The sequence below is a fragment of the Phyllobates terribilis genome, unplaced genomic scaffold (genome assembly GCF_046119375.1).
Source record: "Phyllobates terribilis strain yellow unplaced genomic scaffold, ASM4611937v1 Scaffold_3__8_contigs__length_932513732, whole genome shotgun sequence".
In the NCBI taxonomy this organism is placed as follows: Eukaryota; Metazoa; Chordata; class Amphibia; order Anura; family Dendrobatidae; genus Phyllobates; species Phyllobates terribilis.
In genome coordinates, this window is record NW_027362763.1 from 333,256,964 (window position 1) to 333,833,679 (window position 576,716).

Genomic DNA, 576,716 nt, shown 5'->3' on the forward strand with positions numbered 1-576,716 from the left:
CTCACCCCCTATGTGTCGGTGTCCCCTAAGGTACAGTTGTAGGACCCAGGCTTTTCTCCTCCATCTACACCTTCGGCCTGGGGCAGCTCATGGTCTCACGGCTTTCAGCATCACCCTGATCACCTATGGTGATAACACACAGATCTACCTCTCTGGACCTGATATCACCTCCTTACTAACCAGAATCCCACAATGTGTGTCCTGTATTTCATCTTTCTTCTCTGCTAGATTTGTAAAAGTTAACATGGATAAAACAGAATGCATCATCTTTCCATCATCTCACCCCCCCCAACTGACCTATCCATTAAAGTGAATGACTGTCCACTCTCCTCAGTCCCGCAAGCTTGTCCTTCAAACGTCAGATCCAAGCGCTTTCCAGTTGCTGCTGACTCCAACTCCAAAGTATCTCGGGGATTCGCACATTCCTCAACCATGAATGTAGAAAAACACCAGTGCACGTCCTCATCATATCCCACCTCGACTACTACAAGCTCTTGCTCTGTGGCCTCCCTTCTACCACTCTCGCACCCCTCCAATCTATCCTAAACTATGCTGGCCAATTAATCCACCTGTCACCCCGCTATTCCCAGGCTTCTTCCCTTTGTCAATCCCTGCGCTGGCTCCCTGTTGCCCAGAGACTTCAGTTGCAAAGCCTAACTTTAGCATACCAAGCTATTAAAAACCTCTCTCCTCCAAACAGTACAGACCAAAAGTTTGGACACACCTTCTCATTTAAAGAGTTTTCTGTATTTTCATGACTATGAAAATTGTACATTCACACTGAAGGCATCAAAACTATGAATTAACACATGTGGAATTATATACTTAACAAAAAAGTATGAAACAACTGAAAATATGTCTTATATTCTAGGTTCTTCAAAGTAGCCACCTTTTGCTTTGATGACTGCTTTGCACACTCTTGGCATTCTCTTTATGAGCTTCAAGAGGTAGTCACCGGAAATGGTTTTCACTTCACAGGTGTTCCCTGTCAGGTTTAATAAGTGGGATTTCTTGCCTTATAAATGGGGTTGGGACCATCAGTTGTGTTGTGCAGAAGTCTGGTGGATACACAGCTGATAGTCCTACTGAATAGACTGTTAGAATTTGTATTATGGCAAGAAAAAAGCAACTAAGTAAAGAAAAATAAGTGGCCATCATTACTTTAAGAAATGAAGGTCAGTCAGTCCGAAAAATTGGGAAAACTTTGAAAGTGTCTCCAAGTGCAGTTGCAAAAACCATCAAGCGCTACAAAGAAACTGGCTCACATGAGGACCCCCATAGGAAAGGAAGACCAAGAGTCACCTCTGCTTCTGAGGATAAGTTTATCCGAGTCACCAGCCTCAGAAATCGCAGGTTAACAGCAGCTCAGATTGGAGACCAGGTCAATACCACACAGAGTTCTAGCAGCAGACACATCTCTTCAACAACTGTTAAGAGGAGACTTTGTGAAGCAGGCCTTCATGGTAAAATAGCTGCTAGGAAACCACTGCTAAGGACAGGCAACAAGCAGAAGAGACTTGTTTGGGCTAAAGAACACAAGGAATGGACATTAGACCAGTGGAAATCTGTGCTTTGGTCTGATGAGTCCAAATTTGAGATCTTTGGTTCCAACCACCGTGTCTTTGTGCGACGCAGAAAAGGTGAACGGATGGACTCTACATGCCTGGTTCCCACCGTGAAGCATGGAGGAGGAGGTGTGATGGTGTGGGGGTGCTTTGCTAGTGACACTGTTGGGGATTTATTCAAAATTGAAGGCATACTGAACCAGCATGGCTACCACAGCATGTTGCAGCGGCATGCTATTCCATCCGGTTTGCGTTTAGTTGGACCACCATTTATTTTTCAACAGGACAATGACCCCAAACACACCTCCAGGCTGTGCAAGGGCTATTTGACCAAGAAAGAGAGTGATGGGATGCTATGCCAGATGACCTGGCCTCCACAGTCACCAGACCTGAACCCAATTGAGATGGTTTGGGGTGAGCTGGACCGCAGAGTGAAGGCAAAAGGGCCAACAAGTGCTAAGCATCTCTGGGAACTCCTTCAAGATTGTTGGAAGACCATTTCCGATGACTACCTCTTGAAGCTCATCAGAAAAGTCATCCTATTGGGCCCTTTCAACCTGATTTTGAGTCAGATGAGGTAGGGAGTTGGTGTCCACCTTAGTCAAATGACAAAAAAATAGTGAAAGAGTTTCATTTGGAACTCAATTCAGGTTTCTTCTTTGTCCTTCAAAATCTGCCTGGGCAAGGTGGGCAGAGCATCAGCATCAATGTCGGTAATGCCAGATCGTTTTTTCAGGCTGAAATTGTATACAGCTAGTGAAGCTAGCCATCACTTGCCAATAGCATCAAGCTTTGTTGTGGTCATCACATAGGTCAGTAGATTGTTGTCAGTGTGAACTTTGAAATGCACACCATAGAGGTAGACATATAGCTTGTCCACCATAGCCCACCGGTCAGAATTGGTGCCTGTGTCGATCAACACTTGAGCTCCTTAAATACCTCATCACATTGGTGTCAATCTCTCTTAAAATGGCTAATTTATCATGAAGTAGGTCTTCTTTGCAGGCATCTGGGAGGGAGCTATCTCTCGCGAAGTCAAATACACTTGGGTGAGAGCAGTTGAAGTTTTCACAGTTTTGGAATTCTCTGGCACAAATCTACAAAAGATCTCAGCTCCCCCAGTTTGGTGGGTTTCGGACACTCAACCACAGGCTCCACTTTGACTGAGTACGTAGAGATATCTGTTCGGCTGATAATTTGTCCTACATACTTTACAGCCTACTGACAGAACTAGCACTTGTCAAGGAATAGTTTTAGCCCAGCTTGTTTTAGCCGGTCTAGTACCTTGAATAGGTTCTGATTGTGCTCTTCCAAGGTATATCGAAATGCAATCAGGTCATCTAGGGACATCCTCTGGAATTGGTAGAAACCAATGGGACAAATGAAAGTGGTCTTCTTTTTATCCTCCTTGGTCATGGGTATCTGGTAGTATCCACTCTAGAGATCTAACTGTTAGAACCCTCCTGTTTGTTTTTTCTATCTTGTGTTTTGTGGTCACGTGACCATCTGCCTTTATATTCCAGCTCCGCCCTTGTGGTTGTGCTGGACTTCAGTGTTTGACTGTCTCTCTGGCCAGGTGCTTCGGTGCCTTTCTCTGTCAAGTTCGCTTGGCCCTCTGGGACCTCTAGTACATTTTTGTCAGTTTGTCTTTTTGTGTTCTGCAACAACTTCTCTGTTTAGGAGGTGTCCCATTTTTGTCCTAGTCCTTAGTTCTTTTAGGGACTGCTCCCTTAATTCTATAGGTCTTCGTTCAGACTAGCCGAGGACTAAGGCGTGTCTGTTCACTAGGAACAGGCAGCCCGCAACATCATAGGGATTTAGCTTAGTCTTACTGTAGGGACAGCTTTCCCTATCTTTCCTTAGTACATGTTGCAGATCATAACAGTAAGTCCAGCCCAAAAAACTAAATGGAAAGAAATTCGGGGATCAGTATGGTTTCCGTCCAGGATTTGGCTCAACGCCTGCAGGGATTGTCTCTGGAGGTGGCCGAGCTTCAGAAACACGTGAGGTAGCTGTTCTGGAGCGCATTTTGTCGAACCCAAGGTAGGACTGCCTGATGTTTTTTATGGTAAACAGCAAGATTCTTTTTCCTTTAAAAATGCTTGTTTTTTACATTTTTGTTTAAGACCAAGGTCCTCTGGGAATGAATCACAGCGCATTGGTTTTATTATGTCACTTTTGTGCAATGAACCACAGGGGTGGGCCTTTTCTCTCCAGCCTAATGATCCGTGTTTAAGGTTTGTTGAAGAATTTTTTTCTGCTATGGGGCTATTATATGACGATCCTGATCGAATCTCATCTGCTGAATCAAAACTCAGACATTTGAATCAGGGGTCAGATGATGTTGAAAATTATTGCACACACTTCAGGAGATGGGCTTCAGAAGTTAACTGGAAGGATCCTGCGCTGAGATGTTTATTTCTTGCTGGTCTGAGTGAAAGGGTTAAGGATTTGCTAATTGCATTCCCTGCACCTGAGACTCTGCAGGATGCTATGCAGTTAGCTGTTAGTATAGACAGGAGACTAAGGTGCAGGCTTAATGAGGTAAAGACTCCTGTAATGTCAGGTCCTAGTCCCCAGAAAATCTGCTCTGATGGCGGTGAACCAATGGAGGTTGGGGTGATGTCACTCTGCTCTCAGGAAAGAGACCGGAGGTTTACCGAGGGATTGTGTCTTTATTGTGGTAAAGCTGACCATTTGATTAAGTATTGTGAGCGTTGTTTAAGTAAAGAAAAAAAAAAGGTCAGTTACGCCCGTATAGCTTGTTTACGCTCTGCAGGAGTATTTCTTTCTGGGAGTACTACTCTGCAGGGAGATTTCATTGAATTTCAGGTATTTGTGGATTGTGGTTCAACACTAGTGTTGAGCGAACATGCTCGACACTGCTCGGTACTCGCCCGAGCATCACGCTACTCGGGATGTTCGGCGAGCACCGAGCATTTCCGGGTTACTCGGGCGGGAGCTCGGGTCTCCACCCTGCATGTTTGGCGCTCTTTACAGAGCCAATGAACATGCAGGGATTGCCAGCCACTGTAATGCCGCAGCCATGTTGGTTGTGGGCATTACATTGATTGGCTGGCCGCACAGCGTCACCTCGAGTATTTAAAACCGGGCGCCGCCATCTTGGACACAGACGGCTGGGATCAGACAGTGTAGGGACAGCGCTGCTGATTTAGGGAGAGATACAGTTATATGAAAAAGTTTGGGCACCCCTATTAATCTTAAGCTTAATGTTTTATAAAAATTGGTGTTTTTGCAAGAGCTATTTCAGTTTGATATATGTAATAACTGTTGGACACAGTAATGTTTCTGCCTTGATATGAGGTTTATTGTACTAACAGAAAATGTGCAATCTGCATTCAAACAAAATTTGACAGGTGCATAAGTATGGGCACCTCACCAGAAAAGTGACATTAATATTTAGTAGATCCTCCTTTTGCAAAAATAACAGCCTCTAGTTGCTTCCTGTAGCTTTTAATGAGTTCCTGGATCCTGGATGAGGGTATTTTTGACCATTCCTCTTTACAAAACAATTCCAGTTCAGTTAAGTTTGATGGTCGCCGAGCATGGACAGCCCTCTTCAAATGATCCCACAGATGTTCAATGATATTCAGGTCTGGGGACTGGGATGGCCATTCCAGAACATTGTAATTGTTCCTCTGCATGAATGCCTGAGTAGATTTGGAGCGGTGTTTTGGTTCATTGTCTCGCTGAAAGATCCATCCCCTGCGTAACTTCAACTTTATCACTAATTCTTGAACATTATTGTCAAGAATCCGCTGATACTGAGTGGAATCCATGCATCCCTCAACTTTAACAAGATTCCCGGTGCCGGCATTGGCCACACAGCCCCAAAGCATGATGGAACCTCCACCAAATTTTACTGTGGGTAGCAAGTGTTTTTCTTGGAATGCTGTGTTTTTTTGCCACCATGCATAACGCCTTTTTGTATGACCAAACAACTCAGTCTTGGTTTCATCAGTCCACAGGACCTTCTTCCAAAAAGAAATTGGCTTCTCCAAATGTGCTTTTGCATTCCTCAGCTGACTCTGTTTGTGGCGTGATTGCAGAAACGTCTTCTTTTGCATCACTCTCCCATACAGCTTCTCCTTGGGTAAAGTGCATTGTATAGTTGACCGATGCACAGTGACACTATCTGCAGCAAGTTGATGCTGCAGCTCTCTGGAGGTGGTATGCGGATTGTCCTTGACTGATCTCACCATTCTTCTTCTCTGTCTTTCTGATGTTTTTCTTGGCCTGCCACTTCTGGCCTTAACAAGAACTGTCCCTGTGTTCTTCCATTTCCTTACTATGTTCCTCACAGTGGAAACTGACAGGTTAAATCTCTGAGACAGCTTTTTGTATCCTTCCCCTGAACAACTATGTTGAATAATCTTTGTTTTCCGATCATTTGACAGTTGTTTTGAGGAGCCCATGATGCCACTCTTCAGAGGAGATTCAAACAGGAGAACAACTTGCAAGTGGCCACTTTAAGTAGCTTTTCTCATGATTGCATACACCTGACTATGAAGTTCAAAGCTCAATGAGGTTACAAAACAAAAAAAAGTGCTTTAGTAAGTCAGTAAAAAGTAGGTAGGAGTATTTAAAACAAGAAAATGATAAGGGTGCCCATACTTATGCACCTGTCAAATTTTGTTTGAATGCAGATTGCACATTTTCTGTTAGTACAATAAACCTCATTTCAAGGCAGAAACATTACTGTGTCCAACAGTTATTGCATATATCAAACTGAAATAGCTGTTGCAAAAACACCAATTTTAAGAAAACATTAAGCTTAAGATTAATAGGGGTGCCCAAACTTTTTCATATAACTGTATATACTGCGAAATAGTAAGTGTAGGGTCTGTAAAGGCTGCCAGATCAAACAAACAGTCCTTCTCAGGGCTGATATCCATCCCAGATATGAGGCAGGCAGGCTGTATAGGAGACGCAGTGGTTATACCAGCAAACGCTGCGTTACAGTCCTGTGTGCTCCTGTTGCTGAAATTGCTGGACTTAGCTCCAGGTCCCGGGGGCCAGGAAAAATCCTTTTTTTTTCATCTAAATCCTCTTTTTTTTTTGACTCCTTCACATTGTATAAATACCCTACCCATCTTATTAACCTTTTGGTGTCCCCACCCCCCAAAAAAAAAAAAGTGTGTCTGTGACAGTTCAGACACAAATGTATTTTTTAAAAGAGTCTGGTGTAGGCCAGAGAAATAGAAGTGTGGTTTTGCAGTTCCACGGTTCAAACCTCTGTATTATCCACTTTTGGGCCATTTTTACCTAAAAAAAAAACAGTTTGAGTGTGTCGCTCACTGTTCAGCGGCAAATATATCTATTTAAAAAAGTCTGGTAAAATATAACTGTGGTTTTGCTGTTCCACAGTAAAAAATCTCTATTATCCAGCTTTTGGTATTTTTTCCGTAAAGAAAAACAGTAATAGTGTCTCCTGATTGTTCAGACACCAATATATCTGTTTAAAAGAGTCTGGTATACACCAGTAAATTATAACTATGGTTTTGCCGTTCCACGGTGAAAAATCTCAATTATCCTGCTTTTGGTATTTTTTGCCGTAAAGAAAAACAGTAATAGTGTCTCCTGATTGTTCAGACACAAATATATCTTTTGAATATAGTCTGGTGTAGGCCCGTGAAATAGAACTGTGGTTTTGCAGTTCCTCGGGTCAAATCTCTGTATTATCATGCTTTTGTCATTTTTTGCTGTAAAGAAAAACAGTAATAGTGTCTCCTGATTGTTCAGACACCAATAAATCTGTTTAAAATAGTCTGGTGTAGGCCCGAGAAATAGAACTGTGGTTTTGCAGTTCCACGAGTCAAATCTCTGTATTATCCTGCTTTTGGCATTTTTTGCCGTAAAGAAAAACAGTAATAGTGTCTCCTGATTGTTCAGACACAAATATATCTGTTGAAAATAGTCTGGTGTGGGCCCAAGAAATAGAACTGTGGTTTTGCAGTTCCACTGGTAAAATCTCTGTATTATCCTGCTTTTGGCATTTTTTGCCGTAAAAAAAACAGTAATAGTGTCTTCTGATTGTTCAGACACAAATATATCTGTTTAAAAGAGTCTGGTATACACCAGTAAATTATAACTGTGGTTTTGCCGTTCCACGGTAAAAAATCTGTATTATCCTGCTTTTGGCATTTTTTACCGTAAAAAAAAAAAAAAATTAATAGTGTCTCCCTGATTGCTCTGACACAAATATATTTGTTGAAAATAGTCTGGTGTAGGCCAGAGAAATAGAAGTGTGGTTTTGCAGTTCCATGGTTCAAACCTCTGCATTATCCACTTTTGGGCCATTTTTACCTAAAAAAAAACAGTTTGAGTGTGTCGCTCACTGTTCAGCCGCCAATATATCTATTTAAAATTGTCTGGTATACCCCAGTAAACAATAACTGTGGTTTTGCCATTCCACGGTAAAAAATCTCTGTTATTCAGCTTTTGGTATTTTTTCCGTAAAGAAAAACAGTAAGTTTCTCCCTGATTGTTCAGATTGTTTAAAAGAGTCGGGTGTAGGCCAGAGAAATAGAACTGTGGTTTTCCTCTTCCACGGTTCTAATCTACTTTTTATTACCTATTTTCCATTGATAGTGCGAGTGTAAGCTAATTTACTTCCTTTACAATGGGCAAGGCGCATGGCAAGGGATGTGGAACTGGACGTTCTGGTGATGGTGCGTGCAAAGGACGGGGCCGTGGCCAAGGTGAAAATGTGCCACAACCAACAGCCACATCTTCTCGCTCCCACTTCTTGACCGAATTACTAGGGAAGCACAGAACAACACCAGTATTGAGAACTGATCAGTGTGAACAGGTTATTAATTGGATAGCAGATAATACTTCCAGTTACCTGGGCACCACCAGCTCCGGTCTGTCTTCTACAAGGTCAAGTGTTAGTAGCCGTGAGTCTCGACCGCATACTCCTCCTCACCCTGATGCTCCTTCCTCCCACCATGCCGAGTGTCGTCAGACAGCAACTTATCCCACACTTGGACACTCTGAAGAGCTGTTCACTGGTTCATTTCCAGATTTGTGCCCCTAGCCTGCTCCGCTTGAAGTGGAGGAAGAGGAGATCCCATGTAGCGATGCCCAAATATTTGAACAGTCACGGACACAGGAAGTCGACGCTGGCAATTTGTCACAAGAGGTGGACGATGACGAGACACAATTGCCAGGAAGTGAGGAGGAGGATCGTGGTGCGCAAGTGGAAGAGGAGGATGTGGTGGATGATCTAGTAACTGACCCAACGTGGCAGGAGGACATGCAGAGCGAGACCAGCAGCACACAGTGTGAGGGAGGCAGACTACCCCAACAGGCAGGAAGAAGCAGTGTGGTGGCCGCACACAGAAGGCAGGCAACAGTTCCCCGTAACACCAACACGAGGGACGTTGCCAGTACAACCTGTAGGTCTTCCAGAGACTTGAATTTTTTAAAGACTCAGCTGATAACCCCAAAAAGCCCATTTGTACCACCTGCCAGGCCAGCATCAGCAGGGGTGACAAAACTACCAGCCTGACCACCACCAGCATGATCAGGCACATGGCAGCAAAGCACCCGAGTTTGTGGGGTGAACCCCAGGGTCCACGACCAGTGTCACTGGGTGTCACCACTGCTTCTTCCACTGTTGTGCGTGCAATAGAACCCCCTGTTGTGTGTGCATGGCAATCCCCTGTCCATACTGTATGCAAAGAAGCCCTCTCCTCTCAGTCTTCACTTGTTATGGCAGTTTCTCAAGAAACAGCATCAACGTCCACATCCACGTCCCACCGCAGCATTCAATTGTCCATATCTCAGACCTTTGAATGAAAGCAGAAATTCACAGCCAACGCCCCATAGGCCACAGTCCTAAATTCGCACATTTCACGACTGCTTGCTTTGGAAATGCTGCCTTTTAGGCTGGTGGAGACGGAATCCTTCCGCAACCTTATGGCGGTGGCTGTCCCTCAGTACTCAGTCCCCAGGCAGATCTGTGGCTGAATCCGCTGAACCTACATCCAGGCATGGTCGTGTGTGACAATGGCCGTAACCTGGTGGCGGCTCTGAGGCGAGGCAAGATCACACACGTACCATGCCTGGCTCATGTACTTAACCTCGTGGTTCAGCGGTTTCTTAAATTGTACCCCGAGTTGCCAGATCTGCTCGTCAAATTACGCCGCCTGTCAGCTCATTTTCACAAGTCGGCTACAGCTTCCGCCACCCTTGCTGTGTTGCAGCAGCGTTTGCAGCTTCCGGCACACCGACTGGTGTGTGATGTCCCCATACGTTGGAACTCTACCCTCCACATGTTGCAAAGGATTTGTGAGCAGAAGAGAGCAGTTGTGGAGTACCAGCTGCAACAAGGCCGTCGATATTCAGGTTAGACTCCACACATAAGACCTCAGGAGTGAACCTGGATGTCTGACATATGTACCATCTTGACAAACTTTGAGGAGTCCACCAAGATGGTCAGTGGCGCTGATGCCATTAGCGTCAGCATTCCACTTGTCTGTCTTTTGCAACGCTCTCTGCAGAGAATTAAAGAGGATGCATTGCAGCCAGAGTATGATGAGATGGATCAAGAAGCCGTAGCAGTCAATTACACACAGCCAAGCCTCATCTCATCCCAACATGCATTGGGGGACAATGATGTAGAGGAGGAGGAGGAGGAAGAACAGGAGCTTGTATCATGCGCTGTAGACGGTAGTACCTGTACAACTGTCATGCCGTCGGTTCAGCGTGGGTGGCCTGAGGACAGGGGGGAGGAGGAGGAGGAGAGCATGGTCAGTCGTCATCTTGGTGAGGACACAGAAGTCTTGCCCGTTACCAGTCTGGCACGCATGGCTGACTTTATGTTACGCTGCTTTAACCGTGACCCTGGCGTTGTCAAAATGTTGGGTGACAGTCATTACTGGTTGTTGACACTGGTTGGTGACCCCCGCTACAAGGAGAACTTTCACTCTCTTATTCCTGAGGTGGAGAGGTCTACAAAAATGGGGCAGTACCAGAAGGCCCTTGCTGCAGAACTGTTAAAAAAAATTCCCATCTGAACACGCTAGCGGCAGAGGTCACAGTTCATTGCCCAACCAAGGCGTACATGCGAGAGAGACGCAACTCCTATCCAGCAGAGGCAGGGGAACACTGTCAACGTTCTGGGACAGTTTTCTCAGGCCCTCCCCCTGAGGCACGGGGTCATCTTACAAGGAGTGGAAAGTTTCAAAAGATGGTGAGGGAGTACCTTGCCGACCGTACGTCCGTGATTCCTCTGTGCCTTTTAATTATTGGGTATCCAAGCTGGACACTTGGAATGAACTCGCTCTGTACGCCTTGGAACTCCTGGCCTGGCCTGCCGCTAGCGTGTTTCTAGTGCCGCTGGGGGAATTATAACTGATAAGCGCACTCGCCTGTCAACTGACAATGCTCACAAGCTGACCCTTATCAAAATGAACAAGGGCTGGATTGGGCCAGACTTCTCATCACCACAAAATAACAGCAGAGTAACATAAAGTCAAATCCACTGTGTTATTTCGGGAGGTGTATTCACATGCACCGCTTCACACCCACACATGGGTATACGCTTCCTCATTTCGGCTGTTTTATGTTCTTCTCCTTATCCTCAGCCTCCACCACCACTATACCACAAGGGTGACCGTGGTCTGTGTTGCCATTATTGAAAGTTCCTCCGTCCTTATTTTTGTCAGCTTTTGCTTGGAAGGCATAAGCAAAGACTGTGGGAGACCCACTCCCCAATAATGGGAATAATATTTTTAAGATGCTGTACTGTATGGCTCTTGTAAGGGGCTTTAAAACCATCTTGTTAAGCTACTGCGACCTCCACCACTTTTCCAAGGGGCATTAAAACCTGCTTGTTAAGCAACTGCGACCTCCACGTCTCTTCCGAGGGGCATTAAAAGCGTCTTGTTAGCTACTGAGACCTCCATGTCTCTTCCGAGGGGCATTAAAAGCGTCTTGTTAAACCTCTCTGAACTGCACAGCTCTTCCAAGGGGCATTGAAATGTTGTTTTTAATTAACTCTAACCTCCACGACTCTTCGAACGGGCATTGCATTTCCTCTTAATTTTTGGCAGCTTTTGCTTGGAAGGCATAAGCAAAGACTATGGGAGACCTCCATGTCTCTTCCAAGGGGCATTAAAACCATCTTGTTAAGCTACTGTGACCTCCATGTCTCTTCCGAGGGGCATTAAAACCGTCTTGTTAAGCTACTGTGACCTCCACCACTTTTCCAAGGGGCATTAAAACCGTCTTGTTAAGCTACTGCGTCCTCCGCGTCTCTTCCGAGGGGCATTAAAACCGTCTTGTTAAGCTACTGTGACCTCCACCACTTTCCCAAGGGGCATTAAAATCATCTTGTTAAGCTACTGCGACCTCCACGTCTCTTCCGAGGGGCATTAAAACCATCTTGTTAAGCTACTGGGACCTCCACGTCTCTTCCGAGGGGCATTAAAAGTGTCTTGTTAAACCACTCTGAACTCCACAGCTCTTCCAAGGGGCATTGAAATGTTGTTTTTAATTAACTCTAACCTCCACTACTCTTCAAACGGGCATTGCATTTCCTCCTAATTTTTGGCAGCTTTTGCTTGGAAGGCATAAGCAAAGACTATGGGAGACCCACTCCCCAATAATGGGAATAATGTTTGTAATATGCTGTACTGCATGACTTTTGTAAGGGGCATTGCAGATTTCACCGTCCTAATTTTTGGCAGCTTTTGCTTGGATGGCATAAGCAAAGACTATAGGAGACCCACTCCCCAATAATGGGAATAATGTTTTGAATATGCTGTACTGCATGGCTCTTGTAAGGGGCATTGCAAGTTCCTCTGTCCTAATTTTTGGCAGCTTTTGCTTGGAAAGCATAAGCAAAGACTATGGGAGACCCACTCCCCAATAATGGGATCAATGTTTGTAATATGCTGCACTGCATGGCTCTTGTAAAGGGCATTGCAAGTTCCTCCGTCCTAATTTTTGGCAGCTTTTGCATGGAAGGCATAAGCAAAGACTATGGGAGACCCACTCCCCAGTAATGGGAATAATGTTTGTAATATGCTGTACTTCATGGCTCTTGTAAGGGGCATTGCAAGTTCCTCCATCCTAATTTTTGGCAGCTTTTGCTTGGAAGGCATAAGCAAAGACTATGGGAGACCCACTCCCCAGTAATGGGAATAATGTTTGTAATATGCTGTACTGCATGGCTCTTGTAAGGGGCATTGCAAGTTCCTCTGTCCTAATTTTTGGCAGCTTTTGCTTGGAAGGCATAAGCAAAGACTATGGGAGACCCACTCCCCAATAATGGGAATAATGTTTGTAACATGCTGTACTGCATGGCTCTTGTAAGGGGCATTGCAAGTTCCTTCATCCTAATTTTTGGCAGCTTTTGCATGGAAGGCATAAGCAAAGACTATGGGAGACCCACTCCCCAATAATGGGAATAATTTTTGTAATATGTTGTACTGCATGGCTCTTGTAAGGGGCATTGGAAGTTCCTCCGTCCTAATTTTAGGCAGATTTTGCATGGAAGGCTTAAGCAAAGACTATGGGAGACCCACTCCCCAATAATGGGAATAATGTTTTTAAGAGGCTGTACTGTATGGCTCTTGTAAGGGGCATTAAAACCGTCTTGTTAAGCTACTGCGACCTCCACCACTTTTCCAAGGGGCTTTCAGACCGTCTTGTTAAGCTACAGTGACCTCCACCATTTTTCCAAGGGGCATTTAAACCATCTTGTTAAGCTACTGCGACCTTCACATCTCTTCCGAGGGGCATTAAAACCGTCTTGTTAAGCTACTGTGACCTCCACCACTTTTCCAAGGGGCATTCATGCAGTCTTGATAAGCTACTGTGACCTCCACCAATTTTCCAAGGGGCATTAAAACCGTCTTGTTAAGCTACTGCGACCTCCACGACTCTTCCAACGCGCATTGCATTTCCTCCTAATTTTAGTCAGCTTTTGCTTTTCAATGCATAGGCGAACACTAAGGGAGACCCACTCCCCAATAATGGGTAGAAGGGTTTTAGTACACTGTAATCCATGTCTGTTTCAAGGGGCATTGCAGTTCCTCATAATTTTTGGAAAGCCTTCCATTCACTGCTTAGGCCAACAGTGCACAGGAGACCCAGTTGCTATAAATGGAAAAAATGGTTTAGTTAAGGCCCTCTGACCTCCATGTCACTTCCAAGGGGCATTGGAGTTCCTCTAAATTTTTGGTAGGCATTGCACTTACTGTATGCCCTATAACTGTTTAGCTGAACTGCTCCTTTTGGTACAGAAACATATCCTACAAGACATGTGTGGTTGACTGGCCTGATATTGATGTGAATGGTCCCTGTTCCTCCTGCTCTTTCTCCTTTGCCACCACCTCATCCATCATTTATCAACTGAAGCTTTGTTTTAATGGGAGTCGTAGAACTAGAATAGTAGCAGGAAAACATCCAGCAATCCTCGGAGGATGTAGGATATGCGCCAAAACGCTGACCACCTCAGGCCTAGCCGATACTACATACAAGCGCTTGCATTCCAAGAAAACAAAGCAGATGCTAACTTCTATCATCATCATCATGCTCCTCACCTTGGCACTCTCACCTCCCCTGATGGAGAAGCCAGGGCCCACCGGAGTAGTCTGGTTCTCTGGTGGGCTCGTCCAATGCTGCCCTAAAGCAGTCCAGGCTAAGAAAAGTGTGTGGGAAGGTGACAGGAGAAATAGGAGCAGCTGGGGACCGAGTGTGGATACCCAGCCGCCGGGCGGCTGGTGAATGAGTATGGATACCTCGCTGCCGAAGCAGCCATGAGGTAGTGGCCAGCTTCGGCCTCCTCCAAACTAAAAGGCCCCATTTCAAGTGAAAGCTAGCAGTATGGTATTGCAGCCTGCGGGTGGGTGGGTGGTTGGCTGCATATTTGCGCTTGCATTGCAAGGAATGGGGGAGGTACAATTGAACACTGCCCTGGGACAAGGACTTGAACGGGGATAGTTGCAAGTCTGCATCTTCTGATGCAGCAAGGATCACTTCTGATGGGCACACTTTTAGGCAGTGACCTGGGAGTCAGAGATGCTTCCAGGGGTCTTCCCCATGCTGTTTCCATGTCTTTTCAGCACTGTATGCATGTGTACACAGCACATGGCCAGATAAGGTTGTAAAATGTTAAAATGATATTTCCCGGTGAATGCATTTGTCACGGTTGAAAGCAATACAAAAGTGCAAAAACGCATGAAAAATGCTACTTGTGAACATAGCCCAAGGTGTGGAGGAGTATTTTAGTGTTTGGTTATTTATTTTACCTTATACACAAGTTTTTACCCTGGAAAGGAAATTCCTCAACATATTTCACAGGAAAACCGTTTCAGTTTCGTTTTTAAACATTTTATTGTGAGCCCGTAAAAGTGGCTTCATGTCTCTGACCACGTTGTTGACAGCAGTGACCTGGGGGTCAGAAATGCTTCCAGGGGCGATCCCCATGCTGCCCCCATGTCTTTTGAGCACTGTTACTATCGTTTTGGGCACTTTTTAGGCTTTCTACAGACTGCCGGGGGTGCCGCCGCAAAAATGCTCGGATCTCCCATAGACTAACATTGCTCGTTGCTCGGGTTGAGCACCTGAGTATCACGGTGAGCTCGGCCCGAGCTTTGAGCACCCGAGCATTTTAGTGCTCGCTCAACACTATTCAACACTAAATTTGATTGATAAAGGGTTTTTGGAAAACCTTAAATTGAAATCCAAACCTTTGTCGTCACCTATTTCTGTGATTGCAATTGATAACACTCCTTTGAAATGTATTACTCACAAGACTGCTGCATTTCCCCTCACTACCAATGGAGTTCACCAAGAAATTTTGGACTTGGTTGTTTTAGATAATTTACCCTCTCCAGTTGTTCTAGGATTGCCTTGGTTAAAACTGCACAATCCTTTATTGGACTGGTCTACTAATTTAATTAAGTCTTGGAGTCCGAAGTGCTATGATAAATGTTGTAATGATGACATTGCGGCTGTGGAAAAATAGGAATTACCTGTACCTATTCGAGATTTTTGGAGTTTTTTTTCGGAGGAGGAGTCGCAAGTTTTACCTCCTCATAGGGATTATGATTGCACCATTGAGTTTGTTCCGGGAGCTACTCTTCCCAAGAGTCGCTTGTTTAATCTGACTATCCCTGAAAGAAAGGCCTTGGAGGAATACATACTGACTAGCCTGGCAGCTGGTCACATTAGACCTTCCAAGTCACCTGTGGCAGTTGGATTTTTCTTTGTTAAAAAAAGGACAGGGGTTTACTTCCATGTCTGGATTTTTGTGACATTTATAAGATTACTGTACGCAATTCCTACCCATTGCCGTTAATTCCTGACTTGTTTAACCAGTTAGTGGGGGTCAAGTGGTTCTCCAAAATGGATCTCCGGGGGGCATACAATTTGTTACGAGTGAAGGAGGGTGATGAATGGAAAACTGCCTTTAACACTCCGGCAGGTCATTCTGAGAATCTGGTGATGCCTTTTGGTCTTACCAATGCACCTGCATTTTTTCAGAACCTTATTAATGATATCCTGAGACCTTTGATTGGTAAGAATGTGGTTGTGTATTTGGATGACATTTTGATTAACTCACCAGATCTAGAGTCCCATTGGCAGAGTGTACGTGAAGTTTTGCAGTTATTGAGTGATAATTCACTCTTTGCTAAGCTGGAGAAATGAGTTCGCTGTGCAGAAAATTCGTTTTTTGGGCTACATTGTCTCCAGCGAGGGATTTGAGATGGACCCTGTGAAGGTTCAGGCTGTGGAGGAATGGCCTAGGCCTGTTGGTTTGAAATCAATACAGAGATTTTTGGGATTTGCCAATTATTACAGGAAATTCATTAAGAATTTTTCTGTAATTGTTAAACCTCTAACCGATCTCATCAGGAAAGATGCGAATACGGCCCAGTGGACTACTGAGGCCATTGAAGCGTTTGAGCATCTCAAAGAGGGGTTCAGTTCTGCCCCTATCCTTATGCAGCCTGATGAGACCAAGCCTTTTTTGGTCGAGGTCGATGCTTCATCGGTGGGGGTCGGAGCAGTTTTGTCTCAGGAGAACAAGGGTGGAGTACATCCTTGTGCCTTCTTTTCGAAAAAAATTTCAGAAACCGAACTGAATTATGATGTTGGAAATCTGGAGTTGCTGGCTATTAAACTTGCATTTGAACATTGGCGTCATTTTTTGGAAGGCGCTAGATTTCCTATTCAGGTTTTCACAGATCATAAGAATTTGATCTATCTGGATGCAGCCAAGCGCTTGAATGCCCGTCAAGCTAGGTGGACACTTTTTTTTTCTCGGATTCATTATTGTGTTACCTTTATCCCTGCTACTAAGAATGTTAAAGCGATGCTTTATCTCGCAGCTTCTCTCCTACGGTCGGTGCCGAGGAGGAGGAGAGCAATTTACAGAAAGGAGTTGTGGTGGCAGCATTGGACTCCATTTTGGAGAATGGGATTTTGAAAGCTCAAGATGATGCTCCATCTAACACTCCTCATGGGAGGTTGTTCGTGCCTAGAACCTTTAGGAGAGATTTGTTTGTGGAGTGTCATGAGTGTCGGTTGGCAGGTCATCCAGGAATTTCGGAGACTAAGAGACTTATCAGTCGCAGTTTTTGGTGGCCTGGATGACAGAAGAAAGTCATCAAGTGGGTGCGTCAGTGTACTGTGTGTGCTAGGTCAAAGGCTTCACATACTCCTGCTGTGGGGTTGCTTTGCCCTCTGGAAGTTCAAGGTGCGCCTTGGACGCATCTCACAATGGATTTTATTACTGATCTTCCTGTGTCTGAGGGTTTTACTGTCATCTGGGTGGTCATGGACAGTTTTAGTAAGATGTGTCATTTGGTTCCATTCATTAAGTTGCCCTGCTCCAAGACACTCGCTAAGGCGTTTGTTAAGGAGATGGTCAAGCTCCATGGCGTTCCCACGGATATTGTTTCTGATAGAGGACCTCAGTTTGTAGCTCGCTTTTGGCATGCTTTTTGTGACAGGTTGGGAGTCCAATTGTCATTTTCGTCTGGTTATCATCCTGAGTCTAATGGACAGACTGAAAGAAAGAACCAGGATGTTGAGCAGTTTTTGCGTTGTTTTGTGGTGGACAATCAAGAGGTGTGGTCTGAGTTTCTGTCTCTCGCAGAATTTTCTCTTAACAATCATACATCCTCCTCTGCTGGGTGTTCTCCTTTTTTTATTGTACTGGGAGACATCCGTCTTTTGGTTCTTTCTCCAAATTGGGGTCGGCGGAGGAGAATTTTTCCGGTGATTTGGAGAGAGTTTGGACTAATGTACGTTGCAACCTTCAAGAGGCTAACAAGAAGTCCAAGAAGTATTTTGACAGGAAACGTAAGGAGGTTTTGTTTACTGTGGGTGACATGGTTTGGTTGTCCTCGAAGAACCTACGGTTGAGGATTCCCTCTAAAAAACTGGGTCCTAAGTTTGTGGGTCCATTTAAAGTGCTTCAGGTTGTTAATCCGTCTGCTGTTAGGTTGGATGTCGCTACTTCCTGGAAGATTAATCCTGTGTTTCATGTTTCCTTGTTGAAAAAGGCTGATGTATCTGATAGGGACGCCACTGTCACAGTTCCTCCTGTTGTGGAAGACGACGAATATGAAATTTCTCGTATCTTGAATTCTAGAAGGCATAGAGGGAGATTACAGAATCTTGTCTCCTGGAAGGGTTTCGGTCCCGAAGACAACTCCTGGGTAAGGACGGATGATGTCTCTGCTCCTAGGCTTGTTAAAGCTTTCCACAGGAGTTTCTGGTTAGTCCTGGGCCTGGAGGATCCGGAGGATCCTCATAAAAGAGGGGGGGTACTGTTAGAACCTTCCTGTTTGTTTTTTCTATCTTGTGTTTTGCAGTCACGTGACCATCTTTATATTCCAGCTCCGCCCTTGTGGCTGTGCTGGACTTCAGTGTTTGACTGTCTCTCTGGCCAGGTGCTTCAGTGCCTTTCTCTGTCAAGTTCGCTTGGTCCTCTGGGACCTCTAGTACATATTTGTCAGTTTGTCTTTTTGTGTTCTGCAACAGCTTCTCTGTTTAGGAGGTATCCCATTTTTGTCCCAGTCCTTAGTTCTTTTAGGGACTCCTCCCTTAATTCTATAGGTCTTCGTTCAGACTAGACGAGGGCTAAGGTGGGTCTGTTCACTAGGAACAGGCAGCCCGCAACATCGTAGGGATTCAGCTTAGTCTTACTGTAGGGACAGCTTTGCGCTATCTTTCCTTAGTACATGTTGCAGATCATAACACTAACACTGAAAACCACTGGCTGCCCTGTAAGCAGTCTAATGCTTCAATTAATCCTAGGCACAATATAATGGTCAGGAACTGTGTGCTTGTTTAGAGTGAGATAATCCACACACAACCTCATAGACCCATTTTTCTTTTGAGCAACTATCAGTATGGGCTGTTGGATTCTATGATGACTACAGTGTCCAACAAACCCGTAAGTGCCTACTGATGTCTTCTACATCTGCTGGAGCCAACCATCAGGTTTTCTCTCGAAACAGATTTTCATCAATCAGTCACATGTGGTGCTCCATGCCCTTTGTGTAACCTAGGTCCCAATCGCCCAAGGAGAACGCTTTGGCACGCTTCATCACACCCCTTATCACTGACTGCTTTTCCTCTTCATTTAGGTCATGACTAGTGATGAGCGAGCATGCTTGCTTCTGTTCGGTGCTCACCCGAGCATCTCACTGCTCGAGATGCTTGGCGCTCGCCGAGTATTTCCGGGGTTGCTCGGCGGGAGCTCGGGTCCCCTCCCTGCATGTTTGGCGCTCTTTAGAGTGCCAATCAACATGCACAGATTGCCTGCCACTCATTGTAATGCTGCAGCCATGGCCGCACAGCGTCATCAGGTCTATATCAGACCTGGCGCCGCTGTGCTCGTCACAGTCACTCCGGAATCAGGCAGAGTAGGGAGACGTGCTGCTGTGTCAGGGAGAGATTTGCTTGTGTATTAGGTAGTGTAGGGAGAAAAAACGTACATTACACATATCCATCTTAACAAACAGTCCTTTTGAGGACCAACTAATCCATCTGCAGAGATATCAGGCAGGCAGGGTATATAGCCAGGCAGTGTATATAGTAGACTGCAGTGCATATAACACAAAGGCTCCAATCCAATTCTGCCCTCTGCTGCTGTTAGATATTTCTATACAAAGGCCCAGGTCTCAGGGGCCAGGAATACTTTTTTTGGATCTTAATCCTCATTATTTGCTTAAAAAGCATTCCAGAGAACACTGTTTTTCTGAGCCATTTGCTTGTTGGCACTGCAGAATACAGCCAGGTCCTTTCCATATTACAGCACTAGAAATCCAGCTATTTAAAACAATGTTTTCTCCGTCACACGGATCACATATATACGTTTTCAGAAAATACAGCCATTTCTGGCCTCCATTAAAAATTTCTTTCAGCGTGTCAGTGAAGCAATGCACACCAGTTTGCTGTTCAAACTAGTTACCTACAGGCCAGGTATATAAAACTCTGTTTTCTCCATCAAACGGATCACATATACGTTGTCAGAAAATACTGCCATTTCTGGCCTCCATTAAAAATTTCCTTTAGTGTGTCAGTGAAGCAATTCACACTAGTTTGCTGTTCAAACTAGTTACCTACAGGCCAGGTATTTAAAACTCTGTTTTCTCTGTCATACAGATCACATATACTTTGTCAGAAAATACTGCCATTTCTGGCCTCCATTAAAAATTTCCTTTAGTGTGTCAGTGAAGCAATTCACACTAGTTTGCTGTTCAAACTAGTTACCTACAGGCCAGGTATTTAAAACTCTGTTTTCTCTGTCACATGGATCACATATACATTGTCAGAAAATACTGCCATTTCTGGCCTCCATTAAAAATTTCTTTCAGCGTGTCAGTGAAGCAATTCACACCAGTTTGCTGTTCAAATTAGCTACCTACAGGCCAGGTATTTAAAACTGTTTTCTCCATCACACGGATCACATATACGTTTTCCGAAAATACTGCCATTTTTGGCCTCCATTCCATTTTTTTTACTGTGTCAGCGAAGTTTTTGACACCGGTTTGCTGTTCAAACTAGTTACCTACAGGCCAGGTATCTAAAACTCTGTTTTCTCCGTCACATGGATCATATATACGTTGCCAGAAAATACCACCATTTCTGGCCTCCATTAAAAATTTCTTTCAGCGTGTCAGTGAAGTAATACATACCAGTTTGCTGTTCAAGCTAGTTACCTACAGGCCGGGTATTTAAAACTCTATTTTCTCCATCACACGGTTCACATATACTTTGTCAGAAAATACTGCCATTTCTGGCCTCCATTAAAAATTTCTTTCAGCGTGTCAGTGAAGCAATTCACACCAGTTTGCTGTTCAAACTAGCTACCTACAGGCCAGATATTTAAAACTGTTTTCTCCGTCACATGGATCACATATACGTTTTCAGAAAATACTGTGATTTTTGGCCTCCATTCCATTTTTTTTCACTGTGTCAGCAAAGTTTTTGACACCGGTTTGCTGTTCAAACTAGTTACCTACAGGCCAGGTATTTAAAACTCTGTTTTCTCCGTCACACGGATCACATATACGTTGTCAGAAAATACTGCCATTTCTGGTCTCCATTAAAAATTTCTTTCAGTGTGTCAGTGAAGCAATTCACAACAGTTTGCTGTTCAAACTAGTTACCTACAGGCCAGGTATTTAAAACTCTGTTTTCTCCGTCACATGGATCACATATATATTTCGCTCCAAACTGATTCATTTGTAGTGAGCGTGGAAGATAGTGTCCTCCATTTAAAATAGTCAAGGCACATGGCAAGGGACTGGAACTGGACGTGATAGTGATGGTGCATGCAGAGGCCGAGGACAAGGCCGTGGGCTAGCTGAAATTCTGCCACAACAAACACCCACATCTTCTCGCCCCATCTTCCTGTCCCAATTCCTATGGGACCGCAGAATACCACTGTTGAACCCTGAGCAGTGTCAAAAGGTTGTTGGTTGGATAGCGGATAATGCTTCCAGTCAATTAGTCACCACCACCACCCTGTCTTCCACACAGTCAAGTCTTAGTAGCCGTGAGTCTGGACCGCATATTCCTCACCCTGATCCTCCTTCCTCCCACCATGCTGAGTCCCCGGAGACAACTGATCCCATACTTGGACACTCTGAAGAGCTGTTCACTTTTCCATTTATAGATTCGGGCCTCTCGCCCTGTCCACTTGAAGCGGGGCAAGAGGAGATCGCATGTAGCAATGCCCAAATATTTGAGCAGCCACGGTCACACAAAGGCGACGGTGGAAAAGTGTCATAAGAGGTGGACGATAATGAGACACAATTTCCAGAAAGTCAGGAGGAGGACCAGGGTGCGGAAGTGGAAGACAAGGTGGTGGATGATATAGTGACTGACCCAACCTGGCAGGAGGACATGCAGAGGGAGGAGAGCAGCACACAGGGGGAGGGAGGCAAAGCACCCAAACAGGCAGGAAGAAGCAGTGTGGTGGCCGCAGACAGAGGGAAGGCAACCGTTCCCCGTAGCACCAACATGAAGGAAGTTGCCAGTACAACTATTAGGTCTTCCTGAGTCTGGTTGTTTTTTAAAGACTTTGCCGATAACCCCAAAAAGGCCATTTGCACCACCTGCCAGGCCGGCATCAGCAGGGGTGGCAAAATGACCAGCCTGACCACCACCAGCATGATCAGGCACATGGTTGCAAAGCACCCAACTTTGTGGGCCGAACCCGAGGGTCCAGGAACAGTGTCTGCGGGTGGCACCATTGCTTCTTCCGCTGTCGTGCATGCAAGCCAATCCCCTGTCCATGGTGCATGCGAAGATGTCTCCTGCCCTGCACCTGTTGTTGCACACTCTCAAGTAGCAGCATCAGGAAGCACGTCCACGTCCTTGTCCCAGCGCGACGTTCAGTTGTCCATTCCCCAGTTCTTAGAACGCAAGCACAAATACGCAGCCAACGCCCCACAGGCCACACTACTAAATTCTCAGATTTCACGACTGCTTGTGCTAGAAATGTTGCCTTTTAGGCCCTTGGAGACGGAAGCATTCCGCAACCTGATGACGGCGGCCGTCCCTCGGTACTCGGTCCCCAACCACCACTATTTCTCCCGGTGTGCCGTCCCCGCATTACACAAGCACGTGTCCCAAAACATTAGCTGTGCCCTCAACAACGTAGTTACCGGGAAAGTCCACCTAACCATGGACACTTGGACAAGTGCTTGTGGGCAGGGACGGTACATCTCACTGATGGCACACTGGGTTAACATAGTGGAAGCCGGGACCCAGTCGGACCTTGGGACGGAAAACATCCTCCCGACACCAAGGATTGCGGGCCCTAGGTCAATCAGGGTTGCCCCCACGGTCTACAGCTCCTGCACCTCATCCTCCTCAGCCTCCTCCTCCTCTTCAGCCTCCATCTCCGAAATGACCACATCAGTCACAAGCTGGAAGCACTGCAGCACTGGCTCGGCCAAGCGGCAACAGCTGTGCTGAAGCTAATATGCTTAGGTGACAAACTGCACAATGCTGAAGAGTTGTGGACAGCTCTAAAAGAACAGGCAGATCTGTGGCTCACACCGCTGAACCTCCAGCCAGGCATGGTCATGTGTGACAATGGCTGGAACCTGGTGGCGGCTCTGAGGCAAGGCGAGCTCACAGATGTACCATGCCTGGCCCATGTGCTTAATCTCGTGGTTCAGCGGTTTCTCAAATCCTACCCGGAGCTGCCGGATCTGCTTGTTAAAGTACGCCGCCTGTGTGCCCATTTTAGAAAGTCACCTACAGCTTCCGCCGCCCTTGCCGTGTTTCAGCAGCGTTTGCAGCTTCCGGCTCACAGACTGGTGTGTGATGTCCCCACACGTTGGAACTCTACACTGCAGATGTTGGGAAGGATTTGTGAGCAGAAGAGGGCAGTTGTTGAGTACCAGCATCAACAAGGCTGTCGATATTCATTTCAGACTCCACACATAAGACCTCAGGAGTGGACATGGATGTAAGACATGTACCATCCTTCAAAACTTTGAGGATTCCACCAAGATGGTGAGCGGCGATGACACAATAATTAGCATCACCATCCTGCTTCTCTGTCTTCTGAAATGCTCTCTGCTCATAATTAAAGAGGATGCATTGCAGGTGGAGCATGGTGTGATGGAGTAAGGAACCATACAGGGTGATTACACACAACCCAGCCTCATCTCATCCCAATGTGGATTGGGTGACAATGAGGAAGAGGAGGAGTAATGACAGGAGCAAATTTCATACTCTATAGATGGTATTACATGCATAGCTGTTGTTTGGTGTTGGGCATTTGCTGGATTTGAAGTGGGTTCAGAACCATCAGTGGATTCTGTGGTCTCCCTTTCTGGTTCAGCCAGGGATGATGCTGCTCAGCATCATCATCAGTCCCAACGCCTAGCTGGTGCACAACATGGACAAGTTGTCTCTTGGGTCTTTGTTCCTAGCAACATGAAGTGTAGGTTGCGGAGGGAAACAGGGCTGCTACAGCCTAAGTCCAGGATTCACTGCACTGAGCATGCCCGTGACATGGCGGACCGTGATTGGTGGTTTGGGAGTCAGCTGATCCAGTGACCTGGCACCGCCTGATTGGTCGCGGGTGACGTCACCAATAGTGCGACGGTGGGCAGGGCTTAATCTTTAAATAGCCCGCCCAGAAACATGGCAGCGCGCTCTGATCATTGAGCTGTGTTGGTGTTGTTGTGTGGACGCTTGGTCGGTTGGGCTCCACGTGTGCTTTAGCTTCTGTCAGGCAGGTTTAGCGGGGAATAGGCAGCCTTAGATGGAGGGAGGCAGGTAGCTTTGTCTGGCAGTCTGGCTCCGACAAAGGGGTCGCCATACATCCCGAGCAGTCTGCAGATGCCGTATTCCCGACACCGCCTGTAAGCCACGTGGAGAGATACTCCTCAGTCCGGTAGCATGCCGGCTGGGAGCACGTATCACACACGCATCCTAGCGCCTGCTGTGTAGTCCCTGTGCTGTAAACAGGGCTACAGATACATTATTTATTGCACATCTCTCATGCAGTTAACGGAGATAGTGCGAATTCGTATTCCTGCTCCGGTGTGCAGTAACACAGAGGGGATTGTTATTTCAGTTGGTTGTTTTACCTTCTTACCTGGAAGGTGTTCGGCCGCAGTCCTCCAGGCTGCATCGCGGACCCCGGGTTCGGTTGCGTTCCATTATTTAATAAAGTTGTTTGCAACCGTCCCCTTAACAGTATCAGAGCGCCCGGGTCTTGCCAAACATGGCTGACAACCAGCAACTGCAGCGCCATATACAGCAACTTGAGGCCCGACTTAGGACTCTGGAACAAGCTGCCCCGGTAGCTGATATCACTGCAGTAGCTACCCAGGCAGCTTCTCAAGCTGTCAATCTGGTTAACTCGTCTGCGGTGAATGCTGCGGCAGCTGCAATCGCTCCTCTACCCCGTTTTGCTCTGCTGGAAAAATTTTCTGGTGACAGCAAATCCTGCAGAGGTTTTATTAATCTGTGCTCCATTCAGTTGGAGATGATGGAGGCACAGTTCCCCTCCGAAAGGGCCAAAGTGGGTTTTGTCATCTCGTTACTTTCTCACAGGGCCTTAGAGTGGGCTACACCTCTGTGGGAGTGGAGTGACCCAGTAGTGACTAATGCGGGTCTCTTTCTTGCAGCCCTAAAAAATGTCTTCCTAGGTCCTCAGGTCACGCATGATACGGCTCTTAAGCTTCTTGCGTTGGTCCAGGGTTCGGTCACCGCCAGCCACTATGCCATCCACTTCAGAACCTTAGCGTCTGAATTGGATTGGTCTGAGCGGTCTTTTATTCCGGTGTTCTGAAGGGGTCTGGCTGGGCATATTAAAAATGCTCTATCTACCAGGGAGATTCCAACCTCCCTGGAGGAGTTAATCTCTCTCGCTAACCGAATAGATTCGCGTCATGCAGAACACAAGTTAGAGCTGGAGGTCCGCAGACTTCAATGTCGGTTGGCGCCATCATTCTCTAGACCCATTTCCAAACCTGTGACACCCGACCCGGAACCTGAGGCTATGGATGTATCCCGGACTGAGTCCCTATTAATAAGGGTTCCAAGCAGTCGGGAAAACGAGTGTGTCTAACCACCGTTGGAGGAGGTGTGTTAGATTCGGGGGCTCCTTCCTCCAAATTATTGTATAAGGTGACATTGTTCTTCGGAACAACCACGGTTACTGCAAAGGCCTGGGTGGATTCTGGTGCCGATGGCAATTTTTTGTCATCTACGTTTGCCCAGAAGTACGCCATTCCTATAGAGTTACTGCCAAAACCAATGAACATTAGGGTAGTCAACGGTTCACTACTGGACACGCAAATCACCCATCAGTCGACTCCCTTCACTATGTCATTTCCTCAGGGTCACCGGGAGGTTATCTCCATTCTTATTATTCCCGGTGGATTAGATGAGGTGCTATTGGGTCTTCCATGGTTACATTGTCACACTCCACACATTGACTGGAATATAGGGAGAATTTCTTCCTGGAGTGAGAATTGTGTCTCAGTGTATGGTTACAGTCACCCGGAGGGTAGTCTCTGAGCCTTCTACCGATTTGGCCCCTGGCACAGATTCTCTGTCTGTCCCCGAGACCCAGGTATTGTCAGATTATATCAAAAAGAACCCTCGGGTAGACCTTTTGTCCCGGTCCATGGATATTGCTGAGGACGATGACGAGCCCAGGCTCACTCTTCCTCCTGGGAGGACGTTCGTTCCTCCTATTCTATAAAATGAGGTGCTCTCCTGGGCACATTCCCCTAAGTTCGGAGGTCATTTTGGGGTTAAACGAAACACAAAGTTCCTTCAACGGTCGTATTGGTGGCCCCGGTGGCACCAGGACGTTGTAACATACCTGGCGGCGTCCTTGCATAGTGGTCCATCTCCCACTGTGCAAGAGCGCGCACTTGATCTCCAGTCCAGTCTGCTAGCCTGGCTTCCCTCCATGCTGTCTGCTTGCCTCTGTTTCTGCTGCTTGTACCTGCTGCGGGCACACCCCTTGTGCGTCCTCAGCCTATTGCTGTCTGTCACCTGGTATTTAACCCAGCTGCTCCAATGAATCCCTGCCTGAGCATTGTGTTTCATTCAGTGTGCTCTTTCACTCTGAATGTGCCAGGTCCCCTTCTGTGTTTGCTTGCCTGCCCTTCCTGGAGACTTTATTACCAGGCCTGTCTGAACACGCTCCTTGCCTGTTCGTTCCGCCTTCTAGGGGCCGCATACCTAGACCCGCTCCTTTATCTTGTCTGTCCTGTCTGAACACGCTCCTAGCCTGTTCCTCCCGCCTTCTAGGGGCTGCATACATAGACCCGCTCCTGTATCTTGCTACTGTGTCTGTTCTTGTCTGTATACTCTTCTAGCCTGTTTCCTGTGTTTCTCTATGTCCGTACCTTTCCTTTTTCTGCAGAGTCTGAACTCGTACCAAACTCCTGCTCGTTGTTACTGTACTTCCGTTTGTGAGTTAGTGGTCCACTCGCTACTTCACTGTAAGTACCCTGTGGGTATCTGGTTCTGCCTTTCCCTTCCTGCCTGTTCCGTGTGTACAGAGCCCTGTCCCCCCTGCTCTGCCTTGCTCACCGCTCCGGCGGTTCTAGCCTGGTCTGCCTTGCTCACCGCTCTGGCGGTTCTAGCCTGCTCTGCCTTGCTCACCGCTCCGGCGGTTCTAGCTTGCTCTGCCTTGCTCACCGCTCAGGCGGTTCTATCCTGCTCTGCCTTTGCTCACCGCCCCGGCGGTTCTAGCCTGCTCTGACCCTTTGCTCACTGCTCCGGCAGTCTTGCTCCACTCTGACCCTTTGCTCACTGCTCCGGCAGTCTTGCTCCGCTCTGACCTTTTGCTCACTGCTCCGGCAGTCTCGCTCCGCTCTGACCCTTTGCTCACTGCTCCAGCAGTCTCGCTCCGCTCTGACCCTTTGCTCACTGCTCCAGCAGTCTCGCCCCGCTCTGACCCTTTGCTCACTGCTCCGGCAGTCTTGCTCCGCTCTGACCCTTTGCTCACTGCTCCGGCAGTCTCGCTCCGCTCTGACCCTTTGCTCACTTCTCCGGCAGTCTCGCTCCGCTCTGACTCTTTGCTCCCTGCTCCGGCAGTCTTGCTCTGCTCTGACTCCTTTGCTCACTGCTCCGGCAGTCTCGCTCAGCTCTGACCCTTTGCTCACCGCTCCAGGCGGCCTTGTCCTGCTCTACTCTTGCTCACCGCTCCAGGCGGCCTTGTCCTGCTCTACTCTTGCTCACCGCTCCAGGCGGCCTCGTCCTGCTCTACTCTCGCTCACCGCTCTAGGCGGTCTCGTCTTGCCCTGCTCTCGCTCACCACTCTGGGCGGCCTTACTCTGCTGTGTTTGTCCGCCACATCTGTGGTTCTGTTCCTGAGTCGCAGTGTGTACTGGGTCCTATCCTGCCTGTGTTCCTACCTGCTAGTGCCTCCCTGTCTGCACTCTAGCCATGCTTGCCTGTACCCCCCTGCCTGCATACCCGCCTGCCTGCATACCAGTCGTGCCTGCCTATACCCACCAGTCTGTGTGCCAGCCTAACCTGTCTGTTCCTATATTCCCCTGTGTGGGTCAACAGCCGTGTCCGGGGTCTGTCCTGGAGTAGCACCTGGTCCCTCTGCTCGGTTCCTCCTTGGTGCACTGGCGTCGTATGACGTCGTGCGACCCTGGTCGGATCGGGTGAATACCTAGTTACACCCCTCCAGGCATTCACTCTCCGGCACGGTCCAGTGGAATCACACGCTCACGCCGCTCAGCCCGGGCGTGTGCATTACAGCCGTTAAGGAATATGTTCTAGCATGGGTCTCCTGTGCGAGAGATAAATCATCCCGTCAAAGTCCAGCTGGTCTTCTCCACCCATTACCAAGGTGGATTCCACATATCTGACTCTGCTTCTTCTGAATAATGGCCAACATCCGCGCGTTCCTGTTCCTTTGCCAGTTCCCTCTATGGAACCTGGGGTCAGAGATTTGGCTCTGGAAGCGCGGGAGGTTTGGGACAATACCCACGATGCTATATTGGCCTCCAAGAATCAAATGAGAGAGTCGGCTGACACTCTTCGTCGTCCTGCTCCCGTATTCTATCCGGGCGACAGAGTGTGGCTCACGGCTCGCAATACTAAAGTACACGGGGAATCTGCTAAGTTTGCCCCATGCTTTATTGGTCCTTTCAAAAGTTTGGCCCAAGTAAACCCAGTAATGTACCGTTTACAGTTACCACGACACCAGAGGAGTCACGACACTTTTCATGTGTCGCTCCTTAAGCCCGTTCGCCTGACAAAACTCGCTGAACCCCAACCTGCTACTGAAACCAGGGGTGATAATCTCGAGGTTCAGGCTATTATGGGATCTAAGATGGTTCGTGAAAAAAAGGGTTACCCAGTACACTGGAGGGGCCATGGATGTGAGGATCATCCCTGGGAACTGGTGGACCACATTCATGCTCCCTTGCTCATTGAGGAATATGAGCATCAAGTGGAGGGGGGACAATGTTAGGCATCTGCTGGATTTGAAATGGGTTCAGAACCATCAGTGGATTCTGTGGTCTCCCATTCTGGTCCAGCTGGGGCTGATGCTGCTCAACATTGTCATCAGTCCCAGCGCCTAGCTGGTGCACGAGATGGACAAGTTGTATCTTGGGGTCTTTGTTCCTAGCAACATGAAGCGTAGATTGCAGAGGGAACCAGGGCTGCTACAGCCTAAGTCCAGGATTCACTGCACTGAGCATGCCCGTGACATGGCGGACCGTGATTGGTGGTTTGGAAGTCAGCTGATCCGGTGACCTGGCACCGCCTGATTGGTCGCGGGTGACGTCACCAATAGTGCGACGGTGGGCAGGGCTTAATCTTTAAATAGCCCGCCCACAAACATGGCTGCGCGCTCTGATCCTTGAGCTGTGTTGGTGTTGTTGTGTGGACGCTTGGTCGTTTGGGCTCCACGTGTGCGTTAGCTCCTGTCAGGCAGGTTTAGCGGGGGATAGGCAGCCTTAGATGGAGGGAGGCAGGTAGCTTCGTCTGGCAGTCTGGCTCCGACAAAGGGGTCGCCATTAGTGTTGAGCGATACCTTCCGATATCAGGAAATATCGTATCGGATTGGATCGGGCCGATACCCAAAAAGTATCGGATATCGCCAATTCCGATACCGGAAACCAATGCAAGTCAATGGGACACAAATATCGGAATGAAAATAAACCCTTTCTTTCCTTGTAGGTTAATTCTACATGAAGTAAAACAACTAAGAATAATGTAGAATGACATGAAAAGCCGGCAATTCATCAGCGGCATACACCAGTACCCGACAATTTACAACAGAAAGAATAGAGCTTCACACATAGATTAGATAGATAGAAACATGTCAGTCACATATATATGAAGTACTGTGACAGTGTTGCTTACTGTACTTGTCATTTAGTGTAAAGGATTTATTTTAAAAAATATTAGTGTTTTCGTGCACCGTCTCTTTAAGAAAGCCGGCCGGCAATTCAGCATCTGTACCCGACAATTTAGAATAGAAAGAATAGAGAATCACACATAGATTAGATAGATAGAAACATGTCAGTCACATATATATGAAGTACAGTGACAGTGTTGATTACTGTACTTGTCATTTAGTGTAAAGGATTTATTTAAAAAAATATTAGTGTTTTCGTGCACCGTCTCTTTAAAAAAGCCGGCCGGCAATTCAGCAGCGGTACTCGACAATTTATAACAGACAGAATAGAGCTTCACACATAGATTAGATAGATAGAAACATGTCAGTCACACATATATGAAGTACAGTGACAGTGTTGATTACTGTACTTGTCATATAGTGTAAAGGATTTATTTAAAAAAATATTAGTGTTTTCGTGCACCGTCTCTTTAAAAAAGCCGGCCGGCAATTCAGCAGCGGTACCCGACAATTTATAACAGACAGAATAGAGCTTCACACATAGATTAGATAGATAGAAACATGTCAGTCACATATATATGAAGTACAGTGACAGTGTTGATTACTGTACTTGTCATTTAGTGTTAAAATAAAGGATTTATTTAAAAAAAAAATTGGCGTGGGGTTCCCCGTAATTTTAGGCTCTAGCGGAGGTTAAGCAGACGGCTGGGGCAGATGTTTGAAGCCTGGGAAGGGGGTAATACCCACGGAGCTTCCCAGGCTACTAATATCAGCCCCCAGCTGAATACCTAGCCTTTACTAGCTATTAAAATGGGGGAACCCCCCCAAAAAAATAACGTGGGGTCCCCCCTAATTTAATAGCTAGCAAAGGCTAGGCAGACAGCTGGGGGCTGATATTAATAGCCCAGGAAGGGAGCCATGAATATTGGCCCCCTCCCAGGCTAGAAACACCAGCCGTCAGCCGCCCCAGAAATGGCGCATCCATGGGAAAATTCTCACGCTGAAGTGCTGAGTGCAGGAGAATTTTCCCACGCTGTCAGTGACGTGCATGAGGTGAGCTGAGTTCATTGGACATGACCTCGGCTCATCATTATGCCGTCACAGCCAGACACTGAGGAGTGGAAGCATGCCTGCGCTTCTCAGTGTCTTCGGGATGACAGGCTGAATGGCAGCGTTCTGCTGCGGTCCAGCCTGTCATCTCGATGTAGCAGAGCTGAAGCTGTCGTGGGAACCATGGAAAGGTAAGGATGATGTTGCTTTATTATTTTTCTTTTATTGCAGGAGATCGTTGGCTTCAGCTGGAATGGGCGTGATGGTAAGTATGGTTTAATTTAGAACAATAAAGAATTGTGTGTTTATTTCAATTAAAGGACTTTATTCTGGGTGTTGTGTTTTTTTAAATACTTTACTAGAAATTCATGGTGGTCATGTCTAATATTGGCGTGACCCCATGAATTTCGGGCTTAGGGCCAGCTGATAATGCCAAGCTGGCCTTAACCCCTTTATTACCCAGTGAGCCACCGCACCAGGGCCCTGGATGAGTTGGGTAGAGCGCCAGAAGATGGCGCTTCTATGAACGCGCCATTTTCTGGGGCGGCTGCGGACTGCAATTTGTAGCGGGGGGGGGCCCAGAAAGCTTGGGCCTCCCTGCGCTGCGGATTCCAGCCCCCAGCTGCCTAGTTGTACCTGGCTGGGCACAAAAATAGGGCGAAGCCCCACGCATATTTTTTTTTAATTATTTCATGAAATTCATGGAATAATTAAGAAAAAAAGGGCTTCCCTATATTGTTGTGTCCAACCAGGTACAAATAGGCAGCTGGTGGTTGGGGGCAGCCCATTCCTGCCTGCTGTACATGGCTGGACACAAATATAGTGCGAAGCCCCACGTCAATTTTTCTTTAATTATTTCATGAAATAATTTTTTTAAAAAAGGGCTTCCCTATATTGTCGTGTCCGGCCAGGTACAAATAGGCAGCTGGTGGTTGGGGGCAGCCCGTTCCTGCCTGCTGCACCTGACTGGACACAAATATAGTGCGAAGCCCCACGTCAATTTTTTTTAAATCATTTCAGGAAATTCATGAAATAATTAAAAAAAATTGATGTGGGGCTTCGCCCTATATTTGTGTCCAGTCAGGTACAGCAGGCAGGAACGGGCTGCCCCCAACCACCAGCTGGCTATTTGTACCTAGCCGGACACAACAATATAGGGAAGCCCTTTTTTTCTTAATTATTCCATGAATTTCATGAAATAATTTAAAAAAAAAATACGTGGGGCTTCGCCCTATTTTTGTGTCCAGCCAGGTACAACTAGGCAGCTGGGGGCTGGAATCCGCAGCGCAGGGAGGCCCAAGCTTTCTGGGCCCCACCCGCTGCAAATTGCAGTCCGCAGCCGCCCCGGAAAATGGCGCGTTCATAGAAGCGCCATCTTCTGGCGCTGTACCCAACTCATCCAGGGCCCTGGTGTGGTGGCTCACTGGGTAATAAAGGGGTTAAGGCCAGCTTGGCATTATCAGCTGGCCCTAAGCCCGAAATTCATGGGGTCACGCCAATATTAGACATGACCGCCATGAATTTCTAGTAAAGTATTTAAAAAAAACACAAACACCCAGAAAAATAGTCCTTTAATTGAAATAAAGACACAATTCTTTATTGTTCTAAATTAAACCATACTTACAGTCACGCCCATTCCAGCTGAAGCCAACGATCTCCTGTAATAAAAATAAAATAATAAACCAACATCATCCTTACCTTTCCATGGTTCCCACGACAGCTTCAGCTCTGCTACATCGAGATGACAGGCTGGACCGCAGCAGAACGCTGCCATCCAGCCTGTCATCCCGCAGACACTGAGAAGCACAGGCATGCTTGCGCTCCTCAGTGTCTGGCTGTGACGGCATAAAGATGAGCCGAGGTCATGTTCAATGAACTCAGCTCACCTCATGCACGTCACTGACAGCGTGGGAAAATTCTCCTGCACTCAGCGCTTCAGCGTGAGACTTCTCCCACGCTGTCAGTGACATACATGAGGTGAGGTCATGTCCAATGAACTCAGCTGACCTCATGCACGTCACTGACAGCGTGGGAAAATTCTCACGCTGAAGCGCTGAGTGCAGGAGAATTTTCCCACGCTGTCAGTGACGTGCATGAGGTGAGCTGAGTTCATTGAATATGACCTCGGCTCATCTTTATGCCGTCACAGCCAGACACTGAGGAGCGCAAGCATGCCTGCGCTTCTCAGTGTCTGCGGGATGACAGGCTGGATGGCATCGTTCTGCTGCGGTCCAGCCTGTCATCTCGATGTAGCAGAGCTGAAGCTGTCGTGGGAACCATGGAAAGGTAAGGATGAGGTTGCTTTATTATTTTTCTTTTATTGCAGGAGATCGTTGGCTTCAGCTGGAATGGGCGTGATGGTAAGTATGGTTAATTTAGAACAATAAAGAATTGTGTCTTTATTTCAATTAAAGGACTTTTTTCTGGGTGTTTGTGTTTTTTTTAAATACTTTACTAGAAATTCATGGCGGTCATGTCTAATATTGGCGTGACCCCATGAATTTCGGGCTTAGGGCCAGCTGATAATGCCAAGCTGGCCTTAACCCCTTTATTACCCAGTGAGCCACCGCACCAGGGCCCTGGATGAGTTGGGTACAGCGCCAGAAGATGGCGCTTCTATGAACGCGCCATTTTCCGGGGCGGCTGCGGACTGCAATTTGCAGCGGGTGGGGCCCAGAAAGCTTGGGCCTCCCTGCGCTGCGGATTCCAGCCCCCAGCTGCCTTGTTGTACCTGGCTGGACACAAAAATAGGGCGAAGCCCCACGTATTTTTTTTTTTAATTATTTCATGAAATTCATGGAATAATTAAGAAAAAAAGGGCTTCCCTATATTGTTGTGTCCGGCTAGGTACAAATAGGCAGCTGGTGGTTGGGGGCAGCCCGTTCCTGCCTGCTGTACCTGACTGGACACAAATATAGGGCGAAGCCCCACATAATTTTTTTTTAATTATTTCATGAATTTCCTGAAATAATTAAAAAAAATTGACGTGGGGCTTTGCACTATATTTGTGTCCAGCCAGGTACAGCAGGCAGGGACGGGCTGCCCCCAACCACCAGCTGCCTATTTGTACCTGGTTGTACACAACAATATAGGGAAGCCCTTTTTTTCTTAATTATTCCATGAATTTCATGAAATAATTAAAAAAAAAAAAAACGTGGAGCTTCTCCCTATTTTTGTGTCCAGCCAGGTACAACTAGGCAGCTGGGGGATGGAATCTGCAGCGCAGGGAGGCCCAAGCTTTCTGCCCCCCCCCCCCCCGCTGAAAATTGCAGTCCGCAGCCGCCCCGGAAAATGGCGCGTTCATAGAAGCTGGATGCTGTACCTGGCTGGCATACAAAAATATGGCGAAGCCCACGTCAAAAGTTTTGGGAAAAATTTATTAAAAAATAAATAATAATTTAGGGACTGCATCTTTATTAACTCCTCAAATGTCATTTAGTGTTAAAATAAAGGATTTATTTTAAAAAAAAATGACGTGGGATCCCCCATAATTTTAGTCTCTAGCGGAGGTTAAGCAGACGGCTGGGGCAGATGTTTGAAGCCTGGGAAGGGGGTAATACCCACGGAGCTTCCCAGGCTACTAATATCAGCCCCCAGCTGAATACCTAGCCTTTACTAGCTATTAAAATGGGGGACCCCCCCCAAAAAAAATGACGTGGGGTCCCCCCTATTTTAATAGCTAGCAAAGGCTAGGCAGACAGCTGGGGGCTGATATTAATAGCCCAGGAAGGGTGCCATGAATAATGGCCCCCTCCCAGGCTAGAAACACCAGCCGTCAGCCGCCCCAGAAATGGCGCATCCATAGGATGCGCCAATTCTGGCACTTAGCCTCACTCTTCCACGCTGCCCTGGTGCGGTGGCAGGGGGTAATAGGGCTGGGGTTCATGTCAGAGCCAGCTGCCATGAAGCCCAGGTTAGTAATGATGGGCGTCTATAAGACACCCCCATTACTAACCTACAAAGTGTTAAAAAGAAAAAACACACTACACTCAGAAAAAAATAATTTATTTGAAATAAAACACACCATTTTATTTAATTCTTAGTTTACTAAAAATAATAGTTACCTGTCCACGTTCCTGCGCTGATCTCCCATGCACAGCTGTCACATCTGGAGATGGTGACAGCTGTCATGGCTGCTGTAAGCTCACGCTGCCGGGAACACGTCCGCTCCCTGCAGCGGGAGCCACTGACTGAGGTCACCGGAGTGCATTCAGTCAGCGCAGCTCCGGAGACCCCCTTTACGGCACTGCTGTACCGTGGGAATTTCTCACGATACAGCAGGGCCGTAAAGGAGCTAACCGGAGCAGCGCTGCCTGAACTCCGGTGAACCCTTACGGCCCCGTCATTCTAGCGGCGGCAGCGGTTCAGAGCGGTCACATTCTATGTGGCTGCTCTGAACTGGAGATCATCGTGGGACACTCGTGGACTACTACGGAGGGGTAAGGATAAGGTTGTGGTTTATTATTTTATATTTTATTACAGGAGATCGATGGCTTCGGGGAATTAGGTGTCTAGGTGAGTATAGGTGTAGTTTTTTATTTTTTACTTTATTTTAGGTGGCGATCGGCGGGGACAGGTAATGTATGAACTAATTTATTGTAGGTAACCACTGGCCACCAATGACATGTATTTAAAATTTATTGGGGACACAGTAGGGCAATTTATATAGCAGAATCAGGCTGATGGGAACTACTGCTCCCATCGAGCTGATCCTGCTGGCACGAGTGGACGGGGGACAGACATAGGCCGATGGGAGTAGTAGTGTCACATCGGCCTATGTCTGCCTGCATGCACACACCCGCACACACTCGCAGACATCGCACAGACACCGCGCACACCCGCACACATCGCACACACACCCCGCACACACACCCCGCACACACACCCGCACACACACTAATCATGACGGGCTGATGGTCTGGGAGGTGAGGCTGACCTGTGCGGCCGTGGGAAAGTTCATGTGAGTTCATGCAGTCAAGCATGAACTCACATGAACCCTCTGAGGGCACCGCGGCGACTTCAAATGAACAGCTGATCGGCATCACCTGATACCTCAGCTGTTCATTTGAAATAACTGGCGGGAAAGCGCAGCACAGAACGGGAAAGCCGGCGGTGAAGTCTTTTCATTGCCGGCTTCCCCGCCCGGGTCCTTCGCTCCTTGGTGCTGCGCTCCCCGCCCGGTCCTAGCTTACGATCGGGATGGGAGGTGGCGAGGGGAGCGGAGGATCGGGGTGGGAGGCTGCGGGGAAGCAGTATGGGGCTGTGTGATTGTTTAAAAGCCGGCGGCTTTTTACCGCCCGCCGGCTTTTAAACAATCAGGAGAATTCTCCCACGCTGGGATGGCATTCTGATGACAGGCTGGATCTCAGCTGAGCGCTGCCATCCAACTTGTCATCCTTCAGAGACACTGCAGAGCACAGGCATTATGGGAACTTCCGATTCCGGTATCCGATATTGTCAAAGTATCGGAATTAAGTATCGGAATTCCGATACCGCGAATATCGGCCGATACCCGATATTACAGTATCGGAATGCTCAACACTAGTCGCCATACACCCGAGCAGTCTGCAGACACCGTATTCCCGGCACCGCCTGTAAGCCACGTGGAGAGATACTCCTCAGTCCGGTAGCACGCCTGCTGGGAGCACGTATACGCCGGCGTGTATCACACACGCATCCTAGCGCCTGCTGTGCAGTCCCTGTGCTGTAAACAGGGCTACAGATACATTATTTATCGCACATCTCTCGTGCAGTTAACGGAGATAGTGCGAATTCCTATTCCCGTTCCAGTGTGCAGTAACACGGAGGGGATTGTTATTTCAGTTGGTTGTTTTACCTTCTTACCCGGAAGGTGTTCGCGGACCCCGGGTTCGGTTGTGTTCCATTATTTAATAAAGTTGTTTGCAACTGTCCCCTTAACAGCTGTCATACCATCTGTTCAGCATGGATGGCAAGAGGACAGAGAGGAGGAGGAGAGCATGGTCAGTCATCCTCTTGGTGAGGACACGGAAGTTTTGCCTATTAGTAGTCTGGCACGTATGGCTGAGTTTATGTTACGCTGCCTTTCCCATGACCCTCGCGTTCTCAAAATTTTGGGTGACAGTCATTACTGGTTGGTGACACTTCTAGACCCACTTTATATCTCTTATTCCTGAGGCGGACAGGTCTGCAAAAATGGGGCTGTACCAGAAGGCCCTTGTTGCGGAACTATCTGAAAACGCTGGCGGCAGAGGGCACACTTCCTTGGACAACCAAGGAATACAGGCGAGAGAGACACAACTTCAATCCAGCAGAAGCAGGGGAACACTGTCAAAGTTCTGGGAGAGTTTTCTCAGCCACTTCCATCGCACAGGCCCTGAGGCGCGGGGTACTATCACAAGGAGTGCAAAGTTTAGGAAGATGCTGAGGAAGTACCTTGCCGACCGCACCAACGTCCTCCGTGATTCCTCTGTGCCTTATAATTATTGGGTATCCAAGCTAGATACGTGGAATGAACTGGCTCTCTATGCCTTGGAGGTCCTGGCCTGCCGTGCCGCCAGCGTTTTATCAGAGCGGGTTTTTAGTGCCGCTGGTGGAATTATAACTGATAAGCGCATCTGCCTGTCAACTGAAAATGCTGACAGGCTGACTCTTAAAAGAAATGAACAAGGGCTGGATTGAGCCTGACTTCTCAACACCACCGAATGATAGCAGCGTAACATAAACTCAAATCCAGTGTCTTTTCTTGGGAGGTGTATTCCCATGCACCTTTTCACACCAAGACATGGGTATACGCTTCCTGATTTTGGCTATTTGCTCTTGCCCTCCTCCTTCTCCTCATCCTCCACCACCATATCACCAGGGTGACCGTGGTCCGTGATGCAACACCCACATAATTTTTTAAAGGGTGTTTATGATGCCCGTAAATAAAAAATTTATACAGTATGTTCATGTATACCCCCCATGGGTAAATGTTTGCCAGCCCATACACTTAGTGCATGGGCATTACAAGTATAGGAGGCCCGTTCCTTTCTAATGGGAACATTTTTTTATGAGGCCCTCCTCCACGTCTCTTCCAAGGGGCATTGGAGTGCCTCCAAATTTTTGGCAACCCTTGCATTCACTGCATAGGCCAACACTATGGGAGATCCACTTCCTAATAATGGGAACATTGTTTTGAGGAGGCCCTCTGACCTCCATGTCTCTTCCAAGGGGCATTGAAGTGCCTCCAAATTTTTGGCAGCCCTTGCATTCACTGCATAGGCCAACACTATGGGAGACTCTCTCCTTTTTAATGGGAATTTGTCGTTACTGTGGCCCTGCTCTATGTGTCTTTAATTTCTTAGTGGGGTTTTTCCTAAATTTGGTCAGCCGTTGGACTCACTGCATACCCTATAACTGTATAGCAGACTCTCTCCTTTCTAATGGGAATTTGTCATTACTCTGGCCCTGCTCTATGTGTCTTTAATTTCTTAGTGGGGTTTTTCCTAAATTTGGTCAGCCGTTGGACGCACTGCATACCCTATAACTGTATAGAAGACCCTCTCCTTTCTACTGGGAACATGTCGTACTTGTTACTGTGGCCCTGCACTATGTGTCTTTAAATTCTTAGTGGGGTTTTTCCTAAATTTGGTCAGCCATTGGACTCACTGCATATCCTATAACTGTATAGCAGACTCTCTCCTTTCTAATGGGAATTTGTCGTTACTGTGGCCCTGCTCTATGTGTCTTTAACTTCTTAGTGTGGGTTTTCCTAAATTTGCTCAGCTGTTGGACTCACTGCATACCCTATATCTGTATAGCAGACTCTCTCCTTTCTAATGGGAACATGTCATACTCGTTACTGTGGCCCTGCTCTATGGGTCTTTCAGAGTCCCTCCATCATCAATGAAAGAGGATGTGTCTGATGATGTGTCACACACCACATTGCCAGATAAGGTTGTAAAATGTTAAAATGACATTTCCCAGTGAATGCATTTGCCTTAAAAAATAACATAAAAAAAAAAAAACAGTAGGATCTTTCTTTAGTATAAAAACAGAATCGCCAATGTAACCTCACTGTAATCACATTGTTCAGCTCCTGAACCTCCTCCTCCATCTCTGAAATGACCACATCAGTCACAAGCTGAAAGCACTGCAGCACTGCCTTGGCCAAGTGGCAACAGGCTGTGCTAAAGATAACATGCTTAATGCTTAGGTGACAAACCGCCCTGCGCTACAGAGTTGTTGAAAGCTGTAACACAAAAGCTTGATCTGTGGCTCTCACCGCTGAACATACAGCCAGGCATGGTCATGTGTGACAATGGGCAGAACCTGGTGATGGAGAAATGATAGCCAGAGTAGATACGGTTTCCCTCTATGTCAGTCCTTTCACCAAGCTAAAGAATATGGCTGTGGTGAAATTCAACTCCCACTGAGAAGCTGTTTCAGATTGAAAAAAATTGTGCCCACTAGAGGATTTGATTCTGAGGGCTCACCTTTCTCCCCCGCTCAAGAGCCCCATAGCATCTCCAAAGTTAGCGCTATCATGAACTCTCCTGATGTAGAAGCCAGGGCGCACCAGAGGATTCTCCGGTTCTCTGGTGGGCCCATCCAACACTGCTGAGAAGCAGTCCTGGCTAAGAAAAGTGTGTGGGAAGGTTCCCGGACACTCTATGGCTGCTTTTTTACTGAGGTGGAAACCCACACAAACATGGGGAGAACATACAAAGTCCTTCCAGATGTTGTCCTTGCTGGGATTTGAACCCAGGATCCCAGTGCTGCAAGGCTTCAGTGCTAACCACTGATCCAGTGTGCTGCCGTTCACCCTCTAATACCTAACAGGCTGGAGAAACTTGCACCTACTGCCACTCTATCTTCAGCTCCTTTGTGAGAAACTAATGTATTTGGGCAGCCACTCGGTCTATCAAATAAAATTCCTGAGAAGGAAATTGGGAATGGCTTTGCTACTGTTACTGGGGGCAGTGCTAATACCATGGCATCGTACCATAGTTTACTGGAAATATTCCAGGTTGGTAGGAGGCAAGCAAATTCCCACAGAAAAGTACCAACAGTAATGTTCAGGGACCCGCGCATGTAGAAGGCGGAGACAACACTTGGAGAAATAGTGACGGCTGCGGACCGAGTATGGCCACGAGGCAATGAGGCATGAGGTTGTGAAAAGCTTCCGCCTCCATGAGCCTAAAAGGCCACATTTCAAGTGCAAGCAGCTGCCCAGAAATCTGGCCGTTTAGTATTGCAGCCTGTGGGTGGGTGGCTGGCTGCATACTTGCGCATGCATTCCAACTTCCAAGTAACAGAAAACTAAGCAGATGGTGGCCTCTATCATCATCATGGCCTCACATCGGCACTATGAACGCTCCTGAAGGAGAAGCCAGGGCCCACCGGAGGAGTCTCCGGTTTTCTGGTGGGTCCGTCTAACCCTGCCGAGAAGCAGCCCTGGCTAAGGAAAGTGTGGGAGAAGGTTCCCGGACAATCTATGGCTGTTTTTTTAATGCGGATCGGAAGTGCTTATGCATGTTATTTCTCAAACCGGATTGCAGATCAGGCCATTGCCCAACTCTGTAGTCATGAAATTAAATGCGCAAAGAAAGATGTTTGTGTGTCAAAGCACCACCGAGAAGTGCGAGTTGATGTTGGATGGGCTGCCATTGCTTCTGCAAAAGCTGCTTTAGAGGACTTCCTGGGAGAAATGACACCCAGAGTAGATATGGTTTCCCTCTAAGCCAGTCCTTTCACCGAGCTAAAGAATATGGCTGTGGTGAAATACAACTCTCAGCAAAAAAAGCTGTGGACTGGCTCCGTACCATCCCTGGCCGCATTCACCTATCCACGTGTTTGTGGTTAGGCGGTCCTTCCCAGTAAGTGCACTGGGGAGGGCACAGGTAATGTTGTGGGACCTGTGCTTGTGGAAGGCGGAGACGATACCGGGAGAAACAGTGGCGGCTGGGGACCAAGTATGGACACTCGGCCGCTGCCCGCATGAGGTTATGAAAAGCTTCTGCCTCCACGAGCCTAAAAGGCCACATTTCAAGTGAAAGCAGCTTTAGAGGACTTCCTGGGAGAATGACTGCTGGGTAGATATGGTTTCCCAAGTCCTTGCACCAAGCTAAAGAATATGGCTGTGGTGAAATACAACTCAATGCAATGTAAAAGTGCAAAAATGCATCAAAAACGCTACATGTGAACATAGCCCAAGGTGTGGAGGAGTATTTTTGTTTTTGGTTATTTATTTTGCCTTATATACAAGTCATTACCCTGGAAAGGATGTTCCTTAACATATTTACTGTACAAGATGTGTACCCTAGTAATGATCTTTGGAAACCCAAGCGTGACAAATACATATCCTTTGTAGGGGTTGCTGTTTTCGCTCAGTCCCTAGACCACAAGTACAGATAAAGGTTGCAGGGGCACATCTGGCAGGTTTTTTGTACCATTTCACAAAAATGCTAGACATTTGAGATCTACCGTCTACTGTACTACTGGTACCACGACACCTTCAGAAAGTCATCCCTTTGGATGGAGCTGCTGTGTACACCTTTGATTTTAAAGGTCCCCTTTCCCATTTTCTATCTACTTTTTCTTATGATGAGATTGTTGGAGATTTCTTTGAACTCTACCTGTTTGGACAATGTTGAGACACATGATTGGTACTCCCACAGATTAAACTTTTCTTCTAACTTTGTATCTTCCACACAACTCTAGCCATCACTTGCCAGTCTCAAAGGCTGTTGATGGTTTTTGAAAGATGACTAAATAATTTGCTTTAACTGCTTCAGCTCAATAGCCTGGGCACTTAGCAGTTGGGTAGTTTGTTCACCTTGCTTCTCTATGACCTTCAGGAATTCTCCCTTTCGATGACTCAGCTTGATATGTACGGTGACAGCAGCCACTTTTTCTCTTGCATTTTTCTCCTGTCCAACTTCCTTAAGCAGCTGATGGAAAGAATATGGGATCAGCTATTTATCACAGCACCTCAATTGTTAAGCAATGGGCTCGTGGGTCAGAGCTCCTCGTAGCTCTTGTTCCAGATGACACTGGCCAACTTGTCTGGATCTAAGTCAGCCCTTGCATAATATTCTATGCACCAGCTTGTCCACTCGATACAGATAATCAGACAACTTCTCACCAGAGTCCTGGTAAGTGGTACAAAGTTTATAGAGGAGATCTGTTACATCCTCTGGGGACCCAAAAGTATCTTCTAGGGCAGTCATGTAGTCTTTAGAAGTTGCCTCTGGTCGACTTCGCCAAGCAGCCTTCACAACTTCCATAGCAGGACCTTTCAAACTCTCCATTATTCTCTGCTTCTTTACAGCATCAGTGCTATGCCATTCTTCTAGCTACTGCAGAGCAACATCACTCTAAGTGTTATACCCTTCTTCACCAGCTGGGATAGGAGTGACCCCTGAAAAGGTTCTCAGTAGTGATGAGCGAACATGCTCGCCACTGCTCTGTACTCACCTGAGCATCACTGTGCTCGACGAGCACGGAACTTGGCAAGTATTTTCGGATTGCTCCGGCAGGAACTTGGGTCCCCTCCCTGCATATTTGGCACTCTTTAGAGAGTCAATGAACATGCAGGGATTGCCTGCCTTGCACTTTAATGCCGTAGCCATGTTGGTTGTGGGCATTACAGTGATTGGCTGGCCGCACAGCATCATCAGGTGTATAAAAGACCGGGCACCGCCATGCTCGTCACAGTCTACCCCAGAATCAGGCAGAGTAGGGAGAGCTGCTGCTGCGTCAGAGAGAGATTTGCTTCTTCATAGTTAGTATAGGTATTCCACAACATTTATATATATATATACAACTGAACTAACAGTCCTTCTGAGGACTAATCCTGCTGCATCCTGATTCAGTGGTGATAGCAGGAATTAGGCAGGCAGGCAGTGTATGTGGCAGACTGCAGTGCATATAGTGCAAGAGGTCCTGCTGCTGCTGTTCTTACAGATATTTGTAAGCATAGCCCCAGATATCAGGGGCCAGGGCAAAACATTTTTTGATCTTAATCCTGGTTATTTGCTTAAAAAGCAATCCAGAGTACACCATTTTTCTGCTCCATTTTCTTGTTCTCACTGCAGAATAAAGCCAGATCTTTTCCATATTTCAGCGATAAAAATCCAGAAATTTAAACTGAACGTGGAAAATATTGGCCTCCTTTTCCATTCTGTTGTGTGTCGGTCAAGCTATTCATACTAAGTGTCTGTGAAGGATAGTATTAGCAAATTACAGGCCTACTATTTAAAACCATGTTTCTCTGTCAGACATAACACCTATAAGAGTGTTCCAAAATCAGACATTTCTTCCATTTTCATTCCGTTGCAGTGTGTCAGTCAAGATATTCACACTAGGTGTCTGTGAAGGATAATATTAGAAAATTACAGGTTCTCTGTCAGACATAACACCTATAAGAGTGTTCCATCACTGCGTTCCAAAATCAGCCATTTCTCGTGAACATGGAAAATATTGTCCTCCATTAAAAATGGGCAAGGTGCTTGGCAAGGGAGGGAGAAGTGGACGTGATGGTGCATGCTGAGGCCAAGGATGTGGCCATGGGAAAGCTAAAATTGTGCCACAACAAACACCCATAGCTTGTCGCTCGACCTTCCTGTACCAATTAATAGGGGACTGCAGAACACCACTATTGAACACAGAGCAGTGTCAAAAGGTTAATGATTGGATAGCAGATAATGATTCCAGTCACTTAGCCACCACCACCACCCTGTCTTCCACACGGTCAAGTCTCAGTAGCCGTGAGTCTTTACCGCATGTTCCTCACCAATTTCCTCCTTCTTCCCACCTTGCCAAGTGCCCAGTGACAACTGATCCCACACTTGGAAGATCTGTTCACTTTTCCATATATAGATTCAGGCCTCTCGCCCGGCCAGCTTCAAGCGAGTCAAGAGGAGAAAGTGTGTAGCGATGCCCAAATATTTGAGCAGCCACGGTCACACAAAGGCGATGGTGGGAAAGTGTAATTACTGTCACAAGAGGTGGATAATGATGATGATGAGACACAATTGCCAGAAAGTCAGGAGGAGAACCAGGGTGCGGAAGTGGAAGACGAGGTGGTGGATGATATAGCAACTGACCTAACCTGGTAGGGGGACATACAGAGTAAACAGGGGGAAGGAGGCATAACACCACAACAGGCAGGAAGAAGCAGCGTGGTGGCCGCAGACACAAGGTGGGAAAGCGTTCCTCGTAATACCAACACGAAGAAAGTTGCCAGTACAACTGTTAGGTCTTCCAGAGTCTGGTTATTTTTTAAAGACTCTACAGGTAACCCCAAAAAGGCCATTTGCAACACCTGCTAGGCCAGCATCAGCAGGGGTAGCAAAACTAGCAGCCTGACCACCACCAGCATGATCAGGCACGTGGCAGCAAAGCACCCGACTAAGTGGACTGACCCCCAGGGTCCAGCAACAGTGTCTGCGGGTGACACCACTGCTGGTTCCGCTGTTGTGCGTGCACGCCAATCCCCTGTCCATTAGAAAAAGAAACAGAGGTCACCACAATAGTAATAATAGTAATACACTATGGTGTTCAACCCGTCACATGCTAAGCAATTAAATCATATACAAGAAGAATTGCGGGGTACCTATCCCTGTGGGGAATGTACGGTATGCTCATTTATGTTGGCTGCTGATAAAATCTCTCTCCCTGTACTCCCTGAACAGTTACGCCTTCGGGAATACTGCAACTGCAAGACACGCAATATACACTGCTCAAAAAAATAAAGGGAACACTTAAACAACAAAATATAACTACAAGTAAATCAAACTCCTGTGAAATCAAACTGTCCACTTAGGAAGCAACACTGATTGACAATCAGTGCATAGCGCACTCCCTTAAGCAAACACCACGCACGCGTGTATTATACTATATACAGTGGTGGCCAAAAGTATTGGCACCCCTGCAATTCTGTCAGATAATACTCAGTTTCTTCCTGAAAATGATTGCAATCACAAATTCTTTGGTATTATTATCTTCATTTAATTTGCTTGCAAGGAAAAACACAAAAGAGAATGAAGCAAAAATCAAATCATTGATCATTTCACACAAAACTCCAAAAATGGGCCAGACAAAAGTATTGGCACCCTCAGCCTAATACTTGGTTGCACAACCTTTAGCCAAAATAACTGCGAACAACTGCTTCCGGTAACCATCAATGAGTTTCTTACAATGCTCTGCTGGAATTGTAGACCATTCTTCTTTGGCAAACTGCTCCAGGTCCCTGATATTGAAGGGTGCCTTCTCCAAACTGCCATTTTGAGATCTCTCCACAGGTGTTCTATGGGATTCAGGTCTGGACTCATTGCTGGCCACCTTAGAAGTCTCCAGTGCTTTCTCTCAAACCATTTTATAGTGCTATTGGAAGTGTGTTTTGAGTCATTGTCCTGCTGGAAGACCCATGACTTCTGAGGGAGACCCAGCTTTCTCACACTGGGCCCTACATTATGCTGCAAAATTTGTTGGTAGTCTTCAGACTTCATAATGCCATGCACATGGTCAAGCAGTCCAGTGCCAGAGGCAGCAAAGCAACCCCAAAACATCAGGGAACCTCCGCCATGTTTGACTGTAGGGACCGTGTTCTTTTCTTTGAATGCCTCTTTTTTTTTCCTGTACACTCTATGCTGATGCTTTTTCCCAAAAAGCTCTACTTTTGTCTCATCTGACCAGAGAACATTCTTCCAAAACGTTTTAGGCTTTCTCAGGTAAGTTTTGGCAAACTCCAGCCTGGCTTTTTTATGTCTCTGGGTAAGAATTGGGGACTTCCTGGGTATCCTACCATACAGTCCCTTTTCATTCAGATGCCGACGGATAGTACTGGTTGACACTGTTGTACCCTCGGACTGCAGGGCAGCTTGAACTTGTTTGGATGTTAGTCAAGGTTCTTTATCCACCATCCGCACAATCTTGCGTTGAAATCTCTCGTCAATTTTTCTTTTCCGTCCACATCTAGGGAGGTTAGCCACAGTGCCATGGCCTTTAAACTTCTTGATGACACTGTGCACGGAAGACACAGGAACATTCAGGTCTTTGGAGATGGACTTGTAGCCTTGAGATTGCTCATGCTTCCTCACAATTTGGTTTCTCAAGTCCTCAGACAGTTCTTTGGTCTTCTTTCTTTTCTCCATGCTCAATGTGGTACACACAAGGACACAGGACAGAGGTTGAGTCAACTTTAATCCATGTTAACTGGCTGCAAGTGTGATTTAGGTATTGCCAACACCTGTTAGGTGCCACAGGTAAGTTACAAGTGCTGTTAATTACACGAATTAGAGAAGCATCACATGATTTTTCAAACAGTGCCAATACTTTTGTCCACCCCCTTTTTTAGGTTTGGTGTGGAATTATATCCAATGTGGCTTTAGGACAATTATTTTTGTGTTTTTTCATTGAAGACAAATTAAATTTTCAGGAAGAAACTGAGTATTATCTGACAGAATTGCAGGGGTGCCAATACTTTTGGCCACCACTGTATCCATCTGAACTAACAGTCGTTCTGAGGACTAATCCAGCTGCATATATTCAGTGGTGATAGCAGGAATTAGGCAGGCAGGCAGTGTATGTGGCAGACTGCAGTGCATATAGTGCAAGAGGGTCCTTAGCATATTCCTGCTGCTGCTGTACTTACAGATATTTGTAGACATAGCCCCAAATATCAGGGGCCTGGTCCAATTTTTCTTTTTTATCTTAATCTTGATTATTTGCTTAAAAAGCAATCCAGAGTACACATTTTTTCTACTCCATTTGCTTGTTAGCACTTCAGAATACAGGCAGATCTTTTCCATATTACAGCGATAAAAATACAGAAATTTGAAATGAACGTGGAAAATATTGGCTTATATTTTCATTTTGCTGCAGTGTGTCGGTCAAGCTATTCACACTAAGTCTCTGTGAAGAAAAGTATTAGTAAATTACAGGCCTGCTATTTAAAACCGTGGTTCTCTGACAGACATATCACATATATAACTGTGTTCCAAAATCAGCCATTTCTGCCTTCCATTTTGTTCCAGTGTGTCGGTCAAGCTATTCACACTAGGTCTCTGTGAAGAATAGTATAAGTAAATTACAGACCTGCTATTTAAAACCGTGGTTCTCTGTCAGACGTATCATATATAACAGCTTTCCAAAATCAGCCATTTCTGCCTTCCATTTTGTTGCAGTGTGTCAGTCAAGCTATTCACACTAGGTCCCTGTGAAGAATAGTATTAGTAAATTACAGACCTGCTATTTAAAACCATGGTTCTCTGTGAGACGTATCACATATAACTGCATTCCAAAATCAGCCATTTCTCGTGAACGTGGAAAATATTGTCCTCCATTTAAGATGGGCAAGGTGCCTGGCAAGCGACGGGGAAGTAGACGTGATGGTGATGATGCATGCAGAGGACGAGGCTGTGGGCAAGTTGAAATTGTGAGACAACAAACACCCACATCTTGTCGCCCTAACTTTCTATCCCAATTGCAAGGGGACCGCAGCACACCAATATTGAACCCAGAGCAATGTCAAAAGGTTGTTGGTTGAATAGCAGATAATATTTCCAGTCACTTTGCCACCATGACTACCGCCTTGTCTTCCACATGATCAAGTCTCAGTAGCCGTGAGTCTTGACCGCATATTCCTCACCCTGATCCTCCTTCCTCCCACCATGCCGAGTGCCCAGAGACAACTGATCCCACATTTGGACACTCAGAAGAGCTGTTCACTTTTCCATTTATAGATTCGGGCCTCTTGCCTGGCCAGCTTCAAGCGAGTCAAGAAGAGAACACGTTTAGCAATGCCCAAATATTTGAGCAGCCACGATCACACGAAGGCAATGGTGGGAAAGTGGAATTACTGTCGCAAGAGGTGGATGATAATGATGAAACAATTGCGAGAAAGTAAGGAGGAGGACCAGGGAGCGGAAGTGGAAGATGAGGTGGTGGATGATATAGTAACTGACCCAACCTGGCAGGAGGACATGCAGATTGAGGAGAGCAGCACACAGGGGGAGGGAGGCAGAACACCCCAACAGGCAGGAAGAAGCAGTGTTGTGGCTGCAGACACAAGGCGGGAAAGCATTCCCCGTAACACCAACACGACGGAAGTTGCCAGTACAACTGTTAGGTCTTCCCGAGTCTGGTTATTTTTAAAGACTCTGCAGATAACCCCAAAAAGGCCATTTGCACAAACCTGCCAGGCCAGCATCAGCAAGGGTAGAAAAACTAGCAGCCTGACCACCACCAGCATGATCAGGCACATGGCAGCAAAGCACCCTACTAAGTGGACCGAATCCCAGGGTCCAGAAACAGTGTCTGTGGGTGACACCACTGCTTCTTCCGCTGTTGTGCGTGCACGCCAATCCCTTGTCCATGCAAAGATGGCTCCTGCTCTGCACGTGTCATTGCATACTCTCAACAAGCACCAACAGCAAGCATGTCCACATCCATGTCCCAACTGAGCGTTCAGTTGTCCCTACCCCAGTCCTTGCAACGCAAGCACAAATACACAGCCAATGCCCCACAGGCCACACTACTAAATTCACACATTTTGCGACTGCTTGCGCTTGAAATGTTGCCTTTTAGACTCGTGGAGACGGAAGCTTTCCGCAACCTGACGGCGGCAGCCGTCCCACGGTACTTGGTCCCCAGCCACGACTATTTCTCCCGGTGTGTCGTCCCCGAATTACACGAGCTCGTGTCCTAAAACATTAGATGTGTCCTCAACAACGCAGTTGCTGGAAAATTCCACCTAACCACGGACACGTGGACAAGTGCTTGTGGGCAGGGACGGTACATCTCGCTGACGGCACACTGGGTTAATGTAGTGGAAGCCGGGACCCAGTCGGACCTTTGGACATAACAGGTCCTACCGATGCCGAGGATTGCGCGCCCTGAGTTAAGAAGGGTTGCCCCCACATTCTACAGCTCTTGCCGCCCTTGCCATGCTTTAGCATCGTTTGCAGCTTCCAGCTCACTGCATGATCTGCGATGTCCGCACACGTTGGAAATCTACATTGCAAATCTTGGAAAGAATTTGTGAGCAGAAGAGGGCAGTTGTTGACTACCAGCATCAACATGGCTGTCGGTATTCAGGTCAGACTCCCCACATAAGACCTCAGGAGTGGACATGGATGTCAGACATCTGTACCATACTCCAAAATGATGGAGTACTCCAAGATGGTACCTTCTGTACAATACTCCAAGATGGTGAGCGGCGATGACGCCATAATTAGCATCACCATCCCGCTTCTCTGTCTTCTGAAACGCTCTCCGCTCACAATTAAAGAGGATACATTGCAGGCGGAGCACGATGAGATGGAGCAAGGAACCATACAGGAACACAGCCCAGCCTCATCTCATCCTAACATGGATTGGATAACAATGAGGAGGAGGAGGAAGAACAGGAGTTAGTTTCCTGCGTTATAGACGGTACTACATGCATTACTGTCATAATGTCTGTTCAGCGTGGATGGTCTGAGAACAGGGAGGGGAGGAAGAGGAGGAGGAGAGCATGGTCAGTCGTCCTCTTGGTGAGGACACGGAAGTCTTGTCTCTTGGCAGTCTGGCACACATGGCTGAGTTTATGTTATGCTCCCTTTCCAGTGACCCTCGAGTTGTCCAAATTTTGGGTGACAGTCATTACTGGTTGGTGACACTTCTAGACCCACGCTACAGGGAGAACGTTTTGTCTCTTATTCCCTTGCCAGACTGACCTAATAAAATGTGGCAGTAGCAGAATGCCCTTGTTGCGGAATTATTAAAAAAATTCCCATCAGAAAACACTGGCAGCAGAGGTCACAGTTCGTTGGACAACCAAGGAGTACAGGGAAGAGAGACACAAATGCAATCGAGTAGAGTCAGGGGAACACTGCAAAGTTCTGGGACAGTTTTCTTAGACCCTCCCATCGCATAGGCCCTGAGGTGCGGGATACTCTCACAAGGAGAGAAAAGTTTCGGAAGATGCTGAGGGAGTACCTTGCCGACCTTACCAATGTCCTCCCTGATTCCCCTGTGCCTTACAATTATTGGCTATCCAACCTGGACACGTGGCATGAACTGGCTCTCTACGCCTTGGAGGTCCTGGCCTGCCCTGCAGCTAGCGTTTTGTCAGAGCGGGTTCTTAGTGCCACTGGTGGAGTTATAACCGATAGGCGCATCCGTCTGACAACTGAAAATGCTGAAAGGCTGTCTCTTATAAAAATGAACAAGGGCCAGACTTCTCAACACTACCGAATGATAGCAGCGTAACATAAACTCAAATACAGTGTCTTTTTTTTGGGGAGATCTAACTCTATTCGCATGCACCTCTGTCTTCACACTCAGACATGGGTATAAGCTTACTGATTTTGTCTATTTGCTCTTGTCCTCCTCCTTCTCCTCATCATCATCCTCCACCACAATATCTACTAGAGTTGAGCCACCCCCGTAGTGTTCGAGTTCGGTTCGGTTCATCGAACACCCATATGTTCGTCGAACTGTTCGTCGAACTGTTCGTCGAACAGCTTCGAACACCGTTAAAACCAATGGCATTCAAACAAAAACACATAGAAAACACCTTCAAAGGTGTCCAAAAGCTGACAAACTGCTCAGAAGACACAACTAACACATGGAAAAGTGACAAGTACATATAGTCATGCGAAAAGAAAAGAGGTGGAGGAGTAAAAGGAGGGGGAGACACAGATATAGGCATGTCATGCCCTTCTAAAACCAAAAAAGTGCGAAGCTGACACGGCCAGTCCGTTCCTGCCCGTGCGACCTCCGTGTCGCCGGGTTTGTGCCAGAGCTGCGGTGGACCCTGACGGCCAGCCCCCCTCTCCCTATACTGGTGCCTGTCCTCTGGTGGGTCGAGCGAGCCCCCCTGCGGTGGAGGCGGTCTTAGCTTTTTAATTTAAATTGTCTCTGTAATTTGAATGAGTACACTTTAAATCCTTTTACAAGGATCTATTGGAGGGCAAGTCTGATGCCAGCAGCCGTGGGAATTCCAGCTCCAGTAGCGTCCACTAAAGCTGCTGCAGTTAAAAAGCTTTTATAAGGATCGAGCGTGGCGGTCCACCGCAAGGCGTCCTACCACAAGTCCCAGCCCCTGTGCCTTGGGGTGCCTCCCTGATGCTCTTCACTGAGTGTACCGGGGGCCCAAAGCATTTCCTTTGAAAAAATTAAGTGTCCAAACTACAGGTGGTGTAGCTTGCTTAACAGGTGGGATAATCCGCTGACTAGCAGACACTGCTACTAGGTCCAAATTATTTCCTGGGCTAGATGCAGTTAAAAATTTGTAATTAGATCTACAGGCGGTGGATACTCCGCTGACTAGCAGACACTGCTACTAGGCCCAAAGTATTGCCTGGGCTAGATGCAGTTAAAAATTTGTAATTAGATACTCTCGTTGGATGCTGAGAAAGCATTCCATAGAGTCTCCTGGCACGCCATATATTATTCTCTTAAAAAGATTGGGGTAGGGGTCTAGGGGACCCTTTTATAGCCAAAATCATGGCCCTGTACCGTAATCCGTCAGCTAGGCTGAAGATAAATCGAAAATTTTCATCACCTTTCATAATCACCAATGGGACAAGGCAGGGATGTCCTCTGTCCCCTCTCTTATACATCCTAGTGATGGAGCACCGGCTCTCATCAATTCGCGATAACCCCAATATTAGGTGGATTGAGGTGGGAGGCACCGAGTACAAGTGCTCTGCATTTGCTGATGATGTCCTAGTATATATCACTCAATCACATATATCCATCACAGTTGTTATGGCTGAAATAGATCACTTTGTTACATGGTCAAATTTTAAAATCAATGCAGCGAAGTCTGAGGCCCTCGATGTCTCCCTCCCCAAATCCATACAGGATTCCATCCAGTCCAACTTTCCCTTTGCCTGGCCCTCACAGGGTATCAAATGCTTAGGAATTCGTATTCATAGAGACCTCTCCCGTCTATTTTATCTTCATTTTTGGCCCTTTATTGAACAACTCCATAAAGATCTTACTTCTTGGACGGTGAAGGATTTTTCCTGGTTCGGCAGAATAAGTATACTAAAAATGAACATCCTATCTAAACTCTTAAACCTCTTCCAAACCATTCCTGTGGTAATTCCCTCAAATTTTTTGAAAAGACTACTCAGTAGCTTTTAGTCTCCCCAGGATGACACAGGTGGGGCAGATGGTGGTTGTCCCGGCCCGCTAGGCCGCATTGTAGCACAGTGAGCTTCGCACTGCAACTTATGCTTCATATCCATGTGACGGTACATGCATGAAGTGCTCAAACTATGGATTTTTTGGCCTCTACTTAGCTTTTGGTGACAAATGTTACAGATAACACGAGTTGGGTCATCCTTAGCGATCGGAAAAAATGCACAGGCTGTGCAAGGTTTAGAGCCCATGTGACTCTGCTACTAGCAATACTATCAAATGATTGGCTTGGTTACATGCAGAGCGTCTAGGTTTGGTTGGGGGTCCCCACAGTCTGCCTAGGCTAGATGAAGTTAAAAATTCTCATTAGATACACAGGCGGTGCAGCTTGCTTCGCAGCTGGGCTAATACGCCCAAAGTATTGGTAGACTCTATACTAAATAAGGAAGGATTCACTGACTGTGGTGGCCCCTCTGTGGGCCATGGCGATTGGTGGAGATTTGGTGGATGATTATAGGAGAAAGCTCCTTAATAGAGAAAGTTGGTGGATTTATACTTTAAATACACATGTACCAGCGGGTTTAAACATCAGACATGATTTGATGTATCATTATGAGTGATCATTTATAGATTATTATTATATATGTTCCTTTTTTCTTCTTTTCTTTTTCTTTTTGATTATTTACATTTATATGCATTCTTTCTATGCTATACGATTTTAACATGGTATGTGTGTTTAAATTTCTGATTAACTCAGCCCTGAACAGGTGCATAGCAGGACATGACATATAAATACCACTTCCTTGCTGTTTTTTTGCTATGCAATGATTAAGAACTCGTATATATATTGTGCAGAAAGAAGGGTAAAAGTCCACCCAGGCGGGAGGAAATTGGAGTTTCATAACACATATTTGAACTGGAGAGGTATTAGAGGCCTGCAATGGCCACAGGTACTAATGGAGGTAATCAAGGTAGGGAGAGAGGCATGAGGTCCGGTCATCTTAGTTATACAGGCCGGGGGAAACGACATAGCTTATCACAAGAGCGCATAACTAATGGCAATAATGAAACTAGACACTGAGCGCTTCAGAGAATTTTTCACAAAACTAACTATAGTATGGTCAGAGATTGTGCCGAGAACGGTATGGCAAGGTGCTTGAGACATCACGGCCATCGAACGGACAAGGCAGGTAATAAATATTCGGATGGCAAAATTTATAAGAGACAGAGGCTGTGTAGTGATATGACACCGACAACTGGAAGGAGATAAAGCAGGCCTCATACGGCCCGACGGTGTTCACTTAATGGATATTGGACTGGACATATTCCTGTCAGGACTCCAGGACGGAGTGGAACAAGCATTAAGATTGATGGATGGGGGTCGGAGTCCTGCATACAAGTAAGCAGGATCCTCCGTGGCCTGGAAATAGAAAGGACATGTTGGACAGTTACACTTGTTGGCCAACTTGCCGTGGTGGAGACTGGAGACACAGGGCATGCTGCAACAAGCTGAATTATTTTAGAAATAAAATGCATTTCTAATGGAATGAGTATAAACAGTTAATAAAGCTGTGACCGATCCTCACCCATCCAGTTCCTCACCCCACCCAACCCACCTCTAATTGACGATGGTAACGTCACGTAAAACAAAGCAAGGGGACTCCAAAAAGAGTCTCCATTTTTTCCAAAAATTTGTGGCACAGACACCACTTAAGTGGCATCAATTTCCCCAGAGTTGCTTAAAACGGTTGGTTAGAATAAGTACCACACACTGCTACTATGCCCAAAATTGTTTTCCAGACAAGATGCAGCTAAAAATTATTAGTAATTTTCAAGCTGGTGGAGCTTAGTATAGATGGCATAATAGAATGAGTACCGCACAATGCTACAGGCCCAAAAGTATTTTCCACACAAGATGCAGCTAAAAATTATTAGTAATTTGCAAGCTGGGGGAGCTTAGTATAGATGGCATAATAGAATGAGCACCGCACACTGTTACAGGTCCAAATTTTTTTTCCAGACAAGATGCAGCTAAAAATTATTAGTAATTTGCAAGGTGGTGGAGCTTAGTATAGATGGCATAATAGAATGAGTACCGCACACTGCTACAGGCCCAAAATTATTTTACAGACAAGATGCAGCTAAAAAATTATTAGCAATTTGCAAGCTGGTGGAGCTTAGTATAGATGGCATAATAGAATGAGTACCGCACACTGCTACAGGCCCAAAATTATTTTACAGACAAGACGCAGCTAAAAATTATTAGTAATTTGCAAGCTGGTGGAGCTTAGTATAGATGGCATAATAGAATGAGTAACGCACACTGCTACAGGCCCAAAATTATTTTCCAGACAAGATGCAGCTAAAAATTATTAGTAATTTGAAAGCTTAAAACGGTTGGTGAGGTGATTTTACGAAATCCTCAAGCTTTTACTCTCTCCAGGATGACACAGGGGTAGAAAAGTCCTTGCGGATCCATGATTTTTTCATCTTTATGAACGTGAGTCTGTCTACATTCTCAGTGGACAGCCGCGTGCGCTTATCTGTCAGCACACCACCAGCAGCACTGAACACACGTTCAGACAGAATGCTGGCTGCGGGGCATGATAAGATCTCCAAGGCGTAAGTGGCGAACTCCGGCCATTTATGCAGATTGGAAGCCCAAAAAAGAGCAAGGGTCCAGGGACACAGTCAGGGCTTCGATGTTTACTTGGAGATACTCCTGTACCATCGTCTCTAGGCGTTGACTATGTGTCAGACTTCTTGTCTCCAGTGGCCTTGCAAAGGATGGGCTAAAAAAACTGTGAAATGATTCCGCAAAATTGCTGTTACCAGCAGATACTGTGTTTCTGTTATGGTTTGAGTGCTGAACACTCGACAGTCCCACGGTTGGCAAGTTAGAACTGTGATATTCACTACATGCACCACTGGTATTTTGTGGAAAAGCACATGTAAGATTCTGCAACAGTCTCTGCTGATACTCCTGCATGCGTGCATCCCTTTCTATGGCAGGAATAATTTCTGCAAATTTACTTTTGTACCGGGGATCTAACAGTGTGGCAACCCAGTAGTCAGGATTATTTCTAATTCTCACAATTCGAGGGTCATGTTGCAGGTAGTGCAGCAAGAAGGCACTCATGTGTGTTGCGCATCCAGGAGCACCAAGTCCCTGTTGTGTTGGTGGTGAGGTAACAATCATGCTTCCTTCCTCTGTCCTCTCCCCCCAACCTCGCACAACAGAAATGTGATCAAGGTCTCCCTCATCTGATGAGTCTTCCATCAGTTCGTCCTCCACTTCTTCCTGGGCTCCTGCACCTTCCTCACTAGTTTGGCTGCTACCATGCGCCCTGGTAAAACCATCTCCCCCACCCTCACATGCCTGCCGCCTTGGTGCTGCCGACCGTCTGGACCTTGCAGATGTTAGCCCTTCCGCATACAACTCCTCCTCCTCTACTTCCTCCACCTCCTCTTGTGCCACCACCTGACTCCGAATTCTGTTTAACATGTGCTCCAGCATGTAAATCACCGGAATAGTCATGCTGATAATGGCATCGTCAGCACTAAACATCTTCGTCGCCATTTCAAAACTGTGCAGAAGGGTGCATAGGTCCCTGATCTGAGACCACTCCTCCAGCGTGATTTGCCCCACCTCTGGATCTCGTTGGCCCAGGCTATACGTCAGAACGTATTGCACCAGGGCCTGTCGGTGCTGCCACAGTCGCTGCAACATGTGCAGAGTTGAATTCCACCGGGTAGGCACATAGCATTTTAGCCGGTGAAGTGGCAGGCCCAACGACTTCTGTAGAGATGTAAGTCGCTGAGCTGCGGGATGCGAACGGCGGAAATGAGCACACAGCGACCGTGCCCTCTGCAGAAGGCCATCTAGTCCGGGATAGTGGGCTAAAAATTGCTGGACAACCAGGTTCAACACGTGAGCCATACAAGGTACGTGTGTGACATTGCTCCGGCGAAGGGCCGCACCGAGGTTTGCAGCATTGTCGCACACAGCCTTCCCTGGTTTCAGGTCCAGTGGAGACAACCATTCATTAAACTGGTTCTCCAGAGCTGACCACAACTCCTCAGCTGTGTGAATCACATTTCCCAGACATTTCAAAGTAAAAACCGCCTGATGACGTTGAGCCCTGCTGCCAGCATAGTAAGGAGGTGTGCAGGATCCCTTCTGCGCAGTTAGAAAGCGTGTGTCATGACTAGACAGGCTTTGGGTGCAGGTGGAGGACCGAGAGGAGGTTGAGGAGGCAGAAGCAGTGGAGGAACTTCGAGATAAAGAGGATTGATGCACAACTCGTGGGGACGGCAAGACTTGGACATCAGCCCCTTGTCCTGCTGTCACCATAGTTACCCAGTGCCCAGTCAGCGACATGTAACGCCCCTGTCCATGCCTACTCGTCCAAGTGTCTGTGGTGAAATGCACCCTGTCACACACAGAGTTTCTCAAAGAAGCGGTGATGTGTGTGACATGCTGGTGGAGCGCAGGCACACCTTTCTTTGAGAAGTAGTGCCGACTGGGCATCTGGTACTGGGGCACTGCGATGGACATAAGGTCTCGAAAATCCTCTGTGTCCACCAGGCAGAAAGGCAGCATTTCTGTAGCCAAGAGCTTGCAGATGGTGAAATTCAACCTCTTAGGTTTCTTATGGCTAGGAGGAAATGGTCTTTTACTTGTCCACATCTGAGGGACCGAGGGCTGGCTGTTGTGCTTAGACGGGGTTGAGAAGGGTGTCCCCAGCAAACTGCCGGTCTGTGAGGAAGATGCAGGCGGACATGATAGGTTGCCTTGATCCAAAGGTGGTGCTCTCGATGTCGGAGAGCGCTCAACACCAGCTGGTGTTTCCACCTCCAAAGAAAATGATGACCTGCCAATCACGCTGGCTGTTGCGGGTAAAGTGGTGGCAGGTCTGCATCCCAAAAGAGGTGTGACTGCTGTCCCCCCAGTCAAAGAGGATGAAGAGGCCGCGGATGCACAATATGGGGCAGACAGTGGTTGGCCCGGCACGCTAGGCCACATTGTAGCACAGTGAGCTTCCCACTGCAACTTATGCTTCATATGCATGTGACATGTGACGGTTCATGCATAAAGTACTCAAACTATGGATTTTTTGGCCTCTACTTAGCTTTTGCTGACAAATGTTACAGATAACACGAGTTGGGTCATCTTTATTGATCTGAAAAAATGCCCAGGCTATGCAAGGCTTAGCACCCATGCGACCTGAAGAGCCACCACGACTTGTGGTCAGAGGAAGAGTTGTGTTTGAGGATGCAGTTGTTGACGTGCTTCCAGTACTACGTCTCTGTCCAGGAAGGCGCAACCTGACCTCGTCGTCACTAGCATCTTCCTCCACCTCCTCTGCTGACCTCATCTCTTGGCTGACTGTGGGTTGACAGTAAGTGGGATCTCCAACCTCATCATCATCACCCTGTGCGTTATCACACCCGTCGTCCTCAGAGCCAACCTGTTCCTGCCCTGACAAAAAACTAAAGTTGTCGCTTCAATCAGGTATTTGAGTCTCATCATCGTCTTCCTCATTGTCTCCACCAACAGGAGTTACAGTTTGGGAATGAGGGTCTACATTATGGTCAGAACCTTCTGCGTCTGGTCCTGGATCCGACTCATAAAGATTCTGGGCATCAGTGCAGATCATTTCCTCGTCTGGATTCACAGAAGCGCTGGAGTCGACCTCTGATTCCCAGGCTATAGTATGAGTAAACAGCTCTGCAGACTCAACCATCTGTTCTAACTCATACTCAGACGGGCAGCTGGAGATTTGGGAGCTGTGAGGAAGCAAGTGCGATTGGGGTGACACCTTTGAGGACTGGAGTATTTGTGATGTTGAAGTTGATGTGGAGGAGAGCCCACTTAAAGGAGCACTTGATATCCGTTGAAGCACCTGCTGTTTTTGTGCCTCATCTGGAATTTGTAGCGATTGGCGTGGCCGTAAGAAAGGGATCTTATCACATTGTCCGCTAAAAGAAGTAGACATTTTAGTTTGGCTGGAAGATGGTCTTTCTTCTGCAGATGTTACTGTTGCTTTAACACCTACCCCACAGACACAATCTTTTTTCCCCTTCCCAACACGCCTATTCCCCTTTCCACCAGCAGCAGGCCTTTTTCCACTCATTTTGGTGGTTAACTAATTCACAACTCTGGAGTTGTTTGCACAAAAAAACAATGGATGGGAACCGAGCAGAGCTGAGTGGCCAAACTGTGGTATTAGGCCAAAACTATTGGCTGGGTTAGATGCAGAAAAAAATTATTTTCAATTTGCAGCCTGATGGAGGTCAGTATAGATGGACTAATAGAGAAAGTCCCACACACTGCTAGAAGGCCAAATATTTTTTCAGAGCTAGATGCAGACAAAAAATTATTTTGAATTTGCAACCTGATGGAGGTCAGTATAGATGGACTAATAGAGAAAGTCCCACACACTGCTAGAAGGCCAAATATTTTTTCAGAGCTAGATGCAGACAAAAAATAATTTTTAATTTGCAACCTGATGGAGGTCAGTATAGATGGACTAATAGAGAAAGTCCCACACACTGCTAGAAGGCCAAATATTTTTTCAGAGCTAGATGCAGATAAAAATTATTTTTAATTTGCAACCTGATGGAGGTCAGTATAGATGGACTAATAGAGAAAGTCCCACACACTGCTAGATGGCCAAATATTTTTTCAGAGCTAGATGCAGAAAAAAATTATATTCAGTTTGCAACCTGATGGAGGTCAGTATAGATGGACTAATAGAACAAGTCCCACACACAGCTAGAAGCCCAAATATTTTTTCAGAGGTAGATGCAGAAAAAAATTATATTCAGTTTGCAACCTGATGGAGGTCTGTATAGATGGATTAATAGAACAAGTCCCACACACAGCTAGAAGCCCAAATATTTTTTCAGAGGTAGATGCAGAAAAAAATTATATTCAGTTTGCAACCTGATGGAGGTCTGTATAGATGGATTAATAGAACAAGTCCCACACACAGCTAGAAGCCCAATATTTTTTCAGAGGTAGATGCAGAAAAAAAATATATTCAGTTTGCAACCTGATGGAGGTCAGTATAGATGGACTAATAGAGAAAGTCCCACACACTGCTAGAAGGCCAAATATTTTTTCAGAGCTAGATGCAGACAAAAAATTATTTTTAATTTGCAACCTGATGGAGGTCAGTATAGATGGACTAATAGAGAAAGTCCCACACACTGCTAGAAGGCCAAATATTTTTTCAGAGCTAGATGCAGATATAAATTATTTTTAATTTGCAACCTGATGGAGGTCAGTATAGATGGACTAATAGAGAAAGTCCCACACACTGCTAGAAGGCCAAATATTTTTTCAGAGCTAGATGCAGAAAAAAATTATATTCAGTTTGCAACCTGATGGAGGTCAGTATAGATGGACTAATAGAACAAGTCCCACACACAGCTAGAAGCCCAAATATTTTTTCAGAGGTAGATGCAGAAAAAAATTATATTCAGTTTGCAACCTGATGGAGGTCTGTATAGATGGATTAATAGAACAAGTCCCACACACAGCTAGAAGCCCAATATTTTTTCAGAGGTAGATGCAGAAAAAAATTATATTCAGTTTGCAACCTGATGGAGGTCTGTATAGATGGATTAATAGAACAAGTCCCACACACAGCTAGAAGCCCAATATTTTTTCAGAGGTAGATGCAGAAAAAAAATATATTCAGTTTGCAACCTGATGGAGGTCAGTATAGATGGACTAATAGAGAAAGTCCCACACACTGCTAGAAGGCCAAATATTTTTTTAAAGCTAGATGCAGACAAAAAATTATTTTTAATTTGCAACCTGATGGAGGTCAGTATAGATGGACTAATAGAGAAAGTCCCACACACTGCTTGAAGGCCAAATATTTTTTCAGAGCTAGATGCAGATATAAATTATTTTTAATTTGCAACCTGATGGAGGTCAGTATAGATGGACTAATAGAGAAAGTCCCACACACTGCTAGAAGGCCAAATATTTATTCAGAGCTAGATGCAGAAAAAAATTATATTCAGTTTGCAACCTGATGGAGGTCAGTATAGATTGACTAATAGAACAAGTCCCACACACAGCTAGAAGGCCAAATATTTTTTCAGAGGTAGATGCAGATAAAAATTATTTTTAATTTGCAGCCAGATGGAGGTCAGTATAGATGGACTAATAGAGAAAGTCCCACACACTGCTAGAAGGCCAAATATTTTTTCAGAGCTAGATGCAGACAAAAAATTATTTTGAATTTGCAACCTGATGGAGGTCAGTATAGATGGACTAATAGAGAAAGTCCCACACACTGCTAGAAGGACAAATATTTTTTCAGAGCTAGATGCAGACAAAAAATGATTTTTAATTTGCAACCTGATGGAGGTCAGTATAGATGGACTAATAGAGAAAGTCCCACACACTGCTAGAAGGTCAAATATTTTTTCAGAGCTAGATGCAGATAAAAATTATTTTTAATTTGCAACCTGATGGAGGTCAGTATAGATGGACTAATAGAGAAAGTCCCACACACTGCTAGAAGGCCAAATATTTTTTCAGAGCTAGATGCAGAAAAAAATTATATTCAGTTTGCAACCTGATGGAGGTCAGTATAGATGGACTAATAGAACAAGTCCCACACACAGCTAGAAGCCCAAATATTTTTTCAGAGGTAGATGCAGATAAAAATTATTTTTAATTTGCAACCTGATGGAGGTCAGTATAGATGGACTAATAGAGAAAGTCCCACACACTGCTAGAAGGCCAAATACTTTTTCAGAGCTAGATGCAGACAAAAATTATTTTGAATTTGCAGCGTGATGGAGGTCAGTATAGATGGACTAATAGAACAAGTCCCACACACTGCTAGAAGGCCAAATATTTTTTCAGAGCTAGATGCAGAAAAAAATTATATTCAGTTTGCAACCTGATGGAGGTCAGTATAGATGGACTAATAGAACAAGTCCCACACACTGCTAGAAGCCCAAATATTTTTTCAGAGCTAGATGCAGAAAAAAATTATATTCAATTTGCAACCTGATGGAGGTCAGTATAGATGGACTAATAGAATGATGCTATGCCCAAAAGATTTTACTTCACTAGGTGCAGTAAAAAATTGGTATTCTATACACAGGTGGTATATCTTGCAACACAGATAGGCTACTCCACTGACTAACACACTCTGCAATAGGCCAAAAAGGATTAGCTTTGCTAGATTCTGCCAAATGCTGTGAAAAAAACTTGCACAGCACTGGCACAGACCTGCCTGGCAAAAACTGATAGGAACTGATGTAACCTAGTCCTGAAAAGGACTGCAATTACAATTAGTCTTTACTCACACAATCTATCTATTTAAGAGCACAGACCTGCCTGATAAAAGTCGTAGGAAATGCTGTAACCTAGTCCTTAAAAGGACTGCAATCACAACTATTCCCTACTCCCAAGCTATCTGTAGATTTGTGCGAAAATTGGCTTGAAATTAACAAGGTATAGCGCACACAGCAACAGCGGTGCCGTCTAACACGCAGCTGCAGCAGTGAGAAAATGGTGGCGACGGGGAAATAAGCTTGGTCTTATAGGGCAAGGACATGTGACATACACTGCCAATGACACATGCCCTTGCTTGTGTGAAAAAAAGCACTTCGCTCTGTGTGTGCGCTGCTGATAGGCTGACAGATTGCACCTCCCCACTGTAAATGCGGGAAAGAGAAAAAAAAATGGAGATCTTCATTATTCCTGCAGAGATCCATCCCCTGCCCCTCCCCCCACCCCGCTGTACACTCAAACTGCGTATTAACATTAATTTTCATCATTACTGAGAAAAAATCCAGTTATGATTTTGGTGCACGAACAGTTATCGAACATAACCTCGAACAGCCGAATTTTTCTCAAATTGTTCGTGTTCGCCGACCGGCTCGAACACCGCCCAAAACAGCTCGAATTTGAGATTGGCGAACAGTTCGAGTAGAACAACGCTCATCTCTAGTGGCTACCTTCTTAGTGAGACTGGTGTGGACTTTGGCCTGCAGTACATGAAATGCTGCAGCCTCCGGTTTCTAGTTGAGCCTTGCTGTTTCTCCGCTAGTTGAGGGACCGGTTCCCCTTATCTGGCCTGACCCCTCTACCTCCTGGTAGCAGCAGGCGTACGGGTGGCCTTCTGCATGGCCCGTACCCCTAGGCTCCCTTCGGTTCCTGGAGCCTTCCTGCTCCCACTCCTCTCTTCTCTCCTTTAGTCCTGGTCCTCTCAGGCTAGGCCCGCCTCCGGAGCAGAGCTCATGCAGAGCCTCTGCTCCTGTCACTTCTCTTCCTCTGACTGGCTTGCTCTTTATAAGATGGCTTCCTATTTATACTCTCCCTGTCATGTGCTCCCCTAAGCTGCTCCCCTAAGCACCCACTACATAGGACCCTCCCGCCAGCTAGGGACCTGGGACTGTGTTCTCCCTTAGGAGCAATCTCGCCCTACCCCCACTGCGGGTATGTGTTGGATGCAGGTGTTAGGGTCCCGAGCCATACTCCTTCCTTACCTGAGGGTGAGATACCACACCTCTGGGTGAGATGCAGTAACTCTGTGGCGACTGAACCCTCAGGGGCGCCACACACCCTTCCGCACAGTTTTGAAATGGCGACAAAGATGTTTAGTACTGATGACGATGCCATTATCAGCATGACTATTCTGGTGATTTACATGCTGGAGCACACGTTAAACAGAATTCAGAGTCAGGTGGTGGGACAAGAGGAGGTGGAGGAAGTAGAGGAGGAGTCGTATGCGGAAGGGATAACATCTCCAAGGTCCAGACGGTCGGCAGCACCAAGGCGGCAGGCATGGGAGGGTAGGGGAGAGGGATTAACCAGGGCGCATGGTAGCAGCCAAACTGTTGAGGAAGGTGCAGGAGCCGAGGAAGAAGTGGAGGACGAACTGGCGATGGGCATGTAAGACTCATCAGATGAGGGAGACCTTGATCAGATTTCTGTTGTGCGAGGTTGGGGGGGAGAGGGCAGAGGAAGGAAGCATGATTCTTACCTCACTACCAACACAACAAGGACTTGGTCCTCCTGGATGCGCAAGACACATGAGTGCCTTCTTGCTGCACTACCTGCAACATGACCCTCGGATTGTCAGAATTAGACGTAATCCCGACTACTGGGTTGCCACACTCTTAGATCCCCGGTACAAAAGTAAATTTGCCGAAATAATTCCTGCCATAGAAAGGGATTCACGCATGCAGGAGTATCTGCAGACGCTGTTGCAGAATCTTACATGTGCTTTTCCACAAAACACCAGTGGTGCACGTAGTGAATCTCACAGTTCTAACTTGCAAACCGTGTGACTGTCGAGTCTTCATTACTCAAACCGTAACAGTAACACAGTATCTGCTGGTAACAGCAATTTTGTGGAATCGTTTCACCACTTTTTTAGACCATCCTTTGCAAGGCCACAGGAGACAAGAAGTCTGACACATAGTCAACGCCTAGAGAGGATGGTACAGGAGTATCTCCAAGTGAACATCGAAGCCATGACTGTGTCACTGGACCTTTGCTCATTTTGGGATTCCAATCTGGAAAAATGGCCGGAGCTCGCCACTCATGCCTTGGAGATCTTGTCATGCCCTGCAGCCAGCGTTCTCTCTGAGCATGTGTTCAGCGCTGCTGGTGGTGTGCTGACAGATAAGCGCACGCGGCTGTCCACTGAGAATATAGACAGACTCACGTTCATAAAGATGAACAAATCATTGATTCGCAAGGACTTTTCTACCCCTGAGTCATCCTGGGGAGACTAAAAGCTTGAGGATTTGGTAAAATCACCTCACCAACCGTTTTAAGCAACTGTGGGGCAATTGATGCCACTTAACCCTAGAACGCATGACCATAAAAATCTACACTTTCACATACCTGGGGCCTTTTAGGCCCGTGTGCAAATAACATGGAATAACTCAAAGTCAAATGAAAAACAACTATTGTAATGCAGCGGCATTATTGTAATGATCCAGTGTGTATTTTGGCTGAACATGTACCTTTCCCTCAGGTAACTGGTCACATGACTGTGACATAGCTCAGGTCCTGTGCACACAGAATGTCTGTCTGATCACATGACTGTGACATCAGCAAGGTCCTGTTTGTGTGTGTGTGTGTGTGTGTGGGTGATTTGAGACAGTTGTGTTGTGTGGTGTTGTGAAAGGCCTGAGGTCTGCTCAGGTGTTGTGTAAGGCATGAAGCCTGCTCCTGTGGTGAAAGGCATGAGGCCTGCTCCAGTGTGAAAGGCATGAGGCCTGCTCCGGCTTGAAAGGCATGAGGCCTGCTCCGGCGTGAAAGGCATGAGGCCTGATCCCGTGCGGACAACATGTGTGAGTGAGAGGCCTGGTGAGGCCTGGTGAAGCCTGGTGGCGTCCTGGAAGGTGAAGCCTGGATCTGGTGACTAGATGCCAGTAAGCCTTGGAGGGCCAGAGGCTAGAGGACTCCTGGAGGGTGAAGCCTGGATCTGGTGACTAGATGCCAGTAAGCCTTGGAGTGCCAGAGGTTTGGAAGATCAGCGTCCTGGAAGGCACAGAGCCTGGATCTGTGTGTGAGAGATGGCAGTGGCCTTGGACGGGATGAGGGCTGGAGACCACGTGTGGTAAGCCCTAGAGCCACAGTGGTGGCGGGACCAAACGGACTGGAGCAGCCATAAGCCAGCAAAGGTAAAAACACTGCTTATATGGACATTGATATGGACATTGCTATATTATTACCTTGCTGAAGGCTGGACCTGGAGCCAAGTGGGCCTGTCTGCCACTTGGAGCTCGTTTGACATTATATGTGTGAACTGCGGTTTATGATGAGATAATAAACTGCTGAAGTGTGAAAACCGGAAAGACATTGCTGGTGTGCTTTGATTTTACCCGGTGCAGCAAGTATCCCCCATTATGATGACTAGCGCTGCCTTACATGTGGTTCGAGGATGCGGGCAACTGCAGTGTGGTTGCTAGGGGCAACTGCAGTGTGGTTGCTAGGGGCAACTGCAGTGTGGTTGCTAGGGGCAACTGAAGCCCGGTTGCTAGGGGCAACGGAACAGGTCGAGTGTGGTAAAGCATCTTGCTGCAACTCGGCGGGGTTGCGAAGTTTGTCGTCGTACTCAAACCTGGTTTGCTGTGGCTCAGCGGGGCTCACGAAGTTTAAAGCATCTGGCTGCAACTCGGCGGGGTTGCGAAGGTTGTCGTCGCACTCAAATCCGGTTTTGCTGTGGTTCGGCGGGGCCACGAAAATTTTTTCGGGGAGAGCGGTATAAAGTGTCTAGTGTGTACTGCGATGGCCAGGAATGGTGCAGTATCTCCAGACGGAATGGAGAAGGGGTTAGATGACCGTGTGCAATCGCTCTTTGGCATAACAGAGTGTCCTGAAGATATGCAGGAGCTGATAAAGATGGCTGTGAAAGGAGCAGCAAATGAGTGTGAAGCTGTTGAGCGATTAAAGTGCCTGTCAAAAGCACAGCAGCAGGCATTTGAGAAAATACAGCAACAGAACATGGTGCAGGAACGGCAGGAGCTGTTGGCACCGTATAGAATGGCAGCAGTGGACCATTCGGTAAACTCTCCGGGGGCGCCAGTATGGTCCCAGAGTGCCCGGGGAGGTGGTAAGAGCTGTTGTGAACTGGGTCCTAAGACTATTGCTGTTTTTTTTTGTGAAAATTCCCCTACAGGTGTGGGTGTCCAAAAGGGGGCGGATTTTCACAAGAGCATGGAGTGTAGAAAACTGAAAATTGTTACTGGTTGTGGGTTGGTACCCCCTAAAAATGACAATTTGACCGTTGTTAACGGGGTGACTCCAGTGGAGGGGGTTAACGTCAAGGTGGGAGGTGACCTGTTAGTCCACAACACCAGGGGGAGTGACACAGACCCCGTAGCTGACGGTGACACTACGGAAGTAGAAGGTGAGGTCCGTCAGGAGGGGCTAGACGAGGTGGGAAAGTCCCCATCTCGTAGACGGCGCAGGGGCCACAAAAAGGTTGCTCCTGTAGTCTTGACTAAAAGTGAAAATAAAGAAAATGTAATGGTGTGTGCCATTGTTTCAAGTGTGGATCCTCTTTTAGAAGAAGAGGAGGTGACGTTGCCAGTAGCAACCTCCGATACAGAAGAGGAGGTGAACGAGGAAGTTAACCAATGGAAGGAAATGTTCCTGGAAATTAAGGAGGACCGCCGCAAACTCAAGGAGGAGGTTTTGCAGTTGAAGCTTGAGAAGGAGACGCGGCAGGATGGAGTTTCTGGACGTGATCAGGAACTAGAACGACTGCGCGCACAGTTCAACCAGGAACTGTGTGACTCCAAGAAGGAGTGTGGTGCACTCAGTAAGAAACTCCAACAGATTAAAAGAGCCTATGAGGATCTCCTCAGGGGTAAAGGAAAACTAGAGGATGATAAGGCGGATTTTAGAGCACATGCGCCAAGTGGTTGAGACCACTCTGCAGGAGACCCGTGAGGAGAATGATGATCTCCGTAGAAAGACCCTAGGTCTGGAAGCTCAGGTGAAGGAGCTACAGGTGTCCTGTGATAATCTCCAGAGGGCAGAGACGTGCTTTAAGGAAAGGCTCAGCAAGATGGAAGCTGAGCGGGAAAAGATGGAAGAGTCCATCGGAGAAGCCACAGACCAGGGCCAGGAGTTGGTCGCTGGTGATGGGAGGTTTGAAGCAGATACCCCCTCGAGTGATGTGAGCTTGGATGATTCGGTGGATGTAGGAGCCGAGATCAAGGAGCTCAAGGAGTTGCTACAAGCCCAGTGGACGCAAGAGAAGCTTGAGAGACTGGCTATTGCGAGCCGAGTGGGCGCATTGGAAACAGAGAGGTTGGAGAGAACTCTACTGTTAAAAGAGCTGTTGAAGCAGGAAGAGCTTCAGAGACGGGCCGCTGAGAGGAGAGTGGCGGAACTAGAGGAAGAAGTTTCCGGGCTCAAAGGTCGCCTGATAGAGTGTCACTCAGTGAACGAGGCCTCCTGGGAGAAGGGAAAAGGCAAACAAGTGACACTCACTCCCTTAGACCAGGAGAAGGTGGACCTGAGGAGAGCTAAGAGAGTGTCAACAAATGATCGTTTGGAGACCACTGGTGAGACCGAAACGGCTTGGTACAAATGCCTCACAGATGTACCTGAAGATTTGAGGGAAGAATGAACCAGTGAGTCCGTGCATGACCAGTTTAAGAGGGCCGTGGGAGCCTGCAAGGTGTACTCGACCTCAGAAAGGAAACAGCTGGTGGTCCTGTCCACGACCGAAGTCACAGTGAAGAGGGTGGCGATCCTAAGTGACATACATTGGCGATGTATTCGCACGAAGCGGTTTCTCCGGTTGAAGACTGAACAAGCCGCCAGACAACTGGAGCTGATGAGAAAAGCTCACAGTCTGCGGGAAGAGGTCATCCGGGTGCCTCATGTTCTGGTGAGCAAGCTCGTTGGGAGAAATGGTCGAGCCATGCAGATAATGGTCAAGAAGTCTGGTGTGGTGAAAGTAAGCAGTCCACGTGATCGTCAGGACTGGATACCAGCCGAAGACGGCATGGTGTCATTTTCCGCGGTAGGAACAGAAGAAAGCCTGGAATATGTGCGCATGCTGGTGGCGAACCGAGTGACCTACCTGCGAGAGGTGGAACAGTTAAATCTTGCTAGGCTGTGAGTGGATAGACGGCATCATCTGAGTAGCAGGGGATGGCGGCCATCTAGTAGTTGTGAGACCGGACAGAGAAAGGGCCCCCTAAATAGCAGAACAGCTACAGCTGAAGTTAGGGACCTTTCAAGATGTCCTGAAAGTAGTGGGTGTGGGTTTAGAGGTAGTGAGACCTCCAGTGACTCAGGTTTGAGCAGCCCATACAGAACACCCAATAGAGTGCATGACAGCACGGAGTCAAACCGGACCTTAGATACCAGGACATGTGAGTCGCACTGCTGTATTGACCGCTGGGAGCGGGGAAGACCTGACAGGGTTTCGACTGACCTTTGGGAGCGGGGGAGACCTGACAGGGTTTCGACTGACCGCTGGGAGCGGGGGAGGTCTGACAAGGTTATGACTGACCGCTGGGAGCAGGGGAGGTCGGACAAGTTTACAACCCGGAAATGTGACTTGACGAAGTCAGTGACAATGGCAGATAGTAGGTCCCTGAGGAATGGGCTGATGTCATTGACTATTGTTCCAGGGGTTGAGCAGCGCAATTGTCTCTATGTGAACTGTGGGTTGTAAACTGTTTGTGTTTGTTGTGTGTTCAACCCCACAGGTTTGAACAAAGGGGGGGAACATGTAATGCAGCGGCATTATTGTAATGATCCAGTGTGTATTTTGGCTGAACATGTACCTTTCCCTCAGGTAACTGGTCACATGACTGTGACATAGCTCAGGTCCTGTGCACACAGAATGTCTGTCTGATCACTTGACTGTGACATCAGCAAGGTCCTGTCTGTGTGTGTGTGTGTGTGTGTGTGTGCTACAGGTTATATAAACCCTGGGTGATTTGAGACAGTTGTGTTGTGTGGTGTTGTGAAAGGCCTGAGGTCTGCTCAGGTGTTGTGTAAGGCATGAAGCCTGCTCCTGTGGTGAAAGGCATGAGGCCTGCTCCGGTGTGAAAGGCATGAGGCCTGTTCCCGTGCGGACACCATGTGTGAGTGAGAGGCCTGGTGAGGCCTGGTGAAGCCTGGTGGCATCCTGAAGGGTGAAGCCTGGATCTGGTGACTAGATGCCAGTAAGTCTTGGAGGGCCAGAGGCTAGAGGACTCCTGGAGGGTGAAGCCTGGATCTGGTGACTAGATGCCAGTAAGCCTTGGAGTGCCAGAGGTTTGGAAGATCAGCGTCCTGGAAGGCACAGAGCCTGGATCTGTGTGTGAGAGATGCCAGTGGCCTTGGACGGGATGAGGGCTGGAGACCATGTGTTGAAAGCCCTAGAGCCACAGTGGTGGCGGGACCAAACGGACTGGAGCAGCCATAAGCCAGCAAAGGTAAAAACACTGCTTATATGGACATTGATATAGACATTGCTATATTATTACCTTGCTGAAGGCTGGACCTGGAGCCAAGTGGGCCTGTCTGCCATTTGGGGCTCGTTTGACATTATATGTGTGAACTGCGGTTTATGATGAGATAATAAACTGCTAAAGTGTGAAAACCGGAAAGACATTGCTGGTGTGCTTTGATTTTACCCGGTGCAGCGAGTATCCCCCATTATGATGACTAGCGCTGCCTTACACTATAAACATGAAGAATACCTAGAGTTTCAAAATTCTAACTAAAGTAATCTTGCAGAAAATAGAAAACAATTAACAGGGCGGGCCTGCGAGTCCCCAGGTATGCGTTCTAGGGTTAAGTGGTGTCTGTGCCACAATTTTGGGAAAAAATGGAGACTCTATTTGGAGTCCCCTTGCTGTGTCTTACGTGACGTTGGCATCGTCAATTTCAGGTGGGTTGGGTCGCTCCCCCCCCCCCTTTTAACTGTAAGAAACTACATACACTATGGCTTTGGGTAACACATATGGTTGAGTCTGAAGAGCTGTTTACTCAGAGGTCTGCTCCAAAGCTTCAGTGTCTGCTAGTCAGCGTAGAATTTTTAACTGCATCTAGCCTAGGCAATACTTTGGGCGTAGTAGCCAAGCTGCGAAGCAAGCTGCACCGCCTGTGTATCTAATAAGAATTTTTAAATGCATCTAGCCTAGGCAGACTGTGGTGACCCCCAACCAAACCCAGACGCTCAGCCCCCCTACCGCCCCCCTTTCCTTGACAATACAATAATGTAACTCTTACAACTGGATGGGTGAGGAGCGGTCACATCTTTATTAACTCTTTATACTCATTCCATTAGAAAGGCATTTTATTTCTAAAATAATTCAGCTTGTTGCAGCATGCCCTGGGTCTCCACTCCGGCTAGTTGGCCAACAAGTGTAACTCTCCAACATGTTCTTTCTATTTACAGGCCACGGAGGATCCTGCATACTCGTATGCAGGACTCTGACCCCCACCCATCACTCTTAACGCTTGTTCCACTCCGTCCTGGAGTCCTGACAGGAATATGTCCAGTCCAATATCCATTAAGTGAACACCGTCGGGCCGTATGAGGCCTGCTTTATCTCCTTCCAGTTGTCGGTGTCGTATCACTACACCGCCTCTGTCTCTTCTAAATTTTGCCATCCGAATATTTATTACCTGCCTTGTCCATTCGATGGCCGTGATGTCTCGCGCACCTTGCCATACCGCTATCGGCACAATCTCTGACCATACTATAGTTAGTTTTGTGAAAAATTCTCTGAAGCGCTCAGTGTCTAGTTTCATTATTGCCATTAGTTATGGGCTCTTGTGATGACCTAGGTTGTTTCCCCCGGCCTGTATAACTAAGATGACCAGACCTCTTGCCTCTCTCCCTACCTTGATTACCTCCATTAGTACCTGTGGCCATAGCAGGCCTCTAATACCTCTCCAGTTGAAATATGTGTTATGAAACTCTAATTTCCTCCCGCCTGGGCGGACTTTTGCCCTTTTTTCTGCCCAATATATATACACGAGTGGCCTATCACCCACACTGTTGGCTTAGCGTCACCTGTAAAAGAAACAAACCACGTTAGGATTAGAGATGAGCGGTGTTCGACTAGAACTGTTCGCCAATCTCAAATTCGAGCTGTTTTGGGCGGTGTTCGAGTTGTTCGACGAACCCGAACGATTTGCAAAAAATTCGGCTGTTCGAGGTTATGTTCGATAACTGTTCGTGCACCAAAAGCGTGTCCTGCATGTCTGGTGCTATTTAGAGCACCAATCATGCAGGGATTGTCTGCCACTCACTGTAATGCCACAGCCATGGTGGTTGTGGCATTACAGTGATTGCCCAAATCGATGGGAACAGTGCTCACAGTGAAACATGAAAAGCCGGCAATTCAGCAGCGGTGTACACCGGTACCCGACAATTTAGAACCGAAAGAATAGAGCTTCACACATAGATTAGATAGATAGAAACATGTCAGCCACATATATACGAAGTACAGTGAAAGTGCTGCTTACTGTACTTGTCATTTAGCGTAAAGGATTTATCAAAAAAAATAATAGTGTTTTCATGCACCGTCTCTTTAAAAAAGCCGGCCGGCAATTCAGCATCTGTACCCGACAATTTAGAATAGAAGGAATAGAGAATCACACATAGATTAGATAGATAGAAACATGTCAGTCACATATATATGAAGTACAGTGACAGTGTTGCTTACTGTACTTGTCATTTAGTGTAAAGGATTTATTAAAAAAAATAATAGTGTTTTCATGCACCGTCTCTTTAAGAAAGCCGGCCGGCAATTCAGCAGCGGTACCCGACAATTTATAACAGACAGAATAGAGCTTCACACATAGATTAGATAGATAGAAACATGTCAGTCACATATATATGAAGTACAGTGATAGTGTTGGTTACTGTACTTGTCATTTAGTATTAAAATAAAGGATTTATTATTAAAAAAATTGGCGTGGGGTTCCCCTTAATTTTAGGCTCTAGCGGAGGTTAAGCAGACAGCTGGGGCAGATGTTTGAAGCCTGGGAAGGGGGTAATACCCACGGAGCTTCCCAGGCTACTAATATCAGCCCCCAGTTGAATACATAGCCTTTACTAGCTATTAAAATGTGGGACCCCCCCAAAAAAATGACGTGGGGTTCCCCCTAATTTAATAGCTAGCAAAGGCTAGGCAGACAGCTGGGGGCTGATATTAATAGCCCAGGAAGGGAGCCATGAATATTGGCCCCCTCCCAGGCTAGAAACACCAGCCGTCAGCCGCCCCAGAAATGGCGCATTCATAGGATGCGCCAATTCTGGCACTTAGCCTCGCTCTTCCACGCTGCCCTGGTGCGGTGGCAGGGGGTAATAGGGCTGGGGTTGATGTCAGCTTATAATGCCAGCTGACATCAAGCCCAGGTTAGTAATGGAGAGGCGTCTATAAGACACCCCCATTACTAACCCCATAATCAAAGTTAAAAAAAACACAAACACCCAGAATAAAGTCCTTTAATTGAAATAAAGACACAATTCTTTATTGTTCTAAATTAAACCATACTTACCATCACGCCCATTCCAGCTGAAGCCAACGATCTCCTGCAATAAAAGAAAAATAATAAAGCAACCTCATCCTTACCTTTCCATGGTTCCCACGACAGCTTCAGCTCTGCTACATCGAGATGACAGGCTGGACCGCAGCAGAAAGCTGCCATCCAGCCTGTCATCCCGCAGACACTGAGAAGCGCAGGCATGCTTGCGCTCTGCAGTGTCTGGCTGTGACAGCATAAAGATGAGACGAGTTCATGTCCAATGAACTCGGCTCACCTCATGCACGTCACTGACAGCGTGGGAAAATTCTCACGCTGAAGCGCTGAGTGCAGGAGAATTCTCCCACGCTGTCAGTGAGGTGCATGTGGTGAGCTGAGTTCATTGGACATGAGCTCACCTCATGCACGTCACTGACAGCGTGGGAGAATTCTCCTGCACTCAGCACTTCAGCGTGAGAATTTTCCCACGCTGTCAGTGACGTGCATGAGGTGAGCCGAGTTCATTGGACATGACCTCGGCTCATCTGGATGCCGTCACAGCGAGACACTGAGGAGCGCAAGCATGCCTGCTCTTCTCAGTGTCTGCGGGATGACAGGCTGGATGGCAGCGTTCTGCTGCGGTCCAGCCTGTCATCTCGATGTAGCAGAGCTGAAGCTGTCGTGGGAACCATGGAAAGGTAAGGATGAGGTTGGTTTATTATTTTTGTTTTATTGCAGGAGATCGTTGGCTTCAGCTGGAATGGGCGTGATGGTAAGTATGGTTTAATTTAGAACAATAAAGAATTGTGTGTTTATTTCAATTAAAGGACTTTATTCTGGGTGTTGTGTTTTTTTTAAATACTTTACTAGAAATTCATGGCGGTCATGTCTAACACTGGCGTGACCCCATGAATTTTGGGCTTGGGGCCAGCTGATAATACCAAGCTGGCCCTAACCCCTTTATTACCCAGTGAGCCACCGCACCAGGGCCCTGGATGAGTTGGGTACAGCGCCAGAAGATGGCGCTTCTATGAACGCGCCATTTTCCGGGGTGGCTGCGGACTGCAATTTGCAGCGGGGGGGGGCCCAGAAAGCTTGGGCCTCCCTGCGCTGCAGATTCCAGCCCCCAGCTGCCTAGTTGTACCTGGCTGGACACAAAAATAGGGCGAAGCCCCACGTATTTTTTTTTTAATTATTTCATGAAATTCATGAAATAATTAAGAAAAAAAGGCCTTCCCTATATTGTTGTGTCCGGCCAGATACAAATAGTCAGCTGGTGGTTGAGGGCAGCCCGTTCCTGCCTGCTGCACCTGGCTGGACACAAATATAGTGCGAAGCCCCACTTCAATTTTTTTTAATTATTTCATGAAATTCATGAAATAATTAAGAAAAAAAGGCCTTCCCTATATTGTTGTGTCCGGCCAGGTACAAATAGGCAGCTGGTGGTTGGGGGCAGCCCGTTCCTGCCTGCTGTACCTGGCTGGACACAAATATAGTGCGAAGCCCCACTTCAATTTTTTTTAATTATTTCATGAAATTCATGAAATAATTAAGAAAAAAAGGCCTTCCCTATATTGTTGTGTCCGGCCAGGTACAAATAGGCAGCTGGTGGTTGGGGGCAGCCCATTCCTGCCTGCTGTACCTGGCTGGACACAAATATAGTGCGAAGCCCCACTTCAATTTTTTTAAATTATTTCAGGAAATTCATGAAATAATTAAAAAAAAATTGACGAGGGGCTTCGCACTATATTTGTGTCCAGTCAGGTGCAGCAGGCAGGAACGGGCTGCCCCCAACCACCAGCTGCGTATTTGTACCTGGCCGGACACAACAATATAGGGAAGCCCTTTTTTTCTTAATTATTTCATGAAATAATTTAAAGAAAATTGACGTGGGGCTTCGCCCTGTTTTTGTGTCCAGCCAGGTACAACTAGGCAGCTGGGGGCTGGAATCCGCAGCGCAGGGAGGCCCAAGCTTTCTGGGCCACCCCCGCTGCAAATTGCAGTCCGCAGCCTCCCGGAAAATGGTGCGTTCATAGAAGCGCCATCTTCTGGCGCTGTACCCAACTCATCCAGGGCCCTGATGCGGTGGCTCACTGGGTAATAAAGGGGTTAGGGCCAGCTTGGCATTATCAGCTGGCCCTAAGCCCAAAATTCATGGGGTCATGCCAATATTAGACATGACCACCATGAATTTCTAGTAAAGTATTTAAAAAAAACACAACACCCATAAAAAAAGTCCTTTAATTGAAATAAACACACAATTCTTTATTGTTCTAAATTAAACCATACTTACCGTCACGCCCATTCCAGCTGAAGCCAACGATCTCCTGAAATAAACGAAAAATAATAAAGCAACATCATCCTTACCTTTCCATGGTTCCCATGACAGCTTCAGCTCTGCTACATCGAGATGACAGGCTGGACCGCAGCAGAACGCTGCCATCCAGCCTGTCATCCCGCAGACACTGAGAAGCGCAGGCTTGCTTGCGCTCCACAGTGTCTCTCTGTGAGGGCATCCAGATGAGCCGAGTTTATGTCCAATGAACTCGGCTCACCTCATGCACGTCACTGACAGCGTGGGAAAATTCTCCTGCACTCAGCGCTTCAGCGTGGGAGAATTCTCACACTGAAGTGCTGAGTGCCGGAGAATTCTCCCACGCTGTCAGTGACGTGCAGGAGGTGAGCTGAGTTCATTGGACATGAGCTCACCTTATGCACGTCACTGACAGCGTGGGAAAATTCTCCTGCACTCAGCGCTTCAGCGTGAGAGAATTCTCACGCTGTCAGTGACGTGCATGAGGTGCGCCGAGTTCATTGGACATGAACTCGTCTCATCTTTATGCCTTCACAGCCAGACACTGCAGAGCGCAAGCATACCTGCGCTTCTCAGTGTCTGCGGGATGACAGGCTGGATGGCAGCGTTCTGCTGCGGTCCAGCCTGTCATCTCGATGTAGCAGAGCTGAAGCTGTCGTGGGAACCATGGAAAGGTAAGGATGAGGTTGCTTTATTATTTTTCTTTTATTGCAGGAGATCGTTGGCTTCAGCTGGAATGGGCGTGACGCTAAGTATGGTTTAATTTAGAACAATAAAGGATTGTGTCTTTATTTCAATTAAAGGACTTTATTCTGGGTGTTTGTGTTTTCTTTTAACTTTGACTATGGGGTTAGTAATGGGGGTGTCTTATAGACGCCTCTCCATTACTAACCTGGGCTTGATGTCAGCTGGCATTATAAGCTGACATCAACCCCAGCCCTATTACCCCCTGCCACCGCTACAGGGCAGCGTGGAAGAGAGAGGCTAAGTGTCAGAATTGGCGCATCCTATGAATGCGCCATTTCTGGGGCGGCTGACGGCTGGTGTTTCTAGCCTGGGAGGGGGCCAATATTCATGGCTCCCTTCCTGGGCTATTAATATCAGCCCCCAGCTGTCTGCCTAGCCTTTGCTAGCTATTAAATTAGGGGGGACCCCACGTCATTTTTTGGGGGGGTCCCCCATTTTAATAGCTAGTAAAGGCTATGTATTCAGCTGGGGGCTGATATTAGTAGCCTGGGAAGCTCCGTGGGTATTACCCCCTTCCCAGGCTTCAAACATCTGCCCCAGCTGTCTGCTGAACCTCCGCTAGAGACTAAAATTAAGGGGAACCCCACGCCAATTTTTTTTAATAATAAATCCTTTATTTTAATACTAAATGACAAGTACAGTAACCAACACTATCACTGTACTTCATATATATGTGACTGACATGTTTCTATCTATCTAATCTATGTGTGAAGCTCTATTCTGTCTGTTATAAATTGTCGGGTACAGATGCTGAATTGCCGGCCGGCTTTTTTAAAGAGACAGTGCATGAAAACACTATTATATTTTTTAATAAATCCTTTACACTAAATGACAAGTACAGTAAGCAACACTGTCACTGTACTTCATATATATGTGGCTGACATGTTTCTATCTATCTAATCTATGTGTGAGGCTCTATTCCTTCTTGTCTAAATTGTCGGGTACCGGTGTATGCCGCTGCTGAATTGCCAGACGGCTTTTTTAAAGAAAGCGTCTTCTGAGCAGTTTGTCAGCTTTTGGACACCTTTGAAGGTGTTTTCTATGTGTTTCTATGTGTTTTTGTTTGCCTGCCATTGGTTTTAACGGTGTTCGACGGTGTTCTAAGGTGTTCGACGAACAGTTCGACGAACAGTTCCTCGAACATCCCGGTGTTCGACGAACCGAACCGAACCCGAACACTACAGGGGTGGCTCAACACTAGTTAGGATAACATGTCCGGTCTTATGTATCTCGCCAAACACGTGGATCGCCATCTCCCTATCCTCTGAACTTCCGTTTCTGACAGTCCTGCTCTTGCTGCTTCCGTGGCCGCGCCTATGCGGAATGAATGTGTCCCGTAATCTTTGGGGTGGTTCCCTGCCGATGTTATGCATTTATTAAATATAGCTTGGAACTGGTATCTTGATAATGGCGTTCCATCAATGTGTGATAGGAAGAAATTACTTTGTGATCTGATGGTTATATATGTTTTTACTATTGTTACCCGACTCAGTGTACCGTTTGTGGGTTGTAGAAGTACCCAAGAGCCCCTGCCCGCTGGAACCGTTTTCGATTGGCGTATGCGTAGACGTATTGCATTATTGGTGAAAGTAAAAAATAGTTTTCCAGCACATGATGTAGAAAAATTACAAAAAGCCTTTATTTAATCCATCGTAAAAAAAAATACAATTCCAACAGAGATAAAAGCGTATGTAGGCTTACGCGTTTCGGATCATATTTGACCCTTAGTCATAGCATTGCATTATTGGCTATGACTACGTCCTGGTGTAATAAGTAGAGATGAGCGGTGTTCGACTAGAACTGTTCGCAAATCTCAAATTCGAGCTGTTTTGGGCGGTGTTCGAGTTGTTCGACGAACCCGAACGATTTGCAAAAAATTCGGCTGTTCGAGGTTATGTTCGATAACTGTTCGTGCACCAAAAGCGTGTCCTGCATGTCTGGTGCTATTTAGAGCACCAATCATGCAGGGATTGTCTGCCACTCACTGTAATGCCACAGCCATGGTGGTTGTGGCATTACAGTGATTGCCCAAATCGATGGGAACAGTGCTCACAGTGAAACATGAAAAGCCGGCAATTCAGCAGCGGCGTACACCGGTACCCGACAATTTAGAACCGAAAGAATAGAGCTTCACACATAGATTAGATAGATAGAAACATGTCAGCCACATATATACGAAGTACAGTGAAAGTGCTGCTTACTGTACTTGTCATTTAGCGTAAAGGATTTATCAAAAAAAATAATAGTGTTTTCATGCACCGTCTCTTTAAAAAAGCCGGCCGGCAATTCAGCATCTGTACCCGACAATTTAGAATAGAAGGAATAGAGAATCACACATAGATTAGATAGATAGAAACATGTCAGTCACATATATATGAAGTACAGTGACAGTGTTGCTTACTGTACTTGTCATTTAGTGTAAAGGATTTATTAAAAAAAATAATAGTGTTTTCATGCACCGTCTCTTTAAGAAAGCCGGCCGGCAATTCAGCAGCGGTACCCGACAATTTATAACAGACAGAATAGAGCTTCACACATAGATTAGATAGATAGAAACATGTCAGTCACATATATATGAAGTACAGTGATAGTGTTGGTTACTGTACTTGTCATTTAGTATTAAAATAAAGGATTTATTATTAAAAAAATTGGCGTGTGGTTCCCCTTAATTTTAGGCTCTAGCGGAGGTTAAGCAGACTGCTGGGGCAGATGTTTGAAGCCTGGGAAGGGGGTAATACCCACGGAGCTTCCCAGGCTACTAATATCAGCCCCCAGCTGAATACATAGCCTTTACTAGCCATTAAAATGTGGGACCCCCCCAAAAAAATGACGTGGGGTTCCCCCTAATTTAATAGCTAGCAAAGGCTAGGCAGACAGCTGGGGGCTGATATTAATAGCCCAGGAAGGGAGCCATGAATATTGGCCCCCTCCCAGGCTAGAAACACCAGCCGTCAGCCGCCCCAGAAATGGCGCATTTATAGGATGCGCCAATTCTGGCACTTAGCCTCGCTCTTCCACGCTGCCTTGGTGCGGTGGCAGGGGGTAATAGGGCTGGGGTTGATGTCAGCTTATAATGCCAGCTGACATCAAGCCCAGGTTAGTAATGGAGAGGCGTCTATAAGACACCCCCATTACTAACCCCATAATCAAAGTTAAAAAAAACACAAACACCCAGAATAAAGTCCTTTAATTGAAATAAAGACACAATTCTTTATTGTTCTAAATTAAACCATACTTACCATCACGCCCATTCCAGCTGAAGCCAACGATCTCCTGCAATAAAAGAAAAATAATAAAGCAACCTCATCCTTACCTTTCCATGGTTCCCACGACAGCTTCAGCTCTGCTACATCGAGATGACAGGCTGGACCGCAGCAGAAAGCTGCCATCCAGCCTGTCATCCCGCAGACACTGAGAAGCGCAGGCATGCTTGCGCTCTGCAGTGTCTGGCTGTGACGGCATAAAGATGAGACGAGTTCATGTCCAATGAACTCGGCTCACCTCATGCACGTCACTGACAGCGTGGGAAAATTCTCACGCTGGAGCGCTGAGTGCAGGAGAATTCTCCCACGCTGTCAGTGAGGTGCATAAGGTGAGCTGAGTTCATTGAACATGAGCTCACCTCATGCACGTCACTGACAGCGTGGGAGAATTCTCCTGCACTCAGCACTTCAGCGTGAGAATTTTCCCACGCTGTCAGTGACGTGCATGAGGTGAGCCGAGTTCATTGGACATGACCTCGGCTCATCTGGATGCCGTCACAGCGAGACACTGAGGAGCGCAAGCATGCCTGCTCTTCTCAGTGTCTGCGGGATGACAGGCTGGATGGCAGCGTTCTGCTGCGGTCCAGCCTGTCATCTCGATGTAGCAGAGCTGAAGCTGTCGTGGGAACCATGGAAAGGTAAGGATGAGGTTGGTTTATTATTTTTCTTTTATTGCAGGAGATCGTTGGCTTCAGCTGGAATGGGCGTGATGGTAAGTATGGTTTAATTTAGAAAATAAAGAATTGTGTGTTTATTTCAATTAAAGGACTTTATTAAGGGTGTTGTGTTTTTTTTAAATACTTTACTAGAAATTCATGGCGGTCATGTCTAATACTGGCGTGACCCCATGAATTTTGGGCTTGGGGCCAGCTGATAATACCAAGCTGGCCCTAACCCCTTTATTACCCAGTGAGCCACCGCACCAGGGCCCTGGATGAGTTGGGTACAGCGCCAGAAGATGGCGCTTCTATGAACGCGCCATTTTCCGGGGTGGCCTCGGACTGCAATTTGCAGCGGGGGGGGGCCCAGAAAGCTTGGGCCTCCCTGCGCTGCAGATTCCAGCCCCCAGCTGCCTAGTTGTACCTGGCTGGACACAAAAATAGTGCGAAGCCCCACGTATTTTTTTTTTAATTGTTTCATGAAATTCATGAAATAATTAAGAAAAAAAGGCCTTCCCTATATTGTTGTGTCCGGCCAGATACAAATAGTCAGCTGGTGGTTGGGGGCAGCCCGTTCCTGCCTGCTGTACCTGGCTGGACACAAATATAGTGCGAAGCCCCACTTCAATTTTTTTTAATTATTTCAGGAAATTCATGAAATAATTAAAAAAAAATTGACGAGGGGCTTCGCACTATATTTGTGTCCAGTCAGGTGCAGCAGGCAGGAACGGGCTGCCCCCAACCACCAGCTGCCTATTTGTACCTGGCCGGACACAACAATATAGGGAAGCCCTTTTTTTCTTAATTATTTCATGAAATAATTTAAAGAAAATTGACGTGGGGCTTCGCCCTGTTTTTGTGTCCAGCCAGGTACAACTAGGCAGCTGGGGGCTGGAATCCGCAGCGCAGGGAGGCCCAAGCTTTCTGGGCCACCCCCGCTGCAAATTGCAGTCCGCAGCCACCCCGGAAAATGGCGCGTTCATAGAAGCGCCATCTTCTGGCGCTGTACCCAACTCATCCAGGGCCCTGATGCGGTGGCTCACTGGGTAATAAAGGGGTTAGGGCCAGCTTGGCATTATCAGCTGGCCCTAAGCCCAAAATTCATGGGGTCATGCCAATATTAGACATGACCACCATGAATTTCTAGTAAAGTATTTAAAAAAAACACAACACCCAGAAAAAAGTCCTTTAATTGAAATAAACACACAATTCTTTATTGTTCTAAATTAAACCATACTTACCGTCACGCCCATTCCAGCTGAAGCCAACGATCTCCTGAAATAAAAGAAAAATAATAAAGCAACATCATCCTTACCTTTCCATGGTTCCCATGACAGCTTCAGCTCTGCTACATCGAGATGACAGGCTGGACCGCAGCAGAACGCTGCCATCCAGCCTGTCATCCCGCTGACACTGAGAAGCGCAGGCTTGCTTGCGCTCCACAGTGTCTCTCTGTGAGGGCATCCAGATGAGCCGAGTTAATGTCCAATGAACTCGGCTCACCTCATGCACGTCACTGACAGCGTGGGAAAATTCTCCTGCACTCAGCGCTTCAGCGTGGGAGAATTCTCACACTGAAGTGCTGAGTGCAGGAGAATTCTCCCACGCTGTCAGTGACGTGCAGGAGGTGAGCTGAGTTCATTGGACATGAGCTCACCTTATGCACGTCACTGACAGCGTGGGAAAATTCTCCTGCACTCAGCGCTTCAGCGTGAGAGAATTCTCACGCTGAAGCGCTGAGTGCAGGAGAATTCTCCCACGCTGTCAGTGACGTGCAGGAGGTTAGCTGAGTTCACTGGACATGAGCTCACCTTATGCACGTCACTGACAGCGTGGGAGAATTCTCCTGCACTCAGCGCTTCAGCGTGAGAATTTTCCCACGCTGTCAGTGACGTGCATGAGGTGCGCCGAGTTCATTGGACATGAACTCGTCTCATCTTTATGCCTTCACAGCCAGACACTGCAGAGCGCAAGCATGCCTGCGCTTCTCAGTGTCTGCGGAATGACAAGTACAGTAACCAACACTATCACTGTACTTCATATATATGTGACTGACATGTTTCTATCTATCTAATCTATGTGTGAAGCTCTATTCTGTCTGTTATAAATTGTCGGGTACAGATGCTGAATTGCCGGCCGGCTTTTTTAAAGAGACAGTGCATGAAAACACTATTATATTTTTTAATAAATCCTTTACACTAAATGACAAGTACAGTAAGCAACACTGTCACTGTACTTCATATATATGTGGCTGACATGTTTCTATCTATCTAATCTATGTGTGAGGCTCTATTGCTTCTTGTCTAAATTGTCGGGTACCGGTGTATGCCGCTGCTGAATTACCGGCCGGCTTTTTTAAAGAAAGCGTCTTCTGAGCAGTTTGTCAGCTTTTGGACACCTTTGAAGGTGTTTTCTATGTGTTTCTATGTGTTTTTGTTTGCCTGCCATTGGTTTTAACGGTGTTCGACGGTGTTCTAAGGTGTTCGACGAACAGTTCGACAAACAGTTCCTCGAACATCCCGGTGTTCGACGAACCGAACCGAACCCGAACACTACGGGGGTGGCTCAACACTAGTAATAAGCCTCCACTGGTGGTAATTTTGGATTGAGGGACTAATTCGCTTATGCATAGCGCCCCGAAGAAGGCGATCGCAAATGCAGTAGACAGTAGTGTTGCTTCAAATTGTGAGTGTCATGTTAATGGTGTTAGGGATATGATGTGAGAAATCAGTTTTAGTGACACGGGACGGGACGTCTACACTCCTGACTTGGCTGACCCCTTTTCCACCCTTTTATGGTTTGTCTGATGATGAATCTTTGTCACATCTCCCCAATTCAGTAGTTGGAAGTGAAATGCTACTCCGGTCAGACACCGCTGCGCTGACGCCCCTGATATGCCCCTCATCATTAGCTGGTGGAGAAATTCTATGGTGACTTGTGATCTGGCTTGTTCACATTGGTCAACCCGTCTGCCTGTTGCTAGTCGAGTCCACTCTTACCATGCCTTACCGTATGCTTGCCACATTGACGGGGCAACTGACGCTCTGATTAATGGCATCAACTATTCGCCACTAGATCCCATAGGGAGGGTGGACAACTGTTGCCCGATGGGTGGGCTTTGGGGAAGAGCTCTGTAAAAATCTGCCAATTGAATTGTGATAAAGCGTTAGCAGCAGCTTTAGACCCCTCAGCATCGTGGCTAGCGTGGACCCTTACATTGTGCTTTAGGCACAGGAATGCTAGCCGGCGTAGTAGGCCTAGCACTGGGAGAGACGATGATGCCATTTTATTAATGCAGTGCGCTAGGCTGTTGTTTTTTGTTATGAAGCGCATATTTTTGTTAGCCAGGCGCGCCAGGCCTAATACAATGAGTACCACACACTGCTACAAGCCGAAATATTTTTTCAGAGCTAGATGCAGAAAAAAATTATATTGAATTTGCAACCTGATTGAGGTCAGTATACATGGACTAATAGAACAAGTCCCACACACTGCTAGAAGCCTAAATATTTTTTCAGAGCTAGATGCAGAAAAAAATTATATTGAATTTGCAACCTGATGGAGGTTAGTTTAGATGGACTAATAGAACAAGTCCCACACACTGCTAGAAGCCTAAATATTTTTTCAGAGCTAGATGCAGAAAAAAATTATATTGAATTTGCAACCTGATGGAGGTTAGTTTAGATGGACTAATAGAACAAGTCCAACACACTGCTACAAGCTGAACAATTTTTTCAGAGCTAGATGCAGAAAAAAAATTATTTTGAATTTGCAACCTGCTGGAGGTTAGTATAGATGGACTAATAGAACAAGTCCCACACACTGCTAGAAGCCTAAATATTTTTTCAGAGCTAGATGCAGACAAAAAATTATATTGAATTTGCAACCTGATGGAGGTTAGTATAGATGGACTAATAGAACAAGTACCACACACTGCTACAAGCTGAAATATTTTTTCAGAGCTAGATGCAGAAAAAAATTATATTGAATTTGCAACCTGATGGAGGTCAGTATAGATGGACTAATAGAACAAGTCCCACACACTGCTAGAAGCCTAAAGATTTTTTCAGAGCTAGATGCAGAAAAAAATTATATTGAATTTGCAACCTGATGGAGGTCAGTATAGATGGACTAATAGAAAAAGTCCCACACACTGCTACAAGCTGAAATATTTTTTCAGAGCTAGATGCAGAATAAAATTATATTGAATTTGCAACCTGATGGAGGTCAGTATAGATGGACTAATAGAACAAGTCCCACACACTGCTAGAAGCCTAAATATTTTTTCAGAGCTAGATGCAGAAAAAAATTATACTGAATTTGCAACCTGATGGAGGTTAGTATAGATGGACTAATAGAACAAGTCCCACACACTGCTAGAAGCCTAAATATTTTTTCAGAGCTAGATGCAGAAAAAAATTATATTGAATTTGCAACCTGATGGAGGTTAGTATACATTGACTAATAGAACAAGTCCCACACACTGCTACAAGCTGAAATATTTTTTCAGAGCTAGATGCAGAAAAAAATTATATTGAATTTGCAACCTGATGGAGGTCAGTATAGATGGACTAATAGAACAAGTCCCACACACTGCTACAAGCTGTAATATTTTTTCAGAGCTAGATGCAGAAAAAAAATATATTGAATTTGCAACCTGATGGAGGTTAGTATAGATGGACTAATAGAACAAGTCCCACACACTGCTAGAAGCCTAAATATTTTTTCAGAGCTCGATGAAGAAAAAAATTATATTGAATTTGCAACCTGGTGGAGGTTAGTATAGATGGACTAATAGAATGATGCTATGCCCAAAAGGTTTTACTTCACTAGGTGCAGTAAAAAAAATTGTATTCTATACACAGGTGGTGTAGCTTGCAACACAGATAGGCTACTCCACTGACTAACACACTCTGCAATAGGCCAAAAAGGATTTACTTTGCTAGATTTAGCCAAATGCTGTGAAAAAAACTTGCACAGCACTGGCACAGACCTGCCTGGCAAAAAGTGATAGGAACTGATGTAACCTAGCCCTGAAAAGGATTTCAACTACAATTAGTCTTTACTCCCAACCTATCTATTTAAGAGCACAGACCTGCCTGATAAAAGTCGTATGAAATGATGTAACCTAGTCCTTAAAAGGACTGCAATCACAACTCTTCCCTACTCCCAAGCTATCTGTAGATTTGTGCGAAAATTGGCATGAAATTAACACTGAATGTATAGCGCACACAGCAACAGCGGTGCTGTCTAACACGCAGCTGCAGCAGTGAGAAAATGGTGGCGACGGGGAAAATAGCTGGGTCTTATAGGGCAAGGACATGTGACATACACTGCCAATGACACATGCCCTTGCTTGTTTGAAAAAAAGCACTTTGCTCCGTGTGTGCGCTTGCTGATAGGCTGACAGATTGCACCTCCCCACTGTAAATGCGGGAAAGAGAAAAAAAAATGGAGATCTTCATTATTCCTGCAGAGATCCATCCCCTGCCCCTCCCCCCGCCCCGCTGTGCACTCAAACTGCGTATTAACATTAATTTTCAGCATTACTGAAAAAAAATCCAGTTATGGTTTTGGTGCACGAACAGTTATCGAACATAACCTCGAACAGCCGAATTTTTTTCAAATCGTTCGTGTTCGCCGAACGGCTCGAACACCGCCCAAAACAGCTCGAATTTGAGATTGGCGAACAGTTCGAGTCGAACACCTCTCATTTCTAGTGGTAAGAACCTGACAATCTAAATTATTTGTGTAGGGGTGCAAAGTCCTTCAGTATTACCCAGTATGTGTGAGAGAAACCACTAAAGGGATTGTCAAGCAGGATAAAAGGGTTTAAAAATAAACCAAGCAAAACTCTTTCATTACCCACAGCTCACATTTTGACATTGCTGGCCCTCTACCATGCTGGACTTCCAGCTTCAGAAAAAACATCTGGACTTGAGGATATCTGATAGCTGCAGTCAATCAATAGCTGTAGCTAGTCATTACAGATGGGTCTGAGATAAGATTTTATCACTGCAGTTAAAGTCACGTTCAGTGTTTGGTCAGTATTTTACATCAGTATTTGCAAGCCAAAACCAGGAGGGAGTGGAACAATCAGATGAAAAGTATAATAGAAACACGTTACCACTTCTGTATTTATTACACACTTCTGATTTTGGCTTACAAATACTGATGTAAAATACTGACTGTAACATCCCTGGTGGCATGCTTGCATGGTGCACCACCTCCCACCATGCAAGACCGCAATCTTACCTGTCTGTCCATGCTGCACTCTTTGCTCCAGTACCTGCTGTGTCCATGTCTCTTGTCTGATTGCTTAGGGCGTCGGCACGGCTTTCTGCTTGTTTCTTATAGCTACTGTGTGCACAGTCCTAATGCGTCCCCAGCCTATTGCTGTGAGACACTGGATACTTAAACCCCCTCCACCCAGTAGGAGGTGCCTGAGCAACACTTTCACTCAGTTTGTCTTTTGCAACTGAGTTGCCAGGTCTTGTTCTGTATCTAGTCTGTTCTGCCACCCTGGGGGCTGAGTACCCAGGGCCGCTACCTGTATCTCTGACTTCTAGTCTGTTTCCGCCACCCTGGGGGTTGAGTTCCCAGGCTCGTTCCTGTTTCTTGTTCCCGGTTCAGTTCCTGTCTGAACAGTGTCCTAGCCCATTACTTGTTTCTCTCTATGTCCATACCTTCCCTTTTCCTGCAGTGTCTGAACCTGCACCTAACTCCAACTCGTGGTCTCTGTACTTCTGTTTGTGAGTTTTGTGTCCACTCGCTACTTCATTGTAAGTACCTTGTGTATATCTGGTTCTGCTTGTCCCCTTTCCCTGCCTCCGTATCTACCTACTGTGTTCTAACCATCTTCCTGTATTTTCCAGTCTGTTCCATGTGAACAGAGCCCTGTCCTTTCTGCCTTCACCTTCTGCTCTGTTCTGCTCTGCTTGTTCACCGCTCCGGCGGTTCCTCTCTTCCCGCTTGTTTATCGCACCTGCGGTTCTGTTCTGCTTGTTCACCGCTCCGGCGGTTCCGCTCTGTTCCGCTTGTTTACCGCACCTGCGGTTCTGTTCTGCTCTGCTTGTTCACCGCTCCGGCGGTTCCGCTCTGCTCCGCTTGTTCACCGCACCTGCGGTTTTGCTCCACTCTGCTTGTTCACCGCACCTGCCGATTTGCTCTGCTCTGCTTGTTCACCGCACCTGCAGTTTTGCTTCGCTCTGATTGCCCATCGCACCTGCGGTTTTGCTCCGCTCTGCTTGCTCACCGCACCTGCAGTTTTGCTTCACTCTGATTGCCCATCGCACCTGCGGTTTTGCTCCGCTCTTCTTGCTCACCGCACCTGCGGTTTTGCTCCGCTCTGCTTGCTCACCGCTCCTGCGGTTTTGCTCTGCTCTGCTTGTTCACCGCACCTGCGGTTTTGCTCTGCTAGTCCTCCGTACCTGCGGCTCTGTTCCTGTATCCCAGTCTGTACTGGTCCCTATCCTGCGTTCATACCTGCCAGTTTCTGCCTGTCTGCATTCCAACCGTGCCTGTCAGCACCCGCCTGTCTGCATACCAGCTGTGCCTGCCAGTACCCACCTGCCTTCATACCAGCTGTGCCTGCTAAGTACCCACCTGCCGTCATACCAGCCGTGCCTGCCAGTACCCACCTGTCTGCATACCAGCTAACCTGCTTGTTCCTGCATTCCCCGGTGTGGGTCAACAGCTGTGACCGGGGTCTGACCTGGAGTAGCACCTGGTCCCTCTGCTCGGTTCCTCCCTGGTTCACGGAGTCGACTGAGCCGCCGTGCGACCTTGGTCTGACCAGGTTGATACTTAGTTACGCCCCTCCAGGCACTCCTCGGTTCATGGTCCAGTGGGATCACTAATCACGCTCACGCCAGTCAGTCCGAGCGCGAGCGTAACACTGACCAAATACTAAACGTGTGAATGTGGTCTTAGAGTACAGTAGACATCAGAATGAGACAAGGCAGCGTTAAACCTGTGGGGGATTAGTCATGTGAGTGTTAACATGACAGTACTGCATATTTTCAGAAATTTATAAAGTTTTTCATTTCTGCACTATTTCTGAAATTGACTAAGTGGCATAGCTGATAGATACACTTGAATTTTAGAGATATTTTAACCTCTTATGCTCAGACAATTCAGCGTTTCATATGCTACCACACCAAAGCTTTTTCAAACAAAATAGTAACATGAACAACTGCGTGTCTTGTTATAAAGGTATTCTTCCCTAGAAGCACTATTTCTTCAATAGAATATGATACCTTATGGAGGAACTTTGGTAGCTCAAGGAGTCTTAATTGACTCCAACCTGATTTTTAATTCTTTTTTGCTATGCTTATAAATTGGTTTAAACATACTCTATCAGCACAGAATGACTGTTCAAACCAAGTACAGGCACTTGTGTACCCCTGACATGGCCAAACGTTTAAAGGGACTCTGTCAGCACAGAATGACTGTTCCAACTAAGTCCCGTGGTTCGGTGCATCATGGTGTGACTAATCATATAAATACTCCTTCCCATCTACTTGTTTTCCCTCAATCTCCTGTACTTGGTTTAAACAGCCATTCTGTGCTGACAGAGCCCATTTAAGTTCAACTTCCCACCTACTTGTTTTGCCTCTATCTCCACCCCTTCCACTTTGATTAACAGTTCTGTTAAAGAGCCAGAGAAGGGTGCAGATAGATCAAAACTGAGCAAATGGGAATGTGCACTTAAATGTTTGCCCACGCCAAGGGTGCACCAAGCGCCTCTACTTGGTTTGAACAGTCATTCTGTACTGACAAATTCCTTTAATACAAAATGTTTAAATTTTATTGCTGACTCTAAAATTATAATCAGAAAAATATTGACAATGCCCATCTGCACAACACCTGTAAGACTATCCTTAAATATCCAGTAGTTATTTCCATTTTTAGATGACAAAAAAAGGAAATAAAATGATACAGCAGAGAATCCATTCATTTGAATGAAGATGGAAACATTCTAAAATGTCATTGCTATCTGTTTTTCAGCTTAAAAAAAAAGCAGTCTGCACCACTGACACGCCCAGGGAGATACGGGGAAAACTCGGTACCCGGGCCTTGACCTTCTGTGGGATGTCACGGCAGTCATCTCCCGGGCCCGTAACCTGGGGTCACTCTTTAAAAGGGGGTTTGTTAACAGTTTTTGTCTCGTGACGCCACCTGTGGTTCCCGGTAATGAGTATCGGCGCTGCTACAGACCTCCGGGGGTGATGGGATGGCAGCTGGGATTTTTCTGCTCCCCACAGGCAGAGCGGGCGCCCGGGGCAGAGTTGATGGAAGGGATGCAGGTGAGAGGTGGCCTGGTAGGGTCAGGGGTAATGACGGACACGCACACAGGGGATTCGCTTCAGTACCTTTACTGGTGTAATGGCAGGTATGGTCCAGGGTACCTATTAGGAGGGTGCACTTCTGGACTCTCCCCAGTAAGCGGCTGGTAGGCCTCCTGGTCTGTTTCTTCCTTTCTCTAAAGCTTCTGGCCAGCCTGGAACTAGGCCTAGCTTTTATGCTGTTTCACTCTCTCACCTGTCACTCTCTCACTATCCCTGGACGCTGGGGCCTTCGTGGTTCCTAGTTCTGTAAAATGATGGTAGCTTCAGGTTGACCAGGGATCTGGAATCCTCTTGGTATGCCGGTTGTCCCTACTGGGTGTAGAGGACCCTGTAGGCGTGGACCCAATATCCGGCTTGTGTCCTGGGGTGAGCTTCAGATGCTCCTCTGCCCCCTTAACTCCTCTCTCCTTGCCTCGGCCACACTCTGGGCCCTCAACACAGCAGCAGACGTGCTGCTCCTTCACTGATCTAAAGTGTCAGCACACTCTCTGACTCTAACTCCACCTTCCAGTCTATATATCTCCCTAACAGGGCTCCCTCTGGTGGTATGGGGTGGAAGGGTGGAGGTGTCTGTTATGTAATGGGGGCCTCTGGTGGAGAAGTCCGTCCATGCACCCTTTTGGGTCCTGTGGTACCTGTAGTAGCAGGGTGCCACACCACTTTTTGTCTCGTTAAAAAACGGATATGAACTAGATACATTTTTTAACATAGAAGTCTATGGAAAAGGGAACAGTTGGCCATTTGTTACTTCTTCTGTTATATTTATTTTTGCAATACATACAGGTTTTTTTGCTTTTTTTGGAGCAATATTCATTACAAACGGATGACAACTGGAAATGTGAACAGAGCCTAATATCACACTTTATCAGGGTGGGTCACGATGCAATTTAAGTACTTTAGCAAGTTAAAATAAACATAAGTTTACCTGCAATCTGGCCTCATTGGTTTCTGAGTAAGAAAATCTAGCTTTGTTTACTAGTAAATTAACATTTACTGTAGTTATGGATCAGCCTATTTAAAAAAAATAGCCTTTAAGTCTTACGCAAACAGTTTTCAACCTACTTTGGTTGTTTGTGTTTCGATCTGATTGTTTGAATGATTTATGCACTTTTTGATAAGGTGCTTGCTCAGTATGGTGGAAAGAGCCAATCCCCAAAACTGAACACAATTACTAAGTTTGCACAGCATTTACTGAGCTAAAATTATTCACAGGGAGAGAGATTATTCATTCATGACTGGGTTATATTTTTTTCTGCAGAAGACAGTAAAGATGTACTTAGTATATTGATATTTTCATTGAGTTGCTCATTCTGGAATAAATAGAAAAGTCACAGAGATCTTTTAATTGCCTCAAAAGTCTATATATTCACAGAATGGGAAGGGTTGTGTGTTGTATGACCTTATTTTCTTATTCAGCATAATTCTTCAATTAATAAGAGTATATTTCTAAAGCAACTACATTTGTACAATTAATGGTAAAACCATTGTCGCGTCAGTTGTGAATGCAATACAGGGGAGAAAGGTAAAAGGAGCCCAGACTCCTAAACTGGACTAGCGTCACCCTGTCTTCCCATACCGTCCCGACAAAGCCTCCGCAGCTGTTGCCTATCATGTGCCTTGCCCTACTATCCCAGGCGTAAGGCTACAACTGGGGGTGGAAGGAGATGAGCACTAGTCAACCTCCGCTAGCACTCTAAAGACAAAAGGGGAAGACAACACAGGGGAATTACAACTTAGCTTTAGAAGAAACTCCAACAGGGCACACGGCCTCAAGCCGTCAAAGAGGATGTGATGCTACTTCAGCCAAGCTCCAAGTAGGAATGAGTATAACCAGCGACCCCCACCTAGAGAGACCAGGAATATATACACCCAGGCCAGAGGGAGGTAGTCGCTGGGTCCTAAAAATAACCACCTATATAGGAAGCAGTCTGCAATGCCAAACGTGGAGATCTCCTACAGGCCACTGCATGGCGACTGTCTGTCACCTCCGACACACCCGCGACAACCATATTTTATGTACAGTGATGGCCAAAAGTATTGAGAATGAGACAAATAGTAATTTTTCCAAAGTTTACTGCTTCATTTTTTGTAATGGCAATTTGCATATACTCCTGAATGTCAAAGAGTGATCAGCTTAACAGCAATTACTGTACTTGCAAAGTCAATATTTGCCCAGAAATTGAACTTTAACCCCCAAAACACATTTCAACATCATTGCAGTCCTGCCTTAAAAGGAGTAGCTAACATCGTTTTAGTGATTGATCCATTAACACAGGTGTGGGTGTTGATGAGGACAGGGCTGGCGATCAATCAGTCATGATTAAGTAAGAATGACATCACTGGACACTTTAAAAGGAGGCTAGTTCTTGGTATCATTGTTTCTCTTCAGTTAACCATGGTTATCTCTAAAGAAACACGTGCAGCCATCATTGCACTGCACAAAAATGGCCTAACAGGGAAGAGTTTCGCAGCTACAAAGATTGCACCTCAGTCAACAATCTATCGCATCATCAAGAACTTCAAGGAGAGAGCTTCCATTGTTGTCAAAAAGGCTCGAGGGCGCCAAAGAAAGACCAGCAAGCGCCAGGACCGTATCTTAAAACTGTTTCAGCTGCGGGATCGGACTACCAGCAGTGCCGAGCTTGCTCAGGAATGGCAGCAGGCTGGTGTGAGTGCTTCTGCACGCACTGTGAGGCGGAGACTCTTTGAGCAAGGGCTGGTTTCAAGGAGGGCAGCAAAGAAGCCACTTCTCTCCAGAAAAAACATCAGGGACCGACTGATATTCTGCAAAAGGTACAGGGAGTGGACTGCTGAGGACTGGGGCAAAGTCATTTTCTCTGATGAATCCCATTTTCGATTGTTTGGGACTAGAGATGAGCGTTGTTCTACTCGAACTGTTCTCCAATCTCAAATTCGAGCTGTTTTGGGCGGTGTTCGAGCCGGTCGGCGAACACGAACAATTTGAGAAAAATTCGGCTGTTAGAGGTTATGTTCGATAACTGTTCGTGCACCAAAATCATAACTGGATTTTTTCTCAGTAATGATGAAAATTAATGTTAATACGCAGTTTGAGTGTACAGCGGGGCGGGGGGAGGGGCAGGGGATGGATCTCTGCAGGAACAATGAAGATCTCCATTTTTTTTTCTCTTTCCCGCATTTGCAGTGGGGAGGTGCAATCTGTCAGCCTATCAGCAGCGCACACACGGAGCGAAGTGCTTTTTTTCACACAAGCAAGGGCATGTGTGATTGGCAGTGTATGTCACATGTCCTTGCCCTATAAGACCAAGCCATTTTCCCCGTCGCCACCATTTTCTCACTGCTGCAGCTGCGTGTTAGACGGCACCGCTGTTGCTGTGTGCGCTATACCTTGTTAATTTCAAGCCAATTTTCGCACAAATCTACAGATAGCTTGGGAGTAGGGAATAGTTGTGATTGCAGTCCTTTTAAGGACTAGGTTACAGCATTTCCTACGACTTTTATCAGGCAGGTCTGTGCTCTTAAATAGATAGATTGTGGGAGTAAAGACTAATTGTAATTGGAGTCCTTTTCAGGACTAGGTTACATCAGTTCCTATCAGTTTTTGCCAGGGAGGTCTGTGCCAGTGCTGTGCAAGTTTTTTTCACAGCATTTGGCTGAATCTAGCAAAGCTAATCCTTTTTGGCCTATTGCAGAGTGTGTTAGTCAGTGGAGTAGCCTATCTGTGTTGCAAGATATACCACCTGTGTATAGAATACCAATTTTTTTACTGCACCTAGTGAAGTAAAATCTTTTGGGCATAGCATCATTCTATTAGTCCATCTATACTGACCTCCATCAGGTTGCAAACTGAATATAATTTTTTTCTGCATCTAGCTCTGAAAAAATATTTGGGCTTCTAGCAGTGTGTGGGACTTGGTCTATTAGTCCATCTATACTGACCTCCATCAGGTTGCAAATTAAAAATAATTTTTTTCTGCATCTAGCTCTGAAAAAATATTTGGGCTTCTAGCAGTGTGTGGGACTTGGTCTATTAGTCCATCTATAATGACCTCCATCAGGTTGCAAATTAAAAATAATTTTTTTCTTCATTTATCTCTGAAAAAATATTTGGGCTTCTAGCAGCGTGTGGGACTTGGTCTATTAGTCCATCTATACTGACCTCCATCAGGTTGCAAATTAAAAATAATTTTTTTCTGCATCTAGCTCTGAAAAAATATTTGGGCTTCTAGCAGTGTGTGGGACTTGGTCTATTAGTCCATCTATACTGACCTCCATCAGGTTGCAAATTAAAAATAATTTTTTTCTGCATCTAGCTCTGAAAAAATATTTGGGCTTCTAGCAGTGTGTGGGACTTGGTCTATTAGTCCATCTATAATGACCTCCATCAGGTTGCAAATTAAAAATAATTTTTTTCTTCATTTATCTCTGAAAAAATATTTGGGCTTCTAGCAGCGTGTGGGACTTGGTCTATTAGTCCATCTATACTGACCTCCATCAGGTTGCAAATTAAAAATAATTTTTTTCTGCATCTAGCTCTGAAAAAATATTTGGGCTTCTAGCAGTGTGTGGGACTTGGTCTATTAGTCCATCTATACTGACCTCCATCAGGTTGCAAATTAAAAATAATTTTTTTCTGCATCTAGCTCTGAAAAAATACTTGGGCTTCTAGCAGTGTGTGGGACTTGGTCTATTAGTCCATCTATACTGACCTCCATCAGGTTGCAAATTGAATAAAAAAATTTTCTGCATCTAGCTCTGAAAAAATATTTGGGCTTCTAGCGGTGTGTGGGACTTGGTCTATTAGTCCATCTATACTGACCTCCATCAGGTTGCAAATTAAAAATAATTTTTTTCTGCATCTAACCCAGCCAATAGTTTTGGCCTAATACCACAGTTTGGCCACTCAGCTCTGCTCGGTTACCATCCATTGTTTTTTTGTGCAAACAACTCCAGAGTTGTGAATTAGCTAACCACCAAAATGAGTGGAAAAAGGCCTGCTGCTGGTGGAAAGGGGAATAGGCGTGTTGGGAAGGGGAAAAAAGGTTGTGTCCGTGGGGTAGGTGCAGAAGAAAGACCATCTTCCAGCCAAACTAAAATGTCTACTTCTTTTAGCGGACAATGTGATAAGATCCCTTTCTTACGGCCACGCCAATCGCTACAAATTCCAGATGAGGCACAAAAACAGCAGGTGCTTCAACGGATATCAAGTGCTCCTTTAAGTAGGCTCTCCTCCACATCAACTTCAACATCACAAATACTCCAGTCCTCAAAGGTGTCACCCAAATCGCACTTGCTTCCTCACAGCTCCCAAATCTCCAGCTGCCCGTCTGAGTATGAGGTAGAACAGATGGTTGAGTCTGCAGAGCTGTTTACTCATACTATAGCCTGGGAATCAGAGGTCGACTCCAGCGCTTCTGTGAATCCAGACGAGGAAATGATCTGCACTGATGCCCAGAATCTTTATGAGTCGGATCCAGGACCAGACGCAGAAGGTTCTGACCATAATGTAGACCCTCATTCCCAAACTGTAACTCCTGTTGGTGGAGACAATGAGGAAGACGATGATAAGACTCAAATACCTGATTGGAGCGACAACTTTAGTTTTTTGTCAGGGCAGGAACAGGTTGGCTCTGAGGACGACGGGTGTGATAACGCACAGGGTGATGATGATGAGGTCGGAGATCCCACTTACTGTCAACCCACAGTCAGCCAAGAGATGAGGTCAGCAGAGGAGGTGGAGGAAGATGCTAGTGACGACGAGGTCAGGTTGCGCCTTCCTGGACAGAGACGTAGTACTGGAAGCACGTCAACAACTGCATCCTCAAACACAACTCTGCCTCTCACCACAAGTCGTGGTGGCTCTTCAGGTCGCATGGGTGCTAAGCCTTGCATAGCCTGGGCATTTTTTCAGATCGATAAAGATGACCCAACTCGTGTTATCTGTAACATTTGTCAGCAAAAGCTAAGTAGAGGCCAAAAAATACATAGTTTGAGTACTTCATGCATGAACCGGCACATGGACATGAAGCATAAGTTGCAGTGGGAAGCTCAGTGTGCTACAATGCGGTCTAGCCGGCCGGGCCAACCACCGTCTGCCATATATTGTGCATCCGCGGCCTCTTCATCCTCTGTGACTGGGGGGACAGCAGTCACACCTGTTTTGGGGCGCAGACCTGCCACCTCTTTACCCGCAACAGCCAGCGTGATTGGCAGGTCATCATTTTCTTTGGAGGTGGTAACACCAGCTGGTCTTGAGCGCTGTCCGACATCGATAGCACCACCTTTGGATCAAGGCAAACTAACATGTCCGCCTGCATCTTCCTCACAGACCGGCAGTTTGCCGGGGACACCCTTATCAACCCCGTCTAAGCACAATAGCCAGCCCTCGGTCCCTCAGATGTGGACAAGTAAAAGACCATTTCCTCCTAGCCATGAGAAAGCTAAGAGGTTGAATTTCACCATCTGCAAGCTCTTGGCTACAGAAATGCTGCCTTTCCGCCTGGTGGACACAGAGGATTTTCGAGACCTTATGTCCGTCGCAGTGCCCCAGTACCAGATGCCCAGTCGGCACTACTTCTCAAAGAAAGGTGTGCCTGCGCTCCACCAGCATGTCGCACACAACATCACCGCTTCTTTGAGAAACTCTGTGTGTGACAGGGTGCATTTCACCACAGACACTTGGACGAGTAGGCATGGACAGGGGCGTTACATGTCGCTGACTGGGCACTGGGTAACTATGGTGACAGCAGGACAAGGGGCTGCTGTCCAAGTCTTGCCGTCCCCACGAGTTGTGCGTCAATCCTCTTTATGTCATTTTTCCTCCACTGCTTCTGCCTCCTCAACCTCCTCTCGGTCTTCCACCTGCACCCAAAGCCTGTCTGGTCATGCCACAAGCTTTCTAACTGCGCAGAAGGGATCCTGCACACCTCCTTACTATGCTGGCAGTAGGGCTCAACGTCATCAGGCGGTTTTTACATTGAAATGTCTGGGAAATGTGAGTCACACAGCTGAGGAGTTGTGGTCAGCTCTGGAGAACCAATTTCATGAATGGTTGTCTCCACTGGACCTGAAACCAGGGAAGGCCGTGTGCGACAATGCTGCAAACCTGGGTGCGGCCCTTCGCCGGGGCAATGTCACACACGTGCCTTGAATGGCTCACGTGTTGAACCTGGTTGTCCAGCAATTTTTAGCCCACTATCCCAGACTAGATGGCCTTCTGCAGAGGGCACGGTCGCTGTGTGCTCACTTCCGCCGTTCGCTTCCCGCAGCTCAGCGACTTACATCTCTACAGAAGTCGTTGGGCCTGCCACTTCACCGGCTAAAATGCGATGTGCCTACCCGGTGGAATTCAACTCTGCACATGTTGCAGCGACTGTGGCAGCACCGACAAGCCCTGGTGCAATACGTTCTGACGTATAGCCTGGGCCAACGAGATTCAGAGGTGGGGCAAATCACGCTGGAGGAGTGGTCTCAGATCAGGGACCTATGCACCCTTCTGCACAGTTTTGAAATGGCGACGAAGATGTTTAGTGCTGACGATGCCATTATCAGCATGACTATTCCGGTGATTTACATGCTGGAGCACATGTTAAACAGAATTCGGAGTCAGGTGGTGGCACAAGAGGAGGTGGAGGAAGTAGAGGAGGAGGAGTTGTATGCGGAAGGGCTAACATCTGCAAGGTCCAGACGGTCGGCAGCACCAAGGCGGCAGGCATGTGAGGGTGGGGGAGATGGTTTAACCAGGGCGCATGGTAGCAGCCAAACTAGTGAGGAAGGTGCAGGAGCCCAGGAAGAAGTGGAGGACGAACTGATGGAAGACTCATCAGATGAGGGAGACCTTGATCACATTTCTGTTGTGCGAGGTTGGGGGGAGAGGACAGAGGAAGGAAGCATGATTGTTACCTCGCCACCAACACAACAGGGACTTGGTGCTCCTGGATGCGCAACACACATGAGTGCCTTCTTGCTGCACTACCTGCAACATGACCCTCGAATTGTGAGAATTAGAAATAATCCTGACTACTGGGTTGCCACACTGTTAGATCCCCGGTACAAAAGTAAATTTGCAGAAATTATTCCTGCCATAGAAAGGGATGCACGCATGCAGGAGTATCAGCAGAGACTGTTGCAGAATCTTACATGTGCTTTTCCACAAAATACCAGTGGTGCACGTAGTGAATCTCACAGTTCCAACTTGCCAACCGTGGGACCGTCAAGTGTTCAGCACTCAAACCGTAACAGAACCACAGTATCTGCTGGTAACATCAATTTTGCGGAATCATTTCACCACTTTTTTAGCCCATCCTTTGCAAGGCCACAGGAGACAAGAAGTCTGACACATAGTCAACGCCTAGAGACGATGGTACAGGAGTATCTCCAAGTAAACATTGAAGCCACGACTGTGTCACTGGACCCTTGCTCTTTTTGGGCTTCCAATCTGGATAAATGGCCGGAGCTAGCCACTTACGCCTTGGAGATCTTGTCATGCCCCGCAGCCAGCGTTCTGTCTGAACGTGTGTTCAGCGCTGCTGGTGGTGTGCTGACAGATAAGCGCACGCGGCTCTCCACTGATAATGTAGACAGACTCACGTTCATAAAGATGAACAAATCATGGATCCGAAACGACTTTTGTACCCCTGTGTCATCCTGGGGAGAGTAAAAGCTTGATGATTGGTTAAAATCACCCTACCAACCGTTTTAAGCTTTCAAATTACTAATCATGTTTATCTGTATCTTGACTGGAAAATAATTTGGGCTTTGTAGCAGTGTGCAGCACTGATCCTATTAGGCCATCTATAATAAGCTTCACCAGATTTAAAATTAAAAATAATTTTTAGCTGCATCTAGCCCGGAAAATAATTTTGGGGCTCCGAGATGCGCAAGACACATAAGTGCCTTCTTGCTGCACTACCTGCAGCATGACCCTCATATTGTCAGAATTCGAAGTAATCATGACTACTGGGTTGCCACACTCTTAGATCCCCCAAACTTTTCGATCAACCTTTTCATTTTAATAAAGACCAAAAAAATGGTCATTTTTGAAATTATAAGCATTAGCAGGTTGTTAGAAACTGAAATCAAACAGTTTTCAACTCAAAACTTTATTCTAGGTGATGTTACATTTTCACATAGGACCCCTTGTTCGAAAGGAGCTTCTGAACTCTCTCGTCCATTGAATTTGTCAGGTTTTGGATGGTTTCTGCTTCAATTGTTTTGCATGAGGACAGAATACCCTCCCAGAGCTGTTGCTTAGATGTGAACTGCCTCCCGCCATCATAGACACTCCTTTTAATGATGCTCCAAAGGTTCTGAATGGGGTAGAGGTCAGGGGAGCATGGGGGTCACACCATAAGTTTGTCCCCTTTTATGTCCATATCAGCCAGAGATGCAGATGTTTTATGTGCAGCATGAGATGGTGCATTATCATGCAGAAAAATGATCTTGCTGTGAAATACACGGTTCTTCTTCTTGAACCATGGCAGGAAGTGCTGTTTGAGAAAATCCACATACATTATGGAGTTCATCTTTAGCGCCTTCAGGGATCCTAAAGGGGCCGACAATCTCTCTCCCCATGATTCCAGCCCAAAACATTACTCCACCTCCTCCTTGTTGGCGCTGTAGCCGTGTTTGCGTGGGGTGTCCATCAACCAGCCATCCTCCACTCCATTCATCTGGACCATCGAGCGCTGCACGGCACTCATCCGTGAACAAAACAGTTTTGAAATCAGTCTTCATGTAATGTTTGGCCCACTGGAGCCGTTTCTGCTTGTGTGAAGTGGATAGAGGAGGTCGACAGGATGGCGTATGCACAGCTGCAAACCTCTGAAGGACCCTGCATCTTGTTGTTCGGGGGACGTTGGAGGCACAAGCAGCTTCAAAAACTTGTCTGCTGCTATGACAAGGCTTTTTTGCCGCTGCTCTTTCAACCTGACGTAATTGCCTGTAGGAAAGAGTCCTCAATTTGCCCTTATCAGCACGCACACGTGTGTACTGTGAATCAGCTACATACTTCTTGATTGCCAAGACACTTCATCCTGATCATCGCACAATGTTGATTGTAGTCATGCCTTGACCTAAACACACCACAATTTGTTGCTTCTCAGCAGCCGACACATCCTTTTTCTTTCCCATTTTGGCAGAAAATGTAGGCTGCTTAATAATGTGAGAGAGCCTTCTTAAGTAGTCTTGCCTTTCATTGGACACACCTGCCAAACTAATTAGCACAGGTGTCTGCAATTGCTTACAGTGATATAAAGAGCCCTGACACACATCACCATCAATGAGTTTAACTGACAAACAAACAAATTCTTCCCTTATCACTCCTAAACACTTTTTGCATAATAATTTGGAACGCGGTGTACATGTGCTTTTCCACAAAACACCAGTGGTTCACGTAGTGAATCTTACAGTTCTAACTTGCCAACCGTGGTCTGTATGGAATTGTTCAGTAAAGGGCCCAAAATTAAGATAACATAGATGGGAGAGGTCTCTATGAATAGGAATTCCTAAGTATTTGATACCCTGTGAGGGCCAGGCAAAGGGAAAGTTGGACTGGATGGAATCCTACATGGATTTAGGGAGGGAGACATCGAGGGCCTCAGACTTCGCTGCATTGATTTTAAAATTTTACCATGTAACAAAGTGATCTATTTCAGCCATAACAGCAGGGATGGATATATGTGATTGAGTGATATATACTAGGACATCATCAGCAAATAGAGAGCACTTGTACTCGGTGCCTCCCACCTCAATCCACCTAATATTGGGGTTATGGCGAATTGATGAAAGCAGGTGCTCCGTCACTAGGATGTATAAGAGAGGGGACAGAGGACATCCCTGCCTTGTCCCATTGGTGATTGTGAAAGGTGATGAAAATGTTCTGACGCACCCCCTGGGCCTTGGGACACCCGGAGCCGGACCCTTTTTGGTGGATGCTGGTGGTTGTAGTCTTCGTGGCGGCGATCCGGTTCCGTGGCTCAGGGCGGTCAAACCAGTGGCGGAACTATTTATGTGGTTTTGATGTTTAAATGTCCGACTACGCCACCCGTGGATTGCGGTCAGAGTGAACCGCCGCTACAGGGCAGACCGCTAAGGCTGGTGTTGTGGGTGCAGCAGAGCGTAGCATAACTCCCCACGGGAGGAGTATAGCCTCAGGGCAGTGTATGCGGAGGATGGGGGTGATGGTGCAGGGCAGCAGCAGTAATGACACGGAGTCAGTGATGCAGTTCAGGGCCTTTACTCACAGTTCTTATTATCCAGACCATGTCTGCAGGTAACGGCTGCCCACGTCGTACTGTGCTCACCAGGTGAGGGGCTCAGACAACTCCCAGATAACTTTGGAGCGCTTCACAGGACCCCCTTTGTGTGTCCTTTGTCTGGCCTTTCTTACCAACACTTCTGTCCGGCTGCCTCGGGCCTCCTCTTGGTAAACTTGGCGCCAGTTTCCCTGACCCTATGTGGTGCCTTCCTAGCGGGTGGAGCAAGGGGCTGTGCCACATAAAATGTCAGAGCCTCCGGTTTCTAGCTGAGGGTCGTTTCCTGCCTCCACTAGTTCGGGGACCGGTCTCCCCCTTTGGCCTGACCCCTCCACGCAGGTGGATTCGGGCGTGCGGTGGCGACTCGCCCGTCCGCACCCCTGGGATCCCTTCATTCCTCGTTCCTGGAGCCTTCTCCGCTCCTCTTCCTTCCTTCTCCCTCTTGCAGGCCTGGGCCTCTGTTACTAGGCCCGCCTCCGGAGCAGAGCTCATGCAGAGCCCCTGCTCCCTGCCACTTCTGCTCAGACTTCTCTGCACTGAACTAAGATGGTGCCCACCTTTTATACTCCCTTCTCAATGCACCCAGGAACTGCTTCCTCCCTGCTCCTGCACTGCAGGGTTCCCCTTCCTCAGTGTTCCCTCCCCCCACTCCAGCCAGGGACAGGGACTGTCGTGCCCATCTCAGGGGCATATTGGTCGCCCTGCCCCACGGCAATGTGGTGTAATGCATGCGGGTGTCGGGTCCTGATCCACACTCCATCCTTATCTGAGAGTGAGATATCACACCTCTGGGTGAGGTGCAATACGTCTGTAGCAACCGAGCCCTCGGTGCTACAGTTCCATTTATCTTCAGCCTAGGTGACGTATTGTGATACAGGGCCGTGATTTTGGCTATAAAAGGGTCCCCTAGACCCCTACCCCAAGCTTTTTAAGAGAATCATATATGGCGTGCCAGGAGACTCTATGGAATGCTTTCTCAGCATCCAACGAGAGTATCTACTTACAAATTTTTAACTGCATCTAGCCCAGGAAATACTTTGTGCCTAGTAGCAGTGTCTGCTAGTCAGCGGATTATCCCGGCTGTTAAGCAAGCTACACCACCTGTAGTTTGGACACTTAATTTTTTCAAAGGAAATGCTTCGGGACCACGGTATACTTAGTGAAGAGCATCAGGAGGCACCCCAAGGCATAGGGGCTGGGACTGGCAATAGGATGCCTTGCGGTGGATAGCCGAGCTCGATCCTTATAAAAGCTTTTTAACTGCAGCAGCTTTAGTGGACGCTACTGGAGCTGGAATTACGCGGCTGCTGGCATGAGACTTGCCCTCCAATAGATCCTTGTAAATGGATTTAAAGTGTATTCATTCAAATTAGAGGGACAATTTAAATTAAAAAGCTTAGAGCTGCCTCCACCACAGGGGGGCTCTCTCGACCCACCAGCGGACAGGCACCAGTATTGGGAGAGGGGGGCTGGCCGTCAGGGTTCACCGCGGCTCTGGCACAAACCCGGCGACACGGAGGTGGCACGGGCAGGAGCGGACTGGCCGTCTCGGCTTCTCACTTTTTGGATTTTAGAAGGGCATGACATGCCTATATCTGTGTCTCCCCCTCCTTTTACTCCTCCACCTCTTTTCTTTTCGCATGACTATATGTACTTGTCACTTTTCCATGTGTTAGTTGTGTCTTCTGAGCAGTTTGTCAGCTTTTGGACACCTTTGAAGGTGTTTTCTATGTGTTTCTATGTGTTTTTGTTTGCCTGCCATTGGTTTTAACGGTGTTCGAAGGTGTTCGACGAACAGTTCGACGAACAGTTCGGCGAACACACGGGTGTTCGACGAACCGAACCGAACTCGAACACTACGGGGGTGGCTCAACACTATTTGGGACATCTGGAAAACAGCTTATTCGGAGAAGAAGAGGTGAGCGCTACCACCAGTCTTGTCTCATGCCAACTGTAAAGTATCCTGAAACCATTCATGTGTGGGGTTGCTTCTCAGCCAAGGGAATCGGCTCACTCACAGTCTTGCCTAAAAACACAGCCATGAATAAAGAATGGTACCAGAATGTCCTCCAAGAGCAACTTCTTCCAACCGTCCAAGAGCAGTTTGGCGCCCAACAATGCCTTTTCCAGCATGATGGAGCACCTTGCCATAAAGCAAAGGTGATAACTAAATGGCTCATGGAACAAAACATAGAGATTTTGGGTCCATGGCCTGGAAACTCCCCATCTCATCAAGAGACTGGTGGACAAACAAAAACCAACAAATTCTGGCAAAATGCAAGCATTGATTATGCAAGAATTGACTGCTATCAGTCAGGATTTGGTCCAAAAGTTGATTGAGAGCATGCCAGGGAGAATTACAGAGGTCTTGAAGAAGAAGGGGCAACACTGCAAATATTGACTTGCTGCATTAACTCATTCTAACTGTCAATATAACCTATTGGTACTCATAATATGATTGCAATTATATTTCTGTATGTGATATAAACATCAGACAAACACTAATAAAAACCAGAGGCCAGCAGATCATGTGAAAATATAATTTTGGTGTCATTCTCAAAACTTTTGGCCATGACTGTAGACAGACAAGGTATATGCTTTTGGCATGCACAACCCGAAGGCAACTCTATGTTTTCCCACAAACCAATACTATTAACAGTTGTGACGAAGCACAGAGCCGCAGGCTCATCACTTACTCAGGCAGGCCACATGCATACGTTCTGCCGAGGGCCTGTCAGAGACTGGCACATGCAGGTGACGTCAGTGGTGTGATGACATCACTGCATTGCATCGCCAGCGTCCAATAATAGACTGGATAGAAGAGAAGACAGATGGTGTAAAGGATGAGGAGCCTGGATTAGATGAGTAGAAGGATTTTTTTTTATTTTGGAGGGGTTGTGGGGGACCACCACACAATATGGGAGGCTGATAAGGGGACAATCATACTATATAAGGGGGCTGTTTAGGGGACAATCATACTATATAAGGTGATGTTGAGGGACCATCATACTTTATGAGGGGCTGTGGGGTGCACCATCATACTATATAGGGTACTGTTTGGGGGACCATCATACTATATGGGGGACTGTTGGGGGGACCATTTTACTATATGGGGGGCTGTTGAGGGACCATCATACTATATACTGGTTTGTGGGGGATCTTCATAGTGTGTGAGGGCTGTGGTGGATATTATACTGTGTGGAGGTCTATGGGGTACATTATACTATGGGGGGGCTGTGGTGACCTTCATACTGTATGGGGTGATTATGAGGTAAATCAAACTTAATCAGGTGGTTATGGGGGACATCATACTTTATATGGGGGTCTGTGGTGCACCTCATATTGTATATTGGGGGCTGTGGTGACCATCTTACTGTGTGGGGTGCTGTGGGGCATCATACTTTGTACAGGGTTTATGGGGTCATCATACCGTGTGGGGGCATAATACTCTACGGTGGTCACAAAAGGGGTATCATAGTGGGTGAGACCACTTAGGGACTTTAGTAGGAGCAAAATAACTAAGTGCTGCAATGCATATCCTTCTCCGTTACTTAAAAAAATGGGAGATATGCCCTTCTGTGACTATGATGTGATTGGACTTTTTCTATGGGGTCTCTTATTTCTATTTTTGCACCTGCTCCAGAGCCTTATTACAATAAAGAGACACTGAGGGTCATTATTAGGGTACGCTCACACTAGCGTATTTAAAAAATGTTGGCCGAATTTTTTTCACTTGTAATCTGTGTGCTGTTCATGTGCAATCCGTTTATTCACTCAGCAGTTATTAATCTTTCACAGAACCACTTACAATTTCCTATGCTGCAGAATTGCATGTATCCATAAAAATAGCATGCCATACTGAAGGTCCATATGGCATGCAATTTTTTTCTCACTCTCATCAGATTTCAGAGTGAAATCGCAGCATGTGATTCACACCTGAGAAAAAATATGCGGATCTGTACTGCCTCATTGAATAACATTGGGCCAAGTGCAATCTGAGTTATAATCCAGTGTGAATGAAACCTTATAAGGAGGCACAATGGAAAGTCATTATTGTTACAGAGGAAGCAAGGAGGCATTATTATAAGAAAGCACAGGGGGTGTTTGTGTTATTATAAGGAGGTGCAGGGTCATTAATATAAGGGGTCAAGGGGAAGTATTATTAAAGGAGGCATAGGGGAATTATTATAAGGTAGCAAAAGGGGACATTATTACTGTATGGTGCTGTACAGCTGTAAGGAGGCACAGGGTAATTAGGGCTGTAGCTCACAGGATAAAACTAATGTTTGCTAGGGGGCGACAAGTGTCCAGGAGGAGAGGGGTCCCATGTCAGCTAGTAACTGTTCACAATGATGGGAAGTACTGCTATATGTAGATAAAATACAGTTTTTGTGCAATTTTCTCTAAAGCCTTTGCTAATTTGGAGCGTGGCTTGATGAGACCTGTGGGCTGCCTGAGTCAAACCACATATTATGCCCGTGAATTATCACAGAGGGTGCTAGTGTGTAGAATCCAGGTACAATGTAAAGGGTATTGCCGTGTGAATGACATGTTTATGATGCTTTTACAGCATGTATGTAATCTGGATGTGATGTGTACAACATGTATGCAATGTGTGACATCTGCACAGCATGTATGCAACGTTTTACTGACATTCACAGGAATTTAAATGGCTAATCAGACTTTACTCCTCTTTTGCATTGAGAGGTGAGTAGGGCAAATTATATCATGTCTACTGATACCTGTCAAGAGGAAAGTGCACATGTCCCAGCAGTACAACTGAACAAATATATTTGAGTGTAATTGAATTTTACTTAATTATTCCAAAATTGTAATTCATTTCCACATAGGTTCTGTAAAATGGTGGCCGCTGGCTGCCATTTTTCTGAACTGTAAAGGGTCATAAAAGTTTAAAAAGAAAACAAATTTCTTTCCACCCATCTGGTTCTTGTTGCATCTTGTTATCACCGTGAACGCTGAATCCAAGGACCTCTCATGGTAAACGTGGACTTCTGGCTCTGATGAGGCCCTAGAGAGTTCTGCGCCCTCACAAGCCCATCAGAGCTGAAAGTCCCTGCCTAGCATGGGGAGGCCTGGGACTCCGCTCACAGTGGGGCAGGTGGTGAACGGTGAGGTATTTTTTTTTCTTATGTTTACTAGGGTCTGGGTCTAGAGAGACCACAGAGCATAAGAAGAGAGAATAACTTCTCTCCTAATCAAATTTCCCATGAAAATCCACATGAACAAAAGAATATGAATTTTGCCTAATCCGCTCATCTCTACCCAGCAGATATTAGTAAATATGATGTCACCTGTAGTGTTGAGCCACCCCCGTAGTGTTCGGGTTCGGTTCGGTTCGTCGAACACCGGGATGTTCGATGAACTGTTCGTCGAACTGTTCGTCGAACACCTTAGAACACCGTCGAACACCGTTAAAACCAATGGCAGGCAAACAAAAACACATAGAAACACATAGAAAACACCTGCAAAGGTGTCCAAAAGCTGACAAACTGCTCAGAAGACACTCTCTTTAAAAAAGCCGGCCGGCAAATTCAGCAGCGGCATACACCGGTACCCGACAATTTAGACAAGAAGGAATAGAGCATCACACATAGATTAGATAGATAGAAACATGTCAGTCACACATATAAGAAGCATAGTGACAGTGTTGGTTACTGCACTTGTCATTTAGTGTAAAGGATTTATTAAAAAAAATATTAGTGTTTTCATGCACCGTCTCTTTAAAAAAGCCGGCCGGCAATTCAGCATCTGTACCCGACAATTTAGAACAGAAAGAATAGAGCTTCACACATAGATTAGATAGATAGAAACATGTCAGTCACATATATAATAAGTACAGTGATAGTGTTGCTTACTGTACTAGTCATTTAGTGTAAAGGATTTATTTAAAAAAATAATAGTGTTTTCATGCACTGTCTCTTTAAAAAAGCCGGCCGGCAATTCAGCAGCGGTACCCGACAATTTAGAACAGAAAGATAGAGCATCACACATAGATTAGATAGATAGAAACATGTCAGTCACATATATATGAAGTACAGTGATAGTGTTGGTTACTGTACTTGTCATTTAGTATTAAAATAAAGGATTTATTATTAAAAAAATTGGCGTGGGGTTCCCCTTAATTTTAGGCTCTAGCGGAGGTTAAGCAGACGGCTGGGGCAGATGTTTGAAGCCTGGGAAGGGGGTAATACCCACGGAGCTTCCCAGGCTACTAATATCAGCCCCCAGCTGAATACATAGCCTTTACTAGCTATTAAAATGGGGGACCCCCCAAAAAAAATGACGTGGGGTCCCCCCTAATTTAATAGCTAGCAAAGGCTAGGCAGACAGCTGGGGGCTGATATTAATAGCCCAGGAAGGGAGCCATGAATATTGGCCCCCTCCCAGGCTAGAAACACCAGCCCTCAGCCGCCCCAGAAATGGCGCATTCATAGGATGCGCCAATTCTGGCACTTAGCCTCGCTCTTCCACGCTGCCCTGGTGCGGTGGCAGGGGGTAATAGGGTTGGGGTTGATGTCAGCTTATAATGCCAGCTGACATCAAGCCCAGGTTAGTAATGGAGAGGCGTCTATAAGACACCCCCATTACTAACCCCATAGTCAAAGTTAAAAAAAACACAAACACCCAGAATAAAGTCCTTTAATTGAAATAAAGACACAATCCTTTATTGTTCTAAATTAAACCATACTTACCATCACGCCCATTCCAGCTGAAGCCAACGATCTCCTGCAATAAAAGAAAAATAATAAAGCAACCTCATCCTTACCTTTCCATGGTTCCCACGACAGCTTCAGCTCTGCTACATCGAGATGACAGGCTGGACCGCAGCAGAACGCTGCCATCCAGCCTCTCATCCCGCACACACTGAGAAGCGCAGGCATGCTTGCGCTGCTCAGCGTCTCTCTGTGACGACATCCAGATGAGCCGAGTTCATGTCCAATGAACTCGGCTCACCTCATGCACGTCACTGACAGCGTGGGAAAATTCTCACGCTGAAGCGGTGAGTGCAGGAGAATTCTCCCACGCTGTCAGTGACGTGCATAAGGTGAGCTCATGTCCAATGAACTCAGCTCACCTCCTGCACGTCACTGACAGCGTGGGAGAATTCTCCTGCACTCAGCACTTCAGCGTGAGAATTTTCCCACGCTGTCAGTGACGTGCATGAGGTGAGCCGAGTTCATTGGACATGACCTCGGCTCATCTGGATGCCGTCACAGCGAGACAGTGAGGAGCGCAAGCATGCCTGCGCTTCTCAGTGTCTGCGGGATGACAGACTGGATGGCAGCGTTCTGCTGCGGTCCAGCCAGTCATCTCGATGTAGCAGAGCTGAAGCTGTCGTGGGAACCATGGAAAGGTAAGGATGAGGTTGGTTTATTATTTTTCTTTTATTGCAGGAGATCGTTGGCTTCAGCTGGAATGGGTGTGATGGTAAGTATGGTTTAATTTAGAACAATAAAGAATTGTGTCTTTATTTCAATTAAAGGACTTTATTCTGGGTGTTGTGTTTTTTTTAAATACTTTACTAGAAATTCATGGCGGTCATGTCTAATACTGGCGTGACCCCATGAATTTTGGGCTTGGGGCCAGCTGATAATACCAAGCTGGCCCTAACCCCTTTATTACCCAGTGAGCCACCGCACCAGGGCCCTGGATGAGTTGGGTACAGCGCCAGAAGATGGCGCTTCTATGAACGCGCCATTTTCCGGGGTGGCTGCGGACTGCAATTTGTAGCGGGGGGGGCCCAGAAAGCTTGGGCCTCCCTGCGCTGCAGATTCCAGCCCCCAGCTGCCTAGTTGTACCTGGCTGGACACAAAAATAGGGCGAAGCCCCACGTACTTTTTTTTTAATTATTTCATGAAATTCATGAAATAATTAAGAAAAAAAGGCCTTCCCTATATTGTTGTGTCCGGCCAGGTACAAATAGGCAGCTGGTGGTTGGGGGCAGCCCGTTCCTGCCTGCTGTACCTGGCTGGACACAAATATAGTGCGAAGCCCCAATTCAATTTTTTTTAATTATTTCATGAAATTCATGAAATAATTAAGAAAAAAAGGGCTTCCCTATATTGTTGTGTCCGGCCAGGTACAAATAGGCAGCTGGTGGATGGGGGCAGCCCGTTCCTGCCTGCTGTACCTGGCTGGACACTAATATAGTGCGAAGCCCCACTTCAATTTTTTTAAATTATTTCAGGAAATTCATGAAATAATTTAAAAAAAATTGACGTGGGGCTTCGCACTATATTTGTGTCCAGCCAGGTACAGCAGGCAGGAACGGGCTGCCCCCAACCACCAGCTGCCTATTTGTACCTGGCCGGACACAACAATATAGGGAAGCCCTTTTTTTCTTAATTATTTCATGAAATAATTTAAAGAAAATTGACGTGGGGCTTCGCCCTGTTTTTGTGTCCAGCCAGGTACAACTAGGCAGCTGGGGGCTGGAATCCGCAGCGCAGGGAGGCCCAAGCTTTCTGGGCCACCCCCGCTGCAAATTGCAGTCTGCAGCCACCCCGGAAAATGGCGCGTTCATAGAAGCGCCATCTTCTGGCGCTGTACCCAACTCATCCAGGGCCCTGATGCGGTGGCTCACTGGGTAATAAAGGGGTTAGGGCCAGCTTGGCATTATCAGCTGGCCCTAAGCCCGAAATTCATGGGGTCACGCCAATATTAGACATGACCACCATGAATTTCTAGTAAAGTATTTAAAAAAAACACAACACCCAGAAAAAAGTCCTTTAATTGAAATAAACACACAATTCTTTATTGTTCTAAATTAAACCATACTTACCGTCACGCCCATTCCAGCTGAAGCCAACGATCTCCTGAAATAAAAGAAAAATAATAAAGCAACATCATCCTTACCTTTCCATGGTTCCCATGACAGCTTCAGCTCTGCTACATCGAGATGACAGGCTGGACCGCAGCAGAACGCTGCCATCCAGCCAGTCATCCCGCAGACACTGAGAAGCGCAGGCTTGCTTGCGCTCCACAGTGTCTCTCTGTGAGGGCATCCAGATGAGCCGAGTTATTGTCCAATGAACTCGGCTCACCTCATGCACGTCACTGACAGCGTGGGAAAATTCTCCTGCACTCAGCGCTTCAGCGTGGGAGAATTCTCACACTGAAGCGCTGAGTGCAGGAGAATTCTCCCACGCTGTCAGTGACGTGCAGGAGGTGAGCTGAGTTCATTGGACATGAGCTCACCTTATGCACGTCACTGACAGCGTGGGAGAATTCTCCTGCACTCACCGCTTCAGCGTGAGAATTTTCCCACGCTGTCAGTGACGTGCATGAGGTGAGCCGAGTTCATTGGACATGAACTCGGCTCATCTGGATGTCGTCACAGAGAGACGCTGAGCAGCGCAAGCAAGTCTGCGCTTCTCAGTGTCTGCGGGATGAGAGGCTGGATGGCAGCGTTCTGCTGCGGTCCAGCCTGTCATCTCGATGTAGCAGAGCTGAAGCTGTCGTGGGAACCATGGAAAGGTAAGGATGAGGTTGCTTTATTATTTTTCTTTTATTGCAGGAGATCGTTGGCTTCAGCTGGAATGGGCGTGACGGTAAGTATGGTTTAATTTAGAACAATAAAGGATTGTGTCTTTATTTCAATTAAAGGACTTTATTCTGGGTGTTTGTGTTTTTTTTAACTTTGACTATGGGGTTAGTAATGGGGGTGTCTTATAGACGCCTCTCCATTACTAACCTGGGCTTGATGTCAGCTGGCATTATAAGCTGACATCAACCCCAACCCTATTACCCCCTGCCACCGCACCAGGGCAGCGTGGAAGAGCGAGGCTAAGTGCCAGAATTGGCGCATCCTATGAATGCGCCATTTCTGGGGCGGCTGACGGCTGGTGTTTCTAGCCTGGGAGGGGGCCAATATTCATGGCTCCCTTCCTGGGCTATTAATATCAGCCCCCAGCTGTCTGCCTAGCCTTTGCTAGCTATTAAATTAGGGGGGACGCCACGTCATTTTTTTTGGGGGGTCCCCCATTTTAATAGCTAGTAAAGGCTATGTATTCAGCTGGGGGCTGATATTAGTAGCCTGGGAAGCTCCGTGGGTATTACCCCCTTCCCAGGCTTCAAACATCTGCCCCAGCCGTCTGCTTAACCTCCGCTAGAGCCTAAAATTAAGGGGAACCCCACGCCAATTTTTTTAATAATAAATCCTTTATTTTAATACTAAATGACAAGTACAGTAACCAACACTATCACTGTACTTCATATATATATGTGACTGACATGTTTCTATCTATCTAATGTATGTGTGAAGCTCTATTCTGTCTGTTATAAATTGTCGGGTACCGCTGCTGAATTGCCGGCCGGCTTTTTTAAAGAGACGGTGCATGAAAACACTATTATTTTTTTTGATAAATCCTTTACGCTAAATGACAAGTACAGTAAGCAGCACTGTCACTGTACTTCATATATATGTGACTGACATGTTTCTATCTATCTAATCTATGTGTGATTCTCTATTCCTTCTATTCTAAATTGTCGGGTACCGCTGCTGAATTGCCGGCCGGCTTTTTTAAAGAGACGATGCATGAAAACACTATTATTTTTTTTGATAAATCCTTTACGCTAAATGACAAGTACAGTAAGCAGCACTTTCACTGTACTTCGTATATATGTGGCTGACATGTTTATATCTATCTAATCTATGTGTGAAGCTCTATTCTTTCGGTTCTAAATTGTCGGGTACAGGTGTATGCCGCTGCTGAATTGCCGGCTTTTCATGTTTCACTGTTGGCACTGTTCCCATCGATTTGGGCAATCACTGTAATGCCACAACCACCATGGCTGTGGCATTACAGTGAGTGGCAGACAATCCCTGCATGATTGGTGCTCTAAATAGCGCCAGACATGCAGGACACGCTTTTGGTGCACGAACAGTTATCGAACATAACCTCGAACAGCCGAATTTTTTGCAAATCGTTCGGGTTCGTCGAACAACTCGAACACCGCCCAAAACAGCTCGAATTTGAGATTGGCGAACAGTTCTAGTCGAACACCGCTCATCTCTAGTCACCTGCCCGACTCAGCTATTGATGCAAAAGTGAGCGAAGACAGATTTACCCATTAGTGTGTGAGAGATGTGTGCATCATGTATATAATGTGTGAGTGATGAGTGTGTTATGTATGTAATATGTATGTATGTAATATGTGTGATGTGTGTTCATTATGTATGAAATTTGTGAGAGACATGTGCGCATCAAGTATGTTATGTGTGAGTAATATATTTGTATCACGTGTGAGGTGTGTGTGACATGTGTGCATCATGTGTCTTGGTATGTAACTGACTTTGGCACATCACGGGTATTTGTCATGTGTATAATGTTTGAGTTACAAGTGTTGCATGTCTCTAAAACTTGCATGGCATGTGACTAATGTGTGATTGATGTGTGTTTGTAGCATGTGTGCTTATGTAAAGGTAACTTATTATTGTGTTATTTAAGGGAACTTGTCAGTTAGATATAGCTAACTAAACGAGTGGTATGCTGGGTATATTGTATTTTGTTACACTGTTAAACATACCCCTTGATAAATTAGCCTCCTTTGTGTAAAAAATTGATGAACGACATTCGTGCCAGTCAGGTGGGCACTACCGCAGTAGAGTCTATAGGGTGTCCAGATAGAGGTAGGACCTCTGGTGGAGGTCAGCCCACAAATCTTTGGTGCTCATCTGGTACTTAACTCGCACCTGTACCTCCAAGTCACTGCTAGGATGCGTCAGTGGGTACACCCTAGAACCCCATCTCAGTAGGTTGGCCATACCAGGTGAGAGTAGCTGTTAGTTTTATGGCCCACTTTAAGTGTTTACCTATGTCAGGGACATCAGAGACGACACTGGGAGATCACACAATATCTCACCGTTGCCGTCACTCTGTCAGGATTTCATCAGGGATTGGCAAGCACACGATCCTGATTACTCACTACGTAGTTATCGGCAAGCGAGCAGAAAGTGTATGGCGTCACACCTCCGGATTCCAACGCATGGAATATGTGTATACACCCCTGTACGGTTACTGCCAGCTTGTACAGGTATTGCCAGCTTCACGATAGCCCGGCCAAGTTTGAACTATAATACAGGCCTGACAGGACGCCTGCATTTTGGTAGCGTATATGGCTTCAGGGGAGGGAACGATTACAGGACAAAAGAAACAGGACTATTAAATTTTATACTTAATCCAAAAGGGAGGCAGTGTTATGAAAAATATACAAGGATTTTACAAAGGGGACAATACAATACGTATGCAGTTACACAAAATAATAAGGATTAAAGAAGAAACTTACTATACAATTTTAAAGACGATTCAATATAAGTGGAGGGGAGACATTCCAGATTGATTTGACCGTTACCAAACGGGATCCGTTGCTTATAATAAATATATACCCCCGGCAATGAATACTGAGCCATTCTCAGTGGATTGTTTTATGCTGAAGGGGGAGCCTGGCCCACACACCCCCTATGCTGGCATCACGTGGGCTGGCCTTCAAGCCTTCACATTTTTATTAAAATTGCTAACTTCTGGGATAACTTATTGCTCGTTGATAGCAAAAGCTTGCAAACGATGCCATATTTCCTGTTATGAATTTGCCTTTCTTTAGAGGTCACACATCGCGTAGCTGCGATCCATTATTCCGGTACTTTTGCGCCACAGCTCCCTGAAGGGGCTCACAGTGACGGGAAAATAAGCATATTGTTCCTTGGCTGACCCTGCCACTAAAATTATAGGCCCCACTATTATCGGAATTATGGAACTTCCAATATTCCATATTTCAGGTCGGCTCCGTCCCGGCTGGCAGACCTCTGTTAAATTCCCTTTGACGTCCTGGGAATAAAGTTTCCTCAGCTAGATGTAAATTGTCGCAGGTCTGTGTCAGGGGAAAGCACACTCGAATTCTAATTGGGTTTTTAGCACCTTTCCTTGTGCTAGCATTTGTTTACAAGCCCCTTCTGCTGTGTGGGCTAATTTGCATAAGAGCAGATGGTCCAGGTGTCAGTTCTTGGTCCTTCAACAAATGGTGGATAAGGGAGGGGTGAGAGGAGCTTCAGGGGGAGAAAGAATATTTTCAATATTTTCTTTGACAGTAAAGGTAACTTATTGTGTTATTTAAGGGAATTTACCAGCTAGATACAGCTAACTAAACCAGTGGTATGCTGGGTATATTGTATTTTTTTTTTAAACTGTTAAAGAACTTGTCCAATACTTTATATGAACCCCCCAATGTATCCCCCCGGGGCCCAGAAGTGTTTTTGTAAATACCTTGCGGTGCCTTTTCTGCCTCTGAGCGGCGCTATCGGTGGTCACTCAGAGGCATCACGTGACCTGTCACTGATGTCATGTCAAGTGACGCGCTCCTCGCGGTGGATGGTGGGCTGTGAGCGGGTGTCACGGGTGTGTCAGAGGTGACAGATAGTCGCCCTACAGTGGCCTGTAGGAGATTTCCACATTTGGCATTGCAGACTGCTTCCTAGATATGAGGTTGTCTTTAGGGCCCAGCGACTACCTCCTTCTGACCTGGGTGTATATATACCTGGTCTCTCTAGGTGGGCGTCGCCGGTTATACACATTCCTTCTTGGAACTTGGCTGAAGTAGCATCACATCCTCTTTAAAGTAGTGAGGCCGTGTGCCCTGTTGGAGTTTCTTCTAAAGCTAAGTTGTAATTCCCCTGTATTGTCTTCCCCTTTTGTCATTAGAGTGCTAGTGGAGGTTGACTAGTGCTCATCTCCTTTCTTACCCAGTTGTAGCCTTACACCAGGGATAGTAGGGCGAGGCACATGATCAGCGACAGCTGCGGAGGCTGTATAGGCACGGTAGGGGAAGATAGGGTGACGCTAGACCAGTTTAGGAGGTCACCACTTCCCCTTTCCCTAGGGTCCGGGCTCCCTTTACCTTTCCCCGCTGTATTGCATTCACACCTGGTGTGACAGCGGGGTTACCCTGTGCGTCACACCCAGCATCCACGCTCGCTTTCCCAGTGAATGAGGAGAGGGAGAGCGTGCGGTGGATGCCGGGTATGACGTGATGGGTAACCCCACCCACAGCCCAGCATCCACCGTGGAACGCAGAAGTGAGTACCCCCTGCTGCAGCCGGAACTTGACGTGACATCAGCGGATATCAGAGCCGGCTGCAAAAGGGGTCATGTGATGCCTGTGAGCGGCCAGAAAAGGCACCACAAGGTATTTAGAGAAACACTTATGGGCCCTGGGGGAATACATTGGGGGATCATATAAAGTAGTGAACAACCCCTTTAAACACACCCCTGTATAAACTAGCCTCCTTTGTGTAAAAAATTGATGAATGACATTCGTGCCAGTTAGGTGGGCAGTACCGCAGTAGGGTCTATGGGGTGTCCAAATAGAGGTAGCACCTCTGGTGGAGGACAGCCCACAAATCATTGGTCCTCATCTGGTATGTAACTCGCACCTGTACCTCCAAGTCATTGCTAGCATGCGGCAGTGCGTACAACCTGGAACCCCGCCTCAGTAGGCAGGCCATACCAGGTGAGGGTAGCTGTCAGTTTTATGGCCCACTTTAAGGGTTTACCTACCCGTGTATGTGAAGATTGTATTCAGCAGACTGTGGGAAGAAACCATCTAAGATTCAACGGTCAGAAAAGCGAGTCCCACAAAAGCATTATGGAGCTCTGAGAAGGTGCAGCGAGGCACATATAGGACACTGCTGACCATCCATTGCATTCCTACCTATCTCCAGTTGTCTCAACTAGCTCTTGACTTGATAGGTACGGATGAGAGAGCAAGGCTGATGACCTCACTTTAATCCAAGTTAAGTGCAAGTCATGACTTCAATCATTGTGCTTCTAAGTGGCTATGGGGGAGCGGTGAAGCAATAGGTATGGAATCATTGGAAGCTGTGGAATCATTAGAAGGTGCAGTCACAAACCTGCACACAGGTAGCTCAGGGCATAGGGTCACTCCCCACTAGACCAAAGTAGCAGTGGAGTCCAGCAGCCCCCTGGTTGTTAGGATCACTTTTCTCCCCTCCATGGAGAAAGGGGCTAGAAAAGGTGCCTCTAACATAGTCTGCTTCACCTTGCCCTGGCCAGCCTACTGCAGCTGGCGGGTATCCCTCATAGCGGTGGACCCACAAAGAAGAAAATGATTGTACTGAACCTTGGCTTATGGAACATAAGAACTCCGCTAGATAATATCAAGGCAGACAGACCAGAGAGAAAACTGACACTGGTTGCTAACGAGGTAGTTCGCTACAACTTGGACATAGCAGCTCTCAGGGAAACGCGCTTAGCAGATAAGGGTCAACTCACAAAGCATAGTGGTGAATACACACTTTTCTGGAGTGGTCGAGGCAGCACTTAAGGATGAGAAGAAGGCAAGGGATTTGCTATCAAACGTTAACTTGTCTGAAAACTTGCCCAGCTTCCGGAGGGCATCAACAGCTACTTGATGACACTGCAGCTCCCATTTACAAACAAGGAGCGTGCTCGTCTGATTTGTGCTTACAGTATGCTCCCACCATGACCAATCCAAATGACGTTAAGGATAAGTTCTATGACTATGAAGAAGATAACACACTTATCTCCTCAATCCCACAGTCAGACAAGCTAATTATACTCGGAGACTTTAATGCCAGAGTGGGAACAGACCATCAAAACTGTGAAGGAGTCATTAGGAGACGCAGCATTGGCAAGTGTAAAAGTAATGGCCTTCTGCTCCTCAAGACGTGTGCCACACATGACTTTACTATTACTGCTGAAATATGCAAAGCAGGCACCCTGTACTGATGCAAATAATGACTAAATTATTTCAGTCCATGTGAAGAAAGGAACAGGTTCCACAACAGCTGAAAGATGTCAGCATAATCCACATCTACAAGAGAAAAAGCAACCGCCAATCTTGCACCAACCATCAAGGCATCTTCCTTCTGTGCACTGCTGGGAAGATTTTGGCACGTCGCTTGCTCAACCACTTCCTTCAGCACCTTGTGCAAGGTCAATGTGGCATCCGTGCTGAATGTGGATGGCAGATAAGGTCTTCGCGATGTTTAAACTCCTGGAAAAGTGCCAGGAGCAATGCAATGACTTTTTCATGACCTTTGTCGACTTTACCAATGCTTTCGACAAAGTCAGCAGAGATGGTCTGTGGAAAATCATGGGAAAGTTTGGCTGCCTGAGAAAATTCATCACAATCATCCAGCAACTCCATGATGGTATGATGGTGAAGGTCCTGAATGATGGAGACAAATTGGAGGCCACTGCGATGATTGAATCTATGTTAGGTCCAGAACTGACAGCAAGCTAATCAATCCCAGACGACTGAATGCTGTTACAAAGGTGCATGAGACTGTCATCCATGAGTTTTTGATTCCTGATGATTGCGCATTCAAAGCCAGCACAGAGCAGCAGATGCAGCGTGAAATGGACTGTTTTTCACAAGATTGCAACAACCTTGGTCTCATTATCATACTAGAAGAACCGAAGTTATGTACCAACCTGCTCCAGGAAAACTATACCAGGAGCCACGGATTATGGTGAAGGAACACAACCTCGAAGCAGTCGGCAATTTCACCTATCTGGGTAGCACACTCTCCTGCTGTCACAGGGAAACCGCAACAGAGAGGGGTCAGAAAATTGTGGCGTGTGGATACACATGCACTTGCACTGGATGGATCTGCTTTACCTTCCAGTTAGCTGTGCAGATTTCCCTTGCTCTGTTGTTGAAAGGGTTAAATAGTTCTGTTTGTTTCCTAGTGCTCTTTATCGGGAGTTATCTCAGCCGTTCTGAGTTCACCACTCTCCTCTGGTATAAATGCTCACCTCTTAGCTTGAGTAGTGCCAGTGATCACTTGGCTTGGAGCTGGATGTGTGAGCTGTGTGAAGAGAGATGTCTAGGAGTCATCTCTGGAGATATCTGTTTGGAAGTTTGAGTGTTTTTCTTACCTTATCTCCTATTTTGTTTACCTCACCTTATCCTTGCTGTTTCTTTTCTCTGTGTCTTTATGTTAGAGCAGGACTAGCATTCCTGCTGCCTTACGCACTAACAAGGGTCAATCTCAGGGTAAGATATGGATAGGAACATGATCACCACATGGGGTGAAATAACTCGTCTAGGGATGCTAGGGAGATTAGGGTTGCCCAGGCCAAGTGTCAGAGGTGCTCCCCTTTAATCTTTCCCTAGTGGCAGAGCTCCCCTTCCCTTTAGTCTCTTTGTGTACCGTCTTGCTTCTGGCAGAAGCGTGACACCACATATGTGGGCGAACCTTCAGGACCCGGATTTGCCTCATCAGTCACCTCCGAACCCACAGCCACTGATCCTGAAGTCATGTTCATCTTTGATTATGAAAGAAAGTCATATCCTGAAACCAGATTTACCGTGCTTGACGTTGGAATGCTCCTTTGTTAAATGGAACCTCAGCATCCAGTCGTGCATTTGGAGGCAGTGAATGGGTGTAAAGGGGGCCTGTGGCTATATGCACCACTACTGTATACCTCTTAGAAGGCTGGATGTCAATATTGGCAAGTAATATTGTATAAATAAGTATAAATAATGGTAACAATTTAGCAGTGTCTATTGCCAAAAAGTAACAACTAGAGATGAGCGAACTTTTCAAGGTTCGATTCAAACTTATTGACGAATTTATCGATGTTCACCAAACAGTTTGTTGAACATTTCCAAACCCCATTGAATTCAATGGGAGGCAAAACCAAACGCATAGACAACACCTTCAGAAGGGCCCAGAAGCTGCCAAAACAGCTCAAATTAGGAGCAGACACCAGGAAAAGTGGCATCAATTGACCCACAGTCTAAATTTTATAATGACACAGCAGCAGTCAGGCATGGGCCATGCATGACGTATCAGGGTATGGGCCAGCATTTACAGCTTTGAATTTAACTTCAAATTAATATGAGATGGGTGAGGGACCGGTGTAGGCTTGCTGTGCTGGGAGCCTTGATACCTCATGCGACAGCTCAAGCTGCTTTTCTGCTCAGCCACACTCAGGTTGCACAAACATCAGTTTCATAGAATACTATTGGTAGAAAAATGTAAGTGTGAAGACACGGGGTCTTCCATGGACGTAATACTACTCAGACAACACAGGGTGAGGGTAAAACAACGTGGCAATATTTATTGAACCAACAAAATGGACAATAAACACACAGAACAGTCCCAGCAAATACCTAAGATGGTAAAACATTACACATTCTCACCCTTCTGCTCTGCCCGCCTGGGATAGAACAGCTGCAACTTTGGGACTTCCAGGGCCAACTACCTCAACAAGTGGCCCCCCGGTTCTGGCGGGCCCCCACAGAGAGAAGGTAGCGGCAAGCCTAGGAAGCTAGCAGTCCATCAAGGTATGCGGCCAGGAAACCTGAGGGTCCCACCCTGGCCTCTCTGAGTGTTTCCATGGGCCAGATGACCGGTTGGTCCCAATTTGGCTTCTCTGAATGTCTCCATGAGTTCCAGGTGACCAGCGGGTCCCACCTGGCAACCCCAAACAACATATCTATGGGGCCAGGTGTCTTCATCATCCCAACCTGGTCTTCCCAAATGTATCCATGGGCTCTCTGATGGTCAATGGAGCAGATCCATATCTTTCCAGTCAGGGCCATATACCCTTAGGTTGGAATCATGTAGAATCCAAATCTGTGTCTCTTTGGTTAAAGCCATGCTTCCAAGCTGATGGTATCAGAGAGTCTGATCTTTGATTCTCCTTGCAAAGTCTCTTTCAATTATCTTTGCAGCAGGATAGACAAACCCTTTTTATTTTTAACATATGTGGCTAAGGTCATCAGTCACAGGTTGGAGGGGAAAGGGCAGCACTCACAGGGCTCAGGTCTCATTGTTTGAGCTAATCTATTTACATAGTATGTATCTTTCCTGCTCTTTAAATTCACATCTAGCTGGCGTAGTACAATAAGTCAATAGCATACTAGCAAACATCATTGTTTCCAAACAAAGACAAGTCAACATTCACTTTTATACAAATACTGGTCTGTTCTTCTTTACCAGCCACAGAAATACACATACATTCACAAGTCAACATAAAGATAATAGTGTATTTCTCTTGGCTTAACAAATCTAATTGTCTGGCTGATTAAGATAATAAGCTGTATCGTCTCAGTAAGGATAGTAACACAGGTAGTTGACTGATCAATTGACCCACAGTTGAAATTTTGAAGCGGCAAAGCAGCAGTCAGGCATGGGCCATGCATGAGATATCAGGGTCTGGGCTAGCATTTACAGCTTTGAATTTAGGTTTAAATTAAAACCAGGTGGGTGAGGGACTTGTGTAGGCCTGCTGTGCTGGGAGCCCTGATACCTCATGCAACAGCTCAAACTGCTTTTATGCTCAGCCACACTCAGGAGGCACAAACATCAGTTTCATAGACTACTATTGGTAGAAAAATTTAAGAATAGTAACACAGGTAGTTGACTGAAAGTGCAGGCCTGCCAGTCTGGGAGCCCTACTGCTACAGGCAACACACATGAAGGAAACCTAACTTGGAGTCTCCACAATTCAAAAAATTATTGCCATACACCACCAAAGTGGCATCAATTTCACCAGAGTAGAAATAGTATAATAGGGACTGACACCCCTTCCACTAGAGGAAACACACCAGATGGCAACCCAATCAGATGTCTCCACATTTCCAAAAATTAGGGCCATACACCACTAAAGTGGCATCAATTTCACCAGGGTAGAAATAGTATAATGGGGAACGACATCCCTTCCATTACAGAAAACACACCAGATGGAGACCCAACAAGGAGTCTCCACATTTCCAAAAATGAGGGCCATATACCACTAAAGTGGCATTAATTTCACCAGAGTAGAAACAGTATAATGCGGACTGACACCCCTTCCACTGCAGGAAACACACCAGATAGAGATCCACCCAGGAGTCTCCACATGTCAAAAAATTATTGATAACATCAACAGCAGTAGCAACATCAGACACAGAAGCCACAACAAAGATGTCACAAACTGCAATAACGCGAAATCAATGTAGCACACTAAAAACTACACTATTGCCTAGTCTGTACTGTCTGCGATTGGGGTGCAAAAGTCCTTGGAGACCCATGACTTGTTCATCTTGTTGAAAGTTAGGTGGTCTACACGTTAAGGGGACATCCGGATGCGCTTATCCATCAGGACAGCACTAGCAGCGCTGAAGACATGTTCTAAGAGAACGCTGGCTGATGGGCAAAACCTCCAAGGCATGGCAAGTAAGCTCAGGCCACTCTTCCATTTTTGAAGACCAAAATGCAAAAGGGTCCAAACCCTCCCTGATGTATTTGATATTGAACTTGAGATATTCCTGCACCATCATCTCCAGTCTATCACTACGTGTCAGACATGTACTCTGTTGTGCTGGTGCACAGGCTTGTCTAAAAAATGTGTGAAATGACTCACAGAAATTGCTTCTGCCACTTACGCTGCTGCTTGTGCTGCTAATGTTTGTGCATTGATGAATTGATGTTACCGGGATTAAAAGTCTACAACTGAGATGCATACTGTGTGCCTCACTGCTTTCTTGGGTAAAACCACCCTCAAGCGTGTTTTGATACTCCAGCATGTGCACGTCCCTTTCCAGGGCAGTAAGCATCTGGCAAAATTTACTTCTGTACCGTGGATCTAACAGAGTGGTAACCCAGTAGTCAGCAGCACTATTTTGAATCCTAACAATATGGGGATCATGTTGCAGATAGTGCAGCAAGAAGGCGCTCATCTGTTGGGCTCTTCCATGAGGTCCAAGCCCATGATGTGTTGATGGAGGGATAACACTGAAGCTTGTTTCCTCCGTCCCCTCTTGCCAACCATGGACAACAGAGAGGGGATCATTATCATCTTCATCCGCTGACTATTGCGTGCTCATCACCTCTTCCTCCTCGTCCTCCAGCATTGGCTCCTGCACCTTCACTAACAGTTTGTCTGGTACCACAAACCCCTCTCGATCACTGTGATCCACCCTCCCTTGCCAACGACAGTCTGAAACTTAGAGATATTGCTATCCCTTCCGCATCCTCCTCTGCTTCCTCCTCTTTCACTGAGAACATCACCTCCTCCAGTAGACTATTCAAAGTGTTCTCTTTGTAGATAACCATGAAGATAACCAGAATAGTGATGCTGATTACAGCATTGTCAGCGATAACCATCTTAGTAGCCATTTCGAAACTGTGCAGAAAGGTGCAGAGGTCCTTAATCTGTGCCCACTCCTCAAACGTGATTTGCATCACGTCCATACTGCGTTTGCCCAGGCTATGCAACATGAGATATGGTGTCAGGGCTCGTCGCTGCTGCCACAGTAGCTGCAACATGTGCAGAGTGGAATTCCACTGTGTCAGCACATCGCATATCAATCAGTTAACCGGTAAGGCCAAGTACCTTTGTAGCAATGCAAGTCGAGGACCCGCGGGGTGCAAATGGCAGAAGTGAGTACATAGCGACCGTGCTTTCTGCAGCAGCGCATCCCGGCCAGGATAGTGGCATAGAAATTGCTGGACCTCAAGATTGAGGACGTGTGCCATGCAAGGCACCTGTGTGAGGTTGCCCCGGAGTAGAGCCGCCAGCAGGTTCTCACCATTCTCGCACATGGACTTCCCTGGCTCCAGGTTCAGTGGAGATAGCAATTGCTCAAACTCGGCCTGGATAGCTGTCCACAACCCTTGATCTGTATAACTGCGATCTCCATGGCATATTAATTTTAACACTGCCTGATTGCGATGAGCCCTAGCTGCGCAGTACAGAGGTGGGGGGATTCTCTCTGCATGGTTGGAATGCTTATCTCATTAAGACACAGGTTGAGGGAATAGGTGGAGGCCCAAGAGGAGGGGGAAGAGGCAGAAGAAGTGGTGGAAGTATTAGATACAGAGGTTTGTGCCGCAAGACTTGGGGATTCCAAGACTTGTGAAGCAGCCCCTTCCCCACCTGCCCTCACAGCCACAAGAGTCACCCAGTGCTCAGTCAGCGAGATGTAACGCCCCTGGCCACGCTTGCTCATCCAGGTGTCTGTGGTGAAATTTATCCTGGCAGACATAGATTTTTTTCAAGGAACGGGTGATGTTGTGTTGCACATGCTGGTGTAGAGCAGGCACATATTTCTTAGAGAAGTAATGGCGACTTGGCAACTGTTACTGTGGGACTGCGATGGCCATCAGCTTTTGGAAACTGTCTGTATCCACTAGGCGGAAAGGTAGCATTTCCGTGGCCAACAGATTGGAGATGGAGGAGTTCAAGTTCTTAGCTTTGGCATTTGTAGGATAAAACAATCTTTTATGTGACCACAACTGCGGGACTAAGGGCTGGCTGCTGTGCTGAGAAAGGGTGGAGTAGGATGAACATGACAAACTGCTGGACTGTGAGTAAGGTGCAGGCGGAGATGTTACGGTTGATTGAGAAAGATGTGGTGTGCTCGGTGAAACAAAAGCTGCAGGCATGTCCACTTCCGTAACAGCTGACCGGCTCTCACTCACCCCGACTGGAGCAGGTAAACAAGTGGAGGTTCTGTTTCAGAGACCTGTGTGACAACACTTTGCAGGGTGATGGAGGAACAATAAGCAGCAGATGCGGTTGGTGAGGTTGTCTAGTCCGCATTTTATCACAGTGAGATTCCCAAACTATGTCGATTGCGCATGTGACGGTTCATGCATGAAGTAATCAAATTATGGCACTTTTTGCCTCTACTGAGTTGTTTTTGCAAAGTTGGCAGTCTCAAAAAAGGCTGAGGCTAGGCAACTCTTGCCGCCCCTGCGAACTGCAGACCCAAAACCGCTGCTGGCCACAGCTAAAGTTGTGCCTGATGATTCAGTGCTCGTCGTGGTTGCATCACTTCATGTCTGTGTGGGAGGTCGCAATCTAACCTCCTCATCTTCCTCCTCTTCTTCTTCCTCCTCCTCCTCTGCTGAGCTACTCAGCTGCATGCCTAAGTGGAATTGACCAAGTGGGATTGACAACCTCATCATGACCTTCTCTGTTCTCCCACTCCTCGCCCTGAAAGTCACCCTCCTCCTCTTCCTGCCCTGACAGCACAGTATTGTCCATGTGCACGTCAGGTATCTGAATCTCATCAGGATCACCACCCCGGGGGTTAACATCTGGTGATGAAGGTCAGGATTCTGCTCAGACCCTACTTTGCTTATCGCCGGATCTAACAGAAAAAAAAATTGGCCATCGGTGCAGATGCTTTCCTCCTCTTGAGTCTGTGAATCTTTGGAGCAGACCTCTGATGCCAATGGCATAGAATGTGTGAACTGCTCTGCAGACTCACCCATCTGTGGTTCCCTACAGTCAGTTGGGCGGTTGGAGAGTTGTGACTTGGAGGGAAACAAGGGTAATTAGGGTGCCACCTCTGAGGACTCTACTGTGTGTAATGTTGAGGTGGAGGAAAAGGGGGAGAGGCCATTTGATGCAGCGCTTGCCATCCACTGGAGCACATGCTCTTTCTGGCCCTCATGTACAAGGTGTACCGCTGTGCGGATGCCAAAGAAAGGGAGTGAAGTAGCCCATCCAGTAACAGAAGTTGTCAGTTGTCTTTGAATAGGACATGACCGTGTTTGTTCAGTAGAGTTTTCACTAACATTACCACCTACCCCAGGTACACCTCGAACACCAAGCCTATTCCTCCTTCTACCACGACCTCGCTTTTTCCCACTCATGTTGGATGTAACCTTCCCCTCTTTTAACCAGTTGTTTCAGAACCCTAGGCCCAGACCTGTTACTAAATTACCAATCAGTATTTATGTGCTCAGATAGCATGCTCCAGCCACACTATCAGCAACCAAAATTTAGATTTTTAATGTGAACTCCTGGATGAAGCAGAAGATCAGCACAAAACAATTACAAGCTCAGATGTGGCCTTGTTTATGTAGCACAGTAGTTCCAGAAAAAAATTATTTTGTAATGTGGAACCCTGGATAGAGCAGAATCTAAGCACAAAACAATTACAAGCTCAGAAGCGGCCTTGTTCATGTCGTACGGTAGTACCAGAAGAAATTTAAATTTTTAATGTGAACTCCTGGATGGAGCAGAAGATCAGCACAAAACAATTACAAGCTCAGACGTGGACTGGTTTCTATAGCACGGTAGTAACAGAAAAAAAAAAAATTCTACTGTGGAGCCCTGGGTGGAGCAGAATCTCAGCATAAAACAATTACAAGCTCAAAAATTTTGAGTTTCAAAGGTGTACCACTGCATGGAGCACTATATGCTGAAATATGGCCTGGTGTCTCTGTCTGGACCACACTATTAGCAAAAACTATTGATCTGCCTAAGGTCGACTTCACAGCCATACAGGATCCTATCTATCTAAACTATCTGACTTACAAGCAACCATCTAGCTAACTATCTCACTCTCTCATTATCCAGTAGCAGCAGAAGGAGCAGCCTCTCTGCGCTGTTAGACTGACAAAAACGGCGCCCAAACAACATGTCCGCTCTTTATATGGAGAGGGACATGTGACTTCGGCAATGTTATAGCAGAAGATGAGGCCCCTCAAATTCAAAGACCCCATCTATTCTATATAAGTCTGAAAGTTACTTTAGGTCAAAATAACACCAGCAGTGAATGTTCCTTCTTGAATCAATAATGCGTCCTTGCTAGTCATCAGAATGTATCTGATTAAATGTGTCTAATAAAATGTGTCCGAATAAATGTTTTAACACAAGCATAGACATCACAAGACTAGAAACTAGTCTTTGTGTGCTAAAATTGTATAATCAAACCATATATGGTAAATCTGTTTCCTGCCTTCAGAGTGGATATAAACCCATGCTTTGTAATAAAGTTTAGAGCTTGTTTGACACACATCCTGTCCTGTGTCTCAGTCTCTCCGAGCTCGTAATCCAAAGGATAGAAGACTCAGAATGCAGTGACCACAGCTGGCGCCCGAACAGGGACCTTGAGTTAATCTACCCAGGGGTGCTCGACCGGTCCGAGACGTGGGACGAGTGAAGCTCTCTGTTAGTGATATATACAGCGCTGAGGTAAGAATAACTGTTATATTCTACTTAATTATATCACTGCATAGAAGAGACTCCCTCACCCCCGAGCGGTCGGCTCCCCAGGTAATTCACAGATTGTTGTCTGGCTCAGGTCCCTTTGAACCAGTAGAATTCCCTCAGATAAATTGTCAGTCCTGCCTTCTATCCTTTGGAAAAACTTAAGAATGAAAGTATGGATCCGATGATTGTGTTGTGGGTGTGTATTGGGATCGGTGTTTTTGGTCTGTTTTTCTGGTTGGCGTATAAGTCCTGGAAGGCTAGTAGTAGACTGAGGAGTCTACTCTAAGTGAGGAGAGCCAAAAAAAAAAATGGGGAGCCAAAATGCCAAGGAAGGCATTATAGCCAAAGACTTAGTGGTACGCAGAGAAGGGAAACAGGCACTGATTGGAATTGACAAAATATTGTGTAAAGCGGGAATGAATGAGAATGGAGAGATGAATGGAGAGAAATGGAAATCCTTCTTTAACTGCTATCATGGATGGCTGAAAGATAGGGGTCTGTTGAAGACAGTAGATGTATGGATGAATGCATGTGCTCATTTTGAAGGAAAAATTGAAGAATTAGGAGACGGACGTTACAGACTGACAAAAACCGGAATGACAGATTTTTCTCTCTGTCCGCTTCCGAAGTCACCCAGCTCACCCACACCCCAGTACCAGAATTCTCAGGAACCCAATTGTTGGGTTTTCTCCAGGTGTGGACAGCAGAACCCCTTGACAGTAGACATCTGTGTGGCATGTGGAGGACCGAGACCCCACCCAGCTAGTCTATTCCCAATGAGGACGGTAGTTGTGCCAGGAGCACCGGGAGCAGCAGCAGCAGCGGGGGGGGACGCAGTTGTTCCAGGTCAGGAAGCTCGCACAATGTTAATGTATAGACCATGGAGTCCTTCAGAGCAGTTGGCGTTGATCTCCCAGCTGCCAGACCAATCCCAGTCCCCTATGGGTTTCGCTAGAATGATCACCACCATACAGGATACGTACCATGCCACTAGAATAGATCTGCAAGGGGTAATTAAGGGGAAATTGGCAGATGAATCTCGGTATGACAGACTGACGGCCGAAACTTATAAACAATATGGCAATAGAACGGGCCCTGATGTAGCGGAGGCTAATGATGCAGCAGTCGGGGTTCTGTACGTAAAAGCGTTGGTAAAAGCATGCAAAGACAGGCAAGCAGAAAAGCAAGTTACACTAGAAGATAGAGTGCAGGGGAAGGAGGAAGATCCTAAGGATTATTTCTATGCATTAAAGAAAACCTGGTCAGAAATGGGGTTCAACCCCGGAAATAAGACTAGTGAGAGGGTATAAGCAAGTGCTTTCATGAATGGACTAAATAAGGAGATTGCAGAGAAGGTAAAAGCAAGTAGACCGGACTGGAGATCAGTGAAGGCAGAAGATTTAGCTAGAATAGCTCAGGGGGCACAGCATGACATAGCGCAGGCAAAAAGAGCTGCCAAAATACACATAGTAGAGACGACCCCCAGAAACAACAGCGGCAGAGGATGGACTGAAGGAGGAGGACAGAAACTGTGTTACGGATGTAAAAAGCCAGGACATTTTAGAAAGGACTGTAGGACCAACCCGTATCCAAATGCTCAGAGTACGGGTCCTCCAGCCGACCAAACAACGCCCCCATAGGATGAGGGTAGCTTGCACATGAACCCCCTCATCTCCTTACCCCCAACTCCCAGTTGTATAGTGCAGGTGAACCTACCAGGGGGACATGAAATCGATTTCCAAGTAGATACAGGGGCCGACAATTCAGTAATTACGCAAGGTGATTGGCCATACACTGACACTGATTTTTCACATCATGTCATTGCCACCCCCTTCAATTCTCCATCTGTCCTTCTCCCTGTCATTAAGAGAATTACCCTGCAAATTCAAGGAGCTACTGTACATAGCAGCTCATGGTATCGCCCCGAAGCCAATGTAATCTATTGGGAAATGATGTGTTGTCCCAATTACAAGCACATATTGAGTATCATCCTGATGGCACTGTCACCATGACCCCACGTTTAAAACCAAGTACCCTTTGCAAAATTATGTCACTAGATATTGCCAGCATAGAAGAGTTCAACCAGTAATGGTAAAATTAAAACCAGGAGCAATTTTGCCTCAACAGAAGCAGTATCCCCTTAGCTCGGCTCAGGAGAATGCCATAGCCCAGCAAGTCCAAAAATTACTACACAGGGGAGTCCTAGTCAAAACCCAGTCCCCTTGCAACACTCCCCTGTTCTCAGTAAAGAAAAAGAGCGTGCCAGGACAACCAGCCGCATATAGAATGGTCCATGACCTCCGGTTGGTTAACAAAGCCACAGAACTTCTAACACCAGTTGTGCCCAACCCGCATACTCTTCTGTCACAGATACCTTCTAACTCTCTTTGTTTTTCAGTGGTCGATTTGGCAAATGCATTTTTCAGTGTACCATTACATCCTGACTGCCAGTACTTGTTTGCTTTCACATTCCAGGGTAGTCAATATACATGGACAGTGTTGCCACAGGGTGCCCAGAATTCACCCACAATGTACACTGCAAGTCTGCAGGAAATACTGGAGGGATGGTCTGAACCACATATCGTTGTTTTGCAATATGTCGATGACCTGCTCATTTGTGCCCCCTCCAGGAAACAATGTCATAGTGCAACTATATCGCTTATGTTGTTTCTCTATCACGCTGGCTGCAAGGCATCGAAAGATAAGCTTCAATTTTGTAAATCTTCAGTCACCTTTTTGGGACATTGCATTACACCAGGAGCTCGTCATTTAACAAATGCACGCAAACAAGCAGTACAGGCATTCACCGTCCCCATTAATGTTGCAGCCCTCAGAAATTTTCTTGGACTTGTTTCCTATTGCAGACAGTGGATTCATGCCGTCTCTATTTTGATGCAGCCCCTCTATGACTGTCTTACTCCAACACCTTTTGTACTAACACCAGAGGCAATAGACTGTTTTTATTCTCTCAAAAAACGTATTTTGGCTGCTCCAGCTTTGGGTACCTCTAATTATGAGCTCCCATTTACTCTCTATCTTCATGAACAAGCCGGACATGCAGCAGGAGTTTTAACTCAAACACACGGTGATAATCAGAGACCTGTTGCATATTTTAGTGGCAGATTAGACGCGGTAGCCAGAGGTACACCATCCTGTGTACGTGCTCTGCATGCTGTTGGACTATTACTCCATAAATCCGCAGACATTGTTCTTGACCACCCGCTCACCGTTCTAACACCTCATGATGTCTACACTATATTGAACCAAGTGCAACCCGCTCACCTCTCAGCAGCACGTCATCTTAGGTTACAATGTGCACTGTTAATGCCTCCCAATGTTTCTTTACAGAGGGGTACTACCCTGAATCCAGCAACTTTGTTACCTCTCTCGGATCTAAAGGAGGGGTCAGGTACTGTGCTTTATAAGGAAGATCCAAGAGAGGAAGTTCCTCATGACTGTGTACAAATATTGGCACAAGAAACGGCAGGTTTACCTACTGTATTTGAACATGAATTACAAAATGCAGATTTTTAATTTTTTGTAGATGGATCCCGTCATCAGGACGATTCAGGTACTTTCCATACTGGATATGCAGTTGTCTCCCTCAATGCAGTAATCAAGGCAGAACCAATGCTCCCACACCAATCGGCTCAAGAAGCTGAACTTAGGGCCCTAACCGAGGCCTGTAAACTAGCGGAAGGTAGTATTGTTAACATTTACACAGATTCTAGGTACGCATTCGGTATAGCGCATGATTTTGGTCCCATATGGAAGTCAAGAGGCTTCCTGACGGCAGCAGGACACCCCATTAAGAATGCTGATGCGGTCGCAGTTAATTGATGCACTACAACTACCCAAAAAGGTAGCTGTCATAAAGGTAAGAGCACATACCAGATGCACCGACCAGGTAAGCAGAGGTAACGCGATGGCAGTTGCAGCGGCAAAAACAGCAGCCTGTAAGCCGCAACAAGGGTCAACAGTACGTCAGTTAAGTGCCCCTAAAAACCCCTTTGTGTTGGAGGACATCTTATCCCAAATTCAGGCTCAGGCTCAAAAGGAGGAGGTTGATAAGTGGTTAAAGGAAGGTGCATGCCTGAATGAAGCAAATGGGGCATGGGGGAAAGGGACACGACAATGCCTTCCAAGGGCACTGTACCCAGCAGCTGCCCAGATGCTACATGGGTTGACACACCAATCTAAAATGACTATGATGAGTGTGATGCAGAAACATTGGGTGGCACCAGGATTCTCCACCTGTATAGAAAACCTGGTACAAGGGTGCATGATATGTGCTACACATAATCAGGGTAGAGTAGTTAAAACACCACCCAAACACACACCCCGGCCCCTCTATCCATTTCAGAGACGGCAAATTGATTATATTCAGCTGCCAAAGTCAGGATCATGGGAATATGTGTTGGTCTGCATTGATTTGTTCTCAGGATGGCCAGAGGCTTTCCCGATTTCCAAAGCCTCGGCTGCGGCAACCGCAAAGAAACTGCTTGCGGAGGTGGTCTGCAGGTATGGGGTAGCAGAGGTAATTGAGAGTGACAGAGGTACACACTTCACCGGTGAAATAATGAATGAAGTCATGTCAGCTCTAGGAATTCAACAAGCATTCCACACCCCGTATCACCCGCAAAGTAGTGGTAAAGTGGAAAGACTGAATGGGACATTGAAATTAAAAATTCAGAAAGCCATGGCTGAGACAGGAAAACCATGGCCGGACTGTTTACTGCTTGCTCTGTTTTCAGTAAGATATACGCCTAATAGAAACACTGGACTCTCTCCATATGAGATATTGTTTGGCAATGTACCCAGCCTAGGGTGTTTCTATTCGCAAGCATTAGAAATGAATAACCATGTGCTAAGTTCCTACGTGAGGGCTTTACACAAAAAGATTAAGCAAGTGCATGATAATGTCTTCAGTTCTCTTCCAGATCCAGATCAAGACTCTAGCAGCCATACCCTGCAACCTGGAGACTGGGTGGTTATAAAAAGACACGTGAGGAAAAGCCTAGATCCACGGTTTGACGGACCCTTTCAAGTTCTGCTGACCACAAGCACAGCCGTTAAGCTAGAGGGAAAAGAGACCTGGATCCACGCGTCCCATTGCAAAAAGATACTAGGAGAACCAGCGGACAAAGAATGAAGACATTGTTTATACTTACCTGCATCGTTGCGACCACAGGCGCATGGACTAGGTTGAGCACCACAGATGGAGACGACAATAGATTCATTAAACACCATCTTGCTCTAATCGATGGACTAAAGGAGCAAAACCAGACCATTGCTAATTGTTGGATATGTACACATGCCCCTGTGACATCCACTAGCATACCCTTTCTCGCTGTCCCAGTCTCATGGGAAGAGATAAACTTTTGGGTGAACTGTTCAGATACTTGGGCTAATAATGCCACACAGAGACTGTGGAATACCACTGTTGGGATTCCCGTAGTAGGATGGACAAAATTTCCCTGGTGGCAAGGGAACCTGACGGGTCAAATAATTCCCAGGTTGTATTTAGCATTTAAAGGAGGGGAGTGGGTACCTCGTAACAAAACAAAAATTACTGATCTAGGGAAAATACCTGAACAAGGATTGAAAATAAGTTTTAATGCTACTTCAGGAAGCAGTGATGCCTTTAAACCTTCCCTGTTGGAAAGATATTTACACACTTCTAATTGGGTGAATAATGTTTATTTTAAAAACGGGACAAGTGATACCTGTGCCAAAATACCTGGTAATCTACAGTGTAATGAAAGCTCAAGTTATCAGAGAGGTGCACCTACGTGTGGCAATCCTGATGCTGGCTATTGTTCCCCTATAGGTCAAGTGCCTTGGTGGTGTATGATGTCAAATGTTTCTAAGTTTGTTGATTTAGTTAACCGTCTAATACTGCAACATTCAGCATTATGGAATCTCCTCTTATCCATGTATTGGGTATGTGGAGACAAGGCTTTCAAGTGGCTCCCAGTAGGAGTAACAGGAACTTGTACTTTAGCCAGATTGACACCCGCAACTTATATTGTTACTCCAGACCAGCTAGATCCTTTGTCTATCCCAAAACATACACTGCATAAGCGATCAGCAGACAATAAAGAAAGACCAAGTGGGAGACCCCATATAGTTCAAATGGGAGGGGTAAACAAATTTTTCAGTGCATTGTTTATATACCCTATGTTGACACAAATGTGGAATAAATTAGTAGAAGCTACGGACCATCTTGATGATCAGATTTGGGATATTTTAGAAGTAGTTAACAGATCTCTGGCAGTACAGAATCAATTGATTATTGTCACGAACCAACATACCCTTGTACTAGATTATTTAACAGCAGCACAAGGAGGGATGTGCCAGATAATAGGGCCCGCATACTGTCATTATATAGACAATTCTAGTGTATTGACGCTGAAACATAAGTTAGAGGACGTTGTAAAACTAAGAAAGCTTTATGATGAGGCCAACCTCAAGAATCAGGATTCCTGGTGGGCAAACACCTTTTCCTTTCTAAATCCTGCTAATTGGTTTAAAGGTATCGGTGGGTGGTTGGCTGGTATAGTGCAAGCTATTTTACTGGTTTTGCTAATGTGTCTTGCGGTTTATTTGGTTTTTAAGCTTTTTCTAATGTGTATTCAGCGGTGTACTAAAAGAAAATATAGAGAAGCATATTGATAAATGAAGGAACAAAAGGATGGAATGTTATAGCAGAAGATGAGGCCCCTCAAATTCAAAGACCCCATCTATGCTATATAAGTCTGAAAGTTACTTTAGGTCAAAATAACACCAGCAGTGAATGTTCCTTCTTGAATCAATAATGCGTCCTTGCTAGTCATCAGAATGTATCTGATTAAATGTGTCTTATAAAATGTGTCCGAATAAATGTTTCAACACAAGCATAGACATCACAAGAATAGAAACTAGTCTTTGTGTGCTAAAATTGTATAATCAAACCATATATGGTAAATCCGTTTCCTGCCTTCAGAGTGGATATAAACCCATGCTTTGTAATAAAGTTTAGAGCTTGTTTGACACACATCCTGTCCTGTGTCTCAGTCTCTCCGAGCTCGTAATCCAAAGGATAGAAGACTCAGAATGCAGTGACCACAGCAGCCAATGACACAAGCCCTTGTGTCTGGACTTTGTGGATGGTTCCTGCACCCTGATTAGCTGCCGGAATCTCCACACATTAAGTTAAGAAAAAAAATTTAGAATAACAGTCCACCTCTCCTGTGACCTCTCCCCACCCCCTCCCTTCATTAAACATGTCCCCCCCTGCTCATCATACAGTATCAGTATCCAAGCCAAAGTCCTAAAACATATACTATTGAAAATGCGATAATTTACCACACTTTGGCCGAATTTTGGCGATTTTGAGTAAAAACGCCCAGGTGTCCGATCACAAATTCAAATATGCAATGTTTGAATTTGAAATTGGCGAACGTTTTCCAAACATGTTCACTCATCTCTAGTAACATATATGATTCGGTCGACAGGGTAGGGGTACTCGGATACCGGGATGGATGGGCTACTTTGGTGGGGATCACAGTTGGTCAGTTCCCGGTTCCGTGCCCTGGACCCTCAGTGAAGTGATGGGGGTTAGGATGATGGGAGTACTGTGTCGTGACACCTCCTGTGGTAACTGGTAATATCGGTTACCAGCGCTGTGAATGGTCGCTGAGGTGATCGGCATACGGCTTGTCCGAACGCTATAGGCAATAATCACAAAGTAGGCACACACACACATTAAGTCTTTGTTTCAGTACCTTTTTTTTTACTGATGTCCGGTAACAAGTACAGTTCAGGAGGGTATCCAGGTTTTCGGTGCAGGTAGAGTTATTCACCTTGAGGATTTGCGAGGCCTCCTCTAACACTGTGTGCTTTGTTTGGGGTCAGTCCTGCCTTAAGCTGAACCTGCCACCTTGACTTTCTTTGGGGTCCTTCTCCACAACTGACAATGAGGACCTTTCCTTGGGGCTACCAATTCTCTTTTTGAGCCCCTGGTCCTATACTTGGTCAAGTTTGGCACCCTTCTTCTTCAGGGGGAATAGATCCTCCTGATCTGTCCTAGTTTTCTATGCTATTCCTAAATTAATAGCAATCTCGGACTCCGGTGTCTGGGTGAGCTAAAGGGATAGTCGTTTTATCTCTTTCTTTCTCCTTCTAGCCCCCGTCCCTCTCTCTAGGGCGCTTTCACAACACAGACCGGTTTCCTAGTTCAGGGCCTAACTGGTCCCCGGCCAACAGCTCTCTTTTTCATCCATCCTTCACCCCCCGCTTTCCAGACTAACTGCCGCTTTGCTGTTTCCCTGGAAACTGACTCCTCCCCTCAGACCTGGGGTGGAAGGTGTTGTGTGTCCAAGCATACATCTCCCCCTGCACCTATGGATCCTGTGGTAATCCCCCGCAGGGGTGCCACATTTATATATATATATATATATATATATATATATATATATATATATACACATATATATATATATACTGTATATATATACACATACAGTAGTGTTCAAAATAATAGCAATCCAATATGACTAGTTGGATTAATCACTATTTTTGGTATAAATTATATTACCACATGTCAAACAATTTACCAGTTAGTGCAGTAGATTCTAAGAAAACCAACAGACTCAGCATTCATGATCTGCATGTTTATGAGTCTGTGTATTTGAATAATTAATTGAAAGGGAGTGTGTTCAAAATAATAGCAGTGTAGAGTTCAATTGGTGAGGTCAGTCATTCTGTGAAGAAACAGGTGTAAATCAGGTGGCCCTTATTTAAGAGTGAAGTCAGCACATGTTGAAAACCTGAGAAATATGGGTCATTTGAGACATTGTTCAGAAGAACAGCGTACTTTGATTAAAAAGTTGATTGGAGAGGGTAAAACGTATAACGAAGTGCAGATAAGACAATAATAGGCTGTTCAGCTAAAATGATCTCCAATGCTTTAAAATGGAAAGCAAAACCAGAGAGACGTGGAAGAAAACGAAAGACTACCATTCGAATGGATCGAAGAATAGCCAGAATGGCAAAGGCTCAGCCAATGATCCGATCCAGGATGATCAAAGAAAGTCTCAAGTTCCCTGTGAGTACTGTGACAGTTAGATTATGCCTGTGTGAAGCTAATCTCTTAGCAAGAAGTCCCCACAAATTCCCACTGTAAGAAAAAAGACATGTACTGAAGCGGATACAATTTGTAAAAGAACACACCAACTCTCCTAAAGAGAAATGGAGAAATATTTTGTGGACTGATGAAAGTAAAATTGTTCTTTTTGGGTCCAAGGGACACAGACAGTTCATCAGACGACCACCAACTCTGCATTCAAGCCACAGTACACTCTGAAGACAGTGAAGCATGGTGGCGCAAGCATCATGATATGGGCATGTTTCTCTTACTATGGTGCCAGATCTATTTACTGCACACCAGGGATCATGGACCAGTTTGCATATATTAAAATACTTGAAGAGGTCAAGTTGCCTTACGCTGAAGATGACATGCCCTTGAAATGGGTGTTTTAACATGACAATGACCATAAACACACCAGTAAACAAGCAAAATCTTGGTTCCACTCCAACAAAATTGGGGTTTTGAAGTGGCCAGCCCTATTCCCAGACCTTAATCCGATAGAACACTTGTGGGGTGACATCAAAAATGCCATTCCTGGGGCAAAGCCAACAAATTGGGGGATGTAGCCAAAGCATCCTGGGCTGGAATAACAGTTGTCAGTTGGCAGAAGTTGGTAGGTTGATGTGAAGAAGTTCTCAAAAACTGTCGGTATTCAACTAAATATTAGGTTAGTGATTCACAGGAATGCTAAGTCCTAAAAAAAAAAAAGTGCATATTGTGAGTTTGTAAATAAAAATGCAGACACTCCTATTTTTTAGAACAGCCCACTTTTCATTTTTTTTTTTATTTTCTGTAAAGTAGTTAAACACTATATACATTTCTCTTCATGTTTTTGAATTAGAAAACAGTGTGTATTGTACCCAATACATGGATATAAAAACTAATATAAAGATTTTGTGCTTCGCTCATGTTTTTGAACACATTGTTATCATTTTGAACACTACTGTATATATATATATATATATATATATATATATATATATATATATATATACATATATATATATATATAGTACAGACCAAAAGTTTGGACACACCTTCTCATTTAAAGATTTTTCTGTATTTTCTTGACTATGAAAATTGTACATTTACACTGAATGCATCAAAACTATGAATTAACACATGTGGAATTATATACTTAACAAAAAAGTGTGAAACAACTGAAAATATGTCTTATATTCTAGGTTCTTCAAAGTAGCCACCTTTTGCTTTGATGACTGCTTTGCACACTCTTGGCATTCTCTTGATGAGCTTCAAGAGGTAGTCACCGGAAATGGTCTTCCAACAATCTTGAAGGAGTTCCCAGAGATGCTTAGCACTTGTTGGCCATTTTGCCTTCACTCTGCAGTCTAGCTCACCCCAAACCATCTCGATTGGGTTCAGGTCTGGTGACTGTGGAGGCCAGGTCATCTGGCGTAGCAACCAATCACTCTAAGACATATTTTCAGTTGTTTCACACTTTTTTGTTAAGTATATAATTCCACATGCGTTAATTCATAGTTTTGATGCCTTCAGTGTGAATGTACAATTTTCATAGTCAAGAAAATGCAGAAAAATCTTTAAATGAGAAGATGTGTCCAAACTTTTTGTCTGTACTGTATATATACAGTCGGGTTTAATAAGTGGGATTTATTGCCTTATAAATGGGGTTGGGACCATCAGTTGTGTTGTGCAGAAGCCAGGTTTATACACAGCTGATAGTCCTACTGAATAGACTGCTAGAATTTGTATTATGGCAAGAAAAAAGCAGCTAAGTAAAGAAAAACGAGTGGCCATCATTACTTTAAGAAAGGAAGGTCAGTCAGTCCAAAAAATTGGGAAAACTTTGAAAGTGTCCCCAAGTGCAGTTGCAAAAACCATCAAGCGCTACAAAGAAACAGGCTCACATGAGGACCGCCCCAGGAAATGAAGACCAAGAGTCACCTCTGCTTCTGAGGATAAGTTTATCCGATTCACCAGCCTCAGAAATCGCAAGTTAACAGCAGCTCAGATTAGAGACCAGGTCAGTGTCACACAGAGTTCTAGCAGCAGACACATCTCTTCAACAACTGTTAAGAGGAGACTTTGTGCAGCAGGCCTTCATGGTAAAATAGCTGCTAGGAAACCACTGCTAAGGACAGGCAACAAGCTAAAGAACACAAGGAATGGACATTAGACCAGTGGAAATCTGTGCTTTGGTCTGATGTGTCCAAATTTGAGATCTTTGGTTCCAACCACCGTGTCTTTGTGCGACGCAGAAAAGGTGAACGGATGGACTCTACATGCCTGGTTCCCACCGTGAAGCATGGAGGAGGAGGTGTGATGGTGTGGGGGTGCTTTGCTGGTGACACTGTTGGGGATTTATTCAAAATTGAAGGCATACTGAACCAGCATGGCTACCACAGGATCTTGCAGCGGCATGCTATTCCATCCGGTTTGCGTTTAGTTGGACCATCATTTATTTTTCAACAGGACAATGACCCCAAACACACCTCCAGGCTGTGTAAGTGCTATTTGACCAAGAAGGAGAGTGATAGGGTGCTACGCCAGATAACCTGGCCTCCACAGTCACCAGACCTGAACCCAATCGAGATGGTTTGGGGTGAGCTAGACCGCAGAGTGAAGGCAAAGGGCCAAGCATCTCTGGGAACTCCTTCAAGATTGTTGGAAGACCATTTCCGGTGACTGGGAAAACTATGCTTCAAAAATTTTCATCTTTTTGTCTTTAGAGGAGGTAATTACTTGCGACACAATAACCACCACCATCCTTGGTAGCATTTGTATTTTCTGGACTTTTGCATAATTAGTTATTCAGAAAAAATTTATATACTTATACAACTGTGACTAACCCTCATTTGCCAAAACAAAATCTTGTGTGCGTCAGTAAGTTATATGTCAACTTAAGTTTTGTGTTTGTAAGACTGCTGAAGTCACATACAAATCCTATGCAAATTAGATCATAATGTCCATGTTCCCCTGCATCCTCACTTAGCCGAAAGCACAAAGTATTTGTGTACTTTTTGTCTTTCACGGGAAAAACTACAGTAATATAATGGAGTGGTTAGACAGATAATAGAAAATGCAACCTCATACAGTAGTATTCTAAACTGGCCGTACACTGCCCAATTCTGATGCCGAGCTCAAAGATTTGGCACTCTATATATTCACTTCAATAAAGACTTTACCCAAGTTTCACTGGGATTAATCTCACATATTCAAACACTAATCCTGGGTGTGATCTTACCACAAACAAGGTTTGCTTTTTAACACTACTAATATTACTTATTATAATTTGTATCACCCCCCGCTAAGGAAACTATGATGTAAATATGTGTCATTAGTAGAAGAGGGTTGTGCTATGAAGCAGCCTCAAGATAGAGCTCTGCTGATTTCATTCCTGTGCTAACTAATCTCTTTGCACCTACTTTGGCTAAAAATACAGAATGGTTACAGGAACCAGAGAACTGCTACACAGAAAACCTGACCTCCTGCTAAGATGCCTGAGGTGTATCAACCAAACAACATGTGCTATTTCAGAAGCGAAGCGTTCAAACACTAATTCAGAAAAGATGTCATTCAAAGTATTTCAGAAGGTTCACACTGGGCAAACTCAACACATTTGAACAAAACTTGATAATTCTTGAATGAATGGTTTTGTTCCTATCAAAGAAAAAAAATACTCTGAAGTAAGAGTCTCTTCAAAAGGGACTCAAAATTTACATGGCTTACTAGGCATATCCCCAGGATAAGTAGTTCCACCTATCTGTAAGTTAGGTTCATGTGTTACATTCAGTGTAGTATCTCGCTCTCCGCTGAAAATAAGGAAACTACAATATGACATTTGTTGTTAGGCTCAATGAGAGTTCCAATTGTAAATGCTCCCATACATATTAAACTATGGCTGGTTGAACGTTCCAGTATCGGTTGGCTCGGCAGTCTACTGTAAATGGGGGCCTACCAATCCTCCCTTTCTACAGGTGATGTTAGAAGAGATTTGGATCAGACATGCCAGATACCAGACTGCTGATCCTTTTGTTCTTGGCAAGATAAAATGCCACCAGGGGAGTCTAACAATTGCTCTCTTGTATTGAACAGATGAGTGATCGGCAGAGCAAGTGCTCCTGTGTTTGGAGGAGTCGAGAGAAATAGATGCCATCCGAAACATCATTTGGTCATCATCTAGCTATTGTATATGGGTCTCCTTAGACTTCCATCAATCAAAAGTTTATGGCAAATCATATCTATATGCCAGAAATGTATATACTAGGAACTATAACAAATATACTATGAACTATAACAAATCATATCTATATACCAGAAATGTATAGTCTAACAACTAGAGATGTTAGAAACTCCTGAAATTCACTTTGGGAAGATCACTTGAAATGCACATTCAATTTGGTCCAAATAAAATTCGGTCTAAATCGAATGTGCCCCTAAAAGTTGTTGTTCGAGACCCAAAAGCATAATGAATGGAGGGCCAGAAAGGAGTTAAAATATAATAAAAGATTCAGGGGCAGACATACCATTGGTGCTATCTGTGCAGCTGCACAGGGGCCCTGGAAGTAAGGAGGCCAATTACCACTTTCAAAGCAGATGGAACTGAGTTATGATGAACAAACAGGGCCGATATATTGCTCTCGCACAGGGGCCCTCTTCTCTCTGTGTATGCCCCTGAAAAGATTATACTCACTTATTCCTATGACTTGGCCTCACAGACTTAAGGTCACTTGTGGCACGATGCACATCATTACTGACATTTTTTGCATCTCATGTGACTGCAAGAGCATACCTCCCAACATTTAAAGAAGTAAAATAAGGACAAATCATGTGGTACACATAGCGTGATGACTAAAATTTTTTGCCACTAAATTCTTAAAAGGAAGCAGAATGTCATATAGAGGGAGGCATACATACATTTTTTTTCTGGGAAAAATATCAGTACTAATTCTACTGAATTCACTGAAATCCCTGAAGTTGGTATGTCCAGTATATGTGTCCATTGGGTGGTTCTGATCAGCGATTGACAGTCTTCCCTGTATGACCGAGAATGCAGAGATAGCTGCAAATCACTGAGTAGTACCGCCCACTGGACTCATATCCCTTCAAACAGTATGTATTTCTGTATTTCAATAAATAAAATACAAGTTAATCTGAATCTATTCCAACAAACCTACAGACGTGGACAAAATTGTTGGTACCCTTCTGTTAAAGTAAGAAAAACTGACAATGGTCACTGAAAGAAAATGAAACAGACAAAAGTAATTTTTAATTTAAATTTACTGAATATCAGCTAATGAAAATCAGACATTACTTTTTAATTGTGGTTCAACAGAAAAATAAAAAAATAAACTAATGAAAATGGTCTGGGCAAAAATGATTGTACCCTAGTAAAGACTGAAAATAATTTGACCATAGGGGCATACTTAAAAACTAATTACAGGACACACCTTAGTTTAACAGGTGTCTGCAAACTTGTAATCAGTCTGTCTGCCTATTTAAAGGCTGAAAAGTGCTATGCTGTTTGGTATCATGGTATGTACCACATGAACATGGACCAAAGAGAACCAAAGAGAACTAGGGATATAGTTGCCTCAAATTAGAAAGAAAATTATAGACAAACATGTTAAAGGTAAAGGTTATAAGACCACCTCCAAACAGCTTGATGTTCCTGTTAATATACTTGCACATATTATTCAGAAAAGTAAGCTCTATTGGTATGTAGCCAACTTCCTTGCATGTGACCAGAACAACTTCCAAAGAGATTAGAAGTGAACTCCAAGGTCAGGGTACATCAGTCTTAGATTGCAACATCATCACTGTCTTGACCAAAATGGACTTCATGGAAGATGACCGAGGAGGAAATGACTGTTGAAAGCAAACTAAAAAAGAGCAAGACTGGAGATTACCAAAATGCATACTGACAAGCCACAAAGCTTCTGGGAGAATGTCCTTTAGACAGATCAGACAAAACTTAAGCTTTTTGGCAAGTCATATGGGCTCTATTTTCACATATGCATAAATAAAGCATTCAAACAAAAGAACATTGTACCTACAGTGAAACATGTAGGGGGCTTGGTTATGTTTTGTAGCTGCTTTGCTACATTTGGCACAGGGTGTCTTGAACCGTGCATGGTAAAATTAAATCTGAAGACTATCAAGACATTCTAGAGCGAAATATTCTGCCCAATGTCAGAAAGCTTAGTCTGAATTGCAGGTCATGGGTCCCCCAACAAGATAATGACCCAAAGCATAGCTAAAAACATCCAAGAATGGCTAATAGCAAACCACTGGACTATTCTGAAGTGGCATTCTATGACCCGTGATCTAAATCCTATGTGTGGAAGGATCTGAAACATGCAGTCTGAAGAAGGTACCCTTCACACCTGATAAAGCTGAAGCACTCATGAGGAGTAAGCCAAAATACCATAAGTCTCATTAAGAGTTAAAGAAATCATTTGCTTGCTGTGATTGCCTCAAAAGGTTGTGCAGCAAAATATTAAGTTTAGGGAACCATCATTTTTGGCTGGGACAAAGACTGCAGTTGCAGCCGAAATGTATTGCCTTTTCTGTCTGCTCTCTGTGCGTTTGTTTTTTGGCTAAACTACTAGATACCACAGCCCCAGTGCCAGGCTATTTTTAGCCTTTTTTGCAATAAAGATTACATTTTTTACATTTTCATGGAAGCTGGAACTATTTTTCTTCTATTCATTATCCTGCCATGTGGGGATCAGGACGAAGTTCCATGCAACAGAACAAGTATATTGGTCAGCTGATCAACATTTCTTACTACAGAACCATCATCTTCGTCCAGGCCATTTTTGGTAGTTTGTTTTATTTCTCTATTGAACCACAATTCAAAAGCAATATCTGATTTTCATTATTTGATGTTGAGTAAATTTAAATTGAAAATTACTTTTGACAGTTTGAAGTTATTTTAGTGACCATTGTGGGGTTGTCTTACACTAACAGAAAAGTACTAACAATTTTGTTCTCATCTGTATACAATTTTGTTCAACCTTTCCTCCCCTTTACCATGTTGTCCACAGATCAGACTGCATATAAAGTATGACACGTTCCCTTAAATGCTACGCTGAAAAGTTCCGGTTCCTGTGTCACATAGAACCATGTATGACTATATGTGACACAGAGCAGCGTTCACTGAACAATAGAGAATATACTTATAGAGAATATAGCACACAGATGAATAAAGGGAGACAGGTGTTGCCGGGTGAAAAACTGCTGGTCCAAAAGTGGCTAGAAATGTAATAAAAAAAAGCTGTGTACTTAGAAAAAGACAACATAAGATAATACTTTTATTAACTTGTAAAGTTGGGTTATAAATTAAATGAAAGCAGTAATATTCAGTATCTCCAGAAAGAAAAAACAATATTTCAAAGGGTTGCTGCCTCTTTAAAAAGGATTCAACGAAAATAAACCAGGGTGTGCTCTAGGTGTTGCAATCTAAACATCCCACAGGGATCTTGCTAAGTATAATAATGTGCTAAATAAACAGTATTACACAGTGTGTGCTTTCACTATTTACTCAACAGGCCATCACAAAGTAAAGATAATTGGATTCAGATTGGTAGATTGAAATATCTGATTTAATATGCTTTTTGTTGCTTTTACTGTCAGATCCAAGACAAGTTTATTATTACATCTACTAAATGACCTGAATATGAAAAAGAATTACAAAAACATATTCTGAACAAGATGAGGCTAATATAAGTTCAATATACTTAATGAATGTTATGTTTCAAAAGTTTAGCGTTTTTTTTTAAAAGTGTGATTATTTCTGTTTGGTTGTTGTGATGCCATTTTCTTGGTGATTTAAGTAAACCGGAAGCAAATGGTTGTCAGCTATAAGGATGAAAATTGTGTCTGACATTGTTTTATCCCTTTATGTGTTGGTTTTCAACATTTGCTGGGCCAAATATTTTGCATAGTTTGTCATAGGAAGTCAAATTTTGCCTACATTTTTGTTTGTGTGTGTGTGTGTGTGTGTGTTTTTTTAGGCAAAAACAAATTTATCACCAGATGTCAGGAAGCTTATTATTCTGAGAGTGAAGTTAGTCAAAAGCCAAAAAGAGGAAGATATGAAATTGAACTGTTCTCAGAGTCAAGTGTCACATATATTAAAGAAAGAAAAATAAGGTTATGGAACCGCTGACAAACCTAGAAGTGGACGACCACGGAAAACTTCCTCCAGAGTTGATCACCTTATTAAAAAAAAGTCATGATGTTCAAAAAAGTGCTGTACAGATTTTGCACGAAATGAAGAACATGGGGTCAAAGTGAGTCCAACTGTGGTGTGATGGCTAAGAGCAGTAGGGTTGAATTCACGAGTTCCAGTGAATAAGACTTTCATCTCTGCAAAAAAACGGAAGGTACGACTTGAGTTTGCCAAAGAACACAGCCACTGGAAAGAGACAGATTGGTCTAAGGTGTTGTGGTCAGATGAATCCAAGTTGAATCTGTTTGGTAGTGATGACAAGCACTCTATATACTTGAAAACGTAATGATGTAAGATAAACAAACACCTACAGTGAAACATGGTGGTGGCAATGTCATGGTTTGGGACTGCTTTTTTGCATCTGCCATTGGCCCTCTGCATAGAATTGATGGAAATATGAATGCTACCATGTACAAGGATATACTGGAGAATGTAATGCTGCCACATGGTAAAACCAAAGTAGGCAGGGGATAGAAATTCTAGCAAGACAATGATCCTAAGCACACATCCAATTTAGTCAAAAATTGGTTAGTAAAGAAAAATTTTTGCATGTTGCAATGGCCAAGGCAATCAACTGATTTAAACACTGTAGAGCACATTTGGGATGAGTTAGGGCAAGGAATTGGGGCCCGTACCCATAGCAATAAAGATGAACTGTTTGCAGATTTGCAAAATGGAATGGAGCAAGATCCCTCAAGATGTCTTGAATACCCTAGTGGTTTCAATGCCCCATCAATGTAGTGCAGTAATTAAAGCAAGAGGTTATGCTACAAAATACTGAGTTATGACATTGTAAACAATGAATTACTCTCTATGTTGTGATCAATACATAGTAGATGCAAAACTTTTGGCAATCAGTTTTCTTTAATTAAATGACCATACTTATATTCAAAAGCATTTTTGTTAAAAACTAAGGTCTTGCATGATGACAACTTCATGTACTTTCAATTCATCACCAGGAGAATAGAATCACAACAACTAGACAGAAGTAATCACACTTTTAAAACTTTTGGTCACCACTGTTGATAAATCTGACTTTCATAATTAAAATATGTATATCTGAAAAAGTAAAATTTTGATTAATTTAGTTTATTAAATGTATTACTATTATTTATATTATTATCATTATTCTAGCAATTGTATATTATCTCCATATCTTCACTGAAAATAGATCTATATATCTATCTAATTCAAACCATAGAAAATATATAATAATCAGTCATAAGATGCTTTGCCAGATATTTATGTTGTACATATAAAGAATTAAGGCCTGATTCATTACGACTGGCTGATGGGGGAGGCTGGAGACATTGCGCTCCTAAAGATTGACAGATCGGACTAGCAGCATGATTGCACCATTGGGCGTAACAGAGTCAGCTTTTCCTCTGAAGTACGAGAGAAGCACATAATTGATTGAAGCTGGCCAGATCTAGCTTTAGAGCGATGCTTGAAGGTTCTAAAGCACAAAACCTATTAGAGGTACATGCTCCTTGTTTAGGTGACCATCCATTTTGAGACTACAGGGTGACTGATAACATTGGCACTAAGCTGTACACAGTAGAATTAGAACACTCCATTTTTGAGAGCTGAAGGATTTTTAAGAAGAGGTAAATTGCAAAGTTGCTTGTTTGTGCAAGCACTTTGCAATTTTGAACATTTGAGAATTTGAGACAAACCCTTTAAATACAGGAAACGTTGATCCTGTCTGCCCTGTTTTTCCTCTCTTCAGCAATAGACTGGGTCTCTGGAACCAACATCTAAAATTTTAAGCAGTAGCCTAAAGCTGCTACTAAAGTATGTTTTTTAGTGAAATTGCTGTTGATCTGGCTATTTCCTGTGAATGTGAGGTCAACCCAAACTACCACTATTTAAGCTAAGTAATAATTCAAACATAGGTGTAACTTGAAGCTCCTAGTTCCCCATGCAATGATGTAACAAAGCCCCTCACGTAACAGGTGCCAAAGTTCCTCACTTAACTGATATCTTCTCTATTGGCAGAGGAATCATTTGACCCCTTCAGGCATTAGTGACATGTCTGACTGCCACCTCTTCACCCCATTTAGCAAAGCACCTGAGATCAATCATTTAATTGCAATACTAATTAATAGCTTACTGAATGCTATTATAGTCTTTGTATAATCCAAAATACTAGTTTACTCAAAGAACTACAATACTATTAGAGAACAACTGTCAATAAGTAAGGCTTTATACAAACTAGGCTGAAAAAATTGCATTATTATGTTTGGATGCCTCTGCAGACCCCAGAACATGATAAACATGGGTAAAAATATGCACCTGTCCCACTACACAGCCCAACTTCTGTCTAGTCATCTGCCTCAATCGGATCACCAGTCAGTTCAAAAGCGCTTTAGGCAATATCTGGGTCCCTCAACAGCATGATGTTTCATGAGGCCTCCTGACTAGGTTTCAAACTACATTATGTCATGTGTTGCCCAGTGATATCATGAAATCATGGAGCCTAGATGGTGCCAGAGATGCCAAAGATAGATTCCTTTGAAGAAACTGCAATGGTAACTGAACAAAGGATCATGACTGTACCTGTGCAGAACAGGTGGGGGATGGGTGAGTATAATTTTTTAACCCCTTCCTAGTCTTCAATAATTCAGCAAAATATCAGCTGCAGACTGCCATTTTACTGGATTCGCCTGAAGTGAATCATAAAAAATGTAGACTTGGGCAAACCTATTTGCTAAACTTAATCTCTCAGAGTTCCAAAATTATACTGTAATGGCAACATCTCTATATCAGTTTGTGTCAGAGGCACAATTTAAAGTTTCTAGCTCCAGTGTACTAGTTGTTACTCACCTGCCCTGCCTTCTCCTACAGCTACCTTCCTGTGGGATAGTTCACACCTGGTCGTCTCACCGGTGAATTGAATGTTTGCTGCTTCTGACCTTAATGCTTCAACCAGCATTATTTCTGAGCTCAGATCAACTTACTAGGTGTTGTCCACATTTACCTGTCAGCAAGCAAGTTGCTTTTGGCTTCTCACCAACTGCTTTTGATGTTGTTCAGCTGTTCACACCTGGCATCTGCAATCAAGGTGACATATTTCTTCAAGTGAGTTTCCAGTTATTTTACTATACACTGCTATCCTGCAGTTAACCACTTCCTCACAAGTCCCAATTTGCATACATTGCTGCTATTAACCATCTTCCTGCTGGAAGATACCAGGCTGCATTTAATTCTCTGTTATATCTGTGATTAACCATTACCCTTCTAGAAGATAGCAGACTGCATTCCTTTGATTAACTGCTGAAACTACAGTTTCCAATAGAGATACTGTTTTGTGTATATCCACTTCCTGGCTCTGCTTCATCTTTGCTGTCAGCTCTGCTTAATTTTCTACTGTCGTGCATACACTGATGTTCTGCTCCGTCAAAGATCCATGTGTCTTGTGTCAAGACCAGCTCTATTGCCTTTGGTCCATGCTGTTTAATCTGACATATGGCTTACAGAATCCACCTCTCCAGGTGAGCCCTTATAACAATGTGTAATATGGTCACCAACATTAGTATAGTTAGCCTCATGGGCCACCTAATGCACCAGTTTCCAAGTATGACATTAAACTTAAATACTTATGCCACTTATGCACCCATTGATGGTGGCTAGTCTGTGCATTATTGTTCCTACACGGACCAGGTTTCACACACATTAATTTAACTTAATACTTTTTACAGTGTATTACAATACAGGAATAATGCACAAAGTAATATCACAAAAAAGTAACAACAAACCCAGTGGTCTCATAGTACTGTACATGAGTAATGAACTCTGTGAAGTCATACAAAGGTTTTTGTACACTGTTTATTGTTGCACAGGCATGGGAATAATATATAAAACAAGAATAATATAAAGTGTTGTCATAGGTAATGGCTGAAGACCACAGTGATACCACATCACAAGTACAATAAACACAGAATAGTAATACAAGGATATTGCACATTAATGACTGATCTTCAAGAGCAGAAATAGTTAATGTAGTGATGTCACAGCACAGTTATTAAAAACCGTGATTCTACAATGTAAATAAATTCTAGCATACCTTCATGAGTCATGGTGGTCTTAGACCCCCTTTAGATACTAGTCCCAAGGTGTTGGTGTACCTTCACTATACCGCCTATAGTTTTGGCCCTGGTTTGAATACAAATACAATTAAATTACATATGATAGCTAGAAGTAAAAAAAAAATGTTTAAAAAAGGCATAAAAAACAAAGTTCTGCGTCACTGAAAAGAAACCTATTTAGACTGTAAGAGAACTAGGAAAACAAATCTAATCTCAGCACACCTGCACACTTCTTTTCAAGAGGTGTTACTCTCATCCTTGTGCACACACAACGTGCATGTACCCTGATATGTACAAGTTCTGTCTTGTTACTAAGAAACCTTCCCTTATTAATTAAGCCATTGCGAAACAGTGCTATTTTATAGGTTGGCAAGATGAAAGGGGACCTGTTGTTTATTGGTATAGTGTTTTGGGTCAGTGCATCAGGATTTGGCTTGTAACACTGCAGGTGTAATCTAAAGAACAGCTAATCCCTGCCCTGACATTTCTCCTGTATCAGACAAAAATGTAGTTGAATTAAATGTGCACAGTCACTTATCTCAGCAACGAAAGTGGAACTTGGTTTCAAATGTCTCAAAAGTAAAATATTAGGTTTTGATCTTTTTGTTTTACATGTATCATCTTACAGTTTAGGAAAAATTACTATAAACCTAAAGAAGGATTCCTTGTCACAGACATTAGCATAATGAAGGAATAATAAAAGCACAGTAAAAACACTATTGGTCCAATTAAGCGGACCGACCACTGGCATTAAACAACCACGATCTGTAAACTTCTGGAAACTTTTACTGATCGGCGGTTGTTTAATTCCCTGTTCACACAGGGAGAATTCAATAAACAATGCTCAATGAGTGGTCTGTAATAGATCGCTCAGTGTGCACAGGCTGCCATTGTTCTCGACCTTGCGAGTCCTGTTTACACAGGATGGTGCACCACTGAGAATTATGAACAAGGACTTCTTCTGTATGTGTGTGATAGGGATCCTTAAAACAGTTCTATGGTCTATAGTCAGAACCAGATTAAAGGGAATCTGTCAGTAGGTTTTTACTATGTAAGCGTCAGGCAGTATGCTGTAAGGGTTAAAACACAGATGTCAGTAATGCCTCCCCCCAGGTTTTGTTTGTTTACAATGATTGTTTTAGCACCAGTAGCTCATCATTGCTGTGATTAGCTGGTTCTGTGAGCCTTGGTCCAACACACCCACTCCTGTGATAGGTTGCTCACTGTCTATGGACATGGTATATACAGAGTCTGCTGTGGACGGGGGAACTTTTCATCTCTGCTTCAAAGCTAAATCTAAAAGCTCTGATTGTGTGAGAACAGCTGCACCCAGTAATCTGATACATCACTGGATTTAGGTTCTCTTTGCCTACATTATGTTGCTCTCAGATTAGGTAGCAGAAACCTGCTGACAGATACCCTTTAAGGTCAATGGGAGCCCTGTAAATGAAAAAAAAAGTTGGTAAGTGTCTCCTCCCCAATTATGGTGTCAAGTGATGTGTTGCACATCAGAAAATGTTTCCAGGTAATATCAAAGGGATTTTCCGCTACTATAAAAATTACATTTATTAGGATCAGTGCAGTAAAAGAAAAAAAAGCCTATGCTCACCTTCAACATCTGCAATGCATACTATGTCATGAGACCGAAACTGCAGAGTGACGCTGGTAGGATCAGCAAGTATAGGTGATTTTTTTTTCTTGCAGTGCCTTGAGCCCATTAATATAGTAGTGGTGAACCCCATTAAGAGGAACCAACAATATGCTACCCTACTGCCCCAATATCTACTTGGTTTGGTATGAACAATCTCTTCATCAGTTTGGAGAGAAGTGCAGTTTCGTTCCCCATAATTATGCATTGGAAGGCTTGGGATGCACAACATGTATCGCAAAGCAGAAATTAGACAAATTGCACTACCAAAATATCTGTGCAACTTATCTATGTTGTGCCATTTTAGAGCCATGATTTTGCTGCAAATAATTGGCAAGTCACAGATAAGTCACACACAAATCTCAGTGCCATGTGACTTACATTGAAGTCTATGACAAGTGAGTTGCGTACAAGTGAGATTTACAAATCTGTGTCAAAGTCACAGGAGAACACATGTTGCAATATGTTACCATAGAAAATAATTTCATCCAATATCACGATGCAACACTCTGATTTCAGTGTCGCATGGTACATATTGGCATATAGCCCCAGCTGAAATACACCCTTATTTGCATCTTCGAGTGTCTTGCATGAACTGGATGGAATTAGCTAGAGAACTGTCTCCAAGGTGGTGGGAGACCTCTTTATATTTCATCCCTGGCTATACTAAAACTGAACAAATACATGGTGTCAAGCAGCACTGCATGTTGATTTTTAGACTGCGTTCACACTTTGCGTATTTTCGCGCGCTTTATTGCACGCGCTTTTTGAAAATACGCAATGTGCTTTGTGTCTGCCAGCAAAGTGAATGGGAAATTCACTTTGCCGTTCAGACACTGTGTAATTTTACGCAGCGGGAAAGCGCAGCTGCGTAAAGAATTGGCTGCGTCCTGCGCTTTCTCTATTGTGCCCATTATAAGCGATGGAATTACGCAGCGGTGTTCACACACTGCGTAATTCCATCGCTTTTTTACGGGGGCGCAGGATGGATACTCACCTACCCGATGTCAGGGGAGAGGCGTCCTGTCCGGTCCGCTCCAATCCCGCGCTTCCAGCATCTGCCGGTGAGCCGATCAGCTGTTAGCTAACCGGCTTGTAACCGGCTTCCGGTCAGCTGATTACAAGCCGGTCAGCTGACAGTCTGCTGATCGCATCACGGCAGATGCTGCAAGCACGGGACGGAGCAGACGCGTCCATCGGGTAGGTGAGTATCCATAGTCTGTACATACACTGCTAGGGACACACACACGACACATAGACACACAGGACACATAGACACAGACAGTACACACACGACACACAGACACAGACATTACACATGTCACCCTTCATTTTCACACTGCGTTTTTTGCTGCGCTTTTTTACGCAGTGTGTGAATGGAGGTGCTTTTTTTACCTGCTTAAAAAAACGCAGGTAAAAAAAGCAGGAAAATACGCAGCGTAAAAAAACGCAGGGAAATACGCAATGTGTGAACGCAACCTCACAGATATTTTACCCTGGAAGCATGGTGGCACACAGAGAATATTATAGGTGCGTTTTGAAGACTATAGACTGTACAATCTGTAAAGTGCCATGTTCCTCAGTCTTTTCTATAAACCTTATCATGTGTACTAGCTCTGGTTCCCTGTTTTTATGATCATATTGTAAGTATAGGCGCTACTAATGGTTGTACTTGAACAATGTAATTATGAAAATTCTATCATTGATATATATACATTGATTCCATTGGATGCTCAGTCGTTCCTATATGGAATGTTTTATACCCAGTGATCGCTTTGTTTTACTTAATTTTGTTGTAACATTTACAGTGGTGACCAAAAGTTTTGCTTTTTTTTTAAAGTGTGATTACTTCTGTCTGGTTGTTGTGATGCCATTTTCCTGGTGATTTTAGTAAACCGGAAGCAAATGATTGTCAGATATAAGGACAAAAATTGTGTTTGACATTGGTTTATCCCTTTATGTGTTAGTTTTCAACATTTGCTGGGCCAAATGTTTTGCATATTTTGTCATGGGTAGTCAAATTTTGCCTACATTTTTTTGTGTGTGTGTTGTTAGGTTAAAACATGGAAAAGACAAAGACAAATTTATCAACAGATGTCAGAAAGCTTATTATTCTGAGAGTGAAGTCAGGCAAAAGCCAAAAAGAGATAGCTGTGGAATTGAACAGTTCAACTGTTCTCAGAATCAAGTGTCACATATAATAAAGAAAGAAAAAGAAGGTTATGGAACAGCTGACAAACCTAGAAGTGGACGACCACGGAAAATTTCCTCCAGAGTTGATCACATTATTAAGAAAAAGTCTGTATCTGATGTCCATAAAAGTGCTGTACACATTTCACATGAAATGAAGGAAGAATATGGGGTCAAAGTGAGTCGCCAAACTGTGGTGCGATGGCTAAGAGCAGTAGGGTTGAATGCATGACTTCCAATCATCTCTGCAAAGATCCGGAAGGTCCGACTTGAGTCTGCCTAAGAACACAGCCAATGGAAAGAGACAGATTGGTCTAAGGTGTTGTGGTCAGATGAATCCAATTTCAATCTGTTTGGTAGTGATTGCAAGCACTATATATACCACCCAATTTGAAAACGTAATGATGTAAGGTACCAAACACGTACAGTAAAACATGGTGCTGGCAATGTCATGGTTTGGGGCTGCTTTTCTGCATCTGCCATTGGTCCTCTGCATAGAATTGATGAAAGTATGAATACTACCATGTACAAGGATATACTGGAGAATGTAAGTTGCCACATGATAAAACCAAAGTAGGCAGGAGATGGAAATTCCAGCAAGACAATAAACCTAAGCAAACATCCAATTTAGTCAAAAATTGGTTAGCAAAGAAAAATGTTCGCCTGTTGCACTGGTCAAGCCAATCACCTGACTTAAGCCCTATAGAACACCTTTGATAGCAATAAAAATTGAATTGTTTCCAGATTTGCAAATGGAATGAAGCAAGATCCCTCAAGATATCTTCAATGCCCTACTGGCTTCAATGCCTCTTTTGTGTGGTGCAGTAATTAAAGCAAGAGGTTATGCTACAAAATACTAAGTTATGGCATTCTAAAAAATTAATTACTCTATATGTTGTCATCAATAAATAGTATATGCAAAACATTTGGCAGTTTTCTTTAATTAAATGACCATACCTATATTCAAAAACATTTGGTTAAAATTAAGTCCTTGCATGATAACAACTTCATGCATTTTCAATTCATCACCAGGGAAATGGCATTACAACAACCAGACAGAAGTAATCACACTTTTAAAAAAATGCAAAACTTTTGGTCTCCACTGTATTTCAGTACTAAATACAGTGAATATTATTACTGCAGGTGATGTACATGTAAATGCCAGTATTAGTGTATACAGTATTTGAAGGTTGTATGCCCTTACATTTTATACATCTATGTAAAAAGAAACACTAGTTTGATAATAAAAGAAATATTGAAATATTTGCAAATTCTATGTGTTAAAACTATGAAAATAGACAATTTAGGAGATAGTAACAGGTGCGTAAGTAATTACATGCTAAAGGTCAACGTTCATTTGGAGCACAGGTATTCATTATTGCTGTTGTCTGTAGCCTTCACCTGTCATTATCTACAAAAGAATGCAGTGACAAGTCTGTATATGGGGGAATAAGGGTAGTACGTTGTATGTGCTGTCATGCTTATTTATGGTTGGACAATGCCAAGTCTAAGTGGTAGCAGGTAGAGAAGAAAAGCAAGAAAGTAATGCATCGTTGGAATGTAACAGCACTGGCCAGAAAAGCAGATTAACATAAAGTATAATATTAGTGATTACAGCCAAATAAGCAAACAAAATGGAAGAGCACAAGGCACGAGAGCAAACTGCAGGAGTATTTCCCCATCAGTGAGGACAGCTGCTTTAATCTTGTAGGCATGTGGTATACAAGTCATCCAGAAACAAGCATAAACCATTTAAATTCATTGTACACAGAAATCTTTTAAAAACTCATTCAGTATTGATTTTATGGCTCCAGATATCTGTGGTGCAAAACTTTATACAAAGGCAGCATTCATGGCTAATGTATTAAATAAGGTAGCATGACATATTCCGTACTCTTATCCAGCAATTTGATACAAGATAGGTGTACTTACTTAACCAATACAATTTTACTGGAAAACATATAATGATTGACTTTTCGTTTGACATACTGTATATTCTGGAAATACTTTGAGTAAAGATGAGTTGAGCATTTGAAATTCAAATTTGCCAGCTTCAACACATTTTGTTCTAAAAATTTGATTAGGAGAGAAAGAGAAATAGAGAGAGAAAAATATAGAGACATGCGATTGCTCTGTTTATTACTGACTAAAGTATTTGAGCAAATGTTTAAGGATTGTCTCCCTGTCAAAAAGGCTCAGCTCTAATGTCCTCACGCTAGCCTAAAATCACCATAAAATGGTGGCTGCTTTTCCTATCGGCACTCGCTCTCCCTGGGACTCTCGTGTGGTGTTGTGACACATGACGCCGGTGCCCAATCAGCGCAGGCGTCACTGTCCCTGCCTCCTGTCGAATTGAACGTGAAGAGGAAGTCCGGGCTACAGCTACTGTCGGTGGCGGTGGCCGCCGGCCGGAAGTGCTTGCTTGTGCTTGCGGAGCTTGGCCAATCTTGAAATATTGAACTTGCAAATATTGAAATATTTGCCAATTCTATGTGTTAAAACTATGAAAATAGACAATTTAGGAGAGAGTAACAGGTGCATAAGTAATTACATTACATGCTAAAGGTCAACGTTCATTTGGAGCACAGGTATTCATTATTGCTGTTGTCTGTAGCCTTCACCTGTCATTATCTACAAAAGAATGCAGTGACCAGTCTGTATATTGGGGAATAAGGGTAGGACATTGTATGTGCTGTCATGCTTATTTATGGATGGACAATGCCAAGTCTAAGTGGTAGCAGGTAGAGAAGAAAAGCACTTGTAGTGGCAATGGCTTGGTACTGTACATCCACCTTCTATTGCTTTGAATAGGATGTGATGAATTGTGATATCTTTTGTGTGGGTTTTTAAGAAAGAGTATAGCTGCAATATATGAATATGTGTAATGACCAGAGGTCAGAGAGGGATCCAGTGAGTCACAAACTGAGACAGAGACAGAAATAAACAACACTTTCTTTACTAATACAGGGATTAGGCTAAAATTCAGTATTGCATGAATCAGTCTCAGGTTCTACCTGGTACACTGTCTCTAAGAAAAAGCTGAAATCAATGTGCCAATCTCAAGGTTTCCAGTTTATGTGAATTATTCTAAAGATCTGGAACAATTTTACCTAAACACTGTGTCGATCTAGTGAGGGTATTCTATAGGGACCACTGAGATGCAAAACTGAGTAAAATCCTACCACTATTAACAATAGCAATGAATGAAACTACACCAATTGCTCTTATTCCCCTAGTATAGGGATACCCGGATATCTTAAAGTTACGGTACCATTAACCTCAGATGTGGTCTATGACAGGCCTGTGAATTGCGGTGGCTGAAGCTAGTCCCGGGAAAACCTTGGCACTAAATAAAAAGCAACGTTCACAAAAACAGCAAAGGTTCCTTGTTTTGTCGGCCGATGCCGAGCCCACACGCCGGGGACTTTAGTCCTGTAGCCTCAGGTTAAGGTCTGGGAAGAACTCTTCACAAGGCTTGTCAGTATCCTCTCAATGTGAATGGCACCGGACCCCTTCTCTCCTCTCGCAGTCACTCACTGTTTTCCAGACCACCGACCACGCTCTCTGTCACAGAGATGGTATCCTCAGTCTCTTTCCCTCTCACTCGACACTTGGCTCCTTCAGCACAAAGTCTCTGTTAGAACCCTCCTGTTTGTTTATTCCATCTTGTGTTTTGCGGTCACGTGACCATCTGCCTTTATATTCCAGCTCCACCCTTTTGGCTGTGCTGGACTCCAGTGTTGTTTGAAAGTTTTGCTAGCCTTTCTCTGCATTTCTCTGTCAGTTTGATTGGTCCTTCTGGGACCTCTAGTACCATTTTGTCAGTCTATCCTTTTGTGTTCTGCAACAACTACTCTGTTTAGGATGTGTCCCATTTTTGTTCCAGTCCTTAGTTCTTTTAGGAACCCCTCCCCTTATGCTATAGGTCTTCATTCAGACTAGCCGAGGACTAAGGCGGGTCTGTTCGCATGGAACAGGCAGCCTGCTACATCGCAGGGATTCAGCTTAGTCTTACTGTAGGGATAGCTTTACCCTTTTTTTCCTTAGTACATGTTGCAGATCATAACAGTAAGTCCAGCCCAAAAAACTAAAAGGAAAGAAATTCAGGGATCAGTATGGTTTCCGTCCAAGATTTGGCTCAACGCTTCCAGGGATTGTCTCCGGAGATGGCCGAGCTCCAGCAACACGTGAGTAGCTGTTCTGGAGCGCATTTTGTCGAACCCAAGGCAGGACTGCCTGATGTTTTTTATGGTAAACAGCAAGATTTTTTTTCCTTTAAAAATGCTTGTTTGTTATATTTTCATTTGAGACCAAGATCCTCTGGGAATGAATCACAGCGCATTGGTTTTATTATGTCACTTTTGCACAATGAACCACAAGGGTGGGCCTTTTCTCTCCAACCTAATGATTCATGCTTAAGGTTGGTAGAAGAATTTTTTTCTGCTATGGGGCTATTATATGATGATCCTGATCGAATCTCATCTGCTGAGGCAGAACTCAGGCGTTTGATTCAGGGGTCAGGTGATGTTGAAAATTATTGCACACACTTTAGAAGATGGGCTTCTGAAGTTAAATGGAATGGTCCTGCTCTGAAATGTCTATTTCTTGCTTGTCTGAGTGAAAGGATTAAGGATTTGCTTATTGCATTCCCCACACCTGAGACTCTGCAGGATGCCATGCAGTTAGCTGTTTATGTGGATAGGAGACTGAGGTCCAGGCAGGATGAGGTAAATACTTCTGTAATGTCAGGTCCTAGTCCCCAGAAAATCTGCTCAGACGGCGGAGAACCGATGGAGGTTGGGGCGATGTCACTCCGCTCTCAGGAAAGAGACCGGAGGTTCGCCGAGGGATTGTGTCTTTATTGTGGTAAAGCTGACCATTTGATTAAGTATTGTGAGCTTCTTTTAAGTAAAGAAAAAAAAAGGTCAGGTATGCCCGTATTGCTTGTTTACACTCTGCAGAAGTATTTCTTTCAGGGAGTACTACTTTGCAGGAAAATTTGATTGAATTTCAGGTATTTGTGGATTGTGGTTCAAGACTTAATGTGATTGATAAAGGGTTTTTGGAAAATCTTAAATTGAAATCCAAACTTTTGTCATCACCTATTTCTGTGATTGCTATTGATAACACTCCCTTGAAATGTATTACTCACAAGGCTGCTGCATTTCCTCTAACTATCAATGGACTTCACCAAGAAATTTTTGGAATTGGTTGTATTAGATAATTTACCCTCTCCGGTCGTTCTAGGATTGCCTTGGTTAAAACTGCACAATCCTTTACTGGACTGGTCTACTAATGTGATTAAGTTTTGGAGTCTGAAGTGCTATGATAAATGTTGTAATGGTAGCATTGCGGCTGTGGAAAAAGGGGAATAACCGGTACCTATTCAAGATTTTTGGAGGGTTTTTTCGGAGGAGGAGTCGCAAGTTTTACCTCCTCATAGGGATTATGATTGCGCCATTGAGTTTGTTCCGGGAGCTACTCTTCCCAAGAGTCGCTTGTATAATCTGACTATCCCTGAAAGAAAGGCCTTGGAGGAGTACATACAGGCTAGCCTGGCTGCTGGTCACATTAGACCTTCTAAGTCGCCTGTGGCAGTTGGATTTTTCTTTGTTAAAAAAAAGGACGGCAGTTTACGTCCATGTCTGTATTTTCGTGAAATTAATAAGATTACCGTACGCAATTCCTACCCATTGCCGTTAATTCCTGACTTGTTTAACCAGTTAGTGGGGGCCAAGTGGTTCTCTAAAATTGATCTCCGGGGGGCATACAATTTGTTACGAGTGAAGGTGGGTGATGAATGGAAAACAGCTTTTAACACTCCGGTAGGTCATTTTGAGAATCTGGTGATGCCTTTTGGTCTTACCAATGCACCTCTGATTGGTAAGAATGTGGTTGTGTATTTAGATCACATTTTGATTTATCCGCCAGATCTGGAGTCCCATTGGCAGAGTGTACGTGAAGTTTTGCAGTTATTGAGTGATAATTCACTTTTTGCTAAGCTGGAGAAATGTGAGTTCGCTGTGCAGAAAATTAGTTTTTTGGGCTTCATTGTCTCCAGCGAGGGCTTTGAGATGGACCCGGTGAAGGTTCAGGCTGTGGAGTAATGGCCCAGGCCTATTGGTTTGAAATCTATACAGAGATTTTTGGGTTTTGCCTATTTTTACAGGAAATTCATTAAGAATTTTTCTGTAATTGTTAAGCCTCTAACCGATCTCACCAGGAAAGGTGCAAATACGGTCCAGTGGACTACTGAGGCCATTGAAGCGTTTAAGTATCTTAAAGAGAGGTTCAATTCTGCCCCTATCCTTATGCAGCCTGATGAGACCAAGACTTTTTTGGTCGAGGTCAATTCTTCATCGGTGGGGGTCGGAGCAGTTTTGTCTCAGGAAAACAGGGATGGAGTACATCCTTGTGCCTTCTTTTCGAAAAAAATTTCGGAAACCGAAATGAATTATGATGTTGGAAATTGGGAGTTCCTGGCTATTAAACCCGCATTTGAACATTGGCGTCATTTTTTGGAAGGCACTAGATTTCCCATTCAGGTTTTCTCAGATCATAAGAATTTGATCTATCTGGATGCTGCCAAGCGCTTGAATGCCCGTCAAGCTAGGTGGGCACTTTTTTTTTCCCGGTTTCGTTTTTCTGTTACCTATATCCCTGGTACTAAGAATGTTAAAGCTGATGCTTTATCTCGCAGCTTCTCTCCTACGGTCGGTGCCGAGGAGGAGGAAAGCATTTTACAGAAAGGAGTTGAGGTGGCGGCATTGGACTCCATTTTGGAGAATGAGATTCTGAAAGCTCAAGATGATGCTCCATCTAATACTCCCCATGGGAGGTTGTTCATGCCTAGAAACTTTAGGAGAGATTTGATTGTGGAGTGTCATGAGTCTCGGTTGGCAGGTCATCCAGGAATTTCTGAGACTAAGGGTATGTGCCCACGTAGCGTTTTACAAGCGTATATGCTGCGGAATTTCTGCAGCATAAACGCTTGGGAAACGCTTCGTAATCCGCCCCCCATGGTCCCCAATGACAAGCCGCAATCCACAGAATTTATGCTGCGCTCAAAAATCCGCAGCATGTCCATTAATTTTGCGGACACGCAGCGTAATCGCCGCCATTGACTTACATTCAAACGCATAATATCCGTGTCAGTACATTTGTGCACACAGATATTATGCGTTTCTATGTGCGGATGGTACCCAAGTCTGGAGGAGAGGAGACTCTCCTCCAGACCTGGGTACCATAGAAACTGTAAAAAAAAGAATTTAAAGCAAAAAATAAAGTTTATACTTACCTTCCGGTGTCCTCCCGGTGTTTTCTCCCCTCCGTCTGGTTTGCTCTATGGGTCGCGGTGTTGTGAAGGACCTGCCATGCCATCACTGAGTCATGTGACCCATCACATGGCTCAATGACGTCACCGCAGGTCCTTCACAACAGCGCGAGCCGCCCAACACACCGGACGCAGCGGAGATAACATCGGGAGGACACCGGAAGGTAAGTATAAACTTTATTTTTTTTATTTTTTACCATTCTAATTCTTTTTTTTTTTAACTAACTTGGACACACTACTATAAATCCATGCCGGTTGCATGGATTTATATAGTGTGAACAAGTTGTCAAGTACTTTTCCAAGCGATGCTAAAATCGCTTGGAAAAGCGCTTGATAACCCGCATGCAGAAATGTATGCAAAGACGCTTGACAAACGCTTCTACCTGGCTGGAAAAACGCATGTAAAAAACGCATGCGTTTTTCCTGCCAGGGAGAAACGTAAAAAATATGCAGCATTTCTGCATCGTGGGCACATAGCCTAAGAGACTTATCAGTCGCAGTATTTGGTGGCCTGGACGGCAGAAAGAAGTCATCAAATGGGTGCGTCAATGTACGGTGTGTGCTAGGTCAAAGGCTTCACATACTCCTGCTGCGGGGTTGCTGTGCCCTCTGGAGGTTCCTAGTGCGCCTTGGATGCATCTCACAATGGATTTTATTACTGATCTGCCTGTGTCCGAGGGTTTCACTGTCATCTGGATGGTCGTGGACCGTTTTAGTAAGATGTGTCATTTGGTTCCATTCATTAAGTTACCCTGCGCCAAGACACTTGCTAAGGCATTTGTTAAGGAGATTTTCAAGCTTCATGGCGTTCCCATGGATATTGTTTCTGATAGAGGACCTCAGCTTGTGGCTCACTTTTGGCATGCTTTTTGTGACAGGTTGGGAGTCCATTTGTCATTTTCGTCTGGGTATCATCCTGAGCCTAATGGACAGACTGAAAGAAAGAACCAGGATGTAGAACAGTTTTTGCATTGTTTTGTGGCAGACAATCAAGAGGTGTAGTCTGAGTTTCAGCCTCTCGCAGAATTTGCTCTTAACAATCATACATCCTCCTCTGTTTGGTGTTCTCTTTTTTTATGTACTGGGAGACATCCGTCTTTTGGTTCGTTCTCCAAATTGGGGTCGGCGGTGCTGGAGGAGGAGAATTTTTCCGGTGATTTGGAGAGAGTTTGGACTAATGTTCGTTGCAAACTTCAAGAGGCTAACAAAAAGTCCAAGAAGTATTTTGACAGGAAACGTAAGGATTTTTTGTTTACTGTCGGTGACATGGTTTGGTTGTCCTCAAGGAACCTGCGGTTGAGGATTCACTCTAAAAGACTGGGTCCTATGTTTGTGGGTCCATTTAAAGTGCTTCAGGTTGTTAACCCATCTGCGGTTAGGTTGGATGTCCCTACTTCCTGGAAGATTAATCCTGTGTTTCATGTTTCCTTGTTGAAAAAGGCTGATGTATCAAATAGGGATGTGTGGCACCCCTGAGGGTTCAGTCGCCACAGAGGTACTGCACCTCACCCAGAGGTGTGGTGTCTCCCTTCTCTCATGTAAGGAGGGAGTGCTGCACGGAACCCCAACACCTGCATCCAACACTACACTACCCCAGGCCAGCAGGAGGGGCAAGACGCAATGTAGTTTTCTGCTGAGCCCTGACCCTGGCTGGGGTGGGGGGGAACCCAAAGGCAGGGGGAACCAGTAGTGGGTGTGGGTAGAGGAAGTAGTTCATGGGAGCACTCATACAGTAGATATATAAAGGGTAGACATCTTAACAGTGAGAGTGGAAGTACAGAGTGTGTGTCAGTAGGAACAGTCTGGGAGCAGAGTCTCTTTAGGAGCTTTGCTCCACCACAAGGGCCTAGGACTGAGGCCCAGGAGGGGAGCAGGGAGTAAGCCCCGTTCTGCAGAGGGGATCCTAGGGGGTACGGAGAATGCAGGCGGCACCCGTACGCCCTGAACCTGCCAAGTGTCAGGAGGATCTAGGCCGCACTAAGGGGACAGGCCCCTGGCCCAGTCGTGCAGCTTCAAGCCTCGGCTGGAAAAACCGGAGGCTTCTGGCTTCTATAGCCACAAGCCAAACCCTCACTTCAATCCCAGTAAGGTCAAGCAAGTCTGTGCAACTCCGACGGACAGGGGGGACCTCGCAGCACCCGAACCGGATTCACAGTGGGAAGCGCAGGGCAGGAGGGAGAAAGACCCAGCGTGAAGCCGGTCTAGAAAGGTACATAAGAAAGTGGGGTTCTGCCAGGTACACCCGAGCTGCCTGAGGAAGGACTGAACCCCTGCCTGGTGAGCGCAGTGCGACGCGGGAGGCTTGCACCAGTACTATGCACCTGTGGACTGTCTAAGAACTGTGAGTAAATCTTGGATGACTGCACTGAGCTGCCTCCGTCCCTTCTTTCACCTGCGCCATTTCTCTCCCTGCACTACAACGCCCAGCGCAACATGCATCGTTTACACTGCCCTGAGGCCTGCTCCACCTGTGGGGAGCTGTCCCATCTCTAGATGCCCTATTATCTGCCTCAGAGGAGTGTTGCAGCGCTGGTGATCCTCACCAGACACCACAGGTGGCGTCACAACAAATCCCCTATAAATTTTCCCCTTTTTAGTGACCGCCCTGGGCCACGGACCGGGCCAGCCACCGTGACATCCCCCGGAAAACAGAGGCCCGGCTGCCGAGTACCCCACAGCCCTGGGGGTGAGTCAGATGCCACTGTCACAGTTCCTCCTGTGGTGGAAGACGGCGAATATGAAATTTCTTGTATCTTGAATTCTTGATGGCATAGAGGGAGATTACAGTATCTTGTCTCCTGGAAGGGTTTCGGTCCCGAAGATAACTCCTGGGTAAGGGCGGATGATGTCTCTGCTCGAAGGCTTGTTAGAGCTTTCCACAGGAGTTTTCCGGATAAGCCTGGGCCTGGAGGATCCGGAGGATCCTCATAAAAGAGAGGGTACTTGTTAGAACCCTTCTGTTTGTTTTTTCCATCTTGTGTTTTGCAGTCACGTGACCACCTTCCTTTATATTCCAGCTTCGCTCTTTTGGCTGTGCTGGACTTCAGTGTTGTTCGACTGTTTTGCTAGCCAGATGCTTCGGTGCCTTTCTCTGTCAGTTCGCTTGGTTCGTCTGGGACCTCTAGTTCCTTTTTTTCAGTTTGTCTTTTTGTATTCTGCAACAACTTCTCTGTTTTGGAGGTGTCCCATTTTTGTTCCTCCCCTTATGCTATAGGTCTTCACTTAGACTAGCCGAGGACTAAGGCGGGTCTGTTCACAAGGAACAGGCAGCCCGCTACATCGTAGGGATTCAGCTTAGTCTTACTGTAGGGACAGCTTAACCCTGTCTTTTCTTAGTACATGTTGCAGATCATAACAGTCTCTAGTCACTCAGCATAGACTTCCACAAAACTCCAAAGAGCCACACAGATTTCCCCAGCTCAGCACTTGTTCTTAAGCAGGGACACAGCTTCACCAGGGCCAGGGGTTAACAACCCCCACAGGAAAGCTTGTAGAGAGAGAGTCTTGTTAAAGTTCAGTCCTCACAGTTCTTCTCAGATGCTACTTCCAGCGTCTCACAAAGCAGACACCCTCAGAACACACAGGGTTTCCTGATCTGCCCCTGCTCTGAGCTCAGCCAGGCAAAACTCACAGGGTTCTAATGCTCTCCTGCTGCTATCACAGTTCACACTCTCACATGCCACCCCACTAGAGGTTGACGTCCTCGACACACCTCCCCACTCAAAGTCGTCTTGTGCATATCGCTGTGGGGGTATACCCGCCGTTGCTTGAGTAGTTCTCCTGAGACCCACCCCAACAGGCTCGGTCCCCGAGGGGGCAGAAGTCTCTTCAGCGGTATCATCAGAGGGAGCCAATGAGGCTGCTCCCTCCTGAGGTGTGGGGCCCTGTGCCACATCATCCGGGTCAGGTAACTGACCTGATTCCCTGTTCTCTGAAGGACATACCACATTCTCAACACTCTCTCCACAAGGGGACAGATTGATCACAGGGGGCAAGTAAGCAGGCGTAGAGGCAGACTCACCATCAAATTCAAGAGCATTAGGAATGCCCACCCCTCGGGACACAGCCTGTGGTTCTGTGGAAACGGGGACCGCATCTTCAAACCAGCACCGTTGTAGCATGTTACGAAGAAGATTTCAGGTTGGTCCCCCTGCCCCCACCGGCTCGACCTCGTTGACTGGAATCTCATGGCTCATCTGTTTTTTTTTACCAGGTACAGAGTCGCCTCCCATCGTTCACTCAGCTTTCCGGACCGTCGTTTGATTCTCACCAATACTCTATCCCCTGTGGTGAAAGGCTCGGCTTGCACGGAACACGCGTCCCTATGGGTCACCTGACTGAGTCGATCACCCACCACCTGATGCACCACCCTTAATCGCCGCCAGTGTTCTCAAACCCATTCTGATGCAGTCCAAGTGGGATTGGAGGAGGGACCTGGCATGCGCAAATCCTCAATGTCCCGCCCTGGCCTCCCGAACATCAACAAATGTGGTGAGTAGCCAGTAGTGCTGTGCACTCTATTATTGTAGGCCCACATCAATTCAGGGAGATACTGAGGCCAGCGTACCTGCTTTTTACCCTCTAACGTCTTCAACATCTGCAACAGAGTCCAATTAAAGCACTCACAATCTTCGTTACCTTGGGGATGGTAAGGTGTCGTTCTCGACGTTGCGATACCATACAGCTGGTACAGCTCCTTCATCAATGCCCCCTGAAAACAGGCCCCTTGATCCGCGTGTATCCTTTGCGGAAACCCAAACACCTAGATGAAAAGTCGACACACGGCCTCAGCCGCCGACTCCGCCGTCTGATCTCTTGTCGGCACTGCTACAGCATACTTGGTGAAGTGGTCTGTCATTACCAAGCAATAGGAATACCCAGACATTGAGTATCCTATCAAGACATAGTCAATCATGAGCAGCTCTAAGGGAGCGGAATCTTAATAGATCGCGTGAGCGCCCGCTGCTCAGGGCTCTTACTGAGCCCACAGACCCGACACTGCCGACATGCCTTTGTCATCATCCCCCCCAATTCAGGACAATAGAGGACTCGCTGTAGCCACTGGAGTGTCTTTTCACTCTCAAAGTGGGCCCCCTTCTTATGCGCCTCGCAAGTGACCACCAGACCCATCCCCATAGGGATTACTAGCTGGTACCAGTGCTGCAGCTCAGATGGCAGGTACACCTTACGGTACAAGAGGCCCTGTTCCACACACATCTTATCCCACTGTCGCAGTAGTTTCATTCCTTCCACAGACAGCTGGGCCTTTTCCGCTGCACGCGTCCAGGCCCCTTTTTGTATCCAATTGCGCACTAGTGCAATGTCAGGGCAATCGTTCTGATCTTTCGCCCAAACCAAGGGTGTTTTTCCCAGAACACACGGCATCCCTGACGCCACCCCACTTGAATGTACCAGACTTCGGAAGATAGGTACCTGCCCCAAGTCAGGGGTTTCAGTGTCCTCAAGCTGGTCATCAACATTTTCCCCCGAGGACCCAAGGGGCACTCTTGAGAGTGCATCCGCATTTCCGTTTTCCCGCACAGAGCAAAATTTAATTTGATAGTTAAACTTAGCAAGGCGAGCGACCCATCGCTGCTCCAACGCTCCCAGTTTTGCGTTTTCTAGGTGAGCCAGAGGGTTATTATCAGTCATAACTAGCACCTCAGCTCCTGTTAAATAGTCAGCAAAGCGTTCTGTCATCGCCCACACCAGGGCCAGTAGCTCTAAGCGAAATGAGCTGTAGTTAGCTGGGTTGCTTTCAGTGTCTCTTAAAGACCTGCTGCCATAGGCGATTACTCGCTCCTGACCACCCTGCACTTGTGCTAGTACCGCCCACAGCCCATGCAGACTGCCATTGGTGTATAACAGGAAAGGGGAATCAAACCGGGCATAAGCCAACAATGGAGCACTTGTTTGGGCGGCCTTCACCTCCTCAAATGCCTTTTGCTGCATGGGATGGGGCGATTTTGTGGGCTTGGTGCCATCCCTCTTAAAAGCTCATTCAGGGGACTCACTACTTGTGAAAACTTAGGTACAGGTACGGTCCGGCCTACTTTGACCGTGTATGTCCAGGAAAACTGTTCATCTGGGCGCAGTTCGATCACTGCCTTGTCAGGCACCTTCCCTGCTGGCACGAACAGTTCAGCCAGAATGGTCCCAGCAGGAATTGTAACAGCCTCATCTAGAACGTTGATGCATCTGACCGGCACCCGTCCATTCTTCACAATCGCCAGAGACCAGGCCACATGCGCCTTGGCGAACGATGACTTCTTTGGGGCTGGCTCGAGTAGTACTTCAAGCTCATTCAGTCTCTGCGCAGCCCCCACCGGTAGCATTAAGAGTTCTTCTTGTCGGGGCGCTAGCGAGATCGCGGTCTGCGATCTGTAAGGTATTCGAGTACTGCATCAAGGTCCCACATTCCCTTTGGGGCCGATTAAAAAACAAGAAACAAAGCTGGTCCACGCGAGCCCGGCCTCCCGAACTCCCCTCTAACAGCTCCAAGATTTTCTCTAACGTGCTCCTCTCTGACTCTGGAAGTACCATCACCACCCGCCTAGCGTCGCCCTCTAGTGCATTTAATGCCAACTCTGCTTGCAACATGGGGGCCAGATTACACAGCCGCAGAACACTATGGACCCTCTCAGCCCAATCCTGCAACGGCATGTTACGCCCATCGTATTTTGGCATGTGCTGGAGTAAAGCTCCTATTGGCACATATCCTCCCAAAGTCGCCGCGGCTGCCAGGGGTTCCGCTACCAGTGGGGGGGCTGCTGGTGCGGCAGAGTCATTTCTTCCCTTGCCTCCGTCCATGACAAGCACTGGATCCTGCCGACTACATCAAAAATGTAATGATCGGAGGTCCGAGAGGGATCCAGTGAGTCACAAACTGAGACAGAGACAGAAATAAACAACACTTTCTTTACTAATACAGGGATTAGACTAAAATTCAGTATTGCATGGATCAGTCTCAGGTTCTACCTGGGACACTGTCTCTACTAACTACACACAATCAGCAAAAGCTGAAATCAATGTGCCAATCTCAAGGATTCCAGTTTATGTGAATTATTCTAAAGATCTGGAACAATTTTACCTAAACACTGTGTCGATCTAGTGAGGGTGTTCTATAGTGACCCCTGAGATGGCACACTGAGTACAATCCTACCACTATTAACAATAACAATGCATGAAACTACACCAATTACTCTTATTCCCCTAGTATAGGGATACCCGAATATCTTAAAATTATGGTACCGTTAACCTCAGATGTGGTCTATCGCAGGCCTGTGAATCACGGTGGCTGCAGCTAGTCCCGGGAAAACTTTGGTGCCAAATAAAAAGCAAAGTTCACAAAAACAGCAAAAGTTCCTTGTCTTCTCGGCCGATGCCGAGCCCACACGCCGGGGACTTTTGTCCTGTAGCCTCAGGTTAAAGTCTGGGAAGAACTCTTCACAAGGCTTGTCAGTATCCTCTCAATGTGAATGGCACTGGACCCCTTCTCTCCTCTCGCAGTCACTCACTGTTTTCCAGACCACCGACCACGCACTGTCAGAGAGATGATATCCTCAGTCTCTTTCCCTCACACTCGACCCTTGGCTCCTTCAGCACAAAGTCTCTAGTCACTCAGCATAGACTTCCACAAAACTCCAAAGAGCCACACAGCTTTGACCAGCTCAGCACTTGTTCTTAAGCAGGGACACAGCTTCACCAGGGCCAGGGGTTAACAACCCCCACAGGAAAGCTTGTAGAGAGAGAGTCTTGTTGAAGTTCAGTCCTCACAGTTCTCGTCAGACGCTACTTCCAGCGTCTCACACAGCAGACACCCTCAGAACACACAGGGTCTCCTGATTTGCCCCTGCTCTGAGCTCAGCCAGGCAAAATTCACAGGGTCCTAATGCTCTCCTGCTGCTATCACAGTTCACACTCTCACATATGCACCAAATATTTTTCTTTTCCTTGCTTTTGTATTTCCACTGGCACCTACTTACCAAGAACTGATACTGACACCTGAAAAGCTGAAATAAGATTAATGCCTAAGTAACATCAGCAAAGTCTTGCCTTAGGCATTATCTTGATAAAGACATGCTCAAATGTATTGGAGAAATTACAGAAAATACTTTGAGGATTTTTGTTGAAACAAACAGAGTCGATAGACAGGTGACTCTCATATGTTTAAGCTACATCTGTGTTATGTAAAATTTTCACCTGGCATTCGCTACACTCACACTCATCCATCAGACTGCCTGATAGAGCAACGTGATTTATCACACCAGTTTCCACAGCTCCAGACTCCAGTGGTGGCATGCTTTACACCACTCCATCCAATGCTTGACATTTTACTTGGTGTATATATTCTTCTGTGGAAAATTCTTCCAGTTCTGTGAGATTTCTGAGCCGTCTTGCATGTGATGCTATTTTGAAGTCTAGGCACAGATTTTTAATGATATTCAAACTCTGAGGGCCATTGTAAAACCTTCAGCTTGAGCCTTTTGAGGTAGTCTATTGTGAATTTTGACACATGTTTAGGTTCATTATCCATTTGTAGAAGCCATCCTTTTTTTAACTTCAGCATTTTAAACAGATAGTGTTATGTTTGCATCAAGAATTTGTTGAAATTTTATTGAATCCATTCTTCCCTCTACCCATGAAATGTTCCCCCTGCCATTGGCTGCAACACATTCCCAAAGCATGATTGATCCACCCCCATACTTAATGGTTGGCGATATGTTCTTTTCCTGAAATTCTGTGCCCTTTTTTCTATACAAATATATTTGATCATTGTGACCAAAGAGTTAAATTTTAACCTCATCAGTCCACAGGACTTGTTTCCAAAATTCATCAGTCTTGTTTAGATGTTCTTTTGCATGAAAAGTTTTCTTCTGATGACTCTTCCATGAAGGCTATATTTGAGCAGTTGTATCTGAACAGTAGAACAGTGTAACACAACTTCAGAGTCTGCTTGTTTCTGAAGGTCTTTTGCAGTCAAGCGGGGGTTCTGATTTGCCTCTTTAGCAATCCTACGAGCAGCTCCCACTGAAATTTTGCTTGGTTTTCTAGACCTTATCTTGCCCTCCACTGTTCCTGTTAACTGCCATTTCTTAATTAGATTTCGAACTGAGGAAAGGGCAACTTGAAAACGCTATCTTCTTACGGCCTTCTCCTGCTTTGTGGGCCTCCACCATTCTCATTTTCAGAGTGCTAGGCAGCTGCTTAGAAGAACCTATGGCTGCTGTTTTTTGGTACAAGGTTAGAGGAAGTTTGGTCTTTATAAAGCTGGGAAAGTTCCATCACCTGACTTTTCCTAACGATGATCTTGAACAAGCCATAACCCAATTAAGGTCTGAAACCTTGGTCAAAGTTATCTGAGCACACAAATCTCCAAGGCTGCCCAAGCTTTTGCATCAGCCCATTTTCCTTTTTGCAATTTTTAAAATGTAAAAGATGAAAATATTTTATTATTTTTTAGATTAAAATACAAAAGAAATGTTCTTTTCCTGAAATTCTGTGCCTTTTTTCTCCACACATACCTTTGATCATTGTAGCTAGACAGTTCTATTTTAACCTAATTGGTCCACAGGACTTGTTTCTAAAATGCGTCAGGCTTGTTGAGAAGTCCTTTTGCATACTTCTGACACTGAATTTTATGGTTGAGGATGTAGGAGAGGTTTTCTACTGATGACTCTACCATGAAGGCCACATTTGTGCAGGTGTCTCTGAACCGTAGAACAATGTACCATAACTCCAGTCTGCTAAATCTTTCTGAAGGTCTTTTGCAGTCAAGCGAGGGGGGTTCTGATTTGCCTCTCTAGCAATCCTACAAGCAGGACTTCCAGACCTTATCTTGACCTCCACTATTCCTGTTAACTGTCATTTTTTAATTACATTTCAAACTGAGGAAAGAGCAAATTGAAAACGCTTTGCTATCTTCTTACAGCCTTCTGCTGCTTTGTGGGCCTCCGCCATTTTCATTTTCAGAGTGCTAGGTAGTTGCTTACAAGAACCCATGGCTGCTGTTTTTTGGCACAATGTTAGAGGAGAATGTGTTTTAATAAAGCTGGGAAATTTCCATCAACTGGTCTTGCCTAATGATGATTGTAAACAAGCTATAACCCTGACAAGCTAATTAAGGTCTGAAACCTTGGTCAAAGTTATCTGAGCACCCAAATTTTCAAGGGTGCCCAAATTTTGCATTAGCCCATTTTCCTTTTTGCATTTTTTTAAAATGTAAAAGATAAAAATATTTTATTAATGTTTAGATTAAAATACAAAAAAAAGAAATGTGTCACCTTTAATGTTAGGTGTTTTACAGATAATTTCATCTTCAACTTACTTAACTGTTCACAAACCTGTCTGCCCATAATTTACATAATTATTTATGTTAATCTCTTCTAAAAAGCGTTTAAGCCTTTTGAAACCATCAAATGGTTCCTGCAGTGATCAGTTCCTGAATTAGACTGTTCCACAGTTTAATAGCTCTGATTATAAAGAAAGTCTGTTATCTCTTGACACCTTTCTTTATCCAAATAAAGTACCTGTCTTTTGAGGATGTTTCCCATGAAACTGCTTTAGACCATACTTTTTGTTTGAGCTATTTATGTACTTGTACAAGTTAATCATGTCCTCCCTTAGACATCTCTTCTCAAAACTAAATAAATGTAATTATTTTGGTGTTTTCTCATAATTAAGATCCTCTTTATCAGTTTTGTGGCACTTCTTTCCAGGGAATCCTTTCTATGAACTGGTGCCCAACTGAAGTCACACTAACGTTTTGTAAAGTGGTAGTAATACATTCCTGACCGACAAGTTTATACCTCTTTAAATATATGACACTATCTATGCTGGCCTTAGAAGCCACTGATTGACATTGTATGTTTTTTATTTAGTCTGTGATCTACAAGTACACTCAGATTGTTCTCTATAAGTCACTCTCTTAGTTTTACTTATTTTTTATTATTATTATTATTTTCTTATATAGCGCTATCCCACGCAAACAAGGGGAGAACATGCAAACTCTTTGTAGATGTTGTCCTTTGTGGGATTTGAACCCAGAAACCTAGTGCTGCAAAGCAAGTGATAACCACTGAGTCACCATGCTGCCCATTACTTACGCTAGAACATGTGATTGTTGCATATCACTGCCAATGTGCATAACTTCACATTTATCCATATTAAACTTCATTTTCTAAGTAGATGCCCAAATACTCAGTTTGTCCAAGTCAGTCTGTAACATATGGACATCTTCCATAGACTGAACTATACTACATAGTTTTGGTGTCATCTGCAAAAATAAAAAAAACATTATCAATTCCCATCTTCTATATTACTAATTAATAAGATGAATAATAGCAAGAAAGCACTGAACCTTGGGGTACTCTACTTATAACTGGAAACCATTCAGAGTAGCAGTCATTCACCATAACTCTAAGTATGCTCTTTTTAGCCATTTTTCCATCCAATGGCAGACCTAATTTTCTAAGTTTATAGACCTTAATTTACCCATTAGGTGTCTATGCAGGACAGTATTAAAGGGGTTGTCTGGTGTAATTTGATATGTCTGCAATCACTCTGTGTGACTGCAGACTTATGGATCCCCCCAGTGCACGCACTGTGCACTGATAGGATTTGCAAGCTTCTGAGCAGGGACCGGGGGTACGTATGCATTATGCATACTCCCGGCCACAGCTCGTCTAGTGGGCACTGCCTCGCTCTATACAAGTGTATGGAGCAAGGCCCCATGCACAAGTGGACTCTGGCCAGAATCATGCATAACGTATATATACCCGCCAGTCCCTGCTCAGAAGCCAGTGAATCCTCGCAGCACAATGTATGCACTGAGGGGATTCACAACTTCACAAGTCTGCAGTCACACAGGCTGCAGACTTATAAATTTAGACCTGTCAACCCCTTTAAATGCTTTTGCAAATTCCAAAAACACTATATCCACAGCTACCACAGGATTCTATTCACCTCTTCATAAAAATGAATCAGGCTGGATTCACAACTTCTATCCTTAGTAAAATCATGCTGTCTATCATTTGTAATGTTATTTTCTATTACATACTCCTGTATATCATCACTTAAAAGCCTCTCAAACATTTTTCCCACAATGGTCTATAATTACCTGGGAAAAACCTAGAGCCCTTTCTGAAAATGAACACCATATTAGTTTAATGTCAGTCACTTGGCACTGGTGTTAAAGATAAAAAACGTTTAATTTCAGAACTGACCCCCACTGATTTTATTGCAATTAAAATAGCACAGACATATAAAAATGTGATAACTGTTTAGTTACTCTTTCAGATAAACCATTGATATTTTTAATAATGGTTTGGTGATGTATAGTGTGGATTGTGATGTGGCATATTGTAGTGTTTTGCACTGTATTGTTAGAAAGCAGAATTCTGCCCAGCAACAGTGATTAGGGTATGACATAGTTAAGTGTTGGGATTAGCCAAGAGGAAGGGGCTATGTAGCAGGATCGGAGAGGACTTCCTAGTAGTGACTCAGACAGGGCCTAGCTTGCAGCTAGAGCAGACGTTTGGTCTGAGTGCTCAGCAAGGCCAAATGCAGTGGGTGTTTTGTGGCAAAAGAGAAAGGAGATCAGGACAAAAATAGTGAGACCCTGAGGAACAAACCGAGACAGAGAGAGAGTTACAGAGAGAAGGACAGTGCCAGCTCAGAGAACCAATCAGAGAGTAGAGTGACCAAGTGAGTGTCGCAGAGTGCATCTTCTTACAGTCACCACTGTACTTACGAGAGCTTCAATCAGCAAGATATCTTGAGTAAACAGTATTTACTTCATACTGGTTAAACATGAGATACAATTCAGTGTCACACAGTCCGTGTGCTGCTGACATAACACATTCAGGAAAGAAGAAAAACACAGGAAGTAAAAGCAACCAACAATTGAGAGATTTCCTCCCCACCATTACAGCAAGCATATAACTTTAAACACTATCGCCATCTGCTATCTGGTTAGCATAAAGTCCTCCTTTCACTTATAATAAGTCCTAATCTGTTGTATATGCCAACACCCTTTCTCAACAATAAGGACTTATTCAATCAAACCCAACTTTTTTATTAGTCTCTGGTGTTTATCACCATTCAACGCCTTCGTGAAGATGTCTGCTCTCATTTCTTCAGTAGGACAATCCTCTAACTTCAAGACTCCTTGTTCATGATGATCTCTCAAGAAATGATATTTCACATCAATATGCTTGGTTCTTGCATTGACTCTTTCCATCTGAGCAAGAACAAGACATCCTTGATTGTCCTCTTTCAGTTTTGTTGGTTCCAACTGTGGTTGTCCTGATTCTGTCAACAATTGTCTTAACCACAGTACTTCTTGACTCGCATGTCCTGCGGCAACATGAAGACAGTGTCACAATTGACTGTTTCTTACTTGTCCAACTTATTGGTCCACCTGAGAGAAAAAAATATGTCCGCTGGTAGATCTTCTGTCAGATGGATCTCCAGCCCAATCTGCATCAACATATCCTGTTAAAATGAAATTATCACTTGTGGGTAATTTCAGCTTAACATTGCTAGTTCCTTTCAAATAACTCATTACTCTCTTCACGGCATTCCAAATCAGCTTTATTTGGTTTTGATACCTTTCTACTCAGGATTCCTACTGCTTTTGCGATGTCTGATCTTGTAACGGTCGCTAGATACAGTAGTTTTCCTATTGCTGTTCTGTATTCTTCATTATTTGGTAGAATATTTTTCTCACTGTTCATCTCTTTGAGATAATTAGTTTCCATTGGAGACTTTACTGTTTTTGCATCCTTTAATCCAAATTTTTCTGTTATGCCTTGAATCATGTGATTTTGATTCAGTAGGAAACTTCCGTCTTCTTCTCTTTCTGCCTGTATTCCTAGGTACTGTTTTACATTTCCCAAGTCTTTGATTTCAAAATGTTGCTTCAGGATTTTTAGAATGTTTTCTTTATCCCTTTCTTGTTTAAAACAAATCAAAATGTCGTCTACATACAGTACAGACCAAAAGTTTGGACACACCTTCCCATTTAAAGATTTTTCTGTGTTTTCATGACTGTGAAAATTGTACATTCACACTGAAGGCATCAAAACTATGAATTAACACATGTGGAATTATATACTTAACAAAAAAGTGTGAAACAACTGAAAATATGTCTTATAGTCTAGGTTCTTCAAAGTAGCCACCTTTTGCTTTGATGACTGCTTTGCACACTCTTGGCATTCTCTTGATGAGCTTCAAGAGGTAGTCACCGGAAATGGTCTTCCAACAATCTTGAAGGAGTTCCCAGAGATGCTTAGCACTTGTTGGCCCTTTTGCCTTCACTCTGCGGTCCAGCTCACCCTAAACCATCTCGATTGGGTTCAGGCCTGGTGACTGTGGAGGCCAGGTCATCTGGCGTAGCACCCCATCACTCTCCTTCTTGGTCAAATAGCCCTTACACAGCCTGGAGGTGTGTTTGGGGTCATTGTCCTGTTGAAAAATAAATGATGGTCCAACTAAACGCAAACCGGATGGAAATGCATGCCGCTGCAAGATGCTGTGGTAGCCATGCTGGTTCAGTATGCCTTCAATTTTGAATAAATCCTCAACAGTGTCAGCCAGCAAAGCACCCCCACACCATCACACCTTCTCCTCCATGCTTGATGGTGGGAACCAGGCATGTAGAGTCTATCCGTTCACCTTTTCTGCATCGCACAAAGACACAGTGGTTGGAACTAAAGATCTCAAATTTGGATTCATCAGACCAAAACACAGATTTCCACTGGTCTAATGTCCATTCTTTGTGTTCTTTAGCCCAAACAAGTCTCTTCTGCTTGTTGACTGTCCTTAGCAGTGGTTTCCTAGCAACTATCTTACCATGAAGGCCTGCTGCACAAAGTCTCCTCTTAACAGTTGTTGAAGAGATGTGTCTGCTGCTAGAACTCTGTGTGGAATTGACCTGGTCTCTAATCTGAGCTGCTGTTAACCTGCGGTTTCTGAGGCTGGTGACTCGGATAAACTTATCCTCAGAAGCAGAGGTGACTCTTGGTCTTCCTTTCCTGGGGCGGTCCTCATGTGTGCCAGTTTCATTGTAGCGCTTGATGGTTTTTGCAACTGCACTTGGGGACACATTCAAAGTTTTCCCAATTTTTCGGACTAACTGACCTTCATTTCTTAAAGTAATGATGGCCACTCGTTTTTCTTTACTTAGCTGCTGTTTTCTTGCCATAATACAAATTCTAACAGTCTATTCAGTAGGACTATCAGCTGTGTATCCACTAGACTTCTACACAACACAACTGATGGTCCCATCCCCATTTATAAGGCAAGAAATCCCAATTATTAAACCTGACAGGGCACACCTGTGAAGTGAAAACCATTTCCGATGACTACCTCTTGAAGCTCATCAAGAGAATGCCAAGAGTGTGCAAAGCAGTCATCAAAGCAAAAGGTGGCTACTTTGAAGAACCTAGAATATAAGACATATTTTCAGTTGTCTCACACTTTTTTGTTAAGTATATAATTCCACATGTGTTAATTCATAGTTTTGATGCCTTCAGTGTGAATGTACAATTTTCATAGTCATGAAAATACAGAAAAATCTTTAAATGAGAAGGTATGTCCAAACTTTTGGTCTGTACTGTATATGAGTACATAAATCCATCTATTAATCAGCCTTTTTGTGTACAAGCATGGATCAGCTTTGCTTTTTTGAAATTTTTCATTTGTAAGTACTTCTGTGATTTTGTCATTCCACGCTTTAGCTGCATGCTTTAAACCATATATGCTTTTCTGTAGTTTGCAAATTTTGTTTGGATTTCTTTCATCTTTGAATCCTGGAGGTTGTTCCATGTAAATGTCATCTGTTAAATCTCCATTCAGAAAAGCTGTCTTTACATCCAGATGTCTCAGTTCCATCTGTTTCATTGCTGCCACTGTAAGTAAAGTTCTTATTGTAGTGTGTTTGATAACTGGAGCAAATGTCTCATCATAGTCTTCTCCATACTTTTGAGAATACCCTTTAGCTACGAGTCTTGCTTGGTATCTTTCAGTTGTGCCATCTGTTTGGTATTTTACTTTAAAAATCCATTTACATCCTATGGCTTTTCTTCCTTCTGGCAAATCTGTTAGTGTCCATGTATTTGAATCATGCATGGATTTAATTTCTGTTTCTGTTGCTTCTATCCATTTATTAGCTTCTTCTTCAGGAAGTTTAGATATATCTTCCTAAGAGGTAGGCTCATAGTTTGTAAAGCCGAATAAAGACTTGCGTCCATCAAGTTCGACCTGTTAGTTCTGTAATTGCTAAAGTTGATCCAGAGGAGGGCAAAAACCCCAAATGATTTGGCCAATCTTCACCTGAGGAAAAATTCCCTCCCGACTCTGAAACCAGCAGTCAGAATAAATCCCTGTATCAACCTACTATTTTATTTTATTTTTAAGTATACATTGAAATCTGCCTGGTATCTAGAAATGCATCCAGTCCCCGCTTGAACTGGTGTAGTGAATCCGACATTACCGTCTCCTCACTCAGTGAATTCCATATTCTCACTGCTCTTACCGTAAAGAACCCCTTCCTATGCTGGTGCTGAAACCTTTTCTCTTCCAGTCTTAGTGAATGCCCTCTTGTTACCGTAATATTCCTCCTTTTGAACAAATCCCTGACAAGGTCTCTATACTGTCCCCTAACATATTTGTCCACATTTATTATGTCCCCCCTCAACCTTCTCTTTTCCAGGCTGAATAGTCCTAGTTTTGCCAACCTCTCTGGGTATTGCAGTCCCTCCATTCCCTTTATTAATTTTGTTGCCCTCCTTTGTACCTTTTCAAGCTCATTTATATCCTTTCTATATATTGGGGCCCATAACTGAGCACAGTATTCCAAGTGTGGTCTGACCAGTGCTTTGTACAGTGGAAGAACAATGTTCTCATCCTTTGCAGCTATACCTCTTCTGATACATCCCATTACCCTGTTTGCCCTTACAGCAGCGGCCTGACTTTGGGCACTCCAATTTAGTTTGCTATCAATCAAGATGCCCAAGTCCTTCTCCATCTCTGAATTCCCCAATGATTTCCCATTCAGTGAGTACTGGTGACTTCCATTTTTCCTTCCCATATGTATGGCCTTACATTTCTCCTCGTTAAACCTCATTTGCCATTTAATGCTCCACATACCCAGCTTATCCAAATCCCTCTGTAGGTCTGCACTGTCCTCTTTTGTATTAATTGTTTTACATAACTTTGTGTCATCTGCAAATATTGATATTTTACTATTTATCCCGTTGACTATGTCGTTAATAAAGATATTAAATAACATTGGGCCTAGTACAGACCCCTGTGGTACCCCACTAGTGACGCTTACCCAATCTGAGTATATTCCATTTATATCCACCCTCTGCCTTCTATCCTTTAGCCAGTTAGCTACCCACTTGCAGACATTTTCCCCCAGCCCCATCATTCTCATTTTGTATACCAACCTATTATGTGGCATGCTATCGAACGCTTTTGAGAAGTCGAGATACACGACATCCACTGGTTCCCCCTGATCTACTCGAGAGCTAACCTCCTCGTAGAAGTCAATCAGGTTTGTTTGGCAGGAGCGATTCCTCATGAATCCATGTTGGTTCGGGATTAAAAGATTATTAGCATCAAGATGCTCCGTAATTGCCTCTTTAATGAAGCTTTCAAAAATTTTGCCCACAACGGACGTCAGACTCACTGGCCGATAGTTTCCGGCGTCACTTTTCGCTCCCTTTCTGAATATTGGCACTACATTCGCCTGTCGCCAATCAAGTGGCACAGACCCAGTCTAAACAGAGTCCTTAAATATAAGATATAACGGTCTGTCTATCACATTACTTAGTTCCCTTAGTACCCGTGGGTGTATGCCATCAGGTACTGGTCATTTGTTTATTTTAATGTTACTGAGGCGTTTCTGTACCCCAGCTTGGGTTAGATTTGTCATATTTAGTGGAGGATTAAGCTTGTCACTTCTCATTTCTCCTGTTAGTTCGATTTCCTTTGTGAAAGTTGTCGAAAAAAAATTATTTAATAGATTAGCTTTATGCTCATCTTTCTCTATGATTTTGCCTTCCTCACTTTTTTATCGGTCCAATATTATCCGATTTAATCCTTTTACTATTTATATACGTAAAGAACAGTTTGGGATTTGATCTACTTTCCCTAGCAATACGTCTCTCTGTTTCCTCCTTCGCTATTTTTATTTGTTTTTTACAGGTTCTCGTTTTTTCCTTGTAACACATTAGTGCCTCCTTACTGTTTTCCTGTTTTAATCTCTTGAATACCTCTTTTTTGCTATTTAACGCCCCTTTTACGTTCTTGTTCAACCATATTGGTTTCCTCTTATTTCTGGCCCTTTTATTCCCCTACGGTATATACCTCTCGCACTGAGTATTCAGAATTCTTTTGAAGGTTTCCCATTTACTATTCGTATTCCTTTGATTAAGAACTTTGTCCCAGTCAATAAGTTGAAGGCTTTCTTTCAGCTGATCAAACTTCGCCCTCCTAAAGTTTAATGTTTTTGTTGTTCCCTTATTGATAACCCTACTGAAGGGCATTTTGAAGTCGATAATATTATGGTCGCTATTACCTAGGTGCCCCCCTATCTGTACCTCAGTTATTCTATCAGGCTTATTAGTCAATATTAAGTCCAACACGGCCTTCCCTCTCGTTGGTTCCTGCACTAGTTGGGAGAGATAATTATCCTTAATATTTGTCAAGAACCTTTTTCCTTTCTGAGATCTACAGGTTTCTGTTTCCCAGTCAATATCCGGGTAGTTGAAATCCCCCATTACAATCACTTCATTATGTTTTGCTACTTTGTCTATTTGTCCTAATAGCAGATTCTCATTCTCCTCTGTTATATTGGGTGGCTTATAGCAGACCCCTAGTAATATTTTATTATTATTTTTTGCCCCCTCTATCTCTACCCACATGGACTCGACCCCCTCTTCTCCCTCTCCTATATCTTCCCTTAGTCATAGATTTTTCTTATGCTTGTCTTGTATGAGAGACGTTTTGGTGGTTTTCCTTTGTTCTCTCTCATTGAACGTCTTGGTTCTGTGTCTGTTTGTAGCTGTGATTCTTCACTTTCAGTATTTTGTTCTTCATTAATTTCTACTTCTTTCTCATCAGATATTTCTTCAGTTATGTCACTATTGTTTTTCTCATTTTTTGTTTCAACTGAAATCATAATGTCTTCATTTAAATCTTCAAGGAATGTCACACTGTTACTCACCATAGCTCTGTCTGTTTTGGGATCTAGGATTCTATATCCTTTACAATTTTAACTATATCCAACGAATATTCCTTCCATGGATCTGTTTTGAAGTTTGGAACATTTTTCTGTTGGAATGAATATAAAAACTTTATATTCAAAAACTTTTAAATAATTGACACTTGGTTTCATACCTTGCCACAGTTCATATGGAGTTTTCGACAGTTTTCTGGAAAAAAGTCGGTTCTGTAGATATGTAGCAGTCATTGCTGCCTCACCCCAATATTTCTCTGGTAGTTTGGAATCCGTCAGCATAAATCTTATCATTTCTGTTGGAGTTATGTTTTTCCTTTCTGCTACTCCATTTTGTTCAGGTGTGTATGGAACAGTTTTCAGGTGTTCTATTCCATTTTGTCTTAAGTAGTCTTCTATTCTGTGACCTGTAAATTCACCTCCATTATCACTTCTGATGACAATTGGCTTTCTTTGAAACTTGTTACTTGATCTTGTTACATAGTCTACAAGTTTATCAAAAACTTCACTTAGTTCTTAATTAAGTATGTGACTGTGTATCTTGAGTAGTCGTCTATAAAAGTCAACATGTATCTATTGCCTCCTAATGTAGTCGCTTTCATGGGTCCACATACGTCAGTATGCACCAAATCAAGTGGTCTTTCGCTTTTCATCTCACTTTCTTTTGGAATAGATATCCTTGTGGCTTTGGATTTTATACAACATTCCCATCTTACGTTAATTGAGCAATCTGATAGCTTTAAATCTTTTGTCAATTCTTTTCTCTGTAGTTCCCTTATACTGTAAGGGTGTCTATTAGTGTTGAGCCACCCCCGTAGTGTTCGAGTTCGGTTCGGTTCGTCGAACACCCGTGTGTTCGCCGAACTGTTCATCGAACACCTTCGAACACCGTTAAAACCAATGGCAGGCAAACAAAAACACATAGAAACACATAGAAAACACCTTCAAAGGTGTCCAAAAGCTGACAAACTGCTCAGAAGACATAACTAACACATGGAAAAGTGACAAGTACATATAGTCATGCGAAAATAAAAGAGGTGGAGGAGTAAAAGGAGGGGGAGACACAGATATAGGCATGTCATGCCCTTCTAAAATCCAAAAAGTGAGAAGCCGACACGGCCAGTCCGCTCCTGCCCGTGCCACCTCCGTGTCGCCGGGTTTGTGCCAGAGCCGCGGTGAACCCTGACGGCCAGCCCCCCTCTCCCAATACTGGTGCCTGTCCGCTGGTGGGTCGAGCGAGCCCCCCTGTGGTGGAGGCAGCTCTAAGCTTTTTAATTTAAATTGTCTCTCTAATTTGAATGAATACACTTTAAATCCATTTACAAGGATCTTTTGGAGGGCAAGTCTCATGCCAGCAGCCGCGGTAATTCCAGCTCCAGTAGCGTCCACTAAAGCTGCTGCAGTTAAAAAGCTTTTATAAGGATCGAGCTCGGCTGTCCACCGCAAGGCATCCTACTGCCAGTCCCAGCCCCTATGCCTTGGGGTGCCTCCTGATGCTCTTCACTAAGTATCCCATGGTCCCGAAGCATTTCCTTTGAAAAAATAAAGTGTCTAAACTACAGGTGGTGCAGCTTGCTTAACAGCCGGGATAATCCGCTCACTAGCAGACACTGCTACTAGGCACAAAGTATTTCCTGGGCTAGATGCAGTTAAAAATTTGTAATTAGATACTCTCGTTGGATGCTGAGAAAGCATTCCATAGAGTCTCCTGGCACGCCATATATGATTCTCTTAAAAAGCTTGGGGTAGGGGTCTAGGGGACCCTTTTATAGCCAAAATCACGGCCCTGTATCGCAATACGTCACCTAGGCTGAAGATAAATGGAACTGTAGCACCGAGGGCTCGGTTGCTACAGACGTATTGCACCTCACCCAGAGGTGTGATATCTCACTCTCAGGTAAGGATGGAGTGTGGATCAGGACCCGACACCTGCATGCATTACACCACATTGCCGTGGGGCAGGGCGACCAATATGCCCCTGAGATGGGCACGACAGTCCCTGTCCCTGGCTGGAGTGGGGGGAGGGAACACTGAGGAAGGGGAACCCTGTAGTGCAGGAGCAGGGAGGAAGCAGTTCCTGGGTGCATTGAGAAGGGAGTATAAAAGGTGGGCACCATCTTAGTTCAGTGCAGAGAAGTCTGAGCAGAAGTGGCAGGGAGCAGGGGCTCTGCATGTGCTCTGCTCCGGAGGCGGGCCTAGTAACAGAGGCCCAGGCCTGGAAGAGGGAGAAGGAAGGAAGAGGAGCGGAGAAGGCTCCAGGAACGAGGAATGAAGGGATCCCAGGGGTGCGGACGGGCGAGTCGCCACCGCACGCCCGAATCCACCTGCGTGGAGGGGTCAGGCCAAAGGGGGAGACCGGTCCCCGAACTAGTGGAGGCAGGAAATGACCCTCAGCTAGAAACCGGAGGCTCTGACATTTTATGTGGCGCAGCCCCTCGCTACACCCGCTAGGAAGGCACCACATAGGGTCAGGGAAACTGGCGCCAAGTTTACCAAGAGGAGGCCCGAGGCAGCCGGACAGAAGTGTTGTTAAGAAAGGCCAGACAAAGGACACACAAAGGGGGTCCTGTGAAGTGCTCCAAAGTTATCTGGGAGTTGTCTGAGCCCCTCACCTGGTGAGCACAGTACGACGTGGGCAGCCGTTACCTGCAGACGTGGTCTGGATAATAAGAACTGTGAGTAAAGGCCCTGAACTGCATCACTGACTCCGTGTCGTTACTGCTGCTGCCCTGCACCATCACCCCCATCCTCCGCATACACTGCCCTGAGGCTATACTCCTCCCGTGGGGAGTTATGCTACGCTCTGCTGCACCCACAACACCAACCTCAGTGGTCTGCCCTGTAGCGGCGGTTCACTCTGACCGCAATCCACGGGTGGCGTAGTCGGACATTTAAACATGAAAAACACATAAATAGTTCCGCCACTGGTTTGACCGCCCTGAGCCACGGAACTGGGTCGCCGCCACGAAGACTACAACCACCAGCATCCACCAAAAAGGGTCCGGCTCCGGGTGTCCCAAGGCCCAGGGGGTGCGTCAGAACATTTTCATCACCTTTCACAATCACCAATGGAACAAGGCAGTGATGTCCTCTGTCCCCTCTCTTATTCATCCTAGTGACGGAGCACCTGCTCTCATCAATTCGCCATAACCCCAATATTAGGTGGATTGAGGTGGGAGGCACCGAGTACAAGTGCTCTCTATTTGCTGATGATGTCCTAGTATATATCACTCAATCACATATATCCATCCATGCTGTTATGGCTGAAATAGATCACTTTGTTACATGGTAAAATTTTAAAATCAATGCAGCGAAGTCTGAGGCCCTCGATGTCTCCCTCCCCAAATCCATATAGAATTCCATCCAGTCCAACTTTCCCTTTGCCTGGCCCTCACAGGGTATCAAATACTTAGGAATTCCTATTCATAGAGACCTCTCCCATCTATGTTATCTTAATTTTGGGCCCTTTATTGAACAACTCCATACAGACCACGGTTGGCAAGTTAGAACTGTAAGATTCACTACGTGAACCACTGGTGTTTTGTGGAAAAGCACATGTACACTGCGTTCCAAATTATTATACAAAAAGTGTTTAGGAGTGATAAGGGAAGAATTTGTTTGTTTGTCAGTTAAACTCATTGATGGTGATGTGTGTCAGGGCTCTTTATATCACTGTAAGCAATTGCAGACACCTGTGCTAATTAGTTTGGCAGGTGTGTCCAATGAAAGGCAAGACTACTTAAGAAGGCTCTCTCACATTATTAAGCAGCCTACATTTTCTGCCAAAATGGGAAAGAAAAAGGATGTGTCGGCTGCTGAGAAGCAACAAATTGTGGAGTGTTTAGGTCAAGGCATGACTACAATCAACATTGTGCGATGATCAGGATGAAGTGTCTTGGCAATCAAGAAGTATGTAGCTGATTCACAGTACACACGTGTGCGTGCTGATAAGGGCAAATTGAGGACTCTTTCCTACAGGCAATTACGTCAGGTTGAAAGAGCAGCGGCAAAAAAGCCTTGTCATAGCAGCAGACAAGTTTTTGAAGCTGCTTGTGCCTCCAACGTCCCCCGAACAACAAGATGCAGGGTCCTTCAGAGGTTTGCAGCTGTGCATGCGCCATCCTGTCGACCTCCTCTATCCACTTCACACAAGCAGAAACGGCTCCAGTGGGCCAAACATTACATGAAGACTGATTTCAAAACTGTTTTGTTCACGGATGAGTGCCGTGCAGCGCTCGATGGTCCAGATGGATGGAGTGGAGGATGGCTGGTTGATGGACACCCCACGCAAACACGGCTACAGCGCCAACAAGGAGGAGGTGGAGTAATGTTTTGGGCTGGAATCATGGGGAGAGAGATTGTCGGCCCCTTTAGGATCCCTGAAGGCGCTAAAGATGAACTCCATAATGTATGTGGATTTTCTCAAACAGCACTTCCTGCCATGGTTCAAGAAGAAGAACCGTGTATTTCACAGCAAGATCATTTTTCTGCATGATAATGCACCATCTCATGCTGCACATAAAACATCTGCATCTCTGGCTGATATGGGCATAAAAGGGGACAAACTTATGGTGTGACCCCCATGCTCCCCTGACCTCTACCCCATTCAGAACCTTTGGAGCATCATTAAAAGGAGTGTCTATGATGGCGGGAGGCAGTTCACATCTAAGCAACAGCTCTGGGAGGGTATTCTGTCCTCATGCAAAACAATTGAAGCAGAAACCATCCAAAACCTGACAAATTCAATGGACGAGAGAGTTCAGAAGCTCCTTTCGAACAAGGGGTCCTATGTGAAAATGTAACATCACCTAGAATAAAGTTTTGAGTTGAAAACTGTTTGATTTCAGTTTCTAACAACCTGCTAATGCTTATAATTTCAAAAATGACCATTTTTTTGGTCTTTATTAAAATGAAAAGGTTGATCGAAAAGTTTGGGGGATCTAAGAGTGTGGCAACCCAGTAGTCATGATTACTTCGAATTCTGACAATATGAGGGTCATGCTGCAGATAGTGCAGCAAGAAGGCACTTATGTGCCTTGCGCATCTCGGAGCCCCAAAATTATTTTCCGGGCTAGATGCAGCTAAAAATTATTTTTAATTTTAAATCTGGTGAAGCTTTAGTATAGATGGCCTAATAGGATCAGTGCTGCACACTACTACAAAGCCCAAATTATTTTCCAGTCAAGATACAGATAAACATGATTAGTAATTTGAAAGCTTAAAACGGTTGGTAGGGTGATTTTAACCAATCATCAAGCTTTTACTCTCCCCAGGATGACACAGGGGTAGAAAAGTCGTTTCGGATCCATGATTTGTTCATCTTTATGAACGTGAGTCTGTCTACATTATCAGTGGAGAGCCGCGTGCACTTATCTGTCAGCACACCACCAGCAGCGCTGAACACACGTTCAGACAGAACGCTGGCTGCGGGGCATGACAAGATCTCCAAGGCGTAAGTGGCTAGCTCCGGCCATTTATCCAGATTGGAAGCCCAAAAAGAGCAAGGGTCCAGTGACACAGTCGTGGCTTCAATGTTTACTTGGAGATACTCCTGTACCATCGTCTCTAGGCGTTGACTATGTGTCAGACTTCTTGTCTCCTGTGGCCTTGCAAAGGATGGGCTAAAAAAGTGGTGAAATGATTCTGCAAAATTGATGTTACCAGCAGATACTGTGGTTCTGTTACGGTTTGAGTGCTGAACACTTGACGGTCCCACGGTTGGCAAGTTGGAACTGTGAGATTCACTACTAGAGATGAGCGGTGTTCGACTAGAACTGTTCGCCAATCTCAAATTCGAGCTGTTTTGGGCGGTGTTCGAGTTGTTCGACGAACCCGAACGATTTGCAAAAAATTCGGCTGTTCGAGGTTATGTTCGATAACTGTTCGTGCACCAAAAGCGTGTCCTGCATGTCTGGCGCTATTTAGAGCACCAATCATGCAGGGATTGTCTGCCACTCACTGTAATGCCACAGCCATGGTGGTTGTGGCATTACAGTGATTGCCCAAATCGATGGGAACAGTGCCAACAGTGAAACACGAAAAGCCGGCAATTCAGCAGCGGCATACACCTGTACCCGACAATTTAGAACTGAAAGAATAGAGCTTCATACATAGATTAGATAGATATAAACATGTCAGCCACATATATACGAAGTACAGTGAAAGTGCTGCTTACTGTACTTGTCATTTAGCTTAAAGGATTTATCAAAAAAAATAATAGTGTTTTCATGCACCATCTCTTTAAAAAAGCCGGCCGGCAATTCAGCAGCGGTACCCGACAATTTATAAGAGACAGAATAGAGCTTCACACATAGATTAGATAGATAGAAACATGTCAGTCACATATATATGAAGTACAGTGATAGTGTTGGTTACTGTACTTGTCATTTAGTATTAAAATAAAGGATTTATTATTAAAAAAATTGGCGTGGGGTTCCCCTTAATTTTAGGCTCTAGCGGAGGTTAAGCAGACGGCTGGGGCAGATGTTTGAAGCCTGGGAAGGGGGTAATACCCACGGAGCTTCCCAGGCTACTAATATCAGCCCCCAGCTGAATACATAGCCTTTACTAGCTATTAAAATGGGGGACCCCCCAAAAAAAATGACGTGGGGTCCCCCCTAATTTAATAGCTAGCAAAGGCTAGGCAGACAGCTGGGGGCTGATATTAATAGCCCAGGAAGGGAGCCATGAATATTGGCCCCCTCCCAGGCTAGAAACACCAGCCGTCAGCTGCCCCAGAAATGGCGCATTCATAGGATGCGCCAATTCTGGCACTTAGCCTCGCTCTTCCACGCTGCCCTGGTGCGGTGGCAGGGGGTAATAGGGTTGGGGTTGATGTCAGCTTATAATGCCAGCTGACATCAAGCCCAGGTTAGTAATGGAGAGGCGTCTATAAGACACCCCCATTACTAACCCCATAGTCAAAGTTAAAAAAAACACAAACACCCAGAATAAAGTCCTTTAATTGAAATAAAGACACAATCCTTTATTGTTCTAAATTAAACCATACTTACCGTCACGCCCATTCCAGCTGAAGCCAACGATCTCCTGCAATAAAAGAAAAATAATAAAGCAACCTCATCCTTACCTTTCCATGGTTCCCACGACAGCTTCAGCTCTGCTACATCGAGATGACAGGCTGGACCGCAGCAGAACGCTGCCATCCAGCCTCTCATCCCGCAGACACTGAGAAGCGCAGGCTTGCTTGCGCTGCTCAGCGTCTCTCTGTGACGACATCCAGATGAGCCGAGTTCATGTCCAATGAACTCGGCTCACCTCATGCACGTCACTGACAGCGTGGGAAAATTCTCACGCTGAAGCGGTGAGTGCAGGAGAATTCTCCCACGCTGTCAGTGACGTGCATAAGGTGAGCTCATGTCCAATGAACTCAGCTCACCTCCTGCACGTCACTGACAGCGTGGGAGAATTCTCCTGCACTCAGCGCTTCAGCGTGAGAATTCTCCCACGCTGAAGCGCTGAGTGCAGGAGAATTTTCCCACGCTGTCAGTGACGTGCATAAGGTGAGCTCATGTCCAATGAACTCAGCTCACCTCCTGCACGTCACTGACAGCGTGGGAGAATTCTCCTGCACTCAGCGCTTCAGTGTGAGAATTCTCCCACGCTGAAGCGCTGAGTGCAGGAGAATTTTCCCACGCTGTCAGTGACGTGCATGAGGTGAGCCGAGTTCATTGGACATTAACTCGGCTCATCTGGATGCCCTCACAGAGAGACTGTGGAGCGCAAGCAAGCCTGCGCTTCTCAGTGTCTGCGGGATGACAGGCTGGATGGCAGCGTTCTGCTGCGGTCCAGCCTGTCATCTCGATGTAGCAGAGCTGAAGCTGTCATGGGAACCATGGAAAGGTAAGGATGATGTTGCTTTATTATTTTTCTTTTATTTCAGGAGATCGTTGGCTTCAGCTGGAATCGGCGTGATGGTAAGTATGGTTTAATTTAGAACAATAAAGAATTGTGTGTTTATTTCAATTAAAGGACTTTTTTCTGGGTGTTGTGTTTTTTTTAAATACTTTACTAGAAATTCATGGTGGTCATGTCTAATATTGGCGTGACCCCATGAATTTCGGGCTTAGGGCCAGCTGATAATGCCAAGCTGGCCCTAACCCCTTTATTACCCAGTGAGCCACCGCATCAGGGCCCTGGATGAGTTGGGTACAGCGCCAGAAGATGGCGCTTCTATGAACGCGCCATTTTCCGGGGTGGCTGCGGACTGCAATTTGCAGCGGGGGTGGCCCAGAAAGCTTGGGCCTCCCTGCGCTGCGGATTCCAGCCCCCAGCTGCCTAGTTGTACATGGCTGGACACAAAAACAGGGCGAAGCCCCACGTCAATTTTCTTTAAATTATTTCATGAAATAATTAAGAAAAAAAGGGCTTCCCTATATTGTTGTGTCCGGCCAGGTACAAATAGGCAGCTGGTGGTTGGGGGCAGCCCGTTCCTGCCTGCTGTACCTGGCTGGACACAAATATAGTGCGAAGCCCCACGTCAATTTTTTTTAAATTATTTCATGAATTTCCTGAAATAATTTAAAAAAATTGAAGTGGGGCTTCGCACTATATTTGTGTCCAGCCAGGTACAGCAGGCAGGAATGGGCTGCCCCCATCCACCAGCTGCCTATTTGTACCTGGCCGGACACAACAATATAGGGAAGCCCTTTTTTTCTAAATTATTTCATGAATTTCATGAAATAATTAAAAAAAATTGAAGTGGGGCTTCGCACTATATTTGTGTCCAGCCAGGTACAGCAGGCAGGAACCGGCTGCCCCCATCCACCAGCTGCCTATTTGTACCTGGCCGGACACAACAATATAGGGAAGCCCTTTTTTTCTTAATTATTTCATGAATTTCATGAAATAATTAAAAAAAATTGAAGTGGGGCTTCGCACTATATTTGTGTCCAGCCAGGTACAGCAGGCAGGAACGGGCTGCCCCCAACCACCAGCTGCCTATTTGTACCTGGCCGGACACAACAATATAGGGAAGGCCTTTTTTTCTTAATTATTTCATGAATTTCATGAAATAATTAAAAAAAAAGTACGTGGGGCTTCGCCCTATTTTTGTGTCCAGCCAGGTACAACTAGGCAGCTGGGGGCTGGAATCTGCAGCGCAGGGAGGCCCAAGCTTTCTGAGCCCCCCCCGCTACAAATTGCAGTCCGCAGCCACCCCGGAAAATGGCGCGTTCATAGAAGCGCCATCTTCTGGCGCTGTACCCAACTCATCCAGGGCCCTGGTGCGGTGGCTCACTGGGTAATAAAGGGGTTAGGGCCAGCTTGGTATTATCAGCTGGCCCCAAGCCCAAAATTCATGGGGTCACGCCAGTATTAGATATGACCGCCATGAATTTCTAGTAAAGTATTTAAAAAAAACACAACACCCAGAATAAAGTCCTTTAACTGAAATAAAGACACAATTCTTTATTGTTCTAAATTAAACCATACTTACCATCACACCCATTCCAGCTGAAGCCAACGATCTCCTGCAATAAAAGAAAAATAATAAACCAACCTCATCCTTACCTTTCCATGGTTCCCACGACAGCTTCAGCTCTGCTACATCGAGATGACTGGCTGGACCGCAGCAGAACGCTGCCATCCAGTCTGTCATCCCGCAGACACTGAGAAGCGCAGGCATGCTTGCGCTCCTCACTGTCTCGCTGTGACGGCATCCAGATGAGCCGAGGTCATGTCCAATGAACTCGGCTCACCTCATGCACGTCACTGACAGCGTGGGAAAATTCTCACGCTGAAGTGCTGAGTGCAGGAGAATTCTCCCACGCTGTCAGTGATGTGCATGAGGTGAGCTCATGTCCAATGAACTCAGCTCACCTCCTGCACGTCACTGACAGCGTGGGAAAATTCTCCTGCAATCAGCGCTTCAGCGTGAGAATTTTCCCACGCTGTCAGTGACGTGCATGAGGTGAGCCGAGTTCATTGGACATGAACTCGGCTCATCTGGATGTCGTCACAGAGAGACGCTGAGCAGCGCAAGCAAGCCTGCACTTCTCAGTGTCTGCTGGATGACAGGCTGGATGGCAGCATTCTGCTGCGGTCCAGCCTGTCATCTCGATGTAGCAGAGCTGAAGCTGTCGTGGGAACCATGGAAAGGTAAGGATGAGGTTGCTTTATTATTTTTCTTTTATTGCAGGAGATCGTTGGCTTCAGCTGGAATGGGCGTGATGGTAAGTATGGTTTAATTTAGAACAATAAAGGATTGTGTCTTTATTTCAATTAAAGGACTTTATTCTGGGTGTTTGTGTTTTTTTTAACTTTGACTATGGGGTTAGTAATGGGGGTGTCTTATAGACGCCTCTCCATTACTAACCTGGGCTTGATGTCAGCTGGCATTATAAGCTGACATCAACCCCAACCCTATTACCCCCTGCCACCGCACCAGGGCAGCGTGGAAGAGCGAGGCTAAGTGCCAGAATTGGCGCATCCTATGAATGCGCCATTTCTGGGGCAGCTGACGGCTGGTGTTTCTAGCCTGGGAGGGGGCCAATATTCATGGCTCCCTTCCTGGGCTATTAATATCAGCCCCCAGCTGTCTGCCTAGCCTTTGCTAGCTATTAAATTAGGGGGGACCCCACGTCATTTTTTTTGGGGGGTCCCCCATTTTAATAGCTAGTAAAGGCTCTGTATTCAGCTGGGGGCTGATATTAGTAGCCTGGGAAGCTCCGTGGGTATTACCCCCTTCCCAGGCTTCAAACATCTGCCCCAGCCGTCTGCTTAACCTCCGCTAGAGCCTAAAATTAAGGGGAACCCCACGCCAATTTTTTTAATAATAAATCCTTTATTTTAATACTAAATGACAAGTACAGTAACCAACACTATCACTGTACTTCATATATATGTGACTGACATGTTTCTATCTATCTAATCTATGTGTGATGCTCTATCTTTCTGTTCTAAATTGTCGGGTACCGCTGCTGAATTGCCGGCCGGCTTTTTTAAAGAGACAGTGCATGAAAACACTATTATTTTTTTAAATAAATCCTTTACACTAAATGACAAGTACAGTAAGCAACACTATCACTGTACTTATTATATATGTGACTGACATGTTTCTATCTATCTAATCTATGTGTGAAGCTCTATTCTTTCTGTTCTAAATTGTCGGGTACAGATGCTGAATTGCCGGCCGGCTTTTTTAAAGAGACGGTGCATGAAAACACTAATATTTTTTTTAATAAATCCTTTACACTAAATGACAAGTGCAGTAACCAACACTGTCACTGTGCTTCTTATATGTGTGACTGACATGTTTCTATCTATCTAATCTATGTGTGATGCTCTATCCCTTCTTGTCTAAATTGTCGGGTACCGGTGTATGCCGCTGCTGAATTTGCCGGCCGGCTTTTTTAAAGAGAGTGTCTTCTGAGCAGTTTGTCAGCTTTTGGACACCTTTGCAGGTGTTTTCTATGTTTTTCTATGTGTTTTTGTTTGCCTGCCATTGGTTTTAACGGTGTTCGTCGGTGTTCTAAGGTGTTCGACGAACAGTTCGACGAACAGTTCCTCGAACATCCCGGTGTTCGACGAACCGAACCGAACCCGAACACTACGGGGGTGGCTCAACACTATTCACTACGTGCACCACTGGTATTTTGTGGAAAAGCACATGTAAGATTCTGCAACAGTCTCTGCTGATACTCCTGCATGCGTGCATCCCTTTCTATGGCAGGAATAATTTCTGCAAATTTACTTTTGTACCGGGGATCTAACAGTGTGGCAACCCAGTAGTCAGGATTATTTCTAATTCTCACAATTCGAGGGTCATGTTGCAGGTAGTGCAGGAAGAAGGCACTCATGTGTGTTGCGCATCCAGGAGCACCAAGTCCCTGTTGTGTTGGTGGCGAGGTAACAATCATGCTTCCTTCCTCTGTCCTCTCCCCCCAACCTCGCACAACAGAAATGTGATCAAGGTCTCCCTCATCTGATGAGTCTTCCATCAGTTCGTCCTCCACTTCTTCCTGGGCTCCTGCACCTTCCTCACTAGTTTGGCTGCTACCATGCGCCCTGGTAAAACCATCTCCCCCACCCTCACATGCCTGCCGCCTTGGTGCTGCCGACCGTCTGGACCTTGCAGATGTTAGCCCTTCCGCATACAACTCCTCCTCCTCTACTTCCTCCACCTCCTCTTGTGCCACCACCTGACTCCGAATTCTGTTTAACATGTGCTCCAGCATGTAAATCACCGGAATAGTCATGCTGATAATGTCATCGTCAGCACTAAACATCTTCGTCGCCATTTCAAAACTGCGCAGAAGGGTGCATAGGTCCCTGATCTGAGACCACTCCTCCAGCGTGATTTGCCCCACCTCTGAATCTCGTTGGCCCAGGCTATACGTCAGAACGTATTGCACCAGGGCTTGTCGGTGCTGCCACAGTCGCTGCAACATGTGCAGAGTTGAATTCCACCGGGTAGGCACATCGCATTTTAGCCGGTGAAGTGGCAGGCCCAATGACTTCTGTAGAGATGTAAGTCGCTGAGCTGCGGGATGCGAACGGCGGAAGTGAGCACACAGCGACCGTGCCCTCTGCAGAAGGCCATCTAGTCTGGGATAGTGGGCTAAAAATTGCTGGACAACCAGGTTCAACACGTGAGCCATACAAGGCACGTGTGTGACATTGCCCCGGCGAAGGGCCGCACCCAGGTTTGCAGCATTGTCGCACACGGCCTTCCCTGGTTTCAGGTCCAGTGGAGACAACCATTCATGAAATTGGTTCTCCAGAGCTGACCACAACTCCTCAGCTGTGTGACTCACATTTCCCAGACATTTCAATGTAAAAACCGCCTGATGACGTTGAGCCCTACTGCCAGCATAGTAAGGAGGTGTGCAGGATCCCTTCTGCGCAGTTAGAAAGCTTGTGGCATGACCAGACAGGCTTTGGGTGCAGGTGGAAGACCGAGAGGAGGTTGAGGAGGCAGAAGCAGTGGAGGAACTTTGACATAAAGAGGATTGACGCACAACTCGTGGGGACGGCAAGACTTGGACAGCAGCCCCTTGTCCTGCTGTCACCATAGTTACCCAGTGCCCAGTCAGCGACATGTAACGCCCCTGTCCATGCCTACTCGTCCAAGTGTCTGTGGTGAAATGCACCCTGTCACACACAGAGTTTCTCAAAGAAGCGGTGATGTTGTGTGCGACATGCTGGTGGAGCGCAGGCACACCTTTCTTTGAGAAGTAGTGCCGACTGGGCATCTGGTACTGGGGCACTGCGACGGACATAAGGTCTCGAAAATCCTCTGTGTCCACCAGGCGGAAAGGCAGCATTTCTGTAGCCAAGAGCTTGCAGATGGTGAAATTCAACCTCTTAGCTTTCTCATGGCTAGGAGGAAATGGTCTTTTACGTGTCCACATCTGAGGGACCGAGGGCTGGCTATTGTGCTTAGACGGGGTTGATAAGGGTGTCCCCGGCAAACTGCCGGTCTGTGAGGAAGATGCAGGCGGACATGTTAGGTTGCCTTGATCCAAAGGTGGTGCTATCGATGTCGGACAGCACTCAACACCAGCTGGTGTTACCACCTCCAAAGAAAATGATGACCTGCCAATCACGCTGGCTGTTGCGGGTAAAGAGGTGGCAGGTCTGCGCCCCAAAACAGGTGTGACTGCTGTCCCCCCAGTCACAGAGGATGAAGAGGCCGCGAATGCACAAGATATGGCAGACGGTGATTGGCCCGGCCGGCTAGGCCGCATTGTAGCACACTGAGCTTCCCACTGCAACTTATGCTTCATGTCCATGTGCCGGTTCATGCATGAAGTACTCAAACTATGTATTATTTGGCCTCTACTTAGCTTTTGCTGACAAATGTTACAGATAACACGAGTTGGGTCATCTTTATCGATCTGAAAAAATGCCCAGGCTATGCAAGGCTTAGCACCCATGCGACCTGAAGAGCCACCACGACTTGTGGTGAGAGGCAGAGTTGTGTTTGAGGATGCAGTTGTTGACGTGCTTCCAGTACTACGTCTCTGTCCAGGAAGGCGCAACCTGACCTCGTCGTCACTAGCATCTTCCTCCACCTCCTCTGCTGACCTCATCTCTTGGCTGACTGTGGGTTGACAGTAAGTGGGATCTCCGACCTCATCATCATCACCCTGTGCGTTATCACACCCGTCGTCCTCAGAGCCAACCTGTTCCTGCCCTGACAAAAAACTAAAGTTGTCGCTCCAATAAGGTATTTGAGTCTTATCATCGTCTTCCTCATTGTCTCCACCAACAGGAGTTACAGTTTGGGAATGAGGGTCTACATTATGGTCAGAACCTTCTGCGTCTGGTCCTGGATCCGACTCATAAAGATTCTGGGCATCAGTGCAGATCATTTCCTCGTCTGGATTCACAGAAGCGCTGGAGTCGACCTCTGATTCCCAGGCTATAGTATGAGTAAACAGCTCTGCAGACTCAACCATCTGTTCTACCTCATACTCAGACGGGCAGCTGGAGATTTGGGAGCTGTGAGGAAGCAAGTGCGATTTGGGTGACACCTTTGAGGACTGGAGTATTTGTGATGTTGAAGTTGATGTGGAGGAGAGCCCACTTAAAGGAGCACTTGATATCCGTTGAAGCACCTGCTGTTTTTGTGCCTCATCTGGAATTTCTAGCGATTGGCGTGGCCGTAAGAAAGGGATCTTATCACATTGTCCGCTAAAAGAAGTAGACATTTTAGTTTGGCTGGAAGATGGTCTTTCTTCTGCAGATGTTACTGTTGCTTTAACACCTATCCCACGGACACAACCTTTTTTCCCCTTCCCAACACGCCTATTCCCCTTTCCACCAGCAGCAGGCCTTTTTCCACTCATTTTGGTGGTTAACTAATTCACAACTCTGGAGTTGTTTGCACAAAAAAACAATGGATGGTAACCGAGCAGAGCTGAGTGGCCAAACTGTGGTATTAGGCCAAAACTATTGGCTGGGTTAGATGCAGAAAAAAATTATTTTGAATTTGCAACCTGATGGAGGTCAGTATAGATGGACTAATACAAATAGTCCCACACACTGCTAGAAGCCTAAATATTTTTTCAGAGGTACTGTAGATGCAGATAAAAATTATTTTTAATTTGCAACCTGATGGAGGTCAGTATAGATGGACTAATAGACCAAGTCCCACACACTGCTAGAAGCCCAAATATTTTTTCAGAGCTAGATGCAGAAAAAAATTATTTTTAATTTGCAACCTGATGTAGGTCAGTATAGATGGACTAATAGACCATGTCCCACACACCGCTAGAAGCCCAACTATTTTTTCAGAGCTAGATGCAGAAAAAAATTATATTCAATTTGCAACCTGCTGGAGGTCAGTATAGAAGGACTAATAGAACAAGTCCCACACACTGCTAGAAGCCCAAATATTTTTTCAGAGCTAAATGAAGAAAAAAATTATTTTTAATTTGCAACCTGATGGAGGTCAGTATAGATGGACTAATAGACCAAGTCCCACACACTGCTAGAAGCCCAAATATTTTTTCAGAGCTAGATGCAGAAAAAAATTATTTTTAATTTGCAACCTGATGGAGGTCAGTATAGATGGACTAATAGACCAAGTCCCACACACCGCTAGAAGCCCAAATATTTTTTCAGAGCTAGATGCAGAAAAAAATTATTTTTAATTTGCAACCTGATGGAGGTCAGTATAGATGGACTAATAGACCAAGTCCCACACACTGCTAGAAGCCCAAATATTTTTTCAGAGCTAGATGCAGAAAAAAATTATTTTTAATTTGCAACCTGATGGAGGTCAGTATAGATGGACTAATAGACCAAGTCCCACACACCGCTAGAAGCCCAAATATTTTTTCAGAGCTAGATGCAGAAAAAAATTATTTTTAATTTGCAACCTGATGGAGGTCAGTATAGATGGACTAATAGACCAAGTCCCACACACTGCTAGAAGCCCAAATATTTTTTCAGAGCTAGATGCAGAAAAAAATTATTTTTAATTTGCAACCTGATGGAGGTCAGTATAGATGGACTAATAGACCAAGTCCCACACACCGCTAGAAGCCCAACTATTTTTTCAGAGCTAGATGCAGAAAAAAATTATATTCAATTTGCAACCTGCTGGAGGTCAGTATAGAAGGACTAATAGAACAAGTCCCACACACTGCTAGAAGCCCAAATATTTTTTCAGAGCTAAATGAAGAAAAAAATTATTTTTAATTTGCAACCTGATGGAGGTCAGTATAGATGGACTAATAGACCAAGTCCCACACACTGCTAGAAGCCCAAATATTTTTTCAGAGCTAGATGCAGAAAAAAATTATTTTTAATTTGCAACCTGATGGAGGTCAGTATAGATGGACTAATAGACCAAGTCCCACACACCGCTAGAAGCCCAAATATTTTTTCAGAGCTAGATGCAGAAAAAAATTATTTTTAATTTGCAACCTGATGGAGGTCAGTATAGATGGACTAATAGACCAAGTCCCACACACTGCTAGAAGCCCAAATATTTTTTCATAGCTAGATGCAGAAAAAAATTATTTTTAATTTGCAACCTGATGGAGGTCAGTATAGATGGACTAATAGACCAAGTCCCACACACCGCTAGAAGCCCAAATATTTTTTCAGAGCTAGATGCAGAAAAAAATTATTTTTAATTTGCAACCTGATGGAGGTCAGTATAGATGGACTAATAGACCAAGTCCCACACACTGCTAGAAGCCCAAATATTTTTTCAGAGCTAGATGCAGAAAAAAATTATTTTTAATTTGCAACCTGATGGAGGTCAGTATAGATGGACTAATAGACCAAGTCCCACACACCGCTAGAAGCCCAACTATTTTTTCAGAGCTAGATGCAGAAAAAAATTATATTCAATTTGCAACCTGCTGGAGGTCAGTATAGAAGGACTAATAGAACAAGTCCCACACACTGCTAGAAGCCCAAATATTTTTTCAGAGCTAAATGAAGAAAAAAATTATTTTTAATTTGCAACCTGATGGAGGTCAGTATAGATGGACTAATAGACCAAGTCCCACACACTGCTAGAAGCCCAAATATTTTTTCAGAGCTAGATGCAGAAAAAAATTATTTTTAATTTGCAACCTGATGGAGGTCAGTATAGATGGACTAATAGACCAAGTCCCACACACTGCTAGAATCCCAAATATTTTTTCAGAGCTAGATGCAGAAAAAAATTATTTTTAATTTGCAACCTGATGGAGGTCAGTATAGATGGACTAATAGACCAAGTCCCACACACTGCTAGAAGCCCAAATATTTTTTCAGAGCTAGATGCAGAAAAAAATTATTTTTAATTTGCAACCTGATGGAGGTCAGTATAGATGGACTAATAGACCAAGTCCCACACACCGCTAGAAGCCCAACTATTTTTTCAGAGCTAGATGCAGAAAAAAATTATATTCAATTTGCAACCTGCTGGAGGTCAGTATAGAAGGACTAATAGAACAAGTCCCACACACTGCTAGAAGCCCAAATATTTTTTCAGAGCTAAATGAAGAAAAAAATTATTTTTAATTTGCAACCTGATGGAGGTCAGTATAGATGGACTAATAGACCAAGTCCCACACACTGCTAGAAGCCCAAATATTTTTTCAGAGCTAAATGCAGAAAAAAATTATATTCAGTTTGCAACCTGATGGAGGTCAGTATAGATGGACTAATAGAATGATGCTATGCCCAAAAGATTTTACTTCACTAGGTGCAGTAAAAAAATTGGTATTCTATACACAGGTGTTATATCTTGCAACACAGATAGGCTACTCCACTGACTAACACACTCTGCAATAGGCCAAAAAGGATTAGCTTTGCTAGATTCAGCCAAATGCTGTGAAAAAAACTTGCACAGCACTGGCACAGACCTGCCTGGCAAAAACTGATAGGAACTCATGTAACCTGAAAAGGACTCCAATTACAATTAGTCTTTACTCCCACAACCTATCTATTTAAGAGCACAGACCTCCCTGATAAAAGTCGTAGGAAATGCTGTAACCTAGTCCTTAAAAGGACTGCAATCACAACTATTCCCTACTCCCAAGCTATCTGTATATTTGTGCGAAAATTGGCTTGAAATTAACAAGGTATAGCGCACACAGCAACATCGGTGCCGTCTAACACGCAGCTGCAGCAGTGAGAAAATGGTGGCGACGGGGAAAATGGCTTGGTCTTATAGGGCAAGGACATGTGACATACACTGCCAATGACACATGCCCTTGCTTGTGTGAAAAAAAGCACTTCGCTCCGTGTGTGCGCTGCTGATAGGCTGACAGATTGCACCTCCCCACTGCAAATGCGGGAAAGAGAAAAAAAAATGGAGATCTTCATTGTTCCTGCAGAGATCCATCCCCTGCCCCTCCCCCCACCCCGCTGTACACTCAAACTGCGTATTAACATTAATTTTCATCATTACTGAGAAAAAATCCAGTTATGATTTTGGTGCACGAACAGTTATCGAACATAACCTCGAACAGCCGAATTTTTCTCAAATTGTTCGTGTTCGCCGAACGGCTCGAACACCGCCCAAAACAGCTCGAATTTGAGATTGGCGAACAGTTCGAGTAGAACAACGCTCATCTCTAGTGTCTATGTCCTAGACCTCTATGCCACATGTGAATACAGTTTTTGTGATCATGTGTACATACCTTCATCTGTTCCTTTTGTGATTCAAAATGATATAATTGTTCATCTGCCTTGACTTTGGTTATCACTTTGTTTCCTGCAATAATTGCACACTCATTGTCTTTGAATTTTACTGTAAGACCTTTTGCTGTTAAACGTTTCACAGATAATAATCCGCCTTCCAATTTTGGAACATACAACACATCCTGTACAAGAATCTTTGAATTTTCCATTCCAACATTTCTCACATGAATCGGAAATTGTGTTTTTTACTTTCTGTGTATGCTTTTTATGTTGTAATTTTTGTTGTTCTGCTTTCCATATGGTACAGTCTTTCTTTAAATGACCCTTTTTCTTACATATGAAGCATTCTCTTGTCTCTTTATTATAGGATTTTTTAAATTCTGTAGCTTTAAGAGCGTTTTCACTGTCCTTTTCAGCAGAAGAATCATTTCTTTGTTCTTTTCTTCTCTGATATTCATCTATTAGTCTTGTTTTCACAAAATCTAATGTAATGTCAGTTTCTGGTCTCATCTCAAGGCTGTATGCGAAGCTGGTAAACTGCACAATAATATAGCTGCTACATGACTATCTTTAATGTCTTCACCAATAGATCTTAGCTGTGATATCACTTCCATCATTGAGAATATGTGCTTCTGCATGTCATCATTTGCACTCAATCTCATACTGTAAAGGTTTCTTAATAAAAATAACTTGTGATTCAAGCTAGGTCTTTCATACAGTTTTCTTAATTTTTCCCACATTCCTTTAGCTGTTTCTTCATTTCTTATATGTATTAATTGAGCATCATCCACTAATAAGCTAATGGTGGCTCTCGCTTGTCTATTCTTCTTATCCCATTTCTGATTATCTTGATCTGGTCTTTCTGTAACAATTACTTCCCATAAATCATCCTTAGATAACAACATCTCTACTTTGAATTTCCATAACTGATAATTTTCACTATTCAGTTTAGCTACTGTGAATTTCAGTTCTGTGTTACTCATCATCTTTATATAGTCTTACTTGTTTAGAGAGTTGTACTGAAGATATTCTCCTGTTTTTTTTCTTTCTTGCTGATAGTTCCTGTATGTCCTGCCTGTGTTGAATTCTCTGTAGTTATATCCAGCTCCTGGGATCATGAATTCCTTTGTCACTCTGTATCTGGATTTATTTCCTTCTGTTTACAGAGCTTATCTGTGTGCTCCGTTATCTGGGGTTATAAACCAGGATCCTCTTGTAGTGCGGGCCTGTAGCATCTGGGCCTTAGTGTCTGGGCCCATAACCTGTCGCAGAGTGCATCTTCTTACAGTCACCACTGTACTTCCGAGAGCTTCAATCAGCAAGATATCTTGAGAAAACAGTATTTACTTCATACTGGTTAAACATGAGATACAATTCAGTGTCACACAGTCCATGTGCTGCTGACATAACACATTCAGGAAAGAAGAAAAACACAGGAAATAAAAACAACCAACAATTGAGAGCTTTCCTCCCCACCATTGCAGCAAGCATATAACTTTACACACTATCGCCATCTGCTGTCTGGTTAGCATAAAGTCCTCCTTTCACTTATAATAAGTCATAATCTGTTGTATATGCCAACAGTGAGATGGGTCTGGAGAAGGTACGCCTAGCAGCACGGCCCCGAATAGCTTATAGCTCTTAAAAGGTAACAGGCCAGGACAGAAAAAAAGGGGGGTTGAAGTGAGTGTCGCGAGCGGTAATTCCCTGAGCATCAGAGAGCTTGAAGCTGAGTCCTGCCATACTGGCAAACCCTCTATTAGAAGAATCAGATGCAGGAGAAAGAAATGAATTTCATGGACTGTACTGTGGTGCTAAGCTGGGTGGTGGTGAAGGAAATGAGACCAGTGGAGGTAGGAATGTGTGAGGTTGAGGAAGTAACGAGGCTGTAAATTGAGATGCTCTGTATTAATGGAAAAATGTGCGAGAAATTGTGTACTCACTATCCTGTGTAGGTGCGTACCTGCTATCCTGCCACGTAATGGCTGTTTAGTAAAGCTTTGCTTGTTAGGAACTGTTGGTTTACTTTCATGAACTGGTTAACATCTGGTCCTGGCAAATCAGCGTCATCGGTTACATGCGGCCTGCACAGCCGTAGCGCCCTCACAGCAAATGTCCACACACCCAGCCAAGACCCCCACCTTCATGTAACCTGTCAGGGCGCAAGATACAAGTACCTCACCCATGGCTACTGCCCTGTGCCATGTTACAATATCATAGTCTATCAATAGCAATCAATATTTAAATCACTTCTAAAACCAATGTAAGTCCATTTACACAAAATACCATATTGTGAAGTTGGAGTTTGCCTATTTCTTTTATAGTTAGCTCATGCAAGAAGCTGTATACCAATCTTTGGCAATAATAAACAGACACAGCAATATCTGTGGCTTTTCCTTTACAATATTTTGTAGGTTTAAGACTATTAAATATGGCAGAAATTGTTTGGTTTATAATCATTTATGATCATATGAGTATAGAGCAATTGAAGGGATAGACACAACCCATTATTGGTTGCGGGTGGCTTACACTACAGCCAAAAGACAACCTGGTGGCAGGTATTAAAGGGGTTTTCCCAAGAACAAAAGTTAATTTTAAAAATTGTCTGTGTCAGACTGTGTTCGGAACATACCACATCTCCTGGGCAGGGGAGGAAGCAAAAGACAATACAGAGATTACAGCAGGGGATAGCAGAGGATTCATTTTGTGAGGTAAAATATTGTTTAAAAACAGGCAGTGAAATATTTTTCCTCACAAAATGAATCCTCTGCGATCCCCTGCTGTAATGTCTGTATTGAACTTTTGTTTGTGGGAAAACCCCTTTAAGGTAGACTTTGGAGTTAGCAGCAGCTGAGCTAGTTGAGTGCACAGCAGAGTCTTGAGCACAGGTGCTTATGCAATGTAGGGCCTGGTCAATGTCATCAGCCTTAGTTTTGACCATATTAGCTGAAATTCCTCGAAAGCACTGTTTCAATCTCAATTTAAACCTGAGAGTTTGACACAGTTGGTTCTGTCAAGTACTCTGCAAGAGAAATTAACCCTTGAGAGCTGTCTGTAAGAGTGGAAGGTTTTGTTAATGAGCAGTCTGTCAGAAAAGGACAGTAGTGTATGAGAGTAGAGATAGCAGTCTATGATAAGGGGAACCCTTTGGAGCAGTCTTTAACCCCTTCACGGCCGATGACATGTTTTATGAAATTCGCAGATAAGACCATTTGTTATTCGACTAGAAGAGATCACTGATCGCCTTTTTACAGATTACAGAAGATGTGTTAGAAAAATGACCGAAGAGATGCAAAAAAAGACGCTTCAGAAGAAAAGAAGCCACCATGTCCTGAAGCGTCTTCTGTCTAAAACACTCACTGCACTCACAGTTGTCATATGCACATACCCTAAAAGTTTCAATACCTTTTTCATAGTCTAATGTACACTAAGGCCATAACTACTAATGTTGTCAAAACCTGCCGATATTGACGGGTTCTGCCAACAGTTTAACGTGTGTGGGTACTTCTGTCTGATAAATGTTAGTGCAAATAAGGATTCAGTATTCTTAAAAACAGGAATACAAATGAATACAACCTCCCCCTTTCCCCTCTACAAAGACGCAGGTTTAGCGATTTGATCAGTTATGGGGAATCGCTGATTTATATACATATATTTTTGGTCCAGCTGCTGCTGCCCCTTGCACCCTGTCAACCTTCTAGTGACAAATATAGCCCTGCAAAGCAGAGGAGCCAGTGAAAGTCCCAGTCTCAGTGTTATTGATCAATGATATCATGTAATTGGTATCAGTGTTACTGCAGTTGGGTTACAATTACACCATTTTTTTTTTATTCTTAATGTACTAGAAAGTAGAGGCAAGAACAAAAAAGTTTTTACAGAAAAAAAAACTCAAATCAGTGTCAGTGTTTGCATTTCTTGTCTAATTGTTATTGGGAAGGTAATTGCAATTGTTTTTAAAATTGCAAAAGAAAATTCTCCAAAATCCAGACGTTTAACCCTTTCCCGACTTTAGACGTATGACATGGAAGTGAATGACTTCCCAACCTTGGACGAACTGGGTACATCATGGTGATTTTGCGAGCACAGGAGCTGTGCGTGAGCGATCGCCGCCGAGTGTTCAGATAATTACAGCTGAAACCAGGCTCTCACTGCCAGGAGCGGTGCCCGCACTGCTCCTGGCAGTTTAACCCCTTATATGCTACTATCGATATTGAATGCAGCATTTAGAAGGCAGGTAGAGGGAGCTCCCTCTCCCCTCCGATCAGCACCCCTGTGACATCACTGCGGGTGCCCGATCGTTGCCATGGTGACAAGAGGTCGTCCTGACGACATCCGGGTCACCAGGCTACAGCAAGCCCCTTAGAGCATGTGCAGACCATGGTCTTAGGGGCCTGTGTCAGTGCCCCAAAAAATAGAAATAAAAAGTACACGTTTGGTATTGCTGCGTCTGGAATGACTGGTCCCATAAAATTGTTGCCCTAATTAATAGTGTTGAGCCACACCCGTAGTGTTCGGGTTCGGTTCGTCGAACACCAGTATGTTCGCCGAAAGGTTCGTCGAACAGTTCGTCGAACACCGTCGAACACCGTTAAAACCAATGGCAGGCAAACAAAAACACATAGAAACACATAGAAAACACCTTCAAAGGTGTCCAAAAGCTGACAAACTGCTCAGAAGACACAACTAACACATGGAAAAGTGACAAGTACAAATAGTCATGCGAAAAGAAAAGAGGTGGAGGAGTAAAAGGAGGAGGAGACACAGAGATAGGCATGCCATGCCCTTCTGAAATGAAGAAAGGCTGGAGTAAAAATCTAAAATCAGCCTACCAACACCCAGACGTCGTGACAAGAAAATTAAAAAAAGAAATATCTTTAGGTAGAATGGCGGTTCCATTCAGAACACTTTCCTTACAAGACGTAGTGGTATCCCCGTTGGAAGTCGTGCCAAAAATGGAACCCAATACATTCGGACTAATCCACCATTTGTCATATCCAAGGGGCAGGTCAGTAAATGACAACATCGACGCGGAACCAAGTACAGTAGTATATACTGTACCTCCTTTGACAAGGCAATCAGGCGGGTTAAGAAGTTTGAAAGGGGCACCCTAATGGCCAAAACAGACATTGAGGGGGCGTTCCGGTTACTTACTACCTGTGCCTCCGAATAGTGTCCGCCTATTGGGCTGCTTCTGAGAAGGAGCATACTATATAGATCGCTGTTTGCCCATGGGGTGCTCCATATCCTGCTCACTATTTGAGGCGTTTAGTTGCTTCCTCGAATGGGTCGTCATGGACGTTTCTAAGGGGGCACATATTATCCATTACCTCGACAACTTCTTATGCCTGGGCCCAAAAGATTCGCCACAGTGTGAATACACGCGGTAGTCCACCTGTGAGAAGGAGAGAGCTGGAGGGAGAGCAGACACCATAGAGCAGAGGGGTTAGATGGAGAACGGAAGAAGGAAAGAGGCCAAGGGAGGTAAGGGAGTATGGTGGAAGGCCAACCTGAGCTCCCCCATGTTCCTGCTGGGCGGGGAACAGCCCTGGGAAGAAAAGCCGCTTGCGCATCCCTTTGAGGTTACAGGCGTGAGCGGGCAGAGGGACTATGCTGGAGTGCGAAACCAACACGGCCAGGCCGTTCCTGCCTATGCTACCTCCGTGTCGCCGGGTTTGTGCCAGAGCCGCGGTGGACCCTGACGGCCAACCCCCCTCTCCCAATACTGGTGCCTGTCCGCTGGTGGGTCGAGCCCCCTCGCGGTGGAGGCAGGTCTAAGCTCTGTAATTTAAATTGGCTCTGTAATTTGAATGAGTAGACTTTAAATCCTTTTACAAGGATCTATTGGAGGGCAAGTCTGGTGCCAGCAGCCGCGGTAATTCCAGCTCCAGTAGCGTCCACTAAAGCTGCTGCAGTTAAAAATCTTTCATAAGGATCGAGCTTGGCGGTCCGCCGCAAGGCGTGCTTCCGCCAGTCCCAGCTCGTTTGCCTTGGGGCGCCTCCCCGATGCTCTTGACTGAGTGTCCCGGGGGCCTGAAGAGTTTCCTTTGAAAAAATTAAGTGTCCAAAGCACAGGTGGTGTAGCTTGCTTAACAGCTGGGCTTCTCCGCTGACTAGCAGACACTGCTACTAGGCCCAAAGTATTGCCTGGGCTAGATGCAGTTAAAAATTTGTAATTAGATCTACAGGCGGTGTAGCTTGCTTAACAGCTGGGCTACTCCGCTGACTAGCAGACACTGCTACTAGGCCCAAAGTATTGCCTGGGCTAGATGCAGTTAAAAGTTTGTAATTAGATGTACTGGCGGTGTAGCTTGCAAAACAGCTGGGCTACTGCGCTGACTAGCAGACACTGCTACTAGGCCCAAAGTATTGCCTGGGCTAGATGCAGTTAAAAATTGTTATTAGATACAAAGGCGGTGTAGCTTGCTTCAGATGGGCTACTCCGCTGAGTACGAGATATTGCTACTAGCCCAAAAGGATTTCCTGGGTTAGATGCAGTAAAAAATTGTTATTAGATACACAGGTGGTGTAGCTTGCTCCAGATGGGCTACTCCACTGACTACGAGACACTGCTACTAGCCCAAAATGATTGGCTGGGTTAGATGCAGTAAAAAATTGTTATTAGATACACAGGTGGGGTAGCTTGCTTCAGATGGGCTACTCCGCTGACTACGAGACACTGCTACTAGCCCAAAATGATTGGCTGGGTTAGATGCGGTTAAAAATTGTTATTAGATACATAGGTGGTGTTGCTTGCTTCACAGCTGGGCTACTGCGCTGACTAGCAGACACTGAAGCTTTGGAACAGACCTCTGATTCCCAGGTTACAGAATGAGTAAACAGCTGTGCAGACTCAACCATCTGTGTTACCCCAAGCCATAGTGTATGTAGTTTCTTACGGTTAAAAGGGGGGGAGCGACCCGACCCACCTGGATTTGACAATGCCCATGTCATGTAAAACACAGCAAGGGGACTCCAAAAAGAGTCTCCATTTTTTCCAAAAATTGTGGCACAGGCACCACTTAAGTGGCATCAATTGCCCCAGAGTTGCTTAAAATGGTTGGTGAGGTGATTTTCCAAAATCCTCAAGCTTTTAGTCTCCCCAGGATGACACAGGGGTAGAAAAGTCCTTGCGGATCCATGATTTGTTCATCTTTATGAATGTGAGTCTGTCTACATTCTCAGTGGACAGCCGCGTACACTTATCTGTCAGCACACCACCAGCAGCGCTGAACACACGTTCAGAGAGAACGCTGGCTGCGGGGCACGACAAGATCTCCAAGGCGAGAGTGCTGAGCTCAGGCAATTTTTCCAGATTGGAAGCCCAAAATGAGCAAGGGTCCAGTGGCACAGTCATGGCTTCGATGTTCACTTGGAGATACTCCTGTACCATCCTCTTTAGGCGTTGACTATGTGTCAGCCTTCTTGTCTCCTGTGGCCTTGCAAAGTATGGTCTAAAAAATTGGTGAAACGTTTCCACAAAATTGCTGTTACCAGCAGATGCTGTGTTACTGTTACGGTTTGAGTGATGAAGACTCAACAGTCCCACTGTTGGCAAGTTAGAACTGTGAGATTCACTACGTGCACCACTGGTGTTTTGTGGAAAAGCAGATGTAAGATTCTGCAACAGCCTCTGCTGATAATCCTGCATGCGTGAATCCCTTTCTATGGCAGGAATTATTTCGGCAAATTTACTTTTGTACCGGGGATCTAAGAGTGTGGCAATCCAGTAGTCGGGATTACTTTGAATTCTGACTATCCGAGAGTCATGTTGCAGGTAGTACAGCAAGAAGGCACTCATGTGTCTTGCGCATCCAGGAGGACCAAGTCCTTGTTGTGTTGGTGGCGAGGTAAGAATCATGCTTCCTTCCTCTGCCCTCTCCCCCCAACCTCGCTCAACAGAAATGGGCTTCACAAGTGGGCTACTCAGCTGACTACGAGACACTGCTGCTAGGCCCAAAAAGATTTCCTGGGTTAGATGCAGTAAATAATTAGAATTAGATACACAGGCGGTGTAGCTTCCTTCACAGGTGGGCTACTCCGCTGACTACCAGACACTGCTACTAGGCCCAAAAAGATTTCCTGACTTAGATGCAGTAAAAAATTAGAATTAGATACACAGGCGGTGTAGATTCCTTCACAGGTGGGCTATTCCGCTGACTACGAGACACTGCTACTATTCCCAAAAGGATTTACTGGGTTAGATGCAGTAAAAAATTGTTATTAGATACACAAGTGGTGTAGCTTGCTTCAGATGGGCTACTTCACTTGTGGCACCCCTGGGGGTTCAGTCGCCACAGAGGTACTGCACCTCACCCACCCAGAGGTGTGGCATCTCCTTCTCTCAGGTAAGGATGGAGTACTGCCCGGGACCCCAACACCTGCACTCAACACTACACTACTCCAGGCTGGCTGGAAGGGCATTATGCACTTCTTTTGCTGCCCCATCCCTGGCTGGAGTGGGGGGAACCGAAAGTGAGGGGGAACCAGTAGTGGGTGTGGGTGGAGGACACAGACCAGGGGAGCTCTTGAATAGGAGGTGTATACAAAGGGGAGCCATCTTAGAGTAGTGAGTCAGTCGGTGGAGAGTCAGAGGAGGAGAAGTGAGAGGAGCAGGGGCTCTGCAAGAGCTCTGCTTGGGAGGCAGGCTCGGCCTGTCATGCCCAAGGCTGAGAGAGGAGTGGGAGCAAGGGAGGTAGGCTCCAGGAACTGAAGGGATCCCAGGGGGTACGGTGAGTGCAGGACGGCACCCATACGCCCGAATCTGCCAGGAATCAGAGGGATCAGTCCGCAAGAAGGGAACCGGTCCCTGGACTAGCCGAGTTACTTCAGGTCTCAGCTAGAAAGCCGGAGGCTTCTGCACTTTCAAGGTGCAGTTGCCACATCCGCACCTAAGCCGCCGAGAAGGGCACCAAGCAAGGTCTGGGAACTTCAAGTTGCCCAGAGGGATCTCAAGGTACCCGATCGGGACTTTGTGTGGCCAGGCGCAGGGCAGGAGCTAGAGACCCAGCGCGTGAAGTCAGCTAAGAAAGGAACATACAGAAAGGGGGTCCCGTTAAGTGCTCTAGAGAAACTAGGGAGAGTGCTGAACCCCTGCCTGGTAAATGCAGCGCGACGTGGGAGACTGTCAGCTGAATAGTGCCACCTGAGGAACCTAAATAATTGTGAGTAAACTCGAATGACTGCACCCCATTGTTTCTGCCAGTTATTTCTACCACGCTATCGCTCCTGCACTACAACGCCAAGCATCACCATCTGCACCTACACTGCCCTGGAGCTGTGCTCTGCCTGTGGAGAGCCGCACCAACCCAGCTGCCCTAACATCTGCTCCAGAGGTCTGCAGCAGCGCCGGTACCCATTACCGGGAACCACAGGTGGCGTCACGAGACAAAACTGTTATTCAAGTAACAAACCCCTTTTAAAGAGTGACCCCAGGGTACGGGCCCGCGAGCCGACTGCCGTGACATCCCAAGAAGGTAAAGGCCCGGGTACCGAGTTTCCCCCATATCCCCCTGGGTAAGTCACACTGACTACCAGACACTGCTACAGGCCCAAAAGGATTGCCTGGCTTAGATGCAGTAAAAAAATGGTATTAGATACACAGGTGGTGTAGCTTGCAACACAGATAGGCTACTCCAATGACTAGCAGACACTGCTACAGGCCCAAAAGGATTGGATGAGCTACATTTCACCAAATGCTGTGAAAAACACTTGCACAGCACTGGCACAGACCTGCCTGGCGAAAAGTGCTATGAACTGCTGTAACATAGCCCTCAAAAGGGCTACAATTAGAACTAGTCCCTACTCCCTAAACCTATCTCTCTATGTAACTGGAAATTCGCTCGCAATTCACAGTTATACTGTATAGCGCCCACAGTAGCAGCGGTGCCGTCTAACACTCAGCTGCAGCCGTGAGAAAATGGTGGCGACGGGGAAAATGGCTGGGTCTTATAGGGCAAGGACATGTGACATGCACAGCCAATGACACATGCCCTTGCTTGTGTGAAAAAAAGCACTTTGCTGCGTGTGTGCGCTGCTGATAGGCTGACAGACTGCACCGCCGCACTGTAAATGCGGGAAAGAAAAAAAAAATGGAGATCGGCATTATTTCTGCAGAGATCCATCCCCTGCCCCTCCCCCCACCCACTCTACACTGAAACTGTCTATTAACATTGATTAACAGTATTATAAAAAATCCAGTTGCGCTTTTGGTGCACGAACAGTTATCAAACATAACCTCGAACAGCCAAATTTTTTGCAAATCATTCGAGTTCGTCGAATGACTCGAACACCGCCCAAAACAGCTCGAATTTGAGATTGCCGAACAGTTCGAGTCATCTCTACTAATTAACCCCCTGAAGGAACATCGTAAAAATAAAAAACGTGTCAAAAAGCAATCCTTTTTTAATACATCGCCGAACAAAAAGTGTAAATAAAAATAAAACGCGACCAAAAAGACAAATATAAATAAAAATGGTTTCGCTGAAAACGTCATCTTGTTCCACAAAAAACAAGCCACGTGCAGCTCCATCGGTGGAAAAATATAAAAGATATAGCTTTCAAAATACAGCGATGTAAAAATAATAATTTTTTCTATTTTTTTCTATGAAATAGTTTTTATTGTGACTCGCCCCCTGGGCCGTGGGGTACTCGGCAGCCGGGCCTCTGGTTGCCGGGGGATATCACGGTGGCTGGCTCGGTCCGTAACCAAGGGCGGTCAGTTAAATGGGGGAATACTTTTATATGGGTATTTTTGGTATTTTTCTTGACTTGACTGCAACAGTCCTCTGAGGCAGATGGTATGGCAGCTTGCGATGGAATAGCTCCCCACAGGTGGAGCGGGCCTCAGGGCAGGACGGTCCCGGATGAAGGACGGACACTCACACGGGGGTAAGCTTCATTACCTTTACTGGTGATGCTGCAGGTACGGTCCTGGGTACTCTAGGTGAAGGGCTCATTTCTGGACTCTCCCCAGTTAGGGGGTATAGGGCCTCCGGATCCGTTGCTTATCTCCCTAAGCTTCTGGCCTGCCTGGAGCTGGGCCTAGCTTGGTTACTGTCTCTCTCGGCACCTGCTGACCTGGTTGTAGGGCCTTCTCTTTGGAGATCACTCTCCCTGGACGCTGGGACCTCTGTGACTCCTGGCTCTGGTACTAAAATCAGCATTAGGTGGACCTGGGACCTGTAGTTCTCCAGGGGTTCCGGTGGTTCCTACTGGGTATAAGGAGTCCCTTTAGGCGCGGACCCCGTGTCCGGTGTATAAATCGGGGTGATTTACTTACTTTGCTCCTCTGCCCCCTTAGTTCCACTCTACTTTCCTCTCGCCGTCGACCACACTCGGGGCCCTCACTACTTGTCAGCTGGCGTGCTGCGTCTTCACCACTCTCTGAGCGTCGGCACGCTCTCTGCTCACTCAGAGCTGTGTTCCTATCTGAACACTAAACTGTGACTAATCTGAAACTCCACTCAGCTGCCAGGCTCCACCTTCCCTTTATATGTCCCTAACGGGCTCTCTCTGCTGGTCTGAGGTGGAAGGTGGAGGTGTATGAATGTAGTGAGGGCCTCTTGTGGAGAAGTCCATCCATGCACCCTTCTGGATTCTGTGGCACCAATGCGCTGCAGGGGCGCCACATTCCCCCCTAGTAAAACTCAGTATTCCTGGACTGAAGCAATTTTCAAAGACAGGTTAACAATAGCATAAACATTTCTTCCCTTTATGGGAGGCACATCTCTTGAACGTTACAGGTGTAAAAACATAATAAATATATATACAAATATAGAGCGTCCTCAGAGTCTTATAAGTTAATGGTGTCCATCTCACCGGTGACAGAACATGAGGCACATGAGGGACTCGCCTGAAAACCCTCAACGTAGGCCCTGGGCGTGGCTACAGGGCATAGGTGATCCAGGTGCTGGACCACGTCTTCGGCCACGCCAAACGGGTTTTTGTTCCGTGGTCAACTAAGGGGCACTCCAGGAAGTGCAACTACATACATAAGAGTTTTTGGGCTGCTCACAGTCCTCAGCCACTGAGTCCTTTATATATATACCCTTACGGGTAACTAATGTTCATATAAATTGTCCATAGTAAGCTGAAACCAATAAATAAATACATGAAAATCACACAAGAATAACATACCCCAGGGGCAACTATTTATAATGTCAGAGTTTCTCTTCCTACTCTCTGTATCTGACAGGGGTCTGACCTTGCGTGCTACGTGTTAACCTACGTAGTACTGGGATGCGTGTGGTACTGGTGTTTGTACTACCTCCCATTCTGTCAGTTCTTGGTGTGGAGGAACAGCAAGACTGACTTGACCTCCCTACGGGACTGGCAAGTGTACCATTGGCTGGGCCTTCTTGCTCTGCTCCAACTGGGGATTCTTCTTGAGCAGGCTCTTCCGGGGCACTTACAGGTTCTACTTGCTGTGGAGGGTCTTCTGGCTGTTGGTAGAAGGGGATCACAGGTATTATTACTGCTCCATCCAATTGAGGCCAATCTGCCAGGAAATCTTCTAATTCAGTATGTATTACTGTTTCTTTAGGCTCCTCCGGTACGATGAGAGGCACTTCTTCCTGGGGCTTTAGCAGACCTGGACACAACTTCAAATGGTCTCTAGTAGTGTTGAGCCACCCCCGTAGTGTTCGGGTTCGGTTCGGTTCGTCGAACACCGGGATGTTCGAGGAACTGTTCGTCGAACTGTTCGTCGAACACCTTAGAACACCGTCGAACACCGTTAAAAACAATGGCAGGCAAACAAAAACACATAGAAACACATAGAAAACACCTGCAAAGGTGTCCAAAAGCTGACAAACTGCTCAGAAGACACTCTCTTTAAAAAAGCCGGCCGGCAAATTCAGCAGCGGCATACACCGGTACCCGACAATTTAGACAAGAAGGAATAGAGCATCACACATAGATTAGATAGATAGAAACATGTCAGTCACACATATAAGAAGCACAGTGACAGTGTTGGTTACTGCACTTGTCATTTAGTGTAAAGGATTTATTAAAAAAAATATTAGTGTTTTCATGCACCGTCTCTTTAAAAAAGCCGGCTGGCAATTCAGCATCTGTACCCGACAATTTAGAACAGAAAGAATAGAGCTTCACACATAGATTAGATAGATAGAAACATGTCAGTCACATATATAATAAGTACAGTGATAGTGTTGCTTACTGTACTTGTCATTTAGTGTGAAGGATTTATTTAAAAAAATAATAGTGTTTTCATGCACTGTCTCTTTAAAAAAGCCGGCCGGCAATTCAGCAGCGGTACCCGACAATTTAGAACAGAACGATAGAGCATCACACATAGATTAGATAGATAGAAACATGTCAGTCACATATATATGAAGTACAGTGATAGTGTTGGTTACTGTACTTGTCATTTAGTATTAAAATAAAGGATTTATTATTAAAAAAATTGGCGTGGGGTTCCCCTTAATTTTAGGCTCTAGCGGAGGTTAAGCAGACGGCTGGGGCAGATGTTTGAAGCCCCCAGCTGAATACATAGCCTTTACTAGCTATTAAAATGGGGGACCCCCCAAAAAAAATGACGTGGGGTCCCCCCTAATTTAATAGCTAGCAAAGGCTAGGCAGACAGCTGGGGGCTGATATTAATAGCCCAGGAAGGGAGCCATGAATATTGGCCCCCTCCCAGGCTAGAAACACCAGCCGTCAGCCGCCCCAGAAATGGCGCATTCATAGGATGCGCCAATTCTGGCACTTAGCCTCGCTCTTCCACGCTGCCCTGGTGCGGTGGCAGGGGGTAATAGGGTTGGGGTTGATGTCAGCTTATAATGCCAGCTGACATCAAGCCCAGGTTAGTAATGGAGAGGCGTCTATAAGACACCCCCATTACTAACCCCATAGTCAAAGTTAAAAAAAACACAAACACCCAGAATAAAGTCCTTTAATTGAAATAAAGACACAATCCTTTATTGTTCTAAATTAAACCATACTTACCATCACGCCCATTCCAGCTGAAGCCAACGATCTCCTGCAATAAAAGAAAAATAATAAAGCAACCTCATCCTTACCTTTCCATGGTTCCCACGACAGCTTCAGCTCTGCTACATCGAGATGACAGGCTGGACCGCAGCAGAACGCTGCCATCCAGCCTGTCATCCCGCAGACACTGAGAAGCGCAGGCTTGCTTGCGCTGCTCAGCGTCTCTCTGTGACGACATCCAGATGAGCCGAGTTCATGTCCAATGAACTCGGCTCACCTCATGCACGTCACTGACAGCGTGGGAAAATTCTCACGCTGAAGCGCTGATTGCAGGAGAATTTTCCCACGCTGTCTGTGACGTGCAGGAGGTGAGCTGAGTTCATTGGACATGAGCTCACCTCATGCACATCACTGACAGCGTGGGAGAATTCTCCTGCACTCAGCACTTCAGCGTGAGAATTTTCCCACGCTGTCAGTGACGTGCATGAGGTGAGCCGAGTTCATTGGACATGACCTCGGCTCATCTGGATGCCGTCACAGCGAGACAGTGAGGAGCGCAAGCATGCCTGCGCTTCTCAGTGTCTGCGGGATGACAGACTGGATGGCAGCGTTCTGCTGCGGTCCAGCCAGTCATCTCGATGTAGCAGAGCTGAAGCTGTCGTGGGAACCATGGAAAGGTAAGGATGAGGTTGGTTTATTATTTTTCTTTTATTGCAGGAGATCGTTGGCTTCAGCTGGAATGGGTGTGATGGTAAGTATTGTTTAATTTAGAACAATAAAGAATTGTGTCTTTATTTCAATTAAAGGACTTTATTCTGGGTGTTGTGTTTTTTTTAAATACTTTACTAGAAATTCATGGCGGTCATATCTAATACTGGCGTGACCCCATGAATTTTGGGCTTGGGGCCAGCTGATAATACCAAGCTGGCCCTAACCCCTTTATTACCCAGTGAGCCACCGCACCAGGGCCCTGGATGAGTTGGGTACAGCGCCAGAAGATGGCGCTTCTATGAACGCGCCATTTTCCGGGGTGGCTGCGGACTGCAATTTTTAGCGGGGGGGGGCCCAGAAAGCTTGGGCCTCCCTGCGCTGCAGATTCCAGCCCCCAGCTGCCTAGTTGTACCTGGCTGGACACAAAAATAGGGCGAAGCCCCACGTACTTTTTTTTTAATTATTTCATGAAATTCATGAAATAATTAAGAAAAAAAGGCCTTCCCTATATTGTTGTGTCCGGCCAGGTACAAATAGGCAGCTGGTGGTTGGGGGCAGCCCGTTCCTGCCTGCTGTACCTGGCTGGACACAAATATAGTGCGAAGCCCCACTTCAATTTTTTTTAATTATTTCATGAAATTCATGAAATAATTAAGAAAAAAAGGGCTTCCCTATATTGTTGTGTCCGGCCAGGTACAAATAGGCAGCTGGTGGATGGGGGCAGCCCATTCCTGCCTGCTGTACCTGGCTGGACACAAATATAGTGCGAAGCCCCACTTCAATTTTTTTAAATTATTTCAGGAAATTCATGAAATAATTTAAAAAAAATTGACGTGGGGCTTCGCACTATATTTGTGTCCAGCCAGGTACAGCAGGCAGGAACGGGCTGCCCCCAACCACCAGCTGCCTATTTGTACCTGGCCGGACACAACAATATAGGGAAGCCCTTTTTTTCTTAATTATTTCATGAAATAATTTAAAGAAAATTGACGTGGGGCTTCGCCCTCTTTTTGTGTCCAGCCAGGTACAACTAGGCAGCTGGGGGCTGGAATCCGCAGCGCAGGGAGGCCCAAGCTTTCTGGGCCACCCCCGCTGCAAATTGCAGTCCGCAGCCACCCCGGAAAATGGCGCGTTCATAGAAGCGCCATCTTCTGGCGCTGTACCCAACTCATCCAGGGCCCTGATGCGGTGGCTCACTGGGTAATAAAGGGGTTAGGGCCAGCTTGGCATTATCAGCTGGCCCTAAGCCCGAAATTCATGGGGTCACGCCAATATTAGACATGACCACCATGAATTTCTAGTAAAGTATTTAAAAAAAACACAACACCCAGAAAAAAGTCCTTTAATTGAAATAAACACACAATTCTTTATTGTTCTAAATTAAACCATACTTACCATCACGCCCATTCCAGCTGAAGCCAACGATCTCCTGAAATAAAAGAAAAATAATAAAGCAACATCATCCTTACCTTTCCATGGTTCCCATGACAGCTTCAGCTCTGCTACATCGAGATGACAGGCTGGACCGCAGCAGAACGCTGCCATCCAGCCTGTCATCCCGCAGACACTGAGAAGCGCAGGCTTGCTTGCGCTCCACAGTGTCTCTCTGTGAGGGCATCCAGATGAGCCGAGTTAATGTCCAATGAACTCGGCTCACCTCATGCACGTCACTGACAGCGTGGGAAAATTCTCCTGCACTCAGCGCTTCAGCGTGGGAGAATTCTCACACTGAAGCGCTGAGTGCAGGAGAATTCTCCCACGCTTTCAGTGACGTGCAGGAGGTGAGCTGAGGTCATTGGACATGAGCTCACCTTATGCACGTCACTGACAGCGTGGGAAAATTCTCCTGCACTCAGCGCTTCAGCGTGGGAGAATTCTCACGCTGAAGCGCTGAGTGCAGGAGAATTCTCCCACGCTGTCAGTGACGTGCAGGAGGTGAGCTGAGTTCATTGGACATGATCTCTCCTTATGCACGTCACTGACAGCGTGGGAGAATTCTCCTGCACTCACCGCTTCAGCGTGAGAATTTTCCCACGCTGTCAGTGACGTGCATGAGGTGAGCCGAGTTCATTGGACATGAACTCGGCTCATCTGGATGTCGTCACAGAGAGACGCTGAGCAGCGCAAGCAAGCCTGCGCTTCTCAGTGTCTGCGGGATGAGAGGCTGGATGGCAGCGTTCTGCTGCGGTCCAGCCTGTCATCTCGATGTAGCAGAGCTGAAGCTGTCGTGGGAACCATGGAAAGGTAAGGATGAGGTTGCTTTATTATTTTTCTTTTATTGCAGGAGATCGTTGGCTTCAGCTGGAATGGGCGTGACGGTAAGTATGGTTTAATTTAGAACAATAAAGGATTGTGTCTTTATTTCAATTAAAGGACTTTATTCTGGGTGTTTGTGTTTTTTTTAACTTTGACTATGGGGTTAGTAATGGGGGTGTCTTATAGACGCTTCTCCATTACTAACCTGGGCTTGATGTCAGCTGGCATTATAAGCTGACATCAACCCCAACCCTATTACCCCCTGCCACCGCACCAGGGCAGCGTGGAAGAGCGAGGCTAAGTGCCAGAATTGGCGCATCCTATGAATGCGCCATTTCTGGGGCGGCTGACGGCTGGTGTTTCTAGCCTGGGAGGGGGCCAATATTCATGGCTCCCTTCCTGGGCTATTAATATCAGCCCCCAGCTGTCTGCCTAGCCTTTGCTAGCTATTAAATTAGGGGGGACCCCAGGTCATTTTTTTGGGGGGGTCCCCCATTTTAATAGCTAGTAAAGGCTATGTATTCAGCTGGGGGCTGATATTAGTAGCCTGGGAAGCTCCGTGGGTATTACCCCCTTCCCAGGCTTCAAACATCTGCCCCAGCCATCTGCTTAACCTCCGCAAGAGCCTAAAATTAAGGGGAACCCCACGCCAATTTTTTTAATAATAAATCCTTTATTTTAATACTAAATGACAAGTACAGTAACCAACACTATCACTGTACCTCATATATATGTGACTGACATGTTTCTATCTATCTAATCTATGTGTGAAGCTCTATTCTGTCTGTTATAAATTGTCGGGTACCGCTGCTGAATTGCCGGCCGGCTTTTTTAAAGAGACGGTGCATGAAAACACTATTATTTTTTTTGATAAATCCTTTACGCTAAATGACAAGTACAGTAAGCAGCACTGTCACTGTACTTCATATATATGTGACTGACATGTTTCTATCTATCTAATCTATGTGTGATTCTCTATTCTTTCTATTCTAAATTGTCGGGTACCGCTGCTGAATTGCCGGCCGGCTTTTTTAAAGAGACGGTGCATGAAAACACTATTATTTTTTTTGATAAATCCTTTACGCTAAATGACAAGTACAGTAAGCAGCACTTTCACTGTACTTCGTATATATGTGGCTGACATGTTTATATCTATCTAATCTATGTGTGAAGCTCTATTCTTTCGGTTCTAAATTGTCGGGTACAGGTGTATGCCGCTGCTGAATTGCCGGCTTTTCATGTTTCACTGTTGGCACTGTTCCCATCGATTTGGGCAATCACTGTAATGCCACAACCACCATGGCTGTGGCATTACAGTGAGTGGCAGACAATCCCTGCATGATTGGTGCTCTAAATAGCGCCAGACATGCAGGACACGCTTTTGGTGCACGAACAGTTATCGAACATAACCTCGAACAGCCGAATTTTTTGCAAATCGTTCGGGTTCGTCGAACAACTCGAACACCGCCCAAAACAGCTCGAATTTGAGATTGGCGAACAGTTCTAGTCGAACACCGCTCATCTCTAGTCTCTAGATACTGTTGCAGTCATTCTTCCTCCGTCTCTACTAATTAGGCAGGTCTTCCTATTATCGAATCTGGAGTTCAACACAGTGTAAGGTTCTCTTTCCCACTGGTCGTCAAGTTTGTGGCTTCTCATTTTTCTTTTTAGCACAACTTCTCCAGGTGAAAAGTGTTCTGCTGGTGCACTCTTGTTGTACTGTGCTTCCAGCTTGTCTCTTACCCTATTCAGACTGTCTTCGACACAGGCCTGTACTCTCCTATACTGCTCCAGTCGAGTCATATCCCAGTCCTCAGTGGACATATCTGCTTCGGGTTCAACTACACCAAGCTCCAGGTCCATGGGCAACTTTCCGGGTCTTGCTCGCATGAGATATGCTGGAGTACAATTGGTGAAACTCACAGGTATGTGGTTGTACAAATCTACCAGGTCAGGTAGCTTGTCAGGCCACTGGTTTCTTTCTTCTAGCGGTAAGGTCTTCAACAGGTCGATGACGATGTTATTCATCTTTTCACATAACCCATTGGTTTGGGGGTGGTACGGTGTAGTCCGGATCTTCTTACACCCGTACAGATGGCAGAACTCCTTGAACAATTCGGCCTCGAAGGCAGTGCCTTTGTAACATACCTGGCGGCGTCCTTGCATAGTGGTCCATCTCTCACTGTGCAAGAGCGCGCACTTGATCTCCAATCCAGAATGTCTCTCTGGCTTCCCTCCATGCTGTCTGTTTGCTTCTGTTTCTGCTGCTTAAGGGCGGCGCCTGATCACTTCCTGCTTTTTGTACCTGCTGCAGGCACACCCCTTGCGTGTCCTCAGCCTATTGCTGTCTGTCACCTGGTATTTAAACCAGCTGCTCCAATTAACCCATGCCTGAGCATTGTGTTCTGTCAGTTGGCTTCTGGTCACTGATATGCCAGGTCCCGTTTATGTTTCCTGCCTTCGGTATCAGTTCCCGTGTCTGAACTGTGTCCTGTCTGTATTATCTTCTAGCCTGTTGTCTTCTGCCTATCCTGGAGGCTGTATTTCCAGGCCTGTGTGAACACGCTCCTAGCCTGTTCTTTCCGCTTTCTAGGGGCCGCATACCTAGACCCGCTCCTGTATCTTGCTGCTGTGTCTGTTCTTGTCTGAATACTCTCCTAGCCTGTTTCCTGTTTTTCTCTATGTCCGTACCTTCCCTTTTTCTGCAGAGTCTGAACTCGTACCTAACTCCTGCTCGTTGTCACTGTACTTCCGTTTGTGAGTTTGTGGTCCACTCACTACTTCACTGCAAGTACCCTGTGGGTATCTGGTTCTGCCTTTCCCTTCCTGTCTGTTCCGTGTGAACTGAGCCCTGTCCCCTCCGCTCTGCCTTGCTTGCCGCTTCGGCGGTTCTTGCTTTCTCAGCCCTGCCCACCGCGTCTGTGGTTTCGCTTTGCTCAGCCCTGTCCACCGCGTCTGCGGTTTCGCTTTGCTCAGCCCTGTCCAACGCGTCTGCGGTTTCGCTTTGCTCAGCCCTGTCCACCGCGTCTGCGGTTTCGCCTTGCTCAGCCCTGTCCACCGCGTCTGCGGTTTCGCTTTGCTCAGCCCTGTCCACCGCGTCTGCAGTTTCGCTTTGCTCAGCCCTGTCCACCGCGTCTGCGGTTTCGCTTTGCTCAACCCTGTCCACCGCATCTGCGGTTTCACTTTGCTCAGCCCTGTCCACCGCGTCTGCGGTTTCGCTTTGCTCAGCTTTGTCTACCGCGTCTGCGGTTTTGCTCTGCTCAGCCTTGTCTACTGCGTCTGCGGTTCTGCTCTGCTCGGCCTTGACTACCGCACCTGCGGCTTCGCTTTACTCTGTTTGTTTACCGCATCTGCGGTTCCGAATTTGTCTCCCAGTCTGTACTGGACCCTACCCAGCCTGCGCTCTAGTCTGCCTGTTCCTGTATTCCCCGGTGTGGGTCAACAGCCGTGTCCGGAGTCTGACCTGGAGTAGACCCTGGTCCCTCTGCTCAGTTTCTCCTTGGTCCACTGCCGTCGTATGCCGTCGTGCGACCTTGGTCGGATCGGGCAGATACTTAGTTACGCTCCTCCAGACACTCTTCGGTTCATGGCACAGTGGAACCACTAAACACGCACACGCCAGTCAGTCCGGGCATGTGCATTACAGCATGCTCAGGCCATGGTTCCCGTTGAGCCCCACGGCCTTCGCTCTCTGAGACGTTTTCCAGCGAATACGTGCATTAAAAAAAAATTAAAAAAAAAATATATATATATTTTTTTCTTTAGCTGAGTTCCAGGCGAATTACGCACCCGTCCAGATGGATCTTTCTGCACTTGTTCTTGCGGATCCGCCACGGTACTATGGGGATCCAAGACAGAGTCGTGCATTTGTGGAGCAATGCATGCTACACTTCAAGTTCTACCCTCTTTGTTTTCCCACCGATCGGGCTAAGGTGGGATTCATGATGTCTTACCTAGCAAGTGATGCCTTGAAATGGATCACCTCCCTATGGGACGCACAGGATCCTATCGTCCTGGACATAATGGCCTTCCTGGTGGCCTTTCTAATGGTCTTCGATGAGCCTAACCCGGACGCTCCTGCTGAAGCTTCACTTCCCAATATCCTGGAGCAGCCCCGATGGGTAATGTGTGTGGGTAGCGCACTAGTCCTCCTGCCCAAAGAGACTACTGCCCATCCAAAATCCACACAGGATGACTACGCTCTTCGGAATACTTCTCCCAACCTCAAGAGGCAGTCCAGACGTGCTAGGCGTAGAGGCAAGCCGTCACGCCTGGGTCTGTCCTCCCAAAGACCTCCTGATCCCAACCTTGAAGTCCCTGCTGAAGCTTCATTTCCCTGTATCCCGGAGCAGCCCCTACGGGTAATATGCGTGGGTAGCGCACCTGTTCTCCTGCCCGAAGAGACTTCTGCCCACCTAGAATCCTCCGGGATACCACCTGATGACAAATGGAGAGAGACTTCCCTACACCCGGTACCCGATACTTCGTCCGCTCCGTCCTGTGAGCCTGACAATAGGTACCTCAAAGCGGTAGTTAACCCCGAGTCTCTACACCCCTCCGACCAGGCGGAGGACCTCCAGTTGTCTCTTGAACCCTTCGGGGTGCTACCTAATAGCGAATGGACAGAGACTCTCCTATACTCGGTACCTGATACCTCGCCCGCTTCTTCCAGTGAGTCCGACCTAGTGTACTCTGAAGCAGAGGTTACCCATGAGTCTCTTCACCCCTCCGACCTGGTGGAGGACCTCCAGTTGTCTCCTGAGCCCTTCGGGGTGCTACCTGGTAGCGAAAGGACAGAGACTCTCCTATACTCTGTACCTGATACCTCGCTCGCTTCGTCCAGTGAGTCCAACCTAGTGTACTCCGAAGCAGAGGTTACTCCCGAGTCTCTATACCCCTACAACCAGGCGGAGGACCTCCAGTTGTCTCCAGAACCCTTCGGGGTGCCATCTGGTGGTGAATGGACAGAGACTTTCTTATATCCTGGATCTGATACCTCGCTCGCTTCGCCTAGTGAGTCTAACCTAGTGTACTCCGAAGCAGAGGTTATTCCCGAGTCTCTACACCCCTCCGACCAGGCGGAGGACCTCCAGTTGTCTCCAGAACCCTTCGAGTGCCACCTGGTGGTGAATTGACAGAGACTTTCCTATACTCAGCACCCGATACCTCGCCTGCTTCGTCCAGTGAGTCCGACCTAGTGTTTTCTGAAGCAGAGGTTACCCCCGAGTCTCTGCACTCCTCTGACCCGGCAGAGGACCTCCAGGTGTCTCCTGAACCCTTCGGGGTGCTACTTGATAGCGAATGGACAGAGATTCTCCTATACTCGGTACCTGATACCTCGCCTGCTTCATCCAGTGAGTCTGAACAAGTGTACTCCGAAGCGGAGGTTAACCCCGAGTCTCTGCCCCCCTCCAACCCGGCGGAGGACTTCCAGGTATCTTCTGTACCCTCTGGGGTGCCACCTGAAAATATGTGGAGAGAGACTTCCTTGTGTGCTGTTCCTGGTACTCCACCCGTTTCGTCTGTTGCTGAGGATGGCTGGATAGGAGGTAGCATCCTAGCTAACCAGATGAGACCAGTTTTTCCTGTGGACAGTGGAAGTGATCTCCTTGAAGTGAAGGATTGGCCCTCAAATTCCCTTCGGAAGATTCTGGCAGGCCTGAAGAAGAGGGGGCGTAATGGGGGGGGTACTGTAACATACCTGGCGGCGTCCTTGCATAGTGGTCCATCTCCCACTGTGCAAGAGCGCGCACTTGATCTCCAATCCAGAATGTCTCTCTGGCTTCCCGCCATGCTGTCTGTTTGCTTCTGTTTCTGCTGCTTAAGGGCGGCGCCCGATCACTTCCTGCTTTTTGTACCTGCTGCAGGCACACCCCTTGCGCGTCCTCAGCCTATTGCTGTCTGTCACCTGGCATTTAAACCAGCTGCTCCAATTAACCCATGCCTGAGCATCGTGTTCTGTCAGTTGGCTTCTGGTCACTGATATGCCAGGTCCCGTTTATGTTTCCTGCCTTCGGTATCTGTTCCCGTGTCTGAACTGTGTCCTGTCTGTATTATCTTCTAGCCTGTTGTCTTCTGCCTATCCTGGAGGCTGTATTTCCAGGCCTGTGTGAACACGCTCCTAGCCTGTCCTTTCCGCCTTCTAGGGGCCGCATACCTAGACCCGCTCCTGTATCTTGCTACTGTGTCTGTTCTTGTCTGAATACTCTCCTAGCCTGTTTCCTGTTTTTCTCTATGTCCATACCTTCCCTTTTCCTGCAGAGTCTGAACTCGTACCTAACTCCTGCTCGTTGTCACTGTACTTCCATTTGTGAGTTTGTGGTCCACTCGCTACTTCACTGCTAGTACCCTGTGGGTATCTGGTTCTGCCTTTCCCTTCCTGTCTGTTCCGTGTGAACTGAGCCTTGACCCCTCCCCTCTGCCTTGCTTGCCGCTTCGGCGGTTCTTGCTTGCTCAGCCCTGTCCACCGCGTCTGCGGTTTCGCTTTACTCAGGCCTGTCCACCGCGTCTGCGGTTTCGCTTTCCTCAGCCCTGTCCACCGCGTCTGCGGTTTCGCTTTGCTCAGCCTTGTCCACCGCGTCTGCGGTTTCGCTTTGCTCAGCCCTGTCCACCACGTCTGCGGTTTCGCTTTGCTCAGCCTTGTCCACCGCGTCTGCAGTTTCGCTTTGCTCAGCCCTGTCCACCGCATCTGCGGTTTCGCTTTGCTCAGCCCTGTCCACCGCGTCTGCGGTTTCGCTTTGCTCAGCCCTGTCCACCGCGTCTGCGGTTTCGCTTTGCTCAGCCGTGTCCACCGCGTCTGCGGTTTCGCTTTGCTCAGCCCTGTCCAAAGCGTCTGCGGTTTCGCTTTGCTCAGCCCTGTCCACCGCATCTGCGGTTTCGCTTTGCTCAGCCCTGTCCACCGCGTCTGCGGTTTTGCTTTGCTCTGCCCTGTCCACCGCGTCTGCGGTTTCGCTTTGCTCAGCCCTATCCACCGCGTCTGTGGTTTTGCTTTGCTCAGCCCTGTCCACCGCGTCTGTGGTTTCGCCTTGCTCAGCCCTGTCCACCGCGTCTGCTGTTTCGCTTTGCTCAGCCCTGTCCAGCGCGCCTGCGGTTTCGCTTTGCTCTACCCTGTCCACCGCGTCTGCGGTTTCGCTTCGCTCAGCCCTGTCCACCGCGTCTGCTGTTTCGCTTTGCTCAACCCTGTCCACCACGTCTGCGGTTTCGCCTTGCTCAACCCTGTCCACCGCGTCTGCGGTTTCGCTTTGCTCAGCCCTGTCCACCGCGTCTGCGGTTTCGCTTTGCTCAGCCCTGTCCACCGCGTCTGCGGTTTCGCTTTGCTCAGCTTTGTCTACTGCGTATGCGGTTTTGCTCTGTCAGCCTTGTCTACCGCGTCTGCGGTTCTGCTCTGCTCGGCCTTGACTACCGCACCTGCGGCTTCGCTTTACCCTGTTTGTTTACCGCATCTGCGGCTCCGAATTTGTCTCCCAGTCTGTACTGGACCCTACCCAGCCTGCGCTCTAGTCTGCCTGTTCCTGTATTCCCCGGTGTGGGTCAACAGCCGTGTCCGGAGTCTGACCTGGAGTAGACCCTGGTCCCTCTGCTCGGTTCCTCCCTGGTGCACTGGCGTCGTATGCCGTCGTGCGACCTTGCTCGGATCGGGCAGATACTTAGTTACGCCCCTCCAGACACTCTCCGGTTCATGGCACAGTGGAACCACTAAACACGCACATGCCAGTCAGTCCGGGGCGTGTGCATTACAGCCTTGATCTGTCAGCACCTGCTCCGGGTATCCATGGGGCCTGCAGAAGTACGCCTGAAACGTCTTCACCGCAGTTTCTGCCGTCAGATCCTTGAAGGGAGCAACCACCAGGAACTGGGAGTAGTGATCCACCATGGTTAGGGCATAGGAATATCCTGACCTGCTGCGTGACAGCTTGACATGATCCAGGGCCTCTATCTCCAAGGGTCGAGTTGTCTTGATAGGTTGCAGTGGTGCCTTCTGGCTGCTGTAGTCTTTTCTTCTGAGGCTACAGGGTCCACAATCCCGGCACCATCTCTCTATTGAACTCCGCATTCCAACCCAATAAAACCGACCTTTCAGAAGGGATTCTAGCTTCTTCCAGCCAAAGTGCCCTGCTTGATCGTGGTAGGCCTCCAACACCATCTGGATGTCTGTTCTGGGCACTAAGATCTGCCATACCATCTCATGGGTCCTCGGGTTGACGTACCTTCGGCACTGCTTCTCTCTATAGATGAACAGCTGGCTTCTCTCATTCCACAGTTGCTTGGCTTGTGGAGACGCGTCCTTCTCCAGGGAGGAACCTTCCTGGTTTATCATTTCTTTGATATGGCTGACAACCGGGTCACTGTCCTGGGTCTCCTTCCAGCTGTGATGAGGCAAAGGATTTAACGTCTTACCGCGATGCCTCCTGGAGGCTCGTTGCTCGTGGACCACTCCATTACGGTGGAAGCCAGGTAGCTCAATCTCCTCCAGTTCATCCATTTCTTCTTCTTCAGTGTCCGACTGGTGAGGCATCCTGGTCAGAGCATCGGCGTTGGCATTCTTGTGGCCTGCCCGGTACTTAATGGTGAACTGGTAGTATGACAGTCGAGCCATCCAACGTTGTTCCATGGCTCTTTACTTGGCTGTTTCTAGATGAGTCAAGGGGTTATTATCAGTGTAGGCAGTGAACTTACTGGAGGCTAGGTAGTGCTTGAATCGCTCGGTGATGGCCCAGACCAGGGCCAGGAACTCCAACTTGAAGCTGCTATAGTTCTCTGGGATCCTCTCGGTCGGGCGGAGCTTCCTGCTTGCATAGGCGATCACCTTCTCTCGGCCATTCTGCTTCTGACTTAACACAGCTCCTAATCCCTTGTTGCTGGCATCAGTGTACAGCAGGAACGGTTGGCTGTAGTCAGGGTAGGCTAGGATCTCTTCGCCGGTCAGGATCTCCTTCATCACCTCAAAGGATTCAGCTTGCTCCTTACCCCACTGTAACGGGGGGTTTCTGCCTCTCCCGGACTGTCCTACCAGGAGATCTTGCAAAGGAGCCGCTTTCTTGGTAAAGTCCTTCACAAACCTCCGGTAATACCCGACTACTCCCAGCAACTGACGTACCTCCTTGAGGCTCTTCGGCTCCGGCCATTTCTGGATGGTAGTGACCTTCTCCGGGTCCAGCGCTACTCATTCTGGACTGACGATGTGCCCCAGGTACTGTACCTTCCGCTTGAGCAGGTGGCACTTGGAGGGATTCAGCTTCATCCCATACCGGGACAGCGACTCAAATACCTCTGCCAGGTGCTTCACATGGTCCTCGTACATTTTGGAGTACACTATCATGTCATCCAGGTATAGCAGTACAGTCTCGAAGTTGCGGTGTCCCAGGCAGCACTCCATAAATCTCTGGAACGTTCCGGGGGCGTTGCAGAGTCCAAACGGCATACTGTTGAACTCGCAGAGTCCCATCAGGGTAGTGAAGGCCATCTTCTCCCGGTCCTCCTCAGCAATAGCTACTTGCCAGTACCCACTAGTGAGGTCAAGGGTGGAGAACTAATTTGCAGACTTTAATGCAGCCAGGGATTCCTCTATACGGGGCAAAGGGTATGCATCTTTGTGTGTTATGCAATTTACCTGTCTGTAATCTACACACATTCTGATGCTTCCATCCTTTTTCCTGACTAGGACCAAGGGAGCTGCCCAGGGACTACAGCTATCCCTTACTACCCCTGCCTTCTTCATGTCGTGCAACATCTCCTTTGCCTTCTGGTAGTGTGCTGGTGGTATGGGCCTGTAACGTTCTTTGATGGGTGGATGGTCACCTGTGGGTATATGGTGTTGTACCCCTTTAATCCTCCCAAAGTCAAGTAGGTGTTTACTGAATACCTGCTCGTATTTCTGAAACACCCGGTGTACACCCTGCTTCTGATGGGCTGGAGTGGTGTCTGTCCCAACTTGGAGCTGTTGACACCAATCCTCCACCTGGGTTGCCGGGTCATTATCCTCCACTTCGTCTGGTGAGGTTAAGGACTCCGCCGTGTGTATGGAGTTGTTATCTACTGTGTACAGTTTGGCAACAGTGGCGTAGCGTGGTAATCTAATCTCGTCCTCCCCATAGTTTAGGAGGCGTACGGGCACCCTCCCATTCCGTACATCCACTACCCCTCTGGCAGTCAAGAGTGTGGGTCTATGCTCTGAGCTAAGGGGCTCTACTACCGCCTGGTAGCTCCGTCCTTTGAGACCTATTGCTGCTCTACACCAAATCAGCATTTCACTCATTGGGGGAATCACAATGGGTATCGGGTCTGTCACCCATACATTACCAATTTCACCACCTGCTAGCTTCACCTGTTGCTGGTACATAAGGGCTCGGATCTCTTTCTGGAGCACCCTCCGCTGCCCTGGTCTGGCGGTGTCAGCCATCTGTTGGAGCAAGAACAACACTTCTCCCAAACAGTTACTAACAATATTTGTGCCAAGTACCATATACAAGTCTGTATCATCAGGATTAGTCTCTACTACAATTAGTCCCTGGTCCTTCAGTTCCACTCTTCCCACCTTTACTGCCACATCCTTAACCCCGACTAGGTTAAGGGGGAGGCCATTAGAGGCATACACGGAAAGGTTTGGATCTGGCGGCTGAAGTTCGTCTATGGACCAGAACCTTTTGTAGAGGACATCAGGCATGATGGTTACCTGAGATCCTGTGTCCAGCAGGGCAGGTGTCGCGATGCCGTCCAGCACAATGGACAGGAAAGGTCTTCCTCCCACGAACCGGCGGTACCAGTTTGATGGCCTGGTTGGTCTACTCCTGGGTGTTGGCCCTCGGCCCCAGGGTTTGCTCGTTTAAAGGACAGGTCCATGTGGTGTGGCCTGCTTTATTACAGCGGTAGCAGATGAAGTCTTCTGGAGGGCGCCGTTGGTCGTTGGTCCTCCCACGGGGTGTCGTCGTCCTCCTCCGGGGCAGCGTTGTCCTCCTATGGGGTGGCGTTGTCCTCCTTCTTCTTATTCTCATCCAGGGGACATCCTCAGGGCTGTCGGTGAGTAGGATCCTTCCTTCTGGCTCAGGCTCCGTCTGTAGCTGCAGGGTGCTCATGACAGTGGCCAGTGGTTTACTTAACTGGCGCACTTCAGAGCTGTCCAGCTCGCTAGGGGGTACTGTTTGCATCCTTGTTTCAGCCGTCAATGGAGGAGCAGTGGGTGCTGCGGGCACTGGGATGGCCCCACCCTGGTAACGTTGGACAGCAGTATCTGTTGTTTCCAGGGGCTGCAGACCCTTTATAGCCATGTCCTTAAGGGTGTCAAACGTGGCATCTGGATGGTCTAAGGCCCGCCACCGTACGGTTCTGCTCTCCTACTGGGACTTCAACCCCCGGATGAACTGTACCGTCAGCATTTTATTTTCCTCATGGATGCTGGCTGTACTAACCTGTTTCAGGGCCCGCAGGGCCTCCTGTAAGCTCCAGGCATAGTCCCGGATACTGTCCTCAGGTTTCTGGACACACTGGTAGAACCTCATCCGGAGATCTGTCTGTCTGCAATCTTTTAAAGATGATGGACACTGATTCTTGGTCTGTGGCTGGCCAAGTTTCAACTTCTCGCTCAGCGGCACCAGTCAATTGTCCTAACACTACAGCGGCTCTCTGCTTGCCAGTCATGGAATACATATCCAGTATACCGCATATTTTCCTCTTGAATCCGGACAGTGTGTCCGGTTTACCATTATACTGGGGGAACCACTTTGCTCCAGGAATATACGGCAGACCCCTGCTGGTGGAGCGACCGGTCCGGCCTGTGCAGCGCCGGGCGTAGGTTGGGCATCAGGAGCGTTAACCGGTGCTCCGGCGGCTTGCTGGTCGTCGGCCATGGTTGCGACCCCCTAGTGAACCGGAGCCTACCTTCTTCAACGGGTAGGCCGCAGCTCCGCGGGCGACGGTCTTCTTCCAGGACCTTGCGTCACTCGCGTCTGACGTCAGAGCGTCCTCTGTAGAGATGAGCGGTGTTCGAATCGAACTGTTCGCGAATCTCAAATTCGAGCTGTTTTGGGCGGTGTTCGAGCCATTCGACGAACCCGAACGATTTGAAAAAAATCCGGCTGTTCGAGGTTATGTTCGATAACTGTTCATGCACCAAAATTGTAACTGGATTTTTTCACAGTAATGCTGATAATCAATGTTAATACACAGTTTGAGTATACAGCGGGGCGGGGGGAGGGGCATGGGATGGATCTCTGCAGAAATAATGAAGATATCCATTTTTTTTTCTCTTTCCCGCATTTACAGTGGGGAGGTGCAGTCTGTCAGCCTATCAGCAGCGCACACACAGAGCGAAGTGCTTTTATTCACACAAGCAAGGGCATGTGTCATTGGCTGTGTATGTCACATGTCCTTGCCCTATAAGACCCAGCCATTTTCCCCGTCGCCACCATTTTCTCACTGCAGCAGCTGAATGTTAGACGGCACCACTGCTGCTGTGTGCATGCTATACAGTATAACTGTGTGAATTGCAAGCAAATTGTATCTGAAATAGACAGATAGCTTGGAAGTAGGGACTAGTTCTAATTACAGCCCTTTTGAGGGCTAGGTTACAGCATTTCCTACGACTTTTAGCAGGCAGGTCTGTGCTCTTAAATAGACAGATAGGTTGGGAGTAGTGACTAGTTGTAATTGCAGCCCTTTTGAGGGCTAGGTTACATCAGTTCCTATCACTTTTTGCCAGGCAGGTCTGTTTTAGTGCTGTGCAAGTGTTTTTCACAGCATTTGGCTAAATCTAGCTAAGCAAATCCTTTTGGGCCTCTTGCACTGTGTGTTAGTCAGTGGAGTAGCCTATCTGTGTTGCAAGCTACACCACCTGTGTATGTAATACAAATTTTTTACTGCAACTAGCCAAGTAAAACCTTTTGGGCATATTAGCAGTGTTTGTTAGTCAGTGGAGTAGCCTATCTGTGTTGCAAGCTACACCACCTGTGTATGTAATACAAATTTTTTACTGCACCTAGCCAAGTAAAACCTTTTGGGCATATTAGCAGTGTGTGGTACTCATTCTATTAGGCCATCTATACTAAGCTCCACCAGCTTTCAAATTACTAATCATTTTTAGCTGCATCTTGCCTTGAAAATAATTTTGGGCATAGTAGCAGTGTGTGGTACTCATTCTATTAGTCCATCTATAGTAAGCTCTACCAGCTTTCAAATTACTAATAATTTTTAGCTGCATCTTGCCTGGAAAATAATTTTGGGCATAGTAGCAGTGTGTGGTACTCATTCTATTAGGCCATCTATACTAAGCTCCACCAGTTTCAAATTACTAATAATTTTTAGCTGCATCTTGCCTGGAAAATAATTTTGGGCATAGTAGCAGTGTGTGGTACTCATTCTATTAGGCCATCTATAGTAAGCTCCACCAGCTTTCAAATTACTAATAATTTTTAGCTGCATCTTGCCTGGAAAATAATTTTGGGCCTGTAGCAGTGTGTGGTACTCATTCTAATAGGCCATCTATAATAAGCTCCACCAGCTTTCAATTTATTAATAATTTTTAGCTGCATCTTGCCTGGAAAATAATTTTGGGGATAGTAGCAGTGTGTGGTACTCATTCTATTAGGCCATCTATACTAAGCTCCACCAGCTTTCAAATTACTAATAATTTTTAGTTGCATCTTGCCTGGAAAATAATTTTGGGCATAGTAGCAGTGTGTGGTACTCATTCTATTAGGCCATCTATACTAAGCTCCACCAGCATTCAAATTACTAAAAATTTTTAGCTGCATCTTGCCTGGAAAAAATTTTGGGCATAGTAGCAGTGTGTGGTACTCATTCTATTAGGCCATCTATATGTCACGGGTGTGTTGCCACGAAGATCGTCACGAGTACACAGCCTGACTTCTCGCAGCTGACTTGTTGGTGCTTTGTGTTTCTCGGCAGTGAGGGAGTTAATTCTCTCTCTCTCTCTGGGCTAGATGAGGTCCAGCCTCGCCCAGCTGCAATCAATACTTCTGTAGTGAGACTCCTTCATATACCTGCTGGTCTGTTTGGGAGGTGTCGGTGAAAGCATTTCATTCAGACTGACAGAGCGGATCGTGGTGTTTGGAGTTGCTGAGATAAGTGTATTTGGAAGTGTTTTTTCCCTTTCCTCGCTTTATCATTTATCTCCTTTCCCGTTGGTTTTCCCTCTGTTGTAGTTGAGAAGTTGTTTGTATGCAAGGTGGTTTTGGTTTTTCCCTTGTACTGTCTCGTTCGTCTAAATACTGTGTTTGGGCATATTATTTCTTGTTCCCTTTGGTTGTGATCGGGGTCCTTCTCAGGACTAGATTACTGAGGTGCAGGGATCTTCAGGAGGTAGGGGTTACGCTGGCGGCCTGGACCTCTGTACCTTTAACAGTACCTCCAGGTTGAGGGATTAGTCAGGGCCCCAGCTTAGGGTCAGCTTAGGCCCCCTACCTCCAGTATACAGAGACAGCGTGACATTATACTAAGCTCCACCAGCTTTCAAATTACTAATAATTTTTAGCTGCATCTTGCCTGGAAACTAATGTTGGGCATAATAGCAGTGTGTGGTACTCGTTCTATTAGGCCATCTATACTAAGCTCCACCAGCTTTCAAATTACTATTAATTTTTAGCTGCATCTTGCCTGGAAAATAATTTTGGGCCTGTAGCAGTGTGTGGTACTCATTCTATTAGGCCATCTATACTAAGCTCCACCAGCTTTCAAATTACTAAAAATTTTTAGCTGCATCTTGCCTGGAAAATAATTTTGGGCATAGTAGCATTGTGTGGTACTCATTCTATTAGGCCATCTATACTAAGCTCAACCAGTTTCAAATTACCAATAATTTTTAGCAGCATCTTGACTGGAAAATAATTTTGGGCATAGTAGCAGTGTGTGGTACTCATTCTATTAGGCCATCTATACTAAGCTCCACCAGCTTTCAAATTACTAATAATTTTTAGCTGCATCTTGCCTGGAAAAAAATTTGGGCATAGTAGCAGTGTGTGGTACTCATTCTATTAGGCCATCTATAGTAAGCTCCACCAGCTTTCAAATTACTAATAATTTTTAGCTGAATCTTGCCTGGAAAATAATTTTGGGCATAGTAGCAGTGTGTGGTACTCATTCTATTAGTCCATCTATAGTAAACTCCACCAGCTTTCAAATTACTAATAATTTTTAGCTGCATCTTGCCTGGAAAATAATTTTGGGCATAGTAGCAGTGTGTGGTACTCATTCTATTAGGCCATCTATACTAAGCTCCACCAGCTTTCAAATTACTAATAATTTTTAGCTGCACCTTGCCTGGAAAATAATTTTGGGCATAGTAGCAGTGTGTGGTACTCATTCTCTTAGGCCATCTATACTAAGCTCCACCAGCTTTCAAATTACTATTAATTTTTAGCTGCATCTTGCCTGGAAAATAATTTTGGGCATAGCAGCAGTGTGTGGTACTCATTCTATTAGGCCATCTATACCAAGCTCCACCACCTGTGTATCTAATAAAATTGTTTTACTGCTTCTAACCCAGCCAATCCTTTTGGGCTAGTACCACAATTTGGCCACTCAGCTCTGCTCGGTTTCCATCCATCGTTTTTTGTGCAAACAACTCCAGAGTTGTCAATTAGTTAACCACCAAAATGAGTGGCAAAAGGCCTGCTGCTGGTGGAAAGAGGAATAGGCGTGTTGGGAAGGGAAAAAAAGGTTGTGTCCATGGGGTAGATGTTAAAGCAACAGTAACATCTGCAGAAGAAAGACCATCTTCCAGCCAAACTAAGATGTCTACTTCTTTTAGTGGACAATGTGATTCGATCCCTTTCTTACTGCCACGCCCATCGCTACAAATTCCAGATGAGGCACAAAAACAGCAGGTGCTTCAACGGATATCAAGTGCTCCTTCAAGTGGGCTCTCCTCCACCTCAACTTCAACATCACAAATACTCCAGTCCTCAGAGGTGTCACCCCAATCGCACTTGCTTCCTCACAGCTCCCAAGTCTCCAGCTGCCCGTCTGAGTATGAGGTAGAACAGATGGTTGAGTCTGCAGAGCTGTTTACTCATACTATAGCCTGGGAATCAGAGGTCGGCTCCAGAGCTTCTGTGAATCCAGACGAGGAAATGATCTGCACTGATGCCCAGAATCTTTATGAGTCGGATCCAGGACCAGATGAAGAAGGTTCTGAGCATAATGTAGACCCTCGTTCCCAAACTGTAACTCCTGTTGGTGGAGACAATGAGGAAGACGATGATGAGACTCAAATACCTGATTGGAGCAACAAATTGAGTTTTTGTCAGGGCAGGAAGAGGTTGGCTCTGAGGACGACGGGTGTGAGAACACACAGGGTGATGATGACGAGGTTGCAGATCCCACTTACTGTCAACCCACAGTCAGCCAGTCGATGAGGTCAGCAGAGGAGGAGGTGGAGGAGGATGCTAGTGACGACGAGGTCAGGTTGCGCCTTCCTGGACAGAGACGTAGTACTGAAAGCACGTCAACAACTGCATCCTCAAACACAACTCTGCCTCTGACCACAAGTCGTGGTGGCTCTTCAGGTCGCATGGGTTCTAAGCCTTGCATAGCCTGGGCATTTTTTCAGATCGATAAGGATAACCCAACTCGTGTTATCTGTAACATTTGTCACCAAAAGCTAAGTAGAGGCCAAAAAATCCAGAGTTTGAGTTCTTCATGCATGAACCGTCACATGGATATGAAGCATAAGTTGCAGTGGGAAGCTCAGTGTGCTACAATGCGGCCTAGCGGGCTGGGCCAGCCACCGTCTGCCCCATTTTGTGCATCCGCGGCCTCCTCATCCTCTGTGACTGGGGGGACAGCAGTCACACCTGTTTTTGGACGCAGACCTGCCACCTCTTTACCCGCAACAGCCAGTGTGATTGGCAGGTCATCATTTTATTTGGAAGTGGAAACACCAGCTGGTGTTGAGCACTCTCCAACATCGAGAGCACCACCTTTGGATCAAGGCAACCTAACTTTTCCGCCTGCATCTTCCTCACAGACCATCAGTTTGCCGGGGACACCCTACTCCACCCCGTCTAAGCACAACAGCCAGCCCTCGGTCCCTCAGATGTGGACAAGTAAAAGACCATTTCTTCCTAGCCATGACAAAGCTAAGAGGTTGAATTTCACCATCTGCAAGCTCTTGGCCACAGAAATGCTGCCTTTCCGCCTGGTGGACACAGAGGATTTTCGAGACCTTATGTCCGTCGCAGTGCCCCAGTACCAGATGCCCAGTCGGCACTACTTGTCCAAGAAAGGTGTGCCTGCGCTCCACCAGCATGTCGCACACAACATCACCGCTTCTTTGAGAAACTCTGTGTGTGACAGGGTGCATTTCACCACAGACACTTGGACGAGTAGGCATGGACAGGGGCGTTACATGTCGCTGACTGGGCACTGGGTAACTATGGTGACAGCAGGACAAGGGGCTGCTGTCCAAGTCTTGCCGTCCCCACGAGTTGTGCATCAATCCTCTTTATCTCGAAGTTCCTCCACTGCTTCTGCCTCCTCAACCTCCTCTCGGTCCTCCACCTGCACCCAAAGCCTGTCTGGTCATGCCACCCGCTTTCTAACTGCGCAGAAGGGTTCCTGCACACCTCCTTCCTATGCTGGCAGCAGGGCTCAACGTCATCAGGCGGTTTTTACTTTGAAATGTCTGGAAAATGTGAGTCACACAGCTGAGGAGTTGTGGTCAACTCTGGAGAACCAGTTTCATGAATGGTTGTCTCCACTGGACCTACAACCAGGGAAGGCCGTGTGCGACAATGATGCAAACCTGGGTGCGGCCCTTCGCCGTGACAATGTCACACATGTGCCTTGTATGGCTCACGTGTTGAGCCTGGTTGTCCAGCAATTTTTAGCCCACTATCCCGGACTAGATGGCCTTCTGCAGAGGGCACAGTCGCTGTGTGCTCACTTCCGCCGTTCGCATCCCGCAGCTCAGCGACTTAAATCTCTACAGAAGTCGTTGGGCCTGCCACTTCACCGGCTAAAATGCGATGTGCCAACACGGTGGAATTCAACTCTGCACATGTTGCAGCGACTGTGGCAGCACCAACAAGCCCTGGTGCAATACGTTCTGACTTATAGCCTGGGCCAATGAGATCCAGAGGTGGGGCAAATCACGCTGGAGGAGTAGTCTCAGATCAGGGACCTATGCACCCTTCTGCACAGTTTTGAAATGGCGACGAAGATGTTTAGTGCTGACGATGCCATTATCAGCATGACTATTCCGGTGATTTACATGCTGGAGCACATGTTAAACAGAATTCGGAGTCAGGTGGTGGGACAAGAGGAGGTGGAGGAAGTAGAGGAGGAGGAGTTGTATGCGGAAGGGCTAACATCTGCAAGGTCCAGACGGTCGGCAGCACAAAGGCGGCAGGCATGGGAGGGTGGGGGAGAGGGATTAACCAGGGCGCATGGTAGCAGCCAAACTAGTGAGGAAGGTGCAGGAGCCCAGGAAGGAGTGGAGGACGAACTGGCAATGGGCATGGAAGACTCATCAGATGAGGGAGACCTTGATCACATTTCTGTTGTGCGAGGTTGGGGGGAGAGGGCAGAGGAAGGAAGCATGATTCTTACCTCGCCACCAACACAACAGGGACTTGGTGCTCCTGGATGTGCAAGACACATGAGTGCCTTCTTGCTGCACTACCTGCAACATGACCCTCGAATTGTCAGAATTGGAAATAATCCTGACTACTGGCTTGCCACACTCTTAGATCCCCGGTACAAAAGTAAATTTGCCAAAATAATTCCTGCCATAGAAAGGGATTCACGCATGCAGGAGTATCAGCAGAGACTGTTGCAGAATCTTACATGTATTTTTCCACAAAACACCAGTGGTGCACGTAGTGAATCTCACAGTTATAACTTGCCAACCATGGGACTGTCGAGTCTTCAGCACTCAAACCGTAACAGAAACACAGTATCTGCTGGTAACAGCAATTTTGCGGAATCCTTTTACCACTTTTTTAGCCCATCCTTTGCAAGGCCACAGGAGACAAGAAGTCAGACACATAGTCAACGCCTAGAGACGATGGTACAGGAGTTTCTCCAAGTGAACATCAAAGCCATGACTGTGTCCCTGGACCCTTGCTCTTTTTGGGCTTCCAATCAGGATAAATGGCCGGAGCTCGCCACTCACTCCTTGGAGATCTTGTCATGCCCCGCAGCCAGCGTTCTCTCTGAACGTGTGTTCAGCGCTGCTGGTGGTGTGCTGACAGATAAGCGCACGCGGCTGTCCACTGACAATGTAGACAGACTCACGTTCATAAAGATGAACAAATCATGGATCCGCAAGGACTTTTCTACCCCTGTGTCATCCTGGGGAGAGTAAAAGCTTGAGGATTTGTTAAAATCACCTCACCAACCGTTTTAAGCTTTCAAATTAATAATAATTTTTAGCTGCATCTAGCCCGGAAAATAATTTTGGGCCTGTAGCAGTGTGTGGTACTTATTCTATTAGGCCATCTATACTAAGCTCCACCAGCTTTCAAATTACTAATAATTTTTAGCTGCATCTTGCCTGGAAAATAATTTTGGGCCTGTAGCAGTGTGTGGTACTCTTTCTATTAGGCCATCTATACTAAGCTCCACCAGCTTTCAAATTAATAATAATTTTTAGCTGCATCTTGTCTGGAAAATAATTTTGGGCATAGTAGCAGTGTGTGGTACTCATTCTATTAGGCCATCTATACTAAGCTCCACCAGCTTTCAAATTAATAATAATTTTTGTTCTCTCTGAACATGTGTTCAGCGCTGCTGGTGGTGTGCTGACAGATAAGCGCACGCGGCTGTCCACTGAGAATGTAGACATACTCACGTTCATAAAGATGAACAAATCATGATTCCGCAAGGACTTTTCTACCCCTGTGTCATCCAGGGGAGACTTAAAGCTTGTGGATTTGTTAAAATCACCTCACCAACCGTTTTAAGCAAATCTCGGGCAATTGATGCCACTTAAGTGGTGTCTGTGCCCCAAATTTTTGGAAAAAATGGAGACTCTTTTTGGAGTCCCCTTGCTGTGTTTTACGTGACGTTGGCATCGTCAATTACAGGTGGGTTGGGTCTTTCCCCACCCCCCCTTTTAACCATAAGAAACTACATACACTATGGCTTGGGGTAACACAGATGGTTGAGTCTGAAGAGCTGTTTACTCAGAGGTCTGCTGCAAAGCTTCAGTGTCTGCTAGTCAGCGTAGTAACCCAGCTGCGAGGCAAGCTGCACCGCCTGTGTATCTAATAATGATTTTTAACTGCATCTTGCCTAGGCAGACTGTGGTGACCCCCAACCAAACCCAGACGCTCAGCCCCCTACTGCCCCCCTTTCATTGACAATACAATCATGTAACTCTTACAACTGGATGGGGGAGGATCGGTCACAGCTTTATTAACTGTTTATACTCATTACATTAGAAAGGCATTTTATTTCTAAAATAATTCAGCTTGTTGCAGCATGCCCTGTGTCTCCAGTCTCCATAACGGCAAGTTGGCCAACAATTGTAACTCTCCAACATGTCCTTTCTATTTCCAGGCCACGGAGGATCCTGCATACTCGTATGCAGGACTCTGACCCCCATCCATCACTCTTAATGCTTGTTCCACTCTGTCCTGGAGTCCTGACAGGAATATGTCCAGTCCAATATCCAATAAGTGAACACAGTCGGGCCATATGAGGCCTGCTTTATCTCCTTCCAGTTGTCCGCCTCTGTCTCTTATAAATTTTGGCATCCAAATATTTATTAGCCGCCTTGTCCGTTCGATGGCCGTGATGTCTCGGGCACCTTGCCATACCGCGCTCGGCACAATCTCTGACTACTTTTGTGAAAAATTCTCTGAAGTGCTCAGTGTCTAGTTTCAATATTGCCATTAGTTATGTGCTCTTGTGATAACCTAGGTCGTTTCCCCCAGCCTGTATAACTAAGATGACCGGACCTCTTGCCTCTCTCCGTACCTTGATTACCTCCATTAGTACCTGTGGCCATTGCAGGCCTCTAATACCTCTCCAGTTCAAATATGTGTTATGAAACTCTAATTTCCTCCCACCTGGGCGGACTTTCGTCCTTTTTTCTGCCCAATTTATATACGAGTGGCCTATCACCCACACTGTTGGCTTAGCGTCACCTGTAAAAGAAACAAACCACGTTAGGATAACAAGTCCGGTCTTATGTATCTCGCGAAACACGTGGATCGCCATCTCCCTATGCTCTGAACTTCCGTTTGTGACAGTCCTGCTCTTGCTGCTTCCGTGGCCGCGCCTATGCGGAATGAGTGTGTCCCATAATCTTTGGGGTGGTTCCCTGCCGATGTTATGCATTTATTAAATATAGCTTGGAACTGGTATCTTGATAATGGCGTTCCATCAATGTGTGATAGGAAGAAATTACTTTGTGATCTGATGGTTATATATGTTTTTACTATTGTTACCCGACTCAGCGTACCATTTGTGTGTTGTAGAAGAACCCAAGTGCCCCTGCCCGCTGGAACCGTTTTCGATTTGCGAATGTGTAGACGTATTGCATTATTGGCTATGACTACGTCCTGGTGTAATAAGCCCCCACTGGTGTTAATTTTGGATTGAGGGACTAATTCGCTTATGCATAGCGTCCCGAAGAAGGCGATCTCAAATACAGTAGACAGTAGTGTTGCTTCGAATTGTGAGTATCATGTTAATGGTGTTAGGGATATGATGTGAGAAATCAGTTTTAGTGACACGGGACGGGACGTCTGCACTCCTGACTTGGCTGACCCCTTTTCCACCCTTTTATGGATTGTCTGATGATGAATCTCTTTGTCACATGTCCCCAATTCAGTAGTTGGAAGTGAAATGCTACTCCGGTCAGCCACCACTGCGCCGACGCCCCTGATATGCCCCTCATCATTAGCTGGTGGAGAAATTCTATGGTGACTTGTAATCTGGCTTGTTCACATTGGTCAACCCGTCTGCCTGCTACTAGTCGTGTCCACTGTTCTCATGCCTTACCGTATGCTTGCCACATCGACGGGGCAACTGACGCTCTGATTAATGGCATCAACTATTCTCCACTAGATCCCATAGGGAGGCTGGGCAACTGTTGCCCGATGGGTGGGCGTTGGGAAGGAGCTCTGTGAAAATCTGCCAATTGAATTGTGATAAAGTGTTAGCAGCAGCGTTAGACCCCTCAGCATCGTGGCTAGCGCGGACCCATACATTGAGTTTTAGGCACAGGAATGCTAGCCGGCGTAGTAGGCCTAGCACTGGGAGAGACGATGATGCCATATTATTAATGAAGTGCGCTAGGCTGGTGTTTTCTGTTATGAAGAGTATATTTTTGTTAGCCAAGCGCACGCCCCATATTTATATTGCTACCACTATTGGAAACAGTTCCAGGACTGTCTGTTTTTTTGTTAGCACTTGTTCTGCCCAATACGGAGGCCATAAGCTTGTGCACCATTGGTTATTTAGTATCGCTGCATATCCGCCTGATTCTGCCGCCCCGGTGAATAATCTTAGTTGAATGTTGGACTGTTCTGCTGACATAAATAACGTGTGACCGTTGAATGATTATAAGAAGGTTTTCCACACCTCTAAATCCGCCCGTAGCTGCCTGCTGATTCTGATTGTATGACTCGGTTTAGATGCCCCTTTTGTTGCGGGCGATAAATGAAGAGAAAAAACCCTTCCGACTGGCATCACAAGGCTCGCAAACAAGAGGAGACCTAGTAATACTTGCATCTGCTGTAGTGTTACTTTCCATACTGCGCAAAAAAAACCTAGATCAGGTGTAATGTTTTGGTATTTTTTCCCATGGGAGGCGGAACAACCTTGCTGTGGTGTCGATTTCGATGCCTAAGAACGATTTTTTTTTAGTTGTGGGGCCTATGTTTTTGGTTGGGCATAATGGGACTCCAAACAGACGGGAGATGTTTGTGAATTCGTTGAGTAAGGGTCAGCGAAAGTGGATGACCAATCGCCACATGGCAGAAAAAGAAAGGAAAAAATCAGCTCACCCACCCAGAAGATCAACAGCACGGAGCCAGGAGTGCTACCAGACGAACATGAGGAACCAGGAAGATCCAGCTGAACAAATCTTCTAAAATCCACTTTTTATTGGGTTATACAAAAAATATTTTAAAAGTCCACCTTGGAGAAGAACAACAAACGCGTTTCGAACTAAAGGTTCTTAATCATTGCATAGCAAAATAAACAGCAAGGAAGTGGTATTTATATGTCATGTCCTGCTATGCACCTGTTCAAGGCTGAGTTAATCAGAAATTTAAACACACATACCATGTTAAAATCGTATAGCATAGAAACAATGCATTTAAATGTAAATAATCCAAAAGAAAAAGAAAAGAAGAAAAAAGGAACATATATATAATAATAATCTATAAATGATCATTCATAATGATACATCAAATCATGTCTGATATTTAAACCCGCTGGTACATGTGTATTTAAAGTATAAATCCACCAACTTTCTCTATTAAGGAGTTTTCTCCTATAATCATCCACCAAATCTCCACCAATCGCCACGGCCCATGGAGAGGCCACCACAGTCAGTGAATCCTTCCTTATTTAGTTTAGAGTCTACCAATACTTTGGGCGTATTAGCCCAGCTGCGAAGCAAGCTGCACCGCCTGTGTATCTAATAATAATTTTTAACTGCATCTAGCCTAGGCAGACTGTGGGGACCTGCAACTAAACCCAGACGCTCTGCATCTAACCCAGCCAATCATTTGATAGTATTGCTAGTAGCAGAGTCGCATGGGCTCTAAACCTTGCATAGCCTGTGCATTTTTTCAGATCGAAAAGGTTGACCCAACTCTTGTTATCTGTAACATTTGTCACCAAAAGCTAAGTAGAAGCCAAAAAATCCCTAGTTTGAGTACTTCATGCATGAACCGTCACACGGATATGAAGCATAAGTTGCAGTGCGAAGCTCACTGTGCTACAATGCGGCCTAGCGGGCCGGGACAACCACCATCTGCCCCACCTGTGTCATTCTGGGGAGACTAAAAGCTTGAGGATTTTGGAAAATCACCTCACCAACCATTTTAAGCCACTCTGGGACAATTGATGCCATTTAAGTGGTGTCTGTAACACAATTTTTGGAAAAAATGGAGACTCTTTTTGGAGTCCCCTTGCTGTGTTTTACATGACGTTGCCATCATCAATTCCAGGTGGGTCGGGTTTCTCTCCCCCCCTTTTAACCGTAAGAAACTACATACACTATGGTTTGGGGTAACACAGATGGTTGAGTCTGAAGAGCTGTTTACTCATACTATAGCCTGGGAATCAGAGGTCTGCTCCAAAGCTTTAGTGTCTGCTAGTCAGCGGAGTAGCCACCGCCTGTAGATCTAATTACAATTTTTTTTTTCAAATTCAAGTTTTTTTTTTTTTTTGTGTTGAAAAAGTACAAGAAAATACAATAGGGGTAGTATAACTATAAATCTATGCATAACGACAGTACATTGGGGGGTACAGGGAGGGTTTTCCATCAATATCCAGATCAAGCATGTATTTTTCCATATGAAAGATAGAGAGAGAGGGAGCGGACCACAGCAGACCACCAATCAATAGAGTGCGATTATGATCATGGATACCTTTAGTTGGGGGCTAGATGGTAGGCGTCAGAGTTTTGCAAATCAATCCAATCCCTCCAAATCACACAGTATCTATCAACATCAGCCGGTGAGATGGCAATCAGGTGCTCCATCCTATTAAGGAGGGAGATCTCCGCAAACCATTCCTCCACAGTGGGTGGGTCTCTGCTTTTCCAGTGTCGTGGAATGACATTCTTAGCCGCCTGTATTAGGTAGCCTATTGATGACCTTTTATAACTACGTTTACTTATTGGTAACATTGATAAAAGGAGGGCTTCTGGCGTATTAGGGATAGTCAAACCAGTTATTTTCTCAATCATGGGAACCACCTTTGTCCAAAATGCATTTATTATAGGGCACGCCCACCATATGTGTGACATTGTCCCTTCTCCCTCCCCACATCTCCAACATCTATCTGAGACCACTGGATACCATCTATGAAGGACTGCTGGTACCCGGTACCATCTAGAGATAATTTTAAAGGAGGTTTCCTGAGCTTTGGACCCTATTGAGGTTTTATGTGTTAGGAAGAAACATTTATCCCATTGTGAGTCAGAGAAGGACTTCCCCAGTTCCCTTTCCCATGCACCGCAGAATCCTGGCCTATTGTCAGTTACCTGGGCAATGAGGAGATTATACAGTAGGGAGATGGAGTGTGTAGGGGGTGACAATGATAGGCTCAATTTTTCAAAGTTTGTGAGATCTCTATGAAGATGTGTGCGCTTCTTCACAGTTGAATAGAAGTGTTGTAACTGGCTATATTCAAAATTAGCCTTCGGGGAAGTGACTCTTCCCTGTAACAAGTCATTGAGGGGAAGCAGCGAAGTATTGGAGATGACATGAGAAAATAATATTGGATGGGATTTATTTGAACCGAGAAATCTATTTGCAGATAGTCCTGGTGGGAAATCTGGATTATCTGAAATCGGGAGCAAGGGGCCCTGGGGGTCGATTGAGGATAAGCTTTTTTTGGGGGATCTCTAAGCCAAAGCAGTGGCATAAGTACTATATGATATGAGGCCAAGAGAGGGGACAATTAAATGGGCGCACCATGGGAGAGTGGTAAGAGCTTTAGGACAAATGGATTGATCTATTTTGACCCACAATTTCCCCTCCGAATGATGGAAGAAGTCCACGATTCTAGCGTGTACTGCTGCCATGTGATACCTTCTACAATCCAGAAGGCTAAGGCCCCCCTTTTGTTTGTGTCTGATCAGAATGTCCCCCCGAATGCGTGGACGCCCACTTGCCCAGATAAATCTGCAAAAGCTTCTGCGTAGTCTTTTCCAAAAATTTGAGGGAATTACCACGGGAATGGTTTGGAAGAGGTATAAGAGTTTAGGTAGGACGTTCATTTTTAGTATATTTATTCTACCGAACCAGGAAAAATCCTTCACCGGCCAAGAAGTAAGATCTCTATGGGGTTGTTCAATAAAGAGCCCAAAATTAAGATAAAATAGATGGGAGAGGTCTCTATGAATACGAATTCCTAAGTATTTGATACACTGTGAGGGCCAGGCAAAGGGAAAGTTGGACTGGATAGAATCCTGTATGGATTTGGGGAGGGAGATATCGATCAAGTACCAAAGTGATCTATTTCAGCCATAACAGCAGTGATGGATATATGTGGTTGAGTGATATATACTAGGACATCATCAGCAAAGGCAGAGCACTTGTACTCGGTGCCTCCCACCTCAATCCCCCTAATATTGGGGCTATCGTGAATTGAGGAGAGCAGGTGCTCCATCACTAGGATGTATAAGAGAGGGAACAGAGGACATCCCTGCCTTGTCCCATTGGTGATTATGAAAGGTGATGATAATGTTCCATTTATCTTCAGCCTAGCTGACGGATTGCGATACATGGCCATGATTTTGGCTATAAAAGGGTCCCCTAGACCCCTACCCCAAGCTTTTTAAGAGAAAAATATATGGCGTGCCAGGAGACTCTATGGAATGCTTTCTCAGCATCCAACGAGAGTATCTAATTACAAATTTTTAACTGCATCTAGCCAGGCAATACTTTGGGCCTAGTAGCAGTGTCTGCTAGTCAGCGGATTAACCCAGCTGTTAAGCAAGCTACACCACCTGTAGTTTGGACACTTAATTTTTTCAAAGGAAATGGTTCAGGCCCCCGGGACACTCAGTGAAGAGCATCGGGGAGGCACCCCAAGGCACAGGGGCTGGGACTGGCGGTAGGACACCTTGCGGTGGACCGCCAAGCTCGATCCTTATAAAAGCTTTTTAACTGCAGCAGCTTTAGTGGACGCTACTGGAGCTGGAATTGCCGCAGCTGCTGGCATGAGACTTGCCCTCCAATAGATGCTTGTAAAAGGATTTAAAGTGTACTCATTCAAATTAGAGAGACAATTTAAATTAAAAAGATTAGACCTGCCTCCACCGCAGGGGGGCTCGCTCGACCCACCAGCGGACAGGCACCAGTATTGGGAGAGGGGGGCTGGCCGTCAGGGTCCACCGCAGCTCTGGCATAAACCCGGCGACACTGAGGTCGCACGGGCAGGAACGGACTGGCCGTGTCGGCTTTGCACTTTTTTGGGTTTAGAAGGGCATGACATGCCTATATCTGTGTCCCCCCCTCCTTTTACTCCTCCACCTCTTTTCTTTTTGCATGACTATATGTACTTGTCACTTTTCCATGTGTTAGTTGTGTTTTCTGAGCAGTTTGTCAGCTTTTGGACACCTTTGAAGTGTTTTCTATGTGTTTTCTATGTGTTTCTATGTGTTTTTGTTTGCCTGCCATTGGTTTTAACGGTGTTCGAAGGTGTTCGATGAACAGTTCGACGAACAGTTCGGCGAACATACGGGTGTTCGACGAACCGAACCGAACTCGAACACTACGGGGGTGGCTCAACACTATTGCGGACGATTCTCTGCACCTCTTTAGGAGACTCTCAGCTTTCCTGTCCATTGCATCTTTCAGGCAGGAGGAGTCCTCAAAGGGAATGGTCTTTTTTTTTGCAAATTTTGCAATGGGAATGTCTACTTTGGGAATTTCCTCCCATAGTTTAATTTCTTCCGGGTCAAATGGAAGACCGGCTTTAAAGTCTCTTGGAATGATCAGCTCATTTTCCGTGTCTTCCCACTCTACCAAAATCATGGCTCTGATGTGCTCATTAACGGGAAACACCCAGTTCCTTTGTGTCCTCAGACCTGAAAACATTTCATCCTGGATGGAATGGGTTATGTGCGTTTCCTCTAATTTCATAGTATGTCTCAATGACTTAAGTAAATCATCAGTATGTTCAGCCGAGAACAAATACTTTTTCCTTTCCTCTGATGGTAAATGGGAAAAAGTTTCCTCCTCCCCCTCCAGGTCCTGTTCTGAAGCTGAATATGGATATTCACCGTCCTCAGATGACTCCTCCATTTCCCACCTAGATCTCTTATGGTGGGAGGAGGGCTGAACAGTCTGGGGTAATTGGGTCGTTTGGGAAGATATGAGGCTGGAGACTGTGTTCTGAACCTCCTCTCTGATTATAGAACGGGCGGAGCCCGGCCGAAAGTACAGGATCAGCGCAGCTCCTCTCTCACTGAGAGGAGGCAGCTGCTTCTCTGCAGAGCGGGCCCCAGCCCTGCCGGCCGGTTGCAGTGGCGATCTCTACGACCACTATAGTTATGTCCCTGGGTATCCATGTTTGATGAACCATTCAGTAAGGCTATTGGCCTGATGCCGAAGGAACGGTGCAATTCCATCTGACCCTCAGAAATTGCCCAGTCGGGATGTCTCCTCTGAGATGCAATGGATGAAAAAGCTTGAGAATTGTAACAAGCTTTTGGTGGCTGTCAGTTTGCGATTTAGACTGATGACAAGATGATTGTCTTCAATGGAAAGATTCAAATTGAAGAAAGTGGTCGCTGTCAAAAAAAGAGAGTAGGTGAGAAATCTATTCAAGAAGGAGATGAATTCCAAGCTTTCCTCACGGGAACCATGCCAGAAAAATACCACATCACACCATGTGTCGCCTCCCAAAAAAAACAAGGGGAAAGAGCATTACAAAAGTGATAAGCACACAAATTCTTATTAATCAAAAAAATATATATTTTTATTGAGACATATATGCACAATCAAAATCAATTAAAAAACACAAAATTACCCATAACACTGACTGCCACAAATGATTAAGTAAATACAATAATGACATTATATCAAGACTCTGGAAACAATAAAAATAGTATGTAGAAATATTAAACCCAAAAAACAAAAAAATGTACACAAAATGTATGATCACTAAAATTGACTTGCTGGCTTCATTTTTTTCTATCCCATAGTGCTGAACCCTTAAATGATTGGTTTGACATATTTGTCAGGTGTTTGCCAGACATTTATGGATGATCCTCCCTCTAATAGGTATTAGGCATAATTACTAGGAATCGTATATCGTTACTGTAGATATTTATTTTTTATATGAATAATATATTATATATATGCTATACTTATTGCACATTGCACTTTATTGTAATGTAGTATTTTATGAGACAGTGAGGGAAATTATATGCGAGGGATGGTATGTATCCCCTAGGATGTGCATAGAGGCATATTGAACCCACTGGAGTGCATTGCAATCACAGACACAGCTGTTTGGACTTGTTCAAGCTATTTAACCAAGTTGGATTTAAGAAAACCCGGCATAGGCTTTTATTTTTGGGGTGAAATACAGGATGGCAGTGGGCTGTCCACTCCCTCCAGCCCAGGTCTTGCATAAGGCTCATGTCCACAGTTTTCATTTAAAAACCGGCAGCAAAGGTTTGGGTGTGTCAGTTTTGTGTTTGCAAGCTTCAGAGCAGGAGGTGCTGCAATACAGGCCTGTCTGACAAGAAGACAAAGCTTCTGATGCACCTCAGAATGATACGGCGGTGTAGTCACCCATGGGCAACTGGTTTGGAAATGGACTGTTCTTTGATGACCCGGCTGCGAACTGGAGGATATCGTTTGCCTTTAATTTGTGAGTTTTGGGAAAAATAAAGACGTTTAGGCTATGTGCCCACAATGCAGAAATGAAGCAGAAAATTTCTGCAGCATTTCTGCATCTCCCTGGCAGAAAAAATGCATGCAGATTGTGCATGCGTTTTTCCTGCAGAATACATGCAGAATACATGCGGATTCAAATGCGTTTCCGCATGCAGATTGACAAGTGCTTTCCAGGCGATTAGCATCACATGGAAAGTGCTTGACAACTAGGTCACACTATATAAATCCATGCAAACAGCATGGATTTATATAGTGTGACCGTAAAAATAAAAAAAATAAAGCTATACTCACCCCCGATTCCCCGGCGTGTGCTGCAGCGCTCCTTCCTGTCTGGTTCCCGGCTGCCGGCATATCGTGAGACACAGCGGTGAAGGGCCTGCGGTCACATGACTGTGACGTCACCGAAGGTCCTTCAGCGCTGCCGGCATGCAGAGAGAGCCGTCGGAAAGGTGAATATAACTTTATTTATTATTTTATTCTTTTTTTTTACAGGTACAATGGTACCCAGGTCTGGATGAGAGTCTTCTCTCCTCCAGAACTGGGTACCATCCGCACATAGAGACGCATAGAATCCGCTTGTACAAATGTACAGACGTGCATTATATGCGTCTCAATGCAAGTCAATGGCGGCGCTTCCGCAAAATTAATGAACGTGCTGCGGATTTATGAGCGCTACAGAAACGCTGCGGAAAAATCCGCAGCATGTGCATTGACATTGCGGAATGCCATTGGGGACCATGGGGTGCGGATTACCATGCGTTTTTGATGCGGAAATTCCGCAGCATAAACGCATGAAAAACGCTTCGTGTGCACACAGCCTTAAGTTGAACTTTACTTGAGTCACTGCCTCATTATCGCACAGTGTGAACACTGCATTACAATAGTTGCATTTGCTCATGCTGCTAGAATTTTAGTGATCATACATTTTATATACATATTTTGATTATTGGGTTATTTATTCCTACATACTATTTTTATTGTTTCCATAGACTTGATATGTCATTATAGTCCTGTATATTTTCTAGTGGCAGTTAGTGTTATGGGTAATTTTGTGTTTTTTTTTATTTTTTTTTTTTCCTGCTGTGCATCCTTATACATATACTTGCCTAGGTTGGTGTATGGTGTAACATCCCTGGCGGCGTGCTTGCATAGTGTACCACCTCCCACTATGCAAGACTGCAATCTTACCTGTCAGTCCATGCTGCACTCTTTGCTCCAGTACCTGCTCTGTCCATGTCTCTTGTCTGATTTCTTAGGGCGTTGGCGTGGCTTTTTGCTTGTTTCTTATAGCTACTGTGTGCACAGTCCTAATGTGTCACCAGCCTATTGCTGTGAGTCAATGGATACTTAAACCCTCTCCACCCAGTGGGAGGTGCCTTAGCAACACTTTCTTACAGTCTATGTTCTGTGCAACTGTTTGTCAGGTCCTGTCCTGACTCTGTTTCCGCCCTCCTGGGGGCCGAGTACCCAGGGCCACTACCTGTATCTCTGACTTCTAGTCTGTTTCCGCCACCCTGGGGCCTGAGTTCCCAGGCTCGTTCCTGTATCTTATTCCCGGTTCAGTTCCTGTCTGAACAGTGTCCTAGCCCGTTACTTGTTTCTCTCTATGTCCGTACCTTCCCTTGCCTGCAGTGTCTGAACTTGCACCTAACTCCAACTCATTGTCTATGTGCTTCTGTTTGTGAGTTTTGTGTCCACTCGCTACTTCATTGTAAGAACCTTGTGTGTATCTGGTTCTGCTTGTCCCCTTTCCCTGCCTCCGTATTTACCTCCTGTGTTTTAACTATCTTCCTGTATTTTCCAGTCTGTTCCATGTGAACAGAACCCTGTCCTGTCTGCCTTCACCTTCTGCTCTGTTTGTTCACCGCTCCGGCGGTTCCGCTCTGCATCGCTTGTTTGCCGCACCTGCGGTTTTGCTCCACTCTGCTTTTTCTACCGCATCTGCGGGTTTTGCTCTGCTCAGCTTGTCTACCGCATCTGCGGGTTTTGCTGTGCTCGTCTACTGCAACTGCGGCTCCGTTCCTGTGTCCCAGTCTGTACAGGTCCCTATCCTGCCTGCGTTTCTACCTGCCAGTGCCTGCCTGTCTGCACGCCAGCCGTGCCTGCCAGTGCCCACCTGTCTGCATACCAGCCATGTTTGCCAGTACCCACCTGTCTACAAGCCAGTTTAACCTGCCTGTTCCAGCATTCCCCGGTGTGGGTCAACAGCTGTGACCGGGCTCTGACCTGGAGTAGCACCTGGTTCCTCCTTGGTTCACGGAGTCGACTGAGCCACCGTGCGACCTTGATCGGGTTGATACTTAGTTACCCCCCTCCTGGCACTCCTTGGTTCATGGTACAGTGGTATCACTAATCACGCTCATGCCAGTCAGTCCGGGTGTGAGCGTAACATATGGATTAGCCCCCATCGCAACACTGGATGTTTGTCTGTAAAATCTACTGTCAAAACCAAAAACATTGAGACACAGGATGAAATCCAATAAATCTATTAGGAAAGAGTCATGCATTCTGTTCGACTGCATCTCTAAATCAAAGAAATATATGAAGACTTGAATACCATCAACATGAGAGATGTTAGAGTACAGTAACCATAATAGTATCCTTAGATAAATCCACATATTGTATGAAATTTGCAGTGTCCCTAATGAAAAAGGGTAATTTTTTGGACAAGAGGTTGCAAAAAATGATCCACAGAAATGCATGCTTTTTCACATAAGCTCCCAATTAGTGTTGAGCCACCCCCGTAGTGTTCGAGTTCGGTTCGGTTCGGTTCGTCGAACACCCGTGTGTTCGCCGAACTGTTCGCCGAACTGTTCGTCGAACTGTTCGTCGAACACCTTCGAACACCGTTAAAACCAATGGCAGGCAAACAAAAACACATAGAAACACATAGAAAACACCTTCAAGGGTGTCCAAAAGCTGACAAACTGCTCAGAAGACACAACTAACACATGGAAAAGTGACAAGTACATATAGTCATGCGAAAAGAAAAGAGGTGGAGGAGTAAAAGGAGGGGGAGACACAGATATAGGCATGTCATGCCCTTCTAAAATCCAAAAAGTGAGAAGCCGAGACGGCCAGTCCGCTCCTGCCCGTGCCACCTCCGTGTCGCCGGGTTTGTGCCAGAGCCGCGGTGAACCCTGACGGCCAGCCCCCCTCTCCCAATACTGGTGCCTGTCCGCTGGTGGGTCGAGAGAGCCCCCCTGTGGTGGAGGCAGCTCTAAGCTTTTTAATTTAAATTGTCCCTCTAATTTGAATGAATACACTTTAAATCCATTTACAAGGATCTATTGGAGGGCAAGTCTCATGCCAGCAGCCGCGTAATTCCAGCTCCAGTAGCGTCCACTAAAGCTGCTGCAGTTAAAAAGCTTTTATAAGGATCGAGCTCGGCTGTCCACCGCAAGGCATCCTAGTGCCAGTCCCAGCCCCTATGCCTTGGGGTGCCTCCTGATGCTCTTCACTAAGTATCCCGTGGTCCCGAAGCATTTCCTTTGAAAAAATTAAGTGTCCAAACTACAGGTGGTGTAGCTTGCTTAACAGCCGGGATAATCCGCTGACTAGCAGACACTGCTACTAGGCACAAAGTATTTCCTGGGCTAGATGCAGTTAAAAATTTGTAAGTAGATACTCTCGTTGGATGCTGAGAAAGCATTCCATAGAGTCTCCTGGCACGCCATATATGATTCTCTTAAAAAGCTTGGGGTAGGGGTCTAGGGGACCCTTTTATAGCCAAAATCACAGCCCTGTATCACAATACGTCACCTAGGCTGAAGATAAATGGAACTGTAGCACCGAGGGCTCGGTTGCTACAGACGTATTGCACCTCACCCAGAGGTGTGATATCTCACTCTCAGATAAGGATGGAGTGTGGATCAGGACCCGACACCTGCATGCATTACACCACATTGCCGTGGGGCAGGGCGACCAATATGCCCCTGAGATGGGCACGACAGTCCCTGTCCCTGGCTGGAGTGGGGGGAGGGAACACTGAGGAAGGGGAACCCTGCAGTGCAGGAGCAGGGAGGAAGCAGTTCCTGGGTGCATTGAGAAGGGAGTATAAAAGGTGGGCACCATCTTAGTTCAGTGCAGAGAAGTCTGAGCAGAAGTGGCAGGGAGCAGGGGCTCTGCATGAGCTCTGCTCCGGAGGCGGGCCTAGTAACAGAGGCCCAGGCCTGCAAGAGGGAGAAGGAAGGAAGAGGAGCGGAGAAGGCTCCAGGAACGAGGAATGAAGGGATCCCAGGGGTGCGGACGGGCGAGTCGCCACCGCACGCCCGAATCCACCTGCGTGGAGGGGTCAGGCCAAAGGGGGAGACCGGTCCCCGAACTAGTGGAGGCAGGAAACGACCCTCAGCTAGAAACCGGAGGCTCTGACATTTTATGTGGCGCAGCCCCTTGCTCCACCCGCTAGGAAGGCACCACATAGGGTCAGGGAAACTGGCGCCAAGTTTACCAAGAGGAGGCCCGAGGCAGCCGGACAGAAGTGTTGGTAAGAAAGGCCAGACAAAGGACACACAAAGGGGGTCCTGTGAAGCGCTCCAAAGTTATCTGGGAGTTGTCTGAGCCCCTCACCTGGTGAGCACAGTACGACGTGGGCAGCCGTTACCTGCAGACGTGGTCTGGATAATAAGAACTGTGAGTAAAGGCCCTGAACTGCATCACTGACTCCGTGTCGTTACTGCTGCTGCCCTGCACCATCACCCCCATCCTCCGCATACACTGCCCTGAGGCTATACTCCTCCCGTGGGGAGTTATGCTACGCTCTGCTGCACCCACAACACCAGCCTTAGCGGTCTGCCCTGTAGCGGCGGTTCACTCTGACCGCAATCCACGGGTGGCGTAGTCGGACATTTAAACATCAAAACCACATAAATAGTTCCGCCACTGGTTTGACCGCCCTGAGCCACGGAACCGGATCGCCGCCACGAAGACTACAACCACCAGCATCCACCAAAAAGGGTCCGGCTCCGGGTGTCCCAAGGCCCAGGAGGTGCGTCAGAACATTTTCATCACCTTTCACAATCACCAATGGGACAAGGCAGGGATGTCCTCTGTCCCCTCTCTTATACATCCTAGTGACGGAGCACCTGCTCTCATCAATTCGCCATAACCCCAATATTAGGTGGATTGAGGTGGGAGGCACCGAGTACAAGTGCTCTCTATTTGCTGATGATGTCCTAGTATATATCACTCAATCACATATATCCATCCCTGCTGTTATGGCTGAAATAGATCACTTTGTTACATGGTAAAATTTTAAAATCAATGCAGCGAAGTCTGAGGCCTTCTGTCTCCCTCCCTAAATCCATATAGGATTCCATCCAGTCCAACTTTCCCTTTGCCTGGCCCTCACAGGGTATCAAATACTTAGGAATTCCTATTCATAGAGACCTCTCCCATCTATGTTATCTTAATTTTGGGCCCTTTATTGAACAATTCCATACAGACCATGGTTGGCAAGTTAGAACTGTAAGATTCACTACGTGAACCACTGGTGTTTTGTGGAAAAGCACATGTACACCGCGTTACAAATTATTATGCAAAAAGTGTTTAGGAGTGATAAGGGAAGAATTTGTTTGTTTGTCAGTTAAACTCATTGATGGTGATGTGTGTCAGGGCTCTTTATATCACTGTAAGCAATTGCAGACACCTGTGCTAATTAGTTTGGCAGGTGTGTCCAATGAAAGGCAAGACTACTTAAGAAGGCTCTCTCACATTATTAAGCAGCCTACATTTTCTGCCAAAATGGGAAAGAAAAAGGATGTGTCGGCTGCTGAGAAGCAACAAATTGTGGAGTGTTTAGGTCAAGGCATGACTACAATCAACATTGTGCGATGATCAGGATGAAGTGTCTTGGCAATCAAGAAGTATGTAGCTGATTCACAGTACACACGTGTGCGTGCTGATAAGGGCAAATTGAGGACTCTTTCCTACAGGCAATTACGTCAGGTTGAAAGAGCAGCGGCAAAAAAGCCTTGTCATAGCAGCAGACAAGTTTTTGAAGCTGCTTGTGCCTCCAACGTCCCCCGAACAACAAGATGCAGGGTCCTTCAGAGGTTTGCAGCTGTGCATACGCCATCCTGTCGACCTCCTCTATCCACTTCACACAAGCAGAAACGGCTCCAGTGGGCCAAACATTACATGAAGACTGATTTCAAAACTGTTTTGTTCACGGATGAGTGCCGTGCAGCGCTCGATGGTCCAGATGAATGGAGTGGAGGATGGCTGGTTGATGGACACCCCACGCAAACACGGCTACAGCGCCAACAAGGAGGAGGTGGAGTAATGTTTTGGGCTGGAATCATGGGGAGAGAGATTGTCGGCCCCTTTAGGATCCCTGAAGGCGCTAAAGATGAACTCCATAATGTATGTGGATTTTCTCAAACAGCACTTCCTGCCATGGTTCAAGAAGAAGAACCGTGTATTTCACAGCAAGATCATTTTTCTGCATGATAATGCACCATCTCATGCTGCACATAAAACATCTGCATCTCTGGCTGATATGGGCATAAAAGGGGACAAACTTATGGTGTGACCCCCATGCTCCCCTGACCTCTACCCCATTCAGAACCTTTGGAGCATCATTAAAAGGAGTGTCTATGATGGCGGGAGGCAGTTCACATCTAAGCAACAGCTCTGGGAGGGTATTCTGTCCTCATGCAAAACAATTGAAGCAGAAACCATCCAAAACCTGACAAATTCAATGGACGAGAGAGTTCAGAAGCTCCTTTCGAACAAGGGGTCCTATGTGAAAATGTAACATCACCTAGAATAAAGTTTTGAGTTGAAAACTGTTTGATTTCAGTTTCTAACAACCTGCTAATGCTTATAATTTCAAAAATGACCATTTTTTTGGTCTTTATTAAAATGAAAAGGTTGATCGAAAAGTTTGGGGGATCTAAGAGTGTGGCAACCCAGTAGTCATGATTACTTCGAATTCTGACAATATGAGGGTCATGCTGCAGGTAGTGCAGCAAGAAGGCACTTATGTGTCTTGCGCATCTCGGAGCCCCAAAATTATTTTCCGGGCTAGATGCAGCTAAAAATTATTTTTAATTTTAAATCTGGTGAAGCTTATTATAGATGGCCTAATAGGATCAGTGCTGCACACTGCTACAAAGCCCAAATTATTTTCCAGTCAAGATACAGATAAACATGATTAGTAATTTGAAAGCTTAAAACGGTTGGTAGGGTGATTGGTTAAAATCATCAAGCTTTTACTCTCCCCAGGATGACACAGGGGTAGAAAAGTCGTTTCGGATCCATGATTTGTTCATCTTTATGAACGTGAGTCTGTCTACATTATCAGTGGAGAGCCGCGTGCGCTTATCTGTCAGCACACCACCAGCAGCGCTGAACACACGTTCGGACAGAACGCTGGCTGCGGGGCATGACAAGATCTCCAAGGCGTAAGTGGCTAGCTCCGGCCATTTATCCAGATTGGAAGCCCAAAAAGAGCAAGGGTCCAGTGACACAGTCGTGGCTTCAATGTTTACTTGGAGATACTCCTGTACCATCGTCTCTAGGCGTTGACTATGTGTCAGACTTCTTGTCTCCTGTGGCCTTGCAAAGGATGGGCTAAAAAAGTGGTGAAATGATTCCGCAAAATTGATGTTACCAGCAGATACTGTGGTTCTGTTACGGTTTGAGTGCTGAACACTTGACGGTCCCACGGTTGGCAAGTTGGAACTGTGAGATTCACTACGTGCACCACTGGTATTTTGTGGAAAAGCACATGTAAGATTCTGCAACAGTCTCTGCTGATACTCCTGCATGCGTGCATCCCTTTCTATGGCAGGAATAATTTCTGCAAATTTACTTTTGTACCGGGGATCTAACAGTGTGGCAACCCAGTAGTCAGGATTATTTCTAATTCTCACAATTCGAGGGTCATGTTGCAGGTAGTGCAGCAAGAAGGCACTCATGTGTGTTGCGCATCCAGGAGCACCAAGTCCCTGTTGTGTTGGTGGCGAGGTAACAATCATGCTTCCTTCCTCTGTCCTCTCCCCCCAACCTCGCACAACAGAAATGTGATCAAGGTCTCCCTCATCTGATGAGTCTTCCATCAGTTCGTCCTCCACTTCTTCCTGGGCTCCTGCACCTTCCTCACTAGTTTGGCTGCTACCATGCGCCCTGGTAAAATCATCTCCCCCACCCTCACATGCCTGCCGCCCTGGTGCTGCCGACCGTCTGGACCTTGCAGATGTTAGCCCTTCCGCATACAACTCCTCCTCCTCTACTTCCTCCACCTCCTCTTGTGCCACCACCTGACTCCGAATTCTGTTTAACATGTGCTCCAGCATGTAAATCACCGGAATAGTCATGCTGATAATGGCATCGTCAGCACTAAACATCTTCGTCGCCATTTCAAAACTGTGCAGAAGGGTGCATAGGTCCCTGATCTGAGACCACTCCTCCAGCGTGATTTGCCCCACCTCTGAATCTCGTTGGCCCAGGCTATACGTCAGAACGTATTGCACCAGGGCTTGTCGGTGCTGCCACAGTCGCTGCAACATGTGCAGAGTTGAATTCCACCGGGTAGGCACATCGCATTTTAGCCGGTGAAGTGGCAGGCCCAACGACTTCTGTAGAGATGTAAGTCGCTGAGCTGCGGGATGCGAATGGCGGAAGTGAGCACACAGCGACCGTGCCCTCTGCAGAAGGCCATCTAGTCTGGGATAGTGGGCTAAAAATTGCTGGACAACCAGGTTCAACACGTGAGCCATACAAGGCACGTGTGTGACATTGCCCCGGCGAAGGGCCGCACCCAGGTTTGCAGCATTGTCGCACACGGCCTTCCCTGGTTTCAGGTCCAGTGGAGACAACCATTCATGAAATTGGTTCTCCAGAGCTGACCACAACTCCTCAGCTGTGTGACTCACATTTCCCAGACATTTCAATGTAAAAACCGCCTGATGACATTGAGCCCTACTGCCAGCATAGTAAGGAGGTGTGCAGGATCCCTTCTGCGCAGTTAGAAAGCTTGTGTCATGACCAGACAGGCTTTGGGTGCAGGTGGAAGACCGAGAGGAGGTTGAGGAGGCAGAAGCAGTGGAGGAACTTTGACATAAAGAGGATTGACGCACAACTCGTGGGGACGGCAAGACTTGGACAGCAGCCCCTTGTCCTGCTGTCACCATAGTTACCCAGTGCCCAGTCAGCGACATGTAACGCCCCTGTCCATGCCTACTCGTCCATGCCTACTCGTCCAAGTGTCTGTGGTGAAATGCACCCTGTCACACACAGAGTTTCTCAAAGAAGCGGTGATGTTGTGTGCGACATGCTGGTGGAGCGCAGGCACACCTTTCTTTGAGAAGTAGTGCCGACTGGGCATCTGGTACTGGGGCACTGCGATGGACATAAGGTCTCGAAAATCCTCTGTGTCCACCAGGCGGAAAGGCAGCATTTCTGTAGCCAAGAGCTTGCAGATGGTGAAATTCAACCTCTTAGCTTTCTCATGGCTAGGAGGAAATGGTCTTTTACTTGTCCACATCTGAGGGACCGAGGGCTGGCTATTGTGCTTAGACGTGGTTGATAAGGGTGTCCCCGGCAAACTGCCGGTCTGTGAGGAAGATGCAGGCGGACATGTTAGGTTGCCTTGATCCAAAGGTGGTGCTATCGATGTCGGACAGCTCTCAAGACCAGCTGGTGTTACCACCTCCAAAGAAAATGATGACCTGCCAATCACGCTGGCTGTTGCGGGTAAAGAGGTGGCAGGTCTGCGCCCCAAAACAGGTGTGACTGCTGTCCCCCCAGTCACAGAGGATGAAGAGGCCGCGGATGCACAAGATATGGCAGACGGTGGTTGGCCCGGCCGGCTAGGCCGCATTGTAGCACACTGAGCTTCCCACTGCAACTTATGCTTCATGTCCATGTGCCGGTTCATGCATGAAGTACTCAAACTATGTATTTTTTGGCCTCTACTTAGCTTTTGCTGACAAATGTTACAGATAACACGAGTTGGGTCATCTTTATCGATCTGAAAAAATGCCCAGGCTATGCAAGGCTTAGCACCCATGCGACCTGAAGAGCCACCACGACTTGTGGTGAGAGGCAGAGTTGTGTTTGAGGATGCAGTTGTTGACGTGCTTCCAGTACTACGTCTCTGTCCAGGAAGGCGCAACCTGACCTCGTCGTCACTAGCATCTTCCTCCACCTCCTCTGCTGACCTCATCTCTTGGCTGACTGTGGGTTGACAGTAAGTGGGATCTCCGACCTCATCATCATCACCCTGTGCGTTATCACACCCGTCGTCCTCAGAGCCAACCTGTTCCTGCCCTGACAAAAAACTAAAGTTGTCGCTCCAATCAGGTATTTGAGTCTTATCATCGTCTTCCTCATTGTCTCCACCAACAGGAGTTACAGTTTGGGAATGAGGGTCTACATTATGGTCAGAACCTTCTGCGTCTGGTCCTGGATCCGACTCATAAAGATTCTGGGCATCAGTGCAGATCATTTCCTCGTCTGGATTCACAGAAGCGCTGGAGTCGACCTCTGATTCCCAGGCTATAGTATGAGTAAACAGCTCTGCAGACTCAACCATCTGTTCTACCTCATACTCAGACGGGCAGCTGGAGATTTGGGAGCTGTGAGGAAGCAAGTGCGATTTGGGTGACACCTTTGAGGACTGGAGTATTTGTGATGTTGAAGTTGATGTGGAGGAGAGCCCACTTAAAGGAGCACTTGATATCCGTTGAAGCACCTGCTGTTTTTGTGCCTCATCTGGAATTTGTAGCGATTGGCGTGGCCGTAAGAAAGGGATCTTATCACATTGTCCGCTAAAAGAAGTAGACATTTTAGTTTGGCTGGAAGATGGTCTTTCTTCTGCACCTACCCCACGGACACAACCTTTTTTCCCCTTCCCAACACGCCTATTCCCCTTTCCACCAGCAGCAGGCCTTTTTCCACTCATTTTGGTGGTTAACTAATTCACAACTCTGGAGTTGTTTGCACAAAAAAACAATGGATGGTAACCGAGCAGAGCTGAGTGGCCAAACTGTGGTATTAGGCCAAAACTATTGGCTGGGTTAGATGCAGAAAAAAATTATATTCAATTTGCAACCTGCTGGAGGTCAGTATAGATGGACTAATAGACCAAGTCCCACACACTGCTAGAAGCCCAAATATTTTTTCAGAGCTAGATGCAGAAAAAAATTATATTCAATTTGCAACCTGATGGAGGTCAGTATAGATGGACTAATAGACCAAGTCCCACACACTGCTAGAAGCCCAAATATTTTTTCAGAGCTAGATGCAGAAAAAAATTATTTTTAATTTGCAACCTGATGGAGGTCAGTATAGATGGACTAATAGAACAAGTCCCACACGCTGCTAGAAGCCCAAATATTTTTTCAGAGCTAGATGCAGAAAAAAATTATATTCAATTTGCAACCTGATGGAGGTCAGTATAGATGGACTAATAGAATGATGCTATGCCCAAAAGATTTTACTTCACTAGGTGCAGTAAAAAAATTGGTATTCTATACACAGGTGGTATATCTTGCAACACAGGCTACTCCACTGACTAACACACTCTGCAATAGGCCAAAAAGGATTAGCTTTGCTAGATTCAGCCAAATGCTGTGAAAAAAACTTGCACAGCACTGGCACAGACCTGCCTGGCAAAAACTGATAGGAACTGATGTAACCTAGTCCTGAAAAGGACTCCAATTACAATTAGTCTTTACTCCCACAATCTATCTATTTAAGAGCACAGACCTGCTTGATAAAAGTCGTCGGAAATGCTGTAACCTAGTCCTTAAAAGGACTGCAATCACAACTATTCCCTACTCCCAAGCTATCTGTATATTTGTGCGAAAATTGGCTTGAAATTAACAAGGTATAGCGCACACAGCAACAGCGGTGCCGTCTAACACGCAGCTGCAGCAGTGAGAAAATGGTGGCGACGGGGAAAATGGCTTGGTCTTATAGGGCAAGGACATGTGACATACACTGCCAATCACACATGCCCTTGTTTGTGTGAAAAAAAAGCACTTCGCTCCGTGTGTGCGCTGCTGATAGGCTGACAGATTGCACCTCCCCACTGCAAATGCGGGAAAGAGAAAAAAAATGGAGATCTTCATTGTTCCTGCAGAGATCCATCCCCTGCCCCTCCCCCCGCCCCGCTGTACACTCAAACTGCGTATTAACATTAATTTTCATCATTACTGAGAAAAAATCCAGTTATGATTTTGGTGCACGAACAGTTATCGAACATAACCTCGAACAGCCGAATTTTTCTCAAATTGTTCGTGTTCGCCGACCGGCTCGAACACCGCCCAAAACAGCTCGAATTTGAGATTGGCGAACAGTTCGAGTAGAACAACGCTCATCTCTATATATAATTCCCCATGTGTTAATTCATAGTTTTGATGCCTTCAGTGTGAATGTACAATTTTCATAGTCATGAAAATACAGAAAAATCTTTAAATGAAAAGGTGTGTCCAAACTTTTGGTCTGTATTGTATATTATAATACATTTTCCCTGCTACTTAAATGTTTACATTTATTAAATCTACTAATAAGACAAAACGATTGACCACCAGGATCATATACATATTTGATTAAATAAATCAGGACAAAATAGCACTGTTCAACGTCAGTCAAAAGGCAAATCAAAAAGAAAAAAAGACTTAGAACGAACAATATCTAAAAATATCATACATTTTAATAATGTAAATCATTAAAAACATACACAATTCCAATGGCAGCAAATATATATATCTATGGGCGGCGGCACCATAGACAGATTAACACATGTGAGTAGTGATAGCATATTTATATGTATCTAGGTGTGGAATGGGTTTTTTGAAAATATACAATGCACTGTGCACTTTAACACCTATTTGTGGTCCAGACTTATGAAGTGTCTACTGACTTTGTGAGTGGGCATTTTTTAATACCACTCCAGACTGTCTGTTCCGCTATTTACAAGCTTCCTCCTCATGTGGATATTTATTTGTGGTGCCTTTTTTGGCTCATTACTAATATATTTGTTGCCATTAGAATTGTGTATGTTTTTAATGATTTACATAAATTGTATTAATGATATTTTTAGATATTATTCGTTATACGTCTTTTTTTCTTTTTGATTTATATCTACTAATAGACGCGCCTTTTCAGGCCCCTTTCCAGTCTGAGAATGAGAATACCAGCCCCCAGATGTCTGCTTTAGCTTGGCTGGTTGTCAAAAATGGACCACAAGCTGTTTTTTTTTTTTTTTTTTATTATTATTTCTTTAAATCATGTAAAAGAAATTGCGTGGGACCCCTCTATTCTTGATAACCAGCTATTATGAAGCTGACAGCTGGGGTTGCAGTGTGCTACTGTCAGTTTTTGACTTAGGTGGTTATTAGTGTTGAGCGAGCATGCTCGACACTGCTCGCTACTCGCCCGAGCATCATGCTACTCGGGATGTTCGGCGAGCACCGAGCATTTCCGGGTTACTCGGGCGGGAGCTCGGGTCTCTGCCCTGCACGTTTGGTGCTCTTTATAGAGCCAATGAACATGCAGGGATTGCCAGCCAGTCACTGTAATGCCGCAGCCATGTTGTTTGTGGGCATTACAGTGATTGGCTGGCCGCACAGCGTCACCTCAAGTATTTAAAACCGGGCGCCGCCATCTTGGACACAGTCGCTCCGGATCAGCCAGTGTAGGATTAGTGCTGCTGAGTTAGGGAGAGATATATAGTGCGAAATAGGTAGTGTAGGGTCTCTAAAGCCTGCCAAATCAAACAAACAGTCCTTCTCAGGACTAATATCCATCCCAGATATCAGGCAGGCAGGCTGTATAGGAGACGCAGTGGTTATACCAGCAAACGCTGCATTACAGTCCTGTGTGCTCCTGTTGGTCAAATTGCTAAACTTATCACCCTGGTCTCAGGGGCCAGGAAAAATTATTTTTTTTCATCTAAATCCTGTATTTTTTTTTTTTCCTCAGTCAGACTGTCCAAGTACGCGTCTTAATAACCTTTTGGTATTTCCCCCCCCCCCCCCCCCCAAAAAAAAAAATTTGAGTGTGTCTGACTGTTCAGACACCAATATATCTGTTTAAAAGAGTCTGGTGTAGGCCAGAAAAATAGAACTGTGGTTTTGCAGTTCCACGGGTCAAATCTCTGTATTATCCAGCTTTTGGCCTGTTTTACGTAAAAAAAATTCTGTAATAATGTCTCCCTGTCTGTTCAGTCACAAATATATCTGTTTAAAAGATTCTGGTGTAGGCCAGACAAATAGAACTGTGGTTTTCCTCTTCCACGGTTCTAATCTCCTTTTTGTTATCCTTTTTCCATTGATAGTGCAAGTGTAAGCTATTTTACTTAATTTACAATGGGCAAGGCGCATGGCAAGGGACGTGGAACTGGACGTTCTGTTGATGGTGCGTGTAGAGGACGGGGCCGTGGCCAAAGTGAAAATGTGCCACAACCAACAGCCACATCTTCTCGCTCCCACTTCTTGACCAAATTACTAAGGAAGCACACTACAACACCAGTATTGCGAACTGATCAGTGTGAACAGGTTATTAATATGATAGCGGATAATACTTCCAGTTACCTGGGTGTAGTGAGCTGGCCGGCTCTGGCTGTTCTGTGATAATTGAAATAGAGCCTGTTACAGAAATGATTACGCAGGATGGTGTTGTCACCTTGTGGCCAGATGTTGCACCTGCGCAGGGTGTGATGACAGAAAAAAAGACTGAGCCTCCTGTGTCCTGCCCTAGAGAGTCAAGTGATCAAAGTGGGAAGCAGGAAAAAGCACGCGAAGAGTCTGTTGTTGTCTGTGAAAAGAGCCAGGATGGTGTGCAGGTCCTCATGTGTGGCGCAGAAGAGACTCTCAATGTGATTTCTTTTATCTGACACCTTATCCTCAGAGCCTTCCCCAGCTTCTGCACTGCTGAAGGATTCAGCTGTTACACTCCCTGCTACTGGAGTGTGGACTACACAAGGGAATCCACAAGAGCTGCTATCCGGATCAGAGATACTGTAAGCGGGACCTCTGGCGAGAGGCCGAAGTATTCCTTTCTTTCAGTGAAATTTGTTGTTCCTGTCTTCTTCGGCTGGGACCCCTTCCTGCAAAGACAGACAGGCCTGCGACGGGGGACACATCCTTCTGGAGTAAAGGACTGGTAACGTGTGAGTAGGGACAGTGAGAGTCAGATTATAAGTACACATTATTACTGTGAACATTTATGGTTGTCCTTTATTGTTTTTCTTTGCTGTGTTAAAAATGTATACAAGTAAAGAAACAGTTATCAAGATAGAGTCTGTGTGTGGGGATCTTGCTGGGCCAGATCATAGATACCAACGCGTGGCCTTGCCTGCGGTCACTTCATGGGCACCACCACCTCCGCTCTGTCTTCCACATGGTCAAGTTTTAGTAGCCGTGAGTCTCGACCGCATACTCCTCCTCACCCTGATGCTCCTTCCTCCCACCATGCCGAGTGTCGTCAGACAGCAACTGATCCCACACTTGGACACTCTGAAGAGCTGTTCACTGGTCCATTTCCATATTTGTGCCCCTCGCCTGCTCTGCTTGAAGTGGTGGAAGAGGAGATCCCGTGTAGCGATGCCCAAATATTTGAACAGCCATGGCCACACAAAGTCGATGCTGGCAATTTGTCACAAGAGGTGGACGATGACGAGACACAATTGCCACAAAGTGAGGAGGAGGATCGTGGTGCGCAAGTGGAAGAGAAGGTAGTGGTGGATGATCTAGTAACTGACCCAACGTGGCAGGAGGACATGCAGAGCGAGGCAAGCAGCACACACGGGGAGAGGCAGAGTACCCCAACAGGCAGGAAGAAGCAGTGTGGTGGCCGCACACAGAAGGCAGGCAACAGTTCCCCGTAACACCAACACGAGGGACGTTGCCAGTACAACCGGTAGGTCTTCCAGAGTCTGGAATGTTTTTAAAGACTCTGCTGATAACCCCAAAAAGACCATTTTTTTACCACCTGCCATGCCAGCATCAGCAGGGGTGACAAAACTACCAGCCTGACCACCACCAGCATGATCAGGCACATGGCAGCAAAGCACCCGACTTTGTGGGGCGAACCCCAGGGTCCACGACCAGTGTCAGCGGGTGTCACCACTGCTTCTTCCATTGTTGTACGTGTGATAGAACCCCCTGATGTATGTGCAAGGCAATCCCCTGTCCATACTGCATGCAAAGAAGCCCCCTCCTCTCAGTCTTCACTTGTTATGGCAGTTTCTCAAGAAACAGCATCAACATCCACGTCCCACCGCAGCGTTCAATTGTCCATATCCTAGAGCTTTGAATGAAAGCGCAAATTCGCAGCCAACGCCCCACAGTCCACAGTCCAAAATTCGCACATTTCACGACTGCTTGCGTTGGAAATGCTGCCTTTTCGGCTGGTGGAGACAGAAATCTTCCGCAACCTTATGGCGGTGGCCATCCCTCGGTACTCGGTCCCCAGCCGACACTATTTTGCCTGGTGTGCCATCCCCGCACTACACCAGCACGTGTCCCAAAACATCTGCCGTGCCCTCAACAACGCAGTTACTGGGAGAGTCCACCTGACGACGGACACGTGGACAAGTGCTTGTGGCCAGGGACGGTACATCTCCCTGACGGCACACTGTGTAAATATAGTGGAAGCCGGGACTCAGTCGGACCTTGGGACTGAACACATCCTCCCCACACTGAGGATTGCGGGCCCTATGTCAGAGTTGCCCCCACAGTGTACAGCTCCTGCGCATCATCCTCCTCCTCCTCCTCCTCATGTTCAGCCTCCATCTCAGATATCACCACATCAGTTACAAGATGGAAGTACTGCCTCAGCCAAGCGGCAACAGGCTGTGCTGAAACTCATAAGCTTAGGTGATAAACCTCACACTGCTTGTGAGTTGTGGACAGCTGTGAAAGAGCAGGCAGATCTGTGGCTGAGACCGCTGAACCTACATCCAGGCATGGTCGTGTGTGACAATGGCCGTAACCTGGTGGCGGCTCTGAGGCGAGGCGAGATACACACGTACCATGCCTAGCTCATGTGCTTAACCTCGTGGTTCAGCGGTTTCTTAAATCGTATCCAGAGTTGCCAGATCTGCTCGTCAAAGTACGCCGCCTATCAGCTCCTTTTCATAAGTCGGCTACAGCTTCCGCCGCCCTTGCTGTTTTGCAGCAGCGTTTGCTGCTTCCGGCACACCGACTGGTGTGTGATGTCCCCACACGTTGGAACTCTACCTTCCACATGTTGCAAATGATTTGTGAGCAGAAGAGAGCAGTTGTGGAGTACCAGCTGCAACAAGGCCGTCGATATTCAGGTCAGACTCCCCACATAAGACCTCAGGAGTGGACCTGTATGTCTGACATATGTACCATCCTGACAAACTTTGAGGAGGCCACCAAGATGGTGAGTGGCGATGACGCAATCATTAGCGTCAGCATCCCACTTGTCTGTCTTTTGCAACGCTCTCTGCAGAGAATTAAAGAGGAGGCATTGCAGCCAGAGTATGATGAGATGGATCAAGAAGCCGTAGCAGTCAATTACACACAGCCAAGCCTCATCTCATCCCAACATGCATTGGGGGACAATGAGGGAGAGGAGGAGGAGGAGGAGGAGGAGGAAGAACAGGAGCTGGTATCATGCGCTGTAGACTGTAGTACCTGTACAACTGTCATACCGTCAGTTCAGCGTGGGTGGCCTGAGGAGAGGGGGGAGGAGGAGGAGAGCATGGTCAGTCGTCATCTTGGTGAGGACACGGAAGTCTTGCCCGTTACCAGTCTGGCACGCATGGCTGACTTTGTTACGCTGCCTTTACCGTGACCCTCGCGTTGTCAAAATGTTGGGTGACAGTCATTACTGGTTGGTGACACTTTTAGACCCCCGCTACAAGGAGAACTTTCACTCTCTTATTCTTGAGGTGGAGAGGTCTACAAAAATGGGGCAGTACCAGAAGGCCCTTGCTGCAGAACTGTTAAAAAAAATTCCCATCTGAACACACTAGCGGCAGAGGTCAAAGTTCGTTGCCCACCAAGGCGTACAGGTGAGAGAGACACAACTCCAATCCAGCAGAGGCAGGGGAACACTGTCAATGTTCTGGGACAGTTTTCTGAGACCCGCCCAGCTTGCAGGCCCTGAGGCGCGGGGTACAGTCACAAGGAGTGGAAAGTTTCAAAAGATGGTGAGGGAGTACCTTGCCGACCGTTCCAGCGTCCTCCGTGATTCCTCTGTGCCTTTTAATTATTGGGTATCCAAGCTGGACACTTGGAATGAACTCTTTCTGTACGCCTTGGAGGTTCTGGCCTGCCCTGCCGCTAGTGTGTTATCGGAGCGTGTTTTTAGTGCCGCTGGTGGAATTATAACTGATAAGCGCACTCGCCTGTCAACTGACAATGCTCACAAGCTGACCCTTATCAAAATGAACAAGGGCTGGATTGGGCCAGACTTCTCATCACCACCAAATGACAGCAGAGTAACAGAAATTAAAATCCACTGTGTTATTTCGGGAGGTGTATTCCCATGCACCGCTTCACACCCACACATGGGTATACGCTTCCTCATTTCGGCTGTATTTTGCTCTTCTCCTTTTCCTCGGCCTCCACCACCACTATACCACCAGGGTGACCTTGGTCCGTGTTGCCAGCATTGCAAGTTCCTCCGTCCTAATTTTTGGCAGCTTTTGCTTGGAAGGCATAGGCAAAGACTATGGGAGACCCACTCCCCAATAATGGGAATAATATTTTTAAGATGCTTTACTGCATGGCTCTTCCAAGGGGCATTAAAACCGTCTTGTTAAGCTACTGCGACCTCCACCACTGTTCCCAAGGGCATTGATATTGTCTTTTTATTCCACTGCGACCTCCACGTCTCTTCCAAGGAGCATTAAAACCATCTTGTTAAGCTACTGCAACCTCCACGTCTTTTCCAAGGGGCATTAAAACTGTCTTGTTAAGCTACTGCGACCTACACGTTGTTGTGCACACGCCCGGACTGACTGGCGTGTGCGTGTTTAGTGATCCCACTGGACCATGAACAGGAGAGTGCCTGGAGGGGCGTAACTAAGTATCTGCCCAAGGTCGCACTACGGCTAATGACGTCTGTGCACCAGGGAGGAACAGAGCAGAGGGACCAGGTGCTACTCCAAGTCAGACCCTGGACACGGCTGTTGACCCACACTGGGGAATACAGGAACAGGCAGGTTCGGCTGGCACACTGACTTGTGGGTATAGGCAGGCACAACTGATATGCAGGCAGGTGGGTACTGGTAAGCATGACTGGTATGCAGGCAGGGGGCACAGGCTAGCACGGCTGAAGTGCAGACAGGGAGGCACTAGCAGGTTGGAGCACAGACGGGATAAGGTCCAATACAGACTGGGACTCAGGAACAGAACCACAGATGCGGTAGACAAGCAGAGCAGAGCGAGGCCGCCTGAGCGGTGAGCAAGAGCAGAGCAGGGTGAGACCGCCAGAGCAGTGAGCAAGAGCAAAGCAAGGCGAGACCGCCTGGAGTGGTGAGCAAGAGCAGAGCAGGGCGAGCCCGCCTGGAGCGGTGAGCAAAGCAGAGCAGAGCGAGACCTCCTGGAGCGGTGAGCAAAGGCAGAGCAGAGTGAGACCGCCTGGAGCAGTGAGCAAGGGCAAAGCGAGACCGCCTGGAGCGGTGAGCAAAGGCAGAGCAGGGCGAGACCACCTGGAGCGGTGAGCAAGAGTGGAGCAGAACGAAACCGCAGGTGCGGTGGACGAGGCAGAGCAGAGAGGAACCGCCGGAGTGGTGAGCAAGGCAGAGCACTAAACCGCAGGTGCGGTGAACAAGGCAGAGCAGAGAGGAACCGCTGGAGCGGTGAGCAAGGCAGAGCATAGAGAAACCGCCGGAGCGGTGGGCAAGTCAGAGCAGAGAGAAACCGCAAGAGCTGTGGACAAGGCAGAGAGGACAGGACTCTGTTCTCAAGGACCAGACAGGAAAATACAGGAAGATACGGAGGAAGGGAAAAGGGACCAGCAGAACCAGATGCACACAAGGTACTTGCTAAGAAGTAGCGAGTGGACACAAAACTCAAACAGAAGTACAGAAACAGCGAGTAGGAGTTAGGTGCTGGTTCAGACAATGCAGACAAAGGGAAGGGACGGACATAGAGGCAAAACAGGAAAAAGGCTAGGAGAGAATACAGATAGGAACAGACACAGCAGCAAGATACAGGAGCGGGTCTAGGTATGCAGCCCCTAGAAGGCGGAAGAACAGGCTGGGAGCGAGTTCAGACTGGCCTGGAAATACAGCCTCAGGAAGGCTGACAGACAACAGGCTAGGAGATAGTTCAGACAGGACCTAGCACAACAGAGGCAAGAAGCCCTCTGAATGAACGAGATGCTCAGGCATCAGCTCCAGAGTGGAGCTGGTTTAAATATCCAGTGACGGACAGCAATAGGCTGAGAATGCATTAGGGGTGTGCCCGCAGCAGCTACAAGAAGCAGGAAATAATCGGGCCACCGCCCTAAGCAGCCAGAACAGAGGCAAGCAGACAGCATGGAGGGAAGCCAGGCTAGCAGACTGGACCGATGATCAAGTTTGCGATCTTGCACCGTGGGGGATGGTGCACTATGCAAGAACGCCACCAGGTATGCTACACACGTCTCTTCCAAGGGGCATTAAAACCGTCTTGTTAAGCTACTGCGACCTCCACGTCTCTTCCAAGGGGCATTAAAACCGTCTTGTTAAGCTACTGCAACCTCCACGTCTCTTCCAAGGGGCATTAAAACCGTCTTGTTAAGCTACTGCGACCTCCACCACTTTTCCCAGGGGCATTGATATTGTCTTTTTATTCCACTAAGCTCAGTAAAGTCCGATTTATTGGACAATATTCACACCGGTGAACATCACCAAAATAGATCATAAATCATAAGGAAAGGGAAAAGGAGGAAACAGAGTGTGAATAAATATAAAATATAACTTTTAATATGAATTACATTAAAATACTGGTGTTTAGTTATAAAAGCAGATTAATTACATACATCCAAATGGATGCATATGGGGTCGATATTAATTTATCAATTCTGACCCCATAAGTCCTGTATATCACAGCCAAATAAATTATAGAAATCCACCACCTGTGTCCCTCAAAATTGGAAGTGGGGAATTATATTGTGCTATCCCTTTATAAAGATATGTTTCCCTATTAACTCTGCATCAGTAACTAAGAGAGATAATGGTGGGTCACCGCTACACTCTATTGTAAAGTAATCATGCAGTGTTCTATGTAAATGACAGTAGATGTAACAGAGTTATAATATGGTACTCTACTGTCACGTATTTAATATGGGTCACTCTTATATCACAAGTGAACCCACAAATGAGCAAAGCGGAATCCCCACAGGATTCAACCTAAAATATATAGTGGGGGTGTTAAGTCTCCGTTACCAACAGTGTGCTACACCCCTGATTTGAAGCCCCGCAGCGGTATGAGGAACCCCACGGTGCTAGGGGTGGACAATATTATATAGGCGGCAGCTACAATTGTTGCTGCACGCTCACTCCTAACACCGGCTAGCAGTCTCACACGCTGGCCGCGTACACGCGGTATGCGCGCGGTCAGTGTAAAGATCCAGTTCTGTGAGACGCTATACTGAGTTGCTGAGCGGGGACATAGCGGGTGAGTAAAAGGGGGGAATACAGGATTGCAGGCTGGCATATGATTATACAGGACATGAACGTCCCGACGCGCGTTTCGCCGGAGGTACCGGCTTTTTCTAAGGGCGGGATCGGCCGCCTTCTCAAATTATTTATACATCCTGCCATGACTGACAGGTATGGCAGCCAATTAAATCAAAGATACGAATTGGTTGAAATCAATTGATACAGGGTAAAATAAACAGAATTGTAAACCAAATAAGCATTTCACATTAAATTATAAGCATCAAGGCCTAAAATAATTATCAATGTGAAATGCTTATTTGGTTTACAATTCTGTTTATTTTACCCTGTATCAATTGATTTCAACCAATTCGTATCTTTGATTTAATTGGCTGCCATACCTGTCAGTCATGGCAGGATGTATAAATAATTTGAGAAGGCGGCCGATCCCGCCCTTAGAAAAAGCCGGTACCTCCGGCGAAACGCGCGTCGGGACGTTCATGTCCTGTATAATCATATGCCAGCCTGCAATCCTGTATTCCCCCCTTTTACTCACCCGCTATGTCCCCGCTCAGCAACTCAGTATAGCGTCTCACAGAACTGGATCTTTACACTGACCGCGCGCATACCGCGTGTACGTGGCCAGCGTGTGAGACTGCTAGCCGGTGTTAGGAGTGAGCGTGCAGCAACAATTGTAGCTGCCGCCTATATAATATTGTCCACCCCTAGCACCGTGGGGTTCCTCATACCGCTGCGGGGCTTCACATCAGGGGTGTAGCACACTGTTGGTAACGGAGACTTAACACCCCCACTATATATTTTAGGTTGAATCCTGTGGGGATTCCGCTTTGCTCATTTGTGGGTTCACTTGTGATATAAGAGTGACCCATATTAAATACGTGACAGTAGAGTACCATATTATAACTCTATCTGTTACATCTACTGTCATTTACATAGAACACTCCATGATTACTTTACAATAGAGTGTAGCGGTGACCCACCATTATCTCTCTTAGTTACTGATGCAGAGTTAATAGGGAAACATATCTTTATAAAGGGATAGCACAATATAATTCCCCACTTCCAATTCTGAGGGACACAGGTGGTGGATTTCTATAATTTATTTGGCTGTGATATACAGGACTTATGGGGTCAGAATTGATAAATTAATATCGACCCCATATGCATCCATTTGGATGTATGTAATTAATCTGCTTTTATAACTAAACACCAGTATTTTAATGTAATTCATATTAAAAGTTATATTTTATATTTATTCACACTCTGTTTCCTCCTTTTCCCTTTCCTTATGATTTATGATCTATTTTGGTGATGTTCACCGGTGTGAATATTGTCCAATAAATCGGACTTTACTGAGCTTAATTGACTTTGTGTCCTGCTAGGACATTTCTATGTCCGTTTTTTGGACCCTATTTTGGGAGTAATTAACCTTTATAATAGTCTGTGTAGGTATTTGCGCATTAATCTTCCGATATGGCTACATCAAAAATATCTAGCCAATTGCAGTCTAGACTAGCACGTCAAAAAGATGACATGAAAACTATCTTCAATGAAAAATCTCCAAACGAGAGAAAAGTATTCACAGAGAGTTTAGAAGTAGATGATCTCTTAAAAAGATTTAGGGATATCCAAATTAAGCACATGCAGGCAACATGGACTAAGATGAGTCTAGAACAGTACTTGGAACAAGGATTAATTTCTAGAGGGCTGCGAGTATCTATATTTCCCTCTTATGACCTTACCAAACCAAATTTGAAGGATAGATGGGAAGCAACTCTCACTGAATGCTCTCGTGAATTAATGAAACTTCTTGTTGAGGATGAGATATACATTTTAGAGAGGTTGGAAGAAATTTCCCCCAATATGGATAAACTAGAGAGCAAACCTGACTTTGAAGAAGGTTTTAAGCGGACGTTGCAATATATTGACAAGGTTGAAGCTAAAATTTTAAGATGCGTAAGAGAAAGAAATATTTAAGGGATAAAATGGATTACTCCAAAGGTGAGATTTATAATTGGGGAAAAAAATTATCCCAACGAGTTAGGAAACAAACCCCGAGTAGACAAGGTCATCAAAAACGTGAATTTTCTGGGACTGATGCAGAAAGCAGTAATCTGTCAGAGTCTGACTCTGAGCAACCGTCCCATAGTACCAGAAGGAAGGATATGGACAATAACTATAACCCCACCGGGCCTTTTTTGAGGGACAGAGGCAGATGGGGGTTCAGGGGCTCTGTCAAGAGCAAGAACAAAAGAAATTGACAGAGTCACTTGATGTCAAATCCAATTCCTTCAGAATCATAAATTTATCTAAACACACGATTACTGGGTCTCAAGTTAATGTCTTAAAGAAGGGTTTGAATTTCTGTCTCCCAACCCATCTCAATAAATTCAACATTGTTAAAGACTTACACCTCTTTGGGAGAAAATTGATTTTTAAAAAGATGTTTTCAAAGAAATCTTCGAACGAAATTTTGTCTTTAGGAGTAGATACAATTCCCAATCTCTCTAGCCAGGACCTGCAGATTTTGGAAATACTCGAGGAACTTGATACGGACAATGGAATGGAGAAGATAGGATCTGAGAAAGGAATAGGGCCAATTTGGCATAAAAGGATATGAATAGCGGTACCAGAGCGCCAATAACAGGGCAAAAATATTAAAAGGACTGATTTATTAATATACACACAACGTGTTTCGGTGGACACAGCCACCTTCATCAGGTGTGACAAGCAGCAAACAATTGATCCTTATATACATTTGACTAGGTATACAATTACTTAAAAGGGGCGGGGCCAGATACAGAGTAATACCTCTATATTAACCCCTTGTATACCTAGTCAAATGTATATAAGGATCAATTGTTTGCTGCTTGTCACACCTGATGAAGGTGGCTGTGTCCACCGAAACGCGTTGTGTGTACCGCTATTCATATCCATTTATTGTCCCTTTCCCCCTGTTGGGGTGCGGTAGAGCTGCCTTTAACTTATTGTTCTTTCACCTGTGGGAGGAATTTAATTAGAATCACTACCCTGGTTTTCCAAGCTGCGCTGCCCTAACCCCTCCGGAACGCTGCCGGGGGTGTTGGTGAAGCTGGGCGTCCATCTCGGCGTTACATGCAACTAACCTGACCACGTGATCCACCACCGAGAGATCAGGATCTGTGAACGCCGCTGGAAATAGATGACAGCCACCAACAGAGCGGAGCTTGTGGAGCTTTACACTGGGGTTGTGCAGAGGTGCACAACTTCATAAGGTTAGTAGCCATCCTCACACCCCTCTAACAATTGCAATACTGAGTCACCCATTGCGTCTTGTTCTCTCCTCTCTTTACAATTTGGCATAAAAAACCTTTGAAGAATAAGTCCACCAACATGCCGCCATTACAAACTTGTCCAGCTGTTAAAGTTTTTATAGATATGGTTACAACGGATATACTAGCTTTACCTAATAAAACCTCAGGACCACAGTTGGATTCTGAAGATAGACGGGCAATAAATGAACTGAAACGACTGGATGATGTCGTTTTCAAGCCCAGCGACAAAGGTGGCAATATTCTTGTGTGGCCACAAGATAAATACATCCAAGAAGCTAAGAGGCAGCTCAATAATAAGGACTGTTACAAGTCCCTTTGGAGTGATCCTACGGATCAATTCCTGAATGAGTATAAAGATATCGTGTTTCAGGGTTGGGAAAATGGGGCAATCACCAAAAATGAAAGAGACTTTCTTGAGGTGAAGAACCCCAGGGTAGCTACATTTTATATGTTACCCAAAGTTCATAAAGATATTAATAACCCACCAGGGAGACCCATTGTCTCTGGTATAGGAAATTTAACTGAAAAGGCCAATCAGTGGATTGATCAGGAATTAAGGGGATATGTATATGATCTTCCCTCCTATACCAAGGACACTATGCAGGTTCTTCAAGAATTACAAGGTAACAAATTGGATGAGTCTGAACTCTTAGCAACATGTGATGTCGAAAGTCTATATACCAGTATAGACCAAGACATGGGATGTAAGGCTGTAGACTTTTTTCTTTCCAAGGACCAAAATTATAATCCAACTAGGAAACAATTTCTTCTTGGCCTTCTGAAGTTCATTTTGAAGAGGAATTATTTTGTGTTTGATGGTCGATTTTATCTTCAAACGCGCGGTGCCGCGATGGGGGCGGCAGTGGCACCAACTTTTGCTAACCTCTACCTAGGATGGTGGGAGGAGGAAGTTGTTTTTGCGGAGGACATGTCTATCCATGTAGATCGGATTGTCACATGGAAACGTTATATACATGACGTACTGATCATCTGGAAAGGCACAGGGGAAACCTTACAAAACTTTATTAATGTCCTCAATGATAATCAGTATAATCTGAAGCTTACACTCCTATACCATCAAGATAACATCCTGTTTTTGGATATTATGATCAAGAGAGACGCAGATAACATGATTCAAACTGACCTTTATAGAAAAGATACCGCTACTAACAGAATTTTGGACGCCAGAAGTGCCCATTCCATAACAACCATCAGAGCCATTCCCAAGGGGGAATTTTTGCGTTTACGTCGCAATTGTTCCACATTTGAGAGATTTAAAGCAAGAGCGGAGGATCTCAAAGAAAGACTTCTGGAAAGGAAGTACTCTAAAAGCAATATTAAAAGAGCATATAATATTGCTCTGAGAACTGAAAGGAAAGACCTTTTGAACCCGAAGAAACGGAAAGAACTGGGTAATGATAATGTTAGATTCATTACTGAATATCATGAGGACTGGTCTGAGATGATGAATATCCTCAACAAACATTGGGGCATCTTGAAATCGGATAGAGATCTTCATGATTACCTTACATCGCGGGCATCTGCAGGATATCGTAAAACCACGTCGATCTCGAACTTATTGGTGAGCAGTCATTTCAAACGGAACAATAAACCCATGACAGTTCGAGATCCGGGCTTTTTTCCTTGTAAGACATGTAAGGCCTGCCAAATTCTAGTTCCCAAGAGGTCTTTTAAAGATGCTTTTGGAAAAATTTTTACTTTGCGACAACACCTTAACTGTTCCTCCGTTGGAGTGGTTTATTGTTTGGAATGTACATGTGGATTACAATATGTGGGGAAAACCACGAGAGATTTGAAAACTCGGGTGAGAGAACATATTGGAAGCATTATCAACTATGATAAGGATGAACAAAAAACCCAAGAACAACGGAAAGTTTTTGTACCCACCCCTATTGCCAGACATTTTAAGGATGTACATGGCCTGAGGTGGAAAGAATTGAAAGGGTGGGCTATCCTTCAACAGAAAATGGATATCAGAGGGGGCAATTTGGTTTCAATCCTTCTTAAGAAGGAAAGTGAATGGATTTTTAGATTGAATACGGTCCGACCCCACGGACTTAATGAGAACTTCAATTTTGGCTGTTTTCTCTGATCTCGTTTGTGAGATCAGAGTACTTTGTGGGTTTGGCTTTAATTGTATTTGTCCACTAAAATATATATTTACATATATCACATACCTTTTTAGGATACACTCTTTAATGATATATCCTTAGAGTACTTCTTTTTGATATGTGATTATCTTGATGGTCTAATTTTGAGAATATAATTAAACCACATATGCATGAGATTTACTGCATATCCTATAGACATTTTTCTTTGTCGATTATTCTATTTGAACCCCTGTAGAACTTATAACATATTTCATTCTGTTTTAACTTGCCTTTTTCTGTTTTAATTTGTCCTCCTCTGATTCATATTCAATATCATCACATACTTCTCTTCTCTTGATCTCTTTTCCCCATACATATCTACTTTAGATTTCTTGCCTTTTTCCTACACAGATAATCAAATAAATTTCTTTTGTATAAATTGATTAATAACTACTAATCTATTTCTCTTCCCCATACATATCTACCTTAGATTTTTTGCCCTTTTCCTACACAGACAATCAAATGAATTACTTTAATATAAACTGATTGATAATTATTTTAGGCCTTGATGCTTATAATTTAATGTGAAATGCTTATTTGGTTTACAATTCTGTTTATTTTACCCTGTATCAATTGATTTCAACCAATTCGTATCTTTGACGTAATTGGCTGCCATACCTGTCAGTCATGGCAGGATGTATAAATAATTTGAGAAGGCGGCCGATCCCGCCCTTAGAAAAAGCCGGTACCTCCGGCGAAACGCGCGTCGGGACGTTCATGTCCTGTATAATCATATGCCAGCCTGCAATCCTGTATTCCCCCCTTTTACTCACCCGCTATGTCCCCGCTCAGCAACTCAGTATAGCGTCTCACAGAACTGGATCTTTACACTGACCGCGCGCATACCGCGTGTACGCGGCCAGCGTGTGAGACTGCTAGCCGGTGTTAGGAGTGAGCGTGCAGCAACATTTGTAGCTGCCGCCTATATAATATTGTCCACCCCTAGCACCGTGGGGTTCCTCATACCGCTGCGGGGCTTCACATCAGGGGTGTAGCACACTGTTGGTAACGGAGACTTAACACCCCCACTATATATTTTAGGTTGAATCCTGTGGGGATTCCGCTTTGCTCATTTGTGGGATCACTTGTGATATAAGAGTGACCCATATTAAATACGTGACAGTAGAGTACCATATTATAACTCTATCTGTTACATCTACTGTCATTTACATAGAACACTGCATGATTACTTTACAATAGAGTGTAGCGGTGACCCACCATTATCTCTCTTAGTTACTGATGCAGAGTTAATAGGGAAACATATCTTTATAAAGGGATAGCACAATATAATTCCCCACTTCCAATTTTGAGGGACACAGGTGGTGGATTTCTATAATTTATTTGGCTGTGATATACAGGACTTATGGGGTCAGAATTGATAAATTAATATCGACCCCATATGCATCCATTTGGATGTATGTAATTAATCTGCTTTTATAACTAAACACCAGTATTTTAATGTAATTCATATTAAAAGTTATATTTTATATTTATTCACACTCTGTTTCCTCCTTTTCCCTTTCCTTATGATTTACTTTTTATTCCACTGCATCCTCCACCATTCTTCCAAGGGGAATTTAAAATCGTCTTGTTAAACCACTCTGAACTCCACAGCTCTTCCAAGGGGCATTGAAATGGTGTTTTTAATTGCCTCTAACCTCCATGACCCTTCCAACGGGCATTGCATTTCCTCCTAATTTTAGTCAGCTTTTGCTTTTCAATGCATAGGCGAACGCTAAGGAAGACCCACTCCCCAATAATGGGTAGAAGGTTTTTAGTATGCTGTAATCCAAGGGGCTGTCTGTTTCAAGGGGCTTTGCAGTTCCTCGAAATTTTTGTTAGGCACTCACTGCATGCCCTATAACTGTGTAGCCGAACCGCTCCTTTTGGTACAGAAACATATCCTACAAGACATGTGTGGTTGACTGGCCTGCTATTGATGTGAATGGTCCCTGTTCCTCCTGCTCTTTCTCCTTTGCCACTACCTCATCCATCATTCATCTCCTGAAGCTTTGTTTTAATGGGAGTCATAGAACTGGGATAGTAGCAGTAAAACATCCAGCAATCCTCGGAGGAGGTAGGATATGCGCCAAAACGCTGACCACCTCAGGCCTAGCCGCTACTACATACATGTAGGACATGTGGACACCCGGCCGCGGGGCAGCTGGGGACCAAGTATGGACACCCGGCCGCCCCCTGTTGGCTGGGGACCAAGCGTGGACACCCGGCCGCCGGGCGGCTGGGGACTGAGTATGGATACCTCGCTGCCGAAGCAGCCATGAGGTAGTGGCCAGCTTCGGCTTCCTCCAAACTAAAAGGCCCCATTTCATGTGCAAGCAAGCTAGCAGTTTGGTATTGCAGCCTGGGGGTGGGTGGGTGGCAGGCTGCATACCTGCGCTTGCATTGCAAGGAATGGGGGAGGTACAATTGAACACTGCCCTGGGACAAGGACTTGCACGGGGATAGTTGCAAGTCTGCATCTTCTGATGCGGCAAGGATCACTTCTGATGGGCACACTTTTAGGCAGTGACCTGGGAGTCAGAGATGCTTCCAGGGGTCTTCCCCATGCTGTTCCCATGTCTTTTCAGCACTGTATGCATGTGTCACACAGCACATGGCCAGATAAGGTTGTAAAATGTTAAAATTACATTTCCCGGTGAATGCATTTGTCACGGTTGAAAGCAATACAAAAGTATAAAAAATGCTACTGAACATAACCCAAGGTGTGGAGGAGTATTTTTGTTTTTGGTTATTTATTTTACCTTATACACAAGTCTTTACCCTGGAAAGGAAGTTCCTTAACATATTTCACAGGAAAACCGTTTCAGTTTCGTTTTTGAACGTTTTATTGTGAGCCAGTAAAAGTGGCTTAATACCTCTGACCACGTTGTTGACAGCAGTGATCTGGAGGTCAGAAATGCTTCCTGGGGCGATGCCCATGCTCTCCCCATGTCTTCTGAGCATTGTCACTATCATTTTGGGCACTTTTTAGACTTTCTACCGACTGCCGGGGGTGCTGCCGCAAAAATGCTCGGGTCTCCCATAGACTAACATTGGGCTCGCTGCTCGGGTCGAGCACCCGAGTATCACGGTGAGCTCGGCCCGAGCTTCGAGCAACCGAGCATTTTAGTGCTCGCTGAACACTAGTGGTTATCAAAAATAGAGGGACTGCACTTATTTATTTTTTCTTTATTTGGAGCACAGGCGCCAGCTGATGAATACTACAATCAGCGGCGCCTGCTCTCGTTGTTTTCAACGACAGCAGGCGTACGCTGATGAGTAGTACTCTCTCATCAGCTGACGTCTGTGACCACCAGTAAACTTCAGGCTCACACTGTCATCTGAAAGCGTGGGAACCGTAGCACTCTGACCGGTGGTAATGATCTTACCGCCGATCAGAGCCTGTGATTCATCTGCGTGAAAGCGTGGGAAACCACGGATGTTCGGGGCCCCCCCCCCCATTTATATGAATGGGGTCCGGGTTCAGGTTCAAATTCGTCTACCGTTCTGGTACCTGAACCAAACTTTTTTCTTTAGATGTTCGGCTGAACCTGCCAGACCCGAACATCCACGGATTTGCCTCTCACCAGGCACGATACCCTGACTACTGACTTACTGACTGGCTGATATGATAAACATCCATAGATCTATGTGCTCGCATATTTCCTGTTACCATGGTTGTCAATAATACTCCTGTATGTATTGTATCGTCATTGGATTTTTTTGATAGATATTTGATTGACATTGATTCTATACATATATATAGGATTGGCAGTTTAGATCTACAGTATATGTGGGTCACATCAATATGTTCATGTCCGATTTGTTTTTTTTTTTGTTTTTTTTTATACTTGTCTTGCCTTTAGTTCATATAGGCGTATATTCTAGATCTTGCGTTCTGCACCTTTATCATTGTCTCCTGGTACTTGTGTTTAGCGCATGCGTGACTTTTTTTTTATTGATACTTTGCCACTTATTTTGGCTTCCCTCTCCATAATAGAGCTTTTAACATATGGGAATCATGCACTGTTTCTCTCTTTTGCACGGTTTCTATTTAGTGGCATATATTATGCCTGTTCCATTTGCAACGGAGTCTTTTGTACATTAGTATTATGTTGCACCTCCTGCACATGCGCAGCTTTATGTTGTGGGCACTGACCACTCTTCCCTTATCATGCAGTCTACTGCTCTGTGCATGCGTTTATCACCTTCCTGCAATGTCATTTGCTCGATGAGTTATCCATAATCCCGGGCACAAACCGCTCTGTCCACATCGATTAGCCGACTACTTTACGTCAGACGCCGTCTTGCAATAGCGTTATCTGACTGATTTTCATGACGCCTAACACCTTCTACCACCGGTAACGAATTATAATTGTTTAAACTTACTATATATATGTGATTTGTTTTCCCTGTATTTCACATTTCTTCCTGAGGAAGCTGCTTCACAGCAACGATATGCATGTGAGGTTGTCCCTAACTGCATCCCTTTTTGATTCTGGTATTTGAATTCCATATTATGGACCTTACTTTAGTATACCACATATGGTGGTTGACTATATTTATACAGTTATATGAAAAAGTTTGGGCACCCCTATTAATCTTAAGCTTAATGTTTTATAAAAATTGGTGTTTTTGCAACAGCTATTTCAGTTTGATATATGTAATAACTGTTGGACACAGTAATTTTTCTGTCTTGAAATGAGGTTTATTGTACTAACAGAAAATGTGCAATCTGTATTCAAACAAAATTTGACAGGTGCATAAGTATGGGCACCCTTATCATTTTCTTGTTTTAAATACTCCTACCTACTTTTTACTGACTTACTAAAGCACTTTTTTTGGTTTTGTAACCTCATTGAGCTTTGAACTTCATAGCCAGGTGTATGCAATCATGAGAAAAGCTGCTTAAAGTGGCCACTTGCAAGTTGTTCTCCTGTTTGAATCTCCTCTGAAGAGTGGCATCATGGGCTCCTCAAAACAACTGTCAAATGATCTGAAAACAAAGATTATTCAACATAGTTGTTCAGGGGAAGGATACAAAAAGCTGTCTCAGATTTAACCTGTCAGTTTCCACTGTGAGGAACATAGTAAGGAAATGGAAGAACACAGGGACAGTTCTTGTTAAGGCCAGGAGTGGCAGGCCAAGAAAAACATCAGAAAGGCAGAGAAGAAGAATGGTGAGATCAGTCAAGGACAATCCTCAGACCACCTCCAGAGAGCTGCCGCATCAACTTGCTGCAGATGGTGTCACTGTGCATCGGTCAACTATACAACGCACTTTGCACAAGGAGAAGCTGTATGGTAGAGTGATGCGAAAGAAGCATTTCTGCAAGCACGCCACAAAGAAAGTCGGCTGAGGTATGCAAAAGCACATTTGGAGAAGCCAATTTCTTTCTGGAAGAAGGTCCTGTGGACTGATGAAACCAAGATTGAGTTGTTTGGTCATACAAAAAGGCGTTATGCATGGCGGCAAAAAAACACAGCATTCCAAGAAAAACACTTGCTACCCACAGTAAAATTTGATGGCAGTTCCATCATGCCTTGGGGCTGTGTGGCCAATGCCGGCACCGGGAATCTTATTAAAGTTGAGGGACGCATGGATTCCACTCAGTATCAGCAAATTCTTGACAATAATGTTCAAGAATCAGTGACAAAGTTGAAGTTACGCAGGGGATGGATCTTTCAGCAAGACAATGCTCCAAATCTAGTCAGGCATTCATGCAGAGGAACAATTACAATGTTCTGGAATGGCCATCCCAGTCCCCAGACCGGAATATCATTGAACATCTGTGGGATCATTTGAAGAGGGCTGTCCATGCTCGGCGACCATCAAACTTAACTGAACTGGAATTGTTTTGTAAAGAGGAATGGTCAAAAATACCTTCATCCAGGATCCAGGAAATCATTAAAAGCTACAGGAAGCGACTAGAGGCTGTTATTTTTGCAAAAGGAGGATCTACTAAATATTAATGTCACTTTTCTGGTGAGGTGCCCATACTTATGCACCTGTCAAATTTTGTTTGAATGCAGATTGCACATTTTCTGTTAGTACAATAAACCTCATTTCAAGGAAGAAACATTACTGTGTCCAACAGTTATTACATATATCAAACTGAAATAGCTGTTGCAAAAACACCAATTTTTATAAAACATTAAGCTTAAGATTAATAGGGGTGCCCAAACTTTTTCATATAACTGTACATATTCATTTTCCTGATATTCTGTTCTTCATTAAAGGTTTATTATTTTGGCTACATATTATCATTGCTATTATAGGGGTTTTTATTATTTCATATCTTTATATTTTTGTGATATTCATTACTTTATTTTAGTACCTTTTTTGGTGTTGTCGTAAAGCGACTTGCTCGGCTCTCACAGAGGCAGACTCAGGACACGTGTCTCGAGTTAACTTCCTGCTGGTTTATTAGATGGCATAAACTCCAGCAGTGTTCCACAAAAATAAACAAGTCCTCTCCGGGATAACTGGAAACAAAAGAGAAAGTATAGCACAGTCCATAAGTGAGCGGGGCTTCACCCGCTCAGGGTAACACAGTGACGTCCCACCAAACACCAGTCCTTCGGTGGAGTTCTCTGGCTTCACCACACACAGCCTGGAGACTTCACTCTCCAGACCACAACACAGGGAAAAAGAACAGTGACTGAGTATTTAACTGCTCCTAGCCACACGCTTGAGGCGGAGATATGGTGAGTAGGCGTTCCGCCCATCTCTCACCTACTCACAAAAACCACACCCTTTGAATATAATGAATTAACCCTCGACACATAACATGCTGGAGGAAATTGTAGGTTTCAGTTCACTAAGGCTAGTAAGTGTAGTGAAACATATCTCCCTTCACACATAGCACTAGTGACTCTGTCACATATTCCCACCCCCCCCCCCACCTCTGCCCAAAGACAGGGGTTTGGGTACCTTCAGATACCAGACAGGGAATTCTAGAGAGGGCATGAGCGTTCCCGTGTAACTTCCCATGCCTATGCTCCACTTGGAAACTAGTCCTGGAGACCTAAAAACCACCTGGTTACCCAGGTGTTTTTACCCCTCTTTTCCCTCAACCACCTCAAAGGGGCATGGTCTGACACCAGTTTAAATTTCCGGCATAGTAGGTAATATTTCAGAGTATCTACGGCCCATTTTATAGCTAAGCACTCTTTTTCTACTATAGCGTTGCTTTTCTCGCAAGACGAGAGCTTCCGGGTCAAATAGAGAATGAGATGTTCTTCCCCATTTATCTCTTGAGAAAGTACAGCTCCCAGGCCAACTTCTGAAACATCTGCCTGGACCACAAATTATTTCTTAAAGTCTGGTGCGACCAGGACCCGCTGCTTACACAGTGCTATCTTCAACTATTGGAACACCGCTCTGTTTAATCCGTCCATTTCACCATCGTTGATCTGGTGCCGTTTAGGAGATCCGTAAGTGGCGTGGCCATAATAGCAAAATGTGGGATATTACCGGTGGTTTATCCCAAAATTCCAAGGAACGCTCTCACTTGCTTCTTGGAGATCGGTTGTGGCCAGTTCTGGATTGCCTCCACTTTATTGACTTGTGGCTTTATTTCACCTCTCCCGACGACATAATCCAAGTACTTGGCCTTCTCCTTTCCAATGGCACATTTTCTCGGATTTATAGTAAATCCCGTCTTCCTCAGAGCATCCAGAACGGCCTGTACCTTAGGTAGATGACTAGCCCAATCTGGGCTAAAGATCACAATGTCGTCAAGGTAGGCTGAGGTATACTTCTTATGTGGGGCTAGGATCCAATCCATAGCCCTCTGGAAGGTGGCTTGGGCCCCCTGCAGTCCAAACGGCATCCAAGTGTATTGGAAGCACCCATCAGGTGTCAAGAAAGTCGTCTTCTCCTTGAAGACCTAGGACATGGGGATCTGCCAGTAGCCCTTTGTCAGGTCAAGATTGGTAATGTACCTCGCCAGTCCAAGCCTCTCGATGAGTTCAACACGCGGCATCGGGTATGCGTCACACTTGGACACCTCATTCCGCCGGCCGTAGTAGTTTTTGGCACTAGGACAATGGGACTCGACCATCCACTCTTCGACTCCTCTATCACACCGAGGTCTAACATCCTTTTCACCTTGGTTGAGATCACCTCTCAGCGTGCTTCAGGAATCCTGTATGGCTTCAGGTTCACTCGTATATGCCGCTGTGTTAGCACGTCATGCTCTAGCACTTCGGAACAGGTCATGATTCTGCTGTAGCAGTTCTCGACACTGTTGCTTCTTGGCCGGCGATAGTCTCTGGTATCGTGACCTCTTCCACCTTGCCTTCGGGAGCGGCTCCCAGGCATGGAGCTTCCACAGGTTCCCGATCTCGCCACGGCTTGAGCAGGTTCACATGGTACACTTGGTGCGACTTTCTTCAGCCAGGTTGGTGGACTTTTATAATTAACTTCTCTGATTTTCTCCACCACCTCATATGGGCCTTGCCATTTGGCCAGGAACTTGCTCTCGACCATAGGGATTAGCACCAAAACATGGTCCCCAGGCTGGAACTGCCTCTGCACCATCGATCTGTTCTAGACCCTTGTCTGAGCCTCCTGCACCTGGAGGAGATGTGCCTTCACAATAGGCATCACTTTTGCCATTCTTTCCTGCATCTGGGCGACATGTTCAATGATGCTCTGGTGTGGGGTAACCTCGGCTTCCCAGGTTTCCTTACCGATATCAAGGAGCCCTCGTGGAGGTCATCCATACCCTAGCTCAAACAGGGAAAAACCAGTAGATTCTTGCGGAACCTCTCATATTGGGAAGAGCAGGAACGGTAACAGTCTCAGTCACTGCCATCCTTCTCTACGACTTTCTTGAGCATCGCCTTTAGGGTTTTGTTAAAGCGCTCTACTAGGCCATCTGTCTGCAAATGGTAAACGGAGGTTCACAGCTGGGTTATCTGGATGACCTTACACAGCTCCATCATTACCTTACTCCTGAAAGGGGTCCTTTGATCAGTTAGTTTTTCCTTTGGCAGACCGGTACTGGCAAATATATGGACAAGTTCCCTGGCTATGTGTCACGCTGTCTCTGTATACTGGAGGTAGGGGGCCTAAGCTGACCCTAAGCTGGGGCCCTGACTAATCCCTCAACCTGGAGGTACTGTTAAAGGTACAGAGGTCCAGGCCGCCAGCGTAACCCCTACCTCCTGAGGATCCCTGCACCTAAGTAATCTAGTCCTGAGAAGGACCCCGATCACAACAAAAGGGGACAAGTAATAATATGCCCACACACAGTACTTAGACGAACGAGACAGTACAAGGGAAAAACCAAAACCACCTTGCATACAAAAACTACACAACTACAACAGAGGGAACACCAACGGGAAAGGAGATAAATGATAAAGCGAGGAAGGGAAAAAACTCTCCGAATACACTTATCTCTGAAACTCCAAATACCACGATCCGCTCTGTTAGTCTGCATGAAATGCTTTCACCGACACTTCCCTAACAGACCAGCAGGCATTTGAAGGAGTCTCACTACAGCAGCATTGATTGCAGCTGGGCGAGGCTGGACCTCGTCTAGCACAGAGAGAGAGAGAATTAACTCCCTCACTGCCGAAAAACACAAAGCACCAAAAAGTCAGCTGCGAGAAGTCAGGCTGTGTAATCGTGACGATCTTCGTGGCGACACACCCGTGACAGTACCCCCCCTTCTACGAGGGGCCTCCGGACCCTCAGGGCCAGGTTTATCCGGGTGAGTCGTGTGGAAGGCCCGAACTAATCGGTCTGCGTTAATATCCGACGCAGGAACCCACATCCTCTCCTCAGGACCATACCCTTTCCAATGAACCAGGTACTGAAGGGACCGGCGATTAAAGCGTGAATCGATGACCCTCGATACCTGGAACTCCAAGTTACCCTTGACCACCACTGGAGGGGGAGGTAAAGGTGACGGTACCACCGGCGCCACATACCTCTTAAGCAACGATCTGTGGAACACGTTGTGAATTTTAAACGTAGGGGGGAGGTCAAGACGGAATGCCACCGGATTAATAATAGAACTGATTCTGTACGGCCCGATGAACCTGGGACCCAGTTTCCAGGAGGGAACCTTAAGTTTAATATTCCTGGTAGACAACCATACCCGATCGTTCACACTTAGGTCCGGACCAGACACTCTCCTCCTATCAGCCATACGTTTGTATCGGTTCCCCATAGTATTCAGATTCTTCAGCACCCCTCTCCATACTGAAGCGAGTGAAGAGGAAAATCGTTCCTCCTCAGGAACCCCCGAAGAGCCCCCCCTACTGAAAGTACAAAACTGGGGGTGAAAACCATATGCCCCAAAAAACGGGGACTTACCAGTGGACTCGCTCCGCCTATTATTAAGAGCAAACTCTGCCAGAGGTAAGAAAGAAGCCCAGTCCTCCTGGTTCTCTGACACAAAACACCGGAGATATGTCTCCAAGCTCTGGTTCATACGTTCCGTCTGACCATTGGTCTGAGGATGAAAAGCCGATGAGAACGACAAATGCATACCCCGCCGTGCACAAAACGCCTTCCAGAACTTGGACACAAACTGAGACCCCCGAGCAGACACCACCTCGGAGGGTACCCTGTGAAGCCTCACAATCTCCCCAATGAACACCTGCGCAAGAGTTTTAGCATTAGGGAGAGCCGGAAGAGCGATAAAATGTGCCATCTTGCTGAACCTGTCCACTACAACGAGTATGACCGTTTTACCCGAAGACGGAGGGAGGTCCGTAATAAAGTCCATAGACAGATGAGTCCAAGGACGCTCCGGGATCTTCAAAGGTAAGAGGACCCCAGACGGACGGGTATGTGAGGTCTTAGAGCGCGCACAAACCCCACAGGACGCGACAAAAGTTACCACCTCCTTATGTAAGTTAGGCCACCAAAACCGACGCGAGAGGAGATCCACAGTTGCTCTACTCCCCGGGTGTCCTGCAAAAACTGAGTTATGGTGTGCCTCGATCACCTTTTGTCGCAACTGATCTGGAACAAACAGTCTCCCCGGAGGTCCAACAGGGGCATCCCCCTGAGCCTCCAATACCTCCTCCTCCAGCTCAGAGCATACTGCCGAAACCACCACCCCCTCCTGAAGGATAGGAATCTGGTCGTCCGTATTCCCGGCCCCAGGGAAACTACGAGATAAGGCATCCGCCTTTACATTTTTTGACCCAGGACGATATGTAACGACAAAATTAAACCTGGTAAAAAACAATGACCACCTAGCTTGTCTGGGATTCAGACGTTTCGCGGACTCCAGATATAGCAGGTTCTTGTGATCGGTGATGACGGTGACCGGATGGACTGCCCCCTCCAAAAAATGGCGCCACTCCTCAAAAGCTAACTTAATGGCCAAGAGTTCCCTATTGCCGACATCGTAATTCCTCTCAGCGGACGACAATTTTTTAGAGAAAAAGGCGCACGGATGCCACTTACCAGGGGACGAACCTTGTGACAATACTGCTCCCACCCCTACCTCGGAAGCGTCTACCTCTACAATGAATGGCTGTGACGCATCCGGTTGAATGAGTATGGGTGCCGAGGCAAAACATTTTTTCAAGGAGGAGAATGCTTGACAAGCCTTGTCAGACCACCTAGAAAAATCCGTCCCCTTTTTAGTCATGTCTGTGAGAGGCTTAACCATGGACGAGAAATTACGAATGAACTTCCGGTAATAATTAGCAAACCCCAGGAAACGTTGTAGTGCCTTAAGATTCTCTGGCCGATCCCACTCAAGAACTGCCCGCACTTTCCCAGGGTCCATACGAAAACCGGACGCTGAAACCAGGAAGCCTAAAAACTGGAGTTCCTGTACGGCGAACACACACTTTTCCCATTTGGCATACAGTTTATTATCCCGCAAGATCTGTAACACCTGCCTAACGAGCTCCTGATGAGACACCAGATCCGGCGAGTAAATTAAGATATCATCCAGATATATGACAACAAACTGTCCCACCAGGCGGCGAAAAATGTCATTAACAAAGTGTTGGAACACCGCCGGGGCATTAGTCAGACCGAATGGCATGACAAGGTTCTCATAATGCCCCTCCGGAGTGTTAAACGCCGTCTTCCACTCATCCCCCTCCTTCATCCTAATCAGATTGTACGCCCCCCTGAGATCCAACTTCGAGAACCATTTGGCGCCCACGATCTGAATAAAGAGATCGGGAATAAGTGGGAGCGGATACGGATCTCGGACCGTAATCCGATTAAGTTCACGGAAATCCAGGCAAGGGCGTAGGCCTCCATCTTTCTTCTTAACAAAGAAGAACCCTGCAGCCACCGGTGAAGATGAAGGTCTAATATGCCCCTTAGCCAGACTTTCTGAAATATAATCCTTCATGGCCTGCCTCTCAGGACCAGAAAGGTTATACAACCTAGCTTTAGGTAACTTGGCCTCAGGGAGCAGTTTTACAGAACAGTCATACTCGCGATGAGGAGGTAGTTCCTGACACCCTTTCTCCGAGAATACATCCTCAAAGTCCGCCAGAAATGGAGGTAAGACCCAAGGAGTAACCGCACCGATGACCGTGTTCATGCAGTTTTTATTACAGAATTTACTCCATTGGCTTATCTCTCTGGTTTGCCAATTAATAACCGGGTTATGCTTAGTTAACCAAGGAAGGCCCAACACTATAGGAGTGGGAAGACCCTCCAACACGTAGCAAGACAACAGTTCTTTATGTATCACCCCCACTTGAAGTTTTACGTCATGACAGCTTGCAAAAAACTTCCCTGACCGAGAGGCCTGGCATCGATCGAGAATATGGGGATGGGTTTAGCCAACTCACTCAATCGCATACCTTGAACCCGGGCAAACCGAGCATCAACCAGATTAGCCCCGGCCCCACTATCCAGAAGAACAGATATCCTCTCAGTTCTTGTACCCACCACCACCTCCGCCGGTACGAGAAACTGAGACGAACCTAGGGACGAAATACCTACTCCCAGATTGCCGTCCACCACACAACCTGGGATCAACACTTTTCCGACGACTCTTCACTCTGCAAGGGACGGGATGGACACCCCCCAATAAAATGTCCCTTTCTCCCGCAGAAGAAACACCTTCCTGTCTTATGGCGCACCACCGGTCCCCTCCCCCGAAATGATGTCCCTCCTAATTGCACAGGCTCCTCTGGACTGACCAGGGGAACCACCATATGAGGGGACCTTGTAGGAGGTGGAGTCATCACAGGGGGTAGAGTTATCCCGCACCTCTCCCGAAGCCGTCTGTCAACGCGAATAGCAAGGGCCATAGCGGCTTCCAGTGACGCGGGAGAGTCATACTGTGCCAACACATCCTGTAATTTGTCGGATAAACCTTGACAAAACTGGCTCCTAAGAGCCGGGTCATTCCACTGGGTGTCCGTGGCCCACCTACGGAACTCCGAACAGAATTCCTCCGCCAGACGATCTCCCTGCTGGATCCTACGTAACTTAGACTCAGCAAGGGAGATCCGATCTGGGTCATCATATACGAGTCCCAGAGCAGCGAAAAACCTATCCACTGACTGGAGAGCCGGGGAGCCCGGGGGAAGAGAGAATGCCCAAGATTGTGGGTCCCCTTGTAGGAGCGAGATGACAATTCCCACCCTTTGTTCTTCACTCCCCGATGACCGAGGCCGCAGCCGAAAGTACAACTTGCATGCCTCCCGGAAAACAAAAAACTTGTCCCGCCCCCCAGTGAACCTGTCAGGGAGAGCTACTTTAGGTTCTGGTCCGGCTTGCTCCTGAGGATACAAAACCTTGGACCTAACGTCCGCCAGCTCCATGGACAAACTCTGCAACTGCCGAGCTAGACCGGCTACTGGATCCATGGTAGCTGGAGAAAAACTAAGGGGTCGGTGAAAATGTCACGCTGTCTCTGTATACTGGAGCTAGGGGGCCTAAGCTGACCCTAAGCTGGGGCCCTAACTAATCCCTCAACCTGGAGGTACTGTTAAAGGTACAGAGGTCCAGGCCGCCAGCATAACCCCTACCTCCTGAGGATCCCTGCACCTAAGTAATCTAGTCCTGAGAAGGACCCCGATCACAACAAAAGGGGACAAGTAATAATATGCCCACACACAGTACTTAGACGAACGAGACAGTACAAGGGAAAAACCAAAACCACCTTGCATACAAAAACTACACAACTACAACAGAGGGAACACCAACGGGAAAGGAGATAAATGATAAAGCGAGGAAGGGAAAAAACTCTCCGAATACACTTATCTCTGAAACTCCAAATACCACGATCCGCTCTGTTAGTCTGCATGAAATGCTTTCACCGACACTTCCCTAACAGACCAGCAGGCATTTGAAGGAGTCTCACTACAGCAGCATTGATTGGAGCTGGGCGAGGCTGGACCTCGTCTAGCACAGAGAGAGAGAGAATTAACTCCCTCACTGCCGAAAAACACAAAGCACCAAAAAGTCAGTTGCGAGAAGTCAGGCTGTGTAATCGTGACGATCTTCGTGGCGACACACCCGTGACACTATGCACTTACTCGATGAGTTCCTTAGTGGTACCGCTTCTGGATACCGTGTCGCATAGTCCATGACCACCAGAATGTATTGTTGGCCCTGGGCTGATTTGACTAAGTGCCCCACTAGGTCCATAGCAATCCTCTCAAAGGGGATTTCTATCACCGGTAGTGGGACTACGGTACTGGGAAGAGGGAGCGATTATTTGGCAGGTGGGGCAGGACCTACAATAGTTAAAAATCTGTCGGTAACACCCTGGCCAATAAAACCTTCTCAATATCCTCTCCTGAATTCTCTCGACCCCCCCCCCCCCCTCCCCCAGGTGTCTCCCCGGAACATGTGAATGGGCGATATCTAATACTCTCCATCGGTATGGCCCTGGAACTAGCAGCTGTTCCACTATATCACCACCCCTTAGTTTTGCTACCCAATATAACTCCCCATAAAGTGGGGGTACCTGGTGTCTGCCCCCGGCTCTTGGGCGACCCTATTACATACAGTAACCTGGTCAAACGCCTCCTTTAAGGTAAGGTCCCGAACTTGAGCAGTACCAAAGTTCTCTCTGAACACATCTAACTCAGGAAGGTCAGCCTTCTCGGTCACCGTCTCGCCCTCATCGCCGGCAAGGACGCAGTGGGAACTCATCCACTTGAGACTTCGTCAGAGGTTCTTCCCTAGGGACCTGGCTTTTGTCCATTCTACTTAGTGCAGTTCCCTTTCCCCACAAGTCCCAAAACAAAGAAAAATCGCGGCCCAATATGACAGGATGTATCAGGTCCTTGACCACCCCGACCTCATGGGACTGGGTACCACAGTATGTTCCCACTGTCACTGTGGCCACGGGGTAGTCCTTGGAATCCCCATGAATGCACCAAATGCCCATGGTTTTGGTAGGGACCAACTGGTGGGGAAGGGTAGCTATGATTAAGGTCACCAGACTCCCAGAGTCTAACAGTCCAAGCACTTTTACTCCATGAATGGACAAGGCACACGCCTGCGGCCCTTCGCTGGGTTCACAGTCCACACTGCAGACTTTATAAGCATGATGGGAACACCGTCTGTCTATGTTGCAGTCCATTGGCTCAGCCTGACATATGACACCAGGCGGCTATGGATTGTGACACCGCTAACAGACCATATTCTTAACAATGGGCCTTGCGGCACCTTCAGTGGAGCTGGGATGGCCCCCGAGTTGAGGCTCTAAACCTCTTTTGTGGTGAACATGCCCCCTTTTGGGTATCGAAGTATGGGGAAGTGACTATATCCGGTTTCCCAAGGGATTTCTCAACCACCTGGTATCTCTCTACTATGCCGACGAGTTTGTCTGCATTCTGAGGATCGTCCTGGGCAACCCAAGTCTGTATCGACTTGGGAAGGGAGTGCATGAACCTATCAATCACCACCCTCTCGACCATCTGGGCAGGGGTGGAAGACTCTGGCTGCAATCACTTCTGGACGAGATGCAGCAGGTCAAACATCTGCGAACGAGGGGGTTTGTCGCCAGCATATGCCAAGTGGTGGACTCATTGGGCTCTCACCGCCATATTCACTCCCAGGTGTGCCAAGATCTCTGGCTTTAGTTTGGCATATTCCTTTACATCCTGCAGTGCTAAGACATATATGTTTTTGAGGGTTCACCCGACAGAACTGTGAAGCCCAGCTGTGCTTGTTATCACAAATCCTAGAAGGGTGTATTGAAGGATTCCTCCACAAGAGGCCCCCATAACCATTCACACATCTCCACCTTCCACCTCAGACCACCAGAGGGAGCCCGTTAGGGAGATATAAAAGGGAAGGTGGAGCCAGGCAGCAGTTAGTCTGTCTTTTGGAGTCTAAGTGAGAGTCTGGTTTAGCAGTGAGTCCAGTACAGCCTGAGAGGAGTTACCTCAGAGGACAAAAGCCTGTTCCAGCTCCTGCAATTGCTAGCCTGCAGTGGAGCTTCCAGATCAAGACTCCGTGTAGCTCAGAGAGGTGAGCTTTAGGTGTGCTGGCGCCATAAGATCGGTGAAGAGCGGCACGCTGCCGTTAGTGTGAGTAGCCTATTGAGGGTCCGAGTAGGCCGAAGGCGAAGAGTAGAGAGAGTTAGTTCATAGGGGGCAGAGGAGCTTAACTAGCTCACCCCGAAGAAGCCGTTACCGGACACCGGATCCGAAGCTTACCGGGATCTCCATGACCCAGTAATATAAACCGGAATCCCTGGAGAACTACAAGTCCCAGGATCGCTAAAGTGCTGATACGTACCAGAGCCAGGAGACACATAGGCCCCGTAGGTCGGGAGCGTGCACTCCAAGAGAAGGCCCTACCACAAGGTCAGCCAGCGCAGGACAGAGACAAAGTTAGGCCTAGCTCCAGGCAGGTCAGAAGCTTATTACGCAGCAGCAAGAACCAGGAGGCCCAAAACCTGCTCATTGGGGAGGATCCGGACATACACCCTTCACCCTACAGTGCTCCGGGGAGTGCCTGAAAATTCCATCAGTAAAAGGTACTGAAGTGACTTTTGTGTCCGTCCCTGTTCTTGCTCCGACTCGGCTGAGTCTCCTTGTCCTGCATCCCCGTTCTTACACTGCCCTGAGGCCTAGCTCCACCTGTGGGGAGCCATACCATCTAGCTGTCTTATCACCAGCCTCAGTGGACTGTGCAGCGCTGGTGAATATCATCAGAAACCATAAGTGGCGTCACGAACTTTTATAAACTTAACAAATCACCAACCCCTTTTTAAAGGAGAGACCCAAGGTACAGGCCCGGGAGTCGACCACCGCGACATCCCTAAAGGCCAGGCTAAAGGCCCGGGTACCGAGTCATCCCCATCTCCCCCTGGGCTAGTCAGAACCTCGGCCCACTGTTCCGGTGGAAGTCTCCCCTATCAGCCACCCTCTCAAAGACTGTCAGAAAGGCTTCTACATCATCCCCGGGGGTCATCTTCTGCATGGCCCGTCCGTCATCAGTCAGCCCTGGAGGTGGGGTGGTCGCACTGCCCTGGATGGCGTCTACCAGAAGCTGTATCTGCTGCTGTGCCTCCTGCTGTAACTGGATCGATTGCAACAATAGTTTGTTTCCTGTTGGGCTTGCTGCTGTTGCATGATCTGCTGCTGTAGCTCCCGGTTCTGCTGTAATTGCTGCAGGTGTTGCTGCGCTTGGCTCTGGACTAAATGCTTAATAAGCTCCTCCATGCTGTGGGACATATCTGGCTGGCTGACGGCCTTCACCCAGGACATCCACTGCTCTCTGTGGCAGGTACACGTTTTCCTGGAATCTTGCCTGCATTCTCCACAAACTGTGGTAAAGCGACTTGCTCAGCTCTCTGAGGCAGACTCAGGATACATATCTCCAGTTAACTTCCTGCTGGTTTATTAGATGGCATAAACTCCAGCAAGTTTCCGCAAAAATAAACAAGTCCTCTCCGGGATAAATGTAAACAAAAGATAAAGTATAGCACAGTCCATAAGTGAGCAGGGCTTCACCCGCTCAGGGTAGCACAGTGAAGTCCCACCATACACCAGTCCTTCGGTGGAGCTCTCTGGCTTCACCACAAACAGCCTGGAGACTTCACTCCCCAGACCACAACACAGGAAAAAAAACAGTGACTGAGTATTTAACTGCTCCTAGCCACACCCTCGAGGTGGAGATATGGTGAGTAGGCATCCTGCCCGTCTCTCACCTACTCACAAAAACCACACCCTTTGAATATAATGAATTAACCCCCGACACACAACATGCTGGAGGATATTACAGGTTTCAGTTCACTAAGGATAATAAGTAGTGTTAAGCGAGCACTAAAATGCTCGGGTGCTCGAAGCTCGGGCCGAGCTCACCGTGATACTCGGGTGCTCGACCCGAGCAACGAGCCCAATGTTAGTCTATGGGAGACCCGAGCATTTTTGCGGCGGCACCCCCGGCAGTTGGTAGAAAGCCTAAAAAGTGCCCAAAACTATAGTGACAGTGCTCAAAAGACATGGGGACAGCATGGGCATCGCCCCAGGAAGAATTTCTGACCCCCTGGTCACTGCTGTCAACAACGTTGTCAGAGATATTAAGCCACTTTTATGGGCTCACAATAAAACGTTCAAAAACGAAACAAACTGTTTTCCTGTGAAATATGTTAAGGAACATCCTTTCCAGGGTAAAGACTTGTGTATAAGGTAAAATAAATAACCAAAAACAAAAATACTCCTCCACACCTTGGGCTATGTTCACAAGTAGCATTTTTTATGCGTTTTTGCACGTTTGTATTGCTTTCAACCGTGACAAATGCATTCACCGGGAAATGTCATTTTAACATTTTACAACCTTATCTGGCCATGTGCTGTGTGACACATGCATACAGTGCTAAAAAGACATGGGAATAGCATGGGGAAGACCCCTGGAAGCATCTCTGACACCCAGGTCACTGCCTAAAAGTGTGCCCATCAGAAGTGATCCTTGCCGCATCAGAAGATGCAGACTTGCAACTATCCCCGTGCAAGTACTTGTCCCAGGGCAGTGTTCAATTGTACCTCCCCCATTCCTTGCAATGCAAGCGCAAATATGCAGCCAACCACCCTCCCACCCACAGGCTGCAATACCATACTGCTTGCTTGCTTGCACTTGAAATTGGACCTTTTATGCATGTGGAGGTGGAATCCAGCCCCCACGTCATGGCTGCGTCGGCGGCCTGATATCCATACTCAGTCCCCGGCGGCCAGGTGTCCATACTTGGTCCCCAGCCACCAGGGGGCGGCCGGGTGTCCATACTCGGTCCCCAGCCGCCCCGCGGCCGGGTGCCCACACATGGTCCCCAGCCACCTGGGGGCGGCCGGGTGTCCATAAACGGTCCCCAGCCGCCCCTATTTGTCCCTGTGCGCCTTATACACAAGAGCGCATACCAAAACATTACCTGTGCCCTCCCCAGTGCATTTAGTGGGAAGTACAGCCTAACGAAAAACACGTGGACAACTGAATGTGACCAGGGATGGTCCATCTCACTGACGCCTTCACACTGGGTTAATATTGTGGAAGCCGGGACACGGTTGGACACTGGGGTGCAACACGTCCTCCAGACATACAGGATTGCGGGTCTTGGGTCAATCAGGCTTCAAAACAATGTTCAGAAGGTAGACAGCAGCAGTGATCGGCCTCCTACACAATGAGTAAATTATTCATGATCATGAGGCCATCCATCGCCTTAGCTTTCTGTTCCTTGGAATGCAAGCACATGTATGTAGTAGCGGCTAGGCCTGAGGTGGTCAGCGTTTTGGCGCATATCCTACCTCCTCCGAGGATTGCTGGATGTTTTACTGCTACTATCCCAGTTCTATGACTCCCATTAAAACAAAGCTTCAGGAGATGAATGATGGATGAGGTAGTGGCAAAGGAGAAAGAGCAGGAGGAACAGGGATCATTCACATCAATAGCAGGCCAGTCAACCACACATGTCTTGTAGGATATGTTTCTGTACCAAAAGGAGCGGTTCGGCTACACAATTATAGTGAGTGCAATGCCTACCAAAAATTTCGAGGCACTCCAATGCCCCTTGGAAGTGACATGGAGGTCAGAGGGCCTTAACTAAACCGTTTTTTCCATTTAAAGCAACTGGGTCTCCTGTGCACTGTTGGCCTAAGCAGTGAATGGAAGGCTTTCCAAAAATTATGAGGAACTGCAATGCCCCTTGAAACAGACGTGGATTACAGCATACTAAAAACCTTCTACCCATTATTGGGGAGTGGGTCTTCCTTAGCGTTCGCCTATGCATTGAAAAGCAAAAGCTGACTAAAATTAGGAGGAAATGCAATGCCCGTTGGAAGAGTCATGGAGGTTAGAGGTAATTAAAAACACCATTTCAATGCCCCTTGGAAGAGCTGTGGAGTTCAGAGTGGTTTAACAAGACTATTTTAATTCCCCTTACAAGAGCCATGCAGTACAGCATATTAAAGACATTATTCCCATTACTGGGGAGTGGGTCTCCCATAGTCTTTGCCTATGCCTTCCAAGCAAAAGCTGCCAAAAATTAGGACGGAGAAACTTGCAATGCTGGCAACACGGACCATGGTCACCCTGGTAGTATAGTGGTGGTGGAGGCTGAGGATAAGGAGAAGAGCAAAAAAACAGCCGAAATGAGGAAGCGTATACCCATGTGTGCGTGTGAAGCGGTGCATGGGAATATACCTCCCGAAATAACACAGTGGATTTGACTTTGTTACTCTGCTGTCATTTGGTGGTGATGAGAAGTTTGGCCCAATCCAGCCCTTGTTCATTTTGATAAGGGTCAGCTTTTCAGCATTGTCAGTTGACAGGCGAGTGCGCTTATCAGTTATAATTCCCCCAGCGGCACTAAAAACACGCTCCGATAACACGCCAGCGGCAGGGCAGGCCAGGACCTCCAAGGCGTACAGAGTGAGTTCATTCTAAGTGTCCAGCTTGGATACCCAATAATTAAAAGGCACAGAGGAATCACAGAGGATGCTGGTACGGTCGGCAAGGTACTCCCTCACCATCTTTTGAAACTTTCCACTCCTTGTGAGAGTACCCCACGCCTCAGGGCCTGTAAGCTGGGCGGGTCTCAGAAAACTGTCCCAGAACGTTGACAGTGTTCCCCTGCCTCTGCTGGATTGGAGTTGTCTGTCTCGCCTGTACGCCTTGGTTGGGCAACGAACTGTGACCTCTGCCGCTAGAGTGTATTATCTGCTATCCAATTAATAACCTGTTCACACTGCTCAGTTCGCAATAGTGGTGATGTTGTGTGCTTCACTAGTAATTCGGTCAAGAACTGGGAGCGAGAAGATGTGGCTGTTGGTTGTGGCACATTTTCACCTTGGCCACAGCCCCGTCCTCTGCACGCACCATCACCAGAACGTCCAGTTCCACGTCCCTTGCCACACGCCTTGCCCATTGTAAATGAAGTAAAATAGCTTACACTCACACTATCAATGGCAAAAGGGTAATAAAAAGGAGATTTGAACCGTGGAAGAGGAAAACCACAGTTCTAGTTCTCTGGCCTGCACCAGAATCTTTTAAACAGATATATTTGTGTCTGAACAGTCAGCGAGACACTCAAACTGCTTTTTTTTATGGAAAAAAGGCAAAAAAGTAGATAATACAAAGATTTGAACCGTGGAACTGCAAAACCACAGTTCTAGTTATCTGGCCAAAACCAGACTCTCTTAAACAGATATATTTGTGTCTGAACACTCACAGACACACTCAATTTATTTGGGGGGGGGGGATACCAAAAGGTCAATAAGATGGGTATTTGTACAGTCTGACTGAGGGGAAAAAAAGAGGATTTAGATGAAAAAAAAGGATTTTTCCTGGCCCCTGAGACCTGGGGCTAAGTCTAGCAATTTGAGCAGCAGCACACAGGACTGTAATGCAGTGTTTGCTGGTATAACCAGTGCGTCTCCTATGCATCCTGCCTGCCTGATATCTGGGATGGATATTAGTCCTCAGAAGGACTGTCTGTTTGATTTTGCTGGCTTTAGAGACCCTGCACTACGTATTTCGCAGTATAAATCTCTCCCTAGCTCAGCAGCACTCTCCCTTCACCGTCTGATCCAGAGCGACTGTGTCCAAGATGGTAGCGCCTGGTTTTAAATACTCGAGGTGACTCTGTGCGGCCAGCCAATCACTGTAATACCCACAACCAACATGGCTGCGGCATTACAGTGACTGGCTGGCAATCCCTGCATGTTCATTGGCTCTGTAAAGAGCGCCAAACATGCAGGGTGGAGACCCGAGCTCCTGCCCGAGTAACCCGAAAATGCTCGGTGCTCGCCGAACATCCCGAGTAGTGAGATGCTCGGGTGAGTACCGAGCAGTGTCGAGCATGCTCGCTCAACACTAATAATAAGCGTAATGAAACATATCTCCCCTCACATATAACACTCTGTCACAGTGTATATTGATATTACCCACATTATATTTTGTATTTTTTTACCTTGTCATATACAGTACAGACCAAAAGTTTGGACACACCTTCTCATTTAACCTCTTAAGCCCCGCGGGTGGTTTGCACGTTAATGACCGGGCCAATTTTTACAATTCTGACCACTGTCACTTTATGAGGTAATTACTCTGGAACGCTTCAACGGATCCACCTGATTCTGAGATTGTTTTTTCGTGACATATTGTACTTCATGATTGTGGAAAAATTTCTTCGATATCACTTGCGTTTATTTGTGAAAAAAAACGGAAATTTGGCGAAAATTTTTAAGCCCTGAAATTAGAGCGATATGTCACACAAAAGAGTTAATAAATAACATTTCCCACATGTCTACTTTACATCAGCACAATTTTGGAACCAAAATTTTTTTTTGTTAGGGAGCTATAAGGGTTAAAAGTTGACCAGCGATTTCTCATTTTTCCAACAAAATTTACAAAACCATTTTTTTAGGGACCACATCACATTTGAAGTCACATTGAGAGGTCTTTATGACAGAAAATACCCAAAAGTGACACCATTCTAAAAACTGTACCCCTCAAGGTGCTCAAAACCACATTCAAGAACTTTATTAACCCTTCAGGTGCTTCATAGGAATTTTTTGAATGTGAAAGAAAAAAACGAACATTTAACTTTTTTCACAAAAATGTTACTTTAGACCCAATTTTTTTTATTTTCACAGGGGTAACAAGAAAAAATGGACCGCAAAAGCAAAATTTGTTGTGCAATTTCCCCTGGGCACGCAGATACCCAATATTTGGGGAAAAAACACTGTTTGGGCGCACTGTAGGGCTCGGAAGGGAAGGAGCGCCATTTGACTTTTTGATTGTAAAATTTGCTTGAATAATTAGCGGACACCATGTTGCGTTTAGAGAGCCCCTGTGTGCCCAAACATTGGAGCTCCCCCACAAGTGACCCCATTTTGGAAACTAGACCCCCCCCCCCCAAGGCACCTATCTAGATGCATAGTGAGCAGTTGCAACCCCCAGGTGCTTCACAAATTGATTCGTAAAAATGAAAGTGTTTTTTTTTTCACTTTTTCATTGTTACGAATCAATTTGTGAAGCACCTGGGGGTTGCAACTGCTCACTATGCATCTAGATAGGTGCCTTGGGGGGTCTAGTTTCCAAAATGGGGTCACTTGTGGGGGAGCTCCAATGTTTGGGCACACAGGGACACTCCAAATGCAACATGGTGCCTGCTAACAAATTGAATGGAAAATCGGCTCAAATTGTTAGCGGACACCATGTTGCATTTAGAGAGCCCCTTTGTGCCCAAACATTGGAGCTCCCCCACAAGTGACCCCATTTTGGAAACTAGACCCCCCAAGGCACCTATCTAGATGCATAGTGAGCACTTGGAACCCCCAGGTGCTTCACAAATTGATTCGTAAAAATGAAAAAGTGAAAAAAAAAATACTTTTCCATTTTTACGAATCAATTTGTGAAGCACCTAGGGATTCCAAGTGCTCACTATGCATCTAGATAGGTGCCTTGGGGGGTCTAGTTTCCAAAATGGGGTCACTTGTGGGGGAGCTCCAATGTTTGGGCACAGAGGGGCTCTCCCAACACAACATGGTGTCCGCTAACAATTGGAGCCGACAATTTTTTAGCGGATACCATGTTGCATTTGTAGAGTCCCTGTGTGCCCAAACATTGGAGCTCCCCCACAAGTGACCCCATTTTGGAAACTAGATCCCCCAGGGAACTTATATAGATGTGTGGTGAGCCCATTGAACCCCCAGGTGCCTCATAGAAAATCATAATGTTGACTTGTGAAAATAAAAAAAAAAAACATTTTTTCCACAAAAATGCAAAAAAAAATATTTTCACAAGGGTACCAGGAGAAATTGCACCCCATAAGTTGTTGTGCAATTTCTCCTGAGTACTCATATACCCCATGTGTTGGAAAAAACTACTGTTTGGGTGCATGTAAGGGCTCGGAAGGGAAGGAGTGACGCTTTTGAATGCAGACTTTGATGGAATGGTCTGCTGGCGTCATGTCATGTTCTCAGAGCCCTTGATGTGCCTAAACAGTGAAATGCCTAACAAGTGCCCCCTTTTTGGTAGTGTTAGTTGATTTTTGAATTTTGTAATGTAGTGTTATACATCAGTTGTGTAGGACAATCTGACGAACACTACACAACTGATGTATGACAACCTGACGAACACTACGTCAGCTGTGCAGTGTTCGTCAGGTTGTCATACGTCAGAAATTAATTCAATAGTCCATCGAAGTATGGTACCTTTTGAAGCAGTGTTTCATACACAGGCCAGGTTTGTCGGGGCAGGTGTCACATTGGTAAATGGTGTCCTTGCGTATTCCCCTTCGGTAACACACTCGGCACCTCTTTTGCGACTTTCCTTTTTTCCGCTGTGAGGGATCTGCCCTGGGAAATGCTGGCCTGGTACAATTCTTGGTCCTTCAATTCCAGAAGTACTTGGGCCCGCTCTGTCACCGCTGCCAAATATCAGGGCCTTGATAACTGTTTCCTGAAACTGAAGATACGACGCAGAAGTCTGGCCAGCACATCGTGACAGAAGGAAAGCGTTGTGCATTGCCATCTGTACAATGTGCACGGCCAGCTTCTTGTACCACACTCTGGCCTTTCTCAAAGCACTGTATGGCTGGAGGACTTGATCAGAGAGATCAACTCCCCCCATGTACTTGTTGTACCCCACTACACAGTCTGGTTTGACGACCTGTGTAGTGGAACCTCGTACAGTGCTGAGTGTGCTGCCATCACCATGTATGGTGGTCAAGAAAAGGACATCCCTTTTGTCCTTGTACTTGACCATCAACAGGTGGTCTCTACATTGGGCTCTGCTCTCACCCCTTTTGAGCAGCTGCCCAATTAGCGTCTTTGGGAGGCCTTTCTGAATTTTGCGGACTGTACCGCAGGCTGGAAGAGCGGGATGCTTGTATAAAAGTTATCCACGTAGAGGTGATAACCTTTATCAAGCAGTGGGTGCACCAAGTCCCACACAATTTTCCCACTCACTCCCAGAACAGGGGGGCATTCAGGGGGTTCAATCCGGGAGTCCTTCCCTTCATAAACTCTAAACTTGTGAGTGTATCCTGAGGTACTCTCACAAAGTTTATACAGCTTGATCCCATACCTTGCCCTCTTACTGGGCAGGTACTGCCGGAATCCAAGCCACCCCTTAAAAGAAATTAAGGACTCATCCGCACAGATGTCCCTTTGGGGCACGTACACTTCACCAAACTTGTTGTTGAAGTGTTCGATGACCAGCCGAACTTTGAAATGACGATCAAAGTTCGGGTCATCGCGTGCAGGACACCTTGCTTTATCTTGGTAATGCAAGAACTTGTAGATGGCCTGAAAACGTGTCTGGGGCATGACCATTCGGAACACTGGAGTGTTATACAAAACGTCAACACTCCAGTATTGCCGAAGCTCGGGCTTCTTCAAGATCCCCATAAGAAGGACCAAGCCCCAAAACTTCATCATTTCTACTGCGTCTACAGGAGACCAGTTAGAAAATGATGAAGAGGGGTTTTGTTCTAAAAATTGGTGAGCGTATAAATTAGTTTGGCCCACCATGAGGTTTATAAAATCCTCAGAGAAAAAGACTTTGAAAAAGTCTATTTCTGTGAGGCCGGTGGTGTCAAACTTGATTCCTGATTCCGCTACGAAATCAGGAATCAGCGGCTCATAAGTTTCGGGGGGCGAAGTCCATATAGGCTCAGTAGTGGGGGGCGCTGGAACATCTCTCCTGCGACGACGGCGGGGCGGGCCAGCAGAACCTGAGGAAGAGGAGGAAGAAGAGAAGGAGGAAGAAGAGAAGGAGGAAGATGACGAGGAGTCTGAAAAATAAAGAAATGTGGGATCCTCACCCTCACTGTCAGTGTCGGAGGCAAGAATAGCGTATGCCTCCTCCGCTGAATACTGAGTTTGGGATGAGCAGGACATTGTTTGTTATGTATGTGGTGCGTGTGTGTCAATTCTTTGAGAGTGTGTGTGTGTGTGTCAGTACTTTATTTAGAGTGTGTGGAAAAAGGAAATACTGTATGTGGTGCAAACAGCGAGCACGAGTGTGGATTGGTGAACTATGCCACCGATCAATACTCGGCGGCTGCTGGATGTGCGCACAAATGTGTGGGGAGTGGGAAGAGGGGAATTGGGTTGGATGAGGGGAGATCAGATTACTTACCAAAGTCCCCTCTGTTCTTCTTTCAGGACCGGGAGCCCGGAGCAGGAGCCCGGCGCTGGTGACCGGGAGCCCGGAGCAGGAAGACGGGAGCCTGGAGCAGGAGCCCGGCGCTGGTGACCGGGAGCCCGGAGCAGGAAGACGGGAGCCCGGAGCAGGAGCCCGGCGCTGGTGACCGGGAGCCCGGCGCTGGTGACCGGGAGCCCGGAGCAGGAAGACGGGAGCCCGGAGCAGGAGACTGGCGCTGGTGACCGGGAGCCCGGAGCAGGAGACCGGGAGCCCGGCGCTGGTGACCGGGGGCCCGGAGCAGGAAGACCGGGGGCCCGGAGCAGGAAGACCGGGGGCCCGGAGCAGGAGACCGGGGGCCCGGAGCAGGAGACCGGGGGCCCGGAGCAGGAGACCGGTACTGGAGCTGGAGATCAGAAGCAAAAGAATTAACAGGGACACTGGGGTGAGGCGGATTGGGATGGGAAGGGGGGTAAAAAGACAGGGGAGTGGGAAGGGGGGTAAAAAGACAGGGGAGTGGGAAGAGGGGGATTGGGGTGGATGAGGAGAGATCAGAGATGGACTTACCAAAGGGTCAGCAGGACTGGAGCAGAAGACCCAGAGCAGGAGACCGGGAGCTCGGTGCAGGAGACTAGGAGCTCGGTGCAGGAGACCAGGAGCCCGGCGCTGGTGACCAGGAGCCCTAAGCTGGTGACCGGGAGCCCGGGAGCAGGAGCCCGGGAGCAGGAGACCGGTACTGGAGCTGGAGATCAGAAGCAAAAGAATTAACAGGGACACTGGGGTGAGGCGGATTGGGGTGGGAAGGGGAGTAAAAAGACAGGGGAGTGGGAAGAGGGGTAAAAAGACAGGGGAGTGGGAAGAGGGGGATTGGGGTGGATGAGGGGAGATCAGAGATGGACTTACCAAAGGGTCAGCAGGACTGGAACAGAAGACCCAGAGCAGGTGACCGGGAGCCCGGCGCTGGTGACCGGGAGCCCGGCGCTGGTGACCGGGAGCCCGGCGCTGGTGACCAGGAGCCCGGCGCTGGTGACCGGGAGTGGAGCTGGAGACTCGGACCAGAGCTGGAGACCGCTGCAGGATGCAGAAAAAAAGGTTACGGGGGTAAAAAGAGGGGGGAGGGGGGATTGGGGTGGATGAGGGGAGAACAGACTTACCAAAGTCTTCTCTGCAGGATCAGCAGCAGGCTCTGGAGCAGGAACCACAGCAGGTCAGGAGCAGAAGATCCAGGAGCTGGAGCAGAAGATCCAGGACGCTGGAACAGAAGATCCAGGAGCAGCAGCAGCAGCAGCGACTGGAACAGTGAGAAGATGGTCTTGTGGTGTCACAGAATATTCTGTGGCACTACAAGGCTCAGCACAGACACATCAGATGTGATCGCTCTGTAGAAATCCTCACCAAATGTGAGGGTCTGCAGGGCGGTCACAGGGTGATGATGGGGTGGTGACAGGTGGAGGTAATCTGATTGGAGAAATCATTGATGACATTGATCGCTCCATTCAGAGTACCTGAATACAGGTGACCAGGCGGTCACAGGGAGGTGTCACCCCTCTGTGACCCCCTGTCGTGCATGTTGTGCCCCAGCCATCTGATTGGTGACACTGATTGCACCAATCAGATATTGCTGGAGCAGAGCACGCACCACAGGGGGTCACAGAGAGGTGACACTTCCTTGTGACCGCCGGTCACCTGTATTCAGGTACTCTGATTGGAGCGATCGATGTCATCATCGATCGCTCCAATCAGAGCAGTCTGGGGGCTTGAATCACATTACAGGGGGTCATGGGGCGGTGACAGGCAGGTCACAAGCCGGTCACCGCCCCATGACCGCCCTGTCACCGCGCGGTCGCGCTACGATCGGTGCGATCGATGTGATCGGCGATCGCACCGATCATAGCAGTCCAGGGCCAGGGCTGGGGTGTCCTATGAACATCCTAGGATCGGTGCTCATAGGAGCACTGATCCTAGGCTGCAGATCACTGTTTCCGGCAATCACATTGCCGGAAACAGTGAGAAATGCTGTGATTGGCTGTTCAGATTTGAACAGCCAATCACAGCGATCGCTGGTGCGGGGGGGCGGCGACAGCCCCCGGGATGATGACGCCATCTAACAGGAGGTAGGATGGCACCGTAACTTTAATGCTGTCACCGCGACTTAAGTCGCGGTGCCGCATTAAAGATATGACGTACTAATACGGGTCTGGCTCTTAAGTCCCAGGGCACAGACGCGTATTAGTACGGCAAATGTTGTTAAGGGGTTAAAGATTTTCTGTATTTTCATGACTATGAAAATTGTAAATTCACTCTGAAGGCATCAAAACTATGAATTAACACATGTGGAATTATATACTTAACAAAAAAGTGTGAAACAACTAAAAACATGTCTTATATTCTAGGTTCTTCAAAGTAGCCACCTTTTGCTTTGAGTGACAGCTCAGACGCTCTTTTGAATAGAGGCATGCTGAGCTATCAGTATTGTGAGTGACCACCCAATCACTCAATATGAAGCAGGGGTATGCTGGACTGTCAGTATTGTGATTGACAGCCCAGCTGCCCAATGTGGCTGAGCCTGCAGGATCTTACCTGATTACCTTGCTATTTAACTGGCTAGCTATTATCAGACCTTGCCAGCTGCAGCTTAGCTCAAGTGGTGTGCATTTGCTCTGTGCTTTTTTTTTTTCTGATCTTTGTTGACCCTGAACCTTGCTTTTGAACATCCATTTGCCTAGTCCTATGTCTTGATCCGCTGCCTTGGAATTCTGACCCCATACTGTGATCTGACTACGCCTCTGTCTCACCCCTCTGTTTGTTATGAGCTCTCTTGAAATGTGACCCTGGACCTCTTGACTACCTTTCCACACAGTAGGCAGTCTGCATAACTGTGGAGAATTCTGTAAAAGAGGGGAATCCATCCAGTGCATTATGTAAGAGAATGGAATTGGGAATCCTGGAAAATAGCTTGAGAGGAAAGGTGGATATGAGAGCATTCTGTGTAAGGTTCTCCTTTCACTGTAGATAGGACGGCGGTCCAAAACGCGCGTCGGGGTGTACATTAGTGCAGTGCTCCAACAATACACAGATATGTCATTGTGCATCCAGAGACACATTTTGCAAAAATGTTATTCTCTTGCACTTGTCCTGACACTCCACGGACTGTTGCCTCCAGTATGGATGGATTGGATATATGGGTCATACACACAGTTGTGAGAGATTACTGTAAATGATATATACTTTGACCTTAACCTTAGTTGTGCATGTTGCATTTATTGGATCCCTCCCTCTGTATTTGATGGCATACAGTCTAGATTCATACCAAGTAAATACCATCCCTTCATTTATGCATTATGGAATAGTGGAGAGTTTTTTCAGGTGCTTCTTTAATTGAATTGACTACAGTAATATGTGTTTCTTTCCTGTGTAACCATTATATTTGTATAATCTTTTTTCTATCTATTTAATATATGTGATGTGCTGCACATGTACTTCTCTTATATAGGGTACCATGGTTTTTATATACAATAAAGGTATTTGATTCTTAAGACACTATTTTATTGTTCCATATTGATCTAGGGACCGCAGGTTCGGTTTGTTTTTTTTTCTTTCCACTGTAGATAGTTATAGAACAAGCGATGGTTCGGCCAATCGTTCGACTGGCGGCTGTCTCTCCTGACTCTACATATACAGAAACATTCACTATGAAAAGCCATCCTTTGTTCTCTTTGAGAAAGGCACTGCCAACCTCCTTTGGTGACTACTTCTCTCACCTAGAACAAAAGTATTAGCAGTCCAAAATTGAACATGCCAAATTGTTATCTCCCCAGATATCAACTGTCGAAGGAGAATCAGTAGGTCCCCATACACATTAAAATGTAATCTGAGCCCACCGATATCGACAGATTCGGCTGACTTTAGTCTCGTGTATGGGCGCCTTAAGAGAAGTTGTGTCTAGAGATGAGCAAACCTTTCAAGGTTTGGATCAGTTGTTCTCGGCGAACTTCCCGATGTCCAACGAACATATCCGATTCCCATTGGATTCAATGGGAGGCAAAACCAAATGCATACACAACTCCTTCAAAGGGGCCCAAAAGCTGCCCAAACAGCTTAAATTATGGGCAGATACCAGGAAAAGTGGCATCAATTGACCCACAGTACAAATTATATGGTACAGCAGCAGTCAGCCATGGGCCATGCATGAGGTATTAGGGTCTGGCTAGCATTTACAGGTTTGAAAGTAACTTCAAATTAAGATGAGGTGGGTGAGGGATCGGTGTAGAGCTGCAGTACTGGGAGCCCTGACACCACCTGCAACAGCTCAAATTGCTTTTCGGCTCAGCCACACAAGCTTGGCACAAATATCAATTTTGTAGAATACTACTGCAAGAAAAATGTAAAGGATAGTAACACAGGTAGTTGACTGAAAGTAAGTGCAGGCCTGCTGGTCTGGGAGCCTTACTGCTACAGGCAACACACATGAAGGAGACCCAACCACAAATCTCCACATTTCAAAAAATTAGGCACAGAGACCAACAAAGTGGCATCAATTTCTCCAGAGTAAAAATAGTATTATGGGGACCGACACCTCTTCCACTACAGGAAACACACCAGATGGAGACACAACCACGAGTCTCCACATTTAAAAAAAATTAGGACCAGATACCACCAAAGTGGCATCAATTGATTCGGTGTAGAGCTGCTGTACTGGGAGCCCTGACACCACATGCAACAGCTCAAATTGCTTTTCGGCTCAGCCACACAAGCTTGGCACAAATATCAATTTTGTAGAATAGTATTGTTATAAAAATGTAAGAATAATAACACAGGTAGTTGACTGAAAGTGCAGGCCTGCTGGTCTGAAAGCCTTACTGCTACAGGCAACACACATGAAGTAGACCCAACCACAAGTCTCCACATTTCAAAAAATTAGGGGTAGACACCAACAATGTGGCATCAATTTCCACTACAGGAAAAACACCAGATGGAGAACCAACCAGGAGTCTCCACATTTCAAAAAATTATTGGTAACATCAGCAACAGCAGGCACAGAAGCCACGACAAAGAGATCACAGACTGCAATATTGCAAGATCAATTCAGTACACTAAAAACTGCACCATCGCCTAGTCTGCACAGTCTGCGATTGGGGTTCAAACATCCTTGGAGATCCATGACTTGTTTAATCTTTATGAAAGTTAGCAGGTCTACACTTTCAGGGGGCAGCTAGATGTGTTTATCCATCAGGACACCACCAGCAGCGCTGAAGACACGTTCTGAGAGAACACTGGCTGCCGAGCATGATAAAACCTCCAAAGCGTGAGAGGCGAGCTCAGGCCACTCTTCCATTTTTGAAGACCAAAATGTAAATGGGTCCAAACCCTCCCTGATGGTATTGCTATTGAGCTCGAGATACTCCTGCACCATCCTCTCCAGTCGTTTACTACGTGTCAGACTTGTAGTCTGTTGTTCTGGTGCACAAGCTGGTCTAAAAATGTGTGAAACTACTCCCAGAAATTACTTCTGCCACTTACACTCCTGTTGCTAATGTTTTTACATTTAAGAATTGACATTCCTGGGGTTGGAAGTCTAGAACTGCAATGCACAATGTGTGCCTCACTGCTGTCTTGGGGAAAACCACTCTTAAGGTTGTCTAAAAGCATGTTTCGATACTCCAGCATGTGCTTCTCCCTTTCCAGGGCAAGAAGCATCTGGCAAAATTTACTCTTGTACCGTGGATCTAGCAGAATGGAAACCCAGTAGTCGGCACTATTTAAAATCCTAGCAATATGGGGATCATGTTGCAGATAGTGCAGCAAGAAGGCGCTCATATGTCAGGCTCTTCCATGAGGTCCAAAGGCCATGGCTTGTTGGTGGCTGGGTAACACTGATGCTTGCTTCCTCAATCCCCTCCCGCCAACCACGGACAACAGTGAGGGGATCATTATCCTCTTCATCTCCTGACTGTTGCTCACCCATCACCTTTCTCCTTGTCCTCCTCCAGTTCCTCGGCTCCTGCAACTTAACTAACAGTTTGTCTGGTACCACAAGCCCCCCTTGATAGCTGTAATCCTCCATACCTTGATACCCGCCTGTGAGACGAGTTTGAAACTTACAGACATTGTTGTCCCTTACGCATCTTCCTCTGCTTCCACCTCTTACTCTGGGACCACCACCTCCTTCCGCAGACTATTCAAAGTGTGCTCCAGCATGTAGATGACTGGAATAGTGATGCTGATGAGGGCATCATCAGTGCTAACCATCTTAGTAGCCATTTAGAAACTGTGCAGAAGTGATCAGAGGTCCTTAATCTGTGCCCACTCCGCAAACATGATTTGCACCACGTCCATACTGCGTTGGCCCAGGCCATACGACATGAGATACTGCACCAGGGCTCTTTGCTACTGCCACAGTCATTGCAACATGTGCAGAGTGGAATTCCACCGTCTCGGCACATCACATATCAACCAGTTAACCGGTATGGCCAAAGACCTCTGTATCGATGCAAGGTGATGACCGGTAGGGTGTGAACGGCGTAAATGAGCACATAGCGACCGTGCTTTCTGCAGCAGCGCATCCAGTCCTGGATAGTTGCAGAGAAATTGCCTGGCTCTAGGTTTAGTGGAGACAGCCATTGCACAAAATTGGCCTAGATAGCTGTCCACAACTCATGATCTGTATGACTGCAATCTCCAAGGCATATTAATTTTAACATTACATGATTGCAGTGAGCCCTAGCTGCACAGTACTAAGGTGGAGGGGATTCTCTCTGCATTGTTGGAATGCGTGTCTCATTAGGGCAGAGTTTGAGGGTGGAAGAGGAGGCCCTAGAGGAGGAGCAGGCAGAATCCGTGGAGGAAGTGTTAGATAAAAAGGTTTTTCCCATAAGCCTTGTGGATTCCAAGACTTTTGGAGCAGCTCCTTTGCCGCCTGCTCCCACAGCCACCAGAGTCACCCAGTGCCCAGTCAGCGAGATGTAACGCCCTTGGCCATGCTTACTCGTCCAGGTGTATGTGTTGAAATGCACCCTGGCAGACATTTAGTCAAGGAACGGGTGATGTCTGAAACATGCTGGGGTAGTGCAGGCACAGCTTTGTTAGAGAAATAATGGCAACTGGGCAACAGGTACTTGGGGACTGCGATAGCCATCAGCTTTCGGAAACAGTCTGCATCCACCAGGCGGAAAGGCAGCACTTCCTTGGCCAACAGATTGGAGATGGTGGAGTTCAACCTCTTAGCTTCATCATGTGTAGGATGAAACAATCTTTTACGTGACAACAATTGTGAAACTGAGTGCTGGCTGCTGTGCTTAGAGAAGGTGGAGTAGGGTGAACACTAAAAACTGCTGGATCATGAGTGAGGTGCAGGTGGAGATGTTACGATGGATTGAGAAAGATGTGGTGTGCTTGGTGAAACAAAAACAGCAGGCATGCATGTCCACTTTCGTTACAGCTGACGGGCTCTTACTCACCCCGACTGAAGCGGATAAACAAGTGGAGGTTCTGCGGCTGGAGACCTGTGTGAGAACACTTGGCACGGTGACGGAGTAGGAAGAAGCAGCAGATAAGGTTGATGGGGGGGGGCTGCTAGTGGTTGGCAAGGCCCGCCGGTCCGCATTTTATCACGGTGAGATTCCCAGACTAATGCGTGTTGATCATGCATGCACCAGTTCATGCATGTAGTAGTCAAATTATTGTAATTTTTGCCTCTGAGTCGTTCTTTGCAAAGTTGGGAGATAACGTGAGTTGAGTCATCCTTTGCGGTCTCAAAAAACGTCCAGGCTAGTCAACCCTTGCCGCGCATGCGAGCTGCAGACCTGTGACCACACTGCACTTGAAATAGATCACTCTGTTTGTATTGACTCTATATAATGAGTTTCACTTTTTGTATTGAAGAACTGAAATAAATTAACTTTTTGATGATATTCTAATTTAGTGAGATGCACCTGTATGCAGCAATAGGATTACTTCTTCCTAGGTGCATTACTCAACATCAAATCTCATTTGCCAAGTGTTTGCCCAGTAAGACATCTTATCCAGATCGTATTGTAATGTCAAGGTTAGATTTTAATCTCCTACAAAGTTTGGTGTCATCAGCCAAGACTACCGTTTTACTCTTAATTCCATGCACAAAGTCATTAACCCCTTTCTGGCCCAGGGCGTACTGGGCCAGATACGTATCAGTAAAAGTACACATATTTGGTATCGCCACGTCCGGAACGACCTGACCTATAAAATTCTCACTTTAGTTAACCCCTTTAGTGAACATGGTAAAAAAATAAAATAAAAAACAAAACATAAAACGATGTTTTATCATCATACCACCAAACAAAAAAAGGAACAAAATGTGATAAAAAAGACGAATGTAAATAAAAATGGTACCACTAAAAACGTCATCTTGTCCTGCAAAAAACAAGCTGCCATACAGCTCCAACGGCCGAAAAATAAAAAAGTTATAACTCACAGAATAAAGCGATGCAAAAACAATTCTTTTTTCTATAAAATAGTTTTTATTGTGTAAAAGCGCCAAAATATAAAAAAATATAAATGCGGTACTACTGTAAACGTACGGACCCGAGCAATAAAGCTGTCTTATCAATTTTACCACACGCAGAATGGCATAAAAAAAAAAACAATTCCTGAATTGTTGGTTTTTGGTTTATTCTTCCTTCCAAAAATCAGAATAGAAAGCGATCAAAAATGTCACGTGCCTGAAAATGGTACCAATAAAAACGTCAACTTGTCCCGCAAAAAACAAGCCATCACATGACTCTGTCAGCCAAAATATGGAAAAATTATTGATTTTTAAAATATGGCGATGTAAAAACTAGTCTTTGCAAAAAAAAGGGTTTTTTAGTGTGTGACAGCCGTCAATCATAAAAACCCAATATGAATCTGGCATCGCTGTAATTGCACCGACTCGAAGAATAAAGATGTCTAATCACTTATACCGCACGAGGAACGGCATAAAAAATAAACTTTAGGGTTAGGGTTGTGCTAGGGTTAGGGTTGTGCTAGGGTTAGGGTTGTGCTAGGGTTGGGGTTGGGCTAGAGTTAGGGCCAGGGTTAGGGTTAGGGTTGGGCTAGGGTTAGGGTTGTGCTAGGGTTAGGCTAAGGTTAGGGCTAGAGTTGGGCAAGGGTTGGGCTAGGGTTAGGATTAGGCTAAGGTTAGGGTTAGGCTAGGGTCAGAGTTGGGGTTGGGATTTTTTCAGAAGTAAAGAAAAGAAATGACGACGATATGGCGACTAATGTTGAGCGCAAGTGCTCACTACTTGAGTTTGCATCAGGTGCTCAGGTATGCACCGAGTATAGCGGGTGCTTGAGTGATATGCTCGAGTCTCAGCCCCAAATGTTTTGCAGCTGTTATACAGCCCAAAAAAACTCGCGGGGATTGCCTGCCATGCACGAGCGATCCCCGCATGTTTTTTTTTTGGGTGTCTAATAACCGTGATACATGCGGGGCGGGGACTCAAGCATGTCACTTGAGCACCTGCGATACTTGGTGCATACCCGAGTACCCAATGCAAACTCAAATAGCGACCACTTGCACTCAAGACTAATGACAACTTATTCAATATGATGACCTAATGTTATCAAATTCTGTGTCGTACCTCTGGGTTCAAAATGTTCACTATACCCCTTGATAAAATCCGGGAAGGGTGTAGTTACAAAACGGAGTCACTGGGGGGGTGTCCACTATTTAGGCACATCAGGGACTCCCCAAACACAACATGTTTAGGCAACATGGCGTCCGCTAATTATTCAAGCAAATTTTACATTCAAAAAGTCAAATGGCGCTCCTTCCCTTCCGAACTCTGCCGTGGGCGCCCAAACAGTGGATTTTCCCCACATATGGGGTATCTGTTTACTCAGGAGAAATTGCACAACAAATTTCATGGTGCAGTTTCTCCTGTTACCCTTATGAAAATGCAAAATTGGGGGCTGAAAAATATTTTTGGTGGAAAAATGTGAAAATTTTATTTTTACGGCTCAATGTTATAAACTTCTGTGAAGCACCTGGGGGTTCAAGGTGCTCACCACACACCTAGATAAGTTCCCTGAGGGGTCTAGTTTCCAAAATTGGGTCACTTGTGGGGGGTTTCCACCATTTAGGCACATCAGGGGCTCCCCAAATGCAACATGGTGTCCGCTAATTATTCAAGCAAATTTTACATTCAAAAAGTCAAATGGCGCTCCTTCCCTTCCGAACCCTGCCGTGCACCCAAACAGTGTTTTATCCCCACATATGGGGTATCTGCATGCTCAGGGGAAATTGCACAACAAATTTTGGGGTCCATTTTTTTCCTGTTATCCCTGCGAAAATAAAAAAAAATGGGTCTAAAGTAACATTTTTGTGAAAAAAGTTATTTTTCGGACTATAAGATGCACCGACACATGCCCTATTTATGTTCAGTATCCCTAGTTACCATGGCAATCCCCCGGTCTACACGATTAAGCTCTACCCTTAATTTGTTTAAATCAGCTTTCCTAAAGTTCCAGGTTTTTGCATTTCCCCTCTTGGATGTTTGATTGAAAGTTACATTGAAGCGTACCATATTATGGTCACTGCATCCCAAATGCTCTCTGACCTGTAGATCTGAAATTGTATCTGGTCCATTTGACTGAACCTGATCCAGCAGATTACCTCCCCTGGTTGGTTCATCTACCAGCTGAGAGAGGTAATTGTCTTGAATTACGTCTAAGAACTTGCAGCTTTTAGCACAATCAGTACCAAAAAACAAAAAGCCATTAAGGTAAGTATAATAGATTTATTAATAGAAGTTGTAAACACAACAAGGTAAAGATGAGGAGTAAATGGAGAGCAATGCTAATGAAAAAGCACTATTATCCAATATCCACCAAGGTCCTGGCATCGGCACAGCAGTAGGAGATGGCTACAGGTAAATATATATGTGACCTTTTCTGATTTGGCTTTTTGATACTGCTTGGTGGATATTGGATAATAGTGCTTTTTCACAAATTTAAAAGCACTTTAATACATCCATGCCCCTTATGTATTGTACATAGTGTTGAGCATTCCGATACTGAAATATCGGGTATCGGCCGATATTCACTGTATCGGAATTCCGATACTTAATTCCGATACTTTTATAATATCGAATACCGGAATCGGAAGTTCCCATAATGCCTGCGCTCTGCAGTGTCTGTGAAGGATGACAAGCTGGGTGGCAGCGCTCAGCTGAGATCCAGCCTGTCATCAGAATGCCATCCCAGCGTGGGAGAATTCTCCTGATTGTTTAAAAGCCGGCGGGCGGTAAAAAGTCGCCGTCTTTTAAACAATCACACAGCCCCATACTGCTTCCCCGCAGCCTCCCACCCCGATCCTCCGCTCCCCTCACCACCTCCAATCCCAATCGTAAATTAGGACCGGGCGGGGAGCGCAGCACCAAGGAGTGAAGGACCCGGGCGGGGAAGCCGGCAGTGAAAAGACTTCACCGCCGGCTTTCCCGTTCTGTGCTGCGCTTTCCCGCCGGTTATTTCAAATGAACAGCTGAGGTATCAGGTGATGCCGATCAGCTGTTCATTTGAAGTCGCCGCGGTGCCCTCAGAGGGTTCATGTGAGTTCATGCTTGACTGCATTGCATGAACTCACATGAACTTTCCCACGGCCGCACAGGTCAGCCTCACCTCCCGGACCCGTCATGATTTAGTGTGTGTGCGGGGTGTGTGTGTGCGGGGTGTGTGTGTGCGGGGTGTGTGTGTGCGGGGTGTGTGTGTGCGGGGTGTGTGTGTGCGGGGTGTGTGTGTGCGGGGTGTGTGTGCGGGGTGTCTGTGCGTGCAGGCAGACATAGGCCGATGTGACACTACTACTCCCATCGGCCTATGTCTGTCCCCCGTCCACACGTGCCAGCAGGATCAGCTTGATGGGAGCAGTAGTTCCCATCAGCCTGATCCTGCTATTTAAATTGCCCTACTGTGTCCCCAATAAATGTTAGATACATGTCATTGGTGGCCAGTGGTTACCTAAAAGAAATTAGTTCATACATTATCTGTCCCCGCCGATCGCCACCTAAAATAAAGTAAAAAATAAAAAACTACACCTATACTCACCTAGACACCTAATTCCCCGAAGCCATCGATCTCCTGTAATAAAATATAAAATAATAAACCACAACCTTATCCTTACCCCTCCGTAGTAGTCCACGAGTGTCCCACGAAGATCTCCAGTTTAGAGCAGCCACATAGAATGTGACCGCTCTGAACCGCTGCCGCCGCTAGAATGACGGGGCCGTAAGGGTTCACCGGAGTTCAGGCAGCGCTGCTCCGGTTAGCTCCTTTACGGCACTGCTGTATCGTGAGAAATTCCCACGGTACAGCAGTGCCGTAAAGGAGGTCTCCGGAGCTGCGCTGCCTGAATGCACTCCGGTGACCTCAGTCAGTGGCTCCTGCTGCCGGGAGCGGACGTGTTCCCGGCAGCGTGAGCTTACAGCAGCCATGCACAGCTGTCACCTTCTCCAGATGTGACAGCTGTGCATGGGAGATCAGCGCAGGAACGTGGACAGGTAACTATTTTTTTTTAGTAAACTAAGAATTAAATAAAATGGTGTGTTTTATTTCAAATAAATTATTTTTTTCTGGGTGTAGTGTGTTTTTTCTTTTTAACACTTTGTAGGTTAGTAATGGGGGTGTCATATAGACGGCCATCATTACTAACCTGGGCTTCATGGCAGCTGGCGCTGACATGAACCCCACCACTATTACCCCCTGCCAACGCACCAGGGCAGCGTGGAAGAGCGAAGCTAAGTGCCAGAATTGGCGCATCCTATGGATGCGCCATTTCTGGGGCGGCTGACGGCTGGTGTTTCTAGCCTGGGAGGGGGCCAATATTCATGGCACCCTTCCTGAGCTATTAATATCAGCCCCCAGCTGTCTGCCTAGCCTTTGCTAGCTATTAAAATAGGGGGGACCCCACGTCATTTTTTTTGGGGGGGTCCCCCATTTTAATAGCTAGTAAAGGCTAGGTATTCAGCTGGGGGCTGATATTAGTAGCCTGGGAAGCTCCGTGGGTTTTACCCCCTTCCCAGGCTTCAAACATCTGCCCCAGCCGTCTGCTTAACCTCCGCTAGAGACTAAAATTATGGGGGATCCCACGCCATTTTTTTTTTAAATAAATCCTTTATTTTAACACTAAATGACATTTGAGGAGTTAATAAAGATGCAGTCCCTAAATTATTATTTATTTTTTAATTAATTTTTCCCAAAACTTTTGACGTGGGCTTCGCCATATTTTTGTATGCCAGCCAGGTACAGCATCCAGCTTCTGTGAACGCGCCATTTTCCGGGGCGGCCGCGGACTGCAATTCTCAGCGGGGGGGGGGGGGGGGCAGAAAGCTTGGGCCTCCCTGCGCTGCAGATTCCAGCCCCCAGCTGCCTAGTTGTACCTGGCTGGACACAAAAATAGGGAGAAGCTCCACGTTTTTTTTTTTTTTAATTATTTCATGAAATTCATGGAATAATTAAGAAAAAAAGGGCTTCCCTATATTGTTGTGTCTGGCCAGGTACAAAAAGGCAGCTGGTGGTTGGGGGCAGCCCGTTCCTGCCTGCTGTACCTGGCTGGACACAAATATAGTGTGAAGCCCCACGTCAATTTTTTTTTAATTATTTCAGGAAATTCATGAAATAATTAAAAAAAAATTATGTGGGGCTTCGCACTATATTTGTGTCCAGCTAGGTACAGCAGGCAGGAACGGGCTGCCCCCAACCACCAGCTGCCTATTTGTACCTAGCCGGACACAACAATATAGGGAAGCCCTTTTTTTCTTAATTATTCCATGAATTTCATAAAATAATTAAAAAAAAAAATGTGTGGCGCTTCGCCCTATTTTTGTGTCCAGCCAGGTACAACTAGGCAGCTGGGGGCTGGAATCTGCAGCGCAGGGAGGCCCAAGCTTTCTGGGCCCCACCCGCTGCAAATTGCAGTCCGCAGCCGCCCCGGAAAATGGCGCGTTCATAGAAGCTGGATGCTGTACCTGGCTGGCATACAAAAATATGGCGAAGCCCACGTCAAAAGTTTTGGGAAAAATTAATTAAAAAATAAATAATAATTTAGGGACTGCATCTTTATTAACTCCTCAAATGTCATTTAGTGTTAAAATAAAGGATTTATTTTAAAAAAAATTGATGTGGGGCTTCGCCCTATATTTGTGTCCAGCCAGGTACAGCAGGCAGGAACAGGCTGCCCCCAACCACCAGCTGCCTATTTGTACCTGGCCGGACACAACAATATAGGGAAGCCCTTTTTTAAAAAAATTATTTCATGAAATAATTAAAAAAAAATTGACGTGGGGCTTCGCACTATATTTGTGTCCAGCCAGGTACAGCAGGCAGGAATGGGCTGCCCCCAACCACCAGCTGCCTCTTTGTACCTGGTTGGACACAACAATATAGGGAAGCCCTTTTTTTCTTAATTATTCCATGAATTTCATGAAATAATTAAAAAAAAAAATGCGGGGGGCTTCGCCCTATTTTTGTGTCCAGCCAGGTACAACTAGGCAGCTGGGGGCTGGAATCCGCAGCGCAGGGAGACCCAAGCTTTCTGGGCCACCCCCGCTGCAAATTGCAGTCCGCAGCCGCCCCAGAAAATGGCGCGTTCATAGAAGCGCCATCTTCTGGCGCTGTACCCAACTCATCCAGGGCCCTGGTGCGGTGGCTCACTGGGTAATAAAGGGGTTAAGGCCAGCTTGGCATTATCAGCTGGCCCTAAGCCCGAAATTCATGGGGTCACGCCAATATTAGACATGACCACCATGAATTTCTATTAAAGTATTTAAAAAAACACAAACACCCAGAATAAAGTCCTTTAATTGAAATAAACACACAATTCTTTATTGTTCTAAATTAAACCATACTTACCATCACGCCCATTCCAGCTGAAGCCAACGATCTCCTGCAATAAAAGTAAAATAATAAAGCAACCTCATCCTTACCTTTCCATGGCTCCCATGACAGCTTCAGCTCTGCTACATCGAGATGACAGGCTGGACCGCAGGAGAACGCTGCCATCCAGCCTGTCTTCCCGCAGACACTGAGTAGCGCAGGCATGCTTGTGCTCCTCAGTGTCTCGCTGTGACGGCATCCAGATGAGCCGAGGTCATGTCCAATGAACTCAGCTCACCTCATGCACGTCACTGACAGCGTGGGAAAATTCTCCTGCACTCAGCACTTCAGCGCGAGAATTTTCCCACGCTGTCAGTGACGTGCATGAGGTGAGCTGAGTTCATTGGACATGAACTCGGCTCATCTGGATGACGTCACAGAGAGACACTGAGGAGCGCAAGCATGCCTGCGCTTCTCAGTGTCTGCGGGATGACAGGCTGGATGGCAGCGTTCTGCTGCGGTCCAGCCTGTCATCTCGATGTAGCAGAGCTGAAGCTGTCGTGGGAACCATGGAAAGGTAAGGATGAGGTTGCTTTATTATTTTTCTTTTATTGCAGGAGATCGTTGGCTTCAGCTGGAATGGGCGTGATGGTAAGTATGGTTTAATTTAGAACAATAAAGAATTGTGTCTTTATTTCAATTAAAGGACTTTATTCTGGGTGTTTGTGTTTTTTTTTTTAACTTTGACTATGGGGTTAGTAATGAGGGTGTCTTATAGACGCCTCTCCATTACTAACCTGGGCTTGATGTCAGCTGGCATTATAAGCTGACATCAACCCCAACCCTATTACCCCACTGCCACCGCTACAGGGCACTGGGAAGAGCGAGGCTAAGTGCCAGAATTGGCGCATCCTATGGATGCGCCATTTCTGGGGCGGCTGACGGCTGGTGTTTCTAGCCTGGGAGGGGGCCAATATTCATGGCACCCTTCCTGGGCTATTAAAATCAGCCCCCAGCTGTCTGCCTAGCCTTTGCTAGCTATTAAATTAGGGGCGACCCCACGTTATTTTTTTGGGGGGGTTCCCCCATTTTAATAGCTAGTAAAGGCTAGGTATTCAGCTGGGGGCTGATATTAGTAGCCTGGGAAGCTCCGTGGGTATTACCCCCTTCCCAGGCTTCAAACATTTGCCCCAGCTGTCTGCTTAACCTCCGCTAGAGCCTAAAATTAAGGGGAACCCCACGCCAATTTTTTTTTAAATAAATCCTTTATTTTAACACTAAATGACAAGTACAGTAATCAACACTGTCACTGTACTTCATATATATGTGACTGACATGTTTCTATCTATCTAATCTATGTATGATTCTTTATTCTTTCTATTCTAAATTGTCGGGTACAGATGCTGAATTGCCGGCCGGCTTTTTTAAAGAGACGATGCACGAAAACACTAATATTTTTTTAAATAAATCCTTTACACTAAATGACAAGTACAGTAAGCAACACTGTCACTGTACTTCATATATATGTGACTGACATGTTTCTATCTATCTAATCTATGTATGATTCTCTATTCTTTCTATTCTAAATTGTCGGGTACAGATGCTGAATTGCCGGCCGGCTTTTTTAAAGAGACGGTGCACGAAAACACTAATATTTTTTTAAATAAATCCTTTACACTAAATGACAAGTACAGTAAGCAACACTGTCACTGTACTTCATATATATGTGACTGACATGTTTCTATCTATCTAATCTATGTGTGAAGCTCTATTCTTTCTGTTGTAAATTGTCGGGTACCGGTGTATGCGCTGATGAATTGCCGGCTTTTCATGTCATTCTACATTATTCTTAGTTGTTTTACTTCATGTAGAATTAACCTACAAGGAAAGAAAGGGTTTATTTTCATTCCGATATTTGTGTCCCATTGACTTGCATTGGTTTCCGGTATCGGAATCGGCGATATCCGATACTTTTTGGGTATCGGCCCGATCCAATCCGATACGATATTTCCTGATATCGGAAGGTATCGCTCAACACTAATTGTACATGTTCCTATCTTTGAACTGTGTAATGTATGCTACAGCCCATCTCCCTCTGCTGTTTGACTGGCGTATTAGCATTGCTCTCTATTTACTCCTCTGTTTTACCTTATTGTGTTTACAATTTCTATTAATAAACCTGATACTGACCTTAATGGCTTTTTGTTTTTTGGTACTATTTATATGTATTGCCATGGTTTATTGGTACTAGATTTCTCATAATACACATTCATTATTAACTTTTGGAGTAAATTTGGGATTGGCAAAAAATTGGATTTTTTTTAGCTTTTAGCACCACCAGAAGATTCTATGTCCCATTGAAAGTCTGGATAGTTAAAATCCCCCATAATGAGGACCCTATTGTTATTTGCTGCCTTTTTAATTTGTTGCAGCATTTCATCCTCTACCTCTTCAGCTATATTAGGAGGCTTGTAGCAAACTCCAACTATCGGCTTTCCATTATTGCCATCCCCATGTACATTTACCCCTACGTTGTCGCAGCTCACAACAATGTCGTCATTGAGCACAGGTCTTAAGTTGGATTTAATGAAAATACATAATCCTCCACCTTTTTCTGTCTTTCCTGTCCTTTTTAAATGTATGTAACCCTATACACTTAGCACCCTGTCATGGCTTTCATCCAGCCATAATGCCTACCACATTGTATTTTGTGGCTGACATAAGAGTCTCCAATAGTGATTAACAAATATACTTGGTGATACTCGGATATCACTCTAGTATCTGGGTGCTCGTATGTGCTCAGCATTGGCTGGTGCTCGGATTTAATGCTCGAGTCTTTGCCCGGCATGTTTGGCGCTTGTTACACAGCCAATAAACATATGGGGATTGCCTGCCAGTTACTGTAATGCCGTAGCCATCTTGGTACTAGCATTACTGTGATTTGCTGGCCGCATTACCTCAGAGGTTATTAAAATACCGGCACCGCCACACTCGGCACACTGACGCCATTGCACAGCTCAGGGACAGTTGTGATTGGAGGGAGAGCGTAGTTGTCTAGACCTGTGTGTGCACGGTTTCAGGAATCAGAGTCCTCTAGTGGTGATGCTGTTGCTCATGCTGAACCATCATATTAAAAGTCCTTCTAAGGGCTAATCTTGTGCTTTGCTGTTTCTATGCGATACATTCTGCATTTAGCTTTGGGACATCTGCAGGAGCAGGGAGAGTGGCTGAAAACAGCATCTAGGCAGGGCTTAGAGCTTTGCAGTCAGTTGCTAAATATATAGCTGCTGCAGGTGACCACATTTTTTTTTTTGGGGGGGGGGTGAAAAATTTTTTTTTACTACATTGTCATCCATATAGTTTAACCTGCTTGGTGTGAAATTACAGTAGTTTGAAATTGAAAAAAAAATGCTTTGCCTGCTACAGGTGACCCAATTTTATTGTTCCAAAAAAATTTACTTTTGTCATCCATACAGTTTAACCTGCTTTGTGTGAAATTTGTGGTGGTTTTTATAAAATAATTTAGTTTCAATTATTCAAGGAAACATAGTTTCCAGGGACCTAGCAATTAGAAAATGCGTGCGGTAAGGAACTGGCAAGTGGAAGTGCTGATGATGGTGCATGCGGACAGCGAGGACGTGGGGCAGGTGCAACTGTGCCTGTTGATGAAGCACAAGCAACACACCCATCAACATCACATAGTTTCTTGTCCCACTTTGTAGGGATGCATGGGACACCATTTCTGAAGCCACACCAGTGCAAACAAGTGGACAGTTGGATAGCAGATAATTTTCCAGCATGCTTTCCCGCACCACCCAGTCTTACACACAATCCAATCTCACCAGTCAAGAGTCTGGATCACTTAATCCTCACCCTGATACTCCTTCCTCCCACCATGCTGAGCCCCAGTACACCAGTGATCCCACACTAGGACACTCTGAGGAGCTCTTCAGATTATAATTTCTTGATTGTGTCCTCTCACCCTGCATGTTCAAAGAGGGATGGAAGGACATGTTGTTTAGTGATGCACAAAACTTGAAGCAGTTGTGGTCACAAGAAGATGACAGTGGGGAACGGCAAATTTTGTCTAAGGAAGGAGATGATGATGAGACACAGTTGCCGATAAGTCAGGTTGTTGTTAAGTCACCAACTCAAGAGGACCAGGGTGCAGCAGTGGAAGACGAGGTGGTGGATGACTAAGTCACTGCCCCAATTTGGGAAGCTGGCAAGTGGAGCGAGGCCAGCAGTGCTGAGGGGGAGGAACCATAACAGGCAGTAAGAGGCAGTGGGGTGACCAGTGGGAGAAGGTGGGCAACTTTTCCACAGAGCACCGACACTCGTGAATTTCTCCATCAAAAATGTAGGTGTTCCCCAACTGGGAACCCCCACATGCACACCTGGTAGCAATGTCCATGGAGCACATACTAAATGGGGACAAACAGTACAAATAAAAGCAGAAAACAATGGAAAACTAGTAAAGAAAACACCAAACTATGCTCTTGGGTTAAACTATGATATTGATTAACTATGCACTTATCTGCTGCCCCGCACTTAAAAATGCAGCCTCCACACTGCTCAGCAGCCTTGCTTAGAGTATCTGATTCTTGTATTCCTCCAAACAGCAAAGCAACATCATTGTTGTTTAGTTTTTATTTTGAAGGAATTCACTTTACTTGATTTCCAAGATAGCATGTTTATATAGATTTTTTAAAGTATGTTTTATCACCATTAAAAATATACACTTTGAATAACAAAATTGTTTTTTGTCGTTTTCTGAGACCCTTGAATTTTTTATTATGGGGAGCATACAACTTTTTAATTGCTTTTAACACCTTAAGGACAGAGACACTTTGTACATTAATGATCGAGCCTCATTTTTAAAATCTGACATGTCATTTTGAGGTAATAACTAGTGATGAGCAAAATTGTTCGAAATCCGGACTTACAACTTAAATTCGACATGAATATGGCACATTTGGATTTGTGATTGGAAAGGCAAGCAAAATTTCTTAAATTCGGGAAAAATTGGCAACGTTCGGTGAATAAGTGCGGGAACGTGATTGCGGGGCAACTACAGTCTTTTTAACAGTTTTGGTAGCATAGTACTTGTGTATGATGAGCGGGGGGACATGGTAGATGAGTGGGGGGGCTGGCGATTGCTCAGAACATGTCAGATCAGCGGCGCACTTGTAATTTTTTTTTTTTTCCTGTAGGCGGTAACTTTATGTCAGGAAAGCGCGGCGAGCCAATCAGAGCGCAGGAAGTATCCTCACTGTCCAGACACAAGGGCTTCTGCAATTGGCTGCTGAAATCACATGTCCTCTCTATATAAAAAGCTGCCATGTCCCTCAGCCCCATTTTATGCATGTCACTGCTGACAGACGCTGCTGCTGAGTGTGCTCTTGTTTAATGAGAGATATTAGCTAGCTAGATGGGTGCTTGTTTGGAAGTCAGATTGTGTAGATAATAACTCTGCTGTGTACCTGTTCAATCAACCTTGCAGCACATTTCTTTTTCTTGTGCAAGTACTCAGATTCTGACAGAGCAGGGCCCATGCCATAGAACAGTGTTGTGCACCGGTTGTGTTGTCCTCCATGCACGAGTATACCTTCAATCTATTTTTGCACTTGCTAATGTGATAAAGAAAGCAAGCCCTTGTAGGCCACTTTTTGATTTTGTGGGGTTGAAATTCAGCTAGTCAGAGCTTGTCAGTGCAGAGCTTCTGAGTGCAGAGCACAAAAAACTTTTTTTTCATTTGCTAATATGATAGTGCAAACTGAGTTAGCCCAGTTTGTCATTTTTTTGGTGGGTGAACTTCATCTGTATGCACAGTAAAACAAATATATTTTTTCTGTTGGCAGGCAGAGTCCACAAAATATTTTTTTCTGTCACAAACGTGTTACACTCTATCAGCCACCTATTCCTTTAGTGGCAGTGAAATTCAGCTGCATGCAGAGCTCATGCAGAGTAAAAAAAATCTATTTTTTACTGTGACTAACGTGATACAGCAGGTGATATCTGAGTTTGAAATATCTTGGAGCACATATTCTATGTTATACAGGCCTCATCCACAGTCAAAAAATTATTTCTTCGATTCCTAACGTTATACAGGGATAGCTCTCAGTTTGAATTAGTTTGGAGAATATCTCGTATGTTATACAGGCCTCATCCACACTAAAAAAATACTTTCTTCTGCTGTTACTAACATCATACATTAGGGGACATCTCAGGGTGCCAAGGGAGGGTGCTTCACTGCGATCGAGTGGGGTTGGCAATACCAGAAAAACGATTAGTGAAGGTGTTAGTGAAGGCGAGGAACAAATGAAAGAGGAAAAGGTGATGGGAGAGCAACAGTTAGAACATGAAGAGGATAATCATCCCTTCTCTGTTCGTGTTTGATGGGAGAGGACGGAGGAAACAAGCATCAGAATCACCCAGCCACCAACACAGCATGGGCTTGAACCTCATGAAAGAGCCCGACATATGAGTGCATTCTTGCAGCACTATCTGCAACATGATCCCCTTATAATTATGATTCGAAATAGCGATGACTACTGGGTTGCCACTCTGTTAGATCCACGTTATCAGAGTAAATTTTGCCAGATGCTTCCCGCCCTGGAAAGGGACCTGCGAAAGCTGGAGTATCGAAACACACTTTTACACAACCGTAAGATAGGGTTTCCCCAAGCCAACAGTGAGACACACAGAGTGCATCGCAGCTCTACACTTCCAACCTCCGGCACGTCAATTCGTCAATGCCAAAATATTAGCAACAACAGTAGTGTAAGTGACAGAAGCTATTTCTGTGAGTCCTTTCACACAATTTTTTTAGACCAGCTTATGCACCTACAAAACAGAGTACAAGTCTGACATGTGGTGAATGACTGGAGAGGATGGTGCGCTTCTATACCCGCTCCAGTCAGGCTGAGTGAGAGCCTGTCAGCTGTAACAGAAGCGGACATGCCTGCTGTGTTTGCTTCACTGAGCACACCACATGTTTCTCAATCGACCGTAACATCTCCGCCTGCACCTCACTAATGGTCTAGCAGTTTGTCTGTTTCATCATACGCCACCCTCTCTCACACTGCAGCCAGCCCTCAGTCCCGCAGTTGTGGTCATGTAAAAGATTGTTTACTCCTACACATGACGAAGCTAAGAGATTGAACTCCACCATCTCCAATCTGTAGGCCACGAAAATGGTGGTCTTAGGCCCTAAATTTTTTAAATGCGAACAGTCCTGATTGTGTGTCCATCTACTGGGTTGGCTGTACTGGAAAATGTATCGGTCCTAATAACACTATTTCTACTGTAGTGAAATTAATGCCACTTTGCTGGTGTCTGCCACTAATTTTTGGAAATGTGGAGAATCCTGATTGGGTCTCCATCTACTGGGTTGGCTGTAGTGGAAGAGTTGTCGGTCACCATTATACTAGTTCTATTCTTTGGAGCAGATATTTTTGTCACAGAGGTACTCAAGATATAATCGAAATTTGTTTCCTTAGTACCGTAGTATATAAAGCAGGCTATATTTCATCTTTTAATTCTTCGGTGCTGATATTGTTCTCCAGATAGGGGTACATATTAGTAATAAGATAGTACTAAATGTGCTCAACTTAGTGGTTCAGCGGTTTCTCAAAACCTAACCATATCTGCCAGAGCGGCTTGTGTAAGTATAAGGCGTGTGTGCCCATTTCAGAAAGTTAGCTATAGCTTCTGCCACCCTGGCAGTGCTTCAGCAGCATTTGCAGCTTCCAGCTCACTGACTGTTGTGCGATGTCACCACATGTTGGAAATCAATGTTGCAGATTTGGGAAGCCTTAACACACTCATCGGCATTCAGGTCAGCCTCCGCACATAAGAGCTGATGAGTGGGCATGGATGTCTGACATCTGTGCCGTCCTTCAAAACTTTGAGGACTCCACCAAGATGGTGAGCGGCGATGACACCATAATTAGCATCACCATCCTGCTTCTCTGTGTACTGAAACGCTCGGTGCTCACAGTTAAAGAGGTGGAGCAAGGAACTATACAGCCCAGCCTCATCTCAACGCGGATTGGGTGATAACAGGAGGAGGAGAACATGGATAGTCGTCCACTTGGGGAGGACAGGGAACTCTTGGCTGTCTTGGAAGTCTTGATACCCCTCTTTCAGTCAGTGGGAAAGCTGTATGAGTTTCACTTAATGACCTTCAGTGGCCTAAACCGTGGCTTTGCTTATGCACATTATTTCCCAAAACGCATTGCAGATCAGGCCATTGTCCAACTCTGTAGTGATTAAATTGAAGGCGTAAAGCAAGATCTTTGTCTGTGACTAAGCAACACCGAGAAGTGTGAGCTGATGTTGGACGGGCTGCCATTGCTTATGCAACAAGCTGCATTAGAGGACTTCCTGGGAAAAATGACAGCCGGAGTAGATACGGTTTCCTTCTATGCCAGTACTTTCACCGAGCTACAGAATATGGCTGTGGTGAAATACAACTCTCACCGAGAAGCACTGTCAGACTGAAGAACATTCGGCCCATCAGTGGATTTGATTCTGAGGGACCACCTTTCTCCCCCGCTAAAGAGCCCCATAGCAGCTGCAAGGTTTGCGCTATGAACTCTCCTGATGGAGAAGCCAGGGCTCACCGGAGGATTCTCCGGTTCTCTGGTGGGCCCATCCAACCGTGTCGAGAAGCAGCCCTGGTTAAGAAAAGTCTGTGTGAAGGTTCCTGGACACTCTATGGCTGCTTTTTTACTGAGGGGGAAACCCACGCAAACACTGGGAGAACATACAAAATACACACTGAGTCACTGTGCTGCTGTTCTCCCTCTCATATCTAACATGCTGGAGAAACTTACACCTACTGCCACTCTGTATCTTCAACTCCTTTGTGAGAAATTAATGTATTTGGGCAGCCACTCAGTCTACCAAATAAAATTCCTGAGAAGGAAATTGTGGATGGTTTCGCTACTGGTACTGGGGGCACTGCTAATACCATGGCGTTGTGTTGTTAAGAGAGGGCAATAACCTTTCACGGTTGACCAAGTGAGTGTTAAATTATTATGTTGATTGCAATCCACAGAAAAACAAACGGAAACAATGTTCTGTATTGGGAGGATTCAAAGAATCTCTGATGCTGTTTATTTTGCTTAGCATTTTATGTTGTTTTGAGTATATCAAATAGCCATTCAACTCTACAGCCATACTACAATACTATAGGCTAACTGATGTTAGTACAATTATTGTAGAAAACACATATATGGTCATATTATCATTGTTAGTTTGAAGCACTATGGAAATTTTACAAGGTCGAACCTGGCCTAAACAAGTTAGATAACAGAGTGTCTGACAAAATGTTCTCTTGAGAAAAAGTTAGTGTGAGAGAAGTTCTATGGGAAGAGAAAGAAAGAATGTATGTTATGCAAGGAGTGATAATAACACGATTTTAAAGCGAGCAGACAAAATGGAGTTGCTCTAGCATAAGTATCCATATGTCCTCTACATTCCCCCCTAAAAATTATGTTATTATCAACAATAGAGGTGCTATCCCAGGGTCATGTTTTGAACCTGAGGAACATTGGTCTTCACTCAATTAGTGCCCTTGTTACCAATTGAGGCTGTCGCGGCATGTCCACCCCCCCCTTGTTAGTTGATATAATCATAAGCTCAGATCTGAGGTTGGTCGGGGCAAGCGGGTAAAGGTCATCATTCCCTTGTCATCCAGGTCCTCAATGCTGGTTACATGTCCGTGTAGAGTAGCACTGGATGTTGGTTAACAGCGTCCTCCTTGCTCTCTGATGACTGGCAGACTTTCCTCATGCAAAATGGGATACAATAAAAGACTAGTTTTAGTAAAACATATATTAACAAGCAAGCAACAATATGCAACACTCTTTGGTCAATTCGTTATGTTTGTTATACTCTTCCCTGAGTTTCCTAATGTCTTCCATTTTAGTCTTTAACTGTATGATAGAGTCGTGGTCAATAGGCTGGGCCTACAACCTGACACATCCCTTCTTGAGCTGCTGTCAAATAGTCCAGCACTAAGACTATAATAAGTTGATTCTGCACTGCAACAGTAGTATTAATTACTTCCAAAATATTCTAAATCGGGTCATCTAAGTAGTCAGTGACTTCCACTAACTTGTCCCACATTTATGTAACCATAGGGTAGAGGAAGACAGTACTAACTATCTTATCGGGTATACTCATTTGTACTAAATGAGGTCTTCCTGATGGGCGTGGGGTGTTGTCCTTGGCACGCTTATAAATGGTATGAAGAGGGGTGGCTCTCATATCTACTTTACTATGGGGAATAAGATAAGTGGCTGAAGTTAGCCGGGCCAATGTACAAGTCACCCCTACTCTGACTGGGAGCCATTTGTACGCATTATTCCCACAGACCCAATATGTGGCTGATGGCAGATCCCATAAAGCAGAGTGCTGTAATACTAATTTATGTACCAAATCAATAAAAACGGTGTTCTTTGATAACACATACCGTGAAGGCATTTGTCCCAGGGGGCTCCAATATCCAACATTTGGATTGCCACATGTTGGATTACTAGGCTTATATTCAGAAAATTCATTACAAGGGACATTACCAGATATTTTATAACGTGTCATTGGTGCCTTTTATAAACAGATTTGCATGTACCCATGAGTGATTATGAATGTATCTTTCCAATAATGACGGTCTGGGACGGACCGCCAGAAAGGGCATACTAGCGGCTGAAACTGGTGAGTGAGTACATATCCAACAGTCCCTGATCTGGTTGTTTTCTAATTGTCTCAATTCTTGTATCAAAATCTGATGGTGAGTAATGAACTTATTATTAAAGGGGTCAGTACTCTGTTGTAGGCTATTCCAGGTATTGACTAGTTTAACCATACATATTATCATAAAATATCTCAGCTATTGGGATTGTCAAGAGCACTTGGTATGGTCCGTCATACAATGGTTCAAGTCCGTGTTTCCGAACATGCCTCTTCACATACACATAATCTCCAGGCCTGAGGGTATGACAACCTTCTGCATCAGCTGGATCTGGAATAGAAGATGATACTAACGCATGGGTGTTAGTTAAGGCTTTGGTAAGCTGAATCACATATTGCACAACATAATCTGTTTCTTCTGATAATTGTTGTGGGGTAAATCTAGCTATGGCTGGTTGTGACCCAAATAGTATCTCATAGGGTGACAGTTTGTGTTTCCCTATGGGTGTGGTGCGTATGTGATATAGTGCAATGGGAAGGAGCTCAGGCCACTGGGCCGTAGTCTCCTGCATCATTTTGGTTCTTTGCCCTTTTAGTGTGCCATTTAATCTCTCCACCTTGCCACTTGACTGGGGATGGTAAGGAGTATGTAACATCACTGTTGATCCGATTATGGTAAATATTTCTTGATATACGCATGAGGGAAAGGCTGGTCCTTCATCACTTTTAATAACTTCTGGGACTCCATACCGGCAAACAAATTCTGAGACCAGCTTCTTGGCGGCAGTCTTGGCAGTCATGTTTGGAATGGCGAATGCTTCTGGCCAACTGGAAAACATATCCACTACCACTAAGCAGTCCATGGGCCGAGGCCACAACGGCTGGATACAGGAGTCGAGGCAAACAGTACAGTTGTTTCTTCTTCCATAGCCCATCTATCAACTTAGCACCCGCCTCCTTCCACGACTGGCGTTCTTCTTTAGAGCGTAGAGCGTGTGGAGCGATAGCCAACTGTCTTGGTAGTTGCACCGCTTCCATCAATTGTCTGACCCTTTCAGCATTTTTCACAGGAGAACCTGCAGTCAGAGCTTTGAGCTCTGCTTCCTGTGCTGACATACTGGGAGGTAAGACTGCAGCCTCTACTAATGTATCTTCAGTTGTGACAGCATATCCAGTATGAAACCTGCCAGAAGTGTCAGCATATCTGGATCCATCCGTATATAACGTAAGTTCTGGGTCATCCAAGGGTACTTCCCCCACTAGAACAAGTGGAGTTGACTCCGCAGTAATTTTGTTCCGGACAATCATGCGGTGGAGCCTCTTTCCCCTCTCCTTCAGGTGCTGGTAGCAGGGTAGCAGGGTTGATGGTGGTGCACCGGTGTAATTTCACATTGGCAACATCAATGAACACTGCAGCCGCAGGTGTCTCTGTGTAGACAGATGTTTAGGTTGCTGTGTGGCGTGAACCGCTCGTAGACAGCTGGGGGAGAGATGCGCTGGGTAATAACCGACTGGGCGCTGCTTTGTACAGTGTCTCTGTGTGAGTACCCCGGCTGCATGTCCTCCTGTCTCAGAGACATACAAATGGAAAGGTTGAGCATAGTCCGGATTCCTAAGGGCAGGGGCTGTCATTATCCTTGACTTTAGTTGCTCAAAGGCTTGTTGCAGCTGTTCTTGGTGGTCCTTGTTTTTTACATCAGCCAGAGTGTCTTCTTTTAATGCATCATATAGGGGCTGCATCAGACGTGAGGCATCTGGGATCCATTGTCTGCAATATGTACATAGTCCGAGGAACCGTTGCAGCTCTATGGGATCTTTTGGGAATGGTAGTGCGTAGATGGCCATCTTCCTTTCTTCTGTGAGATGTCTGGCACCCTGAGTAAGGCAATGGCCTAAGAAGACCACTTGACCAAGGCAAAACTGAAGCTTCGAGGCTGAGACTCGACAATTCAGTCCTGCTAGATGCTTGAGGAGGCTAACACTGGCCCTGATGGACATTCGCTCCGTGGGGGCACACAAAAGAAGGTCATCCACGTATTGTAAAAGTACTACCTCAGAGTTGTCCAGCTGCCATGGCAGCAGACAGCTAGACATGTTCTTTGTGTAGTGGAATGCTAATAAAAAAAAAAAAAATACAAAAACGTTTGTTTAATCAATTACTGTAAACCAGACAACGTGTATGTGCATCTATTAGTAACTTAAGGATATATGACCATCTAGAGAATTAGTTTACATCACCATATTTTAGCCCCAATGTCAAAGTGGACATAAATATGTGCTGTTGAGGGTAGTGGATCGATCAGCCAACTTATCACACACTGATCATGATGATCTTCTTCATACACATTCTGGGATTCTGGGTGTAGTGTGTATTGCGGCCTGTATTCCGGGTGTGCTAAGATGGCTACCACCAGAAGGAAGCATACTACAGGAAGGGTGCACTAAGATGGCCACCACCTAAGGGACATGTGGTCAGAGGCTGGAGGTGATGCAATGGGTGTAGCAACATGGCCGCTACAGGAAAGGTTGGAACTTTGGGCGGACATAGGTATAACAGATGAGGATGGGGCACTAGGAGTGGCTTGGGTAGTGGCAAGGGGTGGGTCTCCTGAACGGGGCACGTGACATGCAACACAATAATCACAATAATCTGCTGACAATGGATTCTGCTGGCCACAATTAGAACATTTCCAACAATTCATTACTCCGCCATTATCGGAGAGCAGTATCTTTGTAATATACATAAAATAGCGTCTTTCCCTTATTGTCTGTATTTTCTTCCTCCATTCACCTTTTTTCCCTCTCTGCTCTGTACCAAGCGAAGGCCGTTTTGCTATGCTAGCAGCTGTAACTGGGCGCTTATCGGGCAGTGCGCATATTTCAGTTAACCATTTAAGTTCCTCCACATATCTACATACTTTTTCCTTCGGTTAACAAATTCAGCGCAACCTTTCCTCACATGTATTCACCACTTTTCAACATTTCAACATTCCATTGGTATCTGATATGTTAATCATAACCATGGGTAGTGCCCGTAAGATGCAGACCTCCTCTATGTGTGCATCAGAGTTTGAATCTTTTAAGTAAGGATCATCTGACCATTGTCCTGGAATTGGATTCGGGAATTTAGACAAGAGGTCTGCTCCTAAAAGATTTACCGGTCGGGGATATGACAAATTGTGGCATTACTTCTGGAAATGGGCTAATTGGAATAGGTTTGGTGAGAGTGTGTTTGTTAGGTCTGCCAACTACACCGATCAATATTAGATTGTCGTTAGAAAATTGGACTGGGTCAGTTCAGTGGATTGATTTTAAAATGGAGTTGGCTGCCCCAGTGTCTACCATGAACTTTACCGGATGGATTCCCTCCCACTGGGAGAACTACAGATGAACAGAGCCCGGGGGTGATTACGGGCATCACGATGGCAGACTCTGGTTGGCCTTCCTTTCAGAACGGGCGGTCCTGGGGAACATTTTCTCGTGACAAGTCCCGTGGGTGGCCGGGTCTCCTATTTCTGAATACGGGGACTTGTGTGGTGCACTGACCAGCAGGGGTGTGACAGTCCATTTGGAAGTGTCCTGCTCGGCCACACCTCCAACACTGAAGACGGGAATTCACTACTGGTCTTCTCTCGGGATACATTACTTGCTGATCAGGTACCACCATGCGGTAATAGTGGGGCTGTAAGGGAGGAGGATGATACCGCGGGAGCAAGGGGGGATACTGTGCTATGGGTACTGCGGGTGCAGCAACTACCATTGTACTGATTGTGGGGAGATCTTGGAGGTAGGGGAATATTGGAGGAGACCAGATATCGGGTTTGATTGTGGGTTTGATTAATTGAGCAGCGTAATCAACAAGATCCCTGTCGATGGCCAAGAGTCTTATCTCTCTCAATTTAGTTGGATGCATGGCAATACACTGCTTTATAGCCCCGACTATTATTTTGGCCGCATCCTCTTTTGGGTATCCAAAGATACCAGTGGAAATGAATGGCAGGGCTAGGGTTGGGGCCGCATGAAGCTGTGATGCGTATGCCAGGGTGTTTAGGATTGTTTCTTTAAGCAGGTGTTGTGACCTGGGTAAATCCCGGGGATCATATTTTGGTCCAACCGCATGTATAACAAACTGACATGATAGCTGTCCGGCTCTTGTAGCCACCACCTCTCCTTCTCTTAACGGACCATGGTCACGGATGTAATCATTAGATGCAGCTTGTATTGTAGGTCCCCCAGTACGACATATCTCTGCAGCTAGCCCCCACCCATGCTGCAGTTTTGCATTTGCTGTGTTTACAATGATCCCAACCTGCTGTTGTGGTATACTCCCCATGCCTATTCTCAGTATAGTGGAGAAATTTGAAGGACTATTCAGTAAAACAGACGCCAGTTCCAGATACTCGTGTCCATGTTCTATTTCCCCAGTTTGGGAGAGGGTGAATAGGGAAGAGTTCAGAGGACCCTGGGTCTCTCTGAATGGAGTATGGACCATGGCAGGGGCAGGTGGGGGTGGTGGTTCATAATACCCCCCGTCTACGTTAAGTAATGGGCAGGTTGGTGCTACAACACCGGGTTTACGTGCTCCACAATTATAGCACGTTTTGCACCATCCTGAATTAGTGACCCAACACACATTACAGAGCCAACCGTCTGGGTTATATGATGGTGGCTGACTCTCAGTGGGAAGTGCAGGGTATTTAATCACATAAGGTATAAATTGCTCAGTTTCCAGATTCAGGGGCTGGGGTACTGCTACATTTGTGGGAGATGCTTCTTTAGGGGTTCTAGATTTGGATTGTGAACACATAATTTGGGAAGGGGGACCTACTTCCTCCAGTACTTTTTCAACATATCCTTCATCACAAATCTCATGTGCCACTTTCCTAAAGTTTTCAGCATCTTCCAACAATCCACAATTAACTAATTTTCCTCTATTGTGGCGAATTCCTTCGTCCCACAACACAGGCTGAAGCCTCCCCTCCACAGGAAAATTTAACACCTTAAACACTTTTGGCGCGTGCTTAAATAATCTTTTCCCTTCTCGACTGATCATGATATTCTTCACATTCTCCCTCTCCTGCGGGGGAGACAAATTCTTTCTGCTCCACAGAAACATTGATTATTCACTACAACTGACAAAAAGATCCTTAATTTGTGCACAGCGGAGTCTGGCCAGAGCTCCCAGCTGTTCCACTATTAACTCACCCCTCCCATCGGGGGAATTCTTAAACACCACAATGAAAGGAGGAGCACTTTTGCAGCAGCTTTGCAACTCTGCAACTTAGCAGCGCTCCGGACGCTCGATATACGTATATCTACTTGCGTGTCCTACCCAAACTTTGATCACCTGCCGCAACTGAAACTAACAATGTTCAGTCTCTCCTAAGGATTTTTGTCAGAAGCTGAGAAAGATTCACACAATATTCACTTGTCAATCCGAGGTGATACTGCTTTGAAGTTAAATAATATCAGACCCCTAAAGGGACTACACCCCTTATAGTCTCACCTTTGACTATATCCAACCAGGAAGTCCGGAGATACTGCAAACAACCACACACCACGTGGAAACCACGCCAAATGGTTAGTGTCACTAGTAAAGAACTTGTGCACTTACCGTGGCTTTTTGTGGGGGATGATCAGTCCCAATTCCAGTGGGGGAGGCTGAAGGCAGGTCTCTCTTTGTGGACGTCCAGAGGTGGAGGGGCGTCCCTGGTTAGTGATCCGAGTCATGGCACCAACTGTTAAGGGAGGGCAATAACCCTTCACGGTTGACCAAGTGAGTGTCAAATTATTATGTTGATTGCAATCCACAGAAAAACAAACGGAAACAATGTTCTGTATTGGGAGGATTCAAAGAATCTCTGATCCCATTTATTTTGCTTAGCATTTTACATTGTTTTGAGTATATCAAATAGCCAATCAACTCTACAGCCATACTACAATACTATAGGCTAACTGATGTTAGTACAATTATTACGGAAAACACATATATGGTCATATTATCATTGTTAGTTTGAAGCACTATGGAAATTTTACAAGGTCGAACCTGGCCTGAACAAGTTAGATAACAGAGTATCTGACAAAATGTTCTCTTGAGAAAAAGTTAGTGTGAGAGAAGTTCTATGGGAAGAGAAAGAAAGAATGTATGTTATGCAATGAGTGATAATAACATGATTTTAAAGCGAGCAGACAAAATGAAGTTGCTCTAGCATGAGTATCCATATGTCCTCTACAGTGTCATGGTTCACTGGAAATATTCCAGGCTGGTAGGAGGCAAGCAGATTCCCACAGAAAAGTACAAGTAGTAATCTTCTGGGCTTGTGGAAGGCGGAGTCAACACCGGGAGAAATAGTTGTTGCTGTGGACTGAGCATGGAGACCCGGCCGCCGCCGCCGCCATGAAGCTCTGAAAATCCGCCTCCACTAGCCTAAAAGGCAACATTTCAAGTGCAAGCAGCTGTCCAGAAATGTGCCAGTTTAGCATTGCGGCCTGTGGGTGGGTGACTGGCTGCATACTTGCGCTCGCATTCCAAGTAACAGAAAACGAAGGAGATGGATGGCTTCATTATCACAACCCTGCAAGGTTTGCGTTATGAATTCTCCTGATGGCGAAGCCAGTGCCCACCGGAAGATTCTCCGGTTCTCTGGTGGGCCCTTCCAGCCCTGCTGAGAAGCTGCCCTGGCTAAGAAAAGTCAGTGTGAAGGTTCCCAGACACTCTCTATGGCTGCTTTTTTTTTTACTGTGGACTGGCTCCAGCAATCCATAAGATTGCAATCTATAAGATCCCTTCACTGGCTCCCAATTGCCCAGCTTATCCAGTTCATACTACTAACACTGACGTACAAAGCCATCCATAACCTTTCTTCTCTGTACATCTCTGAACTAACTTCCCGATATATTCCATTATGCAACCTCCGGTTCTCCCAAGACCTCCTTCTCTACACACTTATTTTTTCCTCATTCAATAATTCTACCAACTATCCCCCATCCTCTGGAATTCTGTGCCTCAACACATCCGATTAGCCACCACGTTCGGATCCTTCAGACACAACCTGAAAACCCATCTCTTCAATACAGCCTGCAGCCTGCCATTGCCTCGCTGCCACCTCAACATCACCAGAGCTAATGCAACTCCACAACCTACTGTCTCCTTCCCTACCATCCTGTAGAATGTACAGCAGCAAGTACAGGGTCTAGAAGACTTAAGATGCAATATGGTGCCTTTGCAAAGCCCAGTTATGTTTTCCCTCTCATATCTAACAATAACAAGCAGGTTAGTGTCTTCTGCTCCTTTGTGAGAAACTAATGTTTGCTCAGCCAGTCTACCAAATAAAATTCCTGAGGTATGGAAATTGACGATGGCTTTGCCTCTGGTACTGGATGCTAATACTAAACCGTGGCGTGCCATTCACTGGATATTCCTGGCTGATTGTAGACATGCTCATTCCCACAGAAAAGTACCAGCAAGCTAAGGAAATGGTGGCCTCTATCATCATGAAAGAGTTTGCTCGTTGTCTAGTAGTCTGGTTTTTATACTGCTAATTTTTATAGTTTTAATTGAGCACGGAAAGACCGTGGATTCTGCAGCAGCACATCCAGGCCTGGATAATGGTGGAGAAATTGCTGTACCATCAGGTTGAGGATATGAGCCATGCAAGGCATGTGTGTGAGGTTGCCCCGGTGTAGGGCCGCCACCAGGTTTGTACCGTTGTCGCACACTGCCTTCCTTTGCTCCAGGTTCAGTGGAAAAAGCCATTGCTCAAACTCTGCCTGGAGAGCTGTCCACAACTCTTTAGCTATATGACTGTGATCTGCAAGGCATATTAATTTTAAAACTGCCTCATTTCGGTGAGCCCTGGATGCGCAGTATGGAGGTTGAGGGGATTCTCTCTGCACTGTTGGAACATGTGTCTCATTAAGTAGGTGGAGGATGCAGAAGCACAAGAGGAAGTGTTAGATACAGAAGTTTGTCTCTCAAGCCTTGGGGATTCCAACACTTGCTGTCTAGTGACACCTTGGTGTCTAGTGGTTTAGTTCTCCATCCCCTGGTGTGTAGTGGTTTAGTTCTCCAACCCAAGCTGTTTAGTAGGTTAGTTTTCCAACCCCTGTTGTCTTATTAGTTTAGTTCTCCATGTTCTCGTGTGTATTTGTTTCATTCTCCAACCTTATCTGTTTAGTAGTTTAGTTCTCCAACCCCTGTTGTATATTAGTTTAGTTCTCCATGTTCTGGTGTGTATTTATTTCTTTCTCCAACCCATCCATGCCCACCCCCAGGGGTTGACGTCTGGTGATGAGGGTTTGGATTCTTCACGGATCCTACTTTTTCCGGGCCCGGATCAACTAAAAAAAATTTTGGGCATCGCTACACATGCTTTCCCCCTCTTGAGTCTGTGAAGCTTTTGATCATACCTCTGATGTCCCGGAATAGAATGTGTGAACAGCTCTGCAGACTCCCCCTTTTGTGCTTCTCCACAGTCAGTTGGCCGGTTGGAGAGTTGTGACGTGGGTGAAAATAAGGGTATTTGGGGTGCCATCTCTGAGGACTGTAATGTGTGTGATGTTAAGATGAAGGAAGAGGAGCAGAGGCCACTTGATGTGGCGCTTGTCGTCTACTGGAGCACATGTTCTTCCTGCCGCTAATCTACAAGGCGTACCGCTATGCGACTGCCAAAGAAAGGGAATGGAGTCTAGCAACAGAAGTTTTCAAAATGCTGCACAATTGCTCACTGCAGCAAAACAAACCTACTTCTTATCTCTTATATCTTACATGTCTCACAACCATAAACAGCTATTCAGTACTTTCAAGTCCCTCCTCTGTCCACCAGCTACACCTCCCTCTCCTCTAGTCTCATCTCAGCTGAAGACTTAGCCTCATTCTTCAAGCAGAAGATTGACAACCTAGGGCAAAGCTTTTGCTTAAAGTCCCAACAGCCCCTTCTCATAACGACTCAACTCTCCTCCTCCAAAACCAGCTTCTCCGCCATCACGGAAGATCATCTTTACTCACCAAATCACATCTCACCACCTGTGAACTTGACCCAATACCATTCCAAACTGTGCCACAGTCTTCATCCCAAGCCTAACCCTCCTCTTCAACCTGTCACTAACAACTGGCATCTTCCCCTCATGATTCAAACATACCTCGATCATACCCATCTTCTAAAAGCCCTCCCTTGACCCATCCTATGTTTAGCTATCGCCCAATCTCACTTCTCTCCTGTGCCTCCAAACTACTAGATAAACATGTCTATTTTGAACTGTCCTCCCACCTCTCCTTCTTTGAACTACTAACTGCCAAATCCAAGCAAGACTACTCTGTTCTCCTCCTCCTAGACCTGTCGTCTGCCTTCAACACAGTAGACCATACCCTCTTACCGTAGACTCTCATCTCTCAGCATCACAGATTTGGCCCTGTCTTGGATCTTTACCTAACCGACAGGACATTCAGTGTCTCCCACTCACACACCACCTCCTCATCTCACCCCCTATGTGTCACTGTCCCCCCAAGATTCAGTTCTAGGACCCAGGCTCTTCTCCATCTACACCTTCGGCCTGGGACAGCTCATAGTCTCACGGCTTTCAGTATCACCCTGTTCACCCATGCTGATGACACACAGATCTACCTCTCTGGAGCTGATATCACCTCCTTACTAACCAGAATCCCACAATGTGTGTCTTGTATTTCATCTTTCTAAAACAGAATGCATTATCTTTCCACCATCTCATTCATACCCCCCAACTAACCTATCCATCAAAGTGAATGGCTGCCCACTCTGATCTGTCCTTCAGACGTCAGACCCAAGCCCTCTCCACTTGCTGCTGTCTGCAGCTCCAAAGTATCTCGGGGATCTGAACATTCCTCAACCATGAATGTAGAAAAACACCAGTGCACACCCTCATCATCTCCCGCCTCGACTACTACAAGCTCCTGCTCTGTGGCCTCCCTTCTACCACTCTTGCACCCATCCAATCTATCTTAAACTGTGCTGGCTGATTCCCAGGCTTCTCCCGTCTGTCAATCCCTGCGCTGGCTCCCTGTTGCCCAGAGACTGCAGTTGAAAAGCCTAACTTTGGCATACCAAGCCATCGAAAACCTGTCTTCTCCATACATGTGTGTGACCTACTCTCCCTGTACTAGTTACCTGCATGCAACCTCCCATCCTTCCAAGATCTCCTTCGATACTTTACTCTTATCTCTTGTCACAATCGCATACATGATTTGTCCCATGCATCTCACCGATTGTGTAGCGCTGTACCCCAACACATCAGATTGTCGCCTACCGTGGAAACCTTGACAAGGAAGCTGAAGACCCACTCTTACAATCTGCGGTAAGCCTCGCTCCAGCATACCGCTGCACGACTAGCTGTACCCTGACCTACTGTATCCTCACCCATCCCTTGTACATTGTTTGTGCGCCCTCGCGGGCAGGGTCCTCTCTCCTCTTGTATCAGTCGGTGACCCCTTTTCACATGTAATGCGCCATGGAATAAATGTCGCTGTAATAATAATTATAGTACTTGTACTCTGGGTCAATTGATGGCACTTTCCTGGTGTCAACCCCTATTTTGATGTGTTTTGGCAGCATTTGGGCCTGTTTAAAAGTGTTGCATATGCTTTTTTGTCCCCCTATTGAATCCTATGACGTTCGGAAATGTTCGATGAATATTTAACGAATAAATTTGGTGAATGTCTAAATATTTGGCGAACATTCCAAACCGAACACTGAAATGTTTTCTCATCTCTAGTAATAACTCTGCAATGTTTCAACGTATCTCAGTTGTTCCAAGATTTATTTTTTTCGTGACATGTTGTACTTCATTTTGATGGTAAATTTTGGTTGACATGATTTGCGTTTATGAAAATATCAAAACTTTGACCAAAAAATTTGCAATGATTAAAGTTTTAATTTTTATGCCCTTAAATCAGTTATACTACACAAAATAGTTAATAAATAACATTTCCCATATGTGTACTTTAGGTCAGCATCATTTTTGAAATATTATTTTTTTTTTGTTAGGAAGTTAGAAGGGTTAAAAGTTTATCAGCAATTTTCCATTTTTCCAATAAAATTTACAAAACCAATTTTTTTAGAGACCACAGCATATGTGAAGTAACTTTAAGGGGTTATATGACAGAAAATATCCAAAAGTGATACCATCCTAAGAACTGCATCCCTCAAGTTCCACAAACCCACATTCAAGAAGTATATTAACCCTTTAGATGCATCACAGGACTTAATTTTTTCCTTTCCAATTGTTTTAACATTTTACTTTTCCCCACAAAAATGTTGCTTTTCCACCAATATGTGGTGGGAAACTACTGTTTGGGCACATGGCAGGGTTTTGAAGTGCAAAATTTGCTGCAATAGATAGCGGACACCATGTCGCATCTGGAGAGTCCCTGATGTGCCAATGGAAACTCCCCAACAAGTGACTTCATTTTGTAAACTATTCCCTCAAGGAATTTATCTAGAGGTATGGTGAGCACCTTGAACCCACAGGTTCTTTACAGAATTTTATAACGTTGAAAATAAAAAAATACATTTTCCCATAAAAATGTTGCTTTAGCTGCAAATTATTAATTTTCACAAGGGTGAAAAATGGACCATACCATTTGTTGTGCAATTTCTAGTGAGTACACGGATACCCCATATCTGATGGAAAACTGCTGTTTGGGGGCATGGCAGGGGTCGGAAGGGAAGGAGCACCATTTATCTTTTGGACTCTAAAATTGTCTGGCATTTGCAGAGACCCTGATATACCTAAACAGTGGAAACCCCCCACAAGTGACCCCATTATTGAAAAAATACCCCTCAAGTAATTTATCTAGAGGAGTCGTGAGCATATTGAACCCAAAGGTGCTATACAGAATTTTAAAATTCTGAGCCGTGAAAATGGAAAAATACATTTTCCCATAAAACTATTTCTTTAGCCTCAAATTTTTCATTTTCAAAAGGATAACAGGAGAAAATGGACCATACAATTTGTTGTGCAATTTCTCCTCAATTCACCAGTACCCCATATTTCTACACCGCTCAAGGAATCTATCTAGAGGTGTAGTGAGTGAACCCACAGGTGCTTCACTGATTTTTTTCATTGGACTGTGAAAATTTAAAAATGACGTTTTTTTTCCCCAGAAATGTTGTTTTAGCCTCAAATTTTTCATTTTCACAAAGGTAACAGGAAAATAAGGACCACATAATTTGTTGTGCCATTTCTTCTGAGTACAGGGATACCCCATATGTGCTCATAACATCTTATTTGGGCAAACTACAAAGCTTGAAAGGGAAGCGCTATTTGATTTTTGCAGTGCAAAACTGTCTGGAATAGATTGTGGACGCCATGTCACATTTGGACAGGTTCCAGAACAGCAGAAACACCCATAAATGACCTCGTTTTGGAAACTACACCTCTTGAATTCCTCTAGGGGTGTAGTGAGCATTTTAAATCCACAGGTATTTCACAGAATTGTATAGCATTGGGCTGTTAAAATGAAAAGTTACATTTTGTCCACTAAAATGTTGTTTTAGCCCCAAGTTTTAAATTTTCAAAAGGGGATAATTGGAAAAAATAGACCACAAAATTTGTTACTCAATGTATCCCGAGTACAGCAGTGCCGCAAATGTAGTCAAAAACTACTTTTTAGGTACAGTGCAAAGCTCAGAAGGGAAGGAGTGCCATATCGGAGTGCATATTTGCCTGGAATGGTTTGCGAGTGCCACTTCATATTGGCAGAGCATCTGAGGTGTCAGGACAGCAGTATCCCCCATAAGTGACCTCATTTTACAAACTACACCTCTTAATGAAATCATCTAGAGGTGCAGTGAGCATATTGACACCACATGTGTTTCATAACATTTTATACCATTGAGCAGTGAAGAATAAAAAAATTTAATTTTTACCACTTAGCCCCAGATTTTAAATTTTCCCAAGGGGAAATAGGTAAAAATTACCACATTGTTTGTTACACAATTTCTTGTCAACGTGGCAGTACCCCATATATGGCTGCACAGTAATGTTTGGCCACACAGCGAGATTCAGGTAGGAAAGAGCGCTATTTGACTCTTGGTGAACAGATTTTCATAGAATAGTTTGAGAACTTTATATACAGAACCCCTAAGTGCCAGTAGAGAAGAATCTCCCACAATTGACCCAAATTTGTAAACTACAGTGATGATTTTGCTAGCAATAGATGTTGCTAAGTTGTAGTGCTCATACATTATGCCCAGTCGTGCTTTTGGAGATATGGACCCCATAAATTAAGTGGGCTCTCCTTGCTACAGTAATGCCAAACATTTTGACGCTAACTGCGCATTAGGCACACTGTGGGGTTCAGGAGTAAAGGGGCATTTGGATTTGGGAGCACAAATTTCTCTGGTGTTCTTTTGGTGGGAGCCACGCACTTTTCCAGAGCCTTTGTCTTAACAGTAATGTGGACACCCCCTATATTTCTGTTAACAGATAAAAAGCCTGAGTGAGTATTTTTTTGTGGGTTGAGTAGCTTTTATTGGTGGCATTTTGGGTTACAGAACATTTTGGATAACATGTATCCAGTTCTCATTGCGGTTTTCTTCTAAATCTACAAAATCAATGATTCGGATGAAACCCCTCAGGGATCCATTCACTAAAGAGAAAGCAGAGTTACTCTGGATTCTGTGTGGCTTCTGGTGCTTACACTGGGGTTTACATGTAAATCTCTGAAATATATGATTCTGATGGAACCTCCAGTGGAAGACTCCCTATAATTAGGCAGATGCGGACACTGTGGACTGACTGGCCTATGATCCGGCCATGCCCGTCTTTTTAGGAGTGCATAAAAGTACAGTGTGCCACAGTTTTTTGCCCCTCTTAAAAGCCGGATACCGCTCAACATGAAAAAGAGTTGAAAGGGGCGGTTTCTTCTTTCGTACAGTAATGGGGTTTTGGGAGGATGGAGAGGAGGCTTACACCACCTTTTTAACCCAAATTTAGAAATTTTCCCTCCATTACAAATAGTCATTTCATGGGATCGAAATGTGAGGTCCTTTTTGTTCACCCCCTCCTCCCAAATGATGGTTGGGGCGCCAATAGTGCCACAAAAATGTGGGGCATGCCTTACTACAGCATTACACAAGGCAATCCATGCTGACTGTGTCCAAAATTCCCCAACTCCCCCACTTTTACGAGGGGGGGTGTTTTTACCCCTTGAGGGCTTTTCACAGGTAATCTGATGATGCAAATTAGTTAGAATGATCAGTAGATGTGAGGAGATGAACATAATGTTTGCCTTTTTGCATAACATGATGTTTGAGGGGGGAAATTCTAAGGGGTACACATGCAAAACCCCTGAAAATGGGGATAAACATTCCGATTTCTTGACAAGCTTCCAGACATTTTTGGGCGTCTTTGAAACCATACTGATTCAACCAAGGTTATCATTATTGCCCCATTTTCAAACCTTTGGGAGGGTTTGAGTTTCGGGATGCATCGGAGGGGTAGTTTTTATCACAGGTGGTTGAACTTGACAGGATCACAAATGATAGGCAATCGACCATAACTGACGAGATTTTTAAACAAATCTATTTGACTGTTTCAGAGAAAAGTTTACTTCTTTGGAATTGTTCTAGCCACTTTCCAATTTGGGGTGTTTAGAGGGTTGCCGCCCCTAGAATTGAATTAAAAACAGCAAAACCATTTCCATATCATGAAATTCAGCGTCTGGCCTACAGCCAAGCAAAATTTCGATTCAATCTGACCATTGTTTCTATTTCAAAATTAATTTGGAAATATTGATGCTTTAATTTTTCACACGAGTATATATCGTTTTTTATGTTTGGCTGCTATCGCACACTTAAAAACCCTTTTTATCCCCTTCGCAACCCTGGGATTTTCCGTTTTTGCACTTTCGCTTTTTGCTCCCCTTGTTCCCAGAGCCATAGCGTTTTTATTATTTTAATATGGCCGTGTGAGGGCTTATTTTTTTGCGGGACGAGTTGTTCTTTTGAACGACATTACTGGTTTTACCATATCGTGTACGAGAAAATGGGAAAAAAAATTTTACCATGTTCATTGAATGCTAAAACTGACCTGCCATTCTTATTCTCCAGGTCATTACGAGTTCGTAGGTACCAAACATGTATAGGTTATTTTTTATTTAAGTGGTAAAAAAAAATTCCAAAGTTTGCTAAAAAAAAAAAAAAAAAAAATGGCACCATTTTCCAAGACCCGTAGCGTCTCCATTTTTTGGGATCTGTGGCCGGGTGAGGGCTTATTTTTTGCGTGCCGAGCTGAAGTTTTTATTGATACCATTTTGGGGTAGATTCGATGTTTTGACCACCTGTTAATGCATTTTATTGCAATGTTGTGGCGACCAAAAAACGTATTTCTGGCGTTTAAAATTTTTTTCTCGTTACACCGTTTACCGATAGGATTAATTCTTTTTTTATATTGATAGATTGGGCGATTCTGAATGCTGCGATACCAAATATGTGTATGTGGGGTTTTTTTTTTTTTTTTTTGAATGGGGCGAAAGGGGGGTGATTTAAACTTTTTATATTTTTTTTAATATTTTTAAAAACTTTTTTTTTCACTTTTTGCTTGCTTCAATAGTCTCCATAGCAAACTAGAAGCAGCAATTACCTGATCGCCTCTGCTACATAGAGGTGATGAGCAGATCACCTTTTTGTAGCAGAAATGGTCCTGTGCTATGAGCGCCGACCACTTGGTGGCGCTCATAGCGATCAGCACATGACAACCACTGGGGTCTGCTGCAGACCCAGGGCTGTCATGCCCATGCATCGGTGACCCGCGATCACGTGACGGGGTCACCGATGGGCGGGATAAGTGACGCGCTTCCGGTGTGGCGATGTTAAATGCCGCTGTCAGAGATTGACAGCGGCATTTAACATGTTAACAGCCGCGGGTGGATCGCGATTCCACCCGCGGCTGTTGCGGGCATATGTCAGCTGTAATAATCAGCTGACATGTGTCCGGTTCAGTGTGGGCTCACCGCTGGAGCCCGCGCTGAACAGGGGGTGACAGCCTGGTGCGTACTAATACGTCCCAGACTGTAAAGGGGTTATACAAGAACAAGCTTTTGCAGCAACATATTTTGAGAGCTATAATCCTCTATATTTCTGCCCACAGTCATGTGAGGGCTTGTTATTTGCAGGACGAGTTGACGTTTTTATTAATACCACTGTTGCGCATATAACATTTTTTGATCACTTTCTTTTGTGATTTTTGGGAGGCAGAAGAACAAAAACCAGCAGCTAAGAGTGTTTTGTGGGGTTATTTTTTATGCCGTTCACCGTGTGGTAAAAGTGATAAGGCAGCTTTTTTCGTTGGTTCAGTACAATTACAGAGATATTACATTTCTATCATTTTTTTATGTTTTGTTGCTACACAATAAAAACAAGTTTATAGAAGTAATATTCTTTTTTGCTACACAATATTCTAAGAGCTAAAAAAAAAATATTTTCCACTAATGGAGCTGTATGGCAGCTTGTATCTTTGTGGGACAACAATACCATTTTTATTTACATGTGTCTTTTCTGATCGTGTATTATTCCACTTTTTCCCAGCGATATGATGAAAAAACAGTTTTTCTCTTTCCCCATGACGGCACCACGGAGAGAGGGGATCCGCCCTTCAAGGACAGGAAACCTACAGATAAAAAGGGCGGCACCTCTCTCCCGCATCAGTTGGTTTCCTGTCCTTGACAGGGACCTACGGATGAAAGTTCCTGAAAAAGGAATGAAGAAAGAAGAAAATGAGACTTACCAGGCCCGGCCAGACCGGTTCAGGCAGCGGGGGTTCCCTGCCTCGGCTGGTGCGGTGTCCTGCAGCGCCACCGCTGTGGTCAGCGGGCCTCTAGGGTGGCAGGGAGACGTGGCACAGCAAGAGGATCGCTGCGGTCTCCTGTGGCGTCGAGGCCCAGGTGATGAGTATGGCGGGGCTTCCGGGGCTCGGGTTAGTGAGTAGGCCTGAAGCCCCGGGGCCCGGGTCGGAGGCTTGCCTAGGCTTCGCGCCGGACAACTGCCGAGAGAAGTCAGAGTGTCTGGGTGCGCGCGCACGCCGGCGCTCCCCCCTGACGGTGACGCGGGGCTCGCGCGCCGGAAGTGACGTGGGGTGCATGCGCCGGAGGGGACGCGGTCGCGGGTCCCTCTGGGAGCGGCGTGTTCAACTGACCGCTCGGGGGGGACGCTCCCCTCCCTAATGGTACACAGCGATGGCCTAGCGGTGGGGGGGCATGCTGGATAGCGCAGGTGCCATGCAGAGGGGGGGTGGACCCCTATAGAGTTTAAATGGCCAGGGAAGCACAGGGGAGTGCTTCCTGGAATTCTCTGGCACTCTACAGCTATGAGCGAGCAGGAGGGCCAGGAGGTGCAGTCCCAGCACCCCCACTCACCATCGCCTCAGAGGAAGCGTATAAAAGGATCCTCCAGCGGCCCTTCACAGCAAGGTGACGGAGGGAGCGGGCGTTCTGGGAGATCTTCACAACGTGGCAAGGACTCCAGCGCTGCGTCAGCCTCGAGGAAGGACCCAGCTACTGGATCAGGTTCCTCTTCAAATCCGGTATTCCCTCTTACTACGGTTCGGTAAGTGATCTTCATGAAAGCTCACTTGTAACTTGAGACCCACTCTCTTTTCTTCTCAGGGAAAGAAGAGTACGGCCGCTTTGCGCGGCGGATCTGCCCACTGCATGGCAAAAGAAACTGCAATTCATGCATCGAGCAAAACTATCTGTGCGGAGACCCCTAAGTTTGCCACCGAACGCAGATCCCTGATTAAATCTCAGGTGGAGGACACCTTTAAGTCCCTGCAGAAGGGGGGGGAAACAAGGAAAAACTAGACACCTATCCCCGGTGCCAGAGTCCAGTGTTTCAGACGAGGAGGGAGTAATCTCTGATTCATCCGATTCATCATCTTCATCGTCTTCAGGGGACGGGGGTCGTAGTTGTTTCCCTATAGATGGAACCGATACCTTAATTAAGGCAGTTAGGTCTACTATGGGGTTCGTGGATCATCACCCTAAAAAGTCTATCCAGGACATAATGTTTAGTGGCCTAGGACAGAAGAAAAGGAGATTCTTCCCTTTTAATGATCAAGTACATTCTCTAATTAAGAGGGAATGGAGAAAACCAGAGAGGAAAGGGTTATTGGCACCCAAAAGGAAATACCCCTTTGAGGACCCTGTGTGCTCCTTCTGGGGGAAGGTGCCTAAAATTGACGTTGCGATAGCCAAAGCCTCTAGAAAGTTTTCCCTGCCATTTGAGGACATGGGGGTGCTGAAAGACCCTATGGATAAGAAAGCTGACTCCTTTTTGAAAGGAACTTGGGAGGCGGCGGGGGGGGGGGTAAAACCCGCGGTAGCAGCCACATGCATGGCCAGATCTTTGATGGTCTGGCTAGACCAACTAGAAGCACAGTTGAGGGATAAAGCCTCAAGGGATGATATAATAGACTCCATCCCAGTGATGAAGGGTGCAGCAGCTTTTCTGGCTGATGCCTCAGCCGACTCTCTCAGGCTGGCAGCTAGGGCTGGGAGTTTTTCAAATGCAGCTAGGCGGGCCCTCTGGCTCAAATGCTGGCCAGACGACCTCCAAACGAAGTCTAGGCTATGCTCCATCCCATGTGAGGGGGAATTCTTATTCGGGTCCACTCTGGATGATATCCTGGACAAGGCCGGGGATAACAAAAAACGCTTCCCGGTCCTCTCCGGTACTTCTTTTAGGAGATCTTTTCGGAGTAGGAAATTCATGCGAAGGAGACCCCCCAAAGACCAGGACAGGTGGGAGGACAAGAGGCAGAGAAAGGCCAAGGGGTTTATGTTTAACAGGCCCCTGAAGGGTCACCAGCGCTGCTGCAGTCCGCCGAGGCCTGGTGTCACGGCGGCCAAAGTTCTCACTGCTCCTCACAGGCGGAGCAAGGCCTCGGGGCAGGCAGGCAGGATGGAAGGGGGTGTAGTAGTGCGGGGAGTACGGGCACAGCATGGCATGGCATGGCATGGCATTCACCATAGGGGTGAACTTCCAAGGCTTTACTCACTTAGAGACGACAGCGGGAAGGCGACTCCCTGCTCCCCGGAGAGTCCTGCGGCTACCAGGGACGGGGGTCCGACTACCTCCGAGGAAGTCCAGCATTCAGTCGGGACCCTACACCAGAGTGTTCCTGCACTACAGACCTCTCCCTTTCCCGTCTGTGCATGTGTAGATAGGCCGGGTCTCCCTCTGAGCTCCTCTCAGGACTAGGGCATGGGTGGCAATTCCTCTCCATCCGATGCCCGGTGGGATCCTCAGGGCCTACTGGACTTTCCCAACCAGGACTTGGAGTGGCGAGGTCGGGTGTCGGGTGCCGGTTCCCCTTTTGCAGCCGGAATCCCTCTGAATAGATCAGGTAGGCGAGGACAGGTGGCGTACTCCGCTCCCTCTGCATTCTCCCCGGGACCCATTTGCTGTGGAGCCACACTCTAGAGCTCCCGAGCCTTCTTGCTCATGGCTGAGATATTCCTTATCTCCCGCCTGCCCATCATCCCAAGGCCTAGGGACTAGGGCCGTGTCTCCATCCCCTGCAGGCCCACACAGGATCCACTTTCAGGGTAGGAGATCACTTTCTGACGCCAGTCAGAGTACAGCCATAGTACAGCCGAGTACTGTCAGGCATCAGTCAAGAACAGTCAGAGGGCCCCGAACCAAGATGGCCTTACATTAAATATCAGATTTAAAGCGTAACTAACTTGTTTGTCCTATACCCACACCCACTAACTGGTTCCTACCACTTTGTGTTCCCCAGTCTCCCTGTAACCAGGGGAGCAGCACCTAGTGCATACTTGCTCCCTCTGGTGGAGAAATGTGGTGTTGGATGCAAAAGGTTGGGTCCCGACTATCACACTGTCCTTACCTCAGAGGAGGAACACCACACTCCATTAAAGAAGTGCAGCATCCCTGTGGCGGTCGAACCCTCAGGGGCATCACAGAATTAATAAAAACATCTGTGAAATTGTTGTTCCCAGGCTGTTTTATGGCTGTCCTCGATCTGAAGAACGCATATTATCATGTCCCCATACACAGAGACTACCAAAAATTCCTGAGGGTAGCGATACCGATAAGGGGCACAATAAGGCACTACCAATATACGTCTCTCCCCTTCGGGTTAGCAATAGCCCCAAGAGTCTTCACAAAGGTGGTGGCAGAGGTTATGGCCCATCTGAGGGAGAGGAACATCCTAATAGTCCCGTACCTGGACGATCTACTTATTATAGGCAACTCGTTCAGCCATTGCAAGGACCATCTAGCAAAAGTCATGGTTCCTTGACGAGTTTAGGCTTGCTGCTGAATCTGAAAAAATCCAGGCTGGAACCAGATCAAGTACAAGAGTACTTGGGTATCCTGTTAGATTCAAGGAGTCAGGAATGCCGTCTCCCGGCAGAGAAAATTCAAAGCCTGATGGCCCGAGTGTTCTATGTGAAGAACCATCCCAATATAACACTGAGGGGAGCAATGTCCCTCCTAGGCTCCATGACTGCCTGCATCCCGGGGGTCCGCTGGGCTCAGTTACACACCAGGGGCATACAATGGGAGATCTTGGGGGCGGAAAGGTCACTAAGAGGGCACTTAGAAGGTCGGCTGACCTTATCATCAAAAACTTTGCTTTCCCTGACATGGTGGACAGAGGGGGACAATCTAGGCAGAGGCGTCCCATGGACAATACCAGTATCTCAGATACTAACGATGGATGCAAGCCCCAGGGGGTGGGGGGCTCATATAAATGACCAAGTGGCTTAGGGGGTCTGGTCGAAGGATTTGAAAGTGGTATCCTCCAACATGAAGGAACTCCTGGCGGTGAAGTAGGGCCTCTTAGAATTTCTAGACACGCTAAGAGGGCACCACGTGAGAGTGTTTTCGGACAACAGGGTAGTGGTGGCCTACCTAAATCACCAGGGGGGTACCCGGTCCCATTCTCTAAGAGTGTCAAGTTCCATCCTCCGGGTAGCAGAGAACAATCTAGAATCCCTATCGGCACTCCATATAAAAGGGACAGAGAATGTCACGGCGGACTTCCTGAGCAAACCCAGCTGAGACAGGGCGAGTGGGAGCTGAACCAGCTAGTGTTCGACAAAATCACGAGGGTTTGGGGGCGCCCCTCCATAGACCTATTCGCCAACTGGCAAAACCAGAAAGTGGACACGTTCTGCTCGATAGACCCCAGGGGGAACCCAGCGGCGCTAGATGCCTTCTCGATCCCATGGAACCACCAGCTAGCGTATGCCTTTCCTCCGATTGCTCTCATTCTGGCAGTTCTGAGGAAGATCAGGGAAGACGAGGCAAACATGATCCTGATCGCCCCCTTCTGGCCAAGGAGGCCTTGGTTTTCCTGGCTAAGGATAATGTCCACCTCCGACCCCTGGGTCCTTCTGGAAGTTCCGGATCTGCTGTCCCAGGGACCAGTCCTTCACCCACAGATAGCAAACCTGCACCTGACAGCTTGGAATTTGAGAGGGCGCTCTTGAGGGATAGAGGGTTCTCCCCCAATTTAATCTCCACCTTACTGCAGAGTAGGAAACCTGTAACTACCAAACTCTACGGTAAAACCTGGAGAAGATTTCTTTCTTTCACGGGGTCGGAAGTAGTGGGGGAGGCCCCCATTTCTGCTATCTTGGAGTTTCCACAAAGAGAATGCTCCTCCTTGGGACTTAAATCTCGTGCTTTCGGCTCTAACCAGGTGTCCCTTTGAACCTCTAGCGGTCGCGTCTCTTAAAATCCTGTCCCTTAAGACGTCCCTTCTAGTGGCCCTCACATCTGCATGTCGGATTAGTGATATACAAGCCTTATCAGCAGGGCCCCCCTTCGCGCAAATCCTAGTAGATAGGGTGACACTTAGGACTGACCCAGCGTACCTTCCTAAGGTGGGTTCCCTCTTCCACAGGTTGCAAGAGATCACCCTTCCTTCCTTTTGTTCAGACCCAAAAAACAAGGGGGAAGAGGTCCTTCACACCTTAGACGTCAGGAGGTGCATTATACAATACTTAGAGGCCACACGAGGGTGTAGGAAGGATAGGTCTCTCTTTGTGTGCTTCCAGGGATCTCGGAAGGGACGGAAGCTGTCCAAGAGCACCCTAGCAAGGTGGATAAGGGACGCCATCTCCCTGGCTTACTCCTCAAGCGGGGAAACCGCGCCTGCGGGCCTAAAGGCTCACTCAACTAGGGCAGTGGCAGCCTCCTGGGTGGAGAAGGCTGGGGTTTCTATCGAACAGATATGTAGAGCGGCGACCTGGTCTTCTCCTTCCACATTCTTTACACACTACCGGCTAGATCTAACCTCGTCTTCAGACCTTACCTTTGGCAGAAGGGTTCTGGAAGCGGTGGTCCCTCCCTAATCTTCACTTCTCTGCAATCTCTCCGTGGTGCCGTCATGGGGAAAGAGAAAGACGTAGTTACTTACCGGTAACGGGATTTCTCGGAACCCATGACGGCACCCGTTCATTCCCTCCCTTCACACATGGGTGCGCACAATTGTTTGTCGCCTTTGTTTAGTCACAGGGTGTGTCTGGCAAGCTCCTTTTTATAAAAAAAAAAATATATATATATATATATATATAATATATATGTGTGTGTGTGTATATGTATGTGTGTATATGTATGTATATATATGTATGTGTATATATATATATATATATATATATATATATAATAGAAATGTAAAAATTTGTGTTACTAACCTGGCGGTCCTCTCGGTGCTCTGTAAACCAACTGATGGGGGAGAGAGGTGCCGCCCTTTTTATCTGTAGGTTTCCTTTCCTTGAAGGGCGCATCTCCTCTCTCCGTGGTGCCGTCATGGGTTCCGAGAAATCCCGTTACCGGTAAGTAACTACGTCTTTTGCCACTTTTTTTTTACGGCGTTCACAGTAGGGGTTAATTCATGTGACCGTTTCATAGATTGGGGCGTTCTGGACGTGGAGAGGCCAAATATGCATACTTTTTGTGTATATTTCTGTTTTTACATAAATATCTGTATCTATTGGTGTAACATTTTTTGTTCTTTATTTTCTGGGGGGGGGGGTTTAATTATTTTTTTCAATCATCTTCTTAACTATTTTTTACATAGTCCCCCTATGGGACTTTAGATTTTATTAGTCTAATCCATGGTCTCATGCTTTGCAATGCACCAGCACTGCAATGCATGAGACCTGTGTTATTACATAGGCAGATTGCCTGTTAGACTCAGCCATAGGTAGGGTTTAACAGGCCACCATACCTGTCACACCAGAGGTCATTGTTTGACCTCCAGGTGCCATGACAACCATCGAATCCCCATGATTTCATTGCAGGGTTGCCTATGCGGGTGAGAGAGGAAGCCAACTCCCTCTTACCTTCCAAATGCCACGATCGCTATCAATCGTGGCATCAGGAAGGTTAATCAGCAACAGGCGGCATGGCCACCATCCCTGGTTGTTGCCACAAAAGCTCTGCTGTCAGATGCATCAAACTCCCAATGGTGATCGTACAGGTATGTGCTGATTTTTCAGCACTTCCCAGTGATCACATACAGTGATCAGTCAGTCAGATTGACTGACCGATCGCAGCAATCAGAGAAAGGGGACCGCTGAAATGGGTCCCTGCATCTCTACCCATGTTGGTAAGCTCTCAATGACCACTGTCGGCACGGAGTTGTCACTATGTGTTTTCATACAGTGACAGTTTTAATCCATGATGGACATCGCACGTCATGATGCGGGAACTGACACCTGCTCATGGCATAGGTCCCTCATTGGTCATTAAGGGGTTAATTCCCATTTTTGCGGGTGGTGTATTTTACAGTGTTAACCATGCGGAATAATTTTTTATATATATATTAAAGTTCGTACTGTTATGGATTTAGTAATAACAATTATGTCTTTTTATTTCAGAAATTAGAAAATTTGGTGATTTACATTTTTATCTTTTTTTGTTTTTGTCTCTTTATTTTTCAAATCTTTTGAAATTCAAATTTGAAAGGTTTAACAAATTTTAAAAAAATGTGATTTGTGGGAAATTGCAGATACTATAATTGTACTGAAAAGATGCAACCCCTTCCAATGTCTTTAATGCAAACACAGCCTTAGAAATATCAAAGTGACCTCAACATTGAAATGAATCGTAACCCGGTAGTAAACAATAGCCTATTTATTAACAAAGTGCACTGACAGATTTTTCATGTTTTATTTTTTTTTATTCAAAAATGGGTCAAAAAGGTCAAAAATTATACTTTAAGTCATTTGCTTGTGACTAGCACAAGTGATTTTCAATATATTTCATAATGTCCTGTGCCTCCACCCAGCTAATACAAATGTCCAAAGAAAAGGATGCCAATTATAGCCTGCGTTGGTGATACTACTGCCCAGCGGTGGTGATGGTGCTCCTGCTGCTACTAGTTGTTCCCACATTCTTAGCAATGGTATGCTTTTTTTCTTTTATACCACACCATCCATTGACATTAATAAAAGAAAAACTGGCAAACATCTTGTACAACAAGATAATTAATGTAATAAGAAATACTAGATAAGTACCCATACAAATAGCAAAAGGTGGCAGCAGGCCGCAGTATAGATGATGTGCAAAAAGAGACATACACAATTAAAATCTACATTTTTTATTTTTCTATCTTTTTAACAAAATTCAACCCACTTACCCAAAACGACATGTTAGAAAACATTGGCTAGATACACGTTTAAAAAGCTAGCACCTACAACAGGGTGCTGTATTGATGTGGCATTTATGGATGTTATAAAACTTGACAAATAAACAAATGTATAAAAAAACTGTTTATAGTATGCACACTTTGAGATAGAAAGTCACTTCTAAATGTCTGGATTGTTCTTTTGTATTTTTAAAAACCAATTATACACACCCTTCACATAAAAACGATTGCGCAATAAATTAGAAATCTCAGTACACTTGCTTGTGACAAGTAAGCACAACATCTTTGGACTGACACTCATTTCAGATTTTTTTGTAAAAAATATTATGCTGCCAAACTGCTGCTTACTAGTGCATTAAGAATGAAGAATATGTATCTATAACAGTAATTCAAATGCAGTAGGACAAATGGCAGCTGCACCATTGCTCTTGCTAGCACCTACTGTATTCTATCTCTCACCCTATCAATTTAATCTGTGTATTATTCACAGACTACTACTTTCATGTTCTTCAGTGCTGCAGTTGTATAACAAATTACTAACTGGTGTTATTGTCCAATGTATTAGGGTTTTCCCTCCCTATCTCCTTTATTGAGCTGTGAGCTATAATGTTCTCTCACCTTCCTAAATTACCTCAAATGACTTCTGTGTTCCATGCCGTGGCTTTTAGCATATTCCCTTCTGATTGGCTGCCTGACTATACCATTTGATGTGGTAGCTGCAAGTCATTATGGTGTAGTCCGCAGAGTGGTGTCTGATGTCACAGTTGCCTTAAGTTACTGATGAAATATTCTTCAATGTGTAAAAAGTCGGCGGGCATTTTTTTGGTGATTCATACAAAACGAAATGCTAATTTTTCTGATTTATTGGTATCTATGAACTTCATAAAATTTTACTCAGTCTCAATTTGCATAGAATCGAATCGCTCATCTCTAGTTATGACATATCTCTTTAGAAATAGTCCCAAATGCCTTTATTATAAAAGTGTGCTGTAAAGTTGAAATTCCAGTAACATAATATGTTATTACTTTCCTCACCTCTAGAGATGAGTGGATTAGGCAAAATTCGAGTTTGCCTGTTTGCACGGATTTTCCTGGGAAATTCAATTTGTAGATAAGTTATTTTTCCCAAATGTAATGTCTATCCAGACCCCAGAGCATAATAAATATAGTATTTAAAAAAATTAAATAAAAAATCCCTATACTCTCCTCACCACTCACTTCTCCAGCCCCTCTGCTCTTCACCATCACCCTCCCCATCGCATCTTTTGATCCCTGCTGCTTGCACTGAAATCCCTTGCCACTCAAGCTGAGCTGAGACTTTCAGCTCTGATAATGCCCTGGAGGCTTCTGTGCAAGTGCACTCAAAGTCAGTACATCAAGACGCCAAGACATGCGCTGTGACCTTATATATGCATCTGCAAAACCACGGATTTCAGGGTAAGTGGCAGGGATCAGAAGGCATGATGAGGACTTGACAGAAGACTCTGAGGAACAGAGGGGCTGAAGAAGTGAGCGGTAAGGTGAGTATGTTTTTTTTTTCTGGCCCTTTACAGTTCAAAAAATGTGGACAGCTGTCAACATTCTGCCGGATCTGTGCGAAAGCAAATTACAGCAAAAAAATCAGCTTTTTTGGCAATTGCGAATTTTTGAAAAATTTAAGTGGAATTCAGTTCTAATAGAATTTACTCTCTCATCTCCACTCACCACATATTCCCACTCAGGAATTTTCCTTCTGTCCCAATTTGGCCAAGAGATTATCCATCAGGGAGGAATCTGGCCACAGAGGAGCAACAAAGTAGATTGGAACATCATGTGATTTATCCTGTGAATATACCGTAGGTTATTTTTAGTGTTGAGCGAGCATGCTCGACACTGCTGGGTACTCGCCCGAGCATCTCGCTACTCGGGATGTTCGGCGAGCACTGAGTATTTCCGGGTTACTCGGGCGGGAGCTCGGGTCTCCTCCCTGCATGTTTGGCACTCTTTACAGAGCCAATGAACATGCAGGGATTGCCAGCCAGTCACTGTAATACCGCAGACATGTTGTTTGTGGGCATTACAGTGATTGGCTGACCGCACAACGTCACATCGAGTATTTAAAACCGGGCGCCGCCATCTTGGACACAGTCGCCCAGGATCAGACAGTGTAGGGAGAGTGCTGCTGAGTTAGGGAGAGATATATAGTGCGAAATAGGTAGTGTAGGGTCTCTAATGCCTGCCAAGTCAAACAAACAGTCCTTCTCAGGACTAATATCCATCCCAGATTTCAGGCAGGCAGGCAGGCTGTATAGGAGACGCAGTGGTTATACCAACAAACAGTGCATTATAGTCCTGTGTGCTCCTGCTGGTCAAATTGCTAGACTTATCCCCGGGTCTCAGGGGCCAGGAAAAATCCTTTTTTTTTTTCATCTAAATCCTGTATTTTTTTTTTCCTCAGTCAGACTGTACAAATACGCGTCTTATTAAAATTTTGGTATTTTTTCCCGCCCCCCCAAAAAAAATTGAGTGTGTCTGTGACTGTTCAGATACCAATATATCTGTTTAAAAGATTCTGGTGTAGGCCACATAACTATAACTGTGGTTTTGCAGTTCCACGGTTCAAATCTCAGTATTATCCAGCTTTTGGCCTTTTTTCCTTAAAAAAAAAACAGTAATAGTGTCTCCCTGACTGTTCAGACACAAATATATCTGTTTAAAAGATTCTGGTGTAGGCCAGAGAAATAGAACTGTGGTTTTCCTCTTCCACGGTTCTAATCTCCTTTTTGTTACCCTTTTTCCATTGATAGTGCGAGTGTAAGCTATTTTACTTCATTTACAATGGGCAAGGCGCATGGCAAGGGACGTGGAACTGGACGTTCTGGTGATGGTGCGTGTAGAGGACGGGGCAGTGGCCAAGATGAAAATGCGCTACAACCAACAGCCACATCTTCTTGCTCCCACTTCTTAACCGAATTACTAGGGAAGCACACTACAACACCAGTATTGCGAACTGATCAGTGTGAACAGGTTATTAAGTGGATAGCAGATAATACTTCCAGTTACCTGGGCACCACCACCTCCAGTCTGTCTTCCACACGGTCAAGTTTTAGTAGCCGTGAGTCTCAACCGCATACTCCTCCTCACCCTGATGCTCCTTCCTCCCACCATGCCGAGTGTAGTCAGACAGCAACTGATCCCACACTTGGACGCTCTGAAGAGCTGTTCACTGGTCCATTTCCATATTTTTGCCCCTCGCCTGCTCCACTTGAAGTAGCGGAAGAGGAGATCAAGAAACAGCATCAACGTCCACGTCCCAACGCAGCGTTCAATTGTCCATATCCCAGAGCTTTGAACGAAAGCACAAATTCGCAGCCAATGCCCCACCGGCCACAGTCCTAAATTTGCACATTTAACGACTGCTTGCGTTGGAAATGCTGCCTTTTAGGCTGGTAGAGATGGAATCCTTCCGCAACCTTATGGCGGTGGCCGTCCCTCGGTACTCGGTCCCCAGCCAACACTATTTTGCCTGGTGTGCCATCCCCACACTACACAAGCACATGTCCCAAAACATCTGCTGTGCCCTCAACAACGCAGTTACTGGGAGAGTCCACCTGACAACAGACACATTGACAAGAGCTTGTGGCCAGGGACGGTACATATCCCTGACGGAACACTGGGTAAACATAGTGGAAGCCGGGACCCAGTCGGACCTTGGGATGGAACACATCCTCCCCACACCGAGGAGGGTGGGCCCTATGTCAGTCAGAGTTGCCCCTACAGTGTACAGCTCCTGCGCATCATCCTCCTCCTCCTCATGTTCAGCCTCAATCTCAGATATCGCCACATTAGTTACAAGCTGGAAGCACTGCAGTACTGCCTCAGCCAAGTGGCAACAGGCTGTGCTGAAACTCATAAGCTTAGGTGATAAACCTCACACTGCTTGTGAGTTGTGGACAGCTGTGAAAGAGCAGGCAGACCTGTGGCTGAGACCGCTGAACCTACATCCAGGCATGGTCGTGTGTGACAATGGCCGTAACCTGGTGGCTGCTCTGAGTCGAGGCGAGATCACACACGTACCATGCCTGGCTCATGTGCTTAACCTCGTGGTTCAGCGGTTTCTTAAATCGTACCCAGAGTTGCCATATCTGCTCGTCAAAGTACGCTGCCTGTCAGCTCATTTTCGGAAGTCGGCTACAGCTTCCGCCGCCCTTGCTGTGTTGCAGCAGCGTTTGAAGCTTCCGGCACATCGACTGGTGTGTCATGTTCCCACACGTTGGAACTCTACCCTCCACATGTTGCAAAGGATTTGTGAGCAGAAGTGAGCAGTTGTGGAGTACCAGCTGCAACAAAGCCGTCGATATTCAGGTCAGGCTCCACACATAAGACCTCAGGAGTGGACCTGGATGTCTGACATATGTACCATGCTGACAAACTTTGAAGAGTCCACCAAGATGGTGAGTGGCGATGACGCCATCATTAGTGTCAGCATCCCACTTTTCTGTCTTTTGCAACGCTCTCTGCAGAGAATTAAAGAGGAGGCATTGCAGCCAGAGTATGATGAGATGGAACAAGAAGCAGTAGCGGGTGATTACACACAGCCCAGCCTCATCTCATCCCAACGTGCATTGGGTGACAATGAGGGAGAGGAGGAGGAGGAGGAGGAGGAAGAACATGAGCTGGTATCATGCGCTGTAGACGAAAGTACCTGTACAACTATCTTACCGTCAGTTCAGCGTGGGTGGCCTGAGGACAGGGGGGAGGAGGAGAGCATGGTCAGTCCTCATCTTGGTGAGGACACGTAAGTCTTGCCAGTTACCAGTCGGGCACCCATGGCTGACTTTATTTTACGCTGCCTTAACCGTGACCCTCGCGTTGTCAAAATGTTGGGTGACAGTCATTACTTGTTGGTGACACTTTTAGACCCCCGCTACAAGGAGAACTTTCACTCTCTCATTCCTGAGGTGGAGAGGTCTACAAAAATGGGGCAGTACCAGAAGGCCCTTGCTGAAGAACTGTTAAAAAAATTCCCATCTGAACACTCTAGCGGCAGAGGTCACAGTTCGTTGCCCAACCAAGGCGTGCAGGCGAGACAGACGCAACTCCTTTCCAGCAGAGGCAGGGGAACACTGTCAATGTTCTGGGACAGTTTTCTGAGACCCGCCAAGTTTACAGGCCCTGAGGCGCGGGGTACTCTCACAAGGAGTGGAAAGTTTCAAAAGATGGTGAGGGAGTACCTTGCCGAACCACTCCCCAATAATGGGAATAATGTTTTTAAGATGCTGTACTGCATGGCTCTTCCAAGGGGCATTTAAACCATCTTGTTAAGCTACTGCAACCTCCACGTCTCTTCCAAGGGGCATTAAAACTGTCTTGTTAAGCTACTGTGGCGCCCCTGAGGGTTCGGTCGCCACAAGGGGGGATACTGCAGCCTGTCAGCAGGTGTAGTGTCTCCTCACCCAGGTAAGGAAGGTGCACTGGTCAGGACCCTGAATCTACCTTCAACACTACACCCTCCTGACCTATGGGAGGCAAGTATGCACCATAGTTCTGCCTCAGCAGGATCACAAGTGAGGGGAACCAAAAGTGAGGGGAACCATGTAGTGGGTGAAGGGTAGAACACCGTTTTAATTTACACATAATTTCATAGATAATAGCCAGCCATCTTAAGCACAATGTTCTTTGATTGTGGTCTTTGCAGCTGACAGTGGCCTTGTGTTGGAGCCTGTAGTGTGCTGAAGGTGCACGGTCCTCGTGCTCTGACCTTGACACAAGGAGCGGGTATGAGTTAACAGTGTCTCTACGCCGGTCATGTTCCCTTGCTTAAGAAGGTCGGGAGTTATAGTAACAGCTCCAAAGGCAAAAGGATCCCAGGGAGCATGGACGGAGCGGCGTATGCCACCTGTACTCTCCATTCTGGCCTGGCCAGAGGGACTCCTGCTGCAAGAGGGGTACCGGCCCCCGACATCTGACTTTGCCACTTCACGTCTCTGTCAGAGAAGCCCGGTAGGCTACAGTGGATCCCGCCGGGTGACGGGCGGAACGGAATTGCCGCCTTACCCTATATCTGTGCATAGTCCAGAGGGAGACCCAGCATTTGCATGCACACGGACAGGAGAGGTTCAAAGGGGACTGTTTGGAACACTCAGAGGGTCCTGATCGAAGTACCTGAATACCTTGGGTGCGCTGAGCCCTAATCCCTGGTGGCCGCAGTGATCCGTGAGGAGCAGGGAGAAGCCTTGCCGCTGCTTAAAAGAACTGTGAGTAAAAGACCTGGAAGACTATCCCTATGGCCTCTGGTTCCTTCATTTCTGCACTGCACAACACAGCACCTGAGTGGCCCAGGACTACTCTCCCCATCCTCCTGTCACATCTGCCCTGAGGCCCAGCTCCACCTGTGGGGAGTTATACCATTGCCTGCTGCCACAACATCCAGCCTCAGAGGACTGCTAGCAGCACTGGTGGCGCATCACCAGACACCACAGGTGGCGTAATCGATAATACCACTCAACCCTGATAGCCCATTACTTTCATGTGACGGCCCTGGGCACGGAACGGGTCAAGGCCACGACTGCCTCCCCAACATCTGACCCGGCTCCGAGTACCCCATTTCCCAGGGAGGGCTGTGAGCATCACACTACTGCAACCTCAACGTCTCTTCCAAGGGGCATTAAAACTGTCTTGTTAAGCTACTGTGACCTCCACCACTTTTCCCAAGGGCATTGATATTGTCTTTTTATTCCAGTGCGACCTCCATGTCTCTTCCAAGGAGCATTAAAACTGTCTTGTTAAGCTACTGCGACCTCCACGTCTCTTCCAAGGGGCATTAAAACTGTCTTGTTAAGCTACTGCGACCTCCACGTCTCTTCCAAGGGGCATTAAAACCTCCTTTTAAGCTACTGCGACCTCCACGTCTCTTCCAAGGGGCATTAAAACCGTCTTGTTAAGCTACTGCGACCTCCACCACTTTTCCAAGGGGCATTAAAACCATCTTGTTAAGGTACTGTGACCTCCACGTCTCTTCCAAGGGGCATTGATATAGTATTTTCATTCCACTGCGACCTCCACCACTCTCCCAAGGGGCATTAAAACCATCTTGTTAAGCTATTGTAACCTCCACGTCTCTTCCAAGGGGCATTAAAACCGTCTTGTTAAACCACTCTGTACTCCACAGCTCTTCCAAGGGGCAATAAAACCGTCTTAAGCTACTGTGACCTCCACGTCTCATCCAAGGGGCATTAAAACTGTCTTATTAAGCTACTGTGACCTCCACAGCACTTCCAAGGGGCATTAAAACCGTCCTGTTAAGCTACTGTGACCTCCACGTCTCTTCCAAGGGGCATTAAAACATTCTTGTTAAGCTACTGTGACCTCCACGTCTCTTCCAAGGGGCAATAAAACCATCTTGTTAAGCTACTGTGACCTCCACGTCTCTTCCAAGGGGCATTGATATGGTCTTTTTATTCCCCTTCGACCTCCACTACTCTTCCAAGGGGCATTAACACCATCTTGTTAAGCTACTGTGAGCTCCACGTCTCTTCCAAGGTGCATTGATATTGTATTTTTATTCCACTGCGACCTCCACCACTCTTCCAAGAGGCATTAAAACCGTCTTGCTAAGCTACTGTGACCTCCATGTCTCTTCCAAGGGGCATTAAAACCGTCTTCTTAAGCTACTGTGACCTCCACGTCTCTTCCAAGAGGCATTGATATTGTCTTTTTATTCCACTGTGACCTCCACCACTCTTCCAAGGGGCATTAAAACTGTCTTTTTAAACCACTCTGAACTCCACAGCTCTTCCAAGGGGCATTAAAACCGACTGGTTAAGCTACTGTGACCTCCACGTCTCTTCCAAGGGGCATTGATATTGTCTTTTTATTCCACTGCAACCTCCACCACTCTTCCAAGAGGCATTAAAACTGTCTTGTTAAGCTACTGTGACCTCCACCACTTTTCCAAGGGGCATTGATATTGTCTTTTTATTCCACTGCGACCTCCACCATTCTTCCAAGGGGCATTAAAACTGTCTTGTTAAGCTACTGTGACCTCCACGTCTCTTCCAAGGGGCATTGATATTGTCTTTTTATTCCACTGTGACCTCCACCACCCTTCCAAGGGGCATTAAAACCGTCTTTTTAAGCTACTGTGACCTCCACGTCTCTTCGAAGGGGCATTAAAACTGTCTTGTTAAGCTACTGTGACCTCCACGTCTCTTCCAAGGGGCATTAAAACATTCTTGTTAAGCTACTGTGACCTCCACGTCTCTTCCAAGGGGCATTAAAACCATCTTGTTAAGCTACTGTGACCTCCACGTCTCTTCCAAGGGGCATTGATATGGTCTTTTTATTCCCCTTCGACCTCCACTACTCTTCCAAGGGGCATTAACACCATCTTGTTAAGCTACTGTGAGCTCCACGTCTCTTCCAAGGTGCATTGATATTGTATTTTTATTCCACTGCGACCTCCACCACTCTTCCAAGAGGCATTAAAACCGTCTTGCTAAGCTACTGTGACCTCCATGTCTCTTCCAAGGGGCATTGATATTGTCTTTTTATTCCACTGTGACCTCCACCACTCTTCCAAGGGGCATTAAAACTGTCTTTTTAAACCACTCTGAACTCCACAGCTCTTCCAAGGGGCATTAAAACCGACTGGTTAAGCTACTGTGACCTCCACGTCTCTTCCAAGGGGCATTGATATTGTCTTTTTATTCCACTACAACCTCCACCACTCTTCCAAGAGGCATTAAAACTGGCTTGTTAAGCTATTGTGACCTCCACCACTTTTCCAAGGGGTATTGATGTTGTCTTTTTATTCCACTGCGACCTCCACCATTCTTCCAAGGGGCATTAAAACTGTCTTGTTAAGCTACTGTGACCTCCACGTCTCTTCCAAGGGGCATTGATATTGTCTTTTTATTCCACTGTGACCTCCACCACCCTTCCAAGGGGCATTAAAACCGTCTTTTTAAGCTACTGTGACCTCCACGTCTCTTCGAAGGGGCATTAAAACTGTCTTGTTAAGCTACTGTGACCTCCACGTCTCTTCCAAGGGGCATTAAAACATTCTTGTTAAGCTACTGTGACCTCCACGTCTCTTCCAAGGGGCATTAGAACCATCTTGTTAAGCTACTGTGACCTCCACGTCTCTTCCAAGGGGCATTGATATGGTCTTTTTATTCCCCTTCGACCTCCACTACTCTTCCAAGGGGCATTAACACCATCTTGTTAAGCTACTGTGAGCTCCACGTCTCTTCCAAGGTGCATTGATATTGTATTTTTATTCCACTGCGACCTCCACCACTCTTCCAAGAGGCATTAAAACCGTCTTGCTAAGCTACTGTGACCTCCATGTCTCTTCCAAGGGGCATTAAAACCGTCTTGTTAAGCTACTGTGACCTCCACGTCTCTTCCAAGGGGCATTGATATTGTCTTTTTATTCCACTGTGACCTCCACCACTCTTCCAAGGGGCATTAAAACTGTCTTTTTAAACCACTCTGAACTCCACAGCTCTTCCAAGGGGCATTAAAACCGACTGGTTAAGCTACTGTGACCTCCACGTCTCTTCCAAGGGGCATTGATATTGTCTTTTTATTCCACTGCAACCTCCACCACTCTTCCAAGAGGCATTAAAACTGTCTTGTTAAGCTACTGTGACCTCCACCACTTTTCCAAGGGGCATTGATATTGTCTTTTTATTCCACTGCGACCTCCACCATTCTTCCAAGGGGCATTAAAACTGTCTTGTTAAGCTACTGTGACCTCCACGTCTCTTCCAAGGGGCATTGATATTGTCTTTTTATTCCACTGTGACCTCCACCACCCTTCCAAGGGGCATTAAAACCGTCTTTTTAAGCTACTGTGACCTCCACGTCTCTTCGAAGGGGCATTAAAACTGTCTTGTTAAGCTACTGTGACCTCCACGTCTCTTCCAAGGGGCATAAAAACCATCTTGTTAAGCTACTGTGACCTCCACGTCTCTTCTAAGGGGCATTGATATTGTCTTTTTATTCCACTGCGACCTCCACCACTCTTCCAAGGGGCATTAAAACCGTCTTGTTAAGCTACTGTGACCTCCACGTCTCTTCCAAGGGGCATTAAAACCATCTTGTTAAGCTACTGTGACCTCCACGTCTCTTCCAAGGGGCATTAAAACCGTCTTGTTAAACCACTCTGAACTCCACAACTCTTCCAAGGGGCATTGAAATGCTGTTTTTAATTGCCTCTAACCTACACGACTTTTCCAACGGGCATTGCATTTCCTCCTAATTTTAGTCAGCTTTTGCTTTTCAATGCATAGGCGAAAACTAAGGGAGACCCACTCCCCAATAATGGTTAGAAGGTTTTTAGTACGCTGTAATCCACGTCTGTTTCTAGGGGCATTGCGGTTCCTCATAATTTTTGGAAAGCCTTCCATTCACTGCTTAGGCCAACAGTGTACAGGAGACCCAGTTGCTATAAATGGAAAAAATGGTTTAGTTAAGGCCCTCTGACCTCCATGTCACTTCCAAGGGGCATTGGAGTGCCTTGAAATTTTTGGTAGGCATTGCACTCATTGTATGCCCTATAACTGTGTAGCCGAACCGCTCCTTTTGGTACAGAAACATATCCTACAAGACATGTGTGGTTGACTGGCCTGATATTGATGTGAATGGTCCCTGTTCCTCCTGCTCTTTCTCCTTTGCCACCACCTCATCCATCATTCATCACCTGAAGCTTTGTTTTAACGGGAGTCATAGAAGTGGGATAGTAGCAGGAAAACATCCAGCAATCCTCGGAGGAGGTAGGATATGCGCCAAAACGCTGACCACCTCAGGCCTAGCCGCTACTACATACATGTGCTTGCATTCCAAGGAACAGAAAGCAAAGGAGATGGATGGCCTCATGATCATGAATAATTTACTCGTTGTGTAGGAGGCCGACCACTGCTGCTGTGTACCTTCTGAACTTTGTGTTGAAGCCTGATTGACCCAGGACCCGCAATCCTCTATATCTGGAGGACGTGTTGCATGCCAGTGTCCAACTGTGTCCCGGCTTCCACAATTTTAACCCAGTGTGAAGGCATCAGTCAGATGGACCATCTCTGGCCACATTCACTTGTCCATGTGTTTGTGGTTAGGCTGTCCTTCAAATAGCGGCGGCTGGGGACCATGTGTGGGCACCCGGCCACCCCCTGGCGGCTGGGGACAAAGTGTGGACACCCGGCCGCCGGGCGGCTGGAGACTGAGTATGGATACCAGGCCGCTGACGCAGCCATGACGTGGTGGCCAGATTCTGCCTCCACATGCCTAAAAGGCCCAATTTCAAGTGCAAGCAAGCAAGCAGTATGGTATTGCAGCCTGGGGGTGGGTGGGTGGCAGGCTGCATTCTTGCGCTTGCATTGCAAGGAATGGGGGAGGTACAATTGAACACTGCCCTGGGACAAGGACTTGCACTGGGATAGTTGCAAGTCTGCATCTTCTGATGCGGCAAGGATCACTTCTGATGGGCACACTTTTAGGCAGTGACCTGGGTGTCAGAGATGCTTCCAGGGGTCTTCCCCATGCTGTTCCCATGTCTTTTCAGCACTGTATGCATGTGTTACACGGCACATGGCCAGATAAGGTTGTAAAATGTTAAAATGACATTTCCCGGTGAATGCATTTGTCACGGTTGAAAGCAATGCAAAAGTGGAAAACACATAAAAATTGCTACTTGTGATCATAGCCCAATGTGTGAAGGAGTATTTTTGTTTTTGGCTATTTATTTTACCTTATACACAAGTCTTTACCCTGGAAAGGATGTTCCTTAACATATTTCACAGGAAAACCATTTCAGTTTCGTTTTTGAACGTTTTATTGTGAGCCCGTAAAAGTGGCTTAATACCTCTGACCACGTTGTTGACAGCAGTGACCTGGGGGTCAGAAATGCTTCCTGGGGCGATCCCCATGCTGTCCCCATGTCATTAGAGCACTGTCACTATCATTTTGGGCACTTTTTAGGCTTTCTACAGACTGCCGGGAGTGCCGCCGCAAAAATGCTCGGGTCTCCCATAGACTAACATTGGGCTCGTTGCTCCGGTCGAGCACCCGAGTATTACGGTGAGCTAGGCCCGAGCTTCGAGCACCCGAGCATTTTAGTGCTCGCTCAACATTAGTTATTTTTCTATTTTAATGCATCCTCTGTTTTCTGACAAGTTGTAAAAAGTCTTGGACGACCCATTTAAAGCAACTCAAATGCTAAAAAGCTACTTTATGAATAGTTTAGCTGCTCCATTACATAGAAGCATCAATCAACACCGGAAAGTAGCTTTGATACTTCCATAAATGCAGGGTAAAAAGATTACAAGATGACTGCTGCTTCAATTTAAATGTCTATTGCAAAAAAAATAAAACTGAGATGTTATCTGTGAAGCACATGCCAGGTTCACCACCCACACACTTAGGCTATGTGCCCACGTTGCATTTATGAATCAGAAAATTTCTGCTTCATTTCTGCAAGTCCTCTCCCGGAAAAACGCATGCGGAATTCCGCACGCGTTTATCGCGCATTTTTCGCGCGTTTATCACGCGTTTTCCACATGCGGAATTGCCTTGCGTTTTTTATGCATTGGACAAAGGCAATTCTGCTTGCGGAAACACAAAATTAATTGACATGCTGCGGATTTTTGAACGCAGCATAAACGCTGCGGAAAAATCCGCAGCATGTGCATAGAACTTGCGGAATCCCATTGGGGACCATGGGGTGCGGGTTTACAAGCGTTTCCGCTGCGGAAATTCCGCATCAAAAACGCTTGAAAAACGCTACGTGGGCACACAGCCTTACATAGATAAATGCTGTCCATCATGAGAAAGTCATCACAGCAAGAATTATAAGGCAGTGAGTCCAGGGATCTGGTTGAGCCACATTTCTCTTTTCAATTAAAGCAAGTTGCTGTGGTCTCCTGCAGAGATGTGTGGAGATTCAGTAATATGGATAATAATTTGCTCTTGGCAAAGACAAATCTCTCTGCACTGGCAGATATCCAGGAGAAAGATGTAATATACTGGAAATTGTTTCGATGAAGGTTTTGCCATTTCGGAAATTCCTATTTCAATTGAATAGGTTTATGGTTACAGAACAGAAAGCCCACTGACTGTTACTTGTGGCTGTATTTAGTACCTGTTTGCATTACCATTTTTATTTCCTTGTAGTACTAGCGCCAAAATTTAGGTGTCAGTTAATGTGTAATAATTTAATAATATAGGAAACCACTGGAAGCTAATGTGTGTTTGCACAAAAAAATTAAAAGTTGACATGTCCATAAATTTACTTGTGAGGTATATAAATCTTTAAATAGATTTTAACTTTTGTATAATTCTAGTTGCGGTCTCGCTAATTGTTTTCCGAGTTGGCTACTTTTTCACTGCTCTGATTAGCCATTGCAGCTTAGTCCAAGCTACAAAGAAAGATCTATTAAAGTATAGTTCTTGGATACCATTGTGATAGACCACCCACCTAAAACACGCCATTTATGATACAGATTTCTTAAGTGTCAAACATGCCTTTGGGCCTTTTTCATGCATGAAGGCTACTTGTGTAATCACTTCCTCTGCACTACCTAAAGCCACGTCATTAAAACTGAAGCTAAATCTAAACACAAAATAAACTTATGACCTTATTATATTCAGGTGGCACAGTGTGTGACTATAAAAATGTTGTCTTTGTATATAGGATGAGGATCTGCTGAAATAGTGAAGAGCTGAAGATGTCTGTGTAGCATACTCTGCAGAGGCAAAACATATCAGAAAGAAGTCATGAAGGTCTGGACTGGATGGAGAAAAAAAGTAAACAAAATGACTATAATCAGAGAGGACATCACAGGTAAGACACTAAATGTCATTGGGTATTCTGCCTCGGGCTATGTTTTGTCAGTTCTGTGAAGCCAGAACTCTCAGCATGATCTTACCATTGTTTAGGTAATTCTTGGAGCTATAGTCTCACATTACAGAAATGTCTATAAGGAATTTGTCACCAGGTTTTTTCTACCTAATCTGAGGGCAACATAATGTAAAGACAAAGACCCTGATTCCAACAATGCACTATATAACTTACTGGACTGCTGTTTGTAGTTTTTATCAAATCCTTGTTTTATTAGCAGGAGCAGGAGATTATCACTAGAGGACAAGTAAACCTGCAACTATGTAGTCTAAGCATGCCTCCACCACTGATTGTCAGCTTTCTGTGTACACTGTGCATAGGCAGAAACTGCCAATCAGTAGTGTGGGAGTGGTTATACACAGCTCAGCATTCAGAGAACTGGTAGATCTACAGCAGTTAAAATTTTAATAAAAACTCCAGCACTCAATAAAATAAATGACACATCACTGGAATCAGGGTCTCTGTCCCTATATCATGCTGCTCTCAGATGTGGTAGCAAAACGCTGGTGACAGATTCCCTTTAACAAAGTATTGCATTTGTTAATTCAGGGTATTGGAGTAGAATTATTTTCTGCAGGCCACTACAATTTGAGTACCCTTGATCCCAGGTAGCGAACCTGTTTTACAAAATTTGAATCCTCTCTTTGAAATCTAGCACTCAGGAAAGTTATTAAAACACTTAACCAGCAGCAGTGTCTGTGAGGTGTGTTCTTCTGTTTCTGCAGCTTTGTACTCTCCCCACCAAGCCACCCCTCCTTTTTCCATAGAATTCAATGAGCAGCTGTCAGATAATCCAAATTCAGTTTACCCTTACTGAAGACAGATTTTACCAATTAATTGAGAATGGGTAATCAGTGCATGAGATAGATGTTGGGAAAGCAGTGGATGTTAAGTGGAGAAAGAAGCATTTTTCCATATTACTCTATATGAATAAATTTATCTATGCTCATGCAAACAGGTACTTGGATGCATATTGTGCAGAGAAAAGTGGAAAAGCAGCACTCACCGGATCTTCATGGCTAAAAGTCCTTTATTTCAAATTACATGGGCTTTCTTGGAAAAGCATGCGGCATGCAGGGAAAAAACAAGAGATTAGCAGGGGGAGAGGGTGGACGACGGCCATTTCACATTTAATTCATGCTTCTATGGGTGATTGAAACCGTAGAAGCGCAAATTAAATGCGAAACAGCCGCATGTATTGCTTGAGTGTGATTTTGGCCCATTCTTCCACACAAACACTCTTCAAATCCTGAAGATTCTGTGGGCACCTTTTATGAACTCTGAGCTTTAGTAACTTCCATAAATTTTCTGTTGGATTCAAGTCAGGTGATTGGCTGGGCGATTCTTGCAGCTTGAAACCAATTGAGAGTTCCTTGACTGTGTGTGTGTGCGGGATCATTGTCTTGCTCAAATGTCCACCCTCATTTCATCTTCATCATCCTGGTAGATGGCACCAGATTATTGTGAAGAATGTCTCGGTACATTTGTCCATTCATCCTTCCTTCAATCATATGAAGTTTGCCAGTGCTGTATCCTGAAAAACAGCCCGACACCATGATGTTCCCACCTCCAAATTTTATTATTGGTATGGTGTTTTGGGGGGTGATGTGCAGTGCCTTTTGGCCTAGAAACATGATGTGTACTATGACATCCAAAGAGTTCAATTTTGGTCTCATCTCACCAGACTATATTCTGCCAGTATTTCACAAGCTTGTCTAAATGTTGTTGAGTGAACTTTAAACACACTTAAATATGCTTTTATTCAACAATGGAGTCATGCGTAGTGAGCATGCATACAGGCCATGGAGGTTGAGTGCATTATTTGTTTTCTTTGAAACAGTTTTACCTGCTGATTCCACATCTTTCTGTAGCGCTCCACATTTGGTCCTTAGTAGTGATGAGAGAACGTGCTCTCCACTGCTCGGTACTTGCCCGAGCATTACTGTGCTCGACGAATTGGGCGCTCGGCGAGGATTTCCGGGTTGCTCGGGCGGAAAATAGGGTACCCTTCATGTATGTTTAGTGCTCTTTAGAGAGCCAATGAACATGCAGGGATTGCCTGCCACGCACTGTAATGTCGTAGCCATGTTGATTATGGGCATTACAGTGATTGGCTTGCCGTACAGTGTCATCAGCTCTATATAAGATCTGGCGCCGCTATGCTCGTCACAGTGTACCCCGGAATGAGGCAGAGTAGGGAGAGGTGCTGCTGCGTCAGGGAGAGATTTGCTTCTTTATAGTTAGCATAGGTATTCCACAACATATATACAGTATATATCCATCTGAACTAACAGTCCTTCTGAGGACTAATCGAGCTGCATATATTCAGTGGTGATAGCAGGAGTTAGGCTGGCAGGCAGTGTATGTGGCAGACTGCAGTGTATCATACAGCACAAGAGGGTCCATTGAACGTCCTGTCAGCTGCTGCTGTAATAATTACAGATATTTGTAGACAGCCCCAGATATGAGGGGCCAGGGCAAATTTTTTTTTTATCTTAATCCTGGTTATTTGCTTAAAAAGAACTCCAGAGTAAACCATTTTTCTGCTCCATTTGCTTGTTCTCACTGCAGAATAAAGCCAGGTCTGTTCCATATTTCAGCAATAAAAATCCAGAAATTTAAACTGAACGTGGAAAATATTGGCCTCCTTTTCCATTCTGTTGCAGTGTGTCTTTCAAGCTATTCACACTAGGTGTCTGTGTAGAATAGTATTAGCAAATTACAGGCCTGCTATTTAAAACCGTGGTTCTCTGTCAGACGTATCACATATAACTGCGTTCCATAGTCAGCCATTTCTCATGAACGAGGAAAATATTGTCCTCCATTAAAAATGGGCAAGGTGCGTGGCAAAGAACGGGGAACTGGACGTGATGGTGCATGCAGAGGCCGAGGACGTGGCCATGGGCAAGCTGAAATTGTGCCACAACAAACACCCACATCTTGTCGCTCCACCTTCCTGTCCCAATTACTAGGGAACCACAGTACACCAATATTGAACCCAGAGCAGTGTCAAAAGGTTGTTGGTTGGTTAGCAGATAATGCTTCCAGTCACTTTGCCACAACCACAACCACCCTGTCTTTCACACGGTCTCAGTAGCCATGAGTCTGAACTGCATATTCCTCACCCTGATCCTCCTTCCTCCCACCATGCCGAGTGCCTGGAGACAACTGATCCCACACTTGGAGACTCAGAAGAGCTGTTCACTTTTCCATTTGTAGATTTGGGCCTGTCGCCCGGCCAGCTTCAAGTGAGTCAAGAGGAGAACGTGTGTAGCGAAGCCCAAATATTGGAGAAGCCACGACCACAGGAAGGTGATGGTGGTAAAGTGCAATTACTGTCGCAAGAGGATGATGATGATGATGATGATGTTTATGATGATGATGATGATGATGTTTATGATTATTGCCAGAAAGTCAGGAGGAGGACCATGGTGCGTAAGTGGAAGACGAGTTGGTGGATGATATAGTAACTAACCTAACCTGGCAGGGGGACATACAGAGCAAGGACAGTAGCACACAGGGGGAGGGAGGCGTAGCATCCCAAGAGGCAGAAAGAAGCAGCGTGGTGGCCGCAGACACAAGGCAGGAAAGCGTTCCTCGTAACACCAACACGACGGAAGTTGCCAGCACAACTGTTAGGTCTTCCCGAGTCTGGTTATTTTTTAAAGACTCTGCAGATAACCCCAAAAAGGCCATTTGCACCACCTGCCAGGCCAGCATCAACAGGGGCAGCAAAACTAGCAGCCTGACCACCACCAGCATGATCAGGCACATGGCAGCAAAGCACCTGACTAAGTGGGCCGAATCCCAGGGTCCAGAAACAGTGTCTGTGGGTGATACCACTGCTTGTTACGCTGTTGTGCATGCACGCCAATCTCCTGTCCATAGTGCATGCCAAGATGCCTCCCCCCCCCCCTGCACCTGTTGTTGAACACTCTCAACTAGCACCATCAGCGACCATGTCCACGTCCTTGTCCCAGCACAGGGTTCAGTTGTCCCTACCCCAGTCCTTGGAACGCAAGCGCAAATACGCAGCCAACGCCCCACAGGCCACACTACTAAATTCACACATTTCGCGAATGCTTGCGCTCAAAATGTTGCCTTTTAGGCTCGTGGAGATGGAAAATTTCAGCAACCTGATGATGGCGGCCGTCCCTCAGTACTCTGTCCCCAGCCGCCACTATTTCTCCCCTCATTACACGAGCCGTCCCCTCATTACACGAGCACGTGTCCCACAACATTAGACGTGCCTTCAACAACACAGTTACTAGGAAAGCCCACCTAACCACGGACACGTGGACAAGTGCTTGTGGGCAGGGACGGTACATCTCGCTGATGGCACACTGGGTTAATATAGTGGAAGCCGTCACACAGTCACACCTTGGGATGGAACACATCCTCCCGATGCCGAGGATTGCGGGCCCTGGGTCAATCAGGGCTGCCCCCACATTCTACAGCTCCTGCACCGCCTCCTCCTCTTCAGCCTCCATCTCCAAAATGACCACCTCAGTCGCAAGCTGGAAACACTGCAGCACTGCCTCGGCCAAGCGGCAACAGGCTGTGCTAAAGCTAATATGCTTAGGTGACAAACCGCACAACGCTGAAGAGTTGTAGACAGCTCTGAAAGAGCAGGCAGATCTGTGGCTGACACCGCTGAACCTACAGCCAGGCATGGTTGTGTGTGACAATGGCCAAAACCTGGTGGCGGCTCTGAGGTGAGGCGAGCTCATACACGTACCATGCCTGGTCCATGTGCTTAGCCTTGTGGTTCAGCGGTTTCTCAAACCCTACCTGTCGGATCTGCTTGTCAAAGTATGCCACCTGTATGCCCATTTTAGAAAGTCAGCTACAGCTTCTGCCGCACTTGCCGTGCTTCACCAGCATTTGCAGCTTCCAGCTAACCGACTGATCTGCTATGTCCCTATGCATTGGTACTCTACATTGCAGATGTTGGGAAGGATTTGTGAGCAGAAGAGGGCAGTTGTTGACTCCCAGCATCAACAAGGCCGTCGGTATTCAGGTCAGACTCCACACATAAAACTTCAGGAGTGGACATGGATGTCAGACATCTGTACCATCCTCCAAAACGTTGAGGACTCCACCAAGATGGTGAGCGGTGATGATGCCATAATTAGCTTCGCTACCCCGCTTCTCTGTCTTCTGAAATGCTCGCTGCTCACAATTAAAGAGGATGCATGACAGGCGGAGCACAATGAGATGGAGCAAGTAACCATACAGGGTGATTCCACACAGCCCAGCCTCATCTCATCCCAACGTGGATTGGGTGACAATGAGGAAGAGGAGGAGGAGGAAGAACAGGAGCTAGTTTCCTGCACTATAGACGGTGCTACCTGCACAACTGTCATACCGTCTGTTCAATGTGGATGGCCTGAGGACAGGGAGGAGGAGGAAAAGGAAGAGGATAAGGAGGAGAGCAAGGTCAGTCGTCCTCTTGGTGAGGACACGGAATTCTTGCCTTTTTGCAGTCTGGCACACATGGCTGAGTTTATGTTACGCTGCCTTTCACATGACCCTTGTGTTGTCCAAATTTTGGGTGACAGTCATTTTTCGTTGGTGACACTTCTAGACCCACGCTACAAGGAGAACTGTGCAGGACTGGCCTAATAAAATGGGGCAATACGAGAAGCCCCTTGTTGTGGAATTATTAAAAAAATTCCCATCTGAAAATGCTGGCGGCAGAGGTCACAGTTCATTGGACAACCAAGGAGTACAGGCGAGAGAGACACAAATGCAATCGAGCAGAGGCAGATGAACACTGTCAAAGTTCTGGGACAGTTTTCTCAGACCCTCCCATCGCATAAGCCCTGATGCGCGGGGTACTCTCCCAAGGAGGGAAAAGTTGCGGAAGATGCTGAGTAAGTACCTTGCCGACCATACCAACGTCCTCTGTGATTCCTCTGTGCCTTATAATTATTGGGTATCCAAGCTGGACACATGGAATGAACTGGCTCTCTACGTCTTGAAGGTCCTGGCCTGCCCTGCCGCCAACGTTTTGTCAGAGCGGGTTTTTAGTGCCGCCGGTGGAATTATAACAGATAGAAGCATCTGAAAATAGGCGCAACTGAAAATGCTGACAGGCTGACTCTTATAAAAATGAAGAAGGGCTGTATTGGGAGAGACTTCTCAACACCACCGAATGATAGCAGCGTAACAAACTCAAATCCAGTATCTTTTTTTTGGGAGGTCTAACTCTATTCCCATGCACCTACACCCAGACATGAGTATACTTTTCCTGATTTTGTGTATTTGCTCTTGTCCTCCTTCTCTGCATCTTCATCCTCCACCACCATATGTACCATATCAAGATATCTACGTCTCTTGCAAGGGGCATTGGAGTTCCTCCAAATTTTTGGCAGCCGTTGCTTCACTGCATAGGCAAACAGTATGGGAGACACACTTCCTAATAATGGAAACATTGTTTTCAGGAATCCCTCTGACCTCTACATCTCTTGCAAGGGGCATTGGAGTGCCTCCAAATTATTGATAACCATTGCAGTCACTGCATAGTCAAACAGTATGGAAGACCCTCTCCTTTCTAATGGGAACATGTCATTACTGTGGCCCAGCTGTATGTGTCTTTAAATTGTTAGTAGGGTTTTTCCTAAATTTTGGCAGCCGTTGCACTCACTGCATACCCTATAACTGAATAGCAGACCCTCTCCTTTCTAATGGGAACATGTCGTACTCGTTACTGTGGCCCAGCTCTATATGTCTTTAAATTGTTAATGGGGTTTTTCCCAAATTTTGGCAGCCCTTGCAGTCACAGCATGGGCATTACCACTATAGGAGACTTGCTCCTTTATAATGGGAACATTTTTTTTTACTGAGACCCTCCTCTATGTCTCTTCAAAGGGGCATTGGGTTGCGTCCGAATTTTTGGCAGCCCTTGCAGTCACTGCATACGGAATTGCAGTATAGGAGACCCACTCGTTAATAATGGGAACAAAAAAGCATAGCCGGCAGATGGCTCTCTAACAATAGCGAGGGCTGACTGCTGACCCTTTAAGAATAACTAAGGCTGTAAAAATAGTGTTTGTGACTTTCAAAATCCCTTAAATGAAACAGGATGTGTCTGATGATGTTTCACACACCACATTACCAGATAAGTTGTAAAACGTTAAAATGACATTTCCCGGTCAATGCATTTGTCTTGGTTGAAAGCAATGCAAAAGTGCAAAAACGCATCAAAAACGCTACATGTGAACATAGCCCAAGGTGTGGAGGAGCATTTTTGTTTTTGGTTATTTATTTTGCCTTATATACAAGTCATTATCCTGGAAAGGATGTTCCTTAACATATTTCGTAGGAAAATCCATTTTGGTTTCGTTTTTGTATGTTTTATTGTGAGTCCGTAAAAGTGGCGTAATATCTCTGACAACGTTGTTGAAAGCAGTGACCTGAGAGTCAGAAATGCTTCCAGGAGTCTTCCCTATGCTGTTCCCTTGTCATTTGTGCACTGTTCCCATCGATTTGGGCAATTTTTAGGCCCTCTGGAGACCGCCGGAGGGAGCCACCAGAAAAATGCTTGAGTTTCCCATAGACTTACATTGGGCTCATTACTTGAACCGAGCACTCGAGCATTCCAATTTGCTTGACTCGAACAATGAGCACCCGAGCATTTTATTGCTCGCTCATCACTAGTCCTCAGCTCTTCGACAACTCTTTTGATAATTCTTTTTACTCCTCTGCCTGAAATTTTGTGGGAATACATGGTTGTGGCCAGTTTATGGTAAAAGGATGTTCTTTCCACTTCCAGATTACGGCCCCTACAGTATTCACTAGAAACTTAAGTAGTTTAGAAATTCTTCCGTAACCAATGCCATCAGGACTTGAGACAGCTCACTGGTTTTATTTATCATGAGATGTTTCTTGTGTGGCACCTTAGTAATGAGACACCTTTTTATAGGCTCTCAGTTGAACCAGCTGATATTATTTTTCACTAAGTTGCAGGATTGCTTTCTAATTACTTATTGATTTCTGATAGTGTCATGATGTTCCATGGCTTTTTGCGCCTCTTTCTTCATGGATTCAATGCTTTTTCCCTTTGACACTTCTCATTATTACACATGACTTAATTTATGGACATCTGGGTTGATTTCTTTGACTGAGTGGATTGGCTGGATTGTTACCGACTTCTGGTGAGAGTTTCATGCCAATAGCACCTCCAGAAATATATTTACTTAGAAAATTGGTGACGTGTTAAATACTTTTTTCACCCACTGTACATGGTTTTTGCGTAGATGGATGGTAATGCTGGTAACCAACAGCCCATTTAATAACACAATACACTGGCAGACTTTTTATGCTATTAAAAATATAAAATTGATAAAAAATAATAAGCTTTCCAAAAATTATCCCTTTCTCTAGCCAACAATAGGTTTGGTAAGTGAAAGACGAAAGGCTTTTTAAAAAGTTGTGCAAAAATTGTCCCCTTTTTGGGACAAGTTGCTCTTCTTCCTCCATCCCAATTTGCATGCTCGTGAGGATTTTTTTACATTATAAATATACAGTGGACATAAGTCTACACACCTATTACAATGGAAAGTTTTTGTAATATAAAAAACCATACCAAAAAATATTATTTCAGATCTTTTTCCACCTTTAATGTCACCAAATTTGCACAACGTTTTTGAGTGAAAAAAAGAAAAATAAAGAACTAAAATAATGTAGTTAACTAACAAACAAAGCAGCTAAATATGCAAACATGAAATATATGAAATTTGAATACCATTACTGCTGTAGAAATAAATGAGAAATCTTAGTGTATAAATTGGCCAATTCATGTGTACCTGGTAGCCACGGTAAGGCGTTTCCAGGACCCTATCAATGTGAACTCCTCTATAAGTGACTATATCTGCTTTTGTGTGGGATAATAAGATCCTGCTGTAATTAAAATCACCTGTGGCATAGAGGTGGAGTGCTCAGTCAAAGCTTATACATAGAAACAGAAAAAACTATCCGGCACTTCCAAAACAAGAAATAGATGTGAACAGGTGCTTACTAGGAGCAATGCCTTAAACATTCTCTTTCTCATTATCCTTGCATTTGGCAAATATTAAAAATTATGGTAATCCTAATTGACCCAAAATTAGAAAGGTTTATTCTGTTTTCATGTCAGATATTGAGAAATTGAGAAAAATATGAATAAGTGTCTTTTAATATAGTAACATAGTTTGAAGGTTGAAGGAAGACTAAGTCCATCTAGTTCAACCCATAGCCTAACATGTTGATCCAGAGGAAGGCAAAAAAAAACATGTGGCAAACACCAAGCTCCACATTGGGGAAAAAAATTCCTTCCTGACACCATACGGAAATCAGACTAGTTCCCTGGATCAACGCCCTATCAAGGAAACTAGTATATATAACCTGTAATATTATACTTTTCAAGAAAGGCATCCATGCCCTTCTTAAATTTTAGTAGTGAATCACTCATTACAACATCACACATATAGTGTATGTAAACTTCTGGTTTCAACTGTACATTTGTCAGAAGCAAAGGAGGCCTATTATGATATGTATTTTTTAATAGTTCTACTCTTGAGATGGCTGATGCTAGTGGTATGGTGTTTTTTGTTTTAAATTACACTGTCCATGGTCACTTTTACGTGCATTACACATTTTTTACAAAACTATAATAAACTATTGGCCCTGTTTTCAACCATAATTATTCACTCCTTCTCAAAAAGATATACAATAAATGCTAGGTACACATCAAAAAAAGCCAGCAGCAGCAAAAGGCGGTTTGCGTTTTTTTCAATCTGTACCATGTCAATTTCTCTTGTGTGGACGCTTAGTTTTCTCTTTAGAATTTCCCCATAGACTTGCATTAGATGTAGTGAATCCGCAGATAAAAATCGCAGATGCGTTTTTAGTATGTTTACACAATGCGAACGCATCTAAAACGCATGTAATCCACACCTAAGAATGTCAATAACAGGAAGTTTCAAAAACAAAGCAGCTTTATTTAAAACATGACACACCAACTAGAGACAAAAAAATGCAACATCAAAAATGCAATAAAAACGCAGTGTAAAAAAAGAATACACAAGCGCAATGAAAAAAAAACTCAAGTAAACTAATGTGCACAAATTCTGCAGCATCAAAAACTCAACAACCACTGGTCATGGAAATGTAGTCTAGGAGATATTGTATTGGCTGGCTGCTAGACACTGCATGAAGAAAGAAAAAAAATGTGATGAAAATGTAGCAGTTGCAAGCTACACCGAATCACTGTATATCAATCACTGGCACTGCTGCTATCATCTCTCCTCTCTCTTCCCCCATCAATTAAATCTCTATTATTCACAGACTACACTAATCTTCCTTAAAGCTGCAGTTGTACAATATAAACTTATGTGGTATTTGTCCAATGTTTTACGTTTTTATGTTTTATGGCTGTCATATGCTCTTGCTATCCAAATTCACTCAAAATGGGTCTGCATTACTTGCCTCTGCTTTTATATAGTGTAAAATAGCTTTCCTGAATGGCTGTACTATGCTATTTTATAGCTGCAAAGCACTATTGGGGAAATTCTGCACAAATTTGATTTGCATTAAATCAGTTTGTTAATCTCTAAAATCTTTGTCAGCTATAAATTGACATGGATTTTCACCATAATTTATGGTAAATGGACTAAAAGAATTGTGGTAATTCTGTAAGGCTGTGGTTGGCCAATCCCCAACCATTAACCTCGCCTACTTATCATAAAAGTTTCAAGAGCTGCATAAAAAAACCTACTAAAAAGAGTGAACTAAAATTTATGACTTTTTGATGGAAAACTTGTGCACCTAACTAAATAAATCTTCCCATTTTTTTAAAGTTCAAAAAAATCTTTTAAGGTAAAATAAGATATTGCCATCCGTTTAGACAGGTGCACTGTTATTATGAAGCATTTAATTAGATGTCACTCAAAATAAGAGGTTTGTGGTTTGTCTTGTTTCTGTAATGAGCCTTTCATGTAGCCTCTTTTGCTGCTGACAGGGCTGGTGACCTGGACTCTTCAGCTATCTACTTGGTGCATAACATTCAGAACAGTGTCAAGTGCTAACTGGGAGCAAATATTTACTTAAACCCCCAGTCTGTTAAAACAAAGGAGTTTGCAAAGTTTCTTGAGATTTTAGAACTTGGAATTGCACTTTATCTATCAATAAATTGCTCATTAATCATGAGAACCTAATGATAAGAGACAAGCGGAAACTAAAGTCAGTTCTACAAAGCACAATATATTCTATAGTTCAAACTCCACTAGAAATATATTACAAGGGTCTTCTAAACTAAAAAAAAAAAACATCAACAATAAATGGACCACAGATTCTGCAAAATTTCCCACATGCTCAGACAAAAACTTCTTTAAACTTTTTGTAATTTATTGCTCTGGATGGCAACTATACTGCTACAGCAACCAATATAAGGGTTAAACCGAGGGATTAACAGAATTGTATGTTTTAGTAACATGACATAAGCACATTCCTAAGACATGAAAAGATTTAATCGTTGTATTGAATGTCCCTGCACCCAGACCATAAGCTCTCTAATTGTTTCTCGCAAGGTACACTAACAAGACACTTCCCACCTCCACGTGGCCTTAAAATAAATGATGCCTTATTTCCAGAGACACAGGTCTAATCTACACTTCTAGACCATCTAGACAGTTTCTAACAATGCAGTGCAGTTGGAAATGTCGTTGTTTGCGAAAACTTTGTTGCCCATGACGGCTATAAAAAACATGCTCAGGCAAAGGGGTCAGAAACATTTAGGTTTCAAAAGGCTAATTTTGCTGGGTTGAAAGCTTCTTTTCTGGACATTGACTGAAAGTGATAATGATAAATGGAAGTTAATCAGACTGCAAAATGTATTCCTATAGGTACCAAGTATAGATGACAAAAGTTTAACTCCCATAGGAGTATGCAGTAGAAAACAATAAGTGATACTCATCATGGTTTTTCTAAGGCTATGTGCACACGATGCAGAAATGCTCAGGATTTTTTCCTGAGCGTTTCTGCATCTCCCTGGCAGAAAAAACGCATGCGGATTGTACATGCGGATTGTACATGCTTTTTCCTGCCAGGGACAAGCGGATGTGAAGCGTTCTTCACATGCATTTCCGCATACGGGTTGACAAGCGCTTTCCAAGCGATTTTAGCATCACTTGGAAAGTGCTTGTCAACTTGGTCACACTATATAAATCCATGCAAACGGCTTGGATTTATATAGTGTGACCTTAAAGAATGTTTAAAAATAAAAAAATAAATCTATACTTACCTTCTGATGGCCCCCGGAGTCTTGTTTCGCTCCGTCCTGGCGTGACGGCAGCTCGAAGTACACTACACTGAAGGACCTGCCATCACATGATTATGACGTCAGCGCAGGTCCTTCAGTCCACCGCGATCTGCCGGCAGCAAGGGAGGACAAGCGCAGCAGGGGCCGCCAGAAGGTAAATATGATATTTATTTTTTATTTTATTCTTTTTTTACAGGTTCTGTGGTACCCGGGTCTGGAGGACAGTCTCCTGTCCTCCACACCCGGGTACCATCCGCACATTGAAACACTTGGATTCCGCATCTACATATGCAGTGATGCGGAATCCAAGCGATTCAATGCAAGTCAATGGCGGCGAAAACGCAGCACTTCCGCAAAATAATTGGTAGTGCTGCATTTTTTTCCGCAATGATAACCTGTAGCGGAAATTTCCGCAGCATGTGCACAGCACATGCGGATTATCATTGGGGAACATGGCAGGCCTTCTACTATGCGCTCTTTAAGCGTTTCTGCAGCGTTTTTGCCACTGCGGAAACGCTTAAAAAATGCATCGTGGGCACACAGCCTGAGAACAAAAAATGTCGCACTAACTTGATTAATTTTTATGTAGAAATGAGAAGAAACCTGGACAGAGGGGTAGCAGTGGATATAGTGTTTTATCGGTCGACCATGACAGCACCACGAGAGAGGAATCCGCCCACCAAGGACAGGAATCCTACAGGCTTAAAAGGGGGCGGCCCTCCCTCTCGCCTCAGTTTGGTTTCCTGTCCTTGATGGAGGAAGCCAGTCGCAGGCAAAAAACGTGGATGGCAACGGCTGCGATCCTGCGCCCCTGTCTGGGGACGGCAGCTCCAGCGTTGGCCGATGCTCGTGCGCCCCTATGTGGGAGAGGCACAGCATCCTGAGGCACTGGGGGTTATCTTTTTTTGTTTGCAGTGGGGCTGCGCCCCTGTCTGGGGTGCCATCCCCTTTTCTGCCTCAGCCAGGTGCGCCTCCCGTGGGAGTGTAGGCCCTGGCTGAGCCCCAAAAGTGCAGTGGGGTCTGCATTCCAAGTGGGGGTGACAGCCCACCATCACCCTCCGTAAGTATGGGGAGGGCGGGCGAGGGCCAAGGTGATTGTGTCCCCTCACCCTGCCCTGGGTGAACGCAGCGCGGTACATCGCGAAAGAGCGGCTTACCTGTGGAAGCGCTGACAGCATGCATCCTCGCGCGAAGCTCGTGCGGCGCGTACTTCTGGGTTTCGGTAAGTCGCGGCCCGATGACGTCACCGCGACTCGGCGATCATATGCAAAAGAGCGCAAAATTCAAAAAAAATGGAAAAAGTGTGCTGAGGCGCTGCTAGAGGGGAGGAGCGAGTACCTATTTTAACCTATCAGGTAACATGGCTCAGTGCTTCCCAAAGCTTCATTCTTTCATTATGGAATCTGAAGGTGTCCAGTTGCAGCAGCAGCAGGTTGAGCAGCCGCCATCTTCACTGTCTGGGGAGCCCCAAAAAACGCATCGCGCACGTGGTTCTGGTAGCCGGTCCTCAGGAAAACGGAGCTCGGGGTCTAGGTCTGGTCACCATACCTCTGGTAGAACGGACGAATCTGCAGCCTCTAGGGAAGGTCCCCCGGCTGAGAAGGGTCCTTCCTCCAATCCGGTACCAGCTGTTTTTTCTTCCTGAGCCGCCTGGGTAAGTGATCTTCGAGTAAGTTCACTTAGTAATATGGTATCCCTTCTCCCCTTCCATATTTTATCAGGGGAAGAAATGTACCGCCAAGGCAAAGCATATACAGTGTGCGCTATGCAAGTCTCTTCTTCCTGACGGATACCCTAAAAAGCTATGTCAGTTGTGCATAAACCAGACACTGGCAGAAGAGGGTCCTGCTCTAACTTCTGGTTAAAAAACATTAGTTAAAACAGAGATTCTCAAGGTCCTCTCCAAGAGAGTTAAAGAGAAAATGAACTCGGACTGTGAGATCCCCTTAGTCTTGGATGACCCCCTATCATCTCCCTATGAGTCGGATTCAGATAGTGCAGACTTTTCCTCTGCTTCCTCCTCTGATAGTGGTGTGGGACAAAATTGCTTCCCCCTTGGTGAAGTGGACAGATTGATTAAAATGGTTCGGTCCACCATGGGCATCACAGAGGCCAGGCAGGAGAAGTCAGTCCAGGACGTTATGTTCGGGGGGCTGGGTCAAAGGAAGAGAAGGAGTTTTCCGTTGAATGAAAAAATCCAGGGCTTAATCCTTAGCGAATGGAAAAAAACGGAAAGGAAGGGCGCTCTACCTCCATTCTTCAAAAGGAAGTACCCCTTTGAGGAATCGGCCTCTTCCTCCTGGGAAAAAGCCCCCAAGATTGATGTGGCCATTTCCAAAGCCTCTAAGAGTTCCTCCCTTCCGTTTGATGATATGGGAGCTCTTAAAGACCCCCTGGATAGAAAGGCTGATTCTTTCCTTAGAGAGACCTGGGAGACTTCGGCGGGAGCCCTAAAACCCACGGTGGCAGCTACTTGTACCGCCAGGTCCCTAATGATCTGGCTGGACCAGCTTGAAGCCCATCTTAAAAACAATACCCCCAGGAAGGAAATCTTGGCGGACATGTCTCTTCTTCAGGGGGCGGCAGCCTTTCTGGCGGATGCATCAGCAGATTCCGTCAGATTAGCAGCAAGGTCGGCCGCCATGTCTAACTCGGCCCGGAGAGCCTTGTGGCTAAAATGATGGCCGGGGGACATTCATGTGAGGACAAGGCTCTGCGCTATCCCTTGTGAAGGGGGACATCTCTTTGGGTCGGTTCTGGATGAGCTACTGGATAGAGCAAGTGACACAAAAAGGGGCTTTCCTAACCCATCTGCCCCCACGTACAAACGTCCTTTTCAGAAAAGGTTTCTACGTAATAAGCGCCAGAAGGGTCAGGATAAATGGGAAGACCGTAGACCGAAAGGTAAAGGGCTCCTGTTTGGATCCTCTTCTGCTAGCCAAGGCCCCCGAAAACCGAGCCAATGACTCGCGGCCCAGGTAGGGGGGAGGTTATTGGGCTTCTTACCTGCCTGGACAAATATCTCTTCTAATAATTGGATCCTTGGTCTGGTAGGTTTCGGCCTGAGACTCGACTTTCAGCGAGTACCTCGTGGGAGGTTCGTCCTGACCCCAAAACGGTCCTCAACACGGGAGCAGATGGCCCTACAAGTGGAGGTCCTGAATCTGGTCCATAAGGCCGTCTTAGTGGAGGTCCCAATAGCAGAGAAGGGACTGGGGTGGGGTTCTACTCATCGTTGTTTTTGGTCACTAAACCTGACGGATCCTTTAGGTGTATTGTTAACCTTAAGACCCTGAATACATTTTTGTTAATTCCCACCTTTAAAATGGAGTCCATTAAGTCTACTATAAAACTATTGTTCTCAGGCTGTCACATGGTAGTATTGGATCTAAAGGACACATATTACCATATACCTATACACAGAAGCTTCCAAAAATACCTTAGAGTGGCCTTGGTCATAGGGGATGAAATCAGACATTTCCAATTTGCGGCCTTGCCATTCGGTCTCGCTATAGCCGCTAGAATATTTACGAAGGTGATAGTGGAGGTGATGGCTCATGTACGGGAACATAATGTGTTAATTATCCCTTACTTAGATGATTTTTTGATCATTGGAGACTCAGCCTCTTAATGTGTCTCCGATCTTAAATTGGTCTCCTCTATTCTGGAAGGCCTGGGCTGGATCCTAAATCTGGAGAAATCCAGGGTAGTCCCTTCGAGAGTACAGCAGTTCCTAGGTATCATGCTAGACTCAGACCTCCAGATGTGTTTCCTTCCAGAAGCCAAAAAACAGAAGGTCAAAAGGCTGGTGGAAGGAGCTCTTGCGAACCCGGTCATGTCCCTTAGGGCTGCAATGTCCTTACTTGGTACCCTGATATCTTGTCTGCCGGGGGTAATGTGGGCACAATACCACTCCAGAGTTTTACAGTGGGACGTCCTACAGAATGAGATCTCGTTACATGGGCACTTGGAGAGACGGATGTTCCTATCTCCCCGGTCTATTGACTCTCTACAGTGGTGGGTGAATTTAGAAAACTTGTCTCGAGGAGTTACCTGGGTGGTCAGAATATCTGAAATAATTACAACTGACGCAAGTCTACATGGATGGGGAGCTCACTTGGGGGATATGATTGCCCAGGGGTTCTGGTCGGACGCTGAGAGAGCTCTTTTCTCTAATACTAGGGAACTACTGGCAGTTGATAGGGCTGTTAATCATTTCTTACCATTCCTTCACAATAAGAACATTAGGATCCTGTCCGATAATAATATAGCAGTAGCTTATATTAACCATCAGGGGGTTACTCGTGCTGGATCGCTAATGAGAGTGGCGGATCATCTCTTTCAGATCTCGGAACACCATCTCCTCTCTTTAACAGCCCTCCACATCAAAGGGAAAGAAAATTCAAAGGCAGACTTCTTAAGCCGTCATTTTTTAAGGCAAGGCGAATGGGAACTAAAACAGGACATTTTTTCCCTATTAGTCCAGAAATGGGGTCTTCCGGTGGTGGATCTCTTCGCCACAAAGCAAAACCGGAAGACAAAGGTTTTTTGCTCCCTAGATCCGAGAGAAAGGCCCCTGATAGTAGACGCTCTCCAAATCCCTTGGAACTTCAGTCTGGCCTATGGCTTCCCACCGTTAAACCTTCTGCCTATGGTGCTAAGAAAGATCAGAGAGGACAAGGCAAGGGTCCTCTTGATCGCCCCCTTTTGGCCCAAAAGACCCTGGTTCTCATGCCTGAGGAACATGTCCATCTCGGACCCTTGGGTCCTGCCCGAAGTTCCAGATCTCCTCAGCCAGGGTCCAGTGCTCCATTCGCGAGCTCCGGGCCTCCACTTGACGGCGTGGAATTTGAGAGGTCCCTGCTAGAACTAAAAGGTTTTTCCCAGAGTCTAGTATCTACTTTATTACGTAGTAGAAAGCCTGTCACTACCAAAATTTATGCAAAAGTTTGGAACAAGTTATTATCTTTTTCTAAATCTTCAGTGGATAAGGGAGCCCCAATTGGGAAGATTTTAGAGTTCCTACACAGGGGCATCGAGCTGGGGTTAGCAACGAGCACCTTGAAGGTCCAAGTGTCGGCACTAGGTGCCCTCTATAACTGTGTCCTCGCAGAAAACTATTGGATTTCCCGCTTTATAAAAGCAGTAGGTAGGTCCAGGCCGGCTACCAAAACTAATGTCGTTCCATGGGACCTAAACCTGGATCTGAAAGCGTTAGCTGGGGCACCCTTTGAACCGATAGATTCTGTATCCCTGAGATCTATTACCCTCAAAACAGTGCTTCTTGTAGCCCTAACATCTGCTATGAGGATTGGTGATATTCAGGCTCTGTCCTCTGGCCCTCCCTTCACCCAGGTTCTGGACGACAGAATAATTCTTAGAGCAGATCCAGCATACTTGCCTAATGTAGCTTCCCGGTTTCATAGACTTCAGGAAGTAATATTACCCTCTTTTTGTCCGAACCCTAGTAATCAGATAGATGCAGATTTCCATGCTTTAGATGTGAGAAGATGTGTGGTTAGGTACCTTGCTGTCACTCAGCCCTTTAGGAGAGAGAGTTCCTTATTTATCTCCTATCAGGGGGTTAGGAAGGGGCTTAAGGTCTCTAGATCCACCATAGCTAGATGGATTAGGGAGGCCATTACGCTAGCCTATGTATCCAGCGGAGAGGAAGCACCGCGTGGCCTGAAAGCTCACTCTACCCGGGCGGTGGCAACCTCATGGGCAGAGAGGTCTGACGTCTCGATGGAGGACATATGTAAGGCAGCTACCTGGTCTTCTCCATCTACCTTCTATAAGCACTATAGACTAGATCTGGGTGCTTCGTCTGACCTCACATTTGGAGAAGGGTGCTCCAAGCGGTGGTCCCTCCCTAGAATCTTCATCTCTGCAATTCTCTCATGGTGCTGTCATGGTCGACCGATAAAGAGATTAGTTACTTGCCGGTAACGGAATTTCTCGGAGACCATGACAGCACCCTTATATTCCCTCCCTTCACCCCTTTTTGGGAGCACTTCTTATCTGTTTTCATTCTTTATTCTCACACATTGGTGTTGTAAGAAAATGTATGTACTGTTTGTTTCATGATTATGTTGCTATGTCTACTAACCGGGCGGTCCTCTCAATGCTCTGTAATCCAAACTGAGGCGAGAGGGAGGGCCGCCCCCTTTTAAGCCTGTAGGTTTCCTGTCCTTGGTGGGCGGATTCCCTCTCTCGTGGTGCTGTCATGGTCTCCGAGAAATCCCGTTACCGGTAAGTAACTAATCTCTTTTGAACTTAGAGAGACATTTGACTCTGTCCCACACAAATACCTAAAGGGTAAATTAAGTTCTACAGGCTTAGAAAGTAGTGGTGAATAACTGCTACTCTGAATGGTCTCCAGTTAAAATTGGTGAATTTCAATATTCAGTGCTGGGTTCACTATTATTCAACATCGTTATAATTTACATAGAAGACAGGATTAATGCTGTAGTTTCTATTTTTGCAGATGACACCCAGCTATGTAGTCTATGCAAGATGCTCCTAAGAAATACAATTCATGGAAAAAATGGTAGTATATGTACCCTTAGGGAGAACATATATTAAACTATATTATAACCTGTCTATACATATATAAATCTCAACTACCATAGTACGGACCAAGTCAGGGCCAAATCCTCAGTTACACAGAAAAGCAAACAAAAAAATATACGAAAAATAGGCCACTAAATTTATGCAAAATAGTCAAAGTTTATTAAAGGGTAATAACCAGCACAAGAGGGGGATAAAGTGCAGAGTGCAGACAGTAAAAACCACTAAGATAGCACCACACGGCAGCTGTCAAAAAATATATATATATTTATACCCAATTTGCAAACATGCTAAGTGGGTGGTACAAGTAGCAGATCAAAAATTATAATAAAAAGAGTCTGTATCAATTAATGCATATTAATATTATATAATATAATGCATATATATATATATATATATATATATATATATATATATAGACAGCTGCCGCGTGGTGCTATCTTTGTGGTTTTTACTGTCTGCATTTTGCACTTTATCCCCCTCTTGTGCTTGCTATTACCCTTTAATAAACTTTGACTATTTTGTATAAATTTAGTGGCCTATTTTTCGTATCTTTTTTTGTTTGTTTTTAAGATGCTCCTAAGGCCGGGGTCCCACTAGTGTATGGCATCGGATGCGATATGCTAATGACATTCGGCTCCTGCCCATGTTTCACACTCACCCATAGATTATATGGGTGCGTGTGATCCAAATCCAGCATGCAATCACAGCATGTAAAGTGATGCATCTGAACACTAATAATAGGTTTCACCAAAAGTTCTGTGGAGAGTAAAACTAGAAGACTCAGATCCTTGTAGAGAAGGATCTGGGTGTACTTTTAGATCGCACTGTGATGGATTATAATGAGAGCAATTTGGGCTATCACTCGTGGGCATAGGGTTTAGTTCGTCCCTGTGCCCTGAGCGTATTGGGCCAGGGACGTACTATTACTGCATAAAGGGATCGCGCCCGCACACAGCTGACACCCGGGACTATGTGCCAGGAGCGGCCCCGCACCGATCCCGGCAAATTAACCCTCGAAATACTGCGATCAAAGTCGATCGGAGCATTCCGGAGGCAAGGGGAGGTAAGCGCAGATACTTACCTCCTCACCAGCGTCCTGTGCTGTCTGTGTGGGTTCCCGGTGCTTGTCATGGTGACCCGATGTCGTCATTACGACTTCCGGGTCACTAGACAGCAGGAAGTTAGGTAGACCGTGCTCAGTGCACGGTCTAACTAACTTGTGTGCACATGGCTACAGCCTGCATAGCATAGAGATGCTGCTGAAGCATTTCTATGCTATACAGGCGATCTGGGCGAAAAAAGTGAAAGTCCCATAGTGGGTCAAAGTATTAAAGTTAAAAAAAAATCAGAAAGTGAAAAAAAAAATATAAACAAATTGTAAAAATATTTAATAAAATAAAAAAAATAATCCCCCAAAAAGTAAAAATATACTGTACCCATGAATAAATATTATTTTGAAAAAGACAAAATAATTAAAGTACACACATTTGGTATCGCCGCGTCCGGAACGACCTGACCTATAAAACTGTCCCACTAGTTAACCCCTTTAGTGAACACGGTAAAAAATAAAAAAACAAGAAGCAAAAAACAATCATACTGCCAAACAAACAATGGAATAAAACGCGATCAAAAAGACGAATGTAAATAAAAATGATACTGCTGAAAACGTCATCTTGTCCCGCAAAAAGCAAGCCATCATACAGCTCCATCAGCCAAAAAATAAAAAAGTTATAGCTCTCCGAATAAAGCGACGCAAAAAATTTTTTTTTTCTATAAAATAGCTTTTATTGTGTAAAATCGCCAAAACATAAAGAAAACTATATAAATGTGGTACCGCTGTAAATGTACTGACTCAAACAATAAAGCTATCTTTTCAATTTTACCACACGCAGAACGGCATAAAAAAAAATCCTGAATTGTTGGTTTTTGTTTATTCTGCCTCTCAAATATCGGAATAGAAAGTGATCAAAAATTGTCACGTGCCTACAAATGGTACCAATAAAAATGTCAACTCGTCCTGCAAAAAACAAGCTGTCACATGGCTGTCGGCCGAAATATGGAAAAATTATAGCTCTCAGCATATGGCAATGCAAAAACTAGTCTTTGCAAAAAAAAGTCTTTTAGTGTGTGACAGCTGTCAATCATAAAAACCCGATAAGAATCTGGCATCACTGTAATTGCACCAACCTGAAGGATAAAGTTGTCTAATCACTTATACCGCACGAGGAAAGACGTAAAAAAAACCTCTGGGTTAGGGTTGTGCTAGGGTTAGGGCTGTGCTAGGGTTAGGGATTTTTTCAAAAGTAAAGAAAAAAAAAATAATGACGATATGGCAGCAAGTGTTCAGTGTAAGTGCTCACTACTTGAGTTTGCATCGGGTGCTTGGTATGCACTGAGTATCGTGGGTGCTCAAGTGACATGCTCGAGTCTCCGCCCCACATGCTTTGCAGCCAAAAAAACTCGCGAGGATTGCCTGCCATACACGATCGATCCCCAAGTGTTTTTTTTGGGGGTGTCTTACAACCATGAAAGATGTGGGGCTGGGACTCCAGCATGTCACTCGAGCACCCGCGATACATGGTGTATACCTGAGTACCCGATGCAAACTCAAGTAGAGAGCACTGGCGCTCAAGACTAATGATTACTTATTCAATATGATAACCTAATGTTATCAAATTCTGTGTCATACCTCTGGGTTCAAAATGTTCACTATACCCCTTGATAAAATCTTTGAGGGGTCTAGTTTCCAAAATGGTGGTCACTTGTGGGGGGTTTCCATTATTTAGGAGCATCAGGGGCTCTCCAAACGCGACATGGCGTCCGCTCTCAATTCCAGCCAATTTTGCGTTCAAAAAGTCACACAGTGCTCCTTCCCTTCTGAACCCTGCCATGCGCTAAAACAGTGTATTTCCACCACATATGGGGTATCGGCGTACTCAGAAGAAATTGCACAAAAGTGTTTTGGGTCCATTTTCTCCTCTTACCGTTGTGAAAATAAAAACTCTACCATTCGCCCAAACAGTGGGTTTCTCCCAAATATGGGGTACCGGCTTACTCAGGAGAAATTGCACAACAAATGGTACGGCGCAATTTCTCCTGTTACCCTTATGAAAATGCAAAATTGGCGGCTGAAAAACATTTTTGTGGGAAAAATGTGAAAATTTTATTTTAATGGCTCAATGTTATAAACTTCTGTGAAGCACCTGTGAGTTCAAGGTGCTCACCACACATCTAGCTGAGTTCCCTGAGGGGTCTAGTTTCCAAAATGGGGTCACTTGTGGCGTGTTTCCACTGTTTAGGCACATCATGGGCTTTGCAAATGCAACATGGCGTCCGCTAATTATTCAAGCAAATGTTACATTCAAAAAGTCAAATGGCGCTCCTTCCCTTCTGAACCCTGCCGTGCTCCCAAATAGTGGTTTCCCCCCATATTTTGGGTATTGGCGTGCTCAGGAGAAATTGCACAACAAATTTTGGGGTCCATTTTTTCTTGTTACCCTTGCAAAAATAAAATGGGGTCTAAAGTAACATTTTTGTGAAAAAAAATAAATGTTCATTTTTTTCTTCCACATTCCAAAAATTCCTGTGAAGCACCTGAAGGGTTAATAAACTTCCTGAATGTGGTTTTGGGCACCTTGAGGGGTGCAGTTTTTAGAATGGTTTCACTTTTGGGTATTTTCTGTCATAAAGGCCCCTCAAAGTCACTTCAAATGTGATGTGGTCCCTAAAAATAAATGGTTTTGTAAATTTTGTTGGAAAAATGAAAAATCGCTGGTCAATTTTTAACCCTTATAACTTTATAACAAAGAAAAATGTTGGTTCCAAAATTGTGCTAATGTAGAGTAAACATGTGGGAAATGTTATTTATTAACCATTTTGTGTGACATATCTCTGATTTTAAGGGCATGAAAATTCAAAGTTTGAAAATTGAAGAAATTTTACTACTATCATGAAATACAATGTGTCATGAAAAAACAATCGCAGAATCAGTGGGATCCGTTGAAGCGTTTCAGAGTTATTACCTCATAAAGTGACAGTGGTCAGAATTGTAAAAATTGGCCTGGTCATTAACATGCAAACCACCCACGGGGGGTAAAGGGGTTAAGTTAATTTTTCAATGACACAGTGCTGGGCCGTGTTCCAAGGGTGCCTTCCCGCAGTTCTGCTGCCTGCAATTGACAATAGCAACGAAAAACCATCCTTTGCTTCCTGCTCTGTAATTTTTCTATTATGCAGCCAGCGTGATAATGTCATCTGATTCAGCTGAATCCTGGCAAGAAACAGAAACTGCGGTGAGCAGAATTTTCAACAGATGAGTGGTTTTATTTAGTTTTGATGAAGGTGAGAGCACAGTATGGGGGAAAATTAGAGTTCAATTAGGGGCAAAGCACCAATTAAGGGAGGAAATAAAAAAGAGGCAGAGTGGAATGGGGAAGAGCAACATAAGATGAGAGCACATTTGGGGGACGAGAGCACAAAGGGGAAAGAGCGCAATATAGGGAGAGCACTGTGAGTGGAGGGGTGTGTAACGAGGAGGGTGGTGGAACCACAGTTCCGCGGTGCAAGGAGAGACCGGAGGGGCGTAACTAGGTGCCTCACTGAATCCGACCCTAGATCCACGGTGGCTTAATGGCTCCGTGATCCAAGGAGGGATGGGGGAAGTGGACCAGGTACTACTCCGGAACTGACCTCAGATGGTAGGCAGCTGACCCCAAAGGACTGAAGGCAGGTACTGACAGACATGGCTGATGGACAGGCAGGCGGGCATGGCTGATAGACAGGCAGGCGAGTACATGTACTGGGACCTGGAACTACAGAAAGTGTTAACACCAAATAAACTAAGTTGCACAGGCACCTCCATATAGGAGGTGCCTTAAATAGCCAGAGTCCTCCGGCCATTGGCTGGGGACACCTTAGGACTGTGTGCACGCGGTCCCTTTAAGAAGAGGGGAGCACACATGCACCCTAATCACAGAGCCACGGGCTATGACAGCGTGGAGAGAGGATGCCGGAGCGGGACCCGAGGGCTGCGACGGTAAGTGGATCGGTGTCTCTGCTGTGGAATGCTGGTAGGAGGCAGAGACGCCGGCAGTACAGGGAGCACATTTTGGGGACAGAAAAACTTTTGTTCTCTCCCCTCCATTATGCTCTCCCCCATTGCGTTCTCCACAATCGAGGAGAACACAGTGAAGGCGAAGAATACAATGGAGATGAAGTGAGCACAATTTGGGGGAAGCACATTGGAGGTAGAAAAAAAACACAGGACAATGAATTTTAATGAAATATTGGGGGATGAGAGCAGAGTGCTGGGAAAAAAACTGAGGTCTGTGACTAGTATTACATTTTGGGGGAGAGAGGACATAGAATAATTGGTAATGACGAGTTAGGGAGGAGACGCACATGGCTAATTATTATTTTTTTTATTGAGTGATTTTATTAACTGATATTTTCAATGGGGAGTCCACAGTGGCCTATTGCCTGATATAGTAAAGATATATTTCAACAGCCACAGGAGACTTGGAAGGCCTAATGTGACCGGCGGCCAAGCTTGTCTGCATGTATCCCTCCAAAGCCTTTCTCTCAGGAATAGTAAGATTAAATAAACGACTTTTAGGAAGAGTCGCTCCAGGGACAAATTCAATGGTACAATCATAGTCTCTATGGGGAGGCAAAATTTGTGACTCCTCTTCAGAAAAAACTCTCCAAAAATCCTGAATAGGTACAGGTAATTCCCCTTTTTCCACCGCAGCAATACGTCCGTTACAACACTTGTCATAACACTTAGGGCTCCAGGACTTAATTTCATTGGTAGACCAATCCAATACAGGATTGTGCAGTTTTAACCAGGGCAACCCCAAAACTACTGGAGAAGGCAAATTATTTAATACTACCAAATCCAAATTCTCTTGGTGAACACCATTAATAGAGAGGGGAAATTCACAGACCTTGTGAGTAACACTCTTCAAGAGAGAGCCATCGACAGAAACCACAGCAATAGGGGATGACAAAGGTTTGGGTTTTAATTTAAGTTTTTCCAAGAATCCCCCATCAATCACATTCAGAGTAGAACCACAATCCACAAATACCCGAAATTCAATTAATTCTTCCTGAGCAGCAGTAGTATCAGAAAGAAATACACCCTTAGTATTTAAACAGGCTATACGGGCGTAACTGACCTTTTTTTTTCTTTGTTCATACGAAGCACACAGTTCTTAATAAAATGGTCAGATTTCCCGCAATAAAAGCACAAACCTTCAGAAGACCTGCGGTCTTTTTCCTGAGAGCGGGGTGCCATCGCCCCAATCTCCATCGGCTCTCCAATGTCAGCACAGACCCTCTCAAGACTCGGAGCTGACATGGCAGAGGATTTACTCTCATTAACCCTTGCACGCAGTCTCCTGTCCACCCGTATAGCTAATTGCATTGCCTCCTGCAAGTTTCCAGGTGTGGGATAAGCAATCAGCAAATCCTTAACCCTTTCACCTAGCCCCGCAAGAAACAAACTTTTCAAAGCTGAATCGTTCCACCCCACCTGGGCAGACCACCGACAGAAGTGAGAACAATATTTTTCCACATTACCTGATCCCTGTCTCAAACGTCTCTATTCAGTCTCAGCTGATGAGACACGATCAGGATCATCATACAACAAACCCAAAGCAGAAAAAAAAACTATCCACTGATCTAAAGCATGGATCACTAGGTTGGAGAGAAAAGGCCCATCCCTGAGGTTCTTTGCGCAAAAGTGACATTATGAACTCTTTGCACTGTGATTCATCACCAGAGGATCTGGGTCTCAAATGAAAATACAACAAACAAGCATTTTTAAAGGAAAAAAATTCTTGTTGATCACCAAAAAATAAATCAGGCAAACGTACCTTTGGCTCCACAAAATGTGCTCCAGAACAGTTACTCACGTGTTGTTGGAGCTCGGCCACCTCCAGAGAGAGTCCCTGCAGGTGTTGAGCCAAATCCTGAACCGACACCATGATGGAAACTGGAAGTCTTTCCTTAGAGATATTTTTGGGCTGAACTTACTGTTATGATCTGCTACAAGCACTAAGGAAAGAAAGGAGATCTGTCCCTACAATAGAACTAAGCTAGATCCCTACGATGTAATGGGGAACCTGATCCTGCGATCAGACCCGCTAAAGTCCTCGGCTAGTCTGTATGAAGACCTATAGATGCAAGGGAGGGATCCCTACAAGAACTAGAGACTGGGATAAAGTTGGACACCTCCTAGCAGAAATTGTAGCAGTTAAAGACAAACACACAACATAGAACATAAAGGTCCGAAGACCTAGCTAAACTGACTGAGAAAGGTAACTAAGCACCAGGCTAGCTTAAGAGTAGAAATTACAAAGAAGTCCAGCAAGGCCAGGAGGGCGGAGCAGGACTAAATAGGCAAAAAAGGTCATGTGACCAGCAAGATAGAAAAAACCTAACAGGAGAGTTCTAACAGTCATGTGAATGTAGCAGAGCTGGAGCCGTCCTGGGAACCATGGAAAGGTAAGGATGAGGTTGGTTTATTATTTTATTTTTATTGCAGGAGATCGTTGGCTTCAGCTGGAATGGGCGTGATGGTAAGTATGGTTTAATTTAGAACATTAAAGAATTGTGTTTTTATTTCAATTAAAGGACTTTATTCTGGGTGTTTGAGTTTTTTTTAACTTTGACTATGGGGTTAGTAATGGGGGTGTCTTATAGACGCCTCTCCATTACTAACCTGGGCTTGATGTCAGCTGGCATTATAAGCTGACATCAACCCCAGCCCTATTACCCCACTGCCACCGCTACAGGGCAGTGGGAAGAGCGAGGCTAAGTGCCAGAATTGGCGCATCCTATGGATGTGCCATTTCTGGGGCGGCTGACGGCTGGTGTTTCTAGCCTGGGAGGGGGCCAATATTCATGGCACCCTTCCTGGGCTATTAATATCAGCCCCCAGCTGTCTGCCTAGCCTTTGCTAGCTATTAAAGTAGGGGGAACCCCACGTCATTTTTTTTAGGTCCCCCACTTTAATAGCTGGTAAAGCCTAAGTATTCAGCTGGGGGCTGATATTAGTAGCCTGGGAAGCTCCGTGGGTATTACCCCCTTCCCAGGCTTCAAACATCTGCCCCAGCCGTCTGTTTAACCTCCGCTAGAGACTAAAATTACGGGGAACCCCACGCCAATTTTTTTTTTAATAAATCCTTTATTTTAACACTAAATTCAAGTACAGTAATCAACACTGTCACTCTACTTATTATATATGTGACTGACATGTTTCTATCTATCTAATCTATGTGTGATGCTCTATTCTTTCTGTTCTAAATTGTTGGGTACCGATGCATGCCGCTGATGTATTGCCGGCCGGCTTTTTTAAAGAGACGGGTGCATGAAAACACTATTATTTTTTTTTAATAAATACTTTCTTTTAACATTAAATAACAAGTACGATAACCTACACTATCACTGTACTTTTTATATATGTGACTGACAAGTTTCTATCTATCTAATCTATGTATGATGCTTTATTCTTTCTGTTCTACATTGTCTGGTACCGGTGTATGCCGCTGATGAATTGCCGGCTTTATATGTTTCACTGTGAGCACTGTTCCCATCGGTTTGGGCAATCGCTGTAATGCCACTGTAACGGGTCTGGGAGGTGGAACCTCTGTGCAACTATACAAGGGGGCAGTCCTTGTAAGGAAGCGGGTGGCTCCCAGGGAAGACGGGCAGGTAGTCACGGCAAGTGACAGGGACAGTCTCTGGGTAGAGAGGCAGGTAGTCACGGCAAGTGACAGGGACAGTCTCTGGGTAGAGGAGCAGGTAGTCACGGCAAGTGACAGGGACAGTCTCTGGGTAGAGGGGCAGGTAGTCACGGCAAGTGACAGGGACAGTCTCTGGGTAGAAGGGCAGCGGGCTGGTGGCTGGTGAACGCTCCCAGGTGAGCGGGCGAGAGTCTCTGGACAGGCAGGTGGTCACGGCAAGTGACGGCAGAGCCTCCAGGTAGGCTAGCAGACAGGTAGCGGGTGGACGCTCCCAGGTGAGCGGGCAAGAGTCTCTGGACAGGCAGGTGGTCACGGCAAGTGACGGCAGAACCTCCAGGTAGGCTAGCAGGCAGGTAGCAGGTGAGCGCTCCCAGGTGAGCGGGCAAGAGTCTCTGGACAGGCAGGAGGTCACGGCAAGTGACGGCAGAGCCTCCAGGTAGGCTAGCAGGCAGGTAGCAGGTGAGCGCTCCCTGGTGAGCGGGCAGGCTGGTCCATAGACAGACTGACAGGTGTCGGAAAGCAAACCGTCGGACCGCAGGCTTGCAAGCTGGTAAGCGGATAACAGGCAGGTATCAAGCAGGAATCTGGCAGGTAACAGGCAGGAATCAGGCAGGTGACTGGCAGGTCACTGGCAACGGGACCTAAGGGCTGAAGCAGAGTGAAGGCTTTGCAACAACATTGCTCGGGCACCTCCATTTTGGAGGAGGTGCCTTATATATGGGAGATCCTCCGGCAATTGGCCGGGGACTCCTTAGGACGGCGCGCGCGCGGTACCTTTAAGAGAGGGGGAGCACGCGCGCCCTAAGCACACTGCCAGGGAAGGAGCGCGTGACGGAAGCAGCGGGGAGAGAAGCGCTGGAGGACGCCGCGCCAGGAGCGGGGAGGTGAGAGGGACGGCGTCTCTGCCTAGTACGGGGCAGAGACGCCGATGCTACAGCCACAACCACCATGGCCTTGACATTACAGTGAGTGGCAGACAATCCCTTCATGATTGGTGCTCTAAATAGCGCCAAACATGCAGGACGGGGACCCGAGCTCCCGCCCGAGCATCGTGCAAGTACTCGGCGAGCTCCGAGCATCTCGAGTACTGAGATGCTCGAGCGAGTACCGAGCAGTGGCGAGCATGCTCACTCATCACTAAAGATGAGTGAACGTGCTTGCCACTGCTCGATGCTCGCCCGAGCATCAAGGTTTTCGACGAGCTCGGCGAGTATTTCTGGGTTGCTCGAGCAGGAACTCGGGTCCCCTCTCTGCATGTTTGGCGCTCTTTAGAGAGCCTGCCATGCACTGTAATGCCACAGCCATGTTGGTTGTTGCCATTACAATGATTGGCTGGCCGCACAGCATCATCAGGTGTATATAAGACCGGGCGCCGCCATGCTCGTCATAGTCTACCACGGAATCAGGCAGAGTAGGGAGAGGTGCTGCTGTGTCAGGGAGATATTTGCTTGTTTATACTTAGTACTAGCTATTGAACCCGTTCTACGCCTTAGTGGCGAGCATTTTTATTGGTATATGGTCTCTCATCCTGTTATGTGCTGCCCCCATCCTGTTATGTGCTGCCCCCATCCTGTTATATGCTGCCCCCATCCTGTTATATGCTGCCCCCATCCTGTTATGTGCTGCCCCCATCCTGTTATGTGCTGCCCCCATCCTGTTATGTGCTGCCCCCATCCTGTTATGTGCTGCCCCCATCCTGTTATGTGCTGCCCCCATCTTGTTATGTGCTGCCCCCATCCTGTTATGTGCTGCCCCCATCCTGTTATGTGCTGCCCCCATCCTGTTATATTCTGTCCCCATACTGCGCCCCCATCCTGGTATTTGTGCTGCCCCCATCCTGGTATTTGTGCTGCCCCCATCCTGGTATTTGTGCTGCCCCTATCCTTGTATTTGTGCTGCCCCCATCCTGGTATTTGTGCTGCCCCATCCTGGTATTTGTGATCATAGAATCATAGAATGGTAGAGTTGGAGGGTACCTCCTGGGTCATCTGGTCCAATCCCCTGCTCAAAGCAGGATTCACTAAATCATCTCAGACAGATATCTGTCCAGCCTCTGTTTGAAGACGTCCATTGAAGGGGAGCTCACCACCTATCGTGGCGGCAGCCTGTTCCAATCCTGTTCCCCCATCCTGTTATGTACTGCCCCCATCCTATCCTGGTATGCATGGCACCCCTCATCCCTATCCCGGTATGCATTGTACCCCTCATACCTATCCTGGTATGTATGGTACCCCTCTTCCCTATCCTGATATGTATGTATGGCACCCTCATCCCTATCCTGGTATGTATGACACCCCTCATCGCCAATCTTAGCATGCATGGCACCCCTTATTCCCAATCCGGGTATGCATGGCAACCCTCATCCCCCAATCATGGTATGTATGGCACCCCTCATCACCAATCCTGGTATGCATGGCACCCCTCTTCTCCAATCCTGGTATGCATGGCACCCTTCATCTCCAATCCTGGTATGCATGGCATCCTTCATCTCCAATCCTAGTATGCATGGCACCCCTCATCCCCAATCCTGTTATGCATGGCACCCCTTATCCCAATCCTGGTATGCATGGCACCCTCAGCCATATCCTGGCATGCATGTGCCCCTCATCCCCATTCTGGTATGCATGGCTCCCTCCGCCTGGTAAGCATGGCACTCCATGCTACATCCCTATCTTGGTATGTATGGTACACCTCATCCTGGTATGTATTGCACCCCTCATTCCTATCCTGGTATGCATGGTACACCCTCAACCCTATCCTAGTATGCATGGCCCTCCTCATCCCTATCATGGTATGCATGGCACCCCCTCATCCCTATCCTGGAATGCATGGCACCCCCTCATCCCCAATCCTGGTATGTATGGCACCACTCATATCAATACAGGTATGCATGGTACCCCTCATCCCCAATCCTGGAATGTATGGCACCCCTCATCTCCCAATCCTGGTATGCATGGCCCTCCTCATCCCTATCATGGTATGTATGGCACCCCCTCATCCCCAATCCTGGTATGTATGGCACCCCTCATCCCCAATCCTGGTATGTATGGCACCACTCATATCAATACAGGTATGCATGGTACCCCTCATCCCCAATCCTGGAATGTATGGCACCCCTCATCCCCCAATCCTGGTATGCATGGCACCCCATCCCTCATCCTGGTATATATGGTACCCCTCATCCCCAATCCTGGTATGCATGGCACCCCATCCCTCATCCTGGTATGTATGGTACCCCCCATCCCTCATCCTGGTATGTATGGTACCCCCCATCCCTCATCCTGGTATGTATGGTACCCCCCATCCCTCATCCTGGTATGTATGGTGCCCCCATCGCTCATCCTGGTATGTATGGTACCCCTCATCCCTATCCTGGTGTGCATGGCACCCCTCATACCTATTCTGGTATGTATGGTACCCCTCATCCCTATCCTGGTATGTATGGCACCCTCATCCCTATCCTGATATGTATGGCACCCCTCATCCCCAATCCTGGTATGTATGGCACCCCTCATCCCCAATCCTGGCATGCATGGCACCCCTTATCCCCAATCCTGGTATGTATGGCATCCCTCATCCCCAATCCTAGTATGTATGGCACCCTCATCCCTATCCTGGTATGCATGGCAACCCTCATCCCCAATACTGGTATGCATAGCACCCCATCCCTCATCCTGGTATGCAAGGGCCCCTCATCCCCAATCCTGGTATGCAAGGCCCCTTCATCCCCAATCCTGGCATGCATGGCATCCTCAGTCATATCCTGGTATGCATGGGCCCCTCACCCCCATTCTGGTATGCATGGCACTCCTCATCCCCCAATTCTGGTATGCATGGCACCACATCCCTCATTCTGGTATGCATGGCTCCCTCATCCCTCATCCTGGTAAGCATGGTACCCCATCCCTCATCCCTATCTTGGTATGTATGGTACCCCTATCCTTGTATGCATGACGCCTCATTTGTATCCTAGTATGCATAGCCCCTTCATCCATATCATGGTATGCATGGCCCCCTTCATCCCTATCCTGGTATGCATGGTACCCCCTCATCCCTATCCTGGTATGCATGGGCCCCTCACCCCCATCCTGGTATGCATGGCACTCCTCATCCCCCAATTCTGGTATGCATGGCACCACATCCCTCATTCTGGTATGCATGGCTCCCTCATCCCTCATCCTGGTAAGCATGGTACCCCATCCCTCATCCCTATCTTGGTATGTATGGTACCCCTATCCTGGTATGCATGACCCCCTCATCCGTATCCTAGTATGCATGGCCCCCTTCATCCCTATCATGGTATGCATGGCCCCCTTCATCCCTATCCTGGTATGCATGGTACCCCCTCATCCCTATCCTGGTATGCATGGTACTCCCTCATCCTTATCCTGGTATGCATGGTACCCCCTCATCTCCAATCCTGGTATGCATGGCACCCCTCATCCCCAATCCTGGTATGCATGGCACCCCTCATTCCCAATCCTTGTATGCATCGCACCTCTCATCCTTATCCTGGTATGCATGGTACCCCCTCATCCCAATCCTTGTATGCATGGCACCCCTCATCCCAATCGTGGTATGCAAGGTACCCCCTCATCTCAATCCTTGTATGCATGGCACCCCTCATCCCAATCCTGGTATGCATGGTACCCCCTCATCCCAATCCTGGTATGCATGGCACCTCCATCCCTATCCTGGTATGCATGGCCCCTAATCTGTATTCTGGTATGCATGTTACCCCCTAATCCCTATATTGGTATGCATGACACCCCTCATCCCTATCCTGGTATGCATGGTACCCCCTAATCTCAATTCTCATATGTATGGCACCCCTCATCCCCAATCCTGGTATGTATGGCACCCCTCATCTCCACTCCTGGTATGTATGGCACCCCTCATCCCCAATCCTCGTATGTATGGCACCCCTCATATCAATCCTGGTATGCATAGTATCCCTCATCCCCATCCTGGTATGCATGGCACCCCTCATCCCCCAATCCTGGTATGCATGGCATTCCATCACTCATCCTAATATGTATGGCACCAATCATCCCCAATCCTGGTATGTATAGTACCCCTCATCCCCAATCCTGGTATGCATGGCACCCCTCATTCCTATCCTGGTATCTATGGTACCCCATCCATCATCCTGGAATGTAGGGTACCCCTCATCCCTAACCTGGTATGCATGGCACCCCTCATTCCTATCCTGGTATCTCTGGTACCCCATCCATCACCCTGGAATGTATGGTACCCCTCATTCCTAACCTGGTATGCATGGCACCCCTCATCCCAATCCTGGTATGTATGGCACCCCATCCCTAATCCTGGTATGTAAGGCACCAGTCATCCCCAATCCTGGTATGTATAGTACCCCTCATCCCCAATCCTGGTATGCATGGCATCCTTCATCCCCAATCCTGGTAGGTATGGTACCCCTCATCCCCAATCCTGATATGCATGGTACCCATCATCCCTATCCTGGTATGCATGGCACCCCTCATCCCCAATCCTGGTATGCATGGTACCCCTCATCCTTATCCTGGTATGCATGGCACCCCTCATCCCGATCCTGGTATGCATGGCACCCTTCGTCCCGATCCTGGTATGCATGTTACCCCTCATCCTTATTCTGGTATGCATGGTACCCCCTCATCCGTATCCTAGTATGCATGGTACCCCCTCATCAGTATCCTGGTATGCATGGCCCCTAATCCGTATTCTGGTATGCATGGTACCCCCTCATCCCTATCCTGGTATGCATGGTACCCCATCCTTCATCCTGGTATGCATGGTAATCCCTAATCCGTATCCTGGTATACATGGCCTTTAATCCGTATTCTGGTATGCATGGTCCCCCCTCATCCATATCCTGGTATGCATGGTACCCCATCCCTCATCCCTATCCAGGTATGCATGGTACCCCATCCCTCATCCTGGTATGCATGGTACCCCCTAATCCGTATCCTGGTATGCATGGCCCATAATCCGTATTCTGGTATGCATGGTACCCCTTCATCTGTATCCTGGTATGCGTGGTGGCCCCTCATCCCTATCCTGGTATACAGGGTTCCCCATCCCTCATCCCTATCCTGGTATGCATGGTACCCCATCCCTCATCCCTATCACGCTGCACATACAAAAAAAATAAACACTTATACTCACCTTTCTTCCCTGTGCTCCAGCTCTGCGTTCCATTCTGCCGGGGGAGGAGTGTGGTGCCGCAGTACACGCGTGACCATACCGCGCTGTCCGGCGCCATTTTGCTGAAGACGCACTGCAAATGTGTCTTCAGTAAAATGGCGCCGGATAGCGTTATACGCATGCACTGATTCCGACGCCGCACTCCTCCCCCGGCTTCCGGACCGAACAGAGGCGCCACGGAAACACCCCTCCCGGACAGGTAAGTATGGCGCCGGAGATCGCAGTATGCGTTCAGTGCCTACGCATACCACGATCTCCGGCACCATACACTCCTCTTACCTGTAACGGCTCGATCCATTCTTCTGTCTGGAGCCAGACTGCGCCGGCGTGTCGCGCTTGCTCAGTCTATAAAGGCTTCAGACAGAGGGACGCATCTCCGATTATATTATAGATAGGTATTCCACAACATATATCATTCTATATCCATCTGAACGAACAGTCCTTCTGAGGACTAATCCAGCTGCATATAAACAGTGATAGGCAGGCAGTGTATGTGGCAGACTACAGTGTATGATACAGCACAAGAGCGTTCCATTAAACGTCCTGTCTGCTGCTGCTTCTGTAATAATTACAGATATTTCTAGACATAGCACCAGATATCAGGGGCCAGGGAATTTTTTATTTTTTTTATTTTAATCCTGGTTATTTGCTTAAAAAGCAATCCAGAGTACACCATTTTTCTGCTCACTGCAGAATAAAGCCAGATCTGTTCCATATTTCAACAATAAAAATCCAGAAATCTGAACTGAGCGTGGAAAATATTGGCCTCCTTCTCCATTCTGTTGCAGTGTGGCGGTGAAGCTATTCACACTAGGTCTCCGTGTAGAATAATATTCGTAAATTACAGGCCTACAATTTAAAGCCGTGGTTCTCTGTCAGACATATCACCAAAAGACTTCAAAAATCATACATTTCTTCCATTTTCATTCCGTTGCAGTGTGTCGGTGAAGCTATTCACACTACTCCGTGTAGAATAATATTAGTAAATTACAGGCCTGCTATTAAACTTGTGTTCTCTGTCAGACGTATCACATATAACTGCGTTCCAAAATCAGCCATTTCTCGTGAATGTGGAAAATATTGTCCTCCATTTAAAATGGGCAAGGTGTGGGAAAAATTTCACCTATCTAAATCAGAAGCTTATTTTTATAGATTCGGTAACAAATCGGGGCGGATGTTGGCTAATTTGGCTAGAGGGATGAGAAAACCTCAGGGAATTTTTCAATTAAAAAGTACTAACTGGGAAATTCACACCAACCCTAAAACAATAAATTAGATATTAGGTTCTTTTTACAAAGACCTTTACAAGAATCCAAAACAAATCCCTCCCTCTTCAGTTACACTTTTAGATGGGGACAAATTACCCACCTTCTTAGGGGAACAAAATTCTATTTTAAACAAACCTATCTCTTTGGAAGAGGTCACAAGTACAATTAAGAATTTAAAACCAAACAAAGCACCCGGCCCAGATGGATACACAAATGAATTTTTCAAATCTCTAAGGGAGGAAATTTCCCCATTATTGGAACCAATTTTTAACAAAATATCTCAAGGCGATCCCATTTTTCCTTCTGCAAACATACAATACAGACCAAAAGTTTGGACACACCTTCTCATTTGAAGATTTTTCTGTATTTTCGTGACTATGAAAATTGTACATTCACATTGAAGGCATCAAAACTATGAATTAACACATGTGGAATTATATACTTAACAAAAAAGTGTGAAACAACTGAAAATATGTCTTATATTCTAGGTTCTTGAAAGTAGCCACCTTTTGCTTTGATGACTGCTTTGCACACTCTTGGCATTCTCTTGATGAGCTTCAAGAGGTAGTCACCGGAAATGGTTTTCACTTCACAGGTGTGCCCTGTCAGGTTTAATAAGTGGGATTTCTTGCCTTATAAATGGGGTTGGGACCATCAGTTGTGTTGTACAGAAGTCTGGTAGATACACAGCTGATAGTCCTACTGAATAGACTGTTAGCTGCTTTTTTCTTGTCATAACACAAATTCTAAGTAAAGAAAAACGAGTGGCCATCATTACTTTAAGAAATGAAGGTCAGTCAGTCTGAAAAGTTGGGCAAACTTTGAAAGTGTCCCCAAGTGCAGTTGCAAAAACCATCAAGCGCTACAAAGAAACTGGCTCACATGAGGACCGCCCCAGGAAAGGAAGACCAAGAGTCACCTCTGCTTCTGAGGATAAGTTTATCCGAGTGACCAGCCTCAGAAATCGCAGGTTAACAGCAGCTCAGATTAGAGACCAGGTCAATGCCACACAGAGTTCTAGCAGCAGACACATCTCTACAACAACTGTTAAGACGAGACTTTGTGCAGCAGGCCATCATGGTAAAATAGCTGCTAGGAAACCACTGCTAAGGATAGGCAACAAGCAGAAGAGACTTGTTTGGGCTAAAGAACACAAGGAATGGACATTAGATCAGTGGAAATCTGTGCTTTGGTCTGATGAGTCCAAATTTGAGATCTTTGGTTCCAACCACCGTGTCTTTGTGCGATGCAGAAAAGGTGAACGGATGGCCTCTACATGCCTGGTTCCCACCAACTACCACGACTTCATCGGGCACACGCCTCAGGGGTTCTTATCCCTGCGGCGAGTGCTCTATTTGCCCCTTTATGCAGCCTACCAAAGTGTTTATTAATCCTCTTGATCAAACTATCACACATCTTAAAAATTACATAAATTACAAAACTCAATTTGTGATTTATGCATTAATATGTCCCTGTTCCATGGTTTATGTAGGCCAAACTAGTCAGGAATTACGCAAGAGAATTCAAAAGCACATTTCCGATATTAGTTTAGCCAATCAGGATCGGCAAAAAGATTTCCACAGTGGCAACACATTTTTTAAAAAATCATGGTGGTACACCCCGTGGACCACGGGTGTTTGGCCTCCAGAGAACCCTGCCCAATCCACGATGCAGTGATTACTCTAATCAACTTCTCAAAATGGAGTCGAGATGGATTTACATCTTGATCTCCGTGGCACCCAACGGCATCAATGAGGACCATTCTTTTACTGGTTTTCTAATTAAATAATCATACGGAGGCCGTATTAGAATGTTTATATCATATCACTACTGCCTATTGTTCTCCTTGTCTGATGGATCTCTATCACAATCTCTCCTCTCTGTTCTGTGTCCCTTTTATCACTGAGGATGATTGTCCTCCCGCATATTGGATATAGATTCATGGATTATAGTATGCTCCTCTTTTGGAGATCCTATATCAATTGTGTTGAGATGTTGATTCTGTTTAATGTATATTTTTTTCTTACCCCTTTTTTTTTTTTTTTTTTTTTTTTTTTTTATATTTTTGTGCATGTGTCTTATTTTTTCACTTGGTTGTTTTATTTTATTCATATTATCTTCATTCTTTTTCCTTCTCACTCTATTTCCCTCACTGTTTCCCCTTTTCCTTCCCTTCTTCTTCTCAATGCGCAGCGCACCAATATATATCCATTTTTTGGAAACTTGTGGGAGCGCATGTTATCCAGCCCCTTTTTCACATCACCTCTGGCTGGAAGAGACGTGTCTTGCATTCCACCGCTACATCAGGTGGAGCGCACGCCATCGGGCCGGACCGGAAGCGACGATACATGTGAGCGCTCTGTCGGAAATGACGCGTCCTGTGTTCCACAAGTATTGTGGTGAGACGCACGCTACGGAAAGGGATACATGTTTTTGCGCTCCACAAGCATGGTGGCGAGACGCACGCTTTGGGAGGGAACACATGCATCGGTTGCCAATACCATGGCGGCCTTTGCATGTGTTCAGTGGGGATTTGAATAATTATTCATGAATTGATTTGCTTCAGCTGACTACTCCTCCTTGAGCCTCCTATATTTAGACCAAACATCACATTTTGAGATTACCCCTGAGGAAGCTGCTAGTGGGCAGCGACACGCGTTGGGTGACTATAACAGGTATACCAATTCTGACCTTTTTAATAGCACATATAATTATTATATTATATTTTGTCTATTCCTTATATATTTTTGAACTCTATAAGTGCCTGTATATTAGGTTTCTTTTTTTTAACCTTACAATCAGGATGCTTTTGTGATATTAATATATATCCTTTACCTTTTTGATGTTCTAATCATACTCATGCATTCTGCACTTTATTAATACTTTATACATTACGGCACTTTATAGTCATTCATTATTGTATTTCAAGATCATGTATATTTGTATTTTGAGCTATTAATCACTCATTTTGATGGTCAGTATCATGTTTTGAATAATCATTGATATCAATGTCTATTGCATACCTGTTTGTGCATGTCTTGGTATATTACTCCCATACATGTCTTTTGTTTCTCTTTTAAGTGTTTTTAATGGTTTCTTTATGGTCTAAATGAAACTTTCCTTTTTTTTTGTCAAGTCTGTTTAATAAACTATTATACATTTTTGTAATACAAATATCTGGGTGTGCTTAGCTTTTTGTACCTGTGGTCTTTTTTTTTTCTCTTTCTACATTACATGCATTACACAGGCTGCTTTTAGCACCCCTTTCATATTTTGCTGTGCCTCCTATTGCTTTGTTTCATATGCTTCTCTGTCTTCTGAATCACTCTCTGCTCGCAATCAAAGAGGATGCATTGCAGGCGGAGCACGATGAGATGGAGCAAGGAACCATACAGGGTAATTCCACACAGCCCAGCCTCATCTCTTCTCAACGTGGATTGGATGACAATGAAGAGGAGGAAAAACAGGAGCTAGTTTCCTGCGCTATAGACGGTGCTACCTGCACAACTGTCATACCGTCTGTTCAGTGTGGATGGCCTGAGGACAGGGAGGAGGCGGAAGAGGTGAAGGATGAAGAGGAGAGCATGGTCAGTCATCCTTTTGGTGAGGACACGGAAGTCTTGCCATCTCACTACTTGGGATGTTCGGCAAGCACCGAGCATTTTTGGGTTACTCGGGCAGGAGCTTGGTCTCCGCCCTGCATGTTTGGCGCTCTTTACAGAGCCAATGAACATGCAGGGATTGCCAGCCAGTCACTGTAATGCCGCAGCCATGTTGGTTGTGGGCATTACAGTGATTGGCTGGCCGCACAGTGTCACCTCAAGTATTTAAAACCGGGCGCCGCCATCTTGGACACAGTCGCTCCAGATCAGACTGTGTAGGGAGAGTGCTGCTGAGCTAGGGAGAGATTTATACTGCGAAATAGGTAGTGTAGGGTCTCTAAAGCCTGCAAAATCAAACAGTCCTTCTGAGGACTAATATCCATCCCATATATCAGGCAGGCAGTATAGGAGATGCAGTGGTTATACCAACAAACACTGCATTACAGTCCGGTTTGCTGCTGCTGCTCAAATTGCTAGACTTAGCCCCAGGTCTCAGGGGCCAGGAAAAATCCTTTTTTTTTTTCATCTAAATCCTCTTTTTTTTTTTTCCTCACTCAGACTGTATAAATACCAGTCACAGGAAAACAGTTTGTTTCGTCTTTGAACATTTTATTGTGAGCCCGTAAAAGTGGCTTAATACCTCTGACCACGTTGTTGACAGCAGTGACCTGGGGTCAGAAATGGGGCGATTCCCATGCTGTCCCCATGTAATTTAAGCACTGTCACTATCGATTTGGGCACTTTTTAGGCTTTCTACAGACTGCCCGGGATGCCGCCGCAAAAATGCGCGGGTTTCCCATAGACTAACATTGGGCTCGGTGCTCGGGTCGAGCACCCGAGTATCACGGTGAGCTCAGCCCGAGCTTCGAGGTCAACACTAGTGACAGTTATTACTGGTTGGTGACACTTCTAGACCCACGCTACAGGGAGAACTTTGTGTCTCTTATTCACGAGCAGCACAGGCCTAATAAAATGGTGCAGTATGAGAAGGCCCTTGTTCCAGAATTATTAAAAAAATTCCCATCTGAAAACTCTGGCGGCAGAGGTCACAGTTCATTGGACAACTAAGGAGTACAGGCGAGATTGCCACAAATGCAATCCAGCAGAGGGAGGGAAACGCTGTCAAAGTTCTGGGACAGTTTTCTCAAACCCTCCCATCGCACAGGCCCTGAGGCGCGGGGTACTCTCACAAGGAGTGCAAAGTTTCAGAAGATGCTGAGGGAGCTCTTTGCCGACTGTACCAAAGTCGTCTGTGATTCCTCTGTGCCTTGTAATTATTGGGTATCCAAGCTGGATACGTGGCATGAACTAGCTCTCTACGCCTTGGAGGTACTGGCCTGCCCTGCCGCTATCGTTTTGTCAAAGTGGGTTTTTAGTGCCGCTGGTGGAATTATAACCGATAGGCGCATCTGCCTGTCAACTGAAAATGCTGACAGGCTGACGCTTATAAAAATGAACAAGGGCTGAATAGAGCCAGTCTTTTCAACACCACCGAATGATAGCAGCGTAACATAAACTCAAATACAGTGTCTTTTTTTTGGGAGGTCTAACTCTATTCCCATGCACCTCTGTCTACACACCCAGACATAGGTATACACTTCCTGATTTTGTCTATTTGCTGTTGTCATCCTCCTTCTCTGCATCCTCATCCTCCACCACCATATCACCACCATATGTACCACATCAACATATCTACGTCTCTTGCATGGGACATTAAAGTTCCTCCAAATTTTTGACAGCCGTTTCTTCACTGCATAGGCAAACGGTATTGGAGAAACGCTTCCTATTAATGGGAGCATTTTTTGGAGGAGTCCCTCCAACCTCTACGTCTCTTGCAAGGGGCATTGGAGTTCCTCCAAATTTTTGGCAGCCGTTGCATTCACTGCATACCCTATAACTGTATGGCAGACCCTCTCCTTTCTAATGGAAACATGTCCTTACTTTGGCCCAGCTCTATGTGTCTTTAAATTGTTAGTGGGGTTTTTCCCAAATTTTGTCAGCCCTTGCAGTCACAGCATGGGCAATATCACTATAGGAGACCCGCTCATTCATAATGGGAACATTTTTTACTGAGATCCTCCCCTATGTCTCTTCGAAGGTGTATTGGGTTGCATCCAAATTTTTGGCAGCCCTTGCAGTCACTGCATACGGAGACCTACTCGTTAATAATGGGAATAACAAAGCATAGCCGGATAATGGCTCTCTAACAATAGCGAGGGCCGACTGCTGCCTCTTTAAGAATAGTAAGGGCTGCCTGATGACCCTATAAAAATAGGCTTTGTGACTTTCAGAGCCATAAAGCCATCATAAATAAAACAGGATGCCTCTGATGATGTGTCACACACCACATGGCCAGATAAGGTTGTAAAATGTTAAAATGACATTTCCCGGTGAATGCATTTGTCTTAAAAAATAACGTAAAAAAATAAATATAAAAACACAGTAGGATCTTTCTTTAGTATAAAAACCAATAGTACAAAAACTGACCAATGTAACCTCAATGTAATCACATTGTTCAGCTCCTGCACCTCCTCCTCCAGTTCGGCCTCAATCTCCGAAATGACCACATCAGTCACATGCTGAAAGCACTGCAGCACTGCCTTGGCCAAGCGGCAACAGGCTGTGCTGAAGATAACATGCTTAGGTGACAGCAGCCTGATCTGTGGCTCTCAGCGCTGAACATACAGCCAGGCATAGTCATGTGTGACAATGGGCAGAACCTGGCGATGGATAAATGACAGCAGGAGTAGATACAGTTTCCCTCTATGCCAGTCCTTTCACCAAGCTAAAGAATATGGCTGTGGTGAAATACAACTCCCACTGAGATGCAGTTTCAAACTGAAAAACATTGGGCCCACCAGAGGATTTGATTCTGAAGGCTCACCTTTCTCCCCCCGCTCAAGAGCCCCATAGCTGCTGCAAAGTTTTCAGTGAGTAGAAAGGTTCCTGGACACTCTATGGCTCCTTTATTACTGAGGTGGATACCCACGCAAACACGGGGAGAACATACAAAATCCTTGCAGATGTTGTCCTTGCTGGGATTTGAAACCAGGATCCCAGTGCTGCAAGGCTTCATTTCTAACCACTCAGCCAATGTGCTGCCATTCACCCTCTAATATCTAACAGGCTGGAGAAGCTTGCACCTACTGCCACTCTATCTTCAGCTCCTTTGTGTGAAATTAATGTATTTGGGCAGCCACTCAGTCTACCAAATAGAATTCCTAAGAAGGAAAATTGGGGATGGCTTCACTACTTGTACTGGGGGCAGTGCTAATACCATGGTGTCGTACCATAGTTCACTGGAAATATTACAGGATGCTAGGAGGCAAGCAGATTCCCACAGAAAAGTACGAGCAATAATGTTCAGGGACCCTTGCTTGTGGAAGGTGGAGACGATACCGGGAGAAATAGTGGCGGCTGGTTACCGAGTATGGACACCCGGCCACCGCCATGAGGTTGTGAAAAGCTTCCGCCTCCACGAGCCTAAAAGGCCACATTTCAAGGGCAAGCAGCTGCCCAGAAATCTGGCAGTTTACTATTGTGGCCTTTGGGTGGATGGCTGGCTGCATCATTGCAAGTAACAGGAAACTAAGCAAATGGTGGCCTCTATCATCATCATGGCCTCACCTCCGCACTATGAACTCTCATGAAGGAGAAGCCAGGGCCCACCGGAGGAGTCTCCGGTTCTCTGGGGGCCCTTCCAACCCTGCCGAGATAATATAATAAGGGTAGGACCAAGATCAACCACTATGTGGTACACTGGAGAAAAAATATGCTATTCAGTTATAGGGTAAACTCCGGCACTCAATAAATGAGAAAAAAATAAATAAAAAATTGGTCATTTAATTATTTCCATAGTCACATGAAGGCTGTACAATTCACAACAGTCAAAACCCAATTATCTGATTCCTAAGGATCTCCAGTGGTGTCATATACATCACTCCTCAATAATCACATCATTAGGTTTTCAGATCTTGCTAGTGTCTTTACAATTTGCCTGTAGTTGCACCTTTTTCCCAAGGTGACCCTTGTGGGTGTGGGAAGGTTTCCGGACACTTTATGGCTGCTTTTTTAATGTGGATTGGACGTGCTTATGCATGTTATTTCTCAAACTGCATTGCAGATCAGGCCATTGCCCAACTCGGTAGTCATGAAATTAAAGGCGAAAAAGAAAGATGTTTGTGCGTCGACAAGTGCGAGCTGATGTTGGACGGGCTGCCATTGCTTATGCGACAAGCTGCATTAGAGGACTTCCTGGGAGAAATGACAGCTCGAGTAGATACGGTTTCCCAAGTCCTTTCACCGAGCTAAAGAATATGGCTGTGGTGAAATACAACTCTCATCGACAAGCTGTGGACTGGCTCCGTACCGTCCCTGGCCACATTCACTTGTCCACGTGTTTATGGTTAGGCGGTCCTTCCCAGTAAGTGCACTGGGGAGGACACGGGTAAAGTTCTGGGACTCTTGCTTGTGGAAAGCAGAGATGATACCAGGAGAAAAAGTAGTGGCTGGCGACCGAGTATGGACACCCAGCCGCCGCCATGAGGTTGTGACAAGCTTCCGCCTCCACGAGCCTAAAAGGCCACATTTCAAGTGCAAGCAGCTGCCCAGAAATCTGGCAGTTTACTATTGTAGCCTGTTTTAGCTGGCTACATACTTGCGCTTGCATTCCAAGGAATGGGGTAGGGACAACTGAACGCTGCGCTGGGACAAGGACGTGGACGGTGATTGTTGTAAGTCTGCAATGACAGGTGCATGGCGGGAGGCATCTTCACATGCACCAAGGATCACTTATGATGGGCACACTTTTAGGCAGTGACCTGGGAGTCGGATATGCTTCCAGGGGTCTTCCCCATGCTGTTCCCATGTCTTTTCAGCACTGTATGCATGTGTCTGATGATGTGTCACACACCACATGGCCAGATAAGGTTGTAAAATGTTAAAATGACATTTTCCAGTGAATGCATTTGTCTTGGTTGAAAGCAATGCAAAAGTGCAAAAACGCATCAAAATCACTTCATGTGAAAATAGCCCAAGGTGTGGAGGAGCATTTTTGTTTATTTATTTTGCATTACACTGTGTGCAGAATTATTAGGCAAATGAGTATTTTGATCACATGATAATTTTTATACATGTCCTACTCCAAGCTGCATAGGCTTGAGAGCCAACTACCAATTAAGTAAATCTGATGATGTGCATCTCTGTAATGAGGATTGGTGTTGACTAATGACATAAACACCCTATATAAGGTGTGCTTAATTATTAGGCAACTTCCTTTCCTTTGGCAAAATGGGTCAGAAGAGAGATTTGACGGGCTGTGAAAAGTCCAAAATTGTGAGATGTCTTGCAGAGGGATGAAGCAGTCTTGAAATTTCCAAACTTTTGAAGTGCGATCACCGAACAATCAAGCATTTCATGGCAAATAGCCAACAGAGTCGCAAGAAGCATGTTGGCCAAAAAAGGCGCAAAATAACTGCCCATGAATCGAGGAAAATCAAGCGTAAAGCTGCCAAGATGCCATTTGCCACCAGTTTTGCCATATTTCAGAGCTGCAATGTTATTGGAGTATCAAAAAGCACAAGGTGTGAGATACTCAGGGACATGGCCAAGTTAAGGAAGGCTGAAAAACTACCACCTTTGAACAAGAAACATAAGAAAAAATGTCAAGAATGGGCCAAGAGATATCTTAAGACTGATTTTTCAAAGGTTTTATGGACTGATGAAATGAGAGTGACTCTTGATGGGCCAGAAGCTGGATCAGTAAAGGGCAGAGAGCTCCACTCCGACTCAGACGCCAGTAAAGTGGAGGTGGGGTACTGGTATGGGCTGGTATCATCAAAGATGAACTTGTGGGACCTTTTCGGGTTGAGGATGGAGTTTGTTTTTGCATGTCAGAAATGTTTATTTCTAAATTTTGTGCACTGATATTGGTTTACCTGGTGAAAATAAACAAGTGAGAAGGGACTATATTTGTTTTTTATTAAGTTGCCTAATAATTCTGCACAGTAATAGTTACCTGCACAAACAGATATCCTCCTAAGATAGCCAAATCTAAAAAAAAACCACTCTAGCTTCCAAAAATATTAAGCTTGGATATTTATGAGTCTTTTGAGTTGATTGAGAACATAGTTGTTGATCAATAAGAAAAATAATCCTCTAAAATACAACTTGCCTAATAATTCTGCACACAGTATATTTACAAGTCATTACCCTGGAAAGGATGTTCCTTAACAGTTTTCCCAGGAAAATCCATTTTGTTTTTGTTTTTGTATGTTTTATTGTGAGTCAGTAAAAGTGGCGTAATACCTCTGACAACATTGTTGACAGCAGTGACCTTGGCATCTGACATGCTTCCCCATGCTGATCCCATGTCATTTGAGCACTGTTCCCATCGATTTGGGCAATTTTTAGGCCCTCTGCAGACCGCCGGGGGGAGCCACCTGAAAAATGTTCGAGTTCTCATAGACTTACATTGGGCTCGTTACTCGGTCCGAACACTCGAGCATTCCAATTTGCTCAGCTCGAACAATGAGTACCCGAGCGTTTTAGTGCTCGCTCATCACTAGTAGTGAACCAATAGCAATGCTGTGCAAAACGTATTTTGATAATCGTGTTATAGTGATCACAAGCCATGAGCCTCAGACACACTTTTTATAGCTTAGTTAGCCCACAGCTACCTACTTAGCCATACACAGGAGCGATGTCTCTACAGAGCACTCATGTGTTATTTATGAGAGGACCGCTGCCAGAGATCTTTGGTGTCTTATCTCCTAGAGAACTAAAGGATCGGCAATCTAAAATCAGACTTCCTGCATCCTTATCTCCCTCAACATCATCTGTCGTAGTCAAGAGCCCCCATACACTTTAGAGTGTTTGCAGAAAGTATCCATAACAGCAGGGTCTGGAGAGATTAGTCTAATGTGTGTGGGGGCCTTTAGGCTTCATCTGTGGTTTTCGTTTAACAAGAACGCCTGATGTGCCCTGAAGAACCCCACAAATTGCAAAGACCTGTTTAAGTGGGCAATGCACTGCCATGTTACATGTAGCCTCATGCACTGAATAACTAGTACACTGTATTACCTGTCATTCAATGCTGTCATTCATCTGAAATTCCATTTCTCATCTTGCGTCTGACTGATATGGTGAAGTATTTTAGTTTATATGTAAATATAACTAAAATATAAAAGAAGGCTTTAGTTTCTCTTAAATGATAATGGTCCTGGGTTCAAATCCCACCAAGGACAACATCTGCAAGGAGTTTGTATGTTCTCCCCGTTTTTGAGTGTGTTTCCTCCGGGTTCTCCAGTTTTCTCCCACACTCCAAAGAAATACTGATAGGGAATGTAGATTGTTGTGAGCTCTAATGGGAACAGTGCTGATAATGTCTGTAAATTGTCTGAATTGTAAAGCGCTGCGGAATATGTTGGCGCTATATAAATAAAAAGATTATTATTATCATGATACATAAAATAAAGTAAAACATGCTTATTTTAGATGAACCCACAGAACAGATGTTGCATATGTTCTCATGCCTCTAAAAGAAACTCATAAGACCAGGCTGCAACATTCAGCAGTTTTATATTTTTGGGTCTTTCCTTTACAAACAATTCCTTGCTTAACCTTCAAACACTGCATTAAAAACATAAATGTGGAAACCAAACCCTACAGTTCATAAATTGAAAGCTTTAACTAATTTCACAAACCCTCTATATCTGAACGCTCTATAAACCCTGTATATCTAATAAACAGATTGAAAACTACTGACTCCAGGTTTTACAATGATGTTTTGCTGCAGTTTTTTCTAACTGAATATAATGGAGCAAAATCACGTTTTCCAAATGAAAAATCACATCTACAGTTTTTCGTAGAAGGTCCTATGAACATTTTGTATAACTGTGTCATGAATGAAAATTAATAAATAAATAAAAGAGGTAGCAAAACTATATTACTACATAAGAAGACATGGAAAAATTTAGTTTTAATCATGTGTTTGCTTTAAAAGCGCTCTTGTGACCATTATATACTGAAAAATGAATAACTAAAAATAAAATTACAATAAATAAATAGATAAATTATATCACTCTAACCTTGGTTGTCATGTATGTTCCCATTATGTGTTTTTTTTTTCTTTTTTTTATACTAAAAAAAAATGCTCATATGATTCTAAATACATCTTCACCTGTCCTTTAAAGACCTAGACAGCATTTGCTTTCAAGAGTCATACAAGCCGTTAGAAAGCACTATGCTTAGCATACACTATTATACTATTTCGTAAGATGGGTTACGCCTGCCCTCTAGTGGTTTGCTTCTGTGTGAAAACAGGAAGCTGACTTCTATGGAAGACATTTGTCATTTTATGAAAGAGGTATGGAATTAAAAAGAAACCTAACATATTGTAGTTGTTTTTTCTGGAAAAATTAAAATAATGCCTAGCCTCAGTTAACATCTCGGGGTAACCTAGACAGAAGTGATTTATAGAAGGCACTTTTATCATCCCCAAGTAAGAGAATCAGTAGCTGGCCAAATCTAGTAAATAATTGTCATGATCCTGCTTCTCTGAAACATAGCATGCCCATTCAGCAGCATTTAATAGGAGTTGAAAATAGATGTTGACTATATTGGTCCAGAATATTCAAGCACATTCCATAAATGTACTGGCTTGTATAGAGAGATCGGCTTTATACAGGGTGCCCCTAAAGTCTGGACACATAGGACACAGTCAAAAATACATATTTTCAAGAAATGAAATTTCTTAACATTTTATTCAATTGGAATATTAATTAACTTCTTCAATATGATTTCCATCATTTGCGATGCAAAGGTTGATGCGCTTAGCAAAACTCGATTATAGTTAATTAAATAAAGTTAGACAATTTTTCTTAATGAGAATTCCTATGCGTCCAGACTTGAGGGACACCCTGTAGATATAGTATACACACACGGTAGGTCGTATAATGGAAAGTGTGGCCGTTTTTACGTCTAGTTCAGGATTTTACTGATCCATGGCAAAACCAAAAGAAACCATAAAGATTTAAAGATGTTAAGTAATATAATTTACTACAATCATAATTCTCTGTACAAGTTACTCCAGTTTTACAGACCCCCCACACATTTTTCTGACAAACACTGAAAAAGGGGCACTGACAGTTGGCAATGTTGGCTCAGGCATATTAGGTGGGTGTCTAGTGCCTCCTGGTCCAACCATGTCCCCACCACTGATTAGCAGTTTTCTGTTAACATACAATAATCGTAGAAATCTACGAATCAGTGGTGTGAGCGGAGTTAAGCAGGGTCTCTGAATGCTGAGCCTAGGGTCTCTGCCTCTACATTGTACTGATGATGATTACATAGCAAAAACCTGCTGAAAGATTCCTTTAAAGGTGAATATGACCATGTGTGTATATGTATGTATGTATGTATGTATGTGTATGTGTAATAAATATATATATATATATATATATATATATATATATATATGCACAGTGAGGAAAGTAAGTTTTTGATACATTGCTGATTTTGCAAGTTTTCCCACTTACAAAGAATGGAGAGGATTGTTACTTTTATTGTAGATACACTTCAACTGTGAGAGGCAGAATTAAAAAAAATCCACAAAAACACATAGTATGATTTTTAAATAATTAAATTGCATTGTATTGCATAAAATAAGTATTTGATCACCTATCAACCAGCAAGAATTCTGTCTATCACAGACCTGTTAGTTTTTCTTTAAGAAGCCCTCCTACTCTGCACTCATTACCTGTATTAATTGCACCTGTTTGAACTCATTACCTGTATAAAGACACCTGTCCGCACACTCAATCACAGTCCAACCTCTCCACCATGGCCAAGACCAAAGAGCTGTCTAATTACATCAGGGACAAAATCCTCCCTTCAATATGGTGCAGTCATCCTATCCCTTTGCAGAAAAGCACCCATAAAGCATGATGTTTCCCCCACCATGCTGTACGGTTGGATGGTGTTCTAGGGGTTGTACTCATCCTTCTTCTTCCTCCAAATATGGCGAGTGGAGTTGATACCAAAAAGTTCTATTTAGGTCTCATATGACCACATGACCTTCTCCCATGCCCCCTCTGGATTATCCAGATGGTCATGGGCAAACTTCTAATGGGCCTGGAAATGTGCTGGTGTGAGCAAGGGGCCACGAGGCGAGATCTTGAATGGAGCCCCAGACTGAGGAAGGTTGACAGTCATCTTGCGTTTCTTCCGTTTTCTAATAATTGCGCCTTCTCAACAAGCTGCTTGCCTATTGTCCAGTAGCGCATCCCAGCCTTATGCAGGTCTATAATTTTGTCCCTGGGTTCCTTAGACAGTTCTTTGGTCTTGGCCATGATGGAGAGATTGGAGTGTGATTAATTGAACTTGTTACCTGTATAAAAGACACCTGTCCACACACTCAAACAGGTGCAATTAATACAGGTAATGTGTGCAGAGTAGGAGGGCTTCTTAAAGAAAAACTAACAGGCCTGTGAAAGTCAGAATTCTTGCTGGTTCGTAGGTGATCAAATACTTATTTCATGCAATAAAATGCAATGTAATTATTTAAAAATCATACAATGTGATATTCTGGATTTTTTTAGATTCTGTCTCTCACAGTTGAAGTGTACCTACAATGAAAATTACAGACCTCTCCATTCTTTGTAGGTGGGAAAACTTGTAAAATCGGCAGTGTATCAAATACTTATTTTCTCCACTGTATATATGTATGTATGTGTTGTATGTATATACATGTGTACATATTTGCTGTGTACATAACGCATATGCATGTATGTGTAGGTAGGTAGGTGTGTGTGTATATATATACATATATACATACACACTGCTTAAAAAAATAAAGGGAACACTCAAATAACACATCCTAGATCTGAATGAATGAAATATTCTCTTTGAATACTTTGCTCTGTACAAAGTTGAATGTGCTGACAACAAAATCACACAAAAATCATCAATGGAAATCAAATTTATTAACCAATGGAGGCCTGGATTTGGAGTCACCCCCAAAATTAAAGTGGAAAAACACACTACAGGCTGATACAAATTTGATGTAATGTCCTTTAAACAAGTCAAAATGAGACACAGTATTATGTGTGGCCTCCACGTGCCTGTATGACCTCCCTACAATGCCTGGACATGCTCCTGATGAGGTTGCTGATGGTCTCCTGTGGGATCTCCTCCCAGACCAGGACTAAAGCATCCGCCAGCTCCTGGACAGTCTGTGGTGCAACCCGACATTGGTAAATGGAGCGAAACATGATGTCCCAGATGTGCTCAATCGGATTCAGGTCTGGGGAACGGGTGGGCCAGTCCGTAACTTAAATGCCTTCATCTTGCAGGAACTGCTAACACACTCCAGCCACATGAGGTCTGGCATTGTCCTGCATTAGGAGGAACCCAGGGCCAACCACACCAGCATATGGTCTCACAAGGGGTCTGAGGATCTCATCTCGGTACCTAATGGCAGTCAGGCTACCTCTGGCGAGCACATGGAGGGCTGTGCGGCCCTCCAAAGAAATGCCACCCCACACCATTACAGATCCACTGCCAAACCGGTCATGCTGAAGGATATTGCAGGCAGCAGATCGCTCTCCACGGCGTCTCCAGACTCTGTCACGTCTGTCACATGTGCTCACTGTGAACCTGCATTCATCAGTGAAGAGCACAGGGCGCCAGTGGCGACTTTGCCAATCCTGGTGTTCTGTGGCAAATGCCAAGCGTCCTGCACGGTGTTGGGCTGTGAGCACAACCCCCATCTGTGGACATCGGGCCCTCATACCACCCTCATGGATTCGGTTTCTAACCGTTTGTGCAGACACATGCACATTTGTGGCTCTCTGGAGGTCATTGGCAGGGCTCTGGCAGTGCTCCTCCTGTTCCTCCTTGCACAAAGGAGGAGGTAACGGTCCTGCTGCTGGGTTGTTGCCCTCCTATGGCTCCCTCCACATCTCCTGGTATCTGCTCCATGCTCTGGACACTGTGCTGACAGACTCAATTACCCTTCTTGCCACAGCTCACATTGATGTGCCATCCTGGATGAACTTCACTACCTGAGCAACTTCTGTGGGTTGTACTGTAGACACCGCCTCATGCTACTGTACCTCTAGGGGTGAGAGCAATGGCAAAATGAAAAAGTGACCAAAACAACAGCCAAAAAAGGATGAGAACAGTGAAATGGTCTGTGGTCACCACCTGTAAAACCACTCCTTTATAGCGGGTATCTTGCTAATTGCCTTCTACCAGTTGTCTGTTCCATTTGCACAACAACAGGAGAAATTGATTCACAATCAGTGTTGCTTCATAACTGGACAGGTAGATTTCACAGATGTGTTATTGACTTGGAGTCACATTGAGTTGTTTAAGTGTTCCCTTTATTTTTTTGAGCAGTGTGTGTGTATATATATATATATATATATATATATATAATATATATGTATGTGTGTATGTGTATATATATATTATATACTGTGTGTGTATATCTATATATACCAAAAGTTTGGACACACCTTCTCATTTAAAGATTTTTCTGTATTTTCTTGACTATGAAAATTGTACATTCACACTGAAGGCATCAAAACTATGAATTAACACATGTGGAATTATATACTTAACAAAAAAGTGTGAAACAACTGAAAATATGTCTTATATTCTAGGTTCTTCAAAGTAGCCACCTTTTGCTTTGATGACTGCTTTGCACACTCTTGGCATTCTCTTGATGAGCTTCAAGAGGTAGTCACCAGAAATGGTCTTCCAACAATCTTGAAGGAGTTCCCAGAGATGCTTAGCACTTGTTGACCCTTTTGCCTTCACTCTGCGGTCCAGCTCACCCCAAACCATCTCGATTGGGCTCAGGTCTGGTGACTGTGGAGGCCAGGTCATCGGCCGTAGCACCCCATCACTCTCCTTCTTGATCATATAGCCCTTACACAGCCTGGAGGTGTGTTTGGGGTCATTGTCCTGTTGAAAAATAAATGATGGTCCAACTAAACGCAAACCGGATGGAACAGCATGCCTCTGCAAGATGCTGTGGTAGCCATGCTGGTTCAGTATGCCTTCAGTTTTGAATAAACCCCCAAACAGTGTCACCAGAAAAGCGCCCCCACACCATCACTCCTCCTCCTCCATGCTTCACGGTGGGAAACAGGCATGTAAAGTCCATCCGTTCACCTTTTTTGCGTCGCAAAAAGACACGGTGGTTGGAACGAAAGATCTCAAATTTGGACTCCTCAGACCAAAGCACAAATTTCCACTGGTCTAATGTCCATTCCTTGTGTTCTTTAGCCAAAACAAGTCTCTTCTGCTTGTTGCCTGTCCTTAGCAGTGGTTTCCTAGCAGCTATTTTACCATGAAGGCCTGCTGCACAAAGTCTCCTCTTAACAGTTGTTGTAGAGATGTGTCTGCTGCTAGAACTCTGTGTGGCATTGACTTGGTCTCTAATCTGAGCTGTTGTTAACCTGCGATTTCTGAGGCTAGTGACTCGGATAAACTTATCCTCAGAAGCAGAGGTGACTCTTGGTCTTCCTTTCCTGGGGCGGTCCTCATGTGAGCCAGTTTCTTTGTAGCGCTTTATGGTTTTTGCAACTGCACTTGGAGACACTTTCAAAGTTTTCCCAATTTTTCGGACTGACTGACCTTCATTTCTTAAAGTAATGATGGCCACTTGTTTTTCTTTACTTAGCTCCTTTTTTCTTGCCATAATACAAATTCTAACAGTCTATTCAGTAGGACTATCAGCTGTGTATCCACCAGACTTCTGCACAACACAACTGATGGTCCCAACCCCATTTATAAGGCAAGAAATCCCACTTATTAAACCTGACAGGTCACACCTGTGAAGTGAAAACCATTTCCGGTGATTACCTCTTGAAGCTCATCAAGAGAATGCCAAGAGTGTGCAAAGCAGTCATCAAAGCAAAAGGTGGCTACTTTCAAGAACCTAGAATATAAGACATATTTTCAGTTGTTTCACACTTTTTTGTTAAGTATATAATTCCACATGTGTTAATTCATAGTTTTGATGCCTTCAGTGTGAATGTACAATTTTCATAGTCATGAAAATACAGAAAAATCTTTAAATGAGAAGGTGTGTCCAAACTTTTGGTCTGTACTGTATATATATATATATATATATATATATATATAATGTGCTATGTGTTTATACATGTGTATGTGCTGTGTATGTGCATATGTATGTGCTGTGTGTATACACATGTGTATTAGTCATGAGTGAGCATGCTCGCCACTGCTCGATACTCGATCAAGCATCGGGGTGCTCGTTATTCGAGCGAGCATCGTGGGTACTTAAGCGCCATGCTAGAGTCCCTGCCCAATATGTTTTATGCTTGTTAAACAGCCAATGAACATGCGGGATTGCCTACCATATATACGGCAAAGTCGTAGCCATGTTGACTATTAGACCTGATGACGCGATGCCCATCACACTCTCCTCTGTAAGCAGTTCAGGGACAGTTCTTATAGAAGGGACAGCTTATTTTAGAGCAGGCATATAGGCAGGGTTTAATTTTGCTATTGCAGTACTTGTATATCACTGCTGCACCATTAAAAGAAAAGCCCTTTTCAGGGCTATATACTGCCCTTTCTCCAGTAAAACTGCTGTTACCTGCATTCAATTTAGGGTCATCATGCGGCCCTCTTTCAAAATCTTTACGTGGTCATCATACAGCCCTCGCTCAAAATTTTAACAGGGTCATTATGCGACCCTTGCTCAAAATTTTTACAGGGTCGTTGTGCAGCCCTCACTCCAACTTTGTACAGGGTCATCATGCGGCCCTCGCTCATTTTTCTAGGGTGTGTATGATGCCCTCCTTCATAATTTTAACAGGATGGATATGAGGCCTAATTTTACAATTCTCTTACATATATTTATGTATACCCCACTGTTAAATGTTTTTCAGCCTTTGCACTTTGTGCATAGACTTTACCAGTCTAAGAGTCCCACTCCTAAAAAATTGGAAAAAAAAATGTTTTCTGAGGCCCTCCTCTACATATCTTTCAGGGTGTATTGCAGTCCATCCTTCTAATTTTTGCCAGCCCTTGCACTTAGTGCATAGACTTTGAGTCTAGGAGTCTCACTATCCAACAATTTTAACAGAATGTGTATGAGGCCCTTCTTTATGTCTAATACAGGTTTTGTCGGAGTCCCTCTTCCGTCTCATTTTTGGCAGTTCTTGCATTGTCCGCATAGGCTTTGTGAGTTTCAGAGTCCCTCATCCTAAATTAAATGGGATGTGTCTGACCATGTCACACACACCACATGCCCAGATAAGGTAGTAAAATGTTAAAATTTAATTTACTGGTGACTACCGGTGGGTGTAGTTTTATTTCCTCCTTTACTATGTCATATACTGTAGTCATAGGTGACAGGGAAATACGATGAGAATGGCCCGGCTATTAAGTGGTGGAAGAGGCGGGTTTTTTTTTGTTTGTTTTTTTTTGTTTTGTTTTTTTTTTTTTAATTTGGCCTTACATACAAGTTATTATACAGAAAAGAATGTTTCCTAACATTTTTTCCTCAAAAATCCATTTTATCTGCAGTTTTGAATGTTTTATTGTCAGTCCGTAAAAGTGGAGTAGTACTTTGACAATATTGAGTGACTGCAGTGACCTGGCAGTCAGAGATGCGTCCTGTATGGATACACGAATGTGCTCGGATAAGGGGTTATCCGAGCACGCTTGAGTCCTAACCGAGTATCTTCGGCGTGCTCGGAAAACTTGTTTGCGTCACCGCAGCTGCATGTCTTGCGGCAGTTAGACAGCCACGACGCATGCAGGGATTGCCTGTTTGTCAGGAAATCCCTGCATGTTAGGCAACCTCTGCTAGACATGCAGCAGTGAAAATGTTTTCCCAACATGCCGGAGATACTCGGTTAGGACTCGAGCACATTCGTGCATCACTAGCATCCTGGCGTCTTCCCCATGCTGTTGCCATTCCATTTGAGCGCTGTTTCCATCCATTTCAGCAATTTCCTGCCCCCCCAACCCTCCTTCACTTCCAATATACTCATTACTTGAGTCGAGCCCGTCCGAGCATCCACTTGCTTTATACGAGTACCAAGCACTCAAGTATTTTAGTGCTCGATCATCACTAATGTGTACATGTGTAGATACATGTTTATGTGCTGTGTGACAAGTGTTTTCCCCCCTTCCTGATTTCTCATTCTTTTGTATGTTTGTCACACTTAAATGTTTCAGATCACAAAATAATTTTAAATATTAGACAAAGATAACACAAGTAAACACAAAATGCAGTTTTTAAATGAAAATCGTTATTATTAAGGGAAAAAAGAAATCCAAACATACAGGTCCCTGTGTGAAAAAGTGATTGCCCCATCTTAAAGCATAACTTAACTGTGGTTTATCACACCTTTGGGAAGCTGGGTTCAATTTCCCTAGCCACACACAGGCCTGATTACTGCAACACCTGTTCTCAATCAAGAAATCACTTAAATAGGACCTGCCTGACAAAATGAAGTAGACCAAAAGATCCTCAAAAGCTAGACATTATGTTATGATCCAAAGAAATTCAGGAACAAATGAGAAACAAAGTAATTCAGATTTGACAGTCTAGAAAAGGTTATAAATCCATTTCTAAAGCTTTGGGACTCCAGCGAACCACAGTGAGAGCTATTATCCACAAATGGTGAAAACATGGAACAGTGGTGAACCTTCCCATGAGTGGCTGGCCAACCAAAATTAGCCCAAGAGAGCAGCAACAACTCATCCAAGAGGTCACAAAATACCCCACGGCAACATCCAAAGGGCTGCAGGCCTCATTTCCCTAAGTTGAAGTCAGTGTTCATGACTCCACCATAATGGCATGCATGGCAGAGTTCCAAGATGAAAACCACTGCTGAGCAGAAAGAACATAAAGGTTCTTCTCAGTTTTGCCAGAAAACATCTTGATGATCACCAAGACTTTTGGGAGAATACTCTGTGGACTGTCGAGACAAAAGTTGAACTTTTTGAAAGGTGTATGTCCCATTACATCTGGCATAGAAGTAACACAGCATTTCAGAAAAGGATCATCATACCAACAGTAAAATATGGTGGTGATAGTGTGGTGGCCTGGGGCTGTTTTGCTGCTTCAGGACCTGGAAGACTTGCTGTGATAAATAGAACCATGCATTCTGCTGTTTACCAAAGAATCCTGAAGGAGAATGTCCAGCCATCTGTTCGTGACCTCAATATGAAGAACACTTGCGTTATGTAGCAGGACAATGATTCAAAACCCACCAGCAAGTCCACCTCTGAATGGCTTAAGAAGAACAAAATTAAAACTTTGCAGTGGCCTAGTCAAAGTCCTGACCTTAATCTGATTGAGATGTTGTGGCATGACCTTAAAAAGGTGATTTATGCTCAGAAACCCTCCAGTGTGGCAGATCCGTGCATTCCTCAGCAAAGACTCTGCAAAAACACTAGTGCACGCCCTCATCGTCTCCCGCCTCGACTACTGCAACCTCCTGCTCTGTGGCCTCCCTTCCAACACTCTTGCGCCTCTCCAATCTATCCTAAACTCTGCTGCTCGACTAATCCACCTGTCCCCCTGCTATTCCCCAGCCTCCCCCCTCTGTTAATCCCTTCACTGGCTCCCCATTGCCCAGAGAATCCAGTTCAAAACCCTAACCATGGCATACAAAGCCATCCACAACCTATCTCCTCCATACATCTGTGACCAAGTCTCCCGGTACTTGCCTGCACGCAACCTCCGATCCTCACAAGATCTCCTTCTCTACTCCCCTCTTATCTCCTCTTCCCACAATCGTATACAAGATTTCTCCCGTGCATCCCCCCTACTCTGGATCTCTGTACCCCAACACATCAGACTCTCGCCTACCATGGAAGCCTTCAAAAGAAACCTGAAGACCTACCTCTTCCGACAAGCCTACAAACTGCAGTAACCACCGCTCCACCACATTACTGCATGACCTCCTCTACCTCCACCTACTGTATCCTCACCCATCCCTTGTAGAATGTGAACCCTCATGGGCAGGGTCCTCGCTCCTCTTGTACCAGTCGCTGACTCATTTTGTTAAGATTATGTAAATCCTTATCACATGTAAAGCGCCATGGAATAAATGGCACTATAATAATAAATAATAATAATAATTACAACAATTTTGCAAGGATGAATGGACCAAACTTCCTCAAGAGCGTTGTAAAAGACTCATTGCCAGTTATCGCAAACGATAAATTTGTTTTGTGACCTGAAACATTTAAGTGTGACAGACATGCAAAAGAATAAGGAATCAGGAAGGGGGCAAACACTTTTTCACACCACTGTATGTCTATTTATGTGCTGCGTGTGTATACTTAATTATGTGCTTTGTGTATATATATGAGCATGTGCTGTGTGTTTCTACATGTGTGTATATGTGCTGTGTGTATATATGTGCACATATGTGCTGTGTGTATATACATATGTGATTGTTTATATGCTGTGTGTATATACAGTGGCTTGCGAAAGTATTCGCACCACCCCCCTCCCCTGGCATTTTAATGTTTTGTTACTTCACAACCTGGAATTTCACTGTTTTTTTTTAGGGTTTGCATCAGTTCATATAAAGAGCATGCATACAACTGTGAACATTTGTTCGTTTGTTTTTTTTTTTAGGCAAACAACAAATAAACAACAAAATAACTGAAAACTTCAGTGTGCATAACTATTCACCTCCCTAAAGTCATTACTTTGTAGAGCCTCCTTTTAGAGCAATTACAGCTGCAGGTCGCTTTGGATAAGTCTCTATGAGCTTTCCACATCTTGCCACTGGCATTTTTGCCCAATCCACAAGGCAAAACTGCTCAGTTCCTTCAAGTTAGATGGTTTCTTCTGGACAACAGCAATCTTCAAGTCTGACCACAAATTCTCGATTGGATTAAGGTCTGGGTTTTGACAAGGCCACTCCAAAACATTTTACACATTTTACACATTTGTCCTTAAATCATTCGAGTGTTGCTTTAGCAGTATGCTTTGGATTATTGTCTTGTTGGAAGGTGAACTTCCATCCCAGTTTCAAATCACTGACAGACTGAAATAGATTTTGCTCAAGAATATCCTTGTATTTTGCACCATCCATCTTTCCCTCGACTCTGATCATTTTCCCTGTCCCTGCTGCCAAAAAACATCCCCACAGCATGATACTGCCACCACCATGTTTCACTGTGAGGATGGTGTTCTTGGGGTGATGAGCTGTGTTGGTTTGACGCCAGACATAACGTTTATCTTGGTGGCCAAAAAATCTAATTTTGGTCTCATCTGACCACACACCTTCCTCCATACATTTGGGGAGTTTCCCACATCTTTTGGCAATGTAAGTAAAGGCTTTTTTCTGGACACTTTTCCATAAAGGCCACCTCTATGGAGTTTACTGCTTATTGTGGTCATGTGGATAGATTCGAAAAAAATTAGCACCAAGGCACACTATAAAGTCCGTGATGACACTTGAATTTTTTCAATAAATTTTTATTGCCAACATCGTAGGACAGACTTCCAACGTTAACGTTTTGGCTCTCAGAGCCTTTCTCAAGGTTTATCTGTGTATAATAAATCAACAGATAAAATCATCATAGATGCTATAAGCAAAAACACTATAAAAGAAAATAACAAAGAAATCTTTACAAAATTCTTTGTATCGATGGCATGAAACAAACATCAATAAAATTAAAATGAAAGTAACATGCAAATATAAAGGTAATAGTGTTGACATAACAGGGACCATCAACTCCACATTAAATCCATTCTGTGAGCCAGTCAGATGCAAAACTCTGTATATAGACATAAATATAAAATGAAATATAATATAAATAATAATAAATATAAATGAACATCAAATAAAGATCTCCTCTTGTAGGCCAGGTGGAAAAAAGGAGGAAAAAAGGAGAGAAGAGGGAAAATGGAAGAAAGAAAAAGAAAAAAGAGGAAAGAAAGGTTCTCAAGGGGAAAAAAGTACAAGGTTCTATAGATAAGTATATCAGTGTAATATAGGAAATGTGATAGGAAGAACGACCATAGGGATAAACAGTATAATTACCTATCAACTGGTGCTGGAGGAAATAGGTTTCTATGGGAAGTATAGAGATAATAAATAGATTAGGTAGTGCAAAAAAAAAATAAAGGCAAGTGGAGGGTGATCCAAAAGTGCATTTGAGAATACCTGGTAAATCCTGCGTGATCCACGTGAGCGCTTGGCCTAGGATGGGCGGTGTGTGTGCACTCTTAACGAGCGCTCGTTTAAATGGAGCTGGGGCTGAAGTGCGTGCCCGGCAGAAATCAGCTGTGCCGTGACGTGCAATAGACGAACTGCGCATGCGCCGAATCGTCAGGGCCGAGGCAAACCGGAAAAGGCCAAAGGCAGAAGGCGAACAAGCCAGATTAGGGAACGAGGTAAAATAGAGCGCGCACATCGCAGAGCAGACCACGGAAAGATAGACTAAGTATATGACAGATAGAAAAGGAGAAAACTAACAAAGAAAAGTTGAAATATAAAGGGTACAAAGAAATAGTAATACTTATAAAAGAAGCCATACCTGAGGAGCCCCTAATTAACCTATGAGACATAAGATAGAAAAAAACAAATTATCTATTATGAATATATACACACATCGGAGATGACCATAGAATAGAAATATCTAGGTTACAAGCATATATAACAGATACAAAAATGAAATAAACAACTGAACACGAAATGTTTATAAAAGTAGGAAAGAAAACATGTAAAGACATATGTAACAAAATATTTGTTAAATCCCAGTAAATTTCCAATAGCAAGCCCTTAATGAAAAGGAATCTTTAGAGAGGAACCCTCTTAGAGAAGGCTTGAAGCAGAAACTAGTTTTTATTAATAAATCTTATTAATAAAAAATCTCGTATCCCCTATTAAGCCCATATGGTTCCAATGTGTTTAGTCTATAGATCCTATAAGCCTCTCTTTCTTTCAACCTAAGAACTCTATTGCCACCACGTCTAAAAGGGGGAACGTGTTCCAATACTTGAAAGCGAAGTTGAGAGATATCATGTCCTCTCAAAACAAAATGTGCCGGTATAGGTAACAATGTTCTCTTACAGCGTATTGTGGACTTATGTTGAGAGATGCGGTCTCGGATATGTTGGGTAGTCTCTCCAACATATCCGAGACCGCAGGGGCATTTAATGAGATATATGACAAATGACGAATCACATGTAAAAAATCCACGGATTGGGAATTTCTTTCCCGATCGGGGATGTGTGAACGAGTCATCCTTGGAAATATTGGAACATTGCAAACAATGAAGGCAAGGGAACGTGGATAGATTGTCACACAAGGTGAGTGAAAGACTAAGTGCAACAGGAAGGGAAGAGGGGAAGGAAGCCCAAACACTAGGGAAAGGGGGAGTGGAGACCCCCAGGCAGATCTAATATCACTCTGCCTATCCTACGATCCCTATATAGGTTCCATACCTATCGCCGAGCAGGAACCTAAGACTTGAATGTCCCTAGTGCTTGGCCCTAGATAGTGAGGGGACAGGGTAAGCACTAGTCAAGCCCCACTACAAACTAAAGATAACAAGGTAGACAAACAAAGGGGATACATTTAGCTTGAGCAGACACCAGAGAAATATCGCCAACTGTCCTCCAAGGGCACCAGAGAAGAAACTAGCCAACTGCTAGTGCTCCAAGCCAACACAGAGGTACATAGAACTATCACTGGCACTTCTCTGGAGAAACTGAGAGTTTTTAACTACCAAGCAAGGGTGTGTCAATCAGCAGCAGAAGGTGGAGGTAGCTGCTGGGTCCTAAAGGAAGAAGGACATAACTATACTAAAGAGATGAAAGGATCAAGAAGGCGTCTGCAATGCCAAGCACAGAGACCTTCTGCTGCCGGCTCCAGAGCGACTGTCTGTCACACCTGACACACCCGTGACAGTACCCCCACCTTCTACGAGTGGCATCTGGACACTCAGGACTAGATTTCTCAGGATAAGAGGTGTGGGACAAACGAACCAGCCTGGGGGCATTCACCTCTGATGCCGAAACCCCCATCCTTTCCTCTGGACCATAACCCTTCCAGTGCACCAAGTACTGTAGGGAACGACGCTGGAGGCGAGAATCTACAATCCTCGAAATCTCAAACTCCAAAATACTATCAACCATGTTTGGGGGCAGCGGCAGGGGAGAGGACGCAAGAGGTTCTATATATTTCTTGAGCAGTGACCTGTAAAACACATTATAGATTTTAAGGGCCTGAGGTAGCTCAAGATGAAACGCTGCTGAGGTAATGACGGCGGTTATTTTATAGGAACCAATAAACCTAGGTCCCAGCTTTCAGGAAGGAACCTTCAACTTGATATTCCTGGTAGACAACCACACAAAATCATTCACACCTAGGTCCGGACCTGGCGAGCATTTCCTGTCAGCCATGTGTTTGTACCTGTCTCCCATGATCTTCAAATTACTCAGAACCACACAGAGGAGAGCAATGAAGCAAAACATTCCTCCACCTGAACTCCCGAAGCCTCTCCCCCACTAAAAGTACCAAACTGTGGATTGAAACCGTATGCACCAAAGAACCGTGACCTGCTGGTAGATGCTTGGCGATGATTATTAATAGCAAATTCTGCCAACAGTAAGTAAGATGCCCAGCCCTCCTGGTTTTCAGAGACCATCTCTAAGTTTCGATTAATGCGCTCTTTCTGTCCATTCGACAGGATGGAAGGCAGAGGAAAAGGACATCTGCAGCCCCAGTCGGGACCAAAAAGCTTTCCAGAACTTAGAAAAAAACTGGTTCCCCCGATCTGACACCACATCGGAGGGAACCCCGTGAAGCTTCACAATCTCATTTATTTATACCTGAGCAAGAGTCTTGGCATTCAGAAGTGCCGGTAATGCGACAAAGCGACTACCATTTTACTGAACCTAGCTACAACCACCAAAATCACAGTCTTGTCTGCAGATGCGGTAGGTCAGTAATAATATTGATGGACATGTGTGTCCATGGCCTGCTTGGAATAGGTAGTGGAAGAAGATTAAAAGATGGATGGGTATGCGATACTTTAGAACGCGTGCAAATACTACAAGCAGACATATGTTCAACCACATCCCGATGCAACCCTGGCCACCAAAAACTACGAGAATGGAGGTCCACAGTTGCCTTACCACCTGGATGACCAGCAAGTACAGAGTTGTGATGTTCCCTAATTACTTTACGGTGCAGATTAGATGGTACAAATAACCTCCCCAAAGGGAGGGGGGTTCCCCTGAGCTTCCAAAACCTCACCCTCCAGTTTAGGGTAAAATGATTAAATGACTACCCCCTTCTGCAAAAGCGGGGCAGGGTTCTCAAGGTCACCATCACCAGGGAAGCTCCGGACAAAGCATCAGGCTTGATGTTTTTAACCCCTGGATGGAAAGTGACAACAAAATTGAACCTAGTAAAAAACAGGGACCATCTAGCTTTCTTAGGGTTGAAGCCTTTAGCCGATTGGAGATATGACAGGTTCTTATGGTCTGTAAGCAGTAATAGGATGGACAGCCCCCTCGAACCAATGTCGCCATTCTTCAAACACCAAAACTCCCTATTACTCACGTCATAATTTCTCTCAGCCGAAAATAATTTCTTGGAATAGAAAGCGCATGGACGCTGTTTACCAAGGGACGGACCCTGAGACAACACAGCCCCAACCCCAACTCCGACGCATCAACTTCCATGATAAAAATTGAGAAACATTGGGTTGACTCAATATAGGTGCAGTGGCAAAACAGCTCTTTAGGGAGGAAAAAGCCTGCTGGGTGGAGGTAAAACATGACATACTGTCCCTTTAAATTTTCGGGTTAGTTTATTTAGCAGTCATAAACCACTCTGTAGTCCATAAAGAAAACACAGCCCATTCAGCTAAAAATACAAAACAAAATACAAAACTTGCAGCACAGTCTGTATCTTGTTCAAGGTCTGGCCACTCACAATTAGCCACACTCAGGTTCAGCACAGCACGTGCTGGCTCCTTCCTGGAGCAAAATTTCCCCAGGTACTGACCACATCTGAGTATCAGGGCTGACTATTTAAAGCCCAGACACTCTCCTGATTGGAGGGATGGTGGATAACGTCCCTCCCTGCACTTCATTATCCACTGAAAACATTCCCTTGTGAATGTGGTTCTATTAACACTCTCTGCACCTACTTGTGCAGGAGAACTTGCATGTTTTCACATCACTGAGGCTGAGTCTCAGCGACACATAACTTCCTTCTGACACAATACCAGTGACTTTGTCACATATCACCCCCCTCTGCCCAAGGCCGGGGGTTTTGGCACCTTCACTCACTAGACAGGGAAGTCTGGGCAAGGCACCTGCATTAGCATGCAGTTTCCCGGGCCTGTGCTCTACCAAAAAACTAAAGTCCTGGAGGGCCAGGAACCGCCTCGTCATCCGGGCATTTTTTCCCATCCATTACCTCATCAATCTCATGGTGGCCTGGTCTGAGACCAGTCTCAATTTGCTGCCTAATAGGTAGTACCTAAGGGTATCAACCGTCCACTTGATGGCCATGCACTCCTTTTCCATGATTGCATAATTCTTTTCGCAGGCCGACAGTTTTCTGATCATGTGCAGAATGGGGTGTTCCTCCCCAGTTACTTCCTGCAATAAGACGGCTCCTATGCCGACATCTAAGGCGTCCGTCTGGAGCACAAACTCTTTCCGGAATTCAGGTGCTATCAAGACTGGCTGGTTACAAAGCTCCTGGAACAAAATCTCTGCCTCAGAAGACCACTTAGCCTTCGCCGTTTTCGTACCTCTAAGTAAGTCGGTTAGGGGTGCCACTATTTTGCCTCTTCCTTTCCTATGGCGCATTTTCTTGGGTTTATGGTAACCCCGGCGTTTCTCAATGCATCCAGTACTGCCTGGACCTTCTGCAGGTGGGTTCCCCAATATGGACTGAAAATCACGATGTCATCCAATTAAGCGGCAGCGTATTTTTTATGTGAGCCCAAAATCCGGTCCATGGCCCTCTGGAAGGTAGCTGGGGCTCCCTGTAGCCCAAACGGCATACTATTGCATTGAAAACACCCGTCGGGTGTAGAGAAGACCATTTTCTACTTAGTCCATGGGGCCAGGTGAATCTGCCAGTAACCTTTTGTTAGGTCCAGGGTAGTCTCTTAATAAGCTCATCGACCCGGAGCATCGGGTAGGCATCAAACTTGGACACATCATTTAGCTTCCTGTAATCGTTGCAGAACCGCCATTCTCCTTCCAGCTTAGGCACAAGAACAATAGGGCTGGACCAGCCGCTCTTAGATTCCTCATTAACGCCCAGGCTCAACATTCTCCACACCTCCTTGGGGATCACCTCACGGCAGGCTTCGGGAATTCAATACGACCTTTGGTTCACCCGTACGTGCAGTTTTGTCAGAATCTCATGCTCCAAAACTTGCATACATCCAGGCAATTCTGAGAACAGGTCTCGATTTCTCTGCAAGAGTTCTCAACACTGTTGTTTCTGGGCTGGTGACAGTGTCTCTGCCACTGTAATGTCCTTGACCTTGGCTTCAGGATTTGCCCCTAGGGATGGAACTTCCACCGGCTCCCAGTCTCGCCACGGCTTCAGTAAGTTGATGTGGTAGATCTGGTACTGCTTCCTTCTACCCAGCTTGTGGACCTTGTAGTTGACTTCACTCAGCTTCTCAACTACTTCGTACGGTTCTTGCCACTTAGCCAGGAACTTACTCTCGACTGTGGGTACCAACACCCGATCTCCAGGGCTGAATTGTCTCAGCCTTGCGGCCCGATTGTAGGCCCTCGGCGGGGCTTGTTGTGTCTGCAGAAGGCTCTCCTTCACGATTGGCATTACCTTTTCAATCCAGTCCTGCATTTGGGCCACATGCTCAGTGACACTCCGGTGGGGTGTAACCTCTGCTTTCCAGGTCTCCTTTGCTATGTCCAGAAGTCCCCGAGGGTGTCGTCCGTATAGCGGTTCAAACGGCGAGAACCCTGTAGAGTTCTGGGAAAATCCCTAATGGAGAACAGCACATACGACAGCAGGCAATCCCAGTCTTGCCCATCCTTCTCCACAACTTTCCATAACATCGACTTTAAAGTCTTGTTGAACCGTTCTACCAGTCCGTCCGTCTGCGGGTGGTATACAGACGTTCAGAGTTGTGTAATTTGGAGGGCCTTACCCAATTCTCTCATCACCTTCGACATAAACGGAGTTCCCTGGTCCATCATGGTCTCCTTTGGCAGACCTATCCGGGAGAAAATATGTACTAGCTCTCTGGCGATACTTCTAGTAGTGGAATTTCTTAATGGTACCGCTTCCAGATATCACGTAGCATAGTCCAATATAACCAGAATGTATTGGTTGCCCCCGGTGGACTTCACCAGGGGCCTGACAAGGGTGGTATACAGACGTTCGGAGTTGTGTAATTTGGAGGGCCTTACACAATTCTCTCATCATCTTCGACATAAATGGAGTTCCCTGGTCTGTCAGGATCTCCTTTGGCAGACCTGTCTGAGAGAAAATATGTACCAGCTCTCTGGTGATACTTATAGTGGAGGACTTTCTTAACGGTACCGCTTCCGTATATCGCGTAGCATAGTCCAATATAACCAGAATGTATTGGTTGCCCCTGGTGGACTTGTGGACTTCACCAGGGGCCCCACAAGGTCTAATGGTGATCTTGTCAAATGGGACCTCTATGAGAGTTAACGGCACTGGGGGGCTCTGGAAATGGGATACGGGAGCCGTTAGCTGACAGGTGGGACAAGACTGGCAGTAGATCACAATGTCTCATTGTCAAATGCAAATTTCAAGGCAAGATCCTGCATCTGCGCAGTCCCAAAGTTCCCCCCAGACACCCCAAGTCTGGGACCTCGTCTTCCGGGCTCACCACCTCATCTTCGTCCCCCGCAAGGACACACAGGGGGAAGTCATCGGTCTCTGACTGCGACGGTGATGCATCATGGGGAGACCGGCTCCCGGTTGAGACACTTGGCACCCCCGCTTTCCGCCACAAGTCCCAGAACAGACTGAAATCCTGCCCTATTATCACTGGGTGGAGCAGATCCCTAACCATCCCCACCTCATGGGACTCAGCTTCACAGTCAGCGTGTATTGTCACTCTGGCAATAGGGTAATCCTCTGCGTCCCCGTGTATGCACCGCACACCCACGTTTTTCCCGAGGATCAATTGGTGTGGGAGCGTGGCCTTTATGAGAGTCACCAAGCTTCCTGAGTCCAGGAGTCCTGTCACCAGTACCCCATTAACAGTCACCAGACATGACTGTGCCCGCTCACCGGGCTGATAGTACACACTGCTGGTGGGGTAAACATAGTAGGAACAGTGACGTCCCAGGCTACAGTCTGTCTGTTAAGAGGTCAGAGGGCAGTGGGCAGCTACATGGCCTGGGCCGTGATACCGCCAACAAATGTCTCCCGAGGGGACCTTGGGCACCACCCCCCTGTCCCTTTCGACCTTGGACGTGCAACCCCCTTTTTGGGCCTCCACCCCGACTGGGACCCCCAGTATGGAGTCTGCTGTTTTCCCACGGAACTCTCGACCCCCGGGTACCTCTCAACCAGTCCAACCAGTTCATCAGCATTCCTGGGATCGCCCTGGGCAACCCAAGTCTGTACCGGCCTCAGTAAGGAGTGCACAAACCAATCCATCACTACTCGCTCTATGATCTGCGCCGGGGTGAAGATTCTGATTGCAGCCATTTTTGCACCAGGTGCAACAGGTCAAACATTTGGGAGCAAGGTGGTTTCTTGCGGTGATACGCCCAGCAGTGGACGCGCTGTGCCCTGACAGTCATTGTTACCCCCAAGCGTGCCAAAATTTCAGTTTTTAATTTTGCACATTCTCTGGCGTCCTGCAAGGCTAAGTCATAATATGCCTTCTGGGGTTCCCCCATCAGATATGGTGCCAACATCTTTGCTCATTGCTCTGGCGGCAGCCTCTCCCTCTCAGCAACCCTCTCGAATACCATCAGAAAAGCTTCTACGTCATCACCCGAAGTCATTTCCTGCCCCTTACTGCCTTTCGGACAGAAAAGTCATCCACTCACCTTATCGTTGGAGTTGTTGCCGAGCCACAGATCGTCTCTGCGAGCAAATCGATCTGCTGCTGCTGTTGTCGGCAGTGGTCCTGGTGAGCCTGCTGCTGGAGCTGGAGCTGCTGCATAAGCAGTTTGGTGATCTCCTGTTGCTCCATCTGCTGTTCCTGTAGCATTTGTTGGCATTGCGTTTGTTGCTGTTGGTGTTGGTCCTGCGCCTGCAACAAATGCTTAAGGAGGTCCTCCATCTTGTCCGGCATCACTTGCTGGCTCATAGTCGACTTCAACCAGGTCTTCATGTGACAGTCACATGTGTTTTCTGGGAGTGTTGCTCTCAATTCTAACACCACTTGTGGTATGGAGAAATGATGATCCTGGAGGCACTCCCGTGTGGATATATGGAGATCCCTGTGCCGAAACTTTATAAAATCCATGGGATTTTATCAAGTTTCGGCATGGGGATCTCCATATATCCACGCGGGAGCGCCTCCAGGATCATCATTTTCTCCTTCCTACATGTGGAATCCATTCTCGGGTCAGGGCAAGGGAATTACCACAGCTCCTGGATGAGCTGCATACCACCATTGGCGACCCCACCTGTGATGAACCTGTAGCCGCCATCTTGGTAATGATAAATCATATCCAGGGATGGCCACACTTCAGCAGCCCCCACCCTTGGGACCTTCTGTTAAAACGTCAACTAGATAGTTTCCCCCCATCCAGGCTCCTGTAAGATAAGAAGCCCCGGGGCCTACTTAACACTTGAATGCTAGGAGCTTCAAAGACTTCGAGAGGAAACACAGCCAGCAGGGGGGGGTGCTTCGTCTATCTGTACCTGACCATTTGTCCCATAGGACTAGTTTCTTTGTCTGTCACAAGCATGGAGGCATAAGATATAGAAACATGAAAAGTACACGCATGTTGCATGGGATGGGCCAATAAAAAAATATCACGGCGTCCCGGAGCCATTGCGCACACAAGCCTCCGCGGTAGACGTTTGTACGTGCTCTGGAAGCCAAGATATAGCGCGGAGCCATTCCTGAGGACCGTATGGTATCATAATTGATATCAAAAGGTCGGTTACGGCGGCCCGAATCCATGGGAACCCCTGGGGGTATCATGAGACCATCCCAGAAGAAGTTATTGGGTTCCATAGAATTTGGGCTTCTGATCGAAGTTAGACCTGAGGGTGGAGACTGAGCCAGCTGACCTCACCAGCAGTGGGCGGGACGGGGCAGGTAAGATAGCAGGACAGACAAGAGATAAGTCAGTCTTGACCCAAGAGTGGGGTGCTGAACATCTGAGCACCAGCTGAGGCCACCAAGGGGAGGAGCAGTTTGACCATGCGGTGGTAGGCCTCAGCCTGTAACAAAGAACCGTGCCTGCGACCGCAGAATCCTCTCCCTGCGTCACAAGAAAATCAAGAAACCGGTAACTGATATGCTGTGGTGATTCTGTGTGTTGTATTCCATTGTTGTATAGTTTAGCCTGACCTTATACCTGTGTATATTTAGTTGTATATCGTGTATCTAGTGTATTATTATAATCAATTACCTCAAGTAATTGTGGGCCTGCCTTTTATTCTGCATAACGAACGCACGTCCGTGTGAGCTCGGCTCAAGCCAAAACGCTACCCAGGGTTGGTTCCTGACCCGATATAGGCCCATTCACGGACTGGGCGTATATCTAAAATAGGGACTGGTGGCAGCATACCAACTGGGGATTGGGGAAGGCTGGTAGTGACGGTCGGAGGTTCAGATATATATATTCCTGGCGCGGCCAAGGAAGATATATATACCGCCCTCACTACAGAGGGCCCCGATACCCAGTAGGTTACAGGACAGTCTCCCTGGCGACCGCTTATCCTAGGTGCAGTTCCTTGACTGACCTGAGGCTAAGAGGGCGCTAGCGAGTTGTGCTGTGTAGTGACGTTACGGTTTAGTGACGTTGAAGGGATAACACACTACCGTGTTCCCTGCGCTGGTTGCAGCTTCCTGGCACTACTTTCTCTAGGTGCAGTACCTTGACTGACCTGAGAGGTAAGGGGGCGCCAGAGAGCTGCACCCACCGGCCGGCTTTCATCACACCACCCAAGATACAAAACACATACCAGAGTTGTGCCTTGTCTAGCACAACCAGCTCAGGTGAGCATATACAGTACAGACCAAAAGTTTGGACACACCTTCTTATTTAAAGATTTTACTGTATTTTCATGACTATGAAAATTGTACATTCACACTGAAGGCATCAAAACTATGAATTAACACATGTGGAATTATATACTTAACAAAAAAGTGTGAAACAACTGAAAATATGTCTTATATTCTAGGTTCTTCAAAGTAGCCACCTTTTCCTTTGATGACTGCTTTCCACATTCTTGGCATTCTCTTGATGAGCTTCAAGAGGTAGTCACCGGAAATGGTCTTCCAACAATCTTGAAGGAGTTCCCAGAGATGCTTAGCACTTGTTGGCCCTTTTGCCTTCACTATGCGGTCCAGCTCACCCCAAACCATCTCGATTGGGTTCAGGTCTGGTGACTGTGGAGGCCAGGTGATCTGGCGTAGCACCCCATCACTCTCCTTCTTGGTCAAATAGCTCTTTCACAGCCTGGAGGTGTGTTTGGGGTCATTGTCCTGTTGAAAAATAAATGATGATCCAACTAAACGCAAACCGGATGGAATAGCTTGCCGCTGCAAGATGCTGTTGTAGCCATGCTGGTTTAGTATGCCTTCAATTTTGAATAAATCCCCAACAGTGTCACCAGCAAAGCACCCCCACACCATCACACTTCCTCCATCATGCTTCACGGTGGGAACTAGGCATGTTGAGTCCATCCGTTCACCTTTTCTGCGTCGCACAAAGACACGGTGGTTGGAACCAAAGATCTCAAATTTGGACTCATCAGACCAAAGCACAGATTTCCACTGGTCTAATGTCCATTCCTTGTGTTCTTTAGCCCAAACAAGTCTCTTCTGCTTGTTCCCTGTCCTTAGCAGTGGTTTCCTAGCAGCTATTTTACCATGAAGGCCTGCTGCACAAAGTCTCCTCTTAACAGTTGTTGTAGAGATGTGTCTGCTGCTAGAACTCTGTGCGGCATTGACCTGGTCTCTAATCTGAGCTGCTGTTAACCTGCGATTTCTGAAGCTGGTGACTCGGATAAACTTATCCTCAGAAGCAGAGGTGACTCTTGGTCTTCCTTTCCTGGGGCGGTCCTCATGTGAGCCAGTTTCTTTGTAGCGCTTGATGGTTTTTGCAACTGCACTTGGGGACACTTTCAAAGTTTTCCCAATTTTTCGGACTGACTGACCTTCATTTCTTAAAGTAATGATGGCCACTCGTTTTTCTTTACTTAGCTGCTTTTTTCTTGCCATAATACAAATTCTAGCAGTCTATTCAGTAGGATTATCAGCTGTGTATCCACCAGACTTCTGCACAACACAACTGATGGTCCCAGCCCCATTTATAAGGCAAGAAATCCCACTTATTAAACCTGACAGGGCACACCTGTGAAGTGACAACCATTTCCGATGACTACCTCTTGAAGCTCATCAAGAGAATGCCAAGAGTGTGCAAAGCAGTCATCAAAGCAAAAGGTGGCTACTTTGAAGAACTTTGAATATAAGACATATTTTCAGTTGTTTCACACTTTTTTGTTAAGTATATAATTCCACATGTGTTAATTCATAGTTTTGATGCCTTCAGTGTGAATGTACAATTTTCATAGTCATGAACATACAGAAAAATCTTTAAATGAGAAGGTGTATCCAAACTTTTGGTCTGTACTGTATATGTTTCATTTTCTCCTACATTTGAATTTATTTATTGCACTCAGGTAGCGCTCCCATTCTGTCCAGTCTTTTTCCTGAACAGATTCCTTGGACCACTTGTGGTATAGTGACAAGCTCGGCTGTATGCGGAAGTAAAGCCCATTCAGCTAAAAAGACAAAACAAAATACAAAACTTGCAGCACAGTCTGTATCTCGGCCAAGGTATGGCCATTCACAATTAGCCATACACAGGTTCAGCACAGCACGTGCTGGCTCCTTCCTGGAACAAAATTTCTCCAGGTACTGACCACACCTGAGTGTCAGGGCTGACTATTTAAAACCCAGACACTCCCCTGATTGGAGGAATGGTAGATAACGTCCCTCCCTGCACTTCTTATCCACTGAAAACATTCCCTTGTAAATGTGGTTCTATTAACTCTCTCTGCACCTACTTGTGCAGGAGAACTTGCATGTTTTCACATCACTGAGGCTGAGTCTCAGCGACACATACCTCCCTTTTGACACAATATCAGTGACTTTGTCACAGTGTATATTCATGTTTGTGCTTTATATATGTGTGCTCTGTGTATAAATACATGTGTGCTTATGTGCTGGTTATATTTACATGTGTGTATAAGCACAGCACTTATTAGATTTCTAATTCATTAGAATTAGTGGTGTGCATCTTTTAATGAATAAGGTGCATTTTACTCCAGGGGCGTTCATTAAGGGTGGCATGTACAATGCCAGTCTTAATGAATCAGTGCCACTGTTTTTGGCAGCATATCGCTCAGTGTAAACAGGAGATGTGCTTTTGATAACATGATATGTATGAGGACAGAATAATCTATTAGTGATCGTTCTAACTCCATCGTTCTTTGTCAGCCTGTTTGAGGAGGTCAACACACAAGCGCTGGATGACTTTAATATAGTCAATTGTGCTCGTTTAAAGGTCTGTAATCAGCTCCTGTAAATGTAAAACTTAAATGTTTCTGTGTGATGGTGCAATGTGTTAGCAGTTGGAGCCCCACTGCTAACTTTTTCCCAGGAACCTATTTTGTCTTAACCGGCTCTGGGATAAATTTTTTTCTTTAATGAGACACAGAGGTGGCAATTTTACACCAAGGAATAGACAGGAGGGACAATTTTACTACATTGAGTCACAGAGAAGAAAATTTTACTATGATGAGACACAGGGCAATTTTGAGGAAATAGAGTTGCCAATATTATTATGAGGCAACACAGAGGGTTAGTATATGGAAGAATAGATGGGGCATATTACTATATGGAGGCACAGATGGGGCGTTATTACTTATATTACAGTGTGGACACTACAGTAGAAGCATAAGTCACTAATGAAGCAATATTACTGTGCAGGGCACAGAGAGAATATTACTGTCTTGGGCACTTTGGATGGTTATAGCAGTATGTGGTGTATGAAAAGGTTGCAAAAAATTGGCAGGGTGCTGGAAAAGTGATGAAACGAAGATGTCTGTTGTTACATTCTGCAGAGACAAGTTGGGGATGGAAGAAGCAATGATGGACCGGGCCAAATGGAGAAGAAAAGGGAGTATAAACAAATTAAATCAGGGAAGATGTCATCTGTAAGTCAATGGATTGATCTATATTGTATACACATATTAGTCTGCAGAGCATTGGTGTACAACTGTGATCTGCCAGTATATGGTCAATATATTGTGTTAATATTGGTCGTATTACAGTGGTTTTAGTTACTGATCAGCAGAGTTTGAGTTGAATTTCCTGAAATTCGCAGTTTAACTCGAATTCAAACATTTTGAGATTTCATTCGCAGTTCACAAAAAAAACTTGCCCAAACTCCATTCCCCACACTCACAAAGCATCAGATAGCAGGCTAATGTCATTTTGCGTTGATGCCAGGTCTCCCCATAATGCCTTGCGGCTATGACATCTTACAGATTATCATACCTTGCCCAGTGGTGGTCAGTACCTGGGCCATCACAGATCACCGGTTCCCAGTGGAACACAGTTTGTATGGCAGAGTCGTTTTCAATCTCCAGAGTCACTGGATTAGTCTCTCTCTCCTGTATAGTCTATGCTCTTATGGTTAACGGGGTCCTTTGTTTCTTGCTCCTGTAGAGAGAAAGCTTTTATGGGCAGCAGGTTCTTCTCTTGCTCTCTACCGTAGAGTGCAAACTCTTATGGTCAGTGGGGTCCTCTTTCTCCTGTAATGTGTAAGCTCTTGTTTCAATAGGGTCCTTTCTGTCTCTCTTGTAGAGTGTAAGCTTTTATGGTCAATGGGGTCCTCGCCCTCTCTCTCCTGTAGAGTGTGAGTTCTTATGTTCTGTTGGGTTCCTTCTCTCTCCTGTAGAGTGTAGGCTCTTATGTTCAGCAGAGTCCTTTCTCTCCCCTGTATAGTGTAAGCACTTATGGTCAGTGGGGTCCTCTCTCTCTCTTGTAGAGTGTAAGCTCTTATGGTTAACATGGTCCTTTGTTTCTTGCTCCTGTAGAGAGTAAGCTTTTATGGGCAGCATGTTCCTCTCTTGCTCTCTCCTGTAGAGTGTAAGCTCTTATGATCTCTGGGGCCCTCTCTCTTCTATAGAGTGTAAACTCTTATGGTCAGTGGGGTCCTGTCTCTCTTCTGTAGAGTGAAAGCTCTTATATTCAGAGGGGTCTTATCTCTCTCTCATAGAGTGTAAGCTGTTTTAGTCAGCGGATTCCTCTCTCTCCTGTAGAGTGCAATCACTTATGTTCAATGCTGTCCTCTCTCTTGTAGAGTGTAAGCTCTTATATGTTCAACAGGGTCCTCTCACTCTCTCCCCTGTAGAGTGCAAACTCTGATTCAGTGGAGTCCTCTCTCTCTCTCTCCTGTAGAGTGTAAGTGTAGCACCCTGAGGATTCGGCTGCTACAGGGGTATTGCACCTCAACCCAGAGGTGTGATATTCCACTCCCGGGTAAGGATGGAGAGTGGAACTGAGCTCGGTAGGCTGCATGCACTACACACATCCCATTTCCGAGGAACAGGCCGACGGTACTCCCACTTAGAAATGTGCAGGTACGACCGAGTCTGTTCCTGGCTGGAGTGGGAGGGGGGTGGAACATCCCATGTAGTGTAGGGGCAGATAGGGGGAGCAGCCTGGGTAAAGTTAGGAGCTCATTGGGTGCTGGTCACCTGAGCTCACACATAGAGGGATATATAAGGTGGGCACCAACTAAGATCAGGGTCAGACGCAGAGAGTCAGATGCAGAGAGGATCAGCTGCAGAAAACAAGTTAGGAGAGGAGAGAAGAAAGACCAAGACCCAGAGTGAGAGAGGAGAAAAGAGAAAGACCCAGAGCACAGAAGAGAAGGGACCCAAGAACCCAAATCAGAGCACCGGGTGAGGAGTCAGCATCAGGGTACCGGAACCCAAGCTGGTGGGGGTAAAAACAATCCCCAGCCAGAGACCGGAGACCGTGGGCAGTGTCTGTCCCGGTCACCCACCACATTCACCCCGAAGGCACACCACATGAAGGGTCAGGGAACCCAGGGCCAAGGGTGTCCCAACAGAAGGCCCGAGGGAGCTGGACCTAGGTGGATCACTGGTGGGGACGGCTGAAGAAAGGACAGAGGGAGAGCTCAGGGCCACGCTCCGGACTTGTTTGGGGGTTGGCTGGATCCAGGACCTGGTGGGCGCAGCACGGCTCGGGTGGTCACTAGCAGCTGGAGTGACCAGTACAACATCTGCAGTAAGTAAACACCCTTAACTGCACAACCCGACTCTGTCTTCACTGCCGTCTGCACTACACCACCACAACCCCCATCCTCTGCGCCTGTCCCCTCTGAGGCTATACCCCTCCCGTTGGGGGTTATCCCACCAAGCTGCGCACCCACCATCAGCCTCAGCGGACCCTGCTGCAGCGGCGGCCACAGTGACCGCATCACAACGGGTGGCGTAGTCGACACAAAAGAACTTTAGTAACATCTGTAGAACTGCCACATCACACTGAGCTTGACGCCCTGGGCACGGGACCGGGTCACAGCCGCTCGGAGACTACAACCCCCCATCTGATCCGGTGCCGGGTATTCCCCTCAAAAAGGAATATGTCCCAGGGGGCGCCTCAACTTTGGCGTAGTCGGCAGGATTACGTGCCCGCAACACCCGGGTACTGCGTGCCTGAAGAAAAGTGCAAGTTTACCTCAGAAAGAAGTCTCCCGCCGTTTCCGGAGGGTCCACGCCATCGGACTCCATCACCAGTCGTTTCCCGCCGATTGTCCGCCATTTCCAACTTGTTCCCGCCATCTGCAGAGTTTCCCGCCACTGGGCGACGCTTCCCGCCAAAACCGCAGATTTCCCGCCTTGGAAGGGCAGCGGACGCCATTATGGGCGTGCCAAAGGAGGGCAAGAAGCCACCTCCCATCGTGGGCCGGGACAGAAAATGGCGCCAAAAGTGGAAACCGCCCCCACCAACAGGGACTGTGATGCTGGAGGTGTCTGTCAGCGTGAAAGAACTACCCCTGGAGCTGACAGTCACGGAGTTGCCCCGGGACCGCCCTCGAAGTGGGAGGAGACGAAAGAGAAGAGAAAAGATGGGTGTCGCTTGGAGCAGTCTGGAGCGAGCGCACCCGGAGGCAAGAGGTCTAACGAGGAGTAGCGGAGGAGCTCACCCGGAGATGGAGGGAAAGCAGAACAGCACCGGCCCGCTGGCCAGGAGTCTGCTAGAGACCGAGGAAGGAGGGCAGAGCAGCACCGGCCCGCTGGCCAGGAGCCTGCCGGAAGGAGGGCAGAGCAGCACCGGCCCGCTGGCCAGGAGCCTGCCAGAAGCAGAGCAGAGCAGCACCGACCCGATGGTCAGGAGCCTGCTAGAGTCCACAACCCCGCTAGGTCTAGCGGAGATCTTAGCGCAGCTCCCCCGAGACCGGGAGTGTGCACAAACTGCCTTGGAGGGCCTCGCAAGGAGGATGGCCCGGGTGCAGCGCGAGATACTGGCGGAGTGGAGCCGGGAGATGGCCCAGCAAGCTGGAACCCGTCCACGGAGCATGCTCCCCTGGGAGAGGACACCAACTGCCTCTACGGATGACGCGGGAGGACCCAAGGCCGGAGACGGCGCCGAGAAGGGAGCCGAACGCATGGAGGCAGGTAAAGGGGACACCTATACCCCAAGCCGTGACACCGCTCACCTGCCCCAGCTCCCCGTCGCAGAGCCCGAAAGTCCCCCTGCTGTGCCCGTAGCCGCCATGTCACCGCTATGGACTAGGCCCCGACCGGAAGCCGCCGCAGCGACCCCTGTGACGTCACGCGCCTCGATCCGGAGCGTGACAAAGCAGGAATTACCACCAGCCTGGTCGCAAGGCCTAGTACCCCCGGGCGCCGCATCACCAACAGCGCCCCCTACCTCCGCGGAGCCTCCGGCCTGGCCGCAAGGCCAGGTAGCCCAGGGCGCCGCCGTATTAACGGTGCCCTTCACCTTCCAGGTGCCCCAGGCCTGGCCGCAAGGCCTGGGCAACCCGGGCGCCACCACCACCGCGCCCGCGCCCGCAATACCAAGGGTGCCACACCTGGGGGAGGACCTGTTCAGCCAGCTCACATGGCCGGACGCGCGGCCCCTCATCTGGCCCGAAGGATACCATGAGCTGGAACGGCAGCAGAGACTAAGACCCCTGGATGAACCCCTGATTCCGGCTCCGAAGCCCGTGGCACGGATCTCGCCCCCGCTAGCGGAAGCACAGTTTGAGTGGGACCCCACCGGAGAAGATTTAATGGGGTTCACTCAGGAAACTCGGGCAGTCGCCGCTGAGCGTACTGAGTGTTGTCGTCAGCAGCTAGCAGAGTTTACGAGAGAACGAGAGGAGAGGCGGGTCAGAGAACAACAGGCCCAAATCCGGAGCGCGGAGCAGAAGAGCCGGACTAGGAGGAACCCCCGTGCAGCGCACTGTCCCCGCACCATCGGGACGGTGATAAAGTTCAACCCGCAGCATGGGTGGGGCTTTATTCGGGACCGTAACAACCGCGGTGACGTTTTTGTGACCCGCAGAGACGTCGAGTCCCACCTGCCGGAAGGTCACAAAGGCCGTGACCTCTACGTCGGAGACGAGGTCACTTTCACCCGGCACAAGTGTGCCAAAGGACCTTACGCCCTCCACGTACACCGCTTGACGGAGGAGGAGTTGCGGTACGGGGAGGAGGAGCAAGAGGACCCGGACGGGTCTGAAGCAACACCGTATCACTAAGAAAAAGCAGGAGGGAGCCGTCGTTGAGGACGGGAATAGAGACTGTATATAGTTGCCCGTCGGGGCACAGTGAATTGAAACTGAAACCGTAAAATTGAAACCGTTGCTGCTAAAATAGTCCCCGTTGGGACCAGTGAACTGTTTACCCGTTAACCCCTTCATCCTACAGGCTGAGGACTGTGAGCAGCCATTCCCTTCCCTCTACCTGGCCGAGGACTGAGAGCGGCCAACTTCCCCTGTAAATAGTTGTGCGTCCTAAAGCGCCCCCTACCGGTTTTATAGAAAACCAGATTTTCTAAGAGACTGTCGCACTTTTCCCGGACACACGGTGCACAGTGTCCGGAGGAGGAACCGGAAACAGGAGACGACGAGAAAGTTTTATCTGCTAAGATATGTTATTTATATAATGTTTTTTTTTATATGTTTTATATGTTTATATGAAAAAATTTTGTATGTTTTGGTGTTTTTGTCTTTACAGCCCGAGGACGTGCTGTGATTTACCAGGGGGGAATGTAGCACCCTGAGGATTCGGCTGCTACAGGGGTATTGCACCTCAACCCAGAGGTGTGATATTCCACTCCCGGGTAAGGATGGAGAGTGGAACTGAGCTCGTTAGGCTGCATGCACTACACACATCCCATTTCCGAGGAACAGGCCGACGGTACTCCCACTTAGAAATGTGCAGGTACGACCGAGTCTGTTCCTGGCTGGAGTGGGAGGGGGGTGGAACATCCCATGTAGTGTAGGGGCAGATAGGGGGAGCAGCCTGGGTAAAGTTAGGAGCTCATTGGGTGCTGGTCACCTGAGCTCACACATAGAGGGATATATAAGGTGGGCACCAACTAAGATCAGGGTCAGACGCAGAGAGTCAGATGCAGAGAGGATCAGCTGCAGAAAACAAGTTAGGAGAGGAGAGAAGAAAGACCAAGACCCAGAGTGAGAGAGGAGAAAAGAGAAAGACCCAGAGCACAGAAGAGAAGGGACCCAAGAACCCAAATCAGAGCACCGGGTGAGGAGTCAGCATCAGGGTACCGGAACCCAAGCTGGTGGGGGTAAAAACAATCCCCAGCCAGAGACCGGAGACCGTGGGCAGTGTCTGTCCCGGTCACCCACCACATTCACCCCGAAGGCACACCACATGAAGGGTCAGGGAACCCAGGGCCAAGGGTGTCCCAACAGAAGGCCCGAGGGAGCTGGACCTAGGTGGATCACTGGTGGGGACGGCTGAAGAAAGGACAGAGGGAGAGCTCAGGGCCACGCTCCGGACTTGTTTGGGGGTTGGCTGGATCCAGGACCTGGTGGACGCAGCACGGCTCGGGTGGTCACTAGCAGCTGGAGTGACCAGTACAACATCTGCAGTAAGTAAACACCCTTAACTGCACAACCCGACTCTGTCTTCACTGCCGTCTGCACTACACCACCACAACCCCCATCCTCTGCGCCTGTCCCCTCTGAGGCTATACCCCTCCCGTTGGGGGTTATCCCACCAAGCTGCGCACCCACCATCAGCCTCAGCGGACCCTGCTGCAGCGGCGGCCACAGTGACCGCATCACAACGGGTGGCGTAGTCGACACAAAAGAACTTTAGTAACATCTGTAGAACTGCCACATCACACTGAGCTTGACGCCCTGGGCACGGGACCGGGTCACAGCCGCTCGGAGACTACAACCCCCCATCTGATCCGGTGCCGGGTATTCCCCTCAAAAAGGAATATGTCCCAGGGGGCGCCTCATAAGCTCTTATGTTCAATGGGGTCCTCTCTGTCTCTCTTGTAGAGTCTAAGTTCATATGGTCAGTGGGGTACTCACTCTTTCTCTCCTGTAAAGTATAAGAGTTTATGATCAGTGGGTCCACTTTATCTCCTGTAGAGTGTACGCTCTTATGTTCAGCAGGGTCTTCTCTCTCGCTCTCTCGTAGAGTGTAAGCTCTTGTGGTCAGCGGGGTCCTCTCTCTTATGTAGAGTGTAAGCTCTTATGTTCAGTGGGGTCCTCTCTCTCTTCCAGAATGTAAGCTCTTATGTTCAACAGGGTCATCTCTTTCTCCACTGTAGAGCGTAAGCACTTATGGTCAGCGGGGTCCTCTCTCTTATGTAGAGTGTAAGCTCTTATGTTCAGTGGGATCCTCTCTCTCTTCCAGAATGTAAGCTCTTACAGTATGTTCAACAGGGTCATCTCTTTCTCTTTCTCCACTGTAGAGTGTAAGCACTTAGAGCGAGGACCCCGCTGACCATATCTCCTGTAAAGTGTAAGCTGTTATAGTTAAAGGGGGTCCTTCGTTTCTTAATCCTGTAGAGCAGAAGTGGAGAATCTTTTTTTCTGCCATGGGCCTTTTGGATATTTAAACCATCCTTTGTTGGCCGCACAAATTGTGTGCTAACTCCACCCACAAAGTAAGTCTTGACGCTGGCACTGATGTCAGGACGTAATCTATCATTGCAAGTGCCTCATTGTTCAGTAGTGAATACTGCATGCACGTGCTCACAGAGCAAGAAGAAATTAAAAGGCCAGTGGCCATCAAAACACATCTGCCGGCCCAAGCACTCTGGTCCCCTGGAATTTGCCCAGGGGGGCGGAGAAAAGGACTTTGGGCTTGAAGTTCCCCACTCCTGCTGTAGAGAGAAAGCTTTTATGGGCAGCAGGTTCCTATCTTGCTGTCTCCTGTAGAGTGTAAGCTCTTTTGATCCCTGGGGTCCTCTCTTCCTCTCTATTTTTCCCTATGTGTATTTTCTGAGCAATTACAAGCTTTCCAGTATTGAGATTAATCTAAATTTATTCACTGCAATTCAGATTTGTGAGGAAAATTCAGCAAAGTCAGCAAATTCAAATTTCAAAAGATCCACTCATCTCTATTGATCAGTATAGGGATATTATTCTGTTACTACTGTATATGCTGGTAATATGAGGTTATGGTTTGGCTATATTATTTTTATCTTATATTGCTTTTGTTAATTTGTCGCTTGCATAGCGGCATTATTGGCCTCCATATACTATGTATTGTGCAGTAACAGTATGGTGTTCATAAATGTTACTTGTAGAGTGGTATTATTTGGTATATGACTATTATTATTATTATTTTCCACAGAAATAATATTTTAGCTACATTATATTAGATATTTATATCTGCATTATTTTTTAAAGGGTGGGCAGCAAGTATACTTATAGACTCCAGAAATGCCCATGGTGTTGGTGAGGCCTGGGGTCAAAAGTTGTCCTGGAGTCTTGGACTTTAATTACTCTCCTGGTGTTATCTCTAAACTGCGCAGCTTCTAAACTCACTCTCTCCATTCCGATACATACAGTCATGGCCAAAGGTATTGAGAATGAGACAAATAGTAATTTTTCCAAAGTTTACTGCTTCATTTTTTGTAATGGCAATTTGCATATACTCCTGAATGTCAAAGAGTGATCAGCTTAACAGCAATTACTGTGCTTGCAAAGTCAATATTTGCCCAGAAAATGAACTTTAACCCCCAAAACACATTTCAACATCATTGCAGTCCTGCCTTAAAAGGAGCAGCTAACATCGTTTTAGTGATTGATCCATTAACACAGGTGTGGGTGTTGATGAGGACAGGGCTGGCGATCAGTCAGTCATGATTAAGTAAGAATGACATCACTGGACACTTTAAAAGGAGGCTGGTTCTTGGTATCATTGTTTCTCTTCAGTTAACCATGGTTATCTCTAAAGAAACACGTGCAGCCATCATTGCACTGCACAAAAATGGCCTAACAGGGAAGAGTATAGCAGCTACAAAGATTGCACCTCAGTCAACAATCTATCACATCATCAAGAACTTCAAGGAGAGAGCTTCCATTGTTGTCATAAAGGCTCCAGGGCACCCAAGAAAGACCAGCAAGCGCCAGGACCGTATCTTAAAACTGTTTCAGCTGCGAGATCGGACTACCAGCAGTGCCGAGCTTGCTCAGGAATGGCAGCAGGCTGGTGTGAGTGCTTCTGCACGCACTGTGAGTCGGAGACTCTTTGAGCAAGGGCTGGTTTCAAGGAGGGCAGCAAAGAAGCCACTTCTCTCCAGAAAAAACATCAGGGACCGATTGATATTCTGCAAAAGGTACAGGGAGTGGACTGCTGAGGACTGGGGCAAAGTCATTTTCTCTGATGAATCCCCTTTTCGATTGTTTGGGACATCTGGAAAACAGCTTATTCGGAGAAGAAGAGGTGAGCGCTACCACCAGTCTTGTCTCATGCCAACTGTAAAGCATCCTGAAACCATTCATGTGTGGGGTTGCTTCTCAGCCAAGGGAATCAGCTCACTCACAGTCTTGCCTAAAAACACAGCCATGAATAAAGAATGGTACCAGAATGTCCTCCAAGAGCAACTTCTCCCAACCGTCCAAGAGCAGTTTGGCGCCCAACAATGCCTTTTCCAGCATGATGGAGCACCTTGCCATAAAGCAAAGGTGATAACTAAATGGCTCATGGAACAAAACATAGAGATTTTGGGTCCATGGCTTGGAAACTCCCCAGATCTTAATCCCATTGAGAACTTGTGGTCAATCATCAAGAGACGGGTGGACAAACAAAAACCAACAAATTCTGGCAAAATGCAAGCATTGATTATGCAAGAATGGACTGCTATCAGTCAGGATTTGGTCCAAAAGTTGATTGAGAGCATGCCAGGGAGAATTACAGAGGTCTTGAAGAAGAAGGGGCAACACTGCAAATATTGACTTGCTGCATTAACTCATTTTAACTGTCAATATAACCTATTGGTACTCATAATATGATTGCAATTATATTTCTGTATGTGATATAAACATAAGACAAACACTAATAAAAACCAGAGGCCAGCAGATCATGTGAAAATATAATTTTGGCGTCATTCTCAAAACTTTTGGCCATGACTGTACACTGTGATGGTAGGCTGTGTATACATTTTTCTTTATAACTTGGCATCTCAGTAAGGCCTATTATTCAGGAAAAAAAAGGCCTAGTATATATTTTGGAATTACATTTAAATGACATTACATTTTTATTACCTCCAATGTCAGGCAGGGCAATATTTGAAATCTAGACCCCCATCTTAAGAAAATGGAATGGTGGGCAGGATAGACCTCAGTGTTTTTAAATGCCGGGTCTTAATTTCAGTGCCAGTCAAGTCCTGATCACCTTATACCAGTGTTTAAACACAAATGACTGACTGCCTTCCATTTATGATGACATATTTGCTATCACACATCAACTAAGTAAGGACATATTGTACCATTGTTGTGTTGATTTGTAAGACGTGAGTAAAATATCAGACTAAATAAACACTTATCAATTGAAAGCACTCACGATTACAGCTAATAGACTTTATTAGTTCTGGTAACCAAGACAAAATTGGAAACATGAATCAACAAAAAATACGTTATTAAGATGGGGAAACTATAACTTACTGGTAATCGACATGTTCAAGTAATCACAAATATTATTCTCACACCTGCAGTGTAAGTGCTTTGCTCAACTCTAGAGTGCCACTTAAATGCAGAAGAAGTCAGAAAAGGAAGTTGGAAAGTGTGAAAAGTTCATTGCTCTAATCAAACATCTATCACGAGTATTTAACTGGACATAAAATAAAGTCAATATCAATTTCTATTTATGGAAAGCATGAATAATTTTTTGGCATGTAAATGTAGAAATTAATGGCCGATAAGAACTCCTTGAGCAGTAATGTACCACTGCCATACTCAGCACACAAGAAAACAGGGCATTTTATTCCTAAATAAATGGTTGCATGTTATTATTGTGTGTGTATATATATATATATATATATATATATATATATATATATATATATATATATATAATATAAAATTTGCTCCTATATAATGTAGCTAAAATATGTGTCACATAAAAAGACACTAGTATTACAAATGACCCATGGTAATTTGGTGTGGGGGCTCCTGTTCCACTGAGGTCCTTGTGCACTAGTCCAGCCCTAACACTCCCCTGATGACTGGTAGTGAGCAGTTGCAGAGAGAATATAACTTCATTTTCTCTTTTCTCAGTGCAGCTGCACTTCCAATTAGACAATTGCATATGTTTAAAGTGGTAGGACTGGAGATAAATACCATTTTTTTGCTGACAGGTTCCTATAAAATATTACGTGAAAACTGTATATGATAAACCATATACCGTTTACTACAGTTGCCACCTTATTGTGATACAGTAATTTACAGATGAGACATGTATAATAGATATTCTTCATCTATAATTGATAAGGCTATGTGCCCACGTTGCGGACCTGAAGCATATTTTTTACGCTTCTCCCTGGCGGGAAAATCGCATGTGGATATTACATGCGGTTTTCCCGCCAGGTAGAAGCGTTTGTGAGGCGTCTTTGCAGCGTCTTTGCATGCATTTCCGCATGCGGGTTATCAAGCACTTCTCCAAGCATCACTTGGAAAAGTGCTTGACAACTTGTTCAGAATGGTAAAAAATAAAAACAAAAACTTTATACTCACCTTCTGATGCATCCTCTGCCCCGTCCGGAGTCTTGAGCGGCTCACGCTGTTGTGTGCAGGACCTGCGGTGACGTCATTGAGTCATGTGGTGGGTCACATGACTCAATGACGTGGCAGGTCCTTCAGACAACAGCGCGACGGAGGGAAAACATCAGAAGATAAGTATAAACTTTATTTTATTCTTTTTTTTACAGGTTCTTTGGTACCCAGGTCTGGATGAGAGTCTCCTCTCATCCAGACTTGGGTACCATCCGCACATTGATTCCGCTGCGCTTCCGCAAAATTAATGAACATGCTGCGGATTTTTGACTGCAGCATATACGCTGCGGAAAAATCCGCAGCATGGGCATTGACATTGCGGAATGCCATTGGGGACCATGGGGTGCGGATATACATGCGTTTTTCAAGCGTTTACGCTGCGGAAATTCCGCAGCATATACGCTTGAAAAACGCTACGTGGGCACACAGCCTAAAGCACTTTATTAAGAGGAAGCTGCAAAACAGTTAATGTATGATCTTGTGTATAAAAAACTTGAAACAATCCCACAATAAACATTAAGAAATAGATTTAATAATCGATCCAACTGAGTTAAATTTCTTTGGACTTAAAGAAGGCTTTATTTAATGACTATCTGTTGGAATAATGTTTATTATTGTATATATTGCAACTACTACTATTTAATACTGTTTAATATTGCACACGTTTCTTTACATATACAGTACAGACCAAAAGTTTGGACACACCTTCTCATTTAAGGATTTTTCTGTATTTTCATTACTTTGAAAATGGTACATTCACACTGAAGGCATCAAAACTATGAATTAACACATGTGGAATTATATACTTAACAAAAAAGTGTGAAACAACTGAAAATATGTCTTGTATTCTAGGTTCCTCAAAGTAGCCACCTTTTGCTTTGATGACTGCTTTGCACACTCTTGGCATTCTCTTGATGAGCTTCAAGAGGTAGTCACCGGAAATGGTTTTCACTTCACAGGTGTGCCCTGTCAGGTTTAATAAGTGGGATTTCTTGCCTTATAAATGGGGTTGGGACCATCAGTTGTGTTGTGCAGAAGTCAGGTGGATACACAGCTGATAGTCCTACTGAATAGACTGTTAGAATTTGTATTATGGCAAGAAAAAAGCAGCTAAGTAAATAAAAACGAGTGGCCATCATTACTTTAAGAAATGAAGGTCAGTCAGTCTGAAAAATTGGGAAAACATTGAAAGTGTCCCCAAGTGCAGTTGCTAAAACCATCAAGCGCTACAAAGAAACTGGTTCACATGAGGACCGCCCCAGGAAAGGAAGACCAAGAGTCACCTCTGCTTCTGAGGATAAGTTTATCCGAGTCACCAGCCTCAGAAATCGCAGGTTAACAGCAGCTCAGATTAGAGACCAGTTCAATGCCACACAGAGTTCTAGCAGCAGACACATCTCTTGAACAACTGTTAAGAGGAGACTTTGTGCAGCAGGCCTTCATGGTAAATATACCTGCATGGTAAATAGCTGCAGGAAACCACTGCTAAGGACAGGCAACAAGCAGAAGAGACTTGTTTGGGCTAATGAACACAAGGACTGGACATTAGACCAGTGGAAATCTGTGCTTTGGTCTGATGAGTCCAAATTTGAGATTTTTGGTTCCAACCACCATGTCTTTGTGCGACGCAGAAAAGGTGAACGGATGGACTCTACATTCCTGTTTCCCACCGTGAAGCATGGAGGAGAAGGAGGAGGTGTGATGGTGTGGGGGTGCTTTGCTGGTGACACTGTTGGGGATTTATTCAAAATTGAAGGCATACTGAACCAGCATGGCTACAACAGCATCTTGCAGCGGCATGCTATTCCATCCGGTTTGCGTTTAGTTGGACCATCATTTATTTTTCAACAGGACAATGACCCCAAACACATTTCCAGGCTGTGTAAGGGCTATTTTACCAAGAAGGAGAGTGATGGGGTGCTACGCCAGATGACCTGGCCTCCACAGTCACCAGACCTGAACCCAATCGAGATGGTTTAGGATGAGCTGGATCACAAAGTGAAGTCAAAAGGGCCAACAAGTGCTAAGCATCTCTGGGAACTCCTTCAAGATTGTTGGAAGACCATTTCTGGTGACTACCTCTTGAAGCTCATCAAGAGAATGCCAAGAGTGTGCAAAGCAGTCATGAAAGCAAAAGGTGGCTACTTTCAAGAACCTAGAATATAAGACATATTTTCAGTTGTTTCACACTTTTTTGTTAAGTATATAAGTGAACGTACAATTTTCATAGTCATGAAAATACAGAAAAATCTTTAAATGAGAAGGTGTGTCCAAACTTTTGGTCTGTACTGTATATACACTTCAATTCTATACAATATATATACACAGTTGAATGTCCTGACAGTGCAGAAGCAGAGATGAATCTGCTGACAACAGATTAAGGGCCCAAAGATCCCGGGACCCAGAAACCCAAAGACCCAGAGAACAGCCCAGAGGAGAGAGAATAACAGAAGAAGAAGCAAAGATGGCTGTGAAATGCAGTGCCGAATCTGACTAACCAGAACTGACAATCCTGAAAATTCAAAGTAAAGATGCTGCTGATAAGAGAATGTGCATGAAAATACCACCGAGAAGGATCAAAAATAACAAAACACTATCGCCCTCATTCTAGAAGATGATCATATTGTGCATTTATGTAAATGTGAAACTGCAAAAGAAATGTGGACACTGTTGCAGAAAGTGCATGAAAGGATAAATCTCAGCAATAAGCTCTGTTTAATAAGAAAGCTGTATCCGTCTAAGCTAAATAAAGGCCAAGATATGCATGGTTACATAAGAAATACTCTAGAAATTGTGGAGTGCCTGTGGGGCATTGGGGAAGATTTAAAGGATTTCCATGTTTTCCATGTGCTGCTACTAAGCAGTCTAGCAACCCCAGGTCAGAGCACAAAGCACAAGTAGGATGCGACAGACCCCCATGATAAAGGCGGGGCCAGAACTGGTGTGAAATACTGATGCGACAGCCACCCCCTCCTTGATTTGGCAGATATGTGAGTGGCTGTGTAGTATTATAATGCACACAACTGCAGCTCGTATAGGACACCAGTGACACAGAGAGGTGTGGTTTACAGTGTCCGGTTTACAGCCTATTAATGACACCTATAATTTTAAATTGAGCGGGCTGCCTGGCACTATATACGTGCACCCCACAGGACAGACGCCCCAATTCACCCAACCAACAACAAAGGACATGGCCGCATCCTGCAAAAAATGAAAAATTTGCAATAAAAAGATGAAAAATAATGTATAAAATAAATACATTACATGAGGTAGTGGTTGATATTTTGGCCAAAATACGCAAGCTCGCAATCTGCACCAAAGATCCTCATAACTTGCGAGTCCCTACGCTAAAATTAAAAGTGTCTGGCTTGGGGTGCACGTATATAGTGCCAGGCAGCCCGTTCGATTTAAAATTATGGGCGTCATTAATAGGCTTAAACCAGACACTGTGCACCACACCTATCTGTGTGACTGCCGTCCTATACAAGCTGCAGTTGTGTGCATTATAATACTACACAGCCACTCACATATCTGCCAATTCATGGAGGGAGTGGCTGTCGCAACAGTATTTCGCACCTGTGCTGCCCCCGCCTTTATCATAGGGGTCTGCCACATTCTGCTTGTGCTTTGCGCTCTGACCTGGTGTTGATAAGGCTGTTTATTTTTCTGTGATGTTTTTTTGAATTCTTGTCCTTTTCTGTGAGATGTTTTTAATTTTAGCGTAGGGACTCGCAAGTTATGAGGACTCTTGGCGCGGGTTGCGAGCTTGCATATTTTGGTCAAAATATCGACCAATCATGTAATGTATTTGTCTTATACATTATTTTTCATCTTTTTATTGCAAATTTTTCATTTTTTGCAGGATGTGGCCAGGCCCTTTATTGTTGGTTGGGTGAATTGGGGCGTCTGTCCTGTGGTGTGCACGTAAATAGTGCCAGGCAGCCCGTTCGATTTAAAATTATGGGCGTCATTAATAGGCTTTAAGCCAGACACTGTGCACCACACCTATCTGTGTGACTGCCGTCCTATACAAGCTGCAGTTGTGTGCATTATAATACTACACAGCCACTCACATATCTGCCAATTCATGGAGGGAGTGCCTGTCGCATCAGCATTTTGCACCTGTGCTGCCCCCGCCTTTATCATGAGGGTCTGCCGCATCCTGCTAGTGCTTTGGTAATCTGACCTGGTGTTGGTAAGGCTGTTTTTTTTCTGTGATGTTTTTTTGAATTATTGTCCTTTTCTGTGAGATGTTACTAAGTGGTCTACCAGAAAGCTATGACACACTTGTAACTGCACTACATGCACACCCAGATTTTGAGCTTACATTGGAATATGTCAGAGGAAAGCTTGTAGATGCATATAAGTGAAAGACAGAAAGTGTAAGGAGCAGTTGGGTGTCCAAAGCAGAATCCGCTTTAAAAACTCTATCTACCCAAAAATAATAGTCATTTCAAGGAAACCCATAAGTGTTTTGTCTGCAAGAAATCAGGGCACCTAAAGGCTGACTGCAGAGTCTGGAAATGAATGAATCAGCTGAAAAAGAAAAATAATCATCAAAAGGTTAAAAGTGCCATTACTGAAGAATATGACACTTCAAGTACTGATGCTGGATTCACTGTTAATGCAAGTAAATCAAAGCATGCATGGTGCATAGACTGTGGGGCAACTAGTCATATGACTAAAGACAGAGCTTCTTCTCTAACCTTGACAAAAGTAAGTCAGAGAAAGTGATCTTGGCTAATGGTCAGAGTATATGAATCCAGAGGGAAAAGGAGATAGCTACATTGATTGTCAAGTATCCCCAACACAAAACAGAAATATCCCAGTAAATGATATACTGTATGCCCCTAGTCTTAAAAGTAATCTGTTATCTGTGGAGAAACTCACAAGACAAGGAAATTGTTACATTTAAAGATGACAGCTGTATCATCTCAACAAAAAGGTTATACACTAGCAGAAGGAAAAATAAAAAATGAGTTGTACCAGCTAAAATGAAAGGAAAGTGTATACAATGCAAACCATAAACAGCACAAGAATTGTATCACTGTATGGCATAGGCGTCTTCCACATAGAGACCAAGAAACAATAAGAAAGTTAGTTAATAGGGATGAGCGAGCACTAAAATGCTTGAATGCTCGTTACTCAAACCGAGCAATTTCTAATGCTCAGATGCTTGTTTCGAGTAAGGTGTATAAAGGAAGTCAATGGGAAATCCTAAGCATTTTTCCGACAGACCCTTCAAGGAGGTTTGGGGGCAGTGAAAATGTTCACATGGATGGAAAACGTGCTGAATGGAAGGAGAATAGCATGGGTAAGATCCCTGGAAGAATCTCTGACTCCCACATGGCTGCTGAGAACAATGATGTCACACTTTTACTTCACTTTAAGGACTGACAATAAAACATTCAAAATCAAAGCAAAATTGGAGCTTAGAGGACAAAAAAATTTAAGAAACATTCTTTCCTGTACAATGGCTTGTACAGGTGCATCTAACTAAATTAGAATATCATCAAAAAGTTTATTTATTTAATTTCTTCAATACAAAAAGTGAAACTCATATATTATATAGAGTCATTACAAAGAGAGTGATCTATTTCAAGTGTTTATTTCTGTTAATGTTGATGATTATGGCTTACAGCCTATGAAAATACAACAGTCATTATCTTAGTAAATTAGAATAATTAATAAAAAAAACACCTGCAAAGGCTTCCTAAGCGTTTAAAAAGGTCCCTTAGTCTTTTTCAGTAGGCTCCACAATGGGGAAGACTGCTGACTTGACAGATGGCCAGAAGGCAGTCATTGACACACTAAGTAAATGCAAAGTAAATTTTGCATTTCATTTGGAAATTAAGGTCCCAGAGTCTGGAGGAAGAGTGGAGAGGCACACAATCCAAGCTGCTTGAGGTCTAGTGTGAAGTTTCCACAATCAGTGATGGTTTGGGGAGCCATGTCATCTGCTGGTGAAGGTCTATTGTGTTTTATCAAGGCCAAAGTCAGCGCATCCGTCTACCAGGAAATTTTAGAGCACTTCATGCTTCCCTCTGCCGACAAGCTTTTTAGAGATGAAAATTTCATTCTCCAGCACAACTTGGCACCTATCCACACTGCCAAAAGTAACAATACCTGGTTTAAAAACAACAGTATCACTGTGCTTGATTGGCCAGCAAACTCACCTGACCTTAACCCCATAGAGAATCTATGGGGTATTGTCAAGAGGAAGATGAGAGACACCAGACCCAACAACACAGATGAGCTGAAGGCTGCTATCAAAGCAACCTGGGCTTTCATAACACCTCAGCAGTGCCACAGCCTGATCGCCTCCATGGCACGCTGCATTGATGCAGCAATTGATGCAAAAGGAGCCCCGACCAAGTATTGAGTGCATTTGCTGAACAGTAGGCCAACATTTCAGATTTTAAAAACATTTTTCAATTTGTTGTTCTAAAGTATTCTAATTTACTGAGATAATGACTTTTGTGTTTTCATTGGCTATAAGCCATAATCATCAACATTAACAGAAATAAACACTTGAAATAGATCACTCTCTTTGTAATGACTCTATATAATAAGAGTTTCACTTTTGGTATTGAAGAACTGAAATAAATTAACTTTTTGATGATATTCAAATTTAGTGAGATGCACCTGTATATAAGCCAAAATGTAAAAATGATTTAAAAAATAATAATTTTAAGTAAATCAAAATTTAAATAAAAAAATGGAAATGTCAGTGTAATTTATGAAGGAGGCAAGAACTGCTAAAAATAGATGGAAGAGGGACTTACTGTAGATACACCCTGTATTAGACACAAAGGGGGGACTCATACACATTCTGTTCAAATTGTCATGTAGTGATACTCCTAGACTAATAAAGGCTATGCAATAAGTGCAAACCCTGCCAAAAATTACAAGCAGGGTCATCCATACACCCTTGAAGTAACCAACTGTAGTACCTCATTCAGATATTGTGAACAAAGTGTAGTTGTGGTCAGTGCTGTGGAATCGTGGAGTCGGAGCCCATTTTGGTTGAGTCAGAGTCTGCATCGGTATAAAATTGACCGACTCCGACTTCTAAAATGTATAATAAATTGGGTATAGTAATTCAATTCAGTTTGTAGGAATATTTTTGGAGTTGGAGTCGTGGAGTCACGGAAATTGAGGAGTCGGAGGTAAGGCTTACCGACTCCACAGCCCTGGTTGTGGTATTCCTACACTCTTAACACTAGGACTACTGGACTCGTGACCCCGCCTAGAACTACTGAAAGGAGTCATTTTGACTCCTTGCTTGTTTTCGTTTATTTTTAGAGTTTCATTTGTGGTTATTTATTAATAATTATATTTTTTGTAATGTATTATTATTGTGAGATCCAACAGTAATGCTTTTGATTGTTTTTTTTCTGCTTTTCTTATTTTTCTACAGAAAATAACAATAATTATAATAGACGTTTTTCAAACATTTTTTTTATTCAAGTGCACACATATAAACAACAACTGAAGAACAAAAAGCAGAGAAAATGTAGGTGGAGGAGCATAAAAATGAAAATATGGCGCAGAATTCACCTTCTAAACATTTGGTGTTTCGCATTTTAGGCATTGCCTTTAATTTATGGCAGTACATTGCCCACACAAAGACTTACCACAAGTCTTACAATTTCCGACAGATCTATTTTTCTTGCACTTTTCTTTGATCTGGCAAAATTTTGTTTGAACCATCACTTCTGAGCATGTAGAAACTTGGGACGTGGAACCCTTTTCCCTATCTGTGACATAAGGACCACTCAACTCTCTCACAAGCGTTTGCAAAAATGCCTTGCGTGACATTTTTTGGTGGGTAATCTCCTTGAATATTATCCATGCATTTATACCCGCAAAGTCTAAGGCATTTTCAAATGCATGAACAGGCCATCTCCTTGTGCATGTTCGTGTGGTATATTTTCGTGCCATCTGATTAACTACATCTACTCCATATTTTGTTTCATTGTAAAACTTTACCGTTTCTGGAGTTTTTTTAGCGGAATCAGACGCAACAACAACATCTGGATGGACGGAACTCAAAATGACAACATTTTTGTTGGGCTTTCCTTGATATACTGTAAGTGTAAAATTGTCTTCATTTCTAAACACTTTAGTGTTGTACAATTCCTCTTTCATGGATTTTATTTCTTTAGGCACTTCTCGCCTTATCTTGTTCAGTGTTCCCACGATGGTTGTTCCTTTGCTTTTTAGCTGTTTAGCTAATTTTACTGAAGTAAAATAATTATCGGTTGTAACATTGCGACCTTTTTTCAAAAACGGGTCCAATAACTTCATTACCACATGGTCAGCTAAACGGTCCTCAGCACGGCGTGTGTCATCTTTGCCTAGATAAGGGAAGCCATTTGCCAGATATTTGCTCCTCTTATCAACAGCTAGCCAATATTTGTGGCCATATTTATCTGGTTTGGAAGGCATGTACTGCGTGAATGGACACCTAGTTTTGCTTGGGAAAAGTTGCTCATCCACCGTTATGTATGGGCCAGGTTTGTAACACGCAATACAATTTTCAATAAACCTGTCCCACACAGTAGAAAATAGAGCAAACTTGTCCGTTTGCAGTCTCTCCGATCGAGTAGATTTCTCATCAAATCTGAGAAACCTCATAATTTCAACAAAGCGGTCCCTAGACATTGCAAAACGGTATTCCCCAGTCATTACACCAAATACTGCTAATCGAGTGACGGTTCGTGCCAGATATTCCACGAGCATAGAATATCGCAATGAATGCATCTAGCTCCTCATCAGATAGAGTAAACTGTAAATTATTGTTCCTGCATGCTTCTGCAAGCGTACAGTTCTTTATATGTGTCAATATATATGAATCAAAAAATAAACGCCATGCGCTCAAAGGACTATCGATAATGATATTTCTTCTGGCGTATCCTGTAGGGCCAGGTGCTTCTCGAAGAATATTTTGGCTGTCACGCCTACCAGGCAAGTGTTCTCCAATTTCAACAGGTTTCCATTGAATACCATCCGCTGAAACTAGTATTCCTTCAGATTCGCCTTCTCTGGTGTTTGTTGTTGCATTACCTTCGCCGCCATCGTTATCTGTTGGTCTTTCATTTCTGGGACGTTTTGCTGATTTTTTCTGTCCACGACCAGGAGGATGGTCACGAGGCAACATAACTGCATGAGCCCGATCCCCAGTTGATGTGCTTGGAATATCTGTAAAAAAGTTGATGAATATTTAGAATTTTTGTTTTGTAAGGGTCCGTGCACACTGGCTGGATTAGCGGCGGAATATCCGACCGGATATTCTCACCACAATCCGGCCCGTACCTGCCCGCTCAGGTACAGAGCGGAGTTTCATACCTGAAGCTCCGCTCCGAACCCCGGGCTGGAGCCGCTGTCTGGGACGGAGCCGTGCTCGCGCGTAAGCAAGCGCTGCTCTGTCCCTGACAGCGGCTCCAGCCCGGGGTTCGGAGCGGAGCTTCAGGCATGAGCGGGCAGGTACGGCCTGTATTGCGGCAATAATATCCAGATGGCTATTCAGCCAGAATTCTGCTAGTGTGCACAGGCCCTAACTCAGTGTGTGGAAGAACAAATAAATACACATAACTACTTACCTTCTGGATTTTTTCCTTCTGAGTCTTCAGATTCACTTGATATGTTCTGAGGAATGAAATCTTCATCACTGTCAGAATCAAATACATGTTCCTGCAATTCGGATTCCGATTCATCCTCCGGTATGGATTGCAAAGTAGCCAGAATATCCTGAGGCTTTATCAAACGTCTTCTCTCCATATTCCTCACAAATTCCATAATTCTATATAGTTCCCTGCTGAAAAATAGAAATGAAATGAAAACTAAAAGAAATAATAACTGTTCTGCCACCTTCAAAAGTAGGTGGGCTGAATCAGTTGACAGACAGCTAAACTATTTCATAACAATTCATACCTGTATGAGTCTTCAGAGCTCGTATGTCTGCGTCTGTTCTCTTTGTCTCTTCAGCTGAACTGAAAGTAAAGTTACTATCCAGAATACTGTCTCCTGCTAGGACCTTAGAAAAACACCACCCTTCATTAGCATAAGATAAGAGCCTAGAGTAAACAAGCTATTTTGTTCAGCATTACACAGTAATACAAGCAGGTAAAACACAAGGAAAATGTGAAAAGTTGACATGTAAATTGAACTACATCTATATGAACATCAGGGTAAATAAGACAGAGTGAAAAAATTATGCACAAAACTTTATAGCAACATTTAGTGACAAAAGGACCTCAAAATATAGTAGGGAGTCAAAATGACTCCCTTCAGTAGTTCTTGGTAAATTTTGAAAAAAACGCGCAAATTTTTCACCAAAATTATTTATTCTCACAAAATCTTTTTTCACATCATATTTGAGGAAAAGTCACTGAGTTTCAAGCCGGAATTCTGAAAAATGTAGTCACAGAAGAGAAATAAAAAACGAAAGGAGTCAAAATGACTCCATCAGTAGTTCTAGTGTTAAAAGCTCTGCACACAATGCAAAGTCAGAAAAAAATTACATCAGGGTCATCCATACACCCTTGAAGGCACCAACTGGAGGGCCTCATTCAAATAGTAGGAAAGTGTAGTTCTGGTACTTCTGCACTCATAAAAGCTCTGCAAAGAGTGCAAAGCCAGAAAAAAAATAAGGTGGGTCATCCATACACCCTTGAAGGCAACAACTAGAACAACTAGAGGGCCTCATTCAAATATTGAAGATTACAAACACTTTATGTGCTGCTGTCTTTTGGTGGTATGGAAAAGTCATCCATATGTGCCAAGCTCCCTACAGCCAACACTTCCCTGCCTCCACCATGATCATGACTCTCAATCTCCTCCTCCCTCTCTTCCTCCTCACTCCCCTCCTCAGCCCATCCACGTAGGAGAGATGGGATGAAGCTTGTGTGAGTACTACCCTCTGTTATGCTATCAACCAGCTCCTGTTCTTCCTCCTCAGCCTATACCACCTCATTGTTACCCAATCTGAGCTGAGCCGATGCGATGAGGCTGGGTAGTATTTCCCTGTCTTATGTCTTCCTCCATCTCCACCTGGTCCGCATATAAAGCTTCATGTTTAATAAGTAGGCACGAAAGTGGGATTGTTGCACTGATTTTGACATCATCACCGCACACCATCTTTGTGGAGTCCTTAAAGTTTTGAAGAACCACACAAATGTCAGACATTCACGCCCACTCTTCAGTTGTTATGTGCGGAGGCTGACCAGAATGCCAACAGGCATATTAAAGCTGGTATTCAACTAGCCTCTGCTGCTCATAAAGCCTTGCCAGCATGTACAGTGTGGAGTTCCAGCATGTGGTTATGTCGCACACCAGTCGGTGAGCTGGCACTTGCATGCACTGCTGCGGCACTGCTAAAGTGGTAGCAGCTATAGATGACTTGCGGAAACGGGCATTGACATGGCATACCTTGACCAGAAGCTCTGGCAAATTTGAGTAGGTTTTCAGAAACCGCTGAACTACCAAGTTGAGCACGTCGGTCAAGTATGATACGTGTCTGAGCTTGCCAAGCTTCACAGCTGCCGTCAGGTTACTACCATTATCACACACAGCCATGCCTGGTTGTAGGTTTAGTGGTGAGAGCCACAGATCTGTCTGGTCTGTTATTCCTATCAATAACTGCCATGTTATGCGGTCATAGACAAATTAGCTTCAGCGACCCTGTTGCCGTTTCACTGAGGCAGTGCTGCAAAGTTCCAGCTTCCGGATGATGTGGACGATGTGCTCTGAGATACCAAATCGGAGATGGAGGAGGAGCAGGGGGGATTCAGGAACTGATGTAGGAGGTGGAGGAAGCCCTGATAAAAGTAGAGCAAGCAATCCTCGGCGTCAGTAGCACATGTGCCTTCCCAGTGTGGGATTCAGCCCCGGCCTTCACAATGTTCACCCAGTGTGCCATCAGGGAAATGTAGCATTGGTCATTAAGTGGACAATTGGTTGGTAATGGCACAGGACACGTGCTGGTACAAGGTGGGGATGCCATATCGGGAGAAATAGTGGCGGCCGGGGACCAAGTACCGAGGGGCAGCTGCCGCCAAGAGTTGGGAGAAATCCTCCGTGTCCACAAGCCTAAACAGCAACATTTTCATGACAAGCAGCATGTAAAAATGTACCCATTTAGTGTTTGGGCCTGTGGGTGGGTGGCTGGGAACTATTTCATTCCAAGGCCTGGGGTAGGGACTGCTGAACATTGTGATGGGGTAAGGATTTGGAAGTCCCTAATGATGGTGCCTCAGATTGTGCAAGGACAGGTGCAGGGCGGGAGGCATCTGTGCCAGTGTCATGGACAGGGGATCGTGAAGCACCTGGCACAGGGGAAGAGGCAGTGGTGTCACCTGCTGGCACAAATTGTGGACCAAGGTGTCCAGCCCACCAAGTTGGGTGCTTAGATGACATGTGCCTGATTATGCTGGTGGTGGTTAGATTCTTAGTGGTCAGGCCCCTGCTGATCTTGGCATGGCATAAGTTGCAAATGACCTTTTTATTGTCTCAGAACTCTCTTTAAAAAAGTCCCAGACTGGGGAACACCTAACTCTTTGATGGAGAAATTCATTAGTGTCGGTGCTCTGCAGAACCATTGCCCACCTTCTCCCTCTGGTCACCCCGATGCTTCTTCCTGACTGTTTCGGTGCTGCCAATCCCTCCCCCTCAGCTTTGCTGTCCTCACTCTGCATGCCAGCTTCCTAGGTTAAGTCAGTGACTTTGTCATCCACCACCTTGTCTTCCACCGCCACACCCTGGTCCTACTGACTTGGTGACTTAACAACAACCTGACTTATCGGCAACTGTGTCTCATCATCATCTACCTTCTTAGACAATAATTGCAATTCCCCATCGTCATCTTCTTGTGACGGTGGCTGCTCTAAGTTTTGTGCATCACTCAACAGCATGTCCTCCTGTCCCTTTTGGAACATGCAGGGTGAGAGGCCACAATCAAGAAATGATGATGTAAAAAGCTCCTCCGAGTGTCCTAATGTGTGATCACTGGTCTCCTGTGACTCAACATGGTGGGTGGAAGGAGGATCAGGGTGAGGATTAAGGCATCCAGACTCTTGGCGGGTAAGACTGGACCGTGTGGAAGACTGGGTGGTGCTGGCAAGCATGCTGGAAGCATTATCTGCTATCCAACTGACCACATGTTCGCACTAGTGTGGCTAGAAATGGTGTCCCGTGCATCCCTGAAAAGTTGGGCAGGAAGCTATGTAACGTGTTGCTTGTATTCCAGTAACAGGCGCAGTCGCACCTGCGCCACGTCCTCGCCGTCTGCGCGTACCATCATCAGCACTTCCACTTGCCCGTCTCTTATTGCACGCCTTACGTATATTTTAATTGCTTGGTCTCTGGAAACCAAGTTTCCTTAATTAATTGAAAATATTTTTTTTTAATAAAAAATAATGTTAAACTGTATGGATTGCAATGGCCTATTTTTTTGAACAAAAAATGGTCACCTGTATCAGGCCAAGCATTTTTTTAAAATTTCACTTCTGACACACCCGTGACTGTACCCCCTCCTCTACGAGTGGGCCCCGGACACTCAGGACAGGGTTTCTCAGGATAAGATGTGTAGAATGAACGAACAAACCTGGAAGCATTCACCTCTGATGCTGAAACCCACATCCTCTCCTCTGGACCATAACCCTTCTAGTGCACCAAGTATTGTAGAGAACGACTTTGGAGACGAGAATCTACAATCCTTGAAATCTGGAACTCCAGATTACCATCAACCATTACTGGGGGTGGTGGTAGAGATGAGGGCTAGTGATAAGCGAGCATGCTCGCTACTGCTCGGTGCTCGCCCGAGCATCTCACTGCTCGAGATGCTCGGCGCTCGCCGAGTAATTTCCAGGGTTGCTCGGCGGGAGCTCGGGTCCCCTCCCTGCATGTTTGGCGCTCTTTAGAGTGCCAATCAACATGCAGGGATTGCCTGCCACTCATTGTAATGCCGCAGCAATGGTTGTGGCATTAGTGATTGGCTGGCCGCACAGCGTCATCAGGTCTATATCAGACCTGGCGCCGCCATGCTCGTCACAGTCACTCAGGAATCAGGCAGAGTAGTGAGAGGTGCTGCTGCGTCAGGGAGAGATTTGCTTGTGTATTAGGTAGTGTATGGAGAAAAACCGTACATTACACATATCCATCTTAACAAACAGTCCTTTTGAGGACTAACTAATCCATCTGCAGAGATATCAGGCAGGCAGTGTACATAGGCAGGCAGGCAGGGTATATAGCAGACTGCAGTGCATATAGGACAAGTGGCTCCATTCCAATTCTGACTTCTGCTGCTGTTAGATATTTCTATACAAAGGCCCGGGTCTCAGGGGTCAGGAATACTTTTTTTTGGATCTTAATCCTCATTATTTGCTTAAAAAGCAATCCAGAGTACACAGTTTTTCTGCGCCATTTGCTTGTTGGCACTGCAGAATACAGCCAGGTCCTTTCCATATTACAGCGCTAGAATTCCAGCAATTTAAAACTGTGTTTTCTCCATCAAACGGATCACATATACATTGCTAGAAAATACTGCCATTTCTGGCCTCAATTAAAAATTTCTTTCAGTGTGTCAGTGAAGCAATTCTCACCAGTTTGCTGTTCAAACTACTTACCTAAAGGCCAGGTATTTAAAACTCTGCTTTCTCCGTCACATGGATCACAGATAAGTTCGCTCCAAACTTAGTCATTTGTAGTGAGCGTGGAAGATACTGTCCTCCATTTAAAATGGGCAAAGCACGTGGGCAAGGGACGGAGAACTGGATGTGATGGTAATGGTGTATGCAGAGGCCGAGGACAAGGCCGTGGGCAAGCTGAAATTGTGCCACAACAAACACCCACATCTTCTCGCCTGACCTTCCTGTCCCAATTCCTAGGGGACCGCAGCACACCACTATTGAACCCAGAGCAGTGTCAAAAGGTTGTTGGTTGGATAGCGGATAATGCTTCCAGTCACTTAGCCACCACCACCACCACCCTGTCTTCCACACGGTCAAGTCTTAGTAGTCGTGAGTCTCGACCGCATATTCCTCACCCTGATCCTCCTTCCTCCCACCATGCCGAGTACCCAGAGACAACTGATCTCACACTTGGACACTCTGAAGAGCTGTTCACTTTTCCATTTATAGATTCGAGCCTCTCGCCCGGTCCACTTGAAGCCGGGCAAGAGGAGATCGCGTGTAGCGACGCCCAAATATTTGAGCAGCGACGGTCACACAAAGGCGACGGTGAGAAAGTGTCACAAGAGGTGGACGATGATGAGTAGAGATGAGCGTTGTTCTACTCGAACTGTTCGCCAATCTCAAATTCGAGCTGTTTTGGGCGGTGTTCGAGCCGTTCGGCGAACACGAACAATTTGAGAAAAATTCGGCTGTTCGAGGTTATGTTCGATAACTGTTCGTGCACCAAAATCATAACTGGATTTTTTCTCAGTAATGATGAAAATTAATGTTAATACGCAGTTTGAGTGTACAGCGGGGTGGGGGGAGGGGCAGGGGATGGATCTCTGCAGGAACAATGAAGATCTCCATTTTTTTTTCTCTTTCCCGCATTTACAGTGGGGAGGTGCAATCTGTCAGCCTATCAGCAGCGCACACACGGAGCGAAGTGCTTTTTTTCACACAAGCAAGGGCATGTGTCATTGGCAGTGTATGTCACATGTCCTTGCCCTATAAGACCAAGGCATTTTCCCCGTCGCCACCATTTTCTCACTGCTGCAGCTGCGTGTTAGACGGCACCGCTGTTGCTGTGTGCGCTATACCTTGTTAATTTCAAGCCAATTTTCGCACAAATATACAGATAGCTTGGGAGTAGGGAATAGTTGTGATTGCAGTCCTTTTAAGGACTAGGTTACAGCATTTCCTACGACTTTTATCAGGCAGGTCTGTGCTCTTAAATAGATAGGTTGTGGGAGTAAAGACTAATTGTAATTGGAGTCCTTTTCAGGACTAGGTTACATCAGTTCCTATCAGTTTTTGCCAGGCAGGTCTGTGCCAGTGCTGTGCAAGTTTTTTTCACAGCATTTGGCTGAATCTAGCAAAGCTAATCCTTTTTGGCCTATTGCAGAGTGTGTTAGTCAGTGGAGTAGCCTATCTGTGTTGCAAGATATACCACCTGTGTATAGAATACCATTTTTTTACTGCACCTAGTGAAGTAAAATCTTTTGGGCATAGCATCATTCTATTAGTCCATCTATACTGACCTCCATCAGGTTGCAAACTGAATCTAATTTTTTTCTGCATCTAGCTCTGAAAAAATATTTGGCTTCTAGCTGTGTGTGGGTCTTGTTCTATTAATCCATCTATACTGACCTCCATCAGGTTGCAAACTGAATATAATTTTTTTCTGCATCTAGCTCTGAAAAAATATTTGGCCTTCTAGTAGTGTGTCGGACTTTCTCTATTAGTCTATCTATACTGACCTCCATCAGGTTGCAAATTAAAAATAATTTTTATCTGCATCTACAGTACCTCTGAAAAAATATTTGGGCTTCTAGCTGTGTGTGGGACTTGTTGTATTAGTCCATCTATACTGACCTCCATCAGGTTGCAAATTGAATATATTTTTTTCTGCATCTACCTCTGAAAAAATATTGGGCTTCTAGCTGTGTGTGGGACTTGTTGTATTAGTCCATCTATACTGACCTCCATCAGGTTGCAAACTAAATATATTTTTTTCTGCATCTACCTCTGAAAAAATATTGGGCTTCTAGCTGTGTGTGGGTCTTGTTCTATTAATCCATCTATACAGACCTCCATCAGGTTGCAAACTGAATATAATTTTTTTCTGCATCTAGCTCTGAAAAAATATTTGGCCTTCTAGCAGTGTGTAGGACTTGTTCTTTTAGTCCACCTATACTGACCTCCATCAGGTTGCAAATGCAAAATAATTTTTTGTATGCATCTAGCTCTGAAAAAATATTTGGCCTTCTAGTAGTGTGTCGGACTTTCTCTATTAGTCCATCTATACTGACCTCCATCAGGTTGCAAATTAAAAATAATTTTTATCTGCATCTACAGTACCTCTGAAAAAATATTTGGGCTTCTAGCTGTGTGTGGGACTTGTTGTATTAGTCCATCTATACTGACTGTAGCGCCGGCGTCCCTGCCCTCTGCCAGGCAGGGACGCTGTTCCCCTCACCTCCCTGCTCCGTGCCCGGCGTCCTCCTCCCGCTCTGCTGGCAGCGCGCACTCCTTCCCGGCCACTGTGCTTAGGGCGCGCGCGCTCTCCCTCCCTCTTAAAGGGGCCGCGCGCGCCGTCCTAAGGAGTCCCCGGACAATGGCCGGAGGACTTCACCATATATAAGGCACCTCCTCCAAAATGGAGGTGCCCGAGCAATGTTGTTGCACTGTTCACTACTCTGCTTCAGCCCTCAGGTCCCGTTGCCAGTAACCTGCCAGTTACCTGCCAGATTCCTGCCTGATTATCTGCTACCTGCCTGCTAGTCTGAGTTCCGACGGTCTGTCTTACTACTCCTGTCAGTCTGTCTAAGGACCAGCCTGCCCGCTCACCTGGGAGCGCACATCAGCCACCTGCCTGCTTGCCTGAGGTCCGACGGTCTGCCTTCCAACTCCTGTCAGTCTGTCTATGGACCAGCTTGCCCGCTCACCTGGGAGCACACACCAGCTACCTGCCTGCTAGTCTACCTGGAGGCTCCGCCGTCACGTGCTGTGACCACCTGCCTGTCCAGTGACTCCTGCTCGCTCACCTGGGAGCGCTCATCTGCTGCCTGTCTGCTAGCCTACCTGGAGGCTCTGCCGTCACATGCTGTGACCACCCGCCTGTCCAGAGACTTCTGCCCGCTCACCTGGGAGCGCTCATCTGCCGCCTGTCTGTTGGTCTTCCTGGAGGCTCCGCCGTCACATGCTGTGACCACCCGTTCATCCAGAGACTCTTGCCTGCTCACCTGGGAGCTCACGTCTATCATCAGCCGCTACAGGTCGTACCAACCCTTTACCTAGAGACTGCCCCGGTCACTTGCCGTGACCATCTGCCCGTTCATCCAGAGACTGCCCCGGTCACTTGCCGTGACCATCTGCCCGTTCATCCAGAGACTGCCCCGGTCACTTGCCGTGACCATCAGCCCGTTCATCCAGAGACTGCCCCGGTCACTTGCCGTGACCTCCAGCCCGATCACTCAGAGACTGTTCCGGTCACCTGCTGTGACCTCCTGCCCGTCTTCCCTGGTCGCCACCCGCTCCCTTACAAGGACTGCCCCCTTGTATAGTAGCTCAGAGGTTCCGCCTCCCAGACCCGTTACACTGACCTCCATCAGGTTGCAAACTGAATATATTTTTTTCTGCATCTACCTCTGAAAAAATATTGGGCTTCTAGCTGTGTGTGGGACTTGTTGTATTAGTCCATCTATACTGACCTCCATCAGGTTGCAAACTGAATATATTTTTTTCTGCATCTACCTCTGAAAAAATATTGGGCTTCTAGCTGTGTGTGGGTCTTGTTCTATTAATCCATCTATACAGACCTCCATCAGGTTGCAAACTGAATATAATTTTTTTCTGCATCTAGCTCTGAAAAAATATTGGGCTTCTAGCTGTGTGTGGGACTTGTTGTATTAGTCCATCTATACTGACCTCCATCAGGTTGCAAACTGAATATATTTTTTTCTGCATCTACCTCTGAAAAAATATTGGGCTTCTAGCTGTGTGTGGGTCTTGTTCTATTAATCCATCTATACAGACCTCCATCAGGTTGCAAACTGAATATAATTTTTTTCTGCATCTAGCTCTGAAAAAATATTTGGCCTTCTAGTAGTGTGTGGGACTTTCTCTGTTAGTCCATCTATACTGACCTCCATCAGGTTGCAAACTGAATATATTTTTTTCTGCATCTACCTCTGAAAAAATATTGGGCTTCTAGCTGTGTGTGGGTCTTGTTCTATTAATCCATCTATACTGACCTCCATCAGGTTGCAAACTGAATATAATTTTTTTCTGCATCTAGCTCTGAAAAAATATTTGGCCTTCTAGTAGTGTGTCGGACTTTCTCTATTAGTCCATCTATACTGACCTCCATCAGGTTGCAAATTAAAAATAATTTTTATCTGCATCTACAGTACCTCTGAAAAAATATTTGGGCTTCTAGCTGTGTGTGGGACTTGTTGTATTAGTCCATCTATACTGACCTCCATCAGGTTGCAAACTGAATATATTTTTTTCTGCATCTACCTCTGAAAAAATATTGGGCTTCTAGCTGTGTGTGGGACTTGTTGTATTAGTCCATCTATACTGACCTCCATCAGGTTGCAAACTGAATATATTTTTTTCTGCATCTACCTCTGAAAAAATATTGGGCTTCTAGCTGTGTGTGGGTCTTGTTCTATTAATCCATCTATACAGACCTCCATCAGGTTGCAAACTGAATATAATTTTTTTCTGCATCTAGCTCTGAAAAAATATTTGGCCTTCTAGCAGTGTGTGGGACTTGTTCTATTAGTCCACCTATACTGACCTCCATCAGGTTGCAAATTCAAAATAATTTTTTGTATGCATCTAGCTCTGAAAAAATATTTGGCCTTCTAGCAGTGTGTGGGACTTTCTCTGTTAGTCCATCTATACTGACCTCCATCAGGTTGCAAACTGAATCTAATTTTTTTCTGCATCTAGCTCTGAAAAAATATTTGGCCTTCTAGCAGTGTGTCGGACTTTCTCTATTAGTCTATCTATACTGACCTCCATCAGGTTGCAAATTAAAAATAATTTTTATCTGCATCTACAGTACCTCTGAAAAAATATTTGGGCTTCTAGCTGTGTGTGGGACTTGTTGTATTAGTCCATCTATACTGACCTCCATCAGGTTGCAAACTGAATATATTTTTTTCTGCATCTACCTCTGAAAAAATATTGGGCTTCTAGCTGTGTGTGGGACTTGTTCTATTAATCCATCTATACAGACCTCCATCAGGTTGCAAACTGAATATATTTTTTTCTGCATCTACCTCTGAAAAAATATTGGGCTTCTAGCTGTGTGTGGGACTTGTTGTATTAGTCCATCTATACTGACCTCCATCAGGTTGCAAACTGAATATATTTTTTTCTGCATCTACCTCTGAAAAAATATTGGGCTTCTAGCTGTGTGTGGGACTTGTTGTATTAGTCCATCTATACTGACCTCCATCAGGTTGCAAACTGAATATATTTTTTTCTGCATCTACCTCTGAAAAAATATTGGGCTTCTAGCTGTGTGTGGGACTTGTTGTATTAGTCCATCTATACTGACCTCCATCAGGTTGCAAATTGAATATAATTTTTTTCTGCATCTAACCCAGCCAATAGTTTTGGCCTAATACCACAGTTTGGCCACTCAGCTCTGCTCGGTTACCATCCATTGTTTTTTTGTGCAAACAACTCCAGAGTTGTGAATTAGTTAACCACCAAAATGAGTGGAAAAAGGCCTGCTGCTGGTGGAAAGGGGAATAGGCGTGTTGGGAAGGGGAAAAAAGGTTGTGTCCGTGGGGTAGGTGTTAAAGCAACAGTAACATCTGCAGAAGAAAGACCATCTTCCAGCCAAACTAAAATGTCTACTTCTTTTAGCGGACAATGTGATAAGATCCCTTTCTTACGGCCACGCCAATCGCTACAAATTCCAGATGAGGCACAAAAACAGCAGGTGCTTCAACGGATATCAAGTGCTCCTTTAAGTGGGCTCTCCTCCACATCAACTTCAACATCACAAATACTCCAGTCCTCAAAGGTGTCACCCAAATCGCACTTGCTTCCTCACAGCTCCCAAATCTCCAGCTGCCCGTCTGAGTATGAGGTAGAACAGATGGTTGAGTCTGCAGAGCTGTTTACTCATACTATAGCCTGGGAATCAGAGGTCGACTCCAGCGCTTCTGTGAATCCAGACGAGGAAATGATCTGCGCTGATGCCCAGAATCTTTATGAGTCGGATCCAGGACCAGACGCAGAAGGTTCTGACCATAATGTAGATCCTCATTCCCAAACTGTAACTCCTGTTGGTGGAGACAATGAGGAAGACGATGATAAGACTCAAATACCTGATTGGAGCGACAACTTTAGTTTTTTGTCAGGGCAGGAACAGGTTGGCTCTGAGGACGATGGGTGTGATAACACACAGGGTGATGATGATGAGGTTGGAGATCCTACTTACTGTCAACCCACAGTCAGCCAAGAGATGAGGTCAGCAGAGGAGGTGGAGGAAGATGCTAGTGACGACGAGGTCAGGTTGCGCCTTCCTGGACAGAGACGTAGTACTGGAAGCACGTCAACAACTGCATCCTCAAACACAACTCTGCCTCTCACCACAAGTCGTGGTGGCTCTTCAGGTCGCATGGGTGCTAAGCCTTGCATAGCCTGGGCATTTTTTCAGATCGATAAAGATGACCCAACTCGTGTTATCTGTAACATTTGTCAGCAAACGCTAAGTAGAGGCCAAAAAATACATAGTTTGAGTACTTCATGCATGAACCGGCACATGGACATGAAGCATAAGTTGCAGTGGGAAGCTCAGTGTGCTACAATGCGGCCTAGCCGGCCGGGCCAACCACCGTCTGCCATATCTTGTGCATCCGCGGCCTCTTCATCCTCTGTGACTGGGGGGACAGCAGTCACACCTGTTTTGGGGCACAGACCTGCCACCTCTTTACCCGCAACAGCCAGCGTGATTGGCAGGTCATCATTTTCTTTGGAGGTGGGAACACCAGCTGGTGTTGAGCGCTGTCCGACATCGATAGCACCACCTTTGGATCAAGGCAACCTAACATGTCCGCCTGCATCTTCCTCACAGACCGGCAGTTTGCCGGGGACACCCTTATCAACCCCGTCTAAGCACAATAGCCAGCCCTCGGTCCCTCAGATGTGGACAAGTAAAAGACCATTTCCTCCTAGCCATGAGAAAGCTAAGAGGTTGAATTTCACCATCTGCAAGCTCTTGGCTACAGAAATGCTGCCTTTCCGCCTGGTGGACACAGAGGATTTTCGAGACCTTATGTCCGTCGCAGTGCCCCAGTACCAGATGCCCAGTCGGCACTACTTCTCAAAGAAAGGTGTGCCTGCGCTCCACCAGCATGTCGCACACAACATCACCGCTTCTTTGAGAAACTCTGTGTGTGACAGGGTGCATTTCACCACAGACACTTGGACGAGTAGGCATGGACAGGGGCGTTACATGTCGCTGACTGGGCACTGGGTAACTATGGTGACAGCAGGACAAGGGGCTGCTGTCCAAGTCTTGCCGTCCCCACGAGTTGTGCGTCAATCCTCTTTATGTCAAAGTTCCTCCACTGCTTCTGCCTCCTCAACCTCCTCTTGGTCTTCCACCTGCACCCAAAGCCTGTCTGGTCATGCCACAAGCTTTCTAACTGCGCAGAAGGGATCCTGCACACCTCCTTACTATGCTGGCAGTAGGGCTCAACGTCATCAGGCGGTTTTTACTTTGAAATGTCTGGGAAATGTGAGTCACACAGCTGAGGAGTTGTGGTCAGCTCTGGAGAACCAATTTCATGAATGGCTGTCTCCACTGGACCTGAAACCAGGGAAGGCCGTGTGCGACAATGCTGCAAACCTGGGTGCGGCCCTTCGCCGGGGCAATGTCACACACGTGCCTTGTATGGCTCACGTGTTGAACCTGGTTGTCCAGCAATTTTTAGCCCACTATCCCAGACTAGATGGCCTTCTGCAGAGGGCACGGTCGCTGTGTGCTCACTTCCGCCGTTCGCATCCCGCAGCTCAGCGACTTACATCTCTACAGAAGTCGTTGGGCCTGCCACTTCACCGGCTAAAATGCGATGTGCCTACCCGGTGGAATTCAACTCTGCACATGTTGCAGCGACTGTGGCAGGACCGACAAGCCCTGGTGCAATACGTTCTGACGTATAGCCTGGGCCAACGAGATCCAGAAGTGGGGCAAATCACGCTGGAGGAGTGGTCTCAGATCAGGGACCTATGCACCCTTCTGCACAGTTTTGAAATGGCGACGAAGATGTTTAGTGCTGATGATGCCATTATCAGCATGACTATTCCGGTGATTTACATGCTGGAGCACATGTTAAACAGAATTCGGAGTCAGGTGGTGGCACAAGAGGAGGTGGAGGAAGTAGAGGAGGAGGAGTTGTATGCGGAAGGGCTAACATCTGCAAGGTCCAGACGGTCGGCAGCACCAAGGCGGCAGGCATGTGAGAGTGGGGGAGATGGTTTTACCAGGGCGCATGGTAGCAGCCAAACTAGTGAGGAAGGTGCAGGAGCCCAGGAAGAAGTGGAGGACGAACTGATGGAAGACTCATCAGATGAGGGAGACCTTGATCACATTTCTGTTGTGCGAGGTTGGGGGGAGAGGACAGAGGAAGGAAGCATGATTGTTACCTCGCCACCAACACAACAGGGACTTGGTGCTCCTGGATGCACAACACACATGAGTGCCTTCTTGCTGCACTACCTGCAACATGACCCTCGAATTGTGAGAATTAGAAATAATCCTGACTACTGGGTTGCCACACTGTTAGATCCCCGGTACAAAAGTAAATTTGCCGAAATTATTCCTGCCATAGAAAGGGATGCACGCATGCAGGAGTATCAGCAGAGACTGTTGCAGAATCTTACATGTGCTTTTCCACAAAACACCAGTGGTGCACGTAGTGAATCTCACAGTTCCAACTTGCCAACCGTGGGACCGTCAAGTGTTCAGCACTCAAACCGTAACAGAACCACAGTATCTGCTGGTAACATCAATTTTTCGGAATCATTTCACCACTTTTTTAGCCCATCCTTTGCAAGGCCACAGGAGACAAGAAGTCTGACACATAGTCAACGCCTAGAGACAATGGTACAGGAGTATCTCCAAGTAAACATTGAAGCCACGACTGTGTCACTGGACCCTTGCTGTTTTTGGGCTTCCAATCTGGATAAATGGCCGGAGCTAGCCACTTACGCCTTGGAGATCTTGTCATGCCCCGCAGCCAGCGTTCTGTCTGAACGTGTGTTCAGCGCTGCTGGTGGTGTGCTGACAGATAAGCGCACGCGGCTCTCCACTGATAATGTAGACAGACTCACGTTCATAAAGATGAACAAATCATGGATCCGAAACGACTTTTCTACCCCTGTGTCATCCTGGGGAGAGTAAAAGCTTGATGATTGGTTAAAATCACCCTACCAACCGTTTTAAGCTTTCAAATTACTAATCATGTTTATCTGTATCTTGACTGGAAAATAATTTGGGCTTTGTAGCAGTGTGCAGCACTGATCCTATTAGGCCATCTATAATAAGCTCCACCAGATTTAAAATTAAAAATAATTTTTAGCTGCATCTAGCCCGGAAAATAATTTTGGGGCTCCGAGATGCGCAAGACACATAAGTGCCTTCTTGCTGCACTACCTGCAGCATGACCCTCATATTGTCAGAATTCGAAGTAATCATGACTACTGGGTTGCCACACTCTTAGATCCCCCAAACTTTTCGATCAACCTTTTCATTTTAATAAAGACCCAAAAAATGGTCATTTTTGAAATTATAAGCATTAGCAGGTTGTTAGAAACTGAAATCAAACAGTTTTCAACTCAAAACTTTATTCTAGGTGATGTTACATTTTCACATAGGACCCCTTGTTCGAAAGGAGCTTCTGAACTCTCTCGTCCATTGAATTTGTCAGGTTTTGGATGGTTTCTGCTTCAATTGTTTTGCATGAGGACAGAATACCCTCCCAGAGCTGTTGCTTAGATGTGAACTGCCTCCCGCCATCATAGACACTCCTTTTAATGATGCTCCAAAGGTTCTGAATGGGATAGAGGTCAGGGGAGCATGGGGGTCACACCATAAGTTTGTCCCCTTTTATGCCCATATCAGCCAGAGATGCAGATGTTTTATGTGCAGCATGAGATGGTGCATTATCATGCAGAAAAATGATCTTGCTGTGAAATACACGGTTCTTCTTCTTGAACCATGGCAGGAAGTGCTGTTTGAGAAAATCCACATACATTATGGAGTTCATCTTTAGCGCCTTCAGGGATCCTAAAGGGGCCGACAATCTCTCTCCCCATGATTCCAGCCCAAAACATTACTCCACCTCCTCCTTGTTGGCGCTGTAGCCGTGTTTGCGTGGGGTGTCCATCAACCAGCCATCCTCCACTCCATCCATCTGGACCATCGAGCGCTGCACGGCACTCATCCGTGAACAAAACAGTTTTGAAATCAGTCTTCATGTAATGTTTGGCCCACTGGAGCCGTTTCTGCTTGTGTGAAGTGGATAGAGGAGGTCGACAGGATGGCGTATGCACAGCTGCAAACCTCTGAAGGACCCTGCATCTTGTTGTTCGGGGGACGTTGGAGGCACAAGCAGCTTCAAAAACTTGTCTGCTGCTATGACAAGGCTTTTTTGCCGCTGCTCTTTCAACCTGACGTAATTGCCTGTAGGAAAGAGTCCTCAATTTGCCCTTATCAGCACGCACACGTGTGTACTGTGAATCAGCTACATACTTCTTGATTGCCAAGACACTTCATCCTGATCATCGCACAATGTTGATTGTAGTCATGCCTTGACCTAAACACTCCACAATTTGTTGCTTCTCAGCAGCCGACACATCCTTTTTCTTTCCCATTTTGGCAGAAAATGTAGGCTGCTTAATAATGTGAGAGAGCCTTCTTAAGTAGTCTTGCCTTTCATTGGACACACCTGCCAAACTAATTAGCACAGGTGTCTGCAATTGCTTACAGTGATATAAAGAGCCCTGACACACATCACCATCAATGAGTTTAACTGACAAACAAACAAATTCTTCCCTTATCACTCCTAAACACTTTTTGCATAATAATTTGGAACGCAGTGTACATGTGCTTTTCCACAAAACACCAGTGGTTCACGTAGTGAATCTTACAGTTCTAACTTGCCAACCGTGGTCTGTATGGAATTGTTCAATAAAGGGCCCAAAATTAAGATAACATAGATGGGAGAGGTCTCTATGAATAGGAATTCCTAAGTATTTGATACCCTGTGAGGGCCAGGCAAAGGGAAAGTTGGACTGGATGGAATCCTATATGGATTTGGGGAGGGAGACATCGAGGGCCTCAGACTTCGCTGCATTGATTTTAAAATTTTACCATGTAACAAAGTGATCTATTTCAGCCATAACAGCAGGGATGGATATATGTGATTGAGTGATATATACTAGGACATCATCAGCAAATAGAGAGCACTTGTACTCGGTGCCTCCCACCTCAATCCACCTAATATTGGGGTTATGGCGAATTGATGAGAGCAGGTGCTCCGTCACTAGGATGTATAAGAGAGGGGACAGAGGACATCCCTGCCTTGTCCCATTGGTGATTGTGAAAGGTGATGAAAATGTTCTGACGCACCCCCTGGGCCTTGGGACACCCGGAGCCGGACCCTTTTTGGTGGATGCTGGTGGTTGTAGTCTTCGTGGCGGCGACTCGGTTCCGTGGCTCAGGGCGGTCAAACCAGTGGCGGAACTATTTATGTGGTTTTGATGTTTAAATGTCCGACTACGCCACCCATGGATTGCGGTCAGAGTGAACCGCCGCTACAGGGCAGACCGCTGAGGCTGGTGTTGTGGGTGCAGCAGAGCGTAGCATAACTCCCCACGGGAGGAGTATAGCCTCAGGGCAGTGTATGCGGAGGATGGGGGTGATGGTGCAGGGCAGCAGCAGTAACGACACGGAGTCAGTGATGCAGTCCAGGGCCTTTACTCACAGTTCTTATTATCCAGACCACGTCTGCAGGTAACGGCTGCCCACGTCGTACTGTGCTCACCAGGTGAGGGGCTCAGACAACTCCCAGATAACTTTGGAGCACTTCACAGGACCCCCTTTGTGTGTCCTTTGTCTGGCCTTTCTTACCAACACTTCTGTCCGGCTGCCTCGGGCCTCCTCTTGGTAAACTTGGCGCCAGTTTCCCTGACCCTATGTGGTGCCTTCCTAGCGGGTGTAGCGAGGGGCTGCGCCACATAAAATGTCAGAGCCTCCGGTTTCTAGCTGAGGGTCGTTTCCTGCCTCCACTAGTTCGGGGACCGGTCTCCCCCTTTGGCCTGACCCCTCCACGCAGGTGGATTCGGGCGTGTGGTGGCGACTCGCCCGTCCACACCCCTGGGATCCCTTCATTCCTCGTTCCTGGAGCCTTCTCCGCTCCTCTTCCTTCCTTCTCCCTCTTCCAGGCCTGGGCCTCTGTTACTAGGCCCGCCTCCGGAGCAGAGCTCATGCAGAGCCCCTGCTCCCTGCCATTTCTGCTCAGACTTCTCTGCACTGAACTAAGATGGTGCCCACCTTTTATACTCCCTTCTCAATGCACCCAGGAACTGCTTCCTCCCTGCTCCTGCACTACAGGGTTCCCCTTCCTCAGTGTTCCCTCCCCCCACTCCAGCCAGGGACAGGGACTGTCGTGCCCATCTCAGGGGCATATTGGTCGCCCTGCCCCACGGCAATGTGGTGTAATGCATGCAGGTGTCGGGTCCTGATCCACACTCCATCCTTACCCGAGAGTGAGATATCACACCTCTGGGTGAGGTGCAATACGTCTGTAGCAACCGAGCCCTCAGGGTGCTACAGTTCCATTTATCTTCAGCCTAGGTGACGTATTGCGATACAGGGCCGTGATTTTGGCTATAAAAGGGTCCCCTAGACCCCTACCCCAAGCTTTTTAAGAGAATCATATATGGCGTGCCAGGAGACTCTATGGAATGCTTTCTCAGCATCCAACGAGAGTATCTAATTACAAATTTTTAACTGCATCTAGCCCAGGAAATACTTTGTGCCTAGTAGCAGTGTCTGCTAGTCAGCGGATTATCCCGGCTGTTAAGCAAGCTACACCACCTGTAGTTTAGACACTTAATTTTTTCAAAGGAAATGCTTCGGGACCATGGGATACTTAGTGAAGAGCATCAGGAGGCACCCCAAAGCATAGGGGCTGGGACTGGCACTAGGATGCCTTGTGGTGGACAGCCGAGCTCGATCCTTATAAAAGCTTTTTAACTGCAGCAGCTTTAGTGGACGCTACTGGAGCTGGAATTACCGCGGCTGCTGGCATGAGACTTGCCCTCCAATAGATCCTTGTAAATGGATTTAAAGTGTATTCATTCAAATTAGAGAGACAATTTAAATTAAAAAGCTTAGAGCTGCCTCCACCACAGGGGGGCTCGCTCGACCCACCAGCGGACAGGCACCAGTATTGGGAGAGGGGGGCTGGCCGTCAGGGTTTACCGCGGCTCTGGCACAAACCCGGCGACACGGAGGTGGCACGGGCAGTAGCGGACTGAACGTGTCGGCTTCTCACTTTTTGGATTTTAGAAGGGCATGACATGCCTATATTTGTGTCTCCCTCTCCTTTTACTCATCCACCTCTTTTCTTTTCGCATGACTATATGTACTTGTCACTTTTCCATGTGTTAGTTGTGTCTTCTGAGCAGTTTGTCAGCTTTTGGACACCTTTGAAGGTGTTTTCTATGTGTTTCTATGTGTTTTTGTTTGCCTGCCATTGGTTTTAACGGCGTTCGAAGGTGTTCGACTAACAGTTCGACGAACAGTTCGGCGAACACACGGGTGTTCGACGAACCGAACCGAACTCGAACACTACGGGGGTGGCTCAACACTAATGATGAGACACGATTGCCGGAAAGTCAGGAGCAGGACCAGGGTGCGGAAGTGGAAGAAAAGGTGGTGGATGATATAGTAACTGACACAACCTGGCAGGAGGACATGCAGAGCGAGGACAGCAGCACACAGGGTGAGGGAAGCAGAGCACCCCAACAGGCAGGAAGAAGCAGTGTGGTGGCCACAGACAGAAGGCAGGCAACCGTTCCCCGTAACACCAACACGAAGGAAGTTGCCAGTACAACTGTTAGGTCTTCCCGAGTCTGGTTGTTTTTTAAAGACTCTGCCGATAACCCCAAAAAGGCCATTTGCACCACCTGCCAGGCCAGCATCAGCAGGTGTGGCAAAACGACCAGCCTGACCACCACCAGCATGATCAGGCACATGGCAGCAAAGCACCCGACTTTGTGGGCTGAACCTCAGGGTCCAGGAACAGTGTCAGCGGGTGGCACCATTGCTTCTTCTGCTGTTGTGCATGCAAGCCAATCCCCTGTCCATGGTGCATGCAAAGATGCCTCCTGCCCTGCACCTGTCGTTGCGCACTCTCAAGTAGCAGCATCAGGAAGCACGTCCATGTCCTTGTCCCAGCGCAGCTTTCAGTTGTCCATACCCAAGTCCTTGGAACGCAAGCGCAAATATGCAGCCAACGCCCCACAGGCCACACTACTAAATTCTCACTTTTCACGACTGCTTGCGCTCGAAATGTTGCCTTTTAAGCTCGTGTAGATGGAAGCATTCCACAACCTGATGGCGGCTGCCGTCCCTCAGTACTCGGTTCCCAGCCACCACTATTTTTCCTGGTGTGCCGTCCCCGCATTACACAAGCACGTGTCCCAAAACATTAGCCGTGCCCTGAACAATGCAGTTACAGGGTAAGTCCACCTAACCACGGACACGTAGATAAGTGCTTGTGGGCATGGACGGTACATCTCGCTGACGGCACACTGGGTTAACATAGTGGAAGCCGGGAACCAGTCGGACCTTGGGACGGAACACGTCCTCCCAACGCCAAGGATTGTGGGCCCTAGGTCAATAAGGGTTGCCCCCACCGTCTACAGCTGCTGCACCTCTTCCTCTTCAGTCTCCATCTCCGAAATGACCACATCAGTCACAAGCTGGAAGCACTGCAGCACTGCCTCAGCCAAGCGGCAACAGGCTGTGCTGAAGCTAATATGCTTAGGTGAAAAACCGCACAATGCTGAAGAGTTGCAGACAGCTCTGAAAGAGCAGGCAGATCTGTGGCTCACACCGCTGAACCTACAGCCAGGCATGGTCGTGTGTGACAATGGCCGGAACCTGGTGGCGGCTCTGAGGCGAGGCGAGCTCACACACGTACCATGCCTGGCCCATGTGCTTAACCTCGTGGTTCAGCAGTTTCTCAAATCCTACCCGGAGCTGCCAGATCTGCTTGTTAAAGTACGCCGCCTGTGTTCCCATTTTAGAAAGTCAGCTACAGCTTCCGTCGCCCTTGCCATGTTTCAGCAGCGTTTGCAGCTTCAGGCTCACAGACTTATGTGTGATGTCCCCACGCGTTGGAACTCTACACTGCAGATGTTGGGAAGTATTTGTGAGCAGAAGAGGGCAGTTATTGAGTACCAGCATCAACAAGGCCATCAGTATTCAGTTCAGACTCCACACATAAGACCTCAGGAGTGGACATGGATGTCAGATATATGTACCTTCCTCCAAAACTTTGATGACTCCACCAAGATGGTGAGCGGCGATGACGCCATAATTAGCGTCACCATCCCGCTTCTCTGAAATGCTCTCTGCTCACAATCAAAGAGGATGCATTGCAGGCAGAGCACGATGAGATGGAGCAAGGAACCATACAGGGTGATTACACACAGCCAAGCCTCATCTCATCCCAACATGGATTGGGTGACAATGAGGAAGAGGAGGAGGAGGAAGGACAGGAGCTAGTTTCATGCACTATAGACGGTACTACCTGCACAGCTGTCATACCGTCTGTTCAGCGTGGATGGCCAGAGGACAGAGAGGAGGAGGAGGAGGAGAGCATGGTCAGTCATCCTCTTGGTGAGGACACGGAAGTCTTGCCTGTTAGTAGTCTGGCACGCATGGCTGAGTTTATGTTACGTTGCCTTTCCCATAACCCTCAAGTTCTCAAAATTTTGGGTGACAGTCATTACTAGTTGGTGACACTTCTAGACCAACGCTACAAGGAGAACTTTATATCTCTTATTCCTGAGGCGGACAGGTCTACAAAAATGGGGCTGTACCAGAAGGCCCTTGTTGTGGAACTATTAAAAAAATTCCCATCTGAAAACATTGGCGGCAGAGGGCACACTTCGTTGGACAACCAAGGAGTACAGACGAGAGAGACACAACTTCAATCCAGCAGAGGCAGGGGAACACTGTGATGTCAAAGTTCTGAGAGAGTTTTCTCAGTCCCTCCCATCGCACAGGCCCTGAGGCACGGGGTATTCTCACAAGGAGTGCAAAGTTTGGGAAGATGCTGAGGGAGTACCTTGCCAACCGTACCAATGTCCTCCGTGATTCCGCTGTGCCTTATAATTATTGGATATCCAAGCTGTATACGTGGAATGAACTGGTTCTCTATGCCTTGGAGGTCCTGGCCTGCCCTGCCACCAGCATTTTATGAGAGCGGGTTTTTAGTGCCACTGGTGGAATTATAACTGATAAGCGCATCCGCCTGTCAACTGAAAATGCTGACAGGCTGACTCTTATAAAAATGAACAAGGGCTGGATTGGGCCAGACTTCTCAACACCACCAAATGATAGCAGCGTAACATAAATTCAAATCCAGTGTCTTTTCTTGAGAGGTGTATTCCCATGCACCTCTTCACACCCAGACATGGATATACGCTTCCTGATTTTGGCTATTTGCTCTTTGCTCCTCCTTCTCCTCATCCTCCACCACAATATCACCAGGGTGACCGTGGTCCGTGATCTAACACCGACATAATTTTTTTAAGGGTGTTTATGATGGCCGTAAAAAAATTTTTTTATATAGTATGTTCATGTATACCCCCCAGTGGTAAATGTTTGTCAGCCCATACACTTAGTGCATGGGCATTACAAGTATAGGAGGCCCACTCCTTTCTAATGGGAACATTTTTTATGAGGCCCTCCTCCACGTCTCTTCCAAGGGGCATTGAAGTGCCTCCAAATTTTTGGCAGCCCTTGCATTGACTGAATAGGCCTACACTATGGGAGACTCTCTCCTTTCTAATGTGAATTTGTCATTACTGTGGCCCTGCTCTATGTCACTTTAGTTTCTTAGTGGGGGTTTTCCTAAATTTGGTCAGTCGTTGGACTCACTGCATACCCTATAACTGTATAGCAGACTCTCTCCTTTCTAATGGGAACATGTCGTACTCGTTACTGTGGCCCTGCTCTATGTGTCTTTCAGAGTCCCTCCATCATCAATGGAACAGGATGTGTCTGAAGATGTGTCACACACCACATTGCCAGATAAGGTTGTAAAATGTTAAAATGACATTTCCCGCTGAATGCATTTCTCTTAAAAAATAACGTAAAAAAAACAAACAGTAGGATCTTTAGTATAAAAACAGAGTCGCCAATGTAACCTCAATGTTATCACATTGTTCAGCTCCTGCACCTCCTCCTCCATCTCCGAAATGACCACATAAGTCACAAGCTGAAAGCACTGCAGCACTGCCTTGGCCAAGCGGCAACAGGCTGTGCTGAAGATAACATGCTTAATGCTTAGGTGACAAACCGCCCAGCGCTGCAGAGTTGTTGAAAGCTGTAACACAGCAGCTTGATCTGTGGCTCTCACCGCTGAACATACAGCCAGGCATGGTCGTGTGTGACAATGGGCGGAACCTGGTGACGGAGAAATGACAGCCGGAGTAGATACGGTTTCCCTCTATGTCAGTCCTTTCACCCAGCTAAAGAATATGGCTGTGGTGAAATACAACTCCCACTGAGAAGCTGTTTCAGATTGAAAAACATTGTGCCCACCAGAAGATTTGATTCTGAGGGCTCACCTTTCTCCCTAAGTCAAGAGCCCCATAGCAGCTGCAAAGTTAGCGCAATCATGAACTCTCCTGATGTAGAAGCCAGGGCACACCAGAGGATTCTCTGGTGGGACCGTCCAACACTGCCGAGAAGCAGTCCTGGCTAAGAAAAGTGTGTGGGAAGGTTCCCAGACACTCTATGGCTGCTTTTTTACTGATGTGAAAACCCACGCAAACACGGGGAGAACATGCAAAATCCTTGCAAATGTTGTCCTTGCTGGGATTTGAACCCAGGATCCCAGCACTGCAAGGCTTTAGTGCTAACCACTGATCCAATGTGCTGCCGTTCACCCTCTGATATCTAACAGGTTGGAGAAACTTGCATTTACTGCCACTCTATCTTCAGCTCCTTTGTGAGAAACTAATGTATTTGGGCAGCCACTCAGTCTACCAAATAAAATTCCTGAGAAGGAAATTGGGGAAGGCTTTGCAACTGGTACTGGGGGCAGTGCTAATACCATGGCGTCGTACCAAAGTTTACTGGAAATATTCCAGGCTGGTAGGAGGCAAGCAGATTCCCACAGAAAAGTACCAGCAGTAATGTTCAGGGACCCGCGCTAGTAGAAGGCGGAGACAACACCGGTAGAAATAGTGGCGGCTGGGGACTGAGTATGGACACGAGGCAAGAGGTTGTGAAAACTTCCGCCTCCACGAGCCTAAAAGGCCACATTTCAAGTGAAAGCAGCTTTAAAGGACCTCCTGGGAGAAATGACAGATGGGTAGATATGGTTTCCCAAGTCCTTTCACCAAGCTAAAGAATATGGCTGTGGTGAATTACAACTCAGCATAAAAAGCTGTGGACTGGCTCCGTACCATCCCTGGCCACATTCACCTGTCCACGTGTTTGTGGTTAGGCGGTCCTTCCTAGTAGGTGCACTGGGGAGGGCACGGGTAATGTTGTGGGACCCGTGCTTGTGGAAGGTGGAGACGACACTGGGAGAAACAGTGGCGCCTGGCGACCGAGTATGGACACCCAGCCGCCGCCGGCATGAGGCTGTGAAAAGCTTCCGCCTCCACGAGCCTAAAAGGCCCCATTTCATGTGCAAGCAGCTGCCCAGAAATCTCGCAGATTAGTATTGCAGCCTATGGGTGGCAGGCTGTGTGTGGCTGGATGCATACTTGCGCTTGCATTCCAAGTAACAGAAAACTAAGCAGATGGTGGCCTCTATCATCATCATGGCCTCACTTTGGCACTATGAACTCTCCCGAAGGAGAAGCCAGGGCCCACCGAAGGAGTCTCCGGTTTTCTGGTGGAGCCGTCCAACCCTGCCGAGAAGCAGCCCTGGCTAAGAAAAGTGTGGGGGAAGGTTCCCAGACACTCTATGGCTGTTTTTTTAATGTGGATCAGACATGCTTATGCATGTTATTTCTCAAACTGGATTGCAGATCAGGCCATTGCCCAACTCTGTAGTCATGAAATTAAATGCGCAAAGAAAGATGTTTGTGTGTCAAAGCACCACCGAGAAATGCGAGTTGATGTTGGACGGGCGGCCATTGCTTCTGCAAAAGCTGCTTTAGAGGACTTCCTGGGAGAAATGACACCCAGAGTAGATACGGTTTCCCTCTATGCCAGTCCTTTCACCGAGCTAAAGAATATGGCTGTGGTGAAATACAACTCAGCAAAAAAGCTGTGGACTGGCTCTGTACCATCCCTGGCCACATTCACCTGTCCACGTGTTTGTGGTTAGGCGGTCCTTCCCAGTAAGTGCACTGGGGAGGGCACGGGTAATGTTGTGGGACCCATGCTTGTGGAAGGCGGAGACGACACCGAGAGAAACAGTGGCGGCTGGGGACCGAGTATGGACACCCGGCCGCCGCTGGCATGAGGTTATGAAAAGCTTCCGCCTCCACGAGCCTAAAAGGCCACATTTCAAGTGATAGCAGCTTTAGAGGACTTCCTGGGAGAAATGACAGCTGGGTAGATATGGTTTCCCAAGTCCTTTCACCAGGCTAAATAATATGGCTGTGGTGAAATACAACTCAGCAAAACATGCTGTGGACTGGCTCCGTACCGTCCCTGGCAACATTCACCTGTCCACGTGTATGTGGTTAGGCGGTCCTTCCCAGTAAGTGCACTGGGGAGGGCACGGGTAATGTGTGGGGCCCGTGCTTGTGGAAGGTGGAGACGACACCGGGAGAAACAGTGGCGGCTGGGGACCGAGTATGGACACCCGGCCGCCGCTGGCATGAGGTTATGAAAAGCTTCCGCCTCCACGAGCCTAAAAGGCCACATTTCAAGTGCAAGCAGCTGTCAAAAATTTGGCAGTATAGTATTGCAGCCTGTGGGTGGGTGGCTGGCTGCATACTTGCGCTTGCATTCCAAGGAATGGGGTAAGGACAACTGAACGCTGCACTGGGACAAGGACATGGACGGTGATTGTTGCAAGTCTGCAATGACAGGTGCATGGCGGGAGGCATCTTTGCATGCGCCAAGGATCACTTATGATGGGCACACTTTTAGGCAGTGACCTGGGAGACAGAGATGCTTCCAGAGGCCTTCCCCATGCTGTTCCCGTGTCTTTTCAGCACTGTATGCATGTGTCTGATGATGTGTCACACACCACATGGCCAGATAAGGTTGTAAAGTGTTAAAATTACATTTCCTAGTGAATGCATATGTCTTGGTTGAAAGCAATGCAAAAGTGCAAAAACGCATCAAAAAAGCTACGTGTGAACATAGCCCAATGAATATCGCCGGCACCTCCCTCTGGAACTTAGCATGTATTTATACACCCAGGCCAGGGTGTTAATTAGCCAGAGGAAGATAGCCGCTGGGTCCTATAGACAGTCTCTAAGAAGATGTCTGCAATGCCAAAAGTAGAGATCTCTTGAAACCCACTGCAGGGCGACTGTCTGTCACTTCTGACACACCCATGACAGCATGGACACCATTTACCAGAGGACGGACCCTGAGACCACACAGCCCCAACCCCAACATCCAACGCATCAACCTCCACAATAAAGGGTTGGGAAAAATCGGGTTGACTGAGTACACGTGCAGTGGCAAAATTATTCTTTAAGGAAGAAAAAGCCTGGAGGGAGGCATCCGACCATTTGGAAAAATCAGACCCCTTCTTAGTTATGTTAGTAAGGGGTTTTACAGAGTAATTTTTGATGAATTTCCGGTAAAAATTAGTAAAGCCCAGAAAACGTTGTAGAGCCTTCAGGTTCTCAGGACGGTCCCAATCAAGGACTGCTTAATATTTGGAGCACCTGCTTAACATGCCCCCGATGTGTCTCCAAATCAGGTGAGTAAACCAAAATATCATCCAAATAAACCTTCACAAACCTCCCCACCAAATGATGGAAAGTATAATTTATGAAATGCTGGAATACGGCAGATGCATTGGTCAAACCAAAAGGCATAACCAGACTCTCGAAATGCCCTTCAGGAGTATTGAATGCTGTTTTCCATTCCCTTTAAATCCAACTTGGAGAATCCCTTAGCTCCTACAACCTGGCTGAACAAATCAGGAGTCAAAGGAAGAGGGTATGGATCACAGATGGTAACTTGATTTAATTCCCGGAAATCTAAACAGGGACGTAGACCGCCATCTTTTTTCTTCACAAAGAAGAACCCTGCCACCACGGGCAAAGATGAGGGTCTGATATGTCCCTTCTCCAGACTTTCCGCAATGAAATACTTCATGGCTTGTCTCTCAGGGCCAGAAAAATTATATAGTCTGGACTTCAGTAGTTTAACTCTGGGGGTCAGGTTAATTGGACAGTCATATGCACGATGAGGAGGCAAATCCTGACACCCTCTCTCAGAAAAAATGTCCTCAAAACGAGACAGAAAAGCAGGTAATATTTCTCTAGAGACAGTAGCAAGGGAAATATCTAAACAGTTCTCATGGCAGTAATCTCCCCATTCAATAATTTCCCCAGGTTGCTTGCCAATCCACCAATGGATTATGTTTAACAAGCCAAGGAATACTCAAAACAATAGGTGTGGGAAGATTGTCAAGGACATAGCAAGGGATTATTTCACAATGAACTGACCCCACCCTCAGCTTTACATTATATACAATCTGAGTAAATACTTTCTGTGCAAGTGGCGCCGAGTCGATGGCAAAGTTGGAAATAGGTTTAGCCAAAGTACATCAAGCAAGACCATGAGTTTTCACAAACTCAGCGACAACCATGTTGACTCTGGCTCCACTATCAACAAACACAGACATTTTCTCAGTTTTGCTCTCTAGCACCACCTCTGCTGTCAGGACAAAGCATGAACAAATGCACCCCTTGTTTATCCAACTTCAGACTACCAAGAGTTAATCGATTCTCCTTTTGTTTAGGAATTGAAGGACAGGTCCCAACAAAATGTCCATTTTTCCCACAAAAAAAAATACGCCTTTTTTCTTGCAAATCTCCGGGGAAATGTATGATGCAGAGACACCCCCCGCTAACTGCATGGCTTCCTCCACCTCCCCAAGTACTGGTTCGCCCCTAGACCACTCCCCCGGCAGAGGTACATAACCCCGACAAGAAGGCCCTGGAGAAGGTGGTCTCATCCATCTATCCCGAAGCCATCTCTCAAGACTAGAGATGAGCGTTGTTCTACTCGAACTGTTCGCCAATCTCAAATTCGAGCTGTTTTGGGCGGTGTTCGAGCCGGTCGGCGAACACGAACAATTTGAGAAAAATTCGGCTGTTCGAGGTTATGTTCGATAACTGTTCGTGCACCAAAATCATAACTGGATTTTTTCTCAGTAATGATGAAAATTAATGTTAATACGCAGTTTGAGTGTACAGCGGGGCGGGGGGAGGGGCAGGGGATGGATCTCTGCAGGAACAATGAAGATCTCCATTTTTTTTTCTCTTTCCCGCATTTGCAGTGGGGAGGTGCAATCTGTCAGCCTATCAGCAGCGCACACACGGAGCGAAGTGCTTTTTTTCACACAAGCAAGGGCATGTGTGATTGGCAGTGTATGTCACATGTCCTTGCCCTATAAGACCAAGCCATTTTCCCCGTCGCCACCATTTTCTCACTGCTGCAGCTGCGTGTTAGACGGCACCGCTGTTGCTGTGTGCGCTATACCTTGTTAATTTCAAGCCAATTTTCGCACAAATATACAGATAGCTTGGGAGTAGGGAATAGTTGTGATTGCAGTCCTTTTAAGGACTAGGTTACAGCATTTCTTACGACTTTTATCAGGCAGGTCTGTGCTCTTAAATAGATAGATTGTGGGAGTAAAGACTAATTGTAATTGGAGTCCTTTTCAGGACTAGGTTACATCAGTTCCTATCAGTTTTTGCCAGGCAGGTCTGTGCCAGGGCTGTGCAAGTTTTTTTCACAGCATTTGGCTGAATCTAGCAAAGCTAATCCTTTTTGGCCTATTGCAGAGTGTGTTAGTCAGTGGAGTAGCCTATCTGTGTTGCAAGATATACCACCTGTGTATAGAATACCAATTTTTTTACTGCACCTAGTGAAGTAAAATCTTTTGGGCATAGCATCATTCTATTAGTCCATCTATACTGACCTCCATCAGGTTGCAAACTGAATATAATTTTTTTCTGCATCTAGCTCTGAAAAAATATTTGGGCTTCTAGCGGTGTGTGGGACTTGGTCTATTAGTCGATCTATACTGACCTCCATCAGGTTGCAAATTAAAAATAATTTTTTTCTGCATCTAGCTCTGAAAAAATATTTGGGCTTCTAGCAGTGTGTGGGACTTGGTCTATTAGTCCATCTATACTGACCTCCATCAGGTTGCAAATTAAAAATAATTTTTTTCTGCATCTAGCTCTGAAAAAATATTTGGGCTTCTAGCAGTGTGTGGGACTTGGTCTATTAGTCCATCTATACTGACCTCCATCAGGTTGCAAATTAAAAATAATTTTTTTCTTCATTTATCTCTGAAAAAATATTTGGGCTTCTAGCAGCGTGTGGGACTTGTTCTATTAGTCCATCTATACTGACCTCCATCAGGTTGCAAATTAAAAATAATTTTTTTCTGCATCTAGCTCTGAAAAAATATTTGGGCTTCTAGCAGTGTGTGGGACTTGGTCTATTAGTCCATCTATACTGACCTCCATCAGGTTGCAAATTAAAAATAATCTTTTTCTGCATCTAGCTCTGAAAAAATATTTGGGCTTCTAGCAGTGTGTGGGACTTGGTCTATTAGTCCATCTATACTGACCTCCATCAGGTTGCAAATTAAAAATAATTTTTTTCTTCATTTATCTCTGAAAAAATATTTGGGCTTCTAGCAGCGTGTGGGACTTGTTCTATTAGTCCATCTATACTGACCTCCATCAGGTTGCAAATTAAAAATAATTTTTTTCTGCATGTAGCTCTGAAAAAATATTTGGGCTTCTAGCAGTGTGTGGGACTTGGTCTATTAGTCCATCTATACTGACCTCCATCAGGTTGCAAATTAAAAATAATTTTTTTCTGCATCTAGCTCTGAAAAAATATTTGGGCTTCTAGCAGTGTGTGGGACTTGGTCTATTAGTCCATCTATACTGACCTCCATCAGGTTGCAAATTGAATAAAAAAAATTTCTGCATCTAGCTCTGAAAAAATATTTGGGCTTCTAGCAGTGTGTGGGACTTGGTCTATTAGTCCATCTATACTGACCTCCATCAGGTTGCAAATTGAATAAAAAAAATTTCTGCATCTAGCTCTGAAAAAATATTTGGGCTTCTAGCGGTGTGTGGGACTTGGTCTATTAGTCCATCTATACTGACCTCCATCAGGTTGCAAATTAAAAATAATTTTTTTCTGCATCTAGCTCTGAAAAAATATTTGGGCTTCTAGCAGTGTGTGGGACTTGGTCTATTAGTCCATCTATACTGACCTCCATCAGGTTGCAAATTAAAAATATTTTTTTTCTGCATCTAGCTCTGAAAAAATATTTGGGCTTCTAGCAGTGTGTGGGACTTGGTCTATTAGTCCATCTATACTGACCTCCATCAGGTTGCAAATTAAAAATAATTTTTTTCTTCATTTATCTCTGAAAAAATATTTGGGCTTCTAGCAGCGTGTGGGACTTGTTCTATTAGTCCATCTATACTAACCTCCATCAGGTTGCAAATTAAAAATAATTTTTTTCTGCATCTAGCTCTGAAAAAATATTTGGGCTTCTAGCAGTGTGTGGGACTTGGTCTATTAGTCCATCTATACTGACCTCCATCAGGTTGCAAATTAAAAATAATTTTTTTCTGCATCTAGCTCTGAAAAAATATTTGGGCTTCTAGCGGTGTGTGGGACTTGGTCTATTAGTCCATCTATACTGACCTCCATCAGGTTGCAAATTAAAAATAATTTTTTCTGCATCTAGCTCTGAAAAAATATTTGGGCTTCTAGCAGTGTGTGGGACTTGGTCTATTAGTCCATCTATACTGACCTCCATCAGGTTGCAAATTAAAAATAATTTTTTTCTGCATCTAGCTCTGAAAAAATATTTGGGCTTCTAGCAGTGTGTGGGACTTGGTCTATTAGTCCATCTATACTGACCTCCATCAGGTTGCAAATTAAAAATAATTTTTTTCTGCATCTAGCCCAGCCAATAGTTTTGGCCTAATACCACAGTTTGGCCACTCAGCTCTGCTCGGTTACCATCCATTGTTTTTTTGTGCAAACAACTCCAGAGTTGTGAATTAGTTAACCACCAAAATGAGTGGAAAAAGGCCTGCTGCTGGTGGAAAGGGGAATAGGCGTGTTGGGAAGGGGAAAAAAGGTTGTGTCCGTGGGGTAGGTGCAGAAGAAAGACCATCTTCCAGCCAAACTAAAATGTCTACTTCTTTTAGCGGACAATGTGATAAGATCCCTTTCTTACGGCCACGCCAATCGCTACAAATTCCAGATGAGGCACAAAAACAGCAGGTGCTTCAACGGATATCAAGTGCTCCTTTAAGTGGGCTCTCCTCCACATCAACTTCAACATCACAAATACTCCAGTCCTCAAAGGTGTCACCCAAATCGCACTTGCTTCCTCACAGCTCCCAAATCTCCAGCTGCCCGTCTGAGTATGAGGTAGAACAGATGGTTGAGTCTGCAGAGCTGTTTACTCATACTATAGCCTGGGAATCAGAGGTCGACTCCAGCGCTTCTGTGAATCCAGACGAGGAAATGATCTGCACTGATGCCCAGAATCTTTATGAGTCGGATCCAGGACCAGACGCAGAAGGTTCTGACCATAATGTAGACCCTCATTCCCAAACTGTAACTCCTGTTGGTGGAGACAATGAGGAAGACGATGATAAGACTCAAATACCTGATTGGAGCGACAACTTTAGTTTTTTGTCAGGGCAGGAACAGGTTGGCTCTGAGGACGACGGGTGTGATAACGCACAGGGTGATGATGATGAGGTCGGAGATCCCACTTACTGTCAACCCACAGTCAGCCAAGAGATGAGGTCAGCAGAGGAGGTGGAGGAAGATGCTAGTGACGACGAGGTCAGGTTGCGCCTTCCTGGACAGAGACGTAGTACTGGAAGCACGTCAACAACTGCATCCTCAAACACAACTCTGCCTCTCACCACAAGTCGTGGTGGCTCTTCAGGTCGCATGGGTGCTAAGCCTTGCATAGCCTGGGCATTTTTTCAGATCGATAAAGATGACCCAACTCGTGTTATCTGTAACATTTGTCAGCAAAAGCTAAGTAGAGGCCAAAAAATACATAGTTTGAGTACTTCATGCATGAACCGGCACATGGACATGAAGCATAAGTTGCAGTGGGAAGCTCAGTGTGCTACAATGCGGCCTAGCCGGCCGGGCCAATCACCGTCTGCCATATCTTGTGCATCCGCGGCCTATTCATCCTCTCTGACTGGGGGGACAGCAGTCACACCTGTTTTGGGGCGCAGACCTGCCACCTCTTTACCCGCAACAGCCAGCGTGATTGGCAGGTCATCATTTTCTTTGGAGGTGGTAACACCAGCTGGTGTTGAGCGCTGTCCGACATCGATAGCACCACCTTTGGATCAAGGCAACCTAACATGTCCGCCTGCATCTTCCTCACAGACCGGCAGTTTGCCGGGGACACCCTTATCAACCCCGTCTAAGCACAATAGCCAGCCCTCGGTCCCTCAGATGTGGACAAGTAAAAGACCATTTCCTCCTAGCCATGAGAAAGCTAAGAGGTTGAATTTCACCATCTGCAAGCTCTTGGCTACAGAAATGCTGCCTTTCCGCCTGGTGGACACAGAGGATTTTCGAGACCTTATGTCCGTCGCAGTGCCCCAGTACCAGATGCCCAGTCGGCACTACTTCTCAAAGAAAGGTGTGCCTGCGCTCCACCAGCATGTCGCACACAACATCACCGCTTCTTTGAGAAACTCTGTGTGTGACAGGGTGCATTTCACCACAGACACTTGGACGAGTAGGCATGGACAGGGGCGTTACATGTCGCTGACTGGGCACTGGGTAACTATGGTGACAGCAGGACAAGGGGCTGCTGTCCAAGTCTTGCCGTCCCCACGAGTTGTGCGTCAATCCTCTTTATGTCAAAGTTCCTCCACTGCTTCTGCCTCCTCAACCTCCTCTCGGTCTTCCACCTGCACCCAAAGCCTGTCTGGTCATGCCACAAGCTTTCTAACTGCGCAGAAGGGATCCTGCACACCTCCTTACTATGCTGGCAGTAGGGCTCAACGTCATCAGGCGGTTTTTACATTGAAATGTCTGGGAAATGTGAGTCACACAGCTGAGGAGTTGTGGTCAGCTCTGGAGAACCAATTTCATGAATGGTTGTCTCCACTGGACCTGAAACCAGGGAAGGCCGTGTGCGACAATGCTGCAAACCTGGGTGCGGCCCTTCGCCGGGGCAATGTCACACACGTGCCTTGTATGGCTCACGTGTTGAACCTGGTTGTCCAGCAATTTTTAGCCCACTATCCCAGACTAGATGGCCTTCTGCAGAGGGCACGGTCGCTGTGTGCTCACTTCCGCCGTTCGCATCCCGCAGCTCAGCGACTTACATCTCTACAGAAGTCGTTGGGCCTGCCACTTCACCGGCTAAAATGCGATGTGCCTACCCGGTGGAATTCAACTCTGCACATGTTGCAGCGACTGTGGCAGCACCGACAAGCCCTGGTGCAATACGTTCTGACGTATAGCCTGGGCCAACGAGATTCAGAGGTGGGGCAAATCACGCTGGAGGAGTGGTCTCAGATCAGGAACCTATGCACCCTTCTGCACAGTTTTGAAATGGCGACGAAGATGTTTAGTGCTCACGATGCCATTATCAGCATGACTATTCCGGTGATTTACATGCTGGAGCACATGTTAAACAGAATTCGGAGTCAGGTGGTGGCACAAGAGGAGGTGGAGGAAGTAGAGGAGGAGGAGTTGTATGCGGAAGGGCTAACATCTGCAAGGTCCAGACGGTCGGCAGCACCAAGGCGGCAGGCATGTGAGGGTGGGGGAGATGGTTTTACCAGGGCGCATGGTAGCAGCCAAACTAGTGAGGAAGGTGCAGGAGCCCAGGAAGAAGTGGAGGACGAACTGATGGAAGACTCATCAGATGAGGGAGACCTTGATCACATTTCTGTTGTGCGAGGTTGGGGGGAGAGGACAGAGGAAGGAAGCATGATTGTTACCTCGCCACCAACACAACAGGGACTTGGTGCTCCTGGATGCGCAACACACATGAGTGCCTTCTTGCTGCACTACCTGCAACATGACCCTCGAATTGTGAGAATTAGAAATAATCCTGACTACTGGGTTGCCACACTGTTAGATCCCCGGTACAAAAGTAAATTTGCAGAAATTATTCCTGCCATAGAAAGGGATGCACGCATGCAGGAGTATCAGCAGAGACTGTTGCAGAATCTTACATGTGCTTTTCCACAAAATACCAGTGGTGCACGTAGTGAATCTCACAGTTCCAACTTGCCAACCGTGGCACCGTCAAGTGTTCAGCACTCAAACCGTAACAGAACCACAGTATCTGCTGGTAACATCAATTTTGCGGAATCATTTCACCACTTTTTTAGCCCATCCTTTGCAAGGCCACAGGAGACAAGAAGTCTGACACATAGTCAACGCCTAGAGACGATGGTACAGGAGTATCTCCAAGTAAACATTGAAGCCACGACTGTGTCACTGGACCCTTGCTCTTTTTGGGCTTCCAATCTGGATAAATGGCCGGAGCTAGCCACTTACGCCTTGGAGATCTTGTCATGCCCCGCAGCCAGCGTTCTGTCTGAACGTGTGTTCAGCGCTGCTGGTGGTGTGCTGACAGATAAGCGCACGCGGCTCTCCACTGATAATGTAGACAGACTCACGTTCATAAAGATGAACAAATCATGGATCCGAAACGACTTTTCTACCCCTGTGTCATCCTGGGAGAGTAAAAGCTTGATGATTGGTTAAAATCACCCTAGCAACCGTTTTAAGCTTTCAAATTACTAATCATGTTTATCTGTATCTTGACTGGAAAATAATTTGGGCTTTGTAGCAGTGTGCAGCACTGATCCTATTAGGCCATCTATAATAAGCTTCACCAGATTTAAAATTAAAAATAATTTTTAGCTGCATCTAGCCCGGAAAATAATTTTGGGGCTCCGAGATGCGCAAGACACATAAGTGCCTTCTTGCTGCACTACCTGCAGCATGACCCTCATATTGTCAGAATTCGAAGTAATCATGACTACTGGGTTGCCACACTCTTAGATCCCCCAAACTTTTCGATCAACCTTTTCATTTTAATAAAGACCCAAAAAATGGTCATTTTTGAAATTATAAGCATTAGCAGGTTGTTAGAAACTGAAATCAAACAGTTTTCAACTCAAAACTTTATTCTAGGTGATGTTACATTTTCACATAGGACCCCTTGTTCGAAAGGAGCTTCTGAACTCTCTCGTCCATTGAATTTGTCAGGTTTTGGATGGTTTCTGCTTCAATTGTTTTGCATGAGGACAGAATACCCTCCCAGAGCTGTTGCTTAGATGTGAACTGCCTCCCGCCATCATAGACACTCCTTTTAATGATGCTCCAAAGGTTCTGAATGGGGTAGAGGTCAGGGGAGCATGGGGGTCACACCATAAGTTTGTCCCCTTTTATGCCCATATCAGCCAGAGATGCAGATGTTTTATGTGCAGCATGAGATGGTGCATTATCATGCAGAAAAATGATCTTGCTGTGAAATACACGGTTCTTCTTCTTGAACCATGGCAGGAAGTGCTGTTTGAGAAAATCCACATACATTATGGAGTTCATCTTTAGCGCCTTCAGGGATCCTAAAGGGGCCGACAATCTCTCTCCCCATGATTCCAGCCAAAAACATTACTCCACCTCCTCCTTGTTGGCGCTGTAGCCGTGTTTGCGTGGGGTGTCCATCAACCAGCCATCCTCCACTCCATTCATCTGGACCATCGAGCGCTGCACGGCACTCATCCGTGAACAAAACAGTTTTGAAATCAGTCTTCATGTAATGTTTGGCCCACTGGAGCCGTTTCTGCTTGTGTGAAGTGGATAGAGGAGGTCGACAGGATGGCATATGCACAGCTGCAAACCTCTGAAGGACCCTGCATCTTGTTGTTCGGGGGACGTTGGAGGCACAAGCAGCTTCAAAAACTTGTCTGCTGCTATGACAAGGCTTTTTTGCCGCTGCTGTTTCAACCTGACGTAATTGCCTGTAGGAAAGAGTCCTCAATTTGCCCTTATCAGCACGCACACGTGTGTACTGTGAATCAGCTACATACTTCTTGATTGCCAAGACACTTCATCCTGATCATCGCACAATGTTGATTGTAGTCATGCCTTGACCTAAACACTCCACAATTTGTTGCTTCTCAGCAGCCGACACATCCTTTTTCTTTCCCATTTTGGCAGAAAATGTAGGCTGCTTAATAATGTGAGAGAGCCTTCTTAAGTAGTCTTGCCTTTCATTGGACACACCTGCCAAACTAATTAGCACAGGTGTCTGCAATTGCTTACAGTGATATAAAGAGCCCTGACACACATCACCATCAATGAGTTTAACTGACAAACAAACAAATTCTTCCCTTATCACTCCTAAACACTTTTTGCATAATAATTTGGAACGCGGTGTACATGTGCTTTTCCACAAAACACCAGTGGTTCACGTAGTGAATCTTACAGTTCTAACTTGCCAACCGTGGTCTGTATGGAATTGTTCAATAAAGGGCCCAAAATTAAGATAACATAGATGGGAGAGGTCTCTATGAATAGGAATTCCTAAGTATTTGATACCCTGTGAGGGCCAGGCAAAGGGAAAGTTGGACTGGATGGAATCCTATATGGATTTAGGGAGGGAGACATCGAGGGGCTCAGACTTCGCTGCATTGATTTTAAAATTTTACCATGTAACAAAGTGATCTATTTCAGCCATAACAGCAGGGATGGATATATGTGATTGAGTGATATATACTAGGACATCATCAGCAAATAGAGAGCACTTGTACTTGGTGCCTCCCACCTCAATCCACCTAATATTGGGGTTATGGCGAATTGATGAGAGCAGGTGCTCCGTCACTAGGATGTATAAGAGAGGGGACAGAGGACATCCCTGCCTTGTCCCATTGGTGATTGTGAAAGGTGATGAAAATGTTCTGACGCACCCCCTGGGCCTTGGGACACCCGGAGCCGGACACTTTTTGGTGGATGCTGGTGGTTGTAGTCTTCGTGGCGGCGATCCGGTTCCGTGGCTCAGGGCGGTCAAACCAGTGGCGGAACTATTTATGTGGTTTTGATGTTTAAATGTCCGACTACGCCACCCGTGGATTGCGGTCAGAGTGAACCGCCGCTACAGGGCAGACCGCTAAGGCTGGTGTTGTGGGTGCAGCAGAGCGTAGCATAACTCCCCACGGGAGGAGTATAGCCTCAGGGCAGTGTATGCGGAGGATGGGGGTGATGGTGCAGGGCAGCAGCAGTAACGACACGGAGTCAGTGATGCAGTTCAGGGCCTTTACTCACAGTTCTTATTATCCAGACCACGTCTGCAGGTAACGGCTGCCCACGTCGTACTGTGCTCACCAGGTGAGGGGCTCAGACAACTCCCAGATAACTTTGGAGCGCTTCACAGGACCCCCTTTGTGTGTCCTTTGTCTGGCCTTTCTTACCAACACTTCTGTCCGGCTGCCTCGGGCCTCCTCTTGGTAAACTTGGCGCCAGTTTCCCTGACCCTATGTGGTGCCTTCCTAGCGGGTGGAGCAAGGGGCTGCGCCACATAAAATGTCAGAGCCTCCGGTTTCTAGCTGAGGGTCGTTTCCTGCCTCCACTAGTTCGGGGACCGGTCTCCCCCTTTGGCCTGACCCCTCCACGCAGGTGGATTCGGGCGTGCGGTGGCGACTCGCCCGTCCGCACCCCTGGGATCCCTTCATTCCTCGTTCCTGGAGCCTTCTCCGCTCCTCTTCCTTCCTTCTCCCTCTTGCAGGCCTGGGCCTCTGTTACTAGGCCCGCCTCCGGAGCAGAGCTCATGCAGAGCCCCTGCTCCCTGCCACTTCTGCTCAGACTTCTCTGCACTGAACTAAGATGGTGCCCACCTTTTATACTCCCTTCTCAATGCACCCAGGAACTGCTTCCTCCCTGCTCCTGCACTGCAGGGTTCCCCTTCCTCAGTGTTCCCTCCCCCCACTCCAGCCAGGGACAGGGACTGTCGTGCCCATCTCAGGGGCATATTGGTCGCCCTGCCCCACGGCAATGTGGTGTAATGCATGCAGGTGTCGGGTCCTGATCCACACTCCATCCTTATCTGAGAGTGAGATATCACACCTCTGGGTGAGGTGCAATACGTCTGTAGCAACCGAGCCCTCGGTGCTACAGTTCCATTTATCTTCAGCCTAGGTGACGTATTGTGATACAGGGCCGTGATTTTGGCTATAAAAGGGTCCCCTAGACCCCTACCCCAAGCTTTTTAAGAGAATCATATATGGCGTGCCAGGAGACTCTATGGAATGCTTTCTCAGCATCCAACGAGAGTATCTACTTACAAATTTTTAACTGCATCTAGCCCAGGAAATACTTTGTGCCTAGTAGCAGTGTCTGCTAGTCAGCGGATTATCCCGGCTGTTAAGCAAGCTACACCACCTGTAGTTTGGACACTTAATTTTTTCAAAGGAAATGCTTCGGGACCACGGGATACTTAGTGAAGAGCATCAGGAGGCACCCCAAGGCATAGGGGCTGGGACTGGCACTAGGATGCCTTGCGGTGGACAGCCGAGCTCGATCCTTATAAAAGCTTTTTAACTGCAGCAGCTTTAGTGGACGCTACTGGAGCTGGAATTACGCGGCTGCTGGCATGAGACTTGCCCTCCAATAGATCCTTGTAAATGGATTTAAAGTGTATTCATTCAAATTAGAGGGACAATTTAAATTAAAAAGCTTAGAGCTGCCTCCACCACAGGGGGGCTCGCTCGACCCACCAGCGGACAGGCACCAGTATTGGGAGAGGGGGGCTGGCCGTCAGGGTTCACCGCGGCTCTGGCACAAACCCGGCGACACGGAGGTGGCACGGGCAGGAGCGGACTGAACGTGTCGGCTTCTCACTTTTTGGATTTTAGAAGGGCATGACATGCCTATATCTGTGTCTCCCCCTCCTTTTACTCCTCCACCTCTTTTCTTTTCGCATGACTATATGTACTTGTCACTTTTCCATGTGTTAGTTGTGTCTTCTGAGCAGTTTGTCAGCTTTTGGACACCTTTGAAGGTGTTTTCTATGTGTTTCTATGTGTTTTTGTTTGCCTGCCATTGGTTTTAACGGTGTTCGAAGGTGTTCGACGAACAGTTCGACGAACAGTTCGGCGAACACACGGGTGTTCGACGAACCGAACCGAACTCGAACACTACGGGGGTGGCTCAACACTACTCAAGACATATGGCCAATGACATGGCAGCCTCCAAGGACTGAGGGTTTCGTATACTGCCAAGGCATCTTTCAACCTTTCAGAAAGACCCTCACAAAATAGGCTTCTAAGGGCTGAGTCATTCCAATTAGAATCCCTTGCCCATCTACGGAATTCAGAACTGTATGTCGCCACTGACCGATTCCCCTGCTGAAGGCGACGTAGCCTAGACTCAGCCAAGGCAACTCTGTCAGGGTCATCATAGATGCAGGCCAGAGCCCCAAAAAAAACCTCCACAGACAGAAAACATACCGAGTCCTGGGGTAAAGAAAACGCCCACGACTAAGGATCTCCCTACATGACTGAGGCATTACAGTGAGTGGCAGGCAATCCCTGCATGTTGATTGGCGCTCTAAAGAGCGCCAAACATGCAGGGAGGGGACCCGAGCATCCGCCCGAGCATCTCGATCGTACTCGGCGAGCTCCAAGCATCTCGAATACTGAGATGCTCGGGCGAGTACCAAGTACTTGTGAGTATGCTCGCTCATCACTAGTAACAGATCATCTTCACCTTCCAACTTTAAGTAGGATAGTTCCATTGGGGTTTATATACATTTGGTTTCTGACATTCCAAACTGATTCAGAATTGAGTTGATTTTTGCACTTTGGTTTAGAAGAAAACTTCCATCTTCTTCTCTTTGGAACTGGATTCCTAGACAATATGTCACATTTCCAAGGTCTTTAGTTTCAAAATGCTGATTCAGAATTTTAGTCATCTTTACAATTTCTGTTTCATCGTGATGAACCATAATCACATTGTCCACATATAAGAGAATATACATCCACTTTCCGTCTGTACATTTTGTCCAATAAAACTTTGTTCAGTTTGGCGTTCCATGCTCTTGCCAATTACTTAAGACCATAGAGAAATCTTTGTAGTTTGCAAACGAGATTCTCTTCATCCTCTTTGATATTACCCTCAGGTTGAGTCATGTACAAATCCTCTTCAATGTGATCATTTAGAAAAGCAGTTTTGATGTCTAAATGTCTGACAAACAAATTTTGTACAGCAGCTATAGCCATTAGAGTCCTGAATGTGGTCTGCTTAGCAACTGGAGAAAATGTGTCATCATAATCTTCACCATATTTCTGAGAATATCCTTTGGCGACTAATTTAGCTTTAAATCTGGGAGCCTTCGCTTTAAAGTCATACTTGGTCTTAAAAATCCATTTACATTTGATTGCTTTCTTACCTTGTGGTAGTTTGGTGAATTTCCAAGTTTGAAGGGGCTTAATTTCCTCATTAACAGCATTAATCCACTTCAGTTTTTCACGGACAGGTAGTTGTTGCATCTCATCATATGACTGCGACTCTGAGTTGGGTAGTGGTTTGACAAAGTAGGATAGACGCTAAGCTGGTATAGCCTTTTTTGATCTCGACGATCTCCTGACTTAAGGTTCACCTGATTTTCTGTTGCTTCTTCAGTGGTTGAAGAACCTAACCAAACTTCTATATCATTTTCCTTGTTATTTTGAAATTGTGACTAAGATTGTTGTTGCTTCAGCTGGACTTCTGTTATGATGTCATGAAACTTGAGCGACACAAAGTTCTCATCAATCATTACATCTCTGCTTATTTTGACCTTGTTTTTTTCTGGGTGCAGGGTTCTATATCCTTTCTGGGTTTCATTGTAGCCCACCAGGATATCTTCTTTTGCATGAGATTCCCACTTGGTAAGTTTATCTTTGGGAATATGTACAAATACTTTACTTCAGAATATTCTTATGTGTTGTAATTTGGGCTTCTAGATGTTCCATTGCTCAAATGGTGTTTTCTCAGTAGCTTTACCTGGCAGTCTGTTTTGAAGATGGCAGGCTGTCATGATTGCTTCACCCCAATATGATGTTGGCAAATCTGCATCAAATAGCATACTTATTCCACTTTCACAAAGTGTCCACTTCCTTCTTTCCTCTACACCATTTTATTCAGGGTTGTATGGTAGAATGGTCTGAAGCATGATTTTGTTTTTCCTTAAAACGTTTTATGTCTCATTACTTGTATATCCAGTTCCATTATATGCATGCAGAATTTTTGCCATTCTCCCAAATCTAATATATATAATCGTCTTATCCCGTCTGTCTGTCTGTCCAGGAAATCCCGCGTCGCTGATTGGTCCGGCCGCGGCCAATCAGTGATGCGGGATTTCAGAACAAGATGGCGGCCGTCAACGGCTCATCTGCCGCACGTAGGTCAGCGGCGATGCAGCCAGGTGATGACCGGCGCTAGCCGGTCATCTCCCAGCTGCTCGCAGCATAAGTACCCCGACAGGCAGCGCCGCTGACCTCCATGCGGCTACTGTCGGGAGATCAGCGGCTAGGGCCGCTGATCTCCCGACGGCAAGTGTGAAGGGAGGTCGGGGAGCGGCGCCGCCGGTCGGGATACTTCTGCTGCGAGCAGCCGGTCATCTCCCGGCTGCTCGCAGCAGAAGTACCCGCACAGGCAGCGTCGCTCCCTGATCCTCACCCATACGGTTCGCTGATTGGTCGCAGCCGCCGGCCGCGACCAATCAGCGATATTGCCGCCAAATTTAAACACGCTCTCCGGTCCTCACTAACACGGTTGGCGGCCGCGACCAATCAGCGATATTGGCACCAAATTTAAACACCGCTCTGCACAGAGGTCAGCGGTGATGCAGCCAGGAGATGACCGGCGCTAGTTGACCTCCATGCGGCAGCCGGTCATCTCCCGGCTCCTCGCAGCGGAAGTACCCGCACAGGCAGCACCGCTTCCCGGTCCTCACTAATACGATTTGCTGATTGGTCGAGGCCGCCGGCCGCGACCAATAAGCGATGTTGGCGCCAAATTTAAACACCTCTCTGCTGATTGCGCCCGGTCGGCCGCATACATTTTCTAGAATACCCGATGCGTTAGAATCGGGCCACCATCTAGTTTGATATATAATTCAGCGAGATGTATTTCAAGTTTCTCTGGAACTTCAACTTTGCTGTGAAGCAGATAGACAACTGTATATTTTGAGTGATCATAGATAAATGTGAGAAAATATCTCTTCTTTCCAGGAGTTTCAATACTCATTGGACCACAAACACCTGTCTGTATTAAGTCCAAAAGCTGTTCTGATTAGGAAAGCATTTTCTTGACATTTTCCCATTAAGACAGCTAGTACATTTCATTGTCTGATTACATAGATTGACCTTATCACCATCAGCAAGTCGTTTTAGAACTAACTCCCCTATTGCTTCTGGGTCTCATTGAGCAAGACCCCTTGTGCTATACATGGATATAATTCTTGTGCTATTTATGTTTAGCAGTGTATACACTTTCCTTCCATTTTAGCTGGTACAACTCATCTTTGATTTTTCCCTCTAAATTCATATACTGACCATTAGCCAAGATCACTTTCTTTGACTTACTTTGGTCAAGGTTCAAGAAGAAGTTTCTGTAATTAGTCATATGACTAGTTGCCCCAGAGTCTATACACCATGCATGCTTTGATGTACTTGCATTAGCAGTAAACGCAACTTCAGTACTTCAGTATTCTTCAGTAATGGTACTTTCAACCCTTTGTAGATTATTTTGCTTTTTCAGCTGATTCATTCTAGCTTTCCAGACTCTGCAGTCAGCATTTAGGTGCCCTGATTTCTTGCCGAAAAAACACTCACGTGTTTCCTTCAAATGATTTTTATTTTTGGGCAGATCTTGGGTTTTTAAAGCGGATTCTGCTTTGAATACCCCACTGTTCTAGAATTTTCTATCAGATTCACCTGTGCTGTGCAGCCTGGAGGACTATAAGTGCAGAGATTCCTAGCGAGGCTGCTGAGCATTGCAGAGGCTGCATTTACGTACAGAGGAGGCAGATACGTACATAGTTAAATGCAATATCATAGTTTAACACAAGAACATAGTTTGGTGTTTTCCTTACTAGCCTACCATTGCTTTTTCTGCTTTTACCTGTATTGTTTATCCCCATTTAGTATGTGTTCCATGAACAATGCTACCAGGTGTGCGTCTTGTGAGATGTACAGTGAGGGAAATAAGTATTTGATCCCTTGCTGTTTTTGTAAGTTTGCCCACTGACAAAGACATGAACAGTCTAGAATTTTAAGGGTAGGTTAAATTTAACTTTGAGAGATAGAATATCCAAGAAAAAATTAAGAAAATCACATTGCATAAATTAGATAAATTTATTTGCATTTTGCAGTGAGAAATAAGTATTTGATCCCTCTGGCAAACAACACTTAATACGTGATGGCAAAACCTTTGTTGGCAAGCACAGCAGTCAGACATTTTTTGTAGTTGATGATGAGGTTTGCGCTCTTGTCAGGAGGCATTTTGGTTCACTCCTCTTTGCAGATAATCTCTAAATCATTAAGATTTTGAGGCTGTCTCTTTGGCAACTTGGAGCTTCAACTCCTTCTATACGTTTTCTATGGGATTAAGGTCTGGAGACTGGCTAGGCCACTCCATGACCTTAATGTGCTTCTTTTTGAGACACTCCTTTGTTGCCTTGGCTGTATGTTTTGGGTCATTGTCTTGCTGGAAGACCCAGCCATGACCCATCTTCAATGCTCTTACTGAGGGAAGGAGGTTGTTGGCCAAAATGTCGCGATACATGACCCCATCCATCTTCCCTTCAGTACGGTGCAGTAGTCACGTCCCCTTTGCAGAAAAGCACACCCAAAGTATAGTGTTTCCCCCAGCATGCCCATGCTTCATGGTTGGGACGATGTTCTTAGGGTTGTACTCATCCTTCTTCTTCCTCCAAACACGGCGAGTTGAGTTAATGCCAAAGAGCTCAATTTTTGTCTCATCTGACCACAGCACCTTCTCCCAATAACTCACAGAATCATCCAGGTGTTCATTGGCAAACTTTAGATGGGTCTGCACATGTGCCTTCTTGAGCAGAGGGACCTTGCAGGCGCTGCAGGATTTTAAACCTTTAAGACGTAATATGTTACCAATGGTTTTCTTGGTGTGTTACCAATGGTTTTCTTGGTGACTGTGGTCCAAGCTGCCTTGAGATCATTAACAAGTTCCCCCCATGTAGTTTTACGCTGATCTCTCACATTCCGCATGATCAAGGATACCACATGAGGTGAGATTTTGCATGGTGCCTCAGATTGATGTCGATTGACAGTCATTTTGTATTTCTTCCATTTTCTTACTATTGCACCAACAGTTGTCTCCTTCTCACCCAACGTCTTACTTATGGTTTTGTAGCCCATTCCAGCTTTGTGCAGGTCTATGATCTTGTCCCTGATAACCTTAGAAAGCTCTTTGGTCTTGCCCATGTTGTAAAGGTTAGAGTCTGACTGATTAATTGAGTCTGTGGACAGGAGTCTTTTATACAGGTGACTATGTAAGACAGCTGTCTTTAATACAGGTTACGAGTTGATTAGGAGCGTCTAACTGGTCTGTAGGAGCCAGAACTCATAATAGTTTGTAGGGGATAAAATATTTATTTCTCACTGCAAAATGCAAAAAAGTATCTAATTTATACAATGTGATTTTCTTGTTTTTTTGGGGATATTCTATCTCTCAATATTAAAATTAACCTACCCTTAAAATTATAGACTGTTCATGTCTTTGTCAGTGGGCAAACTTACAAAAACAGCAAGGGATCAAATATTTATTTCCCCCACTGTATGCTTGCAACACTCAGGAGCATTGCAATGCTAGAGAGGAGTTTAGAGCTCACTGAGCTTGTGCTGGCTGGAGCCAGTGATGCGGAAGAGGGTGGAGGTGGGAAAGATCAGGACAGAGAAGTATGTAGCTGGGTAAAAGTTACAAGACGGGGCAGGGGGAAAAGTGTTAGGGAGCCCAGCTCTCATCTGGCACAACCTACTATATATACCTGTTTGGCTGATATTAGGAATGCAAGTCCAGGACTGGGATTACTGCAGCAGGACGTTGCTCCTAGCAACTAGGAAAATGACTGCTGTAGGAAGGAGGGAAATGGGCATGCAGCAAAGGCAAGAAAGATGTTGGTAGTAGGGGACTCTATAATTATGAGGACAGACATGGTCATCTGCCACTGAGACTGTGAATGCCAAACAGTGTGTTGTCTGCCGGGTGCTCGGGTTCGACATATTGCGGATCATATAGACAGATCGATGGGTGGGGCTGGGGAAACCCAGCGGTCATGGTACACATCGGTACCAATGACAAAGTTAGAGGGAGGTGGAAGGTCCTTAAAAATGATTAAAGGGAACTAGGAAAGAAGCTGAAGGCTAGGACCTTCAAGGTGGTGTTTTCAGAAATACTGCCAGTGCCACAAACGTCTCTAGAAAGACAGCGGGAGCTTAGTGAGATAAATTTGTGGCTTAGAAATTGGTGCAGGAAGGAAGGGTTTGGGTTCATGGAGATTTAGGCCCACTTCGCTGTTGGCTAAAGGCTCTATGGTAGGGACTGGCTGCACCTCAAAGGGGAGAGTGCAGCTGTGCTTGTGGAAAAAATGGTCAGACAGATGGAGGAGCTTGTAAACTAAGACCTGGGGGGAGGGAGGACGATTGTGCTAATAAGGGGACAGATAGAGCAGACAGAGAGAGTGAGACAGTAGGGGTTAATTGGGATTTAGGAGAGGATGAGATATGGAAGGAAAGTAGGGAGCTGAGTAGGAGTAACAAATGTTATAATAGTATTAAATGTCTGCTGGCAAATACAAGAAGTCTTGCAAACAAAATTAATGAACTGGGGACTCTTATGTAACTAGGGATACCGAACATAAATGGGGCATGTTTAAGGAAATACTACTAGAATCCAGTAGAAAACTTATACCCTCTGGTAATAAAATGTCAAGGAATAAAAAGAAACCATTATGGATAAATAAGACACTACAAAGTTTAATAAGACAAAAACAAAGGGCATTCAAAATCTTGAAGGCAGAAAATACAAAAATAGCATTTCAGGAGTATAAAGATCTAAATAAGAAATGTAAAAAAGAAATTAAACTAGCGAAGTTATCTGCAGAGAAACAAATCGCCAGCGACATTAAAATAAATCCAAAAATTTTTTATAAATACATTAATGCCAAAAAGAGAAAAACAGATGGTTTTGGCCCCTTAAAAGACAATAATAACAAGATAAAGCCTGAGATATTAAACACGCTCTTTTCATCCATGTTCACCAATGAACCATTTGTTCCGGGGATCTTTCAACAAGGCAAAAATCAAAGTTCACCACCTGATATAACTAGTTTAACACAAAAAGAAGTACGCCTGTGTCTGAGGAAATTAAACATTGACAAATCCCCCGGCCCAGATTGCATTCATCCACGGATACTGAGGGAATTGAGCTCAGTAATTAACAGACCACTGTATCTCATATTCTTAGACTCTCTTGTAATAGGGGTGGTGCCACAGGATTGGAGGATAGCCGATGTGGTACCGATATTTAAGAAAGGTAAGAAGGTGGATCCAGGTAACTATCATCCAGTAAGTCTGACATCAGTAGTGTGCAAAGTTTTTGAGGGCATCATAAGAAATGACCTGCAGCGTTATATCACAGAGAATAATATAATAAATGATAACCAGCACGGATTCATGAAGGATAGGTCGTGTCTAACCAATATGTTTAGTTTCTATGAGGAGGTAAGTACAAATCTGGATGGATGGTGTTAATACAGCTGATGCGATTTATCTGGACTTTGCAAAGGCATTTGATACTGTACCACATAACAGCCTTATACTGAAGCTCCAGAAGTAAGGACTTGGGGGAATTACTGTATATGCACATGGGTTAGGAATTGGCTAAATGACAGGAAACAAAGAGTCGTCATAAATGGTACCTTCACTAAATGGGATATTGTCAGCTGTGGGGTACCGCAAGGATCTGTGCTAGGACCGATTCTTTTTAACCTCTTTATTAATGACATTGTGGATGGGATTGAAAGTAGAGTGTCAGTCTTTGCAAATGACACCAAATTATGTAGGATATTGAAATCTGATCTTGACATTACAATATTGCAAGACGATCTGGATAAGATGTCTAAATGAGCAACCACTTGGCAAACGAGGTTTAATGTAGATAAATGTAGAGTAATGCACGTAGAACGGAGTAATCCTATTGCTACATATACATTAAATGGGAGTATACTTGAGACTAGAACAGGAGAAGGACTTGGGTATTCTGGTTACAAAAGAAACAGAAATAGATAATTTGAAGAGGCCCATTTACAAGTAAACCCAGAACATAAGAAAAAAAAACGTTAAAAGTACTCTTTATTACATATATTAGAAATACTCATGTACCACCACACAGATGAACAAACAAATAAAAAATCAATATTAAGTTAGTGGGGGCGATAAGGTGATCTAATGGGTCCCTAACAGGACCCTATCTTTCCCCCTGTCTGACTGCGGGGGTTGGCACCTTAATTGATGATTAAGATTGGCTAACCTTATTGGTCCCTACTTCACCCTATATACATCTGCCTATATGAATGATAATTAGGTGTAGTGTCACTCAATAACAGTATACTCAAAAATGTATAACCTTGTAAGATATGAAAAAGATAGTATATGTTTAAGCAATTAGCAATTTATCTATTGGGACCTAATTTTTGCCCTAATACAGTCCCTGCCTAACAGCGGAGGTAAAGACCCTTATGTTTCTTGGTACCCCTGCTCCTCGTCAGCTGGCTCTCTTAATCTCTACAAACGCCCTGCAGTGCTTAGGGATTGCAAAACTCAGGGGGATAGATAGACAGAAACAGTGAACTAACTCCACTATAAGTGACACCACATCTCTCTTCCCACTAGTCATGTGGGATATAGGGGTGAAAGCATAATAGACACAGAAGACACTCGTAATTAGAGAGATATGGGGTTACAAGCTGGTCCACAGCAAAAATATATAAAGTACTGAATAGTCATTGCAGCTCTTACTTAGGGATCAATGTTCCCATTCCATATATGCGGTACATGTCATATCCCCAATAGGACACAGGATGTAGAGTTGCACAACATCTTTCTACACAGAGCCACCCTAAATTTTTCAATAAAAAAGAAGGGTTGCACTTATCTTGTAATTTCTCCAGAACTGGCACCTGACCCGTTTCCTCCCCTACTTAATTCGGGGTTCATCAGGGGATAGCAGCAGAAGAATGAAACTGACTCAATATGCACCCCAGTCACGGATAGGGGACTCAATGGAAAGCTGCACAGTCAGGCAGGGGGAAACATAGTGTCCTGTTAGGGACCCATTAGTTCATCTTATCGCTCCCACTGACTTACTGTTGATTTTTTTATTTTTTATTTGTTTCTTCATCTGTGTGTGTGTTACATGAGTATTTTAATATACAGTACAGACCAAAAGTTTGGACACACCTTCTCATTTAAAGATTTTTCTGTATTTTCATGACTTTGAAAATTGTACATTCACACTGAAGGCATCAAAACTATGAATTAACACATGTGGAATTATATACTTAACAAAAAAGTGTGAAACAACTGAAAATATGTCTTATATTCTTCGTTCTACAAAGTAGCCACCTTTTGCTTTGATGACTGCTTTGCACACTCTTGGCATTCTCTTGATGAGCTTCAAGAGCTAGTCACCGGAAATGGTTTTCACTTCACAGGTGTGCCCTGTCAGATTTAATAAGTGGGATTTCTAGCCTTATAAATGGGGTTGGGACCATCAGTTGTGTTGTGCATAAGTCTGATGGATACACAGCTGATAGTCCTACTGAATAGACTGTTGGAATTTGTATTATGGCAAGAAAAAAGCAGCTAAGTAAAGAAAAACGAGTGGCCATCATTACTTTAAGAAATTAAGGTCAGTCAGTGCGAAAAATTGGGAAAACATTGAAAGTGTCCCTAATTGCAGTTGCAAAAACCATCAACAATTACAAAGAAACTGGCTCACATGAGGACCGCCCCAGGAAAGGAAGACCAAGAGTCACCTCTGCTTCTGAGGATAAGTTTATCCGAGTAACCAGCCTCAGAAATCGCAGGTTAACAGCAGCTCAGATTAGAGACCAGGTCAATGCCACACAGAGTTCTAGCAGTAGACACATCTCTTCAACAACTGTTAAGAGGAGACTTTGTGCAGTCGGCCTTCATGGTAAAATAGCTGCTTGGAAACCACTGCTAAGGACAGGCAACGAGCAGAAGAGACTTGTTTGGGCTAAAGAACACAAGGAATGGACATTAGACCAGTGGAAATCTATGCTTTGGTCTGATGAGTCCAAATTTGAGATCTTTGGTTCCAACCACCATGTCTTTGTGCGACGCAGAAAAGGTGAACGGATGGACTCTACATGCCTGATTCCCACCGTGAAGCATGGAGGAGGAGGTGTGATGGTGTGGGGGTGCTTTGCTGGTGACACTGTTGGGGATTTATTCAAAATTGAAGACATACTGAACCAGCATGGCTACCACAGCATCTTGCAGCGGCATGCTATTCCATCTGGTTTGCGTTTAGTTGGTCCATCATTTATTTTTCAACAGGACAATGACCCCAAACACACCTCCAGGCTGTATAAAGGCCATTTGACCAAGAAGGAGAGTGATGGGGTGCTACGCCAGATGACCTGGCCTCCACAGTCACCAGACCTGAACCCAATCGAGATGGTTTGGGGTGAGCTGGACCGCAGAGTGAAGGCAAAAGGGCCAACAAGTGCTGACCATTTCCGGTGACTACCTCTTGAAGCTCATCAAGAGAATGCCAAGAGTGTGCAAAGCAGTCATCAAAGCAAAAGGTGGCTACTTTGAAGAACCTAGAATATAAGACATATTTTCAGTTGTTTCACACTTTTTTGTTAAGTATATAGTTCCACATGTGTTAATTCATATTTTTGATGCCTTCAGTGTGAATGTACAATTTCCATAGTCAAGAAAATACAGAAAAATCTTTAAATGAGAAGGTGTGTCCAAACTTTTGGTCTGTACTGTATGTAATAAAGAGTATTTTTAAAGGTTTTTTTTTATGTCCTCGGTTTACTTGTATTCTGGTTACAAGTAAGCTGAGCAGCAGTACTCAATGTGAAGCAGCTGCAAAAGCAAACAGGATTTTAGGATGTGTAAAAGAGATATAAAATCCTGCAATCCCAATGTATTTTTACCCCTTTATAAATCACTGGTGAGGCCGCATCTAGAATATGGGATCTAGTTTTGGGCTCCACATTTTAAAAAGGATATTCAGAAGTTAGTCAGTTCAAAAGTGCCATAGTTTATCAAAGTGCCTTGGCAGTTAGATATGGCATTTGGACAGGGCAGAAGACAGGTAAGACATGCAAGACAATTAAACAAAATTGCTTCCAGGTCATCTGTTTTGCAAACAGTATTCACCATTTGTATTTGTGCCATTTACGTTCTGGCTCCTACAAAGATCCACATTCACCATTCTCCCACAAATTCTGCACACTTCATCCATATTAACCCTCTCTCTTCTCTTCTCCTATGTACAGCTGTCATGCTCTCATCACAATGTTATACCACACAGATCCATTCATTCCCACCATACTACACAGGAAACTCTCTCACAAATCACTCAACCATCTGATTTGGCGATTCTCTTTCCCCATCTGCCGCTCATCTTTTTTCGCTATCCTCCTCCTTTGGCCTTTCACAGCTTGCTAATTCTCCTACACATGAAGACGGGAACACATTGGACCTGATCTCTCCCGACTTTGCTCAGTACATGACTTTACTAACTCTCCACTTGCACTCTCTGACCATAATTTTCTTTCATTCTCTGTCAAGAACTGTGACTCTACTCAAGAAACCCCCACTTTCCACACTTATAGAAATATACATGCCATTAACACCCAGAAATTTATGAAAAAGTTGCAATCATCATTGGCCCCAATCTCCTCCCTCTCAAGTCCCGACTCTGCATTGAAGCATTATAACGAAATATTGCTATGCGCCCTGGATTTAGTCACACCTCTTACACAAAAAACAATTCGGCGACCACCCTGGCACACACCTCAAACACGTTTTCTCCAGCGGTGCACCAGGTGCGCTGAGCGGCTGTGGAGAAAATCTAATCTGCCCGAAGATTTCCTCCATTATAAATTTATGCTGAAAACTTATAACTCTGCCCTTCACCTCTCCAAACAAACCTACTTTAACAACTTCATCATCTCACTTTCCAATAATCCTAAACGCCTCTTTGACACGTTTCACTCTCTCCTCAATCAAACAGCACAGGCCCCGACCACCGACCTCAGTGCTGACGATCTGGCCAATTATTTCAAAGAAAAAATTTAAATAGACCATATTCGACAGGAAATTTTCTCCCAATCCCCAAATGTTATGCATGCTCTCCCCCCCCTCCCCCCACATTGTATCTTGCTCACTTTTTGACTTCAAACCAGTCACGGAAGATGAAGTGATCAGACTCCTTGCATCTTCTCGCCCTACCACCTGCACCAGTGACCCTATTCCCTCACATTTCCTTCAGTCCCTTTCTCCAGCTGTCACCACTCACCTAACTAAAATTTTCAACCTCTCCCTCTCATCTGGTATTGACGCGCCCCTGGGCCTGTGTCGCACTGCGGTGCGCACGTGGGAACTTACCCGGAGCCGGATCCGTGGAGGGTTGTAGTCTCGTGGCGGTGACCCGGTCCATGCCCAGGGAGTCAAACTGGACGGCAGTCTATTAGTAGTAAATAGTTGATGACTACGCCACCCGTTGAGTGCAGCCAGGGAGCTGCTGCTGCGGGGCAGACCGCTGAGGCCGATGGTAGGATTATGCAGCGTGATAGTATAACCCCCAACGGGAGGGGTATGGCCTCAGGGCAGCCGACGTGGATGATGGGGGTAGCAGGAACCACTCAGAGACGGTACGGTGTAGTTCAGGGTCTTTACTGGTAACAACGATAGACCCTCCCGGAGTACTTGCTAGCGAACGGGGCCTGGTCAGTCCTTGAGCAGATGGGACCTCCCCTGGCCAGGCGTAGTTGTAGGCCTCCCAAACTGACTGTACTCTTCTGGCTACCTTGCTAGAAGCTGATGTAAGTAGCCCACGTCCCTGAGTGTACCGTGTGGTGCTCACCCGTATGGCCGGTGACTCGGGGCCTTCTAATGGCTTCCGCTCCACGATGGCGGTGCTGGTCCCACGCGTGTGACCGTGCCTTCGGGCTTCTGGGCCAGAGGACCTGAAATCCCCTGCCTGACGGATTCTGCTGCTGGGTAGGAGTTAGTCCCCACAGCCTCGGACTCCGGGTCCGGAAAGAAGTCTTCTTAGTCAGGGCGAGCTCTGCAGCTGCCAGCCCCTGACTCCTTGTGACTCTGCTGTTTCCTATGCTGCTTCTTGTCTCTACTCCACTTGTCTGACTCACCCTGCCTCAGCCCCGGGTTTATACAGGGGAAGTTCTTCCCCTCCCAAGACTGGGCAGGAGGTGTGGCATGCACAGGATCCCTGACCAAAGGACCTCCCACCTGCTCTCAGACATAACATTACATTACTGTGGAAAACCAGACCCCTGGGGTGCCACAGTATCTTTCCCTCTTCTTTTAAACACGCCAGCATACATCCATTACTTAAAAAAACATCCCTTGACCAGAACTGCACGGCCAACTACAGACCTGTTTCCAATCTTCCCTTTATCTCTTAACTCCTGGAACGCCTGGTCCATTCCCATCTAATCTGCTATCTCTCAGACAACTCTCTTCTTGACCCTTTAAAATCTGGTTTCCGCTCTTTACATTCTACTGAAACTGCCCTCACTAAAGTCTCTAATGATCTACTAACAGCTAAATCTAATGGTCACTACTCCCTGCTGATTCTCCTGGATCTCTCTGCAACATTCGACACTGTGGATCACTAGCTCCTCCTCACTATGCTCCGCACTATTGGACTCAAGGACGCTATTCTCTCCTGGTTCTCCTATCTCTCTGACCGCTCCTTCTCTGTGCCTTTTGCCGGCTCTTCCTCCTCTCTCCTTCCCCTTACTGTCGGGGTTCCTCAAGGATCAGTCCTAGGCCCTCTTCTTTTCTCCTTATACACCGCTCCTATTGGACAAACAATCAGCAGATTCGGTTTTCAGTACCATCTCTATGCTGATGACACCCAATTATACACCTCTACTCCGGACATCACCCCTGCATTATCACAAAAGACCAGTGATTGTCTTTCTGCTGTGTCTAACATTTAGAGATGAGCGGTGTTCACCAATCTCAAATTCGAGCTGTTTTGGGCGGTGTTCGAGCCGTTCAGCGAACAAGAACAATTTGAAAAAAATTCGGCTGTTCGAGGTTATGTTCGATAACTGTTCGTTCACCAAAATCATAACTGGATTTTTTCTCAGTAATGCTGAAAATTAATGTTAATATGCAGTTTGAGTGTACAGCGGGGCGGGGGGAAGGGCAGGGGCTGGATCTCGGCATAAATAATGAAGATCTCCATTTTTTTTTTCTCTTTCCCGCATTTACAGTGGGGAGGTGCAATCTGTCAGCCTATCAGCAGGGCACACAAGGAGCGAACTGCTTTTTTTCACACAAGCAAGGGCATGTGTCATTGGCAGTGTATGTCAAATGTCCTTGCCCTATAAGACCCAGCCATTTTCCCCGTCGCCACCATTTTCTCACTGCTGCAGCTGCGTGTTAGACGGCACCGCTGTTGCTGTGTGCGCTAAACTTTGTTAATTTCAAGCCAATTTTCGCACAAATCTACTGATAGCTTGGGAGTAGGGAATAGTTGTGATTGCAGTCCTTTTAAGGACTAGGTTACATCATTTCCTACGACTTTTATCAGGCAGGTCTGTGCTCTTAATTAGATAGGTTAGGAGTAAAGACTAATTGTAATTGCAGTCCTTTTCAGGGCTAGGTTACATCAGTTCCTATCACTTTTATCAGGCAGGTCTGTGCTCTTAAATAGATAGGTTGGGAGTAAAGACTAATTGTAATTGCAGTCCTTTTGAGGGCTAGGTTACATCAGTTCCTATCATTTTTTGCTAGGCAGGTCTGTTTTAGTGCTGTGCAAGATTTTTTCACAGCATTTGGCTAAATCTAGCAAAGCAAATCCATTTTGGCCTCTTGCAGTGTGTGTTAGTCAGTGGAGTAGCCTATCTGTGTTGCAAGCTACACCACCTGTGTATAGAATACCAATTTTTTTACTGCACCTAGTGAAGTAAAACCTTTTGGGCATAGCATCATTCTATTAGTCCATCTATACTAACCTCCACCAGGTTGCAAATTCAATATAATTTTTATCTGCATCTAGCTCTGAAAAAATATTTTGGCTTGTAGCAGTGTGTGGGACTTGTTCTATTAGTCCATCCATACTAACCTCCACCAGGTTGCAAATTCAATATAATTTTTTTCTGCATCTAGCTCTGAAAAAATATTTCGGCTTGTAGCAGTGTGTGGGACTTGTTCTATTAGTCCATCTATACTAACCTCCACCAGGTTGCAAATTCAATATAATTTTTTTCTGCATCTAGCTCTGAAAAAAATATTTCGGCTTGTAGCAGTGTGTGGGACTTGTTCTATTAGTCCAGCTATACTAACCTCCACCAGGTTGCAAATTCAAAATAATTTTTATCTGCATCTAGCTCTGAAAAAATATTTGGGCTTGTAGCAGTGTGTGGGACTTGTTCTATTAGTCCATCTATACTAACCTCCACCAGGTTGCAAATTCAATTAAATTTTTATCTGCATCTTGTTCTGAAAAAATATTTGGGCTTCGTCTTGTAGCAGTGTGTGGGACTTGTTCTATTAGTCCATCTATACTAACCTCCACCAGGCTGCAAATTCAATATAATTTTTTTCTGCATCTAGCTCTGAAAAAATATTTCGGCTTGTAGCAGTGTGTGGGACTTGTTCTATTAGTCCATCTACACTAACCTCCACCAGGTTGCAAATTTAATATAATTTTTTTCCGCATCTAGCTCTGAAAAAATATTTGGGCTTCGGCTTGTAGCAGTGTGTGGGACTTGTTCTATTAGTCCATCTATACTAACCTCCACCAGGATGCAAATTCAATATAATTTTTATCTGCATCTAGCTCTGAAAAAATATTTGGGCTTCGGCTTGTAGCAGTGTGTGGGACTTGTTCTATTAGTCCATCTATACTAACATCTACCAGGTTGCAAATTCAATATAATTTTTTTCTGCATCTAGCTCTGAAAAAATATTTTGGCTTGTAGCAGTGTGTGGTACTTGTTCTATTAGTCCAGCTATACTAACCTCCACCAGGTTGCAATTCAATATAATTTTTTTCTGCATCTAGCTCTGAAAAAATATTTCGGCTTGTAGCAGTGTGTGGGACTTGTTCTATCAGTCCATCTATACTAACCTCCACCAGGTTGCAAATTCATTATAATTTTTTTCTGCATCTAGCTCTGAAAAAATATTTTGGCTTGTAGCAGTGTGTGGGACTTGTTCTATTAGCCCATCTATTCTAACCTCCACCCAGCTAATACCACAGTTTGGCCACTCAGCTCTGCTCGGTTCCCATCCATTGTTTTTTGTGCAAACAACTCCAGAGTTGTCAATCAGTTAACCACCAAAATGAGTGGAAAAAGGCCTGCTGCTGGTGGAAAGGGGAATAGGCGTGTTGGGAAGGGAAAAAAAGGTTGTGTCCGTGGTGTAGGTGTTAAAGCAACAGTAACATCTGCAGAAGAAAGACCATCTTCCAGCCAAACTAAGATGTCTACATCTTTTAGCGGACAATGTGATAAGATCCCTTTCTTATGGCCACGCCAATCGCTACAAATTCCAGATGAGGCACAAAAACAGCAGGTGCTTCAACGGATATCGAGTGCTCCTTTAAGTGGGCTCTCCTCCACCTCAACTTCAACATCACAAATACTCCAGTCCTCAAAGGTGTCACCTCAATCGCACTTGCTTCCTCACAGCTCCCAAGACTCCAGCTGCCCGTCTGAGTATGGGGTAGAACAGATGGTTGAGTCTGCAGAGCTGTTTACTCATACTATAGCCTGGGAATCAGAGGTCGGCTCCAGAGCTTGTGTGAATCCAGACGAGGAAATGATCTGCACTGATGCCCAGAATCTTTATGAGTCTGATCCAGGACCAGACGCAGAAGGTTCTGACCATAATGTCGACCCAAGTTCCCAAACTGTAACTCCTGTTGGTGGAGACAATGAGGAAGACGATGATGAGACTCAAATACCTGATTGGAGCGACAACTTTAGTTTTTTGGTAAGGCAGGAAGAGGTTGGCTCTGAGGACGACGGGTGTGATAACACACAGGGTGATGATGACGAGGTTGGAGATCCCACTTCCTGTCAACCCACAGTCAGCCAGTCGATGAGGTCAGCAGAGGAGGTGGAGGAGGATGCTAGTGATGACAAGGTCAGGTTGCGCCTTCCTGGACAGAGACGTAGTACTGTAAGCACGTCAACAACTGCATCCTCAAACACAACTCTGCCTCTGACCACAAGTCGTGGAGGCTCTTCAGGTCGCATGGGTGCTAAGCCTTGCATAGCCTGGGCATTTTTTCAGATCGATAAAGATGACCCAACTCGTGTTATCTGTAACATTTGTCAGCAAAAGCTAAGTAGAGGCCAAAAAATACATAGTTTGAGTACTTCATGCATGAACCGGCACATGGATATGAAGCATAAGTTGCAGTGGGAAGCTCACTGAGCTACAATGCGGCCTAGCCGGCCGGGCCAACTACCGTCTGCCACATCTTGTGCATCCGCGGCCTCTTCATCCTCTGTGACTGGGGGGACAGCAGTCACACCTGTTTTGGGACGCAGACCTGCCACCTCTTTACCCGCAACAGCCAGCGTGATTGGCAGGTCATCATTTTCTTTGGAGGTGGAAACACCAGCTGGTGTTCAACGCTGTCCGACATCGATAGCACCACCTTTGGATCAAGGCAACCTTACATGTCTGCCTGCATCTTCCTCACAAACTGGCAGTTTGCCGGGGACACCCTTCTCAACCCCATCTAAGCACAACAGCCAGCCCTCGGTCCCTCAGATGTGGACAAGTAAAAGACCATTTCCTCCTAGCCATGAGAAAGCTAAGAGGTTGAATTTCACCATCTGCAAGCTCTTGGCTACAGAAATGCTGCCTTTCCGCCTGGTGGACGCAGAGGATTTTCGAGACCTTATGTCCGTCGCAGTGCCCCAGTACCAGATGCCCAGTCGACACTACTTCTCAAAGAAAGGTTTGCCTGCGCTCCACCAGCATGTCGCACACAACATCACCGCTTCTTTGAGAAACTCTGTGTGTGACAGGGTGCATTTCACCACAGACACTTGGACGAGTAGGCATGGACAGGGGCATTACATGTCGCTGACTGGGCACTGGGTAACTATGGTGACAGCAGGACAAGGGGCTGCTGTCCAAGTCTTGCGGTCCCCACGAGTTGTGCGTCAATCCTCTTTATCTCGAAGTTCCTCCACTGCTTCTACCTCCTCAACCTCCTCTCGGTCCTCCACCTGCACCCAAAGCCTGTCTGGTCATGCCACAAGATTTCTAACTGCGCAGAAGGGATCCTGCACACCTGGCAGCAGGGCTCAACGTCATCAGGCGGTTTTTACTTTGAAATCTCTGGAAAATGTGAGTCACACAGCTGAGGAGTTGTGGTCAGCTCTGGAGAACCAGTTTCATGAATGGTTGTCTCCACTGGACCTGAAACCAGGGAAGGCCATGTGCGACAATGCTGCAAACCTCGGTGCGGCCCTTCGGTGGGGCAATGTCACACACGTGCCTTGTATGGCTCACGTGTTGAACCTGGTTGTCCTGCAATTTTTAGGCCACTATCCCGGACTAGATGGCCTTCTGCAGAGGGCACAGTCGCTGTGTGCTCACTACCGCCGTTCGCATCCCGCAGCTCAGCGACTTACATCTCTACAGAAGTCGTTGGGCCTGCCACTTCACTGGCTAAAATGCGATGTGCCTACCCGGTGGAATTCAACTCTGTACATGTTGCAGTGACTGTGGCAGCACCGACAAGCCCTGGTGCAATATTTTCTGACGTATAGCCTGGGCCAACGAGATCCAGAGGTGGGGCAAATCACGCTGGAGGAGTGGTCTCAGATCAGGGACCTATGCACCCTTCTGCACAGTTTTGAAATGGCGACGAAGATGTTTAGTGCTGACGATGCCATTATCAGCAAGACTATTCCGGTGATTTACATGCTGGAGCACATGTTAAACAGAATTCGGAGTCAGGTGGTGGCACAAGAGGAGGTGGAGGAAGTAGAGGAGGAGGAGTTGTATGCGGAAGGGCTAGCATCTGCAAGGTCCAGACGGTCGGCATCACCAAGGCCGCAGGCATGTGAGGGTGGGGGAGATGGTTTTACCAGGGCGCATGGTAGCAGCCAAGCTAGTGATGAAGGTGCAGGAGCCCAGGAAGAAGTGGAGGACGAACTGATGGAAGACTTATCAGATGAGGGAGACCTTGATCACATTTCTGTTGTACGATGTTGGGGGGAGAGGGCAGTGGAAGGAAGCATGATTGTTACCGCGCCACCAACACAACAGGGACTTGGTGCTCCTGGATGCGCAAGACACATGAGTGCCTTCTTGCTGCACTACCTGCAACATGACCCTCGAATTGTGAGAATTAGAAATAATCCTGACTACTGGGTTGCCACACTGTTAGATCCCCGGTTCAAAAGTAAATTTGCAGAAATTATTCCTGCCATAGAAAGAGATGCACGCATGCAGGAGTATCAGCAGAGACTGTTGCAGAATCTTACATGTGCTTTTCCACAAAACACCAGTGGTGCACGTAGTGAATCTCACAGTTCCAACTTGCCAACCGTGGGACCGTCGAGTGTTCAGCACTCAAAACGTAACGGAAACACAGTATCTGCTGGTAATATCAATTTTGCGGAATCATTTCACCACTTTTTTAGCCCATCCTTTGCAAGGCCACAGGAGACAAGAAGTCTGACACATAGTCAACGTCTAGAGACGATGGTACAGGAGTATCTCCAAGCAAACATTGAAGCCATGACTGTGTCACTGGACCCTTGCTCTTTTTGGGCTTCCAATCTGGATAAATGGCCGGAGCTCACCACTTACGCCTTGGAGATCTTTTCATGCCCCGCAGCCAGCGTTCTGTCTGAGCATGTGTTCAGCGCTGCTGGTGGTGTGCTGACAGATAAGCGCACGCGTCTCTCCACTGATAATGTAGACAGACTCACGTTCATAATGATGAACAAATCATGGATCCGAAAGGACTTTTCTACCCCTGTGTCATCCTGGGGAGAGTAAAAGCTTGATGATTTGTTAAAATCACCTCACCAACCGTTTTAAGCTTTCAAATTACTAATCATGTTTATCTGTATCTTGCCTGTATAATAAATTTGGCCTTGTAGCACTGTGCAGTACTGATTCTATTAGGCCATCTATACTAAACTCCACCAGTTTTCAAATTACTAATCATGTTTATCTGTATCTTGGCTGGAAAATAATTTGGGCCTTGTAGCAGTGTGCAGTACTGATTCTATTAGGCTATCTATACTAAACTCCACCAGATTTAAAATTACTAATCATGTTTATCTGTATCTTGGCTGGAAAATAATTTGGGCCTTGTAGCAGTTTTCAGTACTGATTCTATTAGGCCATCTATACTAAGCTCCACCAGATTTAAAATTACTAATCATGTTTATCTGTATCTTGGCTGGAAAATAATTTGGGCCTTGTAGCAGTTTGCAGTACTGATTCTATTAGGCCATCTATACTAAGCTCCACCAGATTTAAAATTACACTGGTCAACGCAATTTTTCTGTCAAAAGGTTTTAAAACATATTTTAAGTCAATTTTGGCTGCTGATTACTAATACAAACTCCGTTTTTGGCTATCACGTCAGGATTTCGAGATATTTTTGATGGAAATTACTCCTATCGAATGTTTTTTGATAAAAACCTCATGAGTTTCGTTACTACATTTTGTATATTTTTAATCAAGGAATAAAAATTACAAAGTCTGTGAACAGCAAATCAAATATACTTACAAAATTAAACTACAAAATATAAAAACACATATATATGGCACACAGATGAATGGCAAATGGCAGTTATTTGAACTTTCTTTTCTTGGCTGATCTGTGATGTACAGCTTCTGGGTTGTCTCTCATCAAGCTCCAGCAATAGTCAGCCATCATATGTGAGTCCCACCGGCCTTGATACCGTTCTTCCATTGTTTTAATGTCCTGATGGAAACGCTCCCCTTGTTCCTCGCTCACATCCCCAAGGTTCTCTGGAAAAAAGTCCAAATGGCTGTGTAAATAGTGAATCTTGATACTCATTCTACATCCAAGATTTTGCAGACTCATTAGTAGCTCTTCCACAATCTCTTCATAGTTGTCTGCTTTCTTATTCCCTAGAAAATTCTGCACCACATTACAAAATGCATTCCAGGCTCTTTCTTCTGTCTCATTCATTGATGTGATAACTTTTGGGTCTCTCATAAGTGTTCTTATTTGAGGTGCATCAAATATTCCAGCCTTTTTCTTCTCTTCACTAAGACCAGGAAAAGTTGAACATATATAGTTAAAGCATTCTCCACTGTGATTGAGAGCTTTGACGAACTGCTTCATCAATCCAAGTTTTATGTGCAAGGGAGGAAAGACAATGTTCTTCCTATCCACTAGAGGATCATGGATGACATTCTTATCGCCAGATGCGAAACTCTGTTGCTGAGGCCATTCAGTTTTCACCCAATGCTCTGCTGTAGCTCTACTGTCTCAGTAGCACAGAAAACAAGGGTGTTTGAAAACTGTTTTTTTACTTTCGTATCATAACAAATGGGAATTATGCATGTTCAAAGAAAACAAAGATATTCTCACATTTATTGGGAGACTAAATGAAAACTAAATTTACATTAGTGAACCGTATAAACCAGCACTTTTCATACACTACTTATATTTTTCTTGGAATTATTGAAAATGGGCTATATACCTATAGCGCAAAAAAGTGATGTGATAGAGAAATTATAAGATCAGATTTGAATTCAGCACCCTCAAATTAGTCTAAAACTGTTCTTAAAGTCCATGCCAGAAATTTTTTTTTTTTGTACACCAGTGTTATTAATAATCATGTTTATCTGTATCTTCCTGTAAAATAATTTTGGCCTTGTAGCAGTTTGCACTACTGATTTTATTAGGCCTTCTATACTAAGCTCCTCCAGATTTCAAATTATTACCAATCATGTTTATCTCTATGTTGCCTGTAAAATAATTTTGGCCTTGTAGCAGTTTGCAGTACTGATTCTCTTAGGCCATCTATACTAAGCTCCTCCAGATTTCAAATTATTACTAATCATGTTTATCTGTATCTTGCCTGTAAAATAATGTTGGCCTTGTAGCAGTTTGCAGTACTGATTCTATTAGGCCATCTATACTAAGCTCCACCAGATTTCAAATTATTACTAATCATGTTATCTCTATCTTGCCTGTAAAATAATTTTGGCCTTGTAGCAGTTTGCAGTACTGATTCTATTAGGCCATCTATACTAAGCTCCACCAGCTTTCAAATTAATAATAATTTTTAGCTGCATCTAGCCCGAAAATAATTTTGGGGCTCCTAGATGCGCAAGACACATGAGTGCCTTCTTGCTGCACTACCTGCAACATGACCCTCAGATTGTCTGAATTCTAAATAATCCTGACTACTGGGTTGCCACACTGTTAGATCCCCCACACTCTTCGATCAACCTTTTCATTTTAATAAAGAACAAAAAAATGGTCATTTTTGAAATTATAAGCATTAGCAGGTTATTACAAACTGAAATCAAACAGTTTTCAACTCAAAACTTTATTCTAGGTGATGTTACATTTGCACATAGGACCCCTTGTTCGAAAGGAGCTTCTGATCTCTCTCGTCCATTGAATTTGTCAGGTTTTGGATGGTTTCTGCTTCAATTGTTTTGCAAGAGGACGGAATACCCTCCTAGAGCTGTTGCTTAGATGTGAACTGCCTCCCGCCATCATAGACACTCCTTTTGATGATGCTCCAGAGGTTCTCAATGGGGTTGAGGTCAGGGGAGCATGGGAGTCACACCATAAGTTTGTCCCCTTTTATGCCCATATCAGCCAGAGATGCAGATGTGTTATGTGCAGCATGAGACGGTGCATTATCATGCATGAAAATGATCTTGCTGCGGAATACACGGTTCTTCTTCTTGAACCATGGCAGGAAGTGCTGTTTGAGAAACTCCACATACATTATGGAGTTCATCTTTACCCCTTCAGGGATCCTAAAGGGGCCGACAATCTCTCTCCCCATGATTCCAGCCCAAAACATTACTCCACCTCCTCCTTGTTGGCGCCGTAGCCGTGTTTGCATGGGGTGTCCATCAACCAGCCATCCTCCACTCCATCCATCTGGACCATCGAGCGTTGCACGGCACTCATCGGTGAACAAAACAGTTTTGAAGTCAGTCTTCATGTATTGTTTGGCCCACTGGAGCCGTTTCTGCTTGTGTACAGTGGATAGAGGAGGTCGACAGGATGGCTTACGCACAGCTGCAAACCTCTGAAGGACCCTGCATCTTGTTGTTCGGGGGACGTTGGAGGCACCAGCAGCTTCAAAAACTTGTTTGCTGCTATGACAAGGCTTTTTTGCCGCTGCTCTTTGAACCTGACGTAATTGCCTGTAGGAAAGAGTCCTCAATTTTCCCTTATCAGCATGCACACGTGTGTACTGTGAATCAGCTACATACTTCTTGATTGTGCGATGATCAGGATGAAGTGTCTTGGCAATGTTGATTGTAGTCATGCCTTGACCTAAACACTCCACAATTTGTTGCTTCTCAGCAGCCGACACATCCTTTTTCTTTCCCATTTTGGCAGAAAATGTAGGCTGCTTAATAATGTGGGACAGCCTTCTTAAGTAGTCTTGCCTTTCATTGTACACACCTGCCAAACTAATTAGCACAGGTGTCTGCAATTGCTTACAGTGATATAAAGAGCCCTGACACACATCACCATCAATGAGTTTAACTGACAAACAAAAAAATTCTTCCCTTATCACTCCTAAACACTTTTTGCATAATAATTTGGAACACAGTGTACATGTGCTTTTCCACAAAACACCAGTGGTTCACGTAGTGAATCTTACAGTTCTAACTTGCCAACCGCGGTCTGTATGGAGTTGTTCAATAAAGGGCCCAAAATTAAGATAACATAGACGGGAGAGGTCTCTATGAATAGGAATTACTAAGTATTTGATACCCTGTGAGGGACAGGCAAAGGGAAAGTTGGACTGGATGGAATCCTGTATGGATTTGGGGAGGGAGACATCGAGGGCCTCAGACTTCGCTGCATTGATTTTAAAATTTGACCATGTAACAAAGTGATCTATTTCAGCCATAACAGCAGGGATGGATATATGTGATTGAGTGATATATACTAGGACATCATCAGCAAATGCAGAGCACTTGTACTCAGTGCCTCCCACCTCAATCCACCTAATATTGGGGTTATGGCGAATTGATGAGAGCAGGTGCTCCGTTACTAGGATGCATAAGAAAGGGGACAGAGGACATCCCTGCCTTGTCCCATTGGTGATTATGAAAGGTGATGAAAATGTTCCATTTATCTTCAGCCTAGGTGACGTATTGCGATACAGGGCCGTGATTTTGGCTATAAAAGGGTCCCCTAGACCCCTACCCCAAGCTTTTTAAGAGAATAATATATGGCGTGCCAGGAGACTCTATGGAATGCTTTCTCAGCATCCAACGAGAGTATCTAATTACAAATTTTTAACTGCATCTAGCCCAGGAAATACTTTGTGCCTAGTAGCAGTGTCTACTAGTCAGCGGATTATCCCAGCTGTTAAGCAAGCTACACCACCTGTAGTTTGGACACTTAATTTTTTCAAAGGAAATGCTTCAGGCCCCCGGGACACTCAGTGAAGAGCATCGGGAGGCACCCCAAGCCACAGGGGCTGGGATTGGCGGTAGGACGCCTTGAAGTGGACCGCCAAGCTCGATCCTTATAAAAGCTTTTTAACTGCAGCAGCTTTAGTGGACGCTACTGGAGCTGTAATTCCCGTGGCTGCTGGCATCAGACTTGCCCTCCAATAGATCCTTGTAAAAGGATTTAAAGTGTACTCATTCAAATTAGAGAGACAATTTAAATTAAAAAGCTTAGACCTGCCTCCACCGCAGGGGGGCTCGCTCGACCCACCAGATGACAGGCACCAGTATTGGGAGAGGGAGGCTGGCCGTCAGGGTCCACCGCAGCTCTGGCACAAACCCGGCGACACGGAGGTGGCACGGGCAGGAGCGGACTGAACGTGTCAGCTTCGCACTTTTTTGGTTTTAGAAGGGCATGACATGCCTATATCTGTGTCTCCCCCTCCTTTTACTCCTCCACCTCTTTTCTTTTCGCATGACTATATGTACTTTTCCATGTGTTAGTTGTGTCTTCTGAGCAGTTTGTCAGCTTTTGGACACCTTTTGAAGTGTTTTCTATGTGTTTTCTATGTGTTTCTATGTGTTTATGTTTGCCTGCCATTGGTTTTAACGGTGTTCGACGGTGTTCGACGAACAGTTCGGCGAACATACGGGTGTTCGACGAACCGAACTCGAACACTACGGGGGTGGCTCAACTCTAATTATAAATTGCTGGAGACAGAAACTCATGCACTATTAAACAGTAGTAAATAGTAGTTGTTGCAATATATACAATAATAAGCATTATTCAAACACTTATAAATAACATAAATACATCATTGAAATTAATAGTATCCTGTTTTAATAATTCATTCCACAAAAGCCACATTCAAAATATTATAACCACAACTTTCTGATTATGGACAAGAAGCAAAACAATGAAGTCAAAGTAAAGAAGCGAAGGATCTGCTGTGGAATAATTAGTCTGTGATCAAATCCAGGATCTAAAATGGATCATTAAGATGAAGCATGGGAAGAAACCCTTTATTAGTTACAATTCATTTCCACCCCCACTACTGGGATCTTTTTTCTATACTTCATTTAAATGGTTTTGAATCCTGAATTTGCTCAGACTTATAACAGCTTATGATAGACTTATTACAACATATTCTGAAAGATTTAAGATTTGCTTTAAGATTTACATTGCTTCAACTGTTATGCTTATCAAGTCCATTTTTTCTCTAATAAGTCATGTCTTATTTTCATGTTAAGCAGTTTGACACTTAATTTGTTCTTTGCGAGTAACAGAAAAACAGCAATGGGTTTGCTCTGAAAGAGATAAAATCCTCACCTTACATACTCCCTTATTCTCAATATTACTACTCATTAGTCTATAACTCCATGTGGCTGCAATTTCAATTTATAACTTCACAGTTTGCTTATTATATGTAATGTTCTGTACACGGGGTGCATTGGATGAAAATATGCCACCGCCCACCAACTATATCATTCAAACAGGCTGAAAATTGTTATATCTGCATTTAAAATATCTGGAAACTTTACACCACATTGCACATAACATTACACAACAGGAAGTTTAACCATAAAATGTCTCACCCTTACGCTTGTCCCCACAGCTTACTTTCCATTTTCATTATACAGAGGCTACAGATCTTTACATCATGAGACTGACCACTAGGTGGAGACAGAGTACTGTCTTTTTTGGTCTGAATTTAATAACAAATATACAAATAGTATTCACTTCTACAAAACATGTCCATAAGCAGGACATTCCAAATCACCAAAAGACAAAAAACAACTTTATTTAAATATATGGACCTTCTTTTATAAGGCAGGATACTAAACAAATTAATAATTTGCTTATCTTACTGGGTTTTTATGTAATATTGTCTTAAGGTCAAGAGGAGAATTCATAGTAAATGATATATCTTGTAAAATAATGTATACATTAAAATATATATATTTAATGTACTAAATATGTCACTTATGTAAGTGAAAGGATGTTTTCCGCTTTGGGTTCAGCATAGGAAAGCAGCATTAGTCATTATAGTCCTGAACATTTGGACTATTCAATGACAGTGATTCTTTCCATTACACCACCAAATGTTCGTAAGTGTATATAAATGTATAATATATCCATCTTTTAAGGAACAGCATTCAACTGATGGTTATTAGTCACTAGAAGTGACCACTTTACAGTACTTTAGAGCATCCACAAGTTGATCTAACATAAAAGAACCATTAGGTGCACATACATCAAGTCGGGCTGAAATAGTGTGTGCGAGGTAGACAAATAGCAGCTCGTACCTTTTGCTGAGCATGTTTGACCTATCAGATGTACCAAGAGAGCCCTGATGTCAGCACTGAAAGTGACTTGAACAAGTCTGGTAAAAATTATATATGACCTGTCAGTTGACAGATGATGTGGCAGGCTCAATGACCATGTGTGAATTTTTTCCCAGCAAAATCACCTACTAGATAATACAAGTTCTGCTGTTATCCCAGTTGCTTGTACACCTTTTTTCTACCAAACTTTTTCCTTCCACTCAACTTTCCATTAATATGCTTGGATACAGCACTCTGTGAACAGCCAGCTTCTTTAGCAATGACCTTTTGTGGCTTACCCTCCTTGTGGAGTGTGTCAATGACTGCCTCTGGACATCTGTCAAGTCAGCAGTCTTCCCCATGATTGTGGAGCCTGCTGAAACAGACTAAGGGACCTTTTTAAATGCATCGGAAACCTTTGCAGGTGTTTTTTGTTAATTATTCTAATTTACTGAGATAATGACTTTTGTGTTTTCAATGGCTGTAAGCCGTAATCATCAACATTAACAGAAATTAATACTTGAAATAGATCACTCTGTATGTAATGACTGTATATAATATAGGAGTTTCACTTTTTGCATTGAAGAACTGAAATAAATTAACTTTTTGATGATATTCTAATTTAGTGAGACGCACTTGTACACTCATCAACACTAAAATTCCAATACCAAGAATGAAAAGTTGTGGAAGTATGAAAATCACAGAATCAATAGACATGATAATGATATGCAAATGCTAAAAAAAATTGAAACAAAATTTCAAATTGCCTAAATTTATTCAGTATCAAGTATGAGCACCACGCATAGAAATACATGTACTTATACATTTTCGCATGCTATCAATGAGATTATTAATGGCTGTCCGAGGAGTGTTCCAACACCAAGCAGCTTGAGCTACAAGCAGCCAGATGTTGTGTTGAAAAATGGCTCCTGGGACACTTTCACATTCCCTCGTGAAGGACTCTTCATCACGTTGATAAGTTGGTCTCCAGCCAAATCTCTGGCTACTATTGCATCCAAGACAAAAGCAGTACTCATTGCCGAAGAGAATAGACTTCCATTCTTGCCTTCATGGCCATATTGTTCTGCACCATGACAGCCTATGAAATTGGAGGTGTGAGGTCAATGGAACATCTGTACCTGGCTCTTAGCCCAATTTAGAGCAAACACCTTCTGATGGTTTGTGTAGACACTGTGCAAGGCCATATTTGTAGTTAATGCCATCCTAGGCTCTTTAAGTGGTCTTGTTCCCTCCTAGTAAGTCAGACTAAGGGTATGTGCAAGCAACATCTTTTTGAGGCAGATCCGCTCTGTAACCAACTTAAAAAAGTACCAAATTAATACTAAAAAGAATGATCATATACACTGCAATGTCAAATCAACCTGCCGTTCAAATGCTGAGCCTTGTGAGCTTCTTTTAACAGCCTCAGGTTTTCAAAGACGCAAAGTACAGTTGTTAAAAGAAGTGACCAGGCTTCAATTAACGTGGTTACCTTTCTTCTTTATCATACGTTAAAAAGAAGTGACCTGACGAGTCTTCGTACGGTTTCTGCTTAGACACCAATCACTAGTATATTCAATATAATTTAAATAAAATAAACTGTGATGAAAATATGTTGGATAGGATGACTGAAAAGAAGCAAAAAAGTCATTCCAGGACAAAAGATGCTGTCATGTCTTGGAGGGTCTTCGACTTGAAAAACTTGTGTGGTTCACAGATGTATAAAAGACATCATGTGTATATATCCTTTAGATAGTAGTTCAGGCATCCATACCATTAGACTAAAGTTGTCCGATCTCGCTGATATAGACAGATTTGTCTAACAGTCTAATGTGTATTTTTGTTTAAGACTGATGATTATCAGGGCAAATAGGCAGAAGACGCCAATATTCATAGGTTCAGCCAACAATTCTAATGTGTATGGGAGCCCCCAACACTCCTGTGAAAGATAATGTCGCAGGAGATAAGGATTCAGAAAATCCGATTTTGGACTGTAGATCCTTTTGTTCTTTAGTTGATAAGCCGTTGCCAGAGATGTCTAGCAGTAGCTCTCTCATAGAGAACACTAGTGTGTGTGACAGAGTGAGCAGCCTTGTGTATGGGAGAGTCAGGTGAAACAGCAGCAGGCTGAATGATTGGACAGCTGTCTGTAGTGTATTGGGGCTTTAGTGAAATACTTGTTAGGCTGACATATATGGCCTTTTTCAGACAGCTGTATTTGCAGTCCAGGACATTGACCATATAATGATCGAGTCTAATAAATTAAAGATTACAACATCTACATAAATACATCACTAGATCAACTATTAGTACGCAAATGCATCACCAGATTCAAGGTCAGTACACGATAACATTATCAGAACCACTGTTTGTACATGACTACATCACTAAAACCACCATCAGTATATGAATAAAACACTAGAACCACCATACCAGAATGTCAGTACACAACTACATTTCCAGCTCCACTATCAGTATATGACTACAACACCAAAGCCATCATTAGTACATGAATACAGCCCCAGAGCTACCATCAGCACATGCATACATCAGAACCATCATCAGTGCATGACACATCACCAGAACTACCATCAGTACATGACTACATTGACATCATGATCATCACCAGAACTGCCATTAGTACATGCCTATATCACCAGAATCATTCTTTATATATGAAAACAAAACCAAGCCTAGTACAGCGATCAATTCCAATGTCAGGTGAGCATCCTATCCCAAGCCATCCATACTGCCCCTTCCCCATACTGAGCCCCATGCTGCCTCTTCTCCATACTGAGCCATCCTACTAACATTTCTCCATACTGAGCCCCCCATGCTGCCCCACTTTCTATACTGAGTCCCCCATGTTGCTTTTTTTTATACTGAACCCACACTAACCCTTTTCCATACTGAGCCCCCATGCTGCCCTCTCTACATACTGACACACCCACACAACCCATTTTTAACATTCTGCCCTTCCATGCTGTCCCCTCTCCATAATGAGCCCCCTCACTGCCCTTTCTCTATACTGAACCTCCAATGCTTCACCTTCTAAATACTGAGCCCTTATTCTGCCCCTACTCCATACTGAGTTCCCCATGCTGCTCCTTGTCCATACAGAGAAAGCCCATGCTGCCCCTTCTCTATACTGTGCCCCCTCCATGCTACCCCTTCTCTATACTGAGCACCACATGCTGCCCTCTGTTTATATTGAGCAAACCATGCTGGCCACTCATGCTGACCTCTCTCTAGTTCTGAGCCCCACAAGCTTCCCCTCCATATTGAGCCCCCCCATTCTCACTCTTCCCAATACTGAGCCCCCAATTCTGCCCCTTCTATATACAGAGCCCACCCCATGCTGCCTCTTTTCAATACTGAGATAACCATGGTACCCGTTCTCTATACTGAGCCTCCCAGGCTGCCCCTTCTACATACTGAGCCCACTTCATGTTGCTGCTTCTCCATACTGAACTTACCACGTGCTGTCCCTTCTCCATATTGATCTCATCCCGTGCTCATGAGTAATCCCATCCTGAATTGTGCCTTCTCCATACTGAGCCTTCCTGTGCTGCCTTTTTTCCATACTGAGCCCCCCATGCTGCCCTTTATGCATACCGAGCCCCCCAAGTTGATCTCTCTTTACGGAGTCCCCCATGCTAGCCACTCATGATGAACCCCCCCCATACTGACCCCTCCATAATGCTCCTTCTATATACTGATTCTCGCCCACTGCATCTTCATAATGATGCTTATATTCTACCCCATCTCTATACTAAGCCTCCATGCTGTCCCTTCTCCAAACTGAGCTTATATGATGCTGCCCCTTCTCCATACTGAGCTCCCTCCCTCCATGCTACCCTTTCTCTATACTGAGCACCCCATGCTGTCCTCTCTTTATACTGAGCAAACCATGCTGGCCACTCATGCTGACCCCTCTCTATACTGAGCCCCATATGCGGTCCCTCTTCATGCTGAGTCTACCATGCTGGCCCTTCTTCCTAGCCTCCATTCTGCCCCTTCTGCCCCTTCTATATAGAGAGCCCATCCCATGCTTCCCCTTCTCCATATTGATCTCACCCTGTGCTCAAGAGTGATCCCACAATATATTGTTTCTTCTCTATACTGAACCTTCCCATGCTGCCCCTTCTCCATACTGAACCCCCCAAGTTGATCTCTCCATACTGAGCCCCCCATGCTAGCCATTCATGATGAACCCTCTCCATGCTGAGCCCTCCATGATGCTCCTTCTACATACTGAGTCTTCCACACTGCCTCTTCTTTATACTGAAGCCTCCATTTTTCACCATCTCCGTACTGAGCCTACATGATGATGCCCCTTCTCCATACTGATATAATGTAGAAACTCGGCACTCTCAGATAGTTTTTATGTAATTTTTAATAGTAGTCACATTGAGTATAAAGCATACCCCAAAATCCATGCATAGGCTATGGACAGAGCCGGCGTCATAACGCAGTATCCACCGATAGTTAGAGGATGCGCCCGCACTATGCAGAGCCCGAAAGTATAAGAGAGGAAGGGGTGGGACCACTCTAACAAAAGAACCAATCAGAAAAAAAGACTGGGTTGCGGCCGAAGTGACGCACATAGTTGCTAGGTAGAAGCTCTTTCTGGACCTATGACGCATTCCATGCGTTCCACTGAGTTAGCGTTCCAGGAACTATGCATTCCACAGGATAATAGACTAGATATAGCGTGGCTGGTAGGTTTATCAAATGCAGAACGAAGTTTAGAAGATTGCAAGGAGACACCAGATCATATGGACCATAAGATAGCAATTCTATGATTCTCAAGAGACTATAGCATTTTAGTTCGGGGTCTAAAAGAGAAAGGAAGGAAGTGTCAATCACATATATCATATAAATATATACTGTACATACATTAAATCACTTGGAGAAGATGGGACAGAATTCATATAAAGGCTAACAAGCTTTATTTGTTTTCTGTCACTTGTTGATTTTCTGTTTATACCTGATGCTTTGTATCCATTCACATTTTGACATTTTAAATGTATTATTATTATTTATTTTTTTTCGTATTGTTATTTTTGGTTATATCTTTTTAGAGTATACTGATGAAGGTCCTTGGGGACCAAAACGTCTACACTGTATATACTCTATTTTGACTGCTATTAAAAATGACATAAAAACTATCTGAGAGTGCCGAGTTTCTACATTATATTGTTACTGGCATTGGACCCTACTCGAGCACTTATTAGGAAGTGCAGTGATTTTCTTCATTATTTACCTTTTCCATACTGAGTCCAACCAAGGTTGCTTCTTGTTATTGGGTCTGCAAAAGGACAGATTTAGCAAAAATGTTTATTATTTTTTATTGCTGATCCTGGTGCCGTCCCAGCAATCCGCTGCCCTAGGAACCAGACCTTCGGTGTCTATTAACAAATGTGGGACAGACTGATGCTATAGCTTTGGTATGTGTTGTCCAATTTCACTTGCAGTACAGAATGGATCATTACGCGCCATTCTTCTAATCTGACAATACCAGATGGGCAACACCAAGCAGAATCCTTCACAAGGGAATATCACAACAGTCCTTCTCCTGGAATATAGGCTTGTGGAAGCATATGCTATGGTATCTAATCCCTTCTAGTTTACATTTCAAGTTAAAATAAACTGCTTGGTGTTACATTGATTTGATTGTGGAATGAGTGGTACGGCCATTTCTCTAAAGTGTCGCAGGAACTGTTTTTCAACACGATAATGCCAGGCTGCATGTTGCTCATGCTGTGAGTTAACTGTATGGCCTAAGTGTGTTACATTGGCATGCAGGGTCTCCAGACTTGTATTCCATCAAGCACATAAGGGAAGTCACTGGTCAGCAATTGCAAATGGAGCTGCCAGTGGCGGATCTTGATGATTTATGTGCTCAGGTGCATTTAGTGTGGGAGAACATTCCTCAGACTAGCATTAATAACCTAACTGGTATCAGCCATGACGTGTCAGTGAATGTACTTCAGCACTTGGTGGTCATACTGCATACTAAATAAATTGAGATATTTAGTTTCCATTTTTTCCTTATTTGGATATAATTAGCATGTCTGTTCCTGTGATTTTCATAATTTCATTACTTTTCCTTCTTTCTGTTGCTATTTCAGTCTGGAACACTGTATAGTTTCTGTGTAATGCAAAAAAGTCACATTTTCACTACTCTGATATTCTTATACAATACAAATCTTTATTGAGTTTCTGAAGAATATATGAGCTATATGTGTTCAGCAATAAGACTGAATTAAACACAACAAACTGCTTGTAAAGAAGAGAAAAAACTATCTAATGATCATGGTTATAATAGGAAGGTGTACGCTGGATGTAACCAGAATGGTTGGTCACTCACAGAACCGTAGATGTATTAGAGAAAACTTTATCTAATAATTTATTCTTTCCTGTGTGAAAACAACAGACAGCAAATCATATATTTATTGCCAGGTTTCAACACAAAATATTTACTTTTTAAGAAGCAAAATGGTGAGCAGGTTTTTAATTTAATTTCAAGCCAGTAGCACAGAACTTTTTAATATTATTATAGGATACACTAGCTATTGAACCCGTTCTATGCCCTGTTGGCGAGTGTTTTTATTGGTATATGCTCTCCCATCCTGTTACGTGCTGCCCCCATCCTGCTATGTGCTGCCCCCATGCTGCTATGTGCTGCCCCCATCCTGTTATGTGCAGCCCCATCCTGTTATGTGCTGCCCCCATCCGGAGGCCGGGGGAGGAGTGTGGCGCCAGAGTACGCGTGTGCCCATACCACGCTGTCCAGCGCCAATGTGTCTTCACTAAAATGGCGCCAGATAGCACGCTATGCACATTCAGCAATTCCGACGCAGCACTCCTCCCCGGACTCCAGCCCAAACAGAGGAGCCACGGCAACATTCCTTCGGGTCAGATATGTACTTATGGCGCTGGAGCTCCCGGTATGCATTGTGTCTATGCCTACCGCGATCTCCGGCGCCATATACTTCTCTTACCTGTAACGGCTGGATGTGTTCTTCTGTCTGGAGCCAGACTGTGCAGGCGCGTCGTGCATGTGCAATCTATAGAGGCTTCGGACAGAAGGACACATCCCTGGTTATATTATAGATGTCCCACAATTCTGTTAATATCCCCCACCCTGGTATATATGTCCCCACTTCTTATTATACACAGCCCCCATCCCATCCCAGTATGCATGACACCCCTGATCCCCATCCTGGTATGCATGGCACCCCTCCATCCCAGTATGCATGACACCCCTCCATCCCGGTATGCATGGCGCCACCCCTACCCCCCATCCTTATATGCACGGCCCCCATCATTCTTATATGCAGGTCCCCTTCATCCTTATCCTGGTATGCAAGGCCTCCCTCATCCCTATCCTCGTATGCATGGCACCCCTCATCCCTATCCTCGTATGCATGGCACCCCTCATCCTTATCCTTGTATGCATGGCACTCCTCATCCTTATCCTGGTATGCATGGCACCTCTCATCCCTATCTTGGTATGCATGGTACCCCTCCCCCCAATCATGGTATGCATGGCCCCCTCATCCCCAATCCTGGTATGCATGGCCCCCTCATCCCCAATCCTGATATGGATGACACCACTAATTCCTATCCTGGTATGCATGGCGCTACTCATCCCTATCCTGGTATGCATGGCACCACTCATCCCTATCCTGTTATGCATAGCCCCACTCATCCCTATCCTGTTATGCATGCCTCCTCCTCCCTATCCTGGTATTCATGGCACCCCTCATCCCCAATCCTGGTATACATGGCCCCTGCATGCCCATCCTGGTATATATGGCACCCTTCATCCCTATCCTGGTATGTATGGCCTCCTCATCCCCCAATCCTGGTATGCATGGCCCCTCATCCCTATCCTGGTATGCATGGCCCCTCATCCATATCCTAGTATGCATGGCCCCTCATCCATATCCTGATGTGCATGGCCCCTCATCCATATCCTGGTATGTATGGCCCCCCTCATCCCCAATCCTGGTATGCATGGTACCCCTCATCCCCAATCCTGGAATGTATAGCCCTCATCCATATCCTGGTATGCATGGCCCCTCATCCCTATCCTAGTTTGTATGGCATCCCTCATCCCCAATCCTGGTATTCATGGCCCCCCTCACCCCCAATCCTGGTATGCATGGCCCCCTTCACCCCCTATACTGGTATGCATTGCCCCTCATCCCTATCATGGCATGCATGGCCCCCCTCATCCCTATCCTGGTATGTAAGGCCCTTCATCCCTATCCTGGTAAGCATGGTACTCCTCATCCCCAATCCTGGTAAGAATGGTACCCCTCATCCCCAATCCTGGAATGTATGGCCCCCTTCATCCCTATCCCCTGGTATGCATGGCCCTTCATCCCTATCTTGGTATGTATGGCCCCTCATCCGGATCCTGGTATGCATGGTACTCCTCATTCCGCAATCCTGGTATGCATGGCCCCTCATCTACATCACTCTGCACACACACAAAAAAACAAACACTTCTACTCACCTTTCTTCCCTGTGTGCCAGCGCGGCATCCCTTTCTGCCGGAGGCTGGGGTAGGAGTGTGGCGTCGGAGTACCCATGCGCCCATACCGCGCTGTCCGGCGCCATTTTGTTGAAGACACACTGCAGATGAGTCTTCAGTAAAATGGCGCCGGATAGCATGCTATGCGCAAGTGCCGATTCCAACGCCTCAGTCTGCCCCCGGTCTCCAGCCAGAACAGAGGCGCCATGGCAACACTCCTCCGGGTCAGGTAAGTATGTCCTTATGGCGCCGGAGATCGCAGTATGCGTTCAGTACCTACACATACTGCGAGCTCCGGCACCATATACTCCTCTTACCTTTAATGGCTGGATGCGTTTTTCTGTCTGTAGCCAGACTGCGCAGGCGCGTCTATAGAGGCTTCGGACAGAAGGACACATCCCTGGTTATATTATAGTGAAAGAGGGACAAGATTTGCCCGGACCCGGAAGAAGACGGAACTGCTAACCTGAAGGAAGAGAACAACACAGCAAACTTGGCTCCACTACATCGGGACCAAGCAGAATCTAGCAGACTTTCTCCTCAGTGCTGCAGAACTGTGAGTGTGACACCTGTGTACAACTGCATTAGGGTATAGAGCATTTTTCTATAGTTAAGGCTCTGTAGCAGCGCAGCCCAATTATCAGAGGCCAGGTAGGAATTTAGAAGAGAGTAGTCTGTAGAAATTGTTTATACTGTTTGTATTGAACTTTGTATTGCAATAGCTGGAGCGCAGCTTGTGTGACATGTTCCAGCTATCTCTCTTTGTATCTAATATTGCTGTTACCATTACAAGAACTGTTAGTCTAATTTTCTGGCATAAAATCCTCTGTTTTTCAATAAAGCCGGTATTTTGTTTATGCCTCCTCGTCTACTCTAAGGTATTTGAGTCCTGCCCAGTAGTGTCCTTCAGGTACCGCTTCAAATGTACACAGAAAGCTGTGGTGTGGGAGGGGTAAGCTCTCTGAGCTCTGCTACATGTTACATTTAAAAACTCTGATTTTGTCACAACTGCTGCACCCAGTAAACTAAGTGATACATCGCTGAAATCAGGGTGTCTTTTCCTACATTATACTGCTCTCAGATGAGGTAGCAAAAACATGGTGATAGATTACATTTAAAATGTTGGGGTGGGGAGAATATGACGCGCCCCCTGGGCCATATTCTTTAGTGGGAATATCCGGAGCCGGATCAGATGGGGGTTGTAGTCTTCCGAGTGGCTGTGACCCGGTCCGTGCCCAGGGTGTCAAACTCAGTTGTATGTGGCAGTCCTACAGATGTTATAAGTTCTTAATGTCGACTACGCCACCCGTTATGTTGCGGTCACTATGGCCGCCGCTGCAGCAGGGTCCGCTGAGGCTGATGGTGTAGGTGCAGCTTTTGGTGGTATAACCCCCAACGGGTGGGGTATAGCCTCAGGGGGTCAGGTGCAGAGGATGGGGGTTGTGGTGATGCAGTGTAGACGGCAATCAGAGACAGAGTCGGGTTATGCAGTTTAGGATGTTTACTCACTGCTGATGTTCCGGTCACTCCAGCTTCGAGTGACCTCCCGAGCCGTGCTGCGTCCACCAGGTCCTGGATCCAGCCAACCCCCAAATAAGTCCGGAGCGTGACCCTGAGCTCTCCCTCTGTCCTTTCCTCTGGCCGTCCCCACCAGAGATCCACCCAGGTCCAGCTCCTCGGGCCTTCTGTTGGGAGACCCTTGGCCTTGGGTTCCCTGACCCTCCACGTGGTGTGCCTTCGTGGTGGATGTGGTGGGTGGCCGTGGCAAACGCTGCCCACGGCCTCCGGTCTCTGGCTGGGGTGTGTTTTTGCCCCCACCAGCTTGGGTTCCGGTACCCTGCGCCGACTCTTCACCCGGGGATTTAATTTGGGGTCTTAGAGTCCTTTCTTCTGTTTCCCCCTCTGGGTCTCTCTCTCTCCTCTCTCACTCTGGGTCTCTCTTTCTCCTCCGCTCGCTGACTTTCTCTCTGCAACTGACCCTGTTCTTAGTTGGTGCCCACCTTATATACACCCTCTATGTGTGAGCTCAGGTGACCAGCACCCAATGAGCTCCTATCTTTACCCAGGCTGCTCCCCCTATCTACCCCTACACTACTTGGGATGTTCCACCCCCCTCCCACTCCAGCCAGGAACAGACTCGGTCGTACCTGCACATTTCTAAGTGGGAGTACCGTCGGTCTGCTCCTCGGAAATGGGATGTATGTAGTGCATGCAGCCTACCGAGCTCAGATCCACACTCCATCCTTACCCGGGAGTGGAATATCACACCTCTGGGTTGAGGTGCATTACCCCTGTAGCAGCCGAATCCTCAGGGTGCTACATTCCCCCCTGGTAAATCACAGCACGTCCTCGGGCTGTAAGACATAACACCAAAACATACAAATTTTTGCATAACATATAAAACATATAAAACATTATATATATATATAACTTTTCAGATAAAACATTCTCGTCGCCTCTTGTTTCTCCTCCGGTCACTGTGCAACTGTTGACCGGGCAAAGTGCGACAGTCTTTCTAGAAAAATGGTTTTCCTATAAAACCGGTAGGGGGCGCTTTAGGACGCGCAACTATATACAAGGATATGGCCGCTCTCAGTCCTCGGCCAGTTAAGGAGGGAAAGGGAATGGCTGCTCACAGTCTTCAGCCTGTGGGATTAAGGGTAAACGGGTAAACAGTTCACTCAGCTGGTCCCAACGGGGACTATATTTGCAGTAACAGTTTCTTTATACCCCGATCGGGTAACTATTTACAGCACCTACTCCGCTGTACTCAACAACGTCTTCCTCCTGCTCCTTCTTTGGGGATCTCAGCTTCAGACCCGTCCGGATCCTCTTGCTCTTCCTCCTCACATCGCAGCTCCTCCTCTGTCAGGCGATGCACATGGAGGGCGTAAGGTCCTTTGGCACACTTGTGCCGGGTAAAGGTGACCTCGTCCCCGATATAAAGGTCACGACCTCTGTGCCCCTCCGGCAGATGGGACTCCACATCTCTGCGCGTGACAAAGACGTCGCCGGGGGTGTTGTGGTCTCTGATGAAGCCCCACCCATGCTGCATGTTGAACTTAATTACAGTCCCGGTGGTGCGGGGACTGTGCGCTGCACGGGGGTCCCTCCTGGTTCGGCTCTTCTGCTCGGCGCTCCTTATTTGGGCCTGTTGTTCCCGGACCCGCCTCTCTCTCCGCTCCCTCGCAAACTCCTCGAGCTGCTGTCGGCAGCACGCAGCACGCTCCGCTGCAGCTGCCCTGGTTTCTTGAGTGAACCCCATTAGGTCTTCTCCGGTGGGGTCCCACTCAAATTGGGTCTCTTCAAGCGGGGGCGAGATCCTTATCACGGGCTTCGGAGCCGGAATCAGGGGTGCACACATGGCCCCAACTCTCCTCTGGTGCTCCAGTTCATAATATCTCTGGGGCCAGATGAAAGGCTGCCCGTCCGGCCACGTGTGCTGGGCAAACAAGTCCTCTCCCAGACGCGGCACCCTTGGTTTTACGGGTGCGGGCGCGGTGGTGGTGGCGCCCGGGTTGCCCAGGCCTTGCGGCCAGGCCTGGGGCACCTGGAAGGTGAAGGGCACCGTCAGGACGGCGGCGCCCTGGGCTACCTGGCCTTGCGGCCAGGCCGGAGGCTCCGCGGAGGTAGGGGGCGCTGTTGGTGATGCGACGCCCGGGAATTCTAGGCCCTGCGACCAGGCTGGTGTTACTTCCTGTTTTGCCACGCTCGGGGTCGGTGCGCATGGCGTCACAGGGGTCGCGGCGGCGGCTTCCGGTTGGGGCCTAGTCTGCGTCGGTGACATGGCGTTTTCGGGCACAGCAGGGGGACTTTCGGGCTCTGCGACGGGGAGCTGGGGCAGGTAAGCGGTGTCCTGGTTTGGGGTATAGACGTTCCCTTTACCTGCCTCCATGCGTTCGGCTCCCTTCTCGGCGCCGTCTCCGGCCTTGGGTCCTCCCGCGCCATCCTCAGAGGCGGTCTGTCTCCTCATCTTGGCTGGCGTGCTCTGGGTCTTGGTTTGCTGGGCCATCTCTCGGCTCCACTCCGCCAATGTCTCTCGCTGTACCCGGGCCATCCTCCGTGCGAGGCCCTCCAGGGCAGTCTGTGCACACTCCCGGTCTCGGGGGAGCTGTGCGAGGACCTCCACTAGGCCTAGTGGGGTCGTGGTTTCCAGCAGGCTCCTGACCAACGGGTCGGTGCTGCTCTGCTCTTCTTCCAGCAGGCTCCTGGCCAGCGGGCCGGTGCTGCTCTGCTTTCTGGCCATCTCCGGGTGAGCTTCTCTGCTACTCCTCTCCAGGCTTCTTGCCTCCGGGTGCGCTCGCTCTAGACTGCTCCAGGCGGCACCCATCTTTGTTCTCTCCTTTCGTCCCCTCCCACTTCGAGGGCGGTCCCGGGGCCACTTGGTGACTGTCAGCTCCAGGGGCTGTTCTTTCACGCTGACAGACACCTCTAGCATCACAGTCTCTGTTGGTGGGGGCGGTTTCCACTTTTGGCGCCATTTTCGGTCCTGGCCCACGATGGGAGGTGGCCTCTCGCCATCCTCTGGCACGCCCATAATGGCGTCCGCTCTTCCAAGGCGGGAAACCTTTGGAAATGGCGGGAATCGCTTCCCAGTGGCGGGAAACTCTGCAGATGGCGGGAAAAAGCTGTTAATGGCGGACAACCGGCGGGAATCGACCTGTGATGGAGTCCGATGGTGGGGACCCTCCGGAACCGGCAGGAGACTTCTTTTTGAGGTAAACTTGCACTTTTCTTCAGGCACGCAGTACCCGGTTGTTGTGGGCACGTGATCCTGCCGACTATGCCAAAGTTGACGCGCCCCCTGGGCCATATTCTTTAGTGGGAATATCCGGAGCCGGATCAGATGGGGGTTGTAGTCTTCCGAGTGGCTGTGACCCGGTCCGTGCCCAGGGTGTCAAACTCAGTTGTATGTGGCAGTCCTACAGATGTTATAAGTTCTTAATGTCGACTACGCCACCCGTTGTGTTGCGGTCACTATGGCCGCCGCTGCAGCAGGGTCCGCTGAGGCTGATGGTGTAGGTGCAGCTTTTGGTGGTATAACCCCCAACGGGTGGGGTATAGCCTCAGGGGGTCAGGTGCAGAGGATGGGGGTTGTGGTGATGCAGTGTAGACGGCAATCAGAGACAGAGTCGGGTTATGCAGTTTAGGATGTTTACTCACTGCTGATGTTCCGGTCACTCCAGCTTCGAGTGACCTCCCGAGCCGTGCTGCGTCCACCAGGTCCTGGATCCAGCCAACCCCCAAATAAGTCCGGAGCGTGACCCTGAGCTCTCCCTCTGTCCTTTCCTCTGGCCGTCCCCACCAGAGATCCACCCAGGTCCAGCTCCCTCGGGCCTTCTGTTGGGAGACCCTTGGCCTTGGGTTCCCTGACCCTCCACGTGGTGTGCCTTCGTGGTGGATGTGGTGGGTGGCCGTGGCAAACGCTGCCCACGGCCTCCGGTCTCTGGCTGGGGTGTGTTTTTGCCCCCACCAGCTTGGGTTCCGGTACCCTGCGCCGACTCTTCACCCGGGGATTTAATTTGGGGTCTTAGAGTCCTTTCTTCTGTTTCCCCCTCTGGGTCTCTCTCTCTCCTCTCTCACTCTGGGTCTCTCTTTCTCCTCCGCTCGCTGACTTTCTCTCTGCAACTGACCCTGTTCTTAGTTGGTGCCCACCTTATATACACCCTCTATGTGTGAGCTCAGGTGACCAGCACCCAATGAGCTCCTATCTTTACCCAGGCTGCTCCCCCTATCTGCCCCTACACTACTTGGGATGTTCCACCCCCCTCCCACTCCAGCCAGGAACAGACTCGGTCGTACCTGCACATTTCTAAGTGGGAGTACCGTCGGTCTGCTCCTCGGAAATGGGATGTATGTAGTGCATGCAGCCTACCGAGCTCAGATCCACACTCCATCCTTACCCGGGAGTGGAATATCACACCTCTGGGTTGAGGTGCAATACCCCTGTAGCAGCCGAATCCTCAGAGTGCTACAAATACATTCTAAACAACACAGGGCCAGTGAAAGTAGTAATCCACCCCTTTATACAGAAATCACCTCTTGGATTGAAAAAGCATTATTATTGCCTATAAGCAGTGAAAGATGATCTCAAGGTTTCCAGATAAAATTTTCATTTAACACCAGAGACTATACTACTAGCTCTGAAGTATAAGCGACTCATTCTACTGACTCTAAAAGCTCCAGATTCCTAGTAATAAAATGTCTGTGACAAGTGTCTGTAAGAGTTATAGTTACTACTATCATATTCTCGTGTAGCAGAGCTGAGTGTAAGAAGAAAATATGACTAAAAGGCGAATGAACAGAGCTTCAATCTGTTAACAGATCATTTTTATCCTTTTTATATTGTCAGTCTCCTATCGCTATAGTTCTACTGTACTAGTTGCTCTAAAAATTAAGTTTGCAGAGGGTAAAATATAAAACAAATATATAGTGTTGTTAGCGAATGGTAGGCAACTTTTAAAGCAAGTATACTGCTCAAAAAAATAAAGGGAACACTCAAATAACACATCCTAGATCTGAATGAATGAAATATTCTCATTGAATACTTTGTTCTGTACAAAGTTGAATGTGCTGACAACAAAATCACACAAAAATCATCAATGGAAATCAAATTTATTAACCAATGGAGGCCTGGATTTGGAGTCACCCCCAAAATTAAAATGGAAAAACACACTACAGGCTGATCCAACTTTGATGTAATGTCCTTAAAACAAGTCAAAATGAGGCTCAGCATTGTGTGTGGCCTCCACGTGCCTGTATGACCTCCCTACAACGCCTGGGTATGCTCCTGATGAGGTTGTGGATGGTCTCTGATGGGATCTCCTCCCTGACCTGGACTAAAGCATCCGCCAACTCCTGGACAGTCTGTAGTGCAACATGACGTTGGTGGATGGAGCGAGACATGATGTCCCAGAGGTGCTCAATCAGATTCAGGTCTGGGGAACGGGCGGGCCAGTCCATAACTTCAATGCCTTCATCTTGTAGGAACTGCTGACACACTCCAGCCACATGAGGTCTGGCATTGTCCTGCATTAGGAGGAACCCAGTGTCAACCGCGCCAGCATATGGTCTCACAAGGGGTCTGAGGATCTCATCTCGGTATTTAATGGCAGTCAGGCTACCTCTGGCGAGCACATGGAGGGCTGTGCGGCCCTCCAAAGAAATGTCACCCCACACCATTACTGACCCACAACTAAACCGGTCATGCTGAGAATGTTGCAGGCAGCAGGTCGCTCTCCATGGCGTCTCCAGACTCTGTCACGTCTGTCACATGTACTCAGTGTGACCCTGCTTTCATCTGTGAAGAGCACAGGACACCATCTATTGTCTATTCCATTTGCACAACAGCATGTGAAATTGATTGTCAATCAGTGTTGCTTCCTAAGTGGACAGTTTGATTTCACAGAAGTTTGATTTACTTGGAGTTATATTCTGTTGTTCAAGTGTTCCCTTTATTTTTTTTGAGCAGCTTAGAATATGGCATCAGATAGAATTTACTTTCACCATTGGACTACCCCATTAATTTGTTTCACCACAACAATCCATAGCTAGTGGCGTACTGCAAATACCAGCAAACCAAGCTATGGATCCCATGAGTTGAGGTGGCCAGGTGCCAATGCCAGTACTGGGCCACCCAGCCCGGCATCACACGTTCAACTGAATCCTGGATGCAGATACAGTTGAAAGCAATAATGGAACAGGGATCCCTCAGCTCCCTCCTCCATCATTCTTCCTGTGCATCTGAGCTTGGAACTTTCAGCGCAGCAGGCGCGATGACATCACTACATTGCACCCACTGTACAGAGCAATGCAGAGCTTCAGACCACAAGCTGCAGAGACTGGAGCAGCAAGAGAACAGGGAGAGGAGAGTATTTTTTTAAATCAATCAGTACATTGTGAGGGCCATTATACTATTTGGAGAGCTTTGTAGGAGTGATTATACTATTTGGAGGGATATGATGGAGCCATTAAACTTTTAGCAGGGCTATGTTGGGGAAAATTATACTATTTGCTGGGTTATTTTGGGGACCATTATACTATTTGGAGGGCTATGTTGGAGATATCATACTATTTGCAGGCCTATGTTGGGGAACATTATACTATTTGGAAGGCTATATGGTAGCAATTATACTATTTGGAGGACTATGTGGAATGTGGAGACCATTATACTATTTGGAGAGCTGTGTGATGGCCAGCATACTATTTGGAGGGCTATGTGGGGGCCATTATACTATTTGGAGGGCAATGTGTGGGGTCATTATTAGTGATGAGCGAGCACTAAAATGCTCGGGTACTCGTCGTTTGAGTTGAGCAAATTGGAATGCTCGAGTGCTCGGTCCGAGTAACGAACCTGATGTAAGTCTATGGGAAACGCGAGCATTTTTCAGGCGGCTCCACCCGGCGGTCTGCAGAGGGCCTAAAAATTGCCCAAATTGATGGGAACAGTGCTCAAATGACATGGGAACAGCATGAGGAAGACTCCTGGAAGCATTTCTGACTCCCAGGTCACTGCTGTCTACAATGTTGTCAGAAGTATTACGCCACTTTTACAGACTCACAATAAAACATGCAAAAACTAAACCAAAATGGATTTTTCTGGGAAATATGTTAACCCTAGAATGCATGACCATAAAAATCTACACTTTCACATACCTGGGGCCTTTTAGGCCCGTGTCCAAATAATAAATAAATGACCAACTGGAAATGACAAACAACTATATACCTGAGGAATACCTAGAGTTTCAAAATTCTAACTAAAGAAATCTTGCAGAAAATGGAAAACAATTAACAGGGCGGGCCTGCGAGGCCCCAGGTATGCGTTCTAGGGTTAAAGAATATCCTTTCCAGGGTAATGACTTGTATATAAGGCAAAATAAATGAACAAAAACAAAAATGCTCCTCCACACCTTGGGCTATGTTCACAAGTAGCATTTTTGATTTGCTTTTAACCAAGACAAATGCATTCACTGGGAAATGTAATATTAACATTTTAAAACCTTATGTGGCCATGTGGTGTGTGACACATCATCAGACACATTCGCATAGTGCTGAAAAGACATGGGATCAGCATGGGGAAGACCCCTGGAAGCATCTCTGACTCCCAGGTCACTGCCTAAAAGTGTGCCCATCATAAGTGATCCTTGGTGCATGTGAAGATGCCTCCCGCCATGCACCTGTCATTGCAGACTTGCAACAATCACCGTTCACATCCTTGTCCCTACCCCATTCCTTGCAATGCAAGCACAAGTATGCAGCCAGCCACCCACTCACAGGCTGCAATACTATACTGCCAAATTTTTGACAGCTGCTTGCACTTGAAATGTGGCCTTTTAGGCTCGTGGAGGCGGAAGCTGTCCACCACCTCATGGCGGCGGCGGACGGGTGTCCATACTCGGTCCCCAGCCACTACTGTTTCTCCCGGTGTCATCTCCGCCTTCCACAAGCATGGGTCCCACAACATTACCCGTGCCCTACTCGGTGGGAAGTACTGCCTAACCACAAACACGTGGACAGGTGAATGTGGCCAGGGATGGTATGGAGCCAATCCACATTAAAAATGCAGCCATAGAGTGTCCAGGAATCTTCCCAAACACATTTCTTAGCCAGGGTTGCTTCTTGGCAGGGTTGGACAGGCCCACCAGAGAATCCTCGGGTGGGCCCTGGCTTCTCCATCTGGAGAGTTCATGATAGCGCAAACTTTGCAGCAGCTATGGGGCTCTTGAGCGGGATAGAAAGTTGAGACCTCAGAATCAAATCCTCTGGTGGGCCCAATGTTTTTCAGTTTGAAACTGCTTCTCAGTGGGAGTTGTATTTCACCACAGCCATATTCTTTAACTAAGTGAAAGGACTGGCATAGAGATAAACCATATCTAATCCGGCTGTCATTTCCCAGTCTCCACCAGGTTCCGCCCATTGTCACACATGACCATGCCTGGCTGCATGTTCAGCAGTGAGAGCCACAGATAAGGCTTCTGTGTTACAGCTTTCAACAACTCTGCAGTGGTGGGCGGTTTGTCACCTAAGCATTAAGCTTGTTATCTTCAGCACAGCCTGTTGCCGATTGGCTAAGGCAGTGTTGCAGTGCTTTCAGCTTGTGACTGATGTGGTCATTTCGGAGATTGATGTTGAGGAGGAGGAGGTGCAGGAGCTGTAGACCGTGGGGGCAACCCTGATTGACCCAGGGCCCGCAATCCTCGGCGTCGGGAGGACGTGTTCCGTCCCAAGGTCCGACTGGGTCCCGGCTTCCACTATATTAACCCAGTGTGCCGTCAGCGAGATGTACAGTCTCTGCCCACAAGCACTTGTTCACGTGTCCGTGGTTAGGTGGACTTTCCCAGTAACTGCGCTGTTGAGGGCACTTTTAATATTGTGGGACACGAGCTCGTGTAATGCGGGAACGGTACACCGGAAGAAATAGTGGCGGCTGGGGACCGAGTACCGAGAGACGGCCGCCGCCATATGGTTGCGGAAAGCTTCCGTCTCCATGAGCCTAAAATGCAACATTTCGAGCGCAAGCATTCGTGAAATGCATGAACTTAGTAGTGTTGCCTGTGGGGCGTTAGCTGCTTATATGCCCTTGCGTTCTAAGGACTGGGGTAGGGACAACTGAACTCTGCGCTGGAAAAAGGACGTGGATGTGCTTGCTGATGGTGCTAGTTGAGAGTGTGCAACGACAGGTGCAGGGCGGGAGGCATCTTGGCATGCACCATGGGCAGGGGATTAGCATGCAAGCACAACAGTGGAAGAAGCAGGGGTGTCACCCGCAGACACTGTTGCTGGACCCTGGGGTTCGGCCCACTTAGTCAGGTGCTTTTCTGCCATGTGCCTGATCATGCTGGGGGTGGCCAGACTGCTAGTTTTGCTATCCCTGCTGATGCTGGCCTGGCAGGGGGTGCAAATGGCCTTTTTGGGGTTACCTGCAGAGTCTTTAAAAAATAACCGGACTCGGGAAGACCTAATAGCTGTGCAGGCAACTTCCGTCGTGTTGGCGTTACGTGGAGCGTTTTCTTGCCTTGTGTTTGCGACCACCATACTGCTTCTTCCTGCCTGTTGTGGTGCTACGCCTCCCTCCCCCTGTGTGCTGCTGTCCTCGCTCTGTGTGTCCCCTTGCCAGGTTGGATCAGTTACTATATCATCCACCACCTCGTCTTCCACTTCCGCACCCTGGTCCTCCTCCTGACTTTCTGGCAATTGTATCTCATCATCATCAGCCACCTCTTGCGACAGTAATTGCACTTTACCACCGTCGCCTTTGTGTGACCGTGGCTGCTCCAATATTTGGGCATCGCTACACGCGTTCTCTTCTTGACTCGCTTGATGCTGGCCGGGCGAGAGGCTTGAATCTACAAATGGAAAAGGGAACAGCTCTTCTGAGTGTCCAAGTGTGGGATCAGTTGTCTACGGGCACTCGGCATGGTGGGAGGAAGGAGGATAAGGGTGAGGAATATGCAGTCCAGACTCATGGCTACTGAGTTTTGACCATGTGGAAGACAGGGTGGAGGTGGTGGTGGCCAAGTGACTGGAAGCCTTATCTGCTATCCAACCAATGACCTTTTCACACTCCTCTGTGTTCAATATTGGTGCTCTGTGGTCCCCTAGTAATAGGGACAGGAAGGTCGAGTGACAAGATGTGGGTGTTTGATGTGACACAATTTCACCTTGCCCATGGCCAAGTCCCCGGCCTTTGCATGCACCATCACCATCACGTCCACTTCCCCATCCCTTGCCACGCACCTTGCCCATTTTAAATGGAGGACAATATTTTCCATGTTCACGAGAAATGGCTGATTTTGGAATGCAGTTATATGTGATACGTCTGACAGAGAACCATGATTTTAAATATCAGACCTGTAATTTACTAATATTGTTCTACACGGAGAAGTAGTGTGAGTAGCTTCACCGACACACTGCAACAGAATGAAAATGGAACAAATGTATGATTTTTGAAGTCTTTTTGGTGATATGTCTGACAGAGAACCACAGCTTTAAATTGTAGGTCTTTAATTTACTAATATTATTCTACACCGAGACCTAGTGTGAATAGCTTCACCAACACACTGCAACAGAATGGAAAAGGAGGCCAATATTTTCCACGTTCAGTTCAAATTTCTGGATTTTTAGCATTGGAATATGGAACAGATCTGGCTTTATTCTGTAGTGAGCAGAAAAATGGTACACTCTGGATTGCTTTTTAAGCAAATAACCAGGATTAATATAAAAAAAATTGCCTTTCTATGTCTAGAAATATCTGTAATTATTACAGCAGCAGCAGACAGGACGTTCAATGGACACTCTTGTGCTGTATCATACACTGCTGTCTGCCACATACACTGCCTGCTGCCTAGCACTGATTATATGCAGCTGGATTAGTCCTTAGAAGGACTGTTAGTTCAGATGGATATAGATATATGTTGTGGAATACCTATACTAACTATAAACAAGCAAATCTCTCCTTGGCGCAGCAGCAGCTCTCCCTACACTGCCTGGTCCCTGGGTAGACTGGCAGCGCCCGGTCTTATATACACCTGATGATGCTGTGCAGTAAGCCAATCACTGTAATGCCCACAACCAACATGGCTACGGCATTACAGTGCGTGGCAGGCAATCCTTGCATGTTCATTGGCTCTCTAAAGTGCACCAAACATGCAGGGAGGGGACCCGAGTTTCCACCCGAGCAACCCGGAAATACTCGCCAAGCGCCGAGCTCGTCGAGCACAGTGATGCTCGGGCGAGTACCGAGCAGTGGCGATCACGTTCGCTCATCACTAGTCATTATACTATTTGGATGGGTGTGTGGAAGGCCAATTATACTGTTTGGAGGGTCATGAGAGGGCAATTATGCTGTTTGGGGAACTATTTGGTGGCCAATTATACTATTTGGAGGGCTATGATGGGGGCCATTATACTGATGGAGAGCTATGTGGTGAGGCATTATACTGTATGAAGGGCTAGTGGGGATTATTATATTGTGATATGGCTATTTTACAGTGTGGAAGGTTGTGTGGGGTCCATCATTCTGTATTGAGGGTTAAGTATGGTCCATCATACTGTGTGCAGGCATCATACTGTGTGCAGGCATCATACTGTGTTTGGGTCACTGTGAGGGTATCAAACTTTGCGGAAGTGGTACTGTAGGGTGATCATACTGTGCGTGTGGAGGATACTGAGGAGAAATTCACTTTGGGGTATCATACTGTGTTTGGGGACAGTTTTGCTGGCATCATACTCTATGGGGGCTATGAAATTAGTACCTTTGTGTGTGGGAACACTTATAGGCTTAAATAGAAGCAAAATTACTTTTTAAGGGCCTCAAAGTTGTGAGATATGCTCTTCTGTGACCCGGCCAAATATTATTTTTGTGGGAGGACCCAATTAGGACTTATGCTATGCGGCCCCATAATTTCTTTGTAAACCCCAGTCCTTAGCAATTGGAGAAATAGAAACCTTGTGATTTGCTTGGCTCTTTTCCATATCTCAATAGTCCTATAAAACAACTGTATCTATATTAGGCTCCTTGGGCATGAGTTTACAGAAATTTAATCTCCCAGTGTCTAAGTACTAGGTAAATGCTGAAATTTGTAATCCATCAGATCCTGCTTATTCTTTCACAATACTAAGGCCTCATTCAAACTTCCATGAGTCATGTACATCAATTTGTGTTTTTCATGGAAAGAACACATACCAATTATAGTCCTTTGGACTGTTGACACATCCGTGGTGTTTTGCGGAGAGAGCAATCTGTAAAAAATCAAGGCAACATGCAAGCACGGTGGCTCAGTGGTTAGCACTGCAGCCTTGCAGCACTGGGGTCCTGGGTTCAAATCCCACAAAGGACAACATCTGCAAGGAGTTTGTATGTTCTCCTCGTGTTTGTGTGGGTTTTCTCTGGGTTCTCTGATTTCCTCCCACACTCCAAAGATAGGGAATTTAGATTATGAGCCCTGATGGGGACAGTTCCAATAACATCTGTAAAGCGCTGTGGAATTAATGGCGCTATATAAGTGAGTAAAATAAATACAAATAAATAAATTTTTGATCCAAGGCACAGATCAAAATTACCCATACAAGTCTGTGAAAATCGTAAACAGCACATGGATGGCACCAGTGTGTCATCCATGCTGTATGTGATTAGCATTTTATGGTATAGGAGAATCTGAAAGTGAAAACTGACACACTGGCCAAACTCTGATGCCAAAAACTGATGAACAATGGTCTGTGTTTTTAGGTACGAGAAAAACCACTGACGTCTGAATGAGGCCTTAGGCATGAAACCTAGAGATAAATAATTGTACCAAAAAGTGTGCAGGCACCGTGCCATCATTTAGCACCCACAAAAGCTCATAGAACGGGAGGAATAGTCTACGTTGTAATGAAAATTTGCTTCAGACATATATCACTGAAGAAAACATGACTTGAAGTAGAAGTTTTTGTAAAAATAAAAATATTTGCGGTGCCATTAAAACTATATACTCAAAATACTGCGGCTACCTGTCCTCCCTAAAAAGCTCTGACCTCTGCAAAACCTTTGAACGTTTGATGTGGTAATTTGCATCAAGACATTTGCAGCAGATCCTTTAAAGGGGTTTTCTGGTTTTCCCCTTTTCCCAGATGCAGTATGTTTAAGAAAAACCAAACTGAGTTATACTTACCCCTACCAGGTCCATCTTTGAGTCTCCACTACTGCTCTCGGTATCTTACATTGTCTGAAATGCTGATGTCAAGCAGACAGTGCTGCAACCAGTAACTGAGCTCAGACGCTCTTAGCAGCTCATGCTTTGGCAGAGCCGCTGAGCTCAGAAAAACGGCAATAACAAACACCAAGGATAGTATCAGGATCTGAGTGCTGGACCTATGGAGGGTGAGTAAAGCACAGTAAGTTTGTTTTTTAATACAAGCTGAAGCCTGGGGTAAGGGGCTTTCTGAAACAGGAAAACCCCTTTAAGTCTTATAATTTGATAGGTGGGGCCTCCATGCATTGTTCTAGTTTTTCCAGCATATTCCTTAGTTGCTTGATAAGTTGCTTGATCAGACTAAGATCTCCAGATAGAGCATTGCTCTGAGTATCACACTGCCTCTGCCAGCTTACAGTTTTCCCACAGTGCATGGTAGATCTATCTCTGACTACAGGCAAACATGCCCATGCACCTGGCATCATCAAGATGTAAAATAAAATGTAATTCCTCAAACCAAGACTCCATCTTCTATTGTTCCATGGTCCAGATCTGATGCTCACATGCGATTTGTGAGTGCCTACAACAGCAGTCAACGATTATGCAGCCCCATATGTAGTAAGTTGGGTGCTCTTGTAAGGTGCCCCAGCGAGGTAGTCGTGGGCGAGCTGTAGCCCTCTCTCGCTATGGCACCCTACAGACAATACGTGTCCTCCCTCTGAAGTGTGGCTGTGTATGTAGTGCTCTTCACTTACTTCAAGCCATCCGATCGCAGCTGTCTCCAGGCATTTCTCTTCTGGGACCAGGGCAGCAATAAATTCAGAGGACACGAGGTTCTTAACCAGAACTTGGACTTTACTTGGGGAAGAGGAATATGTACAATATTTACAGGCAGATATAATGGATAAGGCTCGACAGGTTATCATCTCTCTCACAGGCGCTGGTAACTCCTTCAGCCCTGGTTCCCTCTTTAAGTGAAGCATCTCTGTGACTCTAATCTCTGGCCCAAGAGACTCTTCTGTAGTACTGACAGTGACCTGGATCCGATATCTCTCCCCCACGTCTTAGCCTGGAGTCCTATTTATCTTCCTCTGCTTCCTGCAGACTAGAAGTGCCCTGGGTCCTCACTACCTTTGATGAGTTTCTCCGGCCGGCTGACAGGACTCGTGCTCTTGTGTGGAGAGACTTGCACACTGGTGATCCCACTGTCTGAGGGTATGGAGCTCCCGTCTACCCTAGCAGCCACTATAGTCAGGCTGCCTGAACGATTTGCTGTCCAATCTCTTACTGAAGAATCACTTCCTGATTCTGGAAACTAAACAGAGATTTTCCTAATGTGCCCACCCTCAGTGAGCTGTCATCACACAGCATTAACTCATCCCTGTCTGTAACACTGCTAGCAGACTCAACCTGACATCTGCACCCAGGACAGTGACATCTTGTGGCTGTTTACAGGTACTGCAGCCCACAATGAATTATGCCAGGAACAAGCTCTATATCACTCAAGGCATGATCCGGGCACTAAGTTCCCCCTCTACTCTACTGACTGGACCACTGAAGCTAACCACTTAGCTTGGCATACCACAGTTCAGAGAGGATTAACTAAGGGAACATTTTCCTTAACTACATCAGTGCCTAGGGAAGGCTACATCCTTCCCCACTATTACACTCTGACACATTTTTCAGACATATTTGCTTTTTTCAGTAATTTGTGCTACAGTAGCTCTTCTGTGGGATCTAACCAAAAGGGCTGGTCTTCATTAACAAATCTTCTACACCAATGGCTTTACCACAAGTTTATCAGTTGACTTTCCTTTGTACCACTTTACCAAGTACATACCACTGCACACTGGGAACACTCACAAGACTTTTGAAGATCGCTACGAGCAAGTTATTTGGCTTTTACAATACGGTACTTGTCAACTATGCTTTCCCATATTTCCTGCTTCTAGCAAATCAAGTACATGAACTGATTTTTAATTGAAAGTGCCATTGTAACAAGAAAATCAGTTACCCGTCTGTTAGTGATGGATTTTAACGTTATGGCTGAGCATTGTAATATATATATATATATATATATATTACATACACATAAAGGAGCACACGCAAACGGTGCCTGAAATGAATAGATTCAAACTATTTTCATCCCTTGTGAAGGATAAAATGACATTACTTGTGTTTTTCTTTTGTCTGAAACTGCAAAAACCACAAATCAATGGAAGAATAATGACAAGCAATCAATCAGCAGGAGGCCAAAGTACAATACTAATAGAATTCTGACTTGCATCAGTGCAGAAAGTGATTCTTAACGGCTTCAGATGCTGTATCTTCCATCCTATCATACATGTAGGTATATATGAATAGGGATATATTTGTTCAATATAAAGCAGCAGAGTTAATATTACAGTTTTTTAAATGTTCTCATAATGATTCAGGTAGTATTCAGACCATAGACACCTGCATCATGCCATAATATATTTTATGGAAATGCAAATAATCTATACTTAGTTGTTACAAGGGCAGCATATTGTCTCAATGGTAAGTAAGCACTGTGGTCCCTGGTTGGATTGTGACCCAAGACATCTGTATGGAGTTATATGTTTACCTGTGTTAGCATGGCTTAGTTGTGGGTGCCACATAAAAAAGAGGAAATTAATACATAATGATTTAATTATGACAGTGTAATGGGATGAACAGAAATAGAAAACAGAATAGAAAATATGTCTGTTTTTAATAGTTTTTCCTCAAAATATTGAAACACCTGTCTACAGTTAGCTCCATTCACTTACATAGAAATTGCAATGCAAGGCACAACCCATTGACAGATGTCACACTGTTTCTGTAACAAAAACAAGCCATGTTTCTCTAATAGTGTACAACTCATTAAAAATTAGACTAGAATTTAAAGAAAAATGTTCCGAAAAAGTTTGAATAATATTATCGATAATATCTTCTTAAAAGAGTACATGCTGTCTCTAAGACACAAATACATGCGTAGTCACACTAACTACGTCCACACATTCAAAATCCTATTCACTTATATTGCTATGTAGCTTGCTTTGAATCCTATTTTTGGCATGCCCTAATGCAGATCCCACACAAGCAGGGCTAGACTGGCCATCTAACAATTCTGGCAAATGCTGGATGGGCCGGTCCGGCAGTGAGCTGCATTGGCAAACAGCACTTGTAATGGTATACTGTGGATGTGTGATGCTCGCAGCCCTACCCAGGGAAGATGGGGGGTACTCGGAGCCGGGTCAGATGCTTGGAGGGTTGTAGCCGTGGCCTGGACCTGTTCAATGCCCAGGGCCGTCACATTAAAAAGGGGTTAATGGGCTTTCAGGTTTGAGTGGTTTCTATAGACTATGCCACCTGTGGTACCTGGTGAAGGTCACCAGCGCTGCTGCAGTCCTCTGAGGCGGGATGTTGTGGCAGCCGACATTGATACTACTCCCCACAGGCGGAGCAGGGCCTCGGGGCAGAGACGAGGATGGAGGGAGTCGTAGTGGAGGAGGTATGGTGCTGTGCGGTGCGGTCCAGAAATAAAGAGTCCGGAGGCCATAGGGGTTGACTTCCAGAGTTTTTACTTGCAGTAGAGTGTGCAGCTGCAAGGCTTCTCCCTGCTCCTCACGGGGTTCTGCGGTCACCAGGACCGGGGGTCCGACAACCTCCGAGTAATTCAAGTGCTTAGTCAGGACCCCGCACCAGAGTGTTCCTAGACTTCCGACTGAGTCCTCTCCTGTCAGTGTGTGTGTAGAAAGGCCGGGTCTCCCTCTGGACTACTGGCAAAACAAGGGTACGGGTGGCGACTCCGCTCCGTCCGTTACCCGGTGGGATCCTCTGTGCCTTCCGGGCTTCCCTGACTAGGACGTAGAGTTGAAAAGTCAGGTGTCGGGGGGCGGTACCCCTCTTGCAGCCGGAATCCCTCTGACTAGGCCAGAATAGCAAGGACAGGTGGCGTACACCGCTCCGTCTGCATCCCCCTGGGTTCCTTTTGCTGTGGAGCTATACTCCTAAGCTCCAGGCCTTCTTGGGTAGGGACTTTGACCGGGTTGAGACAACCGTTAACTCAGACCCGCTCCTCGACTCAAGGCCAGAGCACGAGGACCGTGTCCCCATCAACTGCAGGTTCACACAGAAAGCCACGTTCAGTGATGAAGATCACAATCAAAAGACCATAAGCCCAAGATGGCCGTTTATTAAATATGAATTATTAAGTGTAACCTATATGTGCGTCCTCCACCCTCACCCACTACATGGTTCCCCCTAGCTTTTAGTTCCCCAATCTCCCATTATCCCGGCAGGGGCAGCACACTGGTGCCTATTGGCCCCCCCTGGTGGGAGAAGTGTGGTGTTGAATGTAGAGGTGGGGTCCTGACAATTGCACCGCTCTTACCTCGAAGGAGAGATACCACACCCCATTAAAGAGGTGCAGCATCTCTGTGGCGGTCGAACCCCCAGGGACGCCACAGATGCACACACTACACTGTGTTCCAAATTATTATGCAAATAATATTTTCTCAGATTTTCCCAAATTACCTATATGAATTGCAGTCATTGTAATTTTCCAGTCAAATAACTATTAGAGTACAATTGAAATGTTTTTGTACAAACTGCCTATGATAACAGTATATTTTTAAAAAAATAAAAAACTCAAACTGCGCTCAAAATGCATGTTCCAAATTATTATGCACAGCAGAGTTTTCAACCTTTTCATTTTAATAAAGAACAAAAAAATGGTCATTTTTGAAATTATAAGCATTAGCAGGTTATTACAAACTGAAATCAAACAGTTTTCAACTCAAAACTTTATTCTAGGCGATGTTACATTTGCACATAGGACCGCTTGTTCGAAAGGAGCTTCTGAACTCTCTCGTCCATTGAATTTGTCAGGTTTTGGATGGTTTCTGCTTTAATTGTTTTGCATGAGAACAGAATACCCTCCCAGAGCTGTTGCTTAGATGTGAACTGCCTCCCGCCATCATAGACACTCCTTTTGATGATGCTCCAGAGGTTCTCAATGGGGTTGAGGTCAGGGGAGCATGGGGGCCACACCATAAGTTTGTCCCCTTTTATGCCCATAGCAGCCAGAGATGCAGATGTGTTATGTGCAGCATGAGATGGGGCATTATCATGCATGAAATGATCTCGATGGTCCAGATGGATGGAGTGGAGGATGGCTGGTTGATGGACACCCCATGCAAACATGGCTACGGCGCTAACAAGGAGGAGGTGGAGTAATGTTTTGGGCTGGAATCATGGGGAGAGAGATTGTCGGCCCTTTTAGGATCCCTGAAGGGGTAAAGATGAACTCCATAATGAAATGTTGAGTTTCTCAAACAGCACTTCCTTCCATGGTTCAAGAAGAAGAACCGTGCATTCCGCAGCAAGATCATTTTCAGGCATGATAATGCCCAGTCTCATGCTGCACATAACACATCTGCATCTCTGGCTGCTATGGGCATAAAAGGGGACAAACTTATGGTGTGGCACCCATGCTCCCCTGACCTCAACCCCATTGAGAACCTCTGGAGCATCATCAAAAGGAGTGTCTATGATGGCGGGAGGCAGTTCACATCTAAGCAACAGCTCTGGGAGGGTATTCTGTCCTCATCCAAAACAATTAAAGCAGAAACCATCCAAAACCTGACAAATTCAATGGACGAGAGAGTTCCGAAGCTCCTTTCGAACAAGCGGTCCTATGTGCAAATGTAACATCACCTAGTGTTATGTTCTGCTACCAGAGCTAAGGAAAGAGAGGAGATCTGTCCCTATGATAGAACTCAGCTTAATCCCTACAATGTAACAGGGGACCTGATCCTGCGATCAGACCTGCTAAAGTCCTAAGCTAGTCTGTACGGAGACCTATAGATGTGGGGAAGGAATCCCTACAAGTACTAAGGACTGGGAGGAAAATGGGACACCTCCTAACAGAAATAGTAGCAGACAGACGAACAAACAAAATATAAAGAACACAGAGGTCCATAGACCAAGCAAACTAACAGAGTTAGATACAGAGCACAGGCTAGCTAGAAAGTAGTTATACAATGAAGTCCAGCAAAGCCAGAAGGGCGGAGCAGGATTAAATAGGCCAACAAGGTCATGTGACCAGCAAAGGAAAAAACCTAAGAGCAAGGTTCTAACAGTACCCCCCCTTCTAAGAGGATCCTCCGGATCCCCTAGGACCAGGCTTATCAGGAAATCTCCTGTGAAACGCTCTGATAAGTCTGGACGCGGAAACATCATCCGACCTCACCCAAGAGTTATCCTCGGGTCCGAAACCTTTCCAGGCCACAAGATACTGCAAACTACCTCTATACCGTCTAGAGTTAAGGATGCGAGAAATTTCATATTCCCCGTCCTCCACCACCGGAGGAACAGAGGCAGAGGCGTCACAATCCGATACAACAGCTTTTTTCAACAGAGAGACATGAAATACCGGATTAATTCTCCAGGAGGTAGGAACCTCCAACCTAACAGCAGATTGGTTGACAACCTGAAGCACCTTAAAGGGCCCTACAAACTTGGGACCCAATTTCTTAGAAGGAATCCTCAACCGCAGATTCCTAGAGGACAACCAAACCATGTCACCAACAGCGAACAAAACCTCCTGTCGTTTCCTATCAAAGTAGTCTTTAGATTTTCTGTTGGCCTCCTGAAGATTACCACGCACATCCGTCCAAACTCTCTCCAAATCACCGGAAAAATTCTCCTCCTCAGGCACGGCAGATCCCAACTTGGAGAACGACCCAAACGACGGATGTCTCCCAGAACAACAAAAAAAAGGCGAACAACCAGCAGAAGAAGATGTATGATTGTTCAGAGCAAATTCAGCAAGTGGCAGAAACTCAGACCACCCCTCTTGATTGTCTGCCACAAAACAACGCAACAACTGCTCAACATCCTGGTTTTTCCTTTCTGTCTGGCCATTAGATTCAGGATGATATCCGGACGAGAACGACAAATGAACTCCCAACCTGTCACAAAAGGCACGCCAAAAACGAGCCACGAACTGAGGACCCCTATCAGAAACAATGTCAGTAGGAACGCCATGAAGTCTGACAATTTCCTTGACAAAGGCCTTAGCGAGAGTTTTAGCGCAGGGCAGTTTGATGAAGGGAACCAAGTGACACATCTTGCTAAAACGGTCCACAACCACCCAGATGACAGTAAAACCCTCAGAGGGGGGAAGGTCAGTTATAAAGTCCATAGCCAAATGTGTCCAAGGAGCACTGGGAACCTCCAAAGGACAAAGCAACCCCGCAGCAGGAGTATGTGAGGACTTAGATCTAGCACATATAGTACATTGACGCACCCACTTAATGACTTCCTTCTGCCATCCAGGCCACCAAAAACTGCGACCCACCAGTCTCTTGGTCTCAGAGATTCCGGGATGACCTGCCAACCGAGATTCGTGACACTCAACAAACAAATCTCTCCTAAAGGTCCCAGGCACAAACAACCTCCCATGAGGAGTGTTAGATGGGGCATTCTCCTGTGCTTTAAGAATCTCATCTTCCCAAACGGAGTCCAAAACAGCTATCACAACACCTTCTTGTAAAATGTTCTCCTCTTTCTCAGCACCGACTATGGGAGAAAAACTGCGAGACAAGGCATCCGCCTTAACATTCTTAGTACCAGGGATGTAAGTAACGGAGAAATTAAACCGCGAGAAAAACAGTGCCCACCTAGCCTGACGGGCATTCAGGCGCTTGGCAGCATCAAGATATATCAGATTTTTATGATCCGTAAGAACCTGAACGGGAAATTCCGCACCTTCCAAGAAGTGGCGCCAGTGTTCAAATGCGAGTTTAATAGCCAATAATTCCCGATTACCAATATCGTAATTCAGTTCAGTCTCCGAAAAATTTTTTGAAAAAAAGGCACAGGGATGTAATCCATCCCCGTTATCCTGAGACAATACTGCGCCAACCCCCCACAGAGGAAGCATCAACCTCAACCAAAAACGGCTTAGTCACATCAGGCTGCATAAGGATGGGAGCAGAGGTGAACCTCTCCTTGAGATACACAAAAGCTTCAATGGCCTCAGAAGACCACTGAACCGCATCAGCACCTTTCCTGGTGAGATCGGTCAGAGGTTTGACAATACTAGAAAAATTTTTTATGAATTTTCTGTAATAATTGGCGAAACCTAAAAACCTCTGTATCGATTTCAAACCAATAGGCCTAGGCCATTCCTGTACAGCTTGAACTTTAACCGGGTCCATCTCAAAACCTTCGCTGGAGATAATGTAACCCAAAAAACTAATTCTCTGTACAGCGAACTCACATTTCTCCAGCTTAGCAAAAAGCGAATTGTCCATTAATAACTGTAATACCTCACGTACGCTCCGCCAATGAGACTCCAGATCCGGCGAATAAATCAAAATGTCATCCAAATACACAACCACATTTTTGCCGATCAAAGGTCTAAGGATGTCATTAATAAGATTCTGAAAAAATGCAGGAGCATTAGTAAGACCAAAAGGCATAACCAGATTCTCAAAATGACCCACAGGAGTGTTAAAAGCAGTCTTCCATTCGTCACCCTCCTTCATGCGCAACAGATTGTATGCCCCCTTAAGGTCAATTTTAGAGAACCACTTGGCCCCCATTAACTGGTTAAACAGATCAGGAATCAATGGCAGTGGGCAAGGATTGCGTACAGTAATTTTGTTAATCTCACGAAAATCCAGACAAGGACGTAAACCGCCGTCCTTTTTTTTTACAAAAAAAAATCCAACCGCCACAGGAGACTTAGAGGGCCTAATGTGACTGGCGGCCAAACTTGTCTGTATGTATTCCTCCATAGCCTTCCTCTCAGGAATAGTAAGGTTAAATAAACGATTTTTAGGAAGAGTCGCTCCAGGGACAAATTCAATAGAACAATGATGGGGTTGTACATAGAGTGGCTGAGAGAAATGATGTACTACAGTAAAGGGCAGTATGCAAATGGGCTGAGATGAGCGATGTATTGTAGGATGGGATTCTACAGATAGTCTGAGAGGAGAAATGTACTGCAGGGGAAGAGCTTTTAATAACATGTGACTTTATGCTGGAGGGGTGAGGGGTGAAGAGTAGAGTTGAGCAAAAAGATTCACATGACTCTGGTCCAGCGGCCACTTCAGTATTCCATGGTTGTTGGAACAGAGCCCTGGAAAGCTCCTCCTACCTGCTGGTGTGGCGCCCCTGTGGGTCCAGTTGCCACAGAGGTACTGCATCTCACCCAGAGGTGTGGTACCCCACTCTCAGGTAAGGACGGAGTACTACCCAGGGCCCACACACCTACATCCAACACTACACCACTCCAGACCAGCAGAAGGGGCAAGATGCACTTGTCCACTGCTGAGTCCTGTTCCTGGCTGGAAGGGGGGGAACCAAGAGAGGGGGAACCATGTAGTGGGTGTGGGTGGAGGAAATAGACCAGTGGAGCACAGACAGAAAGAGTATAAAAGAAGGGGAACCATCTAGAAGCAGGTCAGTACAGAGGAGAGACAGTTGGGAGTGGGAGCTCAGGAGGAGCTCCGCTCAGGAGAGAGAAGAGTTGGGCCTGGTAAGAGAGGTCCAGGAGGAGAGTGAGAGGACGGGAGCAGAGGGAAAGGCTCCAGAGACAGAGGGGATCCCAGGGGCACGGTGAGTGCAGGAAGCCACCCGTGCGCCTGAATTCACACGGACGTGAATGGATCAGGCCGCAGGAGGGGACAGGCCCCAAAACTAGTGGAGAACAACCAGGCTCAGCTAGCCAACCAGAGGCTGCAGCATTTTCAAGGTGTTGCAGCAAAAAACCACAATTATATCGCTGAAAAGGTGTCCACATATGGTCCAGGGGATTGCAAGTCTCCCGACAAGACCCGAGGCCACTGGCTTGGGACACTGATTGTGAGGCGCAGGGCAGGAGGGTGAGAGCCAGTGCAGTGAGACAACCGGGAAAGGTACATAGAACGGAGGACACAGGACGACGTGGGCGGTCATTACCGGCTGCAGCGGTGACCTGGAAATGCTTTGAACTGTGAGTAAAGCCTGAAGACTGCACCCCACTGTGTCCTTGACTCATTATCTGCGCCATCACCTGCATTACACCGCACTAACAACATCTACCTCATAAAATCACCATCTACTGCCCTGGAGCCAAGCTCTGCCTGTGGAGAGCCCCATATAGCCGCATACCACAGGTGGCGTCACGAACATTATCTCTAAAAACTTTATTTCCCCTTCACCTTTCCCCTTTAATTTGACCTCCCTGGGTCACAGATCGGGTCATTGCCACCGTGACATCCCCAGTACCGACCGGCCCGTCTACCGAGTACCCCACGGCCCAGGGGGCCCGTCACTGGCATCCCTGGCTTTTTATTTTATCAGCAGGTCCAGTTCGATATCGTGGCTGCAGTATTACGCAAGCATGATGTTGTGCTACCCTGACTAGTCTAAAGAAAAGTCAAGAATGGTGATGGTTTGCAGGGATCTGGTTCGGTGGTCACAAACTACTGTATTGGACGCTTGGCCACAGTCTTGCCAATCAATTTGCTCAACTCTAGAACAACGTCTTTTTACATGAAACTGTATGATGGAGCTTGCTGAAGGAAGGGGAGTTGGGACTATAGGTTAGTGGATGCTGAATAGTAGTAAGTGATGTCATCTACATGTAACTGTATGTTAGAGGTGGCTGAAAGTAAGGGAGTGATAATATTTACAAGGGACTATATTAGAGGCATGTAAAAGGGAGGAATTGATGTCTTTTTAAATGGGACTGTATGCTGGAGGGGGCTGAAAGGTGGGAAGTGATGTTATTTAAATAAAACTGTATGCTGGAGGCAATGCCAAACTAATAATGAGAAAGATTTTGGCACTCAATATGGCTACTTTGAATTAATATTTTTAATGCAGTCCAAGAAAACATTTTGGTCAACATGACCTTCATCAGGGTAATCCGACCGCTGTGGGTAATCAAGTGTAGAAGGGGGGCGGAAGGAAGGACGCCGTGTCAATATTGGAGAGGTTGCCAGGGACCTGTGACTCCCAATATGTATTGGAGAGGGAACGCGGTGTCCACCGCTGGTTCGATAGCCTGCCATTGAAGAAATAATGGAGTGATATTCTGAGGAATGGGACAGAATGATAGTTATGAAGTTATGGTCAAAGGGCTACTTGCGATGAAGTGACTTTTTTATCATTTCTTCTAGTGATAGCCGCAACATTCCAATTCTCTTCATCGCATGACCACTATGCAGACTAGCTGGCTCACACAACATCTTTTGTGCGGACCATTCGCATTCTCAATGTAATTTTTTTTTGAGATCCTCTATGTGGATCATATAGGATTGCATCAAAAAATAACTTGTGGTCCATTCAGAAGTATGATTCGTTAATCTGAAATGTGGTCACAAGATATAGAAGAGGACCAAAATGGCGCGGATATCAGGAGTAGATGGTGATCAATAAGCTTATGAACAATGTACACTGAACAAGATGCATATTGATAATGGACTAAGAAATCTAAATTTTCCTGGCAGTGCTTCATCATAGAAAGTCTGTCCACAAAAAATTGATGTTCAAAGTACAGGCGCTTGGTGCATTGTTGCAGTGGCAAAGCAGTTCAGTGCACCTGCTCACCACTTGTTTTCTCCACTCTCCACATTCCTCTGACTCCTGTAAAGCCAGAGCTGTCAATCAAGGAAGAGAGGGGTTGAAATTGATGAGAAACAATGCTTTGCCATGCTAAGGGTGCACTGAGTGCCAGTGCTTGGTTTGAACAGTCATTTTGTGCTGACAGACTCCCTTTAATTATTTTACTAGCTACATACAACTAATTACTTTTGTGTCCATAAATGTAGCCCACACTTTATTGATGTTTTGCATTTTAAGGAAAGTGAACTTCAGACAAAGCCAGACTCCTCACAGAGAAGGCAAGCTTGATTTATTATCATGTTTGCTTTACTAATTGCTGTGTACACAGCACTAAACCAGCACTTGTGTATACAGATTAGGAAACGCTGAGGGTGCTTCCTCCCTTGGATGCAGTGGTCATGCGATCACTGGATGATGGATGATTGAGCAGGAGCTGCTGGGTCCTAGGATTCATAATATTGGTCTTGAAACAGTCGTGTCTGGTAATGATCAGTATGGAAGTATTAATCCTTAAATGTGATATTGGTAATATTAGACTTGGTGTACTGGATTATGTTCAATAACAGTATGGTTATAATACTTTTAGGCTTTATTTATACAGAGCATTGTGAAAGTATTTGGCCCCCTTGAACTTTTCTACCTTTTGCCACATTTCTGGCTTCAAACATAAAGATATAAAATTCTAATTTTTTGGGGAAGAATCAACAACAAGTGGGACACAATCGTGAAGTGGAGCGAAATTTATTGGATATTTTAAACTTTTTTAACAAATTAAAAACTGTTCAGTTTTGATGAACATAGCACTGTCAGTGTGGGAGGAAAGGGAGTAGAGCAAAGCTGTGTGTCATTATAACACCTCTTTCAGTCCTCCCATTACAGGACTGTCATTTCTGCCCCACCTCTCCACTAATTGCTGTGAGATAAAAGCTGCAAGAAGTGTCTGTAATGAAACACAACTTAATTATATTCCCCTCTTCTGCTTGGAATCACAGTTAATGTCAGCAGTGAGATCAGTGAGTGACATTACATGCCTCACACAGAGAAATCCGGGTCAAACATTCTATGAGGGTGTGTTCATTTTTTACCCTGCATGACATCTCCTGCTTATAATTGGACAATATCATGCAGAGAAAAAAAGTAATAGCCCCCAGAGATGAATCTCTGCTATCTCCGCCTTGGTCTTAGTGGAAATTTAAATCTAAACTTTTTAAGATAATATCTCTGTAACAGAGATGAAAAATTAAAAAAATGAAAACTATGTTTTATTCAGCTCTGCAGCCTCTATTCCATGATGAGGTCAGTTTAACATTCTAAAATTGGTGAAAGATCCTCTTTAAGGAGAACGTGTTATGTTCAAATTACTTCCACGTTTCTTCCATATTATGGAATCCAGGTTTTAATTCGTAACCTCTGCTCCCATAAGGAAATAGACAACACTGTTATAAACAGATACCTGCCTGTTAGTATTTTGCATACATGCTGTTTGAACATGAAGCATCTGAGATGGCTTTTCCAGCGATATGTCACTAGTGATGTGTGGTTGAGCTAAGAGTCTATTCAAGTCTAGGAGGACTTATTTTGGTTTACTCCTACTAACTTAAAAAAAATGATAGTCGGCCACTTTGATGGTGTTATATGAAGTGATGTTTAAAGTCCCATTATGGTCCTGTGTGATAGGCAGAAGCCAGCATTACAATATAGAATTTCTTACATGTGTTCTGTCCCTGCACAGTGTGATGACAGTCCTGTAGATCGTGCTTTAAAGTCGAGATGTAAATTGGTCTATTTACTCCACTGCTCCATATCACATACATATTTGTCTGTCATCTCTACGGGGACTCCCATTTGAGATTTGCAGCCCAGCATGTCTATACTTCAGACACACTGTAAATGGAAAAGATTCCAGCAAAACAATTACCCAGTCTGCTGACCTTATTGAATGCTGTCCGCCCCGTTTGCTGCTGGTCTGATTTATGATATGTCAACCTCCTGACTGTCTCTGCTCCTTTGCTGAAGATGTAAGAAGAGTCCGAGAATGCTGTCAAATGCTCTCTAAGCGTTATTATATTTTACAGGCTGAGGATATACAGCCGTATGCGATAGATGAAGGAACATAAAATATAGACTCAGAGAACCATGGATCAATCTGATAGTGTAGAAAGTGAAATAACGCCATTTAGTCTGACAGTTATTTAGCATCCTACGCAATGCTGACATGACGCAATGCAATCACGGTATTAAAATATGATACAATTTGATTTGAAAACATCAGGCTAAATCCAGATCAAATGTGGCCACCGGAAAATGAAAATGCCCAGAAAATATGCTTCTGGCAAGTAACACTGAAAAGAGCATAAAAGCAATCTACGCTTTGGAATTCATGATTTTGTGATGTTGCATACTTCCTATACTAGAGTAAATTTTTTTGTCAACTAGTTGTACTTTATCTTGATGGGAAACAGATTGAACTTTTTCAGTATTTTTTTAAATTAGTAATCATTGAAGTGATGAAACTCTCAGACTTGTATACCTGCACAAGCTCCTATCAAACATTGCAGTATTTATCTATTATAAGAGTGGTAATTAGAATAGAGCACTGGGTTATATACAATGGTTAAAAATATTACATAGTGACGGATAAATACAGTGGGTACAGAAAGTATTCAGACCCCTTTAAATTTTTCACTCTTTGTTTCATTGCAGCCATTTGGTAAATTCTAAAAAGTTCATTATTTTTCTCACTAAAGTACACTCTGCACCCCATCTTGACTGAAAAAATAACAAAAATGTAGAAATTTTTGCAAATTTTTTAAAAAAGAAAAACTGAAATATCACATGGTCATAAGTATTCAGACCCTTTGCTCAGACACTCATATTTAAGTCACATGCTGTCCATTTCCTTGTGATCCTCCTTGAGATGGTTCTAGTCCTTCATTGGAGTCCAGCTGTGTTTAATTAAACTGATAGGACTTGATTTGGAAAGGCACACACCTGTCTGTATAAGACCTCACAGCTCACAGTGCATGTAAGACTAAATGAGAATCATGAGCTCAAAGGAACTGCCCAAGGAGCTCAGAGACAAAATTGTGGCAAGGCACAGATCTGGCCAAGGTTACAAAATAATTTCTGCTGTACTCAAGATTCCTAAGAGCACAGTGGCCTCCATAATCCTTAAATGGAAGAAGTTTGGGACCACCAGAAGTCTTCCTAGACCTGGCCGTCCAGCCAAACTGAGCAATTGTAGGAGAAGAGCCTTGGTGAGAGAGGTAAAGAAGAACGCCAAGATCACTGTGGCTGAGCTCCAGAGATGCAGTAGGGAGATGGGAGACAGTTCCACAAAGTTAACTATCACTACAGTCCTCCACCAGTCGGGACTTTATGGCAGAGTGGCCCGACGGAAGCCTCTCCTCAGTGCAAGACATATGAAAGTCCGCATAGAGTTTGCTCAAAAACACATGAAGTACTCCCAGACTATGAGAAATAAGATTCTCTGGTCTGATAAGACGAAGATAGAACTTTTTGGTGATAATTTTAAGCAGTATGTGTGGAGAAAACCAGGCACTGCTCATCACCTGCCCAATACAATCCCAACAATGAAACTTAGTGGTGGCAGCATCATGCTATGGGGGTGTTTTTCAGATGCAGGGACAGGACGACTGGTTGCAATTGAAGGAAACATGAATGCGGCCAAGTACAGAGATATCCTGGATGAAAACCTCTTCCAGAGTGCTCTGGACCTCAGACTTGGCCGAAGGTTCACCTTCCAACAAGACAATGACCCTAAGCACACAGCTAAAATAACAAAGGAGTGGCTTCACAACAACTCTGTGACCATTCTTGACTGGCCCAGCCAGAGCCCTGACCTAAACACAATTGAGCATCTCTGGAGAGACCTGAAAATGGCTTTGCACCAACGTTCACCATCCAACCTGACGAAACTGGAGAGGAACTGCAAGGAAGAATGGCAGAGGATCCCCAAATCCAGGTGTGAAAAACTTCTTGCATGATTCCCAAGAAGACTCATGGCTGTACTAGCTCAAAAGGGGGCTTCTACTCAATACTGAGCAAAGGGTCTGAATACTTATGACCATGTGATATTTCAGTTTTTCTTTTTTAATAAATTTGCAAAAATTTCATCATTTCGTTTTTTTTTCAGTCAAGATGGGGTGCAAAGTGTCCTTTAACGAGAAAAAAAAATGAACTTTTTAGAATTTACCAAATGGCTGCAATGAAACAAAGAGTGAAATATTTAAAAGGGTCTGAATACTTTCCGTACCCACTGTATATCATCCATACTGTAACCTGCTCACTGGATATATAGAGGGCCAATCGTAAATTCATACTAATGGGAGGGTGCCAAAGGCAAAAAAGAAAACGATCAAATAGCCCATTGTAGTGAAAACATGAAAAAAACTTTATTTTAAATGTTACACGGGAAAAAATGGGGAAGAAAGGAGCAAAAAGACATATATTTGCATAAAAAATTAAAAGCAGATATGTAACATATCAAATGCGGGTAGAATAACTCTCTGAAACCATGTCAAGCTTCCACTATAAATGAATAAGAGGAGTGCTGACAGAGAGAAAGAGAGGACCTATTCACATAACAAATAGTGTGTAGTTATGTCTGTCTATCAATGTCCCTCACATTAAGTATAGCCACCATCGGCCGTCATTACCTTAGTAGGAGGTACGCATCAGCATGTAATTCCCTGACGCGCTTTTCAGCGCTTATGCCTTTCTCAAGGGGACAGCTATAACTGAACAGCTGATGTCTTAAATCTCCCGCCGTGCGGACCGCAGACCAACCGGAATGCGCCACCGCCCCCACCAGAAGTAGTGCAATGTGCGTCGTCATTAATCATGGAAGTAGACAACGCTACCCAGTACATTCCCGCGGCCAACAGGAAGTGACGCAAGACACGTCGCCGTAACTAAGATACCCGACGGCGTCGGCATCGCGGTGGTCAAACCACCCAGGATGCCGAGAGGCGCCAGGCATGTAAGGACGGCGACTCCCCTGCGTGCTAGGTCATTTTATGTCCCAATCATGCACATTATTATTATTACGTGTGAGTTAGCATCTGCTTTGACTGTGGCCGAACCAACAGTTCCCACCCTGTATCTTCTCCCTAAACTTCACAAAAATTTAGACAAGCCCCTGGGACGCCCTATTATATCGGGCAGGGGGAACTACTTGGAGGCCATTAATAGATGGATTGACTCCAAATTTTATCCATTGGTTGAAAATCTGCCCTCTTTTCTTAAAGATACAGGTGAATTACTGAGAAGGGTTTATGGTCTATATTTGGATCCTGATGCAATACTGGTAACAGCGGACATAGAGTCGCTGTATACCAGCATCAGGCATGCCGATGGTTTAAATGCTACCAAATTTTTCTTGGAAGGGTCTTCCCTACCTAATGATATAAAAGCACTAATTATGGAACTACTGGAGTTCACGTTGACTCATAATTTTTTCATTTTTAAGGGGTCCTTCTTCCTGCAGCTCCAGGGGATGGCTATGGGGGCGGCCTTTGCACCCTCATATGCCAACCTATTCCTGGGGCTGTGGGAGAGGGACCTCTTCCTGCCAGATCATGGGTCGTCAATGGACTGTGTCCTTTCTTGGATGCAGTACATCGACGACATCCTACTGATCTGGCAGGGATCTCGTGACCATTTGGATGAATTTATGCAAAGTCTAAACAGGAATACAAGAAATATACATATCACATTTGTATGTGATCCAAATAAGATCGAGTTTTTAGATGTAAGCTTAATAAGGGACAATGACAATGCCGTTCAAACAAATATCTATAGGAAACCTACGTCAACCAACACACTCTTACATGCCTCTTCCTCCCATCCATCACACATGATTCAGTCTGTTCCGGTGGGGCAGTTTTTGCGTCTCCGCAGAATCTGCTCCACTGAACAGGATTTTGAGGCACAATCAGTGGAATCGAAGGAACGCTTTTACGAACGGGGTTATAGCCACAGGATGGTCAAAAGGGCGTACAATCGAGCTAAGTACTCATCCTGACAAAATTTACTTTATAAACCTCGGGATAAGAAGCAAAATGATGTGGTGAGGTTCATCACCACATTCCACACTCAGATTCCAGCGGTTAGAAAAACCCTCACTAAAGCCTGGCCTGTCTTGAGCAGATCCAATATTGACTAAATATATTGCGGAGAAACCTACGATTGTGTTGCGGCGTGCCAAGAACCTCCATGACCATTTGGTCCATAGCCATTATGAGGGAGGTTCAGTACACACATTTATAGATAAGATCAAGGCCAGATATGGATGCACGCCATGTGGTCGATGCGTGGCCTGTCCCAACGTGGTAAGAAGTACCACATTTAATGATTCTGCGGGTAGGCAAATTTTTGATATAAAAAAACACATTAAGTGTACATCACGTAATGTGATATATTATGTCACATGCCCCTGCAGCCTTATCTACGTTGGGATGACCACGCGTTGCCTTAAAACACGAATTAGAGAACATGTGTTGGGAATTTTGGCAGCTGTAGATCAAAATTATATAACCATGTTAAAAACTATCCCGAAGCATTTTAAACTATACTACAACTGTAATGCAAAGTTATTGAAGGTGAGAGGGATAGATATGGTTACAGTAGGGATACGAGGGGGTCCTATATCCCAGAGACTTGCTCAGATTGAAACGAGGTGGATTTGGACCCTGAAAACATTACATCCGAAGGGCCTGAATGAGAATAACAGTTTTGCCCCATTTTTATGACACTGTCTTGTGGGTGTGTGTCTTTGCCATCAGGGCTAAGTATATACATTGCCTGTATTTTAATTTGTATATATGTGGTATGTGATTTTAATTGTACTTATCTCAGCAGGTTTAATGATTCGTGTGCTCTGGCTGAACATGTGGTCATTTGTGTGTCATCTTTTGTCATCCATTTTGGGCGCACCTGTGACGGGCATTATTCTACAATATATGCACTATGGGATGTCATCTGGTACGACGGCCACTCTGAGAATGTATATACTATGAGATGACCTTACCTCCTATCATACGGATAGAATTTGCATTTTTCATCACTATATTCTACATGAGATATGACAACAACTGTGTGTATGTAATTTCTGTGGGGGTCCTATTGACCATTGGCAATGTTTGAATAGCATGGGTTCATCCAATGGCGAATCGCCTTTTTAGATGTTTTTTCAATATATGTAGGATGGGATCTATAATGGTGATAATGCCATATAATGTGCATGATTGGGACATAAAATGTTTACTTAATGAGATTAGTAAAATGATTATTGATATTTACCTAGATTGTACCTTATATGTCTGGATTTATGACATTCTGCCTAATGATCACCATCCTATATACCTACATTATATAGATTTACATCAATTTATGCAGTATTGGTCTTTGCTCTCTACTCTAGACTTTTGGTATGGTGTAACCACTTGTTTGGATATACAATAATAGATCTTTCCCATATGTAGAATGGTTATTATCTGACCCCCCCCCCCCTTTTTTGTTCACATTTTTTGTTTACATTTTGTTCATATTTTGTCTTGTATTATATATTTCCCATGTGATAGATACCTACATGTGCTATATGGATGGGTCTCAGTGATTGGTTAGCTTGTCGCCATTCCTATATGCATTCTCTTGTGACCTAGCACGCAGGGGTGTCGCCGTCCTTACATGCCTGGCGCCTCTCGGCATCCTGGGTGGTTTGACCACCGCGATGCCGACACCGTCGGGTATCTTAGTTACGGCGACGCGTCTTGCGTCTTGAATGATGACGCACATTGCACTACTTCCGGTGGGTGCGGTGGCGCATTCTGGCTGGTCTGCGGTCCGCACGGCGGGAGATTTAAGACATCAGCTGTTCAGTTATAGCTGTCCCCTTGAGAAAGGCAGAAGTGCCAAAACGCGCGTCTGGGAATTACATGCTGATGCGGGCCTCCTACTAAGGTAATGACGGCCGATGGTGGCTATACTTAATGTGAGGGACATTGATAGACAGACATAACTACACACTATTTGTTATGTGACTCTCTGTCAGCACTCCTCTTATTCATTTATAGTGGAAGCTTGACATGGTTTCAGAGAGTTATTCTACCCACATTTGATATGTTACATATCTGCTTTTAATTTTTTAATGCAAATGTATGTCTTTTTGCTCCTTTCTTCCCCATTTTTTCCTGTGTTACTTTTCTAATAAAGTTTTTTTCATGTTTTCACTACAATGGGCTATTTGATCGTTTTCTTTTTTGCCTTTGGCACCCTCCCATTAGTATTTATCTATTAGTAGAAAGAATTGCTTCTTTTTTTCTTTTATTTATATAATATGAACCATGTAACGCAAGTATAATTAGATTTCGTTATACATATTGATGTGCCCTAAACTAAGATAAGGTGCCACAGATGGTGATTTTAATTTATTAATCTTACTTATATAGCGCCATTAATTCCTCAACACTTTACAAACGTTAATACCGCTGTGTCCATTAGGGTTCACAATCTATATTCCGTATCAGTATGTCTTTGGAATATAGATAAACACAAACACGGGGAGAACATACAAACTCCTTGCAGATGTTGTCCTTGATGGTATTTCAACCCAGGACCCCAGCGCTGCAAATCAACACTACTAACCCTTGAGCCATTGTGCTGACCATAATGGATTTTTGACATGACCTACATCATCATGCCTAACGGTGAGTTGGCATTTTTACTTTCCTATCTGATGTTTTTTGAACTTTTGAAGATATTTAGGCTCTCGTTAGACTAATGCCAACCGAACCTGCCGATCTCAACGAGTTCAGCCAATAGTGTAATATGAATGTGGGCCTCTCGACAGTTCCCCAATAGAGGATGTTGAGCCACACAAGAATCTGGCATGTCTACTTTCAGACTGACAATCCTTTTATTCTCTTACATAAAAGTCACTGCCAGAGATTTCTGTCAGCAGTCATAGAGGCACTCTTTGCTCTGCCTACTGGGGGCAGAGCCTAAAACCTAACTGTGCATGCACCAGCACGTCTTTCTGGCTCCTGCTTACCGGACCCATTTCGGTCATATTGTTTTGATCCCTGCCGCAGGAAATCACAGAAGAGGAGTTTAATTTGGTCAGCAGGGAACAAAACAATATAGGCAAAATGGTTCCGGTAAGTAGGAGCCATAAAGTCGTGTGCCGGCACATGTGCAGTTAGGTTTCAGGCTCTGCCCCCAGTTGAGCAGAGCAAAGTGCGGCTATATGAAACGGCGATGTACCTGTGCAGGTGCGTGATTTAGTCTGGCTAGGTGGATGATGCTGGATGCGTCATCCACATCAATCAAAGCGGGAGGACGGCATTTAGCAGGGGAGTGGAGGGACAGTTTCCGCTGCAATGACACCCATCAGACCGGACCATCCAAGTTTGCATATCTCAAACCTTTTTGGGGTTATATACAGGGGAGTCAGGACATAATGTACAACTTTCTAGAATTCAGCACAGGTGCTTAGGAAGGTGGTGCTATTGGTTCCTACATGAAAAAACTGGTGACAGATTCCCTTTAAAAAATATGTTGACACCATATGCTGAAACCAATATGTTATTTATTTTTCAATTATTAGAGCTGTGTCGGGCTCTATTATTGTTTGCAGAGCAAGCTGAAATTGTAAGCGGCACTTTTTCTGGATACTTATGCATTTTTATTACTATTTATTCAATTTTCGGGGGCAGAAGAAAGCAATGTCTTTCACTGTGTGGGATAAATAATGCCATATTAATAGTCACTTCATACTTGGCGATACCAATTAGGTTTTTTTACTGCTTATAATATTCATTAGACAAATGGGGAAATTAATATTTTTTATATTTTTGAACATTTTTGTAGACTTTTTCCCCTCTTGTATTTGCTCCATTAGGAGAATTGAACATCCAAAGTATTAAATGGGCCCTTATAAAAACATTTTTTTGGGCAGATCTATCACATTCCCTAACATTACATGTTCACAATTCTCACCTTTCAACCTACATCCTGTACACCCTAATGCACTTCATCGGAGGACATACACATAGGAGCACATATAGGTGACTGTAGCTTTATATATACTACCCTATTTAGTATAGAATATGTCTGGAATATTCCACAAAGCAATTACTTTTACTGTGTATGTCATCCTTATCTTTTCAGAGATTGTAAACTCTTCTTAGCAGAACACTCTGCTTGTTTGAATTGTTAAATTTTGTGTTAGGCTGCGTTCACACATTGCGTATTTTCGCGCGCTTTTTTGCGTGCGCTTTTTCAAAATACGCAATGTGCTTTGTGTCTGCCAGCAAAGTGAATGGGAAATTCACTTTGCCGTTCAGACACTGCGTGATTTTACGCAGCGGGAAAGCGCAGCTGCGTAAAGAATTGACATGTCAATTCTTTGCGCAGTTGCGTCCTGCGCTTTCTCCTATTGTGCCCGTTATAAGCAATGGAATTACGCAGCGGTGTTCACACACTGCATGATTCCATAGCTTTTTGATGGAGGTGCAGGAGAAACTATGGATACTCACCTATCCGATGGATGGGAGAGGCGTCCGGTCCCACCGCTGCCAGCATCTTAAGTGAAGCGATGACAAGCCGGCGTCGGCTCCGGTTCCGCCGCTTGCGGAGTGTCGTCAGACTGCAACTGATCCCAAAGTTGGACACTCTGAAGAGCTGTACACTGGTCATTTTCCATATTTGGGCCCCTCGCCTGCTCCGCTTGAAGTGGTGGAAGAGGAGATCCCATCTAGCGATGCCCAAATATTTGAACAGCCACGGCCACAGGAAGGCGACGCTGGCAATTTGTCACAAGAGGTGGACGATGACGAGACACAATTGCCACGAAGTGAGGAGGAGGACCGTGGTGCGGAAGTGGAAGAGGAGGAGGTGGTGGATGATCTAGTAACTGACCCAACGTGGCAGGAGGACACGCAGAGCAAGGTCAGCAGCACACAGGGGGAGGGAGGCAGAGTACCCCAACAGGCAGGAAGAAGCAGTGTGGTGGCTGCAGACAGAAGGCGGGCAACCGTTCCCCGTAACACCAACACGAGGGGCGTTGCCAGTACAACCGGTAGGTCTTCCAGAGTCTGGAATTTTTTTAAAGACTCTGCTGATAACCCCAAAAACGCCATTTGTACCACCTGCCAGGCCAGCATCAGCAGGGGTGACAAAACTACCAGCCTGACCACCACCAGCATGATCAGGCACATGTCAGCAAAGCACCCGACTTTGTGGGGCGAAACCCAGGGTCCACGACCAGTGTCAGCGGGTGTTACCACTGCTTCTTCCGCTGTTGTGCGTGTAAGAGAACCCCCTGTTGTGCGTGCAAGGCAATCCCCTGTCCATACTGCATGCAAAGATGCCCCCTCCTCTCAGTCTTCACTTGTTATGGCAGTTTCTCAAAAAACAGCATCAACGTCCACGTCCCACTGCAGCGTTCAATTGTCCATATCCCAGAGCTTTGAACGAAAGCGCAAATTCGCAGCCAACGCCCCACAGGCCACAGTCCTAAATTCGCACATTTCACGACTGCTTGCGTTGGAAATGCTGCCTTTTAGGCTGGTGGAGACGGAATCCTTCCGTAAACTTATGGCGGTGGCCGTCCCTCGGTACTCGGCCCCCAGCCGACACTATTTTGCCCGGTGTGCCATCCCCGCACTACACAAGCACGTGTCCCAAAACATCTGCCGTGCCCTCAACAACGCAGTTACTGGGAGAGTCCACCTGACAACGGACACGTGGACAAGTGCTTGTGGCCAGGGACCCTGACAGCACACTGGGTAAACATAGTGGAAGCCGGGACCCAGTCGGACCTTGGGATGAAACACATCCTCCCCACACCGAGGATTGCGGGACCCTATGTCAGTCAGAGTTGCCCCCACAGTGTACAGCTCCTGCGCATCATCCTCCTCCTCATGTTCAGCCTCCATCTCAGATATCACCACATCAGTTACAAGCTGGAAACACTGCAGTACTGCCTCAGTCAAGCGGCAACAGGCTGTACTGAAACTAATAAGCATAGGTGATAAACCTCACGCTGCTTGTGAGTTGTGAACAGCTGTGAAAGAGCAGACAGATCTGTGGCTGAGACCGCTGAACCTACATCCAGGCATGGTCGTGTGTGACAATGGCCGTAACCTGGTGGCGGCTCTGAGGCGAGAGATCATACACGTACTATGCCTGGCTCATGTGCTTAAACTCATGGTTCAGTGGTTTCTTAAATCGTACCCCGAGTTGCCAGATCTGCTCATCAAAGTACGCCGCCTGTCAGCTCATTTTCGGAAGTTGGCTACAACTGACTGGTGTGTGAGGTCCCCACACGTTGGAACTCTACCCTCCACATGTTGCAAAGGATTTGTGAGCAGAAGATAGCAGTTGTGGAGTACCAGCTGCAACAAGGCCGTCGATATTCAGGTCAGACTCCACACATAAGACCTCAGGAGTGGACCTGGATGTCTGACATATGTAGCATCCTGATAAACTTTGAGGAGTCCACCAAAATGGTGAGTAGCGATGACGCCATCATTAGCGTCAGCATCCCACTTGTCTGTCTTTTGCAACGCTCTCTGCAGAGAATTAAAGAGGAGGCATTGCAGCCAGAGTATGATGAGATGGATCAAGAAGCTGTAGCGGGCGATTACACACAGCCCAGCCTCATCTCATCCCAATGTGCATTGGGGGACAATGAGGGAGAGGAGGAGGAGGAGGAAGAACAGGAGCTGGTATCATGCTCTGTAGACGGTAGTACCTGTACAACTGTCATACCGTCGGTTCAGCGTGGGTGGCCTGAGGACAGGGGGGAGGAGGAGGAGAGCATGGTCATTCGTCATCTTGGTGAGGACACGGAAGTCTTGCCCGTTACCAGTCTGGCACGCATGGCTGACTTTATGTTACACTGCCTTAACCGTGACCCTCGCGTTGTCAAAATGTTGGGTGACAGTCATTACTGGTTGGTGACACTTTTAGACCCCCGCTACTAGGACAACTTTCACTCTCTTATTCCTGAGGTGGAGAGGTCTACAAAAATGGGGCAGCACCAGAAGGCCCTTGCTGCAGAACTGTTAAAAAAAATTCCCATCTGAACACGCTAGCGGCAGAGGTAATAGTTCGTTGCCCAACCAAGGCGTACATGCGAGAGAGACGCAACTCCAATCCAGCAGAGGCAGGGGAACACTGTCAAAGTTCTGAGACAGTTTTCTGAGACCTGCCCAGCTTATAGGCCCTGAGGCGCGGGGTACTCTCACAAGGAGTGGAAAGTTTCAAAAGATGGTGAGGGAGTACCTTGCCGACCATACCAGCATCCTCCGTGATTCCTCTGTGCCTTTTAATTATTGGGTATCCAAGCTGGACACTTGGAATGAACTCGCTCTGTACGCCTTGGAGGTCCTGGCCTGCCCTGCCGCTAGCGTGTTATCAGAGCGTGTTTTTAGTGCCGCTGGGGGAATTATAACTGATAAGCGCACTCGCCTGTCAACTGACAATGCTGACAAGCTGACCCTTATCAAAATGAACAAGGACTGTATTGGCCCAGATTTCTCATCACCACCAAATGACAGCAGAGTAACATAAAGTCAAATCCATTGTGTTATTTCGGGAGGTGTATTCCCATGCACCGCTTCACGCCCACAAATGGGTATACGCTTCCTCATTTTGGCTGTTTTTTGCTCTTCTCCTTATCCTCAGCCTCCACCACCACTATACCACCAGGGTGACCATGGTCCGTGTTGCCAGCATTGCAAGTTTCTCCATCCTAATTTTTGGCACCTTTTGCTTGGAAGGCATAGGCAAAGACTATGGGAGACCCACTCCCCAATAATGGGAATAATGTTTTTAATATGCTGTACTGCATGGCTCTTGTAAGGGGCATTCAAATCATCTTGTTAAGCTACTGTGACCTCCATGTCTCTTCCAAGGGTCATTGATATTGTCTTTTTATTCCACTGTGACCTCCACGTCTCTTCCAAGGGTCATTGATATTCTCTTTTTATTCCACTGTAACCTCCACCACTCTCCCAAGGGGCATTGATATAGTCTTTTTATTCCACTGGGACCTCCACCACTCTTCCAAGGGGCATTGATATTGACTTTTAATTCCACTGCGACCTCCACCACTCTTCTAAGGGGCATTGATATTGTATTTTTATTCCACTGCGACCTCCACCACTCTTCCAAGGGGCATTGATATTGTCTTTTTATTCCACTGGGACTTCCACGTCTCTTCCAAGGGGCATTAAAACCGTCTTGTTAAACCACTCTGAACTCCACATCTCTTCCAAGGGGCATTTAAACCGTCTTGTTAAGTTACTGTGACCTCCACGTCTCTTCCAAGGGTCATTGATATTGTCTTTTTATTCCACTGGGACCTCCACCACTCTTCCAAGGGGCATTGATATTGTCTTTTTATTCCACTGTGACCTCCACGTCTCTTCCAAGGGTCATTGATATTCTCTTTTTATTCCACTGTAACCTCCACCACTCTCCCAAGGGGCATTGATATAGTCTTTTTATTGCACTGGGACCTCCACCACTCTTCCAAGGGGCATTCATATTGTATTTTTATTCCACTGCGACCTCCACCACTCTTCCAAGGGGCATTGATATTGTCTTTTTATTCCACTGGGACTTCCACGTCTCTTCCAAGGGGCATTAAAACCGTCTTGTTAAACCACTCTGAACTCCACGTCTCTTCCAAGGGGCATTAAAACCGTCCTGTTAAACCACTCTGAACTCCACGTCTCTTCCAAGGGGCATTGAAACCGTCTTGTTAAGCTACTGTGACCTCCACGTCTCTTCCAAGGGGCATTAAAACCGCCTGGTTAAACCACTCTGAACTCCACGTCTCTTCCAAGGGGCATTAAAATCGTCTTGTTAAGTTACTGTGACCTCCACGTCTCTTCCAAGGGTCATTGATATTGTCTTTTTATTCCACTGGGACCTCCACCACTCTTCCAAGGGGCATTGATACTGTTTTTTTATTCCACTGTGACCTCCACCACTCTTCCAAGGGGCATTGATATTGTCTTTTTATTCCACTGGGACCTCCACCACTCTTCCAAGGGGCATTGATATTGTCTTTTTATTCCACTGTGACCTCCACATCTCTTCCAAGGGTCATTGATATTCTCTTTTTATTCCACTGTAACCTCCACCACTCTCCCAAGGGGCATTGATATAGTCTTTTTATTCCACTGGGACCTCCACCACTCTTCCAAGGGGCATTGATATTGTCTTTTAATTCCACTGCGACCTCCACCACTCTTCCAAGGGGCATTGATATTGTATTTTTATTCCACTGCGACCTCCACCACTCTACCAAGGGGCATTGATATTGTCTTTTTATTCCACTGGGACTTCCACGTCTCTTCCAAGGGGCATTAAAACCGTCCTGTTAAACCACTCTGAACTCCACGTCTCTTCCAAGGGGCATTAAAATCGTCTTGTTAAGTTACTGTGACCTCCACGTCTCTTCCAAGGGTCATTGATATTGTCTTTTTATTCCACTGGGACCTCCACCACTCTTCCAAGGGGCATTGATATTGTTTTTTTATTCCACTGTGACCTCCACCACTCTTCCAAGGTGCATTGATATTGTCTTTTTATTCCACTGGGACCTCCACCACTCTTCCAAGGGGCATTGATATTGTATTTTTATTCCACTGTGGCCTCCATCACTCTTCCAAGGGGCATTGACATTGTCTATTTATTCCACTGGGACCTCCACGTCTCTTCCAAGGGGCACTAAATGTTGCAGAGTGCATCTTCTTATAGTCACCACTGTACTTACGAGAGCTTCAATCAGCAACATATCTTGAGTACACAGTATTTACTTCATACTGGTTAAACATGAGATACAATTCAGTGTCACACAGTCCGTGTGCTGCTTACATAACACATTCAGGAAAGAAAAAGAAAAACACACAGGAAGTAAAAACAACCAACAATTGAGAGCTTTTCTCCCACACATTACGGCATATAATTTTACACACTATCGCCATCTGCTGTCTGGTTAGTATAAAGTCCTCCTTTCACTTATAATAAGTCCTGATCTGTTGCATATGCCAACACCCTTTCTCAACAATAAGGACTTATTCAATCAAACCCAACTTTTTTATTAGTCTCTGGTGTTTATCAGCATTCAACGCCTTCGTGAAGATGTCTGCTGTCATTTCTTCAGTAGGACAATACTCTAACTTCAAGACTCCTTGTTTCTGATGATCTCTCAAGAAATGATATTTCACATCAATATGCTTGGTTCTTGGATTGACTCTTTCTATTTGAGCAAGAACAAGACATCCTTGATTGTCCTCTTTCAGTTTTGTTGGTTCCAACTGTGGTTGTCCTAATTCTGTCAACAATTGTCTTAATCACAGTACTTCTTGACTCGCATGTGCTGCGGCAACATATTCTGCTTCTGTTGAAGACAGTGTCACGATTGACTGTTTCTTACTTGTCCAACTTATTGGTCCACCTGAGAGAAAAAAAATATGTCCACTGGTAGATCTTCTGTCAGTTGGATCTCCAGCCCAATCTGCATCAACATATCCTGTTAAAATGCAATTATCACTTGTGGGTAATTTCAGCTTAACATTGCTAGTTCCTTTCAAAGAACGCATTACTCTCTTCACGGCATTCCAATCAGCTTTATTTGGTTTTGATACCTTTCTACTCAGGATTCCTACTGCTGCTGCGATGTCTGGTCTTGTAACGGTCGCTAGATACAGTAGTTTTCCTATTGCTGTTCTGTATTCTTCATTATTTGGTAGCATATTTTTTTCACTGTTCATCTCTTTGAGATAATTGGTTTCCATTGGAGACTTTACTGTTTTTGCATCCTTTAATCCAAATTTTTCTGTTATGTCTTGAATCATGTGATTTTGATTCAGTAGGAAACTTCCGTCTTCTTCTCTTTCTACCTGTATTCCTAGGTACGGTTTCACATTTCCCAAGTCTTTGATTTCGAAATGTTGCTTCAGGATTTTTAGAATGTTTTCTTTATCCCTTTCTTGTTTAAAACAAATCAAAATGTCGTCTACATATATGAGTACATAAATCCATCTATTAATCAGCCTTTTTGTGTATAAGCATGGATCAGCAATGCTTCTTTGAAATTTTTCATATGTAAGTACTTCCGTGATTTTGTCATTCCACACTTTAGCTGCTTGCTTTAAACCATATATGCTTTTCTGTAGTTTGCAAACTTTGTTTGGATTTCTTTCATCTTTGAATCCTGGAGGTTGTACCATGTAAATGTCTTCTGTTAAATCTCCATTCAAAAAAGCTGTCTTTACATCCAGATGTCTCAGTTCCATCTGTTTCATTGCTGCAACTGTAAGTAAAGTTCTTATTGTAGTGTGTTTGACAACTGGAAGAAATGTCTCATCATAGTCTTCTCCATATTTTTGAGAATACCCTTTAGCTACGAGTCTTGCTCGGTATCTTTCAGCTGTGCCATCTGTTTGGCATTTTACTTTAAAAATCCATTTACATACTATGGCTTTTCTTCTTTCTGGTAAATCTGTTAGTGTCCATGTATTTGAATCATGTATGGATTTAATTTCTGTTTCTGTTGCTTCTATCCATTTATTAGCTTCTTCTTCAGGAAGTTTAGATATGTCTTCCCAAGAGGTAGGCTCATAGATTCTTCTTATGCTTGTCTTTTATGAGAGACGTTTTGGTGGTTTTCCTTTGATCTCTCTCATTGAACGTCTTGGTTCTGTGTCTGTTTGTAGTTGTGATTCTTCACTTTCAGTATTTTGTTCTTCATTAATTTCTACTTCTTTCTCATCAGATATTTGTTCAGTTATGTCACTATTGTTTTTCTCATTTTTTGTTTCAACTGAAATCATAATGTCTTCATTTAAATCTTCAATGAATGTCACACTGTTACTCAACGTAACTGTCTGTTTTGGGATCTAGGATTCTATATCCTTTGCAATTTTCACTATATCCAACGAATATTCCTTCCATGGATCTGTTTTGAAGTTTGGAATGTTTTTCTGTTGGAATGAATCTAAAAACTTTACATCCAAAAACTTTTAAATGATTGACACTTGGTTTCATACCTTGCCACAGTTCATATGGAGTTTTCGTCAGTTTTCTGGAAAAAAGTCGGTTCTGTAAATATGTTGCTGTTATTGCTGCCTCACCCCAATATTTCTCTGGTAGTTTGGAATCCGTCAGCATACATCTTATCATTTCTGTTAGAGTTCTGTTTTTCCTTTCTGCTACTCCACTTTGTTCAGGTGTGTATGGAACAGTTTTCTGGTGTTCTATTCCATTTTGTCTTAAATAGTCTTCTATTCTGTGACCTGTAAATTCACCTCCATTATCACTTCTGATGACAATTGGCTTCCTTTGAAATTTGTTACTTGATCTTGTTACATAGTCTACAAGTTTATCAAAAACTTCACTTTTGTTTTTAATTAAGTATCTGACTGTGTATCCTGAGTAGTCGTCTATAAAAGTCAACATGTATCTATTGCCTCCTGATGTAGTCACTTTCATGGGTCCACATACGTCAGTATGCACCAAATCTAGTGGTCTTTCACTTTTCATCTCACTTTCTTTTGGAATAGATATCCTTGTGGCTTTGGATTTTATACAACATTCACATCTTATGGTAATTGAGCTATCTGATATCTTTAAATCTTTTGTCAATTCTTTTCTCTGTAGTTCCCTTATACTGTCAGGGTGTCTATGTCCTAGATGTCTATGCCACATGTGAATACAGTTTTTGTGATCATGTGTACGTACCTTCATCTGTTCCTTTGGTGTGTCAAAATGATATAATTGTTCATGTGCCTTGACTTTGGTTATCACTTTGTTTCCTGCAATAATTGCACACTCATTGTCTTTGAATTTTACAGTAAGTCCTTTTGCTGTTAAACGTTTCACAGATAATAATCCGCCTTCCAATTTTGGAACATACAACACATCCTGTACAAGTATCTTTGAATCTTGTCCGAACTTCTTTGAACAATTTAGCATACCTTGTCCGATACCTTCTGTGGTTATTTTGCTTCCATCTGCAAGATAAATGGCTTCTTTCTTATCTAAATCAAGATCAGTAAAGAAATTCTTGTCACTTGCCATATGACTCGTTGCTCCTGAATCAATAAACCAACCAAGTGATGATTTCTTGTCTGTTACTTTAAATGTGCCATTCCAATTATTCTCACATGAATCGGAAATTGTGTTTTTTACTTTCTGTGTATGCTTTTTATGTTGTAATTTTTGTTGTTCTGCTTTCCATATGGTACAGTCTTTCTTTAAATTACCTTTTTTCTTACATCTGAAGCATTCTCTTGTCTCTTTATTATAGGGTTTTTTAAATTCTGTAGCTTTAAGAGCATTTTCACTGTCCTTTTCAGTAGAAGAATCATTTCTTTGTTCTTTTCATCTCTGATATTCATCTATTAGTCTTGTTTTCACAAAAATCTAATGTAATGTCAGTTTCTGGTCTCGTCTCAAGTGCATTTATCAAGGTTGTATACGAATCTGGTAAACTGCACAATAATATAGCTGCTACATGACTTTCTTTAATGTCTTCACAAATAGATCCTAGCTGTGATATCACTTCCATCATTGAGAATGTGCTTCTGCATGTCGTCATTTGCACTCAATCTCATACTGTAAAGCTTTCTTAATAAAAATAACTTGTGATTCAAGCTAGGTCTTTCATACAGTTTTCTTAATTTTTCCCACATTCCTTTAGCTGTTTCTTCATTTCTTATATGTATTAATTGAGCATCATCCACTAATAAGCTAATGGTGGCTCTCGCTTGTCTATTCTTCTTATCCCATGTCTGATTTTATTGATCTGGTCTTTCTGTAACAATTACTTCTCATAAATCATCCTTAGATAACAACATCTCTACTTTGAATTTCCATAACTGATAATTTTCAATATTCAGTTTAGCTACTGTGAATTTCAGTTCTGTGTTACTCATCATCTTTATATAGTCTTACTTGTTTAGAAAGTTGTACTGAAAATATTCTCCTGTTTTTTCTTCTTGCTGATAGTTCCTGTATGTCCTGCCTGTGTTGAATTCTCTGTAATTATATCCAGCTCCTGGGATCATGAATTCCTCTGCCACTCTGTATCTGGATTTATTTCCTTCTGTTTACAGAGCTTATCTGTGTGTCTGGGTTCCGGCCTGGGTCCATAACCTGTTGCAGAGTGCATCTTCTTATAGTCACCACTGTACTTGCGAGAGCTTCAATCAGCAAGATATCTTGAGTACACAGTATTTACTTCATACTGGTTAAACATGAGATACAATTCAGTGTCACACAGTCCGTGTGCTGCTTACATAACACTTTCAGGAAGGAAAAAGAAAAACACACAGGAAGTAAAAACAACCAACAATTGAGAGCTTTTCTCCCACACATTACAGCAGGCATATAACTTTACACACTATCGCCATCTGCTGTCTGGTTAGTATAAAGTCCTCCTTTCATTTATAATAAGTCCTGATCTGTTGCATATGCCAACACTAAAACCGTCTTGTTAAACCACTCTGAACTCCATGTCTCTTCCAAGGGGCATTAAAACCGTCTTGTTAAGCGACTGTGACATCCACGTCTCTTCCAAGGGGCATTAAAATAGTCTTGTTAAACCACTCTGAACTCCATGTCTCTTCCAAGGGGCATTAAAATTGTCTTGTTAAGCTACTGTGACCTCCACATCTCTTCCAAGGGTCATTGATATTGTCTTTTTATTCCACTGTAACCTCCACCACTCTTCCAAGGGGCATTGATATTGTCTTTTTATTCCACTGCGACCTCCACATCTCTTCCAAGGGGCATTAAAATCGTCTTGTTAAGCTACTGTGACCTCCACGTCTCTTCCAAGGGTCATTGATATTATCCTTTTATTCCACTGGGACCTCCATCACTCTTCCAAAGGGCATTGATATTGTCTTTTTATTCCACTGCGACCTCCACCACTCTTCCAAGGGGCATTGATATTGTATTTTTATTCCACTGCGACCTCCACCACTCTTCCAAGGGGCATTGATATTGTCTTTTTATTCCACTGGAACCTCCACATCTCTTCCAAGGGGCATTAAAACCGGCTTGTTAAACCACTCTGAACTCCACGTCTCTTCCAAGGGGCATTAAAACCGTCTTGTTAAACCACTCTGAACTCCACAGCTCTTCCAAGGGGCATTGAAATGTTGTTTTTAATTAACTCTAACCTCCACGACTCTTCCAACAGGCATTGCATTTCCTCCTAATTTTAGTCAGCTTTTGCTTTTCAATGCATAGGCGAACACTAAGGGAGACCCACTCCCCAATAATGGGTAGAAGGTTTTTAGTACGCTGTAATCCACGTCTGTTTCAAGGGGCATTGCAGTTGCTCATAATTTTTGGAAAGCCTTCCATTCACTGCTTAGGCCAACAGTGTACAGGAGACCCAGTTGCTATAAATGGAAAAAAACAGTTTAGTTAAACCCCTCTGACCTCCATGTCACTTCCAAGGGGCATTGGAGTGCCTCGAAATTTTTGGTAAGCATTGCACTCACTGTATGCCCTATAACGGTGTAGCCGAACCGCTCCTTTTGGTATGGAAACATATCCTACAAGACATGTGTGGTTGACTGGCCTGATATTGATGTGAATGGTCCCTGTTCCTCCTGCTCTTTCTCCTTTGCCACCACCTCATCCATCATTCAGTACCTGAAGCTTTATTTTAACGGGAGTCATAGAACTGGGATAGTAGGAATAAAACATCCAGCAATCCTCGGAGGAGATAGGATATGCGTCAAAACGCTGACCACCTCAGGCCTAGCCGCTACTACATACATGCACTTGCATTCCAAGGAACAGAAAGCTAAGGAGATGGATGGTCTCATGATCATGAATAATTTACTCGTTGTGTAGGAGGCCGACCACTGCTGCTGTCTACCTTCTGAACTTTGTGTTGAAGTCTGATTGACCCAGGACCCGCAATCCTCTATGTCTGGAGGACGTGTTGCATCCCAGTGTTCCACTGTGTCCCGGCTTCCACAATATTAACCCAGTGTGAAGGCGTCAGTGAGATGGACCATCCCTGGCCACATTCACTTGACCATGTGTTTGTGGTTAGGCTGTCCTTCCCACTAAATGCACTGGGGAGGGCACAGGTAATGTTTTGGCATGTGCGCTTGTGTATAAGGCGCACAGGGACAAATAGGGGCGGCTGGGGACCGTTTATGGACACCCGGTCGCCCCCAGGTGGCTGGGGACCGTGTGTGGGCACCCGGCCACCGGGCGGCTGGGGACCGAGAATGGACACCCAGCCGCCCCCTGGTGGCTGGGGACCAAGCGTGGACACCCGGGCAGCTGTGGACTGAGTATGGATACCAGGCGGCCGACGCAGCCATGACGTGGTGGCCAGATTCCGTCTCCACATGCCTAAAAGGCCCAATTTCAAGTGCAAGCAAACAGTATGGTATTGCAGCCGGGGGTGGGTGGGTGGCAGGCTGCATACTTGCACTTGCATTGCAAGGAATGGAGGAGGTACAATTGAACACTGCCCTGAGACAAGGACTAGCACGGGGATAGTTGCAAGTCTGCATCTTCTGATGCGGCAAGGATCAATTCTAATGGGCACACTTTTAGGCAGTGACCTGGGTGTCAGAGATGCTTCCAGGGGTCTTCCCCATGCTGTTCCCATGTCTTTTCAGCACTGTATGCATGTGACACACAGAACATGGCCAGATAAGGTTGTAAAATGTTAAAATGACATTTACCGGTGAATGCATTTGTCACGGTTGAAAATACAAAAGTGCAAAAACGCATAAAAAATGCTACTTGTGATCATAGCCCAAGGTGTGGAGGAGTATTTTTGTTTTTGGTTATTTATTTTACCTTATACACAAGTCTTTACCCTGGAAAGGATGTTCCTTAACATATTTCACAGGAAAACAGTTTATTTGGTTTTTGAACGTTTTATTGTGAGCCTGTAAAAGTGGCTTAATACCTCTGACCACGTTGTTCACAGCAGTGACCTGGGGGTCAGAAATGCTTCCTGGGGCGATCCCCATGTTGTCCCCATGTCATTTGAGAACTGTCACTATCGTTTTGGGCACTTTTTAGGCTTTCTACAGACTGCGGGTGGTGCCGCCGCAAAAATGCTCGGGTCTCCCATAGACTAACATTGGGCTCGTTGCTCGGGTCGAGCACCCGAGTATCATGGTGAGCTCGGCCCAAGCTTCGAGCACCCGAGCATTTTAGTGCTCACTCAACACTAATATTTATGTATATTAATGTTTAGATTCTAGAAAAAAAAATAAAACCCAGAGTTATATAACCCAAAGGAAGCAATCTTGTGACACACTATTTAAACAAACTGATAATTTTGGGAATGATGTTCGCTATAGGGCCAGTGTTGCAGGATGACAGAGCTGATGAAGGCCCCCTTCTATTATAGAATCATAAGTGGTTTTAGGTTTCCGAAAACAATTAAACCTGGAATGTGCTTGCCTATCCGACTGCTTGCTGAAGAAAGCACAATCCTGGAAATGTAATGAGAATTCCATTATCTAAGCAGCATGCATATTTTATGGAGCTTTCTTTCTATGTTTCAGTGGCTGATTATCTTTTCAATAGTAAACTAGTTAAATTGAATTGATTTATTACCTGTCTATGACTAAAACTTCAAATTAATCTTGATGACCGCCAAGAACATAAATAATTGTAATGTTGTAAGTGTAATGTTGACTGCTGAGTGGCTTCCTCAGTGTGCGCTTCCTGAAGTATTGAGATCTAATAACACATGCTAATAGTTTGCTCATATATCATAATAAAAAGATTTACTGGGTGTAAATGGACATCTCTCTTTGGTGCTGGTATGGAAACAATGCT